Source organism: Tenrec ecaudatus, chromosome 4 (assembly GCF_050624435.1).
Source record: "Tenrec ecaudatus isolate mTenEca1 chromosome 4, mTenEca1.hap1, whole genome shotgun sequence".
NCBI lineage: Eukaryota > Metazoa > Chordata > Mammalia > Afrosoricida > Tenrecidae > Tenrec > Tenrec ecaudatus.
In genome coordinates, this window is record NC_134533.1 from 56,254,121 (window position 1) to 56,812,641 (window position 558,521).

Below are 558,521 nucleotides of genomic sequence, written 5' to 3' on the forward strand. Positions count from 1 at the left end.
ATCATGAAATGTCAGGTATCAGGTATCAGGCATCAGGTATGGGATCAGGTATGAGGCATCAAAGACCCAGAACAAAAAATTCATATCAATGTGAATGAGGGGGAGCACAGAGTGGAGACCCAAATCACATCTGTAGACAATTGGACACCCCCCTACAGAAGGGTCACAAGGAAGAGAGGAACCAGTCAGGGAACAGGATAGCACTGACGAAACATACAACTTTCCTTTAGTTCTTTAATGCTTCCTCCTCCACCCACCCCCACTATTGTGACCCCAATTCTACCTTACAAATTCAGCTAGACCAGAGCATGTACACAGATACAGATAAGAGCTGGAAACACAGGGAATCCAGGACAGATAAACCCCTCAGGACCAACAAAGAGAGTAGTGATAGCAGGAGGGGAAGGGGAATGTGGGGGAAGAAAGGAGGAACCAATCACAGTGGTCTACATAAAACCTTCTCCCTGAGGGATGGACAACAGAAAAGCAGGTGAAGGGAGACATCGGTCAATGTAAGACATGACAAAAAAAAGATAAATCATTGAGGGGTTCGTGAGGGAGGGAGGGTGGAAAATGAGGACATGATACCAAGGGCTCAAGCAGAAGGAACATGTTTTGAAAATTATGGCAACAAGTGTACAAATGTACTTGACACAATGGATGGATGAGCCTCTAATAAAATGATAAAAAAATAAAAACAACAAAAAATTGTATTTATCATTTTATTGGGAGCCCTTACAGATATAACACTCCATAGTTCAATCACATCAAACGGTGTTGTACAACTGCAACCACAGTTTCAAAACATGTTCTTTCTTTTTGAACTCCTTGATACCTGCTCCCCCTTATCCCTTCCCTCTCCCACTCTATCCCCCAGGAAACCCTAATTTATTTAATTTTTTGCCATATCTTATACATCCAATATATGCATTCATATATAATTCTGTTGTTCGGTCCCATCAAGTGGGGTTATACAGTCATCAACTCGATGAGCTCCCTATTTCCCCCTCCCCCCTCTTACCCTGCCCTCAGGGAACGGGTCTCCTGTTCCGGTCTCTGAAGGGTTATGTGCCTTGGCTTTCTTCTATCAAACAATCTTAAATATAAAGATGAACCTACACAAATCTCATGTGATTAATGAGGTAAAGCAAACAAACGATAATAGTAAGGGGAGGAAATCTTCAAACTAGAGGATAGTTATGTGGATTTATCCGCAATGAGTTTTTGATCATCAAATTTGGAAACTCCTGAGGGTTCCTCCACCAGCATCACAGAAAACAAAGGGATTAACTAAGGTCATGAGTTAGGACCAACATTTGATCTTCTCTGGTCAAAGTGGTTTTGTGACTATTATAGTTATATATCTGTATCTAGAGGGGGAATATTGAAGCAAATGGGGTAGAATGTTCACATTCTAAAAAAATAGGAAAGGGTATATGGGTATTTTTTTGTAGTTATATATTAAAATTATTCACAAATAAGTGATTTTAGTGTATTGGAAAAGTTTATCTTTAACATTAGCCAGCTGATTTTGGTTGGTAACATTGAAAGCATCATCGTCAGGAGTCAGTCAAACATGTGCTTTCTCACCAGCAGGCCTTGATGACCTTGGCTATGTCAATGTCATAGAGCTTCTGCACAGTCTGTTTGATCTGGGGCTTGTTAGCCTTGACATCCACAACAAACACAAGTGCGCTGTCATCTTCAGTGTTTTCACGGCTGGTCAGGGGATCTTTGATGATGGCATAGTGGTCAAGCTTGTTTCTCGTGGGGATGCTCCTTTGAAGATATTTGGGCTGCCCTTAGCCTCAGTGTTGTGGGCTACAGGAAGGTGGATGACATACGGATCTATCTATCTATCTATCTATCTATCTATCTATCTATCTATCTATCTATCTATCTAAAGGTGGCTGTAGACACCTGTCATCATGGCCTTCTTGGCCTTTAATACCTTTGCTTTGTTCAATTTCAGGAGGGGCAGGGTCTTCCTTCCTTGCTGTTGGTATCATCTTCATAAGCCATTTACGATTGTATTTTGATCATGAGTCTATGGGTTAGGAAGAAGGGTTTGCCTGGGCATTCCTTACTTGGAGTCTTGCATGCGGTTACAGTCAGATACTTGGTGGGGCTGCAATCCTCTGAAGGCTCAACTGGGTTGGCTGTCCCAAGAGGTTCACTCACATTCTCGGCAGTCAGTGTTTGTAGTCTGATGGGGCCTCAGCTAGACTATCGGTTGATGTGCTTCTCCAGGGTAGTTAAACATCTCTTGACTTTGTTTCCCCAGCAAACATCCTTAGGGAATGTGTGCAAGTTGCATGGCCTCTTCTGACTTAGCTTCTGAAGTTCTGCAGCACTTCTGGTGCCAAGTGAGCCACTGGGTAGTATCCAAGAACTTGTAGTCACGTCCTAAAACTTCCATAAATGCTTCCATCATGACAAGCACTTTTTTTTTCATATTGTTCAATAATTTCTTTATTCTGTGAGGGTTGCCTTTTTTTTTCTTAGACATTTTATTAGGGGCTCATACAACTCTTATCACAATCCATACATATACATACATCAATTGTATAAAGCACATTTGTACATTCTTTGCCCTAATCATTTTCAAAGCATTTGCTCTCCACTTAAGCCCTTTGCATCAGGTCCTCTTTTTTTTTGCCCCTCCCTCCTTGCTCCCCACTCCCTCATGAGGACAAGCACATTTTAAGAAGGTGTTTTACCTATATCAACTCACTTCGTTCTTATTAAAAATTCCATGAGGTAGGTAGGCTTATGACCCTTCTTTTACTGAAGAGGAAAATGACCCAGGAAGGTAAGTTTCCAGCATCATTAGCACTAATGGGATCGCCATCCACTGAGTCTGGCCCAAGAACCCCTGCCTTTAACAGCTTTAACTACTATCCTATATCCTGACAGCTGTAAGTCCTTTGTTTAAACTGCCATCATCATTTGACATTCAGTTACCAGCACAGAATTTCCCTCAACACTCCTAAACCATTTGACACCATGCTGTCTTCTCAGCTCTAGCTTTTTGCATATGCTGCTTTGTTTCCCTGAAATACCATCACTCCCTGCCCACCCCCTCCCCGTTATTCACACATCTTTTAAATTTATCCGAGGGATCTTTCAGAAGCCTTCCCTGACCACCCAGCAGCGGCTGGGTACAAGCCTTCCCTGACCACCCAGCAGCGGCTGGGTACATCTGCTATCGGCTGGGTACATCTGCTATCCGCACACATGCAAGGGGTGTTCATGAACTTACAACTTGTGTCATTACGCTTTGTAGTTTGCCTTTTGCCCTGGCTCCTTGGCTCCCTACGTACCTACCTACCTACCCACCCACCCACCCACCTACCTACCTACCTACCTACCCACCCACCCACCTACCTACCTACCTACCTACCCCAGTGGACTCCAAGTGCCACGAGGGCAGGGGCAGTGTATTTCGTTCACGACATTGCTAGCATTGAGCACAGTGCCTGGTACCCTGGTGTGGCATATGTTGTTCAGTAGCTTCAAATCCATCTCATACTCCCTCTCTTCAGATACAATTACCATATATTTCTCACACGTAGACACTCTCCTGACACACAAAATCTGTCATCTTCACTATTGGCCACATATGCCTATGACTTACGCCCTATACTCAGCCACTGTCATACACAATCACCGTGACACAACTCCCGCCCTGCCACATATAGTGTTTGTCACACATTCACGGCCTTCATTCTTCAAACACAACTGTTACTCTCCTACAATTTGACCATTTTTCACCAGCCCGCCATCACAGAGTGTAATTTTCATCGGCACCACCCCTGACATAGACCAGTGTGGCCACACACTGTTACTGTCCGCCCGCACCCAGCACACTACAACCAACGAACTGGAGAGCCACGTCCAGGGGGGTCTGAAGTCCTCAACGCCCCAATCTCAGCCTCAGCCCCGAGCGGCCCCGCCCAGGCCCCGCCCCCTAATGCATATGCAGCACCTCACCCTCGCAGCCCGGCCCCCAGACGGCCATTTGTGGCGGCGCTGGAGGCTGCGTTCGGAAGGCGCTGCGGAGCCGGGTAGAGGAGCGCGCCCCCCGGCTGCTGCCGCCCCTGGCCCCAGTGGACACCCGGCGTCCCCGCGCCGCGGGCGAGACCCGGCCGTCCCCGGGCCGCGCGGCTGCGCCCACCGCCCCTCGCGCCAGCTCCCGGGACCCCCGCCCGGCCGCTCGTCCGCAGCCCGCCGGCCGCGCACGTCCCGGGAGCCGGGCCTAGGGCGGGCGGCGACTCGGCACGGCCGGGCTGGGCTCGGCGGCGTCCCCATGGCCGCGGCCGGCTGGCGGGACGGCTCCGGCCAGGAGAAGTACCGGCTGGTGGTGGTCGGCGGAGGCGGGGTGGGCAAGTCGGCGCTCACCATCCAGTTCATCCAGGTGCTGGAGCGGGCCTGCCGGGGGCGCTTGGGCGGCGGCGGGCGGGGTGCACGCGCTACCTGTGGCGGGGCGGCCGCCGCGACCCCGCCCGGGAGGCGCCGCGCGGGGGGCCTGGGCGCGCGGGGCCGCCGCTGCCCTCCTGCCGGGCGCCCGCGGCGCCGCGCTCCTGCCCGCCCCGCGCCGGGCTGGCGTTCCGGGAGTCGGGCTTCTCTGGAATGTGGCCGGGAGGGCGGAGCTGCCCGGGTGGGAAGCGCAGATCCACCTTATCGCCAGGGCGCGGGCTGCAGCCCTACGGGAGAGGCAGCGCCGCCGAGCCGGGCTTCCTGCCCGGGGCCCTGGCGTCGGGCACTGGGGCCTCGCGCGCTGCCGGTCCAGCGGGCCCCGTCGGCGGGGTCGAGCTGGCGCCGCGGCCGCGGCTCCGCGAGGGCTCCGGGCTTCGCCGCGCTGGCGAAGCCGGAGCTGGCCGCTTCCAGCCGTGGCTCTTTGTGTGTGTGTGTGCGCGCTTCGAAGTTCTCTTAGGTAATATGTTCGGGTGGGAGTGTGAGAGGATCCCCCAGGGAAATGGTGGCCTCGAGGAAGTTCAAAACGTTCTCCAAGGGGCAGGGGACCCTTCCGTAGGAACCCCTGATATCTTCCTGCAAATCGCTGTGCCAAGGTGAAGTTTAGCATGGCTGTCAGGTTCAGGGATGGCCGAGGCGTGCGTGGGTTTTGTGTTCTAGCCATCCTTTCCCCCACCCCCACCCCTTTCTGGTTACTGCCGGCGGAAAGTCAAAGGTTGTGGTAAGAAAAGAGAGATAGAATTCTCCATTCTTAGAATTTGCACTGGGTGAAAGGGTTAAGTGATCTCTTGGGATTCCCCACCGCCACTCCCACCCCCAAAGAACCCCCCCCCACCGAAATCTTTCTGGCTTTGTCAGTCTGAAAGGTGTGGTATATGCTGGTAGAGAAGGAAATGTAGCCCGTTTTTGTAGGTAACAAAGATATCCTTACTGTGAAGACGCTTTGGTGAAATACTTATTTCTGGTGTTGGTTTCACCCGCGTCTCTATGGCTTATCTCATTTCACTTCGTGTGTATAGTGACATTAGAATACTGAGTACTGTACCTTAAATGATTGTTACCTTTCAGGTTGACTAAATGAGCAGCGATAGCTGCTATAATATTCCAAAGGATTAAAAACTGCTGTTATAACCTTTGTACCCAGGAAGAGGATGTTTATGTAATGAGTATTTACAGCATGCTCATTAGTGGGTTAAAAAAAAATCACACTGAGCCAGAGGTAAGATTAGTTTAAGTTTAGCAGGCTGTGGAATCAGGGATGTTTCCCTGGGGCTCAGAAAGGCTTTAAGTAACTGATAGCAAAGCAAAACGATTTATAGCTAACCTTTTCTCTGGGGGCTGGAGTTTGATGATGGAAGGAGTGGAAGAAGAGTCCTGAGCTCCAATATTGATAATTCAGAGTTATCTGAAATATTGAATGCACAAATATGGTCCCCCCCCCCCCCCACACACACACAGGTTATCCGAATGTATTTGAACCTTGAGGCAATTATTTAATGAAGACACTGGAACTTTTTGTTTGGAAAATGGTATCAGAAACCATGAAAATAAGATCATTGAAGAGAGTACCCATAAACCAAACTCCTTGCCATTGAGCTTGTTCTGATGCATAGCAACCCTGTAGGACACGGTAGACCTGCTCCCGTGGGTTTCCGAGACAGCAGCTCTTCATTGCTAACCTCGTCGCGGATTTGCAGCCTAACTTGTAAGCCACTATGCCACCACTGCCCCTATAGAGCGCTACAACGAATCAAACCAAACTCGCTGCCATCGAGTTGATGCCAACTTATTGCACAGCATAGACTTGCTCCTGTGAGTTTCCAAGACTGGAAATCTTGCTAGGAGTAGAAAGCCCACCATCTTTGTCCAGCTGAGTGGCTGGTGATTTTGAACTGCTGACCTGGCGGATCACAATCCAAAGAGTAACCACTGTGATACCGGGCCTCCTCAGTGCTCTGTTACAGAGGAATTCCTCCCTGTGTTTAGGTATTCTCCCAAACCCAAACTCACTGCCAGTGCGATGATTCCGACTCCCAGCCACCCTGTGTTTCTGAGCCTATAAATCGTTATGAGCAAATAACCTGAATTTTCTTTTGGGGTGTGGCTGGCCAGTGCCTTAAGTATTTCACAAAGGGAGTGATACTGACCCTGGGGGGCAATGGCATGGTGGTGGGTGGTGGGAGGCTTGAAAAAGCAAATACCCACACTTTATCCTGGATTATAGTTTAATTTCGGAGGGGGGCGGTGAGGTGGGCAGTGCTAAGCATTTTTTTTAAGGGAATTTAGTATTTCTTTTTCCTCTGAAAAGAGGGCAGTAGGGCGCTGAGTAATTTTTTTCCTGAAAAGCTTGGGAGCCTGTTCTAGAGGATAAAGAAGTCAAGGACATGCAGGCATGGGGACAGGGATGCTTCCATTGGCAAAGGTGTCTGTGGAGCCAGACAGGCTTAAGCTACGCTGCTGCTAACTGACTGTGGGAACATTGCCAAGGTAGTCAGCCTCCCTGAACCTCACTCAGTGTTCTCATCAGCAAACTGACTCATTCCTTGTCACCAAAAAACCCCTCACTGCCATTGAGTCAATTGTGACTCAGGCTACTCTACAGGGTATGTAGTGGAATTGCTCCAGAGAGTTTCTGAAGCTGTAAACCATCCGCCCTTCTCCTGAGGAGCAGCAGCTTGTGTGTGGGTTCGAAATGCCAGTCTTTTGGTTAGCAACCCAGCACTCACTCTACTGTGCCCCAGGGCTCTTAGACATTCATTGTGAAGGTTTTTCAAGTTGTACACACCTAGCACTCACATAGTAAGTGTTCAGTTAGTGACCTCCATTAGGACTTGTAATGTGCATTTATATGCAATGGGAACTCAGAAGAAGGGTGAAGTCAGTTTGGGAAGAGTTGATAGAGTGTTCTAGTCCCTACGAGAGGACATGTCCTCTGTGTGAAGGAGAATGATGGAAGACAGGGCACGTGGGGCCAGGGGAGGGGACAAACATGGGCTCTGAAGTAGAGACTTTTTGGAGAAGCAGGAAGGAGCCAGACCACCTGACTGGAATCCCAGCATGGCCACTTGTTTCAATGTTGCATGTAAATAATCTTGTTCTTAGGGACCGTTGAGTCATTTTTGACTTAATGAACCCATGGGACAGTGGAGTAGATCACCAGGTTTCTCCCTAGGAGCTGCTCAGTGGGTTTGAACCAGGACTTTGAAACAGCTCGTTCTGGATCTGTCCGCCCCTGAGAACTTGCCTCCGCCCCCCCACCCCAAACATACGGAATCAGAATCCACAGTTTAATAAGAACCCAAGGTAATTCCCGCCCCACTACCCGATATTATGCAGTTCCACTCAAGGTATCCAAAATCAGAACCTACATTTTAACTTGATCTTCTTTATGTGTCTATAACAGTGGTTCTCAACCTTCTGCATGCCTCGACCCTTTAATACAGTTCCTCATGTTGTGGTGACCCCAACCATAACATGATTTTCGTCTAACATTTTGCTACTGTTATGAATCTGGCGACCCCTGTCAAAGGGTCCTTTGACCCCCCCCCCCAAAGAGTCAAGACCCACAGGTTGAGAATCGCTGATCTATAAGAAGCACCTGGGGTATAGGACTCTCCTGGGGGTCTCCTCGAACCATAGGTTCAAAGTCAGTTTTGTGGGGTGGAAAGGGAAATTCTCAGCAGGGTGTGGGGCAGGTTGGGGGCCTAGGTGTGGACTTGGGGCCTGTGGGCAGCTAAGCACTTAATCAGTGCCCCGCAGGGCTCTCTGGTGCATTCTACGTCAAGTTAACTTCTCTGTACCTTAATGTTTGTTTCAGTCTTGAAACTGCACAAAGCACCACATACGTTCCTTGTGGAAATTAAATGAGTTAACATATGCCATGGGCTGACACTATAGCCCTGCTGGCCCAGGCTGTTAACTTCAAGAGCAGCAGTTTCAAGCCATCACCTGCTGCTTGGGAGAAAGAAGAGGTTTTCCACTCCCGTAAAGAGTTCCAGTCACAACCCCTCACAAGGGAAGTTCTACTTGTAGGTCCTGTAGAATTGATAAGACTCAAATGGACTCGACGCCACGGGCTTGGCATGGACTCTACAGCATTGGGTGTGATTCCTTTTTGGGGTCTTTGGCGCAAATAAAATAACGCATGGAAATCGTTCAGTTCAGTGTAATCTGCAGAGTAAGACATCAATTCCATGACAGCAGGCTTTGGTTTTGGGGTTTGGATTAGGTACCGGTATATCTCAAAGTTCTTCCAAAACAAAATTAAAAATATTTGTTTCTCTTTTACATTGAATCATTTATTTTACCTCCACTGCAACCTTGCCTGAGTAGCATTTCAATTAAACTCACAGCAATCAAGTCCGTTCCAACTCATGGAACAGAGTAGAACTTGCCCCTGTGGGTTTCTGAGGCTGTAAGCCTGTGTGGGAGCAGCAAGCCGCCTCTTTCCTCCAGGGAGTGACGGGGTTAGCAGCCGACGCTGCCACCAGGGCTGCTTCAGGTGATGCTAACCGCTTCCATTGTGAATTGGGGCAACTCTCAGTTTGGAGTTGACTTGAAGGTGTAATCGAGTGATTCTTGACTTTTTGAGTTGATTGGCTTTATCTGGTAACAGAAGCGCTCGCGTATGCCGTACAACATTTGAAGGGAGCGTCCCCTGGCACCCTCCCTTTTTATCCAGCGGTTTGTCGGATGTGGAGCTAGGTAAAAGGTAGCTAGCTTGAATTTTTCTCAGTGTTCACAACCTGTCAAACTGGACCTGTCTCAAACATTGCCTTTTACCTAGAGCTTGCCTTCTGCTGAGGTCGCCGTATTTTCTTAAGGCTGAGATCCTAGAAACGATTTCAAGGCTCCTTTGTGCTAATAGTCCATTGATTCATGTGTGCAGGCCACGGGTTTAGATTCCCAAATTGCTCCATCTTCACATTCTCTCCTGCTGTTAGAAAGTTCCTTGAAATGACTCTTCACTTTCTGTTTGTGAATTTTAAACGCTATACAGTAGCTTTATTTTTTAATAAAATGACTTATTGTGCATTTTCAAGGTAATTTACAAGCGAATCCTTTAAAAATCCGGACTCCTACTTAGTTTTAACGGTTAGTTTTTCTCTTTTGTTTTAGCAGCTGAAACTACCTGCTGGCATTTGGATACTCCTTCTTACAGAGGGTGAATGCTTTCAGCCGGAGGGGATGCTAGCCTTGTTTCTTGATTCCGAAGTCATCCTTCTACTTAGTGTTTGTCTGGTTTGGGTGGGAGAAGTTGCAGGCCTATAGTGGGGACGTTGAGGAAGCTGTTTTCTTCTCTGTATAGTACCAGTTAGTGCGATGGTGGCTGCTATGCACTGGGCTCATCTGTATGGATTGTCAATCATCGGATTGAGCTCATCTGTATGGATTGTCGCCTGTCATCCAGGTGAATGAAGTGTCGGGTTGATTGATCCTAAGCTTTGAAATGAAGTAGCTTACTTAATTTGGGTAGAACAAACTGGCAGCTTAAAGGTAAGGCAGGGGTGGAGCAAAGGCTTTCTAAAGGTGGTGCTAAAATTTTTTCTTGGTCTCAAAATTGAACAGATTTTTATATGTCTTGTGAACGTATAGGAGCTGTGGTGGCGAAGTCAGCAGTTAAAAACCGTTGACCGCTTTCTGCTCCTGCAAAGCCTTGGTCTTGGAGAGCAACACGAGCAGCCCTGGCATCTTCTCCAGAGTTGCTGTCAGTGGGACTAGACTCAACTGCAGTCAGTTGAGTTCTTTTTTTTTTTTTTTTATGGAAAAAAAAATGGAAGTGTTTCAGGCTACCCATTAGTCCTACTTGTATTAGAAGTAGGACTAATGGGTAGCCTGAAACACTTCCCCAGTTTGCAGAAGACTATGAATGGCAGGATAGCCCAAATCCATTTGCAGTGTCCCCACATAGATTAAGCCTTCATAGAATTCTTCCTGATCACTAACCTAGGATATAGATAACATCTTGCCCTCAGGCAGAGTGCCTTGGAAAGTAGATTACGCCCACCTTCTCCAGCCTGCCCAGGGAGGGGCAAATCTTTTTAAAGGCTGTTTGCCTGATGGAGACAGCTCCCCGGCATGGTACTGGGGGCGCACAGCCAGGAGTCATGCTCTGTCAATCTCACCCAGACTGCCTTGGTCCCAATGCTCTGGACCAGTCTTGTGAGCCCTTCTATCTAACATAAGGTTCATGCCCCAATCATGGCCTTGCTCCTGCAGTCCCTTGTAACTAAAGTCTTGCTCTGCCACCAGTCACGGAATTGTGGCAGTTTCCTTTCGCATGCTTTGTTCAACTGGATCCAGACTGAATCCTTGGGTACCGTTTTGACCTCATGCTAATGGTCTCTCTCATCTCTACATGATGTGCCTTTGTCTTTGTCCCATTTAAGACTTAGTAATAAAGGTTCTCCTTAAATTATATTTGACCTTGAGGCCTCTTTTGTATGCTAAAACATACTTCCTTGTGGACAAGTGATATGAGTAAAAAGGCGTTCACTCTGCCAGCAGACAATACAGAGTTAATCGTTATCGAATCTTCTTGGAAGCCTTGATCTTGAATTACTTTGGGGAGAGCCACTTTGAGCTGCTGAGTCTGTGTTTGGGATTGGAACTTAATGTCCTTGCGAAGCCTTTGATTTATTTCTGTTTTGCAAAGAAAATGGTTTTAGGTATTTACAAAAGGGATGAATATTTATGCATTTGTCACATGAAAAATGGTGGAATCGAAGTTGTCTAAATTTTGTTACTAGAGACATAATTAGGCTGAATTGCTTGATGCCTTATAAATTTTATATTTAGCATAAATAAATGATGGTTTCCTGGTTACATAGCATTAACTCATAGTTTAAGATGTAGTCACAGGATGCATTTTGTGTTTATTAGCAGTTTAATAGTGCCAATTAACTTAACAGTGTCACCTCATGCTGCTTTTTTCCTTAGAGAAAGTTCTTTATGTCTGTAAGAGTTCAGTACTAAAAATATGAATAGAACTGTCAAGATATTATCAAGTTTTCTAAAAAAAATTTTACCCAGATTTTCCAAATGCTGAATTCTTTTCTTTACACACACACACACACACACACACACACACACACACACACACACACACACACACTTCCCCCTCCCCTCCCCTTTCTCCTGCCCCTTTGAGAATAATTTAAAGCTAGAATGCCCTTAATCCTTAAACACTGGGTTCACACAGCTATCCCTGTGAGGGTGGGGCAGGGTCTGGCAGTGCTATGTGCCGTTGTACACAGGGTTGCTTCGAGTCACTCCCCACTCCTGGCTCCGAACAGCAGCACCCTTACACGTGGAGTCCATCCGGCAGCAACAGCAAACCCAAATCTGTGTCGTCCAACTGATTCTGACCCATGGCAACCCTATGGGACCGAGTAGAACTACCTCAGAGGACACATCTTTACAGGAGCCGAAAGCCTGATCTTTCTCCTGGGGAGTGGCTGGTGGGCTTGAGGTCAGCAGCCCAGTACCTCACCCACGACACCACCAGGACACCCTGGGAAACTTCTCTCACTGCCCCCGTGCCAATTCTGACTCGTGCTGATCCTGCAGGACAGGGAAGACCAGCCCCGGAAGGTTTCTGAGACGGCGCTCTTTGCAGGAATAGAGCCTCCTTTTTCTCCCAATGAACTGCTGGTGGTTTTGAACTGCTGACACGCAGCCAGCAGCCCAGTGAGTAATCCACTACTCCTATGGCATATATAGGTGGTACAAATGTTAAGTGCACTCTGCTGGTAAGCTCAGGGTCAGGGTTTTCAGATTCACCCAGAGGTGCTTTGGAAGAAGTGCTGCCCATCTGCTCCTGTGAAATCAGCCATTGTAACCCACGGAGCACAGTTCAACTCTGACACACAGCGAGCCGCCGAGATTCCACTAGACGGCGCTTCCATGTTGACTCCGCACTCCCAAGTCTAGGAATTTACCCTGAAGATATACTTCCAACCCAATGGGAATACATATGCCTTGTGTGTAATGGCAAAAGTCAGCACCTGCATGATTGGAGAGTGGGTTGATGAAATAAGACATATTTACTCGGTGGAGCATTATGCAGCTATCAAAGGACGAGGAAAGAACTGTGGTACTGAAGAGTGCTGTCCAGGGTATGTTCTTTACTGAGGGAACCTAGGACAGAAGTATCATCTGTATCGAATACCTCCTTTTGTGTGAGAAAGAGGAAAATGAATTTATACTTGAATTTGGTCATTGGAGCCAAGCATGTTCACATGTCACTGTAAATCAGAAATTAAGAGGTATTGGTTCCTATCTCAGTTATCTAGTGCTGTCTGCTGGGAACCCAGACCCAGAGGAAGTTGATGCCAAGCCACATGGAGGCAGCAAGGGGTGCTGGGTCCACAGGTGTCCAGTGGAGTCAGGGACCTTCCCCCAGAGAGAGCCTCTCTCTCCAACTGGCACCCTGAATTCAACTTTCCAGCCGCCCAGATGATGAGAATGTGAATGTGCTGGGTGGAGCCATCCACTCGTGGTGTTTGTGTTGTAGCAGCGTCGGACATCTTAGGCGTCGGCGCCACTGAAGTGCCCCAAGCAGGCGGCATTGATAAATGATTTGCCTACAGCTTGGAAGCGAAAGTCCGAATTTAGGACACTGGCTCTAGACAATGGCTTTTTGCCCCCTGTCAGCTCTGGAGAAAGGTCCTTGCCTGTTCCTGGTAATCTTCGTGTGGTTTGGCATTTGTCTCCCCCTCTCTCAGCTTGTTTAATCTTTTTTATCTCACTACCCTCCACAACTGCTACTGCAGTACCGTAATAAAGCCCACTCCCTGGTGGGATTAGAACTGCTGGTGGAGGGGTTAGGAGCTACAACACTATTTTAGTGGGGGGACAATTCAGGAGCAAGGGCTAGAAGGAAAGGGGGTGGCGACCCTTCCACAAATGCCCTGCTCACTTGTGTGAAGCATGTCCACGTTCACACGGTATGTAAATACACAGTCAAGTGACGGGGAAAACACCCTATGAGGAAACACACCGACCCTTATTGCAGATGAATACCATGACCCCAGGAGAGAGGAAAGACTAACACTTCGGACCCAGTATTTGGATTGTTGCCAGGATCAAGTAAGACTTGAAGCAAACGCACCATAGCCTTGCAATTGGAAACTTTTTATGAATTCCAGGATTCAACAAGTAAATGTGTATTCGTTTCCAAAAGTTCCTGAAATATTGACATTTTAAAATTCTATTTTTTTGGGGGGGCGCCCCCTCGTATATTATGGGAAATGGGAGCCAAGTTTCATGCGGTTAGAGAAAAGGAACAAAAACAAACCCACTGCCATTGAGCTGATGACAACGCATGGCCACCTCTTCTTAGAGAAGGGCGTTAAAGATGTGGTACCGCATTGGGATTGCCTGTATTGGTGTGAGCTCCTGGCTTCCAGGGTAATGAAGATAGGCACGGGCAGGTGTATAGATACACATGGCTACATCTATAACGGGGCTTCAGAAAGGCTGTGGAAAAGGGAAAGGAAATGGAGAAGTTTCTCACAAATGGTGAAGCCCACTTTTCTTTTTTTGTTCAAGCTCTGTCTGCTGAGAGGTACTAGAAACAGGGAGGTCCCAATCAGTGTTGAGAACACCTGTTGCAGGATCCTAGATCCCCCAACTGCCACCCTGTTCTAAAGGCCACCTTGAGTCCAGGACTGGGGCAGGGAAAGTGCAAGAGCTTTGGAGTGTTTTGTAGTGCCAATAGAATTAGGAGGGACTCCAAAAATCAAGTGACGGGAGCATGCAAAAGAGACACAGGGCCCAACCTGGCAGAGCTCTTCCTGGTGAGCCTGGGACAACTTACTCATCAAAATAAGTGATGGTGGTTGATGATTGCCCATAAATAGAGCTCGACTCTGTGAGCCCATGTGATAAGGGAAAGTTCTTTCTTTCAGCAGAATTCTGACTCATGTAGGAGAAATGACGGAATTAGAAAGTCACCATTACTTAAGTCAGAATCATCAATGGATGATAAAACTAGTGGGTGGAAATTTGAGAAGTAGCTGAATATTACTGGGTCAGAGTATCATCTTCCCATAAGATGCTATCAATTAGCCAGGGGGAAGCAGTAATAACGTAAACTTTATAGTGGAGAAACATGGCAGATGACACCTTTACCAAGTGATCTAAGTTTGCATGACCAGCACTCATGCTGCTTTGTTCTAAGGAGCAGTCTGGCTGTCCGTCTCCAAGACAGATGTCCGCTCTTCCAGCACTTTGCCAACTCCAGAATGCAGATGCATCCAGTTCTTACAGATGCATTCTTCAAATGCATTCTTCAAATGCATCGGTCCAGGTCTCACATGCATGTGAGTCAGTTGAAAATACCCTGGCTTGTGTTCGGTACACTTTAGCCTCCAAGTGACGTGTGTGTTTTTGGTGAGCACTTTAAAAAAGACCTTTTGCAGCAGTTTGTCCCAGTCCGTGCATCATTTGATCAGTTGAGTCTCGATTTAACAAACTTCCTCTCTCCCTGCTATCGAGTCCATTCTGACCCCATACCACAGAACAGGACTTCTTCCCCTGTGAGTGTCCAAGATGAGTACTTTATAGGAGTAGAAAGCTCATCTTTCTCCTGTGAAATGGCTGGTGGCTTTTCAACTGCCAACCCTGCTATTAGCCCACTCAGCAGAACGCCCCCCTATGCCCAGGAGTCCAAATTCAGTGTGCAGACTCTAAAAGGCTTCCGCACTCTGCTGGCTCCGGGGGAGGGGGAGGGGTGTCCTGCTGGCTTATCCGTGGTCTTAGCATCTGCAGGCTGGCATTTGTTAGTGTTCTCCGCGTGCCTTGGCATGTAGGAGCTTCACAGTGCAGAGAACCCAGGTCAGAAGGCCGCATTCCACTCCGGGCTCTTCAGGTTTCATGGAAGTAGGTCCGTCTCCATTGTTTGATTTCTCGACTGCTTCTTCCATCAACGCTGGCTGTGGTTCAAATTCAAATGAAATTCTTGACAACTTGGATGTTTTCTTCTGTTTATTATGATGGTGTGTAACGGTCCATTTGTGAGGACTGAGCTGTACTCCATGCTGAAGGTTGTCGCCTTGATCTTCAGCACTCCTCTTGGTTGTCAGCGAGTGAAGGAAGGTCATCTGCATGTTGCAGGTGGTGAACCAGCCGGCCTCCAGGTCTGCTGCCCCTTCTTCACGGGGTTGTGAATGCTGCTTTAGGTAAGGACAGGGAGCAGGGTTCGTTTTACTTAGTTAGGCCAACAAGACCTGGTCTTCAGATTTACCCTAACTGGGCAATACATGAAGTGCATCTAAAGGAACCAACTCAATGCAGGGAGTTTGGATTTGGCTGTGGAAGCAGTCTTTAATTGCTCGTTTTTATTTCGAACTTGGTTTGGACAAAGCTTTCAGATTATTTTTATTGAAAAAATATCTGGACACGTGCTTATTTTCATAATGAGGAGCTATTAGATTGGGTATAAAAGCATGAGGTTATAACAATTTTGTATTCAAATAGTGAAGATAGGTCTTATTTACTTTCATCTGACTGGCCTGACATTTCTCTTCTGTGGAGTAACGTGTTTATTAGATGTGTGCTTATCATTGATGATAGATATAGTTATCAGTATATGACTTGAAGTTTTTCTTTTCACTAAGTTTCCAGGGGAAATTATGAAACACTCTTTGGTTTGGGAAAGTTTCCTTCCATTTTGGTAATGGTTTTCTTGGTTGTATTCTGAAATGCTTGTGATTTGTGCATGGATTTTCTGTAATCTATATTCATTTGATGGTCATAAATTAATCAGGGCTAAGAGGTTTTCTTCATAATAGGAAAATTTGTCCAATTTGCTTTCTTCATCTCTGTTGAGGGGATTTCTGGGCATCAAATCAGTGACTTGTCTCCAAAATAAGTTTCATGCCCTTGGTATTTCGGTTTGATAGAAAGTAGTGGTGGCAGTGTGCTCTCATCCTTTCTTAGGGTCATATCAGGTGTTTTCTAACACTTGGTACACTTTATCAAACAACGCCTTCCAGGGGAGGGGCTCATCCTTGTGTGGTACATGGTAGTATTTAGTCTTCATTTTCCCATGAAAAGCTATTTTAGAAGTTCTTGGTGTTAGAAGTCAAGAACTGGTCATCTCTCTGGCCTCTGCACGTTTGCTGGAGGGCAGGTTGCTTGGGGAACAGCATCTCAACAAGTGTGCAGTCTCATGAAGTGTTCAAAGATAGTCATGCACATGTAGGCCTTTGGGAGGTATAATTCTGGAGAACGAGAGGAAATTAAAGGGTTAATTTTCAGGTTCATTTGTCCTCCCAATCTAAGCTTTCTGTATTGAGACAAATGGAGGTGCCTCGGGGTGGGAGAGGGGGGACAGACGGGTGGGAATGGGGGAGAGAAATTATAAAGTGCAGGCAAAGGTTTTTCTTGCAGTAGTATCAAAATTGGAATGTCCTGGAAACAAAAGAAGAGTCTTTAGGAAATGTGTGTGTGTATGTGTGTGTGTAATCTGAAGTATGCTCATTTGTTTGCATTGTGTGGAGATGTCCTTTCTATATATAAGCGTTTGTTGGTGGTGATTCCTTCTTAAAATGAGATTGAGAGTATGTGTGTCTGTGTATATGTATGTGTGTTTGACACAGGATATTTGTTATTTGTACAGGTGTTTTTACATTGGTGGTAAATGTGATGGCATATATACAGGGTAAAGTTATAAAAATTGCTTACAAATAACCAGGGACTTTGAGGGCATGAGTCGCCGGGTTCAGGACAATGGTCTGGGGAGGACAGCAAGAGGGCCTGCCGTCTTACCACTCTTCTGTTGCTTGTTTCAGTGCAAAGTGCTGAATGGCTTTCTGTCTTGACAGAGGGTCTGGTTTGTGCAGGTTTTACTGTACTATGATTTTTGTGTGTGTTTCATCTTGCATTTTACCCCATGATACTAATGTTGCCATTCTGGTTTTGTGTTTTTTCATTTGTCTGACATTACTAATACTTAGATGATTATTGGTCATTTTATATTACAACGTGACCTTTGGAAAACTAAATGAGAGTCTTTGTCTTTTAATTGAGGAATTGAGCCCATTCACATTTATTATATCATTTGATTATATGTGTGTGATATAACCTAAACAAATTTGTTTTTACACCTTTCATGTTCTTTGTTTTTGACCTTTATTTATGTAAAGCTTGAAAGAGTATGTTTTTAATCACTTTATTTCTGTGGCGCTGAGAATATAAAAGCAGAGGTTGTTTCTGGGGAATGTAATCCTTGTGGTGGCCTTCATTTATTTATTTATTTTTCAGTTTTATTAGGTGCTCATACAGTTCTTATCACAATTCATACATACATCAGTTGCATAAAGCACATTTGTACATTCATTGCCTTCATCGTTCTCAAAACATTTTCTCTCCACCTAAGCCCCCTGGCATCAGCTCCTCATTTTCCCCCTTCCTCTCCGCTAGCCCCACCCCATGAACCCTTGATAATTTATAAATTATTATTTTGTCATATCTTTCCCTCTGGACATCTCCCTTCACCCACTTTTCTGTTGTCTGTCACCCCAGGGAGGAGGTCACATGTAGATACTTGTAATTGGTTCCCCTTTTCCAGCCCACACTCCCTCCACCCTCCCAGTATTGCCACTCGAACCACTGGTCTTGAAGGAGTCATTCGCCATGAATTCCCTGTGTTTCCAGTTCCTGTCTGTACCAGTGTACATCCTCTGGTTTAGCCATATTTGTAAGGTAGAATTGAGACCATGATAGTGGTGGAGGAGGAAGCAATTAGGAACTAGAGGAAAGTTGTATGTTTCATTGTTGCTACCCTGACTGGCTTGTCTCCTCCCCAAGACCTTTCTGTAAGGGGATGTCCAGTGACCTACAAATGGGCTTTGGGTCTTCACTCTGCATTCCCCATCTCATTCACAATGATATGATTTATTTGTTCTGATGATGCCTGATACCTGATCCCTTCGACACCTCATGATGGCACAGGCTGGTGTGCTTCTTCCATGTGGACTTTGTTGCTTCTGAGCTAGATGGCTGCTTGTTTACCTACAAGCCTTTAAGACCCCAGATGCTATATCTTTTGATAGCTGGGCACCATCAGCTTTCTTCACTACGTTTGCTTATTCACCCGCTTTGTCTTCAGCGGTTGTGTCGGGAAGGTGAGCACCATAGAATGCCAATTTAATCGAAGAAAGTATTCTTGCACTGAGGGAGTTCTTGAGTGGAGGCCCAATGTCCTTCTGTTACCTTAAAACTAAACCTATAAATATATGCACATAGATCTATTTCCTCATCCTCATATATAAATATATTTACATATGTACGTGCCTTTATTTAGACCTCTATAAGTGCCCTTTGCCTGCTAGCTCTTCCCTCTATTTCCTTTGACTTTCCTCTTGTCATACTATCATGCTCAGTCTTCATTTGTGTTTCAGTAATTCCTCTTGGTTACATTACCCTTGATCACACCCTACCAGGACTCCTACACCCTCCACACCCCTGATTTGGATCACTTGTTGTTCCCTTGTCCCTAGGTTTATTAACACCACTACCTTTCCCCCTACCCCCCCCGCCCCCCCAACTGTCTGTCCCATTGTTTTCTCCCCCAGATTGTTCATCCAGCCTATCTTATTTATACCTGTGGAGATAATAACATGCACAAAAACAAGACAACGCAAAACCAAGCAACAATACACAACAAAACAACAACAAACCAATGACAAAAAACAAAACAAAACACAAGAAAGAAAAGCTTGTAGTTAGTCTTTATTATAGACATAAGCAATCTAATTAAATTAAGCACTACAGCTACTTTTTAGAAATCACGTCTTTAGACTCCATTGCTGTTGAGTCTATTCCAACTCATATTAGTCCAATAAGCAGGACAGAGTACAATGGCCCTCATAGGGTTTCCAATCTCTCTGGAAGCAGGCTGCCTCATCTTTCTTTGGTGGGGTAGCTGGTGGGTGGTTCCAACTACTGACCTTAGCTGCCAAACACTTAACCACTGAGCTCCCAGGTTTCCTGCCAAAGAAGACCCCATGGACCAAATCACTGCCATCTGTTTCAATCAGATTCCTAAGGAGCCCCAGTGGCGTGCGTTGTGGGCTGCTCATCCCAAGGCCAACAGCAGTGTGAACTCACCTCCACTCTGTGGGAGAAAGAGATGAGACTCTGCTCTGGAAAACATCTACAGACTAGACCACCCACAGGAGCAGTTCTACGTGTCCTGTGGGGTCACTCTGAGTTGGGAAGAGACCCTAGGCCTGGACAAATTAAAACTTGCCTTTTATCCAAGATGAGATAGCTTGAAGCAATGAAAAGAACCCCTGTTGGCAGCCAGGAAATTTATATCTTTTCTGGATTTCTATGTTTTTCCTTTCTTAAATGGGAGTTTAGTTTTAGTCTATAGTCTCTAGACAAAGGTTCTGCAATCTTGTTTATGTTTTTATTGTTACCTTAAACCCTATGAACGCTAGAATGTAAACAAAAATATTTGGAATGTTTTGGTTGACTATATACCCCTGAATTGTAGTTGTATTTTATTTTTCATATGTAGATTTGGAGACTCTTAGACCAGGAATGGGGCTTTTTGTTCATTACATAAAATTAAGAAGGTATATTTGTTGCTTTTTCTTAATTGTGCTAGTAGTAGAGCTTGAGTGGAATGAAGGCAATAGTTGAAAAATGACAAGTATTAGACAAGCTGAGTTGTCTCTCTCACGGTCTCATAGCAGTTGGTGACTGAAGCCAAGAACTGGCTTTCAGTTCAGGTTTCTGTTTCTCTAATTACAAAAGATCATCTCTGTAGCACAGACACACTTGAACTTTAAATTTTAGAAGTTTTACAAGTTGACCCATAACAGTCAATTTTGTACAAAATAGCCCTTGGAGATTATAGTCTTAGTTTATCTATGGAAATTCTGACTCAGGAAATGTTAAACAACCCAAGTAAATCTTAAAGATTTTTGGTTTTGCCTTATTTCCTGGTGGGTTTTCTCCTACTTACCCCCCCCCCCCCCTTAAAGTGATGACGTGGTTAAGATTACAGCAGTCAGCAATTTGCTAGCTTGGAAAGAAAAAGCTAGCAAGCAAATAGTTGAATCAAACTGCAAAGGTAAAATATGAGTGAGAAAAGATTAATGATTCAGAAATCTTGTAGAGAAGATACTTGATTATTCAGTTTGTATCTTTGCCCAGGACATTAAGATGTGCTGACTTAAAAAAAAAAAAAAAAGGTAAGGGGAGTGTGCCCACTGCGTGTCTGAGCATGCGTACGGGCACTCACGGGCATATGCTCCAGGCTGAGCTGAGTGGACTTCAGGTTAGAGAAATCCCAGGGATTTGTGGAAGCCAGAAATGAGGACCAGAGGTTTAGGTCCAATAATTAAATGATGATTTGCAGACTTTAAAATGAAGGGCTACAGTGTTTTATGTGAGAATACGCCATGGATACATGATAGTCATTTTAACCTCTGATATTGGCAGGGAGTTTTCAGGCTGTCTCGCACCAACTTGGTTTGAGCTGAACGTGTTTAAGTAATCGAGTTAGTTGATATTAAAAGTGTCTGATAACCAGTGTTTTATGAAACATTGTCTTCAATCAGTTGAAAGTTAAGTTGGACATAGCATGCATGGTGGAGTTGCGTCTTAGTAACTCTGTAGAGGTCATCGACGCTGAGCTGTTCCTCACTGTAACAGAGTCCCACTGGACCTAGGTCAAAATGATAATGGGCATTTATGTTTTCTTCTTGCAATCATGGCAAATTCTTGACTCTAGAGTGCTTTCCAGCTGACGGTTTCCGGGAGGAGCCACTGGCCGGGCCGAGGGTCGGATGAAGTTGTCCGACACTGGTTACTTAGCTTGTGGTTTGGGAGGAACAGGACACGGAGCACAGCTGTTGCTCCAGCAGCCTCGTTCCAGCTGTCTTGCTGGCTTGGCACACAATGCCTCACATTCCTTTTTGTAATTTAACGGAACCCCTTGTAATATTCCTTATTATGAAAAATGGACCCTAGTAATTACTTTAATGGCTTTTCTTCACTTTTATGCTTATCAGTAGCCATTTACTTATAATTATGTGGAAATTGAATTACATATAATTCACTTAAGCCTTAATACTTTGGGGGGGATGGGAGAGGGGCAGATAATGAGTTAAAAATTGCAGTTGTGTGATAGTTACACACCTTAAATAGGGAACATTGAAGGAAGCTTTGGTCACATTCCCCAGACAGGTAGCGATTGTCTGGATAATGCAAGTGTGTCTTTCAGTTTCTGATTGTAACCGTGCATTTGTGTTACTAAGTATCAGGAAGCTTCCTGGGATTGTGAAATGAAAAGCCGGGATACTATGGTGTTTACCTAGCCCAAATAGAACCTAGAAAGGCAGACTGTGTGTGTTGGTTAGGCTTCAGTTTATTTCCCTGTCCTATCTATATAAGATGAGTCAGAATCAACTGATTGGCATTGGGTTATAGTCACTGAATTATAATAATACTAAAGGCTTTGAGGATTTTTGTTTGTTTTTATCATAAGGAGCTTATAAAGAATAGTCCATCCTGGACATTGTGTGTGAGAGACCATTCTAAAAGTTTCACATGCATTACCTTATTTAAGCCTTTTAATTGGATTGCCCTCCCCCTTGCCCCTCTCCCCCTTATTTTACAGATAAGGACACTGAGGCTCAGAGAGGTTAAATTAATTGCCCCCGGTCTGGCAATGACAGCTGAGATGGGCCTTGAATTCATTATCTTTTGATGCAAAGCCACCTAAGCCCTGTACCATACTACAGATGTACATATATCACTTGCCACTTAACAAATTACCTTACTAACCAAGTGCATTATCCTTGCTTTTCTGGCTCTTCCCATCCCCTGCCCCCTGAATGGAAGCATTTTCTGTTGAGTTGAAGTGGAGAGAGCTGAGGTTGGGTGAGAGTGATGTTTTGTGTAAAGCACACCATTCCCTCCTTTTGTGCACCTTCCTCTGCCTCCCTGGTGGCACAGTGGTTTGAGGGCTGCTCTGTGGAAGCGGTGGCAGCCTGCTCCAGCTGCACCGCCTCCCTGTGATTCACTTCCAGTTATGCCATCTGATGCCGCCCTGGCTCTGCCCCTCCCTTGACCTGGCAATCCCCAAAACAACTCATTTCTCTGGTATTCAGAGGCATACCTGCCCCGTCTGTATTTGAAATCCCGACCCTCGTACAGTGGTATTTAAACCCTTCTTTTTGGAAAAGTACAGCCTGATCATCCTTAGTCACTAACTGTGCAAAGTGTCATACTCTGACTCCTCTGAAATGCTGTCTCACCCACTCAAGGCCCTGTTCTCTTTGTCATCATTGGCGCTCTAGCCCAGGTTTCATAGCCCGGAGGAAGCTGCTCCTGGGCATTGTCCAGAGAGGACTCTGGGCCTTCTTAGGAGTGCCCATAGTTTCCTGTGCAGTTTTTTTTGGGGGGTGGGCCTTTGAGAGTAAGTTACAGAAGTGCCATCCCTATAATGCCTTTCCTACAGAGTAATAATTATACTGTGAATAAAATGAAGATAGTCTTTTATATGCCCTTAGAACAGTTAACAAACTAGGGAACTGCCGCTTCCCCCATCTCCACTGCGTGGGAAGTTCCTAGACTTCCGTTGATGCTTGAAACCATGGATCGCACCAAACCCCATATTTACTATGCCTGCTTACTTGCGATAAAATTGAATTTATGAATTAGGCACAGGGCCAGTCACAGCACTAACACAGTTATAAGCAGAGTGTATAACCTAACCTCAAGCATCTATCTGCTCCTCTTCCCTCCCCTTAATAAGTAGGGACCTTTCACCTTTTCACTTAGAGCCCCCAGAGACTTCTTTCGGCATTTCCGAATTGCCAGCGTTGCTGCCCTTGCACTTGGGGGCGGGGAAGCATCAAGTAATGTAAGGCTGACTTCCTTGATTCCAGGCATTGCGGTACTGCAAGAGTCCACCTGATACCTTTCCAGAAACTCACTGCCATTGAGTTGATGCTCACTCTGGCCCCCCGTTGGGGTTCCGAAACTGTAACTATTTATGGGAGTAGAAAGCCCCATCTTTCTCCTTCAGAGTGGCTGTTGGTTTTGAACTGCTGATCTTGCAGTTAGCTGTTCACTGTGTAATCACTATGTACCAGGACTCAGGTTGGTAGCTACCTGCCCACCCTTCACTTAGTAGATTACACTGAAGGCACTGGGCTAAAGGATGATTCAAGCCCTGGGAGGGATGGTGGGTGATTTATTTCATCTGGCTCCTTAAGAGTGCTCCTTAGAGGCAAGGATGGCGAGACTTCATTTCACCTACTTTGGACATGTTATCAGGAGAGAAGGAGAAGGATTTCCTGCTTGGTAAGGAGGAGGGGCCGTGGGCAAGGGGAAGACTCACAACAAGCTGAATTGATACACTGGCTACAGCAATGGGCTCAAGCATAAGAACAATTGTTGTTTCATTGTGTTGTGTGTAGAGTTGCTCTGGGTCGGAACCGACTGAACAGCACCTACAACTCAGACTGGTGCGCAAATGAAAGATTATGACTTAACTTATTTTCAGGACTTTCCATTCAATATTTTCACTTCCCGGTGGTTGGCTGTAGTGAAACCTTGGAAAGCGAAACTGCAGCTGTTGGGGGTCGGCTTACTATATAATAAGATTCTAACATCATTCACATTTCATCAGTTAGTTGTTCTTTTTAGCAAAAGGAGGATTTTTGAGGGGATTGGGGAGTGGGGTTTAGGATCCAAACCAGGATCCCATGTTATGTTTGTTTACCATGTCTTTTTATTCTTTTTTATCTATTTATTTATAAACATTTTATTAGGGGCTCATACAACTCTTATCACAAGCCATGCATATACATACATCAATTGTATAAAGCACATCTGTACATTCTTTGCCCTAATCATTCTCAAAGCATTTGCTCTCCACTTAAGCGCTCTGCATCAGGTCCTCTTTTTTTTCCCCCTCCCTCCCCGCTCCCCCAGTCTTTTTAGTCTTGATGTTATTTTGTAAACTATCTTGCAATCTGGGTTTGTCTGATCTTTTCTTATCATTATAATTAAGATAATTTATAGTTCTGGTAGATATACCACAGACATGATGTTATGTTTTTCTTAAGTGTATCAAAGAGACACATGCTGTCTATTTGTCCTGTTCCTGGTGATAAGAAATCTGGTCACTTAGTTAAGGTGGTGTCTGCAAGGAGAATCCACTGAACTCTGAGGTTTCTTCCCTTTGCAGTGAACAAATACTGTCGGACCGAGCCACCAGGTCTTTGTGGCTTTTTCCTTCCTTCCTCATTTCCCTCCTGCTTCCTTCATCTCCTTCCTTCCTTCCTTCCTTCCTTCCTTCCTTCCTTCCTTCCTTCCTTCCTTCCTTCCTTCCACTCTTCTGTTGCTCTTTCCACTTTGCATTTTGTGACTTGAATATTTTTTAATGTCCCCAAAGAGCACTCACATCATACTTTTTATTTAGGGGGAAACCCCCCAAGCCAGTACTTTTTCCTGATTTAGTGAAAGGTTTCAATGCTTGGTTTCTTTATCTGTCAAAACAGATTGTACCCGAGGTTCCTTCAGATTCTGAACATGTATCCACATGAGTTATGATGTTCTGTTTTAATTGGAATAGCAAGTTTTCCTTCCTTCCTTCTGTGCACTGGGTCACCGTTTAGGCTCATCATGTAACTAACGGCCCTTATTGGGCTTTGATGCACCATATTCTCCACACCTAGGTAACACCTTTCCTCAACTGGAAGAGAATGTAGTAAACTTCTCTGATAGTGAAGGTGCGAGAGGCCTCTGTAGAGTCTTTCCCTGTCAACCCTTGGAATTTGCGAGAGTATTAAAGGAGATAAATAAAATAAGGGGGGAAAACCCTGGAATTAAATCTAGTGGTCTTTATTAACCTTAAAATATGATTTAGGTATAATTTTGCAGAGTTTCACTGAATTCTTAATAATCACACCATCATTTCTATGGGTGTGAGGATTTTGATCATGGAGGAATTTAGAGCACATTTGTTTATAGAAGTTATTTTGTTATAAACAGACTGGATCAAGTTTTGATTTCAGCCTCATTGACACTTTTAAATTCTCTCCTAAAAGTTTTAGGTTATTTCATAAGATATGAAATATTTAAGTATATCAGAATTTTATAAAAGGAATTCTTAAACCTTGATAGTAACACTATTTTACTTTTCTGATAATGTCTTACATTCATTATCATTCTTGACTTTTTTACAAACACTGTTTCATTTCTTATCAGTAAACAACCCTTTGTGGTTAGAAGGTGGCAGCGTGGTATTGTCAGGAGCTTCATTGTTTCCGCCTCACAGAGGAGAGCTGGGATGTGAGAGGCAGTGGTTTGCCTAGGGTCCTCTAGCAAGTCAACATTGAACTTGTGACTGTGGGGGGCGCTGCAGAGTGATAACTGTAGCAGTGGAACAGAACGGTCTACCAGAGGCCCTGAAAAGAGCGATGCTGTTAGTTGCAGTCAGTTCGGATTCATGGGCAGTCCCACCTGTACAGAGTCGAACTGCTCCAGGGTCTTCAAGGTGGGTTCTTCACCCTTTGAAGCACATCTCCAGAACCAGCTTGTATCTTCCATGGGGCTTCTGGGTGGCTTCTCACTGCCAGCCGCCAGCTGAGAATTTGACCATTTGCATCAACCAGGGACTCCTGAAAAGAATGATTGATACTTATTTTCTGATTGAGAGTCTCTGTTCTGTAGGTGCGTTATCAATCAATATATGCCCAAGAGCAGCACTGAGCAGTTCTCAACTTGTGGGTCATGACCCCTTTGGGGGTCAAATGACCCTTTCATAGGGGGTCACCCGATTCATAACAGTAAGTAGCAAAATTACAGTTATGAAGTAGCAACAAAAATAATTTGATGATTGGAGGGTCACCAGCACACCAGGAACTGTATTAAAGGGTGGCGGCATTAGGAAGGTTGAGAACTACTGGTTTAGGGGGAAGTGAGGCGAAGGAAGGAGAGCAGTCTCACCTAGAACACATGTGTGATGAATTCACACCGAAAGCTACTCAGGAGCCAAATATTCGTGTAGTCTCTCTCTGAAATATAGCTTTAAAAGACTGAGCTATTCCATAAATGCCACTGTGCGCAGAACAAACACAGCCTCCCGAGCATTGGTCACTGCTTAGTGGGGCACCATGGAAGGGATGGGATCAAGGCGTACACTGTGCAGGTCTGCTGTGAGGGTGCTAATGTTTCCCTCCAATGCGGGGAAGTGACTACACAAGTATTATTTTTTCCTTCATAATATTTTCTGGGTGTTTTATTGATCATTGAAAACAGAATTGACCGAGACATGCAGTCAACTAGAAACCTTCTCATTCGGTGTGAAAGGTACGGTGTGTGACCTGATCTTTCAGGGATTCCCCTTCAGAGTGGTAAACCCTTCCCGGCCCCCGGCCCCTGCACCCCCATCTACTCGGAGATTGTTATTACAGTGAACAGCTCACGTTGGCATTTGTGAGCGGCACTTCCGCGGGAATGCGTATGTGTAAGTGTGCATGTTGTGATTGGCTTTGAGTATCACCGCACATGGTTTCTGAAGATTTCTCCAAAGCACAATATTTCATTTCATCTGGGTGGTTACAGGAACTGATGATTAATTTTGCCTTAAGTTTACTGTATGGAGAAATAATACCTTTAAACTTTTCCCAGCACAAAATTCTTATCAGTGTTTGTAGGTGTATAAAGGGAGAGCTAACGTGTGGTTTTTAGGTAGGTGTGAGGTAAAGATGAAAAGAAAGTTAAGAATTTTCATGTATTGCACTTGGGATCTATGCTGTGCTGTTGGCTTTCTGTTTTGCTGAGGAGGTTTACTCATTTGTAAAAGAGTAACTTTTATTTTAAACTGCTAACCAACATGTCAGCGGTTCAAACCTGCCAGCTGATCTGCAGGAGAACGGTGTGACAGTCTGCTTTGGTAATCTATAGCCTAGGAACCCCCCAGGGACCATTGTCTGTGTCCTTTAGGGTAGCTCTCAGCCAGAGTCAATGGGAAGGAGCAGACTACAGGATAGAGCGTCCCCCACAGGATGGAGTGTGCTCTGATGGAAGAGTGTGGGCGTTGGGAAGCTGGAGGAGGGCTAACTAGTCCTGAGGCTGTTTTTGTGGGATTGGTTTGCTGGGAGCATGGTTGACTTTGCCTGGCTGGTCCTGAGCTGGGCATCAGAAAGGTGTTCAGCCTATTTATTTCCCTTGAGTTTATTCCTGCCGGGTGGGAGTCTTTTTGAAAAGGATGCCGGGAAGAGAGTCAAGCTGACCCAGAGGACTCCCAAGGCTGTGGGTGTCTTTTAATCACAGTTTTGTTGGCATCTAACTTACATGTCATACAATTCAATAGTGCAGTCATTCAGTCACAGCAAGGAGAATTGTACGATCGCTACCATATCAATTTTAGAACATCACCACCCACCCCCCACTCCCTGTTAAATCACCTTTAAAATGCGTTGTGTGGTCACCGTCAGTTCCTATCTTGATGAAAGCAGACTGCCATATCTGCTTCCAGCGGGGTGGTTTGTGGATTTGAACTATTGACCTTTTGCTTGGCAACCGAGTGCTTTAAATCAGTGTGACACCAGGGTTCCATAAACACTGAACATTTCAGAAAATCCTCAAATTCTTTTCTATGCTTATCTAAATAAAATGCTGATAAAGGCATTTGATAGAACATATATATGTAAGCCTCCTCCCTCTACTCGCAGGATTTATTATTATTATTTTATGGCTTAAGATAGGGACGTACCCGTTTTATTCCTCAGTGACAACTCCATTTTCCCAGTACCACTTAATGATTGCCCATCTGTGTACTCCACGGGGCTGAAGGGCACACACCACAGTTTTATCTCTACGTGGTTAGTTTGGACTTTAAACTTTTCTGATCTTAGCTATTTTTGCACAAATGTCAAAATATGACCTTGAGGGTCCATCCCACCTCGACTTAAGGGCCTTCTCAAGAAGAGATTTGCTAGATTGAGCACTAATGACCGGAACCCGATGAGTTTGGGGGTGAGGTATATCAAAAAAAGCAGAAGGCTGTTAAAGAGGAAAGGTCATTAAAGAGGAAGGAAGGAAAGAAACATCCACAGTGGGTGTTAGAAGAGATCGTGAAATTTCCCAGAACTCTGAGAGAAGCCAAAGCACAAGAAATGATGAAGTAAAAGAGCTGAACAGAAGGTTTCCAAGGACGGCCCGAGAAGACAGAAGAGAAAGCAAACACACAGAGACCTAGAGTTAGAAAGAGGGAAGAATACACCAGCACTTCTAAGGCTGAAGGTTGCTACGTCGAAGGGTCCTGTAGACAAAATATTGAACAGCGCAGGAAGCAAAAACCGAGGATGGAGGGGGGAGTACACAGAAGAACTACCAAAGAGAATTGGTCGCATTCAACCATCTCAAGAGGGGTAGCATATGATCCACAGCCGATAGGATTGAAGAAGGCCAAGCAAGCTACACTGAAGGGATTGGTGAAAAGAAGGCATCAAGAATTGAAACCAAACACTTCCAACAAAATGTTGCTTCCCTGGAAGACTTGACCGTTCTATGCCAAGAAATTTGGTAGGCAGCTGACTGGAAGAGGGTCCTGTTTTGTTCATTCCAAAGAAGAGTGACCCAACAGGATGTGGGAATTATCAAACAGTAGCCTTGATAATCACACGCAAGTAAAACTTTACTGAAGGTAATTTAAAAATGGTTGTAACACCAGACCAACAGGGACATGCCACAAATTCAAGCCAGAGACAGAAGTCCATGTGGGAATATCATTGCTGATAATCAAGGGGATCTTGGATGAGAGAAAATACCAGAAAGATGTTTATCTGTCTTTTAATGACTATGCAAAGGAACTTATAACAGTATCATTAAGCAACATGATGTTGAGCAGAGGAAGGATTGAAATTGTTAAGGATTTTGCTTTACTTGGGTCCACAATCAATGCCCATGACCTCCGCAGTTGGCAAATCAAATACACTGGGAAAATCGTAAAGACCTCTTTTCAAGTATGAAAGAATAAATGTGTCCCTCTGAGGAGTCAGACCATAGTATTTTCAGTGGTGGCAAATGCATGAGGAAGACAGAGGCTTCAGAACTGGAGGAAGGAGTAACACAACCTACAATCTTCCTTGCTTAGAAGAGGAATTCAAGCACTTGCTGATGCAGATCAAGAATTGCATTCTTAGGTGTGTGTGTGTGGATGATCACTCAGTGTAAAGAAAATCCTCGCAACTGGACCAGGAATCAACATCATGGTAAATGACAAAAGGTCAAAGTTGTCATGGATTCTTGTCCTGCTTTGATCCACAATCGATACTGATGGAAGCAGCAGTGAGGAAGTCACATTGTATTGAGTAAAGGGACACAAGACCTTTTAGGGTATTGAAAAGCAAAGATGTTACTTTGAGGACTAAGGTGGACTCTCCCTCCTAGCTCTATTGTGGCAGGCAGTAATCCATAGGATGGCTCTACCTCAATTATTGGTCTATTGATGAATCATTTGGCTTATTGCCAGTTTTTAGTTATTAAGAGTAAGTCTGCTCTGAACATTGACGTTTGTACATTATATGAACCTATATTTTCATTTTTCTAGAGTAAACATTAAGAAGTAGAATACTGGATCACCTAAGTATGTTAACCACAAACCAAACTCAAAGCCATACAGCCCTTTCTGACTCATAGGACCCCTATAGCATAGGACAGAACTGCTCTGTGTCTTCTCATTCCTTACCAACGCTTGATATTGTCGCCAGTCTAATGGGTGTGTGGCGGTGCCTCGTTGTGGCTTTGTTTCCTTTTCCCAGATGACTGTTAATGTCAAGCATTGTGCTCTTTACATGTTGACTACAGACTGATTATTATGTTGAAATTTGTGTTGTCTTTATTTATTGACTACTTTGCATGCCATAGACAGTGTTTTCTTTGATAAATTTAGCAGTTTTTACATAGTTTTATTTTCAGTTGTCTGAATAGTATTGCTTTTATTATTTGGTCTTTATTGTATTGTAAAATCTTATAGCTTTTACCAAAATTTGCTATTTTAATACTGATTTTTCCATATTTCCTTTCTTGGTTAAATTTGATGTCTTTTTTAGCCAACCTTTTCTCTCTCTCGCTCTATGTGTGTGTATGTGTGCCCATCCGGGCATAAACACTTTTATAAGAGCCTGCATTTTCAAATTCTATTTTTAAGAAAATAACATTGAGTTTCTGTCTTCTAATGAAGCCCTTTCATTAGGGTAATTGGGTAATCAAGGTTTTAATATTTTTTATTTTCACTTCTTACCTTTCCAGGTCTAACTTGTGTTTGAATTATTTTATAGGGGCGCATAAAGCAACATCTGTTTTTGTCACCTGCAGCGGGGGGGGGGGGGTAGAGTTAATGTTATGTGACTTTTTTTTCTTGGTGGGCTGTGCTTGTAGGTAAAAAGTAGATAGGAATCTCTGAAGAGTTAGTTGAAACAATTTGAAAATTTTGCAGTGTAGCTTTTTCTTTCCTGCGAAGCATTTAGAAAATGGTTCTGTAGGGGAGACAGGAGCCCTGTGGTGTAGTGGGTTACGGACTCAGCTGCTCACTGCAAGAGCACCACTTTGAAATCATCAGCTTCCCCACAGGAGAAAGGTGGGGCTTTTGCCTCCTGTGAAGAGTTACAGGCTTGGAAACCTGCAGCACGTTCCCCTGTCTCGGGTGTCCATGAGGTAGCATCAACTGGATGGCAGTGAGTTTTGGAGTTTAGGAGGGGACAATTGGTGTCCTTTGGGTATGTTGAATAGATTTATATAGTCATACTTTTAATATAAATTTTACCGATAGTTTGACTTTGGGATGAAACTAGGAGACACTTAATATAGTAATATAGTAATCCCCATGGCCTTGAGGCTATTTAAGGGGTGTGTGTGTGTGTGTGCTGCTAAAATGTGTGTGAAGCTACCACTAGCAGTGCTTCCTTCATTTAAGGTTAACCATGGCAAAGCATAATTTTCTTTCAACACTTATGAAGGCTATGGACCTGGGATCTCTCCCCTCTGCTCTCAGTGGAATAGAAAATAAGACACCTGCTCCCCCTACTTCTCCCCCCCCCCCCCCTGCTTCCATCTCAGAAGCAGATAACTCCTTTTATTTTGTGTTTTTGGGTGGTGGTTAGAGCACTTGTTTTCATGTGTTTGACCAGCCTCTGCTGGGCTATTTTTATGTTTGCATGTCACTCATACTTGTGATGTTTTAACTGTACCGTCTTCTACAGTGCAATTCACATATGCATAGTGCCTCAAAACTTCCCTGTTATTTTGACTTAGTCTTAGCTGGTCTAAGCTATTCTGTTGTATCTGTGTGTGTGTGTGTGTGTGTTGTGTGTGTGTAGTGAATGCCTAGTTTTGCCCAGCTGAGCAGATAGCACACTCATATTTTTAATAGACTTTCCATGCTTGATTTCTTTACCATTGTGAATGACTTAAGATAGGACTTGCTAGCTTCAGCTGTGTGGTTGTTCACCTGCCCCTCTTGAGCTCCAGCATTGGAGTGACATTTTGGAACTCAAAATTTTGCCATGTCAGCTGGAATAGGGTGTAGGAGAACTTTCACCCCTTAGAATGGATCTGTACACTTGATGATTTTTCAAAGATTTTTGCCAAACAGACCTCAAAATTGGTAAAATTGGTTAACAGTGTAATGTTGGAGAACTAGTGTTTTCCTCCCCGGAGCTTCAATATCATGTCAAATTATACATTCACAGAAATAATTTTTTCCCACGGAAATAAGTTTTATGATTTTTAAAAATTGTGTAGTTCAGTTTGATATGTACCATAATGTCTATTTAAAATAAAAACCTAAGCATTATGTGAAACAGCAATAGCAACCTAGCTATTGTTAAACACTACACCTTGGCAACAGTGCTTTAGAAGTTATCCGTCGAGTTACTTCTAGACACAAGCCGCCACTGTTTGGGTTTATGAAAAACGAATGCAGCAATAGGTGTGTGCCTAGAGATTTTTCAGCTCTGGATGCATCCTAGTGAAGCATTACTGCTACTAATTTTGGATTCTGTGCCATGGGATAAGGGTGTCATTTTCAGTATTCTTCAAGGGAATAAACCAATTTTTCTTGAAGGGATTCTAGTATATCAATTTTTGCTGAATGTGTTTTAGATGATATTCTCACACACAAAGTCTTATGTTCCTTGAAATAGCTGAGAGACTGGAAGGGAAGATTCCGGACACCGTTTTCCCTAAACATGGGATGGTCTTCCCTTCCCTAGCCCCACCTCCATTCCGTGATTGGACAGTACTTGGACTTGAATTTCATGCAAAACTTATCTTCTGAATGACCTAGATGGCTATAATGGAAGAAGCCTCTCCCCTGTGCAAAAGCAAGCCAAAAGATAGTGCTGTGATACACTGAAACTATGTGTAACATTTATATTAAAGATGCAGTAAAGCCTGTGTAAGCCTGTCAGAGCAGAACTCAAGTATTTCCCATTAAAATGAGTGATAGAAAAATTGTGGGTGCACCCTGTCAAAGGTGGAAAACTTGTAAGACCCAGAGTGTTACAGTCACCCAGTGGAGTTCTGGTTCTCACCGGTTTCACGGCCTCGTGTTAAGCAAGCTCCCAAAGTTCACACAGAAGGCTCTAAAGGACTAAAAGAAGCACACCATGTTCTTGGATTTGAAGAGTAAAGTTCCCAACTGTCCATTCTTCACGTTAATCTGCCAATTGTGTGCCAGAATAAAAACTAAAAGGAGGAGGGCAGGAGCTGGACCGGAACGCCACTCCTTCTCCGAAGAACCCACACCTGTAACCCTCTCCTCAATTTCCAACCCTTCTGGTCCCTCTGCGGGTGGAGGAGAGCTGCCCCCAGGATTTCCCAGCTTGTAAGAGTGCCACCGGTTGTCTCTCGGAGAGGGTGCTGGTGGGCTCCCAGCGCCTGCGTTTTAGCTAGCAGCCGAGCATGGAACCAGCGTGCCACCGGGGCTCCTGGTTGCAGTGTCACATGAGAGGGTTTCACAAAGTTCGTGGGGAAAATTCCACCATCTCTTCATCGGACATTTTGCCCGCAAACTTTGCAGCTTCCTTGTAGATGAGGGGAATGGAGCTCAGAGAAATCCAAGTAACTGCTCCAGGGTCCCAAAGCTGGGAAGTGATAAAGATGAAGCCCGCGTCACATGCAGGCACGCGGGAGTGTTCAGACAGAACACCGGCCAGATACTTGCTGTGCGCATGCTCCGTAAGTGCTTTGTGCTTTCTCAATCGGGACGGCATCTACATCCATGTAGAAAATCAAATCCCACGAGGCTTTCCTAGAGAGGTTCTATGGTAGTATGTACGGGGTATAAAGATTCATGATTTTTTGTTGTAATTTTACACCCACAATAGCATTTTCCCCATAGGTGTAAGTGGTTGCCCTGGCATGATTTTCCCCTGTGGTCTGCTATTCTGCTTCATATGTCAGATTTCACGTATGTGTTGATTGGATTCGAGGCCTTCTATTCTGTTACATTAAGTCTTTGTACTATTGTGTTAATGATGTTCTGTCATATCTTTTTCTCCTTTCCTAAATGGTAGGATGAGGCCCCGTCCCCTGGTATGTTCATAGAATCAAAATTTTCACTGGACAAACGTGAATCAAACACTTAACTGTGTCAGGATCCTTTGGAGGTGCTGGGACAAGAGCTCTGAACAGAACAAAACATTTCTGTTTTTATGGAGTTGAAGCTTGGAAAGAATTTCTTGACTGTGTATCTTTCATAATAAATTTTAGAAGCCACTTGTCAAGTTCCACGAAAAATACAGTAACCTTTGAAAAGTATTCTGAGAGCTTTTAAACTGGGTCAGTTAGGGGACATTGATGAAATTCTCATCATGACTATAGGACCTTTCCCCATGTATGTATAGTCATGTGTGGACACCGTATTATGGTCTGATGGGCTTTTTCTTTAAGTGTCTGGAACAAGCAGTGCTTTTTCAGTGATCTTAACTGCAGGGAGGGATTCACGTTTGTGTTTGCTCCTCAGCCTGTGTCACTAGCCAATTTCCATTCTAACAGGGTTGGATCCCTTGCATTTTCATTGGGGTTTGTAGCTTTCAGTGGAGCTGATCCTCGAACAGCTTGGAGAATTTTTCCTTGAGGAAGGTGACAATTGTTGGACATCACATGGTCAAATCGCCAGCAATAACGTTCACGGATTTTTCCACCTTTTGCTTCACTTCCAAGTTCATACTTTCCTCTTGTGCTGACAAACAGAAAGAATGGACAGTACAACACTCAACAGATACATACAACCGATTGGACGCTGCTTCCTCGTCCACAGGGGCTGCTCGTCCCTGCCCTACTGGGTGCCAGGGATCAGAATTGCCTGGAAGGCAGTGCATTTGGTTTTGGTTTGGCCTCTGACTCAATCTTTATAGGAGCAGAAAGCCTCATCTTTGCCCTGCAGAGTGGCTGGTTGGTTTGATCTGCTGACCTTGTGGTTAGCAGACCATCACATTAACCAAGTACGCCACCAGCACCCCTCAGTTGAGTAGGGGGGAGGTAGGAGCAGTAAGTGATAGGAAAGGTGAACTTCAGCAATAGGCCAGCATTCCAGTTAAAAAAAGAGCCAATTTGGGCCAAACAAGAAGGTGAGGGGAGGGACAGGAGCTTAACTCTGAGACAGAAAGGAGTCTTCCAGCTGTGCCAAGGCGGGGAAAGACAGGCTAAAGTGGTAGCCTTTTTTCTCCAAGTGAACAGGTCGATAAGCAATGAGAAAACCTAAGAAGGGCAAAGCGCAAGTCACACACACCTCAGTCTACGCCCTCCTCACCTGCGTAGGGACTCAGGCATTTCGCCATGTGTGACCGTCCTTTTAAGTGTGGAGAGGGAAGGATTTCGCTGCAGTCTGTGCAGAGCCGTCTGTTCCATCCCAGCACCCCTCCTCGGTGGGAAAGTCTAACGTGAGCTAGCAGTCATACTTGCCGCAGGAAGACCGGGGCGGACGTTCCCCAAAGGGCTTTGTAAACACTGCCCTTGCTGTGCCCCATCGCTTCGATGCTTACCATTGTGCCTTCCGTACATCGCTGTAAAAATGACTGGAGCGTTTTAATAATTTCCCCACATTTTATTTCATGCTCCTCCCCCTCCATGACTTTATTCAGTCATTTTCAGGGTCTTGAAATAGGAGTTGTGAGATATATTTAAATAATTTGGTCTTTTTATTTTAGCAGGCTATGATTAATGAGCTTCACCATTTAGACAAGCTTCTTGTTTGTGGATTTAAGCCAGTTTTAACTAACTTTTTCTGGAAAACATTAAGAGGACTCTCTGGCCCACTCTAAAGCTCAATTTTTACACTTGGTCTTAGCCCGAAGGCGGAGACGCAGTGAACATTAAATTTTCAGGCTAAATATTAATGGGTTTCTATAGGAACAAAGATGCTGTTTTTGTTTATTGGTTGAAATGAGCCACGTGAAAGAATAAATAGATAAGAATCACTTAAATAAGCAAGTCCGTTTTTAATTTTGACTTGATTTATTTCCAGTCTCAGTGTCTGTTGACCTCTGACTTGTGGTGGAGAGCGTGCGAGCCCATGCAAACAAGCAGTCCTTCTAGGTATGTTGCCGTTTAAAAGACAGCTTCGAAAAGGTCTGTAAGAACCTGGGAAGAAAAAGACCTTGCTGCCTTGTGGTTTCACAGAGTACCAGAGGGTTGGTTGCTAGTAGGTTTCACTCAGTTGCTTTCTGTTCAATGGCTAGGGTTACTACCTCGCCCCCCAACTTTGCAGACTCACTTCAGAGGAAATGGCGAGAGGTGGACCGACCTCAAGTGAGTGTGGCTGCCTTGAGGGGTGAAGCGGGTGGGCTGCAGCTAAAGAGACACGTTGCACAGTGCAGGAAGATAACCTTTCTCTAGCTCCTCCTTACACACACACTCTGTGACTTTGTTCGTGCTCTCCTGTGCTGTAACGTTCTGGTCATCGCAGACGTGTGATGGACCCACCATCGATTTGTTTTCTAATCTTAATATTATAATATCAATCGAACATGATTTGCCTGTCATGCCTTTTATCTCTTGGGTTGTCAGTTCACGTACGGTGAGTGGTTGAAGGTCTGAGGAGGGCCCTGGTGGCACAGTGAGTTAGGCATTTAGTTGCTCACCTCAGGGTCAGTGGCTCGAACCCACCGGTCTCTGAGGGAGAAAGATGAAGCAATGTGCTCCTTAGAAAGCCTCGGAACGCTCTACATGGCGCCAGCATGGGTCAGAATTGACTCGATGGCTGTGGGGTTCGGATATTTGGTTTGGCTGGTTCATCCTATCCATTTCTGTTGTTACTTGGGAAACAAAACTAGTGTCTCTTCTGCCTCCCATAAGTCTTTTGGGTAGATTTGTGTTTCATGGGATGCATGTTGAATATAAGATAATTTTAGAAGTATTCCACTGGGAAGAGAGGGAACCTCTTCAGTTGTGTATGGTAAGGCCCCTACTCTACTTGATGTTAGAAGACCATACGGGGGTCCTGAGTAATTCATTGTAAGACAACGCATCCTGACACACGCAGGAGAAACGTCTGTGCCAGCTGGCCGGCTGGACATTGCTGCCCGACATCAGGATTGAGTGGGGAATGAGGGCAACAATTTGAGAGCGACTTGGTATTTTACCTCTGCAGGTGCCTTTCCCTGTGATGTCGTGGTCTGGGGCACACATCCTGGGGCCAGACTGCTTGGGCTCAATCTCAGTGTACCCACTTTATTAACCGGGTATTTTGGGTGACCACTGACCCTCTTCCCTCTCCCTTCCCGACCCGTGGAGTGGAGACAACATTGAGTGCTGACTCCATCCGCAGTCTTACTGGAATGTTCCAGTGGAGAAAACACACGAAAGAGCAGTCAGGACTTGGCGGGAGGTAAACTCTGGTCGTGCCGTGACCATGTCAGGACGTGTGACGCAGAGGTGTAAGAGATATGTTTCTCCCTGATTTAGAGTTTACTTTCAAATAATCCCAAGGTGGGGACTCACTGATGAAGTCAGCACCGCGTTAGGTCAACATTGTCCATCAGTCTTGGGAGGTTCGCCTCTTCTGTCTTACCTGCTGGACTGTCCCGTTGTCTGCGGGAGTGGGCACAGTGCAGAAGCTTGTGCTGAGAGATTGTGTCAGAGCCCCCAGCTGGGTCTAGGAGCCCGGCTATGAGAAGGCTTTGCTGCTTTGATGTGGATGCCTGGGGCCCTCGTGGTACTAGCGGTCAGGTGTCACTGCAGGGAGGTCAGGTGTCACTGCAGGGACGGCGTGGCTCAAAGCCACCAGGGGCTCAAAGGAAGACTGGAGGCTGTCTCCTCTGATCAGGACGTGTAGCCTCAGACACCCTGTGTAGGGGGCTGTGAGTCGGAATCCACTCCATGACCGTGGACGGATGGTAATGTTTGTGAAGGGTTTCTAACAGACCAGGCGCCACCTCATCCCTGGACCCACCTCATCCCTGGACCCAGTCCTGTGTGGTTAAAAAGCGACGTGAAAAAACCACCACCACCCGGAAACTTTACGGTGAATCAGGTGACGGCTTTCCGCGCACGTCTTCCTTTGACGTGGACACGCACATCCTGCCTCAGCTCGTCCCTGGCAGTCCCCTCTTCTCCTCTCCTAATCCTCCAAACTGCGTCCTCCGCGCGTAAATATTGCACCTGGGCTCCGTGTTCATTATTTTGACGTGGAGGTGGGTTCAGGGAAAGGGTACATTTCTTAAAAGTGCAAAAAATTGCTTGTGAATTTTCTCTCCGCAGTAAGTTAGTGAAATGCCAACCCGAATTTACCCGCACTGGCTCTTAAATTGCTGGTGTAACCAGGACACAGCTGCATACGTACAGGTCTGCCTTGAATTTCCACGTCAATCCTTCCCTGGCCGGATTTCTAAGTCTGAATTCTTTTCCTCCGTGAGCATAGATGGATGAACGTCTGTGGAGTTTCTCCCACCCCTGCCCAAGTGACCTGTCAAGTAGTCAGGGCTAGTGGCAGCACCCACCTCGCTCTCCCCGCTCCCTGGGCTCATTTTGTTTGGTGGGAAGTGCAGCCGGCAGTCATCATTCAGAAACCAGCAGTGTCGCATCTCTCCAAGGGCACATGTTTTATCTCAGCATCTTTGGAATTAGGGTGCAATTACTGATGGATGGCAGGCTACAGATCCAACATAAAAGACCTTTCATTTCTTACCTTGCCCCCTCATTGCTGATGCGTGGACTCTTGAGGGCAGAGATGGTGTTTGTTTATTTTGAAATCTCCAGTGCATGGACTGTTTTTAGAAATGATGTGCTTGTGCAGAATTCCAGTGTAGCCGTTTTGGGGACCATTGGAGTAAAAGTTGGTTGAAGTAGAAGTCCCACCAGATACTTCTGTAAGGGAAGGCATTCAAAAGAAGGGCCTGCTGGGATATATGCTGGTATGTAGTTAAATGCTATATATGTACCCCCCTCCCTGGGGCCCCTTCCTCTTCCGCCCTTGATGGATTCTCTTTCTTTGTAAATACAAACCTCACCAACAAAGCATGTGTGTAGTCTTGGAATTAATTACGTTAGCATGCTTTTCTCATTTATGATAGGCTATGCCCTCTCCCTTGTGCGCATCCTTTGGCTTTGTGTTGTGCTATAAGTCACTTTCTGAGATGCACACGGAGGACCCCGCCAGCCCAAATGCGTTTAGGAACAAAATGCTTTGTCAGCGGTGGCAGCTTTCAGCTGAGGGCTTCTGATCTCCGTGTTTTGTATTACGCAAACTAATTTTATTTTTATTGTTCATGTATGCGATAACTGTGATTGATGAGCCTGTGGGTTTAAACACCCTAATCATAGTAAATCAGCGTGTTGGCTTGAAAGGGGGTGGGTGACTCCAGTCTCCCTAAAGTCGCTGCTGAGGGGGCCGTAATGATCAGTCTTGGGAAACCTACATGTCATCTGGCGCCAGATTTAACTACTTAGCGGATCGACTTCTTTCATTTAGTTAAAATTCATACGAGAGTGAATAGAAAAGTCTCACATAGGGCTGTAAATTAGTGTTTTTCTGAAATTACTGCTGTGGTTAAAAATAAAAGTAAGAGACTCGATTTTTTGTAGAACAGTTTTAGATTTACAGGAAAATCGAGAGGATAGTACAGAAAGTTCTCAATACCCCTACACCCAGTTCCCCTATTATTACCACCTCAAGTTACATTTGCTATGAGTAATGAAGTTGTTATTGACTGAAGTCCATCTCTGGTCCGTCCTCTCCTGGTTTTTACCTAATGTCCCTCTGCCCCAGCACACCGATTACTTTGACTCCTCACGCTTACTCAAGCTGGAGGGCTTGGGGTGGGGGGCAGTTTCTCAGATACTGTTGTTTCCCTGACCTTGAGAATTTTGAGGAGGACCGAGTTGGTCTTCGGCAGGCTGGCCCTCTGTGAGATCGTGCCTGTTGCTTTTCTCACAGTGAGAAGGGGGCAGTGGGTATTTGAAAGGAGCTCACAGAGTGCATTGCAGTGCCTTTAGTCATATCAAGGGACCTACCATCAACTATTGACATTGACCTTGACCTTGACCACCATCACCTGGCGGAGGTAGCCGTTTTCTCCACTACAAACAGTCTCTCATTTTCTTACTATGTTCTTTTTTTTGGTGGGGGGTGGTCCATACTCTGTTCTTTGGGAGCAAGTGTACCATGTGTAGCCTATACGTCAAGAATGAGACAATCATCTTGAGTAAACACACAGTTACATGGTAGCATTTCAGTTTAGCATGTTCTCTGGCGGTCAGAGAGGTTTCTTTTCAACAGGTTTTTTTTTTTTTATGTGCCTCCATTCAGAGATTCGGTGTGGCACTTGCTTTACAACCTTTTCTCAACCTCAGGGTTGAAGTCTGTGGCAATTGTTTGTTTCTATCTTTCTTATTGCCTAATTGATTCGTAGGGGTGGGGGAAGGGCACAAGGGGAGTGTAATGAAAGAGAAATGTGGAAGATTATCAGAAACACCTTGTATACATTTATTAGTATTTTGATCTTTGCCTATTGCTTTTCTGCATTTAAAATCTCTAATTCTAAAATTGAAGCCTTAGTGGATATGTAAATGATGATTACAGACCAGAACCGCGCAGGACCCAAAATGATCAAGGGAAAGCCCCTTGCTGGAAACCCCCATGACAATAAGCTGCTGCTTGTAGTTCCCGTGTGTATCTCAATTACATGGCGCACGTTAAAATTAGACCAGAATTTCCATCGTAGACTCTCAATCTCAGAGCTGTGTAACTGTCATGCCAACCTGATGGTAAACAAAGACATTTAATGATGGGTTTTCTTTGAACAGTTTAAGAAAGTATTTTGCCTACAGGGTAAAAGATTGTACATATGTGTGGATGCATATCTATCTATGTATGGTTTCACATTTTAAGTTGAGAATTTGTGAAGGCAGAGACTTTGAATATAAAGGTGAGTTTTCAGAGTCCCTGTCATCTTCCAAACTGTGTTTTACACCAAAAACTAGATTTAAAGTAATAAAATCAGCCTGCCAAACAGTTTCTATTCTTATAGTGATTTCTCTTAAGACTTAATTACATTTCAAAACATGATTATTTTGATTGCTCTCCAAAAATACTAGGGCCTTTGAATCATTTAATGCCATTTACCCTCTCTCACCTTTCTGTGGTTTTGTTGACTCTCTGAACCGCTGGTTTGGAGAATAGAACACTAGTTAATTATTCATGCATCTGTGCATACATCAATGCAATTAATTATAGTGTTGCTTCTGTAATGATAGCTCTTCAATAGCTAGTAAGTAAGGGGGTGGGGAAGTATTCTTTTGGATAAAGGACTCCTTATAAACTACCTGTATACGATATAGGAAGAAACCGGTGGGGGAGGTAAACTTTTTGGTGGGTATATTTTTAACTTCAGCTAAGAGAGCCCTATGGGAGTAGTTTAACACTGTCATGTGGGAGTCTCTGAGTCAACTCTCATGGTACCCAGCAAACAGCAAAGAGCTCCTGATGGTGCTATGGCTAAAAGTGCTTGGCAGATAAGGTCGGTAGTTCAAATCCATCACTCACTCAGCAGTAGAAAGTGCCCCTCTGCCCGAGAGGTCGCTATGTGCCAGAATCTACTCCGTAGCAGTGAGTTTATAAGGCTGTATATGATATATATACTTTCTTTTTGATGTAAAGAAAATGGCTCATACATTTGTAGAAGTGGGCAGGTTCCAAGCCTGTGGATCTGGTGTTAGGCTGGAGGCTTCTCTTGACTCACAAAGCCATGGGGCCTGAAGAACCCCAACTCGGCCAGAAGATAATGGCCTGGTGGCACCAGAGGCCGTGTAATCCAGGATCAGCAGAGGAGGTGGCAGGCTGATGAAGACTCCCAGTGTTGAAAGTCTTTGTGTGGTTTATCATTCACGCAGGCAATGGAACAGGCCATTGGCTTAAATTCAAAGAACCAAAGGTCAACAAGCCAAACAGATGCAGTATTCAGATCCAACACAAAGCACGCAAGCAAGCTTGACCTTGGTGTAACTGAAAGCAGCACCCGTCTCCCCACCTCCTCAGGGGAGCGCCCTTTCAACTGATTGCTCAGGGATCTGCATGAGGGTGTTGCTTCTTACCCTAATCTTCTTAGAAAACCGACTGGCCGCTCACAGTATCCCAGCCACCTCTATCCCATTACAGAATCGACCGCATTATGTTAGATCAGATCTCGGGGGGATTATTAAGCCTTAACTGACAAACCTGAGACTCCTCGTCCAGCTGAAACACCAAACCAAACCTCACCGAATCGATTCTGTCCCTGTGGCTTTATGGGAACAGAAAGCTTTTGGATCGGCCAGTGGTTTCAAACTACTGACCTGTGTTTCGCAGCCCAACGCCTAAATATTCCTCCACCAGGGCTCCTTCTGACCCAGCTAGAAGGAACTGAAGTGACATGAAACTTAGCTATCACAAGGTGTAATTTTCATCTGAAAAGATCACATTTCCCAGTACGATCCCACTCACAGGTACTGGTGGGTAAGAGTTGCAGACATCTCTTTGGGGACCATTGCTAAACTCAGCAGCAATGAGTTAGTCTCTTCCTGAATATGTTTCAGAAGCCCTGTGAAAGTAAAATTCCATCTTACTACATGAAATAATGGCTATAGACTCTGATGACCTGTATTATTATGCATATAAATGTGATTCACAATTTAGTTGCATATTTACGTTCTCTTCATGTGGCGTACAGTTGATGTGGTATGTGACTATGAAATTAAGATGAACACACATGTGACTTCCATTGGTGTGAGCAAGGTCCTAAATCCTATGATTACATGCCTTTTTGCACCCAACGTTTTTAGCTTACATACTTGGATATTTTTGTAAGATGAATAATTATGCGATTGCTTTATATGATGTGTTTTTCTCCCCTTAAAAGAGTTTAAATTTATTCAGTGCTTGAGTCTGGCTTAAACATGGATATGCAGCGAGAAGGAGTTGTACAGAAAGTCTCAAGAATCACTGGGGGGGGCAGGGGGTGCTGCGCTTCAGTCACCAGGAGCAGAAGGTTTGTTCCTGAGTGTGTGGACCAGCCACCTTCTGAGAAGTGCTGGCCCAGCTTTCCAGCATGCAGTGTGGAGAGAAACACGGGAGGGAACTCTCTCTCTCTCTCTCTCTCTCTCTCTCTCTCTCTCTCTCTCCTATTTTGAGATGAAGACTGGGGAGGAAAGGCGCCCTGGTGGCAAAGTGGTTATTCGGTTTGAAACCACCAGTCGCTCTGTGGGGGAAAGATGAGGCTTTCTATTCCTGTAACGAGTTGCAGCCTTTGAAAACCCACAGGGGCAGTTCTACCCTGTCCTGTAGGGTCACTGTGAGCCAAAATTGACTTGATGACCGTGAGAGAGGGGCAAATTGGCTTGTGATGATTGAGGATCGATTTGGCTGTTGTTAAAGTTCATCTATGCTATAAACCCTTTAGACCTTACCCATAATCCTTGACAGTGTAATTTAAAAATGCAACAAACCTGTCTCCACCTACCCCAATCCTCTAAGTACCTTAGCCTCTGTAGTTTTCTTTACAGAATTTATAAATTATAGAACTTATAAAACTTGAAATTTATTTGCCTGTTCTCCCCCACTAAAGGTAAAGTCCACAAATGCCAGGCCTCCGTCAGTTGAATTCTTAATTAGGATTGAATTTAGTATTGCAGCATCCAGGTGTTAAATACTCGACAAATGCTTGTTGATTCAGTGAACTTCATATATCGTGGACACTCTTGAGATCAGTAGCGACTCATTTCATTTACTGTTTACTATTCTCTCGTGAATACATCGTAGTTCATTGACCGGTTTCAGATGTTTGGATGGTTGACGTTTTTAACAAATAGCACACAAAACTGTGGTGCATATTGTGTGTGTGTTACCGTACATATCTTTAGTTTTATAATGCTCAGTTTTGTGTCTGTAAGACAGTCAAGCACATTAAAAAATACTGAAATGATTTTCAAATGCAATGATCTGTATTTACGTCAGTGCCGTTGCCTGTTTCCTCATGATTGAGTAAGTGGAGATTTGGGCCACTTGGGCTTGATAAGGAGAGGGCATCAGAAGCAAGGTGACTGTTCGGCGGCCTGATTCTCGGGAGAGGGAGCTTCAAAACCCTCCTGTCTGCCGCACAGTTGCACTGGGAAGGACAGTGGCAGCCAGCGTAGGTGAGGGCTGCCTGTTGTTCATTGCCACCGGTCCGTCCCAGCGACTCGCTCCCTGTGTGCAGCGTAGGACTGCTCCCCAGAGAGTTTGTAAGCCTGCGACCGCTCAGAAAAGGGGTTCTTGGCCAGCACTTCTCATTCACGTGCATCGGTTTATTGTCCAGAGTTAACAAGCCTAGTAAGCAATTGACATGCCCTGGTTCGGGTCACTTGGTTCAGACACACCTGCTCCTCAGAGTGACATCTTTGCTCTTTAACGCTTTGCATGAATTTTGTGTAGATTTGCCCCCATGCAATCTCTGCTTTGATTTCTTTCTTTTTCTTCTTTTAATACTTTAATTTCTTGACTGCTGCTTCCAGGAGTGTTGATTGTAGAGCCTAGCAAAATGAAATCTTTGATGACTTCAACCTTTCCTGTTTATCATGATGTTGTCTCTTGGCCTCATCCTTCACCTTGAACTGCGTCAGGCTGAAGCCTTTGAGCTCTGGGCAGTGCTGCAAGCCCTGTGGGCGCTTGGCCAGCACGGTTGTGTCATATGCATGTTGCTGGCTTGTCAGTGAGCTGTCTTCCCATCCAGGTGCCGTGCTTTCCCTCATCAATCAAGCCTCTCAGATGATCTGCCCAGCATACAGGTTGAATAAGCTTGGTGAAAGAGCACAACCTCAGCGCACACCTTCCTGATTTTAAGCATGAAGTATTTCTTGAACACAGGGAAGTTGTCATATTGATTCTTTTCCTTGGTACATGCCCAGGAAAAATGAAAACCGACATTCACCCCAAATCTTGTACATGTTGATGTTGATGGCCTTGTTTGTCTTAGCCCCAATGCTCCTTCACATGCATACACTGGTGTGTCACTAAATAGTGAAATGTGTGCTGTTCCACGACTGACCTTTGGAAATACTACACTGCTCAGGACGCGGACATGCCCCGGCCGGCTTCCTAGGCTGTCATCTTTATGGGAACAGATCACACAGTTTCTTCCCCAGCGCAGCTGCCAGTGTGTTTGAATTGCTGACCTTGCTGATGGAAGCAGAGCAGTTAGGGCGGCCCCACGAGAGGTCCTCCAAGGTGGCGGTGGGTATGGGAGGGAAGAGGGTGTTTGTGGAAGTTCCTTAGGAGGGCAAAGTTCAATCAAGACTGGAAATCCCCCTGAGGCCGCTCCGGGGTGTTCACTGATGGATCATGCTGTATGTGACCATATCAGGCACAGAGAGACCAGCATGGGCCTCTGTTGATTTCTTCTGCCTGTGCCTCTCCTCATCCTTGTGTTAAAAAAAAAAAAAGCAAATCCTTTTCCTTTTTGAAGCCTCATCTTGGTGTTGTATGTTATCTATTGAAATAGAACACAGTAATTGGGGGAATGTAGGCAGGAGGGCAAACTTATTCAGCAGTCCAGCAAGGGGAATGAACTTTCACCATGGAACATGGAAGAAGCCATGGACTTGTTATTGTTTGATAGCTTCTAAATGACATGCCAATTCTTAAGGATGAGTATGTTGTTATGTTGATAGGGTCTGAGTTGGTACGCCTATATTACCTATAAATAGTTCATACGTAGGCAAAGCCACAGTTAAACTGGTTTTGCTTGCAAATAACTTGTGTATGTGGGTGGTGGAGGAGTAAGTAGGTTGCTATGAAGGCACTATCGAGATTAAGCCTGTGTGGCCCTGGTGGCGTTGTGATTACTCGTTGGGCTGCTGTATGCAAGGTCAGCAGTGTGGAACCACCAGTCGCTCTGCAGGAGAAGGATGAGGCTTTCTGCTCCTGCAAAGAGTTTGCAGTCTTGGAAACGCACAGCGGTAGTTCTGCCCTGTCCTTTAGGGTCACGCTGGGTCTGCATCCACTCAAGGGCAGTGCGTTTGGTTTTGTCTTGCCTACAAGCGGTTTGTATATAGGAACAGTCTGTAGTCATTGCAGGGATCCGCTGTCTTGTTGGCGCCTTTAAACTTTGCTGGTATTGCAAACTGGAAATTCAGATCTTATCCCCCCCCACCTCCACCCCTCGTGGTGGATTCGTTTTGTACGTTCTTGTTGAGTTGTAGAAGTCTCTGAAGACTGGACATTTGGAAAGATACAAGGTGCGAGAACAAGCTCGCTCCGCTAGAAGAGGAGCCTGTGCCATGGAATGGGGGTCAGACCGCCGGCACCCCCACCCCCACTACCCCCGCCCTTGCCTTTGAGTGATTTTTCTTTCCAGAAGTCTGAAGCTTTCCTTTTGCCAAACATTCCACTTTAAAGACAAGCTCCCATCCATAACCGTGCTTTATATCAAAGCACCCCAACATCTGTGGGAGGGCTGGGGTGCCCCTTCTCATACTGCAGTCTACTCAAGTCAGAGCGACACCCTTTCTAGTGCTTGTGGGGGACTTTGCTGAATGTGGGAGTGGAAAGTGCAGTGAGAGAGAGGTGGCTGCATGTGTTCCTGGAATGTCTTCAGGAGGCTAAAGCCAGGGGAAAGCAGGGTGAGGAAGTTGCGGGGCTATGGGGTACCTGCCCACAGATTAGCCTTTCCTACATAGAAATCTTGGTTTGGGCCTGGCTCTGCACTCTGGAACAGGATGCTGAATTCTAATTCCTTCCCCTGTTCCTTCTAGAGCCGGGTGGCTCTGCCCCAAAGATTAGAAGTTGGAGTGAGTACTGGCCCAGACTGCATGTGGACAGTAGGCCTTGCAGTCTGGACAGAACCCCAGCTTAGAAGGAGATTTCCTTGGGGGCGGTGAGGACCCAGCAGCTGACGTAGCAGCAGACCTCTGTCATAGAAGCGCCAGCATGTCAGTTGGCTTCCTCCTGTGCTCTGGCTGGTTCCTTTGCCAGGCCCCGTCATTTGGAACCGAATTACCCTGCACGAGGCTGGCATTGTGCGTCAGTCGCCCAAGAGGCGCATGGTGACACTAGGCAGTCTGAAGTTGGCAGCAACGTGGGTGGAAAAGCTCACCACTGTGTGTTAGAAAGAAACCAAGCCGTGATTTGCAGTCGCTGTCTCTCCCACCTCGCAGGATGGGGAAAGGATGGAGACATCTGCAGTGGTGCAGATTAGAGGGGATGAAGGGGCGAGGACATAGCACTTGAGCGAAGGAATATCGACGCTGGAAACATTTGACACTCGAGGCAAGGAGGGTGTTTCAGGGAACAAAGGTTCTCTGTGACCTGACAGCTGCTGTGACAATGTGACACAAGGAAGAGCCCGCCGTGGCTCCCAGCTGCCCGCGCGGAGTCACTGCGATCATCTCTAGTGTTACCGGAGGAATTTGCCCACTCTCCTTTCAGAAAATGAAGCTACGGGTGGGGGCAGCTCACCGAGCCCTTGGATGCGGTCTGGGGACTCAGTTCCTAGCCCCCAGACCCGGCGTCACGGTCACGGCAGTGGGCTTGCCAACAGCCTCGGGTCGGGTTGCTGCTGTTGGTTAGGTGCCATCCAGGTGCTGCCGCCTCGCAGACACCCTGTCGTACAACAGAACAGAACACTGCCCGGTTCCGAGCCATCCCCGCGATGGACCTCCTGTTGGAACCCATGGCTTCAGCCCCTCTGCCCGCTCATCGCAGTGAGGATCCTCTTCCCCTGTCCCTCTGCCCCGCGACGTTACCAAGCACGGTGTCCCTCTCCAGGGACTGGTCTCTCCGGACAGCAGGTCCTGCCACCCTCGTTTCTAAGGAGCATCCTGACTGTACTTCTCCCAAGACAGACTGGTTCGTTCTGGCAGCCCGGGCTGCTTTCCATTTTGCCAGCGCGCTAACAACATTTTCTGCAGCTTGCCTTGTTCTTTGTCTGTTAATTTCACTGGACCACTAATCTATGAAGCCCTGAAGCCTGAGGCTAGAACAGGAAGTGTCAAATCGCCCCCCATTCCAAGGACTTGCATAGAAGGGGGAATCTTAAATTGATCGTGCCACCCTTCTCTAAAGCCCACCAAACTCAGTGAGTCTAAAGGCGCACAGTGAGTCTAAAGGACAGAGTAGAACTAGCCCCCTGGGTTTCTGAGACTGTATATCGTCACAGGAGCAGAGGGCTTATCTCACTGTGCAGTGGTGGGTGAGTTCAAACCGCTGACCCTGTGGTGAGCAGCTCAGTGTGAAGTTCCCCAACCACTGGAGCTCCATGTTCTTTGGCACTGTTAAACGATTTGAACCCGCCCACCAGCCATTCTGACGAGAAAGATGAGGCAGCCGGGCCCTGAAGATTCACAGCCTCAGAAACCCTGTGAGACATTTCTGCTCTGTTCTGTCCGGTCACCATGCATCTGAGTCTGCTTCCTGGCAGTGGGTTTGCTGTTTTGTTTTGCTTTTGTTTTGATCTAGCAACCATTTTATTTATGTCCAACAGTTTTATTGGCATGTTAATTTCCCCATCATGCAATTCCGGATTTCAGGCCCATCGAGAAGAGGTGCACCGTCTTCACCACGGTTTTAGGACATCTTCATTCTTGTACTCATTGTTAGTAGTCCCATGCCCCACCCCGCCCCCACCTTCCCATACCAAACCCCACTGAGCCAGCTCCGAGCTCTGCAGGTTTACCTGCCCGGCATTCCATTTACAGAAAAACACTAAAAACCAAACGAAAAACTAACACCTAGGTAAAACAGATAAAACACTCAGTCAAAGAGAAAATATTTTAAAACTAGAACAAATTTAAATGGATCATAAGGGAGATCAAATGACAGGGTGGTAAATTTTCGTCTAAGTGCCTCTGTAGCAATTCACTTTCCAATGTACTCTGCATGTTAACAAGGCTCTTCACACCCCTGGTCCATGGTCAGAGGGGATTCAGCAGGGGCTTAATCCAGGTGGATTCATTTCCCCTTCACATTTTTTTAGCTGAAATATCTTTAAAATGGGTCTAAAGGGAGGGGGCTTGTTACTTTGGGAGGCCTGGCGGTGTAGTGGTTGTACATTGGGCTGCTAACTGCAAACTCAGCAGCTCGAAACCACTGGCAGCATCGCAGGAGAGATTGGGCTTTCTACTCCTGTAAACAGTGATGGCCTTTGAAGCTCCCAGGGGCATTTGTGTCCTGCAGGGCCATCGGGAGTCAGCGTCTGCTCGATGGCAGTGCTTTTGAGCACATAAATACACATGCATACAAAAGTTCGTGGGAAATGCCATTGTTTTTCCGTTCTTTTTTTTCTTTCTTTCAGAAACTTTTGAAGTCCCCTGTAATATGCATAAACCCATCAAGCCCCTGCAGTTGAGTCAATTCTAGTCCACGGTGACCACATTGACGGAGCCAGCTGTCTCAGTGTCGCGTGCTCTTCAGAAGCAGACTGCCACATCCTTCTGTAGGGTGGGGGGTGGGCTTGAAAACACGCACACACACTCACTCCCTATCCCTGCTCAGTGACTGCTGTGGGGGCTTTCACCTTGTGTCTGTGGGCGCCGCGGAGCAGGACTGGAAGCACAGAGTTTGAGGTCCCCCGACTGCAGAGGTAGCAGTGTAGTAATATGAGAACACACCTTGAAACTGATTTTAGTCTGGAATCTGCCCATGACTTGCAGTTTATATATTTTTGGAGTTGAGGGGCAAGGGGAGAATAGGCCAATTAAAATAATACTCTTAAGTGCATTGTAAATATGTGTATTGGGGGGAAGATGGGGGGAAAAGGAGGGGGGTGCCAACAAACCCAGGGACAAGGGAAGAATAAGTGACCTAAAATTGACGGCGAGGAGGGCATAGGGGTAGAGTGGGGAGAGGTATCAGGCATCAAAGACCCAAAACAAAGCAAACAAACAAATATCAATGGAAATGAGAGGGAGGGCAGAGTGGAGACCCAAAGCCCATCAATAGTCAATTGGACATCCCCCTGTCAGAACGCCCACAAGGAAGAGATGAGCCAGTCATGGTGCAGTATAACACCGATGAAACACACAACCTTCCTCTAGTTCTTTAATGCTTCCCCTGCCGCCCTACCCCCCCCCCCCCATGACCCTAATTCTATCTTACAAATCTGGCTAGACCAGACCAGAACATGTATACTGGTACAGATAAGAGCTCGAAACACAGAATCTAGAACAGATAAACCCCTCAGGACCAATAAGGGTAGCAGAGATACTAGGAGGATAAGGATGGGGGGGGGAGGAGGAACCAATCATAGTGATCCATGTATGCCCCCCCGCCCCCCCCCAGGGGAATGGACAGCAGAAAAGTGGGTGAAATGAGACATCGGTTGGTGTGAGACATGACAAAAAGGAATTCTAAATTATCAAGGGGACATGGGGGGGGGTGGATAAAAATGAGCTGATGCCAGGGGCTCAAGTAGAAAGAAAATGTTTTGAAAAAGATGACAACATGTACAGATGTGCTTGACACAATGGATATATGTATGGATTGTGATGAGAGCTTTAAGAGCTCCCAATATAAAAAGAAAAACAATATGTGTGGTGTTTTTGGACATGGATAGATAGGAAAACAAAGAGGACATTGCAGTCTAGGTCAGTTGGCCTTGAGCAGAGCGAGAGGAGAGCTTAAGGTTAGATGGTCCATGTCTCCATCCCCTGGATTTTGTTTGTGGTCCTCAGGTGCTGCGAAGGGGGCCTGGTGGCACAGGGGTCACACATTGGGCCAGTAACCTCAGGGTCAGCCGTTGGAAACCAGTAGCCACTCCATAGGACAAAGACGAGGCTCTCTCTGCCTGCAAAGAGTTAGTCTCAGGAGCCCACAGAAGCAGTTAGTACGGCTCAGAATCGACCTGTGCCGTGAGTGAGTTTGCATTTGAGGTGAGGTGCCCCGTTTTCTGAAGGTTGGTGTTAATTTCAGGTATGTGCAGGAGTAAAGCGAACAGCACCCGGGCACTGACACCTGTTCCCTAGACTCTGTCATTATCAAGACTTTCCCACTCTTGTTTCCAGTGTTTCCTCCTCCTCCCTGCCCCCCCCCCCCCGCCCTAGTTCCATACATCCTATTGGAGAACTCCCGAGAACCTCAGAGATTCTCTTCTGAGAATTTCTCAGAAATGCCCTACCATTTGTGTTCCACCGCCAGGGGTCAGGGGTGCTGGAGCATCAGCCTCCTCTCCCTTGCCTGTCTGAGCTTGCAGTTCGCTCCTTCCCTGGGAAGTCTCCTCCTGATGTGCTGACCAGGCACCACCCAGTGGCCGTGCTTGGGAACTACAGCTTTGCCCATCCCCAACGTGGTTGTCATTGCTACCCACAGTGCAATTGTGTCACTTTTTCTTCCCTTCCCCTTTCTTTACTGCCTTTAGGCAGCTTCTGTGGATGGGAAAACACTGAGCTTCAGAGACAACCCAAAGTTGTGCAATTGCATGTCTTGGGTTATCTTGAGTGACTACAGGATAATACTCAAGTTATTAGTGGCTTTATTCAGATTGAACTTGATTCATATAAGGTTTTATCAGGAGAAATAGGAGTGTAGGTGCCTCATCTGAATGGAAACTTCCCTAACCTTAAACTTGCCCCACAATATTTAAACAAACAAACAACCCCTCCCCCCCATAAAACAAAAACAAACTCACTGTCATCAAAGTCACGGGGACTCATAGTTCTCATAGTAGAACTGCCCCTGTGGCTTTCCGAGACTGTAGCTGTTTATGGGAGTAGAAAGCCCATCTTTCTCTTACGGAGCGGCTGATGGTTTTGAACTGTGGACCTTGAAGATCCCAGTCAACCCATAACCACTACGCCACCAGGGCTCCTCCACAGCATCTAACAACCTTAAAAAGACCAAAGTCCACTTGGCCTTCTTGGAAGGCATCTTGACCTTTGAAAAGGGGCTGTTCCCCTGATCTCCTGGCTAGGGTCCCACGTACTGCCTCCTTTCACGGGATACCAGGAAAGTACCTCCTCTTCCCTACCTCCTGCTCTCCCGCTTTGAGCACTGGCCCAAACCATGGTAGTTTCAGTTGGCTCCTGAATGTGGGAGTTGAGTGATGAATAAGGAAGATCTCAGAGGAACTGACGCATTTGAGCCAGGGGGTTGGCAGAGTTGAGGTGATAGCTACCGTGTTCTTCAGAAGTAAGGTCGGTGCGACCTTGACTCACAGACTTGGGTATGTTATCAGGATAGACCAAACTCACTTTCCCAGGGTTGATTCTGCTTCACCGTGTCCCTACAGGTCAGGGTAGAAGTACCAATGATTTTCTCCCGAGAAGTGGCTGGTGGCTTCGAACTGCTAACCGTGGCAGTTAGCAACCAATCCAATGTGTAACCCGCTATGCCCCCAGCACTTCTTTAGGAGAGGAAAAGGGGTACGACATTTAGTAAAGTGGAGAATCACTGACAAAAGAGGGTCCTTGGTGAGATGGATTGGCACCATGCCTGTGACAGTGGGGTCGGATCTAGGAATGGGCAGGAGGTTGGCACCAGACCTGCACTGTGTTTGATTCTGTTGGAGGTAGGGTCGCGGTGAGTGGAGACAAGGCAGTAGCACCATCAAGTAACAAGAATGCTATGCAGTGGGAGATGAGGTTATGTTTGTGTACCTGTACATGGTACATGCTCGTTTTAGATGTTTTCATACCTGTGGTTTATTACAATGATGTGAGGAAAGATTCAGTGACTGGGCCCTAGTGGGAGGTTTCTGAAGGTGACACCTTGGGAGGTGAGGACGGCGCTTTAAAATCCACATGTAGACAAAGGCAGTGATCGATCTCCACAGACACGCCATGGGAGCGGAGATTAGATGTAGATCTAAGTTTCCCAAAATCTTCTGAGAACAAGAAGAAGACTAAATTCATGCCATTGTTAGCAAAGTGGCAACGTTCGTGTAGCATTAAGACTCTATCTCAAAAGCCAATACAGTCAGAGAAAATAGGATACTATCATAGCCACTAAAAGGAATAACAATGTATTTTAATGGGCCTAAAAGTTGTTTAAAGCAATAATTGCCTACATGTGTTAATGTCTTAATCCACTCTCACAATTCATTCATTCTCTCAAAGCAAGATAACCCTCAGGGTGAAATAATTCCAGTAAGATTACATTTAATATGTGTACATGCATTATGGTTTTCGACAAAGTGGGATCGGGGCAGCTCAGCCAGCAAAGTACTAGCAAAACAGATTCTTCAAGGTAGCGACATGGCAGAAAGTCTTAAATTGCTGTAAAGCAGCACATCTTGGAACACTCCTGTAAAATGGAGCCCTGGTGTTGTAATGGTTATGTTGGGCTGCCGCTGCAGGGTCAAGAGACCCAAACCACCAGCTGCCCGAGGGAGAACGGTGAGACTTTCTACTCCTGTAAGTGCTCGGCCTCAGTCTCGATGGCTGGGAGTTGAACTCATGTTTTAGCAAAAGTATGAACAGCCTTGCCTTGTGCACGGCTGCCATTTGAAGTGGGTACGAAGGGTCTTGTTGCCAGTGAATAAGGTTTTTCTAACATGGATGGGATTGTTTCCATACCTTTTTATTTCAAATTGGTGATAGGGGTTTCTTTTAAAAGCACCTCTTAGTAAATATTTATTTTTATAAATTTTGTCTGATAAACCCTGTATTTAAGTGGAACCACACACACACAAAAAAACTAAGATTATGGGTGCTGAGTTCTGCGATTAAAAAATAATCCCCAAATATAAATTACAATGTGGAAGTGTCCCTAAAAATAATAATAAAGTTTTACCTACGGTTGTGCTAGCCAGCAGACCACGACATACTTCTGCCTGCACACCCTAAAGCCAGTGGTCCCTTACCTGTCCCACTGAGTGAGCCTGCTTCTGAGTAGCCTCTGGTGTTTGTGTGGGTCCGTGCCTGGGGCTCCCCTTCGAGGATGCGGTGTGTGTAGCACCAGCCACAGGTCTAGCTGCCGGGAGCCCTTGCTTGAAGAACAGCACCTTGCAGCAGCATTAGCAGCAGCATTCTTCCTCCAAGCCTCCCCCCCCCCCCCCCCCCGTGCATGTCACCATGAGCCCGTGAGAACTGGGCTTGGAGGAAGTTAGCCCAGAGGCCAGGGAAGGAGACGCTTAGAACAAGGATGATGCCAGCTAGTTCGTGTGCCCTCCTGCGGTCCTGCTTCCCCTTTTACACTTTGCACCAAAGCCTAAAATTATCAATAAGAATACAACAGCCGTCACAACAACAAAGAAAACAGATCATTTGTATTCATTTGGATCTCTCTTGGTCCAATACTTGTTAAATTCAATTATATCTCATTGTTACTGTCAAGAGGGGAGAGAATAAAGTATTTATAAAAAAAGAATAAGAGTATTAAGATCTGTAAATGAATAAAGTCCCCCAGTACTGTTTCTTTATTGTCACATGCAAGTTACTGACATGGGAAGGTGAAGGGGCTCTCTACTCTCTTTAGGGGGAAAGGGGAAGTCCCCCAGTGCTGTTTCTTCATTGTCACATGCAGGTTACTGACATGGGAAGGTGAAGGGGCTCTCTACTCTCTTTAGGGGGAAAGGGGTTGAGGGCGGGCAGGATTTTTACGCTGTTCTTTTGTTGTCTGTTTCAAGCGACTTAGAATTTTTTTGTAAATTGAGAATGGTTGCCGATTCCTTGGTTTAAATTCACGTAGCCGTGAGGGGTGACGCTGTTTCCCCTCGCCCTAGTTTTTCTGAAATTTGTGATCTAGATTTCTTTGGCATAAATAGGTTCATATCTGCAATCTTTTTGCATATTTCAGATCTGAAACCCAGAAAGACTTAACTCTCTTCTCCCTACTTGGAAAGCTCTCGGGAGACTTTACTCGGTGGAGATTTGTATTTTGTACAGAATAATCAAGAAATATAATTTTGGGATTTTTTCCCCCACTTGCAGCGATCTCAAACTCACACGTTCACTGATGCGTCTTCCTTATCTTTTAATAAACCTTCCTGGAATGAAAACAGCCTATGCCTTCTGTAGCAGTGGGATTGGGTAAACAAAGTTGCATTCGTGTGTGGATGGCAGGTGAATGCAGATTTTTAACATGAGGTCATTTGTCTTCCAGTCCTACTTTGTAACAGATTATGATCCAACCATTGAAGATTCCTACACAAAGCAGTGTGTGATAGATGACAGAGCGGCCCGGCTGGACAGTAAGTTGCCCTCTCTTATTTGGCTATTTCCTTATCTGTATTAAAGAGTGCGATTTTGCTGACTTAAGTCATTGGAATGTTAGATGATCTTAAACATTAGCCTATCTCATTAGTTTGGAAGGGAGCATCTACCTGCCGGGCCACCTTATGTGGCTGGTGAATGAAAAGTAAAGCAACCACAGCAATGACTTGCCTTCGTAACATGCTCATTAGGACACATGCAAAGAGCGTGCTAGGTCTCCGCTTTTTCTGCTTTTCCTTTTCTATCCTTTGTAACTATGTGAGCATCCCACACAGCCCCCTCCCCCTCCGCACACAAGAAAGCCAACACGTTCTATTGCTTGTACACCTCTCTCATTTATAGAGATAGAGACAGATTCTTAGCACCTGTACTTGAAGTGTGGCATTGGGGGGCGAAAACCAAACTTTCTCAACTTTACGGGCAGCAGCTTGGATGGTTTGTGTGTAAGTTGTCTTGTTTTGGTTTGGGTATTTTTGGAGAGGAAAATGCACCCCAAGGCCTTAACAGGGTTGTCTGACTCCATCTGCCCGATGGGTTTGATACTTCTAACCCAGCTTGACGTGCTCAGATGTTCAAAGCACTAGACAGCTGCCTGTCCTCATGAAGAGCAGCTCTGACCCTGCTGCCAGGAGGATGTTTTTGTCTGCGACTTAGGACCGAAACTAGCTGAGCCGAGAACGCCGCCTCTGCTGGCTGCAGTGGGCTGTTCCCTGGAGCGCCCCACTGTGATCTAGTCGGTGAACCCAGCCACAGTTCCGTTTGTGTTCTCTTTCCTCAGTTCTGGATACAGCAGGACAAGAGGAGTTCGGAGCCATGCGAGAGCAGTACATGAGGACTGGCGAGGGCTTCCTGCTGGTCTTTTCAGTGACGGATCGAGGCAGGTGCGTACTGCGAGTAAACTCTCGACCCACTGGTCATGTCGACATTGCTTTGTTATTCAATTTGGACTTCTTCGTATTTGTATGAAAGGAACAGTAATAAAGGACTACCCAGGAAGGACATAAGGAGCGCTGTTGTTTGGGTGTTAGGCTGCTAACCACAGGGTCAGAGGTTCAAACCCAATGGCCTGGTGCATGGGAGAAAGACGAGGCTGTCTGCTCCAGTAAAGGTCTACAGTCTCAGAAACTCTGAGTATGGTCACTCAGAGTTAGCATCAGCTCAGTGGCAGTGGGTTTGGTTTGGGTTTAAGTAGAGCATGGGCCCTGGATGAAATCAGATTCCTTGTGACCAAATTGATTGATTCTTTTTTTTTGTTGTTGCTGTTACTGTCTTGTTTTAGTTTTGAAGAAATCTATAAATTTCAAAGACAAATCCTCAGAGTCAAGGATCGTGATGAGTTCCCCATGATTTTAATTGGTAATAAAGCTGACCTGGATCATCAAAGACAGGTGAGAAGGAACCTAGCTGTCAAGGAATCAGTTGTTTTGATTTTGCAAGTGAACAGTTGTATGTAATGCAACAATTGAGAGTGTCGCCCATCCCCCTTACCCCAAACAAACTGTGCCACATGCCACTTAAATGTACATAGCTGTGTTTGGCATACTAGACTTCGGTCACAGTAGGTAAGAAAACAGAAGTGGAAACTATGTTTTTACATAGCTTTATACAGAATCTTCAGACAACTCTAAAAGCTGCCCAGTTTGTCATGCTGTGGTGACTCGTGTCGCTGTGACACTGACAGCTATGGCAGCAGTATTTCCAATACCAGTAGAACAACAGGCTTCCCTGAGCTTCCAGACTAAGGGCAGGCTATCGAGAAGGAGCGGCCTGTCCGCTTTGGAGGGGTTAGCCTTTGTCAGCCGTATAAATAGCAGCCGAACATTGTCAGCTGGTGTTCCGGAAGATGAACTGCCTCCTTACAGTAGCGTCTACTTTAATGAGTGGATGGAGCGAAGCCTTCTAGACCTGCATTTGCTGGTGGCACATGACTCAAAATGAGAAGAACTATCTGCAAACATCCATTAGTAATCAGAATGTGGAAATATGAATCTAGGAAATTAGAAGTCATCAAAAGTGAAATGAGATGCAATACACATTGACACTCTAGGCCTTAATGGGTTGAAATGGACAGATATTGGCCATTTTGAGTCCGTCATATGAATCACTGTGCCCAAAATAGTAAATTCAAGAAGAATGGTTTCGCATTCATTGTCACATAGAACACTGCAAGATCCAACTGGAAGTGCAGTGCAGTGTGCCACAGGATGACACCTGCACACCTATAAGGAAATCCAGCTAATGCAACCATCATGCAGTTTACGGACTGTGTTATGGCGGGTTGACTAGAGAAACTAATCCAATGATACTTACATATGTGAAAGTTTTATATCAAGAAGCTTTATTTATCAGGAAAACATCCCAGCCCAGCCCAACTCAAGTCCAAAAGTCCGATACCAGTCTGTAAGTCCCTCTTCAGACATACACAGCCACATGTAATGATGCAAAATGCAGGGGTAGTATATAGACCAGTGTGTTGAAGGTCGTGCTGATGCAATGGTAGTGGACTCATCTTCAGGGTTCTGGTAGATCTCTGCGTCACTTGCCAAGCCAGGAAGGTTCAGGAAGAGAGAAAGAGAGAGGGGGGTGCTGGCTTCCCAAGAACCATTTATATCTGCTCGTACCTCCAAAGGAGATCAACAAGCTGAGACCTGATTCTCAGGCTAAACTCCACCCACACCTTCTTACAGGTGCCATGTTGGCACAAAAAAACCTAACTATCACACTCACCAGCCACCATGATGAAGAAATTGAAGAATTTTACCAATTTCTTCAATCTGACACTTATCAAACATGCACTCAAAATGCATGCATAGATGGATAATTACTGGAGATTGGAATACGAAAGTTGGAAAGAAAGCGGAAGAAACAGTAGTGGAAATTGTGGCGCTGGTGACTGGAGCAAAGTTGGTGATCACATGATAGAAAGAATCAAATGATGTGTACTGTGTTGGAGGACAGGTCTGCCCCAGACCTCTTCCACGTGCCTAAGAGCCAGGATGTCACTTTGAGGACTCAGATGCACCTGGCACACGCTGTGGGGATTCCAGTCAACTCCGATGCCTGCAAAAGCTGGACTGTGAGGATGGTCACAGAAGAATCGATGCATTTGAATTAAGGTGCCGGCAAAGAATATTGAAAGTACCATGAACTGCCAAGAACAAACACATCTGTCCTGGAGATGCACAGCCAAAGTGCCCCTTAGAAGAGATTGGTAAGATTTGTCTCACATACCGTGGCCATGGTGACATCATGCTTGGTCCAGTAACGTCTGTGAACAAGAGCAAGCTCCTCAACCAGATGACTTGACAGAGTGACCGCAGCAACGGGCTCCAACATGACAAGCATTATCGTGAAGGCAGCACAGGACCAGGCGGTGTTTTGTCCTGTTGTACATCGGGTCCCTGTAGTGTGCACATTATCTAGAAATCTCTAATTCAGTGTTCATACTAAATTACCTTCCTTTAGGGAATGATTTTGATTTAAGTGATACTGTTAATAGATTTTTAGTGTCTTACTAATGACTGGGTTTTCTGTTAATTCTTCACATTGGCTATCTTTAACACCAGTAATTTCAAGAAAAGACTCCTAGTATTTCGTTAAAGGCTCACTTATTCTCATTTGTTTTTTGTTTTGCTTTGAATTTCCTCATTTCAATTTTTTTTGTATTTTGGCATTGTGCACCGCCATGGGGAGAGGAGACTAACCCAAAAGTTGGAGGTTGGAGCACCCTGGGAGGTTCCTTGGAAGAAAGGACTGGCGCTCTGTGCCTGAAAACGGGCCATTGAGAACACACTCATTTATACCAACACACCTGGGGTCGCCATGAGTCAGAACGCTCTCAACAGCATCTGTGTTGTTCGATTGTTTATTTATTTGTTTTCCTTTTCTTTTTAAAATTAGAACAAAAACTTTCTGGATAGGGATCAGACTTACTAACTCATACTTTTATAAAATTCAGTTCTTTGGGTTCAGGAACCTCCGGGGAACATTTGTATAGTTTTCAGTATTTCGACTCTGGCTTTACTGTGCTGTGACTTTGTGTTCTGTGGTGCCCTTTTTTGTTCATTTGGTGATGGCACATCGGTCTCTACTTGTTCACTGACATGATGCTACATCAATGAGCTTAAAGGCAGCTTTATAGGTGGTTAGTCTGGACCAGAAATGGGTGCACCAGCTTTGCTAACCTTGATTCCTGGAAGACATTGATATGAAACCATACTTTAAAAATAGATCAAAGAAACATTTGAGTGACCATAACAATGGTACTGTTTAGTATGAAGATAGGTCATTTGCCTTTTTTCTCAAGTTTAATTATATTGTATGTGACAGGTGAGATAAGGTACTTTGTGGGGGGAGGGCACATAATTGAGCAAAAGGAAATTCCACAATTCTTACGGCATATTTCAGAATTTATTTTTTCCCCTAGATGTCATCTTTTCTTGTCCTTCAAGAAATGTTTATTTAATTGGTGGTGCTCCATGTACTTAACATGTGTTCATTAAGTGCTGTGCCATCAATTGGCATCTTGTAATAGCACAGAAGATAAACAAAGCCAAAAATTAAACTGAGGTTATGTTAAGAATTTTGAATGTGGTAGCCAGTGGGGTGTGCTGGGAGCTTTAAAACAGCATCAAAACTGTTACGAAGACTGAAGACACGAGTCTTGAAGAAGTTAAGTTGGATGAAACAAATTGAGAGTGTAGGCTGGAGGAGAGCAGAGTTGTTACAGAATAGAGAACACTTCTCATGTCAGCATTTGTTAATCATTCTTTCTGAATTGGTCAATCTGTGAAAAGCTCTTATGTGTTAATTTGCTCTCCTGATTTGATTGATTTATAATCCAAATCTATCGTCCTTACGGTCCATATAAAATAACATACAGTTATTCTGTAGAGAGACGTTACATTTTAAAAGTCATAAACTTGACAATACTAATCCTCTGTAGAATTTGTCTGCCGCTCTTTGGGACATGAACTTGGAAAGTGGCCTTAGAAATAGATGCATTAATGCAATAACTGACTGTGCTGAAGTGGCTGAATTGTGGGAGTGGGTTTGGAGAGGGAAACTACATTGGGATAATGGATAATAAACCACCAGAGGGAACTAGAGAGAGCAATAACCCAGAGCTCCGATAAGAACAACAATACTACAATGACAATACTACAATAATCCTGTCCCATTCAACCAGAGTTCTTGGAGTACTGGGTAGTGTACTCAGAAGGATTTTGTCCCAGTGGGAGGGCAAAAGCCCTGGTGGCGCACTGGTTAAGTGCTTAGCTGCCAATTGAAAGGTCAGTGGTCAGTGTTCTGAACCAGCTGCTTTGCAGGAAAGAGATGGGGCGGTTTGCCTCTGCAAAGACACACAGGCTTGGAAGGGCACTGTTCTACTCAGTCCTTTGAGTCAGAATTGACTCGATGGCAATGCATTTGTTTTTGGGTTTAGTGGGGAGATATCAGTCCTTGGAATAAACACGAGTCAAAAAAGTACGGCTGGAAAGGGTTAAACTGTTTACAGGTAACTGCATTTCTGGAGAAAGCTCGGCAATATCTACAGGAATATCAACTATCTTGTACTCATTAGGTGAAAATCCGGTGCGCAGGTGTCTCCTCTGGAATTACCAGACTTGTAAAGAAGCAGGGCGTGCACAACCCACTCAAAGCAGAGAAACCGGTCAATACGAACGGCTAGCAGTGGCAGATGATGCAGATAATGGACAAAGACATTAAGACAGTTCTAGTTACCTTTGCCATGTTCAGGAAGCTGGAAGAAAGAGTGGCTCCGTTAAGCGCACATGTGGAAGATGGAAAAGCATCCGAACCACACTTGCAGAAATGAATCCTGTAGTGTCCGAGGTGAAAAATAGGCCTGCTAGGATCAACAAGAAATGGCCCCAAACTTTCCAAATATGTTGAAAACTATAAATGTACACATTCAAGGAACTCCGTGAGCCCCAAGCACAAGAATAATGCTGTTGCTTAAAACCATCTGTAAAGAGGGAATCTGAAAATTTGCTTTTGCCACAAATCTGGCTAGAGGAGAAAAACATATTCCAGATAGATAGACAAAGATGAAGATGGTAATGAATTCCAGTTGCAGCTAGGAGGGCTGTGTCTCTGAAATACTGGAAGGGAGCAAACACTTCACTGTTGACCTTAGGACTCAATACCTGAAAAACCTGCTTCTCGGGGGAAGGTGCGAGATTCAGTCTTTCTACACATATAAAAAGGTGAAGGGGAGACGGAGCTAATGTCAGGTTCATACTGTCCCTCAACACAACTCTGCTCTTCTGGGATTTCAGGTGACGCAGGAAGAAGGGCAGCAGCTAGCACGGCAGCTGAAGGTAACATACATGGAAGCTTCTGCCAAGATTAGGATGAATGTCGACCAAGCTTTCCACGAACTTGTCCGGGTGATAAGGTAAGCAGAACACCTTCTGGAAGCGAATTTCGGCTCGTCGTATTCGAACGTAGCATCAAAGCCATGGACCGAAACACCCGAGAGAGACATTCCCCTGAAACCTTGACAGGAAGGAAGGGGAGGCTGGATGAGATTGTTCTCCGTAGCAAGTCCCTTCTAGGGGGTGGGTACAGCTGATGTGTTAACATTCTCTGGGGAGTGCGTACTGTATTCTGGACTCTTTTTATGTATGGAGTCTCATTGACTATATTGTAGTCGAAGGTAGCCATGGGGATCTCGAAAAGAAGTATGAGCTTCCGAAGGGGTCTGGTCCGGTGGTAGTGGTGCCAGCAGCGGTCATTTGAGTGGTGGCCGGTGCCAAGTCCTGTGTGTGGGAAGTGCAGCGCCCGCATTGTTGCATTCAGTTCTCACCACCACCACAGAAGCTAAAGGCTGTTTTTTTATCTTCACCCTGAGACGAGAAAGCCGAGTGACGAAGAGGTTGAATAACTTGTTCAAGCTTTGGACACATTACGTAGCAGAGACGGGGCTTGAATCTCAGTCTCTCGAATTCTAAAGCCAGTGTCCTTGAATCTCAGTCTTTAATTCTAAAGGCAGTGTCCTTGCTTTTCAACCTGGAGCAGTCCCCCCCGTAGGTTCCAGGCCACACCCTATTTCCCGTTAGATGGTCCAGGGAACACCCGTGCTTCAGGAAGAATTCCTTGGTTCCAGGAAGCTAGCGGGGCCGCACGGCTCTCCCAGGCTTATTATACAAACCTTTATATGTGAGCGAGATGACAAGGTGAGAAAGACTGAGTTGCCTTACGGGGTAGTTTTGACTTGGTTACTTTGAATGTTGGTGGCCTGATTCTCACTGGCCTCTGGCGATCGGTTGTGGTTTCCAGCTAGTTAGAGCACTGGACAGCCTGTGAGAGGAGGGAGCCCGGGGAGGCTTCACATTTAAGGTGCACCAGTGCCTGCGCTGTGGGCCACTTGGAGTTTTGGATCCCTTTGCCGCTGGCACAGTGTTTCTGGAGAGAGACCAGCAGGAAAGGCAGCAGATGTTTTGGTTTTCATAGTTTATTAAAAATCCCGTCCCGGTTTTAAACCACTGATAGCTGGAACCCCAGTGTTCCTTAACTGCCCCTTTGATACGTTTTGCCCTTGCTTTTGACCCTTAGGCGGGAGTGGAGGTAGGTGTGTAGTGGCCTTTTATACTGTGACTCTTAGGTAGTTCAATGTAACAAGCTCTTCGGTCCTCGCAGTAGCGGTGACAGGGGTTCCATTATTCTTCCTAAAAGAACTGGCTTCCCTCATCCTGGCTTAGCGGCCACGGGGCTAGGAGCAGCACGCCCTGCCGTTCAGTGCCGCGATGCAGCCTCCTTGGGAAGCTCCCTAATTGTTAGTGCCCCGGAGCTGGTTCTGACTCCGGCGGAGCCTCCACCCATTGAGGCTGTGACCTTTCAGAAGGAGGTCGCCAGGCTGGCCTGTGTCTTAAGATGCTTCCGGGTGGGTTTGAACCACTGACCTTTTGGTCAGAAGCCAAGCAACCCCGAAGTTCTTTCTCTTTTTGTGTGTGCATGTTTTGGGTGGGGGTGGGGGTGGTGGTGGAGGGGAGACTGAAATGTGTTTGAATATACTATAAAGTGTAGCATTGTCAAGCATATGCACTTAAAACTAGAGGTGTTCAAAAATAGCCTGCCTTTGTAACCGTAGATTGCCAAGAAGGTACTTATATTTAGATCTCTCCCCTCCTCTGTTACAGGAAATTTCAGGAGCAAGAATGTCCTCCTTCGCCAGAACCAACGCGGAAAGAGAAGGACAAGAAAGGCTGCCATTGTGTCATTTTCTAAGAATCCCACCAGTTTTAGCTACCAACTGCCAGGAAAATCCCCCTCGACTTCTCTCCTTCCAGTTTACGTCGTGCTGGCCCCTTTCTAACCTCAGACAAGCAAGCCCACTGATGATCACCACATTAGCCTTAGACCAAGAAGCTGGCTAATCCTCCTGTGAAATAAATACGATGGTCATTTCCCAGACACATTTAAAGGAAACACTAAGGCTGCTTTAAGATGATCTGATTCCTTTACAATATGTAAAGCAAGTGTGTGCGCGTACACGCACACACACACACACACACACTTTCTTTAAGGGCTTACATTTTAATAGAGATGAGTCAGTTTTGGAACCTAAACTGTTTGCCAAGCTGAAGTCATAGGTTGTGAAATAATTCTTAACTTCTGGAATTTCATTGCTTACTGCTACTCTACATAGAAACATAGGGGGGTGGTTTTTTTAAGTTGGTTGTTTTTAAATGTGAATTTTTGCCCACCCTATAAATTTTTGATACAACTACACTCGTAAAACACTGTATTGAATTTCTAAAAGTGAGACATCTCAGATCTTACTGGATGCTACAACTTCTGTGTTCCAGTGGCCCAAGCCCCAAATGCCTGTTGTGTTTATGGAATAAAAAGCCGTTCTTTATGCTTTTCTTCTCGAAGGCAATGATATTCTATGTGGCCAAATATTTGAACTGACTCTGGACTCTTAAACACTTTGTTCTTCTCCCTTTTAAAAAATTTAGCTCTTCATAGCCATGTTGAAGGTAAAAATCAAATAATTTGTGTCTCGTCGTCCTTCTCAAGTATTTCTGGGTAAGGGGTTCAATCCAACTAAAATGGCTTTTTGTTTGATGTAATATAAAATATGGAATTGATCTTTCCAGGGTCAGAGATGATTAATGTTTTTGCTATATACTTTTATACATTATTTTCTTATCAAACTAGTTAACAAGTATTTTTATATGTTTGTAAGCAAATATGCTTTCTCAGCATACCTTGTGTATATGTAAAGATAAGTATTTAATTCTCACTGTTCACTTTTAACTGACAAAGACAGAAACCAATATGTGGAAGCTACAGAGACTATGGTGGAACTTGGCTCGCGGTCCTGGTCCTGGTTGTACCTGCCTTTGGCCAGTCACACACCCACTGAAGAAAGCTTCCCAATGGAGGCCAGTGCCCAGGAGGAGAACCTGACATCACTCTCATTATGCCCGCTCTGTCAGATGTCACACGTAAACATTTCTTAGTCCATGAGTGTAACTGTGGATGGCTTCTGATTTCATTTTTAAAATTTTGTGGATTGTGTTTAAACAATTCGAAAGTCTGTTTCCTGATGTTGAGATACTAAGTGGTGTCGCACGGTTGTCACTTTACGGAATGTGTACAACGGTCCCAGGACGTTTATCAAGCGTACCCCGTAGAGCTGCAGGTGCTGGAATAAAGTCGATCTGGTATCACAAGGTGGTTCTTGTGTACTCATTGTGGTGGTTTGTTGAGGGGAGATCAGTGCAGGATAAACTTATTTTAGGGACTGTACACCCCCCCACCCCAAAAAAAGAAAACAAAAAAATAAGCCTTGTAGTTTGAATGCAAAAACCCAACATCGTTCGTGATGGGCGGTGGTGGTCAGTTCTTGAGGGTTTCCTGAAGATGGTAAATTTTTTCTTTAAACTGCTTCTGACAGAGGACCCCACCCAACTCTAGAGAGGAGGGTGGAGCCTGAGCCAGATGAATCTAACCAAGCTCACTGAGTTGACTGAGTTCCTTCTGAATCATAGGGATATGCAGTACAGGGTGTCTTTCCAAAGCTGCACATATTTATAAGAGCATATTTTCTCCTGAGGAGCAGCTGCTGGTTTTGAACCACCAACCTTGTGGTTATCATGATGTCACCAAGGCCCCTTAGCTTGAAGCAAAGCACACAATAAATGTACCTGAAGATTAATAAAATTATTTTTACATATTTCACAAGACAATTGCTTAAATATAAGATTACCTTTTTAGCATCCTAGTAAAATTATCACACTGGTATTGTGACTCTGGGTGCCTTCCTACTGTCACATATCTTGGATACTGTTTCACAGTTTCTGTTTTTTTAATGGACAGTGTGATAAGTACAAGATAAAAGTACCTGTATAACATTCTGATTTGGTGAAAAACAGCTGAAAGTTACATATTGCTGCCTCAGCTGACCTCTGTTAGTCTCTGTCTTTGGCTGGTTTTCATCACTATGTTCTCATTTTCATGAGTCTTGTTTTCATTCGTTTAACTTGCTGCTAGTTTCATCCAGTGAGTTTTCCATTTTAGACTTCGTATTTTCTATGTAGTTAAAAGTTCCAATTGATTGTCTCTTCCACAGGTGGTCTGCTCACTGTGTTCATGTTGCTTTTAAGCCAGTTCTCGGATTTTCATGTAACTGGGCTGAGCCCCTCTTGCCTTTTGACTGCATCGAGTCAGTTCTTACTCACAGCAAGCTTACAGGGCAGAATTGAACTGCCCCGTGCGTTTCTGAGGCTGGTTGTTATGAGAGCAGAAAGCCTCATCTTTCTTTCCCAGAGCAGCTGGGCGGGTTTGAATTGCTTACCTTGCAGTTAGCTGCCCAATGAGGGAAACCACCAGAGTTTGTTCCATGTGCCTTAAAATCCTAAAAATGTTGTAGGGGTAGCAACTGGCCTCTACCCAACGCAGGAGGATGAAAATCAGCACTGATTGCTATGAGGGAGAGGTGGGTAGGTCTCCACTCTGTAACCGTTGTCAAAACAATTCTGAGGCCAACTGCCCATCCCACCCCACTTTACATCTGTGCTGTACATTGATAATGTATTGCCATGGCCACATGAAACACAGTGTACAATTACAGGGTGTATTAGAGAAACACCTATTACAATTCAGATTTCAGGAATGTTCAGGGTACAGTTCTTTCAAGACAGCCTCTTCTCAACTGTCCAAAGGTATAGCAGCCTCCCTCTTCCATCCCCAAGGGTTAGTAAAACTCTCAGCTCTGCCAGTTAAGTGCCTCGAGGTACTACCAGTAGACCTTTGCCTGAAAGGCACCTGGCTCTAGCGGTTGGCAAGCTTTGTTCCCCCTGCTTAAGTACCTGCAGGTCAGCAGGCCACCTGCGTGAAGTTACTCTTTCTCACTCCAGGGAAGCCATACCCCTTTCCAGCTCTGAGGTGGATTCCATGCACGTTGTTTGCATGGTTTCACCCTAGCAAGGGTGTCATGTACCTTGTTGACATTACAGACGTGTAAGTGCGGGGGTATTCCTGCTAAGGCTTCAGTTCATCCCTGTGTGAGCTTCCAAACTGTGTTTAAACATGTCTCTTCAATCAGTGGATGGCTGTAAGCAAGTTTGCTGGGTAATATTATTTGTCTTAGTCTCTTTAGGGTGCACGTAGAAAAGGGGATACTTTTTTGCCATTGGGGATGGGGGCAGGGATCACTTGAAGTCAGGGCTTTAACGAAACTTAAGTGGATATCTTCCCAAATCATTGGAACTTTGTAGCAAGCACGTGGGGCAAATTTTAGGTGAATCAGCATCTTACAGGACTCCAGGAAAACCTCGAACGATGTTATCAAGGCAGAACAGTTGGCTCGGAAGTTTATGGCATATGGATTTGTGGAATCTGCAAGAGGCCATCTTGATACCTTTTCTCAAAGGTCAGAGACAATCAATTGGCCTTATTGGGAAAGTTTACGAAACTGGAAAACTGCATTGGTGACCTAAAAAGCCAAGAAAGTTGTGTCACGTTTTGTTTGTTTTTCTGTCATGGTAATGTACCTGCTCATTCTAGGATAGCAAAAGCAGTGTCTTGTGAATGTTGGGATATCCAACCTCCTCAAGCCTCTAGCCTGATCTCACACTTGCACACTTAGTTTTGTTTCCCAATCTAGAAGAAAATTTAAAGGAACATGACTTGAGTCCCTTGAGGATGCGAAAACCATCTTTCATGTGCACATCAGAGAACACAGGGAGGAATGAGAACACGACCTTCGCCAGTGTGTAGACCTCGATGGGAGGCTATGTCAAGAAAAAATGCTTTTGATAGTTTTGTTTAAGGGTTTCTATGCCCGTGTAGCCATGGTTGTCTGTCAGTTTTCCCTACTATAATGGCTTGTGTGTGGCTGTGATGTTGGAGGCTGTGTCACTGGTACATCTAATACCAGCTGGGACACCCAAAAGTGAGCAGGTTCATTGGAGCTTCCGGACTGAGAATAAACAATCGAGGCCTCGGCTCCACAGTCTGGAGTAAGGAGCCACTGTAAACCTTATGCACAGCCTCGACACACTGCCAGTTAGTGAAAACTTAATAGAAGCAGAATATTGCCAGAGACCAGAAGATGAGCGTCTCAGGTTGGAAGGCACTTAGTACATGACTGAAGAAAAACTTCTCAAAGTAACATCAACCATAATGGTGTGGATGGAGCCTGTGAGACGGACACCTTTGGGATCTTCCTTTGCTGATGGGGCCATGACTCGACAAGAAACCGCTGCAAATATCAATGAATAAATGGGGCTTGGAATGTAGAGTATGATCGTAGAAAAGCTGGAAGTCACTGACAATGAAATGGGAGCCATGAACCGTATTCTACTTGATGAGTGGAAGTGGACCCGCCTTGGCCATTTCGAATCAAAATCGTGCCTTACTAAGTTGGGAATGACAGAATGAAGAGGGATGGTGTTGCATTCATTGTCAAAAAGGACATTTCAACATCTATTTTGAAATGCAATGCTGTCTATGTTGGATAATGTCTATCCATTCGCATATAAGGAAATCCAATCAATACCACTAGTATTCAAATAGATGCACCACCCACTAAAGCTAGTGAAGCAGAAATTGAAAACTTGTACCAACTTCTTTCATCTGAAACGGATCAAACATGCAATCAAGATGCATTGATAATTAGTGGTGCTTGGAATATAAACGTTGGAAACAGGAACGTTTGGTGCCTTGTGAAAATATGCTCTCGATGGGAATGAAGCTGGAGATGACATGATGGAATTTTGCAAGACTTCTTCATTCCAAATGCCTTTTAAAAACAATATAAAAGCCAACTATACATGTGGACTTCTCCAGATGGAATACATAGAAATCAAGTTGATTATATCTGTGGGAAGAGACAATGGAGAAACTCAAGGTTAGCCACTAAAACCAGGCCAGGGGCTGACTGTGGAACAGACCATCCATTGCTCTCACGTAAGCTCAAGGGTGAAGCTGAAGAAATTGAAAAAATGTCTACTAGAGCCAAAATACAACCTTGAGTCTATCCCACTTGAATTTTCAGAGCATCTCAAGAACAGATTTGATGCATTAAACACTGATGGCGGAAGGCCTGATGAGGTGGGAGATGGCATCAAGAATATCATACTTGAAGAAAGCAAAAGGCCATCGAAAAAACAAAACAGGAAATAAAGGATCAAAGTAGATGTCAGAAGAGGCTATGAAACTTGCTCTTACTCACAGAGTAGCTAAGACAAATGGAAGAAAAGATGGAAGTCAAAGAGCTGAACAGAAAATTTCCGAGGAAAGTTCAAAAAGACAAAGTCAAATATGAAATGTACAAAGACCTAGAAGTTCAAAAACCAGAAAGGAAGAACATGCCAAGAAAATATTAAGTTGAAGTCACTAAAGAGAAAAAATTAGTCTCAAGTTGCGATATTGAAGATTGTATGGGAAAATATTGAAAGATGCAGGAAGCATCAAAAAAGATGAAAAGAACACAGTCACTGGGCCAAAAGGGATTAGTCAACATTACACCATTTCAAGAGGTGGCTCATGTGCAAGAACCAGTGATACTGAAGGAAGAAGTCTTAAACTGCACTGAAGGCATTAGTCAGAAACAAGGCTCCAGGAATTAATGGTGAAATGTTTCAACAATTGAAATGTTTCAGCATGCTGGTGAAGCACTTGCTGGTCTCTGCTAGAAAATTTGGAAGACAGTTACTTGGCCATCTGATTGGAAGAAATCCATATCTCTACCCATTCCAAGGAAAGGCGACCCAACAGAGCTCAAATTACAGAACAATGTCATTGATCTCTCCTGCAAGCCAAAGTATTGGACAGTCACAGGGTTGCTATGAGTTGGGAATCAACTCAGTGGCAGCGAGTTTGAGTTCACGCAGCTAGTTAGTGGGAGTTACACGAACTGGCTAGAAGAGCCACGCTCATAATCCACAGTGCTAAAAACACTGTATAATGAGTTGATTTCTTTCCTATTTGTCTAGAACATCTATGTATCATCCTGTGGAGAACTAAAGAAATAATTTTCCATAGGACTTATTCTTTATCTCAGGTTGAGAACGGCTGGTATTTGAAAATGGTTATAGTAACAGTATTTTGCAGGGAGAGACATCTCTATAATGTCTGAAGCTGCTTTTAAAAATTTTATTAATCATTTTATTGGGGCTCTTAATAATCTTATGATAATCCACCATTCAATTGTATTAAACACACTTGTACATATGTTGCCATCAACAGTTCCAAAACCTTATTTTCTTTCTATTTGAGCCCTTAGGATCAGGAGCTGTTTTCATTGATGGATTATTTCTTCTTGAGTGGGAGTCACATTTTTCCTGCATTTTCGTGCCTAGTAAGTTTTGATTAGGTGCTGGACAGTTTAAATTTTATGTTGTTGGATGTCTGGATTATGTTAGTTGCCTCTAGAAATTGCTGGGCTTCGTTCTAGTTGTCCCTTAATTTATTTATGGTTCAGTTTTATGCACCCTAAGTAATTTTTTTTTAATTCTAGGAGAGTGTAACTCCATTACTAAAGTGTAGCCCACCTTGGGTCTCTGCAAGGTACGCACTTTCGCTTTGGTTTGGTGGGAAGCCGAACAATCCCCAGTGCCGTGTGCGCCAGGGGAACCATTCAACTTCCAGCTCTTGAAGTTGCACGCTCTCCGTGTGCATCCTACTATTCCGCCAGGACTCCTAGATCTTAGGTATATTTTGAAGACTTTTCCCTTGAGAACCTGTCCTCTTCAGAACTTTGTTCTGTAACCTCTAGATGCCTCAAGATCCTGCAGCTCCGTTGTTCGTCTTTTTGGCTGAGAGAAAGAGCATCCCTTGCTGAGGATTCTCCGCGTTACTTTTGCTGTCTGCCGTCTGTGGTGAAAGCCAGGGCTTACCTTACTTGTTACACTGCCATCAGGAGCTGCAGTCCTGTGCTGCTTGGCGTTAGCGCAATACACAACCCACTGTACGACTCACTCTCATTCTCGGCCATTGAGTCGATTCTGACTCACAGCAACCTTACATGACAGGGTAGGACCACCCCTGCAGGCTTCCCGAACTAGAACTGTTTTCAGGAGTAGGAAGCGCCACTTGGAGTGGCTGGTCTGTTCACCGTGCGGACCTCAATCTTCCTCTTCAGTGGGAAGGATATGGGGATCAGAAGGCAGAGGTCATTGGAGTGCGTTTTGGAAAACGGCAACCATATGCTACTTCTTAAGTTTAATTTCCTAACAAAATTCTTGTAGGACAACTCCTGCTAGCCTAGAAGAATCGCTGGCGTATACTTGTTACACTTTGGTCTGCTAACCACAAGATGAGCAGTTTGAAACTCCCAGCCGATCTGGTGAAAGATGAGGCCTTCTAGTGTAAAGAGGTGCGGTCTTGGAACACCACAGAGGCAGTTCTACTCTGTCCCACAGGTCCACCGGGAGTGGAATTGACTCTGACGTGAGCTTTGAGTTCTGAGCACATCCCCTTGGAGCCACTCTTTGGACCGGACCTGAGATTAGTTTTACAGAATGGACTCCAGCAGGTTTGATCTTGCTAAAAAGATGGATGGCAAGATCAGCTCTTTGACCGAGCAGTGCTCCCCTAAGTGGGCAACATTACCCCCTGGGGGGCAATGGGCCGATCCAGGGGGACTAAAAACTCTAGGATTATGGGGATAGTACAAAAGTTATTCGCTGCCAGGGGGCTGAGCACAGTTTGTTGCTTTTCCCTGAAAAGGGGATGGTAGACCGAGCAACACTTGGGAACCTACGAGCTAACTAACCCCTGTGCAATGCTTTTGTTGCCTAGAGAGCTGAAAGCCAGCGGAGGGTCAAGATTTTGCTTTACAAGGGAAAAGGGCCACAATTGAAGTTGAGATTTCCACTTCAGTAGCTATCACACTGATGGTACCTCCATGGTCTTAGTCCACCCATTTCTGGACTTCCGCCACAGCTGCGTCATCTGTTGAAGTTGGTGATCTTCCCTCTCTTGGCCCATCTTTATGCTCTTTCTGACCTTCCATTCATCTAAAACCCGTTGTTTTACATGAAGCAGCATTTCTATAAACTTGTGGTCAAGCTTTTTTTTCTTTAAAGCACCCCGATGAGACTAAGATAAATGTATTACTGAGAGAATGTGTCTGCAGTCATTCACTGATCATTGAAACATGCGCAAACTCATTTTGTTTGGAATAAGTCTCTGTTCGTTATCAGTTGGAATGGACCCAGTGGCACATAACAACAATGATGTATCTCATGGGCTCTCAGTGGGATTCAGTCAGTTTGTACTGGTTCATCAGAACTAATACCTAATTTTTTATGAGGTCTGTGAATCAGTTATTAAAATAGCTCTTGTAATCAGGGTTCTCTCTAATGAGGAAATCACATATTTATGTTCCTGTGTTAGTCTGCATAGACTAGAGAAACAAATTCATAGACACTCATGTGTATAAGAAAGAGCTTTATATAAAAGAGCAATTGAATAGTGAAAAACAGCCCAACCCAGTCCAGATCAAGTCCATAAGTCTGATATTAGCACATATGTCCATTACCAATCTATTAAGTCCTCCTCACACTCATGAAACACATGCGATGACACCAAATGCAGGAAGATCACAGGCTAGTGAGTGGAAAGCCTTGTGGATCCAGTGGCGTTGTAAGCATCTCCGCACTGGCAGGGGTCTCCATGTGGCTCCTCCAGGTCCAGGGCTTTCACTGCCATCAGCATAGATCCATGTGTCTTGTCAGTAGAGCATCTCTCAGGGAGTCAGCAGAGAGAAAGAGTCTCCCACCTCAAAGGAGGAAAACAGGAGTTCCCAGAATCCTCAGGAGAAGGCCATGCCCACACAGAGGCCTCGTTGGCTACGACCCGATCAACAGACTAGATGAGACCCCTTCACTCTTAATCCTCTCAAGTCCCAAATTGACACCAGATTTTGTAACTAGCATAGTTCCTCACTGTTTCGTAATGTTCATCTGCACCACAACATATTCTAAGTGCCTGTAGTAACGTTCATTCCACCCACAGGTATAAAAAATTAGGTGAAACTATGCATGTAATAATTATTCATTTCATAAAACTTGTTATGCTTTCAATGAAATACCACATTTTTATTCCCTTGTGTTCGTTACTTCAGTGAATAAATATATCGTGTAAAGAGAAAAAGTGCCAAATAATCAGGAGCTGACCTACTGCCATTTGTGTCATGCGCCAAATTCCCATGAGACATTTTGAGTGTTTTATGCCATTTCTGAAAGTGTTCCAGGGCTAAACTAGTGTCAGAACAAGTGCTGTATGTTCAAAAGTGGAAAGATGTTTGTCAACGATGCACATGTGTTCGGAAAGAGAAGTTGCTTATTTCTAACTTACTGAGCACATGGCTATTGTCTAACTGGGTTATCTCTAAAGGAATGGGATTCTACTCCTAACAGTGGAAAATAATTAAGGATAAATCACACAGCCAATGATGTTCAAATAAAAGCAAAGAATATTTTAAGTGAGGATGTCAATCAAGAGGCAATCTGGAAATATCTTAATAGTTTATTTTTTTAGTCAAGTATTATTTAATATTTTTCATTCGTCTTTTAAAACTTTTTCTATTAACAATCTAGTTTTGCGTGCCTCTTTTATTGGTTTCATGTAAGTATTAATTGTATGAAATAAACTGCGTTTTGTTATATCGTATATATACTTAAAGCAGTCATGCCGTCATTAGAGCAGTGAGCACGTTGTTAAATTATTTGAATCCCACCACTTCCTAGCAGTAATATTTTTTTACTTCCCCTTGTAATGTGGCATTTCTAAATGGGATTTCCTGGAATTGGTGAGGAATTTCTATCCTAAGAATTTTTTCTTTATAGTGTTTAGAGAATTTATAATGTTTTAGAATTGGACATTGATCACTTATTGAAATATATTACACTAATGATTCTTTAATTCCAGAGCTACTGGGGTTTTAAAATATAAATTATATAAAATATAAATTTAAAATATAATTGACTTTTAAATTTTAATGTAAAAAGGCTTTACATAGTTCAGGTCTAGGCTGTTCCCACTTGTAAATGATTATGTTGAACACATAACAGGAAGATAAGTAGGAGGGAAAAAAATGGTAACCAAGTAGTCATTTTCAGACTTTTATCACTTGCCCATTTAAAGATACTTGACCAATGAATGACACCTTGTGATGTTTTAAAATAAAATTTAGTCTAATAAAGCCTTTTGATTAAAAGCTCACGATGAAGAAAATTTCTTTTTCTTCTTTTTAAAATCATTCTTATTGGGGGTTCTTACAGCTCTTATCTCCATCCATCCATCCATCTATCCATCCATTGTGTCAAGCACATTTGTACTTACGTTGCCATCACCATTTTCAAAAGGAGCAAATTCCTAATCCCGGCCCTATTAGTTGCTTTGAGGAAATACGTGTGGAATTGTTTACTTCTAGTTACTCATTGTCTAGCGGAAGAAGATTGAGACTGCAGAAACACCTGTGGGAATCCCGTCGTTCAGGGCAGAAGAGGAGACCCCAGGGGCTGCCAGGCCAGCCGAAGGGATGGTGCATATCCTCCTGAGGAAACACGCGGGGCCTTTGTAAGGAGAGGCAGCACTTTCCATGGGGCTGAATGGTGTCATGGGATTTGTGATGAGGATGAGGCGGGAAGGGTGACGTGGCAGGAGCACCAGGCAAATGCTTGGGCAAAAGCACGGAGCTGGCATAGTGTATGGCGTCTTCTGGGACTGGAATGATCTCAAGGGACTCAACGATCTCCGCGCCCAGGCAAAGAGGCTGATGAAGAGGCACCAACAGCCAAGCAGGCCCAATGGCAGGAGAACCCGGAAACTACACGGCCAAGGAAGCCGCAGGAATAGCCTACGTCCTAGACGCTGCAGCAAAGGAGGGAGCGCTAAGAGAGGAGAGGCTGTGAGGCAGAGGCTGATGATCTTGAGAGGCTGGTTTCAGTGGTCGGATTTGTTTTTTTTTATTTTGAGAAATCATTGGGCAAAATCAGGAATGATGTGGCAACACCTTGCCTTTAGAGTATTCGTGTAAGGGAAAGGAACCCACGCAGGGTCTTAATCACAGACGTAGGCTTGCGCTAGTGCTGCAGGCGCCCTTTCCCCTTCGAGAGATGGAAGAAGCTCGGCGTTGGCAGACTGCTCTTCCTTCTAACTGGAGTAAGTCAGCATGGCGTGGGGCAGGGCCTCTTGCGGGCTCTCTAGTTTAATTCATCTTCAACTGTGTGGAAGGATGCCAGATGTAATAGAAAAATGAATTACTAGAAAAATCAATCAGGTTCTTACATATACCATGGTGACAGCAAATTGCTATAAAAGTTTCTAAACAGTTGCTTTCAATTTCTGGATCTTGTGGGGCGTGTGAGAGATGTCTCCTGAATGACACAGGATTGTAGTCTACACTTTGCAAAGCACTTGGGTCACGGAGCAAGTGAATCAGGTGATTTTTGTCAAGTGAGTGCCTTGAGTTCCCAGATAGGCTAGTAAGTTCCAGATTAACACTAGGCAGCTGCGGGGGAAGCAAGCTAACTGACTGGCGTTGAGTGGCTCCCCACTCCTAGTAGGACAGGGTAGAACTGCCCTTGTGGGTGTTCAGAGACGGTAGCTCGTTGCAGGAGTAGAAAGCCTCATCTTTCTCCTTCGGAGCGGCTGATGGCTTCGAACTGCTAACTTTGTAGTTAACCCTCTACACCACCAGGGCTCCTTAGGGAGGGAAAGCCGCCTCCTCTCTTGTTTTCTAAATTGTTGAAAAAGTATCAGTAATTTAAGAATAAATTGTTTGTGCTTTTCCTTTCTGTTCATACAAGGGTGCTTCACAAGGGAAATAACACCTTCTCCCCCCACATTCTTTTTGAGGAAAGTAACCATTGAAACACAATTGCTTAAAAGAGAACGATCACGAATCAATGCTAAGCCAAGAAATCACCAAGAACATATTCTGAGTTTTGAGACCCATTCAGAGTAAAGGCAGAGAATGTTAACGGATGCCGTCTTAGGCTCTGGCGTTATAGCTATCACGCGTGTTATGTGAAAACACTGGAGTTGCATTTCACTCTGACTATGGACAGGTGAGGGCTGGGTGGGGTGGAGCTGGCTTTGAACGACTGCCCACAGCCCGATACCAGCTGGACTTGTTCTCAGGGTGTGAGGATTGGCTAACTTGTGGAGGGGGACGTCGGTCGAGAAGTCCACTTGTGCTTCAAGGCCTGTGCCCACGTCGGAGGGCAGCAAAGGTGAAAGAACTGGCCACTCAGTGGTGCGGCATTGATTTGAAGCCCAGGTCCTTGGCTTACGCATTCCTCAGCATCCTCCTCTCGACTTCACAGGGTGTATGAAGCCTTGAGACCAGCGAGGTATCTGCCGCACAGATGCAATTATGTACATGTGATGTTTTAGTACAGATATTTTGCTCTCAGATGTCAAAGGGCTGAAATGGAAGAACTGTCTGCCAATTAGCACCTAGTTGGTCTGTATGGTTTCTTACTGAATCTCACTCAGTTTCACTTTTTTAAAATTCTCACTCCCTACTTGGGGTGATGTGAGGAACAAAAATGCATACATTTTATTATTAAAGTACTTTTTATTATGAAAGTGAATACCATCAAATGGACACATAGTGGGATGCCTATGGCTACCTTGCTTCTGGGTTGTGGTTAGGGTTTAAGCATTTGTGTTTAGTCTCGTTTAGACACTGGTGTCCTTTTTTTTTTTTTTAAGGTTATGAATATTTCACTCTTTAAGGGATTTAGGAGCCTCGGCAGGGCAATGGTTAAAGTGCCCACTGGCAGTTCAAATTCACAATCCCCTCTGCTGGGGACAGTTGTGGCAGGCCCCCTGCAAAGATGTACAACCTTCAGAACCAGCAGTTCCGCTCAGCCCTGGAGATCTCTATGAGTTGGAGTTGAGCTGAAAACAGTGGTTTGGGGGGTTTAGAGAAAAGGATACTATGTAGCCCTGGCTGGTTCTCTAACTAATAACTCTAGCCCTCACTCCTTCCCACAAATAATTCCATGAAGCAGAACTTCCCAGACTGGGTGCTCTTAACTCAGATCAGGGTTCATTTCAAATTGAGGTGGAAAGATATTTGTGGCAGTTACATCATCTGGTGTCAACTTGCAAAGGGTGGAGCCTGGCCTGTCAATCAGGTCACAGCTTGATGGCCTCATTTGGAGGCACCATGGAGATAAATAGCTCGCTGGGGGCAGGACACAGACTCTCTGTGTCCTATTCCTGATGACAAGACACATGGAGCTACACTGGAGCCTGCAGTTGGAAGAGCCAGGTGGAGAGACCCACCAGTGCTGAGATGCTTCCACTGCCACTGGATCCACCAGACTTTCCACCCACTGGCCTGTGGTCTTCCTGCATTCAGCCTCATTGCCTGTATTTTGTGAGTCTGAAGAGGAATTTGTAGATTGGTATTTGACATATGGACTTGATCTGGACTGGGCTGGGATGTTTTCTCAATATTCAATTGTTCTTGTATATAAAACTATTTCTTAACACATGTGAGTCTCCCTGGATTTGTCTCTTTAATCTACTCAGACTAACACATTATGGTACCATGGGAGTGGGGTACTAGAGAAACAAATTGTGAAGATGGAGAGTGGATGCTTATTAGACCTCTGCCTCCTGGTAGTTTTTCTCCTTTGGCTAGCCAGAGGTCGGATATGACCATGTAGTTTAGTGGGTCATTTTCTGGAAAGAATATGGGAAGTTAAAGTTTTGATTATTTCATTTGGTTGTTGTCTTTGGTTATTTCTGTTTGAAATGGTGAAAGTGAATGTTGTTAATATATATTTTGAGCTCAGGGGTAGAAATCACCCCTTGAATTTCTCAGAGACCAGGCTACTTAGTGAAAATGCTGACAGAAGGTCAAAATGGCTGACAGAAGGCCCAGCCCTAGCTTGAGGCAATGAAGCTAGAGGCCTATGGCAATATTTTGTATCAATGGACTAGTTTAGATAAAAATTGCGATAAGAGATAAGAATTGGACTTGACTGTTTTAAGAATTGAGTTTAGGATTTGATTCTACTTTGTTTATACTGATTTCTTCTGCTTATTTTTATTGATATAATGATTGATAGAAATTATTATTGGGAAGTATGAAAATAGAGAACTCGTAATACCACTTGTCTTTAGCCATTAAAATTGGATAGGTAAATGAGTTTAAGACACTCCTGCAAAGAGGGCGCTGAAAAGAGAAACTCCACCCAGTGTCTTGAGTGCTTATGCCATTCAAAGTGAATAGACTTGCCTGGGGGACGGTGGGGGGGGGGGCTGTTGACAGATTGAAGAAAAAAAGAGGAACTCTTTGGATTTTTGAATTTTGAACGAGTGGTTTTCCTTAGAGCCTGAAACTATGAAGAAAACTTCTCTCTAGTACTGAACATTAAAGGGAGCCTGTAGGCAGGCGGAAAAGTTTACTAGGTGACCACCTGGATCCACTTGTTGAGTGGAAGTGAGAGAAATGCAGCAATAAAGAGACGGGTTGAGTCTGGCCACTGACACCCATGGACCCGGTTCACAGGGGCTAGCGGAGAAAATGAGAGTGAATTGACTGGTCTGAAGTTCATGACCTAGCACAAGGAGACTAGAGTTGTTGAGAATTTGTGATGGGGCCCATGGTCTAAAGGCAAGGCAGCCAATGGACACCCTGGTGAGGCTAACTGAGGTGGCCCACATTGAGTTGACCAGAACCTGACCAGATGAAGAGAAGGTTTTTTAGCCTGTTAACGGGTGCATACTGCTGCTGACTTTATGGATGGCCTGTCCTGATCTGACGTGGTTTATGGATGCAGACTCACAAGGTTTCAAATGGAAGAAAGATTCTTCACACCAACAATATGCCTGTCTCCTCAGTGCACTGAGTTGATATAAGTAGACAGTCAAGAAATTGGATGCCCAAAATTGGAGGATAAAGGCATGAAGTGGTCGGCTTACAAACTTTCAAAAGTGGGGGAATATCTTCATAGGATTATGGTGTAGGTGTTCACATAAATATAGAATATGTTTTGTTTTGTTCACATATAGAATGCCATGTTTAAATGACTATGGCACATTCTTGAATTGCACATATTTTAGTTTCATCCTGTTAGGTACAGACATGATTTTTATTGTTCTGTTAAAAATTATGCACAGCTAAAGAGTTGTGTAAAAGTGTCCAGTTGACAAGGGGTGGTTTGTGGTAGTTACATAATCTGGTGTCAACTTGCAAAGGGGTGGAGTCAACCTGTCACTCAAGTTGCAGCTTGATGACCTCATTTGGTGGCACAGCAGAGATAATAGCTCACTGGAGGCAGGACCCAGACAGACTCTCTGCTTTGTATTCCTGATGACAATATTTGGAACTATGCTAGAGCCCTGGAGCTGGAGGAGCCGTGTCGAGACCCATGCCAGTGCTGAGAAGCTTTCACCGCTACTGGATCCATAAGACTTTCCACTCACTGGCCTGTGATCTCTGTGATCTCTGCATTCGACGTCATTGCATGTGTTTCGTGAGTTTGAAGAGGAATTTTTTGATTGGTATTGGACATATAGGCTAATATCAGACTTATGGACTTGATCTAGCAATATTCAATTGCTCTTGTAGATAAAGCTCTTTCTTACACACATACGAGTCTCCCTGGATTTGTTTCTCTAGTCTCCCCAGACTAACACAACCTTTCAGCAGTTGGGTGGGTTTTCTGAGTCTCTAAGTCCTTCTCTCCCAACCCCTTCTTCTCTCTCCTTCCCCTTTCTACCCTCCCTCCATCTCCTCTTCTCTTCTTCCTTTCTTCTGGAACACAGGGGTTATTCCTGATAGCACAGAGATGATGCAACCTTGAGCGTTTGTGTGCATTGACATGTGTAGCCTCAGCTGTTTCTGGATACCTGGGTAATGTTCTGTTGAGAATGTGTAATGTACCTTTACTCTTAGGAAGAAGGGCACAGACTCAAGGATGCCTAAAACATGTTTAATACACAAAGTTCACATTAAAAAACAGCACAGAATCATTTTACTCCCCCCCCCCCCCAGTTCCGGTCTCAAGAAGCCCAGGTTGTATTTCCTTTGCTACAACAGATTTCCTTCAAACAATACGTTGGCAAGGTGACAGGTCAGTGAGTCAATGTCTGGGTGGAAAATAGGTCTGTGAACTTCTTCTTGCCATCTGGAGATGTAGATGTGAAGCGGATCACAGCTGGGTTGACCTGGATGAGAATCTCTGGGCCGGGAGTGGCCTTCTTCCCTCGGCAGATTTCCTGGGTGGTGCCTCAGGAGGAATGTTTGTAGTAAAAAAGTCTTTTATTTCCAAAGTGATTGGTTAGCCAGAAAACCTATAACTCACCTAATGCAAGACTTTGGTAAGAAAGAGATTTGACACTTCTTATAAATTCCCCACTTGCAAACAAAAACCACTATTTATGCGGACTAAGAATCATGTCTTGATAAATGTTACCCTTCTTCATCATTGAATACCTGGTTTCAAGTGTCCAAAATGACAATTTAAAGTGTCCCCTCTCAGGGGTAAGTGGGAACATGAGATATTAGGGTGACGTGGACTTGCAGTCACACTGTCTAAAGGGAATTTTGAGTTTTATGAGTTAAGAACAAATATCTTAGCTTAAATATCTAGACACCTGAAAGCCATGTTTCAAAACTGGGCAAAAACATAAGTATCAGAACTTTGGTCCAGGTAGAAAAGTCAAGTCTTATTTATACGATGCTTCTGTGGGGCAGAGGAAGTAATCCAATTAAAGGTTTAAATGTAATGTTGGAAATAAGTCCATGCAATAGGAAGTGCAGGGATGCAGAAATGTTCCTGGAGAATGAGGGAGCATAAGCTATATCTTCTATTGAAAATGTTTGAGGTGGCTAACATTTGCAAAAGACCAAAAAAACCTGCACACTTAATTATCATAAAAAACATGAAAAAGAGTCCCAATATGGTTTTTATTGAACAGTCTGTGTTAGGATAGTACATATTCAGGGAAGTAGCATGAAGTTGTGTTCAGAAATAAACTGCTGTGTTTGAAGCAAATTCTTAAACTAGTGTATTCAAAGCATGTCTGCATCTCATCCACAGTACATATTTGGAGATCAGTTAAAAAAAAAGGCCTGCATCATGAATGAAATATATATTTTATAAGAAACGAATAAGTAGAGACAGTTGATGGACTCAAGTCAGCAAAATGTCCTTTTACAGTAATCCTTGGCATTCAGTCTCCCTGAATTTGGTGTGTTCATGAATGCTTGGAAGGGGATAGGAAAGTGCATGGCCTTCCCTCTAGGTATGTCGGAGGACCAGAGTCCAGGCATGGAGAGGCAGGCAGCGGGTGGGCTTGCCGCAGGGTTTCCTTAGTCAGCTGTACTCCGTCGCATTTCCTTTTCCTTAGACTTTCTGCTTTTCTTAATCTCACACATTCCCCACCCCTGCACATACATTTTTCTGACTAAAAAAATAGATTACAGAGATAGGGTTTCAGTTGATGGAAAGGCTTGGAGGTGTGGACAGATTTAGCCAAATGTTGCCATAAACTAAAACATAAAACGTTTTATTAGGAAACTTAAAAAGTATATAAGCCAAATTTTTATAAACTGCTAGTCTTGGTACTCCCCGAGAGACCAATTTTGGTGCCTCAGTCCCGATTCTGGTAAGGACTTGGTGCCAAGAGGTTTGGAAGTCTGGCTTCCTAGGATAAATTAGCAAGGAAAGGCAAAGGCAAGGGGAAAATACTTGCCACACTTGGTAGCTTTTACCTTAGGCATTAAGAACCAGTTATGCTTAAATTACCAGCTGTCATTCTCTCTCTCCCTTAGGGGTATCAGGTACCAATATTGAGAAGTGAGATAAACGTAACAAAAGTTTTCATTGAAAAAAGAAAAGCTACCCACCCAACATCAGTGCTCCCCTTTAAGTCTCCCAGCTCTGTTTCCCCCAAGAACCAGTGCTGACTGAGGAGATTCACAAGGGACCTAACTCTTGCTAAAGGAAAAGGGATGAGCAAATAAACATGTCCTGGAAGAGGAGGCAGGCCAGACACGAGAATGAGGGGAATCCGCCCTCACGGTTTGGTGGAGAATGCTTTCCTGTCTGCTGCACGCGGGGACCAGGGCATAGAATCAATTCTCAACACAATGGTCTCTCCATGCGTCCCTGTTCCGCCTGAGCAGGTGGATGTCCCAGTAAGACAAGTTTCTGTTTAGTACAAGGTGACTGACTACTCATTTGTGTGCAGGAAGACCAGGCTAAAGGAGTCCCGCTCATCCTGCACCCACCAAGAAGTATTCAGAAAGGATGTCCCTTGCAGCCACAAGACTATTGGGTGAACCATACTGCAGAAATGAAAACTAGTACACAATTTAAATTGCCTTAAACAAACAAGCAAACACAACCCAGCCACTGGTGACTCTGGAATCTGGAGCACAGCTCGGGGGAGCTGGTGCCCTTGCTAACAAGGGTGAACATTGCAAGCTCTGATCTCCTTCTTGTCTTTGCAGCTGGTGAACTGGGAGCTCTTGAACCTCTTCTTGACAGTCATGTAGCGCTCTTGAATGCCGCCTCCGCATAGTTTGGTGCATTCTGACCAAGCCGTCCAGGGCCGCATTCGACAGCCTGCAAGCATGAGAACACTGGGTGAGACCAGCAGCAAGGGCCACAGCGTAGGGATGGTGAACTCCAGTTGACAATGGGCACACTCAGCTGTCTGGTCTCTTATGTAGTGATTTGTCGAGTGGACCAGAGAACAGTTCTTCTTAGGTGATGTTTGTTCATATGTAATATGTTGGCAAAAAGTAGCTGCAAATACTTTGGACCGCCTTCCATCTGTTTTTATCAATGGGGCAGGAGCAAACATGGACTTGAAACCCTATTTGAACTCTGGGGTTTGGTCCGCTTTGTGACTGGGAACCTTCTCACTACTGTGGAAGCCAGCCTGAACTAGCCTACTAGAGAGACTCTCAGGGGAGCCCCTCCCCCCAATAAAAAGGAAAGCGGGCCAAATCCTTCCTGCTGCTGCTGAACCACCAGATGCCAGTAGGCTCCTGAGTGAGCTGATGGGGGAAGCCGAAGAATCATCCAGCTGAGCCTGTCCATTACCACTGACCCACAGCATCATAAGCTAATAAGTAAGTGCTATTTAAAAGGCTATTGGTTTGGGGTGGCTTGCTGGGCAGCAACCACTCCAGGGGCATTTTCTTGGTCTTACATCTCGTACCCCGAGTATTTAATGTCCCAAATACTGAGTGCGGCCCACTCCGAGTTCTTTTTCCCTTGTAGCTAAAACATGACTTTCTCCAAGAAAAGTTGTCCAACCCTCCGAAATGAAGTCGATCTTTTGTTTGGATGCTTCCATTGAGTAGCTATTCCTCCCTCGGAGAACTAACCACAGTGAAGATCTCACACTCACTCAGTTTCCCGTACCACACTGTAAGCTCCTGAGAGGAAAGGTCCGTGGGATTGTACCCGATCCTTTGTTGGCCTGCATACTTGCTGACGAGCGTCATAGACGACACTGTGACCGGCTAACCCACACCCAAGCCAGTTCCCACGGAGTGGATTCGGACTCATGGCAAAAGCCCCTTTTGTGTCGGCAGGACTGTGACCCAAAGGGGTTCAGCGGCTGATTTGGGTGAAGGAGACCACCGAGCACCTCTGGGCAGATCTGAACCTCCAAATTGGTTAGCATGAATGGTTTGCACTCCAAACCCTTCAGCATCTGTGGGTACCTTGTAATGAACATTAACTGCATCTGAAAGCTCAAAAGTATAGCTCTGGCATCTCCAGGTAACTGGCTCTCCTCTTTCCTCTCCCTCCCACCGCCCCTTCAGTGTTTGGCGGAGCCGGGGCTCAGTAAGGAGCTCCCCGTTTGGGAGTGGTACCTGGAAACTGCTCCCCATCGGATTCTTCCCTCAGCTGCTCGCTTCTCCGGCTCTCCCGCGCCTCCCTCCAGCGCAGCTTCTGGATGGATGGATTTCGAAGGCATTTCCGGATGCGGCACTTTTTGCGCTGCACGGTCTCGGGGCAGGGATCACCTCCAAACTGAGGCTCCATCTGGATCGTCCGGGTTCGAATCACGTGACCTTTCCCGCACGACTTGTTACACTCTGACCACTGGGACCACTCGGTGAGCTCACAGTCGATGGCTGGCAAGACACAGATGGGCACGACGTAAGACGCGGCCACATATTCGCTCACTCGCCCTCAAACAGCTCAACAAGCTTAGGAGGAATGTACGGAAAGGAGCAGCTATCCCGTTTACAGAGAGAAAAACCGAGGCTCCGATAGGCAGACGGACTTCATTCAGCTGATGCGGTTGGTAAGCAGTAGAAATAGGATTGGAGACTGGGTCATAACTCATATCCAGTGCCCCCTCTATAACTCAAGAAGGCCTGGGGAACCTGGAACACATGCCCGGTCCCTCTTGCCTCACTCCTTGAGCTTGAAAACTGTCAAAGCAGCTTCACTTGAAGCTGGTCATGGACCAGCTTTCCACTGTCCCAGGGGCCTATCGTTTCTCTGGGAGAGCACGGCCCAATGGTACCTATTCAGAGCAATGCCCACAGCCCCTGCTGCCTGACTCCACTGGCAAAAACCAACTGGCAAGCTGACAGATATGGCTGACGTCTGTGGACAATACCAAGGACCAAGAACTTTGGGGCTTTGGCAATGAGAACCAAATAGCTTTCTGACCCCACCTCTTGTTCTTATGATGCTATGTCCTGCGTACATGGTCTTTGTCTAACACAGAGGCTGCACATGGGTAACGCAATACACAAGAGGGGTAGGAACTGATGAGAATTTATTTCTCATGACACAAGATCCAGCAATCCCCCCACACAAAGCCAGCGTCTCACCAACAAGCAGCAGGGCAAAGAGCACATTGGTCAGACCTGTCCTCGGGAGGCAAACGATGTCACACTCCCTAACTCTCCTGCTGGCCTCGTGCAGTGAGGCGCTGGCTGGACAGAGGCCATCCTTAGTTTAGTCAACAGTTTCAGGCCGCTCTCCTCTGTGGGAGCTCAGGCTAAAAACTTATTTTTGAAATGGGGATGATGGTTCCTGGGTTGTGAGAACAAAGTGAGATTGCACTCCCAGCCCAGTCCCGGGCCCAGAGTAAGTGCTCCATAAATGTCTGCTCTCGTCTCCCGTCCTTCAGGGAACCCTGTGGACGTAGACTTTGGTTGAAGTTGGGAATTGGGTGTCTGTCAGAGGCCAGGGACTCCCAATTCTGCTGAGCGGGGTTGAACCTCGGGCAGGTCTTACTTATGACATGCCCCAGGCTGTATTGAGTTGCTGGTTGCGGTCACCACCCTTCATGGCCGAGTCTAGATGCAACAGCCCTGGCCGGGCCCAGCACCACGTAATGTTGATGGAGACCCAGACCGGCCCAGGGCAGGCCACTTTGTTTAATCGCTTGGCTTAATTCTCAGAAAAACCTCAGAAGTGCTTCCGGCTGTTTTGCAGATGAGGAAATTGCCCTCAAGCATGGTAACAGCCAGCGAGAGACACCTGGGGTGGAAACCTGGCCCCAGCAATGTGAGGACTAGAGGAGGGGGTCTGTATTGTAGAGGAAGCCGAGGACAAAAGGCTAGAGGCCAAGCTTGCTGCCGTTTAAAAGTGATGCTCTCTTGGAAGATTGGCCAGGAACACTGGCTCTCTCTCCTTGGCGAGGAATCCCTGTGGACTGGACCCACTGACCGCAGTGAGAAGATCTGGGAGAGCTTTTCGTCTTCGTTCTTTTTAAACTTGGTACTGTGAGTGAGGTGAAGGCCGCCAGAGAGGATCAGCTTTGCACTCATCCCCATTTTGATTTGCCCCATCGATGGCAAGCCCCTAATGAAACACCACGCACCCCACTTCCTCCCCGAGTTTCCTGCTGTGCCCATTCCTCCTCCTTTTCTTTCTTCCTCCTTTGCCCTTGGGTAAATGCGCCCCTCTGACTGCAAATGGTGGGTGAGTCTAAGGGGTGCTTGCCGCCCTGGTGGCATTGTCTATGCTTGGCACTCAATAGTGAGCTCGGTTTGTCTTTCTGCTGGTCTTCTCACCAGGGCTTTTTGAGTGTGGGGGGCCTTGCTATAGTGGGTCCAGCCTCTGGTCATGGGTAATTGAAACAGTCACAAGTAGGAGAAATGGAATTATTCTGCTTGGAAAATCCATGTACCCGCCAAGCTCCTAATTGGAGGGAGGGATAGAATGATGGTGTCTTGAACCCTGGGCTAAGTGCTTTCCTTACACAATCCCATTTGGATTTCACAGCAACTCACAGTGAGTGGCTTTTATAGACAGAAGTGGTACCCTCACTTTATTAGGGGCCCGGCTCCGTAAACACACGTTCTTTCTTTCTCTCCTGCAAAGAGTGGAACGGAACAATCTAGCAGTCTGATCATAGCCCATGGTTGGTTTGGGAACCCTCAGGAGGCCCCTTAGGCTTTAGGGGCTCCGGAAAAGTGAGGTGGGGGCAGAGGGGCGTGTCCAGAGCACGAGAGGGGGGGCTTACGGCACTCCGGCAGCATGCACTTCTCGGCTTGCTCCAGCTCTTCGTTACAGTCTCCGAGTTCTGCCAGAGATTTGAGCATCCGCTGGCGGGTCCGCATGCCCTTCCCACAGGTCACGCTGCAGTCACTCCACTCGGACCACGGAGACAGCAGGCATGGGATGGTGTCTAGGCCAAGAGCCAGTTTGCCGCTGAGAACATGTTCCTCCGTGCGCTTCCTGCTCCTTGGCTCCACAGGGCCCTCTCCTGCCTCTGCCCCGCTCTGGCCCCTTGGGGACTAAAGTGGCATGGGCTCGCAGGTTCAGACACAGGAGCAAGAAGCAGTCCCGAGGTCTACGGGCCACCAGCTCTTCTGGTCACTAACCCCGCATCTCCTCCCATGGGCCAACGGGGCACGTGTACACAAGCTCCCACTTGCACTGCCACTGTGGGTCAAGTGGGAATTCACCACAGGCAGAAATAGCCCCCTCTGCACGAGAATCATGCCCTACGAGAGAGGTTCCACTCAGCCTTTGAGGGACATTTTGGTACTGGGATTCCCAGAATGTGTATGGTCACGTGTGCTATACATTTGCATCCTGATATGTGGGTCTGTGTGCAGTTGGCACCGAGTTGGGGGCATCTTGCTGGACCCCTGCTCGATGGGGCAGGCAAACTAATATAGAATGAAAGTGGGGGCCCAGGACGGCAGGGGAGCACTTGGGGGTTGCGAGACCCTACATCTTTATGGGAGTGGAAAGCCTCATTTTTTTATCCAAGGAGCGGCTCCTGGTTTCGAACTGCCAATCTTTGCGGTTAGCAGTCCAATGCATAACCACTGGGCCGCCAGGGCTTCTTCCCCATACTCCGGGGTTCGATAACAAAGCCCTGGAGGCGAATTCCACTTAGGGGTCCCGGTTGCCAGCAGTGCTTAGACTGTCCCCCAAAGGAGGCCGCTTTCCTCGGGTCTGGTCCATGCCTGCGCCCCTTTGACTCTCTTTTTGCTCCAGGTGCGCCAGGCAAAAGTGGACCGTGGTTTCCTCTGCCCTGGTGCAGGGGCCCACAAGCTGCTGCACCCGTGCCCACCCAGAGGGCCTTCTACCTTCAGGCCCACCCGCCATCCCGCGGCCCGCCGGCGCCCACTCACGGCACTCGGGCATCATGCACTTGTCCGTTTGCGCCGTCTCCGCCTTGCACATGGAGCCATCGGCCGGGCTCATTTTGACCATGCGCTGCCGCTTCTTCATGCCCACGCCGCAGGTGGCGCTGCACTCGCCCCACTCGCCCCACTCGGTCATCAGGCAGCTGCTGGGAGCTAGGAGGCCCGTGGAGCTGGAGTCTCGCCCCCGGCCTCGCCTCCAGGGTCCCCGCAAGCCCGCCGCACCCCCGGGGGTCCCCGCCACTCACAGCACTCCTCGTTGACCGTGCACTTCTCCGTCTCCTCGGTGGGCAGCGTGCACACGGACCCGTCCTCCGGGAACTGCTTCACGTACCTCTCCCGGGACCGCATGCCCATGCCGCAGGAGATGCTGCAGGGCGACCAGGTGATCCACTCCGACATGGTGCAGGTGGAGCCATCTGCAACACAGGGGCCAGGTCGGGACGGCTGGAATCCAGGCCCAGAAAGGAGCCAGCTGGCCTTCAGGGGGAGTCCGGCCGTTGAGGATGGAAGCAAAAGGGTCTAAGTCTCTTAACCACGAAAGATTCTTGAAGAGAAACGCCCGTGTTCTAGATGCGTGGGGGCCCCGTGGATTACTCATCCCATGAAGAGACACCGAGTGAAAAGAGGCTTCAGAGCTGCTTGGATAGATGGTAGGATGATTGATGAAGAGAAATACATGCCTATATATGTGTATGTGCATGCTTATAGGAACAGTAGGCACACACAACACAATATATGTTATAGAACACAATGTATTTACAGTTTAAGGTAAACGGTAACCATTTGTATATTATTATTATATATCTAAAAGCTTAAATAAAGCAAAAGCTTTACTTTTTTAGATAGTAGCATTGCCAGCAAGTCAATGCTGACACATAGCTACCACCCGTGGATTTTCTAGGCTGTAACTGTTTACCGGAGTAGACAAGTCCCTATACTGGGGGTTTCAAACTGCCTACCATGTGGATAGCAGCCCAGTGCATAACGACTACACCACCATGGCTCCTCTCTTCAGATACTAGCTAGCCCCATTGTACGTGCTCCATAGCCGTGCGTGGGTATACACATTGCTCTCCAGTCGATTCCAATTCAGAGCAACTTCATAGGCTAGAGTCGAATTGTCCCCAGGGTCGGTTATGAAAGCAGACTGCTACGTTCTTCTCCTGAGGAGTGGCTGGTGGGGTGGCAGTGGCGGCGGCGGCGTTTGACTGCCAACTTCCCAGTTAACAGCCGAGAGCTTAACCACAGAGGCAGCATGGCTCCCCATGCGTGGCTCATGGCTACCACGTTGGCCACCACAGATACCATGGTCGAGATGTCCATAAAGCAACACTAGGGGAGATGTGGCACATTCTCAGACACAGTATTGCGCAGGGCACAGCTGCTTGCTGCACGAGGCTTTCAAAAGTGTTGAAGAGTAAGGATGTCATTTTGGGCACTCAGATGCACTTGACTCCAGCCATGGTATTTTCGATGGTCTCACATGCACGTGAACATTGGATAAAGAAGACTACAGAAGGGTTGATGCCTTTGAATCAGTGCTGGCAAAGAATATTGCCAGAAGAACAAACATCTCTCTTGGAAGAAATACAGCCAGAATGTTCCTTACAAGCGAGGATGGTGAGACTTCATCTCGCATCCTTTACTTTGGACAAGTGATCGGGAGAGATTATTCCCTGGCAAAGGACATTATGCTTGTTAAAGTCAAGGGGGTCAGTCCCAAACGGTGGCTGCAACAATGGGCTCAAATACAAGAATGACTGTGAACATGGCCCAGGGCAGAGCCGTGCTTCGTTTGTTGTACGCAGGGTTGAAATGAGTGAGAACGGACTGATGGCCCCAGACAGCGCCAACAGCAGCAGCAATAGATATCATGTAAGCCTGGAACTCAGAGGAACCTGAGACTGATTTTTGTCTGACACTTAACGGCTGACACTTCCAATTGTAGAAAAAGAAATGCGGACAATCCACACTGACCCTGGGACAAAAGGACCCGAGAACTCAGGCAGTGCCAGATTACACCAAGGAGCTACCTCTCAGGGACGCGGTGGAGGCTGGGAACTCCAGGTGCTGATGGAGAACAAGTGGGGCATAGAAAACAGGAAGGGAGTGTCCCTGTGGGCCAGGAGGGGGACCTCGAGGAGAGATGAGGAGGGCGATCCACCCAGTGTGGGCCATTCAGCTTCGATTTGACTTTGCTTCCATCAGTGGGTGTAAGCAAAGGCTACCGTGCTGTGGGAACCATTCAGAAGATCAGTGAAAAGAGAATACATGCTCTCAGCAGGTGCCTTGGTGGTCCTGGTCCTGAGGTGGTGGTGAGAAGCTGCTCCAGGTAGAAATACACAGGTGTGTGTGTGTTATGTGTGTGTATGCGCATGCATGCCTGTTTAGTTCTACGAAGAGTGACATGAAGCTGCCTTATGTCATGTATACATCTATTTATCCCTTCACCCACTGATTGATGTCAATAGGAATCGACTGGATACTTGGTGGTATGCCCGGAGGTTCCAAAGATTTGTCAGATATGGATCTTGTCTTACTCCAGACAGACTGAGAGATGGGCACATCAACAGATAATAAATCTAGATATTGAAAAGATGACAACAGAGGGAAGCTGAGGGGACCAGGGAACACAGAGGAGGGGAAGCCCTCTCCGGGAGTCCTGGGAATAATTTCCAGAAGAGGGCACATCTCGGTGCATGTTTGTCGGGGGAAGGCTAAGGCATTTAAGGCGGAGGGAGTTGTGCAATGCAGAGCCTCCTGTATAGGGGTCATATGTATCTGTGATATTGGGAGGTGACGCTGGAAAGCAGGGCTAAGGTCAGTATGTGAGGCCAGCCTGTGTATGTCACACCCACATTGTCCCTGGCACTTATGCAATGCCTTGTCCGTCCTTGTTACTTAATTAACCGACAGTGTGACTAGACCCTGCTGGAGATGCTTGCAGAGATCGCAGCTGGGATCCTCCGGTTGGACCGAAGGATAAGGCCGGCTAGAGGCTGCATGTGCAGCTAGATTAGATCATTATGTGTTGCAGGGTCAGAGCTGGGAATATGGCAAGTCAGTCTCATGACCTGGCACGGCCTTACCCTGGGGAGGCAGAATATTATCAATGCGAACCTGAGTGAATCTTCTGGAAAGAGGTGGTTGGATTTGAGAGGCACCTAGTGTCCCCAAACTGCTGTCCTCACTGACAATGGGGCCTTTAGCATCGCAGTCTAACGCCGATTGTGTTAGCTGCATGAGCAAGAATCCTCATTTTTGGCCAGGCCTCTACCTGGAGCTATACTTCAAGGGACTTAGTTCACCCGTGAGTTAAAGCAAGAGTTTGTTCATAGGTGTTATGGATTTAACTCTGTCCCACCCCCCTCTCCCCCAGATTTATGGCAGAGTCCTGCCTTCTAGAGAATGTGACCTTGTTTGGAAAGGGTGTCTTTGAACATGTTACAAATTGAATCTGTTGAGATCAGACCGGGTGCTATTCCAATGTGAGTGGTTCTATGGAAGAGCAGAGGCACCGGGAGAGACGGGAAGATGGGCAAACCTTGATTAGACCTAAAGCTGGGATAGACAAGAAAGGCTCTTCCCCCCAAGTCTTCTGAGAGAACAAGGCCCTGCCAACATCCTGCATTGGGACCCCTAACCTCTGGAACCCTGAGCCAATAACTGTTTTCACAAGGCACCAATCAGTCAATGGTATTTTATTATGTGAAGTCTCTCAAAACTCTCAAACTGACTGCCATTGACTCAATTCCGACGCCTCGAGACCCTAGGACAGAGTAGAACTGCCCCTGTGGGTTCCGAGACTCTAACTGTTTATGGGAGTAGAAAGTCTCATCTTTCTCCTGTGGCTCTGTTGGTAGTTTTGAACTGCTGACTTTGTGGTTAGCTTAATCCATGGCAGGCCTGGGACCTTGGTAAAAGGAGAAATAGGGAGCCTCAGAGTTTTCAGTTGGGAAGTGACCTGATCAGTTCTTTGCCTGTGAATTGGAAGATGGGCAGAAATGGTGAGAGACTGTCATCTAAGTCAGGCGAGGGATGACAAGCCTTGGGCTGAAGGATGTGCCCAGAGCATCAGGAAGACCCTAACTGAGATAGTCACCTCAAGAAATGTTAGTTTGTTTTACCCCAATAATTCCTTCAGAATATCCACATAGGTCTGTTTCCTTTCTATTCCATGCCTCCCCAAATAATTAAGAAGGGAACCTCTTGTGGGACCAAGAGAACTCCATAGTGGCCCTGGGGAGCACGGAGCCTACGTACAAACCCAGTCACAGCTCAACAGGCCAGAACTGTCAGTGCCACCTGGCACGGTGGAAGAAGGGTGCTTCCCGGGGGTGGGGCAGGTAGAGACTTTAACTCCTCTGTAGGCTTCAGTCCAACAGCCCCCCAGCCCCAGCCCCAAGAAAGAAAGAGACCCCAAGGGTACCCTGCCAGTCACACCTTCTTACTCCCTCCTGTTTGTAAGAATATCCTCAGCCCCCTCTGAAGTGCCTTTCATAAGTGAAAACAGTTAATAATCATTATGAACCCCCCACAACATTATGGGAGTGCCGTCAGAAGAGGTATTAAGATCGATTCCAGCCAGGGGCTCAAGTGGAGAGCAAATGTTTTGAGAATGATGAGGGCAATGAATGTATAGATGTGCTTTACACAACTGATGCATGTATAGATTGTGATAAGAGTTGTATGAGCCCCTAATAAAATGATTAAAAACCCACAAACAGATCGATTCCTAAGAAGAGCCAGAGAGTCGGTGCCCGGCTTGGTCTCTTTACTTGGATATTTTACTTCTGACCATGAACCAGCCCAACTGCTCGATCCCTTCCCATTTCCTAGTGTCCCCCGGGAGTGGGCAGGGCCAGAGTACAGAGTATAGGGCTCTCCAGGGAGAGGGAGAGGGAGAAAGAGAGAGAGACTTTTGTACACAATTGGCTTAGTTTAAGCCCCATGGTATCAAGTCTGAATGTTGCGCATTGCAGATAAAGGTCCCGAGACTGTGCTGCAGCCAGCCCAGAGACCCAAAGAGGTCCAACAGGTCTCTGACCCAGGCTGAGACATGACACAGCGGCGTGCCCATGAATGGTGAAGAATTAGGGCAATGGATGTAGGTTCACTCTTGCCCAGCCTGTTCACCTACTCCTTAAGAAGAGAGTGGAATGGAAGTCAAGGTGCACACGAGAAATTACAAATAATCTGGCATAAAACTCTACCTATGTGTGCTAGCTCTTCAGTACCTTGTATGTCTTATACCGCAGTGGGGAGCAGTGGTCCGTCAGCCTCAAGAATCCCTCTGAGATCAGAGCCTTCAAGACACTCATATTAGAGGTGGGGCCTCCCCTGGGTTGGCCCCCTGACAACTGCAGTCAGGGCCCTAGTGCCCCACCACAGATGCTGCCTGCTGGTGAGAGCCGCCCTTCCCATGCCCCTGGTCTAGGCTGTCCCCTCACCTTCATCGCTGCATCCGGGGCCCATGCAGGGCTGGAAGTCCTGGGTGTCAGGACAGGGGACGCTTAGATCCAGCTGTGCCTTCAGCATGCGCTGCCGCATCCTCTTGCCCTTGTCGCAGGTGGAGGAGCTGCAGGCGGACCACGGGGACCAGTTGGAGTAGATGCATGTTTCGGGGGTGTCATCTGGAAAGAGTGGGTAGGATGTTTTCCTGGGGGACCTCTCCCCAGCCTGGCTCATTGCACAGGCGCCAGGATAAGAGCAAAGGCAGCGATGCTCAGGGAGCACTTATGATGTGTCAGTGTTGTTCAAAGAATCCTGCATGGTTCATCCCAATTATCCCTCCCAATGCGCTGTTAAGAGCTTTCTGCTATTGCTCCTCACCTTACAGTCAAGGAAACCAGGTGGAAAAGCCAAACTTCTTGCCCATGGTCACAGAGAGAATGAGAACCCAGGCCGTCTGCTTCCAGATTCTGTGAGAAACCTTGAACTCAAGCCATAGCTCTACCCGTCACTCTGGACCTCACTGTCCATGCCGGGGAAGTGGACATACCTCTCATTTATCTCTTACTTTTGATTGATTTTAAAGGCCCGACACAGTGGACAACTCCTAATTATACAGAGCGAGTCTTTGACCTTGTTTGGGATTATCTCTCGACCACGGCCTTGTTTCTTGCAGAATATCGGCAAATTGCATTCCAAAATGGCTGTGCCAAGCTGACTTTGCCTCCAGCGAGCAAGGAAAATACTGTACCTTCGTCTTTCTCTTCTGGAGCCAGGTCTGCGACAATATCATCGATGTTGTCAGGTACAATATTGCATTGTTCCCCCTGCAAAAGGGAATTTCAGTTGGAAGGCAGTTCACATCAGAGGAAGCATGGCATGTGTGTATGTGGGGGGGGGGTGTGATGAGGAAGAATTTATAACCTGATGCCCACTCAGATGTAATTTCTAGGTCATTTCCGAGTTCTGGGCCAACGTTTGCTATCTGACTGAAAAGAAATGCCAGGAAAGTAGTAGAAGCTACCCTGGGATGGTAAATCCATGACTCATGTACCACCCAACCAACCCAATTTTCTTACCATGGCAGATATTAGCAATCGATTATGGAACTCATGGTGAAATCTATTTGCCAACAGTGGATCAGATCATCCATTTGAGGACTGGGCCCCACTACTATGTTCATTTTGCTCCTGTGCATGCTATGAAATAATTTGCATATTCAAAACTCTGGCCCATGTCCTGGGGCGCTTGCTGCCCGGACCCTGATGGTTTTGGAGCATCTTCTTGATGCTCATGCTCCTATCAGTGCACGGTCTAATCCAGTACCTTCCGGGCGATTCTCTCGATGACCACTCTGGCTACTTGAATGATAGATCCACCTTCTGGATCATAGAAAGGGCTCTGAGGATGGTCCAGACTGGTCAGGGGCCGGATTTTCTCCTGAGGGATGGTGGGTTTGTTGGGAGACTGCAGTGTGGAGAAAGCAAAACCAGACATAGCTGCAGAGAGTGGAAATAGAACTGGAATAGAGACCCTCCCCCCAAATAAAACCAACCAATTCAGTTGTGATGCAGATCAGAATAAAAATCTTGATAGGCATTTAACAAGAAATGTAGCTACTATTTATATTTATGGAATTCTATCCATGCCCTGGTGGCCAGTGGTTAAAGCACTCAACAACTGACTGCAAGGTCGGGGGTTCGAACCCACCAGCTGCTCTGTTGGAGAAAGACATGGCAGTTTGCGTCCCTAAAGATTACAGCCTTGGAAACCCACTGGGGGAGCTCAACTCTGCCCTTGGTGTTGCTCGAGTTGGAACTGACCCCACGGCAGTCCATTCACATTTTTTATTCACATGGTGTGCTGTGCTTGGAAACTTACACGTCTGTAATGTCAAGGTCTTCCATGTACACGGCAGACTTGTGGCCAGACGAAAAAGCCAGGTTTTGGAGCGGTCATGTACCTACCTGAGCCGGCGTCCAGCCAACTTTTTCTAGAACAGGTCAGAGAGTAAGTATCTGAGCCACCTGGTGTCTGCTGCAGCTACTCAGCCGATGTCATGCGGAAGCTGCCCTGGACAGATCCCGCCCGGGTCACCCAAGGAGTGCGGTGGGTTTCCAGCACTTTGTTTACAAAAACAGGTGTTAGGCCAGACTTGGTCTGTGTAGAGCGGACCGTCGATGGTTCCCAGTGCTTTTCTAATGGCTGCAGATTCGGCTGCAGTTGCTGCGCTGACCATGTCTGAGAGAGAATGTCACTCAATATTTCCTATCCCGGCTCCTTAGCCTGGCTGGCCAAGCCTTCAGAATCTGGCCCCAGCCCTGTGCTCACCAGCTTCCTGCTGCCTCCCGGGCCCAGGCTGTTCTTAGTTCTCGATTGATTGCCTGATGCCACTAGCAGCTTCCTTCAGCGCCCCCTGGTGTCCCGATGAATCATATGCTGCATGAGAGTATTTACATTTCATTTTTTAAACAAATTTTTTGTTTCTTCCCCCAGCCCCAAAGGACAATAGAACTACAGGCAGTTCTTGAGCTATGAACGAGCGTCTCTCCTAACTGCGTCCTTAAGAGGTCGTAGATCAGCTGGGACGGAACAGGTAGGCAGCGCACACATTTGTTCTTAATTGCCTGCAAGAAAAGACTGGCAGTTTCCCCAGTGGTTGCAACGTTGCAGGTGCAGTAAGTACAGGTGATTACGTTAAATGCTTTGTTGGTTCAATCGTTACAACCAACCCCGCCACCAAAGAAACCAAACTCACTGCCATCGAGTGGGTTCTGACTCTTAGCGACCCTGTAGGATAGGGTGGACCGGAATAGGAAGGGGGAGCAAATTTACATACAGTTCAAGGGACTGTTGTCATGGACCACGTGGTAGTTACATAATCTCCCATCAACTGGAGGGTATTAAGAGTGAAGGGGTGGAGTTTGGCCTGTCAATCAAGTCACAGCTTGACCTCATTTGGAGACGCGAAGTAGATTACTAGCTCACTCGGACCTACTCTCTCTCTCCACCTTCCTGTTGACAAACCACATGGAGCCACGCTGATGGCAGCCAGAGCCATAGAGATGCTTCCGCTGCTACTAGATCCACAAGACGTCCCACCCAGTGGCCTGTGAGCTTCCTGCATGTGCTGGGTGAGTCTGAGAGGAATTTATGCATTGGTGTTGGACATAGGGGCTAATATCGAACTTACAGACTTGCTGTGGACTGAGCTGGGATGATTTTTCAATATACAATTGCTCTGTGATGTAAAGCTCTCTCTTACATACATAGGAAGAGCTCTGGATTTGTTTCTCTAGTCAACCCGGACTAACACAGATTGTATGTACGTCAGCTGTTTGTAACCCGGGCCCTGCCTGTGGCCGGTCAGAAACCTATACACTCCTCAAGGCCAACTGTGTTTTCCTTAAAGGTAGCAGTGACTTACTATTTTACAACCAACCCTCTCGTCTCCTCTTGAAATGTGTGGCATCGCTGCCCACGGAATCCTTGTAAAGAGATCGTTTCAGCATATCTGTCCCTAAGTTCGCTCACCTGGAGTTATTTGTATACGGATCTTGCATGCCAGACTGGGCATTCATGTAGGGCAGAGCCCACGCAGATTCACCTCTGTGTCGGTGGTGACCAGAGAAGAGCTGGACACAGGGGGGTACTCCAGAAGGGGCCCCCTACACACGTACCTCATAGGTCACCCCGCTGTCGGTGCCCGCGTCCCAGGGAATCAGGTCTTGCACCACCTTCTGGACCCAGCCACATTCCTTGGTGCACAGATCCTCTGCCGACAAGCCCACATTCCAATCGGGACTGGGGCCCATCATGGTCAGGAAGGACATTAAGTGGCGCGTCCTGTCCACTGAGAATTCAGCCGAGGGCGCTGCTCTCCTGGAAACCAAGCACAGAGACACAGGCAAGGGCTCCAAGGGCCGCCAGAACCCAGCGAGAAGGGCTGTGAGGGGGGTGGAGGCTCCGTCTGAAGTGGGGAGAGTCATGGTCCCTCCCTGATCACCTCTGCTGTGATCTTGTGTCTGCAAATCTTACTACTGCTTTGCCTTATTGAGCCGGTTATTGACATTCCACCCCCCCCCCCCCCGCCCCCGTAGCTCTGGGCAAGCAGGCCCACCCTACTCACAGTTTGTGCTCCAGTGCCTAGCAGTGTCTGAGGCTCCCTGATAGTACAAATCGTTCCAGGGTGCTCCTATGAGCTGGAGGCACAGGTCGGCTTTGAGGTGACTCAGAAGAAATGTCTGGCAGTCTACTTCCCTAAACTCAGCCCTTCAGAGCCACAGGGCACAGCTTGACTCTGATACATGTGGCATTGCCATGAGTTGGAATTGGCCCGACAGCACCTGGTAGGAGAGTGTCTGGCCCAGGGGCGATGCTGGGAAAGGTTTTGAATAAATGAATGGGCGGATTCTCTGTGCTCTGTGCGTCCCAAGCTGGGTTAGGGGTGAGATGAACTTTGCAACTAACAACTGCTTCGCCTCGTCATTCCAAGCCTTTTCTTCTACATGTTCACCCCGTCTTCCCAGTAGACCTGGGGTACGTACGGAGTTTATGGACGAGGAAGCGGGCTCAGTGCATGCATGTAAGTCGTGCAAAGCCACAAGATCAAGGGCAGGACTGAGACCACAACTCCATAGTATAGTGCCTGTCCCCAGTCCCTAAAGCCTTCTATCTGTCCTTTGCCCACTCTGCTGAGAATGATAGCCAGGGGGCCTCTCCCACGCCCGCTGCCTCCATCATGCCCAGGAGGTTGCTGATAGCAGGACCCAGCCATGGCACCAGCTCATCGCTCGTTCCCTGGCTACTGCTCTGTTCTAAGCAGGGAGAAACTGTAGAGTCAGACACCTCTGGGTGACAACCCTTAGGAGCTAAAAGCCCAGACCCACAGCTACAAGAGACCGTTTGTCGACCCCTTTCTCATGTTGCTTAGAAGAGGCCCCAGGAGTGCCGGGGCTGCATAAGATCAGTGTCCTTGCCTCCCTCAGCCCCCACTAAGCTTTCCCTACCTCAGAGGCTCACTCAGCACATACTTGGTGGCAGAGTCTCATATTTCATTTCCTCTCCTGACAATCCTGGGTTAGCAGGGAGGACCCTGACGCTTAGAGACACAGCCAGCAGGGGGCAGAGCTGAGGTCTGAAGGCAGCTCAGCCGGTGCCCACAGTCCCAGGCTGCTAAAAGAGGGGAATCCTAGGCCAGGTACCAACTCTTCTGCTCAGTCCAGCTGGCAGCTGGTCCATGCTGGCTGTTTGGGAGTCCTGGGCCTTCTGTTGGGATCTTCTGCTCCTTGCTCCCTTCAACGGTCCCTGGGAAGCGATGCCTTTGGAAGGGGTCTCCCTGGGGGGCAGGCTCAGAGCAGAGGCACAGGGGGAGCCTGGGTGTGTCACCTGGCACCATCTCTTACATTTGCAGCTCCTCACGGAAAGGACCACACCTTTCTGCACCTCAGTGTCCACAAGTATACAGTGGGATGGTCTCTTGGGGACCGAATTGTCATTTCCCTCCAGTGTTGAAATCCTAACCTCTGTCTGTGGATATACTCCCTTTAGGGACTAGGCTTTCTTGGTTCTGCTAATGAGACCATCTCAGTGGCACGCACATCCTAAACTGACACCGGACTGATATAAAAGGCAGCATTGAGACAGGCACAAGCAAGCAGACGGGAGGGGAACTAGACTCTACTCATGTTAGGGAGACAGAAGCCCACAGAGACAAGAGTCTTCCCCTAGAATTCAGACTTCTAGCCTCAAATTGTGAGGAAATAAATTTTGTTCTTTAAAGCCCCCCTCTTGGGCTGTTTCTGATACAGCAGCACTAGACAACTAAGACACGCCCTCACGAGTTACTGTGAGTGTTAATTACCTAAGAGAACGTGCACACAGTAGCAAGTGGTCGGTTATGAGGGAGGCACTGCTGGGCCACATGGAGATCGGAGAGGAAAGGGGAGAGGAGCGAGGGCCTCTGGAATAGAGGTACACTTTAGCCCCAGACCAGACAACACCAGGCACATGAATCGCCCAAGAGCCTGAAACAGCCCTGGCCTTGGCTGTTTCAGGTCACACCTCCATAAGAGTCCATAAGAGTCTGGCCACACCTCCCTCTGCCACCTTGCACTTCCTGCTCCACTTGGGTGCAGCTCCGCCCATCTGCTAGGGGAAGCTTTGCTTCAGCGGTTTGCAAAGATAGTCCTCGAACCCGGTCAGCAGCATGGCCAGCACTTGCTGGTGCTGGGCCTTGTGAGAGATATAAGTGACTGTGCCTCACCTGGGATCTTGGATTGGTGGAATCAGAAACTCGGTGGGGGTGGGGTAGGGGTGTAGGACCCAGCAGTCTCTTTTAATAATCCCTCCAGGTGGATCTTACAGACCAAGTCTGAGAATCATTGGCTTCCTCATCCTTCAAGCCCCACCTCTCGTGTTACCTGCCCAGGAGTGAGGCGGGCGTCCTTGCTCTAGTTCTCTCTATTGCCCACAGAATCATAAGCAGGTCTCCGCAGCATTGCTTTATGATCGCAACCGCCTCCTCACTGTTCATCCCCCTAGCTGGACTGGAAGCTCCTGGGGGCAGGGTCCCTGTTGTTTCATAAGCTTCACAGTTGTCTCCCTGGAACCTCGGGGAGATGTAGTCAACTGATCTGGCCCTCTGGCCATACCTCCTTATGTGATGATTTTGAATCTGGACTCCATGCCTGTGGCTCTTATCCTATTTCGGAGGGTGGACTCTATTGTTCTAATGGACAGCATTCTCACTCTCACTGACATGGAATTGACAGGGACCCTATAAAGCAAGGCGGAACTGCCCTTGCAAGTTTCTCAGACAGTAACTCTTTATGAGAGTGGAAAGCCTCATCTTTCTTTCACAGAGAGGCTGGTGTTTTTGAACTTGAGACTTTGTGGTGAGCAGCACAACTCGCAACCACTACGCCACCACACCTCTAAGACTTGACTTTTGTAGCGGGTGTGAGACAAGTCATGTGCTTAGTTTCCTTGGGGGCATCATCAGACTCCACCTTATTAGAAGGTAAGGAACCCTGGTGGTGCAGTGGATAATATGTTGGGCTATTAACGGCAAGGCCAGCAGTGCAAAGACTCCAGTCGGTCCTCAGAAGAAAGATGAAACTTTCTACTCCCGTAGAAGGTTACAGTCTCAGAAACCCACCAGGCCAGTGTGATTATGCCCTGTAGCGTTGGGTCATTAATGTCCCTAATGACCCCTTTAACCTTGAGCGTTGCCTGTGAGTTCTGTGTGGCACTGCAAGAACGGCAAGAAGAGTGCCATGGAGGAGGGGGTGGTGGCCGCAGAGGGAAAGAAGGTAGGAGGGTGAAGGCTTGTCCAAGCCCTGCTTCAAGGTAATCGGGAAGCCCGAGGAGGTCCGAGATGGCCGCCATCCTGCTTCCTGCCCTAGGCGTCCAGTTGGCTGTCTGTCCAGACGACTGGTAGATGACCCGAGTTTCACAACGGACTCGCTCTAGCCCTTAGACAAGTCTCTCATCCTCTGAGGTCCATTTCTTTCACCTCTGCCACGGGGAGGACAATGCTCACGTGGTAGGGCTGCTTCGAAGATCACCCGCAGTGCTTTCTTGGGCAGCTTTTAAAACTGTGGAAGCACCACATCTGCCTAGCCTGAGGTGTAGTTAGGCGCATATCAGAGGATTAAAGAAGGCTATTTGGGATATATTTGCTTTTTGTGTGTTGAAGATTTATACAACGGAACGTACACCAACTCACCAATTTCTGCCGGGACAGCCCAGTGAGGCAAACACAGTGCTTAAGATCGTGCAAGCACCCCGCCCTCTTTTGCCCAGTTGTTTCTCCCTCGTTCATAAGCCCTGTGCCGGCTAAGCTTCCCGTGGCAGGCTGTGAGTTGCTCTTGTTGGTTCGACCTCAGGCCTCCGGTTCTTTGAAGGAACACAGGGCTCCAGGCTGACGCACTTGACTAAGCTGAACTATTGTTTGGTTTAAAGGAGACGGCAGGAGGATTTTTCGAATGTAAGGTTCCAGATACAAACCAGGAGGTAATTTCCTTCCCTCCTCTGTGAATTTTCTGTCTTGGGAAGCAGATGTTTCAGCAGCTTCTATCAAAGACTTCGCTTTCTCCTGGATCACAGCCTGGGAAGCTTTGGTGATGCTCAGCTTGGGTTTTATAGGCAATGGCTCGGTACCTGCTTTCCAGTAACATCCAGGCAAAAAGCTCTGCTCCCTGCGTAGGGCCGCTTCTAGCCCCGCCCTCCACAGCCCAGTAGTCCAGCAATCTCCTGGGAGGCAGGCATTGCCATAGCAACCAATAGCTCCACTTATTAACTTCACATCTCTCTAAGCACACGGTTTTGGGTCAGGTTCCCTCGTTGCATCCAGCACCTTCGGGCTGACACTATTCTTCACCATGACAACCTCAGGGTATGAACACCAACCCTGGTATGCAGAGCTGCAGAGAGCAAACAGACCTTCACGCGATGCCCAGCATCCTTCTGCGCCGACCAGGAGGTGGATGAAACTGTGGTAGAAACCCGTGTTTCCCAGGGTCTTCCTGAAAATTGTTCCCAGCAAATGCATTTGAGCAAAACCTGTAGTTTCAGCTGAGGCTTCTGCAGCCCCTGGTCAATGTTTCAGGGCAGGAAACTTGGGCCAACCAATTCTTGCACACACTTTATGTTGGGTGGTTCACCTGAGTCTTTAAGGGGCTAGGAACGCGTCTCTAGCATCTTCAGGTACACCCTGCTCCGTTCTTGTTCCCTGGACTGGAAGATTCCTCACCCATCCTCAGCTGAGAAACCACTTCCTGGGGCACATTTCCTGGCCATTGTCTCCCTGGGCTCGGACTAGCTCTATCTTCCCACCAGTGCGTTCAGTCCTGGGAATGCCTTGTAGAGGTTCTGTCTTCTATATTAAGCTCCAGTAGCGCAGGGACTATTTTTGGATTATTTACCACTCTATCCCAATGCGTGGTTTAGAACTTGGGCTCTCCTAAAACATTTATGACAGAAGTGAATTAATCTAGGCAATGAGCATGCAGCTCTTGTACTTCCTCTGACCTTCAGCATTTAATTAAAAGAAAATCCCCGGCAGCATTTGTTACTTTTATAATAAAATGAGATTTGAAAGAAGGAAATGGACACGCACATCTGTATGTTTTTCTTAGGACGTGCTGGGTGTAATTCAGGTTCTTTCATTTGTCAAGCCTGCAACCCAGATTCTTACTCAGGCTTTCCTGGGGGCCACGTCCTCTTACCCGTTCTCGTCGGTCCATTGGGTCTCCTTTATCTGGCTAGAACTTCAAGCCAGTATTGGTTTGCTTGCCAAGCACATTGACCTATGCGCCCCCTCTCTGACCAAACAGTGCGCCACTTGGACGAAGCATGGACAAACAGGTCACCTGAACCCAGGGATAAGGACTCAGAAACCCAAACGGAAACTCCCTGCTATTCATTCAGTTGTGACCTACAGCTACCCTACCGAACAGGGTCAAACTGCCCTTGTGGGTCTCTGAGATTAACTTTTTAAAGGAGGAGCAAACCTCATCTTTATTCTGTGGAACTGCTAGTGGGTTTGAACTTTGACCTTTTGGTTAACAGCACAATAAATAACCCACCACACCACCAGGGGGAGTCAAGGATCATGCAACAAGTGGGATGGGGCTAACTTAATAACAATACAAAATGGATTCACATTTAATTCCATATACTCCATCCCCCCAAATCTAGAATTAGAAAACAACAATCTGATCTGAAAAAAAAATTAACTCTTCAGACCCACTGAGGGAATTTTCTCAGCTTGGATACCATAGAAGCAACCATAAAGAAGAGACTGTTGAATTACAAATTAGTTTAAACAAACAAACAAACAAAACAAAAACAGTCATATAACAAAGATAATACTGAATTAAAGAGAAAAATGATCTTGGCAAAAAATGTTTCACCTAAGTCTGACTCTCTACCATAGTGAGTCTAACTTTGTAAGAAAATAGCATGCTCCCAGCACATGGAAAAAAATGTTCTGAATGGATAATTCACATTAGACAAATTAAAACAAAAGCAAATGAAGAAGTGTTTCATCTTTTTAAATTCAGGGAGGCAGTGTGGTGGACAGGGAGGAGCCCAGAGCACTATAATGGGCAGCTGGATCTGAATCTTGGTCCGATCTTCTGTTAGCTGTGTGACAGGGGCCTTGACCTCACCTCTATTTGCAGGTATGACATACTCAAAGGCTTCTTATGAAGAATTGCATGTGACCCTGACTAGCACATAATACCCAAACTGAACGCACAGCCACGGAGTGAATTCTGACTCAGTATGACCCTCCTGATGCCATGATGGGGTTCCCAGGCTGTGAAGATCTTTGGGATCAGAAAACCTTGTCTTTCTCCCAAGGAGCGGTGGGAGGGCGTTTCCGACTACGCAACAAGTAACCCACTACGACAACGGGGCTCCTAGCACACGATAGGTACTTCGTAAAAGGACAACTTGCTTTTCATTCAACTTTTCCAAATGAAACTTTCAAAGACACCCCACAAGAAAAGAGGCAACCAAAGATGTCACAGTCTTCTTGACACTTACTCACTTTTTGTAAGAGACAGATACCTAACCGTGAGATACCATGAGTTTCCGAAAACGGGTATGCATCCTGTAGTTCAATCAAGTCCCTCCAAAGAGCTTATAAAACGACCGAAACCCCATTCAGCCACTAGAGGGCACCCGAGCCCTTCACGAGACTGAGGTCTTCGGAGGGAAGAGAGAGGTTTGGGTGAGATTTCTAGAGCCCAGGTGGCATCTGGGCGCTGGGTCCATCTGTCTGCTCAGATCTACTGCCTGCTTCTGGAGTTCAAAGCCAGCCATTTGTTATGATCCTGAGGATGACTGATGGACCAAGTCCAGTGCCCCAGGAGGCAGAAAGGTCCAGAGACCTCCGGTCCTGATAAAAGAGAAACATGCCGTTGGCCTCCCGGAGTTTCAGTTTGGGAGCGGGTGGCTGTGTCTTTCCATCCATCTGCCAGGAAAGCAGGGGCCATTGTCTAGTCAAATGTTAAGTCAAGGGAGGTAATTACGGGAACAGCAGTCCTTCGCAGGACTCTTTTTCCCCCAGTTCCAATCATTCTTAGAATTCAGAGTAAAATGGAGGAACGGAGTGATGGGAATTCAGAATGGATTTACAGGCAGGGGAGGCATTTTTCTACTTGGCTGGAGGACCTGGTGAAGGATGTGGGTTTTGTCCAAGGTCCGGCTCGCCTGCCTCCACCTGTGCTCTGGGCTGCCCGAGCTGCAGCCTGATTTATTGAGCTAAACCAGTCAGCAGCTCATTTGCTCATTCACAGCTGTCCTCTGAGAAGCGGTCCTGCGGACAAAGGTGAGGATCATTGAAAAACAAGTCCGTTTCGACGGGCAGGACCTCTCAAAGTAGGTCACCCTGGCTTTCCACTGGGCCAGGGGGGCTGGAATGCCATTAACCTCAATCGAGCAGGCTGGGCGCAGCGCTGGTTCTGCAAAACAAAACTTGGCTGCGTGTAGGCTTTCTAATTTGACTTCCTAATGAGATTTGGACGAGGAAAGGGAAGACTGGGGTATGGGAAAATCACAGGAAAATTCCTTTCCCCGTAACGCGCTGGTAGCACGGAGGGAAGATGGGTCTGGATGCTGGAGAGCCTGCATAGTTGCTCCAATTAATCCCGATCTTCTCGGGGCTCTGGACGAGCGGAGGCTAACAAGACATTGCAACACTCCCCCCAAGTCCCCTCAGCTTTTCAGAAAATCTCCCTCCGTCTGAAAAAGAAAAAGATAAATGCCTTTAACTCTTTCTTCGTCTGCCCCCAACCTGTACCCTGGGAACCAGGTCCTCACCCCCTGCTTCCAGTTGCCCCACCGACCCCATCTCTCTGCAGAAAGCATCCAGGATTTTCAAAGGATTTAAATTAGGTAAACATTTTCAAAGGATTTAAATTAGGTAAATTAGTTTTACTGATGTCTTTACAGTCCCTCACAGCAGTCCTTGTTTTACTTGACCTCCCGATTGTCATGGACAGAGTGCAATACCCTCTACTTCTGAAAACAGTCAGCCACTGACCCCCTCCCCCCACCCCCCAGCCCCCAAAGTGTCGGGCTCCTCAGGACTCAGTCTTCAACCTTTTCGCTCGTATTCTCTCTGTCCATGACCTTGATATCTTTCACTGATGATAACCCCCTACCCTTCCGGCATGAGCATTCCCACTCCTGGGTTCTGTGTGAGTTAACTCTATGAAGCGGACACTCACTAATTCCATTGCCTTCTCCACGGGGAAGATGATTTGATGTCTCAGCCCCGCACTGTCTACACGGCTATTTGTACACCTGATGGCGTCACCGGGGCGTCTTGATGGGATCTCCAGCTTTCCTGCAGAATGGAGTTACGCGCTTTCCCCTCACGCTTGCTCTCATGCTCGTTGGCTTATTGGTGGTTCTACTAGTTAGGTCAGCCCAACACTTGGGAAGCACTTTGGCCTCCTGGTGTCCTCTTCCCGATTGAACCAATCATAATGGCCTGTAGATTAATTTCGGCCAGGATCTCTGTGAAAGCCTCTTGGGGGTCTTCCCTTTTACACGGTGGGATCCGAATGCTGCTATTAGGAGTTAATATGCAAATTCATTCCTGCCATCCTCTTGATGAAAGGGATTTCCCAGGACTCTTAGCATAACTTTCAACATCCCTAGCGTGTCATGGGTTGGCCCCCAGTGAGGCTCACCTTTGATGTCTGGATCCAGCCACCCCCCACAGCCCCTGTGCAGGGCTCCGTCCTCCCACAAGACCTTGGCATCTGGCGTGCCTCTAGAGTCCCTAGACTGCTGTCCCCTCTTGCCCACTTAACTCCTTAAAAAAATCATTTTATTGGGAGCTCATACAACTCTTATCACAATCCATACATCAGTTGAATCGGGCGGATTTATACGTATGTTGCCCTCATTCTCTTCTAGACATTTACTTTCTATTGAATCCTCAGTACCAGCATTTTTTCTTCCTCCCCCCACCGCTCCACACGCTCAGTCACCGGAGAGATTGTACATTGCTATTATTTTCATTTCTCACACCGACCGCTGTCTCCCTCCCCCCATGTTTTCTGTGGTTCTTCCCCCTGTAGAGGGGGTGTAGGGTTATGTGCTGATTATTCCGTTAGGTTCCCCCTTTCTCCATCCTCTCCCCTCCCCCGCCTCCCCGTCCCCCTACCCTTCCGGCATCAGCATTCCCACCCCTGGATTCTGTGCGAGTTAACTCTGTACAGAGCTGACGCTCACTGATTTCCCAGACATGGCCTCCCTTGCCTTCTCCACGGGGCGCTTCGCCTGACCCTCCAATGGGGAGGCCCCGGTCGCACATCTCCGTTTCTTCACCGACTTTTCCTGCTCCCTGGTGCGCGGCTTCTCCGCCACCACGTGTGAGCCACATGAGTTGCCCAGCTGTGCTCCCTGCTGCGCCTGGAAGCAGCGTTCACAGGACCACTCTTGGGAGAACCTCAGACGTAAAGGCGGGGTCCATGCAACATGGCAGCCACCCTTCACAAAACACTCGGACCGAGGCAACGGCAACTTTGGCTTGATTTGATCTTGGGGCAGGAGCGTTCTCACGGCTGTTCCTGCCGTGCCAATGGAAGGAAGCTGCTGGCCAGCGGATAGGTCTTGGTGGCTTTTTGAAAGAGGAGAACTGGATGGTCACTTCCTCCGGTGTCTGGGTCCCGTGAAGAGTGTCAGCAAAGGAATGCGTTGCACCTGGATTGGAATGCTATCCGATTCTTCTGGACAAGAGGATGAGGTCGCCCCCGTCACAGGACGGTTGTGTTTCCGTTTCGGCATTGGTCAAGGGAGCCACAAACCCTCCTCGTGGGGCAGGATGTGGATGGAGTGGGCCGCTGAGCAGAGTTTAGGGACCATCAGCCCACCTCTGGCCATCAAGGAGCCAGGGCAGGATGAACTCTCCATGAAATTGCATAGACATAAAAGAGATGGGGATCGAAACCCTGGCTCATGCCTGCTTTCCATGAGCAGCCTGGCTGGGACCGAAGGGCCCTGTGTGTTCACGCCCTGTGTGTTCACGTTCAGTCTGCGCTGGCTGGCAGCACATGTGAGCACGGGACGGTGTCAGGTCTGGGTTGGATTCGCTGTCTTCTTAAGGCCTTGGGAGAGGCAAGAGGACGGAAAGGGAGGGACCCTGGGCATGTGTGAGGTACAGCCTCACCTGGCGGTGTCGCTAACATTACCCACCTACCTGGCATGTGGTGGCCACTCAGTGGGAGGCTCCAAGGGCAAGGCTAGGTCAAGGCAGGCAGGTTCAGGGCTGTTTGCTACTTACACATTGAGAGGCTGCCAGGCTGGCCACTGGGCTTTGGCCTTGATGACTGTGAGGACCTCGTCACTCTAAAGGGGGGACAAAAACAAGATCACAGATAGCTCGTGAGAAGGGTGGGCTCTGGGAAAAAGGTTACTTTGCCAGGAGGCACTGTGAGCACTATTCCCGTTTCCCACTTTCTGTGCGTAACCCTGCTGGCCGAACCTCGGAGGACTGCGCTGTGGCTCTCCTGCCCCATCGTCCCACCTAGGATGGTGGCGAGGGGATGCTGGAGCCTCAGCAACTGCAGGAAGTACAGCTGAGTGTCTGGGGTACAAGGTGAGACCGAGGGTCCCATTCAGTCACACTTGGGTTTCCAGCAAAGCTCATCTCTTCCCTCTTGGACTCTAACTTTGTTGTGTAGGCTTTTATGTTCTTTCCAGCCGGGAGGCTCTAGTCATGTGCCTGTGTCCAGGGTGGAGGTCACTTCAGACCGGACTGATCAGTTTAAGCTACAGTGCAGCCAATGGCTGACCCTGTGGACTAGCACCCTGTGGTCTCTTCTGCTACTGAGCCCCATGCTCTTGGTGAGACCCTCTTGGCTGGAGAGTCCAGAAGGGGGCGCTCTTCATGTTCCTCATGTTCTTCAGCTCTGTGTTAGTGTGGGCGGCCATGGCGGGCACCCTCACAGTACAGCCACCTGGGCTAGCGCTTGGAGAAAGGAGCCGATACTATTTGGAGGGAAAGCGTTAGGGCTGTGATGGGGAAATTCTGAACTTTGGTGGTCTTGCCTACCTGCGTCTTTAGTTTGGGTTGACCATTGACTTTGAATTACAGATTGGGAGTGAGGCCAAGCATAATCGTTTCAAGCCCAAGGGCTCTACAGGTCTAAACTCAGCCAAGGCTGGGGGCCTTTTCCAGAGCAGGGTCAGCTGACCCTGGATCGTCCCATTTCTTGAGTTGAGCATGGCAGTGCTCAGGCACCCTGGTCCCTTGGGCATGGACACCCCGAGACGGGAGAGGGAAGTGTTTGGTTGCCAATAGAACAGGTCTCGGAGTCCCAGATGGGCAGAGACTTGCTGGGCTTCGCTCCCTGCTATACCTCAAGGCTCAGAGCCGTGCCTGGCAGTGTCTGAATGGATGAACTCTTCTTGGTTCAGTACCTTGCCCAGAAAGCCCCAGAGCTTTGAGGAAGAGGGCTGAAGCGACATGCTAGCTGGGCCCTGGGACATGCATCTGGTCCAAAGTAGGGTAGTGGGCAGGAGAGAGGTCACAGGGACAAGCCATCAGAGGCAGGGAATCTAATCTCTTCCAGGGCTCTTGCTCCCCCTGGGGACTCCTCTTTTGGTGAGAAGGGAAACACATTTGTAACGTGGGCACTCCCACATTCACCTGTCTGGAGGAAAAGCATTTCCCAGTCCCAATCCAGAGGTTTACATATCCCATGAGAGACTGGTTTATTATTTTATGCCGCTATCATCAATTTCAAAGCATTCTCTTCCCACTCGAGCCCCTGGTGTTAGCTCCTCATTTCTCCACCCCCCACCTGCCCTCCCTCATGAACCTTTGATAAGTTATAGATTATTTTTTCCATATCTTACTTAATCCCCCGGCACCCCTCCCCTACCTTTCCATTATGCGTCCCCCTGGGAGGGGGTTCTAGATTGATCCTTGTGAGCGATTCCTCCTTTTTCCCCCCACCCTCCCCTAATCCTCCTGGTATCTCAGCTCTCCTTGTTGGCCCTGAGGGGTTTATCTATCCTGGATGCCCTGTGTTGCGGGTTCTTCTCTGTAGCAGTGTGCATGCTCTGGTCTAATCCGATTTGTAAGATAGAATTGAGGTCATGACAGTGTGGTAAGGAAGCACCAAAGAGCTAGAGGGAATTTGTGTGTTTCATCGGTGCTATACTGCACCCTGACTGGCTCCTCTCTTCCCTGTGACCCCTCTGTGAGGAGATGTCCAATTGGAAAGACTGGCTTATTTATTTCACGGGCCACTCACTCCTGTCTCATAAGAATGTGTTGAATGACTGAGAGAAGCGGATTAGCCTGGTCACTTGAATGAAGCGCAACCTCACCTGACCTCTCTTCCCCATGGACTCCCGCGACCTTAAGCCAGGAGACCTGATCGGGTGACCCAAACAGCTCTCTCCTGTGACCTGGCCTTCCCCTAGTCTCGGGTGGACCATGTCCCGCATGCAACTCTTCATCCTACCTAGAAGGCTGCCTCTTGTGCAGGGGACCGGGCTTGGTTCAAGACCTCTCTGCTAGCCGCTGGACCAGACGTAGAGGACCACCAAGCAGTCTTCCCCTCCCACCTGCCTCACCTCAATTGGGCACCAAGACCTTGTACATTTGCTTCCTTAACATCGCTGGAGTTCTTCCCTCATCTCTGTACTGGACTTGGCTCTCCCTTGTCTGCCTGTTCTTCCTTCCCCCCACCCTGCACATGACTGCAGGCCATGTCTACGCCTTGCCTCATCCCTCCCTACGATGACCACGCTCATTTCTTCATTCCTTAGTGTTGCCTTCATGGTCCTGGGGGTCTGGCTCTGGTAGGTGTATTGTTTTCATTGAGCTTGAATTCCAGAATCATACCGGATCATCCTAGGAAAATTGATCCTCACAGACACACAAGACTATTGATGCTGAGCACATTCTATGCTGGCGTCTCCCCAGCCTCCCACTCCATTCTCCAGAACATTCCACAGTTTGGCATGTCTCTTTCCAGATCGTTTACTCTGCAGATGCAACGACCACACGCCCCCCCACCCCCCGTCAAGTTACACACCCACGTAAACAACAGCCCCCCACATGCAAAGCAAACAGTGCCCACGCGGACTCACGCAGAAGGTGCCACATGATCTGAAATGTTTTCCCTGAAAACCCGATCAGCAGAACCGGTCCGCGCCAGAACCTAAGCACGGAGTTCTCCTATTTTTGATTTTTAAAATGTTACAGATTTTCACATTGTAGCATGCCGAGTGATGAGCGAAAAGGGAGAAATCGGGATGATTTTTAAGAAGGCATCCTCTGACACAATCCGTTTGTCCTTGAAGAACTACTTCACTGAACAAAGACAAACAACTTAACAGGCGGGGTTAAGGGGGCCCTGAGTTGGCTGGTGCTGGGAATTCATTTTGCATGGTAATTAAAGCGTGGTTTTCAAGTTCCACCTAATGGCATATTGATTTTAGTTTCGGAATACACAGCCCAACAAACATAGTAGGGGCCTTTCATTAGTGTGTGTTTATGGTGATGAAATTTTGTTTGTATTTCAGTGGTCCTCAACCTTCCTCATGTCGCGACCCTTTCATACAGTTCCTCATGTTATAGTGACCCCTCAACCATAACATTATTTTCGTTGCTACTTCATCACTGTCATTTTGCTACTGTTATGAATCGGGTGACCCCTGTGAAAGGTTCGTTTGATGCCCAAAGGGGTTGCAACCCACAGATTGAGAACCGCTGTTGTAGAGCGAGGAGGCTCAAAGGATGTTGGGCCCCTGGGAGTGGGCACTAGAGCAGCTTCTTGTTGGGAAGTTTTCCTCTAGCCCATGGAGTGTAGTGGGTTAGGCATTGGTCAGTGTGGCAGTTACATAATTTCATATCAGCTTGATAAGTAAGTCTAGGGGTGGAGTCTAGCCTGTCAATTAGGTCATAGCCTGATGCTGCCTCCTTGTGGGTGTGGCCTTCTCATGAGGATTCTGGAAACTTCCTCTCTTTTCCCCTGCAGGGGGGGGGGGGCACATTCTCTCTCTGCTTCACCTTCCTGTTGATAAGCCACATGGACCAGATGGCAGCAGCACCCTGGCAATGCGTCCACTGCCGTTGGATCCACTAGACTTTTCACCCCCCGGCCTGTGATCCTCCTGCATTTGGCATCATTGCATGTGCTGTGTGGGTCTGAAGAGGAATTTATGGACTAGTATCAGATATATGGGCTAATATCAGACTTATGGACTTGATCTGGACTGGGCTGGGATGTTTTCTCAATATATAATTGCTCTTTGATATAAAGCTCTCTCTTACACCCATATGAATGTCTCTGGATTAGTTTCTCTAGTCAACCCGGACTAATACAGGCTGTTAACCCCAAAGTCGACAGTTACAACCTGCCAGCCGCTCTGTGGGAGAATGAGAGGCTGTCTGCTCCTGTAGTGATTTACAGCCGTGGAGACCAGCTCTGACCATAGGCCCACTGAGTCAGAATTGACTCAATAGCATGAGTTTGATTTAGGTTTTTTTTTTTTTTTGTAGTGCTGTTGGGGATTACCAAGTAGGATAAACAGTTTATTCCCATGCTTGTGGTCATTTGAGTTATTTCACTAGATAAGAAGGCAGTACTATTCTGAAAAATGTATCTGCAAAGCTAACTATTTTTATTGGAGCATCGATTCTCTGGTAGAAGGTAGGTTTCACAGCATCTGTTTCTTTCTGGTCATTGGCAAGTGCTCAGAGATGCCCTTGACAAAGGTCTGCCAAGCCACAACCTTCCTTTTAATGGCTGTGGAGACGTCCATACCATGGTGTCCCTTAATCTCTCTCAGGAGCACTAGTGGTGGCTAGGTGAGGGTGTTTCTAATACTGACGCTAGGATCAGCACATAAGGTATTTCTTCCCACTTGCAAGGATTCTTGTATCTTGGCTCTCAGATATGGTCAAAAGATGAAGGCCATTTAAATTTAGGTATGATCTAACAAATTATCCTCCGGATGTCTATACCAATTGATGCTCTGCGTTAGGATATACGTGCACTCATTTCCTCACAACTCTGGAAGCGCTGGGTGCTGTCAGTCTTTGGAACTTTCAAGCCCAGAAGGCAGGGAAGCAGCATGGTCGAGAGCAGAAGCCCTGGCACCATCGCTGACTTCAATACCTGGAGACACCATGTTTTAACCCGCTGTCCATTGGCAAGGAACTGGGTGGCATAGTGGGTTGCACTTTTACCTGCAAACTATAAGTCCAGCCCTTCAAACACACTGGCCACTCCTGGGGAGAGAGGCGAGACTGTCTTCTGCCATAAAGATTTAAAGCCTCAGACACTCCAAAGGGCAGTTTTACTCTGCCCTCAGGGGTCACTGTGATTAGAAGCACCTTAGTGACAGTGGGTTTTGTGTGTGTGTGTGTGTCTAGACCTCAGTTTCATTATCTGTGAAATAGGGTTAAAAACAGTTTCTGCTATATGGGGCTGTATTTATTAGGGTAAATAAAATGTGTTGTTAAAACATCATAGAAACCTTTATGAAACAAAAACATATAAAAGTGTAAGGCTATTGTTTTTATAACCTATTTTACTATATGTAAACAATACCACAATAAACCTGTAAAAAAATCGTATGTGACTTTTGCCCTTTGTAGCTACTAGTCTTACCAGTATTATTTGTATGCAAGCATTGTACGCTATGTGCTGACATTCTGCATATAAAACGTGCCATTGAAGAAGCACATTAAAGCCAGATGGCACGTTTTTATCTGTGTTGTTTATAGACACATCCCTAATAAGGGAGGGGATACAATGGGTTTTGCTTTTATATACCTGATGGAATTCATATCATGTATTAAGTGTGCTGCCAGGTCTCTGCACATGTGAAGGGGAGGCGTCCGTCTCTCTAGCCTTTCCCTATCTCGTTCTGTGCTCTGCGTTTGTACCACATCAAAATGACAGTCCTGATATCTTCCAGGAACTCAGATCATGTTTCTTTTACGTGTTCTTTGAGTTGTGGGAGCACAGAGAAGTCTGAAGGAGCAGGATCAGGACTGTCTGGGGACAGAGGAGAGTTCCCAGGGGAATGCCCGTCGGAGAGCCTTGCTAGGCTCAGACACGGAGCAGGCTGATTGTTGCGATGAAAAAGTCAAGAACAAGAAAAGAATTCCTTGGTGCCACTTTCTTGGCTTCTGCTCACTAGTGTACTTTTCACTTTTCTTAAAACTTCTTCCTGACAATTCCCAGTGGTCGTTCTGTGTCCTTCAAGAAAACCAATCCAGGTTAAACCATTGGAATCCTAAAAACCCAGTCGCCAAAGCCTTCTGAGCTGACCCCTCTCACTCAAACTCAACGGGCCCAGCAGATCCCCGGGGAAACCACTGCTTTGACCAGATGACACCCTACCCAGGACTAGAAGAAGTGCCTTGCTGAGAGAGCCTGTCCACTGGTTGCAGCAGCACGTGTGAACATGTTTTATTTGGAATAAACTCATGCAGGGATGGACAGGAAAGCTAGTAGCAATACATGTGGACCGCCCCTGATAGAAATGAGCTCGTTTGGCCTCCGATGGGCCCAGCTCAGTTATTTCTCCCTACTAGCAGGTCTCTCTCTCTGAAAAGCCCCTTGGTGCCAAACTCAGCTTTTCACCCATCTACTCATAGTAAACAAAGGCCAAATGAGCAGATTGTTGTTGTTGTTGTCATCATTTAGCCTGCTGGTTTTGTATACCCCATGAGACTGCTGATATTGGTATGATGTCTGACTTCAACCCAATGGTACCCAAATCTAGTCAGAGGTAAGGTAAGCAGAGATAGAGCCTAGTGAATTGGCTTCTGTAACGATCGCAGCCAAGAAATCCCTGTGCAGCCATTCTCCCGGGTAACAGCTGTGACTCCAGGGCCACTGCTAACAAGAACCAACAAGGTAAACCTTGTAGTGTTTTGAAGGACTCCTCCTTGGGGGTGAGTACAAATGGTTAATACCCTCATCTGCTAACTAAGGTTGGAAGTTCCAATCCACGCATTCCCACCAGGGCTCCTTCAGGCTGTTAGGGGACTCCGTGATGTAGTTCATGGAATGTGCTGGTTCAGGGCCCGGCCCCTAGGAAGGGCGTCGTCAGTGTTAGCTAGCACTTTTATTTGAAGGTCCGAGGGGATGTAAATTCATTTGCACTGCTTCCGTATGGAGAGCACCTGTGCCTGCAAGCTCCTCCTCTAAGCTCTGCGTCTCAGACAGGCAGTGGCTGGGCTTCCTGTGTCGCGTGAGCCTCGGAGGGGGCCTCTGGGGCAGAGGGCGTGTCACAGTCTGAGAAAGGAAGGACTTAGACTCAGCGCAAGTGATCCATACTTTACACTTAAATGATAAGCTATTTTAACAAGTCTCCAAGGCCCGGAAAGGAACTTCAAGACTCCACAGAGCCCTGGGTCATCTCCCGTGGGGCCTCCTTTACACAAAGCCTTTCAGGGCCCTCACGGTTTATGGCCCATTTGGACGATGTTAGCACTTTTCCAACAAGATGCCAATTAAAATGAAAAGGCCAGATGAAATGAATCACTCATCTTTATGGGAGCGAGCTCTTTCCCTTTGCTTTTGGCCAACACACTCTGAGAAGGTGTAACTCCCACCTCTCAGCCACTGCCACCAAACGGGAGCAGCCTAGGCCCCCTCACAGGCCATGGCTGGGGGCAGATCTGGAGCAGGAAGGGCTCCCGTGGAAGGGAACAGGCCCGGGAGAGGTGGGAGTCAGGCATCACACCGATCTCAGCAGATGCCACGTCTGAGCAGAGTGGCAAGCCAGCATGAGTCTGGGTGCATTGAGCGAGCTCTGGACCTATTGGCCTTCCCATGCACGCAGCCCGGAGGAGGTCTGGGCATCTCCAGCCTGGCCCCGGCATCAGGCCAGAGTTGGTCCCCTCCTCCCTGCCTTTTCCCCTACGTCTTCCTCTGTCCAGGTCCCTTTGAGCTCCAGGCTCTTGGACTTCATCTCTCACTGCGGAACCACAAGCTAACTCCTCCTCTGAAGGTCTCTCTTGCTCCCGGTAGCATGAGGCTGGGCGACTCCCCCACTGAGTCCCTCCCGCCCCAGCCCTTTAGCCTGGGTGTCCACCCCACCTACTTGCCTAATGCTCCCACCACCTGCTTTCCCTTCTGGACGGGAAACGGGCTGCGATCTACCACCAGAGAACTAGTCATAAACGTGGCGACCAGTTATTTGCCACTTGTATATGCCTGGTATCTTGCCAATGATTTTATATCTTGTTTAAATTGTACAATGTCTCTACAAGGTAGGTTTATTTTTTATTGTTTTTTATATCCTCCAAAGTGCATTGATTCCCCCAAATGAGTCACCCAGTTAGTCAATGGCTGAGCTGTGTTTTAAGCGTTAGTCTGACTCCAGACACCGCAGTCACCAGCCCTGAAAGAGGTGGCCTGGAGGGTGAGCTAAGGGCCGATCATGCTGCACACCCCCTTACTGGTCTCAAGGTTATGCCTTAGCTTGGGAGAACATTGCAGGAGCCTGGGGGAGTGGTCAGGCGGTGCTCACAATCTGGTCACACGTAATAACACATGGAGGATTTAAAGAGTTCATGGAAAAATGGAAGGAAGAGAAAATGGAAGTTTCCCATGACCCCGTCCAGGCTCCCTTGTGCTCTGGAGTGGTTTTGATGGAAGGGGGGGAAAGCACCAGGCATTTGCACTGAAGCCAGTGTTGGGTTGCCCAAGAAGCAAGGTAGGCTCCGACTCACGTGTGCTTCCCGACTAATCTCTCCCAAACAAATCCACGTGGGCCTCACCGCATCCTTGGTGCTGTTTCTCAAGGAGGGTTAAACCTATGAGAAGTTGTTTACTAGAAATTAGTCAGGAAGCACAAGTGAGTCCATGCTTGCCTTGCTTATTGGGTCGTCTGGCTCAGGCTGCAGAGAAACTGCCTACTATTAAAGACTGGAAAACAGATATGCCGACTCAGTGCACACACACACACACACACACACACACACACACACAAAACCCTGGCCTCCCAGTGTACATTTCCCCATTTGCTACCTTATGCTTCTTATAAAAACCATTGGGGAAAGCTATCATGAGTCCCATTTAAAAAATATTTCTTTTATTTTTACGGAGATCCCCAAAGCAGCTCCCACATTCAGCAATTTCAGCCGGTACCGTCCAGTGACTTGGATTCTGTTCGTCACGTGGTGCCCCACCTTCTCGTGATTTCTCCCCATCCATGGACTTCGCCTCCTTGTCCCATGAGCCCCTTGCTCCTCTATGGGTTAGCGGCCTACTGTCACTTTGAACGGAGAGTGCTAAGTCTCTAAAGTAGAACGACGTTCACATCAAACCACTCCAGCCCCTGCTCTCGAGTCGCCGGCAACGCGGGGACCCTCCTAGGGTTTCTGAGACTGTCCATCTGCACAGGCGCGGTCAGTCTCTGGCCGACTAGCTGGTCGGGTTGAACCGCTGATCTCGGGGTTAGCAGACCCACACCTAGCCCACAGAGCCACGGGATGCTGTCTCAAAGTAAGCAATCTTTACTCATTCTGCTCAGCTGTCCTTCCAAGAGACTGTCAGGGGATCGTTCTGGTTCAAGGTTCAGAGTGTTCCTTAGGGCCCCGCAGTTAGGTTTCCTCCAGCCTCAGTAAGTCCTGGAAGCATTAGGCTGATGATCAAACAAGACGAAACAAAAATTACCCAGCTCCAAACTCATGGCCATTGAGTCGATGCTGACTCAGAGTGACCCTGTAGGACAGAGTAGAACTGTCCCCATGAGTTTTAAAGATGATAGCTCTTTATGGGAGTGGAAAGCCCTGTCTTTCTCCCAGGGAGCAGCTGGTGGTTTCGAATTGCTGACCTTGCGGTTCGCAGCCCAACAGGTCACCTCTGTGCTGCCAAGGCTCCGATGAGAGGCTACACCAGGCTCAGAAAAGTGCAGCGACCGCTGGAGACCACTTAGGGACTATGGCTTCAATAAGGGCGTGCCTGGCTCCACACCGCCTGCTTTGTCCTCGCTCCCTGACTCCGACTCCTCCGCCCCTTGCCATTTGCTCGTCTTTTGGTAAGAGCAAGGTTGACCTTGGTCGTTTCCTCAGCTCTGCGTGCACACCGATATGGTTCCCTTCGGGAAGACTGCACTTGCTGCCATCTGGTGTAAAGACCCCAGTGCGGGCTCTTGGTCCCCAATTAGTTGTTTCTGTCCTTCCCTGAAATTCCCTCTTAACCATCAGCAAACATATCAGCCCGGATGGCTGCCAACTCCCTGGTGAGGAGCCGCAGGGAATGAACCATATTATGAGGTGTTTACGGGGCTCTAAGCATCTTTGAAATCATCTGTGCTGGATGTTAGCCTCCCATCATTTCACTGGTCCCCGGGTTTACTCAGGTCATAAGTCCAGACAGCTCCCCGTTTGGTGCACCTTGACGGCCTCCCCTGATCTCAGGTGGCCTCCACTGCGGGTAGCCCTCGCAGGCAGGCAGGCGGGCGGGCAGGTGGGCTCTAAGGCCCAGTTTTCAGATGTGGCAACTGAGACTCATTCATTCACTCACTACTCAGACCGCCCTTGTCAAGGTCACCAATAACCTTTCCATTATCAAAGCCAGGGGCCAGGGAGCACTTCAGCCTCCACGGCTCCTCAGCACAGCTGATGGCAACTTCCTCCTCGGGACAGTTTCCACCGGTTGATGGCTGTGCGACAAGATGTCTCTATTTCCTCTTACCTCAGTCTCCTTGGCTGACCCCCTTTTCTAAACATCGAAGTGTCCTGAGATAACGCCTGTCTTCTCCCCCTGTGAGAGCCACACTCCCGTGATGGGCTCATCTAGCCTCATGGCGTTACATATCAGCCATGCATTTGGGAGGTTTTCTTGGGAGCTGCAAATGGTTGATACTTGAGTACTAACTGAAAGGCTGGCTGTTCAAATCAACCCAGAGACACCTTACAGGAAAGGGCTGGCGATCTACTTTCCAAAAGTGCAATTCCATTCTGAAAGACCCAGGGATTAGGTGAATTGCAATCAATTCAATGGCAATATATATATATATATATATATATATATATATATATTTCTTTCATACACCAATGACTTGAAACTTCGACCCTACAACCTTAACCTCAACTCTGAACTGGAGCGTGACCTTTTCGTCCGGATATGTAGCAGGAACCTCTTATTGAATGTTGGTACAAACACACATCTGATTTTCTCTTCCCACCTAGCCTTCCTCATCCCCCTCATCCCGTTAAATGGTACTGCATCCTTCCTGTTGCTCACACTGACATCATCTTTGACTCTGCTTTCTTTCAAATCTCACTTGTGATCCAGCTGCAGATCCTGCCAACTCTGCTTTCAAAAGGAATTCGTGATCCAACCACTTTGCTTCCCCAGCCCTCACTCCATTCATGTCCCAACCAAAGTCACTACCCATCTCGCTTTTCCCAGGAGCTTCTGAACTCGACTCCCTTCCGACCCACTCGCCTTGCTTCAGCCTTTTCTTCACCTAATGTCTACATCACATTATTTCTCAGTCAGACTTCGCCAGTGGCCTCATATCCCCAACAAACTGTTGTGAGGCTCCATGGCAGTTCCACTCACAGCGACCCCAAGGACAGCAGAACACACTGCTGCCCAGCCGCAGCCGTCCTCGCAGCGGGTCTTTGTTGGAGCCCGTTGTTGCAGCCACAGTCTCTGTCCATTTCATCGAGGGATGGCCGGTATGTGCCGCCCCTCTCCTTTCCCAGTAGCATGAGGTGTTTCTCCAGATACCAGTCGCTCCTGAGAACATGTGCAAAGGATGTGGGATGGAGGTCTCATGGAGTTGTTTCAATTTTCTTTAGTTTCAACCTGAGTTTACAGAGGGGCGGTTGATGGTCTGTGGCAGTCCGCTCTTGGTCTCATTTTGGCTGCTGAGATGGAACAAATGGGTGAAGTACAGTGACCAGCGTGCCCAGGTGGTGTAGTGGGTTACTACGAGTGGGGAGGAAGGAGACTTCCTACTTCCATAAGGATTTATAGCCTCCGAAACCCACAGGGACAATTATCACTTCATGGTAGTGAGGTGTTATTTTGTTGTTCTTGTGGTAGTGTTTTTTTAATAATGGTAAGAGGTCTTTTATATTATTTTTAATGATTTTATTGGGGTCTCCTACAGCTCTTTTCACCATCCATCCATCCATCCATCCATCCATCCATCCATCCATCCATCCATCCATGTGTCAAGCACATTGGTACATTTGTTGCCATCATTGTTTTCAAAACATTTTCTTTCTACTTGAGCCCTTGGTATCAGCTCCTCATTTTTTTCCTTCCCTCCACCTTCCCTCCCTCACACTTGATACTTTGTAAATTGTTTTTTTTTCATGTCTTACACCCACTTTTCTGTTTTCCATCCCCTAGGGAGGGGGTTATATGTAGATCATTGTGATGGGTTCCCTCTTTCTTTTTCCTCACATCTTCCCCTTCCCCTCCTGGTATTGCTACTCTCATTATTGGTCCTGAGGGCTTTATCTCTCCTGGATTCTCTGTGTCTCCAGCTCTTCTCTGTACCCATGTACATGGTCTGGTCTAGCTGGAGGATTTGTAAGGTAGAACTGGGATCATGATAGTGGGGGAAGGAAGCATTAAAGAACTAGAGGAAAGTTGTGTGTTTCATCGGTGCTATACTGCACCCTGACTGGCTCGTCTCTTCTGTTGACCCTTCTGTAAGGGGGTGTCCACTCTTCACTCTGAACTCACACCTTATTCATATTGACATAATTTTTTGTTCTGGGTCTTTGACACCTGCTACCTGATCCCATCGGCACCTCATGATCACATAGGCTGGTGTGCTTCTTCCATGTGGACTTTGTTGCTTCTCAGCTAGATGGCTACTTGTTTATCTTCAAGCCTTTAAGGCCACAGACACTATATCTTTTGATAGCTGGGTACCATCAGCTTCTTCACCATATTTGCTATGCACCCATTTTGTCTTCAGTGATTGTGTGGGGAAGGTGGGTATCATGGAATGCCAAATTATTAGAACAAAGTGTTCTTGTATTGAGGGAGTACTTGAGTAGAAGCCCAATATCTGTCAGCTACCTTGACACTTAACATATATGTACATAGATCGATTTCCTTATTGTTATATGTAAATATTTACATATGTAAATACATGCCTGTATGTAGAATTTTATAAATGCCCATTGCCTCTTAGTTCTTTCCTCTATTTCCTCTATGAGTGCCCTGGTGGCGTGGTGGTTACATGTTAGGCTGCTAGCCACAAGGTCAGCAGTTTGAAACCACCAGCCATCTGCAGGAGAAAGACGAGGCTTTCTACTCCCACAGAGAGTTGTAGTCTTAGAAACTACCTTATCCTATAGGGTCCTTGTGAGTTGGAATCGACTTGAGTTGATGTTTTTTTTTTTTTAAATCTCTTCCCATTGAGTGCTACATCTGTTTGCTTAGCTCTGAAGAGCCCAGGAGGCACTGTGTGGGTTGATTTCAACTGAATCATTGCTCCAGAGGAGAAATATGAGGCGGTCTGTCCCTGGAACAGTCTCAGAGACCCCAGATGTGTTGCTATGACTTGGAATCGACTCGATGGCTCTGGGTTATCTTAATTTTATATATGTGTAGATGTTCATATTTACCACAATTTTAAAAATAGCAAGTGCTTTATCTTCTACAGATAACAATAACAACAGCTTGATAGCTCTGTGGGCTAAGCTTTGGGCTGTTAAACAACAGGGGCAGTTCCAGCTCTCTAGCCGCTTCCAAGGAGAGAGACGAAGCCATCCTCTTCCAGAGAGATAAGGGGCAGCTGAACTCTGTCCGACACGGCCACTATGTGTTGAAATGGACTTGGTGGCAGTGGGTTTTTGCTATTTCTATATCATCGTATATAAAAACATTAGCCATTTCACCATTTTTACATATACATGGGCAATTAATTCAGTGACATTAATTGTGCTTATCATTAATTCTGTTATATAGCCATCACCACTATCTGTTTCCAAAAATATCCAGCCCCTTAACAGAAGCTCAGTGCTCCTAAGCAATGATACCCCCCCCCCCCGCCACCCCCTTCGATCTCTCCTTGGAAGTCACTAATAAGCGTTGGTCTCTATGTGTTTGTCAATTCGAGATATTGCATCTGAGTAGGAGCATATGAAATTTGTCATTTTGTAATTAACTTACTTCACTCTATGCTTTGAAGGTTGATCCATGTTGTAGCATGTATTAGGCCTTGGTTTCTCTTTATGGCCAAGGAATATTCTATTTCGTATGTATGTACCACATTTTGCTTCTCCCTTCATTTGTCCAGTGGCCGTGTCCATCTTGTGCTTATTGTGAATTCTATTGCAACAAACATTGGGTACATGTATCTGTTTGTGTTCCTGGTTTCAATTCTTTTGAGGAGGGCAAGCATTTTGTCCGGTTGGTTTATATCTGTGCTCTCAGGGAACAAAATAGAAAACAGATCAGTGATTGGGCCGCAGTGCATGCTCAGGAAAAGTTGGTTGAATGAATGAAAGGCTCTGCTGAGCAGGGGCCCATGTCCTCAGGGCCTCCATGCAGCAGCATTGGTGCTGGAGCTGGGTGAGGTCATCCTAAGAGACTCAGGCATTGAGCTGGTATGTATAGGTCGGGCAAGTGGGCTGCACCTCCACAGACCTCTTCCACAACTGCCAGGCAGTATTAAACAATGGGCAGGAGAGGCAAGGACATCTGGCGACTGTAGGAACTGTGGCCAGACCTGCGTCTTGCTGGCACCACAGCGATGAGGGCAGGCTGTGTTCTAGTGCTCATGTCACGTGTTGTCCCCTGTAAAGCAGCTGACAGTGCGAGCTGCTGTCTGATCAACTATTTCAGATCCATAAGAAGATGATATGGCTGCACAGAGCAGTGCAAATTCAATCTCTTTTTATGTCTTTTCAAACACATCTTGTACTTCCGATGGGAAAATTGCATAGTGCTGGTAGATGACAATTCCCCCCTGAGAAGGGTGTGTGGAAGTGGGTGGAGTTTCTGAAACCGCACAGGAAGGGTTTGTCAGAGGCACCTGTGTCTGCCCCGCTGCCCCTTCACCTGCTCAGAGGACAGGTATGACCTGAGAGCAAGGACTCCTTCCCCCTGTTCCCCCAATGTAGCTCATCCTGGTAGCACAATGGATTAGATATTAGGCTACTAATCAAAAGGTTGGTGGTTCAAACCCACCAGTCACTCAGAGGGAGCAAGATGAGGCTCTCTGCTTCCTTCGGCATTTGTCTTCTCAGAGAACACAGTGGGGCAGTTCTTTGCTGTCTATAGGGTCACGGTGGGTCAGAATCAACTTGATGGCGGTGGGTGTTTGTTTGGTGGTGCTCTGTGCGCCCTCCTGATTTCTCCTCTTTTCCTGGCTTTCCACTGTGTCTTTTGTGATGCTCAAGAAGGCCCCCATCCTCTGACACAGCCCGGCAAAGGCCAAGGGAGCTGAAGAGGGGAGGGGGAGTGCCTCACCACGGATCTCATCCGCCCCTCCGCAGGGCCTTCCCCGGGCCAGCCTCCTCACCTCCTCAACAAGGCCGAGCAACTTGAAAACCGTTAGTGCCACAGCCAGAGCAGAGGCGTGAACAGGGGCCCAGCCGGCGACATTCTAACACCATGTAAACGGCTGTTCGACTCAGATTCATGGTCACCCCACACATGCCGGAGCAGAACTGCGTCCGTCTGGTTTCCAAAGGTTAATTTTTTGGAAGTAGAATGCCAGTGGTCTGGGGAGTGCTCCCAACCGACAGGTTGGTGTTTGCCTTGCCCACCAGCACCACCAAAGAGAGGCCTGGTGATCTGGTCCCGAAAGACGACAGATAAGAACCTGTTGTGGAGCAAGTCTGTCCTCTAACACATAGGACAGACGTGAGTTTGAATCACTCCATGGCAGCTGCTCTTCTTTTTCACCCTGTTTCTTCCCTTTCTTCCGGGGAAACACGAGGTGGATTTGAACCCCCAAATCTTTTGGTTAGCAGCTCGTGTGCTATTTGTACTCCTTGTGGAAGACAACAAATCCAAGTGTTGAATGGGCTAAACGTGGGGAGCTAATTTGCTTTCAACTGGTGGAGGCTGCCAGGTAGCCAAGTCCAGAGGCAGGGGAGGGCGAGCCTGGCTGGAGGAGCCTGGTCTATAAGATGCCCCCTTGCAGTAGTCGTGGCCCTGCGCTCCAGGGAGCTCTTCCTGTGGTCTTAAAGGCCCGACACTCAGCAGCTCTTGCCCCATGGCTGGTCTCCGCATCCCCATCTTTCATCCTGAGGGCTCCTCCTGGAGCCTCCTTTGAGCAGGGGCTGGGGTTTGCCTCTCTGTATTCTCAGCACCAGCCTGGCTGTGGGGGGAGGTAGTCAGGAGACGTGTAAGGGATAAATAATGAATGGCTTCATTAAACAATTCACAGATGACAAATTGGGAAGCCTCTGGCCTTCGAGGCCTCTCCGAGGGTCTTTGGGGGATCTCAATCTGCGTACGACTGGCTACAATGGAGGGGTTTGTGAGCAGAGTGGCATGGCTGAGTTTTGGTTGTTCAGGACCCCTCCCATGGCTGTGTAGAGAGTAAGCTGTAGGAGGAGCCAGTTGGGGCACTGGGCAGTGCCCAGGTGACCCTGGGCTGGAGGAGAGCAAGGGGGGCGGTGGGAAGATGTACATCAGCGGTAGAAGTGACATCTGCTGACGGATGGGATGCAGGGCACAAACCAGAGGGAGTTAAGGTGACTCCCAGGGGAGGTGCCGCGGAGGCGTCCAGGTTTATAAACCTGGAGTTGAGAGAAGTCTGGCGGCAGACATACACGTGACCATCATCTGCGTTATACAGCAACGACAACACTCCCAACAACACATCAAACCTTTTGTCGCCGGGTGAATTCTGACTAACGGTGACATTTAGGGCAGAGTAGAAACACGTGTCCTGAAGGGTTTCTCCGGAGATACAATGCCCACAGCGTCCATGGGCTCAGGCCTAGGGACAAGGTGAGGATGGCACAGGACTGGGCAGGGTTTCCTTCTGTTGGGTGCAGGGTCGCTGTGGGCCGGAGCCGGCTTGATGGCACCTCACAATGACAACACAAATGCACAGAAGCAGATGGCCACAGTCGTTCTTCCTGAGGATCTGCTGGTTGAATTGCCTTTGGGGCAGCAGTCTAGTGCTTTAACCACCGTACCACCAGAGAGCCTTCATCAGCAGGTCGTCTGTTCTGAGAATCGCCGAGGTTGATGGAGAGAGGGGAGAGGATCAAGTAGAACCAGGAACCGGCGCGGAAGGGAAGAGGCCACTGAGGCAGGAGAACGCTCTGGCCTTCCCTGAGCCTCCTCAGGAGCGCTACTGGAGTAGTGGTTATGTGTTGGGCTGAGATCCCCATGGTCAGCAGTTCAAAACCAACAGCAGCTCCATAGTAGAAAGACTGGGTTTTCTACTCCAGTAAACAGTTACAGCCTCAGAAACCCACAGAGGGTCAATGTAAGTCAGCATTGACTTGATGGCAGTGAGAGAGAGAGAGAGAGAGAGAGAGAGAGAGAGAGAGAGAGAGAGATCCTCTCAGAGCCCTTGTGCAGAACCTCTGCTGTCCCCACTGCTGCCCCTGAGCCCCCACTGCCAACAACTGCGCTGCAAACCCAATCGAAGTGGGTTCAAGAAAGACAAGAAGATGAAGTGGATGCCCTGGGCCCAGAAAGTTCTTTCTGAGGAGTTTTCTGGGAAAGGGAGTCTTGAGAGACACAGTAGGAGGCATGGCATTCGATCACTGTGAAAAAGATGAGCACATTTATATGCGGAAGGAGATCATCTGATAGGAAGGGGAAGGGGGGGGGCTGCTGCAGCAGACTAAGGTGCACTTCCAGGAGTGAGGTCTCTGAGGAGCTAAGGTGGAGGGTAGGCTTCCAGCCCTTACAAATGACAGAGAGGAAGGCATAGGATGGCAGCTACAGACCCTGGTGGTTACAGGCATCGCACCTACTTACCGATCACTTCCTTTGTCCAAGGCATCACTCCCAGGTGCCAGAGACCCAGCCTGAACCAAAGAGCCCCTGTCCCTGATCTCATGAGCCCCAGGGTGTGAAGGAGGCAGCTCCTAAGCAAGTGAGCAGTTTCCACAGACTGTCCAGTGCTGCTTGGCTGCCTGGGCAAGAGAGAGGGCCAGGACGGGGTGGGGGTGGGGGGTGCTTGGGGAAAGGTGTCGTCACAACTTCAAAGAGCGTGATAGTGATCTCAAATGTTCCGTGCACTCTACCCAAATGAAACTACCTTACGAACATCGATGACAGCCTTTACGGTTGAGAAAAACACCACCCCTACCTTGCAGGACGTTCGAGAGAGAGAAAAGTCCAGAGGAAAACCCTGCCACCCCCCAACCCCCCGTCTTACAGAACAGCTACCACGAGCTGGGGTGCTCATTTGTAGCTCTCTTTCACATCGTCGAGATCATGACCGACTCACATGCGTGTTTATACCCACAGAGTGACCGACTCACACAGACACACATAGAGATACGCAAGCGCAGACACTTTGATATCTCACTGACCCCCACCCAACCCCATTGCTATACGGTTGGAATTGACCTTAACAGAAATGCACAGCAACAGCATATGGTCTTTGGGTTCATCATTTCAACAGGATTATGTCCAAATTATAGCAATTTTAAAAAAGCAAGGCCCATGCAGTTTGGATAGTGACCTATTACGCATGCAAAGCATTGGCCAGGCGAAGAATGTGCGTGTGTGTGTTTCCAGTTACATAAAGGATACCCGAGCACTTGGCAAATATGGGTTGCTCTGGGGGTGGGGTGGAAGGTGGGGAAACTGGGTAACCGGGGGACCCAGAAAAGGATGAGATTTTTCACTGTGCAACCTTAGAGGTCCTTGGAATTTTAAACTGCATGACTATATAGTACCCTTGAGAGAGAAAGAAGACAAGAGGAAAAGGCCCCTTCTGAGGCTGCATCTTGTGGCTTTCTCAAGCGGGCCTCAGAAGCACTTTTGAGGTAGACCCTTATGTTGGCAAAGAAGCTGGTATATACCATGGACTGTCAGAAGAACCAACAATCAGTCTGGAATAATTGTAGCCAGAATGCTCCTTGGAAGCAAGGGTGGTGGGACTTCCGGCTGCAGCCCTCATGTCCTCTGGACATGTGATGGGGGACCGGCTCCTGGAGGCAGCAGACATCCAGCTTGGTAAAGTGGAGTCAGTGAGGGCGAGGCAGGCCCTCAGTGAGATGGACTGACACAGTGGCTGTAACAATGGGCTCCAACAGAGCAACGAGGGTGAAGATGGCACCAGACTGGGCAGGGCTTCGTCCTGTTCTACATAGACAGGGTCACGAGGAGTTGGGATGGACCCTCTGGTACCTAACAACTGTAGCAACTAAGGCAGGGGTTCTCCACCTTCCTAATGCTGCAACCCTTTCATACAGTTCCTCATGTGGTGGTGACCCCCAACTGTAACATTATTTTCATTGCTACTTCATCACTGTCATTTTGCTACTGTTATGAATCATAAGTAAATATCTGATGACCAGGATGTATTTTCATTGTTACAAATTGAGCATCATGAAAACATAGTGATTCATCACAAAACAATACATAATTATATATTGTGAAATAATTACTTCTAAAGACAAATAAGTGAATTTTTTTCATGAAGCATGGTATAGCATCGGTAACAGTTGTCATGCCGTGTACTCATATGTGGGTGTATCTGCATGTGGGTGGACCGGTCTGGAGACGGAGTGGTGTCTCAGTTCCTAAGACCACCAGAAATATGTGTTTTCCAATGGCCTTAGGTGACCCCTGTGAAAGCGTCGTTTGACTTTGTTCTAACAATTTGGCAGTCTGAGATGCTCACCTTCCTGGCACGATTGCTGATGACAATGGGTGCACAAGCAAATATGGTGCCCAGCTATCAAAAGATATAATGTCTGGGGTCCTATAGTCTTGAAGATAAACAAGTGACCATCTAACTGAGAAACAACAAAGCCCACCTAAAAAGCACACCAGTCTCTGAGATCACGAGGCATTGAAGGTATCAGGTATCAAAGACCCCCCCTCCCAAATCATAGTATTATGAATGAGAGGGAGTGTGGAGTGGGGACCCAGGGCCCATCTGTGGGATATTATTGGCATACCCTTGCAGAAGGGCCGCAGATAGGAGATGAGCCAGTCAGGGTGAAGTGTAGCAATGATGAAACATACAATTTTCCTCTAGTTCTTGAATGCTTCCTTCCCCCACCCCCACTATTATGATCCCAATTCTACCTTACAAATCCGGCTGGACCGGAGGCTGTACAGATAGGAACTGGAAACACAGGGAATCTAGGACAGATGAACCTCTCAAAACCAGTGGTGAGAGTGGCAATATCAGGAGGGTTGAGGGAAGGTGAGGGAGAAAGGGGGAACAGATGACAAGGTCTACATATAACCTCCTCCCTGGGGGACGGAGAGTGGAGAAGTAGGTGAAGGGCGATGTCGGACAGTGTAAGATATGACAAAATAATAATAATTACTAAATTATCAAGGGTTCATGGGGGAGGGAGGAACGGGGAGGGAGAGGAAAATGAGCTGATACCAAGGGCTCAAGTAGAAAGCAAATGTTTTGAGAATGATGAGGGGAACAAATGTACAGATGTGCTTGACACAATGGATGCATGTGTGGATTGTGATAAGAGCTGTACGAGCCCCAATAAAATGATTGAAAAAAAGTAAAAGAAAGGGTAGCTCAACCCGTAGAGGGGTTGTGACCCACCAGTTGAGAACCTCTGAATTAAGTAATCAGGGTGCAGCTGAGGCTGCCACTGCTTGTGGAGAATGTTAGGGATTGAATTGTGACTTCCAAAATATATTTGAATCCTAAACGTTATACCTGTCAGCATGGCGGTGTTTGGAAAGAGAGGCTTTCTTTTGTTATGCCCATGAGAACAATATATCAGAGTAGGTTGGGTCCTAAACCTCACCACTTCTGAGTTATGAAAATAGCAGACTATCCACAGAGACACACATGTGGCAACACAGGTGTGAAGGAGTCCTAGAAACACCTGGAACTACTGACAAGGAACTACTGACCTCCCCACACTCCCCCTGCCATAATTGCAGACAATAAATGTTAGTCCTTTAAACCCACCCACTTGTGGTATTTCTGATACAGCAGCAGTGGGAACCTCAGGGCGGGTGTGTGTGTGTGTGTGTGTAGGACAAACACAGGTATCTATGTTGTAATGGCATGTCCAGAACGATGGGCCTGGAGAAGGAAGTGGATCAGGGTTGGGGGAAGGGACAGAAGAACCATCACAAGGGTACAGTTGATAAAACATCTGATAGATTCTTGACAAGTTTAGCAGCTTTGTTAGGCAAGGAGTATTGTTATTTTTTAAATTATTTAATTTCACTTTTAGGGAGTATCTTTAAGATAAAAACATCCTCCAAAGAAATGAGAATTTATTTACACATGATCTCCCGCTCCTCCAGTTTTTCCCCATTAACATGTTACTGACTGACCCAGGGGTGGAATGTGCTCCATCCATCTTGCTGGGTCATTAGCTCTCTGTATCCATTGATTTCCACAAAAAAAAAAAAAAAAAAAGCTTTCAAAATATTAAGTAATGAAGGCCAATGACCTGGATGGTGAAGTACGTGTGCCTATAGGTGCTGGCACATCAGTATGAAGTAAGCTTCCCAGGAATGCGGCTCTCTTAAATCGCACTACTTAAATGCAAAGTAATAGCGTTGGGAAGCTGTAAACGCTTAACCCCTTTTTCATTCTTGAACCCCCCACAGATCCATAGAAGCATTTGGAGCGACTTGAGAGATGATAGGAAAAATTCTGTGTCCCTGGCTGACACTACAAGAGTACTTCAGCCAGGAAGCTAAGATCACACACACACTGGGGGTCATTTCCAGATTTTCCATTGCCAAAAAGGTTCCCGGACTCTCAGACCCTCTGTGGTGACCTTAGAGGCTCCTGGAGTAGTAGTTAAAGAGCAACGTGGCTCTGCTACTTATGTGCCCTGAGAGTCTGGTGTCTTTGCTTATCCTTTCTGAGCCCGATTCCTTCTCTCTAAAACACGTCTTACTGAGCTTCTGCTGGGGGAGAGACCCTGTGCTGGGCACATGAGACGCCCACTGACTCTGCCCTTGTGGGTGTGTCTCCTACTGGGTGAACGATTGGAGGTGAGGATCAGAAGCAGAGGTAAGTAAAGGGCCAGAGGAATAGTAACCAAAAAAGATGGCTGTGATTGTAACCGGGTGATGTCGAGGTGGCTCCGCCTCCTGGTGACACCGTGAGTTAGAGCAGAACTGCGCTGCGTTGGGTTGTCAAAGGCTGGGTTTTGAGAAGAAGATGGTTAGATATTTCTTCTGAAGGCCTGTCTGGGTGGATCCGATCCTCAAGCCTGGGAGCTAGCAGCTCAGCTTGCTAATGTTTTGCATCACTGTGATAGTTGTTTTGTGTAAACTTGGCTGAGTCAGAAGCCTCCCAGGATGTGATCTAACATAACGTAATCCACTCCATGAAGGGATCATCTGGGAACAGCCAAGCAGGAAGTATAGGGTGGAGTGCTTCTCCTTCAATCAGGTCTTAACTGTGGGAGAATTGAAAGGACGTTTCCGTGGGGGTGTGGCCGACCTTAGCTCACTTATTCTTGCTGGTCTGGATCTGGCATCTGGCTCATCTCTCCTGGGCACCGTCTGCCAGATTGTCTGCTGGCTTTGGACTCATTTGACTGTGCAGCGACAAGGTTGGCTTACTGACCTGGGATTCATCTACCTCTGCTTCCACCAGCCTGTGGTCTTCCTGTTTTAGGAGACCTGGTTCATCTTTCTGCTTTCTGGATAATTAATTGGCACTGGCAGCTAATTAAGTTAGGGTGAACAGCCAGCTTAAGATCTAACTCAGGGACTTGAACCACTTTCTTGATATTGATGTAAAATTATATGTATATAATTTTATTATATATTGTAACATATAATTAATTATATGCTAGATAATTGTGTGCTATATATGTCACATGTGTTTTCTCTCTCACTGGTTTTGCTTCCCTAGAGAACCCAGCCTAATGGCATCAGTCAGGAGTAGTTATAGACTCAGACCCCTCACCTACCTCCTTTCTCTCAGTGCAATCACTTCTCAGGGAACAGCGGCTTTAGCTGTAATGCTGGGCTATCTCAGGACGCATACCCTTGCTGGAACTCTCATATCTCCTGTCGCTGCAAGTAATTTCTCTTTAAAAAGGCTTTCTTGATGCCTCAGATTCTCAAATTATTCTTTTCCATGATCGCAGTCATGCTGCATTGTGATGCTTTGTTCATTTAGGTGCCTGATACAATGTATCAAATAAATGTTCCATACATGAATGTTTTTATTCCCCAAATGTTACCCATGAACTTTGAAAAGACCTGAACAAAATGTTCCTGCTGCTGCCCAGAGAAGCACTTGGAAAACGTGGTTGTGGCGCCATGGAATGATGGTCTGCTTTCTGAGGAGGCTCGGAGAACTCTGGTAGCCTGAGAACCCATTCTTAACCCCAACCAAACTCACGGCCATCGAGCTGATGCTGACTCAAAGCGACCCTGTAAGACCAGGAAGAACTGCTCCAGTGAGTTTCTGAGGCTTTAAGGCTTAGAGAGCGCCATCTCTCTTCCGAGGAAGTTGAGAATGGCGGTCCTTAAGATTGCAGCTCATTGCCTGACCACGACACCACCGGGGCTCCTAACACATGGTCAGGCCTCATTCGTATTTTATTGAAATTTAAACAGCTTGCGTCTTTATTTAGAAGTTGTTGATCTGTGCCCATGAGCCGATTCCAGCTCACAGTGACCCCAGCTGACACGTAGGACTGGCCCCACAGGGTGTGCCAGGCCGTGGTCTCCTGGGAGCAGATTCTCGGGTCTTTTCTGTTGCAGCCACTGGGGGGTTCAAAGTGCCTTCAGTTTGGTTAGCAGCTGAGCGCTTACCCTATTTCGAACGTTGAGGAGCGTCCCACAGTTAATGTAAGCATGCTGTGGACGATCTCATCGACTGCACAGTCTAAGACCACCAGGCAAATTCTGCATCCAGGATGCAGTGTGTGTCCAGCCCATGGCTGTCTACGGTCCAGTTTCACTGTGGGCTGGTGTGGAAGCGGTGCTCTGACCTGGTCCTCCAGGACATGAAGGAGGGGAGTAAGGCTGGAAGATGCCCTTCTGCTGTCAGTCTTTTTGGGGGCTTGCATTGGCCGAATGCACCTGCCTTATGTGAGGTCACCCTTCCTCCCAGGGGAAGCTATGAGCAACTCAGGGCCACAAGGACCAGGTCCTTTTGGTCCCGAGATGAGACGGCTCTAAAGAGCTATTCTGGTCCATCGGCAAAGGCCTTTATTGGGTCTGAATCACAGCTTGGCTTCACCGTCTGCTGCTCCTGCAGCACACTTTCCCTTCCACAGTGTGAATGCCCACACCATGTCCTGGTCACTTCCTGCCTGCTAGCCTGGACTCAGGAATGCCTACATGGCACCTGGCAACTAGCTGAGAGGTTGATGGTTTGGATCCGCCCGGAGGCATCGTGGAAGCAGTGCTGATGGCCTGCTTCTGAAAGCTCACAGCTTCAGAAAGCAGATGGAGTCGTTCTACTCTGCACATTGGGGTTGCCATGAGTTTGAATCCACTTTACGGCCACGGATGACATGGACAATCTCGGCTCAGTGCTGGTTTGCCAGGGAGCCCTCCAACTGTGACGGCTAGTGAGGAGGGAAAGGCAGAGTGAACACACTGGTGCAGCCTCACCACCTAATGCTCTTTAATAAGTGTGTTTCTGCGAGAATGTCCACCGTGATGCGGAGAGCAATGAGGTAAAGGAGTTAGACCAAAGCGCCCGGTGTGGCGGCACCACAGGCGGACGGACCCAGCCAGCAGGGCAAGAACCACAGCTCAGTTGTGAGCAGGTGCCAAACAGCAAGCTGCCCCATTCAGTCCGCGCTCTGAATTAGCACCCGAAAGGGTTTGTAGCTTTGTTTATATGCTTCCTACCACGGATCTGCCTTTAGTCTTATGGGAGCTAGAAGCATAGGAGTTAATAGCTAGCCTTATCCTTGTACATATTTAAATATTATGACGACAAATATTATGTAGTTAGCCTTTAAAGGGGATCCATGCATCCCTCAACTATCCAGGCCTCTCCCCTTATTTTGCAATAGCATGGTGTTAAGGGCTTGCGTTCTAGATGCTAGTAGAATTAGGTTCAAAGTTGGACACCGTTGCTTAGCTGGGAGGTACCTTTGGGGGGGGGGAGCTACTAAACTCCTTGAGCTTCAATGGCCTCATCTGAAAACTGGGGAGTGTTATCTGTTGGATCGGCTTGTTTGAGCTATCAATGAGCTATCCACGGAGTGAGGAGCCCAGGTGGCACAGAGGGCTGCTAACTGGAAGGTCCATAGTTCAAACCCACCAGCCAGTCTGTGGCAGTAAGAGGAGGCTTTCTGCTCCGGGAAAGATGCTCCCTCTTCGGGAGAACGGTGGCCCAGTGAACCACACAAGATGGATTTAAGAGCCGGTGTTTTGGAAGATGGTGCCAGAGGTCTCAATGGCTGGATCTTGGTCTGCATTTCTCTCTGAACTTTGCTCCAGGGAACCCACTGCTTACTGGCAGTTCTTCAGTTTCAAATTCAGGCTCATCGTGGGGAAACTGTTGTCACTTGGACCTCTGATGAGAATTTTTTAACAAAAGAAAATGTCGATCATCTAACCATCTCTAACTACTTGGCAATTTTCCTGCCCTTGAAGTTTCCTGAAATATAAATCATCAAACTCATCCCTGCTCAAAGCTGGAACGATAAAAATTACAATGATTTTTCAAACTCAAAGCTGTCACCTGTTTCCGGTCTAGCCTCACTGGCATAGCGGAATCTCCCAACTCAAAAGGCAGAAAATAAACAGTTTCGAGGTTTAAAGTTGGAGCCTATCAATACTATTCCCCTCACCCCCTTTGAGCATTCCCTTACCAGGGTGGTAAGAAAGGGAGAACGGTTTGATTACAATTGTGTGCATTTTTATAATGGGTTTCCCGTTCATTAAAAAAATAGTTTGTGTTCATTGTGGAACACTCAGCCATAGAGACAGCCAAGAAGAGTGACACACAAACAACCTACAACCCCACCACCCACGGACACCATTTGTACTGTTTACATTTTAAGCAGAAAAAGAGACACTTCAGCATTCCTGAGTGTGACATTTATGGAATCACCGAGGCTGCTTAATCCCAATGATATTAAGAGCCTTAATTCTATAGTCTTCCATAGGGGGGAGGTCCTGCTGTGTGTGAGTAGAAAAATTCACATGCAGAAGGCACAACTGCCACCTGTCTCTCCCTGGAAGGCCAGGCTCCTCGGCCCCCACATTTTATCCTGGGTCAGCCCTCCGTCCTGGTCCAGGGAAGACAATCAGTTCACTGGCTTGCAGGTGCCCAATAAGTCAAGCAGCCAGAATCCCAGTCCAGGGTCCCCTGATATCAAAGTGAAACCCATTAGGGTCCCCAACTCCCTCCTGAATTTCTTACAGCCCCACCCCCTCCACCAACTAATTCTGTTTTCTCTACTCAGTGCCGCTCATCAGCCAGTACTCCTTAACCCCTTCTCACCTACTAATACCTACATAGAATGCAGGTCACACAGGTCCTGGTTACTTAGGCACATGCAGCTGGCCCTCCTCTGTCCTCCCAAGACACTCAATGTTGACCGTGCTTGTACCACCTACCTTGCTGTGGCTATCCTCTTACCTATCAGTCATCAGCGCCACCCCAGACCCTCCCCCTGGCTCCACCTCCCCCCCCCCCATACACACAGCAAGTGCCTCCAGGGCAGGACTGTATCTCACTCATCTTTACATCCCCCTCCCCCACGGTTCAGCACAAGGAAGACGTTAAATAAATGTCTCATAAACAAATGAATGAGCAGCATCCCCGGAGCCTGCGAATAGGCTTCAATAGATCAAAACTTGATTTGCTTCTAATGTTCCTGCCAGAAGTGGCTCAGAGACTTAAAGAAAATGGAACCCAGAAAGAATTCTTTACCGGATCCCAGCCAGACTGGAGCAAGATGAAAGGCCCATCATTTGTAACTAACTGCAGATCCCCTGTGGTGCAGGAGGGCTTTTTTCCCCCCCCTTTTTTTGGAGGGTTATGTTTAATTCTCATCACTTTTGCTATTTTGTTGTTCTGTGACCCAGATTCGGTCTTGGGGCAGGGCACCTGGCTTTGGCCATTCTTGACAGGCAAAGAACAGAAGGTGGAAGGAAGGGGCCACAGGCCCAGGGTCTTTTCAGAATGAGGTGGGTGAGGGTGGGGTGGGAGTGAAAGGCAGGGAACTATGTCAATGGAGGGGCAGGTGGTGGGGGTGGGTGGCGAGGGTAAAGAGGAAGCAGGGGGGTCAGAAGGAGGGTGCGAGCCATTCACCTGATGTCAAGATGCAGGGAGCAGCCAATTCTTCTGGCAACTTTCTCAGAGTTCATGGCCAGGGACTGCGCTATGTGTCAGCGCTCCCCAGCCTGGCTGGCCTTCAGAACTGGCTGAAGACTGACACTCTCTCCTTCAGAGCCACTGAGTTAGAATTGCTGGGCGGGTTCTAAACGGTCGATCGACAAAGTTAAAAGAAAAGTCCTTCAGGTGGTTCTGGCCAGTGGAAGAGCTTCTGGGGACCTTTGTGTCAAGGTACGAAGACCCCCCAGGAAGAAGCTAAGGTACAACGATGAGGACGACATGTTGTTCGGGGCCTCCGAGTTGTTTCGACACACAGCAACCCCCCAGACAACAGAAGGACACCGGCCTGGTCCTGCGCCCTCACCATCGTCACATTTGAGTGTTTTGTCACAGCCACCGTGTCCGTGTCGAGGGCTTTCCTCATTTTCACTGGCCCTCTGCTTTACCTCACGAGGAGCCAGACTTCTGAAAGAGGTGCCCTGTCCCTTTAAATAACCGGTCTGTCATTGTCACCAGTTGAATAGGTCTCGGTGATGATGATATGGGAGATCGTGATGCAGAGCCCAAAAGGAGGGGATTACGAACCAGTGTGAGCAGAGGGGTATTTGAACATGTTTTCGTATCTCAATAAAGGGGGGCTGGTGGCAAGGAGTTCAAGAAGAAAGAGTTTTGAAAACGATGTGGTAGCAATTGTATATCGTGCTTGATGTGCGGAGCTGTGGAATGCGATCACAGCTGTAGAGCTCCCAATGACATGATTCAATAAATGTAGAAAGAGAGAAAGCTTTGTTAAACTCCCTCACTTGATTTGGGTTCAGGCCATTATGTCGCCTGCCACTGTGTTCCTGGCTGGCTTTGTGGGGAATCAAATCTCTTGTAGCACCCATTTGACTTCAGTACCCAGCGCAGTGGCAAATGGTCCTAGCTCGCTTGGGTTGGAGAACAGAGAGATCCCAGGGCCAACATTTCCACTGAAGTCTGGGAGCGAAGACAAGGCTCGGGTAATGTGGGGCGTGGAAGAATGACTCCCTTTACTTGAGGCATCGATGGGCAGGCCGAGGTTTACGATAAGGAGGGGGTAGAGGAAGAGCTATGTGTAGGGATTCGGAGGACACGCTAGGCTTACCCAGGCATTACCCACGGCCCTTAAATGTCCAGCCGGAATGGGGATTGGGCTTTTCACCACGTTGTCTGTCATGTCATAGATTACTGTGCATAAGTTGTCCCATCGATCACGTAGTATTATAACATTAAAGCATTGTTCATGGTATAAGTTCAAGTTCCAAGTGTAATGGAAACTGCTCTAGTTCTTATTGCTAGGAGCTCAGTTTGACTATAAGACAGACCTACATTTGGATTCTCTTTCCTATTTTCAAGGCCCTGGACAAATAATAATTTCATCTGTCTGATGCTCAATTTATTTATGTATAAAACAGATATAATAACTACCTTCTCTCTGGATTGTAGGGAAGAATAAATCAGATATTATCTGGAAGCTCTTACGATACTGTTTGAAACATAAGGGGGCTTCAAAAAGTTTGTGGAAAATGGAATGAAAGATAATGAAAAATTTCCATTAGCTTTTTGAAGCACCAGTATATGTTTACTCGGCATCCCCTGACTGAGCCCTCTTGGTTTCTCCCTAAAACCATATGATTTCGTAATGTTGCAGAAACAGGTCAACCTACTGGATACATGGGTGAGTGACTAAATGCACGAATGGATGCATATTAACTTTCAGGAAGATGTGTTGTTGAAGACATCCAATGCATTCTGCCATGCTGAGATGAGTTTCTCTTAGAGTTGTCGTTGAGCTTTTGGCCCAGGCCGGTCCTCTGTTACATCGCAAGGTCCAGATCATTCCTTTCCCCTGACCTTGGCATAATGAGGCATGAAAAGCTAGCAGTGGTTTTTCTCTTTCAATCCTTCCATCTATTTATTGGGCCATATTTTTTGTGGAAAGAGTAGAATGCACATCACCAAGATAATAGGCAATAACATTAACATTACTACCATTGGCATGATCCAGATATTATTCAATTAAAGTAATAACTCCTAATGTGTGGATAAATTGTTTTTATCTTAAGAATCCAATTCAGCCATGGGCTCACCATCATATTCAAATGACAGAAATTACCTTGAAGTCATGGATCTGTAATGCGATGGTAAAATGGTTTTCTAATTATATTTTATGATGCTATATTAAAGCCATTTTTAAGGCCTGTGTGTACAGTTGGTTGTATCTTCATTTTCTATCACTAAGCAGTAAAAATTATCTTAAAAATATATAACAAGCGAAGATTAGTAATACTTTGGGGGAAATTCCTTCCAAATATTGCTTGAAATATCCCAATCACATCACCTTAGTAGGATTTAAAACTTACAGTGACTGCTACTTAACTTTAACCTTGCTTCTGAAGAGAGGGAGGGAAGGAAAACAAAGTCATCTCTCTGTAATTACTCCAAGAGCCCTGGCACGGAGACTGCTGGCTAGACTCTGTTCAGAGGGTGGTCCTCTCCTTCTCTGGTCCAGGAATTTGAGTTTGATCATGTGTGTGGAGGGGAACAGCCGGAGGCACTGGGTAGTACTACCCAGCCTCTCAAGATGCAGAAGACACTTCCAGCACTGAGAAAGCCATGTGGGCAGCACGTAAACTCACGAGGTCTGGGCAGCACCGCCTCCCGCATAGGAAAGACTCCTTGGCCTCTCAGGCTATAGTCTTAGCACAGTATTGCCTGGGAAGCAGAGTTGGCACTGAGGAATGTCACTTCAGCATTTTAATGGCCAGAATCATGGTGCTACCTCCATTGTGGGCCTAGGTCTACCTTGGAAACCAGGCATCATATCTCCTGGCCATGATGTTTTCTCCTTTGGTGTTATAGATTGGATTGCGTTCTCCTGAAAGATATGCTGGGTTCTTAACCCTTAGTGAACATGACGTTGTTTGGAAATAGCTTCTTTTGATGATTTTATCAGTTTAACAAAAATGCCGTACCACTGTGGGGGTGTACAATTGATTGTAGTGAAAAGGAGACCAAACACGGCAATGCACACAGGGGAGGACGGGCCTGTGATACACACTGACAAGGCAAGGGATGCCATGGAATGCCTGGGTCTACCAGCAGCCTGAAGTGATCAACAAGGAGCTTCCATTAGGGCAGCGGTTCTCAACCTGTGGGTCGTGACCCCTTTGGGGGTCGAACGACCCTTTTATAGGGGTCGCCCGATTCATCACAGGAGAAAAATGACAGTGATGAAGTAGCAATGAAAATAACATTCTGGTTGGGGTTCCCCACGCCACGAGGAACTGTCTGAAAGGGTGGCAACATGAGGCAGGTTGAGAACCGCTGCTCTAGGAGAAGAAGGCCCCCTGGACCGGCAGCACCTGCCCTGCTGAGGCTCGCCCTGCAGACTTCCATGCTCCACAGGTGTGGTGCAGTGCATTTCTGTCCTTAGAGGACACTCACCTTGAAGTCCTTGGTGACAGTGGCCGTTGGAAATTCTGACCTACGATCGCACAGAGGACTCCGACAGTGCCCCTCTCTGTTCACCACTACCTTTCTGCAAGGCCACACAGCCCACTCCCATTTATCGGAAGCTTCTTCCTTCAGCCAGGAGGTGAAGCAACAGAAAGAGGTGTTGTTTTTTAAAAATAATTTTATAGGGGACTCATACAACTCTTATCACCATGCATACATTCATCTATTGTATAAAGCATATTTTTACATTCGTTACCCTCATCATTCTCAAAATATTTGCTCTCCATGTAAGCCCCTGGCATCAGTTCCTCATTTCCCCCCCTCCATTCCCGTTCACCTCTCCCTCATGAACCCTTGATAATTTATAAATTATTATTTTGTCATATCTTTTCCTGTCTGACGTCTCCCTTCACCCACTTTTCTGTTGTCTGTCCCCCAGGGAGGAGGTTATATGTAGATCCTTGTAATTGGATCCCCCTCTCTACCCCACCTTCCCTTAACCCTCCCGGTACCGCTACTCTCACCACTGGTCCTGAAGGGATCATCCATCCTGGATTCCCTGTGTTTCCAGTTCCTCTCTGTACCAGTGTATATCCTCTGGTCTAGCCAGATTTGTAAGGTAGAATTCAGATCATGATAGTGGGTGGGGAGGAAGCATTTAGGAACTAGAGAAAAGTTGTATGTTTCATCATTGCTATACTGCACCCTGACTGGCTTGTCACCTCCCTGAAACCCTTCCATAAGGGGATATTCAGTTGCCTACAGATGGACTTTGGGTCTCCATGCCGCACTCCCCCTCATTCACAATTATATGATTTTTTCTTCTTTGATGCATGATACCTATCCCTTCGACACCTCATGATCGCAAGGCTGGTGTGCTTCTTCTATGTGGGCTTGGTTGCTTCTGAGCTAGAGAGTCACTTGTTTACCTTCAAGCCTTTAAGACCCCAGATGCTATATCTCTTGATAGCTGGGCACCATCAGCTTTCTTCACCACATTTGCTTATGCACCCATTTGTCTTCAGCAATTGTATCTGGGATGTGAGCACACAATGATATGATTCTTAATTCTTTGTTGCCTGATAACTGATCCCTTCGGCATCGCATGATCACACAGTCTGGTGTGCTTCTTCCATGTGGGCTTTGTTGCTTCTGAGCTAGATGGCTGCTTGTTTACTTTCAAGTCTTTAAAATTCTAGATGCTATACCTTTAGATAGCCAGGCACCATCAGCTTTCTTCGCTATATTTGCTTATGCACCCATTTGTCTTCAGCAATCGTATCATGGAGCTGTGTATCAATGATATGATATTTTGTTCTTTGATGCCTGATAACTGATCCCTTTGGTACCTCGTGATCACACAGGCTGGTGTGTTCTTCCATGTGGACTTTGTTGTTTCTGAGTTAGATGGCCGGTTGTTTACCTTCAAGCTTTTAAGACCCCAGATGCTATATCTTTTGATAGCCGGGCACCATCATCTTTCTTCACCACATTTGCTTACGTACCTGTTTTGTCCTCAGCGATCGTGTCGGGAAGGTGAGCATCATGGAATGCCAGTTTAATAGAACAAAGTATTATTGCATTGAGGGAGTAATTGAGTGGAGGCCCAATGTACAACTGCTACCTTAATACTAAACCTATAAATCTATGCACATAAATCTATTTCCCCATTCTCATATATAAATATATTTTCACATGTACATGCCTTTATTTACACCTCTGTAAGTTCCCAGAAGGAGGTGTTTTGTAGGAAATCTTTGTGTGCAGAGGGTACATCCAGATCTTGATGATCAAATGCACTCACCCGTTCTGTAGAAGCCAGATCTCAGGGTCCCTTCCACACACGCCTGCTTTCACTCATCCCATCCACATCAAAGTTCCGTCCTCCAACCCTTGGAAGTGCCAGCTCTTCTTGCTGGGGGTGGGGTGACCCTCACCCTAGCCCATCATAGACTTCCCACACTCTCATTTAAAGGGAGAGTGGAACTAGGATCACTTTTCCCTTATTGCAGTTAACTGCCAGCATTTTCTAGAGAAGGATGAATTCCCCGCTGCTTTTCAATAAAGTTGAATATGACCACAGCAGGTAGGGAAATTGCAATGAGGAGAACTCAGAGGTTCCATAAATTAATGTCAGAGAAGAAATCGGTATCCTATCTGGTTCTTCTAAGTGGGCCAGATGAATGGCTTCCCGAATGGGTGGCAGTGGGTTGGGGGGCAGGCTGGGGAGCAGAATGACTCCGGTGCGAAAGGACCTGAAAGGGAGGCACAGAGTCCGAGGGAGCCCCTGAGGGAGCCAGCTGCTCCCCCCAGCTAAGGCGGCGTGCAATTCCCACCCATCCAACCGAGCGCTTTGTTCATTTTCCACAGCCCCGAGCAGAATTTAGTCCTCTGCTGCTCAGAATTCATAAAACAGAAAAGTTATTCCACCTAAAGTGTCAGCAGACAAAGCTCATTTCAACCTCGTTTGCAACTGGGAAAACAAACGATGACAGCAAAGAGAGGGATCTTGGCAGTTTGCTTTCGCCGGCTTTTCCTAGCCTGGTTCCAGGGGGTGGTGAGACTGTTATACAGCTTCTTTGTGGTGCCAAACCGAACCAATGGATTGATGGGGCCTGGCTGAGGTACCATTTCACAGGTCTCCAGGCAGTCCACTTGCCTCCTTGTCACCAGGACCATAAATATATGGGCTGCTAGGGTATGCCCAACACCTGAGTGCTCCTGGAACAAATGCCCTTCTGATTTGGGGGTGACATGTCATTCATTCTCCATCCACTTAGTAGGTGTTTACTATGTATACCAGGTGCTCGGGACACAGAGATGATTAAGACATGGTTCCTGCCCTGAAGTAGCTCGTATTTTATCCGGGGACAGACGGGCACACATAATGACAAGCCCATGTGCTGTCAGCGCTAAGTCTGGGGGCTGTTTAAGGAGGGCCTCTTCATTTGTTTAGGGGTGGCCGAGTTCTTACCAGATAGGTCACAAATGTCTTCACATGGATCGGATGCTGACACCCGGGGGTAGAAAGGGAGAACCTAGGAGGGAGAAGGAGGCCAGATGGTGGGATTTTCCCCACTCTCCTGTCTTCCACCTCCCTAGATGGAATGGGTCTTAAAAGCCACTCCTGCCACATGTGATTAAGCTAGTGGAGGCCCTGGTGCTACCATCGCACAAAAGGAAGAAGGCACATTCTCATTTGTTTCCGTACAGATTATTAGCGGTAGCGTAATGTGATGGGATCATCATTTCTTAAATACCTGAACTAGTAGTTTCTAAATTTCCGTGTGCATCAGAATCTCTAGGAGTGCTTATTAAAGCATGTTGCTGACTGCCCCTACCCCTCTCGTCCCCTAGTATTTCTGATAGGTTTGGGATGAGGCTGGACAGAGCATTTACATCTCTTAACAAGGTCCCTAGCGTGAGCTACAGACCTAGACCATGCCTGACACATAATAAAGGTTTATTAGAGAGTTATTAGTAGTGTTTGGCACGGAGCCTTACGCGCTTTAAGAAATTAGCTAACTTAATGCTCATAATAGCACTATATTGCAGTGATTATTTTTTCTATTTTATACATGAGGAAACGGAGAGTCCAAGATCTCAGTAGTTTGCTTAAGGTCAGAGAGCTAATAAGAACAGAGCTGCTATTTGAAGCCACATCTCTCTGACGGGGGACCTCCTGCTCTTTCTGCCACACTCTGCTGTCTCTTCACAAGGAAGTGCCCCCACACCCCACCCTTTTCTTACTGCAGAGGCTAAAGAGACCATTCTATAAATAAATGATGTCTAGAGTCATAATGCCCCTATTCCATTGCAAATCTTTTCCCCAAATATATTATGAAAATGATCGCCCAAAAGCCAGTGGAAAGACCATTTATTTCTTGGAAAAGAGTTGCAAAGATATATGGGAGAGCCCAGCTGTGCCCTGAACCCATGGATCTGCCTAAGCCAGTAGCTGTTAACACTTGAAAGAAAAGAAGAGGAACACATTTTGTTAAACCAAAATATACGCAGAACCCCAATATATAAAGCAGATAGACCTCGAGCTGCTTTTAAACCTATAAACACACATTGAGGCCAGCTGAAGACGGTGGGTCTCTGAGCATTTGTGGGCAGATACTTCCCCATGGAAGTACCAGCTCGGATCCAACCTGCCTCGGAGTAGGTCAGTAAGTGTTTCAGAACTAGGAAGAAGGCAGAAGACATCTCAGTGAAGACCCACAACACATGCTACCTTCTCCTAGGGAAGAGCTTCATCCATACCCTGGGCAGGTAGGATTATTCGGTTATATCAGGCTAATGTTGTTAGGCTTGTCGCATAGTAATGGGTTTAATGGTCTAATTTTACTCTTGAGTGAACAGCTTCACTCATTCCTTATCAATGAATTCGTATTCATTCACTTTCTGATGCCCTCTGTCTGAGGGCTAAAGCCCAAGGAAAGGACTTAACAAAGAATGAGCATCACTGTCCTTGTGCTCCTTTCAAAAAAGCCTCCTGTAGGAAAGCAAATGGTCAGCGATTAATTGAAAACAAACACGAGAAAGGAGGCAGGGACACTAGATAAAAGAAAACAGAACAACCAGACTAGAAATAGTGAGAATGTTCATGAATTGTGAAGAATGTATCCAATACTTCTGAATAATTTGTGAAGACATTGTTGAATGAGAGCCTAACCTAAACGGCTGTGCAGACTTCCTCTGAAAACACAATGCGATATTAAAAACAAACACAACCCACAAACAAACACCAACAAATATAACCCCAAAGAAGGGAGTAGAACCAAAATCCATGTAGAAAGACAAGTGTTGGTGGACCTCCAACTGAGGAGTGCCAGAGGCAGGTCTGAGAAGGATGGAATGGAAAAGGAACCCAGGTGAACTGAGAAAACACGTTTGAGTGTTGGGTGCATGCATGGGTTCGGTAGCACAGTCTAGAACTGCTGCTTGTGCTTGTTGACATCTGGGACATGGTGTCCACGTTTGCTGACTGCCTCATCCAAAATAATCAGAGAGGATATGTGCTTGAAGAAAACCTAGTTAGGAACCAAAATGCACCCAAATGTGCCTTGTTCATGCAGTCTCTGCAGATCCAGCCAACTGGTCATTTCTCCTACGCTGGGTGACTGATGACCTGGTTTTAGTATTTATTCCAATTTCCCTTGTGTTACAGACATTTCCCCAACTGAAGTGAAAGACTTTGGAGGTAAAGGCTGTTTCTTATTCTTCCCTCGTAGTATATTCCACAGTGCTTTGCACATCGAAAGTGCTCAGTAACTACCTTTTGATTAATGACTGTTGTCAACCTTTTGACTGGGTTTTCTGTTGACATTTATAAGTGGATTAGGGGTGTCTTTAATAGGTTTTTTTCCCCCTAACTGACAGAATAAACACAAAAATCCGCCACCAAGGAGGCAAGGATAACTTGTAAGCAAAATAATTATTCAACTTATTTCAGAGGAAAGGGACGGTGAAACCAGGGAAGACTTCAGAGGCTGACCATTTCTCTCTGAGACCAGCGCCAGGCAATGCATGCCCTCTGGAGACCTCACCGCCCTTTCTGCCACCAAGTGCGCTCTGACCATTTCTCTCCACAGTGGCTCCCTTATGTGGACACAGAGTTTCGTTTATTAATCACACATAATTGGGCCCCATTTCAAAAGGATGAACAGAGGCTGTTTTGTTGTCCCATTCAAAAGCAGGGCTCAGTCTGGGTCACAGTGTTTGTCAGTGTTTCTGTTTCCGGGCCTAGAGGGTTGGATGCCGGGGAGGGATAATTGGGGGCCGGTTGGTCAATTTCCCACTCCTGGAGCCCTTAAAAGGGTGCTCCCTTAGCTCTGTTCACTGACTGTGAATGCAAGACCCGCTTCTCCACATCCTATTTGGCAAGAAGCGTCTAGTCGGCCACTTGCCAATTCTGTCATTTCTCACAGCCGAGGCCCATCTTCTAATGATCTGTCCACAAATTGAGTTCAGACACTTGATGACCAGAGCTGATGCTCTTTAAAGCCCCTCCCTCTTGCTCCTTAGCTACGCCCTATTGCTTATATGCCATTTCTCAAAATACGGATGAGGCGGTCAAGCTAGTCGATCCATGCACCAGTGACTAAGCACAAAAGATAAAAATTGCAATGATAAAAGAGGATGTGTTCTCTACCGTGCTGCTTCTCTGTTCCAGGAATTGTGCTGAGAACTTTGCCCACATTATCGCTAATCCTCGAGTCACCCTGTGATGTAAGTCATATCATCCCTAAGCATAAGGGAAAGTTATGTCGTAATTCAAGAAACTGGACAAGATTTCAGGTCGTAGTCTACATAAGAAATATAGCGAGTCAGCTACTTACATGGGAGTCCTGCGCCTGATAATTTGGATATAGAATGAATGCCCATGAAAGTCAAGACATTTAGTGGCATATTACTATGGCCTATCTGCTGCAAAAGAGCCTTGGTCTTTTCTGTTGGGAGTTACACATTGGGTAGCTAACCACGAGGCCAGCAGTTTGAAACTGCGAGCCACTCCATCAAAGAAAGACGAGGCTGTGGACTCCTGTCCAGGTCTGCCGTCTCAGAAGCCCACAGGGGAAGTTCTCTTCTGCTTGGAGTGCGTTATCTGCTGTAGAAAAAGCCCTGTAAGGTGCTAGAAAGCAAGCAGATATCACTTTGAGGATAAAGGCACGCCTGGCTCAAGGCTCGGTATTTTTAATCACCACATATATACCTGTGAAAGTTGGACAAAGAATAAGATCAGAGAAGAATTAAAGTATTCAAATCATGATATTGGCACACAATATCAAATGCTCTAAAAAAACAGAAGGATGAACAAATGTGTTTGGAAGGAGAACAGTTAGAATGCCCCTTGGAAGGGAGAATGCCAGTATATTAAGAGCCTCAGTAACTGCCTGATGGATAAATGGATGTGTTATCACAAAGGACCAGTTCTTGGTAAAGGGTGAGTGAGAGAGAAGCAGCTTCTCAAAGGTAGGGACTGTCACAGTAGCTGCAGCCACGGACTCAAACACAGTAGTGATTGCAAGATGGTGCCGGACTGGGCAGGGTTTTGTTCTCTTATTCATAAGACCACTCTGAATGGAAACGGACTCTTTGGCACTAGGAACAACAGCAAGCTTAATAATTACATGCTAAATGATTAAAACTGGGGGCCATGGTTGCATAGTGGTTACATGTTGAACTGTTAACTGCAAGGTCAGCAGTTTGAAACCACCAGATTCTCCTCAGGGGAAAGATGGGGCTTTCTACTCCAGTAAAGAGTTGACTTACGTTGGCACTGACTCAATGGCAGTGAGTTTGTTTTTAAATTAACTAAGAGCCTTAATAAATGCATGCTTTGTTGGAATTAAAAATGTAAAATAATTCGAATAGAGCAAGGAAATAATAAACTAGTAATAAGAAAAAATTTAAATGTCCAGAATATTACCCAAATAGCAACATACACAGATTGTATTAATTCTTTCAACTTCTCTAGATCATTCTCAAGTAATGCTAACACTCGCAAAATACAGGCGACACTGGACTCTGTGGGAAATGAGATTTTTTAAAAGACATTTTATTAGGGACTCATACAACTCATATCACAATCCATACATACATCAATTGTGTAAAGCACATCTGTACATTCTTTGCCCTCATCATTTTCAAAGCATTTGCTCTCCACTTAAGCCCTTTGCATCAGGTCCTCTTCCCCCCCTCCTTCCCCGCTTCCCCCTTTCTCATGAGCCCTTGATAATTTATAAATTATTATTTTGTCATATCTTGCCCTGTCCCATGTCTCCCTTCACCCCCTTTTCTGTTGCCCATCCCCCAGGGAGGAGGTCCCATGTAGATCCTTCTAATCGGTTCCCTCTTTCAAACCCACTCACCCTCTACCCTCCCAGTATCACCCCTCACACCCCTGCTCCTGAAGGTATCATCCGCCCTGGATTCCCTGTGCCTCCAGCTCCTATCTGCACCAGTGTACATCCTCTGCTCTATCCAGACTTGCAAGGTAGAATTTGGATCATGGTAGTTGGTGGGGAGGAAGCATTTAGGAACTGGAGGAAAGTTGTATACTTCATCGGTGCTACATCGCACCCTGGCTGACTCATCTCCTCCCCTAGACCCCTCTGCAAGGGGATCTCCAGTGGCCGACAAATGGGCTTTGGGTCTCCACTCTGCACTTCCCCCTTCATTCACTATGGTAAGATTTTTTTTTTGGTTCTGATGATGCCTTATACCTGATCCCTTCAACACCTCGTGATCACACAGGCTGGTGTGCTTCTTCCATGTGGGCTTTGTTGCTTCTGAGCTAGATGGCCGCTTGTTTATCTTCAAGTCTTTAAGACTCCAGACATGAGCTCTTTTGATAGCCGGGCACCGTCAGCTTTCTTCACCACATTTGCTTGTTAAACCGCTTTGGCTTCAGCAGTTGTGTCGGGAGGGTGAGCATCATAGAATGCCAATGTAATAGAAGGAAGTATTCATGCATTGAGGGAGTGCTTGAGTAGAGGCCCAAGGTCCTTCTGCCACCTTAATACTAAACCTATAGATATAGGCACATAGATCTATTTCCCCATCTATATATATATATATTTGCATATCAACGTGTCTTTGGCTAGACCTCTATAAAGGCCCTTTGCCTCCCAGCTCTTTCCTCCAGGGAAATGAGATTTTAATGCTGACTACTGCAGACACTCAAAGAGCAAGTAAAACAAACAAAAAACCTCCAAAAATCAATAAAAGGAATCTACTAACCCTTTATGATTCAATATGTATCTATCTATCTATCTATCAAAAGAGGAATTGATAAAATCTCTAATTTAGTAAAGAAAAATACTTCATTATCTTAATTTGATAATGATACCCTGTTTACACCACCCACCAACAATATTAAAAGCAACTGCTTAAGCAATTGGTCTAAAACAAGAATACTGATCACTACCATTGTAGCTTCATGGTGCTTTGGCAGTTTAGGCAAACAGAAGAGACGAAGAACAATGACTACTGGGAATTTTTTCTAAAATATATCTACTCCTTTGTTTATACTTAAAAATCCAAATTTACTCCTATCGAGGCCAACTCACAGTGACCCTATAGGACAGGGAAGAACTGCTCCTGTCAGTTTCCATAACTGTAACTCTTGTTGTTAAATTTGGGGGGTTGTTGAACCTATAGGGACAGCAAGTAGAATAAGGGCTTCAGGGGGTGGGTTCAGTGGTGGTAGTAGGTGGAGGGTGGTGGTGGTGGTAAAAAGGAAATGAGGTCAAGGAGTCCAGGAAGAAAAAGTATGTTTGGAAACTGATTGTGGTAGCAACTGCCCAATTCTGCTTGATGTGATTGAACTATGAAATGGTATGATAAATGTATTAACTCCCAATTAATAATAATAATTCAACAATGACTGTAACGCTTTACAGGGTAAAAACCTAGTCTTTCTCCCTCACAGCTGGCTGGTGGTTTTGAACTGCGGATCTTGGGGTTAGCAGCCCCCTGGGTAACCACTACCCTACCAGGGGTTTTCGTTTTAAACTTAAAATTAAAAAAGTTTACTGAGTGGAATGTAGTACTCAAATGAAAAAAATCTCAGAAAGCTAGAAAATATATGTAGAATAATGTGAGATATTTAACATATATGCAATAACTAGAGAAGTTAAATACAAAGAATTAATATAATATAATGTACTTTTATTTATTTTGAACATTTTATCATGTGTTAGGTGACAATTCATATACAAATTGATCCTGGTCATTGGTTGCTACCCTGCAAGGTGTCAGAACCCCCCCCTTCACCCCCATCCCATCTTCTCCTTTCCATCCCTCCAGTTTCCCTGCCCTTTCTGCCCCATCTTTGCTTTTGGGCAAATGCCCCCTCAGTCTGGTATAGTTGATTCTTCCAAGAAGCACATTTCAAGAGTGTTACTGTTCATTTACAGACTAATTTGTTCCTCGACTGAAAGGTGACCCCTGGGCGTGGCTTTAGTTCCAGATTCTTCCAGTGTCTTCGGACAATAATCTTGGCGGCACTTCTAGGTTTTATTCATTCAGTAAATCTGGTCTTTAAAAAAAAAATCAATTTTAGTTTTGTTCTACATTTTTTTGTTCCTTTTCTCACAGAGATTTTCTATTGTGTCCCTGGTCTGAGTTGTTAGTAGTCCTGCCTAATTCTTCTGGTCTCGGGCTTTAAAGAGCTGTGGTTCATATGGGCCATTAGTCCAAAGGACTTGAACCTTTGGTTCCCTTCACTCATCTGTGTTCTAGACAGGAAGAGACCAATAAGCACGAAGTAGTATCTCAGATGGCCACTTGGAAACTTTTAAGACCCCCTATGTTACTCATCCTAGTCGGATGTAGAACATTATCTTGATGAGCTATGTTATACCAATTGACCTAGATATCTTCCAAGACTGTGGTCCTTAGACTTAAGTTCAGTAATTCATTCCTATAAGGTTTTTGGATATGTCTCAGAAGTTTCCATGACTATGTGCTCTATTACATATATGAATACATATAGCAGATATAAATGTGTGTGTACCAATGCCCACAACTATACCCATATATTTATGTGCATGTACTCTCATAGGCCCTCCCACAAAGCATTGTATACACCTCTAAATATTGTATATGTGTGCTTTTATGATCAATTTTCTTCACTTAGCATAGTGTCTTCCAGATTCATCCATGTCATGTCTCATGGACTTATTACTCTTCCTTGCTGTATAGTATTCCACTGTATTTATGTACTACATTTTGCTCATTCATCTGTTAATGGACAACTTGTTGCTATTTTTAATCATGCTCAATGAACATGAGTGTGCACATGCCTATTCATGTCACTGCTCTTGTACTTCAAATTTGTTCTAATGGTTGGTTCTATTGTCATGTCACCCATTTAATTTTTTATTTTGGTTATTTACAATGTCTCTCTTTTTTTCTTTGTCAATTTGACCGACCAGTGGGTTTTCAATTTTATTGATCCTCTCCAAGAACCAGCTTCTGCTTTTGTGGATCCATCTCTCTCTCTGATCTCTCTTATTTTCTGTCTTCTGCTGACTGTGGACTGTTGGTGCTCCTTTTCTATCTGTTCAAGCTGTTGAGTTCAGTTATTGCTTTTAGATCTTCTTTTTAAATGGCTCCATTTATTTAAAGATGTTATTATTAATTGGGATTTAATACATATACCATATCATTCCATGGTTTAGTTAGTTTGAGCCGAATTGTACTTTGCTACCACAATCAATTTCCAAACATTCTTTTCTACATGAACTCCTTGACAATGTCTACCTGGGTGCATTTATTTCTGTCAAACTTTCTCTGATCACTGCTTTTGCTGTGTCCCAGATATTTAAATACGTTGCGTCTTCATTTTCATTTGATTCTAAGAATTTTTGAATTTCATTTAAAATATCTTCTAAGAGCCAGTAGGTTTAAAAGTAAGGCATTGTTCACTTTTGCTGTATTTAATTATTTTTCCTTGTTCTTTCTGTTATGCATGTCTAGTTTTAAAGTGTGGTGATTAAAGAAGATGCTTTGTATTATGCTGATGTTTTAAAAATACATATTGAGGCTTGCTTGTTGCCAAGGGTCTATTCTGGAGCATGCTGTTGGGTAGTATGTTCTGTATAGGACAATGAGGTTAAGTTGGTTGATTCTGTTATTTGGATCTTCTGTTTCTTTTTTGATTTTTTTCCCTCCTAGTTATTTGGTCCACTATCAATAGTGAAGTGATAAAGTCTCCTGCAACTAGTGTAGAATGATCTATTTACCTTTTTGATTCTATTAGAATTTGTTTGATGTATTTGGTGCTCTGTCATTGGGTACATAGGCAGGGGTACCCCCTAAACCCAGAATTGCTCTGGGCAGAGCGGAGCTTTCATAGTATGTGTTTCTCCTGCTAGGTGAGCATTGAGCAACTCACTCTGAGTTAGTGCCCCCAGTGAGAAGGTTCTCTCTGGTCACAGTGAATTTTTTGTAAAAGAAGTTTTGCTTGAACCCCTTTTCTTGGTGATGGTTTAACTTAAGAGAACAGCATGCAGCTGTGAAGTTTTGTTTCCTGTTTGGGAAAAATGTCGCAGAAACCGTTGGGATGTTGAACACAACTTACAAGGACAGTGCTGTGGGAAAAACTCAAGTGTATGAGTGGTTTTCTCATTTCAAAAAAAGGTGAAATGTTGATTGATGAAAAACCTCACTCTGGATGTTTGTCAACTTCCCGAACAGAAGAAAATGTCGACTCATAGAGCATTTGGAGTTCGTTCCACCAGGCACCATCTAGTTTCTTCTCCACACTTTGCTATAGCACCCATAGCTTCAGTGATCTCTTCATGAACCATCCTTTGATTTTGATTTGTTTATGTCTTTGTGTCTAAGATATGTCTCTTATAGACAGCACATATATAGATCATTTAAAAATATATATCCATTTTGCCACTCCCTGTCTCTTGGTTCTTGCATTTAATCCATTTACATTCAGAGTGATTGAAGGTAGGTAGGGATTTATTATTGCCATTGTGCTATACTTTTGTGTTCTTGGTGGTGGTGCTAACAGTTTCCTTGTTTCCCTTAATTTGCTGTGCTGAGTTCTTTTTTTTTTTGTATGTGAATTTTCTTCTCTTGTCAATTGTTGCTCTTTTTGTGTATACTGAGTCATTTTAGTTTTCTGCTTCTTTATTTTAGTGAGATGATTTATTACATTTATTTATGGTTACCCTGAAGCTTACTGGAAATTTCTTTCTCATTATTTAGCTCACTCAATTGTGCCTTTTTATCCTGTTTGATGTGTTTTTTCCTCACATGATTTGTTATTGTCCGCTGTCCCGGAGGCATTGGGGGATGGTGACAGCTGGGGAATGTGGCAGGTGACCAGCAGTGTGGAAGCAATTCCTGCTGTTAGCTGAGTGGGCAAAGTAACAGGTGGGGCATGTGGCAGGTGATCAGTAGTGGGGTGCTTACTGGTGGGTAGATGATGGGTGTAGCATTTGGCCTGGCAAGTGGGGAGGGAGGCTTGAACCACAGTCACTGGGTAGGCAGTGAGAAGGTGTGGGGAGGGTTCATTACACTAATCAGGAAACTGGGGAGGAAGGCATACTTTCCTAGTCACCAGGTATGGGTGTCTGGACACTTCTGGTTGATGCAGCTAGCAATCAGAACTTGACTCCAACCACATGTGACGATTGGGGCATGCCCAAAGTCTGGTCGAGTAGGTGAACTCCCTGCTGACACTCAATGACCATCACCTACGCTAAAGGTTAGAGGTCACTGCTGGTGAGTAATCCTGTCCCTGAGTTTTGGATCTCTTCCTGTTCTGTTGGTGTCAGGACCCATGGGTCCATGGCAAAACATAGTTTACAAAGATAATGTTCTGCATCCTATTTGGGTGAGTAAAGGCTGGGGCCTTAATCCTAAAATGCCTGCATTTTTCATTTCAGAAAAAAAATTTTTTTTATTCTTTACTTTCATAGTTATCAATATATATTAATATATACATTTTAATTAAATGTTATGAAAAAATTGTTCTCAGCGTTACAGGGTTAAAAGCTTGTGAGCAGTCATCTAAGTACTGCCACTCCCCTTCCCCCACCAGAGGAAAGAAGAGTGATGGGGAAAAAAAAAAAAAAGCATGAGTCCCATGGATTCACTGGCAACCCAAGGGTCAGTGTCCATAACCCTGAGACCAGAAGAGCTGCATAGTGCCTGGCTCCCACTACCAAATGCTCTGAACAGGATCACATAAGAAGGCACTGGAAAGGATGGAAGAGAAACGTGGATTCAAAATCCTAAAAAGAGACCAGGATAACGGGTCAGATAGGGACTGGTGGGGCCCTCAAGATCACGGCCCTTCCCCTTCAGGTCTGGAACAGAACTCATCTCTGGATTAAAATAATCATTTCAGATCAAAAGGGCAGCATTTACTCAAAGACCAAGTTCAGAGGATTAGGAAAGAAGTGGAAGTGGAAACAGGAAATGCCAGGAGCAAGTGAGGGAAGTGATGGTAGATTGAGGGAAACGACACACGAGTCCAGTCGGAATGTGTGCACTGTTGGATGTAAAGCTATCATCTGCCCTGTGAACCTCCACCTATTCCCAATAAAGAGTTAACAGCAACAACCAACAGACCCCGATATTTACACATGTACCCTTTTGAATAGGAAGAACAATGAGAAGGAGAAGGAACCAAGATTGTATCAGACATTAGTAACAATGAACAATGAATTATAAATGACTTTCAACATCTTGAAGCGATAGACAAAATAACAATGGAAGAAATAAAAAGATTCAATGGGATATAATTTAACATGTTTAAAATAAGAAAAACAAGAAATGAAAAGGAACATAAAAGTATTTGCATCAGTTAGTGCATTTAGCAGATGCTCATGGGGTGTAAGCAATGACATATAAAGAGCTTATGAAAGTCATAAGGATATGTTTATGGGCAGAAAAAAACTCAAATTCATGAGGATCAAACCCAGTATTGTTTCTAAGAACATCAAATAAAAAGTTTATTTCAAAATAATGGAAAATCCAAATAAATGATGATCAACCAGTTCAAAAAGTGGTCAAATAAAAGAGTGGAAATGTCCTTGTGACATAATGTGAAATGAAGAAAGTAGAATATAAAATTGTGCCAAGATTGCAAACATGTAAAAACGTGGCTGCACGTGTTTTGGGTCGGGAAAGGAATTCACAAAGATAAAAATAGCTGTTAGCATGCTGGGAAAAATGAAAAGAGTGATGGCTGATGGGTACTCTTGAGTCAGTTCTGACTTACAGTGCCTCTCTGTACAACAGAATGAAACACCGCCTCACCATCCTCACAATTGTTAGGCTTTCACCCATTGCTGCAGGCACTGTGTCGATCCATCTTGTTGAGGGGTTCCCCCTTTTTGGTTTCTCCTCTACTTCACTAAGCATAATGTCCTTTCCTAGAGACTGGTCTCTTCTGATAACATGTCTAATACATGTGAGCCTCACATTCCTTGCCTCTAAGAAGCATTCTGGTTGTACTTCTTCCAAGATTTGTTTGTTCTTTTGGTAGTTCATCGTGATTTAAATATTCTTTGCTAGCCCTGTTGTTCAAATGCATAGAATCTTTTTCAGTTTCTACCACCCCCAGTGTCCAACTTTTATATAATTATGAGGCGATTGAAAGTACCATGACTCCTGTGTGATCACTGTCATTCCGTGATGCTCACCTTCCTGCCAGGATAGCTGAAGACAAATGGGTGCATAAGCAAATGTGGTGAAGAAAGCTGATGGTGGCAGGTATCCAAAGATATAGCATCTGGGGTCTTAAAGGTTTGAAGGTAAACAAGCGGTCATCTAGCTGAGAAGCAACAAAGCCCACATGGAAGCACACCAGCCTGTGTGATCATGAGGTGTCAAAGGTATCAGGCATCAAAGAACAAAAAATCGTATCATTGAGAATGAGGGACACTGTGGAGTGGGGACCCAAAGCCCATCTGTAGACAACTGGACATCCCCTTACAGAAGGGTCGCAGGGTGAGTTAGTCAGGGTGAAGTGTAGCTAAGGTGAAACATACAATTTTCTTCTAGTTCTTAAATGCTTCCTCCCTCCCATTATCACGATCCCAATTCTACCTTACAAATCTGGCTAGACCAGAGGATGTATATTGGTACAGATAGGAACTGGAAACACACGGAATCCAGGACAGGTGAACCCTTCAGGACCAGTGGTGAGAGTGGCGATACCGGAAGGGAGGAGGGAAGGTGATGTAGAAAGGGGGATTCAATTACAAGGATCTACATATAACCTCCTCCCTGGGGGACAGACAACAGAAAAGTGGGGGAAGAGAGATGTAGGACAGTGTACGCCATGACAACATAATAATAATTTCTGAATTATCAAGGGTTCATGAGGGATGGGGGAGCCCCGAGGGTGGGGCAAAATGAGGAGCTGATACCAAGGACTCAAGTAGAAAGAAAATGTTTTGAGAATGATGATGGCAACAAATGTACAAATGTGCTTGACACAATGGATGTATGTATGGATTATGATAAGCATTGTAGGGGCCCCCGATAAAATGATTTAAAAAAATAGAAAATACCATGACTTGGATCAAGCACACCTTAGTCCTCAGAGTAACCCCCTGATTTTCAACACTTGGAAGAGGTCTTGTGCAGCAGATTTACCCAATGCAGTGGTAGAGAGCTGCTACTGGGGGTGAGTGGTTGGGAACTGAAATGCCATTAGGCAGGTGAAGCTGGATGGGGAAAATGGCAAGTGATGGGGGAATCTATTGAACTGAAGAGTCCGACTCAGGCTAAAAGTAATACATTGAAAAAAGAAAACACAGAACACTGAGGCCACTTCCGGGAGACCTTCGCCTTATGTGGGGGAGGACGGGTTCCGAGGAAGCTCTGAAGCCCCGTGGACAGTTGGAAAGGCACAGGCAACAGGAAGCCACAAAAGATTTTAAAGAGGCAAGCGATTCAAGCCACCTTAACGGGGTGAAACCATTCAAGTTTAAGAGACCACCATTGTCCTTGAACTTTCAGGGCCTGACCTCTGCACAACAGTACTCTTAACGTTGCTTTTTTTTTTTTTTTAAGTAGCTTTATTGGGGGCTCATACAACTCTTATCACAATCCATACATACATCAATTGTGTAAAGCACATCTGTACATTCATTGCCCTCATCATTCTCAAAACATTTGATCTCCACTTAAGCCCCTGGCATCAGCTCCTCATTTTCTTTCAGAGCTATTTTTGCTAAATAGAGGTTCAGATCCAGAAGAGAGCTAGTTAAAAGCAGTGAGATTCTTCGTTAATATAGCACCATTTGAGTTGGCTCCGTGCAGCTCTGTGTCTTTGAATTCTTTCTGAATAAAGCCATTGGGGAAAATGCCAGCTTGCTCTCTAGTGGTGAATTAAGCAGCCGCAGACTCATCTATCAAATATTTATTGAGAGCCTTTCACATGCCAGGTCTTGGGGAAAAAATGGAGCAAGCAAGAGAAATAAGACATGGATTTTTTTAAAAATAAAAATAATCTAAATAGTTTTATTGGCATAAGCTCCACATATCATATCATGTGATCATTCAATTATAGTAAGCAGCACTGTGCCATCACCACCACCATCAATTTTAGAACCTTGCTCCTTGTCCTCCTCACTGTTAGCTCCCCATTTCTCATCCCCATCTCCTCCCACGCCCCCGGGTAATTATTCATCTACAGATTCACCTATCCTGGATTTCATATACAGGAAATCATACATAAAACAGGAAGAAAACAACGACGACGACTAGATAAACATGAAAACAGAATAGAAAGGAAAGCAGAAAATAGAAACAACTTTAAAATGAGTCACAAGGGGCTTAAACAATAAGGTGTTCCATGTTAACAGGACTGCATCTTCCAGCATCCCCTTTACAGCGAGTGCTTTCTGTCCGAGAGGAAGGTTACTCACACCCTGCACTGTGGTCAGAGGGGATCCACTGGAGGCTTCATCTGTGTGTGGACTTTGAAAGGGAATGTTGGGCGTCCACAGCCATCCATAGCCTTCTGCAAACCAGATGTTCCAAAGTTAAGCTCTTGTGTTGTTTCTCTGGCTTTTTATTTTATTATTTACAGTCCTTGGATCGCACAGGCTGGTGTGCGTCTTTCCTGGGGACCTAGTTGATGTCTCACTGAGATAGCTCCTTGATTTAAGACAAACCTTTAAGGGCCCAGAACCTATTCTTTCTGATAGCTGGGCACCATCTAGTTTCTTCATTACACTTTGTTACAATACTCATGCATATCATTAGTGATCTCTTCATGAGGCCAGTCTCATTTAGGGCCATGTCATAAGAACAAACTGTTCTTCGATCACGGCTATGATTGTGTGCGAACCTAAAATCCATTCATATATCTATGGTTTATCTATGTCTTTGGTTCACTTTAGAGACTTCACTATCATTTTATTATAGGGAGCATTATAAATCATTCCCCTGGGCATAAGGGCATTCTATTAATAGTGTCATTCATTTAGTTGATGGCATAGAATTTAAACTACTGCTGAGAAAAGGAAATTATGCAAGTACAGGCCAGCTTCAGGCTGCACACTATGAATCGTTGAGTTGTACAAATTAAACTCTCAAGTGACTGGACCTTATAGACACGAAGAATGGGGGTTAATGATAGGGTAAAACTTTCAATAATACTCACCATAAGGGCAGAGCCATGCCCACCAGGAGAACACAAGAACATGGATTCGTATCTTCCATCAGTGTGCACTCAAGGGTAAGACCCCGACCCATAGGACAACACTGCATACAATGCTGTAGGAATGTGGTTCGTTGCTAATGCAGAAAGGGGGGCACTCAACAGACAACACTGGAATCAAATGCTGATACAGGAATACAGCAGAGGGACCTGCCATAGCGGCTTCACACAGCAAGGGAAGGGGGAGTTGTTAGGCATGGCTGGAAGAGCTGTGTACTGAGACATCGTTGAGGGGCAGATAGGATAGTGTACATGGAGGATATCTTACATGAAGTTGATTGTGAGGCCAGATATTGTCAATTTAAGTCTCAAAATGCTTTGCTGAAAAATCTCATTTAGAAGTGCAGGTAGTAGAACAGATGAATGGAGAACCTTCCTGACGGGGCAGCGAGTAAGGGGCTGAGAGCCATCTTTCTGCCTCAGCCCTCCAAGAACACTTCAGCTGTGGAGTCCCTCAGGCTCATGGGACAGTCTCACAGTCACTGCCAAGGAAGCTAGACAGGGAGGCCATCAGACAGCGAGGCCATCTGAGCAGCTCTGTAGGGCACAAACCACTCAGAATGTAAAAGACTGCGTTGTAGCAAAGATAGGCCCTGGGCAGCAATAGGACGTCACTCTCGATTCCTTATTTCGTTTCACGGCATCTGAACTGCTAGGCATGATAAGTTTTGGACTTCCCTGCTCCCATCGCTGAAATGATTGTTCGGATTTTTGCAAAATCTAGAGAAAAAGGCCTCTCCATGGATGCCTCCCCGGATGCCGGAGAGCCAACACTAAATGTGTCAATGGGCACTGTGCACTCAATCTTTCCTTGTAATTCAGCACGTAAACATCTCGGGGCGGATGCAGTGCGTCCTGCGTGTATTGATTCATAGACTCTGGGCAGCGAGGACCTTGCATAATCGTCTCCTTCCGCCCATTCTGAGCCTTAAATCTCTGCTGCCAGCCAGTGGGCGCCACTGAAATTACCTGGATATGTGCTGCCCAGGAGCAGGCAGGCACTTAGGAGTTTACCAATTCGTTTTCTTTAAAAGCTCAAATGATCCATCTGCCACTTTCATTCCAGGTGACTGTGTGTGATTGGGCGTCTGGTACAATGCTCTTTTGGAACGGACACCTTGATGTATGATAATCATCTCCGAAGGCCATTCACACTGCACATTGCTCGTTCAAAGGCTAAAACACAAAGACGCCTGTCCATAAAGCAGGTGCCGCTTCTTCTTGCCAAATCCTGCCTTGGGGGTTCGAAGCAGCCCACCTGAGGACGAGCTCCAGCAAGTACCAGCAGCTACGTCTGCATGTGGGGCTAATGGAGCTAGAGGGCTCCATGTCTGCATGTGGGGCTCTCTTGCTAGAGAGGTGATTAGGTGATATTAAATGTCAAGGTCTCAATGAATTCCCCCCCGAGGTTCCGTAAAATAGAAAAATGGTCGCGTTTCTATTGCTGCGGTGACAAACAAAAACATTGTTGTCTGCTCCTTTTGCAGAGAAATGTAGCTATTGGCGTTTGACTTGGCAGTATTGTCTACAGAGGAGTGATAGGCGTGATGGGCCTCCTAAAGCAGGGTTCTTGGGCTCTGGCGGGGCCGATGAGATGTTTCCGGTCCTTGAGGGTGGCCTCTCGTTTGTTTCCTGCTGTCTGACATTTGTCTTTTTGGCACAGTGAAGGGTAGACTCAGGTTGATTAGAGGCAGATGCGATGAGCGCAAACACAGCAGAGATTAACGGCACCGTGGCTTCCAGACAAATCTGTGCTGAGCAGTGCCCACCCCTCTGCTGGACTCTGCCTGGTGCAGTCAGTGGTACGTGGGAGCCCACGGTGAGATGGCCTTGAAACTTGAATTAAAGAAAAGATTGTCCTCTGAGAGTTGAATGAGGGAAATAATGAATGGTATTAACCACCTGCAGGAATCATGGTAAGGATGGGACGCTTCTCTTGGGGCTACGCACAAAGAACAGGGTCTGGTGTGCTGGAGAGGGAAAGCAACCAAAGGCTGATAGTGAGTCTCTGTTCAAAGGAAACCACAGGTTTGCCAAAGAGAAAGGGCTCGGAAAACACCGCCCTGCACACAGACTTTGGGCCGGTGACTGGGTCGGCAAGCGCTTCGGCTCTGGGGCGGGGGATGGCCTCTTCCTCCTCCCCAGAGTCCCTGGCTGGTGACAATGGTCAATGTGCTCAGATGCTAATCAGAACCCTGGGAGGTTGGAGCCCTCCTGGAGAGTGCACCATGGGAGAAAGTCCTGGTGATGCACAACTGACATGCCAAGCCACAAATCATGAAATCCTAGCGCGTACAGTTCTACACACACACACACACACACACACACACACACACACACACACACACACACACACCATCCTCCCCCTCCCCGTTCCTTATGCTTATCCAATACATATTCATTGAGCACTGCTCTGGGCCACACAGCATTATAGGGATGGGGCAGGTATAAGAGATGTCCAGAAAGTGGTCAGTATGCAGGCCAAAGACACGGAGGATGACTTGAGGGAGGAAAGGAAGGCTTATCTCTGTGGGGCACATGACTTTTCAAATCTGCACCACCACCCCCCCCCCCCCCCTTCTCTAGCCAGGAGAACAGTTATTCCTGCCCTTTGCCCAGATCCCTGCTGATGGTTGGGGCTGAGTGCAGGCCACTAGATCCTGGTGGGCATGGGATGTGCTGGTCGGCAGACAGGAGTGTTCTGTTCTGTTCAGTAGCAAGGGGCTTTGTCGTTTTGAGTGGAGAGTCTCATCTAGTGTTGACGGCGGTCTTCCGTGAAGTTGACTCGACCCACAGCAAGCTTTCAAAGCATGCCTGGCATTGTGATCTCTGTTGCTGATGCCAGGAGAGTGTACCCACCCCCCCCTGCTCCCCACCCCTCCGGCACGCCAGTGGTGTGGCAGTACAGCATTCTATTACAGATCTCAATTTAGGATATTAATCTGTATTGGAGCCTAATCTTGCTAGAAAATCATATTAAAGTGAAATTCATTCCATTTTCCACTTTGCTATCTTTTCAAACAAGTCAATATAATGAAGGATTTATTCATTTTGTAGGTGAAGGGATAATCTTGTAGCTTGATTATAAGGAAATGAGCTAAGCAGATTAGGGGGAAAATGGTATCCTCCATCATCTCATTATCTCGCTAAGCGCTCAGAGGACTGTTTGTTGCTCTTTTGTTAGGATCCACCACTTTATAGTCACTAACTGTCTTAGTTATCGAGTGCTGCTGGGACAGAAAGCCACGCATGGGTGGCTTTAGCCAATGTAGCTTTATGTGTGACCATTAAGGACCCTGGAAGTCTGCAGTCAGGGTGCTGGCTCGGAGGGTAGGCTTTCTCTCGTGGTTTGTTCTCCTGAGCTTGTTTCTCCTGGGCAATCTTCCTGTGGCTTGGCATTTCTGGCCCTCATCTCTGCTCTCTTGCTCCCTTACATTATTTTCAAAGGAGATTGACTGCAGGCAGATTCACACCGATCCTGTCTCATTAGCACCACAAAGATGACCCCAGTCCCCAATGGGACTATAACCACAGAGAGAAACTCACAGCCATTGATTGATTGGGTCTCATAGTGACCCCATAGATACAGAGATAAGGCATTTCAACACGTATTTTTGGGGAACACAATGCGATTAATTCAACTCTAGGTATCTTTTCATTTGAATGTCAAACTAATGAGCTGCTACTTTCAGTATGGTCCCCATCCTATAGAGGAGGACACTCTATAGGCTCAGAAAGGATAGGCAACTTCCCCAACCCACACAGATAGGAAGTAGCTGAGATGGGCTTAAACACAGGACTGTTTGCAGTCAGAGCCCAAATTATAGGCCAGCATCCTATCCTGCCTCCCTTTTGGATCTGGGCCCACTGCATAGTCCTATGAATCCTTTAAGAACTTCCAATAAATCAGCAAAAGTGATAAAAATACATCAGCCAAGAGCTCTTTCAAATAACTTTAAAAACTGCATGAAGTCAAGAATAAAATCTTACAGGACTTAAATAAACGGATGCTTAAATGGTTGTATTCCTTCTATGACTTTCATAAAAAGGCAATGAGTAGAATTGAGATTTCCCCCCCTTCTTTTCACCTACAAGCATATTAGCTAAAGGTTGGCCCATCCCTTGAATGCAACAGGCTAGGCGCTGACGTCATACACACGAATCATATGCAGCCCTGTCTTCAAGGCACTTCCACTCTGGTTCACAAGACACGCTTCATACGCTTGCGTGCTCGGTGGAGCAACCAACGAGCACAGGGGAGACGGCTAAAGCAGGGAAGGGCAAAGGAGTCGTGGAAGGACTCCTGGAGCTGGGGGTTCTTGATCTGTGTCTGGAAGCATTTGTTGGTGCTCACCAGGCAGATGGGGTGGGCTGTCTTTAAGGCAAGAACAGCATAGCTAAAGACTTGGATGTGCGATGTCTTTGGGGAATTCACAATCAATGCGGAAGAGGCTAGCACATAGGATACAGGTGGGTGGCTGGGTGGGGTGAGGGTGGAGAGTGCGTGGGTTGGCCAGGCTAGGAAGAGCCTTGGGGACAAGGTCAGGGAGCTTGGGCTTTCTCTTCTAGGCCAGGAGTTTCCAACAACAGATGCCTAATCCAGAGCGATGGCATCAGCATTTTGAGGGGCAGGCTTACCGCAGACAGGCTGGGACTCATGCAGAGCCTAGCAGAGCGAAAGGAACTCAGAACCCAGGGGCCTGTGAGCATGCTCATTAGCAGAAGAGAAAGGCAGAGGAAAAGGTGCTGCCACTGCTGAGGGGGATGGAGGGTTGAAACAGGGCAGTTGCCGCGGCCAGGCTTGTGTTGGGGCAGTCTTTTCCAGAATGTACGGAACATGATCCGGGTGTCTGAAGGGGACGTTAGGGAGAGGGAAAAGGACGGGCTCAGGGGAGAAGCTTAGGAGGTGGTTGCAATAGCTGAGACAAGAGGTGATGATGCCTGAACAGAGAAGAAGCAGAGGAGGGGGAGGAGGAAGATTCAAGAAGTGTTTGATGAGGCAAGCAACTGCTGGGGGTGGGGTGGGGTGGAGGAGAGAGAGAGGTCTGGTATGATTGGGCGTCCGTGTTGAAGGTGGTGCTATTATGAAGGCAATTTTTATATAAAGCAATGCAACGAGGAAGACTGGGAGGAATGAAGTTATTCCACTCCCTTCGGAGGTGTCTTCAAAGCCAGCTAGCCCTTGCGTGTCTCTTAGCAAGTGTCCAAGGGGAGCAAATGTTTTCAGGGCTGTGTGCTATCCATTCATTGCTGTAACCCACGTGCCCAGCACAGGGCTGGCTGATACTTAGGCTCTCGATGGCATTGTGATTCTCCCCATCCTCCCCTCCCCCTAGTAGTAGATCACTCACATGGGACTTTCTACTGGGAAAGCTATTGCTGATCTTGAGGTGCTGGATTAAGTGTAGGAAAGGAACAAAACTTGCTTAGGTCCTGAAGCCTAGGTTTGTTTGTTTATTTGTTTGTTTTTAGTGGGGCTGCGTGGGGAATCCCTTTCTTGCCACATGACTCGGTTTCAAAAATACAAACAAAATGGAACCATCTTTTCTACTTTCTGTTTTAGCTTTTTAAAAAGTTAAAAAAAAAAGACCCTACAAAAAACCAACATAGCAGGAAATTCCTAAACGAACAGTTTCATTTCAAAATACCCTTTGTTCACACCAAGTTCCATACAGCGGCTGTGTTAAAGGAGGTTGTTTCAATGGAGAGTCGAGAGCATACCATCAGGTAGAAGACATGGGAGACGTTGAACCCAAGGCCCTCCAGGCCTGCATACAATGGTTGGGTAATGGGACTACAACCAGATATGCAAGCTTAGAAGACACCATGCTTCCTTCCCCCGATTTTGCTTATTTTATTGCTGCGGTTGAGCACACACACTGAAAAGTCTAACACTAATTCAACAGCTTCTACCTGTACAGGTTAGACACGGACTCCATCCTTTGAGTCTGCAACAATGCTCATCTTCTTTTTCTGAGTGTCCCTTCCTAATGTCATACACCCACTGTCCGAAGGTTCCCATCGAATCTTTCCGGTTGTTGTTGTCAATTTGATCTTGTGGTTCAAATGGTTCTTTTGAAGAAGATGGTTCTTCAAAGAGTGTAATGGTTCAGAGAGAACTTTTCATTCTTTCTTTTTTAACTACTTAAGCTAACTATTGTGTGATTTTAGAAGCACCTCGGGAGACACTTTGGGTTAGGGTTTAGAGATGATGTCTAGGCAATAGTTTTAGGGCTTCCTCCAGTCTTTGTGGTGCCCGAAAGTCTGGAGTCTGTTAGAACTGAAAATTCTGTTCTACATTTTCTCCTTCTTGATCAGGATTTTGCTATGAAATATTTTGCTATGAAAAATGCTTGGTCAGGGAAGCCAGGCATCATCCAGTTCTTCTGGTCCCAAGACAGTCCATGAAAGCAATTAGCCACCCACCCTCTATCTCCTCCTGTTCCCAACTCTTCTTTTCTGTTGCTCCAGGTACACAGGTGCCAATTGCTGTGCACTACATAACTGCTTGCTAGCTTTTAAGACCCCGGGCATTACAGAAGGCACTGGGCGGTAGAATAGAAGCACTCAACACATTGTTAGGTCATTGACTGGGATGTTCCATGAGACCATGACCCTATGCCTCCAAATAAGGGACTAAATCCCATTAAGTGTTAAGAAGACATAATTACTTTTTATATATATAAATAATTTTATTGGGGGCTCGTAAAACTCTTATCACAATCCATCCATCCATTGTGTCAAGCACATTTGTACATATGTTGCCATCATCGTTTTCAAAGCATTTTCTTTCTACTAGAGCCCTTGGTATCAGTTCCTCATTTTCCCCTCCCTCCCTCATGAACCCTTGATAATTTATAAATAATTATTATTTTTTCATGTCTTGCACTGTCCAATGTCTCCCTTTACCCCCTTGTCTGTTGTCCACCCTCCTGGGAGGAGGTTATAGGTCATTATGATTGGTTCCCCCTTTCTCCCACCACCTTCCCCTTTCCCGCTTGGTATGGCTACTTTCAATATTGGTCCTGAGGAGTTTATCTGTCTTTTATTCCCTGTCGCCAGCTCTTATCTGTATCCATGTACATGCTCTTGTCTAGCCAGATTTGTAAGGTAGAATGGGGTTCATGATAGTGGGTTGGGGGGGAGAGAAAGCAATTAAGAACTAGAGGAAAGTTGAATGTTTCATCGGTGTTATACTGAACCCTGACTGGCCCATCTTCAACCCATGACTCTTCTGTAAGGGGATGTCCAATTGCTTACAGATTGGCTTTGGGTCTCTACTCTGCACTCCCCCCGCTCATTCATATTATGCTTTTTTGCTCTGGGTCTTTGATGCCTGATACTTGATCCCATCGACACCTCGTGATCACACAGGCTGGTATGTCTTTCATATGGGCTTTGTTGCTTCTCAGCTAGATGGCCACTTGTTTATCTTCAAGCCTTTAAGATCCCAGACATTATATCTTTTGATAGCTGGGCACCATCAGCTTTCTTCACCACATTTGCTTATGTACTCACTTTGTCTTCAGCTATCTTGGAAGACACCATTCTTATACAAAACAATGTATTGGGATACTGGATCAAATATGATTTAGATCTCAATCCAACAAGCATTTATGGAGCACCTATTGTAGATTATAAAGTCCTTGGGCAGTACAAATTGTTAACATACTCAGAAGTTTGGATGTTCGAGTCCATCTAGAGAGTGTGTTCATAGAAAGGCCAGGGCAGCTGCTTTAGGAAAATCAACCATCGAAAACCCCATGGAACAAGCAAAAAGTGGGGGAGAGGAAAGCAACAAATGCAGCTACTAATTAGACATTACCAAATCACTTCACCACAAATGCAGATACTAATTAGACATTACCAAATCACTTTTGATTTGAAAGCTTAGGTTCATGGTCTCATGGGACAATCCGGTCAGTTGGCAAAATATAGTTCTTACAGTTTATCTTCTACTTCCCCGTATGGTTAGTTGTGTTTAGGGTTTTAGAAGCGTAGAAGCAGCCATCTATGATACAACTATTGGTCTCCATTTGTCTGGGACCCAAGAAACAGAGATGAAACTGAATTCTAGGGCCAATTGTCTCTGTGAACCAGTGTCCCTTCTACAATGAGACCTGAAGAACTAGATGCATGGTCAGAAGCATAATCAATGGATCCTGATAGAAATGGAGAAAAATGTGGAACAGATCTTCAAGCTCTTAATGAATCCATACTCACTGGGACCTACTGAGGCTGGAGAAATTCCTCCTTATGGTGTTGAGTCACTTTTCAAACCTGGAATTGAAACTATGCTTTGGAGTCACCTTTAAACTAAGTAATGGTTTAGCTCAAAAAAGAAAGGTAGTCTTTGAAGATCTCATTTTTTTTTAAAAAAAGATCTATTTAAGACCAATTGGACAATAGTCATTAGCTATTGAGAAACTTAAAGGAGCTGGTTGGAAAGTAGGGAGTGTAAGTCAATGGGAGGGAAAGATCTGGAAGGGAAACAGTGAGCATGTTGACACAATGTGAAAGATGTAGCCAATGCCCAGACCATTGTGTCCTGAAACTATTGAATGGGAGTAGGTCTTGCTGTGTATAATTTTCACAAAAGATACATAAAAGGCAAAGAGAGAAAAATAAGCAAATCCTATGGAGTTACACATGTAGTCACTGTCTGGCCTGATCAGGCCAGCTCCTAACAGCAAGTGACCTTGAATCTGCCCCACCTGTGCGGAGCTGACCAGAGCTGGCTGAAACAATTAGCAGCGAGTGACCTTGAATCTCCCACACACACCTGCGGAGCTGACCAGAGCTGGCTATGTAAAGCAGCTTTGGAAGGTTTTTTTCTTTCTTTTACTCACGGCTTGTTTTTTCTGTGGTTCGTTTTGTCCACGGCCCATTTGGCTCAGTGCCCGCTTTGTTCTCAGCCCGCCTCTCTGCACTCGGCAGGAATACACTCGGAACCAGGAAGACACCTTACATTCCAGAAGCCCCGACATACCTGTATCTCCCAATCTCTGACTACTTTACCTTATATGGACTCAAGGCAGTCCAGTCACATGTTCCCAGCCATATAAGCACCACCCCTGTAGCCTGGGGCTTGACTCCCTCAGCCCAGACACTGTGGACCTTGGGACTTCGCCCAGGCTGGGTTTTTCTCCCCTATAAAGCCTGTTTGCTCAAATTTGACTGATTTGGTCTCTGGCGCCTCTCGACTACCTTACAGTCACCATGGGTGAGAACTGACTCATGGTTAGTCAGTAGAGTCATAGAGCAGTTTTTTATTGGTATTGTATCAAATCGCCATCTATCAGTTTGTATACATGGCATCTTATAAAACTTATAAAACAAATCCGTTACATCTGTAAGCTTTTAAAGGCTCAGAACTAAAATGAAACCCATTCCCTTTGAGTCGATTCTGACTCCCAGGGACCCTCTAGTCCAGTGGTTCGCAACCTTCCTAACGTCGCGACCCTTTCATACAGTTCCTCGTGGTGGTGACCCCCAACCATAACATTATTTTTGTTGCTACTTCATCACTGTCATTTTGCTATGAATCGGGCGACTTGTGAAAGGGGTCGAGACCCACAGGTTGAGAACTGCTGTGCTGCTCATGGCGTCCCCAAGGCTCCCACAGCTTTCTCCCACAGAGCGAGTGGTCGGTGGGTCCAAACTGGTGACCTCTTGGTTAATAGCTGGCACTTTTGCTGCTGTGCCACCAGGGACCCGAGCGCTAGAGTAGGACGGCGCGAACACAAAGGGGAGCACCCGACTGCTCAAGCCGGAGCTCTGAGGGCTGTCTTAAAGCAAAGAGATGCTAAAGCCCAAGCCTCTGCATTTGCCTTTTCTTTACTGCTTCTCAAATCTGAGCGTGCGTCAGCAGCGCTGCCAGCGTCATGCATATAAAGCCACAAGATCTGCACGTCACGGGCTTTCAGGCACTTTAAGGGCAATTAGGGCTATGAGGAATTGTCACCATATGCCCTGAGTTTAGAGCCCAGCTTCCTCCCAAGATAAGACATCTGTATAATCATTCTAGTCCTTGAAAGGTGACCTGGGTGGTTAATTAAGCAATTACTACATTCTCAATGTTAAAGAAGACTTGGAAGACTGGCAGTCTTACCGCGCTTAACTGCTTCTAACAATGGACACTTAAAACACAACAGCAAACTCAAATGCCCTTCAAAGGAGCAGAGAAATGAACAGAGCCGAGGCAAGACGCTACGGAAACTTACCTGGCAAGGCCCTCCTGATCCTGGCACCCTCCAAGGATTCGTACTTAATATGCGTTCGCCATGTTGTATTCTTTCTTTCTTAAAGAGCCTCCCTGCTCTCACCCATCCCATCCACTCCAAGAGGAATAAGCTTTCAGCGCCATCGAGTCCAGAGTCATCCTGGAGGGCAGCAGTCACCACTCAAAGCCAGTTTCAGTTGCTTGATTCTGATTTATGGGACCTCCCGGTCCTCAGGGCAGGCCTGAGCTGCACGCGGATGGGAAAGCAGCCTTGTGAATGGGGTGGGGTGGTGGTGGTGGTGGGGCGTTTACAGAGCAAATCCGTTTGCCCCTCCACAATTCATGTACATTGTTTTCCATGTCATCGATTGTAATCCCCATTATGAGCTAGCATGCTTTTGGCTTCGACCCTGTGTTTCCCCTTTCCATGCCTCCCTCGCCCCCAAGCCCTCTTGTTTCTAAACTTTGTCTTTGGGCCAGTGCTGCCCTTTTGATCGCGTATGAATTGCTCTAGGATGTTTATTTTCCTACGGTCACTGCTCATTTGATAGAAAATTGAGCTGGGCAGGTGAGTTCATTTCTAGACCTGAAGGGTATGCCACCTGTCTCTAGCCAACCAATAAGCCTGATCTTTTTTGTTATTTTGAGGTTTGTTGCACATTTACCAACCACTTTATCCCGTACTTTGGCAGATTTTAGTGACTTTTTTTGGACTGTAGACCCTTCTGCTGGCCGTTGACTGCTGGCCTTCTTTCTGCAGTATCTCTGAGCAGACCTGACCCTCCAACGTCTCAGTTAGCAACTAAACGTGCTAACCGATTGCACCAGCCAGGGATTCCACCTCACTACTGGTCAGCCCTGGATGGAACCCGGAGGGCACAAGGGGACCGCTGACCATTCTCCATATGCAGTGGTGTGTCGGGAGATAAGTCAGATGGTCTGAAATGCCTAACTGCCAGTCTGATTTACAGTGCCTGAGCCAACAGCTGGGAAAAATTAGGCTTCAATGTTAGGAATCATACGATGTCACTGCCTTGTTAGTTAATATTTAATTCACTTGCAGTTCACCCATAATTGAGTAAACAAACATTTATCAAGTTCCAACTTTGTGGCCATCCCTGAGCTAGATTCCTAGGGGAATATAAACAAAGGCAAAAGCCCAGATTTTGTTTTATTATTGCTTTAAAAGTTCGGAGGAGAGACAAATTCGTGTGTTCTAAAAGCATCTTATTGAAACAAGAGGGGGCACCATGTAGAGGAAACCCCACACTGGCAGTGGGTTAAATTATAGACAGACGCCAGGAACACTGAAGTGGAAACAGCATTCGGTTGGAAATAAAAAAGCAGTCACGTTTGGTTGGTCTCTCGTTTTCTCCCCTTGACAGTCTATTATTATTTTTATTTTTAGGAGCAGCTTTCTTGAGATCTCATTCACCTATCATATAATTCACCTATTCCAAGTTTACAGTTCGGTGACTTTTTAGGATCATCCTTAGGGATTCGTCAGCGACAGCTGCAAAAACATATGCATAAGGATGGTCATGACAGTGTTTCTCATGATACTGAAAATGTTCGTATCAACCCCTAGTCGTCCCCTGCCCCTCGTTATCCCCCTCTCCCCCACAGCTCTGGTTAAGAACCCTCATTCTAGATGACATATGGCAATGTCAGCCACGCTCATGGTGGCCGTTCTGCAGCCTCTGCTTGCCTGCCACTGACCTTGATGGGACTCACTCTGCGCTAAAACCCACACATTACTTTATCCTCAAGTATGTTCTCTGATCTTGCAATGGTGCTCTTGTCTGGAGCCCCTCGCATTTGACCCTCAACCATAAAGCATTTTGATCATGGGACTTGACTTTGACCTGCATGCTGAAGAAATCTGTGGTATCACCGTGCCTTTGATGGTGGGATTCTGGTGTGTTTAATGATCCCAGCCTTTGTCCCTTGACTCCAACCTTTTCCCACTCATTTTTGTCCTCACAATTCATAGCCCACCTCTTTCGACACACAAACAACTTCCATTTTTCCTGAGAAACCTGACACTTTTATTCCGAGATAGCTTCAGACCAACTTATGATCACAGATGTGGTTTCATTAAGGGCTCTGCAAACCTGATTGATCAGAGAGCACTTTCCTTGTCTGCTCCTTCTGAACCTTGTCTGCATTCTACTTTAGAACCCGAAAACAAGTGATTATAGTTGTATAATTTTAAACCGGGCAGAGTACATGCTTCCCAGAAAGTCATTATTTCTAGCTATTTAGTAATGTCACGTGGCGAGGCTGCTAAATCAAAGGGTACTATGTATGGCAAGTACCATTAATTCCCACTCTGCTTGTTCACTGCTGAAGACATTTCCATATCTCAGCAACCTCGGCTGACAGGGATGCTCACATGAAGAGCTCACACAGATTGGGCCCTTCCGTATTTGAAAGTCTTCTAGCATGGTTTCCTTTCTTTGTCATCCGTTAGAGAGAGCAGCGGTTCTCAACCTCTGGGTCGCGACTCCTGCGGGGGTGTGTGTGTGTGTGTCAAACGGCCCTTTCACAGGAGTCACCTGATTCATCACAGTAGCAAAATGACAGTGATGCAGTAGCAGCGAAAATAGTTTTCTGGTTGGGGGTCACCACCACATGAGGAACTGTATTCAAGGGTCGCGGCAGTAGGAAGGTTGAGAACCGCTGCTTTAAAGGAAGCATCGTTATTTAGTGTGGCTTGATCTTTAAATTTAGGGTTTCCCTCCACCAGTAAAGAACTTAATAACATAAAATATTTCTCAATCTACAATAATCACTCATGCCAGTGCTGTATCCTAAGTAATGTTTAGAATGATGCCTTCACTTTCAATTTGATAACAACTAATTTATTCTCCAGTAAATTTAATTACCTTTAAAGTAGCTTACCAGAAGCTGGAAAGAAGATACATAAATATATCTGCTATTAGTTAGTTGTAATGAAATAGATGAAAACGAATGAACAAACACACACACATGTATCTGTGTTTGAAATAGTCAATGCTGAGGTGCCCTGGCACCAGAGTGGCTATGTATTGGGCACTCACCTCAAAGTCAGCAGTTCAAAATCACCAGCCACTCTGCAGGAGAAAGATGAGGCTTTCAATTTCCGCCAAGAGTTAGTCTCAGAAGCCTAGAGGGGCAGTTCTCCTCGGACCTATGGGGTCCCTATGTGCCAGAATAGCTGTGGGATCAGTGAGCTTTGTTTTTCTGGAAGGCTAACCTTCCTTGCCCCCTCCCTCCCTGTGTGAATATTGTGTGGCACTGCCTGCTGTTAGCCAGGCGGGTGATCTCTCTCACTTGAGCATCTGCCAGGGGAGTCTCTCTCTTCAGGTCTTCCTTTGATGGCATTTGCCATTTAAATTAGAGCCACTAATGAAGACTCATTTGCATATACTGCTTAGGGAGCTAAACAGTACTTGGGACAGTCAGATGATTCCATTCTAGGCCTAAAGTATAGGCTTCATTAGGGCTCATGTGATGAGCTGTCTCGAGTTTATGCAAAATGGTCTAGCTACCATTGAGAAGGGTCCTTAGGCTTATTCTGCCTAATGAGGGGTGGGGTCAAATCTGACTCATAGCGACCCTATAGGATAGAGTAGAACTGCCCCTGTGGGTTTCTGAGATTGTCAGTCTTAGGGCAGTAGTTCTCAACCGTCCTCATGTGGTGACCCCTAAACCATAAAATGATTTTCGTTGCTACTTCAGTACTGTCATTTTGCTACTGTTATGAATCCGGCCACCCCTGTGAAAGGGTCATTTGACCCCCAAAGAGGTCAGGACCCACAGGTTGAGAACCTCTGATCTTTGGGAGTAGAAAGTCTCACCTTTCTCCCTCAGAGCATTGGTGGTTTTGATATGCTAACTCTGTGGTTAGCAGCTAGAAGGCAAGAATTTTGGGGCAGGTGAAGTGTCATTGCTAACCAAAGAGAATGGAATCTTTGGCCCATACTGGGCACAGGATGAATGACTTCTAGCTTGTTTCCCATAGGCAACCCAAGGCCCCCCCACCAAAAAAGAAGTTTCAGGTTGTACAGTAAAAAAAACAAACCCCAACTCACTGCCATCATGTCACGCTGACTCATAGTAGCCCCTGTGAGTTCCCGAGACTGTAACTGCTTACAGGAGTGGAAAAAAAAACCTGTGTTTCTCTCACAGAGCTGTTGGTGGTTTTGAACTGCTGACTATGTAGACTGCAGCCCAGGGCATAACCACTACACCATAATGACTCCTTCAGTTGTACAGTAATGTAGCTTTATTAGGGGATCAGCAAGGGCCTTTTCGCAAAACACTGCCCTTTAGCTGCATGGCTGAAAGTCTTACGCTGATCTAGGAGTTTCTAGGGAGTCAGGAACTCACAAAGCCATGGGTGGCCATTGACGTCCAAAGGCTTTCTTGGAATCCTCGGCAAGGATCCCCGATGGACAAGACCACCCCTTGTGGATCTCCCTGATTATCACAGGAGTGAGTAGATATGGATGGTCTTTGTGGAAGTTGCGCAATCTGTCAACTTGAGCAAAGGGGTGGAGTCTAGCCTGCCAAACAGGTCATAGCCAAATGATGCCTCTAGGTGGGCATGGCCTTCTCCTGAGGATTCTGGGAACTCTCATCTTCCTCCCTGGAGACAGGACACATACTCTCTGTTTCACCTTCTGTTGACAAGCCACACAAAGCCATGCTGATGGCAGCTAGAGCCCTGGAGATGCTTTCACGGCCATTGGACCCACAGGACTTTCCACCAACAGGCCTGTGATCTTCCTGCATTCGGCATCATTGCATGTGTTGCGTGAGTCTGAAGAAGAATTTATAGACTGGTATCGGACATATGGGATAATACTGGATTTATAGACTTGATCTGGACCAGACTGGGATGCTTTCTTATACAATTACTCTTTGATCTAAAGCTCTCTCTCTTATACACACATGAATATCTGTGTTAGTCTGGATAGACTAGAGAAATAAATCCAGGGCGACTCATATGTGTATAAGAAAAAGCTTTATAAGTTCCTAAGTTCGATATTATATAAATTCCTCTTCAGACTCACACAACACATGCAATAACGCAGGATGCAGGAAGATCACAGGCTAGTGGGTGGAAAGTCTTGTGGATCCAGTGGTGGTAGAAGCATCTCAGCACTGGTGTGGGTCTCCATGTGGCTCCTCCAGTTCTAGCACTCTGGCTCTATCAGCGTAGCTCCAAGTGGCTTGTCAACAGAAATGTCTCCCAGGGAGAGTGTGCCTGGCCTCTAGAGAGCTATTTATCTCTGTAGTGCCTCCAAATGAAGCCATCAAGCTGTGAGGTGACTGACAGGCTAAACTCCACCCATTCACTCTTAACAGTCTCAAATTAACACCAGATTATGTAACTACCACAGTGTGTCTGGATTTGGTTCTTCTAGTCTACCTAGACTAACACAGTCTTTTAATACCTCCCCAGGATACTGGTTCTGGAGAAGAATATTGAAAGTATCATAGACTGCTGAAAGGGCACCAATCTGTCTCGGAAGAAGTACAACCAGAGGAAAGGACGGTGAGGCTTGGTCTCACATATTTCGGACATATTGTCAGGAGAGACCAGTCCCTGGAGAAGGATGTCCTGCTGGGTAAAGTGGAGGGGCGGTGAAAAAGAAGAAGGCTCTCAGGAGATGGATGCACACCCTGGCTGTCACAGTGGGTTCAGGCAGAGAAACTACTGTGCGAGTGGCAGAGGCTTGGGCACTGTTTTGTTCTGTGTGCGTAAGGTTTCTATGAGCTGGAACGGACTCGATGGAACCTAACAACAACAACAACAACAACAACAACAACAAACAGGATACTGATGCGGTTAGTGATTGAAGTGAAGCAGATTCTTCAAATTGTAACCTCGCCGGAAGATAGCTACTTGAGGGCATTGCCAGAGGTGAGATTCTGACACGTGTTTAGTCCCCAGGTACTGGGGATACCTTACCACTTGTCTCCTCTAGGGCCCCACGTAGCAGCTGCCTTATCCAATGAACGCATGCGTGGCATCTGAGAGCAGTCATGGTATCAGCCGACTGGATCCCCAGCCGGCACTCCCTCAGAGCTTTCCGGTAATGCCGATGCTCCTAGAGACAGTGGCCAGCTCCGCTTGTCTGAGGATGACCAAGCAGGCAGAAGCAGAGCTGTGGCAGGTGGACCCATGAAGGGGTTCCTCCTCCCCAAACGTCACATCTAGGAACATGTTTGAGGCAAGACACATCCCGTGTGAGATCCAAAGGTCACTCAGAGCGAAACTCCCTGCGGCAGCTGAGGCCGAGCAGACGTAGCCTGGCCTCCATGGGTTTTCCGTGCTGATTTGTTGGAGGTGGATCTCACCAGGCATCTCTTCAAGGCACCACGGGGCGTGTTCTAAATGCCCACCTTGCGGCCAGTAGCCAAGAGCAATTGGTGCCATCCGTGGGTCTATAAAGTGAAAGGATCATTCCCTTTGTCTTTGCGACAAGACGGGGTCCCCAGTCTCCAGGGCTCTGGAGCTGGATGACAATGTTTACTTTGACCACCACTCCCGCTGAATATTGCACATGTCCACAAGCCATCGTCGATGACGTTCCGGGTGTGGTGTCTTTAAGATCAGGATGGTACGACAATGAGTCGAGGCCAGGGCCTTCTCAGGCAGCTCCATCTTGTAAGAACTCTCCTGGCCACGTGGCAGGTCGGCCTGCCCACACTCTCAGGCTCTGATCTTCCATCTCAGAATCACCCTACTCTTACCCTGTTCCTGACCTCACCTGTTTATGACACTGCTTTACCTTCATGCCTGCGGTCTTGAGGCACGAGACAGACTTCCCTGGTGCCTGACCCTCACTTATCTAACTTCCGGTTTTGTTATTTAGTTCTTGGTGGAGTTGGACTGATGACCCTCAGATGGGTGGTTCGAATCCACCAGCTGTTCTGTAGGAGAAGGATGAGGCTGTCTGCTCCCACAAAGGTTTACAGCCTCAGAAAGCCTGAGTTGGTGCCATGAGTTGGAGTCGGCGGATGGCAGTGGGCTGGGGGTTGGGTATTTGTTTCTTGGTGCAACTGTTCTAGGCACCAGTGCTGCTGGTGCACAAGTGCAGACGTCCTTGTCTTTTCCAGCTCGCCACGTCTCCCTCCGTGCAGGGTCTGCGCGCCTGCTGCTCTGGTTTCTTCACACGCATCCCGTGAGCTGGTGGGAAATACCTGTTTGGCTGCCTGTCCTTCCTGATGCGATTCCTCTAGGCCGGTCTTCTTGAATGCTCTTCTCTCTTGGGTTCACCACCTCAGCTATGAGTTTTCGTTTTGCTCCTAGGCTTCGTCTCCAGGCCTTGAACTTGATGTTGTATCTTCTGGGTATGTGCTTCCAGTACTGCATGCTCTCCAGACGCCGAGCCCTCTGATCAGAGGCACCTCATGCCTGTCCTTATCTGTGGGACACATGGCCTGACGTCACACGTGTGTGTGTGCGTGTTGAATGGGGAGGGCGCAGTAAGTGAAGCCATTTGGATAACATGCTGACAAAGCATTTTCATTGTCACCTCTAAGCTCCATTCCACATTCTGCGCCCCACACAACACTGAACCGCCACCAGCAACGCAGCAGAGCCCCTGGGAAACGCTTCTTTGCTTCTCTTTGTACGTTTCAGGGACAGGTAAACATATTTACTGTGTGCACTATGAAGCCCTTGAAATGTTGAACTTCGACTGACTTTGGTTATTTGTTTATTCAACTAATATTTACATACCAGCTGTAGGTGCAAGCCACTGGGGCTATTACAGTGAACAAGAGAGATCTGTCTTCGCAGGTTGCCAGGTAGGGGAAACACATTCTCAGTAAACCAAATGTGGAGGGCTTTTTAAAAAGTCCTGGGGAAATGTCCTTTTTATTTTCCCACCATGAGAAATTTGAACCCCTCTTGTAGATCTTGTTATCAGTTGAACTGTATCCACCCCCCCCCTGAAACCCCAATTATGTGTGGTAAATTGTAAACTCTAAGTCTGTAGTTATAAGCTCTTTGTTCAGTTAATGGGGCACGATTAGCGTCGGGTGTGCTTTGAATCTCTCTCTTTTGAACTGTAAAGGGAACAGATTAAACAAGCAGAGACAGGGGGAGATTGATCCCGAGCCACACGGAGATCTCTAAGAAACATAGATGAAGAGACACAAACTTCCCCAGAGCTGATGGACAGAGAAGAAAGTCTTCCTCCTGCACTGACATTTTGAATTCAGAGATTTCTAGCCTCCTAGAGCCGAGTTGGAATCAGCTCAATGGTCGTCAGTGGGACTCTGAGAGCAGGCACCTGGTGGTGTAGTGGTTATGCACTAGGCTGCTAACTGAAAGGCCAACAGTTAGACACCCCCGTGAGAGAAAGACAGGGCTTTCTACTTCCATAGAGATCTAGTCTCATGAACTCTACCTCATTCTATGGGCTCTATGAGAATCCACTTGATGGCAGTGAATTTGAGTGAGGCTGGGGGGAAAATAAAGGTCTGTTTCTTAGAACCAACAAGTAGGTGGTGTCTCTGTGGCAGCAGCACTGGGTCGCTAAGCTCTCCATCTACATGTATATCACTCTAATGACACCTTTGCTGCACAATTTGCTGTCGACATTTCCAACACTTTACATGTGTTCTTTCACTTTGCTATTTTCCTTGTCAGCTGGACACTTGCTGACTGGCTTATATCCAGTCATGATCTGTGGCTCACGCAGCTCTGTGTTCAGCGCACCTCATCCTTTCCTTTATTTCCTCAAGTATGTCGTGACCTACAATTTCTATTTCTTTGGTCCTTTATGGGTTGCCATCTTTTGACTGAGCCAATAAGGGCACAGTACAGTAAGACGACCCTGAGCTACTTGCACAGACACTGCTGTACAAACGGTGTGGCTGGCTGGCATTTGGTGTTTGAAGGGCAGTGTAAAGGGGCCAGCGGAGACTGGATGAAAGTGAAGGTTATTTGAAGGTTGAATGCACGGAAACACGGGGCCTCTTGGCTCTGGAGCACCTCTGGTCTGACCACTGCCGCTTCATGATCAGCATCATTTTGGCAGAGAGTGGCTTTCCAGCTGTTTCAAGTCACAGATGTGTTCCTTTCTGGGTGGTTCTAAAAATATGCACAGGCTGTTTTCTTAAGTTTTAAATCAGAATTCTCTTGCTAGATGTGTGCTTTCATTTGGGACCCTTTGGCTCCGATGGTTTGTGAGAGTGAATTGGACGCTCGCTTACTTGCTCTGGAAGAACATTTCTGGAGCCAGTAAGTCATGCGGCTCTTGCTGTGTCTCCCCTTCCATTTATTACTTCACAGTGTGTGCCCAGGCCCGAAAGTTCACAAGGAACACAATGTGCCCAGCTGTTTTCAGCGAGTCGGAGGGAGGGGGGAGGGGGAGAGGAGGGGTGACTTTACACTCAAGGAGTCCTCCTTGAGGACTGGTGGGAATGGGAGGTCTGTGGAAGAGGCAGGCGGCTCAGACTCAAGGTTATAAATTAAGGAGAACATTTAAGCTGCCGACATACTGCTCTTTGTATATAAAATGCATCTACGAGTTCTTCCCTGATAGAGACTGGCTTTCTTTATCTCAATTATTTTTCTTTTTGTTAGGGCAGGAGTTCGAGTCCCTCTCCAAAGCTACTATACAAGTGGGAAGGGAACAAAGTCATGAAAGAAAGGTAAGACCCAGAAGTCTCTGGGTGGTGCAAATGGTTAACACGCTCAGCTGCTAGTGGAGAGGTTGGGAGTTTGAGTCCACCCAGAGGCTTGTTGGAAGGAAGGTCTGTCAATCTACTTGTGAACAAGCAGTCACTGAAAATCTATGGAGGGCTGCTTTCCTCGGACTCACATGGGGCTAGCTTGAGTTGGACCCAATTAGGGGTAACTGGACTTTTTGGGTCTAGGAGCCTGGGAGCACATACAGGAAGGCAGATTTGTGGGAGCTGGCTTGGAATAAGGTAAAGAAGTGAAGCCATGGAGCCAAGATTTGGATTCAAATCCCAGCTCTGCCATGTGGACACTGATCTTGGACAAGGATGTTACTGCCCTTCCCTGAGCCTCTGGTTTTCTCACCTGCTCATGGGAATGGTGTTGCTACCTACCTCGTGTGGTCACAAGCATTAAATGGGACAATCCACGCCCATGTCGGGTACAGTGCTGCACGTCTAGCAGACGTTCAATGGTCAGAGTAACGACCAAATAAAGGCTCCTGGGGCTTTATTACAAAACAAGTGTGAGTGGCCAAGAAACACATACCAGTGTGAGATATTTAACTTGACTAAAAGTCAGGCGAGTATGAATTAAAACAATAATGGTTTGGTCTATAAGACTGACCGAAGTATACAAAGAGAAGGATCTCCAGTTCCGGGGAGAGAAGAATGCAAACGAGCCCTCTAGTACATGGCTGATTGCAGTGTGAATGGTTACCACCTCCTTGAGAAGCCCTGGGGGCAGAGTAGGTGACATGATGGACTGCGCCGAATTTCAAGGTGGGCGGTTCGAAATCACCCGCTGCTTCCTCAGGACAAAGATGAGACTTTCTATTTCCGTAAGGATTGACAGTCTCAGAAACCCATGGGGCAGTTTTATTCTATCTTTACAGGGCTGCTATGAGTCACAATTGACTCCATGGCAGTGAATTTAGTTGTTGTTGTTGTTTTGATTACTGTTAAAAAGACACGGCAATGGGTTGGATTGAATTGCCCCAGACCTCCCTACCAAATGTGTGTGCAAATCCTAACTCCTATACTTTGTGGCTCCAATCCCATTGGGAATAAAATTTCTCTGTTATGCTAATGAGGTAACATTAGTGTAGAATGTTGTGGCAGTCACCTAATCTGATGTCAGTTTAAGGATTAAGAGTGTAGGGGTGGCGTCTAGGCTGTCAATCTGGAGATAGCCAATGAGATTTCTGTGGGCCTGGCCTTCTCCTGAGAATTCTGGGGAATCTGGTACTTCCTTCTTGGAGGTGGAAGACACCTCTCTCTGTGACTTCCTGGGAGACATTGCAGAAGACAAGCCACATGGATGCAACTAGACCTAAGAAGTCAGAGAAGTCACAGAGAGACCTCTGCCAGTACTGAGATGCTTATAACGCCACTGGACCCAAAGGCTTTCTACCCACTGATTTGTGATTGTCCTTCATTTGGCTTCATTGCATGTGTTTTGTGAATCTGATGAGAACTTTATAGATTGGTATTGGACATATGGGCTGAAATCGGACTTTCGGACTTGATCTGGACTGGGCTGGGATATTCTCTCCATGTTCAATTGCTCTTGTATATAAACCTCTTTCTTATACACATATGCGTTTATGAATATGTTTCTCTAGTCTACCCAGACTAACACAGATGTACCTTAAGTCAATCTCTTTTGCGACATAAGAGTAGACTAAACCAGCAGTGAGCTAGCAGAGATGAGAGAGGCAGATCTTTGAGGAATCAAGGAGAGAGAAGCTGAGAAAAGACCAGGCCTTTCCCCTGGAGCCCCACAGAGAGAGCACCTTCCTACAGAGCTGGCACCCCGCGCTTGCCAGGCTAGCCAGCCTCCAAAACTGCGAGAAGCTACATTTCTGTTGGTGAAAGCCAGCCATTTGGCACATTCATTGGTGTCAGCACTAGGTAATTAAGACAGACACATAACCTTGTACTCAACAATTACACTCCTTCCTGGGACTCTCTTCTAAATAAATGACAATGTAAATATCTGCATACATTACATGTATTTACAAACTTATTTATGCATGGTCAAAAACCCAATTGCTTACCATAGCAGTACCATGAAAATTCAAAAAGACCTAAGTGTACATCATCAAAGGAATATTCGAATCAATTATGCATCATTCCTTTAAATTACGTAGTAATCACCCTTAAAAATAATGAGGTAGAGGTATATTTGGGACCAACCAAAAAGGAAAAACCATACATGTTATCCTTCAGTCAATTCCAACTCATGGCAAACCCATGTGTGTTGAAACAGAAGGGGGCGCCGTTGAGTTTCCAATGGCTGATTTTCAGAAGCGGATCTAGGCCTTCCTTTGAAGTGCCTCCCTTAGGACTTGACTTAGCAGCCAAGGGGCTAAGCTCATTCATTGCCCTCAAGCTGATGCTGACTCAGCGATTCTATAGGACAGAGTGGAACTGCCCTGCGGCTCTCTGTGGCTGTAACTGTTTAAAGGAGTAGAAAGCCTGTCTTTCTCCCACAGAGACTCTGGTGATTGTGAACTGCTGACCTTGCAGTTAGCAGCCAATATGTAACGACTCTGCCACCAGGGCTCATTTACACCATCTGGAGACTCTATATTTGGGAAAAGGTACTATAATGTATTAGGCAAAATAATAAAAGTTACCAGACTTATAGCAAAATTCTGTAAAATTTCTCTCTCTATAGTTCGTTAGGTAGCTTCTTCTAAATGAGGAAGGGCACCCATCAGTCTGTTGAAGGCAGTTTCCCTCTGTGATTTAGAAGGCGGATGGGAGAGGAGAGAGGTTAATTTTTTCCCCTCTATATTAAGTGGTGGGATGGCAAGTGCTTTTTTTCTTTTTTGTTGTTCAGCATTATGTCCACTTTACTTGGAGAGGAAAAAGGGAAAGGCTAGAAGGAAGTGAAGGAGAGAAAGAAGAAAGGAAGGCAGAGAGAGAAAGAAGAAAGGAAGGCAGAGAGAGAAAGAACATGGACCATGAAAGATCACATTTGTATTGCTAGTGCTTAGGGTGGGGTAGCTGGCACATAGTAGGTACTAAGTAAATACTGAGTTGGAATATTGAGCCATTGTTCTGGAACTTGCACAATAGCATCTAGGAAGATTAGTGTTCTATTAGCTTTTGAGATACGGGCAAAGCACGTTTAGTGCTTATGAACAACGTGCACTCAAGGACCCTGGCCATGCGGGCCGGGCCCTGGGCCTGTACATCTTGTTCTGTGCTCTGGGGAGGAGTTTCACAGAGGGCTTCCCGGGGTGACCTGCACCCCTCTAGTTCAGATGTTACAGCCGAGGGAAAAGGCCCAGCGGTGCAATTGTCCCGAGAGACAAAAACACTGTGGTCAGAGGCTGCTCAGTGCCTGCCAAAGTTAAGCAATTGCAAAACTCACATAACTGTGTTAACTCAAGCGAAGCCAACACTCTTCCTGCCGGGAACTTGCCGTTGACAGAAGAAGGGTAGAACTGAGCGACTCTGCTGAACTGTCCAGGTGCCTCACCACATGCGTTTCTGACTTCATGGGGTCCAGCTTTGAAATCAGGCGGTTTAATAAAACTTCAGTCATCTTCTGAGCAATCCCTAAAGTATCCAAGGCTCCAAGCCTCAGCGTTTAAGAGTGAATGGGTTTCTAAATCAATTTTATCATCTAAGTCAGTTTTTTGTCCACCCTGATTAAATTTATCTGCATCATCAAAATCGAGGACAGGCCAAAGCAAGAACAATAAAACCGTTCTCTAACTTAGACTGGGACAACAAACTGTTGGAAATAACAGAAGGGGAAATTGGGGCTAGAAAGACAACAGCAATGTGAGGAAGAAGTGTTTGAAAGGCAGCCTGGGGAGACGTTGGGGAAGCTGAGGCACAGGCCACGGGATCTTGAAGAGTACCTCTTTGTCTCCAAAGGGAGGGTCAGAGGGGCTGGGCGGAGGTGGCTGGGTGGGACGTCCGTGGCTGTGGAGGCGACTCAGCATGGAGGACCCGTGCAGAGTGCCTGCCTGGCAGAACTCTCGGTGGGAGAAGGAGCTGTGGGCCATGCAGAGATGCCCCATGGACAGGATTGGGCACCAGATGAAGCTGATGTAAGAAAAGCCGAGGTGCTTGCTCCCCAATCGACTTTACGACTGTGTTTGTCAGCTGCTGTCATGTTGGCCCACCACACGTGACATGGAATGGCACACCTCTCAAGCCTCACCCTGTACACGTGTGACCCACAGGGTGTTCTTGGGCTGATTGCCGGAAGTCGATTGCCAGGTCTCTTCTTTTACGGTTGGTGTCCATCTGGAGGCTCCGCTGAGACCTCTTCAAATTGACAGCCCAAGGCAAGCCTCGGTGAACAGAGGAGTGGGGCTGCTAGCTGTGCCCGGACTTGGACCTGGCTCTCCTGAATGGAAGACGAGACCTTGACCGGTGAAACCAGCAATGTCTCATGACGAGCTGTCTTGGGCGGACTGCAGCTCATGGGACCCCTATATGGGTTCTGAGCAGAAGCGTGCTCCGCAGGGCTCTCAGTGACCGAGGTTTTAGAAGCGAGAGACCGCCGGGCCTTTCTTCTGCCGCTCCAACCTCTCGGGTAGCCACCCAGCGCTTTCTCTGTGGGCCCCGCCCAGGGACTCCACTCTCGTATACCCTCTTTCAAAAGCCATCTTCTGAGCTCGGGGCCTTACCCTGATTGAGGCATTTTGAGAGCCTCGGCAACAGGACTCTGTGACAGCTGCTCCCGAACATTTGGTTGCTTCTCATGTTGTTCCTGTTGGAACTACCCAGGTGGGGAACCTTTCTGTGCGTTACGTTCTTCCTGCGTTGAGGACAAGAGGTTCCGAGAAGTGGAATAACTGGGTCAAAGGATAGGAACATTTTAATGGGTCTCAGGACATAGTGGGAAAGAGCCAAATTGCTTTCCAAAAGGTCAGTTGAACCCAATCACGTTTATTTCAAACAAGATTTTATGGGTGGTTATGCAGGGCTTTTAATGAAATGTTTGGCTAAGAAATGATAGCACAAAACTGACATTTATTCTGTGCTAATCATAGCGTTTGCAGCCACCGTTCTATTTAATCCGCACAGTAACCCGTTGAAAGCCATTGTGCGCTAGTGGGTTCTGCCTCACAGGGACTCGATAGGACAGGGTAAAGTGTCCCCTAGGTTTGACAAGGTTGTCGTCTTGGTGAAAAGAGGCTGCCATGTCTTCTCCCCAGGGACGGCTGGTGAGAGGGCCGCACTGTTGACTTTTTGGTGAGCAGACGAGCACTTAAACACTGTGCCATCAGGGCTCCGTCAGCCCTATGAGGCCGGCAGTATCATCTCCATTAGGTAGGCAGGGAAACAGGCTCTGAGAGATTACATAACTTTCAAGGCCAGGTGATTAGTGAAGTGCTAAGCCACTATGCATGCCTGCAGGCCTGCTTGGCTTCAAAGCCCCAAACTTTCTCATGCACCATGTTGTCTCCAGTCATTCCAAGAGCAGAGACCTTTCTGGACCCAAAGAGCGAGAAAGATAACAGCTGAGTCATTACAGAGAACATGGCTGTTCACGAGAACATTTATTTTCAGAAGAACAGACATTTTTTGATGATATGAAAATAAGTTGATATTTTCATAATCATATTCTTTCTATTTTCACTTCACTACCTTAGTTCAGACCCTTACTACCTTGCCTCGAGCCACAAAAATAGGCTGAAAATTCCTGCCTCTTCCTGAAACCTCTCTGCATTCTAGGACGGAACCTGCAGGACGGTCCCAGGATTCATTTTCTGAAAAATGTAGTTGTGAATTATGTGATTCTCCACATTTTCACCCCATCTTAAAACCTTCATTCGCTTCCATTACCCATGGGACCAAATATAAATGCTGGTGTTGAAAAATCTTGGATTTTTAGGGCTATTGAACACCTCGATAAAGAATTCCTCTCGGTGGTATGTCCTCGGGCCCCATCTCTGTGACAGGGCAGCAGGATGAGGCCAGTTTAATGGTTGATCAGATGGAGACATCATACCCAAAGGTGACCAAAAGGGGAAGACCAGAGAGGACGGGCGTAGGCCCTAGGAGGCCTTATGATCTGGCTAGTGCTTGGGCATCAGGGGCAGCTGTCTCTACTCCTTATTTGTGGCAGGACCTTGGCCTTCACATCTCCTTCTCAATCCCTCATCTGCACAGTCAGGGTAAGAGCAGCTCCACTTCACGAGGTCATGGTTACAATTTTAAAACCAGTGCAAACATGCACAACACACCCTGACAATTCAATGGTATTTAAAGGCCAAAAAAAAAAATCAGTTCTATTGATTACACTTCTTATGCTGCACAACTTTTATTTTTACCTTTTTCCCCCTAATGACTCTACCCCAATGAATACAAGCCAAGTGCCTCCCAAGCCCAAAACTCCTCACAGAGTTCTAGTGAGGATTGACCAGGGGAGATATTTAAAGCATTTAGCACACTGGGGTCTTGCGAGCATTGGCTTTAATTCGATAGACTTGCCTGGGTATTGAGAAGTACACTTTAAGGTCACATATTAGAACAAAGTTCCATGTGGGAGGGGAACATGGGGGTGTCAGTGGGAAATGGAACACAATTCGGCATCAAGCTGAGACAGGACAGCCAAGGGCAGGTGGGGGAGAAGATGGAAGAGGGGTTGGATAAATGGTCAGGGCAGTCTTGGAGAGCCCGCAGTCTCTCTTGTTCAGTCGGCTGAAGCATGTGGCAGAAATGTGTTGGGATTGCTTGAAAGGATGAGGATTGAAAGGCTAGACTGTATGACATGTCCGTAGATGTCAACAGTGAAAAGAGTTACAGAGTCAGAGTGAGCATCATTCATGATTTCCCCATAGCACTCCCCTAGTACCATGTCCCCCCTGTCCCTGAGCACCCCACTGCCCATCTTGTCCACGTATCGCTACATAGCCTACTTCTCTGTAATGCCTTTGCACCACCAACCCATAACCTATCTGTCCTAAAGACCCCAAACCAATTCCTAGACTCGTCTTCAGTTTCTGCTGAGCCTCCTTCTACCTCCCCCCACCAGCGAGAGCTGAGCCCTCTTGCATTCATCCTCTGCTGGCAATTATTCTGTTCACAATTCAGTTGGCAATTAATCATGCACTGTCTTGTGATACGTTTACTGTTGTTGGCTTGAACAGATAAAAATATCTTCTAGACCTGTTTAACTTGTCAAATGTGTTTGGCTTGCCTTTCTGGAGGGGAAATTCAAAGGACAAGCCAGGACTCACTAATGAGGGTGAATGCTCAGAAATAAATTCAAATTTTAATGATAATAATAGTAACCAGGTCAACGGAGTTTCAAATTCATTTTGCACATATTATTTTATCTGCTTCACCTACAACCAGGGGATGCATGCATCAGTATTAGGATTTACTGTTCAGCTCAATAATTTTTATTGACTACAAGAGCAAATGCAAAATCCGGCCTCCAGAATTCTCTCAGTCTCCCAGGTTTACATGTCACATCGATTGTACTGACGTAGAAAAGCAGAGCGCCTTAAAATGTGAGCACTGATGCTGCTCTAAGGATGAGCAGTGATGTTGCTCAGCCCGGGTCCAGATGGAGATCAGCAGAAGCCAGGGGGACTCACACAAAGGTAGAGGTAGAGCCCGGCGGGCCATAACAGGTGCCAAGGGCTTGCCTGATGCCCTGTTTTGGAGGAATTGAGAGTTAACAACATCATCCCTCTGGAATGATGCCTGTGTGCTATAGGGGGTTACTGTGCTTACGTTTCATCTTCTGGGTAAACTGTGTAGACTACCTTATGCCACGTGAGGTTAGGTTTCCTGAATACTTTTGCTGTCCTTAGGATTTCTGTCATCAAGAATTTCTTCTGATGAAAAGTACCAGAACTCTCATGGGTGGGTGGTCAGCATCCTGAGGTCCACGATGGGCAGACCAAGTACTATACCATCTGTAGGTTTATTGTGCCAACCTGGCAAGAAGAACATGTGGGACTGACAAGGTCACAGTGTGATTGGAGAGCAAAGAGATAAATGGCTCGGTGAGCCCTGCCTCTTTCTCTCTTTCTCGCTCTCTGATCGGACTAGTGGGTGGCTGCTAGTTCTCTGCCTTAACTTGTGAGTTACACAATCTGTGGGACTGCCAACCTGTGGATCATGTTGCTAGAGCTTGAGGTTCCTTTGAGACCTGCTTCACCAAGCTGCTGGTGGAGCTTGGGAATTTCAGAACTTGTTGTCTTGCTGACTGTTGGTGACCCTCCCTGCTGTTTGTTGCCTGTGGTCAGGCTGCCTGAATGGTCCTATGGAAGACTCAGCAGTCTGCTTCCTTGACCTTGGACCCAGCGGTTCTGGTGAATTGAAGGACCTCCAGTATACTAACTTTTCTACGGAAGTGAGTTGAATTGAGCCCTCTGTACTACTGTATGGACTAATTAGCTGTTATATTATTTCATGCTGCATGTATCTATCCATATATATAAAAAATCATAAGTGTCCTGGTTTTGTTTCTCTAGAGAACCCTGTCTAACACAGCATCTAAGACAGCGGTTCTCAGCCCATGGGTCACATGACCCCTTTGGGGGTTGAGTGACCCTTTCACAGGGGTCACCTAATTCATAACAGTAATAAAATTACAGTTATGAAGTAGCAATGAAAATAATTTTATGGTTGGGGCAGTCACCACAACATGAGGAACTGTATTAAGGGTCACAGCATTAGGAAGGTTGAGAACTACTGAGCTAAGAGATCAAATGCTCCTGTTCACAGGACCCCATGCTGAAACACACACACACATTCTTACTAACATTGCTCTAGGAAGACGGTATCCATCCATCAATGTAACCACCATGGCACCTTTTCCAATGAAAATATTATCCAAGGAAAAGTGGTTAGAATGAATGAAAACCAAAGTTTCAAATTCTACAGAGAGTTCAAAACAGCAGAACCCTAAATCCAAACCCAGAGCTGATCACTAACCCAAGCCCCTTGTCTGTTCCCAATTCTCTTGCAAGAAAGCCATTGCAGGGTCCCACAGATGAGTTCTGAGAACAGTCAAGTGTGGCTGAAAAAGGGAATTCTGTTTCAGTGAAAGGAGTGGAAGACAGAACTTCAACCACAGTTGAGGCTGACAGCAAAGAGTGGGAGTGGACTTGGTCAAGGATGGGGGTATGGCGTGGGAAAAATGGCGAAGTTAAACCCTGCAGTCAGTGGGGGAACAATGGTTATAATAGTTCAAGATCACGAGTGGCTTTGCTGATGGAGGTGTTCGAGGGGGACTCCCTGATAAAGAGAATATGAACTTCTATGTTTGCTTGTTGGAAGTCATTTAACCAAAGGAATGCAATTTGCCTTTCTTTGGTATCTGAGTAGAAATGCCTCCTGGCTCAGAGAAGTGCACAGGAGTTGTGTGTGATGGCTAAAAATGGGCATGGGGTGGAGCAGCCTGAGGAAGGGTGTAGATTCTCCTTATTGTCCCGTCTATTGACTCGGAGTAGCTGGAGCTCCTGCTTCCCCCGGGTTCCAGGGACTCTGAATATTTGAGGCAGGATGCCCTCTACCAGGTGGCACTGGCAGGGTGGCAGCTGTTGGCCCCATTGAGCAAGCATCGCACGGACACAGGACATTGGCAGGACATGTAGTCTAGTGTTTTGTTCTCTTTCCTGGCTGGTTCTGAGCAATTCCTGGGTGAAGAACGGTCTTGGAGGGAGGGAAGGGTCAGCAGTTCATGGCTGGCTGTGTAATGCCAAGAGAGTCACAGTAGTTCTGGGAAAAACCAGTGTGGGGGAAGGGCCAGTCCCCCACAACTAATCACAGGTTTGATAGGTGCAATTGTATAGTTAAGATATATAAAGATGATAGTAAAGTCATAGAAAACATGAGAGATAGAAGAGAGAGTCAAATAAAGAAGTCAGACACATTTCGTAGCAGCATGCTCACCTCTTGGAGGGCCATGATCTTTCCAGCCAGGTCTGTGCACAGTATGGGCTGAGGGGAGGTGGGGCAGAGAACCCCGTTTATTGCTAACCAAGGCTTATATCTACTTAGGAGTCATGATTACAGGTAACCACACACATCACAGGAAGGGGCTGTACAATAGGCAATACAAGCAATAAGGGGGGGATAAACAATGGGCAAAGGCATAACAGGAAGGGGATGAGCTAGGGGTGTACACATGATAGGAAGGGGAGGGACTAAAGGTATACACGCGACAAGAAGGGCAGACTCAAGAGTCATGAAGGCAGCCTTGAGTGGGCTTGACCTCCCTGGGCTCTCCTTCAGGGAAACAATTTACTATTACCCTTATAAGGGAGTGGGCCCTACTTGTGGGATAAACAGTGGTGTCCGCTTGCTCTAGATGGCTGATAACTCTTAGGGAGAATAATCCCTGACATATTTCTGATGACCTCCAAGTGTAGTCATTTGCTGTGTGTAGCAAGCAGCTATGTTTGGCAAATATTTGGGGGAGACAACTTTGGATAAATCTTTCTGTTTCTCACAAACCAGTTCTGAGTCAGGGAAACATAAAGGAAAGGCAGGAGATGGCTGCATGGTGTGTGGTTTGGAACAGCTGTGCTTTATGCCACGACAGTCTTAACATACTTGCACCCATTCCATTTCTCTACCTGGATAGTGACAGCTCACCTTCTCTACCTGGCTGTCATTCTGAGAGGAAGAAATAGTCATTCAGCCTTGCCTTCATTCCCCCTCAGTCCTTTGAGGTGTCAAAAGTAATAACAATTAATGATGGTTGGAACAGTTATGAAGGATGAATCTATCAATTAATAAATTAATCTCTTGCCTTATTCCACAAAGGATCTAAGGCAGAAGTTATTAGTAACATTCATCATGGTAACTGGGAGGAAATTGATGATCAAGATGCAAGAAGGCTGGACCAACAGTCACGGTGGTTATAGCTGTGCAATGATAGATCGATGCCAAGTGCAATGACTATTTGGAAAAAGAATTTCTGTCGATGGATAAATGAGAGAAGACATTTGGAAGGAAGAATCTGCAGGTGAGCAGGGATTATCAAGGTGGATGGCTGCTAGGGATGAAGACTGGTGGGACTGACAGTGAAATGAAATCAGTTGTTGAGTGTTTTCGCTCCGGCAGTGTGTGGCATCCGTTACGTCACAGGATTACATTGAATCCATACAACAGCCCGTGTACCCCACCAACAGGTGGGGAGACTGAGGTGCTTCAGGAGTTACAAAGCCATTGAAGCACCTTTGGGACCCCCTGCAGTGCCCTTGTGTTGTCCTTTTCCCTCTTGGGTCTAATTGACCCTGGAGTCTTATGTGTGAGTTCTCACCAGTGATCTCTCAGCCTTCAGGGGGCCTTGGGGTCGTGGTTGCAACTTCACGGAAAACAGAGACAATAACGCTTCAGGGCAGATCCCACTGAAGATTCCACGTGGCAACCCCAGGGACATGACCTGTCATCTCTGTATAACACTATGCTCTACAAGGGCGTTCATATCCATTACTGTAGTTGATCCATGCAACAACCAGGGAGTGAGTGAACCTTTATTATCATCATGCCCATTTCACAGATGATGACTGTGACATCAGGGTGACTTTCAAGGTTCCCCGGGGTAGTTTGTGGCAGGAAAAGCTTGACTGGGGGACAGAGAACATACTGTGGAGTCAGATCTGTGAAACCTCGACTCCAGACCTTCCCAGCTGTGCAACCTGGGTACTTTCTCGAGCCTCTCTGAGCCAAAGTTTCTCTGTCTTCAAAGGAGATCATAACCCACCGCGCACAGGGTTGTTATGGGTGTTAAATTTGGCAGATGGCTCTCAGCAAATGTTTGTACCTTTCCTTCTACTTCAACTCCGATGTTAGTAGACTGGAATGGAGCAAACAGTAACTCTGATACTCCGAATAATAAGGGAGAAACCTTACCGGCTCTAATTAGATCTTTAAAAGATTTCAACCGTTGTGTCACATTACCAGACGTTGTGTCTGCTAGCAATACTTACAGTTCAAGTGAGATTTGTGCAGTAAAGGGGCTATTCCTCTAACTGCACAGAAAGTTGTGTTCCACACACACGGCTAAGCAGAAGGGAAAAAATAGCTCTCCTTTCGGCCTCTTTTGCAAGGAACACTGAGACGATCTAATTAGCATGCCTGGTGTCTCCAAAATTGAATTCAACCTAAGAGTCTGCTATTAAAGGCTCCCACATTAGATGGGAAGGTAATTTGAAATGACTGAGCTATCTGCACAAACACCTTAATGTTACTCTAATGGGCCCAGAAAAAGGATGACATCAACTACAGTTAAAAAGAATTTAAGTTTAATTGCTGCCTAATAAAATTATTAGTACATTTTCCTAACCATAAAGCTATTTCACAGGCATGGGTGAGAATTTGCAATTTGACAAATGATCAAGATTAGTTTGCTGCCATATGTCTTTATTATTGGGTTGCATTCTCCCCTTGTGGAAACATTAGGAGGGAGGAGGTTAATTGCTGGTCTCCCCAACACCCGGGCTTGCTTGAGCTCCTGGCCCCTGGCAAGAGGAGCCAAAGACACAAATCTTGCCACTCGGCACCTGGAACTGCAATGCTGAAGTGGCCTTTCTTTCTCCGTGAACACAATCTCCTATAGAGCATCGCAACAGTGGGTTGACCTGATAGGGCTGCTGCTTGCCTATAGGGCATCTTCCTGAAAATTAGAAAGAGTGCCCTGTGGATGATGAATCTAGAGAAGGGCTATGTGTCTTCTTTAGGGGATCTAGCAGATCAAGTAAAAGAAGAACTGGATTCCAACTCCCACTTGCCTCCTAAGCTTAGTGCTGTTTACACAAACAGCACAGACATGAGAGGGTAGCCCAAGAAAATGAGGTCCCTGTCATCAGAGGCAGTCCAGGAGAGAGCTGACCATCTGCATAATAATAATAATATGATGGAGGAGTTTCTGCCATTGATTGAGAAATTGGACTGGGTGAAAGGTGTTTGGTGAGTTTACTTAGTGACCAACAGACAGAAGCATGGTTTTGTGTAGAGATGAAGTACATAGGAGGATTCAGGCTTCCAATTCAGAAATCCATGCCCTTGTGGTTTTGTTAGGCTGTCTTCTACAAGTCCCAGGAGATGATGTTGACTGGAAAGTGTATATAATTCTCTCCCACACATGCCTATTCTAATAGGATTTAAAAACCTTAAAGGCTCTTTATAGAGGTATAGATACTGACATGTACATATGTAAATATATTTATATAGGAGGGTGGGGAAATAGATCTACATGCATATATTTATAGGTTTAGTATTAAGGCAGAAGATGGACACTGGGCCTCCACTCAAGTACTTACTCAATGCAAGAACACGTTGTTCTATTAAATTGGCATTCCATGACGCACACCTTCCCGACACGATTGCTGAAGAAAAATGTGTGCATAAGCAAATGTGATGAAGAAAGCTGATGGTGCCCAGCTATCAAAAGATATAGTGTCTGGAGCCCTAAAGGCTTGAAGATAAACAAGCGGCCATCTAGCTGAGAAGCAACAAAGCCCACATGGAAGAAGCACACCAGCCTGTCTGACCATGAGGTATAGAAGGGACCAGTTATCAGAAATCAAAGAACAAAAAATTATATCAGTGGGTGCCCACCTTCCCGATACAATCACTGAAGACAAACCTGTGCATAAGCAAATGTGGTGAAGAAACTGATGGTGCCCAGCTATCAAAAGATATAGTGTCTGGGGCCCTAAAGGCTGGAAGATAAACAAGCGGCCATCTAGCTGAGAAGCAACAAAGCCCACATGGAAGAAGCACACCAACCTGTGTGACCACGAGCTGTCGAAGGAATCAGGTATCAAGCATCAAAGAATAAAAAAAAACCAACCATATCACTGTAAATAAAGGCAAGTGCAGTGTGGTGACTCAAAGCCCATCAGTAGGAAGCTGGACACCCCCTTGCTGAGGGGTTGTGGGGAGGAGATGAGCCAGTCAGGCTGCAGAGTAGCAACGATGAAACATATAACTTTCCTCTAGTTCTTAAATGCTTTCTACCCCCCACAATCATGATCCCAATTCTACCTTACAAATCTGGCTAGACCAGAGGATGTACATTGGTACAGATAGGAACTGGAAACACAGGGAATCCAGGACAGATGACCCCTTCAGGACCAGTGGTGAGAGTAGCAATGCCTGGAGGGTGGAGGGAATGTGGGGTGGAAAGGGGGAACCAATGATAAGAATCTACGTATGAACTTCTCCCTGGGGGATGGACAGCAGAGAAGAGGGCGGTGGAGAGATGTCACACAGTGTAACATATGACAAAATAATAATAATTTATGAATTATGAAAGGTTCATGAGGGAGTCGGGAGGGAGGAGTAAGGAGGGCAAGGCGGGGATGAGCAGCCGATATTAAGGGCTCAAGTAGAAGGCAAATCTTTTGAGAATGATGATGGCAACAAGTGTACATATGTGTTTGACACAATGGATGTATGTATGGATTGTGATAAGAATTGTACAAGCCCCCAGTAAAATGATTAAAAATAAAAGCTTGGTAGACTTAGAAAGTGACTTGGAAACAGTGGTGTATGGAAATAGGATGTCTGAGAGACAGAGCCCGAAGAGAGCGTTATGTGGGAGAGTTAGGAGAACGGATGGGGAGTTCAGAGACTGGAGTGAGGGGACATTTCTTAATGTGGCCCTACCCATGTCTCTGTAATGCCCATCACACAAGCGTGTGGGTGGGACCAGGCAAAGGACTGGGCGGGACCATGCAAAAAAATTTGTGAAATACTAGTAGAGGGGATCAGTCTGTTTTTGTTGCCACTCCCCTGTGTATAAAAGAACCATCTCAGAAGAAGGCACAAAGAGTTAAGAGAGTCATCAATGAAGAGATCTCTTCCTGCTTGAAGTGGTGGAGGCAGCCGAGGCCACGCCACATGGAGACCAGAGGCCCAAGCAAGGAGACCATGAGACAGCCAAGCACCAGCACTGAGTCTAGTGAAGTGGAGCAGCAGGTGGGCTTCTTGGCCTATGGAAACCAAAGGCCAAGTCTGAGGATGGAGGGAATGATGGGGCTGCTGGCCGAGGAGAGAAGTTGCTGTGGACTCAGGCTCGGTCCTTCATGTTTCCCCAAGCTGGCTTGTGGTGACTTTACAATTCCCTAACGAATGTCAATAATTGTGAGGATTGTCTGTGAGTCCTGTGTGGCCACTGGACTATTACACCCAACAGAACAGGCGAGTATTGTGGGAGGGACAGGTGCTAAAGAAGGGCAAGTGGGGGAGGCATGTCCATATTTGCCTTGTCGAAGGTGGCCTTGGGCTCGTGTGGAGATAGATTCTCTTTCTCAGGTATCTAAAGGAGATCAGATGTAGTCCCCTTCCACATCATTTATGTAAGAGCATAGATATTTCTAGAACTTTCAAGAGACTCACTGCAACATACAAATCTCTAGTTTCTTAGCTTTTAGGTCAGTATAGCTAGGGCTATTAGGTTTCCTAAGCTCCTTGGAAGTTCTCATTTTACTTTGTTCAATGTGATTTTTCCCTCCATGAACTAGAAACCATTTTAAAAATGCATATATAAATTTTGTTTTCATTAGAATTAATGGTGAGAGTTACCATTATGAAGAAATCTATAAGCGAGAGAGAAAAAAAATAACCCTTGACAGACCCGAATGTCATTTCAGGGCCAAATGGAATCAGAGAGAGGAGGAGAAGTAACATGTACTAAGCATATTCTGTGCTGAGCAGGTTTTCTTGTTTTTCTCATTTTAAAACTTAGAAAACAGAGATCCAATTAGCAGGGTAGAAGGCCTGGGGTTTGATCCTTAATCCGTGTGACCAGAAGGCCGTGAGTCTTTTTTCCTACTTAATTTTTTCCCTTCCTTCTTAAATTTGTATTGTATCCCGGGTAAAAGTTTGCAGAGCAAATCTGTTTTCCCTTTGACAATTCATACACATTGTGCTTTCTGTCACTGCTGGCAATTCTCACCTTTGAGTCTTTCCCACCCCATACTCATTCCTAACAACAACCACTCCCACTCCAATCGTTCCGCATTTTCCCCATTCTGCCCAAACCCTGGCTCTCTGCTCAACTTGCTGTACAGCGTTTGTAGGGGCAACGTTAGAACGTTATAGGCTGTTGGCTCAAAGCTGATGGGAGGAAGTGGATGGACAGTCCTGGTGCCTGCAGTCATCATGCAGTGGAATCTGTATTGTCAAAAGGGGCCCCCAACTGTCTAACGCTGAGCTCCCAAAAGACTAAACCACTATAAAGCGGCGATGATACATATTTTATCTCTTTGTAGTGGAAAAGCCATCTGGTGTATCTTTCTTCCCCATGTGATAGTGGCTGCTGTATTCTATTGTGTAGGGAGTCTAGTTGAGGATTTCCTTAGATCTCAAACCAGCAACTCTTTTTCCTTCTAGAATTTATGTGTATAGAAGAGGCCATTACTCCAGTGATTTCCAGCTGAAAAGGATGGGTGGGACAGTGTGGGCCCATGTCTTGGTCTGACAATTGGTGCCTTGCCCATCGCACACAGCTGAAAGAGGGGATGAACAAAGGGGAAGTGATGTTCACCATTAAAGCCTGTCACCTGGCTCATCTCTAAAGAAAGATGTAGTCATTCATTCATTTTTTTTCCTTCATTCAAAACATTTAATTAAGCCCTGCTGTGTACCAGGTGCTGGGAATGAAACTAAGAGATCAAAGAAAACCAAGACCTTCTTCCTTTCTATATCTGAAGTGTTTATTCCAGTGGAGGGGGCCAAGGGTACAAATAAGTACCAGTATTTGCTCGTTCATCCAAGAGAGTATTGTCTGTATCTGCTCCTGGGGTTATAAAGGTAAAGAAGACCTTTCCTGAGAGTCTGTTATGATAGACACAACAGAATCATGGGGAGTGTGATCGACATCAGGACAGGTGAAAAACAGGGCGTTATGGTAGCACAGTGGAGGAGCAGAAGTTCAGGGAAGACTTCTTCGTGTAGGAGATGCTCTGTAGGAAGGCCTTAGATCGATGGAGTGAGTCGGGGAATGGGTGTTGTAAGTCGAAGGGAATGCAAGGGTGAAGACAAAATGGGCCAGGACACAGCATGAAACCACTGTGGAAGACTTTTAGCAACCCACGCTTGACACAGCCAGGGTGGATGTGCACATGTATGTGTGACTGGGTAAAGAGGAGAGGGCTTGGTGAAGATGAAGACCGAGAAGTAAGCGGGGCTAGATCATGAAGGGCTTTGAAACATTGTTATACTGAATCATTCAAATTTAATTGGAATCTTTGAGGAATCAGTAAGTGACAAGATGGGGAATAATACTGCCTGACCAACTTGTGCTGTGTATCTGGGTATGCCCTGGTTTTGAAATGGGAAGTCTCACCTCCAAAGAACTCCTCCAGAACCAGATAAACCAGTATGATTGGCCCTCCTCTTGGGAAGTGGCAGGCCACGTCTCGGTGGAAACCTATGGGCTCTGAAGCACCTGGACAGAGACTACTGCATTCCTTCAGGAGAGGAATGAAGAAATCATGCAAGGCCCAAGGCAATTGGCCGTGGAGGCCAGGAGGGGAGAGTAGGTCTGACATAATACAGACAAGGACACCAAACCACCTTTCTCCTGGGGCAGGAGGAGAGGGCAGAAGAACTGAAACCCCCCTTTTTCTCCATAGCTTGTTGTTCCGCATCATACCAAAGTCCCAGGTTAGTGCAATGGTTCATATGCTAAGCTGCTGACTGAATGATCATTCTACCCAGAGGGGCCTTGGAAGCAAGGCCTGGTGATCTGCTTCTGACAAGTCAGCCATTGAACAGCCTATGGGGCACAGTTGAATTCTGACACCTATGGGATCATCCTGGGTCAGAATTCACAAAACAGTAACTGAAGAAAGAAAAAAGCAGCATCATAAGATAGATATATTTTTAAGTGCGGGTTTAGGAATACAGAAAGTCAATTTATCTGACTCCCAGAGACCCTCTATGGGGTTTCTGCAGTTGTACATCTTTATGGGAGTAGATAGTCTCATCTTTCTCCCACAGAGCAGTTGGTGGGTTTGAACTGTTGACTTTGGGTTGGCAGCTCAACGCTTACCCCACAGTGTCACCAGGACTCCAGAACCCTATGACAGAGGAGGATATTAATTCTCCTTCACTGTACGGATGAGCAAGTGGCAATTGCCCAAGTAAAAGAAACAAAAACAAACAGAAAGATGCCTTTTCATAGTTCTAATCTGTTTGCAGATCCCAGTGGCCGGCTAATATTTCCTAATACAGAGCCGACTGAGCTGTGGTGCAATGAGCTTTCAAAGGGGGCTCTGTGTACACAGAGACCACCACACCCTGGATTCTGTTTTCCTTTCAAGAGTTCTTTTGTTTCAGGGCCACGGACTGAGAGAAGTGCCGCCCTCAAGTAGATGTCATTCAAATTGGAAACCTATCTTAGTCACCTGGTTCTGCTTACAACCGGAAGACCAAGAGGCACACACATCTTCTCAAGGTACAGGAGGTAGGCATTCCAACATCTGGGTCCTGGCTCTCAGGGAAGGCGTTCCTTCTTGGTTGCCTCTGGAGGCAGGTCCTTGTCTCTGGCTGCGTACTCCTACTGCCCTGAAGATCTCCAGGTGGCTTGGCATCAATCTTCCTCCACCTCTGCTTCCTAGCTGGCTTGTTTCATCTCTTTTATATCTCAAAAGAGATTTGTTCAAGACACACTCCACACTAAGCCTGTCTCATTAATGTTGCAAAGAAAACTCATTCCCAAATGGGATTATAACCATAGATATAAGGGTTGGAATTTACAAGGCATTTTGTGAGGGACATAATCCAATTCATTACAAAGTGGCTTCCCTCTTCTGCAGTGATTCAGCCACTGAAATGAATCACTGTTGGGTCGGTCCAGCAGGCTGCCGTGGGCTCTATAAGAAATATATCTCAAGGTGTCTGCTGCAGCAGCTGCAATTAAAATCTATCGAACAATGGGATAAAGTGAATCAGGAACTTGCCACAGCAGCTAAGGCACTTGAACAAACGAGGGAAGCATAAGGAACAGATAACTGGAAATGGAGTTGGGGGAAGGGAGCACTTTGTGTAGATGGACACTTGCATCCTTTTTACGGGAATCATCTGATAGTGAAAAATGACCTTACTAACGCTGGCATGATTTATTTAGGTATTTATAGTGTTTATTACCGGATTCTTGCCTTTGATGGCTGACTCTCAGAAGTATCTACATTCATTTTTTTTGCAGGGTATGTAATACTTTAAACCAAGGAATAATAATATTAATAAGGCTGATTTCATTTGTTTCCCCATCCGTGGAGTTGGGGGTGAGGAAGAAGGGTAACCTGGGACAAAAATCTGTGTAGGTTTCTGACTTCAACAGTCTCACTTAACTGAAGAATTTGGGGAGAGAACAATAATCTTTGAGAGCAAATGGCTTTTTCCCAGTCACCTTAGACCAGAGTGAGCGTGTGTGTTTTAAGATGGTACAACAAAGAAAAAGAAAACTAAATATGCTTCACAGAAAATTACCTCAAGAGGGAATTTAAACAAGAGTCCCAGTCTCTGAAATCATTTCGGCATGTCTACCTCTGGCAGTTAGGATCAAGTTTCACTTTACATAATTTAGAAATCTAAAATATCACAGCTTAACCGAAGATTAAAATTGCATTTTTCTCTTATGTATAAAAGTGTATAGGCTGCTAATTCAGTGGACAAAGAGGGACATGCTCCCCTCCCCCCAAGAACTTCTCCAAGAGACTGCCCGCAGGAGTTTTCTTACCGCCCACTGGTGAGAATTTAGCTTCAGAGCTATGGCTAATGCACGTGAAGTTGGGAATTGTACTCTTTGTTCTGGGTGGCCACATAGCCTGCTAACAATTGGTGTTCTGGTACTGAAGGGAGTGGGAGACTAGATAATGGACTACAGACATGTTAGGTGTATTTGATAGCTTAAACTTTTCTACGGACTTTCTCTGTGCTTCTGATGTTTCAGGACAGCTAGTAAGTCCATCTCGAAGGGCATTTATTCTATTGAGCAAATCTCTTTTCAATGACTTTCCTACCTTGCCCTATCTGTTATAGTAAAACGCTGACATTTTCACATACCCCAAGTAATGGGATGAGCACCCATTATCTCGCGGGTGATTGCCATTTCTCTGCTGTTCATTCAAAGCCCCGCTGACACTGCAGGGCTTTTAATGTTTGTTTACTCACATGTAACCAATCAGAGCCGTCCTATGACGTGGACGGCTCCAATTCGCAGAAGCACCCATAGTGATTCACTTACGCTGGCAGCTGAACTGGTAAGGATGTGTCTGTGCTCGTCTCTCCCCTCTGGTCTCTGTGATAATTCACATCCTGCATCCCCCACTGGCACGGACTCCCCCCCCCCCCCCCGCTCCTCCTAGCTAACACATCGGGGGCAGGGGATGGGGGGGCAGGGAATTACCATGAAAGTTCTTTTTCAAAGTCTTGCTGTTTTATCCTATTAGAAATAGATACTCTTGAACCAAAACAAAAACGCCGGTCATATGAGGCTGGTTTCAAAATGAAGGTTGTGTCAAGAGCAGAAGCGAGCAATAACAGTATTGCAAGTAGGGAATTCTGTGTTGACGAAAAGCAAGTGAGGGAGTGGCGGGAAATGAAGGCTGACTTGGAACAGATTCCAAAAGCTCATCCTGGCTTAATGTCTTTTTATGGGGCTCTAGAGAGTGAATTGCATAAATGGGTTATGGAGTGTTGTCAAAATGGTTACTGCGTAACATGCATGGGAATCTGCATACGTGCTCTACAAATGGCTAAGGATGACAAATATAAAGCACCAGGCATTGACAAATTTGCTGCGTCAGCAGGATGGTGTACCCACTTCACGAATAGGTGTGGCCTACTCTGTTTGAGACAAAGAACAAAGATTTTCCAGAAATTGCCACAAGACCTTGAAGAAAAAATTATGTCATTCCAGTCATTTATTATAAAACAAAGAAGGATTTATAATTATGACCTGGCAGATATTGGGAATATGGATGAAACTGCCATGACTTTTGATCTTCCAAGCAACAGAACTGTGGCAAGTTTAGGAGAAAAAAACATTTTTCTCAAAACCATAGGAAATGAAAAAAAAACAAACCACTTTACATTTTTTCTATCATGTTTGGCTAATGGAACTAAGCTGCATCCTGTCATTATTTTTAAAAGAAAGACCTTGCCTAAAAAGATCAATTTCCCACCAAGAATTACTGTGCGTGCACATGTTAAAGGCTGGATGGATGAAGACGGAACAAAAAAATGGCTGGAAGAAATGTGAAACCGACGACCAGGAGCAGCCTTAAAGAAAAAGCCATCGTTACTTGTTTGGGATATGTTCAGAGCCCACCTATCAGATGACATAAAAAAATTGGCAAAATCTAGTAAAGTTATAGTACTTTCCAGGTGGGCTTCCATCTGTCCTGCAGCCTCTGGATGTATCTTTGAATAAGCCTTTTAAAGACCATGTGCGAAGGATGTGGCATGAATGGATGTCATCTGGTCAAGCCCGACTAACAAAAGGAGGAAATCTCATGAAGCCTGACATAGAGTTAATAGCAAAGTGGGTTCGAGATGCATGGGAAGACATTCCAGAAGACATGGTGCGACGTGCCTTCCAGAAATGTAGTATTAGTAATGCTATGGATGGCAGTGAAGACTGCGCTTTGTATGAAAATGACAGCAGTGATGGTGATGACGGCGATCTCATTGAGGACAGCGTCTATGATGACCTCACACTAGCTGAAGCTCTGCATTGGGATACGGATGATGATGAGGAATCCAGTTTTGAAGGATTTTACCTCTTTACATTTTTAGCTTGGTTGCTGATTGATTGAGCTCAGGGAATAGTACTCTTAAGGTATCATTGTTGATACCTTATTGTTTTTGTTGAACCTATTTTCCACTTACTGTGCTGGTTTACTAATGTTAAATGACTTGTTGTCCTTTTATTTATGTTTTTATTTAAAATAAATATTTAAATACATTACCCCACTGATGTCTCAATTTTCAGTAATTTTATTTTCATTTGTTTTGATTATTGAAACTCACCAATAGCTTCTGCATTTTCCACCCTAGGCTTATACTCGAGTTTACAATCAGTTTTTCTGGTTTCCCAGGTAATAATTAGGTACCTCGGTTTATACTTGGGTCGGCTTATATTCGAGTATATACAGTACTTTTTCCAGAAAGCACAGTACTTTGCTCTAAACTGTGACAATCTGATGGTGCCGAGAGGGGTCATTACTGCTTGGGTGAGTGGGTAGGGTTCCTGGGAAATGAGGGTCTCCCTGGCTGAAGGACTTTGGCGTACAATCTGCCCACTGTCAACAAGGGACTATGTGTGCTGGGGAAAGACTTTTTTTAGGGGGCTGGAAGTAGCCAGGGATATTGCTAAAGGGGAGAGAGAATTGGGACTTCTCTTTCTCAGGAGTAAATATGGAGGACAGGATCCTGGGGAGCATTTAGCTCTGACCACAGCGTTGGTGTAAAAAATGGATGCAGAATTCAAGAATATGGTAGGTTCTTGGGACATGAGCCTGTATTTTTCACTAGCTGCGTGACTCCTTAGTGATGGTAGTAAAATCCTTAAGTCACAAAGAGTTCGCCATACTGTCTTCAGCATCAGTGAGGAAAAGAGGAGCTTAGGATGCTGAAACCTGGCACGCTGCCAGCGTGCGGGAAGAATTTGGAGGATGAGAGGAAAGGCATCAACTGAGGAGAAAGGGTGAGCTGAGTGGGCGATGGATGCTGACGGAAGCAGAGAAAGAACAATCGCAGGACGTGGAGATGCTCTAACTTGAGCAGCAGCAGGCAGCCGACTAAGATGGAAAGAAGCCAGCAACCACTCTCGAAGTCTCTGGCTAGGAAAGCAATTGATGTATGGTTTAAAATGTGAGTTTGAGATTCTGATACATTGGACTGGAATTCTGTATCTACCTGGGTCATGGGTAAGCTTTGGAAGAGATCATGTCACTTGTCTAAGTTCAATGTCCTGCAGTACAGAGTGAGGATACTGATGGAAAGATTCCCTGGATCATGAAAGTTCAAAGAGAGGGTTTAAGGCCAGTGCTTAGCTTAACCACACAACACACACACAAAGTTGACTTATTTTCTTAATCTAGCCAATATTGCAGATTGGTGGAGGAGCTATTTTTCTTTTTAAAATCATTTAATTGGGGGCTCATACAGCTCTTATCACACTACATACATGTATCCATTGTGTCACACACATTTGTACATTTGTTGCCATCATCATTCTCAAAACATTTTCTTTCTACTTGAGCCCTTGGTATCAGCTCCTCATTTCCCCCTCCCTCCCTCACAAACCCTTGATGATTTATAAATTATTATGTTTTCATGTCTTACACTGACAGAATAATTTTTCAATCATTCTGAAAACACGGCAATGGATGTATGCCTTTGATGAGTGGCAAAGAAAGAAAATAACTTTGAATAGACATAGACTCAAAACCAACCCTGAGCACAAGGAATTGAGCTACCTCCTTAGCAGACTACAGAAAGCTCTTTAACTAACTTCCACTTTAACTCTTTGAAAGATAAAGCCACACTTTCATCCCCTCTGCACCAAGTACTGACAGAGCCCATGGCATGCTGAATGCTTCAGCAAAATCTCCATTGTTTTAATGTAATCCCTTGTCAGAAACACAAAGAAAATATTTTATAAGGCCTGAGTCACACCTGCTATCTCACATAAGTAGCAAAGTAGCATCAATTTTATGACATCTTAGAGGTACGAATCAAGTCGTGTCCTGCTAGTTGGTTACTTTAAATCATTGCTTACTTTAAAGACATGCAGTTCCCCACACCCCCGCACCCAGTTTTAAGAGTTTGAGTATTTGGAAAATCAAACTCAGTTTTGTTAACACTTATTATATTTAACAAGTCTGCCACTTACCCACTGTGGGAATCAGTATGTCCTAGAGCAAACCTCTAAGAGTTTTGGAGTTCATTTGAGTTCAAACTTGGGGGTACATGGTTTCTTTGTAGAAGGGCGGGGTTAGTGAGATGTTGGACAGGGAAAAGAGTGCTTGGATTAGTAAGGAGTGAAGGCTTCCCAGCAGATTTTCAGCTGCAGGAAAGTCTGCCAATCAAAGTGTCAGAGCATGATTAGTGTCTTCTTACTGGGGAAGACATTTTGCCAAGACACCCACATGGAAGGAAGTCGTACCTGGTGTAATACTGCATTTTGCAATGTACATTAAAAATGGAAACAAATCACAGGAAGGGCAGATGGCTTAGCAATTGCACCCAGAAAGAGAGCTCACTCTACATAGAACATTAGAATTGGTACCAGACAATGAGATTGGGTTGGAAACCCAGGATGAGAACAATGGTCAGAGACACCACTGTCCCTTGGATAGACAGCACTGCAATGCTTGAAGAAGCATTCAGCTCCACCGCCAAGAATGATGCACTCGGGTGTATGTAACCAACAAACAACTAGAAAAGCTAGATCTCTCTCTCTCTCTCTCTCTCTCTCTCTCTCTCTCTCTCTCTCTCCATAACAAAACAATTTACTTTAGGGCACCAGAGAGCTCTCAATGCAGCCAGGACTGGACGGCCAAGATCCTGGGGAGAAGGAAAATGCATAGAGCTGAGTCAAATCTGAGCTCCTTTTTCCCTTTTAGACCTTGCCTCTTCATCAGCCATAGAAGGCCAAGAGACGGCAGCGACATCGTTTTGGCAGCCTCGCCGGGCTGGGAAGAGGAAACGAGCCAAGATTCTGAAGAGAGGGAAGGGCCACGAAGTAAGCCCAACATTTGGCAGAGCCTTTAATTTTGGGAAAGTGCTGATTTGTAAGAGTTACAGGGCAAGACGTTTATAAATCTGAGTAGATGTTAGTGGTTAAGAGGCTACGCAGGGCTTTCAGCAGTACCACATTTTGGGGAGATCACAAATTGGAGGTGATAAACCATAAGGGGAGACTCGTCAATGCCCCAAGGTTTCACTTAGGAACTGCAGAGAACTCTGTTTCTTTAGGTGTCAGCGTGCACCCGGAATAAATGGACTCCCATAGAGACTGATACCCAGCTTCAAAACGGCCCAGCCCAAGACGTGATAAGGCAGTCGCTCCTGCTCTTGGAAGCCCTGGTGGCCTGGTGCATTATGTGCTGGACTGCAAGCCACAAGGTCAGTTCAGAACCACTGTCTGCTCCGAGGGAGAACGAGGAGGCTTTCTACTCTCATGTGGATTTAGTCTCAGAAACCCATACTGAAGTTCTACTCTTTTTTCTAGGATTGTGATGACTCAGAATCAACTCAAGAGCAATGAGGTTGTTTTGGGTTTGGGCCTCTGTTCCGTGTTGCCTGGGAGGGAAGATAACGCCATTCAGGACCCCTACGAGTTTTTAAAAATACAAAATGTCTAGCATTCAGTAACAATCAGTAGATGAAAATAGGAAAATAGACAGTAGAAAACAGAACTTATCCTGTACATGATCCAGATGATAAAGTTATCAAATACACATTTATGCGTATTAAAATAAGTCAAGGTGGAACATTTTAGCAACAAACTGGAATTTATAATAAAGAACCAAATGGAAACTATTAAGAACGAGTAGCTAGATTTCACAGCCATGTGTGCCAGCAGAAAGCAGGACTAAAAGTATTCAGATTACAGTAGGCAGAGAAAAATAGTGGGGACTCTGGAAAAATAATAAGCTACAGGTGGAAAATGGTGATAAAAGTTAACAAATAGGTAGTTGGTATCTCAGAAGAAGAAAGAAAAAACACTGGGGCAGAGGCAATATTTGAAAAGATAATGGCCAAATTCCCCAAACTGATAAAATAAATCAAGCCATAGTTACAAATCTCAACAAGGGTAAGTACAAAGACAGCTACAGCTAACTGTATCACAGACTGCTGAAAGCCAGAGACACAACACAGCAATAGAAAGACTATGTCACACTCAAACAAGACTTACACAGTAAGACTTACAGTTGACTTCTCAACAGAAATGGTGGAGCTAAAATGTAGTGAAGGTGTAGCTTTAAAATACGGAGAGAAAACACCTACTAAATTACTTATTAAAATATCCTTAAAAATCAAGGCACGGAGAGAATTTTCGCTTGTCAATTCTCTAAAAAAGAAATGCTAAAGAGAGGTAGAAGAAGAAGAAGCAAAAAGTGTAAACGGAGCGGTGGAAGCAAGTCATCCCAGAAACCAAAGGTAATGGCAGAAGGAAGGAACTTCCAAAGCCCGTGGACCAGCTCGAGACTCTGGGCTGTACAAACGATACGCACGTGTCTTGTCGGGCTAAAATACAGGGGAACTTAACGACTTAAAATAATATTAAATGTAGGAATGGCGAAGGAGAAGTGAAGTGTTTTAAGATCTCTGCATTGCCAGGAAGTAGTCAATATATGTAAAATAGAGTATATTCAACTTTAATAACTCAAGCATGCAAGTCATACAAGGTTGCAAGCAGTAAAGGAATTGAAAATCACGAACAAGCTAATGGGAAGAGGGTTGGAGATTCTAAATGAGGATAGACACGCATCTCTCCAACATACACTTCCAGTGCTTTAGGGTCCTAACCTGAAAGGGCTGGGAATGACTTCAGATTCGCTTTTGTGACTGTTTGTGCTTTTGTGTGTCTGTATATATAAAGCCTGAGGTCATTTATCTGCATACAAATAATTTAAAGGGATGCATTTTTGATCCTCAAATCTGGTTTGCAAACAAACACTCTTTGGATTTCAGTACAGAGGAAAACTCCGCCTTGAAAGGCCCAACCCACGCTCACAGCCATGATCCCAGATCATAAGTTCAATGTGCACACACTTTACATTTTAACTAATTCTTGATTCTTGAATGTTTTCTGAAGGGAGGGCATTATAATTTAAAGACAGAGTTCATAATATGCATACATCTGTCAATGTTCTTGGTTAATATATGCACTTATAAAATTCTATGAAAAATTAGTGTCTACAACTCATTATTCACAACCAAATCAGTGCCATCACCCTACTTCCACCAAAGATTTCCCAATAAGAATCTGATGTATTTTTGCTCATTTATAGGCAATTTCAAAAGAGATTCAAATTCCTCCAGTGCTAGTCCCAGCAAGTTGCTCTCAGGAGCTGTATTTACCAATGAATAGGTAGTCGGTAATGTATATGGATCAATGCCTTTTGGAATAGCATTGGCTTGCTAGTTAATAGACTTTTGATTTTTCTTACTCATTGATTAATGAAGCAGTGATTTTGCTTTTCAATAGGAAGATAAATTAAGAAGTACTCTAACTGGAACCTATGGGGAAATAGGGCGTCGATTGGAGAACCGGTGGTAACTATGGAGACAAAGAGACAGAACAGCTGACATTGTGAACGCAGCCCTTCTGCCAGGGAATGGAGGGCTGAAGCCTTCTACACCATGCCTCAGACACTTACCAAGGATGCACTGAGTCATGTGCAAAGTCCCACGGGGGGAGGGAAGGAGTGGGTCTGGGGCACAGGCCAGCTTAGACAGATGTCTGTGTCTGTGTTCTCTCTTAGAGGCAGACACAGACACCCATCAACACAAGACAGGAAGTGGGCCAACAGAGCTGTGAGATGCTCTGGAAAATGCAGAAACGACACGCATTTGAAACAATCAGGAAAGGCAGCAAGACAGGGAGGATGAATGCGTGATGGGCTGTGGCAGTGTGGGCGGACTCCTGGTCGCATATGAAGAATGGAGGTCTTCTACGGATGGAGCAGATCCACGAGGAAAGGTCAATGAGAACTGGTGGAAACGAAATGATTCCACCAGTGGGACTACACATGACTGACTGCCTACTGGAGGCTTGGTATCTGTCGTTCCGGGACTTTGGTTCTCTCATATGGAAAACAATAATAGCGACCTCGCTTGTTCAATGTGAAGATTAGTTGGAGCAGGTTAAGTTTTCTAAGAGTCTACCACAGGGCCGAGTACAAGGTTGTCGCCGTGAGCTGCAAAGGCATCGGCTGGACTCTCATGATTCCAATCTCATCGGTTGGAATCTCCCCCAGAACAAAACACTGCCCCATCGTGGGTTAGCTCACAGTTACCACCCGGCATTAGCCCACTGCTATTGTCAGTCTGTATGCCACCTCGTCACACCAAGGGTCTCCCTGCCCTCTCTAGCCTTCTACTTTATCAGACACGATGGCCTCGTCCAGTGAGTGAGTGCCCCCGAGGGAGCGTCTATAGCAGTGAGTCAGACAAGGTCCTGTGGGCCTCCATAGGTTTCCATGGCCTACTTTTCGGAAGTAGATCGGCAGACCTTTTTCCTAGTGTAGCTTAGTTTAAAAGTTCTGCCGAAACAACATGGAAGCCCTAAATTATATGCGGTGGAAAAGTGAGAGCAAGATTTTGAAAGCATCATTTTGATTTGCCTTCCTTTTCTGAAGCAGACGGTATTCTGCCGAATTGGGGCTTGGGGTGATTGTGTTCCTTCAAGACACATCTCTGTATCTCCCTGTCCCTGCTTCTCTCAGGACGTGGCCTGTGGTCAGCGCACAGGAAAGGTTTGTGGGGGGAAATACGAAAGAGCGAATGAGTGCATGGACGTGTTGTCTTTCATCGTCTCCCAGTTCTTTCTCATCATTTCCAAACAGAATTGCTCCCAGGCCGGAGAAGGCAAGGGCAAGCTTTGCCCTTTCATGCAGCCCGGTGTGATGACCTCGGTCGATGTGGCAAACCCTCTTCATCCTTCAAGAGTCCACTTGTGGTTTTGCCAAGTGGTGTATCTCAAGACAGAATTGGACAGAACTGCCATTCTCTTTAGTACATCCATATAACCTTATACATAACTCGCCCACAGCAAGCATCTCCTCAGCTTGTAATAACTTGCTTTTCTCTCTACTTCCTGTAGGCCCTTGTCAATAGGCCTTATGTCTTATTGGCTACATGGTATCCCAGGAGCCTGGGAAATTGTGGTGGGAATTGATGGAAGGGCGGACTCTGATCAGGCAGCAGGATCTCACTCCATGGAATGGGGTGCCTGTTTTATCTTCTGTTTGTTTGCCTATAATATCCCCATCTTTAAAAATGGCTATGTTCACAGAGGTATAAAGCAACTGGAATTTGACATATGAGCATGGTTTATCACTTCTGTATCTAATTTCCTATATAATGAAGTGTAGGGCAATTTCATTTCTTTCCTGTTTTGAGATAAGGGTGCTTGATGATTGTGTGGGTTCAGGTGCCTCATAGCCAGGGGGATATCTCCTGACAGTCTGGCGGTATCAACACGCTGCCACTGAGTCCTATTCATCTCGGGTTTTTCCAGCTTAGAAGCGGGTCGCATTCAGTGCCTTGCACAGAGCAGATGGCAATAGTTACTTGTTGAATGGATAAAAGCTCCGGCTGCCGGTCACATTCCTGCTCCAAACAAACCCTCGATGGCTTCCTGACACCTCTTAGTCTGTGGGTAACCTCTGCAACCTGACATTCACGTTTGTTTACTTGTGAGATTTGTGTTCAAGTTCATTCAACCTTATTTTCCAGGCCCATTTCCCATCATGCACCGATGAAGGTGAAAGACTACAGCCTTTAAGATAAATTATACCGGAACATAAAGAAAATGAATATTCTTCACAACAGAACCAATAAAGAACATCAGGATTAGTGGTGAAGAAATCGAAGTTTTCATAGATTTCAGGAATCATTCTTGAATCAACCACCAATTCTCATGGAAGCAAAAGCCAACAGATCAAATGATGTACTACATTGGGCAAATCTACTGCAAAACGCTTCTTTAAGGCAAGGATGTCACTTGGATGATGAGTCGGGGAGGTGTGTGTCATGGGATTTTCAGTCCCCTCATATGCATGTGAAAGCAGAACAAAAACAAAGAAGACCACAGAATGGATGCCTTCCAATTCTGGGGTTGGCAACAGGGATTCAACATACAGCAGCCTGCCCGAGGAATGAACTCCTCTGCCATGAAGAGAGTACAACCAGGAAGCACTTAAGAAGTCAAGATGGCAAGACTTTATCTCGCTTACCCTGGACATGCTGCAGGAGGGACCAATCACTGGAGAAAGATATCATTCTGGGTAAAGCGGATGGCCAGTGAACCGGAAGGAGATCTTTGGTGAGGCAGATTGACACAGGGACGGCCACACTGGGCTCAGCTATTGCAGTGACCGCGAGGCTGCTCGGTTCATCTTGCTTTGCAAGGACTTCTCTGAGTTGCACTTCACAACTCCTACCATTTTATACCATACATATTTCACTCCCATAAATTGGACTACTTAGATTCAACAAAGTCTCTTCGTTGGCCTAGGTAGAACTTGTTTGTATGGAGATTGCCAGGCTTACATTCGGTCTGGGTGAGCTGAAGGACCGCACAGAGGTCAGTGACATTTCCAGCCACAATGATCCAAGTACAATCCAGTCTGTCTTGGAAGAAGTACGGCCAGAGTGTTCCTTAGAGGCAGGGCTGGTGAATCTTCGTCTTACATACTTCGGACATGTTGTCACTAGAGACCTGTCCCTGGAGAAGGACATCGAGCTTGGTAAGGTAGAGGAGCCGTGAAGAAGAGGAAGGCCCCTCACTAGATGGACGGACACAGTGGCTGCAACAATGGGCTCAGACATAATAATTGTGAGGATGGAGCAGGTCGGGCGGTGTTTTGTTCTGTTGTGTAAATGGTGGCTGTGGGTCAGAATCTACTTGTCGGCACCTAGCAACAGCATGACCCAAGGTGGGAAATGGGCAATGAATTCTTAAAAGAGACATCCTTTGCTCATTCATCTTTTCATTCTCCAAGCAGGACAGAGGAGGACAGAGACAGGAGTGTGGAGGGAAGCCGCTCCGAGGGCAGACACATCATTCAGCCAAATCCCATGTGCTGATTACATCCTTAACACACTCAGACAAAGAGGAGGTAACAACAAAATCCTGTGTCCTGCTTGTGATTAGGAAGAACAAGATTAGAAGGGAGCTAATATTTTTGGTGTATCTGTTGAAACTCATTAAAAAAAGTTTCATGTCACTCATAAAGCCTCCAGTTTCCCAAGGCTGTGGAAAGTCCTGTTTTGTGCTGTCTTCTCAGCGCATGATGAACTAAACTTTCCTGTCCTATTGCATTGCTTTGTAATTGCCTGCAAGGAGGCCCCCAAAAGCTCATGGAAAAACGGGATGAAAAGATAATGGATGTTTCCCACAATTTTTTTGGAAGCACCTGGATTTCTATGTCAGGCATACTTAACAATTGTGAACCTCTGGAGAACAAATGGCCTCCCTGATGTGATGTTTGCCACGTGAATGAATGAACGAATAAGTGAACAAATGCTGTCTGTATCAGGTAGGTGCATACTTTTTTTTTTAACCACCAGATGGCAATATTCATTGGAAAGTTCATCTTTGAACTCTCGGAAACACAGAATCTGATGAAAATGAAACACATTTCTGGCACCACGGTTTCAACCCATAGGAGCCCTGAGGGAACTGTGGTTAAAGGGCTCGCTGCTGACCAAACATTCGATGGTTCAAACCCGCCAGCCACTCCCCAAGAGAAAGACGTGGCTGTCGGCTTCGCTAAAGGGCCCAGCCTTAGAAACCCTATGGGGCAGTTCTGCTTCGTCCTGCGAGGCCCCAATGAGTCGGGATTGACTTCCTGGTCAGGTGTGGACATGAACACATAAAGCTAGCTGATTTTGTGGGGGCTGCCAATGCTTCCTCTCTGTTTAGAAGACGGAAGTCAGGTGTTCCAGATCTGAGCTGCTGCGAGCCTCTGGGCACGCCGTGTTTCCCCGGAGCCTCGTTTAGAAAAGGTAGGCCCTGTGACTGCAGACCAACATTTACTAGCGTTTGTGATATGCCTGATCCTGACTTAGGTACAAAGGTGAAGAGACCACCCAGAAATGCTCCCTGTCCTCGAAGACAATGCTTCTTAACTCTATGGGGAAAGATAGATATTTTTGCTGCTAATACTTCATCTGCGGCAGCACTCATGAAGAGCTATCGCAGGGCTGGGCAATGCTTTGTTCTGTTATGCATGAGGCTGTCAGGATGCAGGCCTGAGTTGAAGGCAGCAAATGACACTTGGTTGCAAACTGTACTTTGGAAAAATAGAATGAAAATGAGTTAAACAAAACAAAACAAAAGCCAGGAGGGGTGGGCGGGGAACAAAACAAACCAGAAACGAAAACAAAAAACAAACCAAGTTCAAGTCCTGGTATTTTACTGTATTAGATTCTTTAGACAATGTCAAACTCCCAGAAAAGTTTCTAAATGCTTAGTATCAATATCTGGACCAGTGCCAGCTCATGAACATGTTTTGAGTTATATTACAGCTTAAATTTTATGCATTGGATTTGCTGAAGGTTTCATTTCATAGTGAGAACCCTTGAGCGCATTCTGTTAAAAAGTAGGCAATGTAAAAAGTTTTGTCCGCTGGCAGAGTGTGTTGGAAAGCAGAGTCCAACTCCCTCAGTGAGCCCCAGGAGGGCAGGGCAGCCCTGCTCTCTGGGACTTGCTTGGGTGTGCTTTAACGGGAATTGAAGCACCGGAGCCGCATGGTCGGACCACCAGTAAGGTGGTTGCAGAGCACAGAACCAGTTCTGTAAACCAGTCCTGTAATCTCTAAGAGTGGGCATGATCATGGTCTCTTTCCTGCTTCCGGTGTCCCACCTGGAACAGTGATGACTCGATCTGCCACCAATCATGACTTTGTGATGCATTTCCATTGTGTTCTATGTCCGATAATTAGTCACACAGCCAGGAATCCTGTGTCACCACTATGGCCACCTACATGGAAGGTCTCCCTCATCTGGATGATTTATCCTTGTCTTGTCTAAGCCCCGTTTAAGACTTAATAGAAAGGTCTTCAAATGTATTTGAGTTTGGTGCCCCCGCCCCCCTGCAGAATAGAGTGGTGCTGATTTAGAGCTCTCATCGGGGACACTCCCCCCCTCCCCCTGGAGGATGTGGGTCCGATGTATCTAGGCCAATATCACAGACCAGACAGACTTTTCTGGGAAGTAGCTAACCCTTAGAACACAGTAGGCCACTACCTGGTAGTTTTAAGGGTGCTGAGGAGGTAGCTGTGATTACTTCTGGAGCCTTGAGAAAGATTTCACCTGTCCCCTCTGATTCTTTAAGACATCGGGTCCTCCTAGGCCGCATGTGTGTGCTGATCGTCAGGTGACACGCCACCAAGAGCATGCACTGTGTTTGCTTAGATGGTCTGTCTTCCGAAGCTAGAGTGTTGGTTGGCCCGTTGGCTTTTAAAAAAATTTCAGCCATAAAGTGATCGCTGTTTTGAATGGCAAATGCCAAACGGTGGCATAACATTCAACTGGTGCCACACGGAATGCAGTGACAATGAAGGCGCCCCGGGGCAGCAACAGTTAAGTCCTCACTTGTGAACCAGGGTTCAGAAGTTCCACCCCACTACGCGCATCGCAGAAGAAAACTGTGACAGTCGGCTTGGGTAAGATGAGAGCCGTGGAAACCCTGTGCGGCCGTTGTGCCCTGTTCTCTCTGCTCTCTACGAGGTCGGACCACCCCCAAAGCAGCCAGTTTCTAGCCTACAATCTCCCAGTGTCCCACTCCAAAGGAAGTCCCTGGGAACACTCTGACACATTCTTCAAGAGAGGCTATGCACATGGGAGCATCTGTCTTTAAAAAGAACACAAGAGGAGAAACACAACAAACACTGTGCTTTGTGTTCTTTTTTAACTTCATGGTTTGTCTTGGAAATGGTGGAGCTCAGGGTATTTGGATGTGATTTTTATTTAGCCACCCCCTCTACAGGGATATGCAAGTTGTCGCAGCCCTTGTAGTACCCACAGTGTTCAACAAATCGCCCTGGGAGTATAACTATGTGTGCTTGTACTCACCCACAGAGCTCCTGGACGCAGAACTGCTGGGCCCGAGAAAAACGCCTTCCCCAAAGGCGTACCAAGTGGCACGGCCATCATCAGTGCACGAGAGCATTTCCCACCCTGCTGGCAACCCGTGGTAGCCACCGTGTTTCGCACTAACCAAATAGATCCGCAGTTGTCGCTCCATGGAGTGGAGTGAATTTGCATTTCTCTAATTATCAATGAAGTGGAACAGCTTTTCAGATATCTAAAAGCCATCTTCATTTCCTGTTTTGAGAGCTGCCTGTTCCTGGGCTTTGCTTACTCTCCTCTTGACTTGCCGATCTTTTAAAAAGTTGATCTTTGTGGGTTGGTTAAGCTACAAATATTCCCTCCTACTTTGTCTTGATTTTAAAAATTAATAATTTATGCCCACAGTTAAGAAATTATTTACTTTGTCAACCTTTTCTTTTATGACCTCTGGGTTTTGTGACATGTTTGGAAGAAACTTAGCTCTAGATTACAGAAGCAATTGTATTTTCTTAAAATGCTTTTAGGTTTTAACTTTTAATATTTAATTATTTCATATATCTAGAATTTATTTTGGCTGAAGAGTTGAAATCTGGAGAAAAGAGGGTTTTTTTTTAATTTAACCTTTTATTTCCAAATGGATTCTAACTGTGCCATTGCTCAAAAAGCTCCCCACCGCTGAGTCGATTCTGACTCATAGCGATCCTCTGAGTTTATGAGATTGTACTTCTTTGGGGAAGTAGAAATCCTCATCTTTCTCTCATGGAGTAGCTGGTGGTTTTGAACTGCTGGCCTTATGGTTAGCAGTCCAGTGTGCAGCCACTACACACATCACCAGAGTTGCTAACCACTGCACCACTAGGGTTCCTTGACTGTCACATCACCATTTATTAAATAATTTATCTTTCCCCCTAACTGGAATGAAAAGTTACTTTTTATATGCATTCAATGAAGAAGGAGTTTGATCCACTTTGAACTTTCTATTACATTCTATTGATATTCATGCTTTAAAATCACACACAATGTTCTTTAACATAGTCTTATAATGTACTTTAGTATCTGGGTTGAGCAATATCTTCCTCATTTTTCTTTCTCAGACATCTGGCTCTCATTGACTGGTTAGTTTTCTATTTCATAGGAAAGGTGGATAATTTAAAAACATGGGGTTTTTTGGGCAGAGCATATTAAATGTTCAGATTAGGTCACAGGGTATTGATATATTTTTAAACAAAATATTCATTTTCTTATCAAAGTTTTCTTCGTTCATTTTGCATCTCATCCATTTGAAGGCACTAAGATGTGGACATGATAAAATCCAAGCAACCCGAAAGGGCCGGTGGTGCCATGTGAGCACACTGTTCTGGCCCGATCCTCCCACTCTGCCAGTGCCCGCTGCCGGCACCCTGTCTCCGCGGCTCTGGAGGAGCGATCTCTGAATATATAGCGATATCCGTGCAGCCAATCATTTGCTCTTGGCGCTCCCGTTTTCCCCGCGCCCCCAGATGGCAGGCAGCAAGCTACACACACTGTTCTGCTTCTCCCTGCGAGAACATTCTATATCAGAACATACAAAAAACCCAAACTCAAACCCCAACACACCAGCCCCGCGCCCTCGCTGTTGGATTGATCCTGACCACAGCGATTCCACAGAGCAGGCTAGAGCCGCCCCTGACTTCCCGCGGCTGGGACCATGGCAGAAGCAGTGCCGTTCAGCTGGTGTGCTTGACTCGGGCTTTGCAGTCAGCAGAGCAATGCTTACGCAACACTATCGCTAGGGCTCCCTTACACGGAAAACTCAATGCCATCGATCAGTTCCAACTGCTAGTGACCCTGTAGGAACAGAATCAAACTGCCTCTGTGCATTTCTGGGACTATGGATTTTTTTTGGTTATGATACACTGTTTTATTTATTCTTTCTCTTTTTTTTTATCATTTTATTGGGGGCTCGTACAACGCTTATCACAATCCAGACATACATCCTTGGTGTGTAAAGCACATTTGTACATTTGTTGCCATCATCATTCTCAAAACATTTTCTTTCTACTTGAGCCCTTGGTATCAGCTCATTTTCCCCCCTCCCTCCGCACTACCCCCAACCTCATGAGCCCTTGATGATTTATAAATTATTATTTTGTCATATCTTACACTGTCTGACATCTCCCTTCACCCACTTTTCTGCTGTCCATCTCCCAGAGGGGAGGTTATATGTAGACCCTTGTAATTGGTTCCCCCTTTCTACACCACCTTCTTTCCACCCTCCCGGTATCGCCACTCTCACCACTGGTCCTGAAGGGATCATCCGTCCTGGATTCCCTGTGTTTCCAGCTCCTATCAGTTCCAGTGTACATCCTCTGGCCTAGCCGGATTTGTAAGGTAGAATTGAGATCATGATAGTAGGGGTGGGGGTGGAGGGAAGTATTTAAGTACTAGAGGAAAGTTGTATGTTTCATCGTTGATAACCTGCACCCTGTCTGGCTCGTCTCCTCCCCACGACCCTTCTGTAAAGGGATGTCCAGTTGTCTACAGATGGGCTTTGAGTCCCCAATCTGCACTCCCCCTCATTCACAATTATATGATTTTTTTAATTCTTTGATGCCTGATCCCCCTGGTCCCTTCAACATCTCGTGATCATACAGGCTGGTGTGCTTCTTCCATGTGGGCTTTGTTGCTTCTGAGCTAGATGGCCGCTTGTTTACCTTCATTCCTTTAAGACCCCAGATATGATATATTTTGGATATTTAAGGTAGTAGGAAGCCACGTTTTTCTCCCATGGACTGGCTGGTGGTTTGGAACTGCTGACCTTGTGGTCAGCGGGCCAATGGCACCAGGGCTCCCTCTTATCAAGACAGACCTGATGAATTCCTTTTAATAGCATGGAATTTGACTGTATCAATGTAACCAGAACTCTAAGTATGTTCCCTATTGATAAAAATTTTGTTTCCACAGTTTGCTTTCATAAAAAGTACACGTGTGCTTCCTTAGCACACATTGCATAGAGTTACGCATGGGGGCATGGAGAGAAGGATAAAGGAAGAATGTTTAAGGATATGAATCTACCCAAATTATATATATATATATATACACATATATATATATATATATATTTATTTATGACTCTAAGAAGCCTTGGGAAGTACTGTGAGTTTTCACTGAATATTTCTTGGGGAAAAGGCAAAGGGCAAACGACATCACGCCATGTCCTGCAAAGTACATATCTAAAGTTCTCTTTTTGACATCTCCCCTTTCAAAAGCAAACTTCGGAAAACCCCTCCTTTGGACCTTTCTTTCGCTCCTCCATTTCTACTCCCTGAAGTAGCTGCTCAAACGCCTCTCTTTTCTCTCCTTCAAACTCTGGTCCTGGCTCAGCTTCTTGGCCCGGCCTTTTGTCTCACTCTTCCCCTTGCACGGGGTGGCTGCTCTTGTGCTTTCTGAGGTGCCATTTACTTCTTCTCTCGGTTGCACTGCGTTCAGCAAAACGAGTGGGTAGTCTTCGAAGGTGAAGAACGTCAGCCATTGTTTGTCCCCAGAATAAGAATGAGCTCATAGGCTGGGCCAGGCCCTGGAAAGGGGTAATGGCACAACCCACATGGGCGGTTCACTCTGTCGTTATCACTCTTTCACAAGTCAGGAATCTAAAGCGAATGACTTACTCAAGGTCACCGACTTAGCAAGCCTTCCATAGAGTCGGACTCAAACTTTACTCATTGTCTCCAGGAATTTTAAGAAACAATGGCAAGCAGCAGGTGCAAGCTCACCTAAGTCAGCAGTTCTCAACCTGTGGACAGCGACCCCTTTTGGGGGTCAAACAACCCTTTCACAGGGGGTAGCCTCAGACCATTGGAAAACCCGTATTTCCAATGGTCTTAGGAACCGAGACACCGCTCCTCTATCATCTCCAGGCGGGTCCACCCACATGCAGATATGCCCACATATGAGTACCGGGCATGAAGGCTGTTACCCAGGAGATACCATGCTTCAAGACTAAATTTCATTGCTTTGTCATTAGAAAGAAATATTTCACAATATATAATTATTGTTTTTGTGATTAATCACTATGCTTTAATTATGTTCAACTTGTAACAATGAAAATATATCCTGCCTATCAGATATTTATATTATGACTCATAACAGTAGCAAAATTACAGTTATGAGGTAGCAATGAAAATAATTTTATGTTTGGGGTCACCACAACATGAGGAACTGTGTTAAAGGGTCGTGGCATTAAGAAGACTGAGAACCACTGATCTAACTGGTCTTGACATTACTCCCAGGCCTACTCCCTTTTTTCTGATCTTGGCTATCCCCAAGTCACGTTTTTGGTTCCACCTCAGTTACTGGACCAATCTTTCCACTTGGCTTTATAGGCTGAGCTCTGCATCCTGGGTTGCGGCTCATCTCTCTTCTTTTTGTTGATTCTCTGCACTCTTTAGTGCTCTTCCCTCCTGCAGGACTGACGCTCTGACCTAAATCCTGGCCTGTGGGCTGGGGCTCTGGGACATGACAAAGTTCTTTCCACTCCACTGCTGTTCTGACATGTCCATCAATTTATCTTCTACTTTAAACCCCCTACGTCTTTAAACTCTCTCCTTAATATATAGCGCATAGTTTCTGTACAATGTAATCGGCTAGGTGGTTCTTCAAATAAAGATGGATACTGCTTGGATTAGTGATTGAGATCTATCTGATGCAGGAGGCACCAATTCACAGGGTGTCTAATCATTGATATTTGCCGCCCCCCCAATATTTGAAGAGTCACCCAAGTTGCTCATTTAGTTTTGGGAAATCAAAGTATGGGTCATCTAGCCAACATCTGGGGCCATGCGCAGCACAAGAAAGCGGAGGCGGCAGTTCTGCTGAGACAAGAGAGCAGGAGAGATGTGCATGGAAGAGTAAAGGAAAGACCACGTGGCTGGAGGTGGGTCGGGAGCCAACGGAGACATGGTTGTCTTAGCCCGAGGTCTTCCAGGCCCAGTTCTCATGGGACTTTTCTGAATCATTTCAAAGATGGATTTTTAAGAACCTGACTTTCCCTCTGCAGTAACATCTTCCTCTTTCTTAAGTTACTTCAAGGGGAGTACTGTTGTCACAGTCAAAAGAGACATCCTTAGGCCACCTTCCTTAGCTTGAAAGCCTTGTCCTTATTGCAGTCCGTTAGTTCATGTCCTATTATATATCAGGAGGTCCTCATATCTATCTCTTCTGGGCTGCTTCTAGGTCTCGTTTGGAGGTGGACTTGAACTAGCTTCGGTGAGCATTCCAGCTGAACTTCCAAGGCAGAGAAGAGTGTGAGCTTAGGCCACGGAGCTGGAATGGGCCGGAAGCTTTGCGGTTGAGCTGGAGTAATGGGGGCAGGTGGGAGCTGAGCAGGGGGATGGGGATTGCCAGTCGTGGCTTCATCCTCTGGGGGCTCTCAAACCAGGGAGTGCCACGGTGAATGCGGACAATTGGAACTTGAAGAGTGAGAATCATTTCATGTCCTAGTTCTTTGATGGGCTTTTAGGACACCCCCCTCATTTTACTGATGAGAAAACAGAGACCTAAGAATGAAAATGTAGTAATACTCGGTAACACTTAGTGAGCTGTGGAGTTTTTCATGACCTTGCATGCGTGTGAAAGCTGGACAGAGAATAAGGGAGACCAAAGGACACAGCTGCATTTGTATGGTTGTGTTGGTGAAGTATAGTGAATGTACCCTGGGCTGCCAGAAGAAGTACCGTAAGCAGGCTCCTTAGAAGTGAGGTCGCAAGACTTCTTTTTCACATATGCTGGACCAGACCCTAAAGAAGATGTCAAGTTGAGGTGAAGGGCAAGAGGAAGGCCCTCAATGAGATGGATTGCCACAGTTGCTGCCACTCTTGGTCACACATAGCAACAATTGTGAAGACGGTACAGCGATGCTTCCTCCTGTTAGACATAGGTCGGAACCTATGGATGGTACATCACAACCCACTGTCTACCCACAGCTCGTTTCATCCTCACAGTAACTATAGGCTGAGCCCTACTATCATCATCCTCGTTGAGTCTGAAGCCACACAGTCAGGAAGCGGTGGAGTCAGCATATTTGAACCTAGGACAGATGCTCGTCTCCATTATGCCAGACGACTTCTACAAAAGCAGTGAGGACCATTGGGGCTTTATTATTTTAATAAAAGCTGATGAAGAGAGAAGGGGAGAGGGAAGGAATACACATGAATTTCCTAATTGGATAATGCAGCAGCCTGCTGTGATTGGTGACAAACGCCTGGCATCAGGCAATGCTTTTAAATAAAAAGAAAGTGATTAAAAGTTTAGAAAGCATAAAAATCAGAGTAACAACATTTTAGTAGCCACAGGCTAGCTCTTAGGATTTGAAGAAGGTGAGGAATGAAAATTCTCAAAGCCTTTCCCAGAAACTTGTAAACAGTTTCAACTTTAAAGAAAAAGAACACCTGCTTGTTATTGATTCTTGAGCCACAGGTAGTGCAATGAACCTGCAGCTCGCTCAAGCACTCTGCAAAACCTCTTGAAGAAGCAATAGTTGATGCCTGTATTGGGGTTGGACATGTCTTGGTGGCACTGTTGGGGATGCAGTGGCCTGCTAATGGAAAGTTCTATGACTTGAACCTAGCTGCTCCTTGGGAGATGAGGCAGTTCGCTTCCATAAAGATTTACAGCTACAGACACCCAGGGAGCAGTTCTACTCTGCTCCATCGAGTTGCTATGAATCAGAAGTGAGTAGACATCACCTGTGCTCAGCTATGAACTATGGTACCACTGAGGCCTGGCAATCTACTTCTCTAAGATCACAGCCATTATAAGCCCTGGAGCGCATCATTCTCTGTTGGCATAGATGGGGTCTTCATGAGTCATAACTAAAAAAAAAATGGCCAGGGAAGCCTTGAACCCTATGTAAACATGAAGAGTGGAGTTGTTTGTCTTGTGCACACTTCCTGGGCGGGCATATGGGCTCCCTGGGCTGGACATAGACAGGAAGACAAGGGAAAGTCTTGAGCTGAGGGGATGTGTGACCTCAGAAAGACAACCCCTACACAGAGCCGGGCGTTTTGAGTAGCTACCCTGTTTATGACCAGAAGATGAGGATAGGCTACACTAACCACCTTGGGAATATGGCCAGGAAGGTTGCCATCCTCCCAGCACCCTGCGTGAAAAGAAGTCGCCTTCCAGAAAGAGACTCTCCCAGTCTTTCCTGTGTGTACAGGAAGAACCCATGTGTACATGGACCGTGCAGGGAGGAGCCCCACGGTAAGAAATGGCATGGAAACTCAGATGAGATCAGGAGAAGGGAATCCAAAGTCATTTTGCGGAGGCATTGCGAGTTGAGTATGCAAGACTCACAGGACAGAGGGAAAACATGTAAAGATGAACAAATAATACAAAACAAAATAAGGGAACTGGGGATGGGTGGAAAGAGCAAGTTAAAGGAACAGGAAAGTGAGTGCCTTGGTCTCTGAGAGATACAAAGGAGGGCGTCAGGGTGGTCACCTTCAGGACGGATGACAACTCAATGTCAAGAAGGTCAAACATCCTCACAACTGCACCAAGGGGGAACACCATGATAAATGGAGAAAGGGCTGGAGCTGTCCAGAATTTTGCCTTGCTTGGATCCACAATCAAGGCTTATGGAAGTAGCAATCAAGAGATGTTGCACCGGGTAAATCTGGGTAAATCAGCTGCAGCAGAACTCGGTAAAGTATTGAAACTCGAGGTTGTTACTTTGGGAATCAAGTTGTCCCTAACCCAAGCCATTGCATTTCCCATTGCCTCATAAGCATGTGGAAGGGGGACATTGAATAAGGAAATCCTTAGAAGAACCGATGCGTTTGAATTGTGATGGAGAAGAATATGATAGCATCATGGACTGATAAAGGCACATTGATATGTCTTGAAAGAACAGCCAGAGTGCTCCCTACAGGAAGGTGGCAAGACCTTGTCTTACAAACTTTGGATGTATTGTCGGGAGCAACTAGTCCTTGTCGAAGGACATCGTGATTGGTGAAGTGGAGGGCGGCGACAAAGAAGAGGAAGGCTTTCAATGAGATGGATCGACATTGTGGCTTCAATTGGGCTCAGGTATCAGAACCAGTGCAGGGATGGCGCCAGGCTGGATAGTGTTTCTTTCTATTGTGCATAGGGTCACAATAGGTCAGAACCAACTCCATGGCACCCAACAACAATAACAACAACACTGGACATGACAGGATGATCTAAGAGAGACCATTAGACATGTCTAAAATAATCGAAGAGATAAAAGGAGCCACAATGGAGGAATCGGATAGTATGCAAAGAAGCAGAGTTGAGTTTGACATGGTGGCGCAGGGAAGCACGTCTGCTTCCAAGGGGCTCACCGTTTCCTTGGGAGGCAGTCAGGGAAATGAATAGTGATGACGGAAACTAAGGGAAGGACGTCTCAGAGATGCAGCTCCAAACTTGGTCTTCTTAGAGGAGGGGACATTTCCACGAAACTATGTATTAAACACACACACACACACACACACACACGCGCTATTAGCTGAGCTGACTCGATGACAATTATGTGTGTGTTTATAACTTTTGTTCGCTGAGATGGAGGGGGTAAGGAGGGTGGAGTGAACTGCATGAATTTAACAGAAAAGCTAGGGAGTGGGTGGAGGAAGACTCAAGGAGGATGTCTCGTAGGTTCTTGAGCATGAATACTGGGTAAAACATCCCACCATCTTTGGACCAGCATCTAAGAGAGATCAGGATCTAGTACATCCCCCATCCATGTGTGCTGGCGGAAGGTAGAAATGTTCTAAGTGGGATGCAGAGATTCCATAACAATGACACCGCGTTCTTCCACTTTGGGTTCCCACATCTACCTATAAGTGCAACCTTCCATTTCTTACTGCCTCCACCTGCCTTGGCCTACCCATTTGTGACCTGCTAGTCAGGCCATAGCCTAGGAGTTTCCCTTCCTAGTCCCCAGAGGCCAAGGAGAAGCATTTGCCTCCATCCTCCTCTAAAGAGTACATGCTGCGCCCTTCCCCGTCCTCCGTGACACGAGCATCATGATTACTGGTAGCATTGCTATAATTTTTCATTACTTTTCCTGGTGTGTTTTACAGTTAGTGTAACATTAAAATTTATAATCAAAGTATTATTACAATTTTCCACTTCTAATGGAATTATTATTTTTGTTCATTTGTGTTGGAAATTCATTAGCATAAATTTTACTTCCAACAGTATCCTTTGTGATTTTTCAATGCCCTTGAAACTTGCAGTGAATGATAAGTCGATCATAAGAGAGTGCTAGTAAGCATATAGACGTCTTTCTGAAGGAAAAAAGGGCCTTTTATTTTCATCGTGGTTGGACTTGAGTTCTTTGATAGAACGATGGTAAGAAAGAAGGTATGAAAGGCTGAGAACACGGTGTTCGCTCACAGATATGTTCAAACACCCGGTTATTCAGAGGACAGTTTTATATTCTGGGAGGATGCTTACTCTTGTTCCTTTCATGTTGCGTCTTACCTGACTCACAGAAGAAAACTATAATGAATTGTGTTCTTGCAGGGGACAAACTAAGAATTGTTTGGAAGTGACAGGATCTGAAATCTTTGTTGAATGGATTTTCCAAGGAGTGGGGGAGTCTGAAGCCTGGCATGATTCCAGCAAGTATTATTCCAGAAGGCTGATGCAGAGGCTAGCAAGCGATGCTAGAATGCCCATTAAGCAAGGTAAGCATGGGTTCACTTGTGCTTATTTACTAATATATAATGGACAATTCCACACTTCTTCACCGCATCCAGGATTCTCTTTCTTGATATGGCTAGTACCTGTCTCTTCCTCAAGCCCACAGGACCTTCCTATGGAATCAAAGTCTCTTTTCAAATTTCTAATCCTGGACAGGACTGGGGCACCCAGTAAGCAAGGTAAGCAAGACCTTAGACCCAGGTGAAAATTGTTCACTACAGATTTCTCAGTCGGCACAAAGAAGGCCAGGTTTAACTCATGCTCAGGACACCCACGTGACATGGGTCACTGCAGAATGGTAAGTAAGTGCAAGCAAGCCCATGCTCGCCTCGCTTATTGGGCAGATCTGCCCCTGCTAGCGGGAAAAGTCTCTCTGCGGGGCCGCGGAGCTGTGCGGGCAAGGCTGACTTCACGAGCTTGTGGTCAGGCCTGGAGTTCAGCGGGGCCTCACGCTTGATTTGTGTGCTGCCGCCACCGTCTGGGAATTCTTGATATGTCTTGAACAAGGGGTCTCTCACATTTGTATCTTTCATGGGGCCCTCCGGATTAGGTCGCTGGACCTTTGTACAGGCTGTGGAGCCAGAAGCACTTATGTTCAAAGCCTACCTCTCATGTTTGCTTATGCGTGACCGTGCCTCAGTTTCCTGGTTTGTAAAACAAAGCTTTGGTTCTGGAAGGTAGTGAGGGCTGTGGAGGCCTGCATAATTTCCACCCGCAGTGCCCAGCATGAAGTTTATTCTGGACACTGTAAGTCAGGAAGGCCGGTCAGCGGAAGTAGACAGGCCACGCCTGGCTGGTACAGAAGGAAAGCCCAGGAGCCCACCAAGTAAGGAAAGTTTTCCAAGATGGCTATTCCTTAGACTGGGAGGGTCTCATGCATGAAGGATCGCAGTCTTTGTTGCTATGACACATGACAGCGGGCATTCACGAGCACAATCAAGTCTCAGGAATTCTCCCCAGAAACCTCTCAGGAAAGCCAGTACACGAGGTCCCCTGGACCTCATTTGTAACCTTTCGTATTTTAACTGTTAGTTTGAACAAATGACTTTCACCACACTGCACATCAGATCTTCACAAGCCAATATGTCAGTGACATGAATCCCAAGAATCAGTAGCGTGAATCCCAAGCAAAGATCCCTGACCCCCACCTGTGCCAGGTCTGCTAGCACGGGGCCAGCACAGAGACCCTCGTGGTTTTACGGAGGGGCACGGTCAAGCCAATGTCTGAAAAACTGATGCCAGCTCCTAATCACGACAGCCCGTGCCAGAGAAACACCAAGCGTGAGATGGAGAAACTTCTGATGAATAATATGTGATCTTAGAAGATTTGGTTCAACTCTTTTTTTCCCCTTACAGAAAAAAAAAAAGAACTCTTTAAATCAAACTAACCACCAACACCAGCATTTTAGGCTCTGCTCCAAAAAGATTCCTCCAGGGAGTGTAGTCAGAGTCAGGCGACCTTCTTTGGACTCAACTTGGGAGTTGCGGGTAGCGTGGAGTCCAGCAGGTGGATTTCAAGGGGAAGCCCGAGGGCCGTAGCTGGTCTCACCCCCGAGTGGTCTGAGCATGCGCATCCTGAGCTGAGGAGGGCAGGTGGAGCCCATTCCTCTGATTGCTAGGCCCTTTAGGTCTGGAGGCCCCTGCTTTCGCTCAGGAGGCGAAGGGCCAGAAGATGAGGAGATTGGCAGCGTCTCAGGACCCTGTGTTATGAAATGGCCACATCCCAAGGAGAGTTTTCTCCTTTTTTCCTGCCCCGAGAGCTCTCGGTGTGCAGCGGGACTCAGCTGCCACTGAGCTGTCTCAGGATGTGTTCAAAAATCACCAAGAAACCCCATGGCTATCCAGTTGATGCCAACTCATAGGACACAGTAGAACTGTGACAGGAGGTTTCTAAGCCTGTCCATCTTCATGGAAGCAGACTGCTTCTGCTTTGTCGCAGCTGGTCGCTTTGAACCACTGACCTTTTGATTAGCTGCCCAATACTTAACCCACTGCACCACTGGGTATCTTTAGACTGGGTAGTGACAGTTCGAGGGGATGCTGCCTCACCAGGCTTGGGGCCATTGAAACCGAGGGCCCTTCCCAAATTCTCTTCTCAGCCTCTTTCTAGTGCTGACAGAATCAGCCTTTTGATAAAGCATGACGACATTGGAGGATAAACAAACCAAAGGGCATTAGAGAATCAGTTTCTTCTTCTCTCTCTGTGGGATGAACCTCTGGGGGCCTAGAGAGTGGGCTGCTGGACCCACAGGACACGGAACATAAAACACAGCTCAGTCTACGGTGCTTCTGATAACTGATCTGTCAGCATCCTGAAGACACAGACAAATGTGTCTGTACATGCATGCTTATTTTCAGAGATGGCACTATTGGCTTAGACAGCTTGAATCTCAATCCCTGACCCTTTACCCCATTGAGAAAAACCATCATTCTCTGCATTGACTCTCAGTAGACTTGCGCATGACATCCCAACAAGACTTCACAAGGAGGAGAGACTAAAAATCCTTTCAGGAAGATGAGCACCTCAGCCTCTGTCTTGTGCTTCAATAGTAAAAAACAACATAAAGTCCCTGATTTCAGTACAGAGACAGCCTTCTATGGCACTCTTTGCCCAACACATTAAGTTCCCAGGACAGACACCTAAGGAAGGGCTTCACCCTAGTATTAGTTTTTGGTCAATTCTGTGGTATTTTCTTACCTGTTGTCGAATTTCTTCCTCCATTTTCACTGGGGAGCCCAATTCTGCCACTTGCTTGACACCTTCGCTGGCGTATCCTCCATATTCCCACAGCACGTAATTCTTGGAGTGGGATCCGCCGATGATTGCAGACCAGTGATTGGCCCGACCTGGGGAAGCCAACCAGGATGCAGTTAACATGTGACTAAAACACGAGTGTCTTAGATGATACAGAGATGTCATTTAACCAGGACAGGATGGCACTTTAGCCGCCGCTCTTGCCCTATTGTGTGTTATGTTTTGTGCAGAATTCCCCATTCTTAGAAGTAGTAAGCAAGCAAGTAAGTATTGGGAAAGTGCAGATAGGGCAATAGAAGATGTAGGACTGAGACACAGCATGGATTTCATCTGGTACAGTCGCAGGGAAGGGGGCAGCTGAGGTTGTCAAGGCCGATCAGATTTGCAGAGTAGGAGAGGGGGGAACAACCACTATTGGCAGACTCAGAAACATTAAGTCAGACTGTGTGTTTGGGGAGCCATAGTTACACGGCATCGCTGCGTTACACACCGTCCAGGGGGACAGCAGGGAACGGTGCTGGGGAGGTAGGGAAGGGCCTGCTCATGGAGGGCCTTGTTTGTCTGCTTAGAAAATTGGAATGTCATTTGCATGGGTCTGGACCCCACTGAAGGGTTCTGGTCAGGAAGACATTGGTCACATTTGAATTTTAGATACATCATCGGAATAGACTATTAGTGGGGAGGAAAACCCCCACTAGTGGAGAGCTGGAAAGAGGAACAAAGAACAGCAAATACACTTAAGGGATTGGATACATGGCAGTGACCCGTCCACAGCGGTTTGGTGACAATCACACAGGAAGGTGACTGTAGGGGTAAGCAGGAGGGAATTAATGCATAGCACACGATCAGGGAGAGAACAGAAACATACGTGGGTAGGGCCAAGAAAGAACTGGATTCGGTTCTTTTATGAAAGCCTGAGGGGTGGGGGAGAGGAGGGCATCAACGTCGAACATCAGCACCACGCTGAATTTGTTTTTGCATCTTATTTACATGTGGTGACTGTAAAAAGACCCCAAACCCACTTCCATCAAGTAGATGCCGACTCACAATGATGCTAGATTGGGCTTCTGTGCAGGGAATGCTGGGTCTGAAATGCGCCTAGCAGCCCAGCACCTAAGCCACAGTGCCACCAACTCCATGCAATAGACTTCTCTAAAGTGTTCAAAAAGCAAAGACGTCACTCTGAGGACCACGGTCGGGATATTTTCAATCACCTCCCATGTATGTGAAAGCTGGACAAGTAAGAAGGAAATTGGAAAATAATTGATGCATTTGAATTATGAAGCTAGCAGAGAACACTGGGAATACCGCAGACTGCCAGGAAAACGGCCAGTTTGAAACCACCAGCTGCTCCTTGGGAGAAAGCTGAGGCTTTCTGCTCTTGTAAAGATGGACACTCTTGGGAAACCAGAGGGGCAGCTCCACTCTGTGCTGCTGGGCCGCTCTGAGTAGGAATTGACTGATGGCAGGGAGCTGGAGGAACGAACAGGGCTGTCTTGGAAGAAGTACAACTAGAATGCTCCTGGGAAGGGAGGGTGTTGCGGTTTCATCTCACGTGCTTTGGACATGTTGTCAGGAGGGACCAGTTCCCCGGAGAAGAACATCATAGTTGGAACAGAGGAGGCTCAGTGAACAAGAGGAATTTCCTCAAGATCAATCGACACAGTGGCCACAACAATGGCTCAAGGCGAGCAATGAGCGGCGAGGTCAGGACAGTGGCTTGTTCACATGTACGCAGGGTTCCTGTGAGCCAGCCCTGACGTGATGACACCGAACAGCACCGTCATCAACAAGTTACATATAGTTAACCACAGGGTTAGATCGGTTCTCACAATTCCTCAGATGGTTCTAGAAAATCTCCAGTTAAAGAACATTTTTCAGGCACAGCTGCAAAGAGAAACTTGAGCCAGGTGACCCAGCTGACATTTGCACCTGGTGACCTAGAGTGGGAACAACTTTCCATCCTGCCTCACCAACAGAGAAAACGATTCTGCAGAGTCTGGGTCTTAAAGGCTTGTTTTAGAGCAAGCAGCCATGCAAACCAATGTCAACTAAGTCCATATGGAAGAAGCACACGAGCCCATGTGATCCAAGGATTGTCAATAATGAAATCCAAATACGAGGGAGGGAACGGTATCGGAGTTTAAGCTGTGAACACCAGTTTGAAGAAGGCGATGGATGACAGTGGAAGCCCAAAATTCATTTTCAGGGGCCCCACGTGGGGTAAGCCTCCTGCAAATCCCCTCTGACATAGTCCAGAGGTGTGAGTGGTCTTACTGTCAGACAAAGGGCATTGTAGTTCCAGGAAGGTCTTCGAGTTGGAAGGTTGACCTCGCGACTGCAGCAATGGTCTCCTGCTCGATGATGGTGCAGGACCACACAGTGTTTCGTTGCTTTGTGCATTGGGTCGCTGTGAGTCAGAATTGATTTGCTGCCTCTGAACAATCAGCACCACGGCAGTTAATTAGAAGGTAATGTCTAACCAGTTGACTTCCCTTTTGACTAATCTTAAAGTTGCTTCAGTTTTTAAATATTTTCTACTTTCTTTTTGTTTGAGGTTTTTCTATGTTTTGTGTAGGGATTGTTATTGTGTTTTTTTGTTGTTGTTTTTGCTTAATAGCTTCCTTTTTGTGTTTCGTCTGATTTTCTGAATATGAACTCCAGGATAGGTAGATCCACAGAGACAGTAACTATATTGCTAAGTGCCGGGGGACGTGTCAAGGGGAGGGGGGGAGACTTGGGGAGCTAAGAACAATGAGTATGAGACAAAAATGTTCTGAAATTGATGATTCCACAAATCTTAATATGATCTAACAATTAAATTGTATGATGTGTGAAATATATGCCAATAAAAGTACTTCAAAAAAAGAAAAGAAAATGATTCTGCACAGGACCTATTTCTACCTGTTACTATGCGATCCTCTCCTCTATGGGCACATTAAGAACATTGGCCCAAACCTGGGCTGCAACATTTTGCTCACAGAGGGGAGGGAGGTACACTCTGACATAGTCCGATGACATCACCATGTGAATCTATTCAGTTAGTTGGCCATCATTTCCCATACATCAAGGGAAATGCAGACTCTGGGTTCATCTCTCATCTTTCAAGAGAAGGCGGATGGGAGATTCTTCTGAGTGTTTCTCCAGTCATTTCCTGGGTGGGCCGAGTGTTTTGGTTATCTTCTCACTCAAGAGTGCTGCTTGCTTATGAGGAAAACTGGTAATCAATTATGACCTTTGAACACATGACCAAAGGGAGACCAGCTCCAGTCTGGCTGGTTACACCAAAATACCTGCTAGCTCTAGACCCATCCTACCTGCGCTCTGTGGCTCAGCACATGCTGCTGCTTCTGTGCCCTCTTCTTGGCCAACTCTTAGCCATACTTTATCACGAGCCTGCCAAGGACCCACACCCAGAGCTGTTCCAAGCCCTAGTTCAGTCACATTTATCACCACTGTTGCCAGTCTATTTCCCCACTAGACTGTAAGCTCCTCTCGGGAGTCAGTCCTACTGCTGATCCGTGTCTCACACTGAGTCTGATACATCGACCGAGCAGTATTTTATCTAAACTGTGCGATGGAAAGCTGGCAGTATGTGTGTTTAAGCATCAGAGAGCAGCTGTGCACATATCTGATTCAGTGTGACAGTGCGCAAGTCTGTGTTCAGCCGGACCTCGGCCACCTCTCAGGAACGCGCTCAGCTACCCAACATGCTGTCAGAAAAAGGGCATCAGTCTTAAAGCCGGGAAACAGTCATTCAAATCCAAGCATCGCCCCCAACTACCTGCATAAACTTGATCAAATTCCAGTTACTTAATCTCCTTGGGTTTCCAGCTCCCTTACGAACCTATTATATGTCAATAGTGCTTTCACATATATTATCAGCCTTTTGGATCTGTGATGAGAATGAAATGAAATTCTAAATAAGATAATGCATGTAAAATCACTATTGGCACATGGTAGGCACTCAGTAGTTAGAACTTTCTCTTTCTTAGCAGGTAAGAAGTCTAAAAGAAGTGAGTAAAACATGAAAGTTGCCCTTAATTAAGTGCAAGAGGTAAGAAATTAATATAATATGGAGTAAGATATGTAAGAGAAATGGCAACAAGGTCAACCACATAAGGCTTAAGGTATGGACCCAGATAGGTCTTTATGATTTATTTATTCCCCTTCTATTAACTATGTAAGGCGCCCCAGTGGTGGAGTGGTTAGGCATTAGGCTTTGATCCACCAGATCAGCTGTTCCAATTACCAGCCACTTTTCGGGAGGAAAACAGGGTTTCTACCCCTGTAAACAGTTACAGTCTCAGAAACTCACTGGGGGCAGTTCTGCCTTATCCTACAGGGTTGCGATGAGTCAGCCTTGACTCAATGGCAATGAGGTTTATGAACTATGTACCAAGCACAATGGCAGAGGCTGGATACTGACAGGTATCATATAGAGAGCTAGTCCTGGAAGGGTGTATAGTCTTGGGTATTTGGCAGGGGGGCAGATGAATAAGCAGATTCATTATAATCCAACATGATTAGGGTTATTATAAAACACAAGAATACAGAACAGAAGGGATGGAATGAGCTCGTTCCAAATTCCCCAAATCCGAAGCATCAAATTACAAAGGCATTGAGTGCAGACAAGCACGCACCAGAAGGGTGGGGTCTGCCCGTGTGGGCCCTTATGCTGGAATATAATTTCTCTGTGCCTGCTCCATCTGTAAGGGGAGGAGAGGACCCAGATCTCATCCTCTCTTGGGGAACAATGCAAATAATTTCAGTATTAGAAAGGTGGTGGTATGAGGTGAGTGGTAGTCAGGCAGGTGAAGAACACAGCAGAGCAAAGAGGTAAGGTGACCCTGCCAGATTATGGCTCCAGGCTTCCACTGGTAGCCACGACTCAGCCATTCATTCTCTCAGGACCTGTTTCTCTTTAACATCAGGAACAATAATGACCAGGCTGGACCACCTCCCAGAGATGTGAATTGACTGACTTAAAAAGACTACAAGAGCTGAAAAGAACTGTACGAAAAAAAGACTCCAGTATGATTACAGAGATGAGGGGTCTTCAAGAAGATCATGGAAAAAATGCCTTATCTTTTAATTCTATTTTTCCATGCGCTTTTGGTTCTCCTTTATGCAGCACTCTGAGAACCCACAGGAAGAACTCAAGAGATGAAGAAGTGACAAAGCTTCCCCACTTAGAGGAGATCTTCCAAAGACATGAACAGAAAGGAGAACAAATTTGAAGTGGGGAAGGTGATGCAGCTATCAGAGCAAGAATTTTTATTAGTAATGTAGATTGAAAAGCAAAACACTGACATCGAGTTGATGCCAATTCATAGCAGCCCTCCAGCACAGGGCAGAATGCCTTGTGGGCTTCTGTAACTCTCTACGGGGAGGTGTGGGGAGCCCCACCTTCCCTCAACTAGTGGTTTGGGACTGTTGACTTTACAGTTAGCAGTTCAATTTTTTGCAGTAAGAGTAACCACTATACCACCAGGACTACTAATAATGTACATAAGAGGTATTAAATACCAATTGGGTATTAGGTATGACCCAATCCTTATCACAACCGCCTTCTCATTTTATAGATGAGGAAACGTGGGCCTCGAGAGGTTAAATGACCTTTTCAGTTCACAGAACTAGTGATGGACAAAGCTGGGGTCCAAATCCAGGTGCACTTGACTCCAGAGCACACCATCTCTTCTAAGATGAAAAAGGTCAGGGCCAGCTTGTGGAGGGTGCAGAGACACCATCTGTGGTAAAGGGCATCGAGATGGAGGGTGGAGGGAGGGGGAATCATGACGGACTCCTTCTGGCAAGAAGGCCATTACCATTGTTGGCACATACTGAACAGTACTATGTGCCGGGCACTGTGCCAAGGAACTTGACTAATTATCTCATTAAACACTCAAAAAAGGAAAACCTTTTGATATGTACATACACACATACCCAAAGCCATGATTTCCATTTATCATATGAGAAAGCTTAGAACAGGTAATTGAGTAAATCCAGGATCATAGAAGCATGAGAGAAGAAGTTGGAAGTCAAATCTGGGTCTGTTTGGTACCATAGCCTACTTCTTCTTCACCAAACTGTATCATATCTGCATTAGGAAACTCCCAGTGGTAGGAAGAGAGGGTTCAAGATCAAGGAGACTGAAGGGGCGGTCCTTCAACATTCCTTGCATGAGTTGTGTAAAGTGTTTGCATAGTGGCTACGTGTTGGGCTGCTAACTGTATGGTCAGCGGTTGAAAACCACCAGCCACTCCTGTGGAGAAAGAGGAGACTTTCTACTCCCATAGAGAGTTACAGTCTCGGAAACCTACAAGGGTGGGTCTACCCTGTCCTACAGGATTGCCATGTGTCAAATCAACTCAATGGTAATGAGTAAGAATGGCCAGAGAAATGGAAATATGGGATTACAGATATGAGTCAGTAAGAGGGAAGATAGGCCAGTGCTTAGGAGGTCATTTGATAAAGGAGTTAAAACTTTAACTTTTAGATTCAGACCGACATGTACCCTCACCTCAGTTCTGCGGCTTTCTAGCTTGAACATGGTAGTTTATCATGGTTTATGGTTTCTTCATCTGTGACCTGCCTCCTGCTGAAGGCTATGAATTCACGATGAGTGTCTGACACATAAAATGGGACCCATAGATAACATCTAATTGAACTAGATATTTGGCAGGCCAGATTTAGACAAGTTTGTGGATGGCATGGGGATCAAAGGGAATCTGACCAGGGTACTTGATGGCAGTTTGACTTACAGAGCTGACAGAGACATCAGGTGCAAGGAAGTGAATCTGAGAATGTGGCAAAGAATCGTATGACTTGGTCTTGGTGGCATAGGGTCTGCAGAGCTGGGACACAGAGATGTTTTCCCTGGGCTCCACCAGCCTCTTGGACATAGGAGGAGCAAGACAAAGAGAGAAGCTTCCAGAGATGTGGGAGGGATAAAAGGCCCAGGTTAATGTTTGTGACTTTCTCCAAGGAGTATGTTAGAAGCTATCTTTGTGGCCCTTGTTGAAACGCTGGGTCTTCAAAAGCAGAGTCAGAGACGCAAAACGTCTACCAACCCCCTTCAACTCTCAGGTAAGAGCTTTGGTTCTCATGCCCTTCATTGGTCCAGCAGTATTTCAAGTGACCTGCTTGTATCTAGTTTGAACTACTTCCAATAGCATGGATGCAGTTTAGATAGATTAGATGCAGATGGAAAGCTGGGAGAAATCCGTTAGACATTTTGAATGTGTGATGATGGGTTAACCATGTGCAGTGGTCTGAAAGACACTCCGGAAGGATTGTGAATGTGCATTCAATAACCTCCTGTCTGGCAATTTTCAATTGCCGGAGCTGATGCTAACTTACCAGTGTTCATAATGATGCCCCAAAGCCAGCATGGATCAAACAACACCCGCGTCTGGCACTGTCTCTGTATTGGAGAGGCATGCTGTACTCTAGATGGATTCTCTTAAGCATTCTGCACATGTTAGATGTTCAGCGACAGCCCAGATTTCCTGACTACTCTTGTCAGTGGCCACGGTCCTTTGAAAATCCTAATCCTACAGCATACCACTTATTTATATCTTTGACACCCGTTCACAGAACTTGACTGGAAAATGACTAACAAACTCAATCATTGTGTATGTTACAACCTTCTGTTATCCCACCTCTGCTTCCTCCACTGTCTTCAGCTCTATGTGGGCCCTGCATGAACTGGTACGGAATTTACTCTTGTAGCTACAACCAAGTTCCTCCCATGTCAAAGTCTCAGCTTCCCGCCCCCCTTTACCTCTCAGTAGATGACCTTACCACTGAATACCACTAACTTCTCCTGAGAGGATCAAGGTCAATCCTTCCACAGATTCCTCCATGCACATGTGGCTGGTGACTCACAGAAAAATGTTGGGGGTCTGCCAGTCTTATTCACCAGAGTCTCTTGGATCACCCTTTCCTCCTGCCCTTGTTATTCTCACTCTAGGAACCGTTCCAGAAACTTCCTGGATTCTGATGCTTTGAATTTGGCTACAGAACTTGACTCCTCTTGGATTTGCCCCTGGGTGCTGCCCAGGACACAGCTTGTACTTGCATTTTGGCTCTTCCTGCTCTTGGCTGCTTTCGGGACTCACCCTAAGTTGCTCTGGTTTTCAGGATCTCATCTCAGGATGGCTTCCTGGCCGAAAACATGCATGAGGATTTCTCTTCCCTCAGTTGGAGCAGAAACCCTCAACCTTTCATCTTTCTGCCTTCCTCACTCAGCTAGCCTTGCTTTCCTTCCTAAGGACTCACATGAAGTCTTTCCCTTTTCTGGGGAAACCTCTTATACGTAGGCAATTGATTATGGTCTCTTCCATTTCTTCTGAGGCTTTCAGTAATATTATTCCATTAAATTGCCTTCATTTATTGAATGAAAATGTATTAGATAAATTCTGTTCTAAACCAGGAACTGGAAAATGAAAGCTCACCATCTATTTTTTAATTCAATAAAGTTTTAAAATTGTATATATTGTTTGTTACTGCTTTCACACTAAATGGTAGAGTTGAGTAGTTATAAGAGAGAGCACCTGGACAACAAACCTTAGCATATTCAATCCGCTTCTTTGGAAAGAAAATTGCCAACATCTGTAGTCGACTACAGAGACTCCAAGATGATCAGACTTCATCATTGCCACTGAGATTTTAGACTGGAGAGTGGGTGGAGAGCATGGAGGACAGACAATGACAATAAGGTTCATGTGATACAACCTTGAAAAGACACACACACACACACACACACACACACACACACACACACACACACCCCTGAAAGGGTCACCTAACTCAGATTGCACTAAAGAAGACTTCTGGAGAAGATGGCAGCTGAACTAGCGTTTGACAGATAAGTAGGACATATTGTTATTAGATGTCACCAAGTTGGTTCCAATGCACAGTGACCTGGTCGACAACAGAACAAAACACTGCTTGGTCCTACACCACCCTCACAAGTATCCTTATGCTGGAGCCCAGGGTTGCAGCCACTGTATCCGTCCATCTGCCGAGGGCCTTCCTCTTTTTCGCTGCCCCTCCACTTTACCAAACATGCTGTCCTTCTCCAGGGACTGGTCTCCTGACAACGTGTCCAAAGTATGAGATGCCATGTTTTCCCATCCATGCCTCGAAGGAGAATTCTGGTTGTACTTCTTCCAAGATAAATCTGTTTGTTCTTTTGGCAGTCCAGGGTATTTTCAGTATTCTGTGCCAGAACCATAATTCAAATCTATCGATTCTTATTCAATGTCCAACTTTCACATGCATATGAGGCCATTGAAAATACCATGGCTTGGGTCAGGCACATCTGAGTCCTCAAAGCAACCACTTTAAAGAAGTCACGTGCACCAAAATGACCCAATGCAATATCATTTGATCTCTTGACTGCTGCTTCCATGAGCATTGATTGTGGATCCAAGCAAGATGAAATGCTTCACAACTTCGATTATAGTGCTGTGCACTACACCATCAGGGCTTCTGACAATACTCATGATTAAATATGAAAGGATTAAAAAAAAGATTACAGCAACTATGTTTGGGATTCTAAAGTGGTAATCTTGATAAGTTTTCTCAAAAGCTACAGGACAATTATAGGGGCTTATTAAGTGTTAAGAAAATGAAAAACTTCATTTCATTTGGGGAAAAGGCCAAGGAAGTTGTGCAGATGGATCTGTTTCCCCATCATAACAATATACCTGCTAGGTTTTTAAGGGCAGCAAGGACGGTGCTATGAGAATTTCATTGGAAAATCTTACTCCATCCAACCTAGAGCCTTGATATTTAGATTTATTATTGTTCTCTCACCTCAACGAACATTTAGAAGGAACACAATTTGTGTCCCTAAAGAATGCCAAATTTGCCCTGTCAGTGTTGTGCAAAAATAGAAGAGTGCAGAATTCTCCGGGGAAGGGTTTTATAACAGAGAGAAGGAAATAATGCCTTCAGAAGTGTACAGAGTTAGATGGAGGATATTTTGCAAACTGATACTTTTTGTATTTCTGTTTAATAAAGCCTTCGATGATGTTGCAACAGTGTGTGCATGTATTGCTAATGTGTAGCACACAACTTCTGTTGCTGGCTCTGGTGGAACAAATTGCCCTGGAACTGCCCTCTAGCCACGTGGAACTATAACACTGGGCCAAAGACATAAAACAAAGGTCTTCAGATGTCAGAAAACAGACAGCAAAGAACAGCAGTCACTGACAAAAGAGAAATCCCGGTTTCCCCCGGATTTCTCTTTGGGTCAGTCTGCAGTGTGCGCTGCAGCAATGTAGACCACCAACAGACCCAGAGAATTGGGCAGACAAGGATGCAGAGGTAGAAATTCAGTGCTGAGAGATGAACAGGATTTAGTAGTAACAAGATCAGAGAGGGGGAACGTTCACAGAGGAGCTTTACAAATATTCCTAGCAGCCCCCCAGTACGTCTTTCCCAAACATTAAGCAGAAAGCACACGGGCAAGGCAAGACTACACAAAGCCTATTTGAGAATAGCTTCTGGGAAGCTATGAGCTGCATGGAGAATGCAGTGGACACAATGAGTAATTCCAACCCCCTCCATGAAAGAGATTTTGCTGACCATTCTAAGCATTTGGCTGAGATGCTAGAAAAGCCACAGCATCGAAGTAAAACTACTTTAACCCTTGTGTAAGGCCTTCTCTATAGTCACTCTAACAACGCTTTAAAAATAAGCCTTAAAATAGCATTAAGCATATACATTAGTAAACTAATCATCTGTCATATCAGAACTTCATCATCTTTAAAGGAAGAGAGCAAAGGCATACAATGAATGATATAACATTATAATGTCTATCATACAATAAAGAAATACTAGACATGTTTAGGTACAACAGAATGTGGCCCATAACACGGTAAAAGTCACTAAAAACAATCCTGAGATGACTGAGATGTGGGGATTAGCATACTAGAACTTTGTAACAGCTCCTGTAAGCCTGTTCTGGGCCTTAAAGGAAGCTATGGACAGAAGGAATGAACAGATGAGGACAATCCTAGCAGAGAAATAGAAACTATTAAAATACAATAAATAAACATACCAGAACTGAAAAACAAATACTTGTCTTAGGACATGGCAAAAGAACATTTAATTAAGCTTAAAGGAGACAACAGAAACAATTTAAAATGAAACACATTTTTGAAGGAAAAAAAGAGAAATATATCAACTGAATTTCTGTGCCTTGTAGGATAATATTAATAATAATAATAATAGGTTTAGCACAGGGATAACTGGAGTCCCAGAAGGAGAGAAAATATTTGAAGAAGCAATGCCTGATAATGACCTACGTTTGATTAAAAATTTCAGCCAACAGATTTTAGGACTTAAACAAAACTCAAGTCTAGGAAACTGGTACTTAAATCATGAGAAAAACTTAAACGTCACTGTTGGTGGGGATAGAAGATGCTTTATAATCAAGGAAACAAACAAACAGCCCACCAGACTTTAAGATGAGGCTTTCTGCAGCCACAGGGGCAGTTCTACCTCGTCCTGCAAGGTCACTAGAAGGAGGGGGAGTGGGAGGAGGAAACAAAGATCAGCATCAATACTGGCTTCACAAACAAGGCAAGCTAGACCTTTGGCACACATTTCTAAAGATGTGGGCAAAAATCAAGAAGCAGACAGCACTGGGAGATGTAAAGTCCCACTTGGTGGATGGAGCACATGGTGGCAATGGGAGCAGAAGTCAAATATAGAGACAGACGTTCCCAGATGCAAGTGGAAGGGCATCTGATACAAGCTGAGGGTCCAAGGGGGCTGCTCAGGGTTCACATTCCAGCTTCCGGAGTTGAGGTGAGGAAATAGCAAGAGGCTGGGAGGGAAGAAAGCAAAGCCAATGCGGCATCTCTGTCCTGAGACCTAGCGCAGAGGTTTGAGTGTAGAGGCAACTGAGGAATCCCAAGATGAACAAAGGAACCAGGGGCCTGATTCTAGAAACACACTCAACTCACTGCATTGAAGCTGACTCTGTAGGACAGGGTAGAACTGCCCCTCAGAGTGTCTGAGACCAGAGATCTTTAAAGAACTTTCTGTCCACAGGGAATCCAGGACCGATAAGCCCCTCAGGACCAATAATGAGAGTAGCGATACCAGGAGGGTAAGGGAAAGATGAGGGGGGGAAAGGGGGAACCAAACACAATGATCAACATATAACCCCCTCCCAGGGAGATGGACAATAGAAAAGTGGGTGAAGGGAGACAGCAGCTGATGGAGGCCTTGAAAAAAAAAAGATAAAATATCAAGGGTTCATGAGTGAGGGAAGGTGGGGGAGGGGAAAACGAGCTGATACCAAGGGCTCAAGTAGAAAGAAAATGTTTTGAAAATGTTAATGGAAACGTATGTACAAATGTGCTTGATACAATGGATGGATGTATGGATCGTGATAATAATTGCAAGAGCCCCCAATAAAATGATTTAAAAAAAGAAAAAGAAAGAACTCTGTCCCATACAGGTATTACCTTGGGAACTGGGAGATAATTGTAATCTGTAACACCTGAGGGGACGTTACTCTGTGCTTTACATAGTGTTACGCATCGCTACGGTGAACACCTGTAGCAGCTAGACAGTTTGCAGGAGAAGCCTGCAGGTGAACTAAGATGTTCGCTCCAGCAGTTGGATGTTGTGGCTTGCGTCACATTCCTGCAGTAACCTCTGATTTCAGCCCGAACAATGGAAGGCAGGTGTGAGCATACTCTGTGCTGTCGTTGAGTGTCCACCTCAGTATACGGGGCTTCCTTCCATGTATCACCTCATGGCGCTCTCAGAAGCTTCAAGAGTTTTGGCCAGCAAGCAAGTATCTGAGAATGCCGGCAACTTAATGTTCTTTGACCCGTGGGCATGGGTTCTGTCGGGCAATTGTGGAAATTGGACACATTTGGAAAGCGTTCACTACACTTCTCAGAGGTCCTCACAGCATCACCGCCAAGGATGTGACATCAACAACACGCCCAGGTGGACTCCGCTTACCGTGTTCCGTCCTTCTCGACTCCCTCCCTGTTGCTTTATAGATAACCTTCTACATGAACGACTCCACCTAGAGCTTTGCCTCGTGGTTTGTTACTGGGAGAACTCCAATGGAGACGGGTCTCGTCCACTGCGACCACACATCTGGGCCTAAGCAGCTATAAAATACAGCACATGGATAGACGGGGGTGGCTAGGCCCGCTCCGCCTCTATCTGTCCGCAGAGTGGTTCCATAAACCACAGATGATCCTTGTCACCACTCCACCCAAAGCTAGCGATGTTGTCTCCACTGTCATTGCCAGCACTATCAGTCACTGTTCTCGTCACCATCATATCATTGTGATCACAGCCATTGACTAAGCATGTTCCCCATCTTTCCGTATTGCTGCTGCTAGGTCCCACTGACTGGGATCTGGCTCATAGTCACTCTCTGTACAACAAAGGGAGACACTGCCGGACCCTGTGGGATCTCCAGTTGGTCTGATTAAAAGTCTTTTTTCATGGACCAATGAGGAAGGGTCCGTCCTGATAACATGTTCAAAGTACGTACGCGAGACGAAGTCTCATCACTTTGCTTCTCAGGAACATTCTGGTTGTACTTTCAAGGCAAATTAGTTTCTTCTTCTGGCGCTTCACGGCATAACCAAAATTATTTGCTAATGCTATAAGTCACATGCATCGATTCTTCTTTGGTCTTCCTAATTGAATGTCTGGTTTGTGAGGCGATTAAAACTGCCATGACTTAGGTCAGGCACACGTCAAAGTGACATGTTAGCTGTGTGGCACTTTAAGGAGGTCCCTTGCAGCAGATTCACCGGTACAATTCATCATTTGAATTCTCCACTGCTGCTCCTGTGGTTGATTATAGAGCCAAGTAAAACGGAATTCCTGACAACTTTATTTTTTCCCCATTCATCACATTGTTACATAATGGTCCAGTTATGAGAATTTTGCTTCTCTTTATATTGAGATATAACCCATATTGGAGACTGTCGTCTTTGATTGGCATCAGTAGGTGCTTCAAGTCCTCTTTGCTTTCAGCAAGCAAGTTTGCAGCATCTGTGTATCACAGGTTGTTAGTGAAACTTCCTCCGATCTTAATGTCACACTCTTCTTCGTATAATCCAGCTGCTTGGGTTATTTGCTGAGTGTACAGATTAAATAGGTTTGGTGAAAAAAAAAAAGAAGACAAATTTGATTTCTCCCTTTCCCGATTTTAAACCATGGGGCATCCCTTGCTTTGTTCCCACTACTGCCTCGTGGTCTCTGTACAGATTCTACGTGACCACAGTGAGATTTCAGAGTTCCCTTTCTCTTCAATGCTACTCATCATTTGTTCTGATCCACGTCGTCCAATGTCTCTGCGAAGTCAGTGAAACAAATGTAAACGTTTTCCTGATGTCCTGCATTGGTGTTAGCTAATACCCATTTGGATGGAGAGACTTTGTCTCGTGTATTTTGGACATGTTCCCTGGAGAAGGCCATCCTGTTTGGTAAGGTAGAGGACATCAGAAAAGAAGACGGCCCTCAATGCGATGGATAGACACAGTGGCTGCAACCAAAGCTCAAACATAACAGCAATTGTGAGGAAGGTCCAGGTCTGGGATGAGGGTGAGGAAGAGGTAGAGCGGAGATTTGTCATCAGAACTGCTCGAATTATAGGCATGCCCAGTGAGGTCCACTGAGGATACAGACTGAGCCAAGTTCATATCTAGTGAGGGAGTAATTTTGATGTTGCTCATAACTGTCAGCAGAATCAGTGCTTGGCGAAGGTACCAGGGGAAAAGTCTAGTGCCCTGCCAGTGTTGAGGTTCATAAAATTACCCTTCTTTGGTCTCGGCCTTCTTAGCCCAAGGGTTCTGGACTTAGGGCAGCTTTAGGTTCCCTTAATCACCCTGTTCTCATCTCAAGCAAAGGAAACTCTCATGCAGTCCCAAGGCCCATCCTCACTGCTGCTGCAGAGGCTGGTTATAGGTTTATTGCACACTGTCAGTTAACATTGGGGTTGTTTTTCTCAGAAGAAGAACTTTATTTAAAAGCATCTTTCTAAGAGGATTTTCCATGTGAACATTGTTCTAGATGAGAGAGAGGCTGTATTCCTGGACAACTTCCAAATGTTTAACACACCATTAACACCTGAATTTGAAGCCCCAGGGAAGCAACTGTAGCGATCCGGTGATAAATTCTAGAAATGTTTATCTAATTTTGAAAATCTAGGAGCCTGTATTTAAAAACTCAGCAGGAGCAGTAAATAACTTTTCTTTGTTCTTTAGAGTGTAACAAAAAAAAATGGGCTTCTTCCATCCCCACTAGGGTATTTTTCAGGCTTAAATCTTAACTCTGTCAGTTCAGTCCTATAAATAAGCAAACCAACGCTCTTATTTATTTGAAACATTTTTAAGCGAGAAGAGGTAGCAAGAAATAGGATTTACTGAGCACCTACATGTACCAGGTCTGCTCATATGTATTTTTAAATTTATTTCTCAATCTCGCTTCATCTGTGAAGGAACAGAGGTTCGGGGAACATCTGTAACTTGGTGATGGACACACTACCCTTGAGTGGTTTAGCCCGGGTTTGAGTTCTGATTAGCTTGTCTTTGGAAGGCTGCATATTCGGCCAGTGAGAGAGAAGACGGTCTCGGGGGAAATTTGGTGAGCCAATAGTAGGCCAAAAGGGGACTGCAGTTGGGGCACAAAGTTCCATCTCAGAATTGAGGGTACAAGTGAAGATAGAAGCTTAATCTCTTCTGATACAGATGCTGAATTCCAAACAATATATTAGCAATTCCTTATCAAGTTATATAAAAATATATGTACTGTATCACAATGATGTAGGTTGTATTCCAAGAATATGAATGGTTCCCCATTCAAAATGCAATCAATATAATTTAATCATGCTAATAGGAAAAGAGATAGAAATTATGTAAATATCCTGATAGATGTAGGAGCACTTGATAACTTTTAACACCAATTTGTCATTTAAAAAGCTTAGTAAACAATATAACATAACTTTTTTAATAGGAACAAATCTATAAAAACGCTATAACAAAATAAAACTTAATAACGAAGTAGGAAAAGCTTTCCCCATCAGCTTAAGGACAAGGCAGACATAGTCCCTATCATCACCTCTGCCCAACATTGTAACGAAGGGTTTAGTTAGTGCGAGAAGGCAAGACAAGAAATAGCGAGCATAAGGGTAAAGATTAGAAGGTAATTATTGACAGAAGACATAATTGTTTATGTCAAAATTCCAAGATAATCTATATGTAACTAATAAATTTCATAAGTAACGTTGTAAACGTCTCTGGATACTGAAACAGCATATACAATTCATTTCATTTCTATATGCCAGTGACAAATACATGGACAATAAAGGCTACTATTTGCAACAGCATAAAGCATAAAACATCTAGGAATAAATCTAGTGAAAAAATTAAAACTATAAACATTGAAGGAACTTACAGTAAATCTAAATAAATAGAACAACATGACATTCACTGATTAGAAAACTTACTTATATAAGCTTATAAAATCTCTCCCCAAATAGCTTATGCTCAACCCGATCTAAATAAAAATACCACAATTTTAAAAGGAAAACTGAGATATTATTTCTAAGATGTATGTAAAGATGCAAAGGATTAAGACAAGCCTATATTATCTTTAATAAGAAGAATAAATTGGAGAATTAACACTACTACACATCCAGGCCTTTTTTTATAAGCAATCAGATTTTACATAGTGGGTTACTGGAAGAAAAAGTGACAAATCGAACAATGAAATGGAATAGAAGAGCCGAGTAGGATAGGATACAATGGAAGGAATAGAGAGTCCAGAAACAGGCTCTCCTATGTGGGAAAGGTGACACTGTAATGAAGTGGGGAAACAATGGGCATTCAAACAGATACTGCTGGGGATAAAACTCAGGCTTGATGTCTACAGATCACTTCAATGTCTCAACAGGAAAAGAAAAAAACAATTCAACCTTTAGAAGAAAATCTAGGAGAACATTTTCTTGACCTTGGAGTAGGCAGAGATTTCTTAAACAGGATACAAAAAGTGCTAACCATAAAGGAAAAACATAATAAATTGGTCTCTGTTAACAGTAAAACCCTCCATTTATCAAAATATTCTCACTGAGAAACAAAACTCACTGCCATCAAGTCAATTCTGACTCACAGCCACCTGGAAGGGCAGAGTAGAGTTACTCCTGTGAGTTTCCAAGACTATAAGCCTGTCTGGGAGTAGAGTGCCTCCTCATTCTTCCAAGGAGCTGTTGATGGTTTTGAACTGCTGACCTTGAGGTGAGTAGCCCAAAGAGTAACCCCCTATGCCACATAATAGAAGAGATGCACTCATCATTAGGAGGGAAAAAAGGCAAGCCACAGAAGGAAGACGATATTTACAGAGCACGTATTTGACATGGGGCTCAAATATATGAAAACTTTCTACAAATCAATAGGCAACTGGACACCCTCTTACTGAAGGGTTGTGGGGAGGAGATGAGCCAGTCAGGATGCAGGGTAGCAATGCTGAAGCATATAACTTTCCTCTAGTTCTTAAATGCTTCCTCCCCCTCACTATCATGATCCCAATTCTACCTTACAAATCTGGCTAGACCAGAGGATGTACATTGGTACAGATAGAAACTGGAAAAAGGGAATCTAGGACAGATGATCCCTTTGGGACCAGTGGTGAGAGTGGCAATACTAGGAGGGTGGAAGGAATGTGGGGTGGAAAGGGGGAACCCATTACAAGAATCTATGTATAGCCTCCTCCCTGGGGGATGGGCAGCAGAGAAGTGGGCGGGGGAAGATGTTGGACAGTGTAAGGTACGACAAAATAATAATAATTTATGAATTATGAAGGATTCATGAGGGAGAGGGAGTGGGGAGGAAGGGGGGAAAATGAGGAGCCAATGGTAAGGGTTCAAGTAGAAGGCAAATGTTTTGAGAATGATGATGGCAACAAATGTACATATGTGCTTGACACAATGGATGTATGTATGGATTGTGATAAGAATTGTACGAGCCCCCAGTAGAATGATAAAAAAAGGCAGACAACCCAGTTGAAAATGTGGTCAAAACACCACAGGTACTTCAGGTTATTAAAAAAGCCAAAACAACATACTCATTAAAGTAAAAGAAATTATATGCTTGAAGTCACCATGTGCTATCACTACACACATATACTAACTAGCTAAGATGAAAACAGGCCAGTGATATCGAGTGCTGTCAAGGGCTTATATGAAGTAAAGCTCTCTTACTGTGGAAAATTATTTAACACAATCCACTAAAGCTGAGCCATACGTTTTATGACCCAACAATTCCACTCCCAGTAAATAACCAACACAAATGAATACATATATTTGGCAAAAGACATGTACAAGAATACTTACTGAAGTACTATTCATCATAATCCCTGTCTGGATACCACCCAAATAAATGTACATCCGCACAGCCTGGATGAATCAAATGTGGTGGATATTAGACAGCTAGGCGGGGTGGGGGAGGGGGGGAAATCACATACAACCGTATTGATGAATCTCTCAAGCATAAAACTGAACAAAAGAAGGCAGCACAAAGAATACACAACATAAAATTCCATTCATAAAAATTTAACACAAGCACAAAAATGAATAGGTGATACTAAAAATCAAGATGGTTTTTACCCTTTTATGGGTGTGGGCCAGGGGTTAGGGGTGGGGGCAGGGTGGTTAGGAGCAGGAATGGAACAGGAAGGAGGCTTTTAGAATGCCAGTGGTTTTCTATCTTTTGGGCTGTTTACACAAATGTGTTCATTTTGTGAAAATTTCAGCTGTGCATTTAGGATATGTCCACGTATCTGTATGCATTTTACACGTCAATAAAAAAATCCACAGAAAAAACTAGATAAAGGTAGACCTTTCTCTCCTGTTCTCTCAAGGTCAACCCTGGCCTACCCTGTGCTTGAGATGCTCCACTACCATTGAGTCTGTTCTGATGCATACTGACCCTACGCAGGGTCTCCAACACTGGAAAGCTCTAGAGGTACAGACAGTGCATCTTCCTGGGTTGGAGTCCCCGACCTTGAGGTTAGCAGCTCAGTGTCTCACCCACTGCTCTGCCAGGGCTCCTGTGCTCAAGCCGCGTTGAATGGAATCAAAAGTCCAATCCTTAATGGGGATGAACTAAAAATGCACTGTCATTGAGTCCAGACCCATAGCGACTCTACAGGACAGGAGTGGAACTGCCCCTCGAGAGTTTCCGAGCCTGTCACTTGTTAGAGTAGCGGAAAGCCCCTCCTTCACCTGCGAAGCGGCTGGTAATGTTGAACTGCAGACCTTGCAGGTCGCAGCCCAGTGCCTAACCCCAGCGGGGGTCCTCATAATGGGGTTAGTGACTGGGAAATGGTGAGCCGTGAACTGTAAGACGGCCAGACGGAAAAGCAAAGGCTGCTCCCGCATACTTTTCACGATTACAGTCCCGAGCAAGAGCTCAGCCCACATGGAGACATTTGCCAGGACCTGCAAAGTAGATCCCTCTATTCTGAGATTTGTCAGGGAGGCAGCTTGAGAGAGAGAGACTAGGTTCATCTTAAATTAGTTCAATAAAACTCACTGAGCTCAAATGCTGCTTGAGAACTGAGCACTCAAGCTGTTCAGCTTGAGAATGAAGTCCTATACAAGCTGCTGGAATTCAGAGCCAAGTCCAGGCAAGGAGTTTGAAGAGGTCTCAGCATCTTGGGAGAATCAAACAGGTGACCAGGCAATGACAATGGGCCTAGGAAGTGCCTTGGTTGATAGGCTCCAGAGCAGAAAAGAAGAGGCCTGCTAAGCTGGACTCGTCATTGGTCATTAAGTTGATTCTGACTACTGGTGGCCTTCTACGTGTTGAGAAGAATTATGCACCTGAGTGGTTTATCATTTAAAAGTGGATTGCCAGGCCTTTCTTCTGAGGATCCTCTGTATGGGCTTGAACTATCAATCTTTTGTGTCACCAGCCCAGCCTGCACGACTCACGAATTCTAGTCTAGAACTAGGGATATGCGGAAGGTTTTTCCAAGCCGTGAAGTTGAGTGGCCAGTGATCTGCCAGGTCAAAGGGAGCTGGACAGAATATTGAAAACAGGTAAAACAGCCTGTACTAATGCCCAAAGATTCAAATAGTAACGTGCTGCTCAGAACATAAATGTGGGTGTTGGGATAGGTTTTGTGTCAACTTGGCTGGGTCAATATTCTCCCATGATGTTATCTAACAGAGTGTGGTCAATTCCATGATGGGATCTTCTGTGAAGCAGTCAAACAATGTGGGAAAAAGGGGGTAGAGGACCATCTCCTTAACTGGTCACAGCCTTGATACCATTGAAGGAGGTTTCTTTGGGGGTGTGGCCTATTCAGTAGAGATTGACACTGAGGAAGCTAGCTGGATCTAGATCCTGCTCCCAGGGGCCATCAGTAGACTGCCCAACTTGGATACATTCAGTCAGTTCTGCATTTACCACCCTGTGGTCTTCCTGCTTCATCTTTCTGTTTCCTGTTGTCAGCTTGAGTCAGGAGACACCCCTAGCTTACATCTGACCCATGGACTTGAAAGGGACTGGCCTTGCCCACTTCTACAATGGTGGGAGCTATTTCTTGATATAAATCTTTCTATATACGTACACATGGCACTGGTTGTCCTCTAAGGAACCCAGCTGAACACAGGTAGGAAGCCCAGAGTACTATTTGCAAAGGGGCAAGAGATTAAGCTGAGCCAGGCCATGTCCCACTAAACCCAGTGATGAGCCCTGTTGAAAAATGTACATTTTCATCCAAGGTGATGCCACTGAATCTGAATTCTGGATCTTCCCCCTTTGAACCATGACCCTGAACCAGTCTCTTCTGCTTTAGGAGCATCAGGATCATGTTTGCTTTGCTTGGAATATTGGGTTTCCCTCTAATACCTTTTTAAAAAGTACATAAGTAGGTGACTTGTTTTCTAAAGGCCTCGTAGATGCAACCAGGACAGTTACTGACGGGGGCCCAGGGCATTGTAGCTAAGGAGGCCAGCATCTCAGCCCTATTCTTTAGGAACACAACAAGCTGGCTCCGACCCACACCCACCACCATATGCTGGCAGCCAAGAACACGGGAAAGGCGTAATCAGAAGGGAAATCCCCCTTTCCAAGCTCTGCAACCTGCAGTCCAAGGTGGCAGCTGGGGGCCTATTATTCCCTGGAGCTCTGGGAAGATGGAAGAGTTCTATTTGTGCAAGTTTAGGCAGAAGAGGCTTGGTTTCTCTCAATGAAGAGGGGCAGCTTGTGATCAGAGGGCTATTTCTTTTAGTGCTTTCTGAAGCATCTTATCCATTAATATTTTGTAGTAACATGGTAATATTTGGTGACTTGATAGGGTCTAACTTCCCAGCTCTCCATAGAGGGAAATAAGAGGGGGAGTAATTTGTTCATTGCTTGAACAGATTTAAGAGCATTGTCAGAGTTAGGATCCAATCGAGGCAGCTGAACTTTAAAGACCAGATACCAAGAATGGGATGGAGGTGAGCGAGGAGGTCTCAAGCTGCTGGTGCTGGGTGAAACCAGGGATATGGAGCTGATGGCACTAGAGAGACCCTGGGCCACTGTGCGGGTCTGGCAACTCTGAGAAGCAGAAAGAACTCAAGGGTTTGGGAGGGTCGCTAAGAGTAAGGCACGGGCCTCATTCTTGGAGGAACAGAGACAAGGCTTCTCCAGGAGTCTCTCTGGGGAACAAGGCAGCATTACGGACAGGATTCACTGGATAGTAGGCCATCCTTAGCTGCTGATGAACTCGTCAATGAACTCATGAAAGTTGAGCCCCAGTTCTGGGAACTGGCGTCCAAGGCCAGGACGGAACCACGAGAATGGAGCAGTAGTAATAACAATCATAGGTCACAGGACACAGCACTTCATGCAGGCGACAGGGTCCCTGGCGGTTAATGCACTCTCGGCGGCTGACTGACAGGTTGGAGGTGCGAGTCCACACAGGCGCTTCGGAGAAAGCCTGGGTGGTTTGTTTCTGAAATGTCAACGTCGAAGACCTTATGGAGGAGCACAGTCCAAGGCGGACATATGTGGCCATGATTTAGCATCGACTGGACAGCAACCGGGGTGGGGTGAGGTGGGGATATACCTCCAGCAGTCTTTTAACAACAGCTTCTCAACAGTCTTATGAGATTGTTACTATTATCAACCTTATTTAATAGACGAGAAAACGGAAGCTTAGAGAGCCCGAGGGACTTGCCAACATTTACAATCTGGGGGTGGGTGGGGTGGGGTGGCTGGTGGCATAATGGTTATATGTTGGGTTGCCAACTACGAGGTCAGCAGTTCCAAACCACCAACTACTCCTTAGTTAAGAGACAGGGCTCCCTGCTTTCGTAAAGAGTTACAGTCTTGGAAATCCACAGGGACAGTTCGACCCTAGCCTATAAGGTTGCTATCAGTTGGCATCAACTCAATGGCAGTGAACTTGTTCTTTTTGGAATATAGACAGTGGGAGAGATGAGAGTCCCTCTGGATCATGAAGTCTGATGGTGTGGTTAGGACTGGGACATCACTGGGCCACTAAGTGCTTGCGAAATTCTTCCAAACAAGGGGACTTGGGTCCCAGAACCTAGGGCATGGGCTGAGTCTAAAGGAGTGGTAGGTCCCCAGCAGGCTTGCTATCAGGAACACTTTTCTAAATGTTCTTGGGGGCAGGTTATTGTCTAAGCATGTCGTCTGCAGTAGCTGTGATGAACAAATCACTGGCCTTCATTTTTCATCCTGCCCCTGTTCCCCGCATGGCGGCGGGAGGGCCAGGAGGGAAGCTCTTTCCTTGTTTTGGCTGATAGAAATATCTGATTGACAGCCTCCCCCGCTGTCAGTGCCTCTGGCACAAAAGGTGGTGTGAACCATCTTCCAAGTGTTGTGTATCCAGAACCCAACTGACATCACAATTCTATTAACTTGTCTCCACACTCTTGGGTTAAAAAAATCTATGTCACTTCGGCAACCAGCATACGCGTTTTAAAGCAGAGCCAGGATGTTACTCAGCTCATGTGAGCCATGTAAGTAGCAATGAAGACTAAGAGCGTGTACGTTGGGGTGAAGAGACATTTTGCTGTTCCATTTCCCATGGAAAGCCAAGAGTTCTTCCAAATTGGGAGGCTGCTTGGCAGCAGCAAAGTGACTGGCACAAAGCATGCAGCAGTTCCAGTCATGAGCACGAGCAGTCGGCCTTATTTGGCACATACCGTTCTTCAGGGTTTATTTTCAACTCACTGTTTATAAAACTGAAGCATATCACTACTGAGCGCATCAGCAGAGTTTTGGGGGGACAATCCTTAGTCGCCTTAAGAGGATTGGAACATACACACTCCTCTTTCCAACCACGAAGAGTTAATGCATTTGAATTAGGGTGCTGGTGAAGATGATTAAATATACTGTGGACGGCTAGAAGAACAACCACACCTGCTGTGGAAGAAGTACACCCACCATGTTCCTTAGAAGGGATGATGGCAAGACTTACTCTTAGCATCTGTTATCAGGAGAACCAGCCCCTGGAGAAAGACATCAGGTTTGGTGAAACAGAGGGCCAGTGAAAACGAGGCAGACCCTCAGTGAGATGGGACACCAACAGGCTCAAACGTAGCAACAACTGTGAAGAGGGTACAGGACTGGGCAGTGCTGATTCAATTGTGTGTGGGGTCGCTCTGAGTCAGAACTGACTCAAGGCACCCAATGAAAGCAATGGTAGTTTTTAGTAGTTATAATATTTTCTTAAAACTGAAGGTAACTTGGTAGAACGTGGTCAAGGGTAAGGTCACCGAGAGGAATTACTGAAACCCAAAATGAAGACCGGGCCTGATAGTGGGACAAGAGGAAAGTAAAAGGAAATAGAGGAAAGAATTAGGAGGCAAAGGGGATTTATAGAGGTCTAAATAAAGGCATTTACATATATAAATATATTTATATATGAGTATGGGGAAATATATCTATGTGCATATATTTATAGGTTTCATATTAAGGTAGCTGATGGACATTGGGCCTCCATTCAAGTACTCCCTCAGTGCAAGAATACTTTGTTCTATTAAACTGGCATAAAGAACAAAATATCATACTATGTGTGCTCACCTTCCTGAAACAATCGCTGAAGACAAATGGGAGCATAAGCAAAAGTGTTGAAGAAAGCTGATGGTGCTTCACTATCAAAAGATACAGCATCTGGGGTCTTAAAGGCTTGAAGGTAAACAAGCGGCCATGTAGCTCAGAAGCAACAAAGCCCACATGGAAGAAGCGCACCAGCTTGTGTGATCACGAGGTATCGAAGGGATCGGGTATCAGGCATCAAAGAACAAAAATTCAAATCATTGTGAATGGGGGGGGGGGGCGGTGCAGATTCGTGACCCAAGACCCATGTGTAGGCAATTGGACATCCCCTTACAGAGGGTTGTGGGGAGGAGAGAGCCAGTCAGGGTGCAGTGTAGCAACGATGAAACATACAACTTTCCTCTAGTTCCTAAATGCTTCCTCCACTGTCCCCCTCCCCCACTATTATGATCCCAATTCTACCTAACAAATCTGGCCAAACCAGAGGATGTACACTGGTACAGATAGGAACTGGAAACACAGGGAATCCAGGACAGATTAGCCCTTCAGAACCAGTGCTGAGAGTGGCAATACTGGGAGGGTGGAAGGAAGGGGGAGAAAGGGGGAACCAATCACAAGGATCTACATATAACCTCCTCCCTGGGAGATGGATGATAGAAAAGTATGTGAAGGGAGATGTCAGACAGTGTAAGATATGACATAATAGTAATAATTTATAAAGTATCAAGGGTTCATGAATGAGGGGAAATGGGGAGGGAGGGGGAAAATTAGTAGCTGATACCAAGGGCTCAAGCAGAAAGCAAATGTTTTGACAATGATGATGGCAACAAATGTATAAATGTGGTTGACACAATGAATGTATGTGATAAGAGATGTACTAGCCTCCAATAAAATGATTTTAAAAAGAAAAGAAAGATGGAAACATATGTACAAAAAATTATAAAGGTGACTTTGTGCAGGAAGCCCACTGCACAGCATGTATTGATCACTGATTCTATTTCACATGGATAGTGTACTGGAGCTGGGCATAGAGTCATGGTATCAACCAATTGTTATGCTGCCTCCAGGATTTTCCTAAACCCACGTTAGAACATGAGAAAAAGCAAAGAGGGCACCAAGTTGCAAGGGGGAGGGAAAGGATGTATTCATCATATAGGTAATTTGTGCAAAATTATTTCTAACATGCACAGCACTCTGAAGAGATGAATTATAATTGCACAGCTTAGGATCGAAGATAATAATGCTGTTAAAGGTGGAGGGTTGAGATGTTTTCGGAGGCTTTGTAAATCTACTTAGCTATGGTCGATTTGAGAAAGAGTTTAGATGCTAGCCTGGGAGACAGTTTCTTGACATCTGAGTAGGGACAGAGTGGACTTCAGGAGCCCACTTTGTCTATTTATCCTTCTGTTCTCATCCATCTGATAGCCAAAAGTTCCATTTCATTTTTTATTGACTTGGAGATCATGGTAGTAGTGAATAAGATGTGGTCCTTGTGTTCAAGGTTTTAATAGTCCAGAGTAGGAGAAGACAGACTGATACACAATCCCTGCCATTTAGATTGCTGCCACAATGTAGGCTGTACCCTAAAGGAACAGGTAGCTCTCTCCTCTGTCTTGGAGATGGAGAAACAGCCCACCCTCCTGCCCAGGTGGGTAGAAACAGTTCTTCTCTCCAGATTTTCAAAGGATGATAGTTTCTGCTCTCCTTAGTCCCACTCGCCTGTCTTGAGAGACTCCCAGGTTGGGGGGGGGGGGGCGGCATTTTGCTGGGCACTGGACACATTGGAATGAACAACAAGCAGTCATTGTTCCTCAAAGTGATCCTTCAATAGATAAAACAGCTGCGCTGGGCTTTCATCATACCCCTGAAAAGGTAGGCTGAATAGTTAGTCCTATCCACGTTGTGAATAGGGTCTTACTTAGAAATAACGTTTTTGTAGAAATTAATTAACATGAGGTCATATTGGAGTAGAGTGGGTCCTCATTTACCATGACTGTTGTCCTTCTGAGACGAGGAGAGGAGAGGAGAGCAGAGCAGAGAGGAGACAGCGAGCACAGGGAAGAGAGTTGTGCAAAGACAAGAGAGATTTGAGTTATGCGGCCCTAAGCCAAGAACACAGGAGGCTACCAGGAGCTAACAGAGATCAAGAAGGCTCTTCCCTTAAAACCTTTGGCGAGAGCATGTCAACCCGTTGGGTTCAGACTTCTAGCCCCCGGAACTGTAAGAACGCATTTCTGATGTGGTAAGCCAACCAGCTGATGGGACTTTGTTGTGGCAGTCCTAGGAAATGAATGCAACAGCTACCTGAATTGCAAATAATTGCAGAGCAGCTTCATTTTATGAGGTTGTGAATCATAGGGCATAAAAACACCTTAAATATTGCTGGGACATAGAAAAGAAATATAAAAACACTAATAAAGCCCTTTGTTTATAAAATGTGGAACAATGCAAACTCTCCTCCTACCAAAAAAGTCGTCCGCAATCATCATTTCAAAGTCGGCCATCGGGTGGGCTTTACGTTTGTGCTTGTATTATTGCTACACAGCTATACCACTGCATAGCTGTTTCGAGAACTTTCTAGAATCCTTTCTAAGGTTTCATCTTGAATCCAGGAAGCGGCAGCAGCTGCTCCAGTTGTCATCTAGTTGGATTGCAACTTGTGGTGACAACATGCAGAACCGTGTTCCAGGGGGTTTTCAGTGACCCATTCTGTTGGAAGGAGATCCGGAGGCCTTTGACCACGATGTCTCTGGGGGGAAGGTGAACCGTCAACCTTTTATGGTGTATGTTAACCCAACTGGGCTAATGGTCGCCAACACCCAGGAACTCCGCAAGAGCAGTGCCGACCACAACAACCACACATAGTTACCAGGGCTCTAACTGAACCGGACCCAGCCCAATGGGGACTGTCGGGGGAGAAGAGGAGCGTGAGGCTCCAATTAGAAGGTGGCGTTAAACTGTGACTCGGAGTGGAAGAGAAAAGGCTGCAAGGGAAGCTACGCATTTGAGGCTACCCCTTGCACCCCTCAAGCCACATGCGACTCTTTCACTACATACATGCGGCTCTTTCAGTACCTACATGCGCCTCTGAAGTGAAACTGAAAAACAATGAAAGAATATCGTTCACATACCGGTGATCTCATTTGTTTGTAAAAATATATTTATGGCTCTCGAATAATTTAAAAATCGTAAGAGATAGGATTGGCTCTTTCATCTCAAAAGTTTGCCCACTCCTGCTCTGGCTGGCCTGTTTCTCTTCTCTAGATGGCCCATTGGTCAGATGCCTTGGGGCAGAGACCAGCTAAGAATTGCTTATGTTTATTTGAGGGGGTGAGAAGTTCAAGGAGAGGAGAAACCAAGTAAAACTGATCTGGGCCGGCAGAAAGGACAGAGCATATGCATTGCACACTGTTTGCTTCCCTTGGCTTATTTGAAAAATACAAGTAGTAAACACTAACTTGTAAGGGACATCAGCAGACTAGGTCCATGTGTTCCTCTGGTTGGTCGGCAATGTGTACAGTATTCATTTGTTTTTCAATTCTTGGGGGAGGCGGAGAGTCACAAACGCAAACTTTTAACCATGTCCTTTTGGCTGGTCCGGTCTCCTGTAGACAGAGCACTTTCATAAAGAGGCCTTTAATGCTCAACTCAGGGCCATTCTTGAGCGCTATTTCTGAATCCCTGGATGATAACTCATACCTGGAAGCCAGAGCTCTGCCTTTTGGGGATGTGGAGGCTAAGTGAGCACTTCAGCGAAATCCCATAGGGATGGCGGGCACCAATCAAAGGGGGAGGACTTGCCCAAGCAATTAATATGAGATCCGAGCAAATTTCCTTTTTCACGGTTGAGAATTTGGGTTGGTAGAGCAATAAGGCAGGGAACCCTGCTGGGACGATGGTTGGACAGAGGTTGGCTGCTAAGTGAAAGGTGGGAGGTTTGAACCCATCTGTGGCTTCTCTCTCAGTGGGAGAAAGACCCCGTGGTCCGCTCCCATAAGGCTTACAGCCTGGGACGCCCCAGGAGTGAGCTCTATGCTGTCACACGGGGTTGCCATGAGTTGGCATTGATTCGGCAGCATCTGCCAACAATAAGCCACAGGGGAATGAATAAGCACAATATAGGCACCGCTCACGCAGCATTTACTGGCTGTCTGATCCTGTGCTAACAACTGTGTAGACACCACCTCGTTCTTAGCTAACCGTGACGGAGCCCTGGCAACTTACTTTAGAAAAAGTGCTCATGGAGAACCTGATGGAGCACTTTTACTCTGACTTACATGGGCCCACCGCAAGTAGGAATTGACCTCATGGCAACTGGTTTTAGAGGTGGAATGTATGTGTGGTCAGTACTCCCTTTCCGGGGCAAGATGTTCATGGGCCATGTTGACTATGTTTTCATTGAGGTGAAAGAAACACGAACCCCAGTATGTCTCTTCAGAAATGCTCCCTCGGCTTTCTCCGCTGGTCTCATATTTGATGTGGAGATTCTGTATTCCAGCAGGAACCCATTCCCAGTCACATCTCTCGTTAACTTATTTCTCAGACGTTCAGCTTTCAGGATGAAAAGACTAGCCTTCTTCTCTTATTTCCCCCGTCCCCCTGCTGAAGAGCTCGCTCTCAGAATGCAGATCAAAGTCCGAGAGGAGGCAGGATTCGCCTAGGAGCTGCACAGGCACTCGGTTCTGAATAGAGGAAATGTTTACCTAAAACGTTCGTCCAGGGACCGAGGATGTAAACCAAGTGAATACATGTTCGCTGGAATAGGGACAGCGGGGCAGATGTATGCCTTCTTCAAAGGTTGCTTAGGGACCCAATAAACCTGACAAGACTGTGCCCTGAATCTCAATGTGGGTGGGCGGATAAAGGAACATTATTCCTCATCTTCCTCTTGGTTTTCCCAGGGTGTAGGAACAAAGCAAATGCAATTTGCATCCAATGACTGAAAGCCACTCACATCTGTAAACACTAAGTGTCCGGGCCAGCAAAACCCTCTAGAAAAGCCTCTTAGCCCCCATTGGGAGGAGCCAGATGTGAAGAGAAAGCTTTCTGCTTTCCATTGTCCGTTCCATTCCGCTGCGAGGCCCTGGGAACCTCCATGTGTGGGGAGAACATAGTACAGTCTTTGCTCTTAATGGAACCAAGCTCATTATGTGCGAGAGAGTTTAATTAAAGTCTTGCTGGCAGTTGCCAAAAAGTTTCACGTCCTCCAGAGCATTTCTTCATGCGTTCCCCGCAGGTAGTGCACACGTTTCCACTAGAAGGGTCATTAGGACTCTATGAACATGCACAGACTCAGGGAGGTTCCAAGGAGCTCTGGGCACATTTGACTCATAACTTTCCATGGAATCAATCAACTCAGTGGTATAGTAAAGGGATTACAACGGCCCTACTCCCTGATCATAGACTACCAGGTTCACTGCAGGGGCTGCCCAGCTAATCCTGTTCATTAAAAATGAGGTAGGGCTGTTGGCCCTGTGGTTTCTTATATCCGTTGTCAGCTTCTATGCTTGCTCTTTCCCTCTGACTTCAGCTGAGGGCAGGACAAATCTGCAGGAATTCTTTTGGACACATGCTTCGCTTCCAACCCCAAACAGTAGAATTCTTGCAAATTGGGAGGGATGTTTGCCAAGGCTGTAGTGCCTGGCACAAGCCTTTGCAGAAATTCCACTTGTGATTATAAAGAGTTGGTTTTTCTTGACATAAACAATTCCAAAGGGTATATTTTTCAACTCACTATTTGAAAAACAAGTCCCTCAGTGCCCTGCGCTTCAGCAGAGCTTTGTGTGCAAGTTCCTGTGTATTCGTACACAACACAGCAATGATGGGCTTTGTCGTCTCTCCTCCTGTCGCAAAGGCGGCATTTTTAAGGGCCGGTGTTTAGAGTACTTTCCTGCAAAGGAAAATGTGCGTCTTTCTTATTGAGACGGGCACTACTTGGAGTCAAACCACAGGAACTGGCAACAGATTTGAAGGAAATAGAAGGTGGAAACTGCGTGGGTTGGTGTCACACTTAAATGCGAATCACATCCACGTTGCCAGGGAAATTGGTAGCACTCGGGCTCTAGTAGGAACTGATCCATGACTCCAATCTCTCTTCCTCCCGAATCAGCTCAAAACAGGTGACTGTCCAAGCTCCCTAAATGAGATGCAGGATGCAGGCACTGCTTAAACTATCAATGGCAAGGAGTAAACGGAAGGCAACCTATCAATAAATAAACTCAGCCCTATCAGTGGCAATGGGGCTTTATCTTGTACACACATGGCAATTATACTTTATATAATATATAATTCTGAACAGCTGATTACAAATAGGCATGCCTTACTTAAAACAATATACTCAAGAAGAAACATGTGCGGACTTGCAGAAAGAGTGTGCAGAGTGAAAAGCTCTGGATTATCCGATGTCGGGTTCCATTAGAATACCAATACAATAGGTATTGTAGGCAACCACACCATCCATTAAACCGAAGGAAGAATGAGCAAGGCAGGGGCGGGGGGAGTGGGGGGAGGAAGAAGATTTTGAACCAGTTCATTCTGGTCTGATGGCCATGCTGAAAATTTGCATTTCCACCACAGATACACTCATTCCAAATAGACATTCTAACAAGATTCCAGATGATTTTGATGTATATGTAATAATTACCTGGGAGATTTATAATAACCACCTGTGGCTCTTGGGAAATATGTAGATGGGGATTCAGTATATCTGGGGTGGACATGGGAATTCTCGGCAGGGGGTTGAATCCAAATGGAATGATTTGAAGCTATACTGTGCACAAGTGAAAACGGTTTGCAGTCTGAGAGAAGAAGGATGCCCCAGGAAGCGTGATGTTAGGTAGAATGGGGGTGGATGAGCGTGGAAGCAATACCCTGTAATGAGATAGAAACAAAACAGAATGTAGAGAATACTTGCATCTATTTTTCACAGTTGGAAAAATACATTATACTTATTTAAGACGAATTCATTATTGGAAGGAGAGTAGGAAGGAGTACACAGCAATAATATTGCTAAGTATGGGATCTAATGCCATAGGAAACTAAACAAAAGAGAAAATGAACCAGGAGAAAATGCCCCCAGCATAGAAAGAGCTTTGAGGAGAGTGCCAAGGAAGATGGATGTGAAACAGGGAGCACTCTGGGCATGCCACCCAGGCACTTCTCCAGAGAGAGAGGAGCTCCCAAGAGAGAAGAAAGAATTGGAGCATAGTTCTCAAACCACGATATTCTGAACAGATTTTTGGAATGAATAAGCAAATAGCAATGAAAAAATCAAGGAATTTAAAAAATAGGTCAACTAACAAGAGGAAAATTGGAGAGTGCTACTTGTGGTTGGTGTTAAGTGCTGTCCAGTCAGTTCGGACTCATAGTGACCCTGTGTACAACAGGACAAAATGCCACCCAGGCTTGCCCCCTCCTCAGAATTTTGGTTGTTTGAGCCCATTGTAATCACCATGTCAATCCATCTTGTCAAGAGTCTTCCTCTTTTTTGCTACCTTGGTACTTTACCAAGCATGAGGTCCTTCACCAAGGACTGGTCTCTCCTGATAACATGTCCACAGTATGTGAGACAAAGTCTCCCCATGCTTGCTTCAGGGAATATTTTGTTTGTACTTCTTCCAAGACAGATTTGCCAGTTCTTCTGGTAGTCTATGGTACTTTCAATATGATGGAAATAATACACTACTAATGGTTGCAACATAAAGTATAGTATATCTTGGAAGTTAAGAAAATAAATGCCTAAGAGCTTTATGGGGAAGAAATTCAAAATATATTATATAAAATTGTCACATTTAAAATATGAAATAGGACTTCCAGCAAGATGTTAGCTGAGTGACACATACCAGAGAGACTCCACTGAAATCAGCCAGGAGAGTCACTAAGAAGGAAATCCACACTGCTGGGTCGCAGGAGGAGCATCATAAAGATAAGTGGGCACAGATCCATCAGGTTTTGAGGAGTTGTGGGCCTTTTGGAGGTGGGCTGAGGGTCTAAACCGTAGACCAGAGCCAGGATCCTTTGGCCAGCTCACAGGTTTTATCTCAACACAGCCACAGCTTGCTGCCACCTTGGGGCAGAGTTTAAACCACTTCAGCCCCATGATCAGGAATAGGGGCTCAGCTATATTGTTACTTTTGTTTCCCTCTCTTCTCTCTTTGCCCCACAGTCTCAGTGGGCTGTTTTCTTGTTGTTGTTTTTCTTCCTTTTTCTCTTCCCTTTTCTATCACACACCACTGCCGACCTCCAGGCCACTCCCCTTAGCCTGGGGCAGATATATAATCATTTGTCAATTTGAGGATTAAGACTGTAGGGGTGGAGTCTAGCTTGTCAAGCAGATCATAGCCAATGAGGCCTCTTTGTGGGCATGGCCTTCTCCTGAGAATTCTGGGAAATCTGGTACTGCCTCCTTGGAGGTGGAATACACTTTCTCTGCCACTCCCTGGGACACTTTGCAGCTGACAAGACACATGGGACAACACAAGTGCCCTAAGTTGGAGAAGCCACATGGATCTACCCTGATGCAACCAGATCTCTGAAGCTGGAGAAGCCACGTAGAAACCCCTGCCAGCACTGAGATGCTTGCAACGTCAGTGGATCCAAAGACTTTCTACCCACTGGCTTGTGATCTTCTACATTTGACGTCACTGCATGTGTTTTGTGAGTCTGAAGGGGACTTTATAGATTGGTATCACACATATGGGCTAATAATGGGCTTGTGGACTTGATCTGGACTGGGCTGGGATGTTTTCTCAATGTTCAATTGCTCTTGTATATAAATCCTCTTTCTTATACACATATGTGTGTCCATAAATTTGTTTTTATCATCTACCCAGACTAACACACCAGCCAAATTATCTATCGAGATAGATGGAGAAGTAAGAGCCTTCCCAGACAAGGTAAAACTCAAATAATACATTAAAAGAAACTTAGCCCTACAAAAGATCCTTGCCAACCCAGTATGGGCAGGAGAACAGCACTCACCGAGCACAAATAAGAGACCACCATACAGAATAAAGCCACCCAGAGGGCAACAAAGAGAAAACTGCCCCCAAGATAACATTGGCTTAAGGATGGAAAGAAGTCAAGAATGAAACACACACACACACACACACACAGATAAGAAAGGGAGGTAGGAACACACCCAACAAAAGGTATAAGATGATATCACAGAGTCCACAGATGGATGTAATAACCCTGAATATCAATGGACTGAACTGAGGCATTAAAAGGCTGAGGCCAGCAGAAAACACAACCTGTCAATATGCTGCCTACAGGAGACACATCTCAAGATTACAGACAAAAATAGGCTGAGAATCAAAGGCTGGAGATAAACATGCCAAGCAAACAGCAATTCAAAAGAAGCAGGGGTTGCAATCCTAATCTTAGATAAAATTGACTTCACAGTGCAAACCATAAGAAGAGATAAGGAGGGGCCCTATATAATGCTCAATGGAACTGTAGAAAAAGAAACACTAAGCACTGTAAACATATATTCCCTGAATGAGAGACCCACTGAATACATCAATCAAAAGCTCCAAAAGATGAAAAAAGAAATCACAGGCTCAACAATTATAGTAGGTGACTTCAATACACCACTCTCTGAAAAATATATATCACAGGAAAAGAAACAAAACAAGAAGGCTACAGATCAAAACACTACAATTAGACAATTTGAGAGATGTTTACAGACCTCTCCACCCAAATGCAAAAATATTCACATTCTTTTCAAGCCCACATGGCACATATTTGTATGTAGACCACATGCTGGGGCATAAGTCGTATCTGCATTAATTTAAGCACATTAATATCATACAGCCCCCTCTTTCTGACCAGTGCCATAAGGCTGGAAATCAACAAGAGGAAGATGAATAAAACAAGAGCAAATAATTAGAGGATGAATAGTTCTCTATTGCAAAATTAGTGTTTATTGGCCCAGATCAGGGATGAAATTAGGAAATTTCTAGAAACCAACAAGAATAAGATTCAGGAGAGGGAAAATAAGAAAACTATGGGAAAAAAATGAATGCTGCTCAAAGTTCATTCTTTGAAAGGATAAACAGAATCGACAGACCGCTGGCAAACCTAACCAAAGAAAGGAAGGACCAAATTTCAATAGCATGGATGAGGGATGAAAGAGGGGATATTACAACAGACCCTAATGAAATCAAAAGGATAATTACACAGTACTATGAAAGACTGTACTCCAATGAATTCAACAAGTTGCAAGACTTGGACAAATTCTTGGAAAAACAATCCCTCCCTAGACTATCCCTGATGGACGTCAAGAATCTCAACATACCTGTAGCAATAGAAGAAACATACAAAGTTATCAAGGGATTACCAACAAAAACATCTCCTGGACCAGATGGCTTCACAAGATAATTCCATCAAGAATTTGGAGAAGAACTGACACCAATCCTACACAAAATCTTCCAGAACATAGAAAAGGATGTCAAACTCCCGAGCCCTTTCTATGCAGCTAGTATTATTCTGATTCCCAAACCAGGCAAGGATCTCACCAGAATCAAGAACTACGGGCCAATATCCCTAATGAACATCGATGCAAAAACCCTTAACAAAATACTGGCCAATAGATTCATACTAGGGATGCAGGATGGTTCAACATGCAAAAGACCATTAGTATCATTCACCACACTGACATAAAAAACTATAAGACCCACCTGATAATAGCAATAGGTGCCTAAAAAGCATTTGACAACATCCAACATCAATTTCTGTTTTAGATACTCAAAAAATAGGAATGGAAGGAAAATTCCTCAATACAAACAATATATAAAAAACCAACAGCCAACATGGTAGTCAATGGAGAAAAGATGAAAACAATCCCACTGAAAAAGGGGACCAGACAAGGATATCCCTTGACTCCACTCCTATTTAACATCATACTGGTCTTAGCTAACAGCATAAGGTAAAGAAAAGATACCAAAGGTATTTGCCTATGGAAGGAAGAGGTGAAACTATTATTATTTGCAGAGGATATGATTTTATATATGAGAAATCTCAAAAGCTCCACATGGGGAATACTGGAAGCAATAGAGAAATATGACAGAGTGGCAGGATACAAGATCAATAAACAGAAGTCTATCTGCCTGCTATACACATCAGACAAGACCACAGAAGAGAGGATAAAAGGGTAGTGCTCTTCACAATAGCCAAGCACAAATAGAAATATCTAGGGATATACCTGACGAAGAAAGCAAAAGATTTTTAGGAGGAAAACTACAGAACACTATTATAAGAAACCAAGAGCAACCTCAACAAATGGAAGAGTATCCCATGCTTGTGGATCAGAAGACTCAATATAGTAAAGATGTCAGTTCTGCCCATGGCACTATATAAGTTTAATGGAATACTGATACAACTACTACAGTTTTTCTTCAAAGAATTGGAAAATCTGACTGCCAACTTCATATGGAGAGGGAAGAAGCCCAGAATTAGCAGAGAACTCCTCAAGAAGAAGGACACCGTGGGAGGCTTGCTTTACCTGACTTTAGCACATATCATACAGCCACACTGGTCAAAACCACATGGTATTGGTATAATGACAGATACGCAGACCAATGGAAAAGAACTGAAAACTCAGAAATAAAATCATCAGCATACAGACAACTGATCTTTGACAAGGGTCCCCAAAGTATCAGATGGGCGGCACCAGATGCCCTCTTCAACAAGTGGTGCTGTAAAATATGGATATCTACCTACAGAAAAATGAATCAAGACATTTGTCTCACTCTGTGCACAAGAATAAACTCAAGGTGGATCACAGACCTTGAGGTAAAACCCTAAAAAACTAGGGCCATCAATGAGGGAATTGGGCCCTACCTGAGAACTTTGGTGCAGGGAATACATAGGCATCAGAAATATGGAAGGACACAAATACAGATGAAGCATAAATTGACAAGCGAGATATACTGAAGATAAAACACCTGTGTACATCAAAAGAATTCACCAAGAGAGTAGTAAGAGAGCCCACCGACTGGGAAGACATCTTTAGCAATGACACATCAGACAAAGGCCTTATTACTAAAATCTACAACATGCTGCTAGCTTCCAAAGAGAGAAAAATAGAAATGGAAGGAAAATCCCTCAATATATACAAGTTATATATGAAAAACCAACAGCCAATGTGGTAGTCAATGGAGAAAAGATTAAAGCAATCCCACAGAAAAAGGGGACCAGACTAGGATGCTCCTCATCCCTACTCCTATTTAACATTATACTGGGGGAAGAAAAAGATAATGGCCCATTGAGGAGGTGGGCAAAGGACTTGAACAGAAGTTTCACAAAGGCAGAAATCTGAATGGCCAATAAACAATATGATCATTACCCATAAGAGAAATGCAAATGAAAAAAACTGAGGTACCACCTAACACCCTCAAAGATAGCCCAATTCAAAAATATCAGAGAGCAACAAGTGTTGGAGGGGCTGTGGGGAGAAACTCTCATCCACTGCTGGTGGACCTGTAGGTATGTACAGCCACTATCGAGGTCAATTTGGTGATATCTAAAACAGATGGAAATTTAGCTACCACACGACCCAGCAATTCTTCTGCTGGGCATATACCCAGAAGAGGCAAGAAACAAACCATGGCCAGACATCTGAGCTCCAATGTTCATTGTGGCACAGTTCACAATTACAAGAAGTTGGAAACAACCCAAGTTTCTATCAACAGATGAATGGATTAAAAAACTGTGGTAAAAACATACAATGGAGTACTACACATCCCTAAAAAGCAATGAATAACGCATGAAGCATATTGCCACATGGGAAGAACTGGAGGAAATTATGCTAAGCAAAGTAAGCCAAGCACAAGAGGACAAGCACAACATGAGTTTTCTGAGGTAAATTTTAAAAAGCAAAAGGGGCATGGGAAAAGTCTACTGTATACATACATTACTGGGGTGAGCTACAGGTAGTATGGCAGGGGCCAGACCAAATCCAGGGATACATAAAAGGAGGGGGGGAAAGACATGGGTAGTGGGGGAACAGGGCACTAACCCACCCAAGGGAAGGGTATTGTTTCTATCTTCACAGGGAAAGAGGGACCAGACTTCAATTTGGTGCTCTAAGATGTAAATGCAATATATGGGCATGAAGCAGGGAACCAGTGGAGAGGTCTGAGGGGCTGGCCCCAATCCCAACTACATGTTGTGGTGACCCCCCCAACCACAAAATGATTTTCGTTGCTACTTCAGAACGGTCATTTTGCTACTGTTATGAATCAGGTGACCCCTGTGAAAGGGTCGTTCCACCACAAAAGGGGTTGTGACCCACAGGTTGAGAACCACTGGTGTAAGACATGGAAAAAAATTTTCTTTTAATTATCAAGGGTTCATGAGGGAGGGAGGGTGTCGGGGAAGAGGGAAAACGAGAAGCTGATACCATGGGCACAAGTAGAAATAAAATGTTTTGAAAATGATTATGGCAACAAATGTACAAATATGTTTGACACAATGTATGTATGTATGTATGGTGATAAGAGTTGTAACGAGCCCCCAATAAAATAAATTTAAAATATATGAAATAATGGAGACATTACATAGTTTTGAATGAAATTATTTAGTATTATAAGGACACTGAGCTTCTCCATATTCATTTATAAATTCAATGCAATTCTAAATAAAAAGTAACCGGGTAATTTTTATGGCAGCAATTCTGTGGACTTTGAAAAAGAAGTGCAAGAGGGAAGAGGAACTTGCTCTAATCTAGCAAACATCATGACACACTTCTGAGAAGCATTATAGACATCTAAGATCTTGGCTAACATTGGTGCTACGATGAACATCTATGATGATAACATGTAAGAACAGACAAGATGAGAATGTACTACGCCTAGAAGAACAAAGCGCTTGCAAAGCTGAGTAAGATCAAGTATTATCAGAGATGTGAAGAACAGGAATTCTGCGCACTTTTTGATGATGATGATGATGTTAAAATATTTATGGTCTCTGTTCTTAACTGACAAGAACTTGGAGAGAAATCTGAAGTATTTATTCAAAATAAATATACATAATCCCTATGACCTAGCCACATATTTCCCAGATAGGTAGATCTAGGAAACAATTGTCTGTCTATCTCACAGTCAACAGAGGTACATGGATATGTGTTCACCAAACATTTTTTAGATTTTGCCGCTGAAGGCAACTTAGATGTCCATTTCTGGCTATACAATCTATGGAATAATATGTACAATTAGACTGCTCTGAACAAGACCCCATTAGAAAGCCCTTGGCACTTTGGATGTGGGTGCCTTGGAGTGGGAGAAAAAAAGGGGGCTCAAACTCAAACTCATCAAGAAGCCCGGGCTTACTGGTTGGATAGACATTGGTGGAACTGCCAAGACTCTTCAGAGCTGGGACAGGACTCACCTCCATGGAAGAACAGTGCTCAAGAGCCGTGTTTCCTCAAGGACACTGTTCAGAGGGGTAGGGAAGAAGGAGGAAAAGAAACAGGAAACACAGAGAGGAAGTGGGATAATCGACTGGTGCAATGAGGGCGCTGCAGTGGATGGGGTGAATCGGAATGTTTTTTGCATTTTCTTGAATGTGGAACGATAATAAATCTTCACCCAATTAAAAAAAAGTTTTTAAAAAGAACAGTTAGGTGCAATGAACTAGATGTATCGACAGCAACATAGATAGATCTTTGAAAAAATACAATGCCACGTGAAAAGGTGTAAAGAAACAGAACGAAAAATGTAGCTCAGTGGCACTTACAGGAAATGAAATACAGAAAAGCCAAAGATGTCTTATTAGGTTCCGTGAGCTGGAGCAAATACAAAGACATGCACGCACACCGAGAATGGATCTGGAAGAGGAATGAAAGTAGGGAATAAGGTGAATGTGATCAAACAAAAAGCAAGTAACGCCAGAGGGTGGTACCTGGACCAGTGGTGCTAGTGTGCTACGAAGGGACAAGCATGAGTAGCCTGTCCCTGGGATCCTGATAAGTAAACATATACGAGGCTGTATACATTTGAAAGTCCCAATTCTATAATTACAAAAGGCAGAAATTATATGTACCACATTTTCCTACCCAAACAAACTTAAGAACAAATATATAAACTCAAAATCCCTGACTACATGGAAATTTAAAAATACCCTGCTAATTAACAAGTGTGTCAAGAAGACAAAGTGCACATAGGCAGACTATTAAGAAAGTGATGAAAATGAGTACTACATATTACGGTCCCTAGGAGAGGCCCAGAGCTCCACGCAGAGGAAAATTCACGGCGTTAAGTGCATTTATTATTAATAAAAAGAAAAACGAGAAGTAAACAATATAAACATTCACCAAAGGAACAAAAGGACAAACCTAAAGAAGGAGGCGGGGAAATAGCTCTATATAAGAGCAGCTACATAGAAATGAGGAAAAGCAATAGCATAACTTAATAAAACACACCAATTCTATTAGGGAAAACCAACCGAGGTACAGTACGTCAAGAAGTCAGGGAGAATTCGCGTCTTGTCCTTTATGGGTGCATGGGGGAGAGTATGGAAATCAGAATATAAATGGCTGATCTTAAAGGAAAGAAATGAAATTCTAACCAAACATGAAAGACAGCCCGGATCCATCAGTAAAAGTGATGAGGCAATTCGGAGAGACCTGAGGGGCGAGAACGGGGAAAGTACTCATGGGTGTGGTCATACTTTCAAGTATGAATCACCAATAGGTATCGGTAGGTTTTCATGAACCGATGGATTCCCCAAGGCTAATCTAACCGTGAGGCTGCCGTGGTGGGTCCGTGGTACTTTCTGTGTGAGACGTAGGTTGTCGTCCTGGTTAATGTCCCTCTGAGCTGCCAAAAGAAAACCACACAACCAAACCCACTGCTCTTCAGTCAACGCCGATTCATGTTGACGCTGTTTGCGCCGATTAGAACTGTGTTCCCCAGAGTCGGGGGGAAGCAGATCACCACTTCCTTCTTCCAAGGAACTTTTGGGGGGCGGGGGGCGTTTAAACTGCCAATCTTCCATTTGGTGGTCAAGCACTTTCCTGTTTGCAGCACTCGACGCGGCAGTGGATGACCATTAGACCAATAATAATGCCTCTTAGTGGATCTGACTCCGAGGGACCCACAGGACAGAGCAGGACTTCCCCTGTAGGTCTGCCAGGTTGTAAACTTCATGGGAGCAGAAAGCCTCCTCTTTTTCCTGTGAAGCAGCTAGAAACCCTAAAGCACAAAAATGAACAGCAACCAAAAAGCCTGTGCACAATACCTCGCAGCGCAGACACATGTGAGAAGTCTCCAGAGGCCTAACAACTCCTCCTGCTCCTGAAACGCGTGCTCAGACTGACACTGAGGTAGCCTGACCTTAGGTGTCAATGGGCACATGGGGATGGGAGGCAAGGCCTTGCGCTCATCTGCAGACGGAGCTTAGCGTGCAATCCATGGGGAGTTAGGGCCCTTGAGAGGGCAAACCCTCAAGGAAGACTGAAGCAGAGAGAAAACCACTGGCCCATGGAGACCATCAGAGAGCTACCTGTCTCAGCCTAGGCCCTGTCTGGACAAAAGTCTCCTCCGAGAATTTATAGCCACAGGTTTGGAGGTTGACGTTGCTGTGAGCTCACAGCATTCTGGTTCAGACCCTTTGTGCCTGTCTGTATTTCTGGATGCTTTCAGGGTGGCTCCTATCTCAATTATGCCAAAGTTTCATGGTAGTAGGCTCTTCTCACCCATTGTTCAGGGTGATTAATCGTCTTTGAATCCCTGAGGCTTGTCCTGGTTGTGTACACTGAATTGGCTTCATTCTTATGCATTGCGGGCCCTCTGGATTCCCCTGTCCTTGCTCTGCTAGGACAGCTGTCACTGAGGGCACTTTTCACCCCATCCTCCTTTTGTAGGTTTATAGCTTTTTATTCATTTAGTCTTGTGCTTGTGGGCTTTGGGGCAGGAAGAGAGCTAAATGTGTGTGTTCAACTCACATCTTTAAAGGCCTAAAGGGTCTACTTCTTTACTCTCAATTCGTGAAATAGCGAATTGTGGTCATATGACTTCCCCAGAGAGATAGAGTGAGGAGGGAAGGCGAGGGTGTGGGGTGTGTATTAACTAGTCCTTTCTTGCCCCTGCTTTCACTGAGACTGTGTAGCATGACGTGCCCATGGCAAATACTATTTCTCTGGTGCCATACTCATTTGTGACTAAACCTGATGGTGGCAGCAGGGTGGAGGCACTGCTGAGAAGTTCTGATGGGGGGAATTACTCAGCTGAAGGAGCGATTTCTCAATGAGGGAGAAAAGGAGTGGGGTTATTGTTGTTTGAATGCCTAATTTTGTTTCTGAAATTACATTGCAAGACGAGGCCCACGGTCGACAGCACTGTTCTAGGCATTGGGCTAAGGAGACCTACAAACGGCTTTCGTCTGAAATGGAGAGAAACGGAGCATTGTAAGTAGTATAAACCTAATAATTCTTCTGCAATTTGGGGGATTTAATGCCATCCCACTTAAGATTCTGACAGGGCGCCTTACAGAACTTGATGAAATGATGTCAAAAATCATTTGTAAAAATAGCAAGACAATCATATTGAAGCACATTTTAATAAGAAAGAGCACTTCCATTTCAGAGTCAGAAATCTGGTTGTCAGCTTTTAGGGTTCTCACGTTCATGGAATCTATGCCAGCATCTCTCTCTCTGAAGGGTTGCTTCCAGCCCATTCATTATCTCCGTCGCCACTTCGACCGCGTCAGTCCACGCAACTCCCAGACCCCACTCTGTGACTGCAACATCCCACTACACTGCGACCACCGCCCCATCCCAAGTCCGGCGAATCCTGTTCTGCACTCAGGAAGCACAGATGGCCCCGTTACTCTTCAACCTAACCTCTGCAGTGGCTTTTAATTGCTCATCTCCCTCCACCATCCTCCTTGCTTCCTTCAATTAATTAACTAATAACTCTTCTTTAGCAGTACCTATTGAAAGCTTTCAACATGCCAGAAGATGAGCTCAAACACCACAAAACCAAACTCACTGCCATCAAGTTGATTCTGATTCATGGCGACCTGCAGGACAGGGTAGAACTGGCCCCATGGGTTTCTGAGATGTAATTCCTGGAGGATGGGCCAGGCCCTGAGAAGTACTGGATGAAACCAGGCTTGATTACTGCCAACACGCTTGCGAGTTCAAAAGCAGCAAATAAAGTGTCAAAAACACATGAAAAGGGATCCAAGTGTGTCAGCCATTAAGTTGGTGGCAATTAAAAATAATAGATCACTTTTTATAACAACCGAATAGGCAAAATCAAAACCCAAATAGTTAAGTCCAGTCCTGGGGCATGAGGAGCCACAGACGTAGTCCCTGACGAGCAAGGCGAATGTTCTGGAGGGGAACCTGGCTGGAGGTCGCGATAACCACACCGTTGGCGTCTTTTCACCTGGAAGTCTTACTCGTGGAAAGTCCTTTTAAGCAAAGGGAGGACTGAAGCCTCGAAGCAGTTTTATTGCAGTCCTGACTCTGTCAGCAAAAGACTGGATGCGAGCCGACGTTTCTAGAAGAGTTAAATGGTCTAGAAAGAACAGGTCAATAAACTGTTCCGAGCACATCATTAAAAGATCACGAAACCCTTCTCATGACAACAGCAGGAGGAAAGTCAAATGTAAGATTTTGAAAAGGACTCAATGTAACCCAAAGGTGACACAGACTCTTCAGTGGTTCTCAACCTGTGGGTCGTGACCCCTTTGGGTGTGAACGACCCTTTCACGGGGTTGCCTGATTCTCAACAGTAGCAAAATGACAGTGATGAGGTAGCAACGAAAATGATTTTATGGTTGGGGGGGTCACCACCACATGAGGAACTGTATGAAATGGCGGTGGCATGAGGAAGGCTGAGAACCACTGGTCTACATGAATGAAGTTTGTGTTGACTTAGGAAGGACAAAAATTGCCAAGCTAGAGTCGTGGCCTTTCATACAGTGAGAGCTAGTTATTAGTATGCTTTAAAGTGAAGTGGCCCCATAGCAAAGGAAGCTGAGTTTCATTGTAAAATCAACTTGAATCATATAAAGTATCTTTTTCTACTAGACACTTATATATTGCCCAGTGGAAGGAGAAAAACAAAACAAAACAACCGGCTCTTTTGGGAAATAAAAACTTGTCAATATATAATTGTTTGATGGTATTAGAACCGATGATATAAAAAATGATATAAAAATGCTATGTAGTTTACAGGGTCTGTTGTAATAGGCGACATGGGATGCTCAGACACGTAGCCGCCCCACGCACAACAGAACAAAACACCGCGTGGCCCTGTCCTCAGTTGTTTCTAAGCCTGAGCCCATTGTTGCTGTCACGGTGTCGTCCATCTCACCGAGGGCCGTCCTCTTATTGCTGTCCCTTTACCACTCCGAGCATGATGTCCCTCTCCAGGGCCTAGTCTCTCCTGACACATGTCTAAAGCCTTTAAGACAAAGTCTCTTCATCTGTGCATCTAAGGACAACTCTGGCCATCCTTCTTCCAAAAGAGATTTGTCTGATCTTTCGGCAGTCCAGGTTACTTTCCATAATTCAGAGACATCGACCTTCTTTATGCAATGTCCAACTTTCACATGCATATGCAGCATTGGAAATTACCATGGCTTGGATGAGGCGCACATATTAGTCCTTAAAGGAACTTCCTTGCTTTTCACCACGTCAAAGTGATTCTGTGTGTGTTAGACTGGGTTGACCAAAGAAACAAACCCAGGGGCCCTCATTTGTGTGTACGAGAGAACTTTCTATCAAAGAGCAATGGTATACTAAGAAAACATCCCAGTCCAGCTCAAGTCCATAAGTCTGATATTAACCCATATGTCCGATACTAGTGCATATATTTCTCTTCAGACTCACACAGCACATGCAATGATGCCGAACGCAGGAAGATCACAGGCCAGTGGGTAGAAAGTCTTGTGAATCAAGTAGCGGTGGATGCAACTCCAGAGTTCTGGCTGCCATCAGCGTGGCTCCATGTGGCTTATCAACAAGAAGGTAAAGCAGAGAGAGAGAGTGTCCTGTGTCCAGGAAGGAAAAGAGGAAACTCCCAGAATCCTCATGAGAAGGCCATGACCGTATTGACAGGCTAGACTCCACCCCTCTAACCTATTTATCAAGTTGACATGAAATTATGTAACTACCACACCGTGCAACAGAGTTACCCAGAGCAATGCACTGTTTGATCTCTTGACAGCTGCTCCTGTGAACATTGATTGGGGATCCAAGCAAGATGAAATCCTAGACAACTCCAACCATTTTCTCCATTGAGTGCATGTTAATTACTAAAATTAATGAATAACATTTAAACAATTTCTCAGTTTTAGTTTTTAATGTGGCAAATAGTGATAGATATATAACCCATATTAATGATAATTTTTAGCATGTAAATGAGTTCTGAAAAAAAAACCACAATAAAAAAATTGACAACTTCTGTTCTAAGATCCCTCGGGAGACAATGGTATTCTCAACGACTAATAAAAGAGAGAGGGAATTGGCATTTACTGCAAAACATCTCTACATTTAATGACAAAGGCTGGTATTCAAGACAGAATCAGTCGTGGAGCGGTAAATGGGAATCCATCTATTACCTAAAAAATGGTGGACATATTCTTGAGAATTTTCAAGATCCCGATTGGATCCTTCCTGTGCTCTTCCAAATGGCTCCAGTCCCTTATGTGAACAAGCCCATCATTGTCTCTCCAAGAAAGGCCTGGCCCATCCCACGCAGTGCTGGCCATCATGACCAGATGCAGGCTGGAAATCAGCCGCCTGGGTCACAAAGAATACCACTCTGAGTTTAATGGTCAGTACACAGTAACAGGAAGGCTTTGAGCACTAAGGTGCTCCTGACCCATGCCTTGAGATTTAATTGTTTTGTATCAATGTGGAAGCTGAATAATAAATAAGGAAGACCAGATAAGAGTCGATGACTTTGAGTGTTGGCAAAGAAGATCAAGAGCATCACGCACTGCCAGAAGAACAGACAAATCTGTCTTGGAGGAATTCTCCTGAGAAGTGAGATTTTCTCTCTCTCATATTTTGAACATGTCATCCATCAGATGACACCAAGTCTTCGAAAAGAATATCGTACTTTGGAAAGTTGAGGGTCAGGAGGTGCAGTGCACAGTGGCTGCAACCATAACAATTGTGAGGAAGTGGCAAGGCTGGGCAGTCTTTCCCTCTACTGCATGTGGGGGTCGCTATGGGTGAGAGCCGACACAATGGGACCTAACAACCACACTGGGAAGGCATCTGACACTCTCAGGCACTAAGGACCAACCTGGAGCATGCCAAGTTCTTGTCCTGTGCCCGCCCAAAGGGCTCCAGTAGACTCGTGAAGAAGTAATTACCGAATAATGTGATAAAGGCTCTTCCGTACACAATTGTGAACTTTTCCCAACCAAAAATGAGAAAAAAATCCGATATGTAATACCGGACAGTGGAACAATCATGTGGAATCTGGAACAGATGCCTGCTGTGTTTATTAAGAGAAGCCTAGCAATTTCACAGAAATTCTGTTAGATTTGGGCTTGATTTGGCCCAAAGGCCCAGAAACAATGGTTCCATATGCACCCTCACCCCCTCACCCTATTCTGGGGGGAAGAATTCTGGGAAATGACAGTCACAGAACAGAAAAGAACAAGAAACTCCTTAGAATGACAAAAGACAAATAATGAGTCCTTAACATTTTATTTCTCTAGGTTAGTGGGTTAGAAGCCGTGGGGAAAATTTTCCATTGTAGTTGTTCCAAGTGGGTTTTATCTGCACCCCCCCCCCACCCGCTCCAGCCTGGTTCAAGTTTACTCACGCAAGTGTTCCACACCAGCTGAAGCCCATCAGGCCCAATCCCAGAGTAGGAAGATTGTGAGAGTATGAGGTTTCTCAGATCCCAAGCCTTGATTACATGTGGGTAAAATTAAGCAATAGTCCTCTGGATGTGCCATGAAATGTTGGCGGCGCCTTTGAGTGGGCGACGGGGAAAGCACAGACGTCTGTGTTGGCCTGGGAAGACTCAGGCGGCCCCCCAACCACGTGTCCTTCTATCCCCTTTTCCCTTGGGGCGTAACACACATCCCTCTTTTTAATCTCTCTCTCCATCCTGTTCTTCCAGCTGAAGCAACTCCAAAGTGAAATGACCAAGAAGGAAATAAAAAATGAGCTGGCAAACACGGACATCCTGCCACCCAGTGAGAATGACTGGGAGACATCCGGTTCTAAGGTAATCCAGGCCATTGGACAAATCTGGAGTTGAATCTTAGATCTATGACGTACATTAGGCTGTCTCGTGACATTTCTCTGTTCACCAATGATCTAGCCACACCCACCAAGAAACGGCTGGTTTATCTTAGAGATTAAATGATGAACCTTATGTAAAACATCTCCTTGCACACTTAAGCCTGTTATCCAGTGACTGGAATGATTCGAGTAGTCACTCTCCCCTCTAGCCGCTGGGTCACTCGAGGACGTGGGCTGTCCCCCTTTGTTGTTGTTGTGGAGTGTTATATCTTCGGGATGGTGTGAACAGTCAACTAGCTCAGATAACTGACTGGCTGCAGGTTTGAGTCCACCCAGGGGCACCTTGGAAGACCTCTTCCTAAAATAAGCCATTGAAAGCTCTCTAGAACACCATTGTACCCTGAAACACACGGGGAGGCTAGGAGTTGGAATTGAATGAACTGCAACTGTTTATTTTTTAAATTATATTACCGGGGCATAACATGATGCCTGGCATAGGTCAGGGCTTCGTTGAGACTGTTATGTGCTGGAAAGGAGTTAGTAGGGTATTAATTATCTACTCCCAAGTAGCAAGTTTGTGATCTCCCTGCATCTCTCATGGATTTGATATTGGCTCTGTGGAGCATCTGAAGCCTTGGTGGCACAGTCAATTACAAGCTGAGCTGCAAACCACAAGCCCAGCAGTTCGAAAGCACCAGTCTCCCTGCAAGAGAACGACAAGGCTTTCTATGCCTGTCTCAGGAACCTAAGGGGCCGTTCTAGACTGCCCTGTAGACTGGATGGCAGTGAGTTAGAGTGTTTGAAAGATCTGGAGCACAGCATTAGGAAAGGGTCTAGCCTCAGCAGGGAAAGGGTGTGCTGACCGATGACTCACATCTGCCACGAATGAGGATGCTGAGCATGTGGCGACCTTGGTCTGTGGAACCAAGAGTGAGTCCCTTTGGCAGCTATTTCTAGCACAAAGAGACCTGTTGTGTAATCCGTGGACAGAGCCATTAAGGAGGGCTGAGGCTGCTCAATGCCTGACATGTAGATAAGCAGGATAAACTCAGCAACCCTTTTCGAATCACATCGGAATGTACTCACAACAATGCTATGGGAAGAAGTTAAAAGCATTCGCGCCTCTCTCTGCCAGTCTCAAATAATTCACTGACTTGGAGTGTAGGTGGCATGAGTCATTCCATAAGAGCAGGCTGACCTGCTATCCTCCCACCCTCTGGTGGCTCCCAGGGGCAGACACACTCTGCAATGCTCTTTTCCCAGCCCATCAGGGGAGGGCTTTACTCACGAGGGTAGTCCTTGGGGTGCATCTTCTCAGACCAATTCCCATAAAATGTGAGTCGGTACTTGGCAGTTCCACAGGCGCAGCAGTCTAAGATTGGCTTGTCAGTCACCCCATCTAAGGCAGGATCTGTAAGAGGGAGGAACGTCAGCACCTGAGGCGGAAACAGCGGGCAGTGTTTAAGGCAGCAGCACCTTCCTCTCACCCAGAACCCTTCAGAAAAGAAGGCGGGGTGCAGTTTTCACGGAGTAATAAGACAGAACCTGATTAATACTTGAGTTCTAAGGGATTTTTTAATACCTGTAAATATGGTCATAATGTTTTTGAAGTAAAGAAAAACAGGACGACTTCCTTTCATAATCCGAGGAGACCTGTGGGACCAACGGGGCAGAATATTTTGAGAGGTGACTATCTTGGGGCACCAGGGGTAATGTTTGACTCCAGTCTCCTTTCTGGGTCCGGGTCTCCTTGCCTGTCCACCGCCCCCCCCCCCGCCCCCGTGGGATCTCAGCATCAAATTTTAAGAAGGATGCATATATGAATATTTTCTCCAAGAATTATCTCTGTCACCTTGAAGGAGAGCAGGGAAGACAAGTGCAGAGATGTGACCGACTGTTGACCGTGAAAAAGGAGTGCTCAAGAGAGAGGCACAGGTCTGTCATCATGTCACTTCTTGTCAAGCTTTCTGAGGCGTTCCTGGGCCGAGGGAGTTTGGAAATATGCTCTTAAGTTCAGGTTTACTTCTGAGTATAGACACAGCCAGGAAAACCTTAAGGAGATTCCCTCTCCACCCCCATTTTTAGCTGTGAATAGCTGATAAGTGGGGAAAGCGAGATTACATGAATACATTCAGTATTTCCGATCATCAAGCCCACACCCCTAACTGTGCATTGTTGCTTTTAGTCTGGCTTCCGGAGAGATGAAAACAATGACTACAGATGCAACCTGCTTCAAGTGCTTTTCCTTCCATGCCTCGAGCTGTATTAATATAAATGCTCTCTTCTTTCTTTTTTTTCTTTGGTTGCAAGTTGGACATTTATTCTACAATATTGTACAAAGAACAGTGACAATGGGCATAAACATCTTTCTGCGTGCCAGGAAGAGTGCTTTTTGAGTCTAGTCTTTGGAATTTTCCGGCGTCATTTGGTTTGGGAAGGCAATGTCAGTGGTGGGTGGAAGAAGTCGAATCTGGGCTCTAGGATGGAGCCCAAAATACAGGGCACTGTACCAATAACCACAAAGGACCCAGTCTCCCTATCCTTTTCTATCTATCGCCTAATTTAGCGATAATCATGCCAAGAGACGGGCACTTTGATTATGCCCACTTTACAGATCAACACACTGAAGTGGACTGGGTAACTCCTTCAAGGTCACAGGGTTAGGAAGGGTAGGCAGGACTAGAGTGCAGGCCCTTTTGAATCCAGAGTCCATGCTGTCCAGCTCTGCGCCATATTACCCCCAGGAAGACGGTCCCTCGCCAGGTGTGTGGTGACACTAGAGATAGAAAAAAAAGGTTTTGTTGTGGTTTCTAGTTTTGCTATTTCATGGGCACTTCAAAAATTACCTCCCTACCTCGCTCTGAAATTTCTGAACAGCCCCAGAGACGTCCGAAATAATCTAAAGCAGAAATCACTGTTTAGCTCCTTCTTGGACTGTTGGGAGAGGCCAGAGTATTATTATTGGGGGGGGGGGGGTCCCCTCTGTTGTATGTGCAAGAAGGTCAGCTTTCCTTTCCTGTGTGAACCACCTGCAGAGCTAAGGAAACAAGTCCTGTTCAATGTACATGTTTTACAACCTTCCCCCCCCCCCAAAAAAAAAGCAAACCCAAACCCATCCTATCAAGTTGATTCTGACACAGAGCACTGCAATATAGAGCTGATGGGGCTGTAAATCTTTACAGGAGCAAACAGACTCGTCTTTCTCCATTGGAGCTTTGAACCATCAACTATGTGGTTATCAGTCCAGTGTTTACCTGACAGCGCCACCAGGCTCCACATGTGTAGTAAGCCAAACTCACAGCCATCAAGTCGATTCCTACTCATAGTGACCGTGTACGACAGGGCAGAACTGTGCTCTGTGAGTTTCTGAGAGAGTAACTCTCGAAGGGAGTGAAAGACCTTGTCTTTCTCCCACTGAGGAGCTGGTGGTTTCAAACTGCTGATCTTGCTGTTAGCAGCCTTATGTTTAACCACTGCACCATCATGGTTCTTTCATTTTAAAGCAGGTAGCATAAATCAGCATCTTCTCAAGATTTCTTCTTTTGCATCCTCATTCTAATAAATTGTGCTATAAAACAAAACAAAGCTAAATCAGGGGTTCAAAACTAAGCGATACAAGCTATGCTTTCGACTGTAACGTCACCTGGGGCTATTAAATGAGGAACCAAGGATTTTTTTTTCCCAAAGATTGATAGTTTTACCTTCTCAAAAATATGGGTAGTAAACTTCAAGATCTTTCTAAGGCCACAGAAGTGCACACTCACAATACACCTATTAGAATTCTAAAGGAAAATGTATTTCCGATTAAAAAAAAATAAATGTTTAGGTTTGAACTAGAGGAGCCCTGGTGGCTTAGTGATTGTGAATTGGGCCGCTAACCACAAGGTCAGCAGTTCTAAACCACTACCTGCTCCTCGGGAGAAAGAGGAGACTTTCTGCTTCCATGAAGAGTTCATGGTCTCAGAAACCCACAGGGCCAGTTCTACCTTGGCCTATAGGGCCACAGTGAGTCACAATAGACTTGAGAGCAGTGAGAAGTTTGAAATAAAAAAATAAACAAAACCAAACAGGTATGCTAGTTGCTACTGACAAAAAAAATCTTATAGGGCCATGGATAAGGGAAGTTAGAGCAGCAGAGCGTAAGGTCCCTTATGGTGATATTAGGTCCTGGAGCATCTCCTGACGGACCCTTCTTGCCCAGCTCTACACATCCGTCTTACACTTCCTTTTCTCCTCTCTCCCTCTATGCTTTGCCTTCGTCCTGCTTTCTCTCTTCCCTGCTTTGTCCTTTATCTTTCCCTCGCGTTGTCTCCCCCTTAGATGGCCGTGACCTGGCATGCGTGTGCACATCTGTTTAGTACTATTCCGTTCTGGATCAGACTAAATTCTCCTCTGCTCTCAACTGTGAACAAATGTTTTATGGTGCTTTAAAACAAACAATACATGGCTCTAGTTTTTCATCTATACAGTTCTTAATTTTCCCCCTGTGGATTAGTGACTTCAATGGGGGGGGGGGAATAACAGGTACATGATTTTCTCTCTTGTGCCTTGACAGAATTGATTCGACTCAACACGAAGGCCCTAGTGAGAGCTAGAGATAATGAAGTGGGCGTATACCTTTCAGAAAAGTCTCTGTGTTCTATGTTTGTATCTCAAAGACGTTCTTAGTGTAACCTATTTTGCTAATGCATTTCATTGCAGGTCTGCTGTCACTGGGGCCATCTACAATGACACCTAGTAATCCCACAGCTCAGGTCCTGCTGGGTCATCTTTTGGCCACTGAGTTACCTAGGGTCAGTGAGAAAGAGAAAGACTCTCAAGGAGATGGATTGACACGGTAGCTGCAACAACGGACTCAAACATCCCAATGCTGATGAGGACGAGGCGATGTTGTGTTCTGGACACAGGGTTGCTATGAGCTGGCGCCTAACAACAACAAGTTGCCCTTGAAAGCAGTCTTCTGATCCAGATGCATTTGCAATCATTTTGCTAGAATTTCTTTCCGTCTGTTAAGTGATAGCTTTTTGCAAGGCCATTTTATTGACACTGTCTTTGCAGAATTGTAGCATATTCACAGCTTAGACAAAGGCTTGGAACAACAAGATGGAATCACTGGAAAGTGCACTTTAGTTCATGATTGTTGTCGGTACACAGGGGTGCTAGCGAAAAGCTCCAATCCAGGAAATAAGCTTGTCTTCTGATAGTCACACGAACAGAACCAACCACAGAGGTACCTGACTATGGGCACAGGCCAGGAGCTGGCCTGTAAATGTGTGACTCAGAATATTCAGACCTCTAACTCAGGTAGCTAGTGGCATAGTGGTTAAGCATTGAGCTGCAATCATAAAGGTCAGCAGTTCGAAACCACCAGCTGCTCCTCGGGAAGAAAGATGCGGCTTTCTACTCCCATAAGCAGTTACAGTCTCGGAAACTCACAGAGGCAGTTCTACCCTGCCCTATGGAACTGCTAGGAGTCAGCAGACTCGATGGCAGTGAGTGAGGACCCAGGGTTCCTAGGTACTGTCTCACAGAGGGAGGACAGGAATATGGTTGTCATTCCAAAATCAAGATCCTTGCCTCTAAGGAGCACGTACTTCTTCTAAGACATCTCAGTTGAGATGTTCCCTGTTTGGAGAAAGGCTGCATGTACTTCAGAGCAACAGAAGGACCCCCCCATGTCGGGAAAGGTGACTTCGTCTCTCGGCCTGGGGCAGATATGGCCCTCATATGGGCGATCTAAATCTCTCTGCCTTTTCTGTAGCAAGCAACTGTTTCGGACCCAGTTTCTGCTTTTGCTCATCTATAGGGAGACAACACAGTGATCTGCCAATGATGCAAGCTATGAAATGGAGAGAGAGTTCCTTTGAGAGAAGAATGATAAACGCACTTGGCTGCTAACCAAAAGGTTAGTGGTCTGATTTCAACCGGTGGCCCCTGGAAAGGGAAGCCCGGAGATCTGCTTCAGAAAAATGAGTCAGAAGCCCACTGGGGCACAATTCTCCTATGACACACACGGGCATGAATATGTGAGTATATTTGCTCCTTGCTGGAAAGTCAGTAGGTAAGGGCACTGACTCTGGAGACACCCGACTTGCAGTCAAGCCTTGCTTTCAACCATGAGCTCTATGACATTGCGCACGAGATGTAAAACCTTGTGCCCAGGATCCTCATCTGCAACATACGGATGTTATAAAGAGTTGGGCCAATGGCATGATTAATGCGTGTGAAATGTTTAGAACAGGGCCTGGGTTATGGCCAGAACAAAAAATACTCTCTGCCATTGAGTTAAGGCTGACTCATAGCACCCCGGCGAGTTGCTGACCCTGTGATCATTTATGGGAGTAGAAAGCCTCGTCTTTCTCCCTTGGAGCTTCTGGTGGTTTTCAATTGCCGGCCATGACGATCACAGCCCAATGCGTAACCACTACACCACCCGGGCTCCTCGAACTAAGCAACATTAGTGGTGATTTTCTCAGGAGACCTTTATCAACCTTTCTTTTCTTTAGTGTCTATGCCAGATAGGATCGTTTCTTCTTGAAACATTTATTGCTCGAAAGGCAAATCAAGATTCGCAAAGGTGAATAGGCATGAGCTAGTTAAGATGGATAACAACAGAAGGCTCCCTCTCTATTTGTCAATTCTCTAATAACTTATAAATACATTTAGATCATTAAGTATTTAGTTTTATGGCAGACTAATCAATCAGTGTTCAGATCCAGCTGACAAGAGCTGGCACTCGTTTACTGTGTGCCCAGGGAAGAAGGCCCGGTATTGACAGACATTAAGTCAGATGGGCACCTGGCTAGAAAGGGCAGAAGCAGAATTCAAACCTGGCCCCCATACCCACTGTCATCTTGAATGGATTCTGACTCATAGCAACCTTGTAGGACAGGTAGAAATGCTTCTTATTGGGCAGGCAGCAGTATCTTTCTTTAGCGGAGCAGCTAGTGGGTTTGAACCACCAACCTTGTGATTAGCAGCCCAATGAGTATCCCATAGTGTCACCAGGGCTCCTCAAATCCCAGCCTAGGCCTATCCTAAATCAAGGCCACTCGTCTAATGTCGGTATCTTTTTGTTAGCGTATCTTCACCCCAAGGAGTAGAGAGGTTGATGGGCTTGTCCAAGTAAGGTCTGGATTTGCCATCGTGGTGAAATCACAAGGTCAACATCCCCTTTGCATTCCCATCCCCTGCTGGTCTTCCCTGGAGAAAATTCTCCCACATTGCCCGGACACCAAACAACTTCTACTGCAGTGAGCATTCCAGAGACCCATTACAGGCTTTATAAAGGTGCACAATTGCGCATTCCTTAATTAAGTCCTGTGAATTATTCTAAGGAACCTCTTCAGAATAATCACTGTTTCACAAAAATAAGAAGACGATACCAATATAGGTACATTATCTTCCACCCAGGGAATCAAGCCGAGTAATGAGAGCTCACGGCGGATCCAATTATCTGGAGCACACAGCCAGATTAAAAATCGGAGCTACTTAAGGCAACAGAATTCAGAGGCGCCCACGAAGCCCCGTGGCCTCAGTTCCTCTCACAAAGGCTTGGACGGAATGGGCCACCTTCTGTCCATCTTCCGCTGCCCCAACCAGCGAGCTCTTCTTACCTTGCTCACAAAGCTTCTTGGTCAGAGAGCCCTCGTCTTGGAAATAAATGATGCGTTTCTGTACGATGCTGGCCCTGTGGGAAAGAAGACACAGCGGGGTGGTGAGGAGGGAAATTTGGGGGTCACCCCTGGTCTTTGCTTGGTCACCTTTGGGCTAGGCATCCCAGCTCCGTGTACCTCTATTTTGTCATTAAAACTTGGAGTCATGATCACACCTGCCTTGTGGGCCTGCTCCGAAGATTACATAAGAAAGCACATCATGATTGTCGGGGCTACCGAGAAAGGACTGCATAAACACTCGCTGTTTTATCGGTGGTGGCAGTGATGAAATCACGTAGGCCAGAAAGTGAACTCAGGGCATTTTCAGTCCATTTCCTCAATGATTTGCTTTCACTTTTTCTATCCAACAATGGAGGCCATTTATAGATCGGCCCATTCAAGTCATAGGAGCACGTCAAATCTCTTCCTGGTGGGAAGAAAGGAATTTAAAAATATATTTTGATTTGTTCCGAAAATGTCATTCCACATCTTTCCTGAAAGTCTAGACAAAACTGTCTCCTACATTCTGAACAAAGACAACTTCCGCTGTTACCGCTCTCTCTTGAACATGTCAGACACAGGATCTCAGAATTTGGAAAGAATATTCAGAGGTTGAAAAGTGACTTACTTTTGACCAGTGCAGGCTTTCTCTTTCATCTGGGATTGCAAAGAGAGGCCATTTCTGCGTTAACCCCCTCTGCTCATTATTTCCCGCCAGGCACCCAGAGGTGGAATCCCGAAAACCCGGTCTTCCGGTAATTTGAAAGTCAATGGCATTTAAAATTGAGACAGTGCCAAGGGACCTTGGGCCATTTCTATTGATTTTCTTTGGCAGTGTGACTCAATCAGAGGGTAATTTTCACTCCCATTTGCCGTATTTAGGAGATCAAGTGATCCTAGGACTATATTACAGAGTCCCTGGATGATGCAAACCTTGACATACTTGGCTGCCAATTGCAAGGTTGGAGATTCAAATTCACTCAGAGGCACCTGAGAAGAAAGGTCTGGTGATTTACTTCCTAACCACTGGAAGCCCCATGGAGTGCAGTTCTACTCTGACACGTGTGGAGCTGCCACAGGTCAGCATGGGGTTGCCGCAACTCAGACTCGATCCAGAGGTAACTGGTGGTGACTCTGTTACAGTTGACTGTGGGGACCAAGTGATAGCGTCACAAGGTCTTCCTTTTGTCCCATCATCTCAGCCCCAGGAATGGGCCCAAGTGTGCGTGACTCTGCTGAGGACAGAGTCATTTCTGGATGGCCCGGGCCAATGCCAAGATGCCTTTCCAGAGAAAGATTTACTTTCCCTGCGGCCCTTGCACGAAGGAATACAATTCAGACAAGCCGACAGATGTCTTTTATGTTCTTTCCCTCCCCAAGAGAGACGAGATGGTGAAACAAATAAATGAAATATGCTTCTTGTCTACACAAAGCTACTTTGATCATTTATCCCTTCTATTGATCATTAAGCTGGACACTTTCTTCACACCAAGAGAATAACACTTCACCCCCAAGCCACACATCCTTTTTCAGAGCATCCCATAATCTACAATAACGCCTTCCCTAATATTCCCCACACAGAGAAGTGCCTCCGGGACTCCCATGCAGGACTGTGAGTAGACCCTGGGAACTGGGAACAGGGTCCCCATTTGGCTCCAACCAAAGGCTCTTGCCATCACCCTCATTTCAATCAAAGTTGCCTTTCCTCAACTGGTTATGTGAGAGTAAGTTAAAAAAAAAGTATTGCTATAAAATCATAGACACCTTTATTTGAAAAAAATATCAAAATATGAAGCTATTGTCTGTTTCTTGACATCTCTTCAATCCAGGTCTATATACTTCTGAGCGCTGTGTTTCCATCTCTCCAACTCTTCTCCAAAGAATTCTGTGTGCTTCAATGTATACCACGCCAAAGGGGCAGTTTCCTCATCCTTCAGGGACTCAAATCATGTTCCTCTTAAATGCCCTTTGAGTGTGGGAAACAAAAAGAAGTCTGAAAAGGGAGATCATGGCTGTAGGGTGGATAGAGAAAAAAATTTTCTTATTGACCCCTCCCCACCTTCCTTGCTACTACTCTCAAAGAATGAACAGGTGCATTGTTGTGGGGAAAATCTTTCTTGATACAACTTTCCTGGCCGTTTTTTCCCTCACTGACACAGCTTTCAATTTCCTCAAAACGTTTTCATAAGAAACCCTCATGATTGCCTGTGTTCTTCTATAAAATCTATTAAGATTGCTCCTTCAGAATCCCCCCAACCAGCCACTGTCATCTTCGGATCTGACTTCTCTGACCCAAATTGAGGTGGCCCAGCATATACTGTCGGGCATCACAGTTGGGACTGGACTGTACTTGAAAGCACCCTAAGGAGACAAGTGTATTGTTGAGAGAACCTGTCTGCAGTCAACCACGATCGCAGAGCTCTGTCTTAACACACACTGGAATAAACAGGAACATATATGAACTGGAGCCGCCAATAGCAATACTTTTTACTTCCCCTAATACTTATGGATCTATATTTCAGCAGAATTTTTTTGGGGGGGGGGCATATTTGATGGCCACAGGCTGTGGGAGGCCCCAAGGACCCAGTAGTGAACAAGACAGGTGGGGCAATTTCCCATTCTCGATGGGGTGAAATATCGAAGTACCAAGCAGAGCACCGGAGGTTCTGACTACGTTGGATTAGATTTGAAAGAGGGTGGGTACTAACTCACAGGGTCAGTGTGAGTAGGAATCTACTCAGTGCCTTTTGTTTGTTTGTTTGAGGCGATAGCATTCTCATTCCACGTAGGAGACCCAGCTTCAATTCCCAGCCAGGTGCAACTCCCAGGCTCTGGTCCATTGAGGCTGTGTGGTGCTATAGACGTGGCTCTTCCAGCTCAGCTGAACTAGGAAGAAAGGTCTGGAGATCTACTTTTGGAAGTCAGCCAATGAAAACCCGATAGATCACACAGCCCGATCCCCTCCTGCACTGAGACATCACGAGTCGTAGCCAACAAGAGCAGCAGGTGCAGGTAAGAGGGAAAGGTAGACTTTGCCAAATCCTGTGCTGGGGAGAGGAGCAGGCAGATGGAAGGACCAACAAGTTCAGCGAGGGAAGGCGCTGTGAGGTGATTTGAGGAGATGGGTCCAGGGCTGCTGGCACATGGCCTTTTCTTCCACCGAAGCCGAAGGCTCTTTCAGGAGGGCATCCTGAGGGCTGAGATGATGAGAGGTTTTTTCCCTTTTGGAAGCGAGCTTGGACGTAGAACAAAAATGGGCTATTGTGTGGTCACAGTGTGCAAAGCTCTCATGCAAATTAGATTTCGTTTCCATCAAGTTCTGTTAATACATGGTTGCAACACTGCGGATCCACGAGATGAAACACAACGTTACTATGGTATTCAAGGTTCTTCAGAATTTCTCTCAGTCACCCCTTGGGTTTTATGGTTTTATTCATCGCTGTTTCTTGCCAGACACCGTGCAGTCAGATTTAGTGAGGCTTATCCCCCTTCTGCATAACCCTGCTCTTCTTGGAGGCTTGTGCTGTCTCCTCTCCCAGAATCACCCTCCTGCTCTTTGTCCATCTGGAAAGTCTCATCATCCCTAATGCCCAGCCTGCTCTGGCATCTGCACCACATACTCTGCTGCTCCGCCTCCTGCTGTGAAAAGGACAATGGGAAAACTTGTGATTTGAAGGGATAATCACCGTTAGAAAAATTAAATAGGCCACACGTTTTCCAAAAATATGCTTGTAAAAAATGTTGGAGGCCAGAGATGGGGGCCGTGCATTTCCTATAAGATTTCTCAGCTCCTTTCACTCCTTGATGCGGAAGCATCAAGTGCTTCTTTTTCAAGAATACTCGCCATTTTCTGAGATCTTACAATGTGCCAATCAAGGAAGGCGAGGATACTTCATGTGCATTTTCTCTCATCAGCTACCCTTGATGTATGTTACAGGTCCTCAAGTTCCTCATCCTAAACCCTCAATCTTGGCCCAGATATGGCTTGAATTCAAAGTAGAAAGTTAATACGGCACATATGTCATTTCCTCATCTCCATGCAGTCAGCTCCAACTCAGAGTGTCCCTATGAACTGAAACCAACCACTGCCACCAAGTCGATTCCGACTCCCGAGGGCCCTATAGGACAAAATAGAACTGCCCCTTTGGGTTTCCTAGACTTTAAATCTTCACAGGAGTAGAAAGCCTCCTATTTTCCCCTCAGAGTGGCCGGCTGGTTCAAATCACTGACCTTACGGTTAGCAATGCAGTGCTACACTGCCAGAACTCAGGACAAAGCAAAACTGCCTCATAGCGTTTTTAAGGCTGGATTCTTTATGGCATCAGATACCACATCTTTCTACCGAAGAGTGGTTGGTGGGTTCAAACACTCAACCTTTTGGTTAGTAGGTAAGTGCTTAAAGCACTGCACTACGAGGGTCCCCTTTATACCATATAATTATGAAGGTGTTCTATGCTATAGATTATATAACCCTCCTATAATGAAGCACATCAAGATTCTGCAGCAACACGGAAAGATGTGCATACTAAGAGGGGACATCACAACAAAATTCTGTTTGGCAAACCCATCAAAATGCTTTGCTTTCAAAGGAATTGGGAAGCAGGGTGTGGCCCACAAGTTTTATCCTTATTGAACAGTGAGGATGCAGCGAGGTTCAGGAACTTTCCCAGAGAGGTGGTAAGGATTAAAGTGATTCTATCTATAAGGGAGAGTGGAGGAGACTGTGCATTTCCGTTACAGGGTGGGTGAAGAATGGGCGGCCGGAAGAACAAACAAGTCTATCTTGGAAGAAGTGCAGCCAGAATGTTCCTGAGAAATGAGGATGCTGAGGCTTTGCCTGAAATACTTTGAAAACGTTCTCAAGAGGGAGCAGACCCCAGAAAAGGACATCATGCTGAGTAAAGTAGAAGGGCAGTGAGAAAAAAATAAAACAAAAGAACCCCAGTGGCATCAACAATAGGCTCAAACACAATAGCAATTGTGAGGATGACGCAGAGCTGATGGGTGTTGCCTTCAGTGGAGCGGAAGGTCACGGGCCATTAGGAATCAGAACAGATTCAATGGCATCTAACAGCAGTAACAACATGGATATAAAGGACAACTGAAATGTAATGATGAAATGTATCCCCAAATTGAATTTCCCTGTGCTTGTTTGGATATCCCACGGAGCACACTGTGGAGAATGGAACTTGAGGGGTCGGCTTGGGATATGATCACTGGAAGCTGTCTGTGAAGAGACTGGCACACATGCTCCTGCCTGGGCTTTGTCTTTTCTTCATGGTGTGCAGATCAGCTGTAGAATAGGTGGTCCCGGTGATCTGGCTTCCATCCTGTTCAATCCCCACACTATTCAATGTCTCGTGAACGTGATGCGTCACTCAACCAACTACAGCACTGTTGTGGTCATGCTGCCTTCCCGAGGAGCCATGCTCTTAGCGAGACTCTCCCCCACAGCACTGAGTGCCTGCTCATGCCATCACTCATCTGCTGTCCTGTCTACTGAGCTAGGCTGTCAGCTTCTGGTCAGCCGGGGCTGCAGTTCCCTTATTCCTCTAGGGCGTCCTGGTGGTGCTGTGGGAGAAAGCAGGCGGTTCAAACCTACCGCCACTCAGAGGGCAAAGAGGAGGCTCTCCGCTCCTTCAGGACTGACTGTCTCAGACATCCCAAGGAAGAGTTCCAATCTCTCCTATGGGGTGGCAGCAAGTCAGAATCATCTAAGAGCAATGGGGCTGTTTATTTGGGGGATAGATATTTCCAAACTTGGATTCCAAGAGTAGGATCGGGATTGGGGGCGAAGGGAAGGATTTGAGATTGAGCTGCCCAGGAGACATGATTATGGCGATATGTCTCGTGCTTGGTTCACCCATTGCTGCCAAGTCAATTTTGCCTCAGGCCACCTTAGAGGACAGAGCAGGTCTGCCCCATAAGGTTTGAACTGCTGACCTTTATGCCACCAGGGTAGTTAGATAGATGCACCTGTCCATCAGGAGAGAGGTGAGGAGATGGGAGCAAGGATTGGGGACTCACTGGTGCATACGTAAGGAGTCCCTTGGTTGCACAAACAGTTAAGCACTCAGCTATTGCCTTAAAGGGTGGCCCTTTGGATCCAGCCAGTGGGACCTCAGAAGAAAGACCCGCTGATCTCCTTCCAAAAGATCCCAGCCATTGAAAGCCCTAGGGAGGGTGGTCCTACTCCGAAACCACCGGGGTCGTTCTGGGTAGAAACGGATTGAACAGCAATTGGTTTGTCTGGGTTTGGGCTAGGTGCATAGTTGAGGGCTGTAGCATCTGGGGTGGCTGGTACCACTCACAGAGCAAGTGTGTCGCTGGAGAGGAGAGTACAGCCGCTTGGAATGTTGGTAGGCCTACCATACCCTGGCAAATGCTCGGGCAGAGACCCAAGCCTTGGACAGGTTTGGTTGCTGAAGATGTTTCTTTTCATTCCCCGTTGGGCCAACGCCTGCAAGACTTTCTTTCATATTCTGAGCAAATACATTTCCCTCTGCGGCTTCTCTCATCAGAAGTATAAAATTCAGCTGAGATTTATAAATCACATGATAGTTCAGAAAAATAATAGCTTTACAAGATGAGAAAGCTGTTAGTAAGAATTCCCTCAGCATTTCAAAATGACAAATCTCTCCCATTCTGGGTTGCAATTTGGCAGCCCTGTTGCCCAGCAGTTCTATACCGAATGCTTCTTATCGTGAGAGAGCGTGTTAAGGAAATCTAAATTAAATTTCTCAGTATGTTAGCTTCTCAAACTTTGGGATATAAAGGTTCTAAGTATCTCACTAATGAGTCCCAAAGTCTTCTTTTAAACCTAAAGGAGCCTTTCCAGAAGCACTATTCTGAGCCTCTCCGATGTGTGTCCCTTTGAGGTTTGAAGAGATTGGCTTCCTTGCGGGCCTTTTTCCCTGGAAGAATTAGCCTGTTGGGGTGAAGCTAGAGCCCGCTAAGGTTGTGGGTTTGCTGTCTGGGGCTGTAAAGGGGCTGCAGTCCTGCTCTTACCCAAAAGGGGCAGGGAGACCTAGACAGTGAGAAGACTTGGGAGAGAACAGGACATACACAGTCAGCAGCGGGGCCGCTGTTGGAAAGAGATGATTCGGGGAAGGCGCTGAATCTAGCTTGTCACACAGAGTAAATCCTCTATGTGGTGACCACGATCGTTACCATCCCGACTGTGAAATCACCACCCCAACCAAGTGCCTGGGACATCTTAAGTGCTTCATAAACTGTAGTTGTTATTCGGATGGATTTCAGGTCTGCCTCCCTCTCCCCTTGCTTGTGGAGACAGGAGAGCGAGCACCCACCCTGGTCAGCTGCCTCTGGCAGAGACAGTAAATGGGCAAAAGGAAGCTCGAGTGTGTGGCTTTCAGATGATCTTTGCCAACTCGCTTCCCACTCCCACTCCCCACTGCCGAGCATTCCCTGACAGGCTTTGCAAAGGATCGCTATGATCTCAGGGAGGTTTTCCATCGACTTAACCTGGTTCATAATGAGGAACATTTCATCTCTTTGACCACTGAAAGAAAGAAAGAAAAAACCAAAACTCTGGAAAGATCCAGGAAACCAGCGACGGCAATAGAGTCAGGGGTTGAGGCCATCTGCCTTTTTACTCCACAGGGATGCCGGCCCAGTGATCACCTGGCTAGAGCCTCAAATGAATCAACAAACACGTAGAGTTTGCTTGTATCCCCTAGGAGCCCTGGGGGTGCCGTCCGGTAAGCCGTGGGCGCTTATTCAGTGGTTCAATCCATCAGCCACTCTTCAGGGAAAGGATGCTGCTGTCTGCTACGGTAAAGATGTACAGGCCTGGAGCCGCTAAGGAGGAGTTCTCAGCTGTACAGGGTCATGAGGCACCAGAGTCGACTCGACGAATTGTTTAGTTTAGTTTTGGGAGTTTCTCATGATCGACAGTCTGGATCATGGCAAGTTCCCCAAACGGAAACTCTCGCTAATTTTTAGATGGCCTTGGTTGTTTCTAACAAAGAACCCTACACTGCATGGTCTAAAACCACCAAAACATATGGTTTGACCATTCAGGGGCTGGAAGACTGCCTTCAGGGTGTTGGCAGGGCCCCTTCGTCTCTGCCGGCTTCAAGGGAAGATGCCTGCTTCTCTCTCCAGGTGCCGGTAACCTCCTGCATCTCTTGGGTTGTGGCTGCAAGCCTCCAGCCGCTGCCGCAGTCTTCACGTACCTGCTTTCCCTCGGCCTCTGGCTCTTCCCTTCTCTTTACACAGGGACCCTCGCCAGAATGGATTCGGCCCACCCTACCACGGAAAGGCCTCATCTACACTGACTAACTGCATCCGCAGAGACTCTGTCTCGATACGATCACATTCACGTATACAGAAGGACAGAACTTGAACATGTCTTCTTCCTAGGAGACACAAAGGAACCCCTAGCATGGAGTTAGGGCGGCAGATCTCAGGAAATGGGGCTAGGTCCAGGAGTTCATCGGCATCCTGGCAGTCTGTGGTATGACGCCCACGGGAGAACACTGCAAGCTTACCTCCAGAATTTATCTGTAAGGCACCGAAAACCATCCTGACTGGTGTCCCATGTTAAGTTCGCAATCTATGTGTGGGGTCATAAAGCTATAGATTGAATGACAGACCTGCTGCAAAATACCACTTGAAAGCACTGTTTAAGAAAGAGAGGATTAAGGGGCTCTGAATAAGTGGACCTGATCTGAACCACAGTGTTTTCATGTGCAGGGAGAAGACAGACAATGACGGAAGACTGAAGAGGCATGGCTGCACTTGAACAACAGTGTTGGAAAGAATATGGGCTGCACCATAGACTCGGAGAACAGATCGATTCGGGGGAAATGTGCAGCAAACATGCTTCTTAGAAGGGAGGATGGTGACACTCTGTTTGCATCCATTGGACATATTATCAAAAAGGACCAATCCCCGGAGAAGGACACTGTGTCTGATAAAATAGAGCCAGTGCAAACCGAGGAAGACCCTCAATGAGATGAGGTGACACGAGGCTGCAATGGTGTGCTTCGACTTAGCAACGGGTGTGAGGAGGATGCCTGCCCAGGAGGTGGCGCTTCCGGCTGTTGGACACAGGATCCCTATGAGTCACAACTGACTTGATGGAGCACGAACAACCACAGCAGCAGCAGCAGCCTGCCATCACTGCAAAGCAAGGATACCTGTAGCTGTCACAGAGTGCTCACAAACATTGACTGAGCCTTTATTCTGTACCGGGCACGTTATTCAGAGCTGAAAATTAAAGATGAATAAGAGATGATGCCTGCCAACAAGGAGCTCCTATGCCAGTCGGGGGAAATGAGAAACAGGAAAAGATAACTGGAAATGAATATTGAGCACAATAATGGGGCCCCACGGGGCCGAGGGACAGTGCCTAACTGTACGGCCAAGGTTGCACAGAGGAGGCAGTGGTGGCGGCAAGGCAGCTCTGCGTTGGGAGATGGGCTCTGCAAATGGAGGAGCTCTGAGACATGCTGTCTGTACATTCATCCAATTTAGAAACATACCAGACGTGGGGCAGGAAGATTGGCTGTTAGATATTTTATTTTTTGTGTATTAATAACAAAGCATTCTTCTACCCATATGAATGCATTGAATCCTCACAACAACCCCATCAGGCAGGCACTATGCTTGACAGATGAGAGAACGAGGCAGACAATGTTAAGTTAACTGACCCCTGAACACACACACCAATGACCAGAGAGAGGAATAGTGATGGACAGCACTGACTGAAACAAAAGACAGAGGAGGGCAAGAGTGGCTTTTAAAAGAAACTCTATAGAGATCATTAAAGTGTCACATGAAGTTTTGAGAAAAAAAATACAGAAAGATCTCTTGTCCATGTTGCCCAGAGTCCCCTAATTGGCAAGATTTTGTAAAATTATAGTATATCATAACTAATATAGTGACATAGTTACCACTCTCCAGTCTTATTTAGATTTCTCCAGGTTCAGTTGACTCCATTGTGTGTGCAGGTATTTAGTTCTGTACCATGTTATCACCCGTGTAGGTTCTTGTACTGAACAGGTTCAACATGCAAGAAAAGCTCATGTTGCCCTTTGATAACCACACCCACTACCTTCCACCCACTCTTCAAAGCCCAATGGCAGTGTCAGAAAAGGCTTACTAAAATCAAAGACTTAAATAAGATCCAGACTCTCTGAAGGTAAATCTCAAATGTCTAGGATGCAATAGAACGTCGTACTGAGAACCACGTGATTCACAACTTGAGCAAACACAACCAGGAGATACCATAATTGAAGTGTTGGAGATATTGGAAACATCTGACTCAGATTTTAAAACGATCATAATACATGTGTTTCAACAGTAAATAAAAATATGTTTGGTGCAAATTGAACTATTTAAAGCTTCAGCAAAGAAATAGCAGATACCAAGAGAGAGAGAGGGAGAATTTTCAAACTGGAGATGAGCTCACCAGCAGGGTGAAAAGGATATGCGCACTTGGAGAGGATACTATAGAAATGATCCAATCTGAACAAGAGAGAAAGTAAACTGGAGAAATTAATGGGTCCTCAGAGACCTGTCGCATTATAGCCAAAGATCTAACAACTGTGCCATAAGTGTCAGAAGGAGAGACAGAGAATGGAACTGACAAACTAAAGAAACCAACCAAACCAAATCCACGGCCACCAAGCTGATTGCAACTCATATAGATACTACATAAGGTTTCTGAGACTTTAAATATTTATGGTCTTACCAGACAGTCTTACCTTTGTCCTGAGGAATATCTGGTGAGGTGAAACTGAAGACGTTGCAGTTAGCAGTCCAATGGCTATCCTACGGTGCCACCTGAGATCCTTGAAGAAATGATAACTAAAGCCTCCCCAGGTTTATGAAAGACATACACCTATAGATTCAAGAAGTTGAGTGAACACCCTCCTGACACAATCACTGAAGACAAAATGGGTGCATGAGCAAATGTGGCAAAGAAAGCTGATGGTGCCCGGCTATCAAAAGATTTCGTGTCTGAGGTCTCAAAAGTTTGATGTTAAATAAGCAGCCATCAAGTAGAGAGGCAATAGCCAACATGGAAGAAGCACACCAGCCTGTGCAATCATAAAGTGTCAATAGGAACAGGTAACAGGTCCAAGAAGACTCAAAACAAAATAAAAAACATTGTTGAGAACAAGGCAGATCAGAGCAAAGACCCAAAGCCCATCTGTAGACAATAGGACATCCTCTCACAGAAGGGTCACAAGGAAGGGACGAGTCAACCAGGGTGCATGGCACAATATTCCTCTCATTATCTGAGACTTCCTCACCCACCCACTGCACACCCACTATCAAGATCCCAGTCCTGCCCTTCAGTTCTGGCTAGACTGGCATGTAAACTGGTACAGATAAGGGTTGATGACACATAGAATCCATGTCAGATAAACCCCTCAGGAACAGAAATGGGAGTAGCAATACCAGGAGGGTAGGGAGAAGGTGGGGAGAGGAGGATTGGTAGGGGAACCGATTGCAATGATGGACACGTAATACCCCCCCACACACACACACAAGGGGGATGAACAACAGACATGTGGGTAAAGAGAGACAGCGTTCAATGCAAGATATGAAAATAATAATAATTTATAAAGGGTGGGAGGTGAGTAGGGAGGGGGGAAAAGTGGAGTTGATACCAAGGGCACAAATAGTAAGTAATATTTAGAAAATGATGATGGTAACATATGTACAACTATACTTGATAAAATTGATGTATGGATTGATATAAGAGCTGTAAGAGACCCCAGTAAAAGATATTTAAAGAGAGAGAGAGAGAGAAGAAGACATGAGGGAATTCCAGATGGGATAAACTGAAGGAATATACAACAAGACACAGCAACCTGAAAACTCAAGAGAAAGGAAAACTTGAAATCAGCCAGAGAAACAGAAAACCTTACTTTTAGTAGAAAACAAAAATTTCTGGATGGCCCTAGGAGTTTCTGCTCTTCTACTAACCAACACTGCTACAAAGGCGAGACCTGGGAATCCGCATCCATGAAGAATACAGCCAAGGAAACCCTGTGAAGTAGAAATGTACCATAGGGGCTTGCCAGAGTCAGAATCTTCTCAGTAGGTTGGGATTGGGTTTTAAAAGGGAAGATAAATTTGACCGATAGCAGTAATACTTCATTGCCTGTTGCAATTACAATAAGAAAACATACATCTCTCCTTGGCGCAAATTACCTACAACTGAGACAGCCAGTGGGACCACCTTGGTCAATTCTCAAGTGGGTTTTTCTAACTAAATAATGATCTTTACTTGGCTGTTTGGTCACACCATGCACGGACCTCTATTTGGACCTATGATGGGCCTGAGGAGATCCTGGGGACACTTTAGGATGTTCAAAGTATCCAAATTAAGCTATGTCTTTGTGGTGTGGTGTGCTTTAGCTTCATTTATTCATTTAATCATTCATTCAACAAGTACATTTGAGTACACTTTCTCCAGCTGTCACCTAGTCGTTCTGACTTATCATGAGCCCATGTGTGTCATAGTAGAATCGTGAGTCATAGAATTTTCCGGGGCTGAGTTTTTCAGAAGTAGATGGTTGGCACTTTCTTCCAACCCCTATGCTAGTCCCGGGAAGCCAACTATCAACAACAAGAACACAAGATCCTCCAAGACAGGAGAAAGACATGGAACAAATAAAGACAATTCTTTTTCTGAAGCTACACTGAATTCAAGATAAATGCATTGGGAGAGGAAATAAAGGGAGAATTTAACTAGAGTAAGATTTGAGGGGCCACTTGAATGGTGATCTGAGAGATAAATTAGTGGACAAAGAGTGAGGCTGATCTTCTAGGCAGATACGAGAGCATGTTTAAAGGCCCTGAGACAAGTGATGGCTCATGATAAGGCTACTGAGATGAGCTGGTGATAAAAGGTACAGTAAGGTTAGATGAAGGCTAAATTATACCATCCTAAGAAAACCATGCCTATGAAAATATGCCTGGCATCACTTAGGAGCCAAATGTGACACAGGCACACATTCGAATGACTCTCACAACACGCTGTGTGGTAGAGCCCTCTCAAACGCACTCACTTCCAATGAGTCGATGCTGACTCACAGGGATCCTACAAAACAGGGTAGAACTACACCTGTGAGGTTTCACGACAAGAAACCATTTACGCCACATTTGCTTATGCACCCATTTGTCTTCAGCGAAGTGAGCAAATGTGGATAAGAAAGCTGATGGTGCCCAGCTGTCAAAAAATATAGTGTCTGGGGTCTTAAAGGCTTAAAGGTAAACAAGTGGCCATCTAGCTCAGAAGCAACAAAGCCCACAAGGAAGAAGCACAAGGAAGGCTGCTGTGTAATCACGAGGTGTCGAAGGGATCAGGTATCAGGCATCATCAGAACAAAAAATCATATCTTTGTGAATGAGTGGGGGGAGTGCGGAGTGGAGACCCAAAGACCATCTGTAGGCCACTAGACATCACCTTACTGAAGAGTCTCAGGGAGGAGACGAGACAGTCAAGGTCCAGTGTAGCAACGATGAAACTACAACTTTCCTCTAGTTCCTAAATGCTTCCTCCCCCTACTATCATGATCCCAAGCCTACCTTACAAATCTGGCTAGACCACAGGATGTACACTGGTACAGATAGGAACTGGAAACATAGGGAATCCAGGACAGATGATCCCTGAAGGACCAGTGATGAGAGTGGCGATACTGGGAGGGTGGAGGGAGGGCGGAGTGGAAAGGGGGGACCGATTACAAGGATCTACATATAACCTCCTCCCTGGGGGATGGGCAACAGAAAACTGGGTGAAGGGATACGCTGGACAGTGTAAGATATGACAAAATAATAATTTATAAATTATCAAGGGTTCAAATGAGGGAGGGTCGAGCGGGGAGGCAGGGGTGAAAATGAGAAGCTGATGCCAGGGGCTTAGGGGGAGAGCAAATGTTTTGAGAATGATGAGGGCAATGGATGTACAAATGTGCTTTACAAAATTGATGTATGTATGGATTGTGAGAAGAGTTGTATGACTCCCCAATAAAACAATTAAGAAAAAAAAAAGAAACTATTTACAGAGTAAAAAGCCCCATCTTTCTCCCACAGTGTTGGTTTCAAACTGTGGACCTTTCTGATCACAGCCCAACATGTAACCACTACTCCACCAGGGTTCGTCAGTTAGAGCCCTAGTTGAGAAATTATCTACAATTGCTGGGGTAATTCAGAAGTCGGACAGAAGTGGCTGGGATCAAGTAGAGGTGGCGGTAGCATTGGGGGAATTGTTGGTAGGAATGAAGTTGGTTAGATAATTTCTTGGAGAAGATAGTACTGGAGTTGAATTTGGGATTCCAGAGGCTGAGTCTGCAACTGTGACAATCTTTGCAGTGGTCTGAGTCATGCACTAAAGAGAGACTCTTGGCAGATCTGCCATCCATGGGCCTGGGAGGCCATGGATCTAGTCTAAGGAGCCAACTCAACCAATCATGGCATCAGCTCTCTAAGTTTAAGATGTGCTGGGCATGTTTTGGTTTTGTAATCTAGATCTTTACACATTTCTTATAATATTTGGTTTTGTCTTTTCAGCTTCCTTTTGAAATTTTTGATTCAGATCTTTGACTTCATCTTTTTTTCCATTTGCTTTAGCGGCTCTATCATTAAGAGCAAGTTTCTGAGTCTGTTCTTAGACCCACTCTGCCCTTTTCTTTCTTTCCTTTTTTTTTAAAGAGGACATTTTATTTTCTTCATGACTGATGTTCTTGACATTCTCCTACAGCTTATCAGGTCTCTGTCATTAGTGTTAAATGTGTCAGATCTCTTCTTGAGATGTTCTCAAAATTGTGGAGAGACTCCCGGCCATATTGTGGCTCTCATGGGCTTGTTTTAATTTTCTTCAGCTTTATCTTGAACTTATGTAATAGCAATTGATGGTCTGCTCCACAGTAGGCCTCTGGCCTGGTTTTAGCTGCTGATATTGAGCTTCTCCAGTGTCTCTTCCCACAGATATAGTAAATTTGATTTCTGTGTATTCCATTTGAGGAAGTCCATGTGTATAGTCATCGTATTTTGTATTGTTGAAAAAAAGGTGTTTGCTATGAACAAGTCATTAGTTTTGCAAAATTCTGTCATGTGATCTCCAGCTTCATTTCTCTCACCAAGTTCATATTTCCCAACCACGGTTCCTTCCTTTGTGTTTCCAACTTTTGCATTCCAATGCCAATAATTATCAATGCATCTTTATTCCCTGTTTGATCAACTTCGGACTGAAGTTGTTAGTAGAATTCTTCAATTTCTTCATCACTAGCTTTTGTGGTTGTTATATAAATTTGCATAATAGTTGTATTGATTGGACTTCCCTGAAGGTGGATAGATTTAATCCTATCACAGACAGCACTGTACTTCATAATTGATTTTGCAAAATCCTTTTCGACAATGAATGTCATGCCATGCCTTTGATTGTGTTATTCTCGGCATAATTATATAATTTCTAATTCAAATGACCAATACCAGTCCATTTCAGCTCTTTAATGCACAATATATCAATCTTTATGAGTTCCATTTCATTTATAACGACTTCCAGTTTTCCTAGATTCATACTTTTCACATTCCAAGTTTTGATCATTAGATTAAAAAAAAAAGATCATTAACAGATTTTTGAAACTGTTTTTCTCTACCTGGAGTCATGCTCCATCAGCAAATGAAGATCCCGAAGACGCCACTCCCATAGGCTTTACTGGACTCACATCACCATGGCGACTCCACGCTGAGACATTAGCTCTTCCTCAGCTTCATTTCAAGTGCCCTCCAACCTGAGGGCCCACCTTCCAGCACGATCTCTGACAGTGCTCTGCTTCCATTCACTATGCCTTCAGTGTCTGACATGGTCTCGAAGCTCTGCATAGGTTTCAACAGCTACTTCCTCTGAAGTGGGGACATGAGTCCTTCTTTGTCATCTGTTCTTAGTCTGGAAGTTCCGCTGAAATGTGCTCACTTTGGGTGACCCTGATGCCGTTTGCAATACCAGTGAGATAGCTTCCAGCATCGCAGTCATCCCCAAGCCACCACAGTGTGCACAACTGACAGACCAGTGTCAATTTGAAATCTTTAAGTTCACAGAAAGTCCCATTTTTCTCCTGTGGAGCTGCTGGTGGGTTTGAACTGCTGAACTTCAGGTTAACAGTCCAATGAACTTAAGACCTATTTTAGTGCTCAGTTTGTTTCTTCTTTAAAAATGACCCTGGGAATAACAAGGTTACCATGGTTTCCTTTTCTTTATTGTCATCCAAATGTGGAGCTCAGCTATAGCACATATCTTGTCAGTTTGCACTACTATTCGAGCTACTCTGTCTTGCCAAAAATCCAATGGAAAATTCACAAGGAATTGCTTTCACTCCCAAACTCACCTACTCACTGACATCAGGTTGATTCTGACCCATCTTGACCTGATATCTGGTTTCTGGAGCTGTAAATCTTTACAGGAACAATTGTCTCCCTTAGAGGATTTGAACCACTGACCTTGTGATTAGCGGTCTAAAGAAAACTTACTCAAAAGCACCACCAGAGCTCCTAAGAGAGACATAAAAAGAAAATAAGAACACTAGTTGTGCCTTAAAGGAACTAATTTAGATATGAAAGGTATTAAAACCAGCAGGAGACTCGGTTACTAATGCGTTTGGTTAACATAACAAGTGCCACAAAGCTGTGTTTGGAATTGGAGATACAAAGAATAAGACAGTCTGTGTGACACCAAATATTTGACAATTTTATGGGAGAGAGACGTGTAATCTATTGATTCAGAATTCTGTATAGTAAATACTAGAGTCTCTCCAATATCCTTTGAGCTGCAGTAGTGTAGTGGGTATGCGTTGGGCTGTTCATCTCAAGGTCAGCAATTCAAAACACCAGTCCCTCAGAAGAAAAGAGACAAGGCTTTCTACTCCTGTAAACAAAAAGAAAGAAGCAGGAGACAAAGCTATTTATAGAAGTATAACTATATGTATGTGTGTATGTATATACATATATGTATATATAATTTATAATGGAAGGGATAGAGGCCCATCTACATATCTTTATATGCTTTTTTTTAAAACAATTTATAAACCAAAACTTTAATCCCAAAGACATCCACAAAATATATTACAAATGACAGCATGGAGACAAACCTTGCACAGTCACTGTAAGTTCAGCTGTACAATGTACCCTATTAAAACTGGCAGAACATTGGCACCTTGGATAGCCTCCATTTTCCAAATGTTACAAAATACTTATTTGTATACAGCAATAACAAAGATCTTTATGACCAGAAGCAAAAGTAAAATAAAAAATTCCTTAAAACTATCAAATTAAAAATGAACGGAGTAACTTCTGCACACCGTTGAAGACTAGGTTGGATTTTTTAAAACCTCTAACCTACTTTAACGGTGCAGCTACTTACTTTTATCTGGTGGCTTCTATGTTCTCAGCTGCTCTCAGAGGCTGCTCCTTCCACGACAGCTGCCTGCTTTTCCCAGCCACCGACAAAACACAACCTGCCAACGTTGCCACTTGTTTCCTCAACATTAAAGCATCACGCTTTAGCTGGGCGAGACTCAGAGGTTTATTATCAGTCTTATTCAAGACTAACTGAAGTTCAAAGCAAATTCAATTTTGTGTGGAGACAAAATTCCAACAGCGAAATATCTTTAAAACGCACCAAGGCTTCTGAAGACTCAAACTCCTGTCAAATGATGCATTTCCTGCACATCCTCCGCTCCATCTGCAACGCCATCTTCTCATTTCCTTTCATTTGACCTAGATCGGCTCCGAGACCTTGAGAAGGAGCGGGACGGCTTGTGATTTCTCTCCCGAGACAGTGATCTCTCTCTTCTCCGGTCTCTAGAAAGGGACCTGCTCCGGCTGGGAGAGAAGCTTCTCCTCCTAGGAGATCTGCGGCGAAGGGGAGGACTTCTTCTCCGATCATCATCTCGAGGGCGACGACCCCAAGAGGGAGGTGGGCCACGATTCCGACTCCCTTTTTCACCATTTGACAGCTCTACTCTTACTCGGCAGCCACACAGTGTTCTTCCATCCGGCTCTCGAACAGCATCGGCTGCATCCCGAGGATCTTCAAAGTCAACAAAAGCAAAGCCGGGAGGGTTTCTAGCAACCCACGCACTTCGGAGTGGGCCATAATACCCCAAAGCCCGTTCCAATTCGGTTTTGTTTCCATTGTTTCCAAGGTTACCTACATCAACCTTACAGTCCAATGGACAGGAATCACGATGCATTTCATCTGGGCACTGGGTTGAGGGGCCCCAATGACGCTGGAGCACAAAGTCTGGGGAGCTTACAGGAGCCTCCCCAGATGCTGGGCAGAAGATCAGGCTATCAAGTGCTGGCTGTAGGCCTCTGGACACCCTTCTTTAGGCGCTAATCAATGCAGAAGCCGTGGGTTTTGCAAACCCAATCAGGGACGAAATCTGGTCTCGTAGACACAGAGGTTTAAAACTACATGCGTGAATGGGTCTTCTCCTCTGACTAGCCCCCCTCAGCCTCCACGGAGCCCCTGGCATCCACGAAATGGAGGCCATATCTTTATATGTTAAGCATTAAGATGGCAGGCAGATTTTGGGCCTCTACTCAAGGTCTCCCTAAACACAAGAACACTTTGTTCTAATAACCTGGCACTCTTTGATACTTACCTTCCCGTCACAACTTCCTGGATATCAAAAGATATAGTGTCTGGGGTCTTAAAAGCTTGAAGTTAAACAAGCAGCCATCTAGCAGGGAAGCAAATAAGCCCACATGGAAGAAGCACACCCACCTATGTGATCATGATGTGTCAATGGGATCAGGTATCAAAAGATCCAAAGCAAACGATTAAATTGATGTGAAAGAGGGGGGTTGGAGTGGAGACCCAAAACCCATCTGTACACAACTAGATATCCCCCCACAGAAGGGTTACAAGAAAGGGGTGATTCAACCAGGGTGCAGTATAGCACCGATGAAACACACATCATTCCTCTAGTAACTAGAGTCTAGTTCCTGAGTGCTTCCTTCCCATCCCCACCCAACCCACTACTATGACCCAGTTCTACCTTACAAATCTGGCTAGATTGGAGTACATACATTGGTACAGATAAGAGCTCTCGACACATGGAATTCAGGACAGATAAAATCCACAGGAACACTAGTGGGAGTAGCGCTATCATGAAGGGAGGGTGTTAAGGGGGAGGGGGTGGAAGGGGGATCCCATCAGAAGTTGGATATATAGCCTCCCCATTGAGGGGGATGAATAACAGAAATGTGGATGAAAGGAGACAATGGATACTGTAAGACATGAAATAATAATATATAATTGATCAAGGATTCATGAGGGTGGGAGGGGGCAAAAGAGAAACTGATACCAAGGGCTCAAGTAGAATGAAAATATTTTGGAACTGTTGATGGCAACCCATGTACAAGTATGCTTAATACAATTGAATGATGGATTGTCATAAGATTTGTAAGAGCCCACCCAATAAAATGATTAAAACAACAATAACAACAAAAACCCCAACAAATTACATTCTCGGAAACCCACAGAGGCAGTTCTGCTCTGTCCCATAGTGTTGTTATGAGTTGGAATTGACTAATGGCAGTGGGTTTGGTGTTTTGGTTAGGCAGTTTTCCATGTTTCTTTCATCATCGGTGATTACAGATCTGCGTTTTGCTTGGAGTAGTACCAGATAAGCCACGTGTAACAACCCTGTTTGTATTTTCCCAAACTTTCTTGTAGCTGGGGGTTGGGGTGAACCACATAACCCAGATGTAGTCTCGGTAACACGGGGGACTTGCAGGGTGGAGGGGCATGATTCTGAACAAGTTTTGCTTTACAGATAAAATAAGTGAATGAAAGCACCTGTCCTGTCCCATTTTTCTAGCCGCTGAAACAAGGCATTTATTTTGTTCCCATGAGGAAAAGACCAAGAACAATTACAGAGACATTGCTCAGCATGCTGGAACAGCTCCAGCAACCATCTTCTACCTTTGACCTTCCTGGTAGGTGAAAAAAAGGGCATCTCTATTTGTTGAAATTATTGTTAGTCAGGTTTTCTAATAAGCACTATACGCAACACCAGAGATGAGTTATTCAACAAGCAAGGTAAATACTGGCATACTTGTGTTGATCAACAAATACACAGTTGAGCTTGTTAGTTTATTGTGCCAACCTGGCCAATAAACACATGTGGGGTTAATTGAATGGTGGAGAGATAAATGGCTCTGTAAGCCTCGCCTTTCTAGTTCTAGAGTTTCTTGTTTTGTAATGGTTGGAACAGGATGCAGCTGCTTTAGCCAGTTCCCTGCTTCAGCTGGCAAGGCTCACTTCCTGTAAGACATCCCTGAGGAGAAGCCGTATGGATCTACCCTGATGCAGCCCTGGGTGCTGGAGCAGCCATGTGGAGACCTCTGCCAGTGCTGAGATGCTTACAAATTCACTGACTCAGCTTTCCTCCTGCAGTCGGCATCGTTGCGTCTGTTTTGTGAGATGGAGGAGGACGTTGTGGATTGGTGTCAGACATGTGGGCTAATGGACTTGTGGGCTTGGGAAGCACTGGTGTGGGATGTTTTCTTGATGTGCACTTAACCTTTATATAAAACTCTCTCTTATACATGAGTTTCTGTGCATTTGTTTCTCTAAAGTACCCTGACTAATACATTATGGTGCCTTGAGAGTGGGGTACTAGAGAAACAAATCATAAGATGGAGAGTAGATGTTTGTTTGACCTCTCCCTCGTGGTAGTTTTTCTCTTCTAGCCAGAGGTCAGATAAAGCCACACTATTTACTTGGTTGTTTTTTGAGAAAAATATGGGAAGCATGAAAATAGAAAATTTGTAAGTCCACCTGCTTTGAGCCATTAAAATTTGATCTTTTGATGGATTTAGGCCATGCCTGCAAAGAAAGCTATGCAAAGAAATATATGCTTGATTAATAAATACACAGTGAACAATTTCACATGGTTTAACTAAAAAGTAGTATAAATCCTTGGGGGCGACATACTAGACCACTGGATGGAAATTTGCCAGCCTTTAGGGAAATCTTAAATAAACTTGCATGAGCAAAATAAATAGCTTACCTGTTTCAGTCCAAGTTATGGATATCCTAACAGGTAGGCAACTCTGAGTGCTGCATTGAACAAGACCTTTTCACTTTCTCTCTAATTTTCAACCAAACGAATAATTATTTCTCAGTATCTTTTGACCCTTAAAGATTCCTCCCTGTGGCTTATATTATCCGTGACATTTCTTAACTCTGCAATGAGATATTTTTCTAATTCTTGTGCCTAGGGTGAAGACAGTATCTCAGAATACATACATAATTAGGTCAAGAAAGCTTTCTCTTAAGAAAGTCCACATTCCTCTGCCCAAGGATAGCAACATGAGGATGAGCAAAAAAATGATTGCTAATAGAATTCCAGCTAATATTTGAAATGTCTTTCCCAGCAAAACATGTTCAAAAAATGACCACATGATGACGGAAGACAAGTTCTCTCAGAAACACATTTGCTTTCATGTCATGAGGGTGCCATCCGTAAATAGGATACTTTTGGTGTCACGTGGAGGAAGGGAAGAGATTTTGAAGTCAGAGCTAATACCTATTTAAACAAAACTCAAGTGAACAGCTTCCCAGACCATTGGTGTTTTGTAACAAGTGTTTGGGAATGCTGTCCTGTATTAAGCAACAGTTTTAGATGGATCATGCATTTTCAGGAAGGTCACGAAGACCTCAAAGATGAGCCAAGAGAGGGAAGACCATCCGTTTGGACAAGTGAAGCAATGGTGGGCTCAAGTCCAGCAACTCATGGAAGAAGACTGCAGATGATCATTGATGCAATCGCTATTGAAGGTGGGACCTCATGTGGGCTGACATTTTCCCTTTTAAACAAACATCTTGACCTCAGTAAACTTTCCACTGGGTGGGTGCCCACGGTGTTGCCTGAAGATCAGCCATCTCAAAGAGCTGATCTCTCCATCAGTCTTTAAAGCAAGATCAACACTAAGGAAGATGATTTCGTGGAGCAAATCGTAACTAGATCATAACAAATATGACCCAGAGAGCAAAGACCAATGAAAAACAGTGGCTTCCAAAGGTATCTGGCGTGGCCATTTAAACTCAAGGCAGAACGGTCAGATTAGAAGGTGGTGGTCTCTGTTTGGGGATCCCAAAGGAGTAATGGGTATATTTTCCTTAAAAAGCGATTATGGCTGCTCATTATGAGAATGCCTTACAGAAAAATGGAAACCTGCTTTTGAGAGAAAGGCCAGGAAAATCGGGCTGACGTCGTAACAGTGTACCTGGTCTTTCTTCCAGGTGGCAGTGGCTTTCCTTGGAGAGAATTTCATTGGGAAACCTTACTCCATTAGCCCTATAGCCCCGATCTTGCCCCTTCAGACGCCTTTTTGTCCAGAAACAGATAATTTACAGGAGCATGAATTGAATACCTATGGATCGTCATGAGAACGTCCATGGTTTAGGAAGCTGTGCGCTGCCGTGTTGATGTGGTGTAACTAGAAGAAAGCAGAATGCTTTGGGGGAAGGGTCAGAGGAGTGGAAATGCTGCCCTCAGAAGTGTATAGACCGAGATGGAAACCCTGTCAAGAAACAATCGCTCCACATTGTTATCATACAAATTTCGATGGCTTTGCAGCCTTACATTTTGACTCACCTTTTGGCCTGGGTTCTAACCATTTATTTTTCAGTCTGCCTTAGTACGTTAGTCAACATTTGGCAACAGGATTATTTGCTCTCTGGGATATTTAGTGAGAATGGTGAACGTGCTGGTGTTAGCCAACCATCGGAGGTTGGAGTCCCACCCAGCGGCACCTCAGATGGACTGCCATCTACTGGGCGATCTACTTCCTGCGATGATCTCCAAATCTAACCCAACTGCCTTCAAGTCGATTCTGACTCATAGCAACCCTATAGGGCAGGATACAACTGTCCCAGTGGGTTTCCAAGATGGTACATCTTTATGGGAGTTAGAAAGCTTCATCTTTCTCCCATGAAGCAGCTGGTGGTTTTGAACGACTGACCTTGTCTATTATGCTACCAGGGCTCCTGAAAAAAAATAGTCAGCCTTGAAAACTCCACAGACCCATGGAGTTCTACTCAGACACACCTGGAGTCACATCCATCAGAATTGGCTTGATGACATTTGTTTTTTGGGGATTTTTTTAGGGTATTACCAGTCAGGGGAAAACTGACAGTTGGCTATTTTTATGATATTGCTGAGCCCTGTGGTCGTTAACGTCTCACCCAGTTAAACTTGCAGTCAGCAGCCTGTCTCCTGTTCCCCATCCATCTACAACCCCCACCACCCTGAGCCCAGGACTGCGCCTCCCTCTTAGTGACAGCCCTGAAGCCCAGCAGAAGCTCGAGGGAAGCCTTACTGAACACGGTGTTCTTCATGTGACAGGCTCCAGGGCGATGACTTGCTGTGCCCTGTGTCCTCATGCTCTTCTCTGAGTCAGGGCTCAGAGCTTTGATCTGCTTCTCCAAGGGGTTCGTGACCTGAAAAGCCTGACACCCATCATCAGGCCCGAAGAGCACACTCCTAGAGAGGGCAAACGGACCGACTGCCATTGCAGTGGAATAAAACGGCCATGGAAAAGTCCTGTCTTTTTTCCTAAAGATTAAGGGTAAATTTTTATTCCAAGCACCCAAGGCTTCAATTGCTCTCTCTCCAGACTATTCTGTGATCCAAAATAGAACCTGTCTGGGCTGGGGAACAAGAGCCAGCATGAGCAGCCTTGCTCCCGGGTTTCTCGGGCAGGTTCGGTGCAATCTTCGCCTCGCCGGTCCTCGGCGGGCGTGGGTGTAATCACATAATCGCCCGGGCCTCCAAGGTACAGGAAATGCTGCCACACCCCAGGCTGGGTTCACATAAATCATTGCTCTCTGAGCCCCCCCACACCGCGGGTCCCTGTGAAGACAGAGGCTGCAGCCAGACCTTGTCCTCCCCTCCTTCCCATTTCACAGAGCGCCATCTGGCTGTCCCCTAGCATTGCTGCTGTGCATGGGGGAGCTTCCTGTAGCCCAAGAGTGGGCGCTCCCCCTCGAAGGTGGGTGACGTGTGGGTAGGGGGGTGGGGAGGGAAGGTGGTTAGGGCTCTTAGCAGTAGATTCCTGGCCTACGAATAGGTTTCAGAGACACCTTAACACAACGAAACCCTTTACTATCAAGTTGATCCGGGCTTATCGTGGCCCTACATAGGGTTTCCGAGACTGGCAATCTCTATGGGAGTAGACAGCCGCCTCTTTCTCCTGCAGAGAGGCTGGTGGCTTTGAACCTCAACCTGGCTGTTAGTAGCTCAGTGTTGAGCCCACAGTGCCACCTGGGCAAAGAAACAACGGAACTGTATGCAAGGTTTGTTCCCCTTTCTTTTTGCTGCCATTGTTGAGGATCTACACGGCCGACTATCCGGCAATTCAACGATTTCTACACGCACCATTCGGTGACACAGATTGCTGTCTGTAATGGGGGCCCGGACCTCGCCTTCCTTTCCTCACTCACCGCCCCACGGGGCTCCTCTCTCATCTTTCATCTTTCCACTAGAGAGACAATGCCTGTCCTGGGGGAGAGGCTCTACAAGAATCACTGCCCTGAAGGAAACGGTCACGATTCCCCTGCCTGTCTGCACCCGCCACAGCCCCTTCCGCTCCCAGCCTCAGGGAGGTTCTGCATGGAAGATTAAGTACAGAATCCCCAGGGACAATCACTGTAGAGCCTGACAGGTCTCTGCCGCCTTGCCGACCCATGCAATGTACCTACACTCTGCAGCACAGTATCATTGCTTTCCATGGGTCATTAGGCAGTGAGGACAGCATCGGTGTCTCTGGATAGCACAGTCAGTTAAGCACTCAACAACTAACCTCGACATTGGGGGTTCGAACCTACCCAGAGATGTCTCAGGAGAAAAGGCCTGGCTGTTTGCTTCTGAGAGGGCATAGTGTTAACCTTCGCTGCACGGAGCGGTTCTGCTTCGTACACCTGGGCTCACCGTGAACAGGAACAGACTGGAACAGGGATGGATTGGCTCGTTTTTGGTTTGTTTTTCCATTGTGTTTAATGGCATCATTGTCGTGACTATACCACTGTGATCCCTGGTCCTGACACGAGCAAGACCAGCTCCATTTTGTTTTACTTTGAACTTTGAAATAGTGTTGTTTCCAACGTTGTTTTGAAGCTGAGCATGGGCAGTGAACCACAAGGACCAGGTGAAGAACGCAGTGTCTTGTGATTCGAACAAGAAAACCAACTCCAGATGCCCACTGGTAGAACTTCCCAAACTACCAGACAGGACCATTGGCTTAATGCGTGACTAAGCAAAGTTGTTTACCTTAATGTATAAAAACCCTCCCGGTGGCAGACAAGCTCCAGAGCATCTTTGAGAGAGGGTACCACGCCACTCTGAGCTCTCCACCGTAAGGTAAGCCACCTGTGACGTATTGCCTGACGTGTGACTGTGTATGTCAAACTTTAAGTTAGAATGTGTGTTGGACAGGGTTCTCTAGAGAGACAAACCAGATTGCTAGTAATTATAAATAAATATATTTATAAAGATAGGTATATAATATAAGAAATGAACTGTTAAATTATATACAGATATAATATAAGAAATTAACAGCTAAATTATAAAGCAGTGAGATACTAGCAGTCCTTTAAGGCTTGAGAGCCACCAGTTGCCAGTCCCCTTCTGTAGAGAGAGCTGGGCTATCTATGTCCAGGCAGCAAACAGCAAGGCGAGTCCCCAACTGTCATCAACTGTTGGTCCCCAGCTCCAGATATGAACATTCCAATCGTGTGGGCTTAAAGGGACCTCAACTTACAGCGACACAGTCCACAGGCTAGGCATCCCACAGGTAGTGTACCCCTTTAAACTGAGGCACAGAATGAGCAAGACGAGGCTCACCGAGCCATTTATCCCTCTGCCCTTCAGTTAATCCTACTTGTGTTTATCGGCCAGGTTGGCACAATAAACTGTCGCAGAATATATACTGATGATAACATGTATTGTCCCTGTGATGAATAAACGTGTGAATGCAGCATCATGACATGTCTCAGAACTTAGTCCTTTATGCATCCCAAGACAGGTCCCCGGCACTGGGTCTGCATGTAGTAGAACTCCAAACTGCCCGCCATCGTGTCAGGGCTGACACACAGCGGCACTACAGGGCAAAGCAGAACTGCCCAAGTGAGTACCCAAGGCTGCTCCCTCTTCACAGGAGTAGAAAGCCCTATGCGTCTCTCACAGAGCCCTCCTTAAAGATCGCAGCCCAGTTCGAAAGCACTCCCCAACCAGCGCCCCTGTGCACTCAGTAGGCACTCTCTCCATTATGATTACTCTAAACGCTTGCCAAAACGTCGCGATCCTGAACACCTTCCCTGCCTGATACCCCTCCCTCCCTCGCTCCCTAACCTCTCAGTTAGGCAGCCCTGTCATTTCACTATGAGCAGAATGTACAACCTGCTTCCCTGGCTTTTCTCAGCTACTCAGCCAACCCGCGATGCGCCTCCCTTCTCTCTCCTAATCAGATCCCCCTCTCCGGCCCCCTCTTCTGGGATCGTCAGAAATGGCCTGCATCTCCCTCGGGGTTCCAGAGCATGGCGTCTCTTGGTCATTCGGTTGGCACTCGGTCACTGGGTCTTGCGGCAGTGATAGCTGGCAGTACTGTGTGCTTCTGTTTGCCCACCTAAAACCCGAGGACAAAGACTTTGCTGTACCCCGTGCATCGCCTAGCACTGAGCACATCGTGTTTTTCAAGCAGGAGACACTCAAGGGGAGTTTTTTCAGAGATGTTTTTAAAATGTGACTTTTTCCCATAATGCAACACTTTTATATTCAGCGTGTAGGTTTGAGTGTCTGCCATCTGTCCAGGGCCTGGCAAGAAGAAGAAACTCCTCTATATTGGCCGTGCCACCCAGGCTGCCGTGTAGTCAGCAAACACGACGGGTCTGAGTCGTGGGACATTTCCTGCCACATAAAGGCCTGTTGTATCGTCTTGTCTCTGCGGCCACTCGGCTCTTTGGCCGACGGCAAAGGTTGTTCTAAACAGCGAGCGTGCGGGTTGAATTCAAAATCCCTTCACTGTGATGCCCGTTAGTAAGATGGAGGGGGAGAAGGGACGCACGTCAGTTGCAGACGGACTCGGCCGTGCAGATGTGGTTGCACTGGGGTGTGTTCTGCTCCGCATGTTCTGAACGACGAGCTAGAGGGCTTTCTGCACGTGAGTGGTGCGTTCCTTGAGTTGACCCTTTGCAAAAGCCACCTTGATATTTTGGGCTGTTTCTTCTTTTCGACCTCTGCCACCCTCTTTCAGCAGCTGACCAGGTGAGCACTTGAGCGTTCAGCCACTGATCACCTGAGACCCCCCACAGCGTCCACCGCAGCAGACCACGTGCAAGCTACAAACCCTGCGCACCATGTACCACGCTTTCTGGCCTTTCTCCGAGAAAAGGCTTGCAGAGATAAGTTAAGAAAGAGAGGGAAACGGAAAGAGAGAAGTCATTGTTTTTGTTTTTTTAGTTGAAAACGTGGAAGATAAATTAGCGGCGATTCATTTTAATACAAAGTGAAAAGCAAGAGACTAATTCCGATCCATGAGCCAAACACCGATTAGAGAAATGGCAGCCACTTCTGGGTAACTGCTCCGACTAAACTCAGTGCCACCGAGTTGATCCTGACGCCGAGAGATCTGACGGAATGGACTGTAACTGCCCCCTGTGGGTTTCCACGACTGCCCAGCGTGACGGGAGTGGACGGCGTCATCTTCCTTGGGCAGAGTGGCTGGTGGGTTCCAACAGTAGCCCACCACGTAAACCCACCAGCCACCAGGGCGTCAACTGCCCAGTAAGCGTTCCTCAGATGGAACGGTCTCCTTCAAGCCTCTCTATGGCCCAAACAAAACAAAAATAGGACAAATGAAGATAAAGTGGGTCACTTACGGCCAGACCATTGTCCAGAGAACAACTTCTGCTCCTCTATGGGTCAGCCTCTGTGCACCAAGTCCCATTATGACTTGATCTGACTGTGGCTGATGAGGGGACTTACCGGGTTACCCACCCCTTGCACCCCATGCATTTGTGCAGTACACTGCCAGCACTGATGGCCAACTGTGCATAACAAATACCATGTGTAATTTTGCAATCTGCACTTGTTTTATATGGATCCTGTTGGGTTCTTTGGGGGTTGTCGGTTTGTTAGAATTCATCAGCATAAAAATGAAGTTGTTTTGATTTGCTACTGTCTGTCTGCTATCAGAAAACAGTTATTAGGAAAATCACATTAATTAGCAACAGCTGAGGGGAGGATGGGCTATCTTGGAGCTACAGCTGCAAGTCTCCTTGCATCTGACTGTTGACTAAATTTCAACAATTAACAGAATAGACAGTCTCCAAGTGTATCTAATCACGTTAATTTTGTTTTCCTCTATTTGTATTACGATTTAGGACTGGTAGTCAGTCCACATTAAGTACCCACGACGCCATGAGCACACTCTCCAGCAGTGTCGGATACCTCCACAGACATGTAGGAAGCGCAGCTGACTTGTTCTCACTTACTAATCTGTAGTGAACAGTTTCGCTTAAACATTTCTTTTACCACATCAAAGATTCGACTTCTAAGTGTGTGGCATGTTTCTCTCTCGCAACCCCACAGCACCTGCCATCAGAATTAGTCTCTTCTGATTTGCCGTCCCTGCTAGGGTCAAAGCACCAGAAGCAAGGTAAGCCTGGGCTTTCCTTGTTTAAAAAAATCGATCTAGACTGGGCAGTTTAATGTGCACTCGTCTGTAGTCAGCAGTTTCCTGTGTTTTTCACCACATCAAAGACTATCTCTTGCTCATCTCTCTACCTTCAGTGCGCTGTACGAAGGCTGGAGCCCATCAGATGTCTGTACAAATTAGTCTAGGTGTCCGGCCTTTATCATCCGCCCAAACCCAAACACCAAACTCACTGCCATCGAGCCAATGCCAACTCAACAGTACTGGTTGTTCGTTGTCACTGAGTTCACGTCCAACTCACAGAGACCCTGCACGCCACAGAAGGAAACGAGCCAGCGCCTGTGCCGTTGCTATGATCTCTACATTCTACTGTTGGGAAATATCGTTTTCATGAACTGAGTTTTAAAAGTACACCACTAGGCTTACTCATTCTGGAAGCTCTGCTGAAACCTGTTGAGTATCCAACATGCAAGCCACCCCTGATCGACAGGGGGAAGCTGTGCGTAAGGTGCCTGGTTAGCCAGCCAGGATGTCCTGCGGGGATGGCGGGGATTCTACCACTGAACCAGCAATTCTTCATTGTATCTGTCATCACTTGTACCAGTGAGTGCTCTACTTATGCAGGGCATATTACGCACGACGTAGATCAGGCCTGTTTGCTCATTGGAATTTGGGAGACCCCGGCCCAAGAAAGCCACACACAACAGAGCTGTAGAGACAGTAAAAGTTCTGTAGCTGGTAGACGCAAGGGAAGAGGGTGAGGCAGAGGCGGCACGCAGGACAGCTAAGGGCAGTCTGCATGACACTTGGATGGTGAGTACATGACATCAGGTGCTTGTCAGAGCTCACAGAACTATGCAACCGAAAAAAGTGGATCCCAATGAAGGGGGAGCTCTGGTGGCGTAGGATTGGGCTGCCAACCTCAGAGTCAGAAGTTCTAAACCACTAGCTGTTCCCTGGGAGAAAGACGAACCTTTCTTTCTATTCTCCCGTTGCACAAGGGGAATCTGCACATGAGCTGAAAAGCAAGGATGTTACATTGAGGATGAAGGCAGGCCTGAGCCAAGTCATGGTGTTTCATACACACGTGAAAGTTGAACACGGAAAGGAAGACTGAAGAACAATCGATGCATTTTACCTACGGTGAGGACAAAGAATAGTGACAGTACCACGGACTGCCAAGAGTACACAGCTGTCTGTCTCCTTAGAAGCAAGGGTAGTGAGGCTTCATCTTAGGGACTACAGACATGCTATCAGGAGAGACCAGTTCCTGGAAAAGGACGTCCTACTTGGTAAAGTGAAGGGACAGTGAAAAAGAAAAAGACCCTCAATGAGATGCTTTAACACAATGGCTGCAACGATAGGCACAAATATAACAATCATGACATGACACAGGGATGGGCAGTGTGTCACTCCGTTGTACCAAGGGTCGCTGTGAACTAGAACTGACTCAATTGCACCTAACACCCACAACTCTTGTAATGAGTGATGGTCTCAGAAACCCACAGGGACAGCTCTACTCTGTACTATAGGGTTGCTATGAGCTGGAATTGACTCGATGGCAGTGAGTTTGAGTTTTGAATGTAAACTAAGGATGTTACTCCCTCAACGTGAGCACACTTTGTTCTCATCACCTGGCATTCGGTGAGGCTCACATGACTGACATGATCGTTGAAGACAAAATGGGTGCATACCAAATGTGGTAAAGAAATGTGGTGCCCAGCTATCAAAAGACATAGCGTTTGGTGTCTTAAAGGCTTGAAGACAAACAAGCGGCCAGCTGAGAAGCAACAAAGCTCACGTGGAAGAAGCACACCAGCCTGTGTGATCATGCGGTGTCAATGGGATCAGGTATCAGGCTTCAAAGACCCAGAACAAAAAATCATATCAATGTGAATGAGGGGGAGTGCAGAGTGGAGGGAGACCCAAAGCCCATCTGTAGACAATTAGACATCCCCTTATAGAAGGGTCACAAAGAAGATATGAACCAGTCAGGGTAAAATGTAGCACCAATGAAGCATACAACTTTCCTCTAGTTCTTGAATGCTTCCTCCTGCCCCCTCTATCATGATTCCAATTCTACCTTACATATCAGGCTAGACCAGAATATGTACATGGGTACAGATCAGAGCAGGAAACACAGGGAATCCAGGACAGATAAATCCCTCAGGACCAATAATGAGAGTAGTGATACCAGAAGGGGGAGGGGAAGGTGGCGGGGAGAAAGAGGGAACTGATCACAATTACCTATATATAACTCCTTTCCTCAGGGGATGAGCAACAGAAAAGTGAGTGAAGGGAGACATTGGTCAGTGTAAGGCAGGAAAAAATAATAATATACAAATTATCAAGGATTAGAGAGGGAGGGAGGGGAAAAATGATCTGATACCAAGGACTCAAGTAGAAAGAAAATGTTTTGAAAATGATGATGGCAACAAATGTACAAATGTGCTTGACACGATGGATGGATGGATGGATTGTGATAAGAACTGTATAAGCCTCCAATAAAATGATAAAAACTAAGGACTTTAATTAATAATAATGTATTAATATTGATTCATTAATGATAATACAAGTATCCCATAGTTTCACAATATTAATAATGATTAATGGTAATTAATAATTATAATTGATAACTGTGCAGGAGGAAGATAGGTATATAGAAACCGCAGTTTCTGGCCAATTTTTCTACAAACCAACAATTTCCCTGAAATGAAAAGCCTGTTAGAAGAAGTGAGTCTAGAGAATGAACAGTCTACGTTAACCCTGAGCTCATCTGCCTAGAGACTGGAAGAATGCACGGTGTGGAGACAAGAGATGGACCCCCAGAGAATAGGAGAAAATGTGGGACAGAACCTCGATTTTTTAAAAAATTCCCAAACAGATGGACTGGACTTCCTGAGGCTCTTGTCCTGAGGTGCTTTTTACGCCTTGAACAAAAACTGGCCTCCGAGGTCACCTTTTAACTCAAGGGCAGATTGATTCACAACAGAAAGACCACCACCCAGGAGTCTTGTGTCCCTTCCACACGTGATCTCCAGGAGACCACACTGCCCACAGTTGCTTCAAAATGAAGACCAGGATGTTAGAGGCTGGGCAAGTGGAAAGGCCAGAACAGAAATGTTGAAGACTGCCCCTGAAAACCATGTGCAGATTGTTGAACGAGAAGCCACGCTTCTGTGTAAAGCTCAGTGGGAAATACAATATTTTTGAAGAAAATAAAAATAACATGTGTGCATACACACGCACGTATTTAAAAGGATAGTGACAGTAATACACATGCTTTGCTATTAGGTGTCCATGTTATTTAAAAAGATGTTTTTCTTCTTCAAGTATTGGTGTCCTGATTCCGTCCAGACCAATGAGATTAGAATTTCCGACGCAGGGCCAGAGTCCTGGTGGTTGTAATAAGCCCTGGAAGTGATTCTAATATGGATAGAGAATCACTAGTGTAGAATTATGTGTACATTATGATCTCCACTCAAAGATGAAAAAAGCCAAAGCACAGAAAGAGCCATATTTTCAAGTTTGTTCGCTCACCAGTTCACATTTATTTGTAACCCCCAAATCAGTCTATTGGCCCTTCCACAGTCGTTGGCAGACAGGAGTGGAGCGGGAAGAGAGCACTTGTTCTACACCCCTAGCTGTAAACAGTGCTCCTTCTGAGGTCTGTGGAGTGCCTGTTTCGCACATTTGTGTGCTTATGTTGGTGACTTTGCTGTTAACAATGCCCCCTAAGCACAGTGCTTAATTCCCCCCAGGGGGCCCTGAAAAGACCCCTGACGGAGACCCCTTGGGGCTTCTCTCTCCCTGTGTTCAAACCATGGCCGGTCTCCATTTTTTTCCCCCTTTGATTATGGAAAGAATTGGATTTTCTGCTTGGGTCTGGGTAGACCCTGTTATTATCGCCTAATCAAAATGTTGTTTCCATAGCCAACAGCTTTAATAAGATTGCCCACAGAGCCTTGTGGTAGATAAGTTTTGTTAGGCATGAGTTAAGGTGCTGTTGACTATGGGTTAAATGTTAATGTATCACACACACACACACACACACACACACGAGAGAGAGAGGTACCCCAAAAAGGATTTTTTTTCAAAGCTATGTATTTTAATTTTTTTTTTACAAAATATCCTTTCACCTTCAAAGTACTCTCCATTACACTTAAAACATTTGCCAAACCTGCTATTCCATTCTTGGAAACATTTTTCAAACTCATCTGTTTGGATGGCTGACAGCACCCACCTCCCTTGTATTTTCTTCCCCTCTTCTACATCCTCAAACCACAGTCCTTTCATGTCCCTCTTCATTTGTGGAACCAAAAAGAAGTTACATGAAGCAAGGTCAGGTGAGTCAAGTGCATGGCACAAGGGAGGCATGCTGGTTTTTTGCCAAAAACTGGTGCACAGATGGCTGCGTGAGCAGGTGCATTGTCGTGATGGAAAAACAGACCCCCCACTGCTACAAATCAGACCTTTTTTTGTTGCATACTGTTACACAATCTTTTCAGAATCTCTAAATAGAAAGCTTGATTAACAGTCTGACCTGGTGAAATGAACTCCAAATGCACAATGAGTTGACATTTTCATCCGTTTGGGAAGTTGACTGATGTCCAGAATGAGGTTTGTAATAATCAACATTCCATCTTTTTTGAAACAAGAAAATCAATCATGTACTTGAGCTTTTCCCATAGTGCTGTCCTTGTAGGCTGTGTTCAACATTACAACAGTTTCCGGGACATTTTTTTCCTGAGCAGGAAACAAAATTTCACAAGCACCGCTCTTCTCTTCAATCGGCCATCACAAAAAAAGAGGTTCAAGTGAAACGTCATTTATTAAAAAATTCACTGAGACTGGAGAGATCCTTCCCAGGTGACGACACTGGGTGCACTAACTCAGAGCAAGTTGCTGAATGTTTACCTACTGGGAAAAATGTGTACTACAAAAGCTCCACTCTGCCCAGTACAATTATCTCTTGTTTTTTTTGGAGGAGGGGGTTACCCCCTCGTACATATATAAAGGATGTAAATGAGTTTATGGGAAACAGAAGGATTTCTCCCAAGTTGTCTCCCCCAAATATATGCCTAACTTAGCTGCTTACTACATGTGGTTAATAACTACACTTAGAGGTCATCAGAAGTAGGTCAGGGGTTATTCTCCCTAAGGGTTATCAGCCATCTAGAGCAAGCAGACCCCACTGTTTATCCCACAACAAGTAGGGCCCACTCCCTTCTGATAAGGATAGTAGTAGGTTGTTTCCCGGAAGGAAAACCCAGGGAGGTCAAGCCCATGCAAGGGTGACCAAGGTTAGGCCGCCATCATGAATCTAGTGTCTGCCCATCTTGTCACATGTATACCTTTAGTCCCTCCCCTTCCTATCATGTGTACACCCCTAGCTCATCTCCTTCCTGTTACACTTATGCCCCTCCTATTTCTTGTATTGCCTATTGTACAGCCCCTCCCTGTGACATGTGTGTTTACCTGTAATCACGCCCCCTAAATAGATACAAGCCTTGGTTAGCAATAAAGTTATCTCTGACTCTCTCTTGCCAAACCATCTCCCATCTCCATGTGGGCCATCAAACAGGGCTGAGGTGAGCATGCTACCATGTGTCAGACTTCTTTATTGCACTCTCTCCCATTTCTCTATGACTCTATTATAATCTTTATATATATCTCAACCGTTCAATTGCACCTATCGAACCCACGATTAATTGTTGGGGGCTGGCCTTTCCCCCACATGTGCATATATATCTATGAAGTAAGTACTATGAAAAGTATTATGTCAAGGAAATGTATCTTAAGTAGTACATATATAAAGTAGTGTATATAGATATATATAAAGTATGCTATCTTTAGCTGACAGAAATACAGTTATAAGTTGATGAAAATGCTATGACCAGGAACTTATCCTTTATTTCCCTTCATTGCAGTGATTCAGTATGTGCTAACTCAACATTCGTAGGCTTAGTTAATAAAATACAACTACCATAAATAGCAAGAATTGACGGCAACTTGTTCAAGTTTTTATAGCTCTTATGAGGTGGAGACAGGATTAGACCAGTGAGATTAACACCCAATGAGTTTACCACCCCCACCCCTCCCGTATCCACTAGCTTCTTCTGCCTCCCACATGCAAAGGAAATCTTTGAGTTGAAATGCCGAGCAATGCCCCCATGAAGAGATCACTGAAGATAAGGGTGCTGCAGCAAAGTATGCTGAAGAAACTAGATGGTACCTGGCTATCAGAAGGAATATCGTCTGGGGTCTTAAAGTCTTGTCTTCAAACAAGCAGTCATCTAAGTGAGGCATTTACATGGAAGAAGCACATCAGTCTGACACTTATGATGTAAGTATCATCAATAATAAAATCCAAATCAGAATGAGGGAATGGAATGAGAGCCCAGATCGTGAAATTCTGGTTTGCAGAAGGCAATGGACACAGTGGGAACCCAAAATCCATTTGCAGAGTCCACACATAAATTAAACCTCTGATCGATTGTACACTGGTGCATATGGGAGCTGGAGGCACAGGGAATCTAGGGTGGACGATACCTTCAGGACCAGGGGTGTGAGGGGCGAGGCTGGGAGAGTGGAGGGTAAGTGGGTTGGAAAGGGGGAACTGATTAAAAGGATCCACGTGTGACCTCCTCCCTGGGAGATGGATGGCAGAGAAGGAGGGGAAGGGAGACCCCGGATAGGGCAAGATATGACAAAATAACAATCTGTGGATTATCAAGGGCTCATGAGGGAGAGGGGAGTGGGGAGGGAGGGGGATAAAAAGAGGACCTGATGCAGAGGGCTTAAGTGGAGAGCAAATGCTTTGAGAATGATTAGGACAAAGAATGTACGGATGTGCTTTATACAATTGACGTATGTATATGCATGGATTGTGATAAGAGTTGTATGAGCCCCTAATAAAATGTTTTAAAAAAAATAAAAGAGCAAAAACTTAGAGGCCAAACACAGTATTAAGAGCTTAACAGTATAATAAAATTAATTCCTTTCAAACTAAAAAAAAAATTAAACCTCTGATCATAGTTGAGGGACAGGAATAGACTTCTTATCAGTCAGAGAGCACTGTAGGGTCCATGATGGCAGGTGTCCTTAGGTTAAAATGTAAAACCTTATCATTTGATCTCCCTTAAAGTTGTTTCAGTTTTAAAAATAAAAAGTGAAATGAACGTGGATTAAGCTTCCGGTGCCTCCCCTCTGACCAAGGAGCAGGGTGTGAACAGCCTTGCTATCATGCAGAGTGCACTGGGAAGCGGACTATTGCCGGTTCAGGTAGGTTAAATGTGAACACCTTATTATTTGTATTCTCTGTTTTGACTCATTTTAAATTTGCTCTTCTTTTTAATATTTTCTGCTTTCTTTTTGATTAAGGTTTTAATTTGTTTTACTTTGTCGTTGTTGTTGGTTTAGTTTGTTTTAGAAATGTTTTCCGGTATATGAAATCCAGGCTAGATAAATCCTTAAAGACAGTAGCTGAATTAAAGGGTCCTTGGGGGTGTGTAGTAGAGGAGGTTGGGGGGAAACGTGGAGCTTGCAAAGATGAGTTGTGATGCGATGATGATTGCACAATTCTTTACGTGACTGATCCATAGAATTGTATGATATGTGAGTTATATGCCAATAAAACTGTTAAAAACAAAAAAACCACTGAGCAAATATAACCCGTATGTGTTCCTAGTGTTCCTAGTCACAGAGTAGTGTTGAATCATTATCAACGAAAATGTGTGAACCCAATAACCCCTCTCCATTTTCATGAAGGTCCTGGAGCCCAGGTGTCTAGCTTGGCTGCAACCCTGCGAATCCACATAATGGAGTTCAAATCACCTGACCTCGCTGACCCATACCTTTCTTCCCAAGAGTAGTTAGGAGGTACAACGGCGGGAAGGGGACCCTGAGTTACTTCAACAACACCAGGAAGCGCCTTTATGCCTTCGCTCTTTATTCCCATATTATAGGACAGAAAACAGATTCCTGGTGGAGAGGTCCAGAATGCAAGCCTTGACCTGTCTGACCCCCATTGACCACGTGCAAGAGGCAAATTTAGTCCAGTGGAGCATTCGCAACCAGTCAGGAACCATCTGGCCAAAAAGGATTCCCGATTGAGTCTGCAGTGATTGCCAGGGAGACGTGGAGAGGAAGGCTCTCCCTGTCTGTGGAGGAATAATTAAACTTTTCTGTAAAGAGTTGTTTCAGAGATGACTGTGGCAGCAGCTCCCTCCCTCCCTCCCTCCCTCCCTGCCTCCAGCCCTTTAATTCCCTGTCACTTCCTGGCTTTCTTCCAGGGGCTAAAGTGAAAATGGAAACAGCATTCCTGTTCCCAGGAGGCCTTGGCATTTCAAGTGCTCAGATGAATATTCATGTTCTGGTCCCTCAGCCTTCTCCTCGTTTCTCCCCTCCCCCACACCTAGCACCAGCCTGGCACCTAGCAGGTGCTCCAGGAAGGCTTGTCAAATGAAGGATTGGGTCCAGTGGGGGAGGTGAGGTTTGAGGATGGGAAGCAACACCCGGATGCTCCTTCCTGCCTGAGGCCAAGGCCTGCTGTGATCCACTTAAGGAAAGGCCTCTTCCACCTCTGCCTTCCTCACACTTCCTATCCTGGACTGGGGCCTTGACACACCTTATGACCATGCTCCTACATGGTCACTGCCTTTTCATCAAGGCCATTTGGGGCCTGATTTTTAACCTTTCTTCCTCCCTTTGCCATCAACCCCTGTTGTAACTTGCTTAGGCTCACCCAGTCCCGGGTTTACTCCTTCATCAGACTGTTGGGAGTGGTGGCCTGGGCAAGCAGCGAGTGGCATGAGAAAAGAGATTGAATTACCTGACCCACACGTGGCAGATTGCAGTTCACAAGTACCTCACCCCTCTAGACAGAGAACGATTGCAGGTCTTCAGCCACTTGGGTGAAAGATGAATCACCCTTGGGTGAATTAAGTCTCACTGAAGTTGTACGCCTAGACTGTGGAGGATCAGAGCCCATATGGTCCAGGCCTCAAATCCCAGCTCTGTCACTTAACCACGGTGCCTCAGGGGCTCGTACCTATGACGCAGGTCTTGTGCTTCAGTTTCCTTCTCTGTGAAAGGGGAGATATAAAAGCATCTGCACTATTGATTTGTTGGCATCTATTTAACTATTTGTGTTAGACAGGGTTGACTTGAGAAACAAACCCAGGGATATTCATATATGTATAAGAAAGAGCTTTATACCAGAGTAATTGTATATTAAGAAAACATCCCAGCCCAGTACACATCAAGTCCGTAAGTCACTAGTCCATAAATCCCTCTTCAGTCTCACACAGTCACATGCAATGATGCAAAATGTAGGAAGCTCACAGGTTGGTGGGTGCAGTCTTGTGAATTCAATGGCGGTGGACACATCTCCAGGGCTCTGGCTGACATCAGTGTGGTTCTATGTGGCTGGTCAAGAGGAATGTGACGCAGAGAGAGTGTCCCACCTCCAGGGAGAAAGAAGGGTTTCTGGAATCCTCATGAGAAGGGCATGCCTACAAGGAGGCATCCTGAGGCTGTGACCTGATTGACAGGCTAGATTCCACCCCTTCACTCTTAATATCCTCAGGTTGACATGAGATTATGTAACTACTACACTATTATTATGACTGGTTAAGAAACTATCGAGACAGTGCTGAATATGCAGAGGTGTGATGTGTTGACAAAGGAGGGGGAAAGAGAGAGGATGGAAATAATAAAGGAGACTCCTGTCCTATGGGGGCTTTGGGGTAGTACAAATGGTCAGCGTATTCATTGCTGACTAAGAGTTTGGAGTTCAAGATCACTCAAAGGTGTCTTGGAAGAAAGGCCTGGTGATCCACTTCTGAAAAAAAATCAGCTACTGAAACCCTATGGAGCATAGTGTTCTATTCGAACACGTCCACTACTGTCATGAGTGTGATTTGACTTAGCAACTGTCATGTCATTGACTCCCATGCTCAGCAAAGTGTCTTCGCACGGCTCGCCTTTACCCCAACCTCACTCCTTCCTGCTCCACCCAAGTGTTCCCTGTTCACTCTGGTCTAGGGGTGGTCCTGAATTCTGTTTAGTGCCACTACGAGGGTTGGTGTCACCCAGGGCAATAACTCGTGGTGACATTCCACCCCTCCCCCATTCTCTTGTGAACCTCCTCCCATACCCTGCCTTCCCATAGCAAATCCTTAGAGATGTTTATTATCCATTTTAATCATAGTAGAATATGTGATAGATAAAGATGCAAATGAATTCAATGGAATGCCTCTTAGATGATATGAATGGAAACAGCAACATTGTTTTGTAAAGTCTTCCCGCACTGGACTCCACATTGCTAGGCGAGACACTGCCAGTCACAAAGCAGACAGCTTTTTTGAGTTTTTGTTTCCTTTAATAATTGATTCATTCTCAAAAAAGGGATCAATTAAAATATTAAAAAATATATTTACTCAGAAGTGCTACTGCGCCTCAAATGCCAGCTAACTTGTCAAAATGAGAGATCCCTAATTCTCCACTGGCAGAGGAAAGAGATTCATAAAGGGGTCATGGTGACCGCTCTGCCGGAGGTGCAGCAGGAGGGTCGGAAAGTACACCAGCACAGTTTCAGCTGTGTCGGTATGATGATACATGTAAGCGATGGAAACACCGCACACATGTTTACGAACAGCCATTTGGTGGGACCCTCTTGTGTTAGACTGGGTTCATGAGAGAAACAAATTCAGCGACATTCATATATGTATAAGAAAGAGCTTTATATCAAAGAATAATTTTATATTAAGAAAATATCCCAGCCCAGTACAGATCAAGTCCTTAAGTCTGATGTTAGCCTACATGTCTGATGCTAGTCCATTCATTCCTCTTTAGACTCATGACATGCCATGACGCCGCATGCAGGAAGATCACAGGTCAGTGGGTGAAAAGTCTTGGGGAACCAGTGGTGGTGGAAACATCTCAGCGGTGGTGTGGATCTCCACGTGGCGCCTCCAGCTCTCTGAGTGTGGCTCTTCAACAGGAAAGTGAGAGAGAGAGCGAACTCTTACAGGTCTCAGCACGTCTGCCTGTGGCTTGTCAACAGGAAGACAAAGGCAGAGAGAGCGTGTGGCCCGCCTCCAAGGAAAGGAGAGGAAGTTTCCAGAATCCTCATGAGAAGGCCATGCCCACAAGGAGGCTTCATCAGGCTGTGACCTGATTGACAGGCTAGACTCCACCCCTTCACTCTTACTACCCTCAAGTTGACAGGAGATTATGTAACTATCACACCTCTCTTACGGTGGCCCCCAGGTTGGCCTGGATCCCCCATGCCCTCCTAATGACACCACGGATTCTGTTCCTTCTGCCCCTCCTCCCCGATTATCATCAGGATCAGCTTCTCCTCTATCTTCTCTATCACCCCCCACATTGGGGTGAACACCCGCCTGTCCCCCCTGGGTGCTTCCTCTGAGGGTAGCCGCTGCCTGTTGGTCTGTTTCCCCACCATTGTGTGAGTTCCTGCTCAGCTCTGCGTGCCCGGAGCCTGGCATGGCGCCTGGAGTGGACTGTGGGCACTCCCTGCAGTGTGCTGCGAGAAGGAATTCACATGCAGGTGAATTCAACCCAGTGTCTCAGGCGTGGTGAACCCATACCTGTCTTTTCTAGAGGTCGAATGTCTTTTCATCCAAATCTTAGTGGACACTGGTGGGAGGAAGCAGCAGGAAGACGAGGTAAAAAGAAGAAAGAGGAGTCGGGACATGCAAATCCAGCCTGTCTCTTTTCACTCGCACTTGCCTCCCCAGCCCATTGAATTGAATCTTTTAAACTTCGACACGGGTTCAATCTCACAGAGCAATGGTAAGCACGGTACCGATGATTTTTCTTACGTTGAGCCATCTGAAGGTGCACTGCTCCTTCGAGCTCTTTCTTGTGCATTTTCTACCAGCGAGGACGTTCCCCAACACGGCCACAAACACCGCCACCACCATCAGGACATTAGTGTTACCACAGCGCTTTCATTGCCATCGAGCCGACTGGGGCTCCTAGCACCTGAACAGGACAGGGCAGAACTGCCCCTGTGGGTTTCCGAGCCTGTGAACTCTTTGCGGGAGTAGAAAGCTTCATCTCTCTACTAGAACTGCTGGTGGTTTCAAAGTGCTTTCCTTGTGCCTAGCAGCTGGACGCTTCACCGCTGCACTACCAGAGCTCCTCAGATCCGCAGACACCCCTCCCCATTCACAGTTGGACCATGGTTCTTCAATCGTGAGAAGATCTAGTTTAGAATCACCGTGTTGCCATTAGGTTTTATGCCTCTTCCGTCTCCAATCTCAGGCCGCTCCTCAATCATTCCTGGGCTTTTCTGGCCTTGACATTTTGAAAGAACACTTGTCAGTGATTCTGCAAGATGCCTGCGCTGGTTTGATGTCTCCTCCGGACTGGACTAGGCTATGCATCCTGAGCAGGAGCATCACGCAAGTGATGTGGCAACCTCTTTACCGCCTCATATCAGGTGATGCTAAACAGCCACGTCGATGCTTCTCGGGACGAATGGCTGCCAGCCTGCTCCGCTCCGAAGTTCTTGCCTTCCCTCTGTAGTTCGCATGCTGACAGCAAGGACTTTGGTCGTTTATACATGAAAAAATTCTCTCATTCCCTAATAAGGTTTCCAATCATTCGTCTACTTATTTAATTTACCTGTCTACTTATTTATATCAGATGACCAGTAGTTTCCCCCTGGTTTTAATGGGTTGGGTGCGCCTACTCTTACAACGGCCTGGGAGCTTACTGCCCACATGTATGGGTGCTTGTTCTTCCTCCTGGACAGACATGGGATGTTAGTTGTCCCTGGTCCTGCTATTTTTTGGGGTTTGGTTTATTTTTAAATTCAGAATGAGTGTTGCACTTTATTCTTTTTAGAAAGAATATTTGATTGGTCTGTAAGGCATGTATCATCCAATTCAGCCGTTCGATGGCATCAAGAAGAGTTGTGCGATCAGCACCACTATCAGTTTTAGATCAGTTTCCTCTTCCTTCCACTTCACCCTTCTTGACGTCACTTATTATTCTTTATGGCAATTGGCAAGGAGCGAGCGAGCCAGCAACAGGAAGTGGAGGAAGTGAAGGCTAGAACTTCATGATTTTTAAAGCCGGGGGGGGGGGGGGGGGGGCGGGGAGGGAAACCCTCTTAAAAACACATTTCTTCTTATTATTATTATTTAAATGCAAGAAACTGAAATGCACTTCTTCTGGGGAGCATAACGTCTCTGCTTTGGAAAACAACACCGGTCATATCAACCAATCCCCTAAGCAAACCTTACTGCAACCCCACGGGCCAGAGTAGAACTGTCCTGCGGGTTTCTGAGGCTGACACCGTTACTGCCACTGACCACCACTGCGCAGACCACTGATCACCAAGGTTCCTCAGAGCCCTCTCGAGGTGACGTAAGGGTTACACATTGGGCGGCAACATAAAAGGTCATCCATTGAAGCCACCCACCTCTCCTCGGCAGAAAGACAGGGCTTTCTACTCCTGTAAGCAGCTACAGTCTCAGAAACCCAGAGGAAGTTCTAGCCTGGCCTACAAGGTGGCTGTGAGCCCACGTTGACTCAATGACACGGAGAGGCGTTTGTTTTGCATTTGAGAGCCTACCAAGTGTCAAGCACTGTTCCAAGCACCTTACATATAACTTACCTGAGCCTTAGCAGTCCTCCATAGGCACTCTATCAGCCCTGTGCTATAGGGGAAGCATCTGAGACACTGGTGGCTTAAAATGACTTGCTTAAAGTCATCAGTAAGTGCTAGAGCCAGAATTCAAACTCAGGCAGACTGGTCCGTGCATCTACCTTATGGGGCCAGTTGGGTCTGGAATTTGGGAGGGAAGGCAACTGGCTGCTGAGGTTATACACGGGATCTGATACCCATCCTTTGTGAGGCAGGAGCAGGACATAGCCAACGATAAGCCCATGCTTGTGGGCCCAGAGAGCAGCCATGCCCAGTCATGTCGGATTCCTGTGTTACAATTTCCTCTGGCACACTCATGCTTGCAGCGATATCTTGTTATCCTTAGCTGTGATGTGGGATACCGCAGGACAGGCCCGAGTCTAAGCTTAGAGCAAAGACAAGAGGATCCATCCTTTAAGGACTAGATCATAGTCTGAACCTAGTTGGATGATCAGGTAGTCAGCAATAGCTATGTTTTGTTGGTTTGTTTGTTTGTTTGGGGGATACATGTAATAATTCCTAGAGCTCGTGGTGGTGCAAATAGTTAATATGCTCAACTACCAAGCTAAAGGTTGAAAGTTTGAATCTACCAGAAGCAACTCAGAAGAAAGGCCTGGTGATCTACTTTGGAATAGTCAACCATCAAACACCTTTTGGAGGATAGTGGGACTCTGACACCGGTGGGTTCACCATAAGTCAGAAAAGACTCAATGGCCCTTAACTTGATCACTCACTACCATCGAGTTGATAGGCTGATTGATGGCCATGCCCACTCATAATGACCCCATAACACCAGGTAGAACTGCCCTGGTGGGTTTCTGAGAGTAGAAAGTCTCCTCTTTCTCTCATGGCGTGGCGAGTGGTTTTGAATTGCTGACCTTGTGGTTAGCAGCCTGAAGCATTGCTTACTATGACACAAGGGCTCCTGGTTCTTCATAATTCCCTAATTCTTGGGAGGTCAACCTGGCAGAAGTCTGGAAGGCTGGTCTTTTTGTAGAACTTGATTGGTGACCAAATAATGGGCAATAACCTATCCTTTTCATATAGCGGGATAAGGGACAGCCCTTTTGCTGGCGGTGTTGGTTCTGATCCAGAGCGACCCGATGAGCGACAGAGTGGAACACTGCCCGGTCCCGCACCATACTCATGATGGCTCCTCGGCTTGAGCCCATTGTGCAGCATGGGGTCCTCCATCTCCTTGAGGACCGTCCTCTCCGTCTCTGCCCCTCCACCTGACCAGACATGATGTCCTTCTCCAGGGACTGGTCTCCTGACACCAAGTCCAAAGGATGTAAGATGAAGTCTTGCCCGATACCTTTTAAAAGTCAGACTTGCCCCTCAGTATCCATTTGTTCTGCTCAGAGAGCCCTCTGATATCTGGAGGGGTCCCCCGGTAGCACAAATGGTTATGCCCTTGACCACTGAAGGGATGGTTTTATTTGAACCCATCCAGAGGTGCCTTGAAAGAAATGCTGCCAATCTACTTCCAAAGTTCACAGCCATGGAAGCGCTCTGGAGTGCAGTCGTGCTCAGCGACACCAGGTAGCGCCAGGAGCCAGGCCCCACCTGGTGGCAAATGGTCTTTCTTTCTTTCTTTCTTTCTTTCTTTGTGTTTCTGTTCCCTCTAGCCCTGGCTGGGTGAGGATGTGGCTCATCCCTCCACCACACAAGGACTTAAGAGTCAGGCTCTGGGACATTTGCAGATGCTTCTCCTGGGTGGCTTCTTCAGCAGGACAGCCCGTATTGCCATTGTCATCGAAGAAGCAGGCAAGGTGCGTCTTCCATCTCAATGCGCGAAGAGGCAAGTCACAAGATGTGCGGTACTTACTACAGGCAGCGTGGCACTACAGAAACTTTGTCAAAGAGGTGCTCGCTGCAAGTCCGTGACTGGACAATTGAGAGAGAAGACAAAGGGCTGAGAGCCACGTGAGGCGGCCACAGGCCATGGTATTCGTCTCCCAACTGTTTTCCAAAAAGCCAGGGCAAAGCAAGCAAACCGGGGAAGGGAGTTGACCAATAGCACAGCCGGAAGATCTCCCCAAGCTTGGTGGGCTGCAACAGTGGCCTTGTTCATGCCCAGAATGACGCGTCAGATTCCTGCGTGGAGCCAGAGAGGCATCTCATTGCAGATATGGAGACCGAGTTGCACCCTGTGAGGGTGCACAGGCCCAGTGTAGCGTGCACTTGAGGCCGTGCCACCAGGAAAGGGTGCTAGCTCCCTCAGTGGTTAGCTCACTCGCTCCCCAGTGGGGAGACCAGGTTTAGTGCTGAGGTCTCCATCTGGGGTTGCCACTCCCCGATGCTTCTCTGCTCTGGAATGCTTTTCCGGGAGGGTGGCTGGGCCTGTGGCTCAGTCTGGGTGTAATTACCACAAAGCGAAGCGTTGTCTGACTTTACAGGGAGGCTGGGATGGTCTTTGGCTCATGTAGGAGACGATAGCTAAATGGTCCCTGCACCCCCAAACTGCAATTAGAGCAATTCTGATGTCATCGTTAATCATGCCGATTTATGTTTTGAAAGGAAACCAAATGATGGATATAATGATTATTTCTATTTCTGCTTCCCCCTCGCTTTCGCCTCAGAAAAACTGGCAATAGCGCTGGAGTCAAATTAAACATCTGCTTGAAAAATAAACCAGAGTGCTGATGACAGCTGCTCTGGACTCACAAATGCACCACAGCTGTCAGACCCCTAAATTAACAACGATTTTCATTTATGACGAGCGGAGAACTAAGAAATAAAGGAGCTTTTCCCCCTCCTCTGTTATTCCTGCTTCCAGGGGCTAAGTGTGAAATGTTAGGGAAAAGCCCAAGGAACAACACAGCTGAAACCAGCCTGCAAGAATTCATCCTGAGAGGAAAGGGGGGCTTTCTTTCTTCTTATGGACCCCCTTTCTTCACTGGGCATACGTTTGGGGCAAGCAGGCTTGCAAAGAGGCAAATAATTCAGGTCCCACTTGTTGTCAATAGTTAGTACTGGATGGTGAGTAGGTGGTGGGTCAATTGAGCGGCATCTTTAGCACCAAGAACCTCCTTCTCATCTTTGGAGCATCCTTTGCATCCTCCTTGCTTCTCCCAGATCCAGTGGCCAAGGTCAAGACGAAGCCCAGGTATGTGACTGTGTGACACAGACTCCATACTGAATGGAAAACAATCTAATTCAGTCCTTTCAGTGACAGTATAAAATAGGCCAATGTTTTCACACGTACTTCATGACCCTAAGAGACAAACAGTAGGTATGAAACAGTTTCTTTGTTCTTTTTAACTCTTGTCCAAGAATAATTACCATTCGTTCTAAGCTACAGTACCAATAAAGTCCCAAGGACAGATAACATTCAGGGTTGGGACAATATGTCTATTGGGTTCATTGTCTGGCTAAAAACATCATCATCACCACCAACAACAACACCACCAAAACCAACAACAACAAACCAACAAAACCCAACAGGCCTCCTGAAACAGATACACGTATATCAATGTTCACTGCAACACTACTCACACCAGCCAGAAGGTAGAAACACCTCAAGTGTCTCTTAACAGAAGAATGGTGTAAACAAAACGGAGATTACATACAATTGAATATTATTCAACCATAAAGAGAAATGAACTTCTGATACATGCTATGACATGGATGAACCTGGAAAACAAACGTGAAATAAGCCAGACAAGAAAGAATAAACATTCTACGATCCCACATATATATGAAAGAGCTAGACTAGGCAAATGCTTAAGGACAGAAAGTAGCCTGGTGGTTTGCAGGGTTGAGGGCAGAGGACAGGGGATGCAGCAGGCCTAGTGGGTACAGAATTTCCCTTGGGTTTGGAAAGAAACCGTGGTGATGGTTGCAAAAAGAAAAAGAAGGAAGATATAATATGTATCTGTAAGTGAAAACAGCCTCCCCCTTCTTTATACCAAATTCCCAGGTAACAAAGATGCCCCATACATGTCATCTCATGCAGCAAAGGGAATCAAACTAACAGCTGCACTAAAACAGAAGTACCATATGAACACAAATGCCCAGCCTCACGTATAACACACACATACAACCCAAGTGGAGTTTCTTAGGGTCAAAAAGCAAACATGGCGTACGATAGGGCACTTTTCACTGCTGCTCAACATTCTATTTCTAGCCTTTGATCGTTTTTATTCTGTCAAAAATTCCATCCTGACCAGGGCAGGGAAGGAACACATTGGCAATTCCTGCTCCATCAATGGGAGAGGACTGATTGGTCCTCTTACCCCCATTGAGCTGGGCTCTGCATCACAGGGGAGGGCCATGCTCACCCTCGTGCCCTCCAAACTGCAGTCCCCTTATGGTGGTGGCACCATCCCCTGAGCAAGGCTTCTGCTGTGCTTGCAGTCCTGGCTAGATCCTGTTCCTTTGTGGTCTACACTTCCTGTTTAATTCTCTGCTCTTTATCCCCTGGGAGCCAGCTCGTGCACCTGGGACTGCAGCTGTTGAGTAAAATTCTGCTGGCATTGCATTGTTCCCCTGCAACTGGGCCACCACTGGCCTGTTGGGAAACCCTGGTAACTGGGCTTCACCTGCTGGCTGGTAGACGGCAGGCTATCCAGGTCTTCCTGAATCAAGCTGGCACTGGCTCTTGCAGCCATCGCATTAGTTTCCCGACTGTTTTTCCACAAACCAGCCACTCTAGCTGGTTTGGGGTCTCCCCACCCCCTTTTTTTGGATTTCTGGCTTCCTCCCCTGGCTAGTGTTTCTGAGGCCTACTAGCCTGCCTCAAATGAAATCCACTCCGACTTTTGGCAACAAAGTCTGTGGCAAGCTTCACCACATCAGATCCTGCTAAGCCGGCGAGCGTCCGCTAAGTCACACACAGCGTCTATCTCATGTGGGTTTTCTATGTTATTAACTTCAAAGAGTATAGGAGTTGGTGAGCCTTGTGAAGTTTTGTGAGTGTTAGCTAATTTCTCCTTGATACTTAGCCTCTCTTCCAACTAACAGGTCTTTTTCTTGCCAAGACCCTGGGCTTGATTTCAGTTTTCTGAAGAGTTTGTTGCCTAACTTGGGACACAACCTCTTCTACCCCCAGGCAGTTCTGTAATGCTCTGATGCATAGGGGGGTCCTTCTCTCCTTCTCCTCACAGGTCAAGTGGGGGCAGAGTGGGGGTGAAGCTCAGGCAGAGCCCTTTAAGTGCTTAGTGACAAACAGAAATGGGTTTTAGTCCATCCTCATCACTTTAGACAGTGATTCTCCACCTTCCTAATGCCCTGACTCTTTAATACACTTCCTCATGTGGTGACCCCCAAACCATGAAATGATTTTCCTTGCTACTTCATCTCTGTCGTTTTGCTACTGTTATGAATCAGCTGGCCCCTGTGAAAGGGTCATTTGACCCCCAGAGGAATTAAGACCAACAGGTGGAGAACCGCTGACTTACAAGCTTTGCTCCTTAGATCATAAACTCTCCAAGCCTCGGTGTCTCCATCAACTAAATGGGAATAATATAGTAAAGACTTCATAGGGATTTATTAAGATTACACAAGATTAGGTATACAATACCCTTAGCATGATGCTTGGCAATAAATTTAAACTGCTTACAACAAATTAGTCTTAGAGGACATATAACCAGAACATTCTTCAGAAGCAAGTATGAGAAGACGTTGACTTGCTGACCAAAAAATACTGAGGATTATGGAGATGGGGCAAACCCGACAGTATTTTGTTCTGTTATACATGTTGCAGTTGTGAGTTGCCAGCGAGTCAGCTCCAACTCACCGTGACCCTCTGGATAACAGAGTGAAACACGACCCGGTCCTGAGCTCGTCGGTGCCAGTCCACAGTGACAGCCATTGTGTCCGTCCATCTGACGAAGGGCTTCCTCTTTTTCACTGTCTCTCCACTTCCCCAAGCAGGATGTCTTTCTCCAGCGTCTAGTCTCTGCTGATAACATGTCCAAACTATGTGAGAAGAGGTCTCCCTATCCTTGTCTCTAAGGAGTACTCTGACCACTTCTTCCAAGACTGATATGTGTTCTTTTGGCAGTAAATGGTCTCTCAATTTTTTTTGGCAACACTGCAGTTCAAAGTGCATGGAGTTTTCTCCAGTCTTCCTGATTCAATGTCCAACTTTCACATGTATATGAGGCTATTGGAAAGATCATGATTTGGGGTAGGTGTACCTTAGTTCTCCAAGTAGCGTCCTTGCTTTTCAGCACCTTACAGAGGTCTTGTGCAGCAGATTGACCTAATGCAATGCATCTTTTGAGCGCTTGACTGCTGCTTCTTTAAGCATTGATTGTGGGACCTAACAGGATGAAATCCTTGGCGACATCAATCTCTTCTCCATTCACCATGATGTTACCTAGTGGTCAAGTTGTGAGGATTTGGGTCTTCTTTACACTGAGTGCCAATCCACACTGAAGATTTCCGCCCTGTTCTTCACCTGCCTGTGCTTCAAGTCCTCCTCACGTTCAGAAAGCAACGTTGTGTGATCTGCATATTGTAGGTTGTTAATAAGCCTTCCTCCAATCCTGCTGCCACACTTTTCTTCATATAAGCCAGCCTCAGCATCCAGACTGAATAAGTATGGTGAGAAGATTCAACCTTGAGGCACATCTTTCCTGATTTTACACCATGTAGTATTCCCTCGTTCACAGAACAGCCTCTTGATTCATGTGCAACTTCCTCATGAGCACGTTCAAGTGTTGTTGATTTCTCATTCTTCTCAAGGCGATCCATAGCTTGCTATGATCCACATAACTTAATGTCTTGGCCCAGGCAGTAAAACACAAGTAAACATTTTCCTGGTATTCTCTGCTTTAAGGCAAGATCCTTATGACATAAGCAATGATGTAGCTTGTTCTACCTCCTCTTCTGAATCCAGCCTTAACTTCTGGCAGCTCCCTGGCAGCAAAAGTTTACTTGCATGTGATATCGATGATGTTGTTCTTTAATTCGAGCATTCTGTTCACTTTTCTTTGGAATGGGTAATGGATCTCTTCCAATTAGTTGGTCAAGTAGCTCTCTTCCAAATTTCCTGACATAGATGAGTAAGTGCTTCCAGTGCTTCATCGGCTGTTGAAACATTTCAGTTGGTATTCCATCACTTTCTGGAGCCTTGATTTTGGCTAATGCTTTCAGAAGAGTTTGAATTTCTTAAGTACAATGGGTTCTTAATCGGATGCTACCTTTTGAAATGGTAGAATTTCCACTAGGTTGTTTTTAATTTTTGTACAATGACTCTGTGTTCTCTCCATCTTCTTTTGATGGTCCCTGCATCATTCAATAATTCGCCACACACACACACACACACACACACACACACACACACATCTTTCAACATTGCAACCCCAGGCTTGAATTTTTCTTTGGTTCTTTCAGTTAAAGATATGCTGAGTCAGTTTTCCTTTTTGGTTTTCTAACATAGGTCTTTACACATTTCATTATAATAATATGTGTCTTTTCGAGCTGTTCTTTGAAAATTTCTCCTCAGCTTCATCCTTTTTTCCCTTTTGTTTTAGCTATTCTACAATTAAATGAAAGTTTCAGAGGCTTTTCTGACATCCATTTTGATCTTTTCTTTCTTTCCAGTCTTTTTAATATCCTTTTGCTTTCTACATATATGACGTTCTCAATCCTCTCCTACAGTTCATCAGGGCTTCTGTCATTAGTATTCAATGAATCAAATCTCTTCCTGAGATATTCTCAACATTTGGTTGGGTCATAGTTTGGCTGTGGCGGACTTGCTTTTATTTTCTTCAACTTCAACCTGGAGTTACATCTGAGCAATTGGTGGTCTGCTCCACAGTCGGCCCCTGGCCTGGTTTTACCTCCTGATACTGAGCTTCTCCATAGTCCCTTCCCGTTTTATGTGGATAAAATGATCTCTGTGTACTTCATCTTGAGAAGTCCATGTGTATAAGTTGCTTTTTGTGTTGTTAAAAGAAGGTATTTGTGATGAAGAAGTGATTGGTCTTGCAAAATTCTATCATGTGATCTCCAATTTAATTTCTATCACCAAGGTCCTATTTCCCAATTACTGTTCCTCTTTGCTTCCAACTTTTGCATTCGAATCTCCAATAATTCTTATTGCATCTTGATCGCATGTTTGATCAATTTCAGACTGGAGACTTTGAATGAAGTCTTCAACTTTTACATCACTAGGTTAATGGTTGGCACATGAATTTGAATAATAGTTGTATTGATCAGATTTCCTTGTACGCAGATAGACATTAAGCTATCCCAGACAGCATTCTGCTTCAAGATATACATAAGTTACCATAAGTTGGTGCTGACTAGATGACAACAATAAAAATCATTATCTTCTAGATTAATCAATGCATCAGAAACCTCTCCATACCTCTTAAAGGTCTCAATTCATTGGAAGTGTCTAAATATTATTCTTTTGAATTATATATCAGGGAGATACTGTGCATTTTCTTCCTGAGAAAAATTGTCTAGCTCTATTATTTGTTTCAGTCATTCTGTCTTGTTTCTTCATGTGAACTCTAGTTGTCTGCTTCCTCCAAATATTGCAGTGTTATGTATTGGCATTTAATTGATGGTGTTACGTTGCTTAGACCTTAGGCCTCACCACCTTCCTTCAGGCGGGTGTAATAGGGAATGTGAGTGTGTGCTCTGTTCTGTTTGCTTTTCCTATTACACACTTGAGAGCCAATTCAACTAGGGTTTTCGGCTGTCTATCAAAGATCATGTGCTACAAAGAGTAGATAGTGTCCCTTGTCTAGATGTGGCTCGAGGAGGGACAGATGTGGTGGGCTGTGTGGTCACAGCTGCTATCTTCTATCAGGTTGGATAAGAAAACAACAATAATAAGACACAAGAGAAAAAAACAAACAAACAAGAGCCAAGAAAGTAAATAACTAATTTTGTAAAAAGCAAGCAGGAGAAAGCAAGAAACAATAAGGAGAATTTAATAACTTTAAAAAAGAGAAAAGTAAAGTAAAAAGGGTATTGAAAAAGGACAGAAAAACAATACAAGAAACAAAACTAGGCAAGAGCAAAAATACAAGAGAAAGGGAATCGTGAAGCAAGAACTTAACAGAAAAGAAAATAGGGAAGGGATAATATAAAGGACGAATAGAAGAAAGAAAAGAGAAAAGAAAAGCTAGGAAGGGAGAATTAAAATCAAGGGCAGGGAAAGCAGAGAGAGAACGTACAAAACAAAGGAAGGAGACACGTGTGTGGGAGGCTGGGCACCTAGGGGGCTGGCCCCTCTGTCCACATGAAGCTCCTGGGGTGGGTTGGGAGTGAATGAGACACCATTCCTAGATGGAGTTCCTGATCTGGAATGACCAGAGTTCATGAATGTCCGGATGATAGTTAGATTGCTTGTTTGGGGAAGGAATTTTTTCTGGCCCAGCAGGCAGCTGCGGGCAGGACCACTGGTTAAGGAGTTCCCACCCATGCAGGAATGACCAGGGATCCAGCACTGCATGTTCTGCTGGTCTGATGACAAGAGTCCCAGATGCCTTTTGGGTCCAGCTCTGACCCCAGGCAGAACAGAGGCTCCTGGTGGACACCAGGGGTGGGGTTCTCACCAGTCATTAGGTGGGTGAGGGTGGGGCCTGTCCACACATCTTCTGGTCACCAAGAGGCATGGGGAACAAGAAAGGACTCTACATTCTTGTCACCAGCCATGGTGTGCCAGACCACTGTCTGAATGGAATACTAATTGCAAGAGACGATTGAGCCCCACTAGGCTAGCTGATAGTTCCCTTTCCTGCCTCCTCTCTCACGTTGGCTCATTTTCTTCTCCTTGTCAGCTCTCAGTCCACTTCTCTGTCCTGTCCACTGGCGCCCAGGGGTGCAGGATCATTACCTGTGCCCGTGGAGTTAGGTCTCTCAGGTCTTTGTTTGACAGGGTCTGCTGATCATGTCTGCCTGGCTACCCATTTGTTGGAAGACCTCGCATGTTATTTTTAATATTCAGTGTCCTGAGACTTCTAGGAAAGGGACTATTATGGAAGTCTACAATCTTTTGAGAACTCCGTTGGATAATGAAATGATGGTGCCCAGTCAAAAATCTAACATGCTTATCCCTGATAATTTCATGAAAGAAATAAGTAGCTCACTGAGTTCTATCATTGCGCACCTTTTAGCAAACAGCTAAGCTGGACTATAAATAACTTCAAGGTAGCTCAGTTAGCTCAAGGTCGAATGTGGCTCTAAACGAGTAATTACATCACAAAAAGATCTTTTGATTTTCAGCACTTTTCGGATTTCAGAATTGCAGGTAAGGGCTGTGGAGCTGGTTCTGTGCTGCCCCTCGACCGAGACGCTCTCACGGGCAGCCTCTGTGAGCTCAATGCCCGCACACAGGAAGCACTGGGTACACATCACCGAGACAGCGAGCAGACAAGGACGGTCGGAGAACCGGGTTCAAGGCCAGACTCTGGGGAGGGATGTGAGGAGACTGAAATGCTCTGGCCAAGATTTTGGAGTTTTGCTTGAAGGCAGCTGGGAGCCTGCGCAGGGAATGGTGTGGCTGTGTGAAGAAGGCTCAGCGGGCCAGGAACCGGGGTGACCAAGTAAGAGGCTACTGCAGCTGGAAGGCACAAAGCGACAGTGTCTGCAAGGAGACGGTGCGTGGAAAACAAGCAACAGATAGAAGAGACCCTTGGAAGCCCCACTGACAGGACTTCTCTACGAATGGCGTCAGGAGAGCGGAGAGGTCAGAGTTCAGCCCGACTGCAGCCAGACAAGTCTGAGAAGGCAGAATGCAGGATTAAGATCACAGACTCTGGAGCCCAGCTGCATCGGTTTAAAATGCAGTGTTGTGGCGATCCTGTGACCTCAGGCCAGTGACTAGCTTCTCTGTGCGTCCTCTGCATGCAGGCGCCCTGGTGGCACCGTGGATTATGCATCGGCCTGCTGACTGTAAGCTCTGTGGTTGAACCCCACCAGCCTCCCCTTGGGAGAGAAAGGACGCGTTCTACTCCTTTAAAGATTTACGGCGTTGGAAACCCACAGGGGCAGTTCCATTCGGTCTTACGGGGTCACTATAAGTCAGAGTCAAGTTGATGGTAGTGGGTATCTACTTCATGTGGCTGAAAAGTAAGTATCGCAAATGCTCTTGGCTGTTATTGTGGCCTGTAGCCACTCATGTTTCCCTACAGCTGAATTCCCTGAACGGGTCACCAAGAGACTGGCCCACAGGAGAAGATCGATGCAAATCTCAGACCCTCTAAGGAAGAGGCGAGTGGGTGACAGACACATAACTGCCCAGAAGGGTTACAGGACCGCTCCAGGAGAGAGATTCTCGGTCAGACTCCAGAGAAGTGGCCTTCCCTAGACGGCCTCTCTTCTCACACGTGACTTTTCTCTCCATCAGTTGCTACTGCGCTACAATGGCTTGCGTCTTCCTTGCAAATGGGGGGACATGTGAATTCATTGTCGGGAGGAGACCATGGGAAGGGCTGACAGAAAAGCCTGTGGTGTAGAAATGCTCGCGAAATGCAGACCTTGGCAGCGGTGTAAGATGCACATGGTGTAAGATGTACATGGTGTAAGATGCGCATGGTGTCCGGCGAGGGCCGAAGGCCCTCTTGTAATTGCTGTGCATGCTTCTATTCCTGCCCTCCGGAGGGAGCCACACACAGCCAAGAGGGAGGGCTTCCGAAGCACCCACGACAGCGGTGTAGCCAGCTCTGGAGCTGATTTTGCCAGGCTGCCTTTCCCCAGAAATGTTCCCCAAATATTGCAACACAGATTCTCCTTTTCGCTACTGAGGGTTGGTGGCAGAGTTGGCACGCCACACCCTCCATCTGTCCCCAACCTTGCTGCCAGACTCTGTGTCCTTATCAACTTTTAGCAAACCTTCCTCCCAGCCTGTCAGTCATAACCATGAATGGCTCGTTACTTTTCAATCAAGTTCAATCTCTTTATCATGGTGCTGGAAGGCCTCTGTGATTTGGCACCAGTTTTGTAGCCCCCAATGACCTTCTACTATTGCTGTCTCCAAACTATTACTAAACCAAAACTAAACTCACTACCATCGACTCAATGCTGACTCATATGCCCCCCCCACCGCCCCCCACCTCCCTTGTGAGTTTTGAGACTGTCACTCTGTTTTAAGGGCTTAAAAGCCCAGTCTTTCTCCTGTGGATCAGCTGGTGGTTTCCAGCTGCTGGATTTGCAGGTCATAGTCCAACATGTAACCTCTAAGTCACCAGGGCTCCTGAATGGTATAAAAGATGTGAATAAATAGAAAGATATTCCAAGTTCTTTACTGGGAAGACATATTTCTGGGTATGTTAGACAGGATTCTCTAGAGAAACAAAACCAAGACACTAATGATTTTATATAGATATATGTGAAACATAAGAAATAACCAGTTAATTAATCTATAAAGCAGTACAAATGGTTCAGCGCAACACACTTCCATGAGACAGCTAATACACTGGTAGTCCTTCAAGTCTTGAGGGCTGCCGGGCAGTCCTCTGCCGAGCAATGCAGGCAGTCCAGGCACAGTCAGCAAACAGCAAGGACGGTCACTAACAGTCAGCCAGATGACAGGGTCTGACAGTCCCCAGCTCAAGCGATGTATACTCCAGTAGCGTGGCGAAGCAGGTCTTTAAGGAACCTCAAACTACAGCGACACAGTCCATGGGTTAGATGTCCCACAGGTAGTGTAGCTTGCAAATTGAGGCAGAGAACAAGCTAAGACAGCCACACACTGGTCTGATCATCAAAAAGCAAGAGACAAGAAAGGTGAGGCTTGCCGAGCCATTTGTCTCTCCACCCTTCAGTTAATCCCACGTGTTCATTGACCATGTTGGCACAGTAAACCTATCTATCACACTGGGATACTGATTTTTCTTACTTTAAACTATTAACTCGTTGCAACACCATTTAAAATCTCAGTATAAGTTCTTGCTGAACATGACAGATTTATTCTATGATTCATCTGGGATTGTAACCCTGCTTGAATGGCCATGAACATCAACATTAATGGGTGATGACTTGCTATAAAAAACAATATAAAATTATAAAGCGATGTGGGTCACATGTAGGAGGAGATCAAAAGGTCGACAAAGCAAAAGTGCCTGGCATGGAAATGGTCTATGTGATAAAGTGATACTCCAAACCACTGAGGAAAGTCCAGACCATTCGAGAAGATTTGGGACCGCACTACCCATCTGGAGGAAAATAGGTAGACTTCCTCTTCATGCCTGTGCTGCACATCTTTCCATTGCTCCTTCAACTTTCTGCACCTAGACCTCTTTGCCCAAGAGGCTCGCCTATATGGCCTATTTCATTGCAATCAATCGTACTCATAGTTGGGGTTGAGTCAAAGCAGGGTAGCAGTGGGGTGACTGGAATGAAGAGCGGGAGGTGGGGATCCCCTTGCTACCCTTAACCAATGGTCTCTGGAAGGAGGTCCTCTCAGTCTCCTCCTCTCGCTCTTTCAGGCCTGTGCTGGTATTTTGTTTGTAATATTGTAAATAGACCCTTGATATCATAGCATTCACAAAATTCAATTCCAGGAGAATTAGGGAACCAAATTTATTTTAAAATCTGAAAATTTTTAAGATAAGAATATGTGGAAATACTTATGTCTTCAGATGTAGAAAAAGGTGTTTTTTTTTAAAGAAGACACAAAGTGAAAATGAATTAAGACATGATTGATATATTTGAGCAAATAAAAATTTAGAACTTTGGGGTGATTAGACGAAAAACCAAACCCACTGTCATCAAGCGAATCCTGGCTCCTAGTGCTGCTATAAGCTAAGGGGGACTGTCCCAGATGATGTCCAAGGGTGAAATCCTTACAGAGGCAGACTGCCACATCTTCGTCCCAAAGAACAGCCAGTGGGTTCAAACTGCCAGTCTTCTGTTAGCAGCCCAGCGCGTACACTAGTGCACCCCATGGTGCCTCTTTATAAACCCACAAGCGGAGTTCAAAGGAAGCAGAAAGAAATATTTGAAACTTACAACAGAGTGGAATTGCCTGGAAATGCTACAAATCAATATTAAAAAGACATGTTATGAGACAAGTGGACCAGGATATGAAGAGAAGATATCACAGAAGAGGACATACAAATGGAATAAATATATGAAGAAATGTTCTATATTACTAGTACTAGGGAGATGAAAATTAATTCTTCATATCACTTTTAACCCTGAGATTGTCCGAACCTTGAAGATTGATACTATCAAGGGCTGTTTAGGGAATAAGGAAATGGGCTTTCTTGTTCACAAAGAGGGTGCTTTTGTTGGCAGACTCTTTAGCGAAAATCTGGCAGTGTCTATGAAAATTATAAATGTGCATCTCTTGTGATCCCATTTGGGGGCACTAGCATGCACAAAACGTGCATATTTGTTCCCAGCCGCATGTACAAGATTGTAGCATTATTTGTAATTGTAACAAAACTGGAAACAATCTAAGTGTCCATCAACCATGAGATAATTGTGATGCATTCACATCGTAGATAGGCAATGTTTTTTTCTTTTTGTTTTTGTTTTTGAATGAAGTAGATCCTTATCTTACTGAACTGGAAAATCTAAAACAATAACTTTTTTTAAAAGGGGGAAATGACTCAAGTTTTGGACATTACATAGAACATGATACCATTTGTGTTCGCTTAAATGCTCATAAAAATAAAATTATGTGATTTTCTATTAATGTATATGCATGTAAGCACACAGAGAAAAGTCTAACTACCACCAAACTGCGACCTGCTGGTAGGAGACCGGGATTTATTGGAGGGGGTGGGGGAGGGGCAAGTGTGTCAGCACGTTTTACTTTTTGTATTGTTTGATATTTGACAAGGTGGATATGTATTTATGCCACACCTATGAAATTTTATATCTTTAGATTTAACACCTACAGAAAATGTAAATGAAGGACAAAGCAGGAGCTTGGGAGATAAATGTACGGGTGGCTTCAAAAAGAAAGCCCAGTGCCCTGAGACCTGCTTCCTCTTCTGTAAAACTGGGGTAGTTTCCTGTGAAGGTGAAGTTGGATCAGCGGTTCTCACTCAACCTGTGGGTTGCGACCCCTTTGGGGGTCGAATGTCACTTTCACAGAGGTCCCGATTCATGACAGTAGCACAATGACAAGTTAAGAAGTAGCAATGAAAAGAGTTTGATGGCTGGGCGTCACCAATGCATGGGGAACTGTATGAAAGGGTCGGGGCCTGTGGAAGGCGGAGAACCATGAGTCAGGAGCACCGCTGAGGCCCTGGCAGAGGGAAAGACTTGACTGACCTTTGCTCTCTCCCAGGCCCATGAACCTAGGACCATGAACCTACCTCTGCTGCCCCTCTATCCTGGGTGCCTGTGCAAACAGAGGCTTGGTTACATTTGTTGAAAGCACGAGTGAGCAAACAAGCCACATGTGTTCATTGTTAAGGCATAAACATATGTTCACATATGCTCATTGTTAACGGGTAAACAAGAGATGCCTTTCTGGCTTCCACTTGGAAGATCAGATGCTTCTGGTTTGTGAGAACAACAAATCAAAGAGAAGCAGGAATCGAGGCAGGGGGGTGCGGGGTAGGGCTTGTGGAGCAGGCAGATTCATCCCACAGAGCAGAGGGGTTCAAACGCTCTTCTTTAGAGCCTCGGGCTCTGCAGGGACTGCTATGGGTGGGGTGGGGGGTCCTGGAGGGCGCGGCTAAGACCCCAGTCTTCATGCAGAGCCCCTGAGCCTAAAGGAACAATGGCCAGACCACACATGACAATCGAACTCTCACCCCCAACTTCCCAGCAACCAGCCTGGAAGACAAACCACAACTGTAGCCACCAGCCCAGCAGCTTCATGCCCGTGGCTTGCTCTCTTTCTCCCCGCCCATTTGTATTTTTGGTGTTTGGTGATGGTGGTTGTTCCTAAGCTTTCTCCCCAGAGGCTGGAAGTTTAAACCTCCCAGTCCCTAGTGTAACCACTAGGCTATCCTGAAATGCCCAGCCTCACTTTGTACCCAAAAAACAGTGAACAACAAAATCAAAAGCCAAACCAGTAGCCGTAGATTCTATTCTGACTCAGGGGACCCCACAAACTGCACAGTAGAACTGTGTTCCATAGGGCTTTCCAGATTGTGGCTGGTCTCCCTAGTTTCTCTGGGTGGGCATGAACCACCTTTTCGTTGGTAGTTGAGTACTCAACCATTTGAGCTGTCCAGGACCTGGGAATCGCTGCATGCGGGCCTTTACACCTCTTTCAGGTGGATCTGGAGGGGCTTCGCAAACTGGTGAAGGTTAATCAGGCTTCTCAAAGCAACTGAGTCAGGACACTCCATTTGTGTTAAAGTAAAAGAGAGAGGTGCCCACGATGCCCGGTGTGATGGCAGAAAAGGGAAGCCAGACCAAGAAGGAGCTCTGTAGCTGGGGACATGTGGGCAAGGCCGAGCAAAGCAAAGTGGCAGAGATTTCTTCTCGGCAGAACTTTGTAAGACCTTTCACAGGTTGTGAGTTGTGAGCCTGCCAGAGGGGGAGACAGGAGGCGGTGTTTCCTAAAGGTATTTGTCCACAGATGCCGTTTACCTGCCCACCTCCAGAGCATCATTCTTTGATACACAATTTTGGAGATGCAAAATTAACTTTCAGAGGAAAACAACAATCCAGTTAACACCTAAAATTCTATTGTAACCTACAAGGAAGGTTGAGGATCAGGAGGTTCAAAAGGAAGTGACACCAGAGGGTCATTTTGATGGAGAAAGAAGACAGGACCACAGCAGAGTCTAGACCTGGTAGAAGCGATCATTGGGCTGGGGTCGGTCTACGTACAGTTTAAGAACATTGGGAGTTTCGAGAAAAGAAAAAGTGCCAATTCCAGGCGGAGGAAGTTAAAGTTTTCCTGGTTTATAATTTTCATGGGAGCTACCTTCGGCTCATCACCCCTTGGAAGATAGCAGCCGGGAAAATAAAAATTCAGCAAGCAATTCTACATGTAGCACTTCTGTAACGAAGGCGCTTGTCGCAGCAGTTGTGGCCCCGGCGAAGTGTACTCTGTAATTGCCGATCTCCCTGCCTTTAGAGGTCATCTTTGGAACACGGTTTTCATTCATGTAACCCTACAAGTTCCATTCATGTCACTAGTCGACCAGTCTACAAGTCCCGAACCTGCCAGGACGGCAGGCTAGAGAAACCGAGGCAAGGATTCCCGCCACAGGCTTTCCTTCTAGACAGTGCCCTCAACTTGGACTTTCCATCTCCTACACGTTTCTGGTCTTTGAAGCCACTTCCAGGTGCCATTTCTGTTACAGCGGCGCTGGCCAACCAGACAATGGCCCTGAATTTGTCCTTCATTTTCATCCATGTTAGAACAACCGAGCGCCAGCGAGAGACCCTGGCACCCCCAGTAAAGCCACTTCCTTTCTGCAACTCCATCACAGCGTCTTTGATCAGCTGCAGACAAGGGAAAGAGAGGCGCTAGCAAGATGTCACCGTGACTTACTTTAGAATGACACAGCCCGTTCCCATTGGTGGCGCGATCCAAAACACCTGGATCCGAGTCCTCCTGCGGGGCGTGCTCTCGGTCACAGCCACCGGGCAGTTACTCATAAACTGTGTTTCTTCTTCATCGATGATCTATGGAAAACCAAGGGGAAAGAGACACATTAGCACACACTGTCCTTCTGGGAGTTCCTGAGCTGACGTGCCCTTACATTGATTTGGAAACTGATCATTATTCCTTAGCAGCTCTTTATCCACAAATGCCAGACAAGTGTCTGGCACAGAGGCCCAGTCAGTGCTTGTTTGAATTCGCATCCTCTGGGGACAAGGATTGGACGCATCCTCGCCTCTGCTTGTTAGGACCTGAGAAATTGAGTCAGCACTTTGAGGAAGTGGCCACTAGGTGATGATCTTGCTTATTTAGCTAAAACAACCTGTATCCCACTTCTTCAGGGGAGGAGAGGAAGGATGGAGCAGACATAATCCAAAGCCAGTACTCTTTATTTAGTTAGACTTACCCATTCAGCTACAATTTTATCATGCAAAATTAAAATATTAAAAGAAAACATCCCTGTGGAGGAAAGTACATAAAGTCTCGCAGCTTGATAGCTCTTTTTACTTATGCATTTTCGATGTCTTGAATTTGTTCTTCATATTTACGTATTGGTGTTCTCCCAAGTTAACTATACTAGTTCTTTAAGACACTGAAAAAAATCCAGTAGCCAGCACCAGGCCCTGAGGCTGTTGCAGTAATTCTCCTGCCTGCTTACTGCTGTGTCTGCGCCAAAGCTGCCTTCCCATCTAATAGAACTACAGCACACAGTGGAATCTTTGGGGTCTTTGGGGGAAATGATCTGAATCCAAATTTGGGTCTTCAGTTCCAACTCCAATGGATGAGCTTGAATTCACCAGTCCCTTCAAGGGAGAAAGAGACATCTGTCAGTTTGCATCAAGGTTACAGCCCTGGGCATCTTAGGGACAGCTCCCCTCTGTTCTCAGAGTCACGACGAGTCGGACCAGGTCAACAGCAACAGCTTTGGTGAAGCAGAGCAGAACTAGGGTTTGCTCCATAGGGTTTTCGCCGGCTGGTTTTGTGGAAGTGGCTCACACCAGGTCTTCCCCTGGGTGGATTTCATCCTCCAACGTTTCAGTTAGCGGCTCAGTGCTTATCCATGTGCACGACTCCGGGATACCAATGGGAGAGAAATGAGCCTGTCTGCACCCATAGAGATGTACAGCTTGGAAACACAAAGGGGATTCTACTCGGCCCCCCAGGGTTGCTCTGGGTCAGAGTTGACTCGGTGGCAGTGAATGAGAGATGCCCATTAAATGAATGGGTATCACTTACTTAGTGTTTAGTATGTGCTAGGTGGCACCTGGATGGTGGCACTAGCAGTTCATCCTCGACTGCTAACCTCGAAGTCAGACTCACCTCAAGCCTAATTCACCCAGAAGCACTTCCTTTGTAAAGATGATGGGCAAATCCTACTGAGCACGGCTCTGCCTGGTAACCCAGGGGTTGGAAAGAGCTTGACGGCACCAGGGCTGTTGTTTGTGTTTTGAAAACGTGTTGGACAAGAAGTCAAGGGCCTTGTCTGAATTATCCCATTGGTCTTCAAAGAAAATCATTATGCCCATTTTGTACTTGTTTCTTTTTTAAATTCTTTTTTTTAAGATAACCAGTATAAAGAATCAAGTCACTCCAATTCCTCCATTTATTATTTATTTTCATCACTGCACAAAGCAAAGGCAATTTTCCATTTATATTATGTTTACCTCTATAGTCCTCATCCCACTTCCATTTCTTTCTCCCGTTTCCCACCCATGCCTAGGTATTTGGAGTTCCTGGTTGGCGCAGAAGGTTAAGCACTGGGCCACTAGCCAAAGGGTGGCAGTGTGAACTCATGTAGAAACACAGAGAAGGTGGCTCTGGAGACTGGCCTCTACTCACACTGTAAGCCTTCACCCAGATCACAATAGAGAGTAAAACCCGTAACTAACTTCACAGCCCACAACCTGAAGAAAACAAACAGATACACTAACAACACCTAAAGAATCCCTACGAAGCACAGTTCTATCTGGGCACACACAGGGTTCCCAGAGACTGGAATCAATGGAGCAGCGACTAACAACCACCACCACCACCTATGTACAAGAGGACTTCCAAAAGACCGTGGAAATATTCCATTATCTTTCAATTATATTTTTTCCATGAATTTTTGAAGCACCTCCTTATTTAACATGCATCCTTCTGAGGTCTGTATGCATATACACACATAGCCAAGAGGGCTTCACAAGTGCCTGCGAAATAGAATTAAAAAGTCATGAACTTTTCCCACAAACTGTTTGAAGCCCCCTCTGCCACACATGCAAACTCCGTGACTCATAGGAGCCCTGGGGAACAGAGTAGGTTGCCAGGGGTACAAATCTTGACAGAAGACAGCTCCTTGATCTCTCGCCAGCAGAGCGGCTAGTGGGTTTGAACTGCTGACTTTTCAGTTAGTAGCGTGATACTTAACCCACTGTGCCACCAGGTTTCTTTCACAGATAAGTAATACATATGTGTATACGTATATGCTTGTATATGTATATACATATATATGCATATATATAAACACATTTCCTTGAAGTTTTAGAGAACGTTTTGTGTGCTTTAACATGTCACATCATATTTCTTTTACTCAACTGTGTGTTTTTTAGATATGTCCAACTTATTCGATGTAAATGTTATTTATGGATTCTTACTGCTGCTTCATATCCTATTGAATATGCAGATCACTAGTTACTTAACCCTTATCTTGCTTATGAAAACTCAGCTGACTTCCAGCTCTTTACTTCCACAAATCGCACAGAAATAAAAAGCCTCATGTTGCTTTCTTTGAGAAGCCACGTCTAACTTTTCCATAGCAGTACAATTGCTATGTTGTTAGATTGTTGATATAATTATTCATTTCACTAAGTACTTCCAGATTGTCTCACAGAATGGCTATGTCTACTTTTATTCCATTGGCATCTACAGTGCTCCATCTACCCTACAGCCTCACTAGTACTTGTTACCACTGGGCTTGCCTATTGCTTCCAATCAGATCATTTGAAGTCAAGCCCTAAACTGCACTATCTCTTCATGCACCCGACAGGGTTCTCCCGGGAACGGCCTCTTCAGAATCTGCCACTTTCCTCATTTGATTCTCTCTCTCTGCTGATTTATAGGAATTTCAAGGTTTGAATGCCTCGTCATTTAGAAATATTTTCTTTTCTGTCAAAGTTATTCTTTATTTGAGAGAAATAACTTTGATCTAATGAAATCCATCAATTTCTCTCCGATGGGTTGTGCTTTTCTGTTCTTGTCTAAAAAAGATGATATAGTCTCCAATGCACTTGTCTATCAGCTTTGTGGTTTTGCTTTTTCACATTCAGTTCTTCAATCTGTTTGGAGTTTTTTTTTTGTTAATATGATATAGTGGGGTTCTAATATTATTTTCTCCACATTGTGAGATTTTTTTCAAGTATTATGATTTTGGAGAAAGCTTACATAGCAAATTTAATTTTCACTGAACAATTTTTATACATTTGAGGGTTATCCAGTGACACTGATTATTATACTTTTCAAAATGTGTCAGTAGTCCCATTATTTCCATCCTAGTTGTTCTGTTTCCACTAACTTCATCTCTTGTCCTCCACTCCCACCATCTCCTCATCTTTGGTCTAAGGTAAAAGTTGATTATTAGATCTCATTAAATGATTGTGTAGAAGAATACAGTACTCATAGGAGATATATCTATATATATGTTTTATAACTATACAACTATAACTACATATATAACTATATATGTATATATAAAATTATTCTGTCTTTTGGGTGACAGTGACCTCCAGGAGTGGTTTACATTCTAAATTTAAAGGTATTTCTACTGGCCCAGTAAGTCTGGCCTTTTTAGAGCATTTGAGTTTGGCTCTACATTTTCTAGCCATTCAACTCAGTGACAATGAGTTAGGTTTGGTTTGGGATCCAGGACTATTTCTTATGTCCCTGGTCGCAACAGTGAGTAATGGCAGCCAAGCTCCCTCTAGTTCTTCTGGTAAGCCTTTGTTTTCTCTTTAGCTGCAGATGCATAGAGATCAATAGTTGTTCCTTTGGTGGCCACTCACACGCTTTGGAAAGCTCCACACTGTCATCAGATGAGGACGTAGACATCCTCTTTCTGATCCAGGCTATGCTAACTAACCGATTTTCCCTCTCCACCTGAGACTAGGGCCCCATGTTCTCAAGCCCAGTAATCCAATCCGAGGAGGTGTTTGGTTGCATCTAGGAGTGTGCACTGCTGTGCCTGCTGGGCGCTTTATGTTATGTATGATTTTTCACATAATACACATAAACACAGATTTGGATAAATGAAAGATGATTGCTACTAAGGTACCGATTCATATATGCAAAACATTTTGAGCCATGTCTCCGTGACCACTGGATGGCTAGAGACAAGTTCTCTCAGCAATAGACTTGTTTTAGTCTCTGTGGTAGTTACATAATCTGATGTCAATTTGGGACCAGAGAGGATTAAGAGTGAAGTGATGTCAATGGGATCATAGCCAGTGAGGCCTCTATGTGGGCATGGCCTTCTCCTGAGAATTCTGGGAGTTTCTGATTTTCCTCCTTGGAGGCGGAAGGCACACTCTCTCTCTGCTCACTCCCTGAGAGACACTCTACTGACAAGACACATGGCAGTACGCTGATAGACCCTGCGCCCTGGGAACTGGAGGAGCCACATGGAGACCCCTGCTGGCACTGAGATGCTTACAACACCACTGGATCCAATGACTTTCTACCCACTGGCCTGTGATCCTCCTGCACTTGGCGTCACTGCATGTGTTTCGTGAGTCTAAAGAGGACTTTATAAATTAGTGTTAGACATATGGGCTAATATCAGACTTATGGACTTGATCTGGACTGGGTTGGGATGTTTTCTGAATATTCAACTGCTTTCATATATAAACTTCTTTCTTATACACATATGAGTGTTTATGAGTTTGTTTCTCTAGTCTACCGAGACTGACCTAGTTCTCATTAAAGCACCTTCAAAAAACAAGCAAAAAAAAAAAATCATTGGACCATGGGAAGAAACATTTTGAGATCTGAGCTAATATCAAGTTTTTTTAATACAAAACTCAAGAGGACATCTTCCCAAATTATTGAAGCTTTGGAATAAGTTTATGTGAATACTGTCCCACATAAAATAACAGGGGATTCATCATTTTAAGGAAGGTAAGGAAGACCTCAAAGATGAGCCAAGAGACAGACCCCCACCAACCAGGAAGAATGAAGAACTGCGGCTGAAGTCCAGACACTAGTGGAAGAAGACCACAGAATTACTATGGACGGAAAGCTGCTGACATTGGGATGTCCCTGGGTTCCGTATTTTCAAATTTAAGTGAATAGTTTGGCCCCAGCAAGCTATTGGCTCTAAGGGCGCCAAAAGCATTATGGGAAGATCAGCTAGCTCACAGATTGGATATGGCCATTAAGCTCTAGGCTAATAAAGACAATTTGTGGAACAAATTATAACTGGGGACAAGTCGGATTTACCAATACAATCCAGAGAAGGAGAGCCGATGAAAATAGTGCTTTTTGAGGGACTCTGTTGGAACAGTTCAATTCGAGGCAGAGAGGTGTCAGCTCAGAAGGCTAGAAGGATTGTGTGTGTGTGTGTGTGTGTGTGTGTGTGTGTGTGTGTGTGTGGCAGAGGTGGTGGTGGGGTGGGGTGAGAGTAGACTGCAAAGGGGTAATCTTGATGGAATTTTTTCAAAGGACACAGGAGGATCATGAGGGTTTTTTCCTTTGGAAGAAGACTTAAGAAAACGGACACCAGAATGGGTCAGAAACAAAAGCCAGAATGTTGCAACAGGAGTTTTTTTTTTTCCACCAGGACAACATACCTGATATTCTTCCAGGGTAACAAGGGCGGTTCTTTGAGAATTTCTCTGGGAAACCGTACCCCAACTGCTCGATAGCCCTGGTCTTGCCCCTTCAGATTTCTTGTTTTTGTAAATTCAATTAACACTTAAAAGAAACAGTTTGAACCCTTCACAAGGCCAAAACTGCCACTTGGCATGCTGTCCACTGAAGAAGAGCGCCGCATTTCCCCGGGAAGCGTATAAATGTAGGTGGAGGGCGATATGTTGGGAACAATTGCTTCACATTTGATACTTTTGATTGATAAAGGTTTCTATGACTTGACAGCAACACCTTCTGACTTGCCCCTGCATACATGTTCAGAGAATCACTTAAACATTCAAGTCCATATATTCATAAGTGCTTATCCGTACACCTATATGCATATGTATCTACCTATAAAATTTTCTTTCTTGTTGTGTTTTGTTTTGTTCTTTGTCAGTGGTTTGTTGTTGTTGTTGTTTTGCTGTATATTGTTGCTTGGTTTTGCTCTGTCTTGTTTTTGTGCCTGTTATTATCTCCGCAGGTCTGTCTAAATAAGATAGGCTGGATGAACAATCTGGAGGAGAAAACAATGGGACCGACGGTTCCAGAGGGACATGGGAGAGGAGGAGGAGGGGGGAAAGGTAGTGGTGTTAACAAATCCAGGGACAAGGGAACAACAAGGGATCCAAATTGGTGGTGAGGAGGGTGTGGGAGGCCTGGTAGGTCATGATCAAGGGTAATGTAACCAAGAGGAATTGCTGAAACCCAGGTGGGGACTGAGCATGAAGTGGGACAGTAGGAAAGTCAAGGGAAATAGAGGAAAGAGCTGGGAGGCAAAGGGCATTTATAGAGGTCTAGATAAAGACATTTACATATATAAACATATTTATATATGAGGATGGGGAAATAGATCTATGTGCCTATATTTATACGTTTAGTATTAAGGTAGCAGAAGGACACTGGGCCTCCACTCAAGTACTCCCTCAATGCAAGAATACTTTCTTCTATTAAATTGGCATTCTATGATGCTCACCTTCCTAACACAATCGCTAAAGACAAAGTGGGTGAATAAGCAAATGTGGTGAAGAAAGCTGATGGTGCCTGGCTATCAAAAGATATAGCGTCTCAGGTCTTGGAAGCTTGAGGGTAAACAAGCAGCCATCTAGCTCAGAAGCAACAAAGCCCACATGGAAGAACACACCAGCCTGTGCGATCACGAGGTGTCGAAGGGATCAGGTATCAGGCATCAAAGAAGAAAAAAAATCATATCATTGTGAATGAGGGGGAGTGTGGTGTGGGGACCCAAAGCCCATCTGGAGGCAATTGGACACCCCCTTATGGAAGGGTCTTGGGGAGGAGACGAGCCAGTCAGGGTGCAGTGTAGCAACGATGAAACATACAACTTTCCTCTAGTTCCTAAATGCTTCCTCTCCCACACCCACTATCATGATCCTTGCAAGTTGTCTAGACCAGAGGATGTACACTGGTACAGACAGGAACTGGAAACACAGGGAATCCAGGGCAGATGATACCTTCAGGACCAGTATTGTGAGTGGCAATACTGGGAGGGTAGAGGGAGAGTGGGTTGGAAAGAGGGAACCGATTACAAAAATCTACATGTGACCTCCTCCCTGGGGACAGACAACAGAAAAGTGGGTAAAGCGAGATGTCGGATAGAACAAGATATGACAAAATAATAATTTGTAAATTATCAAGGGCTCACGAGGGAGGGGGTTGCGGGGAGGGAGGGGGGAATGAGGACCTGATGCCAAGGGCTTAAGTGGAGAGCAAATGTTTTGAGAATGATGAGGGTAAAGAATGTACAGATGTGCTTTACACAATTGATGAATGTACGGATTGTGATGAGAGTTGTATGAGCCCCTAATAAAAGGATTAAACCAATTTTCACATGAATTTTTGTTATTAGTTTTGATGTAAAGTGCCTGCATTGTGGCTTTTACTCAAATCATCCTTTATTCTTGTGTGTTTCTTTTTTTTTTAACAATTTATTGGGGCTCATACAATTCTTATCACAGTTCATACATATACATACATCAATTGTATAAAGCACATCTGTACAGTCTTTGCCCTAATCATTTTTTTCTCCTCTTTTCTTTTTTTATATTTTATTAGGGACTCATACAACTCTTATCACAGTCCATACATATACATACATCAATTGTATAAAGCACATCTGCACATTCCCTGTCCCAATCATTCTCAAGGCATTTGCTCTCCACTTAAGCCCCTTGCATCAGGTCCTCTTTTTTTTTTCCCCTCCCTCCTCTTCTGTGTTTCTTATTGCCATCTTTCACCCTGGTCAAACTGTGCTGCCTCCATTCTTGCTCAGTATGGCCTTTCTCATGACCCCAACTAACAAGTGTCTATTATCTAGAACATGATTCCCCTTTCCAAGTCCTGTCCCCTCTGGTATCCCCCCCAAAGTATGTTGCTTCTTGCAGGTATACCTATCCTTATCTTCATGGCATCATGAGATCTTATGACATTTGTCCTTTTGTGTCTGAAATGATAATGCCCTCCAGCTACATCCACAAGCACTCAAACCACGTTAGACCAACAATTTTTAAAAAGACTTAGACACATCATAAAGGAGGAGATTCCTAATCCATTTGCTATCTTCTCCCTTCACTCATCTATGAAGTCTTAGTGAAAAAAAACATTTTCATCACCAGACATATATTCTCTCTCTCTCCTGCCTCTACCAAGATGTGAACCCAAGATGTTTTAATGCTGAGTAAATTTTGAACATTTCTTGTTGAAAAACAATATTTTTCAATTGTGATAGGGAAGAGAGTTGTTAGTATGGGGCAATGAACTTTCCATTAGATATCATCAGGAAGGAATATGTAAAACACTCCACTTTGCCAAATCCACCCAGAAGAGTATATGGGCCATGGCCGAATTAGCATAGAACAGCGGTCCTCAACCTATGGGTCTCGACCCCTTTGGCGGTCAAACGACCCTTTCACAGATGTCGCCTAAAACCATCAGAAAACACATATTTCCGATAGTCTTAGGAACCCAGACACCACTCCTCTATCTCCAGGTGTGTCCGCCACATGCAGACATGCCCTGCAAGAAGACCGTTACCCATGCTACATGTTTCAAGACAAAATTTCATTTATTTGCCATTAGAAATAAATATTTCAGAATATATATAATTACATATTGTTTTGTGACTAATCACTCTGCTTTAAATTATGTTCAATTTGTAACAATGAAAATAAATCCTGCATATCAGATATTTACATGAATTCATAACAGCAGCAAAATTACAGTGATGAAGTAGCCCCCAAAATAATTTTATGGTTGGGGGGGTCACCACATGAGGAACTGTATTAAAGGGTCGAGGCATTAGGAAGGTTGAGAACCACTGGCATAGATGGTAAAGAAAAACACTGAAGGGGTGGTGCCTAAGAGGGTGCTCTGAACTTCAGAGTGATAAGAAACATTCTGGAAAGTTTCATCAAGTAGTAAGACTTGATTTCTGATATTTAATCCTTAACTAACATATTGGGCTCCTGACCGAAAGGTTCACAGTTCGAAACCACCAGTCCCCCTGCAGGATAAAGATGAAGCTTTCTACTCCTGTGAGTATAGTTTCCTCAATCCACAGAGGCAGTTCTACTCCATCCCACTGCGTCGTTGTGAGTTGGCATCCACTGCTTTCCATCTCTGGTTTTCCTCTGGTTACTCAAGATCAGAAAATTAAAATATTCCAACAGTAGAGAAGACTGTTTCTGATAGTGAGCATGTTTTGTTTTGTTTGGGGTTTTTTGGTCTTAAGTGCCATGCATGCCAGACACTTAACTTTACATCACTAAATTTTTTGATGGAATAGCTAATTTCCATTCTTGAAGCTCATAGTGATCTGGTCAGGATTTGCCCAAGACAGTGAGCCCATGTGTGTTCCTTCCCGTTGCCTCTGGCAAAGACCCCAGAGGGGAGAGAATGAAGGCCCGGCCCAGAGAGGAAACAAAGAATGCTTTCCAAGTCATGAGAGCCTCCTCAGGTAAATAGAGTTGTTTATCCACAACCTGAGTTACCAGATGGTAATTAAGCAATGAACATAAGGAGCTGTTTCCTCAGATTCAGAGAATGCTCCCAAAGTTGTTTACTTGCAACACGCTTTGAGCATATCAGAATCTGTGTCTTCACTCCGCATCTCCACCATCTAGAGAGACTAGATCTTAAAATCCCTCCTGTGCCAGCCACCATCTAAATGCTGACCAGCCACTTCAAAAGGCGGCGTCACCACTCCTTTCCATCTCGGGTTGTTCTCTGGCAGAATATTAAAATATCACCGCACCACAGAAGGCTGTTTCTGATAGTAGCATTAAGGGTGATTTAAATTTTTTATTTGTCTTTGCATGCTTCTTGTGGTCTCTAAATTCTCTACAATGATGACATATTACTTAAAGAAGTTTAAACATTGGGGGGGGGGTAAAATAATTTTATTGGGGGTCCTTACAACTCTTTTAACAATCCATACATTCATCCATTGTGTCAAGCACATTTGTACATTTGTTGCCATCATCATTTTCAAAACATTTTCTTTCTACTTGAGCTCTTGGTATCAGTTCCTCATTTTTGCCCCCTCCTTCCCCCATACTCCCTCCCTCTGTCCCTCACAAACCCTGAAAATTTATAAATTCTTATTATTTTGTTCATGTCTTACAACTGTCCGATGTCTCCCTTCACCCACTTTTCTGCTGTCTGTCCCCCTGGGAGGGGGTTATATGTAGATCATTGTGATCGATTCCCCCTTTCTCCACCCCACACCTTCCCCTTCCCTACCTGGTATCACTACTCTCATTATTGGTCCTAGGGGTTTATCTATCCTGAATTCCCTGTGTTTCCAGCTCTTATCTGTACCAGTGTACATGCTCTGGTCTAGCTGGATTTGTAAGGTAGGACTGGGGTCATGACAGTGGGGTGAGGAAGCATTAAAGAACTAGAGGAAAGGTGTATGTTTCCTCAGTGCTGTACTGCACCCTGATTGCCTCATTTCTTCCTTGTGACCCTTCTGTAAGGGGATGTCCAATTGTCTCCAGATGGGCTCTGGGTCTCCATTCCATACTCCCCCTAATTCAGAATGATATGATTTTTTGTTCTGGGTCTTTGAGGCCTGATACCTGATCCCATCGATACCTCATGATCACACAGGCTGGTGTACTTCTCCCCTGTGGACTTTGTTGCTTCTCAGCTAGATGGCCGCTTGTTTATCTTCAGGCCTTTAAGACCCCAGGTGCTATATCTTTTGATAGCTGAGCACCATCAGCTTTCTTCACATTTTCTTATGCATCCATTTGTCTTCAGCAATTGTGTTGAAAAGCTGAGCATCATGGAATGCCAAGTTATTAGAACAAAGTGTTCTTGCATTGAGGGAGTACTTGAGTAGAGGCCCAATGTCCACCTGTTACCTTAATACTAAACCTATAAATATATGTGGATAGATCTATTTCCCTATCGCTACATATAAATATATTTTCATATGTGCATGCCTCTATTTAGACCTCTATAAATGCCCTTCGCCTCACAGTTTCTTCCTCTATTTCCCTTTACTTTCCTCTTGTCCCACTATCATGTTTGACCTTCATTTGGGTTTCAGTAATTTATCTCCACTACATTGTCCTTGATCAAGCCCTACCAAACATCCTAGCCCTCCTCACCATCAATTTTAGATCACTTGGTCCCTTGACCCTGAGTTTGTTAACATTCACTTCCTTTTACTTGTTTTTGCATGCTTCTTGTGTTTTCTGAATTTTCTACAATGATGGCATATTTCTTAAATAAAGAAGTTTAAATGTTTTTTAAAGGACCTCATTACAAAATTCCATGGATCACATTTCCATTTTCTATGTACGTTATAATAACCCTGGGGTTCACTTAGAAAATTTCAGCTGAAGAAACAAAACCAAATCCCTTGTCATCAAGTGGATTCTGACTCATAGCATCCCTGTACAGGGCTTCAGAGACTGGAAATCCTTAAGGAGAATCGATAGCCTCAGCTTTTCCCCTCAGAAAAGCTGTGGGTTTGAATTCCTGACCCTGCAGTTAGCAGTCTGTGGCCAGATCTAAAGGAAAATAAAAATGGAATGATATAGTAGCCATCATTTTGGGCTAGATTAGTTAGTAAGGCCAGCTGCTTCACTCCCTGGAAGTGAGGGAAAGAGTTGGGGTCCTCTGATTGGTCCCCACCTGTCTAGCTAGGCGAGACAGTTGTTAGAGCAGATTCACATACTAATCAAAGCTTAGACAGAAATACAAGGTTTAATTTTAGAATACCTGAAGTTTATTGTTAAGGCAACTGTTTGGCCCAGATAGTCATGAACATGCCTTGTCAGGCATGACACAAGACTTTTCATCGGCCCCAGTCTTAGTCCTTACCCACATGCCATCTCCGTTTTAATGGCCCTCAGCACAACCCCTGCTTTCTCTTAGGGTGTCTACTCCCCTCACATTCTTTTCTTGACCTCGCTTGTCTTCTTAAGCTGGAATACACAATATTCCTGTTCTAAATCTCATCTTGGCCACCCTCCTCCACTCTAATCTGAATTCTCTCCTCTGATTTGTAGTCTGACCTTTTCTGGCTGAAGAGACCCATACTTCGGAAATGAGCTTGAACCAGGCATCAAGGTACTGGATGAAATTGAAAGTGCTCCATCAAGTGGGAGAACCATGCAAGTGAGTGAACCCTGCAAGTGAGTGAACCCTGCAAGTGAGTGAACCCTGCAAGTGAGTGAACCCTGCAAGTGGGAGAGCCACGCAAGTGGGAGAGCCACGCAAGTGGGAGAGCCACGCAAGTGGGAGAGCCACGCAAGTGGGAGAGCCACGCAAGTGGGAGAGCCACGCAAGTGGGAGAGCCACGCAAGTGGGAGAGCCACGCAAGTGGGAGAGCCACGCAAGTGGGAGAGCCACGCAAGTGGGAGAGCCACGCAAGTGGGAGAGCCACGCAAGTGGGAGAGCCACGCAAGTGGGAGAGCCACGCAAGTGGGAGAGCCACGCAAGTGGGAGAGCCACGCAAGAGGGAGAGCCACGCAAGAGGGAGAGCCACGCAAGAGGGAGAGCCACGCAAGAGGGAGAGCCACGCAAGAGGGAGAGCCACGCAAGAGGGAGAGCCACGCAAGAGGGAGAGCCACGCAAGAGGGAGAGCCACGCAAGAGGGAGAGCCACGCAAGAGGGAGAGCCACGCAAGAGGGAGAGCCACGCAAGAGGGAGAGCCACGCAAGAGGGAGAGCCACGCAAGAGGGAGAGCCACGCAAGAGGGAGAGCCACGCAAGAGGGAGAGCCACGCAAGTGGGACACTTAGGAGGACACTCTGTAGCAGCCCACTTAGGGCAACAGGGGCATTTGTGTTCGGGCAACAGAAAGAACCCCAGGGTAGTGGACGGTATCAGAGCTCGTTACCTGAGAGAGAAATTAGATCAGTGGAGGAGGAACTTTTAGTGGCCCTTCATACCATAATCCCCAATTTATTTCAAAACTATCATCGTGTTGAACACTTTGTTGTTTTAATTTTAAGATGATTATAATCATCCCTTCTGGCTAAATTTCATCTCTCTAATGTCTCTGGAAATGAAATGAATGAAAGTTATGGTTGCTAAATTTGTCCAGGAAGGAAGTTTGAACCACGTAAGTAGAATATGAGGGAGAATCCAAAGAAAACAATCCTAGATATTAAATCACCTTTTTCTTGTCTTCCCAAGTGTATATTTTTTATTGTTTAGCCTAAAAGTCATGAAAGTAAAGACAGCTGCTTTGTCTTTATGAAGGAGCTTTTAATATTCTTAAAAACAAAAATTCTGCCTGTGCTATTGCTGTTGTTATTCAGTAGAGAGGCGTCTGCACAGACAGAACAGGGGAAGTCACCCGCACTGTCTCAGCCGCAGTGCCCGGCTCCCTCTGACGCGTTCTCCACTCGCACGTCCTCACCTTCCCATGGCTGTGCTCATGATGTATGTGCAATGCTGTAGCCTGTTTTCCCGTTTGTCCTAGGAGCCCGAGCCTTTCTCGGGCTATCAGAAACTCTTCAGAGACGCGCTTGCAGCGGCTGTGTGGCCTGCATGACTCAGCGTAGATTTGAAAGGGGCTCTTCTTCCAGTCTGGACAAACTTGGGTCTCTTTTCCAACATACAGCACCCGCTTCCGGCCTCCAGTTCCCCTCGCCAAAGCTGCTAACACTGTTTCCTCTCTCGGGATCTTCGGCACGAGCACCTCTTCTAACAGATTCTTATTTTCATTTTGGCCACCGTGTTCTCCCGTTTCATCCTTGGTTTCTCTTTCCCGGAGCCAGCATGAGAGAAACCAGCTGAAGAGCCCTGCTGGGCCTCTGTGGCCACCAGCATCTTCGGCTGCAGGCTCCTCGGGCCCTGGCCCTGGGCACATGGCCTTGATACATGGAAGTTGAGTGCAGAGAACCAGTAGATGGTGTTCCTGAGAAGGGAGGATGAATTAATCCTCCAGGCCACCTGGGTTCAGGAGCAAACACAGGGGGCCAGGCTTGGATCAGGACAGGGAGGTGCTCTGGACAAGCGAATAACCTGCCCTCCTTTCAGCATGATATTTGCCCTCATTCATTTTCAAGAGAGGCTGAGTGCCCGGTGGGAGAAAGAAGCGGAGAAGATCGGGGCCGAGCCCTGGAGTGCCACTCTTTATGTCCTGAGCAGATCACCTCTCGGTGAGGTCACAGCTCACCCAGCAAGAAGAGGTCTGAAGACAAGGAACCTTCCTGCCTTGAAAGCCAACTTAGACGACATCTCTTATGTTATCATGAATGCTGTCCTGGTGGTCATGGCAATGGCAAAGAGTCTGGGTGAGCTGACAGTCTGTCTGCAAGCTGCAGGACTGGCAAGTTTCTGGTCCAAGTCTTCAAGACCACACTCACTGCCATCGAGTTAGTAGGTGAACCCCCCAGACTGGGTAGAACTGCCCCTGTGGATTTTTGAAACTGTAACCCTTTGCCCCATATTTTCCCCATGGAGCAGACAGACGGTGGTTTCAAACTGCTGACTTTGCAGCTAACAGCCCAACACATAACACTACATCACCAAGGTTCCTCTGGACCAAGTCTGCTTATCTGCAAAACCTGTTGCCTAATGGCTGGTTTTTCAGAATCTCATTGCTGCCTCTTTCTTCTGAGGTGCCTCGAAAGGGCTGAGATGCTGAGGGAGTTAACCACTGGTCCCACCCAGGCACTCCCCTATCGTTAAAGTCGGAGATAATGATAATCCATACCTCATTGGGCGCCAAGTGTTTAAATGAAGTCATATCCAGATAACAAATGCTTAGAGAAGTCTCTGGCACAAAGCACTAATACAATATCATTCTTGTCTTTGTTTTTACTCTCATGGACTGCTTGCTCTCAACATCTCTGGTAAAGACCATTTCCCCATCTCATTTCATTTCCAGCAACATTTGAGTGCTCTTTATAGACTGGCAGCCTGGGCACCAGCCCAGATGGCCTGTATCTAGGCTAGTTTGGCTTGGGACCCTGGAGAACAATGGCGAGACTTGACTGGAACTGGGGTGTGTGTGTGTGTGTGTGTGTGTGTGTGTGTGTGTGTGTGTGTACATGAGTGGGCCTGCGCGCTTGCATATAAGGGCATCACACAATCTCCTAATCCACAGTGTAGTCACGGCGACACGAAAAGCCTCATGTTTCACACAAGAATTGGGAGATGCTGAATAAGAGTGAGATGGCCTTTACATGAAATACATGGAGCAGGGAGTTCTCTGTGAGGCCCTGAGTTTTTCAGAGAGTTTGTGTACTTGTCTGCCAACCAGAAGGGTAGGGGTTCAAGTCCACCATGAAAAAGAAAGATCTGGTGATTGACCTCCCACACACACACCAACCTCCCCCACACACCAAAAAAAAAATCAGGTCTTGAAAACTCCATGGAGCATGGCTCTACTCTGAAATACACGGGGTTACTAGGAGGCAGGGGGACTCAGTGGCAACTGTTTTGAATTCTGGGAGTTTTCACTAAGCAAAATCTCCATTAGCAGCCACCAAGGAGTGAAGGAAGAATCCCTGAATCCCAAAGAAATGGGCCTCCTATGAGCAAAGATTTCCCTCTACTGACTGGAGGAGTCAGGGGATACACGGTGCACAGCTATATGGAGTGCTCGCTGTGTTCATGCTAACACTTTATATCTATTAGTTCACCTAATCACCCCAATAATTCCGTGACACAGGATCTATCCTCACGTTACAGAGTCTGACTGAGGGCTAGGAAGCGAGGCGTCTGGCCGCATGTGCCACAGGGTACCGAAGCCAGGGCTGGGGATCTGGGTCTTAACTCATTATTCCTGCCCTTTCACTTGAAAGACCTGCGTCAGCTTCAACTCAAGGCTAGAAAATCAGGATGACAAATAGGTTTCAGCAAATAGAACCATATAATTGGGTTATGTTATACTAGCTAGTCTAATGCCTTGGAAATAAATCAGCCTTTTAAGTTTTATATTGCACTACAGTTGAAATGCTTAATAATTATTGCCAGAGAATGGTATAATGCCGTACTAAAAATGAGTAATTGAAAAGCCCATCAATGTAGATGAGGCATCTTCTCCCTGAATTGCCTTTGAATACTTTACACAATTATTTCACTCAGATTTATGACCAGCCCAGCAAAATGAATGGCCCTCGATCACAGTCTGGCTGAAGTTGAAGTTGCTAACACCTCCTGAAGGAGTCCCATGGCAAATGGTCCAAGCTCTCAGCTAGCTGCTCAATGAGAGGTTGGCAGTTCAAACCCAAGAACTGCCCCACGGGGGGACTGATATGAGGAGCTGCTGCTATGAAGATTACAGGCGTGGATCCTGTGAAGCAGTTCTGCTCTGTCCTCAGTGATCCACCAGCGACCACCGAGAACACGTCTGAGGGATACAAATGTTTAAGCACTCAACTACTGGCCAGAAAGTTAATGCTCTGAACCCACCCAAAGGGGTTTTAGAAGAAAGGGCTGGCAGATTGCTTCTTACAGAGAGATCACCATCTTGACACCCCCAGCTCAGAGCAGATGGGATCACCGTGGGCTCAGGACAACCCCATGGTAATGAATGGCAACACCATCCCCCCCTGGGGGGGCTAGGTGAGTGTCTCCCCTACAGGAGTGGGGTTTTCCATTGTTTGACTTCCCTTAGGAAAGGGAAAAGTTAGGAGTGAAGAGAGTTTGCTGAGGTCCTTCCACCCGCCGGTTATCGTGTTATGATGGTACCTGTGTTCACAACCGTAGCAAAATGACAGTGATGAAGAAGCAATGCAATGCTTTATGGTTGGGAGTCACCCCAACTGTAAGAAAGGGTCGCGGCACGAGGAAGGTGGAGAACCGCTGCTTTAGGGAAAGAAGGAAGGAGGGAGTGCAGACTCACAAGAAAGCTGATGGCAGCTTTCTGGCTCTTCCAACAGAGATGTTGGCCCCGCCTCCTCCTTCCTTACAAGGGCAGCCCCTCCTGGCAGGGAGGGATCCAGGCCAGTCTCTGCCCGCCCTCTTTCCTAGGGATCTGACCCCCCAGGCTTTCCAGATGACCCCAGCCTCCAGCTTGATCAGAGGGACATGCTTATCAGTTGGCTTCTCCCAAAAGCCCACGGAGTGGGAGTTCTTGGCAAATTCAGTCCCTTGGCAAGTGTGGTCAGATGGCTGCCTGGGTTAGACCGCAGCCTTTCTTGCTGGTCTCACCCATGTCAAAGACCCCCCTCAGAGAGGGCAAACTAGAGAATGGGGGACAAAAAAGGACGGAGATACCTATAGGATGGGTTTCCTGACAAGCAAGGAAAACCGTGTGTGTGTGTGTGTGTGTGTGTGTGTGTGTGTGTGTTGCATTTGAAATCAGCTGCTGTCCAGTTGGTCAAGTTCATCCCGACTCTCGCTGGAAGTGTACTCCACAATTTGAAAAGCCCACCTTGCAGTGAGCACGCTAGCATGGCACTGTGTGCCCCACACTCGGAGATTCTGGGTAAAAGGAGGAGGAGCTCTCCAGTGTTTCCCCATCCAGTAAGACGAACTCAACTGATTTTTCTTCCCCAGTCCCCTCCTCCCTAGCCCTGGTGCTCAGCTGCTCTCCCTACTTAAGTCAGCAGACATCAGCACAGGCTCAAAACGATTTGTCTTCTCCCCCTGTCTCCACCCCCGCCTGGAGAAAAAGTTAGGTCCTGCTAAGAATGGTTTCAGAAGAGGCTTAAATAGGTCATCAGATGTCTTCATGCTCCAGAATTTAAAAGTAGTGTCAAATTTCCCTCTCCTTTTAGAGTGAAAACAGCAGACATCATGGATTTATATCTTACCGAATATGGTTCACATCTGTGAACTACTCCATGCCCTGGGAAAAGCGATACTTTGATCTAATTATATTTCCACACTAAGCATCTCTCTCAAGGAAGTGGATTTATGGTAAATCTCAGCGGCTATTTGTCAAACACATCCAATGCGGGTGCCAGCCGGTGGGTACTAAGCCCTTGCAAAACTAATTAAATATTTGAGGACCATGTTCTTTGTGTCTGTGTGTCTAAAGGTGGTGTGCTGAGGGAAGCATGCCGATTGAATCAGGCAGAAAGGGACCAGGCATCTCCTTCTGCTGCGGCGGGCAAGTTGGAGCTGGGAGCGGTGTGCGGGCAGCAGAGGGCATGGCTCCTGCCTTGCTGAGGAGCGGCCCAGGTGAGCGGTTCGCCAGCTGATGGATGATGGGAGAAGCTCGTTCAGCTAATTATTAGAACGAGAATCAGCGGTTGTCCTGTGAACCTGGTGTGTATAGATAGAATATACCAGGAGAAGGCATTACGGGGAAGGGCTGGGTAGAGGAACAAAGGAAACCCGCTAGGAAGTGCTGGGTGAGGGGCTTCTGCATGGTCAGTGCTAACACCTGGCTGTAAGTCATTGTTTGCATCTGTTACAACGGTCAACCTTCACAGCAGTTCTTGAAGACCTTCTGTCTTCTCAAACACTGGTCTCTTTTCACTGGACTGGGTTCTGTTCAGGGTCTCATTCAAGGTCACTTCGCTGGCCCTCTACTGACCCACTCTTGCATCCTGCCCATCATGCCTTACCTTTGCCTCTCTAGGACTGAACCCAAATGGTGACGGCTGAACCCCAACCCAGACCATTGAAATCAGCATCTCTGGCAATGGGGCCCGTGAAGCAGTGACTCCTTTAAGGTCCAGGTGATTTTGATGGACGGTTAAGTGGAAAGCCCCTGAGTCTAGTCTGTCACAGGTGGAAGCAGGGGAGGGTTCTACCTGGCATATATTTGCATTACCAGAATCTAGAACAGTAGAGCACATCACAGATACGCAATGTTTGTGGAATGGATGCATGAATTAATAAACATTTTAGGAGAAAAAAATACCTTGGTGATATAATAGTTAAGCAGCTGGCTTCTAAGTACAAGGCCACTGGTTCAAAGCCAGCAGCTACTCCATGGGAAAAGAAATGACCTTCTGCTTTGGTAACAATCAGAGCCTGGAAACTACAGCGTAGTCCTGTTATTTCCCTATAGGATCACAATGAGTTGGAATCAACTTGATGGCACACTATTTTAATTTTAATTTATTGTTTTGGATTTGGAGACACTGAAACTGATTTGTAAAGGTTAAATATTTGACCTATGGCAACAGAGTTGCTATAAGAAGAAATGGAATAAGGAATTCTCTGGGAACAGGCTCCATGTCTTGCTTAAGTCACTGTCTCCGGAGCCTAGAGTTGGGTCTGAAGCTTAAAGGGAGCTCAGTGTAGACTTATGAAATGAATAACTGCATTTAGGATTCTGACTTTAAAAGCAATCTCTTTCCACTACATCTTGCTACCAGTCCTGCCTCTGCCATTATCTATGTGGCTTTGCGGCTTTGCGCCAAGTCACTTCTTTCCGGATTCTCAATTTTCTAAAATGAGAAAGTTGGATGAGATGCCTTCTGAAAAATTCCCTCCATCTCTGATCACAGCAGCCTGCCCTGATATCCCTATTTTATCATTTCCAAGGGTGCAAATCCAGCTGAGACGTCGGCTCCTTACCCCGCACAGCAACAACCTCAGTCCTTGCAGTCTTCCTTCCACAGTTTGCTTCACTTCTTTCCTGCTTCCTCTTTATGACCTTGCTCCTTAGGCAAGGGTTCCCAGCAGGCAGGCTGGTTGGCAAGAGCTGACCTCCCTCCCCTGGGTAGCCCTCCCTTCCAAGCAGCACTTCCATAGCTGGGGAGATTAGTTATTAACCTACCATCCTCCTAAATCCAGTTCCAGAGAAAAGCATCACGTGGTTGATGTCGTTGTAGCATAAAGGAAGAAGGGAATTGGCGGATGTTAATTATCTACTGCATGCTTGGAATGGTATTTATGCTATCTCATTGAGACCTCACCACACTCAGCATCTCAATTTTACCTCCGTAATATTTCTCTCCACTTGCTCAGCCAGCACTGCAGAGCACCAACCTTCCATAAGCCTCCTGCAGCAGCCTCCTCTTGGCTTATCTCTCTGCTTCCACACTTGACCCCTGCCATCCAATCTCCCCACGGAAGCCAGCGTGCACATTTAAAACATTAAATCACATGATGCCACTTCCTTGTTGAAAGCTTCCAATGGTTTCCCAATGCACTTCAAAATACAATCCAAACTTTCCAACTGCAGCTCACAAACGCTCACCTGATCTGGTCCCGGTCCACCTCTCAGACCACACTGGCTGCCACTGGGTCTCCTCCATCCTGCCCCGGCCTCTTAAGCATGTGGAGCGCTTTCTGTGCCAGTCTTCGGCGGGTTTCTTTGGTGTCTCCATCCTACATGATCCCACCCATAGCCCTTCATGAGTTAAGAAGGCAAAGAGTGAGGAACAGATTTAAGATATGCTGGAGAGTTCTGTGGCAGGTGGTCCTCCAGCTGAATCAACACAAACCTGCTTTTAGCTTGGCTTTTCACCTTTGCTTCCTCAGGGTGTGGTGGCAGGTGCAGACCTGCAAAATGGTGGGGGGGGAGGCGCGGGGGAAGGACGACCCAAGGGACTCCTGCCTTCTCTTCACCTGCACGGTGAGCTCACCAGTGCATCATGGCACTTCTGGATAATCAGAGATCTAACTTTGGGTAAAGGTGGGTGGATTGTTTTCAGCTGTGTGCCAGGCCTGCTACACCTGGCTCAGCACAACAACCCTCTTCATTTTACAGAAGGACCCTGAAGCACAGGGGAGTTCATCATTTCCTTAAGAGCCCACAGCCTTCAGAAGCCGTATTCTACTCCCTCCTGCCTGACCCCTTAGAAAAGCACATTCCTTTACTAAAAGCATTCCTTCTTGAGAGGGAAAATAACTCCAGAGTCAACAACGATGCATGGGTAAGTAATGATGAAAATCTAAAAGTGAGAAAAGGTTGCTTTCCAAAAGCACATTTGAAGCTTCCATTTATCTGTGCTAATTGTAATATGATAACAAGTTGTTCTTAAATTTTCATTAAATTGAATCCCCTAAAGGCTTATATGTGAGAGTTCATTTGGCTGATAATTTTGAATTTCCAAATGTTCTTAAAAATAACCAAATGAGTTTTCTTTCAGGACATCTAGTTCTATAGAACAGCAACCAATTCAAAATGACCCTCTGTTTAATCAGTGCCCACCCCCTTCTTTCTTTTATTCGTCAGAACCACAAGGTCAAACTTCAACAGTGTCACCTGCTGCGGGCACCAGGCTCTTTGGCTGCAAGTGTGTTGCCAAGAGAACAATCTTGCTTTCAACAATAGAAGTACAATCAGTGGCTGCACAAAAGATTTAAGGACAATGGGCGATTTGTGGTTGAGTTAATTATGCTCCTGACCCCTTTGTTCTTTACAAACCAAAGTCAGTGGGTGATCAGACAGCTTTAGAATGCAAGTCACACAACATCATGTAGTTGAATTTTGCCTTCAGGGGCAGGGATAGGTAGGGGGTGTTTTGGAGGGGGAGGTTGTTTTCTGTTTTGTTTTGTTTTGGGGGACTCCAGGGACTGTCCTCCAAAAAGGACTTCATGTATAGCAGAAAGAGCCACACTATTCACGCCTTGGATTGAGGATCCAGCAACAGGGTAGCAATTGGGAAATACATGTCCTGTTCTCATATCTCACATATTGTGAAAAGCTGAAAACTTAACCTTTCTGGGCTTCGTTTGCTCATGTAAAAATGACTTCAATGGGCCCAGTTCTAAAATACTATCCTTCTCCTTCAGATTCAGCCTGAGGAGCCCTGGTGGCCTAGGGGTTATGAGTCGGGCTGTTAGCAGCCAGGCCAGCAGTTTGCCATCACTGAGATTTTTGGGAGAAAGCATCTCTCTGGCCCTTAGCCCCTCAGCGTGGACGCTAACCTGTTCAGGCAAGTCATAAATCGGGCTGTTAGTGTAAGGTCAGGAGTTTGAATCCACCAGCCACTTCTTGGGAGAAAGGTGGGGCTTTCTAATTCGTGAGACAGTTATAGTCAACCCACTGGGTAAAATTTTATTCTATGATATAGGGTCACTAGGGGTGAGAAACGACTCAAAGGCAGCAAATTAGGCCTATCGATCAATTCCCAAAGCCTCATCATGTAGGTCAGTGGTTCTCAACCTTCCTCATGCCGTGACCCTTTCATACAGTTCCTCATGTTGCGGTGAATCCCCAACCATAAAATTATTTTCGTTGCTATTTCAAAACTATAATTTTGCTACTGTTATGAATCTTCATGTAAATATCTGATATGCAGGATGTATTTTCATTGTTACAAATTGAACATAACTGAAGCATCGTGATTAACACAAAAACAATATGTAATTATATGTTGTGAAATATTCATGTGTTTTCTGATGGTCTTAGGCGACCCCTGTGAAAAGGGTCATTCGACCCCCCAAAGGGGTCGCGACCCACAGGTGGAGAACCGCTGGCTTAGACACACCTGGTTCCACAAGTCAGATTCCTGCCTGAAGGCGTGCAGCTTTACTTGCTCCTGGCTGAGAATCCCACCACTCTGAGACATGCTATGGCTCTTGGCTCTTCTGCGGCTGCTTCTCTGTGCCATAGCTTTCTGTGTCTGGATTGAGAAGGTCCCATACCCAGGGATCTCAGGGGAAAAAAGACTTGCTTGGCTCCTGGCTCCTCTTTCTTGATGCTTGTGAGATGGCTGATTTCATACCCAGTAGGATAGCAATCACAGTAGTAGCAGCAGGATTCAATCACACTAACCATCTGAACAATAACTCACAACTGAATCATAGAGACCGATCAGCATCTTCCCCTACTTTCTCTTATCCAGACCCATCAGGAAGAGATTCATTTGGAGGGAGTTACAAAGACGATGACTGGAAGAGCCATATCAAGTCAATGACTATACCGTAGATACTTACGTGTATAGTTCACCACGGGTATAAGAAGAAACATTGCTGAACTGTTGAATCATATTATTTTGTTATTCTTGAACCTCTTCTTCCCTTAACATCTCATAGGCAGGTCTCTCTTTCCAAAATTATAGATCTACCTATCATGGCTTCTTAAATGTGACGAATTTAAGTCAATGCATTTAATTTGTTTCGGTTTCTTTAATTCTCACAATAGTGTAAATGGAAAAGTTTCCAACTGGACGCACTGGTGTCAGACATAAGAATGATGGGGCCAACATGAATTCCCAGGAAGCCAGAGTCCAGAATGTAAAAGATATGTTCATAGGAAGAATATGTAAAGATGTAAACAATTCCCCCCCCCCCCCCAGGAAAAGGTGATAGGACTGCAGTCATATATAACCAAACTGCCTGGCACTGACCACTTAGGTGGTACCTCCCTCCTTCCAAGCTAAGTGGCAGACTTTTACATTTCAAAGGACTTCAAGTTGAAGTTTACATTAGGTGTAATCAATCACTAATTCCGTACCTTCCCTTTGCTTTCTATGTATATAATCTCCTCTTTCCGCTTGAAATGCAGAGTGCTTCTCATTCTACACAGGCCTGTCCAGCTCGAGTTACATTCTTTCTCAATAGAACTATTTTTCTTTCACTATTAACAACGTATGGGAGTTTCTTGGTTGCCATTTCTGGTGTCAGACGTGGGATCTTTGATGGTGCTGGAGGCATCCAGATAAAGTGTCTACTAAGTCAGTGTCAGGTCAGGAGTTCCCAGGAATCATTTGAGATAAATACCCACCCACATCATCATAATAAATAATAATAAAATTCTCTTAAACCCAAGGTCTCCTCTCTTCCTTTGATAGCTCTTAGCATTTCATCATGGATTTGTTGAATTTCTTGCAAGAAAAAATTTGCTGGTTTCTTTGTATTTGCTACTGTCTTATAAAATGAGGAATACACTCTAAAGGCGATTTGAGTGCACCATGTGAAAATCTCATTTACCTCACAAACAAGCATTGTTTGTGCTCCTGACTATTCGACAGTTTGGAATAGGGTCACCTTTAGCTCCTTTTTGAGTCGCTCTAAGTTAGTCATTCTCTGTCCAAACTCACTGCCATCCACTTGATTGTGACTCACAATGACCCCAGAAAGGATTTCTGAGATTGTAGCTCTTTGTGATAGCAGACAGCCTCATCTCTCTTCCGTGGAGTAGCTGGTGGCTTGAACCACTGACTTTGTGGTCAGCAGCCCAATGTTTAACCCACAGAACCAAAACTGAAGCTCTCAGACTAAGCAGCGCCAATCAGATGCCTATTTAATTGGTATATTGGGGACTGTAAGAAGCATCAAGGCACTAAACTGCTCTCCTGCAGCTTAACAAAGAATTACAACGTTACATTCAGCTCCCTGCCTTCCCTGTTGGTTGCTACCTCTTTATACCCTTTTTTGCTTCTCTGATAAGCACATTATCTAAAATTCCTTTTCCTTCAAAAAGAAGCAATCAAACCCTGCCTGAAATGTCCCTATATTGAATCTTTAGTAATAGTAAAAACACGGAAGGTTCTCCATGTATCACTTTAGCCCCGTGGACATGCTCAGGATTATATAACATAGGTTTGCATAAACTTGGGGAGAACATCTGTAAATTTTCTGCAGAATTTTAAATCCTTGTCAAAGCCTACCAACCTGAACATCCTAATTTATGTGTTTGTTTACATGATCGCTGTCCCGGGGGAAGCCCAAGGGGAGTAGAACAGGCAGACCGAGACAGCTCTGAGGACATTTTAACATTAAAGATGAGAGGGCTCTTAAAGTTTATGGAAAATGAAATTAAATGATAATGCAATTTTGGCATGAATTTTCTGTAGCCCTATCATATTGATAAAATGACCACAAGTTACTGGGAGCCTTTTTGAGTCACAAGTTAAAGTTGCTACTAAAATTCACTCTTGTAAACAAGATAAAGATGCAAATGCTTCAAATTAACAGACTCAGCTGCTCCCCAAATTTTCTGAACACTATTACTTCGATCATGCCTCATACCACTGGAACTTTCTATGCTGTTTACACATTTGGTCTTAAACCTGAGATGTCAACCTTAGTCAAGTTGAATTGATTAGACTGGGGAACAACTCCTATTGTCCAGCTAACCAACTTAGTCTACAAACTTTCTCAGACTCTTGAAGCTGAAAGAATCTCACTGAGACTAATAAATTAATAGCCTGCCAGCAGGGATGATTACAATTTCCCAGTCAAAAGAAAAATCCTAAACCTTCCAGTGTTACAAGGATAGATATCCGTCAGTATGATCGCAATCCTGGCCTTTGGAAAAGTGAATGTTATTAAAAAAATAATAAACAAAAAACTGACATCCATCTGAATGACCAACTTATATGACCCTTTATAACAGACGAGAAGTTTCCCTGGGGGTTTTCGAGAGTGTAACTCTCCATGGGAATAGAACATCTCTCTGGCAAGGCCTGACAGAGCGCTCCTCCAAAAACCAGCAACGAAACTGACAATCTAATCAGAATGAAGACACCCCGGGGACAAAGCAGATGCTTTCCTGGTAGTGGTTCTTAATCCTCAAGAAAAAAACAAAATAATATTTATGAAAGTAGAACCTTGCCAATTTTTAATTGACACTAGAGCTAAATGATATGCTATTAACCCACCTGTTTAAAAAAGTCCCTTTCTCTGAGTACTGAAACCTCACAATTAAGGGTATCAATCGGGAATAAGTGCTGGTTAATTCTTACTCTGTTCTGATAGCCTTGGTGCTATTGAAGATTTATACCTTTTTTTGTTCAGTTATGATAACCTGTTACCTAGAACAGGGATGTCAAACTGGTGACCGCGGGCTGAATGCGGCCCCCAAGGTAATTTTTTGTGACCTGCGACGCTCTGAAATAAAATGAAAATAGAAAAAATGTTATGAAGAAAATAGCACTTGGCGGAGATGGAGGCAATGCCGTATACACAATTCCCTCGTTAACCCCTTACTACTGAAGACGAGCATACACGTGGCCCAGTGCCTTTCCCGAGGCCTGTGGACGTGAATAAACGCGTTCAGTCCCAGCGACGTTTGGAAGCAATATGCCCGCCGCTCTCAGTGTCACGTCATGTCAACAGATCCCAATAGCCAAAAGGTTAAAAAGAGCGCTCTGGGCTGTGCTATGATGAATCACACCTATTGGCAGCGCGAGTTCACATTTTTAGAGGGAAGCCATTACGATTGTGCATCACGTTTGTCCGCGGTCCAACATTTTGTGTTTTTATTAGTTACTTTGTTATATTTTCCAGCCACAACCTAAGAGGTAAGTGAAAACTAGTAGGAGGAAAGCACTGGAAAGTTTCAGGTAAAAAAAAAAAAAACAACTTAGTTTTATACGTACGTTAAATAAAATAAAAGCAATTATATAGTGTTTTAAGTATCCTATCCCTATTCCTGAATCCTCACTTCAAAATATAAATTTTTTAAAAATTTGTAAACGTGATGCGGCCCAGGTGAATCTTGCCGGTTGCACCAAATGGCCCACGTTTTAACGGAGTTTGACACCCCTGATCTAGAATAACCTTTTTTGTGAGAAGAGACATTTTATCTAGTGAAAGTACAATTTACAACTTAATGAAAAGGGTGAAATGTAATCGAGTCTACCTGATATTCCTAAATCAACAGAGAAGCCTGAATTGGGCAATAGTCAGCACAAGAAGGCATTTGCTATGCAAGCTCTTGTCATACTTCTACAAAATTCACTTCAGTCTATGCATCTTCCTTCTGAATCTTTCCCCAACTTCCTGAAATTCTATAGGTCACCAAATCTACAGGTAGAAGTTTGGCTTTGTCAGCTAAAGCAATTACAATTCAAATGGATGTACCTAAATTTCATCCCCAAAACCCGCAGCATCCTCTGAAATGAGAAGCCAAAGAAGCACTAATTCCCATAAGACAAGATTTTCTTTATAAAGGTGCAATTGTCCCTTGTACTGTCCCTCATAGTACTTTTGTTCTTCTAGTTTAAAACAACAAATAATGAGGATTGGAGATTTGTTCAAGATTTATATGTAATCAACTGTATTGTTTTCCTGGAGTCTCAGTAGTCCCTAATCTTCTTTTATTACTTTTCCAAGGCCCTATGGATCCAATTCATTTTATTTAACTGTTGTGGATGTTTGTAGGCCCTTTCCTAATATTCCTGCGCATTCTGAAAGTCAAAGTCTGTTTGCCTTTACCTGGGAAAATTAACGGTTTACTTGGAATTTACGAGTGCCCCAAGGATTTATTGAATCTCCACATCCCTTTCTCTCAGAGGCAGCACATGGATTTGTAGCCTTTACAGTTTACAAACAAATCCCCATTCATATTGATGATTTGCTAGGTTGCGTAACCACCCACCAAGCCCATTTTGGTGACAGTGTAGCTTTATTAAACATCTGGCTGCTGGTGGACATAAAGTTTCCAAAGAAAAATTGTAATAAGTATAGCCTTCTGTTATATATTATCGACCACTTAATTTCTGCTGAAGGCATCTCTTTTAATCCTAACCAGAAGCTATTCATTCCTGCCCTTTCTAAATTCAAAACAAAGAAACAACAGGAGCTTCTAGACTCAGTGGCTTTTGTCAAAACTGGATCCTCAGGTTGTCTTTGCTGGTTCTACTACTTTATGTAAGTATTTAAAAGCCCTAGCTCAGAAGCAACAAAGCCCACATGGAAGAACGCACCAGCCTGTGTGATCACGTGGTTCTGAAGGGATCAGTTATCAGGCATCAAAGAACAAAAAATCATCATTGGGTGCACACCTCCATGATATGATCGCTGAGGACAAACAGGTGCATAAGCAAATGTGGCGAAGAAAGCTGATGGTGCCTGGCTATCAAAAGAGATAGTGTCTGGGGTCTTAAAGGCTTGAAGGTGAACAAGCGGCCATCTAGCTCAGAAGCAACAAAGCTCACATGGAAGAAGCACACCAGCCTGTGCGATCATGAGGCGTCGAAAGGATCAGGTATAAGGCATCATCAAAAAAAAAAAAAAGAAAAAAATTTTACCATAGTGAATGAAGGGGGAAGTACAGAGTGGAGACCCAAAGCCCATTTGTTGGCACTGGAGATCCCCTCACAGAAGGGTCTAGAGGAGGAGATGAGTCAGTCAGGGTGTGATGTAACACCGATGAAGAATACAGCTTTCCTCCAGTTCCTAAATGCTTCCTCCCCCGCCCCCACCCCACTACCATGATCCGAATTCTACCTTGAAAGTCTGGATAGAGCAGAGGATGTACACTGTGCAGATAGGAGCTGGAGGCACAGGGAATCCAGGGTAGATGATCCCTTCAGGACCAGGGGTGTGAGGGGCGATACTGGGAGAGTGGAGGGTGAGTGGGTTGGAAAGGGGGAATCGATTACAAGAATCTACATGTGACCTCCTCCCTGGGGGACGGACAACAGAAAAGGAGGTGAAGGGAGACACCGGATAGGGGAGAGCGGGGAGGGAGGGGAAAATAGAGGACTTGATGCAAAGGGCTTAAGTGGAGAGCAAATGCTTTGAGAGTGATTAGGGCAAAGAATGTACAGATGTACTTTATACAATTGATGTATGTATATGTATGGATTGCGATAAGAGTTGTATGAGTCCCTAACAAAATGTTAAAATAAATAAAATATACCACTGCAAAAAAAAAGCCTAAGAACTGATTCATTCCAAATTATACTAGAAGAATGAGAGACTGCGGTCGTTCAATGAAAAGGGGTTTTCATGAACATTCCTGCTTCACGTTTTCCTCATGACCATGCAGATCTTCCCGGAAAAGATTTGGAAATGCTTTCGGCATGTTACTGCTGTTATTAGAAGCTATCAAGTCGACTCTGACCCATAGAGACCCTCTGCACAACAGAAGGAAACCCCGCAGCACAGTCCTGTGACATCCTCACAGCACTTCCTATGCCAGGTCCACTGACGCAACAACCGTGCCAAGGCATCTCCGCGAGGGCCTTCCTCCTTTCCGAGGGCCCTCCCCTTACCAAGCTCGATCGCCTCCTCCAGGAACTGGCCTCCCCTGACAACATGCCCAAAGTATGGAAGACAAAGTCTCGCCATCCTTGCCTCTAAGGCGCACTCTGGACTTCTTCCAAGACAGATCGGTTTGTCCTTTGAGCAGTCATGGTCCTTTCAGTATTCTTCTCCAGCACCACAATTCAGATGCGTGCTTTAGGCATGCTAACACAAAACCATGGAGGACAACAAAGAACGATACGCTGTTATCACCTGCAGCCTGACCATGTAGTAGCCAGGGGGTGCCTCGCCTGCCATAGGGCTGCACTGCTACTGTCCAACTAGAAGACAGCACAGCAACCATGGCTCTGGGAAACTTTTTAGCTATGTGTGTACCCTAGGCTGTGTCTGCCTGACTTAATTCAGCCTTGATTACAATATGTCTCTGCCAGCAGGCTCGCCTCCTAGAAATTGTCTTCCTGGCTACATCCATGTAGACTGCATTCCATGGGCTGTTAAAATTTTCAATAGTTGGGTTTAAACAACCCGTGGAATGTCCTACTCAAATGATGCCCTTCACCTTCCAGGCCTGTGCTTGAATAGCAGCTAGATTTTCCTCAACCTTCACCCTCCAATTGTTATACATATAGATTAGTAATGATTTGTAGATTTTTCACATTGGGTAGATCCTGTACTGACTTAATAAATTTTCTACAATTTATCTCCAGGATCTAATATCCATCGAAATGGCTACAGAGAACTCACAGACAAAATTTATGATTAAAGGCTTTGTTAAGGAAGTCAACAAGTTGTAATGTCAGTGAGAAATGTTCAGGGTTGAGTTGTTTATCAGGACATGTTAGAAAAGTCTGTCAAGTGTGCTGATAAATTCCAGAGACATCCCACTCCAGTAAGCCTCACTCTAAGGGCAATCGGCTCCACTTCTGTGGGTCAGCAAGTCCACTTCCTTGATTAAGCATCCAGAGGCATCCCTCTCTGCAAGCCAGCCTCCTGCACAAAATCCCTCATCTTTACTTGCTCCTTGGCTTAGGAAAGCCATTGCTCTACCCCCTGCTTTGGCTCCTAGCTCTGCTGCTGCTCCTCGGCAGGAGACCTGTATTCTGAATCCAGGAGGTTCACTGTACAGGGATCTCAGATTCGGAGGAAGTGCTCCACTCCAGGCTCTTGCTGGTAATAAGATACCACTCGAGGGAATCCTGTTCTTGATTACTCACAGGTGAATCCTATCAGTCTCTTCTCACACCTGCTTACCAGAACCAGGCAGAGAAATGTCCTTTGGTGGGTGCTAGAGACTTGGGGGGAGAAAAGCCACATTAAATAAACCTTTCTCTGCCTTTGAGTTGTTGCGGCCTTTATAGCAAAGAAATTTCTTGAAAATATCATATCCACCTCCACCTCCACTCAAATTCAACTTACTGCCCTTGAGTCAATCGTGACTCATAGTGACTCATAAGACAGGGTAGAAATCCTCTCATGGGTTTCTGAGACTGTAAATCTTTATGTTTATGTTCCCAGAAATAGTACTAATATTATTTTAAAATTAATCATATGCAATGTGTAATATCTTGCCTTAATGCCCTTGTTGATTTCCTAACAGACATTATAAGCAATTGGTTTTCTTCTTGGTGTGGATGGTGAAAAAACGTGCAACTAGTTTGATATCTTTGTATTCCTACTTGTTTCTACTATGGCAATTATAAAATGTTTTTCCTTTTTTAAAAAAATATTTTTATTGGGGACTCTTACAGCTCTTATAACAGTCCGTACATCCATTGTATGAAGAACATTTCTACATATGCTGCCATCATCCTTTTCTCTTTTTTTTACATTTTATTAGGGGCTCATACAGCTCTTATCACAATCCATACATATGTCTATACATACATCAATTATATAAAGCACATCCGTACATTCTTTGTCCTAATCATTTTCAAAGCATTTGCTCTCCACTTAAGCCCTTTGCATCAGGTCCTTTTATTCCCCCCCTCTCTCCCCGTTTCCCCCTCCCTCATGAGCCCTTGATAATTTATAGATTGTTATTTTGTCATATCTTGCCCTATCCGGAGTCTCCCTTCCCCCCTTCCTCTGCAGTCCATCTCCCAGGGAGGAGGTCACATGTGGATCCTTGTAATCGGTTCCCTGTTTCCAACCCACTCCCCCTCTACTCTCCCAGTATCGCCCCTCACACCCCTGGTCCTGAAGGTATCATCCACCCTGGATTCCTTGTGCTCTAGCTTCTATCTGCACCAGTGTACAACCTCTGCCCTATCCAGTCCTGCAAGGTAGAATTCGGATCATGATAGTTGTGGGGAGGAAGCATCCAGGATCTGGGGGAAAGCTGTGTTTTTCATCGGTACTACATCGCACCCTGACTGACCCATCTCCTCTCCTAAACCCCTCTGTGAGGGGATCTCCAGTGGCTGACAAATGGGCTTTGGGTCTCCACTCTGCACTTCTCCTTCATTCACTATGGTTTGTATATATATATATATATATATATATATATATATATATATATATATATATATATGTAGTTTTTGTTTTGCATGATGCCTTATACCTGGTCCCTTTGGCACCTCGTGATCGCACAGGCTGGTGTGCTTCTTCCATGTGGGCTTAGCTGCTTCTGAGCTAGATGGACGCTTGTTCACCTTCAAGCCTTTAAGACCCCAGACACTATCTCTTTTGATAACCAGGCACTATCAGCTTTCTTCGCCACATTTGCTTATGCACCCGTTTGTCTTCGGCGATCGTATCATGGAGGTGTGCAGTCAATGATATGATTTTTTGTTCTTTGATGCCTGATAACTGATCCCTTCAGGACCACATGATCACATAGGCTGGTGTGTTCTTCCATGTGGGCTTTGTTGCTTCTGAGCTAGATGGCCGCTTGTTTATCTTCAAGCCTTTAAGACCCCAGACACTATCTCTTTTGATAGCCGGGCACCATCAGCTTTCTTCACCGCATTTACTTGTTCACCCGCTTTGGCTTCAGCAGTTGTATCGGGAGGGTGAGCATTGTAGAGTGCCAATTTAATAAAAGAAAGTATTCATGCATTGAGGGAGTGCTTGAGTAGAGGCCCAAGGTCCTTCCGCCACCTTAATACTAAACCTATAAATATAGACACATTGATCTATTTCCCCATCCTCATATATAGATATATTTGCATGTACATGTCTTTGTCTAGACCTCTATAAATGCCCTTTGACTCCTAGCTCTTTCCTCCTGCCCCACTACCATGCTCCGTCCCCACCTGGGTTACAGCTATATCTCTTCTTTACGTAACCTTATCCTTGATCATTCCCCACCAGGCCTGCCACTCCCCCCCTCACTACCATTTTCAGTCCCATGTTGTTCCCTTGTCCCAGGTTTAGTTAACACCACTTCCTTAACCCCCCACCTCCCCCTATCCCAAGTCCCCCGGAACTATCGGTTTCCTTGTTTTTCCTCCAGATAGTTCATCCAGCCTGTCCTATTCAGACAGACCTGTGGAGACACTAACATGCCCAAAAACAATACAGAGGAAAACAAAGCAACAGTATACAACCAGACAACAAAACAACAAAAACAAACCACTGACAAAGAACAAAACAAAACACTTCCCAAGAGAAAAGCTTGTAGTTAGTTCAGGGATCGCTTGCTGGCCCTTAGGAGTGTTTTCCAGTCCAGTGTGTTGGGGCACCACGCCCTGGCCCCAAAGTCCACCTTCAGCATTCCCTGGGGACCTTGCCACTCCATTCCCTTGCTGTTCCGCTGCACTCCCCCAGTGCTTTGCCTCGGTGTGGTGGGATCAGGTCAGGTGCAATTCCCACACTGTGTCTCCAGTGCTGAAAATGTTGTTTTTCTTTAGCTTAGTGAATTGTATCCGTGAAATGCTGTACTTCACAACCATTGACATGTCACATAGGATCATGTTGGTTTCACAGACTTTCACCAATGATGTGCTAGTTAATCACCACTCTTTTGTCTCCCTGTGTATGTTTTCTTATCCCTATCAATCTAACTGAAGAAATGTTCCTCTAATATAGTCTTGTTCATTAAGAGTTTTCCCATAATACTGACTCACCCTGAAGATGAGGCCTATAGCTCACCAAGATGAAGAAAATATTTTTATTAGCCAACGCTCCTCAAGAAAACAAAGTTCTTGCCAAAAAAACAAAAAAGAAAGTGACTCCATTGTTGTTGGTCAGCATCCCTTAGAGAGGTTCATTTGATGAACAGGGGATAATGAAAATTTAAAGTTTCAAATTCGAGGCATTTGTGCAGACATAAGAATAATGGGTCCAGGATGTATTCCCAGGAAGCTAAATGTCACTTGCTCTCTTACTCACTCACTCATGGTCATTGAGTTAATACTGGTTCATAGCAACCAGGGGAGAACTGCCCCCCCGTGAGTTTCTGAGATTGTAATTCGTCATGGGAGTAGAAAGCCCTGTCTTTCTTTAGAAAGGTCAGTAAGTGAGCCATTTGTTCACAAGAAGAATGTGACACAAATGTATGTGTCACATTTTGACATATATATATATATATATATACCATATTAAATGAAGGGGGAAGTGCAGAGTGGAGACCCAAGGCCCAAGTGTCGGCCAATGGAGATCCCCTCATAGAGGGGCTTAGGAGAGGAGATGGGTTAATTAGGGTGTGAGGTAGTATCGATGAAGAACACAGCTTTCCCCCAGATCCTGGATGCTTCCTCCCCCCAACTACCATGATCTGAATTCTACCTTGCAGGACTGGATAGGGCAGAGGTTGTACACTGGTACATATGAGGGCTGGAGGTACAGGGAATCCAGGGTGGATGATACCTTCAGGACCAAGGCTATGAGGGACGATGCTGGGAGAGTGGAGGGTGAGTGGGTTGGAAAGGGGGAACTGATTACAAGGATCCACATGTGACCTCTTCCCTGGGAGAGGGACAGCAGAGAAGGGGGGGAGGGAGACTCCGGATAGGGCAAGATATGACAAAATAACGAGGTATAAATTACCAAGGGCACATGAGGGAGGGGGGAGAGGGGAGGGAGGGGAAAAACAAAAAAAGAGGACCTGATGCAAAGGGCTTAAGTGGAGAGCAAATGCCTTGAGAATGATTGGGGCAGGGAATGTATGGATGTGCTTTATACAATTGATGTATGTATATGTATGGATGGTGATAAGAGTTGTATGAGTCCCTAATAAAATGTAAAAAAAAAGAAAAGAGGAGAAAAAGTGATTAGGGCAAAGACTGTACAGATGTGCTTTATACAATTGATGTATGTATATGTATGAACTGTGATAAGAATTGTATGAGCCCCTAATAAATTGTTAAAATTAAAAAAAATAGAAAACAAACAATTGATGTATGTATATGTATGGACTGTGATAAGAGTTGTATGAGCCCCTACTAAATTGTTTAAAAAAAATAAAAGAAAAAAATGTGACACAAAATTGTCATCATGACTGCAATTGAACTGGCTGAGACCACTCACTGGCTCCTAGCCAAGTGGCTGACCTTTACACTTCAGAGGGCTTAAAGTTGGAATATCATTAACTCCCCACCTTTCTTTTGTTTCTTATCTAGACAGACCTTCTCTCCACATTAACCAGAAGTTCTTTGTGATTTTACTTCTGAATGCCCAGCTCAAGCTGTGCTTATTATTTTGTGATAAAACTCTTTCTTTCACAGTGTGGAATTTCTTCTTTGACAATGGCTCTATGAAAAAGTACTGTAATTATCTCATTTTACAGCTAAGAAAACTGAGTCCTAGAGTTTCCCAGAGAGCTGGAATTATGCAGCTGATAAAGGACAGATCCAGAATTCTAACCCAGACTAGAAGGCTCCAGAAGTTCTGTTCTTAGCCACTGTGCATAGGATTTCATTGTCAAACTATGCCATCATTTAGTTTAATTATTCCTGTATCGATGGACATTTAAATAAATTACAACCCCCCTCTTTTGCTATTATGAGCAAGGATGTCCCATGTACACAGAGTAGACCTGTGCTCCAGACAAATTTCAAGGCTATGACCCTTCAGAAGCAGACTGCCAAACTTTCTCTCCCCCGAGACACCTCTGGGGAGACTCACACTACCAACTGCTTGGTTAGCGGCGAGCACTTAACCATTTATACCTACATGGGTCTAATTCTGTCTAGTGAGTTCATTCCTAGGCGTGGCATTTAAGAGTTAAAAGGTATGAGCATTTTAAATTGTACACATTGCCAACCTGATCAAAATGCTGAATTAATTCACACTACCACCAACAGCATATGGTGCACACTGTCATCCTCTTCTCAACCCTTGGACTACCGAATCTGCTCTGGCAATGTTCACGATTACATCCTCGTTGCCAAATCTGACAGCTCTTCGCAGTCCAACTCTACTCAGCAGAGCCGCCTCAAGCCCTCTATCGACACGCTGCCTTGGAGACTCTTCCTGCAGGCTCCGGGGCTCTTCTTTTCTCTGGCTTGCCCCTTCCCCTCTCTCTTTTAATATTTGAAACCTTTCCCTCGCTCCTCTTTCTCTGTATGGCCCTTGGATGCCAGAAATTGTAACATTATATGTCCCCATATCCTCATCTTGCTCTAAATGCCTCCCCCGCCCCCACCACACACCCCCATGACCAATCCTAGCTGAGACCAGTGGAAAGCAGTTGCTGTCAATTTAACTCTGATCCATGCACTCTCGCATGTGCCAGAATAGAACTGGGCTCTGTGGGTTGTCAGTGGCTGATTTTTTTGTTTAGGTAGAACACCAGGCCTTTCTTACTAGTCACCTCTGGGTGGACTCAAATTTCCAATCTGTGGATTGACAGATGGTTATGCGAACAATTTGTACCAACTACTCAGGGCAGCTGTGGCAGACTTTCTAACGACCTGTCCAATGGCAATGTTCTCTTGTTTTGACCAAATCACCTCAGTTTTGTTCATGTGCTTCATGTGTCCAGCCCAAGAGGATGAATCGTGAGTGGTCTGAGCCACTGATGGCAATCCTGCCACACTTCCTTGTAGTTACGGATGACCGTGTGGCTCAGCTCTGGCCAATGCTGCCTCCCAGAAAGTCTTCTTGGGGAGTATCTTAGAGTCTCCTCTTTGATCTGAGGCCATGCATCAAGAGAAGCATTTTCCTCCCCACTAGCCTCATTCTCTCTTATTTGGAATAGCCTCAGTGAGGGAACAATGCTTGGAGCTAGAGGCAGCGTCTCCAGGTCATGAAAGAGAGGCCAAGTGAAGCACAGAGCCGCTAATGCAGAGACATGACAACACTGGGCTGCTTAAAGATGGCTGAAGACACTTGTATCCATTTCCTGTGAAGTAATATGTGATCCTAAGAGATACACCTAGATTAGGTTTTCTGTTTCTCTCAGCTAAATATCTCCAAACATTTACATGTCAGTCATCTTAGCCTCATATTCTGCTGTGGCTAACACGCCAGCTTTCTCTTGTGGGCTCAGAAGTACAGATACTGATCAGAATGCACAATTTACCACGCGTCTGCTGTGAGCCAAGAACAAGGCTCTGATGGTACAGTGGGCAGGTAGCCAGCTGCAAACTGAGAAGTTGGTGCTTGGAGCCCATTGATCATGCCCAGAAGAAGGATGTGGCGACCTGCTTCCATAAAGACTTGAATCTCAAAACCCCTCTGGGCAGTTCTGCTCTGTCCTATTGGGTCATGATGAGGGGGAATTCAATCTGTAGCAACAGGCCTAGTTTGAGTCATGACCTAGGAACTGTTCTAAATGATGCTATGGAGAGTTATATCCTTACCTGTATCCCTAGCTACTTACCTGTATCTGTCGCTACCTAGATCTCTCTCGACCTATTTATCTAGCTACCTTTAGCTATCACTATGACTCTGCAACGTAAATTCTATCATTCTCCCTGTTTTATTAATGAGAAAACAGCGGCACAGAAGAGTTAAGTGACCTTCCCAGAGTCATCATCTCATCAGTAGCTGAGTGAGGATTCAAACTAGGGCAGCTTGGTTCGAGATACCAACACTATGCTATGCTGAGCCTCGGCTGCCGGGTGGAAATGGGATCTGAAAGACAATATGTCCCCACTGCAGCTCATCATTCTCCTTCCCTCATATACAGGCCCTTCCTTCTGCCGTCTCTCTTAGCCAAGGCAGAAACCACGGAGTCTTCTTCAACTCTTGTGTCTCCCTTTTCCCTCAACAGCCAATTAGAACATGCAACATTTTCTACATGTTGAACATAAGCCTATCTCACCATGCCTGTTTACATTAGTAAACACTTAATAAATGCTGGATACTATTACCCGAACAAACAACTCACTGCCATTGAGGTGATGCGGACTCTTAGTGACTCCATAGCACAGGTTAGACCTGCCCCTGTGAGTTTCTGAGGATGTCTTTCTCCCATGGAGAGGCTGGTGGTTTTGAACTTCAGACTTGTGGATCTCAGCCCAACTCCTAACCACTCTTCTTAAGCAGCTAGCTCCTCCTACTTCTCTTTCTGATGCAAAATCCTCCAGCCTCCTGAATGTGTTTGATCTACCCGCTGATCTTTATAACTTTGAGCCTCTATATACAGGCCCCCTTTGCCTTGCAGCTCCTTCACTGCAAGGTCCCTCACTGATTCCTTTGTAGTTTATCCCACACCGCATCACAAGAGGCCTTCTCCTACGCCTCCCCTCCACACACTCTTCTCACAGCAGGTTGTGCAGACCTTCATCACAGCCTGTATCAGACTACAGTTTAATCATGAGCGTACTTAGCTGTTTCTCTGCCCTGTCAACATCTCACTTCCAAACCAGGTGATAAACTCAGCAGGAGTAAAAGGCAATATCTCAAATTCAGTTTTTCCCTTTGCCCGAGTCCCTGCCCTTCTTTTGTTCTCTATCTCAACTAGGGGCGCCATGAAACTAGAATTTTCCGTATCATCTTTAACCCCCTATAGGCAAGCGTGTAGCTCTAAAACAGCAGTTCTCAACCTGTGGGCTGTGACCTCTTTGGGGGTGAATGATCCGTTCACAGGGGTCTTCCGATTCATAACAGTAGCAAAATTAGTTATGAAGTAGCAATGAAATAATGTTATGGTTGGGGGTCACCACAACATGAGGAACTGTATGAAAGGGTCATGGCATGAGGAAGGTTGAGAACAGCTTCTCTAACATGCTGTTTGCATCAGCTCTCTCTTCTGCATTCCCATGTGGTTACCTGAGTGTTTTAAGATCTTTGCTTTAAGATGGCTTTGACAGAAGTAGATTGCATCTCATTGAGGATCTAGCAAGGGCTTTCTGCATAGCTAAGAGCTGAAAGATGGTTCTAATTGAGCAGCAGGCCTTTAGCAGCGTGTAGGTGGAATATACCCGTGCACGCTAACACATTTTGCCCTTTTCTGCTACAAATGACTACGACTCAACTATTCTAGGCAGTATCTTGCCCCAGGCTTATTTCATAAGAAAACTGAGTTAAAGAATTGTTCAGTAGCTCAGGAAAAAGTATATTAAAACCAAATAGAGTATAAGCTAATCAATCATCAAGTGGTCAATAAAATATAACATGAAACCCAGGATTCAGTATTAGTGAACTGCACATTCCAAATAGTCCAGGATGTGTGAGTTTTATGAATACATTACAAAGATGTAACAAGTGCAAAAACATAGGCTTGGTTGGTGTTCTGTAGCCTTTACCAGAATGGGAAACTTTCCTAAGATATCCCATAAATCCTAGCTCTTCAACAATTAACTCTTGCAGTATGCTCAGTAGCTTGCAGAGTTTTGATGGTCTCCCACTTGAGTTAAAAGGCAGAATGGTCCCGTGACATATGCCTAGACTTCGGATTCAGTGGCTCTCTGTCCCTTCCTGACTGGCTGTCCTTGGGCACAATGTTCCAGCTCCACTTCTTCACCTGCAAAGCTACATAAGAGTGCTGAGGTCCCCATCACAGGACTGTCACGGAGCTTGGATGACAGAATGGATGTGGACTTTAAGCACCGCCCAATTTTCTAGAAATGTAAAATGCATTTTGAAAGCAGGTCAGTCCATCTACAGGACAACCAGAGGAGAAGAAAAGTTTCAGTAACTATTTTCTGAACAGAAATCAAGATAACTAAACTAGCTTTAGAAGGCATTATTAAGTGTCCGGTCTAGAAAAAATGGTATTGATTTAAAACAAAAACCTTTAATGCTGATTTTTTATGCTTTATATCATTTTTAAAGATATAATGAATGAATAATGGTTTTAAAAATCAGTATGTTTAATTAATTGTATTAGTTGACTCTTTTTATGAATTAAAGTTGAAATTTTTTCTCTTAAGGAATTTAATAGGGTGTGTGTGTGACCTCAATGGGTTTCAACTCAATGAAAATGTTTTATAGAGACAAAGCCATTATTTATGGCCCTGTATCCAGTTATACTGGGCTGTCATTTCAATCTCACCTTGAAAAGTGGCTTGTAATATTTTAACTTTAATAGTGACTATTTCTAGAGAGGAAGACTACATTTCTCATGGAGGCATAGGAAAAAGCAACACGTGCCAGGAAGGTCAGCGGCAGTAACAATGGATCAAGACCAACACCTGAATGTCGAAAAGTCTCCCTCAGTACCTTGCAACCCAGGCACAGCTGCTTGTTCACGCGGTTAGATGCCACCCAGTCAGTGCTGACTCAAAGCGACCTCGTGCAAAATGGGTTAAAATGCTGCCGAACCCTAAGCCATCACCAGGACATTACAGGCCAGAGGATTTTCATCCACCGACATCAGAAGCAGATCTGGAAGCTCTGTTGATACGTATTTAACATCATAGGCACGTGCAAGACCCCACTGACAGACGGGGTGGTTGTGCAGGGTTGCATCGCCTGGGCTCCGGCGTGGAAGGAAAGGAGCCTGCAGTAGCACCCCTACCACCCATTCCAAAGGTTGAAAGGCTGCCTGGCAAAGTTGGAAGGCTGCCGTTCTCTCACGGAAGCAGAAAGCTGTGTCTTTGTGTCCGGCTGCCATGCAACATGCGTAGAAATCTCCCTGGCCAGATGCAGTACCAAGAGTGCAGTGGCTGCTCACAAAATGTTGCCTGGATCGAAACGGGAAAGTAGCATATTATCATCCGTGGTGTCAAAGCCAAGCTTCCTATTTTTTTCCAGTCGAACCCCCAAAGTACTATTAGAAATGATCCCTTGGAAACTCTATTGTAAAAGCATTAATTTTAGATTAAACTAGGCATGGGCTATTTCAAAGTCTTCTGGAACAAGGTTGGGTATCTATTTCTTCTTTGAATGTGTGTATGAAAATTTAACAGAGAAAAACTTAATCTAACTGAGAACTAGCTTTAAAGCACCATTAGCAATAAATGAACAGTATATCCAGTTGATTAGCATTCAAATTTAGGGGTCCTATAACCAGTGTTACAGTTACATACAGTCTTTCCCCAATAAATAAACGGATAAGTTGACTGCTCGTTTGACACAAGCATCTGCCATAATGCAGAACCTTTGCCGTCTTGCTGCACACGCAGATAGCGTGAGAGGCTCCATCTAACAGATCTGTCTGCGTCATCAGTTTAAAGCCTCTTACAGGCTAGCACAAGTGGGGAGTGTGCAGCTCACAGAATCTCCGTACCGGCTCCTTAAGCCACTTAGTCTCTTGGCACGTAAATAAATCATATTATGCATTAATGCATAAAAAGTGCATAGAGCATAAGTGCCCCTGCGAGCTGTAGACAATGTTATTATATCCACAAAGAAAGGGAAATTTGCCGGGGGACGGGGGCTGGATATCATCAGGAGCGTGGGGTTCAGGAACTGGACAGGAATTGCTGTTATTACCAACCTCTACCCACCCCATTCCTCTCCCATCCCCTCCCCTGCAAAAGGACATAAAAAGAGTCTATTCCAAGTCTGGGTAACACTCAGGAACCAGTCATGAATTGCCCACCTCATGTGCCCTCTGCACGCTGGACCAGAAGAAGGGAAAACAGTCACATTTCAGAGACTCCCTTTGGAGTCCTGGCAGCATGATTATTTTCCAAGCAACTCGGCCGAGGCAGGTGAAGTCAAAGGCAACTAGAACTTGACCCTGGACCCATGACCCCCTGCATGTAGCCATCATGACTAGCTCCACTCCTAGCAAAGGAAGTCACCAAATATTCAACATCACTTTCCGTTGTGCTACTGTCAATGGTCTCTTGTTCTTTGTCAGTGGAAACACAAAAACTTTATTACTCAGTGTCGCTTTACCTGCACTTACACAGGTACAGCAAGCAAGTCTTGGAAATAGCGATTTGCAAATTTCCAAAAGCTCTGTGCTCATGCACCTTAAATCAGTAACCCCACAGTAAACTTATCTAAAACATAAACATTTTCCTGATCCAAATTGTTTAGTATTTATACTAAGTGATGAAAACAGGAAATACCCACAAGCCACATATCAATGAGGAAAATAAGAGTTAAGGTAAATAGGTCAGCCTGTAATAGGTAGACAGGTCACCCTAAAATAGAGGCACACAGTGGATCCCCTGTAAAAGCACTATGAACATTATACTATAGGGAATATAGTGAAGTGGTGAAAGTTTATAAAAGTCTTAATGTAAAACTACCTGAATGAAGCCTTGTTGTTATTGTGTACTACAAAGTAGTCTAAACTCCTAAATATAAATTGTTTAATTTCTCCCTGGCACATTCAGATGATTTAGAATTCTTTATTTCAATTTGCCTTTCCTTAAGGGAAAAATGTACTGAAATGTCCTAGTGAGCACTGTGCTCTTTAAAGGTAAACTGATATGGAATCAAATTGACAACAGATTCGATAGGAAGCTTAGAGGGCAAAGGATCTATACTGATGGTGGAGGAACCACTTGGAAATGACAGATGAGAATGCTTGCTCAATTCCAAGAATGTAGTCAATGTCGTTCATTTGTACATAGACAACAGTAGAAACTGTTGATTTTCTGTTGTGTATATTCTCAACAACAAAAACAAAATATTTTATATGTCTTCAAGTTTTGACATAGTGAGACTTCTTCACGTTGGGTCAAAAAATACCAGCATATTCAAGAATAGCAACTAAGTTCTGAACTACAATCAAATAGCTCCCCAAACTACATTCAAAGCAGATGTCCCAAGAATATCATACTCAATACCTAGGCAACCTAGTTAATGGATCATTTCAACTACAGTATCATTCATGAGTTTGAGCAACCAATTGTCACAAAACCCTTGAAGCAAATAGATTACACAGAATGACTAAGATGGATTAATTTGTAGTCCCTCTCGGAGAATGGCTCCAAGTGTTTAAGGACCCCTCCTGGTCAACCTGTGGTCCTCTGCGGTGGGGGCTTGTTGGCGCCTGGTGGCCCCCTGCAGAGAGGACCTGTTCTGGGAGCTTTTCAAGGCTGTGACTTTCATAAGCAGATCACCAGGTCTTACTTCTGAGATGCCTCTGGGTGGGCTTGAACCCACCACCTTTCTAGTCAGTCCCTTCGCTACTTGTACTACCCAGGGCTCCTTCTTTACAAATGGAATCTGCTCTTTATTTCAAAATCCCTTTTAACCAAAACTGGGCGGGGAAAGCGTTGCAAGTGGAAGTAGAGCCAAAGGGGCTTAGTTTCCTGTCTCTTTGCCTCCATGGCCACCCTTCTGGAGCATTTCCTGATGAGACCGGCACAGTGAGACAGAGACGTCAAAGGACAGGAAATGAAAGACTGACCGCAACAGCACACGAAGTCCATCGAAGAATTAGCTGACGCGGTGAGACAAGGGCCTCCCAGGGCTCCCTGGGGACATATTCCCAAGCTCCTAACCCACTCTGAAGGGAAAGCAGGAGTCTAGGTTCAGATCGGAGCAGACTGAGAATTACACGTGGCATGACATGTGGACGGCCTGACTTGGAAGATGACCCAAAGGGAAAAAAAATACCAGCGTGCAGTCATTTGGGATCACTTTGTGCAGGAACAAGGCTGGGTATATAAATATACATATTTAATAACCAAGGGAAAAGTGTAAATGTAGCCATCCTTTGGGCTTCTTTAACAACAAACATTTATTAATTAACCATCAAGAACCAATTTTTGTATTGGGCCCGGTGGCATCCAAGATAATTTTGCACATGCATTGCCCCCACTCCCCCTGCCCCCAAGGACTGCAATGGAAGTAAAATCCTCCCAGACCGAGGACAGAAAGCAAAATAACTAAAACCCACTGCCATTGAGTCTGGCTCATCGTGACGCTGTAGTAGAGTGTCCCCTATGAGGCTCCAAGACTGTGACGCTTATGAGTGCAGAACGCTTCGTCTTTCCCCGAGTAGGAACCACGGAACTAGTGATTGTCAGCCTAATGAGTAACCCACCCGAACTCCTTGGTGGAGGTAGGGGGAGCCCCGAGGAGGGCTGGCGTCTATTGAACGTTAGACTGGAGGAGAAGGGACAAAAGGAACTTCACAGAGTGACCCTGAGTTGAGACTTAAGGAGTTGATGTCTGTCAATCTTCGCAGCAAACTGGTTAAACCTGGTTCCTACCAAGACTCCTAGGAGCCCTGGTGGCATAGTGGTTGGGAGTTGGGCTGTGATTTGTAAGGTTTGCAGTTTGAGACCTCAAGGTGCTGTGTGGAAAATGGGGCTTATTTTCTACTCCTGTTCCTACCGTTAGAGTCTCAGCAACTGAGTCAGAATCAGCTGGATGACAGTGAGTTTGTGGGTGCACTTAGGAAAGCAAACCCTGGGGTCTTCACAGTAAGAAAGTACTTTGCACAATATTTTTAAGGGTGTGGGTGTTGGATTTCCAGACAGCTCATCGGGCTTAAGCATCAACTCCTCTCCGTGGAAGGAGAAAGCACCGCGGTGACGCGGCATCATCTTGACTGGTAGCAGCTTCATCTGCAGTAGAAAGAAATGCTGAGACGTGACAGTCACCTCTCCTGGAATCTCCAGACAGACAGCCGACAGCAGGATGAGCTGGCCTGGCTTACTGGAAAGACCATGGGGCAGAGGACCGGAATCCACTGCACATGGAGAAAGAAAGATCCTGGCACCCACCTCAGTTTTCGCAGAGCTTGGATGCTGGGAAAGATGCAAGAAACTCTATGGAGCAGGAGGATCACACTGAGGAGTGCGGTGGGTTTTCCCTAAACACACGCCTGCAGGCACACACACATTCACGCCCATAGGTTACCTGCTGGTTTGTGTCAGCAGGAAATTCCCGCCTCTCAGTAAACCTCCACCCTCCTTAATCCTCTAGGCTAGCCTCTAACTCTCCTTCACTCTGGCCTCAACTTCTGCTTCAAGTTCCCTGCACCCTCCTCCTTCCTGTCCTATTGGTGCCCGCTCCCATCTTTAATAGCTGTCCCTCCTCCTTCCCCAAATTGCTCCTAGTGTGCTCTTAACCCCATCCCCTCTTCTCCATCCTCTCTACTCCTCTTGTATCTTCAATTTTTGTTGTTGTTCAGTCACAATTTCAACCACCACCTATATTCTTTTAAAAAAAAATTTCCTAACCCTAACCCTAACCCTATCACCACCTACATTTAAATAGCCAGCCGGAAGTCTGTCTTGGGCTCTCAGTATAAATCCCCAAATGACAGGGAACATTGTCAACTAAAAGATCTACTGTTCCCTTGACCGTGTGCAACACCGAGTCATCATCTTCCCCACCCCCCAAAAAAAAAAAGCTGTTCCTTTTTCTCCATCGGATCTCAGCTCCACTGTTCTTTCAATACCCATCTATTTTTCCTCGTAAATGTGTATCTGACACCATGCTAAGGACTGTGGATGGAACGGTATTTACCCTTGGGAAGTATGTAATCTGATAGAAGAGATGGACACGGATCCAAGAATTGTGAAACACAAGTGCAATGATAAGCGAGCAGTTTTCTACATGGGAAAGATACACATGCTCTGGGAGTAAGTCATGGCGCTGGGGAAAGTTGTGCCAAGGATAACTTTGTGAAGGAAGCAACCTGTAATCTATGAGCAGAGGTCTGCAGCCTAAGTAGGTAGTAGTCAGAAAGAACAAGTTAAGTTGGGTTGGAGATGGAATGGGAGGATGGTTCCAATCAACAGGAAAATATTTATTTACAAAGACCCTGTGACAAGAGTATTCTCAGCGCACTAGTGTGTCTGAATTTGAGAGAGCAAAGAGGAGATGAAAAGAGTTGGAGAGACGAGCAGAAACCAAGCCTTTCTGGACCCCATCATCTATAATAATCTATTCTGTTGTTTTCCTGAAAATACTCCTTAAGTGAGTTGACTACATTCAATAAGCACTTATTATGCAACAAACATTAATTATAAAGGTGACTATGTCCCAGTCACTTTTATAGATACTAGGGATCCACCATTGTAAAGTATGAAACATGGGCATAGGTAGGTCACTGTGACCACCTGGGGGGACATGCTGATAGATAGGCCTAACCTTAGACTGTGAAGGGAAGATGGTGGGTTAGAATGAATTCACAAGGTACAATCAATAAGACTTAGAGATAGATCGATCAGGGGATGAAGCTCTGCTCCGGGTGATGTCGCTATTGCTATTATTGTTAAGTTAAGATGGGGGCCGGTGGGGGGGGCTACTGAAAGAAGAAACAGATGACTTGGGTGGAAGGGAAAGATCTCGTTAAGAGGAGACTGTGAAAGAGTCAAGGTGCCTGAGAAGGTGGAGGGGAACGTCATGGCAGGGGAATTGGACATTAGGAGCAGGAGCAAAACCTGCATTGCTGTAGGAGGGCAGCGGATGACAGCCGCAGATGCCCACAGGTTTATTAACTTAGCACCTGGACCGGTGCCTTCCTTTTATCTTTGTCCTATGAGAAAGGCATAAGGTCTTTCTTTTAAAGAGCGATATTGAAAGAAGTGGAGAAAAGTTTAGAAATTTGAGAACATCGTCATTAAAAGGAGTGGGGGAGAGAGAACGTTCCAAAGTAATCTCATCAGATTGCCAGGCATGTCAAGGGTCCACAGAGGTCAGTGATCCTGAGTGGATATGGATCTGTCAGCTGGCACTGAAACATGTGTGGGCTCAGTACAAGGACAATACAAAAGAAAGAGAAGAGATGTGTTCACTCGGGCTTGGTGTCCTGCTAGATAGTGCTAGTTGGTGGTTATGGGCCCTGCAAGAATGCTGCTGATATGAAGCACCAGGAGGGAAGAAGAAGGAGACGGTAGTTGGAGAGGGAGACAGCAGAGAGCTCAGTGGATGACCTTCTGGCCAATCAAAAATAGGAATTCTGCTAAGCCCTTCATTTGCCCCTGCATTCAACCAGTCAGTGAATGTCCATCCTAACTCGCATTCTTCTCCTAACTCTGTCACCTCACTCTTACTGGGGTCTTGTCACAATCTCCAAAGCCATCTTTCTGCTGGTACTTTTTCCACACTGTCTGCCAGACTGATCGGTTATCTTCCTAAAAGGTAAACCTAACGGTCATGTTCCTTCCCAGTGTGCAGCTCTTCAGTACCTCCAGCCCCTCCCAATAAGCAAAGAAACAACAACAAAACAATACAATGTTTGTCTCCAATTGCTACGAGAGTAAAGCATTTTCCTCTTTCACCCAATTTAACACCTATCTATACCCCTCCCCCATCCCAAGCCTGCTGCTTCATCTTTCCTCCTTTGCCCCCCACCCCCACCTCTTGGTAACCTCCAATGTCTCTACTTTGGTATGAAAGTCTGTCTTTTCTCCTCCTCCTCCTCCTCGTCCTCCTCCTCCTCCACCACCACCACCACCACCTTCTTCTTCACAGTGTGGAGGGTTAGGGTAAGCCATTGAGGGATTTGAAAAGTAGCTTAAAATTGATCATCTGAAAGGTAAACTCCTCCCTAGTTCACAATAAAAATTTTAATTTAAAAAAGGGGAGTAAAACATCATTATCTTAAACTGACCCAGACAGACACTGACTTTAAGTATCTCCCTCTCCCGCCTTCACTGTACCCCCAGGGTTTTTACCCGTCTGGGGTCCTAACAGGCTTTCATTGCCTCTAAGCTTTCACTCACACCCACCCCTTGTCCATGATGGTCCTTTCCTGGCTTTTGAGCCTCAGTTAAAGATTGGTTTCTCCCATGCTTCCCTAATAAAACTTGCTGACTTTTCAAAGCCTTGAGGTAGTAAACACCATGTTAAATTCTCTTCATAGAATTAATCCACTTGATAAAGCTTGTGAAGTTGGCACTATTATTGCTCCCATTTCATCAGAAGAAGAAAACGAGGCTTAGAAAGGCTATAGCATCAAGTGGTAGAGTCAGGATTTGAACCCACGTCGCTGGCATGATAGACTGTGAGCTCTCACCAGTTTATTACACCACTCATGCCAGCCAGCAAATTCCTCTTCTGTGTTCTAGAAGTTCTTTGTGCATGCTCTCAGGGCATTATGATGATGGTTATAAAAATTGTAATTTAGGCACATTGTGGCACTTATATGTGCTAATGGCTGGGTTTGCAAAAATGACCTCTTTGTTATTTCTGTTTTCTGTTTTATCAGACTAGGAAGGGAAGCTAGGAGAGGTAAGGCCACGCAGTCAGCACACTAATTTGGAACCCCCAGACTTAACTTATGCTCTATCTCAGCTCAGGGTCTAGGACATCCCAGTCGACAACAAATGTGCAAGTGAGGCATACATGGGAATTATTATCACATAGCTGGCACTTAAAGCCACAGGAACTGATGAGCCTAATTTAAGAGTGTAGAGAGAGGATAGAAAATGTGACAGGACTGAGATTTGGGAAGCATACCATCTAGAGTGGTGATTCTTAGCCAAGGGTGGTGGTGCCCCTAAGATGATATTTGGTAATGTCTGGAAGCAGTTTTTGTTGTCCTCAATGGTGGGTACAGGGCAGGGATGCTGCTCAGATCCCTACAATGGAGTCCCCCACCTACAGCAAACAATCATCTGGCTCAGAAGGTCGGTGGTACTGAACTTGAGAAAGCACAATTTAGAGATCAGGTCAAGGGGAAGAGCTCAAGAAGGCTCAGAGAAAGAAAGGAAGAGAAGACGGGGAGAGTGCTTCAGGAAGCAGGGAGTGGTCAGCCCTCTCTGTGACGCTGAGAGGAGGTCCAAGAGGACCACCGTCTTGGGTAAAGATCTGACAGCTTGGAAGCCACCAACGAAACTAGGAAGAGACATTTCAACAGAGTATCAGTTGCTGTCACTGAAGTCTGACTCATGGGGACCCCGGGCTTATTGGAGGTGGTCTGTACACCATGACATTTCCAATGGCTGATTTTGGAAAAGACATCACCAAGGCTGTCTTCCAATGTGCTCCTGTGTGGATTAGACTTTCAATCTTTTGGTTTAAAGCTGGGTCCATTAACTGTTTGTACCACCCAGATAGAGTAGTGGGGAAAGTACAGGCTAGTGAGGAGTAGAAAACTGAATGGAGAGGGAAGAGGGAGAAACACGTGCAGGCATGACTCTCTTGATATGTGATGAGAGCATTATATAATGCTGTCATCAACATGCTCTGCTCTAAAGGAGGCTGCAGGAAGGAGGTAATGGGTGGAAGGGTGATAGGGTCAGAGGACCTTTTGTTTCTGATTATTGGTAGAGGATCCTGGAAGCACTGCCTTCATCCAAGCATGGACCACAAGCCAACCTTCTCAACAGTGACCTGGCTCTTAGAGCCCTGTGGCTTAATGCTCATACTCACCCATCTTCCACTAACCCTCTGGGTTTACAGCTCTGGGAAAACCACACCACCTGCTCACTTGGCACCTGCAACCAGGCTCTTGAGGTTTGATGGAGAAAGTTACAAATCCAATCTGATGGTTCCCAACAGGAAGGTGTGTCTTCTAAGCTGGATCTTTCTGTTGCTAGGTAAGCCTTCTACTCTTTGCCCGTGAACTCCCCAGTGCATTCCTCCCGCACGTCCTCCACCTCCGTCCCCACCTTGGTCCTTTCTTCTCTTCAGACGAGCTCGGCTCCCCGTTTGAGACACACTTGTTGAGCATGTTTCAGGCCAGACTCTGAGCAACATACTATAGGTTTCTTGAAGCACGGGTGAGGCAGAGGGCTGGGGGGCGGGGAGAGGGGCTTCTGTAGACCATCTGTATCAGCTTCACCTGGTTCTTATGAACAGTGCTGGGTCCTCGGGCACTGGAGCAGTAAACAGAGGCATGCCGGAGACGATTTCCCTGAGTCCCTGACTATCCCTTGATCCTTCCAGAGCACCTTTCAGCGAGCCACCTAGCAGGGCAGCATATACACACAAAAGGATATCACCCCTGAGATCGGTGCCTGCCACGGACCATCAGGCTGAGGCCTAGAGAACTACATGATTCAGAAGCAAAGACGACGACGAGACGGCAGAGCATGGACAGTAGCGCCGGAAAGGGAGCACGAGGAGCACCCAAAGAGAATGTTGACCCTGAGGTTAGTGTGACTTCCTGGAACAATGTGTGTCAACGTGTCCAATGGAAACCCGGCTGCCTGGACCAACTTCCACCCCAAACAGTAAAAGATAAAAGGAAAAAGGCATAGCACTGACACCAGCACGCAATTTGTAATGTCCTCCGTCTCCCCTCGCCTCTCTCTCTCTCTCTCTCTCTCTCTCTCTCTCTCTCTCTCTCTCTCTCTCTCTCTCTCTCTCTCTCTCTCTCTCTCTCTCTCTCTCTCTCTCCCAGAAGAGAGGATCTGTAGAGACGGGAGAGCTCGAGCTCTTCTATACACAAGCAGCCAGCTGATTTAGTCATGGTTTATAACTCGAAAAATGTTCGTATATACTATTCAATCTTTTCAATAATCCTGAAAGAGCTAAGTTTTGGTCAATGCCGGACTTCCATTGAGGGCAGCCCAGGCGAACTCTCTCGCCGGGTTTCTCTCCCATGATCACGTTGCTGCATGCTCTCTTTGCCTTCCCCCTGGGCCGCAAGAAAGAGTCGCCCCTGCCTGGGTCAAGACAAGCCCCTTGCTGCTGAGCTTGTTCTCACTGATGGCGACCATGTGTCAGCGTGACGCTGTGACCAAACGACTCATTTTTCAGTTGGTAACTGAGGTCTTCACCACTCAGTGACTCCTGATTAAGGTTCAATTCTCTTAAAAGTATTGCCATTAATCCTATTCCTCCCCGCCCCTCTCTACTATCTCTCTATCGCTCACAGTAACGATGAAGATGACAACGACCATAGTTCTCATGGCTACCTTCTTGACCATTGACTGTGGTCCATGTACTCATTATAATAAGCCTTTTTCATTTATTATTTTACCTAGCCCTCATAACAATGCTTGAATTAACATCCTTCTGATGCAACAGGTAAGGGAACTAAGCCCCGCCCCTCCAGGTTAAATGAAGGAGTAAAAGCTGATGCATGCAGTTGGTAAGGAGGGGAGCAGGTATGTTGCACTAAAATGATGAGATGGGACTGGAGCTCAGGTAGAGTTCGATATCGGGGTCCAGAAAGATAACTGCATAAGTACAGTTTTTATAGGAGATATTGAAGGCACTGCCTTCCTCCCGCGCCTAGTCCACAGGCCAGCCTCAGCTATGGTGCTGTGGTTTCCTCCCCTTGGCTTGATAGATGTACCTTCCCATCTTGTACTGTATTCCTGAATCCACTTCAGGAAAAGCTACACCACTGTTCACTTGACTATTGTACCTAAGCTCTGGAAGGTGGTTAAGAGTTGTATGTTCACACGTGCATGTGTGTTCTCATATGAACATGTGAAAAATTCATGGACTATCAGCTGACTTTAAGAAGCAAAAGCCTAGAGGGTGGATGCCACAACTTTTGTCTTTGCCAGGCAGTCGGTGTCATTGCCATCGACAAAGAGAATACATGGGTTTCTGGAGCTGCGTTTTAAAGCCACACTTCATGTGAACGAGTCACATTACTTACTCAACATCTGCTGCATGCAGGCATTGTCACAGGCACTGAAAATGCAGGGCTGAGCAAAGTCGCCGCTCCTGGAGTTTGCTTTGTGGTAAGGGGAAAGAGAGGATAAGCAACAGAGGATGGGTCAACCCAAACTCCCAACTTGCTGCCCTTGAGTCATCGCGGACTCCTGGCTACCGCAGTGGGTTTCTGAGACAATGACTGCTTCTGGGAGCAGAAAGCCCAGCCTTCCTCCCAAGAAGCTGCTGGTGACTTTGAAATGCTGACCATGCTGATGGCAGCCCAGCTCCCACCCACTGACCCACCAGCGGTGCTTTATAACGTGCCAGGGGCCATCCATCCAATGAAGAAAATGAAATGCAGGTAAATGGACACGAGAGGAGTGGGGGAGGGGTGGTTTGATCAAAGTGACATTTGAGCAGAATCTGAAAGAAGTGAGGGAGTAAACCTGCGGAGAAGCCCCTGAAGAGAACTCCATCCACACTGGGGAGCAGCGCATGTGATCTGCAAGCCACATAGGCTGAAAGGACAGCGACTAAGTCTGTCTGATAAAAGATACAAAATCTAAATGAATCTGGAAAGACTGGGACATGGGCCACACGGAAAGGTCAACTTAACAGGGCGAAACATCTGAGGTCCTGCACTTTATTCCGAGAAGGCAATGGGACAGACGCAGGATTTGGGAGGTGTGGTGCAGTAGCCACACGCTGGCTGGGTAGACACTTATTTCCCAACCCGCACAAAGGACTAGGAGACATCGGTGCCAGTTGCACACACGGTTTGTGCCCAAGTAGGGAAACTAGACAAAGTAACTTGGCAAATATAATACTTTTTCTAAACAAAAGTCTGAGTCAGACTCCTACACAAATTCCCAGCAGATCAGGTGTGATGGAAAGTAATATAAAAATATGTATCCAGAGTCTAAAATTATTCTCTGTAACCCAGAAGCAAAGGAATGATCTAGAATATAGAAATATAATGTCCACGAAGGCATGGATTTGGGCTCTTTCTTCACAGCTGTGCATCCCCAGAGCCTAGGGCATATTTAACAAACAGTAAACCCACAGCCATTGAGGCAATTCCAAACTCAGCTGTCCTTTTTAGAGGGACTGTATATCTTTACAGAAGCAGGCAGTATGACCTGACTTACCCAAACAAACCAGGAAAAGCAAGGTTTACTGGCAGTTACCAGTGGTGGGAGGAAAGGGAAAAGGGGGTGGGGAGGTGCAGATTAAGGATGATGGGAAGATCTCACTCATGAATGGTAGGATCGTCCAGTTCTTTGCTGTCATTATTGACAATAAGTTGGCTGTACACCAGGAAAAAAGGTGAATTGTCAAAAATTGTAAGATAGATCTATTTACTGAAAACATAGAATAGCTGCCGAGGCTGCTTATGTACAATCAGATACCTCATGGGATCCTTGGTTTGGAAGTTGAGGCTCCATAGAACATTGTTCTAATAGTGCTTAGTGCCTCTCTCAGATCTCCCATCTCCTTCTGTGTTGCCTGGTGTCTTAAAAGCTCACGAGTGCCATCCACGTCAGAGCAATGGGTTTCTATCAGCCTGGAGCAACAGAAGACGAAGAGGCAGGAAGAGGAGGAGGATATCGAATGGGCTGCTAACTGCCTCCAAGCGAAACTGCCTCTTTTGTTGCGAGACCAGAAGAAATGGGTAGCGGCTGGCTCCCGTGACTGAACATTTTGTTCAAAGATTGCATTAAGAAACCTGGGTCACATAACCCTACAGGGGACAACACTGGAGACACAGAGTGGGAATTCTGCCTGATCGGATGCCACTACACCGAGGCAACACACTAAGGGAGTACAACAGAACAGCAAGGGGAACAGAGCAACGAAGTCCCCAGGGAATAAATACCAAGAATAGACTTTGGGGCCAGGACGTGGCACCCCATCAGACTCGACTGGAAAACACTCCTAAAGGCCAATAAATAGTCCTTGAACTAACTACAAGCTTTTCTTTCTGGTTGTTTTCTTTTGTTTTGTTGTCATTGGCTTGATGTTGTTGTTTTATTGTATATTGTTTGTTGCTTGGTTTTGCTCTGTGCATGTTATTATCGCCACATGTCTGTCTAAATAAAATAGGCTGGATGAACAATCTGGAGGAGAAAACAATAGGACCGACAGTTGGGGGGGGGGGACCTGGGAGAAGGGGAGGTGAGGGGAAAGAAAGTGGTGTTAACAAACCCAGGGACAAGGGAACAGCAAGTGATCCAAATTGGTGGTAAGGAGGGTATAAGAGGCCTGGTAGGGTTTGATCAAGGGCAATGTAACGGAGAGGAATTACTGAAACCCAAATGAAGGCTGAGCATGACAGTGGGACAAGAGGAAAATCAAAGGAAATTGAGGAAAGAGATAGAAGGCAAAGGTCTAAATAGAGGTCTAAATAAAGACACGTACATATGTAATATATTTATATATGAGGATATGGAAATAGATCTATGTGCATATATATGTATAGGTTTAGTATTAAGGTAGCAGATGGACATTGGGCCTCCACTCAAGTACTCCCTCAATGCAAGAATATTTTGTTCTATTAAACTGGCATTCTATGATGCTCACCTTCCCAACACAATCGCTGAAGACAAAGCAGGTACATAAGCAAATGTGGTGAACAAAGCTGATGGTGCTCAATTATCAAAAGATATAGCATCTAGAGTCTTAAAGGCTTGAAGACAAACAAATGGCCATCTAGCTCAGAAGTAACAAAGCCCACATGGAAAAAGCACACCAGCCTGTGTGATCACAAGGTGTCGATGGGATCAGGGATCAGGCATCATCAGAACAAAAGATAATATCATTGTGAATGAGGGGTAGTACAGAGTGGAGAACCAAAGCCCATCTGTAGGCAACTGGACATCCCCTTATGGAAGGGTCTTGGGGAGGAGACCAGCCATTCAGGGTGCAATGTAGCAACGATGAAACATATAACTTTCCTTGAGTTCCTAAATGCTTCCTACCCCCACCCCCCACTATCATGATCCCAATTCTACCCTACAAATCTGGCTAGACCAGAGGATGTACACTGGTACAGATAGGAACTGGAAACACAGGGAATCCAGGGCAGATGATCCCTTCAGGACCAGTGGTAAAAGTGGCGATACCAGGAGGGTGGAGGGAGGGTGCGGTGGAAAGAGGAAACTGATTACAAGGATCTAAATATAACCTCCTCCCTGGGGGACAGACAACAGAAAAGTGGGTGAAGGGAGAGGTCGGGCAGTGTAAGATATGACAAAATAATAATTTATAAATTATCAAGGGCTCGTGAGGGAGGGGGGAAAGAGCAAATGTTTTGAGAATGATGAGGGCAATGAATGTGCAAATGTGGTTTACATAACTGATGTGTGTATGGATTGTGATAACAGTTGTATGAGCCCCTAATAATAAAAATAAAATGATTTAGAAAATTAAAAAAGGACCGTGCATCAGATTACCTTTTCAAGTCTAGAATACTATTTAGAATACCCTGTACGTGTGTAGAAAGACAGGGATTTGGAATCAGATTCTGCCAGTACTAGCTGAATGGGGAAGCCACTCAATTTCACTGGACCTACGTTTCTTTGTGTATGATCTAAGGATGGTCAGGTTGTTTTGAGCATCAGATGAAATCATGTATGCCGAATGCTCAAGCGCAATGCAATGCCTAGACACACAGTCAGTGTGTCTTCTTTCTGAATCAGTGGCCTGCAGTGCCCTTGCCATGGCCTCTGTGTGCAATCAATCCCAACTCCTTTCTTTTGGAGGTGCGGCCACAGTGGGCCACCAAGGATCCGGCTGAATGTCGTCCTAGATACGACTGACCAATTCTTTCCCAGCTCTACCAGGTGAAAGGGAGAGCAGCGTTTAATTCTTCCTTTCTTTCCAGTTAGGCCTTCTTGGTCTTCCACGTTATGTTTGATAGTATCTGTCATCACAGTCTGAGTGCATCTGTTCTTTTGGTTTCTGGTTCCATTATCCAGCTTTTGCGTGCATATGAGGTCATTGTAAAGAACATGGATTGGGTCAGACACCATTTAGTAACCATATGACACCTTTGCTTTTTCACTGGAAATCTCTGAGGTCTACTTTCTCTCTTCTGCAGCTCTCGTAGTCCCCGGGGCCCGTGCCTACCAGAGACAAAGACAGAAATTGTGTACGTGGTCCCCTGAGGTTCTTTCTGGGACTGACATGCTCCATCATTTCAAGATGACATGGGGTTTATCCATTTCAGAGACGCCTGCATCCTCCAGGCTTCAGCCCTTCCATACCATCTCCTTTCTCCTTCCAGACCCTCAGTTCAACTTTCCTCCCATTGCTTCCCTCCATTCACACCCATCACATGGCTCGCGGAAGCACTTGGGCTGCTCCATTCTTCTCTTTCTCTCTCCATCTTTTCACCACGTGCTCTAGAGAGGGTGTCAGGGTTGGACGGTGATCGACACAGTTCTTTCTCTTTTTCCCCTAGCTTTGTGCTCTTGAGAGTGTACTTAGCAGCCCACACACCAATTCAATGGTTTCTACGTTGATATAATCTTCAAATTGTGCAAACATTGCTCACTCTCCTCTTCTGAGTTGCTCAACAACTATTAACATAAACTCACTGTCTCTTGATGGTCCGAACGAATCTTTCAAGTAGCTTTTGTCACTTGAATTCCATGTAGATAATTGTAAGAAGAGCAAGTGTTTTTTTACTAGTTAATATCATCTATTGTGTGTGTGTGTGTGTGTGTGTGTGTGTGTGTGTGTTTTATGAGAGTGTTTTAGGTAAAGGGTACATTAAGAAAGCATCTCAATCCAGTCCAGTCCAAGCAGCCCATAAGTCCGACATTAGCCCATATGTCTGACACCCATCTACAAAATCCTCCTTAAACTCACAAAACACACAGTGATGGTGAATGCAGGAGGAAAGCTGAATCAGTGAGTGTGTAAGCATCTCATTGCTGGCAGGGGTCTCCACACAGCTTCTTCTGTACCCAGGGCTGCATCAGGGTAGGTTCATGTGGCTCCTCAGGGATGTCTCCTGGGAACTGAGCCTTGCCAGCTGAAGCAGGGAACTAGCTAAGGCAGCTGCACCCGGGTCCAACCATCAGAGAGCAAGAGACCAGAAAAAAAGTGGCTTTCCAAGCGATTTATCTCTCCACCCTTTAATAAATCCCACATGTGTTCATCAGCCAGATTGGCATGATTAAACTTAAGTGTCACATAGGGTATTGTAGATTTTAGTAATAATCCCTTTGTCTGCTGTGTCTGCTAAAAATTCTCTCCCAGTCTGTGGGATCTCTTGTTACTCTCTTGGTGAAAGCTTTCCACATACACAGGTGTTTTATCCTTAGTGTATCCCACCTGTAGATTTCAGGTTCACCTGTGTGTGCACCCTCCCCTATTGCAGTTAGCTTATGTATTTCCTGAGTCAAGGTGCTTAGGTTTGTCCCGATTCCTTCATTGATGGTCCTGATAGTTTGGAGTTTCAATTCCAGTTCTGTGATCCACCTTGAGTTTGCTCTTTTTTTTTTTTTTTACATTTTATTAGGGGCTCATACAACTCTTATCACAATCCATACATATACATACATCAATTGTATAAAGCACATCCGTACATTCTTTGCCCTAATCATTTTCAAAGCCTGTGTGATCATGTGGTCCCGAAGGGATCAGTTATCAGGCATCAAAGAACAAAAAATCATATCATTGGCTGCACACCTCCATGATACAATCGCCAAAGACAAACAGGTGCATAAGCAAATGTGACGAAGAAAGCTGATGGTGCCTGCCTATCGAAAGAGATAGTGTCTGGGGTCTTAAAGGTTTGAAGGTGAACAAGCGGCCATCTAGCTCAGAAGCAATAAAGCCCATAGGGAAGAAACACACCAGCCTGTGTGATCACGAGGTACCAAAGGGACCAGGTATAAGGCATCATGCAAAAAAAAAATATGTGTATATATATATATATGTGTGTGTGATATATATATGTGTGATATATATATGTATATATATATATATATATGCCATAGTGAATGAAGGGGGAAGTGCAGAGTTGAGACCCAAGGCCCATTTGTTGGCCACTGGAGATCCCCTCATAGAGGAGTTTAGGAGAGGAGATGGGTCAGTCAGGGTGCGATGTAGTACCGATGAAGAACACAGCTTTCCCCCAGATCCTGGATGCTTCCTCCCCCCACCTACCATGATCCGAATTCCACCTTGCAGGACTGGAAGGGGCAGAGGTTGTACACTGGTGCATAGGGGAGCTGGAGGCACAGGGAATCCAGGGTGGATGATACCTTCAGGACCAGGGGTGTGAGGGGAAATATTGGGAGAGTAGAGGGTGAGTGGGTTGGAAAGGGGGAATTGATTACAGGGATCCACATGTGACCTCCTCCCTGGGAGATGGACGGCAGGGAAGGAGCGGGGGAAGGGAGACTCCGGATAGGGCAAGATATGACAAAATAACAATCTATAAATTATCAAGGGCTCGTGAGGAAGCGGGGAGCTGGGAGGGAGGGGGAAAAAGAGAGGACCTGATGCAAAGGGCTTAAGTGTGTGTGTTTTTTTTTAAAAGATGATCTCAGGGCAATAGTTTCAGGGGCTCATCCAGTGCCTGGGTTCCAGAAAGTCAAGGGTTTAGGACACTTGGTCGTTATGTTCTGCATTTCCTACCATTTGGTCAAGGTTTCTCTTCTTTTTATCATTTTATTAGGGGCTCATACAACTGTTATCACAATTCATACAAACATCAATTGTGTAAAGCACATTTGTACATCCATTGCCCTCATCATTCTCAAAAACTTTGCTCTCCACATAAGCCCTTGGCATCAGCTCCTCATTTCCCCCTCCCTCCCCGCTCCCCCTCTCTCATGAGCCCTTGATAATTTATAAATTATTATTTTGTCATATCTTACACTGTCCAACCTCTCCCTTCTCCCACTTTTCTGTTGTCCATCTCCCAGGGAGGAGGTTATATGTAGATCCTTGTAATCGGTTCCCTTTCCACCTCACCCTCCCTCCACCCTCCCGGTATGACCACTCTCACCACTGGTCCTGAAGGGATTATCCGCCTTGGATTCCCTGTGTTTCCAGTTCCTATCTGTACCAGTGTACATCCTCTGGTCTAGCCAGATTTGTAAGGTAGAATTGGGATCATGATAATGGGTGGGGAGGAAGTATTTAGAAACTCGAGGAAAGTTGTATGTTTCATCATTGCTACATCGCACCCTGACTGGCTCATCTCCTCCCTGAGACCCTTCTATAAGGGGATGTTTGATTGCCCACAGATGGGCTTTGGGTCTCTACTCCACACTCTCCCTTGTTCACAATGATATGATTTTTTTGTTCTGATGATGCCTGATCCCTTCGACACCTCGTGATCGCACAGGCTGGTGTGCTTCTTCCATGTGAGCTTTGTTGCTTCTGAGCTATATGACCGCTTGTTTATCTTCAAGCCTTTAAGACCCCAGATGCTTTCTCTTTTGATAGCTGGGCACCATCAGCTTCTTCACCACATTTGCTATGTACCCGCTTTGTCTTCAGCGATTGTGTTGGGAAGGTGAGTATTATGGAATGCCAATTTAATAGAAGAAAGTGTTCTTGCGTTGAGGGAGTACTAGAGTAGAGGCCCAATGTCCATCTGCTACCTTAATACTAAACCTATAAATATATGCACATAGATCTATTTCCATATCCTCATATATAAATATATTTACATATGTACATGCCTGTATTTAGATCTCTATAAATGCCCTTTGCCTCCTAGCTCTTTCCTCTATTTCCTTTTACTTTTCTCTCATCCCACTGTCATGTTCAGCCTTCATTTGGGTTCAGAAATTCCTCTCCGTTACATTGCCCTTGATCAAGTCCTACCAGGCCTCCTACACCCTCCTCACCAATAATTGTTTGTTCCCTTGTCCCCGTGGTTGTTAACACCACTTCCTTTCCCTTCCCTCCCCTTCTCCCAAGCTCCCGAGGAACCATCGGTCCTGTTGTTTTCTCTTCCAGATTGTTTTTCCCGCCTATCTTATTTAGATAGACCAGCACAGATAATAATATGCACAAAAGGTAAAACAAGACAGAGCAAAACAAAGCAACAAAATAAAACAAAACAACAACAAAAAGAAAAGCTTGTAAATAATTCAAGGTCTGTTTGTTGACCTTTAGGAGTGTTTTCCGGTCAAATCTGATGGGCTGCCATGCCCTGGCCCCAAAGTCTATTTTTGGTATTCCCTGGGGACTTCATTGCTCTGTTCCCCTTGCTGTTCTCTTGCATACCCTTAGAGGTTCACCTCAGTGTGGCAGGATCAGATCGGTCGCAATTCCTGCATTGTGTCTCCAGTGCTGTCCCCCGTAGCACTATGGTTCAGTGAGGGACGGCGTGTCTTGTAGTGGGGCCGGCCCTATGGTCCTCTCTGTGCTTTGGCTGCTCTGAGTAGGAATAACGTCCTCAGGGCTTAGTGGGTCAGGAGGTGTTCCACTCTCTCTTCCTATTCCATTTGTTCCCATGTCTTCTGATCAGACATGTCCCTCCCCTGAGCTGTAGCTTCAGTGCTGTCCTCTGAAGTGAATTCTTCTGCGGGGAGGGGGCTATCCATGTAGGATTAAACCTTGCTTCTGATCATTAACCAGCAATGTGAAAGGCCTCGCCCTCCAACTGAGTGCTTTAGAAAGTGGATTACGACTACTCCCTTAGCCAGTGCAAAGAAGAGTGGTCTAGCCCTTAGAGCCTTGCCTAGGCGTGTCCCTTGATGGAATTTGGAGAACTAGAGTCCTATACTCATGAGTCACACCCTGACTGCCTTGGTCAGAGAGCCATGACCCAATCTTGTAAACTGTCCTGTGTAGCCAAATATGATTTCCAATCATGGTCCCATCCCCATTTCTGTAGGCCTGGTTGCAACTGTGATACATGGATTTGGCACCAATCATGCTTTTGTGACAGTTTCCTTTGCCCTTCCTCATCCTATATAACCTGGTTCTTCTCTGTAAACCTTTGTATATCATATGGCCTAGTGCCAATGGTCTCCTTCATCCAGGTGAATTGCCTTTCTCTTCATCTCATTTCTGTATTGCTTAAGAGTAACAAATTTTTTCTCTGTAAATTATATTTATGAACTATAAATTATATTCAACATCTTTTTTGGTCCCTTCGAAGGACCCCCTGGTAGCATTGGGCTGCTAAACTCAAGGTTGGCTGTTCAAACCCACCAGACACCCACCCATCAGGAGAAAGCAGCAGCTTTCTGGTCCTGCAAAGATTTCCAGCCTTGGAAACCCACAGGGTAGACTAGGGTCCCTATGAGTTTGTCCCCTACAACCGAAGGCAATGGTGGGGTGTCTTTTTCCTGGGAGAGCCCGAAGACTCATGTGCGGTGCAGGCCCTCTCACTCTCCCTACCTAGAGGGCCCTTTCACCAGGAACACTGAATGTCAAGCAGAGTGAAGGAGTTATTGACAGCTTTTAGAATGTGTTCTTTCCATGGCTCCTTTGGGCTCACAGGAAGGGGCAGGCACAGCATGCCACTCACCCTTGCATTGCTCATTCCTTTGTCCCTTTGATATTCATGTATTCACTCCACGTAACTCCTACAGAGCGCTCACTAGGATCTGTGCTCTTGTCCAAGAAAATAGGTGTGTGTGGGGGGGGAAGGTTGCTGTTGAGTCAATTTCAACTCATAGGCACCCCATGTGACAGAGTAGGGCTGCCCCGTAGGGTTTTCTAGGTGTCAATCTTTATAGGAAGGAAGAACCCCGGTGACACTGTGGGTTAAGTGCTGGGCCGCTAACCACAAGGCCGGCAGTTCCCACCCACCAGCTCTGTAGGAGACAGATGAGGCTGTGTGCACCCACAAACATGGCCAGTCTCAGACACCCTGTACAGGGTCACTATGGGTTGGCAATGGGTTTGGACTCGTTCTATGGGCAGGTTACCAGATGTTTCTCCTTCAGAGCCGCTTGGTGGGTTCAAAGCACCAATCTTTCGGTTGAAGTCTGAGGATTTAACACTGCACCGACGGGCCATGAAACATTCCAACGGACCAGTTTTAAAATAGAGGTTCGAGGGCAGGCAAGAATAGCCTTCATTCTTTCTCCTCATCTGGCTGGAAACTTCAACTACCCAGCGAAGCAGCGCAAAAGGTATTATCTCTGTCAATGGCCTCTCTGTATTTCTTATCCCGTACCCTCTCCATGTTTCTTGAACAGGATTGCTTTATCTGCACACACATCCTGATAGCGCCAAACATGCCACAGCTCCTGTGTTCCTATGTAGGACCGTTTACTCGGCGCCGACATAGGAAATCTCGCCTTTCCCTGGGGGTGAACAGATGACGACGCTCTAATATGTGAAGAAGCAGGTAGCTAGCCGCTCCTATTTGTGATCCGCCAGTATATGTTGTGTGCCATGGTTGGGAAGCTCTGCTATAGACTTAGACTTCGTAATAACTCAAGAAGCAACCTCATTGCCCCCGAGTCGATTCTGTCTCAGGGAAACTCTAGAGGACAGGGTAGAACTGCCCTGTGCATTTCCGAGACTTTACATTTTGATAGGAATAGACAGCCATTTCTTGCTACTGTGGAGAAGCTGGTGGATTCGAACTGCCAACTCTGTGGATCAGAGTCCAATGCATAATCACAACACCAGCACTGCTTGACCTCCTAACGCAAGGGTCTGTGTCTTATTGGGAGGTCACAGGAGTTCAAGGTGAGAATTTTGCTTTCCATGGGGGACCTCTGGTCTCTGGGAGACTAAGAAGTCATTTCTGGCAATCTGCTTCTAGAAATCAGACATCCTGGGCCTGGCATTTACCCCATGTGTACAGAGTCCCCATGGGTTGGAAGCTGACTCAATGGCAGGTAACAACAGCTGCAATAACAATGGATATCTAATTTAATCAGCTCCATATCCTCCTTAGCCTAACATATTGCCTATCACATAGTAATTAATATGCTAATTACTGAATTCTGCATATACTTCTTGTGTGCGCACTATGTGCCAGGCTACCGTTGCTCAGTAGAAATACAGTACTGCACAGTTTGTCCTACAGCTTGGTAGGGTAGGGACAACATTAAATCCCAAATACAAAAATGCAGAATTGTAAATTAGAGCAACATCTCTCGAGGAAGAGTAGAGGATACTATAAAAACTGTGGAATTACTGGACTAAGTGAATGAAAACACACAAATAATTATTATTTTTCGTGCGGTGCAGTGAATTACTTTGTCACTCTGGCGATAGTCTGAAACTTCCATCACATTGTGGGGTAGGGTGACACAAATGTAACATTTAAGGTGCAGGACACTCTTCAGAGGTGGGACCGTGCAAATGGAACCCTAATGAGAGGATTGGTCTGTTTTGCCGTCTCACTTCACTTAACAAATGAGCCATCCCGGAGGCATGAAGCGGGAGCTCATGAAAGAAGAGTCAGTAGTGGAGCCACGCTTTGGACTGAAGAACCAGGAGACAGAGAGCCATGATGCAGAGATGACAAGAGACAGGGAGAAGCGGCAGCAGGCCAGCAGAAGCGCAAGCCGGCGGGAGATGGTACAATGGCTTTACCCCACAGAGCAAAAGCTGAGTCCCTTTGGATAGGAGACCTGCTGGCACAGTGCCTCGAGCATCTCTTGGTCGAGTTAAAAGAGCTTTCTAACCCTTGCCCAGAGCAGGACAGAGGCCAAACCAAGGACGTAAGGCCAGAGAGAGGCATGCCTGAGCACTCCTGGTCCTGAATTTAAATGGCTACTTCCTTAATAAGCCACCAAATTGCGTTCCCTGTGCGTTCTGTGTGGCTATTGTAATTAACTGGAATTAGAGAAGCCGAAGGTGCCATGGGAGGGAGGATTGACGCCGGAAGTGGTATAAGGGTCGGAGGGTCAAGGCATAACTGACCCCTGGCTCCTAGGACCCGGTCTCCAGCTGGTACTGAGAGCGCGTCTCTCTCCTCTGCTCCCACCAGGGAGCCAGGAGTCCAGAGGACGGTGTCTCCATGCCAGGGCTGCAATCTGCATGCTACGATTAAGCGTTTAGACAGAAAGATATCACCTACAGAGGAAACGAGTATTGAGGGCTCTCTCAGGAAAGAGGGAAAAAAGTCCAGCAAGAAAATCGAACTCATCTGCTCTGGGTATGCTGCCCTCGCAGCGAAGCAGGGAACTCTGCTCGTTTCTGTGGTCCTAGCTTACGGAGGACTCCTTCTGATTTGCTCACGGGCAATTAAAAGTCCTAGGGTCTCTTTGGCTGTTTCCTTATGTATTTAATGTGCCAAATCTCCCTTTCCGTTCTGGTGCGGCTGATTGCTTGGATGGAAGTTGGAGACCTTCTGTGTGTCCGCCTTAGCTTTCATCTTGCTAGATTTGAGCCAGCCGTTCCATCTGCCGGAGTCGTGTGAGGGCAAAGGCAAGGGCTCCTTGCACTGCGTGTGTGCTATCAGAAGGGGAGGGAGGGCAGCAGGAGATTGGCATGTGGTCAGGCTATAGCAAGGAGAATTTTTGTGTTCGAAATCACAGGTTCAAAACATTAAAGGGGTCCAGAACCTTTGCATTTATAACACAGCCCAACAACACTTTTTTTCTCTTAGTGTCTTGGTTTTGTGGCCTGTTCCTGGGGTTATTTGGGGCGCTGATTCAGAAATCTGCATTGGATAGACTGCATCAGCTCTCGTTTCTTAGATAAGGCTGAATTTATAAAATGGCAGCCCACACTTAAAGAAAGAGCTCTTCTGCAGAATCGGGATGCCATAACGAACTTCCTTTTTGGATTGGAAATGGATGTATTTTAAATCACCCACAATGATCTTTTGTTTCACAGCGATTTGTCTGCTTTCTTTCCTATAATGCACACAGTTCTGCTCTCAGATCTCGTGCCTCTTCCACCTTCCCGCGGACTCCCACAGCTCCCAGAGGGGGAGGCCTGCACATCGCTATCGCACAAGGTAAAGACAGTGAAGGTAATGATGGCGACTTGCAAACAGCTTCACGTAATGAACTTTTTGACCAGAAAGAATTGAGTGATCTGATCAGGGACTTAGTTAAATATTTCCAAGGAGTCTTCGGAATTGCTTGCATCCAGACTAAAGGAAAAGAAACATACTTTGGCCGGGAACAAAAATTACATTTCATCGAAGGGGAGAAAAGTATTTGCTTCCATTCTTTACCAAAGACAACACCTCAGCATTCTGCAGGGATGCTGGAAACCTTCTGAAGAAAATCGGTTTTTCCGAATATGATCCAAGAGAGTGGCATCTTTTCATCAAAAGTTCAAGATGGAGTTTTAAGTGTGTTCTTTTAAATAATGGCAACAAATATAGCTCTATTCCAATCACACACTCCACCAGATTGAAAGAAGAGTATAAGGCCATCTCTTTAGTCTTAGAAAATGTAAATCACTAAGTACATCATTGGGTGGTTTGTGTAGATTTGAAGATGGTTCAGTTTCTTCTTGGTCAACAAAGTGGCTACGGAAAGGAATCCTACCAAGAAATCCTTGCTTTTTCTGCCTTTGAGATAGTAGAGCCAACCGTGAACATTGGGCACAAAAAAGATTGGCCTCTTAGGGAATACATGGTGTTTGGAGGGCAAAATATATCAATGAACCTGTGGTAGGATGAGGTGGAATCACACTGCCGCCACTGCAGGTAAAGCTAGGCCTCAGGAAACTATTTGCAAAGGCTTTGACTAAGGAAGGCCCTTGCATTGACTACACAATGCGTAAGTCACCTTGACTTACCGTAGGAAAACTGAAGGCAAGAAGGTTTGATGGTGCACAGAGCAGACTACTTATAAATGACTCCACATCAGTGAATGAAATCGAATCACATGTCTAGTCTTCATTTGTTCTTAGTGTGCAAAACTTTCTTGGCAACAAGAAGGCAGGCAACTATACACAATTAATGGTGGACATGCTCTTCCATTTCAACAGCTTTGACTGTCACCCAAGTGTCAATGTCCATTATCTCATGTCACGTACGTTGCATGCCAGACAACCTTGGTTCCCTAACTGTAAGCCAGGTGAAAGTCCTCACCAAGACATCAAAACAATGGAATCCAGGAAACCGAGGGAAACAGGATGTAAGCACGGGATGGCAGACTATTGCTGGAATCTTACATGGGATGGTCCGGGAAGACCCCACTCTCCGAAGTCATACAAAAGAAGCTTCCTATGTGTCCAATGACTGGAGAGTTTGTATCAGAAATTTGTGCTTTGGGTCTGAAATAAGTAGGTTTTCATGTAGTGTACATTTCTTTTAATTTTTAATATATTTCCTGCATGCCTAAAAGACAATAATTTAAGCACTATAATAAAGTACCTTGATTTGTAAAGAGCAGAGTAAAGAGTGGGTAGCGTGTGCATTCTGTATCTCAAGAAATGAGAGCCACTAAGGGAAAACGGATGCCATTCTTCGGACCAGCCAGTGAAATAAACCTGGAAGGAGTCTACCATTTCTACTTCTAGGAACACCACCACCTAAGGGGGAAGAAAAGTTTGAGCCAGACACAGATTTTACTCCATTATCTGGGATGGTGAGTGGCAGATAGGAAACCCTCTTATCTTATCAAGACAATGATTAGACTAAAGTGAATGTAACAAATGCTTTCCTGTAAACATAGAGAGCATTCCTGAGAACCAGCTCATGACAGCTTTTTATTTTTAGGAAAGTACATATTTGGCTCCTTACATGGTTCCAGAATACAGTAGATCTAATAGTTTATTTAATGATAAAGATAGTGAAAAAGAAGATAAAAAGAGATGATTAAGAACCTTGACAAATTAGTCATGAAGAGATGTCGGTTTGTATGAGATGGATGGGAAGATCCTCTGACATATAGGCCTTTATAACAAGACCTTCTCCCAGGGGTCGGCACACCAGAACCTAAATTGCTTGATGCTTTTAGAGGTTAACTTAAAAATAAAACAAATTAATGGAATTACAAATTGGCAGCTTAGATTATAGGGTAAATACTGCGCTTAAAATTCTGTCAATAGAGATTTGAGTGTTTGCTTTGTCCTGGGCATAAGTCTCTGTGCTGGAGACACAGCAGCAAACAAGACGGATAAAAACCGCTGCCCCATGGAACAGAAAGTCTAGTGCTTGCCAGAGTCAGCTCCCACCTCCAGGCGACCCAGGCGTGCTTGTGGTGAAGTAAACTCTCCAAATATGGCTCTTCTATCCATACCTTTTGTGAAACACTAATAAAGGGGATTACTTAGTTTGGGTTGGCTGTCAGAGAGCTGGGGAGCCCTAGTAGTGTAGTGGTTAGAAGTTGGGTTGCTAACTGCAATATCAGAAGTTCAAAACCACCAGCGCCTCTGTGAGAGAAACATAAGGATTTCTACTCCTGTACAGAGTTACAGACTTGGAAACCCAGAGAGACAGTTCTAGCCTGTCCTATAGGGTAACTATGCGTCAGAATCAACTCCATGCCACTGAGATTTGAGGTGTTTTTGTTTTGAGTAAGGGGATATCTTATAAACAGGAGCAAGATTATTCCCAAGACCATTCAGGAAGAAGAGTCACCATTAGAGAATGTTTGAAATCCCGGCCTGAAGTGATGGATGCTGAGACAGAGGCACCAGAGACTGCTGCACTGGAGACCGGAGGACGGAGCGAAGGAGCCGCTCTGAAAGAGCAGAGCGGTTGAATAACTGAGACCCTTAGACAGTGAGGTGGAGGGGTTCGTGGCCTTCCTGGCCCATAGAAGCAGAGGCCAGGAGACATTTGGCTGACAGACTGAGGACTGGAAAGCGAAATTTGGCTGCTGGCTGAGAAGAGGCGTGACTGTATAGAGCAAAAGACTGTATCCTTAATATTTCCTGATCCTGGCTTGTGATAACCTGTTAACTTTCTTAATAACCCCCCATACTTGTTGGGAGTGTCGTGTGGTCATTGTAACGGATTCTCAAGCCCAGCAGAGAAGTAACAGTGCCGTCGGAGGAATGGTGGGAGTCAGGACAGGGTAAAGAAAGAGGGAGGGTGGTAGCAAGTCTGAACTCTGCCTTGGTCTTGGTCTAGTTTAGCCTTGGATTCACCTCTCTTGTAGCCAAAGGAGATCAGATAGGGCCTAGGTGCTATCTGAACCGCAGTGGTCTGCTGCCCCACCCTGTGGCATCCCCACAGTTGGCTGTGGACTTGGTCCTTGGGATTCATCTGTTTTTCATTGGTTAACTCTACTGTATCTCATATCTTAGCCTGGAACTCAACAGAAACCTGTGCAGCATCACAATACCATAGAAGCAAGCTTCCACTGACAGATGGGTGCTGTCTTACATGGGGTGCACTGGCTGTGAATGGAACCCAGATCTCCTGCATGGGAGGCAAGAATCCTACCACTGAACACAGACGACTGGAACAGGTGGATAATACACATATTTGCCAGTACATCCGTAGCATATCAGATTAAATAAACCTAAGCAGGGGAGGCGGGCAGGGAATGTAATATAGAAGTGGAGGAAAGAGAATGATATTTTAAAGAGGACCAGACTTCCCTAGCGAAGGAATATTTGAGCGGAGCCTTTAAGGAGGTCAGAGACGAAGGCAGGCAGCTGGCTAAGACAAAAGCATTCCAGGGAGCAATTCATTTTTAGTACTGCAATTTTAAAGGGTTGGTGGGTTGATTTTGCATAGGCCATCCAATTCCCGAATTTCTGCCACTTTCAATTAACCCTGAGTAGACTCATTTCACTCATCAAGGAGAGATCCCTGGTCTTTCTTTCCCTCTTCCTCCCCTGGCAGCCAGAGACAACTAGTCTCTGCCAGCGCTATTATGTGGGAACCAGGGAGAGCAGACCCATCCCTTTCCCTTTGGGCCTTGTGCCTGGAGTGGTGATCGCTGTAACCCTTATATCGTCTAAACCGAGAACATTGTGGTTCTGTGTTAGGTTGCTAACCAGCAGTTTGAGACTGTCAGGCACGCCGTGGGGGAAAGATGGGGCTTTCTACTCCCCTAAAGAGTTTTAGTCTAAGAAACCCTCCAGGGACGTTCTACCCTGGCTTACTGGGTTATAGGATTCTAACATCGACAACCAAGGTCCAGCTTCTCTGGGAGAGAAAGAGGGGGCTTGCTGCTCCCACAAGGAGCCACAGTCTCAAAAACTCACAGAGGCAGTTCTCCCTGCCCTACAGGGTCGCTATGAGTCGGCATCAGCTCCAGGGAGCGAGTAGGTTTGCTTTTGCGCTACTTGTCCCTGGTGAGTCTAGGGTCTCCCTGTAAAGCCTCATGCCCTTCGGAGAGCAGCCCGGCGTCCGGGTCACTTTTGGAACTGGGAACGCCATCCTTAGCCTGACTCGAAGCAGTTAGTTGCTGTAGTCGATTCTGAGTCATGGAGACCTGCGTGTGCAGAGCACTGTCCCCAGAGTTCTCAAAGCCGTTTCCTTCTAGAACCAGACCACGAAACCTGTCTTGCAAGGTGCCTTTGAGGGGGGTTCGGCCTGCTAGCCTCTCAGGCCAAGCAGCCAGGGACTCCCAAAGAGCAGAGAATTCACATTTTGCAGTTCTTGAGCCATCAAAGGAGCCACATTTGGAGTGAGGGTGTTAACAGAGGAAGTTTTTCATCTAAATCTCTGTTGCCCCCTATATACAAGGGGTCTCAACACATTCAAAGAAAAATTCCATGATCTTTTTATTCCATTGTCCCACAAACTTTGTGTCGCCCCTTCATCCCTGTGCTTTATCTCTGAGGGCATGGGTCTTTTCTGATGGCTCCCTTGCTGACAGCCCACTACACCTGCTAAGCAGTCGAGGTGAATGAATAGGTTTAGATGACCGGGAAGATGCAGCAGGCTCCAGGAGAGCAGGACCACGTCTGCTTTGCTCACCTTCATAGCCTCCGTGTCTCCCTCAGTGCCAGGCCCACTGCAGGACTAAACACATGCTGTTGAGTAAATGAGTGATTCCAGGGATGACTGATCTGAGACCCAGGGAAAAGGCACTTGTGCTAAAGGGGTAGGGATGTCACAGGGCGGGGGAGATGTAGGAGGTCATATCAAAACAACCAAAACCAAACCAAACACGGAAATTTCTCCCCCCCCCCCAGCTATGTATTTAAATATTTTTTAAAAACAAACTTATCACTTTCAAGGTACTCTCCATTCCACTTAACACATTTGTCGAATCTGCCATTCCATTCTTGAAAACAGTTTTCAAACTCATCTGTTTGGAAGGCTGCTGACAGCACCTCCCTCATTTTTTTCTTCACCCCTTCTACAACATCAAATCTCTTTCCTTTCGCGTCCCTCTTCATTGGCAGAAACAAAAAGAAGTCGCCTGGAGTGAAGTGAGGTGAATCAGGTGCGTGGGGGCAAAAAAGACATGATTTTTTTGGCCAAAAATTGGCACACTGAGATGACTGCATGAGCAGGTGCATTGTTGTGGTGGCAAAACCATCCTGTCAGCCACAAATCAGGCTTTTTTGTTGTTGAACACTGCTATGAAATCTTTTCAGAACCTCTAAATAGACAGCTTGATTAACAGTCTGACCTGTTAGAATGAACTCCGAATGCACTATGAGTCAACATTTCCATCCTTTTGGGAAATTGATGGATGTCCAGAATGAGGTTTGTCACCAGTCAACATTTTACCTTTTTTGAAACAAGAAAACCACTCCTATGCTTGAGTTTTTCCCATAGCTCTGTCCTTGTAAGTTGTGTGCAACATCACAACAGTTTCTGCAGCATTTTTCCTGAGCAGGAAACAAAATTTTACAGCTGCATGCTGTTCTCTACAATCCGCCATCACAAAAAAGGAGGTTCAAGGAAAAATTGCTTTTATGAAAAAATATACTGTGACCAGAGAGAACATTCCCAAGCAACGCCACCGGGTGCACAAACTGAGTAAGTTGCTTGATGCTCGCCTAGTGGGAAAAATGCATACTATGAACGCTCCGTCTAATGGAGCTTTTATCGCTTTGGGGTGGGGGAGGGTACCCCTTCGTAGCTCTGATTCCTCTTCCCCCCAACCTCAGAGGCAGTGTTACATCAAGAGGAGCTTACATGGTAACGGCCAAAGGCAGGGTAGGGCTGGAGGTGAAGGGTGAGAAAATCCCTGGCATAGTCTTTAGCCCTTGGCAGATATTGGGTTGCTTTGGCCAATTGACTTTGTTCCTTGGCGGTACAACTTTATCATCAGAAACTTGGGGATAACGACACCAGCCTCACAGGGTGGTTGGGAGAATTAAGTAAGGTGATGCCTGAAAGGCACCTGGCACAGAGACTGCTACTGTAAGGTGCCCACGGAAGCCTCATTTTTTCACTCAACATGCACACACTGGTGAGGAGCAAGGATCTGAGGCCGGAACGCCCGGGTGTGAATCCCAGCTGTATCTCTGAACGCTGGGTGGTCTGAGCAAAGCTACCTAATTGCTCCAAGCTACAATTTCCTCATCTGTAAAAAATAGGATAATCATTCTTATCTCATCATGCTGCTCCAAGGGGTAAATGTGTTCACAGATGGAAACCATTTAGAACACTATCTAGCACCCAGGCACTGAGTGTTAGCTGTCATTGTTATTACAGGCTAGGCATTTTCACATTAAAACAAAAATATCTCACTTTGATCCCTCTAGGGTTGGTGGAAGCCGTGAAGAGGATAGCTAGGCATAGACAGACGCGTTGATGTGATGATGAAGGAATTCATGTTGGATGGGTGGGGTTGGCATCCAGTAAAACAATGGTTTTCAAATTTGAGCACGTTTCAGACGCATTGGGAGGGCTTGTTAAAACAGATTGCGTCGGGAGAAGGGACATAGTCATTGGTCTCTATTCTGGAGCAACAGAGGAGAAAGAAGAGTCGGGGCAGGAGGAGGAAATGAACTGTAGGGTGGGTTTCCTCCAGGAGTAACTTACTCTTTGTTAGGAAACCAGAAGAACTGGAAGGTGTACCACTTCCAGTAGTGACTAGTGTACTCGAAGAATCTATCGACAAATTCGAATCAAAAGTAGGAAAATGCAGAACATAATTTCAAATACTCCTGGACGCTAGGCTTTCTGGAGCACTGGGTGGGCATTGGAGGAAACCCTGAAACTACTGTCCCGTGATAATCTTTAAATCTTTTTTTTTTCCAGGTCTGGAAAGTTTTGCCTTATTGATAGGGAAAACTTTTTCTTTTCTTTTTTTCTTCTTTTTAATCATTTTATTGGGGGCTCATATAGCTCTATCGCAATCCATACATCCATTCGTTGTGTCAAGCACATTTGTACTTATGTTGCCATCATCATTTTCATAACACTTTGTTTCTGCTTGAGCCCTTGGTATCAGCTCCTTATTTTTTCCCCTCCCTCCCTCCCTCATGAACCCTTGATAATTTATAAATTCTTATTTTTCATGTCTTACACTCACTGATGTCTCCCTTCACCAACTTTTCTGTTGTCCGTCCCCCTGGGAGGGGCGTGATATGTAGATCATTGTGATTGTTTCCCCCTTTATCCCTCCCTATTGTCCTGAGATAATCTTTAAATCTTAAAGCAAACATATTCCCGAAAAGTGTCTTAAAAATAAATCATTTAGCTTAATTAATAATAATAAAAGTCTGCCTTATGAATTCTGCTCTTTTAGAACTCTCTAGAAGGGATCAAATGGAAGCAGCAACTTGAAAGATTAGATAGGAACTTTGGGGGAGGGGGGGCAATGAGTTTCGGTCAATGGAGAAAGAGCAGCTCAGACACGAGAGCGAGCATGGTAGCACAGCTCCAAGAATGTCATCAGTGTCACTGAATTCAACATGCAGAAATGGATGGACTATGTGTGTCGTATTGTAAGGGGGAGAAAGACGGGGCTTTCTAGTTCCGTAATGAGTTACGGTCTCGGAAACCCACAGGGGCAGTCTACGCCATCCTACAGGGCGACTGTGAGTCAGCATTGAGGGCAATGAGTTTGTTTTCCTTTTTTTTGGTTATGTGTATTCTCAACCACAAGAAAATTTACAAACAAAACAAAACTAGAGCAGCTTGCCAGGCCCCACCTCAGGGTGTTTGACTTGGTAGGCCTGGGTGGGTCTGGATAATTTGCATTACTAGTAAGTTTCCAGCTGGTGCTGAAACTGCAGATTCAGAGACTGTACTCCAAGAACAAGTTCAATGTAACAAAGCAAAACTCCAAGAGAAAGAAAAGGGGTGAGCGCAGACGGAGATCCAAGTTCCGAAACAGTCCCCTACCGGTCAGGGCTAGCTACAGCAAGTAGAAGAGCCATTCTTTCATTTCAGAGATGTTTGCTCACTGGACAGGGCCCTGTATTCACCGAAGGTGAGCAGAAACAGCCTTGAGTCAGAGAGGACGGTCAGCTTCTTCAAGTGCAGTAAAGAAAGAAGACCTGCTCCCATCAGGCCAGACTATAAGCAGCATTTTAAAACAGCTCCATTCTATCTTTGGTGAAGATTTAGAACACGTGGTCCTTCCCCCCCATCCCCCCCCCGCCCCGTTTCTCACATCCCCTGCTTCTTTTCTTAGGACATGGCTCTTCCTAACAGTCAGAGACGAAGGCCTCTCAGCTGCCAGAATCTGAGAACTCACCCCTGCCTCCAGATACATTAGCATGCAGCCCGGGTATGTGTGTGTTATATTTTAATGGTTTATGGGCTGCGTTCATGCATGAATCTTCCTCGTTCTGTAATGACAAGCAAAGTGATTCACTGTCCAAACACCTGTGCCAGTAATTTGTTTGTTAATAGGTAGAAGCAATAGATTTTGGAATCAAACACCTGATAGCTAGAGAGCCTGACCTTACTGTTTACTGTGATTTAACCTCTCTAGTCTCAATGTCCTGATCTATATGTAAGATTGTAAGATGAAGGTAATAGTCCCTATGGACTCTGGTTGTTTTCAACGTTAAACTAAGATAAGGTAAAGCACTTCACACAGGGCCTAACTGTAGTAATTTCCCAAGACATGTTGGCTGCTGTTACTATCAGCATTGGCTCCCGAAGGCAGAGGGGCATCGCAATGAGCATGGGACTCGCAGCCCCAGTGGAACAGAACCCCCACCAATGAAAGTGTTTCACCACGGAGCTTAGAAAATCCAACCTGCCTACAAAGGACCCAAAGATGTCTTTAGATGAACAAGATACTCAGGGACTTGGCCAAATCCTTAAATTGTATCAGAGTCCCCAGGAACCAACGACAATGGTAAGTACCGTATATACTCGAGTATCAGCCGACCCAAATATCAGCCGAGGCACCTAATTTTACCACAAAAGCTGCATTAAAAAATGTGCTGAAAAACTCAGCTTGTACATGAGTAAGTACACCATTTTTCCGGAATGTTGGGACGCTTTCTTTTGTTTTTTAAATCTTCCTTCAACGTATGAAAATGCCAGATCAAAATGCTCTCCAGAACAACGGCAACTCAAGGTGAGAAATGGTTACAGCAAATGTGGCCAGGCGCCCTCCTATGACGGCCCCAGTCCTTCTGGGATATGTTCTGACAATGGGTCGGCCTCTTTCCCAACCTCGGGAAGGGGATGCTGTTCCTGCCGCTTTCCTTGGAAGACGGTTCCACAGTGAAATATGACTCACTGTCAAGACTCCTGCCTTTGGGGGTTCCCTTTCTTCTCCTGACCCTCTTTCGTCTTGCTGTGCCCTTTTGCACAAAGTCGAACGAAGCCTCCCCTGGAAGTGGGGGCGCTGTGAGGACTGACATTTAAAGACCATTACCGCCTCTTAAACTCGGCCCTGTTCATTTAGCCAAGCAAAGCATGTTTCATTCTTTTAATCTTCCATCATAAACCAGTCTCTTCGTTCCCTGAATAGTCCTTCTCCTGTGCTTTGAACCCCCTCCAGCTCAGGCAGCCCTGAGCTCTTGTGCCGTTTACGCTTGTGCATTACCAGTCAATCAGGAAATTACGGTGCAGGAAAAACCCTGGTCCAGGTTGAGCCAGGGTCCAAGTGCTCAGACTGCCTGCTGCCCACACGCACTGTGAGCCCAGAGGAGGGCGCCCTCGCCTGCACTGCAAGCCCCCCTGCCTGGTGGCCAACCCTGCGGGCGTGAGGCCTTTGCTACTGACCCAATATAGGTCTTTTACAGGAAATCGTTCTGTCACACCTGGGCAGCGGTTGTGGGATTTGCACGAAAAGCCACATCAGATACGCTTCTCTCCTTTGACTCCATCTCCTCAATGTGCCCACCTTCCACTCGGCTTCAATCTACCAGACAAGGGAGGCCACTGGACAAGCCTAGGAGAGGTCCTACCTGGAAGCTCCCGGCGTGGTCTTCTTCCTTATCACCCTCTCTGTTCTCTTTGAGAGCAATTAATGTGAAGCCTCTGAAGTAGGAGGGAGGAGCTGCTGAAAGCGTCACTGTGGAAAGAGAAGGAAGCAGGTTAGAAGTATAGGGCTCAATGGTCTTGCACTTGTCAAATCAGATGGAGGTGAGTTCGCCGACATCCCAGACCATGAGGACCAGAGGGGCAGGGAGAGGATTTTCTCGTTCCGTGGAGAACTTCTCCTCTCTCCCCCTTCCTTCACTTCAGAACCTGCTAACTGCCTGAAATAGGATTCTCACCAGGGAAAAGTTAAGCCAGTCAAGGTCAGGGTGAAGGCAATCCCCAGGAGCCACATTTGATGAAGGCAGTCCCTGGTTAGAGATGCCAATCTTGACAGTGAGCTAAGGCCATACTTCCAAGAGACTGGTCCAAGGGAAATGTAGTTATGGATAGTGTGGGGTGCCTTTTGTGATTGAGGCTGATGGGTTTCTCCAAATCTCATGACTTTGTTCTGTGGGCACCTTGCTCGGCCACATTTCCCAGCTTCCCTGGCAACTGAGTGTGCTTGTGCCCAAGTTCTAGCCCACAGAGACATCATGATGCTTGCCACTTTCAGGTCTGGACTTTAGACATGCTCTGTTTTCTTTTCTTTGGAATGCAGAGGATTCAGGAGAAGATTCTGAGGCCACAAGAGAAGGATGGAAAAAAGCCTGAGGTTCTGCATAACCACACAGACAAAGCCTACTGCCATAAAGATACTGGTATTATACTTTGCATGAAATAGAAATGATCTTATGCAGTGGGAGTCTGTTTATTCTAGAATCTATAGTGATGGCTCTGAATTACCCTCTTCATTTCCACAAATATCCAGAGAACTATTTTCCCCCGTTGAATCTTAGCTTGTAGGTTAGTCACATGCCTTGTGGTGAGACATGACATTCATTGTAAGTTTTACTGAGACTGTGACTGGTCCAGGAGAAGGGCTGGATTTCAATCCTCTTTACCGCAAACACACCAAGCGCACAACCTGCCAGCTAATAGATGCTCCATTCAAGTTTCCTAAAATTGACAGAAACTGAGATTTACTTTACTGCCTGCATTAAAGTGATAATGCCTCCAGACACAAAATTATAGACGATTAGAGCTTCAGTCAATCCCAAGCATCCTCTAATCCAATCCTCCAGTTTAATAAACAAGGAACCAAGACGAGGCTAAGTCAACAGACATACGCAATACCCTAAAGGCACCAGAGTTTGACATAGGGCCAGGACAAAGTCCCCCTCACCTCCTCAGCTTAGTACTCCACACGGCTTCACACAGTGAACATATTCATCGTGGTATAGACATTATTGCCTCCATATGATGAACATATTCAGCATGGAATAGGTATTCCTTTGAGTAGGAACTGATTCTTCATCATCTTCTTTTTTTTAATGTAAAAGCCAATTCAATTAACACGTAATATTTATGAGATTTTAAGAAATGCTCTGTTGGGGAAGGAAATCTAGTCTTCCAAATTCCTGAAACTAGTTTCAGTTCTGAAAATGAATCTCTAAAGAAAACCACCACCATCCTGGATAACATAGCAGAGGCTATGAGGCATCAATGCAATGCCATCCCAGAGAAGAGTCTTGAGACACAAAAATGGCCAGTATCGCTCTGGCATTGGTCGGTTCATCCCATATGAGTAAAGGGGCATTCTGATTGGCTAGTGATATCTATTAAATGTCAGGTGGACAATAAAGCAAAAATGATGAGTAAAATCACCATAACATGAAACTCTGCAGAGTCAAATACAAGACTACAGTCTTGACATGAGGACACGGAATTGGAATCTTGCGGGACAGACCGACAGAGAGCCCCAAAGAAAATTAGGATTTTCTAGGGTTTGGGTGGGTGAATTCAAAGGTATAAGACAATTCTAGAGAGGAGGGGGGAAAAGAGACAAAGTAGCAAACAGTATAGGTGCTTCATCCAGATATCCCCAAATTCCTTTTTGCCTTTTGTATGCATTTTTATGTGACCCTGATGTTGATGTGTCTTTACTTCCAGCCTCTAGCACCTGTGACTTCGTTTTAGTCTTTCTTTTTTCTGGAAGACCATCCCCGGGTTTAGTTTCTGGCCAGAGACGCTCCAGTCCCTTGTATTAGATGAAGACAACACGGAGTGACAACTTGCATTCCAAAATGCCTCTATAGAGTCAGACTGGTACTCTCCTGAAGGGTCAGTGTTGCTGGGTGCCCTGCTTGCCACACTTTCTTATTAATTTCCCCAGTGACTCACATACAGCCTACTTCTCATCTGAGGAGTCTGCTTTGGGAGAACTCAGCTGAGATAGATAATCAATGTCTGCCCTCATCACTGCCTTCCTGGTGAGGTGTGAACTCCACAGACCACAGGCTGCCAGACAGCCTCTCCAGCTTCACCCATATACCTGCTCCCCTGCCTCTCCACATCTCACTCCTAGGGTTCAAGGGCAGTGTCCTGAAAAGGAAATCCCCGGTCAGTGCAAATGTGCTTGGCCAATAACCAAAAGATTGGTGGCTCAAGTTCACGCAGAGATACCTCAAGAGAAAGGCTGGATCTCCTTCTGCAAGATCAGCCACTGAAAAACCCACAGGCAACGTGACTTGGAATCCACTCAACTGCACACAGCTTATTTTTAAAGTTTTTTTTTCTAGAAAGGTCTTAACATTTCACCTTGCATGGTACTCATGCAATTTACATGATATTCATAGGCCTGGAATGTTCCACCTCCCCTGTCCCTAGCAATCTTCTTCAGACATCCGTTCCATGGTCACTTTTTGTGTGATGTGTCTTCTGGTGTCTCAGGTGACCTGGGGGCTCTTTTTACTTGGACCCCATTGAAATGAAACATAGTTTTGGAACTGGCACATTCTACTCAGCATCTAACTCACACTACCAGAATGAAGTTTAAACGAAATAACACATGCAAAGCCCTTAAAAGCCACGCTCCATACGTAATAAACCCTTAATAAATGTCAGCTGTTAATATGAGTGATGAGATTATCCCATTAATTATAGTTTGTGTTTAAGTGTTTGTTTACCCACTTGGAAGTCCTTCAAGGGCAAGGTCCACAGCTGAGCTCAGCAGAGCGATTAACATGAAGTTGGTACCCAATTAAATTCACTAAATAGTGACCATAGACTGGTGTATTTTAAAGAGGTCAATGCTCTTCAAATTGATCTATATATTGAGTGCAATCCGAATAAAATGTCCCAACGTATTGTCTTAATTTTAACCTTGAAATGGTGATTCTAAAATTTATATGGAAATGCAAAGGGTCAAGAATCTCCAAGACTATCTTGAGAAAGAAATGATAAGTTGGAGAATTTACACTACCACATATGAAGCTTTATGAAGCACTCAAATGAAGGCATAGTGGGATGGCGTAGTGAGCTCCAGGTTGGACTGCTAAGCACAAGTCTAGCGGCTGAGAGCCACCAGCTGTACTGCAGGTGAAAGGTGAGGCTGTCTGCTCCCATGATGACCTAGAGGGTCAGAAACTCTGCGTAGGTTGCTATGAGTCAGAACTAATTCGATGGCAATGGATACTATAGTAAAGAAAGAAAATCAGATCAGTTGAGAACCCAGGGGAAAATCCACAAATAAATAGAAACTTTATATATAATATAAATATATAATATACTTTATATATAATAAAAGATGTACTACAGAGTTCTCTTTTTCACTGTGTTTTCACTAAATGGTTCAATGAAAAGTAGGTAATCATATATAAAAAGGTGAATCTTGGTCCTAACAATACTGACAAAGTAAGTTTCAATTAAATTGTAAAGCTTAGTGTAAGGGCGATAAAGTGTTAGCAGATAACACAGGCTAATATGTTAAAAACATCGGAGTATGAAAGTTATAAATAGAAAATAAGAAAGCATTGACAATAAAGAAGATAAATTAATGGCATGGTATCTAATTTTGCTTATCGAAAGACAGCATTACAAAAGAAAAAGCAAGCCACAGCATGGAAGGAGCTATTTACAACCCATGAACAAGACTTGACCTTTATCTAGAATACATAAAGAAATTATTTTTTCAGGTCAATAAGAAAACAAAGGATAACCCAATAGAAAAAAATTAGACAAAAAGCATGAACTCATGCAATAATATATCCATATGGAAAAAATACATATGAAAAGGTACTCCATCTCATTTGTCAAAACTAAAAACAAACTCCCTGCCAGGGAGTCAATTCCAGTGCATAGAGACCCTCCCTAGGTAAGGTTTCTGAGCCTGTAAATCTTTAAAAGAGCAGAGAGTCTCATCTTTCTTCTGTGGAGCAGCTGGTGGGTTTGAACCAGTAACCTGGTGGTTAGCAGCCTAATGCTCAAATTAACAGCACCAACTCCATTAGTCAAAAGGTAAATAAAAATGTAAAACTACGATACAATACAACCACACATTAATATACCAAAATCTAAAGAGTCAAAATAAGATCAAATATTGACAAGGTAGTAGAAAAACTGGAATTCACTCACACCACTGATGGAAGTGAAAGTTAGCAATTATCACTGGGAATCACTATGGCATATGTATTAAAGCTGAACCTACATGTATTCTTTGACTCAGCAATGCCATTACCACTAGATCAACAGAAATGAATACACATGTGCAACAAAGTAGATCTATAAGAATGTTCACAGAAGCAGGATTTGTGATAGCAGCCAACTGGAAACACTCAAATGCCCATCAGCAGTCGGATGGATATTGTGTCATATTCACATAACACCTTATAGCAATAAAATTGAACAAATTACTTCCACACACAACACATGCAAAACATCACAAACATAATGCCATTGGAAGAAGACAAATATAAAAAGAATACAAATGGAAAGATTCTGTTTACATACATATGTTTTCATGAAGCTAAAAATTCAAACAAAGGCAACATAGACTATGATGATGGAAGTGGGAGAGTGGTTACACTGGAGAGAGAAAGGTGATTGATGTGTTAGTCTGGGTGGACCACAGAAACACATTCATGGACATTCATATGTATATAAGACAGCGTTTTATATACAAGAGCAACGGAATATTCAGAAAACATCTAAGCCCAGTCCAGATCAAGTCCATAAGTCTGATATTAGCCCAGATGTCCAATACCTATCTATAAAGTCCTCTTCAGATTCACGAAACATGTGCAATGACGCCGAATGCAGGAAGATCACAGGCCAGTGGGTGGAAGGTCTTATGGATTAAGTGGCGATTGAAGCATCTCAGAGCTGGTAGGGTTCACCACGTGGCTCCCCTGGCTCCAGAGCCCTAGTGTAGCTCCATATGTCTTGTCAATGGAAATGTCTCACAGGGAGAGAGCCCGTGTCCTGCCTTCAGCAAGCTATTTATCTCCTTAGCACCTCCAAATGAGGTCATCAAGCTGTGACTGATTGACAGGCTAAACTCCACCCCTTCACTCTTAAGTTTCAAATTGACAACAGATTTATATAACTACCACAATTGACTTGGAGGGCACTTGAGAGAAGCTTCCAGGATGCTGGTTCTGTTCTATTTCTTGATATAAGCACTGGTCCAAAACTCAAACTCACTGGCACTGTGTGAATTCTGACTCATATAGACCCTACAGCTCGGAGTAGAGCTGCCTTTGGAGGTTTCCAGGACTAACTCTTTACAGGAGCAATAAGCCTCACCTTTCTCTCTAGGAGTAGCTTGTAATCGGCCAGCCTTACAGTTAGCAGCCCAATGAGTCACTACGCCACCAGGATTCGTGACCTGGGTGTATACATCATGTGATCATAATTCACTATGCTTTGAATATTTCTCCATGCCAACTACATTTGTATAAAAACATTGTTAAACAATGTTTAAAAACCAAGCCACCAAACCCACAGTCATTGAGTCAAATCTGACTCACAGGGACCCTATCAGAAGAGGAGGCCTGTCTCTTTGGGTTTCTGTGACTTTAAATCTTCACGGGAGTAAAAGGCCTTATCTTTCTTCTTTGACTTGACTAGTGGGGTTGAATTACTGACCTTGCAATTTTCAGCTCAAAGCATAACCCACTATGTCATTGAGGCTCCTGGAACGGTCTTTATTCATGATAAATAACTATCTTTTTGGGGGGTACATCTTTGCAGTACCTTTAAGGTGTTGACTATAAACATGTCTCCCCTCTGCCCAAATGCTGAATTCCTGCACATTCTAGAAGATGATGGCTTTACTCTACCTTACTGAATACAACACCCCCAGATGGAGGCTCTGGAGGCTGATCTCAGTGTGGATTTTCAATCTGTAATCATCGATGGTGAAGATGTGATTACACAGAATAATTTGAAGGAAGAGAGGTGTCCCCCTCCCTCCAGATAACCCCATAGCATCGCTTCCTCCTGAAAGGAATCCACGTGCAACATGTTTGGAATCCCAGTAAGGACTGAAGATGACTGCTTGGCATAAATAATAGAATCTTCTCCCTAATGACTCCTCCCAGTGCCTCCCAAGAGAGCCCATTAAGAGAACCAAGATATTCAAGGAAAATGCTTATAGAGGATTAAAAGAAAAGATCCATTTGGGGCCATCCTCTGAGTTCTAGGGAATTGGTTAAGTGAAAGATTTAGGATGAGCATCTCAGAATTACCACTTATTAACTATGTGATGACTGGTAAAGTCCATGGACTCCCCTGTTTCCTCAGTTATATATAAAAAAGAGATGGATTATATTGGAACATAGGAATGCAAAGTGAATTCAACAAGCATTTAACACCATGCTTCGCACTTGGAAAGGGCTCAAGAAAAGGGGATGATGATGATGATGATGGAGAAGATGATGCTCAGCAGGCTAATTAACCAACAATGAGTTTTAAGAACTATTCCTCAGGGACAAGATTGAGCCTCCCAAAACAAAACGAAACAAAAACCTGTAACAGATGCTAATGAGGAAGCACTGGGAAGATTTCAGTGAAGATGATTGGCTTTGATGATGGTCCCAGTAGAGCACGGCGATAGGGTGGTGTCATAAAAGGGACTGACTTCCGTAAAGATGAAAACATGTCATGTGACTGTGAATGTGGACAGAGCATCTGTACATAGCCCAGGAATGGAGGAAGCACAGAGGGTCCCGAGCTGAGAGAGAGGCTCTTCCCCGAGAGCCGACAGAGACGCCGCCAGCCGCTGCTCTGATCGGAACTTTCAGCTTTCAGAACTGTGAGAAAACAATGCGTTATTCTTTAAAGCCACCCACGCTACAAAACAGCCAAGGCTCAGCAAAACCACGAGGGAATTTGAGCAAGTCTTTATAATGGCTGAAGTCTCCTTGCACCCAAATACCTAAAGCAGAGTTCCTCGAGAACCTCCCGGCACAACAAACTCCCTAATACGCCTTTCTCTTTCCTGGATAACTCGCTCCCAACTTTAATTAAAAATTGATTTCTACTATAAATCGCTCAATGCTCTAAAAACCTGCAAACTCCATGACAGCAGAGACCAAGTATGTCTCAACCTCTTATCCATAGTCGATGCTTAATACCAAACCCAAACTGATGGCTAAGTAGATGCTGACTCACAGCGACCCTACATGACAGGGCCGAACTGCCCCCTGGGAGATTCCAAGACTGTAACTATAAACAAGAGTTAGAAGCCCAGCTTTCTCTCCGATGCTCAATAAGCACTAGGTAAATATGTGTTGAAAGAAATATGCGTTCACGTGTCTTCAAATCATAGTTTGCTCTTTCCTCCTCAGGATCCTCCTCCATAGTCCACATGAGTTGTCATTTGTAATCTGACCATCTCCCTCAGCCTGTCACTTACCAGCCACTTGCTTTGGGCCAGTCAGTGCTAGGTTCCTGGAAACAATGAAGAAAGACCTGGCCTGTGCCCTCTAGCAGAACCTAGCTGTGAGGAAAAGATAGACGTCGATACATTTACTAACATGCGATGGGAGCTCATGTGAAGGGGTGGCAAAGTTTTGAGGTGCTCTGGAATCCTTGAGGGGGGAGCATTTGAATCTCTCTGGAGGCGTCAGAGGTTTCCGTGAGGAGGTGGGATTTGAGCTGCAGTTTGTTCCGTGGACCAGAGAAGCAACCGCATCCCCGGCAGCAGGAAGAGCACGGTGACGCCATCTTGGCTCCAGAACCCAGGAGTCATTCTGGATTTCATAGGCTGAGAGCTGGCGTCGAGTGTCTGTTCAGAGGTTAGAGAAGCAGGAGGAGCAGGGAGTTGATTGTTGAAGACTTTTGGTGCTTTGTAGAAAAGTGTTACAACTTCCCTGGATACAACAAGGCGTCCCTGATTAGTTGAGCTTAGGGAAATCATGTCCACATATACATTTGAGGAAGGTTAGGCTGGAGGTTGGGCAGCCCGCTGTAGATTGGTTAGCTCTGCCCTGAAACCTGCCTCAGAGGCAAGAATCCCTCTGAACTACCTTGTTTTTTATAAGAACTAACATTTCATACAGGAACTTGGCTCCAATCACCACTCCGGGTAGGGTTCTCCATATCCATGGATAGGCTTACCATACGAATATCCCACTCATGTCTAATTGCCAAATAGCTTTCTGGTCCCTAAATCTTTGTGTCGCAATCATCTAACAGAAACTCTGATGAATTGTTACCTAATCAATCTCTGTACTCATAACTCTCCCACTACGTCTGGTATTTTGTCATTCAAAACTCAAGCTCAATAAGAAGGTCTCGAGCCAGATCCTGGCTTTAGAGCAACCGGACAGTTACTGAGGCGCCTCTGGCTTCATTCCCCAAAACTCGAGTCCCAACTAACTTCAGTTTCTGCCGTAACATGAACATGGGAATTATTAGAACTTCTGGAGTAAATTCTTAAATAAACTGCAGTGGTCACCTATCTTTCAGCATGACTTTCAGAGTTGTGGGGAGATGCCTCTTCCACACTTACATTAGACATTGGCCTAACAATTCAGCACACACATCTAAGAGCAGGCAGAAGATTAGCGAGTGATGACCCAGGATGTAGCTGCTAGGAGACAGGAGGGGTGGACTAATCGTCCAAAGGGGAGAGGTTTGCGTGTTGGGGCTGGATTAGGCTGTTACCCGAGATGACCATTCTCAGACAGTGTTCGCAGATGACACATTCCCAGACAGAGAGGAAATAGCTCCCGTGCCAAATTAAACATCTTGGGAGGCGTTGTGGCATAATGAATGGGGCTTACAGATCGGTGCTCAAATCCTCCCTCATTTACCAGAGCTCTGAACTCGAGCTCCATTTCTTCATCGGTGAAATGGTGATGGCAGTGTTTACCACCTGCTATTATTACGACAGGAGCCCTGGTGGGGTAGCCGTGTGCACTGGGCAGCGAGCTGAATGGTCGGAGTACAGACCCACCAGCAGTTCTGCGGGAGAAAGACTGGATTTTCTACTCCCATAAACAGTTACAGTCTCAGAAACCCACAGGGGTTCTCTAGGAGCATCGAATGAACAGTAGTGGCAGTGACTGAATATTATTATGACACTCAATGACCAATAGACAACACCATGATAAGCAGAGGAAAGATGGAAGCTGTCAAGGGTTTCATTTAGTTTGGATCCACAATCACTGCTCATGGAAGCAGCAGTCAAGAAATCCATGGTATATTGCCATGGGAAAATCTGCTGCGGAAGACCTCCTGGAAGTGTTGAAGAGGAAGGATGTCACTTTGCAGTCTAAGGTGCACCTGACCCAAGTCATGATGCTTTCATTTAGCTCCACGGCATGTGAAAGTCAGAAAGTCCACAAGGAAGATAGCAAAAGAGTTAGTGTGTTCGAACAATGGGTTGGACCAAGAATATCGAAAGTGTTGGGAACTGCCAGAACAACAAATACATTTGTCTTGGGAGAAGTATGGCCGGAATGCTGTCTAGAAGCAGGGAGAGCGAGACCTTGGACCTGGGACATGTGATGAGCAGAGCTGGGTCTCTGAAGAGGGGCACCATGGTTCACAGAGCAGAGGACTAGAGAGGAGGAGGGAAGGCCTCCAGGCGATGGGTTGATAGGGCAGCTGCAACAATGGACGCCGACACAGCAACCTTTGTGAGGATGACACAGCGTTGGGCAGTGTTTCGGAGGCTGCTTTGGGTCAGAACAACTGGACAGCACCTCACAAGGACAGTATCATGAAAGTTAACAAGTTAGCATCTATAATATTAAGTATAGGTGTTTGTTTAATCAATAAAATATATTCAAATAAACGTCTCCTCTGTTAAATAGAGGTCATCGTTATCCTATCATGAATTTATCACGAGAATTAAAGATGATGATGTAGTTAAAGCATATTTCGGCAGCCTAATACTTCCCCTGTGTGTTATCCTACCGTGGGATAGCTGAACGTCAAATGAATTGTGTCCTGGGCTGAACAGTGTGTGGATAGAAAGAGACATGATGTGGAGATGTTCCAGAGAAACTGGGTGAAAGTCTGGCGCTGAGCCAAGCACCTCTGGAGCACACAGTGCAAGGGAACAAGCCACGGTGTCCTGTAAGGATGGATGGGAAAGCTGGTCCTTTAGTGAGAAGGGAAGCCAAAGTAGCTATTGCTTCACCAGAAGCCAAGGTGCTACTATACGGCAAAAGGAGAACTTTATTTCGGTTAAACATCAAAGGACAGAGCCTAGGCTGTGACAAGTCTGTGGTAATTACATAGAAGGCCAACTTTGGATTCAGAGAAGTACAACTATTTCCTCTGGTCTGCTTGTCAACGCCCCAGGGCAAGAAGTCTCCTTTCTCTAGCCCGGGCTTTGCCAGTCTGGGAGTGGTATCCCTTCAGGAAGCTCACGACTTCCCTGTTCCCCATCACTCGATTTCCACGACAGGGGAGTAATGCTACCAAGTGTGGGCTGTGAGACGGGTGCCCCGATGTAAGAGGCTAGGGTAGAGATGTGACCAGGTTCTGACATATGTGTGTCATGGGGCCAGCTGCTGGAGATCTGCTCGGGGGGAAGTTAGTGCCTTTGGGCTAATTTCTCTATGTATCTTATAATCTTCATTTAAAAGAAGGAAACTTTTTTTAAAGAAAGAAAATATATAGTTTCTAGAATCCAGACTTTGGCCAGGGTAGAGCCCAGGAAGCTGTTTTTACCAAAGCCCCACTGATTGTGACTGAGAACCAGCACAAATGACCCCATCCAATGCTGGTTCTGGGGAAAGTCACTTTAATTGGTGCCTGGTTGAATAGCTCAACAATTCCCACCAGTCAGGGGCAGAACCTCTGCCCTACTTATCCATAAATCTGAGCCAATGTCTAAAGTTGGCAGTCCTTTCCCTTCACTCTATTGTCTGATGTTTTCCTGTTGTTTACCTCTGAACCGACCAGGCACACAACTGCCGACTCTTCTCCCAACAGTTTTCACCCTGGACCCGGGCCATCTGCCTGGTCTCTACATTTGCCAATGTCCCCAGAGCCCTGGGCATCCTTTCTCTCTACTGTCACCACCTCTGTCTCCCAGTCCCTGCTGCTGCCCGTCTCTGGGGATGAGGGAGAAACACTTCCCTCTTCTGCTGTTCCGCTGTCTCAGAGGCAGGTCTCGCACCAGAGTTTTGAGTTTGTTTGTTTTCTGAAATAACACACTAATTTTTTTTCATCATGGCCATTCCGCCTGGGCATTATTCTGGGGACTAGAGAGAAACTGGCAAAAAAATAAACTAACAAGGTCCTCTCACAGCATTTGGATTCTCGCTCAAAGAGGAGACACATGAGTATTCCAAAACTCTGTCAAGTCTATGAAGAAATGAAATCAGGCTCAAACCATGGGAAAGATGCTTTGGTGGCCAGAGAAGGCTGTCCTTATCAACAAAGCATCTGATCCTGAGACTGAAAAGGCAGGGAGGCGGCCATCAAAGATCTGGGATGCACATTCCAGGCATGGAGAAAAACCAGCACAAAGACACCCAGGTAGGAGTGAGCTTTGGTGTGTTTGGAAATGTGAAAGGACAGCGCTGGTCTGACAACAGAAGGGTGGGGGTGGGCTGAGAAGAGCTCTCTCTACAGCATTTGAATCACTGCTCTCTTCAATTCTTAGGCCCCCATGAGCTTGCTTACCTTCTCAAACTGCTCTATCACATAGAGGGGTCTGTTTGGGGCTCTTTCCTGCCTCTTCACTCACTCCCCCAGTCCATGAGACCCATGTGTAAATATCTAAACTGTACTTGTAGAGGGAATTCACGTTGCCCTCGGGTCTCCTGAGTCTCAAACAGGTAAGTAGATGTGGGTTGGCTCCTGCTTCAGTTTCCCTGAATTCGTATTAACAGGCTTGGACATTCTGTGTCGGTTGAAAGTCTTGTCTACACAGCCCTCCCAGAGCCTCTTGGAAACCCAGAAAGGCTTGTATGTGATGTAACGCGATGGCTTCCTGCCATCGCAGGGGTTCCAAGAGAGGTGCATGTGGTGTAATCCAACACAACTCTACACTGCTGGGGAAAAGGAGAGAAAATCATACTTTCAATAATTTGGGTCACCTGTCCCTGCAGTCATTGAATGCATACGCCTTAGTGAGCATGAGATGCGGCTTCCAGTTCCCTCGGTTCATCCTGCAGTGACTCTTTGGCCCTCCTCATTTTCAAGTTCAAGAAACAAACCCATGTTTTTATGTGGTACTCAATGAAGAGAACATTGATCTCTTTCAAGGCTGGGGGAAAACAAGGAGTACTGGACTTACTAAGAAATGCCAATTTGTTTCTTTCCCCTACTAACGGAAGGATCCCGAGGGATGCATAAATAAGGCAAGATGGAAGCTGGTGTTTGCTCGGTAGGTGATCTAGCATTTTAAAAGATGTTCAAGGAATACGGTTTACTCGGGGGAGTTTTGCTTTTCCTGGGGCTTCTTGAATCTACCCTTCAAAGAGAAGCTGGGGCTCCACTGTTGCCACGTTTCATTCTCAGTGTTCGCCCAGGAGGGTTTCTCCTTCCCTCCTTTTCTTTTGCTTTCTCTTGCTGAGTCATGACTTCCAGTCCTTGCGTAATATCCTCTTTTACTGAGGGAGGGAGTGAGAGTGGACTGGCCACGCTGATAGATTGGCCCGGTTTTTTCTTCTCATTCCCAAATGTAACAACAACACACAGCCAAATCAACGCTCCTTCTTCTAGAGATTCATTTAACAGGAATATCAAGTTCCCATGCTACCGGGTAGACCCGCCTACCTGACCCCTCACTAAGTGAGGTCACACGAACTATTGCGCTTTTCATAGCACTATGTATTCAAACATGTGGACAAGCCAGGGAATCAGTCCTCAGGGTCATTTTCCCCTTGACCAGGCAGGAAAATGCATTCCTCCCGCACGTTTCAGCTTCCTACTCTCTGGTGTTTCCAGTGCTGCTGAAAAAGAAATACCTTGAAGAGCAGAGACCTGTGTTCTCACAGCTCAGCAGGTTTCATGTTCTCGTCGCTGGCGCCATCAAATTGACGCAAAGAACCCCCCCCCCCCCCCCCATGACAGAGCAGAGCTTCTCCACAGGTGATGGGCGCACATGGCCAGGCCTTCTCCCACGGAGCTGTTAAGTGGGTTTGAACCAGCACTGAAGTCTGAAGCCGAGTGCTTAACCACTTGCACTACCAGGACTCCAAGAACTCTGAATTCAGGGCCCGGCCCATGGAGGAGGTCCTTGGAGAGCTATCTCAGCATCTAGCCACGAGCAATTCTCAGAGCCCTGGGCTGGTGCATTCCTCTGCCTCCATTGCCTGCGCCGAGAGTGCTGTCTCCTTTAGTCCTTCGTGTATTCTCTGCCTGTTCTATCATTTGGAAGTAATGAAGTTTAGGATCAATTCTACGCTGATAGGACATCGATGGATTGCTCGATGGATCACATTAAACTGCATCAGATTGCCTGTGGCAGATGATTATATTATATTCCAAACGACCTTACCAAACCCACTGCCACTGAGTTGATTCTGACTGAGAGTCAGGCTTTCAGAGGCTGATCATCTCTATGAGAGCCAAGAGCCTCCTCTTTCTCCCACGGGGCGGCCGGTGGATTAAAAGCGTCGATGTAGTTGGTTAACAGACCAGTTTACCCTATAGCACCACCGGGGTTTTTAATTAGATTATATCCTCACAGGAGACACAATTCAATAGATAACAGCCAGCCAGGCCTGTGGGGTTCCAGTGAAATGTTATGTGGCCCAGCCTCCCTAGGGGCTTCGTAGCTACGTGTCTCAAATCTTTCCAGTGGGGTGAATTTGGAAGCACTGGATGCAACTCTTGGGTCACATCAGTAAGAGAGCGACTTGCTCTCTAATATCCTTTCCTCTCTGCATGTTGACTAGAATTCAAATGTGATGGTAGGGAGTTGGCTATCACCGTGCAGTGAACATCACTCTAGACGAGTGTCATCCGACAGACATGAGGACGCTTCAATAGTTCATGGAAAGAAGAAACTAAGAAAGGGGGATTTTTTCCCAAGACTCTGCTGAACTCGATGATATTCAAGGAAGATTAGATAATTAGCACAGTCTTTTTAACAGTATCTGACAATGTTCAGATTTTCAGTGGCTGATTCCTCAGGAGGAGACAAGCTATTCCTTCTTTGCAGTCTGTTCTTAGTCCGGAAGCTTTGCTGAATCCCGTTCCCTGTGGGTGACCGTGCTGGCATCTGAAATACTAGTGACGTAGCTTCCAGCATCACAGAGGCACGTGAGCCCTCTTCGTGCCAACAAGCAAGGTAGTGTCATCTGCATATCGAAGACTGTCAGTACGCCTTCCTCCATTCCTGACGCCACAGGCGTCTTCATGTAAGTCAGCTCCCGAGTTATTTGCTCAGCACCCTTATTCCATCTGATGACACCTACTTGCTTGCTAAGAATGACGAGGCCTTGACGCACTTGCTGATGAAGACCCAGGATCGCAGCTTTCAATATGGATGAAAACTTAATGCAAATGAAACAAAAATCCTCACACCTGGACCAAAAGGTAACCTCGTGGTAAACTTCGAAAAGATTGAAGTTGTCAGGGATTTCATCTTCCTTGGATCCATAATCAATGCTCATGGAAGCTTCATCAGCAAGTGCTTCAAGTCCTCTGCATTTTTAGCAAGCAAATTGGTGTCATCAGACCGAATAAGTCTGCTGAGCAAATAATTTGAGAAGCTGTCTGCTCCTGCCCCATCCTCACAATATGTGAGCCCATTGATGCCAGCCACCGTGTCAGTACATTTCATTGAGGGCCCTCGTGTTGTCCTTCTCTAGGGCCAGGTCCCACTTGATAACATACCCCAAGTACATAACATGAAGTCTTGCCACCATCACTTCTAAGGAGCATTCTGTGCCTCCTCCAAGACGGATTTGTTCCTGTTTTCAGCAGGGTACTTGTGCTATTCTTCACCAAAGCCATAACTCAAAGACATCCACTCTTCCTCGATTATCTCTCTTCACTGTCCAATTTCACATGCTTATGAAGTGACTGAAAATACCGCGTCAGGTGCACATTAGTCCTCAGGGTGACAATTTTGCACCTGAACATTTTAAAGAGATCTTTTGCAGCAGATTTTCCCAGTCTAATGCATTATTTGATTTCTTGACTGCTACATCTATGGGAATTGATTAGGGATTCAAGTAAAATGAAGTCCTTTGTCGCCTTGGCATTTTCTCCATTCATTATGATGTTGCATATTGATTGAGTTGTAAGGATTTTTTTATTATGTCGAGGGGTACTCCATATTGAAGATGTAGTCTTTGATCTTCCTCAGGAGGTGCTCTGGTCTCCAGCAAGAATGTTGTGACTGAGGCTTCTATCAGTCCAGATGCCACTCCCTTCTTATGGTGCAGCCCTCACAGATCATTTGCTCAGTTTACATACCTGTCCTGATTTTGAACCGCACATTGTTCTGTCCAAATCACTGTCTTTTAATTGAGGTGCAGGCTTCTCATGCATGAAATTAAGTGTTCTAGGATTCCCATTGTTCAATATGGTATGTGTAGTTCGTTATGGTCCACGCAGTCAAATGCCTTTGGTCCACGCAGTCGAATGCCTTTGGTCCACGCAGTCGAATGCCTTTGGTCCACGCAGTCGAATGCCTTTGGTCCACGCAGTCGAATGCCTTTGGTCCACGCAGTCGGATGCCTTTGGTCCACGCAGTCGGATGCCTTTGGTCCACGCAGTCGAATGCCTTTGGTCCACGCAGTCGAATGCCTTTGGTCCACGCAGTCGAATGCCTTTGGTCCACGCAGTCGAATGCCTTTGGTCCACGCAGTCGAATAAAACACATGTAAACATCCTTCTTATATTTTCCGCTTTCAGCCAAGACGCTTCCGACATTAGCAATGATCCCTTTCAGTCACTGAGAAATGTCAAGCCACTGGTCACTCGCTCGCTCGCTCCTCACTCTGCGTTTCTGACTCCAGGCTTCTCCACATTTCATTCTAATACTTTTCTTAGTCTTTTCCAGCCAGTCTTTGAAATGTTCTGCTCAACTCCTTGATCTTGTCACTTCTTCTGTTTGCTTTAACTATTGTACACGCAGGAGCACATTTCCCAGCTCTTCAGGCGTATGTTTTTGTCTGTTCATTATTTCCTGTCTTGAATGACCTTCTTTCTGCGTTCTTCATGTGTGATGTCCTGCATGCTAACCCCCAACTCCTCAGGTCGTCTCTCACTAACATTCATGTGTCCAAACTCTCCTTGAAATGGTTTTTATAATTTTGTTCTCATGGACTTGTTCTTATGTTTTCAGCTTCAACTTGAACTTGTATCGGTGAGCACTTGGTTCTGCATTTAGCCTTGTTCTGACTGATAAAGTGGAACTTCTCCATTGCCTCTTTCCATAGATGTAGTTGCTTTGATTCTGGCATATTTCAGCCAATGTTCATATGTATAACCAACCATTACTTATGTTGTTGAAAAAAAGCCCTATCTAAAGGATAAGTTGTTTGCTCACTCACTCACTGCTATCAAGTCAATTTCAACTCATAGCTGAGCTTCTAACCGCAAAGTCAGCAGTTTGACCCCATCAGGTGCTCCTCAGGAGAAAAATGAGGTTTTCTGCTTCTGTAAAAATTTACAACCTCGGAAATGCACAGAGGCAATTCTACTCTGTCCTATGAGAGTAAGTCGTTAGTCTTGCAAGATTCTGTAATTCAACCCGTAGTTTTGCTTCTCTCACCAAGGCCATGTTTTCCAACAATTGATCCTTCTTGTTTCCAATTTTCATATTCCAATGACCATTAATTATCAATGCATCCTGATTGTGTGTTTGATCAATGTTAGACAGCATACCTTGGTAAAAATCTTTGGTGGGTGCATCAATTTGAACGACAGTGGTATTAATAGGTCTTCCTGAAAGGCATACAGGTATTCTCATGTCACCGACAGCATTGTACCTCATGAAAGATGCTGAATATTCCCCACTACAATTGAAGCGCTGCCATTCCTCTTCAATGTTTCATTCCCCGCACTGTAGACCATATACCTGATTGATGAAAAAGGCCAATATCAACCCATTTCAGCTCATTAATGCCGAGGATACCAATTGTGTAGGTTCCCTCATGTTTTGGATTACTTTGAACTTTTCTAGAGTCATACTTTGTACCTTCCACATTCTGAGCACCAGTGGACATTTTCAGTAGCTTCTTCCTTTGAGTTGTATCACACCAACAAATGAAGGCTTTGCGAGCGTTACTCAACACACAGCGTTAAAGTTGACTCTACTTGGAGGAGGCCGCTCTTTCTCAGACTTTTTTGGTACCTTCCCACCTGAAGTGCTCGTCTGCCACTGTTATCAGACAATGTTCCACTGCTATGCATAAGGGTTTTTTTGGTTTTTAATCATTCTATTGGGGGCTCATACAACCCTCATCATAATCCATACATGCATCCATTGTATAAGGCGCATTTGTGCATTCGTTACGTTCATCATTCTCAAAACATTTGCTCTCCACGTTTTTAGGGGTCATTTTTGGAAGTCAATTTCCAGGTCCTTCTTCCTTGTCCACGTTGGTCTGGAAGTTGCACTGACATTTGTCCATCCTGGTGATTCTGCTAGGGCTAGAGCTACCAGAGGCATCGGTTCCAGCATCACAGCAACATGCAGGCCACCAGAGGATGACAGACAGAAAACTGGTGCTTATGTCACCCGATGTATATGAAAGGACTTCAAAAGTTTGTGAATAAAATGGAATGAAAGCATTCTACAAATGTTTTGAAGCCTCTCATATGCAGCAGACTATATTTTTAACATGTAATCAATATAAAATTATTAATGAGATATTTATTGTATTTTCACACTACTAATTCTTCAATAGCCGATGTGTATTCTACAATCAGAGCACATCTCAATTTGGACAAGCAACTTTTCAAGGGCCAAGTGTGACTAATGGCTACATACTGAACAATAGTGTACTAGAAGACAGCAGGGAAACATCATTGTGGCTTCTCTAGATGACCTTGTCGAACAAAGCTCCCATTATCTTGGACATTACACTTACCTAGTGTTTGAAACACTATTTTAGGGTCTCTTTGCTGCATGAGATTAGCCTGTACTCTACTAAAGCTTGGCAAGTATTTTTGTGTGTTTTTTTCTCCCATAGAAATTGATATTGATCTACTTTCTGACATTCTGCATAACAACTAAGTGGATAAGGTGATAGTGAAAGGTCTTAATATATCAATCTGTTTACACACACACATATCAGCAATTACAGCCAGTTGTTCTAGATCAGTCGTCTGCAATGTGATGACAACATAACTGTGTACTTTATTTTTGTTCTTGTTTTTTATTTTTAAAAACTTAAAAAAATATTTTTACAATGAAATACAGAAGTGTGACCTGACTGCCAAAATGTATGTGGGGAAGAATTAAAATTTCTAATTTGATATGTTTTTATTTGGGGGATGTTTTGATTCTTTCATTTTGTGTTACTCAAAGCCATCAACAATCTCCAAATGATTACACATTTAGATATGTATGCATCTTTTCATTTTATGTTAAATTTTAATAGAATATTTAAAGGGAAATGTTAAATAAATAAATATGTACACATATAATAAGCATTGTTCAGGTGAATTCAAGAAAAAATAAAGGAGTGGTTTATAATTAATTACAGTATCATCAGCAGTATTTAATTTTTATAAACCATTGTATATAAGAAATAGTTCATTTAAATCTTTTCACCCAGCTTAACTTTCTAAGATCATGTGTGTGTGTGTGTGTGTGTGTGTGTGTGTGTGTGTGTGTGTGTGTATGGAATGGGGCTTTCTACTCCCATAAACAGTTATAGTCTCAGAAGCCATGGGACAGTTCTACCCTGCTCTATATGGTCACTATGAATTGACATTGACTCGATGGCAGTAAGTGAATGAGTAAATGTGTGGGTGATACGCCCCCCTCCCCCCACACATATATCAAGCACGTATTTCACATGCAAAATAAAACACTGGTGAAAAACACAAACACAATATAACATCACTTACTCACTCCCTGCCATTGAGTTGTCAATGCCGACTCCTAGTGAGTCTAAGGACAGGCTAGAACTGCCCTTTCCAAGACTAACTTTTTATGTGAGAAGAAAACTGGCTTTCTACTGAATATAGAAAACCAAAATCAACTCATAAAAGTGCTGGAAATGTAATCAATAGAATAATTATGATGATTCCCTTTTATTAACACAGAAAGCTTTATTTACTTACTTCGTTTTATTTAATAATTTATTTCCATCATATTTATGACTATAACTCAGGATCAATGTAAAGATGAATCCAAGTAAGGATTTTTAATATGTGACATGCACACATACCTGGTGAATAAATTAAAACATGTGCAGTCATGTTCCTGAGAACATCATGGTTCTTAAATAAATTTTTTTATAATCGATCCGAAGAGAAATAAAGTAAGTCAAATTACTTTTCTCCCTCTTTCTCTCTCTTTCTCTCTCTCTATCTCTTCCTTTCTGCTTTCCTGCCAACAAAAGGAATTGGTTGAAGACTGACAAGGTTCTGCATGTTTGTAAATTCACCCGCAGGCTAGGTGGGCAACGCAATCCTGAAGTCTGTACACAGGAAGAACAAAGGTAAACAAGGATCCAGCACATGAGTACTCTGTGTAGGGAGATACACAGATAACAATGTCAGTTATTATCATGATTTGTTGTTGCTGTTTTCCTTCCATGTAGACCCACCATCCAGAAGGCTGAGGGGAGCTGAGTGAATTCATTCTACTCCTGACTAACTCATTGAGTCAGTCTTGATGATTGAGTAAAAGCACTCACTGATTTAGGAGTCAGAGAGACCTGAGATTCTACCCGGACACTAGTTGTGTGACCATGGACAAGTTACTTACTCTCCTCTGTCACTGACACTCCTTATTTATAAATAATAATAATAATTACCTGCCTCAAAGTCTGTAATGCGTCAATGAGAGGAGCAGGAAACATCTTAACACAATATCACATCCAGCATCTTCCTGCTAAGTGTATGTTTTTAAGTAAGCCCAGGTCATCTTCTCTACAAGTTCATCCACCTACAACCATCTGTACTGTGCTTGTGCGGGGTCTTTTTGACATGGATTATCTCTAATGTCCTCAACCATGCTGCAAATAAATAAGAAAATGCAGTGAAGTGCATTTTGATTCATTTTTGCAGATGGGGAAATCCTGGCTCGTAGAGACGTGGCTTTCCTAAGGCCACACAGTGACTGCTACACGGTGGCCTTCCAACACCAGCAAAGGCTGCTCTCTTTGTATGGGGTGAGCTGAGGACCCCTGTGGGCAGTGGGTGTCCCAGAGGGAGACAAAGAGAGAGAAAACAAAGCCGCTTTGGAGGTCTCCAGAACTCTCAATTCAGAATCAAGCCCCAATTATGCCTGAAGTTGGACTGAGCTTTTGAAATTGCAACTAAACGCCCTTTCCCATCAAGTTCCTTGAAATTTCCCTTTAAGGAGCATCTAGGAAAAGCCACTCTCATTAGCCAGGGGCTGACTTTATTTCCCTAATAAACAGACCTTTGGCAGGACAAAAGAGGCTCTTGTGTTTTCAACCCAGGCTTGGGCATTTCAGTGGATTCTCTTCTATTGGGTTTGAAATGGTGGTCTGGGAAACACTGGTCCTGCAAATTGTCCCCCTGTAAGGGAAGCCCCTTGAGGATCCTCAACTGGTTATTTTTAATCACTGTAATCGCCTTTTCAAAGGAAGCTAGGGACAGAAACAGAGTCGGCCTTTCAGAGCTTTCTAAAGCAGTTAGTGCAGGGGAGAGGGGTGGTGGCGGGAGGGAAAGGCGGGAGAAGTGGTGGGAGAGCAGAGGGAGTCAGTGTCTGTGCAAACAACGTGGAAAGGGCTGAACAATCAACTCTACTGGACCTCAGGGACGCAGGGGGCCCAGTGATGAAAGCCCTTAGCAGCTAACTGATGCATCCGAAGTTTGAATGCACCCACTACACAGCCTGAGGAACATGTGGGTCTTGGAAATCCTCTAGGGCAGTTCCACCTAGCCTTAGAAGGTCATTATGAATCAGGATTGACTCAAAGGCAGTGTTTTTTTTCTGGTATTAAACTTAGGCTCTCAGGAAGAAATGGTGACCATTTGGAGAGGACTGGAGAGCAACTAGGAGCCCTTGTGGCAAAGTGATTACAAGTTGGTTTATGATCTGCCAGGTTGGCAGTTCAAAACCACCAGCCGCTCCGAGGGAGAATAATGGGGTGTCTACTCCTGTAAACAGTTGAAGTCTGAAACTCACAGTGGCAGTTCTACTTAGCGTCCCCTATGAATCTGTACTGATTCAAATGCAGTGAGGTGAGGGAAGACAACTGGTTTAGTTTTTGACTTGGTTGGTTTAGTTTTTGACTTGGTTATTCCAATCCAGAAGCCCTAACGGATTTCCTGGCATGGCGGGCACAGAGAATGCAAGTTGTCTGCTGACAAACTGGAATAATGGCAACAATTCTAGTATCAGTTAAAGATTTAAAACAGGAAAACAAGCCATTGATTTTAGGGCTCCGTGATGTGGCTTTGGGGGCCGGGGGTGGGGGTAATTAAAAAGAACACTAGGGAATTTTCTCTTCTGCAGCCCTGAGTCAATGCACCAAGCGGAATGCATTAGATTTACTTGTAACATAATTATTCCAAGAAAGAGGAACTGAAAACCAAAAGAAATCATGGCAGACTAAGCCAGCCCCTTTCTGCCTAACTGGTGGGTGGTGAAATCGGTTTGCTAATTGCAGAGTACTTAGAAAGAAGGTCTTGGCATGGTTCTTGTCCTATCTTTGTGTAAGACTGCCTGGCCATGAGGAAGCAGAAAAGGTGATTTGCTGACCTATGGCTGGCATGAAACCTCGGAGAGTAACTCTATCCTATAGGGTAGCTATGAGACACAATGGGCCCAAACAGCAGTGAGAGTGAGTTTTGACCTATGTGATGGCATGGGAGCCCAAGAAAAGCCATGGGTTCAAATTAGAGTGGATTTAGCCAGAGCTCCCACACCCACTGGCCATGAACACTCCAATAGTCCTGGAACCTGAAAGCTGGTTGCTGCCTACCTCCCATCTCTCAGTGCTACGCCACAGTCTGCTTGTACCCAACCAAATGCGGAGGATTCGAGTAAGAGATATGGCAGGGCATTTGACCTTGGCTCCCACAACCAAATCCACACTGCCGTCTAATCAATTCCAACTCATAGTGACCCCAGGATGGGGGAGAACTGTTATTTGGGTTTTCTGAAATTATAAACTGGTGGGTTTGAACCACTAACCTTGAGGTTAGCTGGCTGATGCTGAGCCTACAACTGCCATCAGGGAACCTGACCTAGCTTAAATCGCCCAAAATTCCTCCTAGGCTTAAATTGGGAACTGTCTTAGGCTGGCTCCTCAAAAACTCAAAAGTCGCTGCAGCCGAGTTAACTCAACTCCCGGAGATCCTATAGGACAGAGTGGAGCAGCCGCTGTGGGTTTCTAGGACTGTCACTAGTCAAGGGAGTAGAAAGTCTCGTCTTTCTCCTCAGCTAGGCTTCATGCATTGGACCCACCACGTCAGCAGTTCGAAACGCCCAGCCACTCCCCAGGAGAAAGACAGTTATAGTCTGAGAAACTACCCTGCCCTGTAGATGAGTTAACATCAAGTGGATGGCAGTAAGTTTGGGGTTTGAGGGCCCTAGGTCGAGGTAATCTTGAATACATTCAGTTCATCCAGACGGCCTGCCGATGGAGGAAATGGACTGGGTACACTCGCGCTTCTCCCAAATACAAACAACAAAACTCGTGGCCCCTCAGAGGCCCCCATTATTCCACCTATGGGCTGCCTGCTCTCACTTCCGCCTTAGAAGGCTCATTCATTGACTCCTTACAATCAGCCAGACGGGGAAATGAGTTCAGAGAAGTTAAGTGACTTCTCTGGGCATAAGGCTAACAAACCCAAGCCGGGTGGATCCCAGCGTCACTTCTTTGCCCAACCAGGGAACCCAGGCCCTCTGTTTGGGGTGTGTGTGTGGGGGGGGGGGGGGTGTTACTGAAGAGGTCAGCCCCATGACGCTGGCCTCTTGGTCTTGCAGTGGCGGGGCCTTCGCTCGCCAGCGCGAGCCCTGGGCCCACAGGGCCGCGGCGCTCCCACGCGCCCCGCTCGGCGGGCTCCTTCTCGGCTCAACGCATTCCCGGAGCGCCGAGCGGCGCGCGGGGTCTGGGCGCGGCTCAACGCATTCCCGGAGCGCCGAGCGGCGCGCGGGGTCTGGGCGCGGCATCGCCGGGGCTCGAGCGCGTCGCCGAGCGGCCGAGCGCCAGCTCTGAGCAGCTTCCAGTGGAAAAGTTGCGGCCACGAATCCGGGAGAAGGAGAAGCAGCCTTCCAAGAAGGGTGCCCCGGGCGCCCGCCGACCGCGCCCTAAACTTTCTCCCGTCGGCTCGCAGTTGGCTCCGGCGCCGCTCTCGGACCCTGGAAGACTAGGGTGGCAGGGCGGAGGGGTGAGGCCATTCGCCCCGGTACCCCAAGACGCGAAAGTGGACCCGTCTGCCCTGCACGACGTCAGAGCCAAGTTAGGGCGGGGGGGAGGGGCGAGCCGGGATACTGGGGGCTCCGGTGGGTTCGGGCTCCATCTTCCTCTCGGCGGGCGTCCGGTCTCTACCTGGAAAGCGGCGACCGCTGAGCACAAGAAACGCGACTGGGGAAATGACGCGCGGAGACGGTGGGCCGATGGTGGCGGTGGAGTGAGGGGTCTTCGGGTCGGGTCGGGTCAGGTTGCGCAGTCCTGCCGACGGAGGGGCTCCTCTGCTGCGATACCTCTTCCTGGCGCTCGCTAACCCCGGCGGGCGCTTGCCCGAGCCCCATCCTTAGGTGGCAGCCCCGGGGACCGTGGGAGCCTGGGTCTCCCCGGCTCCAGGGAGCACGCCTGGTGAGGCTGGGGCTTCCCTTCTCGCTCCGCCACGTCCCCTTCCAGCTCTCGGCCCGTCTGGGGCTCTTTGCGGCTCCCTTTCGCAACGCAAGGCGGACTCGGAAGCCGAGGATTCCAACGCTCCCAGGAGAGAACGGGAAAGACCTTAGAGGCGCCTGAGGCTCTCCTCCTCTCTACCCACCCGTCCCGGGAGAAGACGAGGTCCTTTCTCCTGGAGGGACCGGTCCCGGGAAGCTGGAGGGAGAGCTGTCCCGCTGGAGACCCGCTCTGAGAAGCCGGCCGCCTCTTTCCTGGGCTGGGGCTGGGAAATGCCGGCATCCTCACCTTGCCCGGGACCCGACTGGGAGAAGCCCCGGGTCCCCTCCACGCCTAAGGCGGGCGGGAAGGAAGGCGGATGGTCTGCCCTCCCAGAACCCGCTAGGTTGGGGGTTGGGGGGTGCGGGTGGGAAACCTGGCTCCCTTCCAACCAGGCCGGCGAGAGCGCCTACCTCTAAAGCCCACGCCTGGGCACCGCGCGCCCGGGATGGGGCAGCCCCGCTGGGCTGCGGTCCCCGCGACGGCCTGGGACGCTGGCTGGGGACCCGCGCCTGGCTGGTGGCGACAAGGGATGAGGACAGCCAGGACAGAGGGCCCTTCCCGGCTGCGGCCGCACGGTGCGCCCTCCTCCGGTGCGGAGCCGCTGGGCGTCTTCTGTGGGGAGCCCAGGTCCCGAGCCCCCAACGCTCCCTCCCCGCTCCCCGCCACTCACCGCGGTAGCTGGCTCCGGGCTTGTAGAAGTCGGGGTCGCCCTCCACGCGGAGGCTGAACTCCGTGTAGCCCTCGCGCCGCGTGCCCTGGGCGCGCAGAATGCGGCTGCAGTAGCCCTCCGATTTGGGCACTTTGTCCAGGGTCTCGTCGGAGAAGGCCAGCGCCACTGCCAGGGGCAGCGCCAGGGCCAGCAGCGCCGGACTCCGGCTGAGCCTCAGCGGCTCGAGGGGCAGCTTCATCCTCGCGGGGCCCCCAACTTTGTGCCCCTGCCTCTGCACCTCGCCGCGCGACTCCTGCCCGAAGGGGTCCCCGCACACGGAGACCCGGCGCCGCTCCGGCCCAGAGCAGGAGCTCAGAGCCCGCACCGGCGACTCGGAGCCCGCCTCTGCTTGGCTTCTGCTGAGCTGAGCTGCGCTGCGCTGAGCTGAACCGAACAAGCCTAGCAGCGCGAGCGAGGAAGGGAGGGCGGCGAAGGAGGTGGTGGTGGAGGAGGAGGAGGAGGAGGAGAGGGAGAGGAGGAGGAGGACAAGGAGGGAGGGCTGGTTTGCCCAGATCCCCCAGCGCAGCGCTGATTTGTTTTGGAGCTGGCGATTAGTGGCCGTGTTTATTTAGCGAGGCTGGATTCCCAGGGTCTGGCTAAGAAATCTTTTGCAGGGCACAGGGACCGTGCAGGTTCGGTATTAACGCCCAGGAATCTGCTACCCCGAACCTAGCTGAGCAGAAGACACGATCTGCACCCTGCAGAGAAGAGGCCTCCCAGGAGGGAAAGACAGAACTTTTTGTGCACACCCTCTCGGTGCCTGGCCAGGGTCGTTATGGTAGCTGCGCACACGCTTCCTGCACCCAATAAACATTATATGACTTTCCTCACGGTCTGTGTGGCTTGCAGCCCAACAGCCAAGGCAGGGATAGATATCAAGCCCTTCTATCCACTCTTCCTCTCGCCCCGTGGGAATCAGTCCCATTGGAGGGTGACCAACAAACAGATGAACTTCTCTGTGACAGCCCGGACAGGACAGACGCAGTCAGGGTTTCCAAGCGTTTTCTTTTAACATCAGAAGGGAAAGGAAAGAAAGAGAGAGAGAGAGAGAGGCAGGCACGGGTCAAAGAAAATGTTGAAATACATAACATTCACTCATCATGAAGTGTTTATCCAACACCACCATAAAATATATTTTCAATATACATACCCACATGAGCTTCAAGGAGTTCATGGAAATATTCCATTACCTTTTCAGTCCATTTATCCATGAACTTTTTATGAAGCCCGGCCCATATGTGTGTGTGTGTGTGTGTGTGTGTGTGTGTGTGTGTTAATTGAGGAAGGATCTCACCACAGCCAAGGTGCCCTGGGCCCAGAAAGACATCTTGCAGTCCTAGAAAGTACTTGTGTTGTGAGAAGTTCAAAGAAAAGGCTACACATTCTTGGCTTACATTTTTAGTTAAGTTCTCAGTCCCAAGTGAGAGATGTGCCCCAAAGAGGAGAACCTAAGGGCTCCTTGGGCAGAGCCTGGGGCCTCAGCAACCCAGCCTGAAGATCAGCTAGTATGCAAGAATCCTTCCCAGTGGTTCTCGGAAAAAGACCAGAATTCAACTTCAGCCCTGCCCCTACCAGTCAGGAAATGGTGCAAATTATTTTACCTCTCAGGCCCTCAGTTTTCTCTTTTCCAGAAGAGATATCTTAATAAGACCTTCCTGTGGGGGTGGCTAAAATTAGATGAAGTCATGCCTATAAAACACTGAGCCTGGGCTTCAGTGTCCCCACCACACGCTGGGCTTGATGGGTGGGTCTGGGCTAGCTGAGGTGCCCTAGCCGAAGACTACACACTCCGTTCCTTTCAGTGCAAAAAGTGTTATTCGCCCATCTCCTTTCCCTTGGCTCTTCAACACACCCCAAGTGCCTACACTTAGAGGGCAATCTCCTTTGCTTTCCAAGTCGGCTTTTCCTCCTCTCTATCACTAACAAACAGCCCAGAGGAATACCTCTTTCGGAAGCCTCTATCTTTTCTCCATCTCCCCACTCATTGCACAGGTCCTGGAGCTGTGGCTGGAGCTCTTGCTATTAGCTGAGTGCCATCTCTCAGAGGTCACCAGAACTGTTCCCTCGCTGAAACCAATCATGTTTTTTCCATCCCAGCCCCCCCTTGACCCTCAGTAGCACTGGATTCTGACAATACGCAGGTCCATCCCTGGTCCCAAATGAACTAGCTCTATCATCATGTGAATGGTTCAGGGCTCACACTGGACTCTGTTGCATGGTCCCATTCGTCCAGCAAGCTTTTGTTGAGTGTGAATTTGTGGCCTGTTTCGGGCTGATTGGTGAGAGGCAGGAGGGAGCAAAAACTTAATTAATTAACTAATTAATTAATTAATGTGACCTCACATGTTCCATGCTGGGAGATGAATGTAGTTTTGTAAATCTTATAGTCCTTTAGAAAAGGCAAATGTTCAAGACACAATTAAAGAAATATTTTTTTACATCTTAATTGCCGGTTATGCTCAAAAACGAAAATAATTTGTTCATCAACAGGTGTGTAATAGGATTCCCAGTCTTTTTTTAGAGGTCAGGAAATTAGAGATGAATAAGATATGAACTGTCATCATGGAGTTAATTATCTTATGTCCACTTATGTATCCTTGAATGTGTTTTCATCTAATCTAAATCAACATATCTAAATATAACACGAAGGCTGGTGAAGCAAGCAGGAGCATAATATCTAATTTTCTATTGGGTACTAAAAATCTGATGAGCAAATAGATAGATCATATACCTCGGGAGAACTGCAAGAAGTAGGGTACTATTCACCCCAGTTTTGAGATTAATAACCTATTAAAATTACCTGTCTGTGCCTAGCTAGTAAGGAAGAGCGCATTCAAACCAGTTCTCCCTACCACCAAAAGGGGTTCTTCTCATTAGTGTTGACTTGAACCTCCAGATTATTACAGCAGGCTCCAAGCCACCCATCACGTCTCCATTCCCTAACCCAACCCTGCCGCCACTTCCTACCTGAACTCTCTCATTCATACCTGCCAACCATCACCACATCCTTGTTTCGCCTTCCAGTTACTGCAACCTGTCCTCTTCTCTCCTCCTCCTCTGTGGCTGTTCCGTCTAAGTTGTCACTCTCTGAGCCCCCTAATGGGGCTGTCCTTGCCCATTCCGGCCACCCTCCTGTCTTCTGCACTGAAGCCCACGTGATCTTCTTAAAAAGCACATTTGAATGTCAGCCCTAAGGTCAAATGCTTTTCTGTCACACGCCCTCCGAGGCCCTGCTTCATCTCAGGCCACACAACCTCTTCCCTCACAGGTTCCAGGCACCGCTGGCCTTTCCGTTTTGTGATTGCTCCCGGGCTTGCTGTAAGCACTGGGTGTTCGCAGGTGCAGTTCTCTCTGCCCGGAGACCTACATCATTCTTTAGTCTCCTACCCAATCTCCCACCTGGTGGCCAATCCCTAAGCATCATTCAGGTCTCAGTGCAAAGCTGCTTCCTCATGGTAGTCTTGCTGGCTTTCTTAGAAGCTGCCCTCTTGTATATACTTTCTCAGAACCCCAGGACTGGTCCCTTCAGAAACTCGAAACGTCTAACTGCAACACAGTTCGTATGTTTCCTTACATAGCTAGATGGATATCGTAGTAGCAGCTCAATAAACCCTGTCTTATAAAGAAAAATCTTTCAGAAAAAAAAAAAAACCCTCAGTGCCCACTGATTTAGACTGTACCTTCAAGTGACTTCCAAGGGCTGCCCCAGTCTGGCCTCCTGGTGCACACCTGGTCTTGCTTGGTTACAGATCCCAGAGTGAGCCTCCACTCCCCCCCTCCGCGCCCCCCCCCCCCAGCTGGATCCCATGTGATCCGCCACTGTCAGTTTTCCCTCAGGGCCTTTGCTTAGAGTTTTCCCATCACTGGGAATGTCCTCTCTGATCTTACATTCTTCCCTCATCTGTAGAACAAGATCCCGAAGTCCCTTCTCTGGAATTCAGTAGCACTTAAGAAGAGAAAAAGTTTCTTATTTTTCCCTATTGTGTTTCAGTGGATGGTCATTAACTATTTCGTGTGTCTACGTCTCATCGCCTAGCAATGATTCCAGTTTACTTTTGATTTAATTTCCTGTTCAGATGTTTTGTTCTGTTGTAAAATACAGTGGACTTCAACAAATCTCTTTGCAGTTTTGTAGCCTAAGGCAGAGCTGATGTTGGTTGCTAGGGCGTTGCTAGGGAAAGTCATTTAGCAGGGGCAGATAATTAACTTTATCTGGGAGTGTGGGTAGGTAGGTCACACAAGAGAAGAGCTGGGGGCTTCAAGACAAAAACTCCCCCAAATAACAGAAACCTTGATTGAAAGGAAGGAGGTAAGATCAGCCTTTTTTTTTTTTTTAAGAGAAGAGAAAAAGGATCTTGTAGATTGGTTTTGTTGTTTGTATTCCCTGAGTGTGGCCACTGACACTTTAGTATCAAATGTTGCTTTGAACAAAGGTCCCTAACCCACCTCAGACCTATGACATCTGTACCTTGAACAAACTCAAGTTAAAGATAGCGAACCACTGGCCAAGAGCTGAAAATTCAGATTTGAAGCGTGCAGGCGCCAGTGTGGCATACCACATTTTAATTGTGAGGAGCAAGGTGTCGCAGGACTTTTCTAAATCGCTTGGGGGCAAAATTTCAAATGATGATACCCAACCTGGGTTTGGGCAAATAAATGGTTAATCAAGCTAATAATCTATAAATTACCAAAAAAATTAAAAATATTATTGTCTTTACTCTTTGTTACCTGTACAACAAGAATCCAGAAATTATATATCTTTATTTCTCTCACTCATAGGAGTTAAACTAAGAGGTTTTGTGGGTCACTGCTTTTAGGAAAAGAAACTAGATAAACCATGAAAGAAGTGAAATTTTGCCAATTTGTATTTAGTCAGAGAAGAAAAGTCTGGAAGCTCTGTACGCAAGAGCCAGCAGGCTTTGAGACTTAAGTTATGGAAGGTGAGTATAAAGGTAAAGAGAATTCTAAAAGTAAAAGTAATCACTTCATTATAAGATTTTTATTCTGCACCTGCTGTGCTCCAAGCATCGGGTAAAGTGTATAAAACTGCATTGCCTTTGAACTTCTGAAGCTAAACCTGTCCAGCCCCCACCACACACTTCTCCCCACCCCACCAATCCGATCTCTCCAATCCAGTGGTCACTGTTCAAGGTTGCCCTTCGCTTTGCTCTCTGGAAGTCCCTGTCTATTGCCAATAGGTCTTTCTGTGTCCATAACCTTTCCTGAAAAGCATGGTGTGAAATAGCTTTAAAAAGCCGATCTCGTCCTTCAAATGAAATCCTGTTCAGAAATACAATAAGGAAAACGAATCAAAGTGCAGTTGTGCCAATTGTAAAGGAGGGGTACAGGGAGCTGGAGATGTGCATTTCTCGGCCCTTGTCCCTTTGTCATGCCCATATCTCTATATCGTGTGTCCTTCAAGAGCTCTGTGGAAGACTGTGCCCGGCTCTGCTGTTTCCGGTCCCTTCTGACTTAGGCCATAAGCCTGGGAGTCTAGATGTCTGAGTTGATGATTCAGTAAACCCTCTAATTTCTCTACTCTGTTGAGCTTGTCTCCGCCCTTAGCAGAATCCCTCCCCAATAAAAACCCGAGCTCCCAATATCCTTCCCTCACCCGACTTACAGTTTTCCTACATTCTCACTCCTTACCTTGACCACTCTCTGTCATCAAGGCCTCCCCAAACCACCACACTCCTTGTCATCCAGTCACCACTGACTCATAGTGCCCTCTGTGGGTTTCCGAGACAGTGACTATTCACTGGATTAGAAAGCCCAGTGACTAGAGAAGCAAATTCATAGACACTCATATGTGTACAACAGAGACCTTTGTATAAAAAAGCAATTGCACATTGAGAAATATCTCAGTGCAGATTAAGTCCATAAGTCCAATATTAGTTCATATGTCTGATACTAGTCCATAAATTCCTCTTTAGACTCATACAGCCATGCAATGATGATGAGTACAGGAAGATCACAGGTCAGTGGGTGGAAAGTCTTGTAGATCCAGTGGTAGTGGAAGCATCTCAGCACTGGCATGCATCTCCACGTGACTCCTTTTGTTCCATGGCTCTGGCCCATCAGTGTGTCTCTATGTGGCTTGTCAACAGGAGTGTGAAGCAGAGTGTGTGTCCCACCTCCAGGGAGGAAGACAGGAGTTCCCAGAATCTTCCAAGAGGAGGCCATGCTCACACAGAAGCCTCATTGGCTATGACCAGGTTGACAGGCTAAACTCCGCCCCTTCACTCAAGTTGACAGGGAGTATGTAACTGCCACATTCTCCCTTGGAACTGCTGGTGATTTTGAACTGTCGACCATGTGGACTGCAGCCCGACACGTAACCACTACACCACCAAGGCTCCCACCATTTAACCATTCTCATTTCCCAGCCCATCTTGATGTCAATTATCTTCCCACCCAGTCTAAACACCATGCTGATCATTCCAGCCATATCCTCGCCAGCATTCAATTCTCTTTTCTTTTTCTTCCAGTGCCTCCTATCTAACTAATCCAACTCTAAACCCAGCAAGCAATGCAATGGAACTATCCCAGATATCTCACTGTTTCTGGTCAAACCTGGTGAACCTGCTGCCCGTTGCTCTTCTGCACACTTGTGGATTCTGCCTTTAGCTATAAATCTTAGCTTCATTACTAATCCGCTCCCTCTCCAGTTCTTCATGATGCCTTAGCTCTCTCTCTCTCTCTCTCTCTCTCTCTCTCTCTCTCTCTCTCTCTCTCTCTCTCTCTCTCTCTCTCTCTCTCTCAGTCCTCTCCATCTTTTCAAGGCTGCTTTTCCATCATTCTTGTTATCCTTATACTTGGAAGAACACCCATTTCATCCTCCAAATAGAAGATATTGGCTAGAAAGTTCTTTGAATCTTGATCTCCTCTATCCTCAAACTGGACGCTGGCAAAACCCAAGTTCACTTCTTGTCCCAAAGGAAGAGGCGTTTTTGACTCTTTGACTCTTCGACCACAATTTCCTTACCTGCGTTCTTGTCGTCACCCCTTCCTGCCTTCTGCTAGGACACTGGTCTGACTGACATACTCACTCCTTATATTTCTGTTTTCTTTCTTGAACACCATGTGGTCTTGGAGTCCAGGGCCTCAGCCAACAGACTTGGGTCAGTCTCTCCCATCCCAGAAGAGCCCAGCAGGCAGAGTGGGTGTGTTGAGTTGGTGGTAGACTTGATATTGTACCTTTACGGACCGCATCTCTCTCTTGCCACTCTGCTCCAGGGCCAAACTTGTTTAAAAATAAAAAAGCTTTCCACTCCAGCTATATCTGGTTCTTATTGTCATGCATTTCGCATTTCAGTGCTCCTTGGGCTCAGCTCACATCTCTTTATTGAAACTGCTCTGACGGAGGTCACCTAAGACCTCTAAGTTGTCACAGCCTTTGTCCAACTTAAGCTTCCTCTCAATGAGCAGCAGAATGGAGATTTACTACTGAGAGGGATGAAAGGAAAGTGCATAGCAGGAGGTCTTCCAGGGTGTAAAACCCTGATCTCAGCTGGGGATCACTCCATTTCCCTGGCTTGCTTAGAGAGAGCATCCTATCTGAATGAGCACAGCACCCCACGTGCGGCTGAAGGTGACTCCTATGATGAACTCTTGCAAGTCCAGCCAGGCAAAGAACCCAGACACGGTCCACATTGCTTCTGTGGTTCCACTGCTACTATTCTATTAAACCAGCCCAAGTAGAGTCACCCTTTTAAGTTTCTGGCAATGTCTTAACTTGGACCCGAGGACTATAGCACACCACTGCCACCTAGTGACTCTGAAATGAATACACGGTGGCTCTGAATACAACTGGAGCATTCGGGCACTACTCCGAGGGTTATTCTTCTGACCTTGTTTTTGAATAGATTTTTGCCCTTCGAGAATAGCCATTGCGTTTTCCACTGTGCCAAGAATTATATGCCAGCATGAAGTAGATACTTAGTGAAAGTTTGTGAAATTTAAGGTTTTTATTCAGAAACCCAAACTCACTGCTGTCAAGTCAACCCTATAGGACAGGGTAGAACTGGCCCTGTGCATTTCTGAGACTATTTATGGGGCAGAAAGCCCTGTATTTCTCATATGGAGTGGACTTGTGGTTTTGAACTGCAGACCCTGTGGACTGTAGCCCAAGACATAATCACTACGCTAGCAGAACGTTTGATGCATTCAACATGTATTGATTAAATAGAAGAAGAGGAATATAAAGTCATATAAAATCTAATTCCTACCTTTATGGTGCTGCAGAAATAAATAAAGCTCGTAATTACAAAATGAAGGATTGTGTGTTCTATTATAGAAACTCAAAGAAATGAGTGACCGGTTCTTCTTGGGGTGAGGGCTTATGGCAAGGTATCTTTGAAAAGCCACACAACCCCTTCTCAAAGGACAGCTAAGACCTTGGCAATTGGGTAAGAGGTGTGGACATTCTAGGCAGAGGGGACAGCTGGTACAAAGTCACAGAGGTAACAAAGGGCAGTGTTTGCTCTTGGGACAGTGGAGTGGTCTTTTGCCAATGACCATGTAAGAAGATGGATTGTCAAGTGAGAGTCTGGCAGCAGGAAGACACAATAAGAGAATTTATTCAGAGTCCAGATGAGCGCCATAGGCCAAAGCTAGAGAGGATGGATAGATGGATGGATGGATGGATGGATGGATGGATAGATGGATGGATATCGGATGGAGGAGGTGAAGTGAGAAGGATGTAGTAGGAGGTGAGAAAGGAGTTAAAGATGGTTCGGAGACTTTCCACTTGGACTAGTAGGTGGTTACTGGTGGCATAAGTCCCTAAAGTAATCCAGGCAGAGATGCCACACACATATGGGAACCACACCAAACTCAAATTTACTGCCATCAAGTTAATTCTGACTCATGGGGACCCTACTGGACAGGGTAGAATGTCCCCTGTGGGTTTCTGAGACGACTCTTCACAGAGCGGCTGGGGGTTTCCCACTGCGGACCCCCGGTTAGCAGTCCAGCATGTAAGCAGTCAGCCACCAGGAGAATGAGACCATGGTGTAAAAGGAAGCACATTCAACTGGGGATCTGTTGCATTGAAAGAGCCTTTCAAAACGCAACGCCGAATGAACTGTCAAACAAAATGGGTTTCAGGTTCTGAAACAGGCCTCTGAGACTTGGGAGTCAATAAAAAGTTCCCCAGTCCTCTGTCAGACAGCCTCCGCTGTCAGCTGCCCCAGGTGGCTTTCTGAGAGTGATATTCAGATTTCTGAACCAATAGCTACATACGTACGATAAATTGACCCCCTGAAAGTCTGCCAGTAGAAAAAGAATTAACATCCATTTTCCCTACCAAATGGCACATGTGGGTGCTCTCACAATGGTGTCCCACCTGGATTGTAGACCAAAACATAGAAGGTCCCTGCAGGAAGGTCCTACGTGTTGGCTGACCACTCCTCTCTCCATACGGCAGGCTAGATCTGAAGGGAGGCATCAAGAAAGGAAAACGTAGGGGGAAATGGACTCATGTCCCTCCACCCTCATGACACGAGGAAGAACTCAAATGCAGGGAAGGTGCCAGCAGTGAAGAAGGAAGACAGATAGGATAGAAAGGTGTTTTGTGCCCAGTAGAAAGAAGGGAAAGATTTCATTGGAGTAACTAGGACATGGCAGCGCAAGATGCTCCCGTCCTCCTATGCCCACAATGGAGTGTCCATGTGCTGAAATAGAAGGGGGGGGGGGCTTCTTTGCATCCCATTAACCATGGCCAAGTTCTTGCACCTTCCTCGATGACCTGGGACATATAACTGCTGAAGTGTCATGGTTATGGCTAGGATTGTGGATTTAAACAAACAGTTGTTGAATGGGGACTTCAAATCCACAGTCCAAAGACTGCACACACCTGCACAAACACACACGCACACGCGTGCGCACGTTCCATAACATAAATCAGCCTCTAAACCAATTTCTCTTAGAAAACTAGACCTAAGCCTGTTGGTCTGAGCTTTATGAGAGAGTAAGAATGAAACACATGTATTCCTTCATCATATAATGGTGACATTGACAATGGAGGGCCCAGGCATGCTTCCTGCCTACAAAGGAATGACCTACAACGGTCAAAGCTAACAGTTATCTCAGTCCTACTGGCAGCCAGACACCTGAGCTCCTTTAATCCTCACGGTGAGCTATGGCTGTGTGCTTTTGATCCTCATGCTGCAGGTGAATCGAATCCCTGCTGGGGTCGTGGTTGAGCACTTGTTCAACTGCAAACCTACCAGCTGCCTTGTGGGGGTTTATCTGGAAACCTTATGAAGGAATTCTAATCTCTCCCCCAGGGATCCTGCCTCAGAATAGACACAACACAAAGACTGAGGCAGAGTTGTTGGGTAACTTGCCTATTCAAGGTGACAAGTCATTTGAGAGGACGCAACTCTACAAGAGACATTTTGGAGCTGTTTAAGGGTTCAAGACCAACCATCTCTGGCTACACTCAGATCTCCACAGGGAACAATCCCCACCGGCTGGAGGTGGCTGAAAGTTTCCAGGAGACAGTAACTCTTTATGGATGGGTAGAGTTTGAAGAAAAAAAAGTGGGGATAAAAAATTTTTTTAAGAGGGGAGAACATCCTAGGTAACTGGAACCGTAGGACCATGGAAACCCTGGCCACAGAGTGAGGGGACCAGGGACCAGGCTGCCTAGAGTGGAAGGTTTGTGGCAGGGCCTCCTGGAGGAGGCTGTTGTGATTGGAGAAGACTTGTGATGAGCCTGTGGTAGGAGAGTTTCTCTTGAGGAATTTTAAATGGGAAATGAGTTTCAGTTCTCAGCTCAGTGTCCGTTACTGCAGGGGCGTGGGAGCCAGCGTTCAGAATTAATTCATTCATCAGGCTCCATTAACTCATTAAGCTTACCTTTCACTTTTGTCTCCGGTCCTTATCTCTCCTTATCAAGTCCTGGTATCTCAGATGCTGACCTTTTATAAAGTTGCAATGCAGCCCATCAGCCTCCTTTTTAGTCTAGAAAAACCTGCTCAAATGGCAAGGTTCTTAGTCCTGTGCCTCAGGCTCCTCGTGCACAGCGTCCTATGACATGTATCACGTGGGGTCATCATCCATGTACACATCTGGTTCTCTCCCACCAGGCCACACCTCGGGCCACGATAGGGTTGCCTATCCTTTAAGGAAACAGATGGTTTTATTTCCCCAAGGTTTGAACCACTGACCATTCAGTTAACAGGGCAGCGTCTCGCCACAGCTCTGCTTACTTTGTGTCCCTTGTATCCATGACGTAATAGATGCTCCGCATGTGTCCTTCATGTCCATCTAGTAGATACTCAGCAAGTATCTGCAGAATGAGTGAAGGGATGGATGGATACGCCCATGAATGAGCGGCCACCACGATGCTGGAAGGAATCTAAAAGCTTAAAGAATCCAAAGCTCAACTCTTTATTCCTTTGGTGACTTTTTCTATGAAACCAAAGTAGGACCCCTTCCCTTTAGTGGCCATTACAATGGCCTATTTGTCTGTAGCGCTCATCACGATTGGAATTGTGTCCATGTGCTTATGATGGACAGGATGAGCGCCGAGCGCAGGCACCCTCTCCGCTGCTCGCTGTACCCCTAGAGCTCCTTGCACGGCACATGGCGCACGATAAATCCTCAGTGGCTATTGGTTGGATTAAGTAATTAACACCCCATCTCCAATTCACTGGCCCGATTCATTTTGGATCTCTCAAGCGAGGAGAAACTCATTAATACCTCACAGTTCTTTGAGAGTCCTTGCTTGGTGTCAAGAGCGAACAGGCTGCCTGCCACCTAAGGGGTTAGAAGTTCTTGGTCACCCAGGAGCTCCTTGGAAGAAAGGTCTGGCAGTTACCTTACGGAGACAGCTCTGCGATGACATGCACGGGGTGGCTGGGAGTCAGAATCGATGTGAAGACCTCTGGTTATCATTAGGAGATTTTCTTTCTAGTGAAATAAAAACTAACTTCCAAGTTCCTTTATTCCATGATCCATAAGTAGGCAACTGGACATCCCCTTACAGAAAGTTCGCGGGGAGGAGACGAGCCAGTCAGGGTGCAGGGTAGCAATAGTGAAACATACAAATTTCCTCTAGTTCTTAAATGCTTCCTACCCACCTCCGCCCCCACTATCAAGATTCCAATTCTACCTTACAAATCTGGCTAGACCAGAGGATGTACACTGGTACAGATAGGAACTGGAAACACAGGGGATCCAGGGCAGATGATCCCTTTAGGACCAGTGGTGAGAGTGGCAATATTGGGAGGGTAGAAGGAGGGTGGGATGGAAAGGGGGAACCAATTATAAGGATCTACATATAACCTCCTCCCTGGGGGGTGGACAACATAAAAGTGGGTGAAGGGAGACGCCGGTTAGTGTAAGGTATGAGAAAATAATAATAATTTAGAAATTATCAAGGATTCATGAGGGAGGCGGGAGGGAGGAAAATGAGGAGCTGATACCAAGGACTCAAGTGGAAAGCAAATGTTTTGAGAATGATGATGGCAACAAATGTACAAATGTGCTTGACACAATGGATGTATGTGTGGATTGTGATAAGAGATGTATGAGCCCCCAATAAAATGATTAAAAAAAAGAAAGAAAGGTTCAGGTCACAGGACCAGAGGCCAAGTGTCAACAGCCGAGAAAGACATGAGTGCTCCTGACAGATGAGAGAGCCAGCTCGGAAGTGAATCCTCCCACCACCTTCGAGCCTTCTGGTGAACCCTCAGCAACGACCGCACAGTGAAGTCACTCAAATTCCTGACGAATAGAAAATGGGGGGGGGGGGGGGGGGAAAGAGTTTGCTGCTCTAAGCTAAGAAGTTCTGGTGAAATTTAGTAGGTTACTAATAAATAGACCTTTAGAGTACACCCAGAACTAGCGTGTTCCACCACTGACTTCTCTTTCATGGTCTCTGGACCCTTTGTTCTCCAGTGAGCGTGCTGCAGCTTGTCACCCACCCTGGGAGAGGCCAGGCCTGAGAACCGAGAACAGCATCGCAGGTGTGGCTGCAGCGTCCTCCAACAAAACAGAATGGCAGCGCCCACAGGAGCAACACAGCAAGATCAGACCCCGGCCCCTCCAGACAATACCAACATGGATTCTACCCTATAGGACAGGATCGAATTGTCCCAAACTGTAAATGTTCATGAGAGCAGCGAGCCACGTCTTTCTCCCATGGGGCAATGTGTGGGGTTGAAGCAATCAAGCTTTCAGTCAGCAGGTGAGGCTCATCAGGGCACCATCCCCGAGGGAAAGGGCACTCTCCGTGTAGACATGGGCAAGTTCTGGCATTTCCCATGGACTTGTTTCCCTGTGTCATTGTGACAAGTTTCAAACACACAGGAAAGTTAAAACAATGTTGCGATGAGCGACATCTATCCACTCCCTAGGTTTTGAAAGAAACGTTTTACTGTACTCGCTTTATCTCAAATCCACCTAAACCCCCTATCAATCTATCAGTCTTTCTTATTTGACGGAAACATTTCCAAGTGAGTTAAAAACCCACATTGACTTTCCAGCCGACCAATATCTCCAAGGCCTTTCCTTATTTGCTGCCTCCCCCCAGCGATTTCAACTCCAGCCTCTGCTGGCTCCTGAAACGCAAGACAGGATTATATTTCCTAACACACATGCGCGCACGCACACGCCCCACAAAGATATAGAATAGGTCTTGAAGACGGTAGACTTGAATACTAATTCTAGTTCTTTTGCTTTCAATTATGTAATATTTAGTAAGGACCTCGTTCTCTTGATTCCTTTTTCATATATAAAATGAGTTTGATAAGAAAATACACATTTCAGGGCTGGATAGAAGCCAAGAGACCATGCGAGTATACATAAAGCTCTTCCTATTGTGTTTGTTAGGTAGTGGGTGTTCGGTACATGATAGCTGATAGTATACGGCTCCTCATTTCTGCCTGTCAAGATAAATGTGGACTTGGAATCCAGCACCCAGAATATCCTTAAACCCTCTATATTTACACCACCTTAAAATCTACAAGGTCTGCTAGATCCTCAGCCCAGGAATTAATATGGATCATGAATGTAGCGAGCACTGCATCTTCTGTCAGTTATAAATATTTTAATCATTTCACAGTATGAAATTAATTAAAATAATACAGTATAACAAAACAACTGCTTTGCTTATCTCGTTGCCATGAACTCTTTATCAGCAGTCTTTTGAGTCTTTCCACCTTACTCTACTGTCACACAATCCACGTTTCTCAGGCTTATCTGGAAGAACATCACAGGTGACTTTTGAAATGCCTCACTGAGTGATAAATGCATGTGCTATGCTTACCATATTCCCCTCTCCTTCCAGCCTCATTAAGGAAAAGTAGGTTAATGTGCTTGGTAGTTACTTTGCAAACTCATGGAGTTCCTAGTGATCGCCCACTGCGGGAAGGACTGCTGTTGTTTTCTCAATATCTACTCTTCCCTTCGTGACAAACCAAGTCGTGGTCTTATTAAGAACAAGGCACCCAGATAAAAGGTTCCTTTGCTTGGCTTGTTGCACAGACACGAGCAGTCTAGCTGACACTTTTCTGACCAAGAGAGACACCCCAGATCCACCGCCATGGAGTCCCTTGTACCTAAGGGCCAGGCTGCTTTGAGATTTTTCACACAATGAGAAAATAAGTCTCTAAATCAGGAGAGCTACTTTCTTGAGAGAGCAAGGCTCTGATTCCTAATTGCTGACCCTGATTCTTAAGTGATGATGTATCTGTCCTAGAATTCTGTACAGGCGTACCACCACGGTCAGGTTATTTGAAAGCGGTTCTTCTGTAATGTAGAAATTAAGGTGGTGTTTGACATATTCTTGATGCCTTAAAAAAAACTCCTCACTTCCTTTCAGTTAATTCTGACTCATCATGACTCTATAGGACAGGATCGAACTTCCCTCAAGCTATAGATGTACATTTTTATGAGATTAGAAAGCCTCGTTCCACTGTGTACATCTCAGTGACTTTGTCAGCAACTTCTCTTCTTGTCTGAATAACTCATTCATGTAGGGCAAGAGACTTGGCATCATTTAAAGCAGTGCATCTTTCCAACCGCTTTTCTTGGGCTTCAGGCCTCTCATGCCAATGTAGGTTTTACTAGCATTTCCCTCGACAAAAGCTGAAGCCACATAGAAGAGCAGGGATCCCTGATCATTAATAACTCAGCTGCTAATTGTCTGGTGGGAGGCTCAAAGCCACCAGCAGTTCTGTGGTCAAAAGAGCCCCAACCTACTCCCGTTAAGAGTCCTACTCTGCTTAAGGATTCACCGTGAGTTGGAATCAACTCCCAGGCACACACCAGCAAGAAACAGAAAAGGAGTTTTGCTTTCTCTCTGACATCTAGTACCCTGATGGCCTCTCCTTCAATCACAAATACGGAGCGCTTCCCTTATTATCTTCCAGTTCTGGGCAGAAGAAAAACAGTCTGCTTTCTTGATCTTGCTATGTCTTGCATGTCTCTCCTCAGTTTGCTCCCCATCCATCCTGACACTATTCCCAGGGTATGTTTGCGGAATGAAGGAATGTGTCTAAGCTATGAGCAATCTAATGGACTCAATCATCCACGGAAAGTCAGCAGGGAATGCGCCATCTCACAGACAGCACAGTTGTGACTTGGTGCTTTGTTTCTGCTGCATGCATAGTGGGGGCAGGCTGCACTTCCTGACTAGATTTGTGTGGCAGTATCCATTGTTCAAAGGCCCCGGGGGAGCCTCAGAAAACAATCTACAATAGAAACAAGTTCCTGAATTTATTATCACTTAGACCAACTGTCCTCTACTAGGTTAAATCCGAGTTTCTTCGCTGCCGTTGTTTTTCCACTATTTTTCTGGGAGCAGAGAATGATGTTTATCGGACCCAGACTTGACCCAGTCAGAAACACACTGTTGTCAGGTGTCATCAAGCTGGTTTGGACTCATAACGATCCCATGTATAACAGAACAAAGCACTACTTAGTCCCCTAGCATCCTCACAAGCGTCGCTTTGATTGAATGCATTGTCATAACCACTCTGTCATTTCTTGTAATGAAGAGTCCTCTTTTTTCATTACCTCGACTTTACCAAACAAGATGTCCTGCCCAGGGACCATTCCCTTTTAATAACAGACCCAAGTGCATAAGACAAAGTCTCGCCATTGTCCTTTTAAGGAGCATTCTGACTTCTTCTTCCAAGACAGATTTGTTTGCTCTTCTGGACACCCGTGGTATATTGCTAGATGGGGGAAATCTTCCAGCAAAGGAAGACACCACTTTGAGCATTAAGGTACATCAGACCCAAGCTTTAGTGTTTTCAGTCACTTCCTATAAAGGTGAAAGCTGGACGATGAATGAGGAAGACTAAAGGAGAATTGATGGTTTCCAATGGTGGTGCTGATGAAGACTATTGACTACCAGAAGAGTGAACATATATGTCTTGGAAAAACCAAATGTATAGTGTTCCATGTTAATGCTACTCGCAATCTATAATTTCAGAAGGCCACTTGTATTTGGCAGGGAGCTTTCGGCTAGGAGAAACAGAGCAGGGATTGACAGACTCACTCAGCGATTCCACCTTCCTCAGGCCGTTGGTCTCCGCAGCAACCATTCAACCTGGCCTTAGTAGCATGAAAGCAGATGGAAGCAATACATAAAGCAGTGAACATGGCTGTGTTTCAACAGAACTTTGTTCGTGGACACCGACATTTGAATTTCTTAGACAATTTCCACAGGCCATTGTCATCGCTAACTATAAACACCCCTAGTTGTCGCCAGGTGCCCTGGAGTCAATTCCGAGCGATGTGACCCTGTGCGCAGTGAAATGAATCACGGCCTCGTTCTCACAGTGGTTCCCATGCCTGAGCGCACTGCCGCAGCCACTGTGCCAATTCACCTCAGCAAAGGTCTTCCTCCTTCTCACTGCCCTCCGCTTTACCAAGCATGATGGCTCTTTCCAGGCACTGGTCTCTCCTGATAACATGTCCACAGTATGTGAGAGGAAGTTTCATTCTTCCAAGACGGGTTGGTTTGTTCTTGTAGTAGTCCATGGTTCTTTCGAGATTCTTCACCGGCACTGTAATTCAGAAGCATTGCTTCTTCTTCAGTCTCCTTAGTCAACGTCCCACGGTCACTGACGTATGAGGTGATTGACAATAGCATATTGTGAGTCATCTCTTTTGTATCATCATTTCTTCTATCTGCCTTAGCTACAATTCAAAGCAAGTTTCAGAGTCTCTTCTGACATCCACATTCATCTTTTCTTTCCTATTTTTTAAATGGCCTTTTGCTTCTTCATATGTTGTTCTTGATGTCATCCTGCAGCCCATCCAGTCTTTTGTCATTGCCATTCAATGCATCAAATCTCTTCTTGAAATTCGGGTGGCATAGACTCAAAGTCTTATTTTGGCTCTCGTCGATTTGTTTCAATTTCCTCCAACTTCAACCTGCACTTAGATATGAGAAATTGATGGTCTGTTCCACAGTCAGCCCCTGGCTTGGTTTTGCTGCTGATATTGAGTTTCTCCATCGTGCCTTCCCACAGATGGGGTCAATTTTATTACTGTGTATTCTATCGGAAGAAGTCCACATGTATAGTTGCCCTTTGCATTTTTGTATGCTATTTTTGATGAACAAATTCTTGTACTTAAAAAATTCTCTCATGTACTCTCCAACTTCATTTCTATCACCAAGACCATGTCTCCCAACTACTGTTCCTCCCTTTTTATTTTCAACTGTTGTATTCAAATATCCAATAATTTCAATGAATCTTGATTGCACATTTGATCAATTTCCAACAGAAGGTGTTGGTAGAATTCTTAAATTTCTGCATCAATAGCTTTATTGGGTAGTGCATAAATTTGAATAATAATATTAGCTGGATTTTCTAAATGGTATAGATGTTATCCTATTACAGACAGCACTGCATGTCAAGATCTTGAAATGTCCTTGCAATGCCATTCCTCTTGAATTTATCATTCCTGACACAGTATTTCTGATTCAAAATGACCAACATCAGTACATGTCAGGTTAGTAAGACCTACCAATATCTATGTATTCCATTATATGTTGACGATTTCCAATTTTCCTAGTTTCCTACTTCATACATGCTAATTGTCAAAAATTAATAGATGCTTACAGCTGTTTCTTCTCACTTTGAATCATGCCCCATCAGCAAATGAAGGCCCCGAAGGTTTCATTTCTGCAGCTTTTACTCCGCCCACATCATGATGCAAAGGCAGCTCTCCTCCATCATATTTTGTGTGCCGACTGGCCAGAGGGCCTTATTTCCTGGTACCAAAGCTGACACGGTTCTGCTGGTATTCATGATCTGACAATGCTTCAATGAGAGCCAAAAGGTTTTTCTGTGGATAGTTCCTCCAAAGTAGACAGTCTATTCCTTCTTCGTGGTCTGCCCTTCGTCTGGAAGGCACTTCTGAAACTTGGCAACTTGGGTTGACCCTGCTGGTACTTGAAAGTACCACTGTCATAGATTTCAGCATCATAGCAGCCCACGGCCACCGTAGTATGACAAACTGACCGAAAAGTGAGGATACAAATACCACTAGTGGGGGAATTTAAATATATATTTCATATAGATGTGAATGAGGGTGGGGGGCAGAGTAGAGACCCAAAGCCCATGTGTAGACAATTGAACATCCCCTCACAGAAGGGTCACAAGGAAGAGATGAGCCAGTCAGGGTGCAGTAGAGCACCAACGAAACATACAATGTTCCTCGAGTTCTTTAATGTCTCCTCCCCCCACCCCGCCCCACTATCATCACCCCAATTCTACCTGACAAATCCGGCTAGAGCAGACATGTACACTTGTGGTAGTTACATACTCAGTTGTCAATTTGAGACTTACATGTGAAGGGGCTGAGTTTACCTGTCAATCAGGTCACAGCTTGTTGACCTCATTTGGAGCCACTAAGGAGGTAAATAACTCGCAGGAGGTAGGGCACATGCTCACTCCCTGCAAGACATGCTTATTGACAGGCCACATGGAGACAGGCTGATGGCAGCCAGAACCTTGGAGCTGGAGAAGCTACGTGGAGATCCCTGACAGTGCTGAGATGCTTACAACGCCATTGGATCCACAAGACTTCCCACGCACTGGCCTGTGATCTTCCTGCATTTGGCATCATTGCAAGTGCTGTATGAGTCTGAAGAGGATTTTGTAGATTGGTATCGGACATATGAGTTAATGTTGAACTTATGGACTTGATCTGAACTGGGCTGGGATGTTTTCTCACTAGTCAATTGCTCTTGTATATAAAGTTCTTTCTTATACACATATGCATATTTATGAATTTGTTTCTCTAATTTACCTGGACTAACACAACACTGGCACAGGTAAGAACTCAAAACACAGGGAATCCAGGACAGATAAATCCCTCAGGACCAATAATGAGAGTAGCAGTACTAGGAGGGGAAAGGGTAGGTGGGGGACAAAGGGAGAACTGATCACAATGATCAACATATAGCCCCCTCCAAGGGGGATGGATAAGAGAAAAGTGGGTGAATGGAGACAGCAGTAGGTGTAAGACATGAAAAAAAATTATCAAGTGTTCATGCAGAAAGGAGGGTGGTGGAGGGAGGAAAAAAATGAGGAGCTGATACCAAGGGCTCAAGTAGAAAGAAAATGTTTTGAAAATGATAACGGCAACAAAAGTACAAATGTGCTTCACACAATGGATGAATGTATGGATTGCGAAAATAGTTGTAAGGACCCCCAATAAAATTATTTTATCCCCCCCAAGATGTTTAAACTTCTTTAAGTAATATGTTATCATTGTAGAGAATTTAGAAACCACAAGAAGCATGCAAAGACAAATAAAAACTTATTTGAGCTATACAAGCCCCCAATAAAATTATATATGTATATAATCTTTTCTTTTATCTTAGTTCTGGGGACTACAGTTCCTAATCAGATCTCAGTCATGTTGACTCCTCCCTTGTAGGTAGCCCTGGGTGTTCTTTGCTTCTTGATGATTCTCACATGGCATCAGCATTTTCCATTCTGTATGTGCTGTTTCCATGCCTGAGCTGCTCTCTCCATATGTAAGAAATGATTAGGTTTAGGACCTGCCCTACTCAGGAATCATCTAATTAACACTACAAGGGAACATTACTGCTGAATAGGATTACATTTATCTGTATAGTGGTTACGATGTCAGCACACAAGTAAGGAGGACACTATCCAACCAGATGGTCATGAAATATTATCCTTCCTTCGATTCCTTTCCAACCAATTAAAAAGGGAAAAAGCATACCTAGCTCCTGTGTGGAAGGTTGGATTGACCCACGGGCTACGTCTTGTTGATCCCTGAAACAGAAATAGCCTTAGGACTGGTTCAAGATCTTTTATCTAAAATTATAGCAAGAACTTAAGGGTATTGTCAAAAGAAAACAAGCTGTCAGGTCCTCAGTCTTCACTGTACCAAACGTGGTCTCCCTCGTGGCTTCCTTAAACGTGGTCTCCCTCGTGACTTCCTTAAACGTGGTCTCCCTTGTGGTCTCCCTCGTGGTTTCCTTAAACGAGGTCTCCCTCGTGGCTTCCTTATATCATTCATCTCGTGGACTCCTTCCCTAGGCCTTCTTAGCTACCACTCTACACGCTAGGTAGGTCTCATAGATGTATCAATAAACAATCCAATATGGGACATATGCAATGAAATTGGCATGCAAAATGATTACAGAGAACTATAGAAGGTCCGTAGCTAAAAAAAATAAGGCTTAAGTTGGGACTAGGAGTTGGCAGTGGAAGTCGAAGGCATGCATAAGGAGAGTCTTGAATTGCTCAGGTGGAGAATGAGACAGGAGCCAAAGAGAACGAGACAAAAGCACTCCCAGGAACCATTGAAGGCTCACGTGATGCGATGCCTGAGAATTTTAGCATTTGGAGAGTGTATCAGTTTGGTAACTTTTGGCAACAAGTAATAGAAAAATCTTCTCAAGGGGGCTCAAGCACTAGATTGGGTAGAAGGCAGTGTCCTAAGTTCAGGAAATCTGTTGATCTTGTTCGGTTATCCAGTTCTAGTTTTAAGCATGATATCTGGCATCTGGAAAGCATCCAGAATTAACCGCATGAGTATTTGTAGCAGGAAGTGACCTCTACAATTGGTGAATTCAGTGATTCATTGACATCATCTGGGATTCAAATTCAGTCTATATTTTGCCAAGTTGGCTTAGTCTTCAGGCGAATGTTTCACGATTGCTACACGGCGGCTAAAGTCCTGGTGATTAAAATCCAAGCAAAAATGTCCAACGGAGAAAATGGAGCCATTTACTCTCTTTCTTTTTAAGGACATTTTATTGCATTTTGGGTGAAAGTTTACACGGCAAATTAGGTTCCCACTTAACAACTCTTCTGCACAAATTGCTCGGTGACATTGGTCACATTTCCACATTGTGTTAACATGCTCATTCGTTCCATTCAGAATATTCCATTTCCAACAATCTGGTTTCTTCTGAGAAGTTGCTGTTTTATCTTTGCTTTAGAGTAAACATCAACCACTTGGCCTCATACATGTGAGTTCTAAAAGTGCACAGTACTCTGCAGTTTTCTTGGTTGCAGTCTATATTTTAAGAAGCAATCTGTTATTTTGCGAAAAGGAGATAGTTTGGGTTCAAGGTTTCTGGCATCTCTCAGGGCTGTAGTCTCTGGAGTTTTCTAGTCTCAACGAGTCTGGCTTGGACTTCTGACAAAGCTTAGAAAGCTTGGACTTTCTAAGAACGTGAGTTATGTTCCACACCGTTCCTCTTTCTAGGAGGACTCTGGCCCTGTGCGGCAGGGTCCGCAGTGGTAACCAGGCTGCTAGTTCTCGTGGTCTCAGAATCGAGGAGGCCAGGGCTGGTGTAGACTGTTAGTCCTGTAGTCTGGTTGCTTCTCCGAGTCTGCTTTCCTTCTCTCCCTCTTGTCCAGATCAGAAGAGACCAAAGGTCACCCTTCAGGAATTCACTATCAGGTTTTTTTAAGATCCTAGATGTCATTCATCAAGGGACTATCTATTCTTTTCGTCTCTTTTTAAGAGTGAAGAAACATTACTTGGAAGAATTATGCTTAGGGGTCACAAACATCATGTGGTGATGTCTAAAGGAGTCCCTGGCAAGGAGAATGGGGCCGCTGTGCTTAGAGGACAGCAGCGATTCTCCGCTGGGTAAGATGTTGTCCTCCTCCTCCTCCTCGGGATGGTGACAAATAAGGGGCAGGGCTGCGACGAGCATGGAGTAAGAAGAGGCTGGGGATCCTGCTAAGCTGATGCACAGAACAGCCTCAACCCATGGTATTCAATCCAAAGAGTAATGGAGCTGAGGCTGAAACCTCAGTCTGGACCAATCAGAAACCTTCTCTGAAGCTGGGACTGGGACCCTCTTCCTTGAAACGCATGTCCAGGGAGAAGCATGAGTATCTATATGAAACCAGAGCTTAGGGGCCGAAGTGCAAAGGAGGTGATGGGGAGAGAAATGGACGCTGGACAGATAGCCAAACGACCGAGCCAACCCAGAGGGATTGATGGGGTTTTCCAGTTAAGCAGACGTGTGTTTGTTTGTTCTAGGACTGCAGAACACGGAGTTCTTGTCTACTGCAAACAAAATAAAGAGTTGTTGCCTTTGGGGATAAAAGTGAAAATTATAACCAATACACACCTGGAAACCTTGGGAGGAACTAGTACTTATTGATTACCCACCCTAATGCTGTGCCAAGAGAACCTAAGACATGCAGAAACCATGCCAGGCAGGCAGTTGCATCTATGACCCCAGGCAATCTTCCCAACTATAGTGTAACTATGCTTGATTACCCTTAATCCTACCCATGAGGAAGCTCCAGACCCAACGTGAACACTCCTGAGTCAGAGAGCAAGGAGTCTTCCCTATATTCTGCTCACAAAACCTTTCTACATTGGATAATGCAAAATATCCAGGATTTCCAGAAGTAGGAGAGCTGCATGCTGGGTAATGGTCTCTGAGTGCATTGAATGCCATGTCTTCTGAAACTGGTGGGCTGGTTAGAACCACTCTGGGGAAAGAGCCACTGCACAGAGATCAGCCTTTTTTTTTAAAGTTGTTTTCTTTTTTTTTGGGGGGGGGTGGGTGGGAAGACTTCTAATGCCAAGAGTATATCCCATTCTAAAACTGTGGAACTTAAAAAATTTGTTTAATGACTTCTGTCATTTCTTTCCCGCTCAGCTGATAACCCCTGGCCATTGAATTCATTCCAAGACCTGGGGTCTCCATGGGGTGGGGGTTGTTGTTTTTTCCCTTCTGGCTGTAATTGTTACTGAAGCAGGTCACCAGGCCTTCTGAGGTGGTTAGTTTATTGTACCAACCAGGCCAATAAATACATGTGGGATTAATTGAAGGGCGGAGAGATAAATGGCTGGCCGAGCCTCGGCTTTCTTGTCTTTTGCTCTTTGATCATCGGACCAGTGTGTGGCTGCCTTGCTGGTTCTGCGCCTCAATTTGCAAGCTACACTACCTGTGGGACACCTAACCCGTGGACTGAGTCACTGTAACTTGAGGTTCCTTCAAGACCTGCTTCGTCACACAATTGAAATTTACATCTCTTGAGCTGGGGACTGTTGGACCCTGTCATCTCGCTGACTGTTGGTGACCTGCCTTGCTGTTTGCTGCCTGTGCCCGGATAGCCTGAATTGCTCTACAGAGGACTACCCGGTGGCCCTAAGACTTGAAGGACCGCCAGTGTCTCACAACTGTCTTGCGGGAGTGAGTTGCACTGAGCCATTTGTCCTGCTTTATAATTTAATTAGCTGTTTATTTCTTATGTTAGCTAGCTATCTGTATAAATATAGATAAAATTATTGACATTCTGGTTTTGCTTCTCTAGAGCACCCCGTCGGACACACCTTCCTTTCGCAGCACTATGGGTGGGTCCCAAGCGCCAATCTTTAGATTTGTAGTCAAGTATAAACACTTTTTGCCACCAAGGGACTAGCTCATTCTCAGCTTTTACATCACTCTGTTGTCTAACTCTGATGAGGAAAACAAACCAGGAGTAATAGAAAGGAGGGCCAGACAGACAGTTTCTAAAGTGTTTCTGGAAGTCGGTATTGGGCCTCTAGAGCGTGTCCACTTATTTACTGTCGAAAACCTTCGCCAGAAGCTCCGTCTTCCTGTCTGCCATTAGGATTCAGGGAAGCCTGCTGGCGCAAACAAGGGGCCCATCTCAGCTGTTCAAACAGAGGGGAATTCAATGGCTTTGTCTTGTCTGAGGCCACTGGGCTCCATGGTGACTTCCAGCACTCACCCAGGGGTGTTGCCAAGGCCCCCTCCCCACCTCTGTCTTCCCATTAAGGCTTCTGGTTGCTTTTGGAGTGCAGGGGTCTGTGGTAAGTAGATTCGGGTGTGGGACTGGGTCTTGAAAAGAACAGAAAGGAAAGAGAATAGAATTATTATACCTGCTGGGTCCTTCCAGGAAGTTTGTGTCCACCTTGTCATATAGGGCACACTATAGAAACATTAATTGGCATTTACTGGAATATCCGGGCCTTCCCATACAACTCTTTTGGCCTAAGTTATCTCTATTGCAATAAATCCCGCCGCACGAGGTCAGTGTGGGAAAACAAAGGATAGAGAGTTTCCTGGCTCAAAATAGATGTCAAGTTATGTTGGTTCATAGGCTGGTTCATTACCAGGGAGCAATCCCGAATGAACTCAGTGGCTGGTATTGCCCGAGTGCCCCTATACTGTCTTCTGTTACATGACAAATCATCACAAAATATGTCTGTCTACAACCATAATCATGGTAGTTACTCATGATTTGATGGGTCAGAACCTTAGGTCGGGATCAGTTGGGTGGTTCCTGTGCTGGTTTTGCCTGTGGTCTTCATGTGGCTGTTGTTACGGGCTGATTTTTTGTGACGGGGTGGTTTCGAAGGAGTCATTCACATGAGGGTGCTGGGTGCGCAATGGCCCACATGGCTGCAGAAGGGTCGTCCTGATGTCTTCCCATACCAGATGCATTCTTAAGGTAGCAGGAGAAAGGGCAAGCCCCCATGTGCACGCTCAAGTCTCTGTTTGCCTTATGTGCCGGATTGTCCACTGGCAGAGCTCAGAGGCAATGGGGGGGAGGGGCAGCAGGCAAAGTGAGATGAAAATCAACAACGTGTGAACATAATTCACTGGAGCTCTTCTTCTAATGATCTACCTCAAATCCTAGAAACCTGCCCTGGGCTTCTCACTGTGTGGCCATGTCGTAGATATATTGTTCCATTTGGGCAAAATTTTTAGGCAAACTTTAATATAGCTTTTATTGAAGGTTGCTAATATTCTGTTGGCTGGTAGGACCTTAAAGCTCAATTTCACTTGTCTTCCCCACACTTCCCAGGGGTCCTACCCACGTTCCAGGGATGGAAAACATATCTGCTCTGGGTTGTCATGGACCCATGGTGGCATTTGCAGAGATGTGCCGGCTCTTTGGTTGAAGGTTCATGGAGATCCTTTGAAGTCTGGCCTCCTTTCAGCTGCTTTTCAGGCCCTCTCGAGTCTCATATTTTGGACATGTTGTCAGGAGAGACTAGTCCCTGGAGAAGGACACCATGTCTGGTAAAGCAGCGGAACAGCAGAAAAGAGGAAGGCCCGTAGAAAGGTGACTTGTGTGCTGTGTTCTCACTCATCACTTATCATGCTATGGCTTGGTTTTTGGTGCATATTATTATCTCTACAGATCTAGATAAGATAGACTGGATGAACAGTCTGGAGGAGAAAACAACGGGACCAATGGTTCCGGGAGGACATGGGAGGGGGGGGAGGCGGGGGTAAGGAGGTGGTGCTGACCAACCCAGGGACAGGGGAGCAACAAGTGATCTAAAACCAATGGCAAGGAGGGAGTGAGAGGCCTGGTAGGGATTCAGCAAGGGCAATGTAACCGAGAGAAATTACTGAAACACAAATGAAGACTGAGCATGATAGTGGGACAAGAAGAAAGTAAAATGAAATAGAGGAAAGAGCTAGGCGACAAAGGGTACTTACAGAGGTCTAAAGACTGGAATGTACATATGTAAATATATTTACATAAGAGTGTGGGGAAACATACCTACGTGCATACATTTATAGGTTTAGTATTAAGGCAGAAGATGAACATCGGGCCTCCACTCAAGCACTTACTTAATGCAAGAACACATTGCTCTATTAAATTGGTATTCCAGGATGCACACCTTCCTGACACAATTGCTGAAGAAAAATGTGTGCATAAGCAAATGTGGTGAAGAAATCTGATGGTGCCCGGCTATCCAAAGAGATAGCGTCTGGGGTCTTAAAGGCTTGAAGATAAACAAGCAGCCATCTAGCTGAGAAGCATTAAAGCCCACATGGAAGAAGCACACCAGCCTGTCTGACCACGAGGTGTAGAAGGGACCAGTTATCAGACATCAAAGAACTAAAAATCATATCAGTGGGTGCCCACCTTCCTGATACGATCACTGAAGACAGACGTGTGCATAAGCAAATGTGGTGAAGAAAGCTGATGGTGCCCGACTATCAAAAGATATAGCATCTGGTATCTTAAAGGCTTGAAGATAAACAAGTGGCCATCTAGCTCAGAAGCAACAAAGCTCACATGGAAGAAGCACACCAGCCTGTGTGACCACGAGCTGTCAAAGGGATCAGGTATCAAGCATCAAAGAACAAAAAAGCATATCATTGTAAACTTAGGGGAGTGCAGAGTGGAGACTGAAAGCCCACCTGAGGCCAACTGGACACTCCCTTACTGAAGGGTTGTGGGGAGAATATGAGCCTGTCAGGGTGCAGAGTAGCAACAATGAAACATATAACTTTTCTCTAGTTCTTAAATGCGTCCTCCGCCCCCCTCCCACTATCATGATCCCAATTCTACCTTACAAATCTGGCTAGACCAGAGAATGTACATTGATACAGATAGCAACTGGAAACACAGGGAATCCAGGACAGATGACTCCTTCAGGGTCAGTGGTGAGAGTGGTGATGCCTGGAGGGTGGAGGGAATGTGGAGTAGAAAGTGGGAACTGACTACAAGAATCTAAGTATAGCCTCCACCCAGGGGGATGGACAGCAGAGAAGCGGGTGGCGGGGGTTGGGGGAGACGTCAGACAGTGTAAGATATGACAAAATAATAAGAATTTATGAATTATAAAGGGTTCATGAGGGAGAGGGAAGTGGGGAGGGAGGGGAAAATGAGCAGCAGATATTAAGGGCTCAAGTAGAAGGCAAATGTTTTGAGAATGATGATGGCAACAAATGTACATATGTTCTTGACACAACCGATGGATGTATGGATTGTGATAGGATTTGTATGAGCCCCCAATAAAATGATTAAAAAATAAAAATATATGGGCCCAGTGAAAGGGCAATCAAAATTAAATATATATATATTTAAAATAAATAAACACACAAACAAAAAGAAAGTAAAAGTTCTAGAAAAGAATGAGGGCAATATATGTACAAACACGTCCGATTCAATTGATGGGTGGATTGTGATGAGTTGTAAGAGCCCCCAATAAAATGATTTTTTTAATTAAAAAAAGATGGATTGTGACTGGACGGTGACTGGACTCAATTATCCGGCTATTTTAATGGCCCACTGGGCTGCAGACAGCCCTATGAGGCTGTTTTATGCCCTTTCTGTAAACAATGTAGACATTTATCTTCTGAGGTTTTTCTACTTCCTGGGTTCTACTTAGGAAACAAGTCATGGTCTTTCATGCTCTTAGATTCTCTCAGCTTTTCTGTAGAACCAGTTATTTCTCACTTTGCCTCTTCCTAACTTGGCCTGATTGCAGGATAAAAAACACCCCCTGTTCAGATATCCACAATGTCTCTTTAAGCATCCATTACCTTCTGACTTCTTCCTTCCCCCACCTCAAAGACTCTTTTTCTAGACAGAGTTCAGGTAGCCTGGCTCTTCTTCATCTGGTTGTCAGTCAGTAGGCTGTGCAAGCCTGAGTTCTTTCCGTCACCCTATAGGGCTTACTCCCAGGACACTACAAGCAGGAAAGCTCCTGTTTTTGTCTTTTCTGCTGCTCATTCCACCCGTGAGACAAGGAACTCAGATGGTTTCGTGAGAATAGGGAAAGGTTCACTCTGGGGGTGGGAGAGAGGACATGTACATATTTCAAAATATCCTCCCATCACAGTGGCTGCCTGTTTCTAACTGCAGGTCCAGAATGAAGCCTGCACTCTCCTCACCCTGCAGTGCTCCTTAAAGTACTTAGTTGCTTCCAGGAGCTACTGAGTTGGGTTGGCTTGCTAGGTGTGTTAGTCTGGCTAGACTAGAGAAACAAATTCATAGACACCATATGCGTATAAGAGAGAGTTTTATATAAAGGGAAATTGTACATTAAGAAAACATCCCAACCCAGTCTGGTCCAAGCCCATAAGTCCAATATTATCCCATATGTCTGGTACCAATCTATAAAGTCTTCTTCAGGCTCACACAACACATGCAATGATGCTGAATGCAGGATGATCACAGGCCAGTGGGTAGGAAGTCTTTGGATCCAGTGGCATTGTAAGCATCACAGTGCTGGCAGGGGTCTCCACATGACTTCTCCATGTCCCAGGACTGCATCAGGGTAGGTCCATGTGGCTTCCCCTCAGGGATGTCTCACAGGAAGTCAGCAGGGAGAGAGAGAGAGAGAGAGAGAGAGAGAGAGAGAGAGAGAGAGAGAGAGAGAGAGAGAGAGAGAGAGAGAGAGAGAGAAGTGTTTCCTGCCTCCAAGAAGAAAATACAGGAGTTCCAAGAATCCTCAGGAGAAGGCCATGCCCACAAAAAGGTTTTATTGGCTACCTCTGGATTGACAGGCCAGACTCTACCCCTTTACTCCCAATCCTCTCAAATTGACACCAACTTATGTCATTATCACACTAGGCTTAGTTACAGAAAAGAATTTGAATGGGAAAGGAGTTTTATCTTGTAGTGACCAGTCATCTTTCAGAAGGATTGGTACTCTGGTCTATGTGGTCCAGCACAGCAATGTGCCAATGATTCCATTAGACAGCTTTACTGTTAACAGTATTTTTGAAAAACAAGTTTATCACTTACATTAGTTTCCTAAGTGTATAACAAGTTGTCACAAACTTTGGGTTCAAAGCAATGAACATTATCTCATAGTTTCCATAGTTCAGGAGTCCCAGCATTTTGTTGGGTCCTCTAGTCAGGGATTGAAATCAGAATGGTGGCTGAGGTTTGGTCTTCTCACATGGCTGTTGGAAGATTGCTTCTTCAAGACTAACAGAACCTCTCCTTTCTGTTAAGATGGCGGTGGGTTTTATATTTAGGAGAAAAGCTTTTTCCTCCTGTTCTTCCCTCATCTCTGGGAACATCAGCAACTGCAATCATGGCAGTGTCCTTTTCCTGCCAGTCCCATCCTCTGCTCACACGCCCTGGCAATGGCAGAAACTCCCACAGAGCCTCCCTTCTCCTCTTTGTTTAAGAGGCACTAACAGACTTCCATTCAGCACATCTTCCTTTTAGAAAGCATCCTGACAGCTTTACTACTTGGGCTTCTTTATGGGGGGTGGAAGAGCAGGGACTTGAAGAAAACGTCAATATCAGGTCATGGAAGATCCAGAAGAATGCTTAGCTCCTGTGCTCCCTGACCTCCCTAACTGCCTCCTTCCCCACCCCCACCCCCGGTCAGAGCTAAGCACACTTAAATTTAAAAGTATACTTCCCAATACCTAGAAGGCATCAAGAATGGAAGTGACCAGCCCAAGGAGGTTTTAGGGAAAGGTCATGACCATGATTCATTGGCTCAGGCCCTCTGGATTGCTAGAGAGTGGGTGGGATCCAGCATCAGGGTAGGGGGCAGGGGATAGGGGATAAAGAAAGTCTTTGGAACTCAGGGTTTGGCAGAAGTGCTGTGGCCAAATCCTCCAGGAAGTGACATGACTGTATCATCCCCCTATCCCACGCTGGAGTGATGGGGAAGCCAGAGAAGCAAAGGGCATTGAAGGTGAGCCCTGGCAGTGTAGTCGGAAATGCACTGGTTTGCTAACCACAAGATCAGCAGTTCCAAATGACCAGCCACTACTCAGGAGAAAGATGAGGCTTTCTACTCCCATAAAGACTTACAGTCTCGGAACCCCGCACGGCAGTTCTACTCTGTTCTATAGGACCACTATGAGTCGAAACCAACTCAATGAACCGGGAAGTCTCTGCTATGAAGAAAGCCAGGGTTTCCTAACACTAGTATCACACATCAGGACATGAGTACCTCGCCTTTAAGAAGTGTCCTTTGTGGACAACAAAGGTTAGATAGGGTGCTTCAGGGAGCAGGTTTATGTCACCAGTGGAGGAATAATTCAGATAATCAGTATGATTGCAGAACCTAAGGAATGGAGTCCATGTCAGTGACTGTACATCTGGAAATTGTTGAATTGCGGTCTGGTTTGCTGTGTATATTTTCAACAACAATCAAAAAGCAGCAGCAGCAGCAGCAGCCTTAGTGTTCAAATAAGCCCCTATGCCCACCTGGGCCTCCTCTGGAGACCCAGGATTCTGGGGGAAGGGTGATGAATACAACCTTGTAGCAGAGCTAGCCTCTTCCAACCAGCCCCACGGGAGAGATGACAAATTAACTGAGGCTTGGGGATAGTAAAGAGTCACAAGCAGCCCTTTCTCAAGTGGAACTCCCATGAGAAGAAAGTAATTTTCATCACAGAGTCGGGATAAATTCCAAGCAGCTCTCTCACTGTGTCTTAAGAGAGAGAATGACTATCAAATGGAAACACCCCCTTTATGGTCATTCCTTCCTACAGCAAAGTGGCCCGTCCCAAAGGCTGGACCGACTTACATTGCCTCAGGACATTGGAACCCCTTCCCTGTGGACTTGGGTTTTCTCACTTCACATTTCCCTCCCTAATTTAATACCATTGCTATTTTCGTTTGCATTTCTTTGCTGATTAGTGAGGTTAAGTGCTCCTTTCCCAGATCTGTATTCCTCTCTTTTTTCATAGTCCCCTTTGAGTAAATTATAATCTGATTATGAAAATGAGCAGCAGTGCCCTTGAGATACCAATTAGAAAGAAGACCAAGAATGGCAAAGAAAAGGGGTGGGGAGAGAAAGCAGAGAGAGAAATGAGAAAACTTCTTCACCAGAGCTAGACAGGTTGGAGCAGGACAAAATACACACCGAGAGCAGAGCTTCCAAAACTTATTTAGCGTCACAGCCCTGTTCTCAGGAAAAAAAAATAATACTCAGAACTTCCCCCAAATGAAGAACTTCTGTATGATAGCCCATAATCCAGGATAAAGTGTAGGTATCTGCTTTTGCAGCCCCCCAGACCTCCTCCCCTCTCCTGACCCTCCTGCCCCCCCCTTCCCTGCCCCTCCGGATTATTCCAGTGCCTCCCAGGGGATGGCTATTGCCCACTTTGTTCTAGAGTCAAATATGCCCTGCCTGGTTCAAAACACAACTCAACCCCACCCCCTCCCACTCATGATGGGGTTCTGTTTCTAGAACTCAATTGTAAGTCAGTTTTAATGTTAGTGAAATATCTTGTTTATCAAAAGGTTTCGTTATCATTGGATTTTCTTATCAGTATCTTTATAAATCTGATCTTCATTTGTCTCTGGGTGCTGTAAATATTACATGATCTGCCCTGGTAGGTGTTCTTCATCTTGCATCATCTTGCCCAGACCATCCTTGGATTATTTGGCATCTTCAACATCAGCATTTCCTGCTTCTCTAGTTACGCATGTTGGTCAAGCCCAATCTGCGTTCAAGCCATGAAATCAGCATTCGGTGGCAGGAAAGTATGCCTGGCGGTCTTCTTGTCATTCATTCGGGTTTCCAAAAAGGCTGTGCGCTTCCTAGGAATCTTCTTCTGGATTTGGTCTTCCAGTCAAGTCATCAGTAGCGTCTCCAGCTCTTGGATTGGCTTTTGCCTCCTCTTTGTAAACATTGTTGATAGCATGCCAATCGATCCTTCACTTGCCTCCAGAAGTTTATCCAGAGTGACTGTCCGAAGTGTGGAATGAGACTGCCCTTCCACATGTTTTGTTTGTTTTTTAAAAACGAAGAGCATAGCCTCTTTATTTGTTTGAGAAACAAATGTTTGGCTTGGGTGATAAGAACAATTCAAACCCTAAAGACATCGAGTAGCTCTTCCTGTTTGTTCCCAAGCACTCCGACCCAGGAAGAGGCTACAGGGGGGTTCTAGATTGCCTCAGTCCACTGCTGTCCAGCTAATCAAACTTCAGTTTGGTGCATTTTCAGCAGGATTATCCCAATAAGGACATCTGTGAAGACAGGACAAGAAAGAAATGATAAATATGGATCATTCAAATGGATGTGCAGTTTAGTCTGATGTCCCTATACGCGCTCTAAAATCCTGCAGTTATTCAGAGCTGGGAGTGCGGTCAGTGTGCTGGTCCACCTTCCTTCCACTGCTCCTGATTCTGCCCTGAAGAACATTAGAGTCTGAAGGCATCTGGCTGCCATGGGCAGAAGGCAGGTCAGAACATCTGGGGGCTTGGGGAGGCCATTTCCTTGGCTGCCTGCATGGCTAACCAGTACTTGTATCTTCTGGTCTTAGACTTCTCCAAGTTCACCACAGACATAGGTGCCCCGACAGTGTCAAGTCCATTTATCTCATGCCAGGACTTACCCCACCTGTGATGGGCTCTTCTGGTAATTTGATTGCATGGGGAGCTACCATAACACCAAGTTCCGGTTCAGCTTCCTTCTTGTCTCGCAATTTCTCTTCCTGTTTTCAGGGGATGCCTATACAGCCAGTCCTGAAGGAAAGAGTGGATGACAGGCCATGGATTTCTTGATGAATCCCAGGTCGCCCCACCCTCCAAGTTCCTGCAAAGAGCTCCAGGTTCTCTTTGGGCCTGTGTTCGGTGTCTTCCACTAGTTGGCAGACACGGTGTCACCGGTGCAGGTGCCGTTTCCTGACCTCCTGGCCAGCGGCACCTGCCAGCAGCGCTCGCTCCACTGTGACAGGGGCCCAGGGAACTCGAACGCTGAGCCCAGGGGCTGGATCAGCTCGCAGACTCCTCGGCCCCGGCCAGTGAAGGCGGCCACCACGTTCACATGTGGTATCTGATGACTTTCCATTCTCAGAGACTTTATGGATCTTCGTCTGTTTGTCCATGTATGGAGCCTTCCTCGCCTTCTTTTGAGGATAGAATTTATTGGCCATGCCATCTTTGGTACTCAGATTGTTGGGCGTTACCTGCAGCACCAGTGTGAGAGTGTGCGAAAGTTGAACATCGCTTCAAATGAACAGCTGATGCGTCTGATGGTAGGAAAGGCTCAACAATCACAATCGACCGCGTTGCAGCCTGGTTAGCAGTGGAGTCAGCTGCAGGGGCCGAACACGAAGTGAGAGGAGCTGGAAGGTTTTCAAGCACATGTGAGTCTCCAAAGTCCTTGTCGTTAGAATGGAACGTCACCCAACTCCACCCGTTATGACTTCCAGTGCAGACACCAGCTTCATTGTCCACCCCAGGCCATCCCCTGCTATGTGACAGGGTTTGGGACACTAAATCATAACATTAGACATCAGCAAATGACCATCTGAGAATGAAAACATCAGCAAAATGGGCATTCCAGCCTTGTGTGTAGTGCTTATTACTAGTGATGAAATGTAAGCAAGCGCAATCTAGAACCGCTGCAAACCATTCCCCCACCCCACACAAAGACCAGTGTTGAGCATGGCTCTTCTAAAGGGTGGTTCACAGGTTAGGCTGTCTGCTTCTGCCGCCTCCAGCCTTTGAAGCCCTGTGACGTACTCCTACATTGGCCAGCACGGGCGCTCAGCATCAGAACCAACTGTAAGATAATGGCTGTGGTGACTAGGAAGCAGGGTTTGCAGCCGAACAGATCTGGAGGAGTCCTGAATCAGATATTTGCAATCCATGATACTTAACCACTCTGGGACTCAATTTCCTCACTTATTAAGTCAGGGTAAATATAACTGGCTGGTGAAGAGTATGTAAAAATTAAACAGCATGGACGAAGCCCGGAGCACAGTGCTGGGCCAGCAGGAGTTGGAGGAGCAAGAGCTGTCATGCCGCTGTTAACAGTGGTGGAGTCCATCTTGGACTCCTGGCGCCAGACAGCAGAACCAATGCTTCCCCCCGTCCGGCACCACTCCCCTAGTGGGTGGTGATTATGGAGTTTTCATGGGCTGATTTTCAGAAATAGATTGCGAGGTCTTTTTCAGTCTGGCAGCTCTGCTGAAACCAGTTCAGCATCCAAGTAATACAAAAGCCATAGTGACCGGTAGGTGGTGGCTGCGAATGGTGACCAGGAGTCCGAATTTGGTCTCCCATCTGGAAGACAAGAATTGTACCGCTGAACCACTGATGCCACCTAGTTAAGTATTACAGCAATGAATATTCAGTGGGCACTTGCTATGTCAGGCCATCTGCTAAATTCTTCACATGTTGCTGTGGTCTCAGCGTGGCTTTATAGGGTAGGGTAGAACTGCCCTGTAGGGCTTCCTAGCCTGTAATCTCCTGTTTGCTTGTTACTAGCTCACATGCCACAAAAGAGGTGAATTAGATTTCAATTTCATATTTCCTCCTTTTATAACCACTAAGACCAGTGTTCGGATCTTCTGAATAAAGAATCCAGAGAGTTTTGTTGTTTTCTTTAAAGGCTGTGACCCTTCTACTTTAAATATTTATTTATTTTTCATTTAAATACACCGCCTTTTTATTTGTGGCGTATACCATCTACAAAGAAAAGCATGCTCTATGTCGTGCTAGTGTCCCAGTAACCTCCCCCACCCCCACATGTGTGACTATTTCTTCTTTATTTTCCCCACTCACCCCCTCTTTCCCTTCCTGTCCCTCTCCTCTCCTCTTCCCACTACCCCAGAACCACCTCTTTGAAATCTTCAGTTTTTTACTTCAGCATAAAAACAGTTTTTGTTGTTTTATTTTGTCTTTGTAATAATGGAATCATGAAATACTTATCTTTATGAGATTGAATAATTCTCCTTAAAACGTCTTCAAATTTTGCTCATGTCATGAGGTGCTTGACAATCTCATCACGCTTATTTAGAGATGAATAGCATTCCATTGTGTACATGTCCCAGAGTTTATTAATCCATTCTTCCATACACGTGGTTTTCGCTTGTTTCCATATTTTTTCTAACCATTTTATTAGGAGTTAATCCAGACATCATACGATTCCATACTTCGATCATTGTAGTGTTGTACAATTGCTACCAAAATCAGTTTCAAAATATTATCTTTCTTCTTGAACCCTTGGTATCAGCTCTCCTTTGGCCCCGCTCCATCACACCTCCAGAAACCCTTATCCTGCTGTTGTCTCTGTAGTTCATCAATCCTAGGTTTCATGCACCAAAAACACAGAAAAACACAGAGCCAAGAGGGCAACCAACAACGACAAAGTACATCAGAGACAAATACCAATATGAAAAAGCAAAACAGCAGAAACTGTGAAAAACCAGTTCAGGCCCCAAGTGTATCAGAAGAGAAGTCAGTGACACGGTTTTAACCGACCAGGTCAGATTGACCATTTTAATCTACTATCGTCATCTTTCCCACACTCTGCGTCAGATCACCAGGTTATTCCTATGCCTCAATTGTGGTTAGAAGGAAATCACAGGAGGCTTATTCCCTGTGTAGATCCTAGAAATATATTTTGGGCTTCACCAGAGTCTCACAATTTGAGCTCTGACACTATTCCCTTCTTTGAATTTGGATTAGAAAATTTTAAATACATGGCTCACAGATGTTAGTGTACTTCTTCCATGTGGGCTTCGTTGACACCTCACTGAGATGGTTGCTTGTTTGAAAACAAGCCTTTAAGACCCCAGATGCTATTCTCTCTGAAGCTGGGCACCATCTAATGTCTCCACCACTCTTTGCTATAACATCTATATGTCCTGTGCTTCCTTCATGAATGAGGGCGGGTATTGATCAGGGCCATGTTGTAAGAGCTAATTGTTCTTAGACTGGAGCTAGGATTACGTGTGAGCCAAGCATCCAGTCCTGAATCGATGTTTTTCTGTCTGTTCTAGAAATCGCTGTAAACATGACGGTGCATCCATCTGTTAGCATCTAGCTCTTTATTTCCTCGGAGGACATACCAAGTAGACAGACTGCAGGGTCATATGTGTTTCTACTTTCTTTTTCTTTATTATTTTTAACAGTTTTATTGGCATACAGTTCACCTGTCATACAAGCCAATCACTTAATCATTTCAAGAAGAGTCATACACTCATCACCACAGTCAATTTTAGAACAATTTCTTCATCCTTGGACTCATCGTGATTAACTCCCTATTTCTCTCCAACTTCCCTGCCATACTCCCAAGGAACATTAGTCCAGTTGCCGTCTCTATAGATTTACCTATTCTGGATCCCATATATAGAAAAATATTTAAAAAATAAAACAAACAGAGAAAACTAAAAACAACAACAAAGCAAACGATTTTAAAACCACAATTGAAAAGAAAGCTGAAAATATTAACAACTAGAATAAATTTTAAAAGAATCAAATGATAAGGTGCTACCTTTTAACCTAACTGCATCTGCAGTGATCCACTTTCCAATGAAGCACTCTGCCTGGCAGCAAGGCTGTGCACACCCCTGCTCCATGGTCCGAGGGGATCCACCAAAGGCTTAATCTACATGGTTCACTAGGTCATTAGTCTGCTGCACAAGACCTCTTTAGAGTACTGAAAAGCAAAGATGTTTGAGGAGCAAGATCCACCTCACCCAAGGCATGGCATTTTCCATTGCTTCATTTGCATGTGAAAGTTGGACATCAAATATATTGAATACCATAAAATACCATACAACATCTGTTGTGCACAGAGTTGCTACGGGTTGAACTGAAAAGGTGACACCTAACAAAAACAATAACAACAGTTCTCTTCACTTAAAACACAAACAAAACAAATCCCCCGCCAACTTGTGGGTCTTTTTAAAAAATCATTTTATGAAGTTATTTGAGTATATAAATATCATAGTTTTACCAGGTCCCAGTCCTCTGTTCTGTCTTCTGTGATGTGGGTGTTTTTCATTATATTTGGTAGTGTATTTATGTCTTGTATTCAGGCCCTCAAGTTTTTCCATTTCTGACTGGTATGATTCCAGGGTCTATATTTAGTTCTTTAATCCATCTTGAGTTGGTTTCTGGACATGGTGTGAATTATGGTCCTGTGTCATTGTTTTGCAGATGGAGATCAAGTGTTAATCCTTTATAAAAAATCAGGTGTTTGTAGGCGCTTGGTTCTGGTTTCTCCATTTTAATCTATTGATCTACAAATCTATCATTATACCAATACTGAGCAGTTTTAATTATTTTTCTAAGTAATCAGTTTTTTAATTGAGTTTAGAGAGTCTTCCTACTTTGTGTCTATGCTTTAGTAGTGCTTTGTTTGTCCTGGGTTTCTTTCCTTTCCATGTGAAGTTGTTGATTTGCTTTCCCATTTCTTTGAAGAGTTATGCTGGGACTTAAATAGGAACTGCATTGAATTTATAGAATGCTTTTAGTAATGTTGGCTTTACCCCTACATTAAATCTTTCTGTCTATGGACACGGGACATACTTCCATCCCTGTAAGGCTCTTGTTTTCATGTATAAAGTGGTTTATAGCTTTCTTTGTATAAGTCTTTTGTTTCTCTAGCTAAATTTATTCCTAAGAATTTTATCTTTTGGGTAGTTATTGTAAATGGTATGATTGTTTAATTTCCTTTTGAGAATCCTCTTCTTTCATATACAAGAATCCAATTGATTGTTGGATGTTGATTTTAAATAGCCGGCTACTTTGCCAATTTTTTCAATTAGATCCAACAATTTTTTTATTAAGTCTTTGGGGTTTTTTAATGTATAAAATGATATCATCTTTAAATAAAGAGTGCTTTGTTCCTTCAGTGCCAATTTGGAATCCTTTCATATGCTTTTGATGCCTTATAGTTCTGGTTGAGTCTTCTAGAACTATCTTTTAAAATTAGTTAAGCTATAATCTTCTCTTTTTCATTTTAAAATTTAGTTTTTAACTACTTTCCCATTTCTTTTCTTTCTTTCTTTCTTTCTTTTTTTGAATCATTTTATTGGGGGATTTTATTGTACAACTATTTTCACAATCCACCCATCCATTGTGTCCAGCACATTTGTACATTTGTTGCCATCATTATTTTCAAAAGTTTCTTTTTACTTGAGCCCTTGGTATCAGCTTTTCATTTGTTTCACCTCCCTCCCTCATGAACCCTTGATAATTTAGAAATCATTATTACTTTTTCATGTCTTACACAGACCAATGTCTCTCTTCACCCACTTTTCTATTGTCCATTCCTCTAGGAGAGGGTTAAATGTAGATCATTGTAACTGGTGCCCCCTATCTTCTCCCATCTTCCCCTTACTCTCCTGGTATGGCTAGTCTCAATAATGGTCCCAAGGGGGTTATCTGTCTGGGATTCCTGTGTTTCTAGTTCTTCTCTGTACCCACGTACATGCTCTTATCTAGCTAGGTTTGTAAGGTAGAATTGGGGTCATGATAGTAGGGTGGGGGAAGGAAGCATTAAAGAACTAGAGGAAAATTATATGTTTCATTGTTTGCTACACTGCACCCTGACTGGCTCATCTCCTCCCTGAGACCCTTCCGTAAGGGGATGTCCAGTTGCCTACAGATGGGCTGTGTGTCTCCACTCCATACTCCCCGCCCCCTCATTCACAATGATATGATTTTTGGTTCTCGGTCTTTAGGTTATAATATCTATGGGAGAATATAACTGGGTATTTTCTGCCACACGGCCACTGATGGGTTTGATTAGCTGACCTATTGGTTAGCAGCTGAATATAGAACGATTATATCACCAAGGGTCCCTTACATAATAGTCTCATTTTAATCCTCAGAACATGTTGTCAGAATGTGTGTTATACCCACTTTATAGATGAGTCAACTGAAGTTTACATAGGACTGCATGACTACGTAGTACTTGAATCTCACACTCATGGACTACTGGCACAAACTAGTTTTCAGTAGCTGGCTGTTTTTCATTGGCCCTCTCTTGTATTTGTAATACTCTATCCTTCAGTTCCCAGACTTATTTTGCCTAGCACTCCTTTTTAGAAAATACAAAAATTACTAAGTGCCCACCCCAGCAATTAAAGACATCCACACTATACCCCACCACACAGATTCAGCACAAGAATCTGCTTCTGCAGCTCTCCTGGATCCTTCCAGTACCACCACCACTGCCCCCCGCCACCACCGCCCCTCCACCGCCCCCCCCCCCACCGCCACCACCACCACCGCGCACACCCACCCCCAAGTCTAGAAGGCAGTATCATTCATTCACTTTGGAAAACACTGCTCTTGATTTTTCCCTCCAAGCACACAGACTTTCTACTGTTTAGGTCTGTGTCTGACTTCCCCTCTAGATTACGATTCCTTGGAGCTTACTTCTGTCTATTTCCATTACCTTACCACAGTCCTACCTTGAAGCAGGTGTTAAACCTTTGTTCAGTGGACTCTTCCTTCCCACCTTGTCCGCATAGTCAGGGTTCCCGAAGCCCCTTCAGCCTCCTCTGCTCCTACCTTTTATGCACAACCAAGTCCACTTAAAATAGCAGGTATGAATCAGTATCAGCCCTATATTCTGGCCTTGGCAGCAAGCCTTTCACTAGGGCCTTTGAACTCCGAGAGGTTCTACCTCCATCCTATGTTTTCCTCCTCTGTCTGGTGGCTTCTCTGCAGGGAGTGTGGATAAGACGTGATATTATTACTGTATGAACTAATGTACTTTCCCATTCCTCTGGCTGTGGGGGAGTGGGGAGTGGTCACACAACCCACCCTGGACCACCCATCCTGTGCCCATGGCCAGAGCAACAACTGCTAGCCCAAAGCGGATGCCAATTAAGAGGACTCAGCATAGCTCATAACGATGTTCTCTCAAACCCAAGGAAGCAAAGTCCTGACACGTTTTGCCAGGTCTGACGCAAGGGTGGGAAAGCCATCGAGGAGCAATGGGTTCATTTTGACTCTAGTTCCTTTGGTAAATGTCTGACTGTATACTATGCGTTTTGCTTCAGTGGCCTATGTATTTTACACGGAATCTATCAAGCAGCAATTATTGAGCACCAGCTTTGTCCCAGGCCTGTGCAGGGTGCTGGGAAGACCATGAAGGAATGACCCACTCCTGTCATCGGAGCACTGACACCCATCAAGTTCACATTCAGTTTGATTCAAGTTCACCGTGGTGTTAATCTTCCTCTTATATATAATTATCCTTTACATCTAGCTTTTTATTTTTCAAAACTCACGGGAGGGCCACGCCATCTGTGTGGTTTACCTTTTATAGCACTTAGCTCTGTTCCACGGGCCTGAAGGCAATTAATGTAAGCTCTTTGATGATATTGAACTTCCTGGAAGCTTCAGGCATTTTCTTTCAGCCGTCCTAGTTAGGGCCTTAATGTGATAATAGGTTGATTGATTTTTATGAGAACCTTAATTGCCCATCAGATGTTCATCTTGAAAGTTAATTCTAGTTCCACCAACCATTTGGCCTTGGGCAGGTCATTTAACCTCTCTGCCCCTCAGTTTCCTCACCTGTTAAATTAGGAATTAAAAAAAACTGGTTGTGCAGTCTTGATGTGATAATTAAATTAAATGGAAGCCCAAATCAAAGGGTTATATAAAATTCTATCCAGCCACATTTATTCAGCATATCTTATGATACTGGGCCCTATGTTAGGCCCTGGGTACATTAAGAGATCGGCACACAGCCCCTCGTCACCCTAAAGACACACGCTGGTAGCTAGAGACAGATATGTGCCAGTAGTTATAATAAATGCATTTAGGTTGCTAAGAGGAGTTCATTGGGGGCAGTGAGGAGAGAGGGGATGAATATTTATTAAGCATTGACTACAGAAGTTTGAGGGACTCTTAGGGAGAGTCACTGGGATACGCACAGTATTTATATATGTATGTCTGTAAACTCAATGTCACGTGGGACTGGCTCCTTCACAGCCTGGTTGCTTAAATGTCTGACTTTCATAGAAGTGGCACGAAACCCACCTCGACTCATCTTCCCTCTGGAGCAAGCAGAGTCAAGAATGCTGATCATTTAACGCATTCTCAAACCAAGGAGCCGCATCTGGGGCTGGTTAAATATGCAAAGAAAGGCTCCCTGTTGACCCATCCTCTGAATGCTTTCCCCCACTTTGCTGCCTCCTGCTGCCCAGTAACCCGTTGCCGTGGGAGACAACTGTCCTCAACGTGACGAGTCACATTGCACCCTGAGCCTCCTCCATCCCGTGTCAGGCTGACCCCAAGGCAGTGCCAATCCCCTCAAGTTACCAAGGACAAAACGCATTCATGCTGAAATGCACCACACAATTCAGAGCCTTTCCCTTCAGCAGGAGACTGCCTGGCTGACACCTCTGTGGGTGTCTGGATCTCTTTCCTGCTAGCCCCATCTCCTGGGTGCCAGGTTCTAAATCCACCCAAAGACCAGCCTGCGTGAGGCCCTTTCTTGATGAGACACTGATGGAATACAAACTGGTACCCTGCATCGGGTTCTCGGACAGCACTGTAGGTGGACGAAGAAGAGATAAGCAGAAACCAGCTTTTCAGACATCACTTGTTAATGGATAGAATTTAGATGAAAGGGGCAAACAGGCTTAGTGTTTCTGCAGTTGAGCCTGACGTTTCTCTTTCCCACTGAGACAAATTGCAACAGTTGACAGTCCTTAAGATACATCAAGAGCACAAGTGGTGCTTTGCTTCTAGAGTTTACAGCAATCATCTATGGTTACTGAGTGTTCACTACATAGCAAGCACGCTGCAGATGCTTATTTCACTTAATCCTTAGAGACAGCAACCCTACAAAGCTGGTACTTGGATGAGCCCCTCTCTCTAGACTAGGCAGTTGAGGCTGAGAAAGGATGATACACTTGCCCAAGGTCAAGTGACAGAGGCAGCACTCCAGAGAGGATGTGCAACTCCAGACGACACACTCTGAATTCCTGTGCCACGCTGTTGCTAGAGGCACCGCTCGGGAGAACAGTCAAGCAGCCAGACCTGTGTTGGCAGACAAGCTGCACGACCTCGGCCTGTTACCGAAGGTCTCTGTGGAAGAAGCAGAACAGTAGGATCTACCTCGTGGGTCAAGAAGCCCTGGCGGCAGAGTGCTGGGCTGGTAACCAAAAGCCGGCAGTTTCAATCTACCAGCCGCTCGCGAGATGCGAGGCTTGTGGTTCCTACAAAGATGTACCGTCTCAGAGACGCATGGGAACCCAGGCCGATAGGTTTGCTATGAGCCAGAGTCTCCTGCAGTCAGTGAGGTGAGCCCCTCCTAGGGCAGCAATACTGGTCAGGATCTACGCTCATAGTGGGCAGAATAAGGACCCATGTATGCTACTTCTTTTCATATACAGTAAATGCTCCGGGTTAGGGACTTACCTTGGTCCTCTGCAGGTCTTTACAAGCCCATCCTCCCTGCAGAGCCTGTTGTGCAGTCTAGTCCGCGCACACCCGACTGAGATCCCACAGACGCAGTAGCACTGCCCCACAGCGGTTCCCAAGCCGGGAACCTTAGCGAAGCAAGTCATCCGGTCTTTTCTTTCTTTTGGATCCACTCACTGCTTGTTTCCACTTCGTGGTGGGAAGAGGTAAACAGTGTGAGCCCAAATGGCTTCAACAGCTCAAGTCTTCTCCTCCACGAAGTGGCCGGTGGCTTGGCATCTCCAGCCTTTAGATTGGCAGTGAGCACTGCACCGCTGTGTCACTGGGGGCCTTCCCTGGTGCTAGCACTGTATTAAGTGTATCATAAGAAGCGATTTTTCACATTGGTGGACTGAAATGGGGGATTTGATATCCCCGAAGTCACTTATAATTAAACCTCACATTAAAGTGCCTTATTATTTATAAAATGCTACACCTTGTCTAATTAGGTGTATGTTTGATTTTGAGTTAAAACATCAAGAAAATATGATCTAGCAATTCCACTGTGAGATAAATACAGAAGAGAATTGAAAATCTATGTCCATTAATGGTGCCCAGCTATCAAAAGATATAGAGTCTGGGGTCTTAAAGGCTTGAAGGTAAACAAGCGGCCATCTAGCTCAGAAGCAACAAAGCCCACATGGAAGAAGTACACCAGCTTGTGTGATCATGAGGTGTCGAAGGGATCAGGTATCAGGCATCAAAGAATAAAAAAATCATATAATTGCAAATGAGGGTGAGTGCAGAGTGGAGACCCAAAGCCCATCTGTAGGCAACTGGACATGGGGAGCAGACGAGCCAGTCAGGGTGCAGAGTATCAATGATGAAACATACAACTTTCCTCCAGTTCTTAAATGCTTCCTCCCTACCACTATCATGATGCCAATTCTACCTTACAAATTTGGCTAGACCAGAGGATGTACACTGGTACAGATAGGAACTGGAATCACAGGGAATCCAGGAAAGACCCCTTCAGGACCAGGGGTGAGAGTGGCGATACCTGGAGGGTGGAGGAAGGGAGGGTAGAAAGGGGAACCGATTACAAGGATCTACATAAAACCTCCTTCCTGGGGGATGGACAACAGAAAAAGGGATGAAGGGAGACATTGGACAGTGTAAGATATGACAAAATAATAATAATTTATGAATTATGAAAGGTTCATGAGGGAGGGGGCAGCAGGGAAGAAGGGGGGAAATGAGGAGCTGATACCAAGGGCTCAAGTAGAAAGCAAATGTTTTGAGAATGATGATGGCAACAAATGTACAAATGTGCTTGACACGACGGATGGATGGATGGATTGTGACAAGCATTGCACGAGCCCCCAATAAAATGTTTTTTATTAAAAGAAAAGAAAATATATGTCCACACAAAAACTTGCAAGTGATTATTTACAATGAGATTATTCAGAATAGCCCCAATGAGGAAACAACCCAAATATCCCCTAGCTGATGAATAGAGTGTGGTGTATCCATCCAATAGAATATTGCTCTGCAGTAAAAAGGAATGATGTTCCAATACGTCCCAAACCCGGAGGGTCCTTGAAAGCGTATGTTAAATGAAAGAAACCAGTCACAAAAGACCGCATGTGACACAATTCCATTTATGCGAGTGTCCAGCACAGGTCAATCTGTGGGGACAGAAAGTAAATCCGAGGTAGGGCTAGGGAGATTAGAAATGCGGGGTGGATAAATAAATAAAGGTGTGAGATTCCTTTTTCTCAAATCTCACTGCCATCGAGTGGATTGTGACTCATAGCGACCCTCTAGGACAGTGTAGGATTGCCCCACGGGTTTCTGAGACTGCCACTCTTGGTAGACGTGGAAAGTCTCCGTGGCTCGGAGCGGCTGGTGGTTTCCAAAGCGCAGGCCTCGCGTGAGCAGTCCGATGTGTCCACACTCTCCCCCCCCACACACACACACCCACTTTAGGGTGATGAAATGGTCTCGCGTTGATTGAGGTGATGATGGCACAACTCTGTGGCTATAGGACACGCACTGTCCACGGCGAATTGTGAATGATCTCTCGATAACAGTATGATTTCTAAAAGTCAAGGAAACAGTAACCCAAACTCAAACTCCCTGCCATTGAGTTGTCTGTCTCTCGACCAACGTGTAGGACGGGCAGCACTGCCCCGGTCAGTTTCTGAGACCGCAACCCTTGAAGTGAACAGAAAGCCTCGTCTTTCTCCTGCACAGCCACCGGGGGTTTGGGACTGCTGATTAGCCCATCTAAATCAGAAGCTCAGCATGCGTGGGTTTGGCAGTCTTAACCAAACTTCCTGCTCTGCCCACACCAAGTCAGGCAGCCTGGGCCATCTGCTCAGCCATCTTTCACCAAGGCAGGCCAAACGCAAACCCAGCCCAGCCAGGTGCTATCCAGTCGACTCGGACACCTCCTGGCCGCAGGCATGTCTGAGACACACTGTGCGCTGGGGGCTTTAAGGGCTAAGGTTTCAGAAGTACATCTTCAGGCCCTTTCCCCCCAGGGACCTTTGGGTAGGCTCGAACCTCCGATGTGTTGGTGAGCAACTGAATGCTTAACCATTTGTGCCACAAAGCAGGCCAGGAGGGTGGCAGGGGAGAGAAAAGGAATGAATTCCCCGTCATTTCTTGAGGTGAGAGAAGAGAAACTCTTATTCTCACAGACCTCTCCTGGCGCTCCTCAAGTGCTGCCGAAACATGATGCGTCCTGCCTGGCTCCCTTGGGTGGGAGGGGAGGGTGACAGGCTAGAGGAGTGGTCATTCCGAGGGAAAGTGTGGGAAGTCAGATGGAACTGCCGCAGCAGAGAGCCTGGTCTTTCTCAAAATTAAACACAAGTTACAATCAAGACCAAAACCCTCTAAGTAGTAGGTCGATGATCACTTGCAAGTCGCTTCCCTCCCTTGATCTTGTCTCAGAAACAAATGCCAGCCCACCATTCTGGAATGATCCCGGGGGTCTTTACTTAAAGATGCCGTTCAAGAATTTAAGCAATTGCTAGTGGAAAGGGAAAAGCCGGGATTGTGATGAAGTTGCCCTCGTTTGAAAAGGTAGAGAGGATTGTAAGTATCTAAAAGTCAAAGCGAGGGGACGTGATGCTTGGCATTCCCGAGAGCAGGTGTGACGGCACGTCATGATGACTGAAACCGAGTGTCGTTCTGTCACTGGGAAATCTGGGTCTTGGCTCTACTTTTCACCAGTGGTGCTGTATACTATATATAGACACACTCACAAGGGAAATCCCTGAGGAATTTCAAGTAGGAAAGATCGTATTTGTGTGTTTCTGAAAAGTAATGACTCTAGCTGGGCACAAGGAAACTGAGCACCCCCTGGACGGGACCTCTCACTGTCGTGTGTTTGCGCCCATGGCTGCGTCTCAGTGTGCCTCACTGAGAGTCTTCCTCGCTTTCACAGACCCCAGTTCACCAAGCATGGTGTCTTTCTCCAGGGACGGCGGCTCCTGAGAACGTGCCCAAGAGGCAAAGTGCCGGGAAGTCATCCTCACTCCCACGGAGCCTCTTCACTGTACTTCTTCCAAGTCTTCAGCTTCAACTTATATTTGCACATGTAGGAGCACTTGATGGCCTTGGCTTGGTTCTGGCTGATAATATTGGGTTTCTCTGCCATTTCTTTCCACAGATGTAGTCCCTTTGATGCCGGTGTCTTCCTTCTGGTGAACTGCACACGTTTAGTCAATCTTTATGTTGGTGAAAAAAAGGTATTTTCAAGGAGTTGGTCACTCGTTTCACAAAATTCTGTCAGATGCTCTCCGGCTTTGTTCCGATCATCACTGCCACATGTTTTCACTACTGGTCCTTCTTTGTTTCCAGATTTTGCATCCCCGTCACTTGATTGCATAATCTATCAATTTGATACTACAGAAATTGGTAAAAATCGTCAATGTGTTTATCTTGAACCTTGGTGATTGGCATGTAAATTTAAATAAATAGTTGCAGTTACTTGGTTTCCTTGTAGACTCGGGTATTTTCTATCACTGAGTGTTGTCTTTGCTGGCGAATGTCATGCCGTTCCTCCTCAATGTATCATCCTTGCACCGTAGACCATATGGTTGCTGGATTCAATATGGACAATACCAGTCTGCTTCCGCTTACTAATGCCCCGGGTATCCATCTTTGTGCATGCCATTTCATTCCTGATGACTTACAATTTTCCCAGATTTATACTTTGCTTCTCTAGAGAGTCAAGCCTAACACAGACCCATACACCGTCCTCCCCTCAGGAAGCAAGGAAGAGAGCCATGAATTCCTGACAATAACTGGTTGAGAAGTCTTATTTGATTCTATGCCTCATGCTGTTTTCATTTTCCCAATGAAAAGGATGAGGCTGCTGAATCTCTCACCAAAGTCATGGCCAGTCTCTTAAAAGCCCGCCTTTCACGTTGAAGCTCAAAATCAATAGAAGAAATCACAGAAAGATCAATAGACTCAACTCCATAAAAATTAACAACTACTCCATGTCAAAAATGCACACAAGCCACAATAAAGGCAAATGGATAAATTGAGAAAATGACTCACCACTTCTATAAGAGCAAAATCCAGATCAGCCCAGCTCAGTACATCCTCTGAGAAAGACATGGAGCTGCTGAGCTCAGTGAGTTACATTGTCTGTCCTCAGGAGCTCGGCTGAGGCTTGAAGGCATCTCATGTAAAGCAATGAGATAAGTGAACACCGGCCTGGAGGTGTGAAACATCTTGAAGTGCACATTGGGGGTGGTTACAAATTCTGCAGGGTTCTGGAAGACAGGGCATAGTTTTGAGTAGTGGAGATGAGGTTGGACGGATAGAAGGATCAGCACAAGCTGGTTCCAAGACTCAGAGGTTAAAGACATTCCAAATGCCCAACGTTTCCAAACAAGTGTCCCACTCCATCATCTCTAACATCGGTTCCCCTCCCCTCATTCCTCCCCCTCCCCTCTCGAGGTTATGTCATTAGGATGGAAGGAGATAACATTGTTGTGGAGAGTGGTAAATCCCAAATCCAAGCGTCAAACCGGAGGCTTCTCTTGACTCATGTGATGGCAGGGGCTGGCCAACCCAAACCAGCAGGCCAGGTGACAGGTTGTTGGCTCATAAGCCTGAAGAAATCTGGTCATACTATCTCAGGTTCCCCCAAACAGAGGTCAGAATACGATGCAGGGTCCAGAGCAAGAGAGCGAGTTTTGCTAGAGCATCCGTATATAAGGGGTGACGATCACACCACTAAGGACACTCCTGTTGCCTGAAGAGAGTAGTGCAAGTTCAGTCACTCCTTTGATTTACAGGACTGCAGTTTATTTAGAAAGAACAAGTAAAGAATGAGTTAGAAGAAGCAAGACTGAAGTCAAGGCATCCTCATGATCTATGACAGCAGCCATGTGGAAAATAAACTGGTATATTAGTGAGATAGCTTATTGTGCCAATCTGGCCGAGAAACGCATGTGTGGTTCATTGAAGGGCGAAGAGATAAATAACTTGGTGAGCCTCGCCTTTCTAGTTCTTGGGTCTCTTGCTTTCTGATGGTCAGACCAGGGTGCAGCTGCCTTAGCCAGTTCCCTGCTACACCTGGCAAGGCTCACTTCCAGCAAGACATCCCTGAGGAGAAGCCACATGGACCTACCATGATGAGCCCTGGGTGCTGGAGCAGCCATGCGGAGACCCCTGCCAGCACTGAGATGCTTACATGTTCACTGATTTGGCTTTCCTCCTGCAGTCAGTGTGATTGCTTGGCTTTTGTGAGATGGAGGAGGACTTTGTGGATTGGTGTCGGACATATGGGTTAATGGGTTCATGTTGGACTTGTGGGCTTGGGCAGCAGTTGGTTGGGATGTTTTCTTGATGTGCACTTACCCTTTATATAAAACGCTCTCATATACATATGAGTTTCTGTGGAGTTGGTTCTCTAATGTACCCAGACTAACAATTAGTGCTGTGGATGGAGTGAGAGTGTGCATTCACCAGAGAATTGTGTGTGTGTGTGTGTGTGTGTGAAATTGTCAGTCTTTGCTTATTGATGGAATTTTGGACTGAGATGAGGATAGAGTAAAGGAGGCAGAGGAGCCATTCAGAATTGTCCTCAGGAAGGACAGTTTTGTAGGTGAAATGGAATAATTAATGGACATGTTTGATTAGACTGGAGGAAGAGAGGATGACTTAAGCTTTAGATATATCTACTTTAGGGGTCCCTGGGGAGCCAAGGCGTGGTGTTCATCAGGACTTAGATATTGGAATCTGGTGGGTAAGGGCTGACGAGACATGATGCTCTCAGCACACGAATACTTCGTCTCTCCCAGGAAGGAAAGTGGGTTACGAAAAGCACTGGGCCAAGGTGAAGCACGATGTATGTTTAGGAGGGCCAGGGGAGAAAGGCCCCATGTGGTCTCACAGATTCGGTCCTGCCTTTTCTTCTGAAAAGTGACGTTTTCCAAGTTCCGATTGGGTGTTTGTGCAGCCAGAGAAGGCCATTAGGGAGCCATTTGCTCTCTTGCCTGAAAAAGGTTTGATAAAGGGTGTTTGCGTCTCATCCAGGATTGGGCAGTCGGGGCACTGTTTGGAAGCAGGGGGATGAACAAAAGAATGAATGAGAGCGTTTTGCACAATGAGATAAAACCCTTTTCTCCATTATGGGGCTGAGGCGTCAGCAAAATGGGGTTGTATTTTATACAAGGTGGCTTTTTTTCTAGCCTAAATCTAGGTCACATTGTTTCTGAGAATTTCTGGTTATCTTTTGAATGTGTATGTGGGTATGTTCGTTATCAAATATGATTCAGTGATTTATTGCTAAATGATCGGGAAGCATGAGAGAGTATATCTCCACTCACTGGTGGCTAAGCCCTGGAGAAATCTATCGACTCTGGAAGACAATGAGAAGAACCCAGAATCAAGCCTTCAGTTTATTTTGCTTGGTGCAGGGAGGGAGACCTTAGCTTCACAGCATCCCGGGGAAGAGCGTGGTAGGAGGCTTATAGGGGGCTAGGGAGTAATGAGGGTTCCATTAGAATTCTTGTTGTCCATGTGTGAGACCCGGGGTTGGTTCTTGGCCACTCTGCTTCACACGTAGTGCCCACCCCTCTGTCATTGGTGGTTTGTAGGTTCCTGTGATGCCGACCAGGTATCAGTGGGGCTTCCAGACTAAAGACACACTAGGAAGAAAGACCTGACTATCTACTCCCAAAAAGTTAACCAATGAATTACAATGGCAACCAATCATGGGCGTGTGGCAGAACCAGGTCGTGTTTTGCATTCAGTCACCACCCAAGTCAAGGGTCACCATGGGAACAACTTGACGGCAGTAGCAACAAAAACTTGATCTGAGACATTTTAAGGGGCAATTTTCAAGGCAGGAAACTAGTTTGTTAGGGCTGGTTAGCGTACCAGGCAATTACTTTCGATTGGTGGGTGCAGTGAGGTTAGGATCTTGACATGTATTTCGATGTGCATGCTATCAGTCTTGCTAATTAAATGTTTACTTGATTCATGCCCCCATCTTATGGGAGTAACTGCTACTTTCTGGAGCAAGCAACTAAGTTTTTCTTTATCTTTGTCTTAGTACAGGTCATCCCTGATTTATGACAGAGTTCTCTTCGGATGAGGGCCACAGAAAGTCCGTTCTGACTTAAGTCATAGACCTCATCTTGCTTTTTACATTTTTTTCAAAGCAGGACAATAAATCATAACATTTTTGAACACTGATTTATAAAGTTGAACATCTGCAAGGGAACATGGAGGCTGGTAGAATCATGAGCAAATCACACATTGTAACGTTGTTGTTGCTATTGTTCTTAGGTGCCGTCCAGGCCCTTCGCACCCATGGTGATGCTCTGCACACGGAAGGAAACGCTGCAGGTCCTGCACCAGCCTCACAATTGTGGTGCTTTAGCTCGGTCTGCAGTCACTGTGTCCCTGGGTCAATCCGTCTCTTTGAGAGTCTTCCTCGTTTTCACTTACCCTCTGCTTTACCAAGCACGATGTCCTTGTCCATGGACTGCTGGTTCCTGACATGTTCACAGTAGGTAAGATGAAGTCTCATTGCCTAATGCACTTTTACCAAGACATATTTGTTTGTTCTCTTGGTAGATTACATACTTCGTTATTCTCTATCAACACCACAATTTGAATACACGAATTCTTCCATGTCTGCTGACCAATTTTCATGTGTGTCTGAAGTGATTGAAAACGCCATGGCTTCGTGGCTTGGGCCAGTGGCACCTTCGTCTTTAAAGTGACATCCTGGCTCTTCAACATTTTAAAGAAGCGCTTGTGCAGCAGATTTTCCAATGTAATACATCATTTGATTTCTTGACTGCGGCGTCCAGGATCCAAGTGAAATGAAATCCTTGACAACTTCAATCTTCTCCCCATTTATCATGGTGTTGTCTATTAGTCCAGTTGGGTGGATTTGTGTTTTCTTTACATTGAGTTATAATCTGTCCTGAAGGCTGTTGTCCTTGATTTCCATCAAAAAGTGCTTTCAGTCCTCTTTGCTTTCACCCAGCAAGCAAGCAAGGTTTGCATCTTGCAAGTTGTTGCGAACCCTTCCTCCAACCCTGATGCTGAGTCCTTCTGCGTGCAGTCCAGTTCCTCTGATGCTCTGGTCAGTTCACAGATTGGATAAGCGATGCGCACGCCTTGAACCGTGCAGTAGTCCCTGTTCTTTCCAATCACTGCAACGTGCAGTACGATTACTAACAATATGATGCAGGAAACATAACAAAAGAAGACTGGGTGATAAATGCAATTTGCTCTAACTTGAATATGCTGCAAGTTGGGGACTACCCATAGTATAGAAATTATATTGTTTCAGTGATGAAACCTACTTAAGACTGTCTTGTCCAGGGATCAACCTCACTTCCCCATACTCCCCTCATGGAACCTAGGTAGCCCTGTGGGGTAAGCATTGGACTGCTAATCACAGGGTCAGCAGTTCAAACCAGCCATCTTCTCTGAGGGAAAATGATGAGGCTGTCTGTTCTTATAAAGATTTGCTGTCTCAGAAATCCTTCACAAGGTCACTAAGAGTCAGAAGTGGATTTGGTTTTTTGGATCGTTACTCTGCTCCTAAAGTTTTGAGCTTAAAAATGAAAAACAAAACAAAACAAAACAAAAACAACCTGAACTGCATTTTGGGAAATGGGATTATTATGATACTGGTGTTGCCTGGTTGGATGGAAGAAACGAATTCTAGGATTAGAGCTGTGGGTAGAGGGTGGACTTTTCCTAAGCTTTGCAGACGAGTGGGTTTCCACGGGCGGGGGTTTGCACAAAGAGAGAGGGTCTGTGGAGGACAGACAGGAGAAAAGGAGGGACGCAAGTGGATGGGTCCCATGGCTGAGACATGATGCAGTCCCCTGGGAAGGATTAGTGTTTTCTGTGGGGTTCTCAGATCACCCAAGCATTTTCGAGGATGGTGTGGACTATTTCTCTCTGTCTGCTGAGATCATTGTGACAGCTCCCAGCATACAGCTCTGAGTGCAGACGCAGAGAATTGGATGCTAGAGTAACTTCTGCAGCATGACCTGGGGGTATGGTGGCAGCATCATGGCAAGGAGGCCAGTAGCCCAGAGCCCTTAGGGGCAGGAGAGCCAGGAAGAAGACGAGGCATCATGTCTAGTGGCTGCTACGTGGGTCCAAGCAGTATCTCCACCATTTCTACTTATGGGAGGCCCAGGCAGTTTGTTATCAGCTACTGACTTCAAGGTTGACTGTTTGAACTCACTCAGTCACTCTGCAAGAGAAAGGTCTGGAGAGCTGTCAAGAGTACAGGCAAGAAAACTACATGGAGGCGCTCCGGGGACACCAGGGGCTGACATCTAGTCTGTGACAAAGGGGGTTGCTGTTTGCATTGTCTCCATGTCAGTGCCAGGTGACCCTGAAAAATACCAGCTGACCTGTGGGTTATCTTTCTATCACTGGAAAAATAGACAATCTTGAAAATTCAAGAGTTGACTTAGAGACTGAAAAAAAATAATACAGAGAGGCATTTTAATTCTCCACATGTTTTATTCACAGAGGCGGAAAGAACTCGATTAAAATGAGTAAGAAGAGCCTACCCGATCCTTAATTGATAAGGGAAGAAGAGCTCATTTAATTGGTGGCCGTCTTGTATAATATGCATCGGAAAGTACATAATCTAATGCAGCACACAGAGGAAGAAAAATAACCGAGGAAATAAGGAAGTTGTCAAGAAAAGTTCCATAAATTAAATCATAGTTTGAAAGGATGAAGTCATGTTAACACTCATTACCATATTTTAATTTCATGGTGATTAAAATTATAATGTAGCATGTATTACCACTTAATTGATCTGCCAACATCAAGTATTTGCTAGTTTCTTTTTGTTCTCCCAAGTCATAAACTATCTATTCTTCGCTGCATAATTTCAGAAGCAATTTTAAACCATAAATATTTCTCTTTATTAAAATTCTCAGGAAATTAGAACCTTGATAGCTATTTATTTATATCTGCCTTGGCAAGGCGCCAGGAAGTTCATTTTCTTATATTTGGAACTCCACAAAATTAAAGTGCTAAAGAATTCTATCTATTAATCTCCATGCTTCCTCTTAACGACAGTTTTACAGCTCAATCTCAATATTTAGCTATCTGAGGGTGAACAGCTTAGCTCTGTCTCTTTAAATAGGGTGTTCTCCTTTGCTAGAAAGCATGCCACCATGGAGAACACAGACCCCGCCCCCTGCCAAGTTCTGTACCTTTATCACACCTGACCACCCTTCCCAGGACAGAGTTGCCCCCGGGTCACACCAGTCTCTCAAGACCTACCAACATCCTTCATCCGACGTGAGTACTCCTCCCTCATTCTCCCCTCGGGTGAGATGATGCTTCTTGCTGCTGACCTTGGTGCAGCCTGCCCTGCCCCCTCAGAACACACTGCCCGACTTAGCCCGTCCCTCATCCACTGCCTCTGTGCCAGGCGACCGTGGTTCTCAGGAATTAAATAGAGCACATATGTCACTGTAGGGCCACGTGAGTCTCTTTAGATAAAAATACCAAAAAAATTTTTGTAAAAGTTTCCATAGACAATACCTTTATAAAGACTCTGGTTTCCCCTGCAGTCATGGCCATTCAAAGTGACCACCTAGTGTAGCTCACTGTCAACATTTAAATGACATCTTTGTAATAGATGGTGTCTTGTGTAGCAAATGTTCAGGGTGGGGAGCGGGTGAAGCATGTGGCAGCTACAAGCAGATAAAGTCTCTAAGTCCTAAAATACATTGAGCATCACTATTCTACAGGTACATTGCCAACACTATGAGTCTTGGGACTTAAAATTGGTTATTTTGATTAATTCCCATCTGTAGCAAGAAATAGTTGGACTCAGGCTGCCCAAATATTTTCAGCCAACTAGAAGTGGAGAGATCCTTCAGCACGAACCACTGTTGTCATTGAATTTGTCGTGGTTAGGTTCCATCAAGTCCATCTGGCCCATAGTGACCCTATGCACAACAGAACAGAACACTGCCCAGTCCTGGGCCAGCCTCGCCATGGTTCCTAGGCCTGAGCCCATTGTTGCAGCCACTGTGTCCATCCAGCTCAGGGAGGGCTTTCCTTTGTCTGCTGCCCCTCCACTCTGTCAAGCAGGATGTCCTTCTCCAAGGGCTGATCTCTCCTGACAGCACATCCGAAGTATGTAAGTCAAAGTCTTGCTATCCCTGCCTCTAAGTAGTACTCTGGCAGGACTTCTTCCAAGATGAGAAGCTCATCCTTCTAGCGGCCCATTAACAAGGTAACAGTTACAATAGAATGAGAGAATGTAACAGAGCAACACCTTTGCAAGCTGGGAGCTGAGAGACCTACTTTCAGTATATACTTGATAACCCCCCTAACTTTTTATCTGGTATAGATGGGATTTATAACTGGGACCATGTACAAAAATACCTGGGATCACCTCCTCATGATTATGCAGAAATGGAATCTTTGAAGGTAAAAAAACAGAAATCTATTCAAAATGGCACCCCCCCCCCAAGATAACTCACTGGAAGCAGAGGAGGGCTGTCTTTCAAAGCTCAAGGTAGTAAGCGTAGCCAGAGGGCTAATATAAACCTAGGACTACGGGACAGTCCTGCAGCTGCTTTCCTCCACAGGTCCTCCAGCAGGGCCACGAGGAAAGCCCAAGTACCTGCATCTCAGATGGACTTACCCAGCCTCTGAACTTAAGGAGAGGAGGGAGAAAGTTGTTAATGAACTGTATCCTTGGTCGATGAACTTGGACAATGAACTGAATCCTGTTGGCTCCAACCACTCAGCACCTTTTGGCGAGGCAGTTTTAAGAAGAGAGGCATCTCAACTACACTGATGAATCTCTGTCCCAAGCAAAAGGGGTTCTGTGGCACCCCACTTGTGAAACTTAATGGGCAAAGCATGCTAGGAATTGTATGTGGAGACTGAACTATGTCATGGGAGGCCATTGAGAGGAGTATTCCATGGGCGAATATGTGGTGGGACCCGAGGTTAGAAAACAGAGTATACCAAGGAGGGGGTCAGCCCCAGCCTCAGGCTAAGAAGTGTAGACGAACATGAGGCTTTGAACAATGAGACATCATCTGGTCACGGTTACAGAGCAGGAAGTGGAGGAAGGAGGAAGTTGAAGGGTCTGGTTGCCTGGATTCACATTCCAGCTTTGCCACTGAGCAAGCTCTCACGCCGGCTGCATGGTCTCAGACCTCACCTAATTTCAAGAACAGGGAGATTTATCGGCCTCAGTAGCCCAAGGCTGCTTTCAATGAAGCAGAAGTCAGACAGGCCTCCATTCTCCAACCTATTTACCAATTCTGCCACCAGTCTTCTCCTTCACTGAACTCTCCCCTTCTCTTCTGAGCTTGCTGTCACTGAAATGGCTACCTAGAACCCCCAGATAATACTCAGGATTATGAGGTTTATTAGAGAAGTAACATGTTACAATTCATGATCAGGACTGCTCAGGGTATGATTCTTCAATCAGGAAATTTTTTTTCCCATAGCTGTGGCCAAATCCCTCTGGTCCAAGGCCTCTCAGCCCCTCAATTCCTCCGCCTTTCAACCTTTAGCCTACTCAGGCAAGTGAGACAAAGCGCTTTAGTTCCTGCAGTAAGTTTGCCTCAAAGCGCCCCACTCTAACTGGAAGGTTCTCAGATCTCTCTCTCTCTCTCTCTCTCTCTCTCTCTCTCTCTCTCTCTCTCTCTCTCTCTCTCTCTCTCTCTCAATCTCTCTCTCTACACGGATGAGTGAATGTAGCTCTGCCAGGTGTCCAGGGACATTCCATTCTACCAGTCACTTTTAGCTCCTCCCACTCTGTGGCTCAATTCACTCACTGCAGCGGTGTTCGCTGGGGGCTGGGAAGCCCTCTGTGCCATCTAGCACCTATCTCCTAGTTCTACTGAGACCTTATCACCTTCTCCTGCTTCTCGTCATCTTGTGCCGTCTCCCCTGTAACAACTTCTTGATTTCTGTGTCTAGAGGTTCTCAGCACGGGGATCCAGGATCTGGAAACATGAGCTCCACTCCTGACTCTTTGCTCTTGCTGGTAGTGAGATCCCGACACAGGCCTGGAACTGGTTCTCTCTTAGGCCTAGCAGAGGGCAAAACTAACCAATCAACTCGATAGGGTTACATACACTTTATTTGGTTAGAAAGGCCCTATAAAAGTAAATTCAGTGTACAACACGAGCCATGTACCCTTGGAATAGTTATTTTTCTTTTCATTCCACAGTTCCACATCTGGAAATAGGACAATAATGAACCTATTACATAGCACTGTTCAGCATGTGTAATTAGTTTGTATAAAGGACTTTGAAGAATGCCTGGAATTCTCAATACAGGCTTGCTCTTATTATCCCAGTGGAGCCTGGTGGTATAGCTATGCAAGGTCAGCAGTTTGAACCTCAGTGGCACTGCAGAAGAAAGGTGGGGCTTCCTGTTCCAGGACATGTTTACAGCCTCCGACACCCACAGGGCAGTTCTACTCTGTCCTAGAGGGTCCCCGTGAATCAATTTGATGGCACAGGGTTGGATTTTTAAAAATTATTTTTTTTTCACATTACAGGTTTGAAAACTGAAATGCAGAAACAGAAGACATTTTCCTAAGGCTAAATAGTTAGTGTTTAGCAAAACTATGGTCAAAGCGCTTATTCTTTCCCCAGATGGACCCACCCCCCCCAGTAAGGCACGAACTTCAGCCCTGCTACCCACTCAGAGGGCAAGATTGAGAAGAGAAAAGAGAGGAGTTGAAAGGAAGTGAACTAACTTTTCCTCAATAATCTATTACAGAGAGAGAGACTCCAATAAACTATTACACAGAGAGAGAGAGAGACTCCAATAATCTATTAAAGAGAGAGAGAGACTCCAATAATCTATTACAGAGAGAGAGACTCTTAGCCTGGTCTCTCTGTCCCCATTCTCCTAGGATTCCATGTATCCAATCTTCCAATCTGCAGCTAATGTAAATATTCTAGTAGTATAAACTCAAGGGTGTTTCTACTTTAAGACGCTGGGTTTTTTTTTCATCATCTGAAAGATCAATTCCTTATACTTTTGTCCAACACAAGTGATGTCTCCTAGGCAGTGGTAGGCTATTTTTTTCCCCCATCTCCTTCAATCAATGCTTTGTTTCTTTAATCTCACTCAAATGGATTTTCTCAGTGATGTTGTTCTTTCATATTTTCATTGTTTAAGAGATGTCTCTTTCTTTCTCTTTGGCAAAAGCCAAGTGCTTAGACAAGATCTAGGTCCAATCTCTCTGTTCCATTCAAGATCTCTCTTAAAAATCCTTAATTTGGGGGTGCTGTTATTACTCCTTCTTAATACTCCAAAAGGAGCCTTGGTGGAGAATGGCAGTGAGTTGGGCTGCTAACTTCAACATCAACAGTTCTAAACCACTCCATGGGAGAAAGATGAGGCTTTCTACTCCTGTTACGAGTCACAACTTGGGAAACTCAGAGGGGCACTATGAGTTCTACCCTGTCCTCGAGGGTCCCTGTGAGTCAGAATTGACTCCGGGGCAGTGAGTGTGTTTGAATACTCCAAATAGCCTTCTATTGTAATGCACACCACACTGAGCTATATGTATCTTTTCCCACGGTGTCTATCTGAGAGTCTACAGGGAAGGCCTTGAGTTTTTTTTACCTCCCAAGGCCTAGCACACTTCTGGCCCAAACTAAGCTCATCAGACATGCTGTTGAATGAACATGATCACAGAAATGTTCAAGCTCGCCATCCGGGTTAATTGGTATTTTGCAAGGAGTCTTTCCTGCACCCCCCCCCCCCCTGCTAGAAACTTGTCCATGTTTAGACAGAGAGGAAGTAGATATGGAATATTGTTGCTGTGGAAACAAACTTGGAAACGACTTTTGCTTCTCCTCTATAAATGCAGGCCTCATACTCTCATGGCTAAGTTGAATGTAGTGCTTACACAGCGACACTGACAGAGCATCAAGCTTGCTCCTGGGCCCTTGATGGCTATCAGCTACACGCACCATGGAACACCCTCTGCACCAGCGTAGCGTATAATCTTTCTCACGCTGGTGCGCAGTCGCTGGCTTAAATACTATTTTCAGTGTACCCTACAATGAAATTATTGTATTTCACTGGCTTTCTGTTGGGGGATTTGAAATGTTATTTTAAATCGCACAGGATAGCAATTTTTGAGAGGCAAAAATTGTTCTACATTATTTTTAAAAGTTATCTTCCGGAGCCTTGATTCTGTCTTAGGTATTTGGGATCAGCCCACAGGCAAAGCTTCTCCTAGGATTCTATAGACAGATTTGTTCTTTTATTTTCTTTTAAAAATCATTTTATTGGGGACTCGTACAACTCTTATCACAACCCACACATACATCCATTGGGTCAAGTGCATTTATAGATTTGTTGCCATCATAATTCTCAAAACATTTTCTTTCTACTTGAGCCCTTGGTATCAGCTTCTCATTCCCCCCCTCCCTCCTCCATCCTCCCTCATGAACTCTTGATAATTTATTTAAAAATTAGTATATTTTTATGTCTTACACTGTCTGATTAGACAGCTTTTTGCTTCACTCCCATGAACGCCTATGAGAAAGACACTGCAAGTCATAGCAAAGTACTTCGCATTTGATGATGCTGCCCTTGGGGTGTATTTACTTGCCTAACCACCTTTATTCCTGACCAATTATCTTACAGGAAGGAACAGATAAACATTTTATTTCTGTTACCACTTTTATGGAACTGAAGACTGAAGACCGCATTCATGTGTTAAAACCTTCATACCCTATCTGATCTCTGGGGTCCTAAGCTTCATCTTTACCATAATGGTGATTTTCCTATCTCTCAGTCTTAACTGAGTGCCAGTCCAAATAGGCTTATCATAAAAAGCCGTGAACATGAGGGTGTTTCTCATTTCTGCCCGTGTAGCATATGGCATAACCTTATGAGTAAAACAAGGTCGGGTGCCTGTACTCGAACCTTCTCCACATGCTTTCACGCTAGCTGCTCCTCCTGTAAGAGGGAAAACCACCTGGAAGCAGATTTGACCAGGGGTCCCAGTGGTGACTCAGTGAGGCTCCCTAGGACAGAGATGAAAACTGCCTCTATGTGTCTAGTCAGTGGGTCTGGAAGAAACAGAAAGACTATCAGTGTATAGTAGTTATACATTGGACTGCTAACCACAAGATCAGAAGTTTAAAAGCATCAGACAGCTCTGAGGGGTGGATGAGGCTTTCTAATCCTGGGAAAACTTTTAGCCTCAGAGATTGGCAGGGGCAGTTCTACCCTGTCCTATCGGGTGACATGAGTCAGCCTCAACTCAATGGCAGGGGAAGTGATGCCCTAAGGGGATGAGTGGTAATTTTCTCTAACATAAAATGATAATGATGGCCTCAGTCAGACGCGGCCCGGAGACGCTTCTAGAAGATCCATCACGATGGCCGCCCAAGGAGAACCCCAAGTCCAGTTCAAACTCGTACTGGTGGGTGATGGTGGTACTGGAAAAACGACATTTGTGAAACGTCACCTGACTGGTGAATTTGAGAAGAAGTATATAGCTACCTTAGGTGTTGAGGTCCATCCCCTTGTGTTCCATACTAACAGAGGACCTATCAAATTCAACGTGTGCGATACAGCTGGTCAAGAAAAATTTGGAGGACTGAGAGATGGCTATTATATTCAAGCCCAGTGTGCCATTATAATGTTTGACGTAATCTCAAGGGTTACTTACAGAATGTGCCTAACTGGCACAGGGATCTGGTTCGAGTATGTGAAAACATACCCATCGTGCTGTGTGGCAACAAAGTGGACATTAAGGACAGGAAAGTGAAGGCAAAATCCATCGTCTTCCACCAAAAGAAGAACCTTCAGTACTATGACATTTCTGTCAAAAGCAACTACAACGTTGAAAAGCCCTTCCTTTGGCTTGCTAGAAAACTCATTGGCGATCCGAACTTGGAGTTTGTGGCCATGCCTGCTCTGGTCCCACCAGAGGTTGTTAGGGACCCAGCTTTGGCAGCCCAGTTTGAGCATGATTTAGAGGTTGCACAGACAACCGCTCTCCCGGATGAAGATGATGACCTGAGAGAACGAAGCTGGAGCCCAGCGTCAGAAGTCTAGTTTTACAGGCAACTGTCCTGTGACGTCAGTGGTGCAGCGTGTTTGCCACTCCTATTACAGAGCTCAGAAGAATGTGCTCATCTTTGGGATGCTGAAGGAGATGAATGGGCTTCGGAGTGAGTGTGGCAGTTAAAAACCTTTTCTTTTTTTTTTTTTGAACCCACATATCTAGCTGTTTGGGAACGCATTTTTCTTTCTTGAAATTCAACTACAAGACTGCTACAGTCACATCACAATATTCAGTGGTGATGTTTTGTTTGTTAACTGTCATTCCCATTCCTCTTCGTTAGAATAAAGTTGTATTTCAAATATCTAATTTAAAAAAATGACAATGATGTTTCTAAGGTGAACCAGAGACATATATAAACCACAAATACGTGAATGGATTGGGGGTACATTTAATACTATACCCAATCTAAAAACAATTAATTTCTATGACATGGCCTGGCTTAATGCTCATCCTCATGAAGATATGGGTGCAATAGCAAAGCGTGGTGCAGAAACTAGATGGTGTCCCAATATCAGAAAGAATAGCATCTGGGGCCCTAAAGGTGTGGCTTCAAACAAGCAGCCATCTAAGGGAGGCATCAGCTAAATCCACAGGGAAGAAGTGCACCAGCCTGTGTGATCCAAGGATGGTAAAAATTAGAATCCAAAAACTAACGGAGGAAATGGTATCAGAGTTTAAATTGTGACACCTGGTTTGTTTGCAGAAGGCTCTGGATGACAGTGGAATCTCTCAATGCATTTTCAGGGCCACACACAAATTAATCACAGGCTAATCCGCTCAGGTCATAGTTGAGAGGTGTGAACAGCCCTGTTACCAGACAGAGAGCACTGTAGAGTCGAAGTGGCAGACGTAGTTAGGTCAAAATAAAATATCAGATCATTTGACCTCACTTTTGACACATTATAAAGTTGTTTCAATTAAAAAAAAGAAAAGTGAAGGGGAAATACTTGTGAATTATGTCCCTGGTGAATCCCCTCTGACCACAGACCAGGTGTGCACAGCCTGGCTATCAGGCAGAATGTATTGGCAAGTGGATTATTGCAGATGAAGTTGAGTTAACATTAGCACCATATCATTTAATCTTCCTTATGATTCTTTCAGTCTTCCTTATGATCCATTTAAAATTTTTACTCATTTTTAATATTGTCTGCTTTCTTTTTATTGAGGTTTTTATCTGCTTTACTTTGTTATTGTTGTTAGTCTTTTAAAGTGTTTTTCTGTATATGAAATTTAGGATAGGCACTCTGTAGAGCCAGTGAAGTAGGTGAATGATTCCCTGGGGATATGGCTGGGTGTGGGGGGGGGGGGTCTTACAGGGAAGGGATGCTAATGACGATGAGAACAGAATGAAGAAAATTTTCTGAAGCTGATTGTGGTGATGATTGGACAACTCCTTGATGTGACTCAACTATTGAATTGTATGATGTGTGAATTATATGCTGCTAAAACTGTTTTTAAAGGGAAGGAAAATGAGGGTTGCTAGAGGATAAACAAGATGGTGTCTGTGGAGACTCCTTCAATTCATTCTTCACTGACGCCACAGATGTCTTTCCAAACACAGCTCTTCTCTTTCAAACCCTTTCATGGTTCTCCGATTTCTATCCGGGCATCGTCCCTGCTCCTTACAACACACTTTATGATATTTTATTCCCTAACTTCTCTAATCCCTTCTTTTGCCACTCTGCACACCAATACCCACGGTCTCCCTTTCCCGTGGCCCCTTTCTGCCCACACTCTGGCCATGCTAAATTGTGAGCTACTCACACACCAGCGCTCCCTTGCCTCCAGTTCTTTGCACTTGTTTAGATTGAGCAGTCAGAGTGAGGCAAGTCGAGCTGCTATTGGACTACAGGCAGCACATTCTAGGATTCTGTGGTCGTTACATAACCTGGTGTCAACCTGAGACTATTAAGAGTGAAGGCGTGGAGTTTAGCTTGTCAATCAGGTCGCAGCTTGGTGACCTCATTTGGAGGCACAAAGGAGATAAATAGCTCATTGGAGGTCAGACACCCTGACTCTCTGCTACACATTACTGTGGACCAGACACATGGAGCTATGCTGATGGAGCCAGAATCCTGCAGCCGGAGGAGCCACATGGAAATCCACACCAATGCTGAGATGCTTCCACTGCCACTGGATCCACAAGACTTTACACCCACTGGCCTGTGACCTTCCTGCATTTGGCATCATTGCATGAGTTGCATGAGTCTGAAGAGAACATTATAGATTGATACCAGACATATGAGTTACTATCGGACTTATGGACTTGATCTGAACTGGGATGTGATGTTTTCTTAATGTACAATTGCTCTTTGATGTAAAGTTCTCCCTTCCACACGTATGAGTGTCTCTGAATTTGTTTCTCTAGTCCACCGGGACTGACACAGTTTTCCTCTCTGATCCTCTTTTTAAAGTTGTGTTCTCACTCACTTCTCTTTTAAACTTCAGGCCTGTATTTCCAACTGTCATCTGGACACCTTCATTTGACTCTTTAATGGGCAATAGTCTGATTGATAGCCTCTTTCAATTAATCCCATCATCCTCCTTAACACATCACAATTTAAACACCATAGCAGTTTTACTTATTTATGCTGATAACTACTGTATGTATTCGTGTATAAGCCGAGTACTGAAAAACTGGGGTCCGGCTTATACATGGGTCAGTGGTACCCCAGTGAAGTGTAACATCTCGCTGGGCGCCCCTCCCCCCTGAGGTAACAGGACGAGCGCCCGTTATCTCATGGGTGATTGCTTTTTCTCCCCTGTTCATTCAAAGCCCCGCTGACACTGCAGGGTTTTGAATGTTTCTTTACTCACATCTAACCAATCAGAGCCGTCCTATGACATGTATCTTTGAATAAGCCTTTTAAAGACCGTGTGCGAAGGATGTGGCATGAATGGATGTCATCTGGTCAAGCCCAACTAACAAAAGGAGGAAATCTCATGAAGCCTGGCATAGAGTTAATAGCAAAGTGGGTTCGAGATGCATGGGAAGACATTCCAAAAGACATGGTGTGACGTGCCTTCCAGAAATGTAGTATTAGTAATGCTAATACTAATGGATGGCAGTGAAGACTGCGCTTTGTATGAAAATGACAGCAGTGATGGTGATGATGGCGATCTCAGTGAGGACAGCATCTATGATGACCTCACACCAGCTGAAGCTCTGCATTGGGATACGGATGATGATGAGGAATCCAGTTTTGAAGGATTTTAACTCTTTACATTTTAGCTTGGTAGCTGATTGAGCTCAGGGAATAATACTCTTAAGGTATCATTGTTAATACCTTATTGTTTTTGTTGAACATATTTTCCACTTACTGTGCTGGCTTACTAATGTTAAATGACTTGTTGTCTTTTTATTTAAAATAAATATTTAAATACATTACCCCACTGATGTCTCAATTTTTAGTAATTTTATTTTCATTTGTTTTGATTATTGAAACTCACCAATAGCTTCTGCATTTTCCACCCTAGGCTTATACTCGAGTCAATCAGTTTTTCTGGTTTCCCAGGTAATAATTAGGTACCTCAGCTTATATTCGGGTCGGCTTATATTCGAGTATATACGGTATGTCTTCTCCACTGGTAAGCTTCCAACAAATGGAGTAATATTATTTTCAATTATGGCTTCCAGAAGCCTAGTATATATAAGTGAAATTCAGTAAATGATTATTGAGTGAATGAATAATCTTATCCCAGGATAACAGAGATGGGCTAAAACTAAACCCGGACTGCAAACGTGGTTAAGGTGCAGTAGAAAGAGCATAAGCTCTGGCAAGCAGACATGCCTAGTTGTGACATCTTGAGTATCTCAATCTATTTGGTATTTTTCCAAATTTGGTAAAATAAAGATAAAATAGCTCACAAGATGGTTGAAGGTTCATTGATATAATCAACTTTAATCTTACCACGCTTGGTTCCAAATATACATGGTTATCTTCCTAACTCCAGAGCTTGACAAAGATTTTTGGAAGTCTTAAAAACTTGGCAAAGGTTGTAAGCTTTATCTAAAGCGGACTTTAGATGGAGCAACACAAGAATAAATCAAATTGTGCTCTGTAAAGAGCATATTTTATTAAAAGCACTATAGCGTTTGCTAGTAGGAACAAGATTTACTGTGTGGGCCAACTGAAAAGCATATTCTTATAAATAGTTGGTCAAGGCATGGACTCCCATTGCCACCTATTTCTCCAAGCTTTATAACCCTTGGTGTTCGTAGACTCCCAAATGTTCCTGCCTGTGCCAGGTAACTCTTCTAGAAAGAGCATATGTGCTTTACTTCCTTAGCCTGACAGAGAAAAATTTAAGATCCCATCTACTGGTAGTCCCCAGTTTAGGAAGCATTTGAGCTATGTAAAACCTCACTTACAATCATCTTTTAATTTATGTATTTATTTGGTTTTGTAATCTTATCATTAGTACTATGTACTACATACAGTGTCGTAGTACATAATTAGCTGATGCCAGGTATTCATTCATAGATGCTCAGTTTTATGATTTACTGTTCAAAACACTGTTGTATAGATTTAGTTTCCTAAAAAAAATCAGGATCTTCAATTGCTTGAAGACATGGACCCAAATGCTGGTTGATTAGCTAAACTCAATCAGCAGAATTGGAAAGCAGTGAGCTATGACTACAAAATATATGACAGAAAAAGGAAAGGAACTTGCAGACAGCATTCACTAATATTCTGACCAGAAACACCATTCCATCCTCAGGGATAAACCCAGATGATCCTGAACTTTCCACACAAATGGAGTTATTACTACAACTGACAAAATGCCAACATAGTACAACTCTTCATCATCAGAGTATATTTTTACAATTTACCAATTTTTACATTTGACCTTTGGTGGTTTAGTGGTTACAAGTTGGGCTGCAATCTGCATTGCAGTGGTTGGACATTCAAAACCACCAGCAGCTCTGAGGGAGAAAGACTGGGCTTTCTACTCCCACAAACACTTACAATCTCTGAACCCCACAGCAAACCGCTGTAAGTCAGCACTGACTCCATGGCAGTGAGTTGAGTTGAGAGGTAGTCAACCCATCTGTAAATTTATATGTAGTGTTTCTAACCTCCCATATAAATAAAGAACTGATGTGTGAAGGTGCTTCTGATGAAAGGGGAGCGCATAATTAAAAATAAGATGACCAAAAGAAACATGAAGTCTTCTAGCTACTTGAGAACTGACTAATGATAGAGCCCTAAGAATGAAATCTTGTCATAAATGGAGCACTACTTGTATGTAGGCCCTACAGGATAGTCTCAGATTATAATTTGTCAGAAGTATAAACAATGTAATCCTCTACTTCCTCCAAATTTTAAGTTTTTTCCTAGGAGTCTTTGAGAAATTGCCAGTTGTCATATTGGAGAAATGAGCAAGTTCGGAGTACGCTGTTCTACATTTATCTATCACTAAATTTTGTTTCACCACAAAGAAATTTTCCTTTAAAATTTAAGAATTGTGTTAGTCTGGGTGGACTAGAGAAACAAATTCATAGACACTCATGTGTATAAAAGAGAGCTTTGTATACAAGAGCAATTGAATATTGAGAAAACATAGCAGCCCGGTCCAGATCAATCCATAAGCCCAGTATTAGCCCATATGCCTGATACCAATCTATAATGTCCTTTTCTGACTCATGAAGCACATGCAATGATGCCAAATGCAGGAAGATAACAGGCCAGTGGGTGGGAAATCTTGTGGATCCAGTGGTGCTGTAACCATCTCAGCACTGACAGCGGTCTCCATGTGGCTTCTTCAGTTCCAAGTCTCTGGCTACCATCAGGGTAGGTCCATGTGGTTTCTCCTCAGGGATGTCTCTCAGGGAGTGAGTCTTGTCAGTAGAGCAACTCTCAGGGAGTGAAGAGAGAGAGGGTCTCCTGCCTCCAAGGAAGAACACAGGGGTTTCCAGAAGCCTCAGGAGACAGCCACGCCAACACAGAGGCCTCATTGGCTGTGACCTGATTGACAGGCTAAACTTCACCCTTTCACTAGTAAGTCCTCTCAAACTGACAACAGATTATATAACTACCACAAGAATATATCTATATTTACTGGTCGATGGTTGATCTTGAATTTCTCAGGCAAGAACCATATGAGTTACTTTGCCCAGCACGGTATCAGTTCACAGCTGAAGTTGAACTTTTAAGACTTCCTAGCTGTAATAGTATAGATACTTTAGAGAAACTAATCCACAGAAACGCATGTATAAGAGTTTTATATATGGTGCCCGGCTATTGAAAGAGATAGTATCTGGGGTCTTAAAGGCTTGAAGGTGAACACGTGGCCATCTAGCTCAGAAGCAATAAAGCCCACATGGAAGAAGCACACCAGCCTGTGTGATCACGAGGTGCCAAAGGGACCAGGTATAAGGCATCATGCAAAAAAAAAAATATATATATATATGTGTGTGTGTGTATATATATATATATAACATAGTAAATGAAGGGAGATGTGCAGAGTGGAGACCCAGGGCCCATTTGTTGGCCACTGGAGATCCCCTCATAGAGGAGTTTAGGAGAGGAGATGGGTCAGTCAGGGTGCGATGTAGTACCGATGAAGAACACAGCTTTCCCCCAGATCCTGGATGCTTCCTCCCCCCAACTACCATGATCCGAATTCTACCTTGCAGGGCTGGATAGGGCAGAGGTTGTACACTGGTGCATATGGGAGCTGGAGGCACAGGGAATCCAGGGTGGACGATACCTTCAGGACCAGGGGTGTGAGGGGCGATGCTGGGAGAGTGGAGGGTGAGTGGGTTGGAAAGGGGGAACTGATTACAAGGATGCACATGTGACCTCATCCCTGGGAGATGGACAGCAGAGAAGGGGGGGAAGGGAGACTCCGGATAGGGCAAGATATGACAAAATAACAATCTGTGGATTATCAAGGGCTCATGAGGGAGGGGGGAGCGGGGAGGGAGGGGAAAAAAAGAGGACCTGATGCAGAGGGCTTAAGTGGAGAGCAAATGCTTTGAGAGTGATTAGGGCAAAGAATGTACGGATGTGCTTTATACAATTGATGTATGTATATGTGTGGATTGTGATAAGAGTTGTATGAGCCCCTAATAAAATTTTTTTTAAAAAGAGTTTTATATAAAGGTTAAGTGAGCATCAAGAAAACATCCCAACCCAGTGCTGCCCAAGCCCACAAGTCCAACATTAACCCATTAACCTATATGTCCGCAACCAATCCACAAAGTCCTCCTCCATCTCACAAAACAGACACAATGATGCCGACTGCAGGAGGAAAGTCAAGTCAGTGAATGTGTAAGCACTCAGCGCTGGCAGAGGTCTCCATATTGCTGCTCCAGCACCCAGGGCTGCATCGGGGTAGGTCCATGTGGCTTCTCTTTGGGGATGTCTTGCAGGAAGTCAGCCTTGCAAGGTGAAGTAGAGAACTGCTAAAGCAGTTGCACCCTGTTCCGACCATCACAAAGCAAGAAACCCAAGAAGAACTAGAAAGGCGAGGCTCACTGAGCCATTTATCCCTCCACCCTTCAATTAACCCCACATGTGTTTATTGGCCAGGTTGGCACAATAAACTATCTCACTAGCTGAAGTTGAACAGAGACTACAATCTTCCCAAGAGACAATTACTTATATTAATCGAGATTCTTGAAGTTGCAATAAAAGGAATATGATTAATTCAGGCTCATTTAAGAAACAATGGGTGGAAGTGGGCTGGGGTAGGTGCACCATATTGACTCAGCTAACCCTGGACACAGGATTCTGGGGGATCCATGGATTTCATCACAGCTATTCCTCTCTTCAATCTAGAAGAATTGGTGAACTGGGATTGTGGTGTTCATTAAGAATACTGAATATTCTTCTTCAGTGAATTGTCAACAGAACTGTCAGTCTTTGAAGAAATACAACCAGAACGTTCTTCAGAAGTAAGCATCGTTTGACTTTGACTTGCTTCCTTTAGGAAAGCGATCAGTAAAGACCAATTACTAGAAAAGAGCATCATGATTGATAAAGTAAACTGTCTTAATTCTCTAATGCTGCTAAAGCAATCACACAAGAGAATGGCTTCAACATACAGACATTTATTTTCCCATGGTGTAGGAGGCTAGATGTATGACTTCCATGTGCTGGTTTAGAGGAAGGCTTTGCTCTCTGTATGCTCTGGAAGAAGGTCTCTGCTTCCTTAATCTCTCCAGTTTCCACTTCCTAGGTCCTTGCAGATCTCCATGTGTCTTGGCATTTGCCTCAATCCATCTCTCTGTCTGCTCTCTTGTTTAATCTTTTTATATCTCAAAAGAGATTGACTTAAGATATACCCCACATGAATCTTGAATTATTAACATAACAAAGACAAACCATTCCCAAATGGGATTATAATCAGAGACATAGAAGTTAGGATTAATAATTCAATAGGGCATAATTCAATCTATAACAGAAGGCCAGTATTCACAAGGGAAACTCAAATGAGAGGAATTAACACAGTGTCCACAACAGTGGGTTCAAACATAACAAGGATCATAAACATGGCACAAGACTGTGTGACTATTCATTCTGTTATAGGCAAGCTTGTCATGAGTTGAAGCAACTTTCACAGCTACTAACAACTACGGTTCCTCTGTCTCTGTCTCTTGACTCTGTTCTTTTCTGTGTGATTATTCTCAGGGAAACTGCCCAAATGATATTAACCTGCCCTCCACACAGTTTACCACATTAACAAAGCAAGCAGCCATCGCTGCAAATTGCATCCTCAGAGTTTTGAGATTTTACTCAGAACTTGGCCCACACAGGGTCAAGTGCTCATGAAGAAGTCATCAAAGGGCAAAGGGAATAGAAATCACCAATCAGCCAGAATAAGATCAGCTACCTACCCCAGGAGGTCTGAGATGGAGCAACTAAATCTGAAACTCTTGAAATGAAAACTGATCAGGAAGTGCAGTTTTACAAAGGAAAGGTAGAATGTTGTGACAAAGCAGGAAACAATGAGTGCTAAGAAGATAAAAACAGTCCCTATTATATTTCCATGTAGAATCAATTCATCCTCTATAAAACCAGCGACACGCCGATGGAACTGTCCTCTTTAGAGCATTCAAGAACGGTGTGAGGTCATGTCCCAGATGTGTTTGATATCAAGGATATGTAGTCAGCCTTTGGTGAGCCATATTTCCCAGAGGGCCCCGTGAGACACATTGGAAAGTATTCTACTGAGACGTTGTGGAGCTTGGAAGACTCGCACAGTCACGAATAGCTGCGCGTTTATAAAACGCCTTTTCCTAAATAGTGTGGCCCCAAGGCCTTTGGGATTCAGAGATGGAGATAAGGAGAGCAGTGGGAGAGGGTAGAATGGGAAGAGAAAAGAGTTGGGGGTCAAAGAGTTGGACCATGTTAGCGATAGGCCCAAAGTTTAAATAAAATTAAAATTCTATTTTGTCCAATATTTTTGTTTGTTTTCCCCAATATTTATGATTGTCAGGGCAAAATAAAATGCAATCCTCTTCTGATGTGAACCTGTTCCGTTTCGTTGGTGTGATTCATTTTGCAGATAACACTACAAAGGCACTGATGTTTGCGATGTTTCTGGACTTCGCCGTCCCTCACAGGGACGGAATATGTTGAAGATGAGAGAAACAGGTAACATGGGAATCATAAACTGATACAGCTAAAGGAAACCTTAAGGATGTTTCATTTAGAAGATGAGGGAAAAGAATCACAGAGAGATGAAGGGACCAAATGAGAGCAAACACTGCAAACCAGGAGCAGAAAGACAAGATGTAGAGTCTTAGGTCGAAGCTCTGTCTGGCTATGTGCTTGCATCGAGGAAGGGCAGGCGTCTGAGAGGCTAAGGGTGTAAGCTTTCATTGACGTTTTAAAGATATTTTTGTACAATCAGATTAAATGACCTTAAACAAGTCAGTATATAATAAATAAGGTATGTGTATGAAAAGCCATGAAGAATGATAAAATATTGCCGACATTGGAGTAATGATTGATGCCTCAGTATGGTTAATAAATAAAATGGTTTGGTCAGCTGGATGCAATTGTGCAGTATTGACGGTCACATTTTAATGACTACCGAACACATCAGAAGGATTTTACCTGCTCTGTCAGCTGTTCCATTGATTCCATGTTGCTGACTCCAGAGTCAGTAACCCTCATTGATCATAAATTAGTACAAGGAAACTGTGCAGGAAAATTAATTCACATATGATGTTCCCTCATTAATGGTATTTTAATTATAAGAAGAATACATACGTGCTCCTTATAGGATATTGAAAAAAAGACGTTGTTGTTCAGTGCCATCAAGTTGGCTCTGGCCCAAAGTGACCCTATGCACAAAAGAACAAAACACTTCACGGTCTGTGCCAACTTCACAATTGCTCCCATGCCTGAGTCCAATGATGCAGCCACTGTGTCAATTCATCTTGTTGAGGGCCTTCCTAACTTTACCGAACATGATGCCCAGGGACTGGTCTGTCCTGACAACATGTCCAAAGTACGTAAGAAGAAGTCTTGCCATCCTTGCCTCTAAGGAGCACTCTGGCCTGACTTCTTCCGGCACATGTCAGCTTGTCCTTTTAGTAGCCCATGACACTTTCAACATTCTTCTCCAGCACAATTCAAATGGTCTTCCTTATTCAATGTCCAGTTTTCACATTTCATGACTTGGGTCAGGTACATTTTAGTCCTCAAAAAAAAAATCCTTGCTCTTCAATAATCTAAAGAGGTTTCACGCAGCAGATTTACCTAATGCAATATATCTTTTGATCTCTTGACTGCTGCTTCTGTGAGAATTGTTTGTGGACCCAAGTCAGACAAAACTCTCGACAACTTTGACCTTCATTTCTTCACTTCTCCTGGTGTCACCTAGTGGGCCAGCTGTGAGGATGTCTTCCTCACATGGAGTTGTCATCCACACCGAAGGCTGCAATCTTTGATCTTCGCCACAAGTGCTTCAAGTCCTCCTCCCTTTCAGCAAGCACTGTTGCATCATCTGCATATTTCAGGTTGTTAATAAGTCTTCCTCCAATTCTGATGCCGTAGCCTTCTTCATAGAATCCAGCTCCTCTGATGATTTGCTCAGCATACACATTGAATAGGTATGGTGAGAGGATACAACCCTGACGCACGCCTTTCCCGATTTTAAAGCATGCAGCATTCCCTTCTGCTCACACAACTGTCTTGATCCATTTACAAGTTCAAAATGAGCACAGTGAAATGTTCCAGAATTCCCATTCTTCTCAAGGTTATCCACAATTTAGTATGGTCCACAGAGTCAAACGCCTTTACATAGTCAATGAGACACGCGTAAACGTCTTCGTGGTAGTCTCTTCTTTGAGCTAAGATCCATCTGACGTCAGCAGCGATACCCTTTGTTCCACATCGTCTTCTGAGTCTAGGCTCGCTGTCTAGGAGCTGCTGCAACTGTTGTTGGCGGATCTGAAGTATACAACACCAATGATATCGTTCTACAATTGAGTCACCTTTCTTTGGAATGAGCACAAATATGGATCTCTTCCAGTCAGTTGTTCAGGTAAGTGTCTTCCAGATTTCCTGCCATAGATAAGCGATTGTTTCCAGTGCTTCTTCCACTTTATGGACCATTACACTGAGTAGTCCATCAGTTCTTGAAGCCTGTTTTTCACCAATGCATTCAGTGAAACTTGAACTTCTTCCTTCAGCACCATTGGTTCTTGCTTATATGCTACTTCCTGAAATGGTGGACTGTCGCCTAGTTCTTTTTGAGACAGTGGCTCTGTGCATTCTTTCCATCTTCTCTTGATGCTTCCTGTATCATGCAATATTTTGCCTATAGAATCTTTCAACATTGCAATTTGAGGCTTGAATTTTTTTCTTGAGTTCTTTCCGTTTCAGATGTGCTGAGCATGCTCTTCCCTTTTGGTTTTCTAGTTCTAAGTCCTTGTACATTTAGTTATCATATTTGACTTTGTCTTCTCAGGCTGCCCTTTGAAATTTTCTATTCAGCTCCTTAACTCCAGCTGAGCTCCAATTGCTTTAGCTACTCTATGATTGATAGCAAGTTTCAGAGTCTCTTCTGACATCCACTTGGACCATCTTTTGTGTGGTTGAAAAAAGGTATTTGCTATGAACAAGTTCCTGGTTTTGCAAAAGTTTGCAAAATTGTATCATAGGATCTTCAGATTAGTTTCTATCACCAACTATTTTCCAACTATTGTTTCTTCCTCTTTGTTTCCAACTTTTTCATTCCAATCACATAATTCTCAATACATCTCGATTGTGTATTTGTTCACTTTCTGACTGAAGTCATTGATAGGATTCTTCAGTTTCTTTATCAATTGGAACTTGGAATGTACGAAATATGAATTTAGGAAAATCGGAAGAAGTCAAAGGTGAAATGGAACACATGAAGATCAATATCCTAGGCCTTAGTGCACTGAGATGAACTGGTATTGACCATTTTGAATCAGAAAATCATATGATGCTGGGACTAGCACAATCAAGAGGAACGACGTGGAATTCATTGTCAGAATACACTAAATCCACCAGGAAGTACATTGCTATCTGTGATTATATCTACCCACCTTCAAGGAAATCCAATCAACACAACTACTGAAAAATACATTAAAGTATTCAAATTGCTTACATAACTTTCCCCAGAAACAAATGCTACTAAAAATGATCTCCTGTTCCCCTAAAAGGCTAACATCCATCCAGGTATATAATGCACATGCAGTTTAAATACCTTCTCTTCAAAATGTATCTGTTGTCAGGTACTATCTAGTTGGCTCCAAATCATATAGACTATGTAAAAAGATGAAACACTGCCTAGTCCTGCACCATCTTCACCATTGTTTTTGAACCCATTGGTACTGTGTCAGTACACTTTGTTGAGGGCTTTCCTATTTGGGGTGACTTTATCAAGCGTGATGTACTTTTCCAGAGTCTGATATTTCCTGATAACATGTCCAAAGTGCAAAAGACAAGGTCTCTCCACACTTGCTCTTCTTCCAAGACAGATTTTTCTTGGCTAGGTTCTTCTGGTAGTCCAAAGTATTTTCAATATTCTTCCCAAATATTGTGATCCAAGTGCATCAGTTCTTTGTTCTTCTTATTCATTGTCCAGCTGCATATGAGTATGATGCTATCCAAAATACCGAGATTTGGGTTAGTCTGCAAAGTGACATCTTGCCTCTCTCACACTTTGAAGAGGTCTTGTGCAACAGAAAAGAGTCCTGGTCGCATAGTGGATTATGCATTGGGCTTCTAACCACAAGGTAAATAGTCCAAACCCATCAGCCATTCCATGAGATAAAGATGAGGCTGTCTGCTCCTGTAACAATGTACAACCCCAGGCAGCCACACAGGTCGTTCTAGCCTGTTGTTGAGTCCGAATTCATTGAATGGTTGTAAGCTTGGTATTTTTGGTTTGTGCAGCCAATATGCCCAATGCAGCACTTTCACTTTGTGATTGATGCTGCTTTCATGGGCATTGATCGTGGGTCCAAGCAAAAGTAACTCCTCGACAATTTCCTTCTTTACTCTCTTTATCTAAATGTGTTCTATTAGTCAAAGGGAGAATGCTTTCTTTACACTGAGTTGTACTGCATACTGTGGTTTTGACTTTTTCAGTAAGTCCCTCATTTCTCCTTGTCCTCGGTACACATGGGTGTGTCTCTGCATATTGCAGTCTGTTAATAAGCCTTCCTTCAATCCCGAAGCTGCATTCATCTTCTTATAATCCAGTTTCTTGAATCATTCACGCAACATAAAGATGGAATAAATGTGGTGAAAAAATACAACCATGGCATACATCTTTTCTGATTTAAGACCATGCAGCATTTCCTTATTCTGTCTGAATAACTGCCTTTTGGTCTGCGTACAAGTTAGGCATGTGCACAATGAATAGTTCGGAAACTCTCATTTGTTATGATGCGAACAGCTGAGTGCCTTTGCACATGTAAACATCTTTCTGGTATTCTCTACTTTCAGCCAAGTCAATCTGACATCTGCAATTACATCCTTTGTTCCACATCTATGGTAGTTGAATACAGGGGGCATCCCCAGAAATCAAGAATTGCGCTGGGTGGAGTGGAGTATGCATTTCCCCCTTTCTTGGTATGCATTTTTCCATCTAGGCGAGCATTAAGCAACTCGCTGTGAGTTAATGCTCCCTGTGGTATCACCTGGGAAGGTTCTCTCTGGTCACACTGAATCTTTTTCGCAAAAACTGTTATGCTCACACATCGTTTTTGTGATGGCTGATTTAAGAGAACAGTGTACGGCTGTGAAATTTTGTTTCCTGCTCAGGAAAAATACCACAGAAACTGTGTGATGTTGAGCACAGCTTATGAGGTCAGCACTATGGGAAAAACTCAAGTGTGAATGGTTTTCTTATTTCAAAAGAGGAGAAATATCAATTTGTGACAAACTGTCAACTTCCCAAATGGATGCATATGTTGACTCATTGTGCATTTGGAGTTCATTCCACCAGGTCAGACTGTTAAGCCAACTTTCTAATTAGAGGTTCTGAAAAGATGTGTAACAGTGTGCAACAAAAAAGGCCTCATTTGTGGCAGGCAGGGGACTGGTTTTGCCACCACAACAGTGCACCCGCTCATGCAGTTATCTCAGTGTGCCAGTTTTTGACAAAAAACCAGCATGCCTCTCTTGCCCCATGCAGCTGACTCACCCGACCTCACTCTGTGAAACTTCTCTTTGTTTCCACAAATACAGAGGGACATGAAAGGACAGCAAGTTGATGACAGAGAAGTGGGGAAGAAAAAAATGAGGGAGGTGCTGTCAGCCCTCCAAACAGATGTGTTTGAAAAATGTTTCCAAGAATGGAATCACAGGTTTGACAACATGTTAAATTTAATGGAGAGTAGTACTTTGAAGGTGATACAGTTGTTTTGTAAAATAATTTAAGTATATAGCTTTGAAATTTTCCCCCATCTTTTGGGGGGGGGATCCATTCATACTTTTATGTCAACTAGACACTCCTTAGGAGGCCTGCTTGTGTAGTTGTAACACATTGGACTGATGACCACAAGGTTTGCAGTTCAAAACCACCAGCCACTCTGCTGGAAAAAAATGAGGCTATCTACTCCTGTGAAGAGGTACAGTCTTGGAAATCTTAAGTGGTAGTACTACAGGGTATAGGCAGTTCTAGAGTGTCACTGTAGGAATCAATTAGATGGCAATCAGTGAGTGAGACACTCTTGACTAGCAGTGGAGTCAAACCTGTCTGTTAAGTGGCAACTTGATGAGGGCGAGGAATTCTGGGAACTACCTCTCTCTCTGCCATTTCACATACCTGCTCACCAGGACTCCACTGTGCTTGCCTTGAGGAGTGACTCCATTGTGGGCCACTGACCCTGAGCGCTGCTGGTGCTCTGCCGTGTTCCCACCAGCCTTGGACCAATGCATCTCTGAACGCACCCACCTATTCTGCTTTCTGGTCACCATTCTGCTTCACCAGCATGTGGCTATGTGAGTCAGAAGACAGCTTTGTGGACCAGCATCAGATTTCAAGACTTGAGTTGGACTGGGATGGGATGCCATATATATATATATGCCATCCAAGATGCCATATATATATATATATATATATATGTTTCTTAACATAAACTCTTTCTTGTACCACTGTGTCACTGAATTTGTTGCTCTAGATAACCCTGTCTAACACAATGTCCTTTCTGAATCCAGGTTGAATTTCTGACTGGTTCCCTGTCAATGTACTGCTGCAATCATTTTTTTCTTCAGCAAGAATTTTAGTTGCATGATATATTAATAATATTGTTCTACAATTTCCACATTATGTTGGTCACCTTTCTTTGGAATGGGCACAGATGTGGATGTCTTCCAGGTTAGTTACTGAAACATTTCGATTGGCATTCGGTCAGTTCTTGGATCTTTGTTTTTCCCCAAAGCCCTCGGTGCAGCTTGGACGTTTTCCTTCAATACCATTTGGTTGGCATTGAAGAAGTCGGTGTAGACCAGTTCCTTTTGGTACAACGACTCCTTTACTTCCATCTTTTGATGTGTCCTGCCACTTCAGAGACTTGACCTTTTTCTTCATGTCTTTAGGTTTGCAATATCCTGAGGATGTTCCTCCTTTTCTATTTTCTAACGCTGTTTTGCACAGTTCATTATACCTTACTTTATATTCTCCAGCTGTTGACGTCTTTTACTTCAGGATTTTTTCCCATTCACTTCAGCTACTCCACATCCAAGAGCAAATGTCAGGGTCTCTCTGACACCCGCTTGGACAGTGTCTTTCCTGTTTTTTGATGACACTCTGCTTTCTTGGTATATGCTATTCTTGATGCCATCCCACCATTGGTTGTGTGTTTGCTTATTTGTGCTTAATCCACCAATCTGTTCTTGAGAGGGTAACCAAAGATCAGGTGAGATGGTCATGTTTTAGCTCAAATGGATTTGTTTTCATTGTCTTCAGCTTCCACCTGAACTTGCATATGAGCAACTGATGGTATGTTCCACAGTCAGCACCTGGCCTTATTTTAATGGATGATTTTTTACTTCCTCATTGACTTAGTCTAAAATGTAGTCAATCTGATTCATGTGTGTCCCACCTGGGGAGGTCCACATATACAGTTGCCATGTGTGCTGTTGAGAAGAGGCTTTTGCAATGAGGAAAAGTCACTGGTCTGGCAAGACTCTATCACGCAGTCTTCAACTTCATTTCTATCACCAAAGTTTATGTGTTCCAACTACTGATCTTCCCTTTTTGCTTCCAACTTTTGCATTCCAATTGCCAACAATTATCAGTACCTCATGATTGTATGTTTGATTAATTTCAGACTGAAGAAGTTTGCAGGATTCTTCAATTTATTCATCACGAGTTTTAGTGGTTGGTGCATTAATTTGATTAGTAGTTGCATTAACTGATCTTCCCTATAGATTATTAGATATCCTACTATAGACAGCATGGTGCTTCAATATAGATCTTAAAATGCTCTTTTTAATTAATTAGTGTGATGCCATTCATTTGTCAAAATGGCAATGCCAGTGCATCTCAGCTTCGTAAGGCCTATGATTTTGATCCGTAGGGATTCTATTTCACTTTTGGTGACTTTTGATTTTCCAAATCATACTTCAGACACTCCACATTCTGATTATTATGGGTGTCTGCAGCTGTTTCTTCATAGTTTGCATAACACCCATCAGTAAATGAAGGTTCTGAAAACTTTGCTCCATGTCGTGAAGGTTGACTCTACATTGGGGAAGTAATCTTTCCCCGGTCAGATTTTCAAGTCTTCCAATCTGAGGGATTCATTTTGTGGCACCAAAACAGACAGTACTTTACTGCTCGTCATAAAGTTTTCAGCCGCCAGTTCCTCAGGAATGGATAGACTATTCCTTCTACCGAGTCTGTTCTTAGTCTGGAAGCCCACTGACATGTGTCCATCATAGGTGACTCTGCTAGTCCTTGATGTATATACTGACAGCATGGCTTCCAGCGTCACAACATGCAAGCCACCACAGCATGACAAACTGACAAACAAGTTGTAGACAGACTTTATTTAGTGACTATTTTCCCCCATTAATCTTAAAGAATATTATATCAACTGCATATTTCCTTATCCAACTACCTACCATTGTGACCAAAGTTTTAATATTTTTGAAATAAAAATAATATCACTTTGGTCACATCTCTGCTTCTTTATCTTTCCTAGAAGTTGAATTATTAGATCAGAGAGTATGAATATTTTTAAATGTTCTTCATCAGAATTACTCACTTCCCTTTTAGAGGGTGTGCTTTAATAAGGGGGCGGGGTGTCAAAGGGTTTCTGGGAAAATTCCAATATCTTTTTGTTCCATTTCCCCACGACTTTTTCTAAAGCCCCATTCATGTGTCTAGTCTGACCAGCACTGTGAGAAGGAGCCTAGGTGCAGCAGCGGCTGTGATCAATTGGCTGCCAGCTAAAGGTTGGTGGTTCCAACCCCCCAGCTGCTCCACTGAAGAAAGATTGGATGAGTGCTTGGGGCAAGGCAAGTCAAGAACGCCCTGCGGGCAGCTCTGCTCTGCGACATGTGGAGCCGGCATGAGTTGACATCTGTGCTTTGGCAACAGGTTTGAGTTTTGGAGGTTTAGCTCTCTTGCCAGCACTGTTGTGTAAGAGTTAGAAATGGGTGAAACATGAGTGATAATCAGCATTGATTTCCATGTGGATTAAAAATAAATTTATATCAGGGAAGGGGAAACGCTTCATGGTAAGGAAACCATGAAGTCCAGATCATCGCCTGAACTAAGAGATCAAAGTCAATCTCAGGAATGGGACAAATAGACATCCTTGTCTTCATGACATGATGTGCTGGAAAGGGAGATGGTGTCAATTCTGGGGAATTCTCCCCTGCACCCCCCCCCATACATATGCATTACTGAATCTAACCGTGGAAAAGCATCAAACGGACCCATTCATTTTGAGAGACACCCAACAAAATAATCTGCACTCTTCAAAAACAGTGATGTCAACAGGCATTAGATATTGTCCAATTTCTACTGCGATGTGAGTCCTTTCTCCTCTGTAGCGCCTGCGTGGTTGCCGTTGGCATAAAGGAATTCACTTAGCATGAATTCGTGTTAAGACCTTTCAGCTCTTCTCTTGAAGATTTATAATCATGTTGTCTGCAAATAGCAATCATTTTGTATCTTCCTTTCTGACTATTTTAACTTTTACTTCTGCTTCATGTCTTACTGCCTCACACAGAATGCCTGAGCTGGGCTGCAAAACGATGGAAAGATCCAGCATCTCTGCCTTTTCTTGGTTTTAATTTAAGGGAACATTTCTGGTGCTTTAAGATTAAGGATGATGCTGGCTATCGCATAATATGCTATATGTTAAGGGAATCTTTTTCTATGGCTCGTGTTTAGAAGTCTTGTTTTGCTGTCTTCTAAGCGGGCATGCATGCGGGATCTTATCTGAAGGCTTTCTTGTCATTTGTTGAGATTATCCCAAAGAGCTTTCTCACTGGGCTTCATTATGCTAACAGATTTCCCTAACATCAAACTGTCCTTCCTTCCCTGCAATAAACCTGCTTTAGTGGTGGCAGATTACTCTTTTGATGCCTCATCTTGTTTTTATTGTATTTTGTTCTCTGGCAACTTTGGGGTGGATTGATATTGTATCAATTTTGTAAATTTGGAACGAGTTCCGGGAGAATGGGCCTTTTCCGCATAGTTCTGGGATACGGTTGATAAGGTAGAGGTGAAGTAGGAGCCAGGACCTCCCTACACTCCCATGGCCAATGCAGGGCAGGGCCACTGCTGTGTCACTGTGCTGCCATTCACCTGGTTCGGATGGGCCAGCAGCAGTGCCTGCGACACCTCCAGCTCTTGCTGGACCCCTGCGTCCAGCTGGCCAACTCCTAAGCTGCGAGCAGTTCAAGTCCATGAGAAAGGGGGCCCCTTTCCCCTGCGGATCACATCCTCTCAGCGAAATGGAAGGTTTAGAGGCAAAGAGACTCATGTAGGTTCCAGTCTGCCTTTGATGATTCCACGGCTTCCATTTTGGTCAGTCTTTCTTTCCCCACGGTTTGCCTGCCTGACTTTAGGATCTGTCCCAGATGGGAAAGCTCTATAGAAACTGTTTGACCAGCTCCTACCATTGTTCCATAGTCCACTCCTTATTTTAGACTTCCCCTAGTGTTTGGGAGGGTTGTGTGTGTTTGTTTGTCTGTTTTTGCTCTGCAACACAGTGATTCACAAATAAGATTGGCCTTCCTATGGTTATTTTCCATGAACTCTTCATGATTTATTCTTTGACTTTCTCAGCCTTGGTCTGTGCTCTAGCGAGATTCATCCCCACAAGCGAAGGCCTACGTGCACTTGGCTCTGCTGGGCTGGTCAGCAGATGCCCTAGTAGAAAGGTGAAGGCCAAGAGAACACAGAGTCCTTCTGCTTCTCCCTGCCAGCCTGGGTTCAATGGTTCTGGCAAGCAACATCCTATATTTCTATACTTTTTCCGCAGCTCTACAATTTGAAGTTTCATCATCTCTAGAAACAAGGTCGCACTGCCGTCGAGTCAATGCTGACCGGCAGCGTTTCCAAGAATGTCCTCCAAAATGGCAGCTGGCTTTCCCAAAGCATGTGATCAGAGAGAGAAAAGAAAGCAAAACACTTTATGGTCTCAGCCATCACATACCATTACTTCCACCACATTCCGTTTATGAGAAGCAAGTCATTATGTCTATCCAACATGTGCGTAGAGAAACATTAAGTTCTACGTCTTCCAGAGAGGAGTATCTCGATTTTAGGGCTGTATTTTAAAGCCATCACACTTGCTTGAGCAACTTCAGGCCTGGTGTTCGTCCTGAATACCTCAACCTCCATGCTGATTCCCTTAGCCCTTGTGCTAGGCAATCCACCCTTTGAACATAATTCAAAGTGTGGATATATTAAATCCTAGTAGTAGATGATCTACCCTTTGAATTTAATTCTGTTACTAGGATTTTCCTGCCACGCGTTGGGCCGGGACAGGTTGTATAGCATGGGGATTTTATTTACAGACTTTTAATTTTTCTTAAATAAAATATTCCAAAAGAGACTAAAATTAATGTGCCAGACTGTCTGCTGCTTCTTAGCACCCCCCCCCCCCTGTTCTCCTCTCTTCTATTCTGTGTTTTCATTAGCACCGGGGTTGGGACCCTTGAGAGAGCATTTCCCCCAGTCCTTTGCTAGTTGGGTCCTGAGTTATAATCCATTAATGAGAGGCCCTCACTGGGGGATTCCGAAGGTGGAAGAGTGGGAGATGCTATTCTTTCTTCTCCCACAGTGCAGGGATTGGCAGTGCCTGTGAGAGCGTCTCTGGGAGAAAGGGCCCAAGGCTACTCCACTTCAGGGAATGGTGACCCCTGGGAGCAGTTAGGCTCTTTCCATAGCACATTCTTGATTTCCTGAACACTGCCAGGGGACCTGAACATGTGGCCTCCACCATCCTCCCCGGCCAGCATGTCTTCAACTGGGTTTTCTAGAGGAGAAAACAGTGAAGTGTATGAGGAGGCTTCAAAAAGTCTGTGGAAAAATAGAATGAAAAGATAACAGAATTTCTCCATGAATTTTCTGAAGCCCCCTCATCACTACAAATATTCTCATCGAGAGAGAGGTTTATTTCAACGAATGGCTCACAGGGCTGTGGAGACTGGTTCATCCTGTGATTCTAGCCAGCGTGCCAGTCTGTCTTATGGAGGGCTGTGTTTGGGGACATTAGAGGAACAAATCCACACAAACTCATATGTAAAAGAGAGAGTTTTACATAAAAGGTAAGTGCCCATCAGGAAAACATCCCAACCCAGTGCTGCCCAAGCCCACATTAGCCCATTTGTCCGATGCCAATCCACAAAGTCCTCCTCCATCTCACAAAATACACACTATGATGCCGACTTCAGGAGGAAAGCCGAATCAGTGAGTGTGTAAGCATCTCAGCACTGGCAGGGCTCTCCACAAGGCTGCTCCAGCACCCAGGGCTGTATCGAGTAGGTCCCTGTGTCTTCTCCTCAGGGATATCTTGCAGAAGTGAGCCTTGCAAGCTGAAGAAGGAAACTGGCTAAGGCAGCTGCACCCTGGTCCGACCATCAGAAAGCAATAGACCCAAGAACTCAAAAGGCGAGGCTCACTGAGCCATGCATCCCTCCGCCCTTCAATTAACCCCACATGTGTTTATCGGCCAGGTTGGCACAATGAACTAACCACCTCCAGGGCCTTCCTCTTTTAGCTGCTCCTCACCTTCATGAAGCATGATGTTCTTCTTCAGAGATTGATCTATCCTGACATGGCTGAAGTTTGTGAGACAAAGTCTCCCCATCTTTGACGCTAAGGAGCATTCTAGGCATATTGCTTCTAAGACATATTTGTTTGTTCTTTAGCAGTCTGTGATACTTCCAATATCACTTGCGAGCACCATGATTCAAATGCATCGATTCTTCTTCAGTCTTTGGTCTGTGCATTTTTAGGGATGTGCCAAAGAGGGAACCTTAATGGAACAGCCCTGGTTAAGCGCTCAGCTGGAAACCCAAAGGTTCACAGCTCAAAATCACTAAGTAGGTCAATGGGAGAAAGGCCTGGAAATCAGCTATTGTGAAGATGACAGCCAGGAACACTTTATGGGGCAGTTCTCCGGCCATACAGGATCACCGTGAGTCAAAATCAACTCAACTGCACCCCACAACAATAAGAAAATGAAGTTAACAGAGGCTTAAGCAAGTAGGCATTTATCTTTCATACCTGATGATGTATCTGTGGGGTATATACGCCTAGTAGCGGCATTGCTGGCTCATATGGCATTTCCATTTCCAATTATTTAAAGAAGCACCACATTGTTTTCCACAGTGGTTGTACCATTTTATACTCCCACCAATAGTGTAGGAGAATTCTAACCTCTCTACACCCTCACCAGCATTTTGTGTTTTCTATTTGTTTTGGTTTTTTTGGAACTTTGCTATTACACTGGGGTGAGATGACATTGCTTTGTTGGTTTCGCTGTGTAGCTCCCTAATGCCTAATAGCTGAGAGCATTTCTTCATGGGTTCATTCACCCTCAAAAGCTTCCTCTGGCGAAGTCTGTTCGTGTCCTCTGTGTATTGTTTTATTTGGATTGTTCTTTTATAGTGTTGAAATTTTCCATACATTTTAGAGTTAAATCCTTTGAGATATATATATATACTTGACAAAATTTTTGTCCCTGTTGGTAGGTTCTATTTGTACTCTGTGAGGAACTCTTTTTATGCATGGAAATGCTTACAATTTCTAGGAGGTTAAATGCATCTTTGACATTTTTTTTATCTTCATAGACATTTACTGAGAGATTGGAAGAGGTTGCATCCGGGTTTACTAGCCTTTTAACCCAGAGCACTTGTATCTAAATTGGAAATAACCTGCTTTAATGTGATTTAAGTTAGATAGAGATTTTACACTGTAATTCAATTGTCTTGTTAAAATAACCATCCATACACATTTTAGCTGTATCTGGGCATTTTCTTAATGGCCTCAAAAGACTTTGCTGAAATCTTTCAGAAAATCCTTTTGTACTTATCCATTTTAGAATAGAGGTCTCTTTTCCACATGTCATCAATTTCAACCCTACTTTCTGAATCATATCTGATCTACTGACTAAAACCAATCATAGCATCATCTCCAAAATAGCACCCCTGCTCCCATCAGGGCTCCCTTTGAGATGCCTGACAGGCATCAGACACTTGAAATTGAACATAGACAGCAAAGCAGCCCTTAGTCACGAGCCTGACTCCTAGATCTGCCGGTCTACTTTCCCCTCCCCGAGAAGTCTTCACTCAAGAGTTAATGTTGTTAGTGGTAGCTCGCTCCTATTTCTGATGGCTTTGTGTACAACAGAGTGAAATGTTAACCTCTCAATCACCAACATATTGGAGTACATTGCTGTGGTTAGTGTGCCAACGCATCTCACCAAAGTCTCCTTTGCCCTTGCTGACCCTCTATTTCAGCCATTAGGAGGCTACCCTCTAGGGAGGCATGTTTGCTGATGGCATGTCCAAAGCAACTGAGGCAGACTATGTTTGGCTATGATCCATAAAGTTGCCATTACCTTATTTGGGGGCATTGGTGGCCAGGTCTTTTCTGGAAGCTTGTGGAAACCAGTATGGAATACCAGTGACATACCAAGAAGATGCCCACTCAATTTCCTACACACAAGTCTCCATCTCTGCTTTTCCAGAGAACCTGGCTTGAACCAAAGTTCAGCAAAAAAAAAAACCAACCAAAAAACAGATACATAATCACAGGAGTACTACATGATTGGAAAAGGGGAGCTAGATATTCACTCTTTGTTTCCTGACAGTCAAAGATGAGGAAAATGGGATCTGGGATACTGTGGCAGTTACATCATCTGTTGTCAGTGTGAGACTTAAAGAGTGAAGGGTTGGAGTTTAGCCTGTCAATCAGGTTGCAGCTTGATGACTTTATTTGGAGGTGCTAAGGAGATAAATAGCTCTCTGGAGGTGGAACACAGATACACTCCCTGTGAGACATTCCTGTAGAGAAGACACATGGAGCTATGCTAGAGCCCTGGAGCTAAAGGAGTCACATGGAGAACTCTGCCAGTGCTAAGATGTTTACACCACCACTGGATCCACAAGACTTTCCACAGAGTGGCCTGTGATCTTCCTGCATTCAGCATCATGGCATGTGTTTTGTGAGTCTGAAGAGGAATTTATAGATTGGTATTGGACATATGGGCTAATATCATACTTATGGACTTGATCTGGACTGGGCTGAGATGTTTTCTCAATATTCAATTGCTTTTTATATAAAGCTCTTTCTTATACTTTCAAATGCTATGAATTTGTTTCTCTAGTCAACCCGGACTAACATAGATATAGAGACAAGCTTGAAGGCATTCTTGGTATTTCAGAGCATTCTGAACTGAATTGTGCCCACCCCAAAGTATGTTGCAACCCTAATGTCTATGCCTGTGGCTGTAACTTTGTTTGGCAAAACAGAAGAAGCGGAAGACCAACTGAAGTCAAGATTAGACTTTGGAACTTGATATTCTCATTACTATACTAAGGTAGACTGTCTGCAGTGACCTAGGTGTACAAAACATGCAATAAAATTACCTAGAACATAAAAAAAGAAGAATGATCAGCAATTGGAAAATATGGCGTTGGTGACAGAAAGTATATTATGGAAATTGAACGATAGATTTTGCAAAATCAACAAGTTATTCATTGCAAATAGCTTTCTTCAACAACAATAAGTGTACCTCATCATGTCGATCTCACCAGATGAAACACATGGAAAGGAAATCCCTACATTTATGGAAAAACATGACAGAGAAACTCAATACCTGCAGTCAGAAGAAAGCCAGAGGTCAACTATGGAACAGGTCATCAATTGCCCATATGCAAGTTCAAGTTGAATAGCTGAAGAAAATTAAAATAAGTCCACAATAACCAAAATACGACCTTGAATGTATTCCATCTGAATTTAGGGACCATCTCACAAATAGATTTGATTCATTTAGTAATAATGACCAAAGACCAGATAAGTTGTGGAAGACATCATATATGAAGACACCAAAACATTATTTAAAAGATAAGAAAGAAAAGACCAAAATGGATGACAGAAGAAATTCTGAAGCTTGCGCTAGAACAGCGGTTCTCAACCTGTAGGTCACAACCCCTTTTGAGGTCGACCGACCCTTTCACATGGGTCGCCTAAGACCATCAGAAAACACATATTTCCAATGGTCCTAGGAACCGAGACACCGCTCCTCTATCTGTCTCCAGGTGAGTCCGCCCACATGCAGATACACCCACATACGTGTACCCGGCGTGAAGACTGTTACCAATGCTTCAAAACAAAATTTCATTCATTTGTCATTAGAAATAAATATTTCATAATATTTCATAATATGTAATATATCATTACATATTGTGTTTGTGATTAACCACTATGCTTTCATTATGTTCAATTTGTGACAATGAAAATACATCCTGCATATCAGAGATTTACATTACGATTCATAGCAGTAGCAAAATTACAGTTATGAAGTAGCAGTGAAAATAATTTTATGTTTGGGGTCACCACAACATGAGGAATGGCCTTCAAGGCTGGAATCTTACAGAAGTAGACTACTGGACACTTCTCTCAATGTATGTGTGAGTCGATATGAACTATCAACCTTTTGGTTAGTATTCAAGCATTTAACCAGGGACTTCCATCCAAAGGAAGGGAGAAATTTACCCCAAATGAGCACAATAAAAGGCTGTGAGAAACAAAACTCAAATTGGATTTTGATTACATCACAAAGGGTGCTTGCTCAACACCAAGTAACATTTGTGTACCTGACCCTCTGAGCTGTCTCAAGGTACTCACTCACATGGAGGAGGAACTTTGCAGATTTTTTTAGGGAATCTGGGATATGAGGGAGGTCATATGAGTTAAAGTGAGTAAATAGTTTCCCTAGGGAGAACAAAAATAGGGGACAGATTTTCTTCAGAGAAGGGAGTAAGAGACGGAGGGAGGGTGCTACCTTTTTCCTGCTCAGACAGTAGAAGAAACCTGGATTCAGGGTATCTGTGGCCACCACTGAGTTCACTCAGCCCAGCCCTGTGCTGCAGAGAGGGCTTGGTGCAGTCGCCCTGTGGTGAAGATAGAGCACTGAAAAAGCAGAGACCCCTCCCCAGCCATCACACACACACACACACACACACACACACACGTGCGCGTGCGTAGACTTAACAGTCACAGTAATCATAACCCCCCACCCACCCTGGGTCTTTTAGCATCCCTCACCACTTTGCTACCTACAGCTAATGGCTTGCAGAACTGAAAGGTAGAGACCAAAAAAATGGTGTATGGAGCAGGCAGGGTGTGCTTCACACCCTGTTTCTTCTTCTTGCAACACCTGCTGAATCATCAGGGTGCCAAGGCAGACAGATGGTGCTCTGAAAATAGTCTAATGGAAGGGGCGCCTCTCACAAAGGTGTCGGTACAGAGGAAGTGCAAGGGATTACACGGTGACTTGGGGCATCCCAGTCCCCAGTGCCAAGGGGGGAGGGAGGGCAGGATTACTGGAAAGCAAACTCATCCCTCTCATTTTTAGGACCCAGGGCAATAAAACAATTGGAGACCTCCATGTCATATGCCTGAATATTTAAAAGTGCTCCCTTAAAATAAGCATCTGTTAAAGAAAATATATTCTATCCATTGGCCTTGGGAAATACATCTTTATAATAACCTGTGAGACTAAGTCTGAAGTTAGAAGGCTCATGTTGCTCAGAGTCCTCTACAGGAACATGGCGGTATGAAAACATTTGGGGCCTGGGGCCCTGGTTCAAAGCCCACCACCTTTGTTTCCCACCACTACTATTAGTGCTGATAGCCAAGAGTCAAGCGAGAGAACCCCCTGAAGAAGGAGGTGTCAGGGTGGTCTGGAGCAGTGGTTCTCAACCTTCCTAATGCCGTGACCCTTTAATACAGTTCCTCATGTTATAGTGAGCCCCAACCATAACATTATTTCCATTGCTACTTCATCACTGTCATTTTGCTACTGTTATGAATCAGGTGACCCTTGTGAAAAGGCCATTCAACCCCCCCAAAGGGGTCGCGACCCACAGGTTGAGAACCACTGGTCTAGAGAAACATTCCCCAGAGCTCCTCTGTGCTCCATCCTGGGAAGGGCTTGGGTTTTGCTGTAACAGGAAAACCATGAGCCTTGACACCAATTTCCTGTAGACTCTTCAACCACTGCCAATTTCTGGCGGCTACCTTCACTGTTCTAAAGCCACATGGCTGCCGCCAAAACGCGGTCCTCCAGCTTCCTGGGCCTTTGCTGGTGGAAATCACGGCGATTGCCTGAAACTCGTGCATCGTCCTGTTCTCTGCTGGATAAAGGGCTTTGCTCAATTAAGGAAGGAGCGCACCACGTGCTAGAACGGCTTTCCATTTCGAATGCACTTCACCCACCACTTGCATTGTTTGAGCAAAGCGGTATCATAAGCTTTAACTTTGTGTGATTTGAAAAGACTCCAAACCCTTGGGTTAAAGATGTTAACCATATATGGGGAAAAGTCATCTACTTCTAGCTTCCAGGCTCAGGATTGGATGTCCACTCCCTCCCTCACATTAAAACCCAGGAGGAACTGCTAATACTTATTGCACCCTTGTTCTTTGTCAGAGTCCTGGAGTGGCATAAAGCTGCTAACTAATAGGTTCCCAAGTTTATTTGGCCTATTTCCCCCTATACAGGAAAACAAAAAAAGATTACTCACTGTCCGCCCTGCCCCTCTCCCTGGCAATTAAACTCATTTGTGCTATAGCCCATAATTCAGGATAAAGTATAAGCATCTGTTTTTTCAGGATATCTAAAGGTGTAGTGATTACACGTTGGGATGCTAACTCCACCCACCGGCTGCCCTACAGGAGAAAGATGGGACCTTCCACTCCCGTAAAGAGTTCCAGTCTCGGAACCTCCCAGGGGCAGTTCAACCATGTCCTACTGGGCCACTATGAGTCGGGATAGACTCAGTGGCAGTGAGTTCAGCTTGGTTTGCGTACCTGCTTTGCAGCCCCTCCTGGATTGTTCCAGTGCCCTCCAGGAGTGGCACCGCCCACTTTGGAAAACCCTGTGCTGAGAGGATAGAGGTTTTAGACACCCAGGGACACCTGGAGAGCTATTCCCAGAAAGTCAACTATGTCAATTTTAGGGAGCACAGTTGTATTCTGATACACACAGGGTCGCCATGCTTTGGTGTTGCCTCAAGGGCAGCTGAGTACATTATTTGTTTGTTAGTTTGTAATGAACGACTCCACACCCATGAAAGACTCCACACCCATTTCAGTTGTCCTTTTTCTCTTTGTTAGCCACTCGGCCCAATATTTAGGTTTGAGGGACAAGGAAGCTGAGGAGATTTTAAAAGAAATACACAGTATATTTTTACACAACTCATCACAAGAAATGAAATCAATAATAACAATATCCTGTTAAACCCGCCATATACATGGTTCTCCTTCTGCCCACACCACCCCCCACCATCCTTCCACCCTCCTTCCCCAGTGTTCGATCCCTCCCCTCTTCCTGTGGCTGCCCTTGCCCCTGACTTCCTCATCATCATCTAAGTCTTGTCTTTGTTCCTTATAATAATGGTGGTGTTAAATATGTGTCTTTGTGAGACTGATTAAGTTTGCCAAGCTAATGTTCTCTAGTTTTGTCCAGGTCTTGCAGTGTTGAAGAGACTTCTCATTGTTTTTATTGGTGTATAATATTCCATTAGTATGACTGTACCAGCTTCTTTATCCATTCCTCTGTAATAGGGGTTTCAGCTTGTTCCATTTTTTTTTACAAAAATGGAGCCATACATTATTTTAAGAGCTTTATAGCTCATGACCAAAGGAGGGCGGATGGCATAATTAAGAGGAAGACAAGAACTGAATTTGGAATGAAATTAAGCTTGTTCCAATCCTTACCCAGCCACATGCATGGCAGTAAAAGATTTAGCTGATTTCTGTCTCGGGGTCCTTGTCTGTAAAATCTCCTCTCCGGGGTGTTTGTGAAGATTAAGAAAAACAACAGATGACCAGACTGCCTGCCATGTAACGCAGAGTCCCTCCCCTCCCCTCCTTCTCGGTGCAGATCTAAGTGTGGCAGGCTGGAACAATTTAACCCACAACAGGACAAAATGGAGTGGTAAGTTTGCTAACTTCCAATAAATGGTCTCATTAATTTTCTGGCAAAAAGGAAGAGAAGGGCTGGCAGCTTGCCAAGGCTAATAGAGTCATTTTTTGGAGGGTTCTGTGCTTGTTGTTGATGAATTAAACTCTTAGCCATCATTAATCTGCAGGGCAGTGAAATCCAAATTAGATGCAATTAATGGGAGTCTGCCACCCAGGGGAGGGTGAGCAGTGCTGATCCCAGCGCAGTGGTCCTCAAAGCAGGCGGTATATTGGATTCCCTGGGGATGCTTTGAGGTGAACAGATGCCTGGGCTTCCCCTTAGACAATTTGTTTGGACTGGTTTGAAGTAAGGCCCAGGTATCAATGTTTGTTTATAGTGGGCTAGCATGAACGCTTTGAGGCCAGAGACCTCAGATGTCTCCAGATGTAGGTGTTGACGACTCCAGGCAGGGGCGGATTGCCCAGTCAGCAAGGTGAGCTTTGGCTTACTTGTGCTTATTTTCTTCATCTGTAGTGGAATTTTTACATCTTTAACGTGGTGAACCATGCATCACTCTGGTCACTACAGATTAGTAAGTAAGCACAAGTAAGCCAATGCTTACCTTGCTGACTGGGTGCTCTGACACCTGTTGCAAGAGCAGCCTTTTGGATCTACTGTCTGTGGATGATGCAGACGCTAGTGCATCTCATTGAGCGTCTTCCTCCACTTTGACTCCTCCCCCACTTTACCAAGCGGGATGTCCTTCCCCAGGGTCTGGTCTCCGCTAACATGCCCAAAGTACGTAAGCTGAAGCTTTGCCATCCTTGCCTCTAAGGAGCATCTGTTGGTGCTTTGTCCAAAGCAGATGGTTTGTCCTTTCAGTAGTCCGTGGCACTTTCAATCTTCTTCTCCAGCATCACGACTCAAACGCATCGAGTCTTCTTCAGTCTTCCTTATTCAATGGCCAACTTTCACATGCAATGAGGCTGTTGAGCATACCATGACTTGGGTGAGGCCCACCCCAGTCTTCAAAGTAGCATCTTTGCTTTCCAATACTCTAAAGAGATCTCAAGTAGCAGATTTACTTAATGCAACACGTTTTTGGACCCCTTCACTGCTGCCTCTGTAAGCATTGATGGTGGGTCCAAGGAAGACAAAACACTTGACAACTTCACACTTTTCTCCATTCATCACAATGCTACCTATCGGTCCAATTGTGAGGATCTTAGTCGTCTTTGCATTCAGTTCGAATCCATCCTGAAGTCTGCAATCCTTGATCTTCGTCAGCAAGTGCTTCAAGTCCTCCTCATTTTTAACAAATAAGGTTGTATCATCTGTATATTACAGGTGGTTAGGAAGCCTTCCTCCAATCCTGATGCCACATTCTCCGATGATTTGCTCAGCATGCAAACTGAATAAATATGGTGAGAGGATAAAACCTTGACACATATCTTTCCTGATTTTAAACCATGCAGTATTCACTTATTCTGCTTGCATAATTGCCTCCAGATCCATGTATAAGTTTGGAATGAGCACAGGGAAGTGTTATGGAATTCCCATTCTTCTCAAGGCTCGCCATAGTTTGCTATGATCCACACAGTCAAGTGCCTTGGCATAGTCAATAAAACACAGGCACACATCTTTTTTGGTGCTTTGAGCCAATATCCATCTGTATTAGTCTGGGTACTTTAAAGAAACAAATCCACAGAAACTCATGTATATGAGAGTTTTATATAAAGAGTAAGTGTGCATCAAGAAAACATTCCAACCCAGTCCTGCCCAACCCCACATGTCCAACATTAACCCATATGTCCAACACCAATCCACAAAGTCCTCCTCCATCTCACAAAACAGATGCAATGATGACGACTGCAGGAGGAAAGCCAAGCCAGTGAATGCGTAAGCATCTCAGTGCTGGCAGGGGTCTCCACATGGGTGCTCCAGCACCCAGGTCTGCATCAGAGTAGATCAATGTGGCTTCTCCTCAGGGATGTCTTACAGGAAGTGAGCCTTGCCAGCTCACTTGGCCAGCAGGGAACTGGCCAAGGCAGCTACACCCTGGTCTGATCATCAGAAAGCAAGAGACCCAAAAACTAGAAAGGCAAGGCTCACCAGGTCATTTATCCCTCCACCCTTCAGTTAACCCCACATGTGTTTATCAGCCAGATTGGCACAATAAACTAACTACCTCACTGTCTGACATCATCAATGATATCCTTTGTTCCACATCCTCTTCTGAATCCAGTATGAACCTCTGGAAGCTCCCCGTAAATGTCCTACTGCATCCAATGTTTGGTGATTGTCAGCAAAAATTGTACTTGCATATGATCTCAATGAGATTGTTATGTAATTTGAGCATCCTATTGGGTCATCTTTCTTTGGAGTAAGTACAAATATAAGTATCTTCCAGTCAGTTGGCCAAATAGCGGTCTCCCAAATTTCTTGGCATAGACAAGTCAGTGCTTCCAATGCTTCATCAGCTCGGTGAAACATTTCCATTGGTATTCCATCAGTTCCTGGAGCCTTCTTTTGCATGAATGCTTTCAGTGCACCTAACATGCAATTTTCAGGGATGTGGGTGGAACATATCTTTTTTACTCCACTAATATAAAGGCCCACTTCATGCTAATTTCCCAAGACGATTGGCTAATGAGATATGTATCCTCATCAAGGAAGAATCCCACCCTGCCAGCAATGTGCTCTGTTCCTCTGGTCTCCACATGCCACTCAGGAGATTAAACTATTGTGCATGTTCGAGCAACCTCTCGAGTCTGTGTCAGTACCACCTTGAGCTCACACTCTGAAGTGAGAGCCACAGCAGTTTGCTCTCGTCGTATCAAAGGACCCGCACTGGTTGTGACCTCGGTGTCCTCTCCATCTTCACCGAGGAGTCGTGGAGAGCGTGCAGTGTGAGCTAACTGGGGTCATCTGGGCATTCCATGCAGGATGACATGTTCTATTCTCATTTTCAATCTAAATATCTTTAGTATTGATTTTTACAGAATGATTACTTTTTCCTAGAGCTGTACTATTTTTCATGCATCTTGTGGCCTACTTAAAAATTATTTTTAACTGTTTTACTTTAACTTCTAGGAAATATTCAAACAATAAAAAAAGTGAGTAAAGTGCTTTCTCTTCTCTTCCTCTAGTAAATGACACTCTCTAATGTTAAGTAACTATTTGGGTATATATCTTTCTAGATCTTTTTTCTAAAGGCTACATTTTAATTTATTGTATTTTCATAAAACATTCCATAATCATTATTTCCCAGTCTCTGCAACCATTGTTTTAAACATTTGTATAATATTTCAATAAGTGCAAGCACTAGCATTAGACACTTACCAAATATCAGTGAATCAAACATTTCTAATTTTTCATGATTGTGATTATGTTGTGATAAACATACTGATTTTTCCCCCTCTTAATTTACTTGGTTCGATTCCCACAGATGGAATTACTTAGTGAAAATATGAACACCCTAGGAAGTAATCTATCGTTGATGGGATGATAGGAAGAAAGACACATTGCCCAGCAGTGCATTAGGTCAGATGAAGTTAGAGCTTTTCTGTGTGTATAATTAAATATGATGAAGCCATTAAAGAGAATGCTGTATAAGAACATTTATTATTATGGAAATATTTCCACTATATTCTAAGTAATAAAACTTTTAATTTTACTTACAATTTTTATCATCAAAGTGTATCTGAATAGATATTTTTAAGAACGATAAAGGCACAAGAAGAGACAAAATAATATTGAAGAAGGAAAAAAATTGGATGTCTTATGCTACCAAAAATCAAGATTGATGGTAAAACTGCCTTGACTAACAAAGCCAAATATTAGTGCAAGAATATATATATATGGAACAGAATGTAAGGATCACAACTTTCTTTGAAAAGGGCCAGCTACTATCAGTTTTATGCTTTTTGAGCCCTGTGGCGTGGTGTCGGTCACAGATACTCTGCTGTGGAGAAGACTAGACACGAGTGAAGGAGCATGACTCTGTGCCCACAAAGCTTCATGCACAAAACAGGCAGCTGGCCTTAGTTTGCTAATCGCTGGCATGGAGAATCCAGAGATAGATCCAGATATATGTGAGTAATTTATGACTAAAGTTGTGCTCAAGAACAAAGGGGAAAGGGTGGCATTTTAATCAAATGGTACTTACGGTTAGCCAGACATATAGACGCTGGATCTCTCCCCACCTCACATCGCACATGACAACATATTCCAGCTTCATTTTAGATAGAAATGTGGAAAATCTAAAACATTGTATAAGAGAATGTATCCATGATTTTGGCAGCAGGAAAGACTTCTTAATACACAAAAAGCCCAGCACTAGTTCCCTAGGGCGGCGATAACGAAGTATCATACCCTATGTAATGGAAACATTCTGCCACCGTACTGGAGGCTAGAAGTTCAAAAGCAAGGTGTCATCATGCACGCTCTCAAGTCTCTAAGGGAGAAATTGTTCCATGCCTCTCTTCTTTCTTTCTGATGTTGCTGCCAATTCTGGCGTGCCATGGCTGGTAGCTATGTCCCTCCCATCTCTGCTTCTCTTGTCACATAACATATCTTTTCTCCTCTTCTTAAAAGGACAGAACTTCTTATCAGAATCAGACTCAAGCATATCTCATTGAGGGACACCGACCAACCCATAAAATCATTAACCATAAAGGAGAAGACAGGTACGTGGAGTGATATTGAAATCATAAGCCTTTCGTTAATCAAAAGTTGATGACAAGCCATAGTCTCAGAGGAGATCATCATTAGCAACACTTTTAACTGAAAAAGGGAAAAGGGCTCATATCCAGAAAACATTTTCTAAAATAAAGGTACTTTTAAAAAATATACCAAATCCAGTAGTAAAATAGACAAGAGACTTCATTAATTATCAAAGAAATGCAAATGTACAGCATGATCATATGATTGTTAGACTGTCAAGGGTTGACGTGGAGCTATCAGACCAACTGCAAACTGGTTCAATACCATTAGGACGAGGTTTTAAAGTATCTACTACAATTGAATATACACATGGCCCATGACCCAGCAATGAAGTCCAACAGAAATGTCAAAGATATGACCAAGAAGGTTCGCAATAGTATTCATATTAGCCTCAAACTGGAAGCAACTCACATGTCTCTAAATAATGTTGTTGAGTGCCAAGTCAGTCCTGACTCACGGCTACTCCGGGCGACAGAGTAGACATAGAGGGGTTTGGGCTGCCACCTTTATGGAAGATCTCCAGGTGTTTTCTCCAGGAGCTGCTCGGTAGGTTAGACCCGCCGATCTTCTGGTTTACAGCCAAGCCCCTAACCATTGTGTCACTGGGGTTCCTTTCGCAATAGATCAATATATTGTGCTAGATTCAAATGACAAAATCTATGCATTAATATTCCAATGAATGAACTCTCCTTAATACAATATACATGAATCCTACACAGATAACATGCAGGTAAATAGCCGGATACAAAAAGCTGCAAGCAAGCGAAATTAATTCATGATGCTAAAAGTCAGGATACTGAGAGAGGTTAGCACCTAGAAGCCTGGATGAGAGGACTTGGGGTCCTAAGAACTATTTATTGCTCTGGAACCCAGTTATGTGGACTATTCATTCTGTGCTAAGTCATTAACATTTACATTGAGGGTGGAGCTGCTTTTCTGTGCAGGCAGTCCCCAGGTTATGAATGAGATCCATTCCTGTGTCTTCAAGTCTTCACGTGGAATTTGTATATGAGTGGGAGCAGGTAGTTTTACTTTTGAGCAAGAAAAGACCAAACGTTCTCAATGGCTTCAAAGTGGATGGTGCAGCCAGTGAAGGTGATTGTAATGAAGAATTTGTTGTGAGCCAGGATTGGTTCAAATTTTTCAAAGTGAGGGCAAATTTGCATAGCAGCGAACAAGCAGAAATTATAAGTAGAAATGTTTCTAACCCGGGGATGACCTGTGTGTATGTGTGTTTTATTTCTATATTTTTAACTTTATAGAAATCCCTGTGAATAGAGGCAGAATTAAGGCCATTGAAGCGCTAAAGATGCTGCTGCTGATGATAGGTACCATCAAGGTGCGCTGATTCATAGAGATCCTGTGCAAGACAGAACAAAACACTGCCCCGTCTTGCTTTCACCTCACAATTGCTGTTATATTGCAGCCACGGTGTCGATCTGACTCGCTGAGGGTCTTCCTCTTTTTTTGCTGTTTCTCTACTTGACAAAACATAATGTCCTTCTCCAGGGATCGATCTCCTCTGACAACACAACACATCCCAAGGACGTGAGACAAACTCTTGCCCTCCTGGCTTCCAGTGAACCTTCTAGTTGTACTTATTCCAAGATAGATGTGTTTGTTCTTATTCTTCACCAGCACCGTAATTCAAATGCATCAGGTTGACTTTGTTTTTTCTTCTTCATTGCCCAACGTTCACATGCATGCGAGGTGACAGGAAATACCATGGCTTGAGCCAGGCGCACCTTAGTCTTCAAAGTAGCATCCTTCCTCTTCAACACTTGCAAGAGTTTGTGCAGCAGATTTGCCCCGTGCAATATGTCATTTGATTTCTTGCCTGGTGCTTCCATGAGCATCAATAAAACTGAGGAATCAAGAAATGTCATGGCAAAGATGTGTTTTGCCTACAGTAGCACTGCTTGGTAGGACTTGCTATGATGAGGCTATGTTTCATACATGTATTGTTCAATATTCTAGCTGTGAGTCACATGTAGCTGCTGAGCACTCGAAGTTTGAATAGACAGACTAAGAAACTGAATTTTTAACTTGATTTGCATTCACCGATTTTAAATGGACAGCATATTGGACAGCACAAATCAAGGACTGGGGAGACAATGCCTCGGGAAACAGAATCCACTATGGAATATTCTTTCTGGGGAATGGGACAGTATGACAAGGTGGGATGGGTCCAAGTTGGTTTTCTTATAAACTCTTCTATACTATTTGTCACTTACATGTGTCACTTAGAAATAAAATTCGAATTTTTAAGAAACCAAACTCAACGTACGTACTCAAACCGTGAACAGTATTTATGACTATGTGCGGAGATTTATAGAGATGACTTTCTTTTCTTAAAATTAACTATATTTTTCTAAAGAATTTTCCTTAAGGAAACATGAAAAAAAGAACAAATTAATAAATCATAGGCCAAAACTAAATACTGACTACAAATCAGGAAATTCTTTAGGGACCTATCTATACTTCCACTATTAAGGCAATAGTGTGGGTAATGAGAATTTATGCCAGGTTGTATTTTTCTTTGCAGCATTTAATATCTAAACTTGCTGGCTAAGCAGAGATTTCACATAAAGCCTTCCAGATTTCTGCTGCTTTACACTTCTTCATAAGATGCACAGACCTTTGCATTTAGGCTGACTCAACAGTGAGGAATGGGGCATAGCTCTCCTTCAGGGTGGCTTGAACAGGCAGCCTCAAAGGACAGCCTGGCTTTACCGCTGTCTGACAGCTCAACATCAAGGTCTTCTGAGGACTTGATTGAGGTAGATTTTATAAGTCTGTGGTGAAGGTAATTATGGGTTCCTAATTGTACATCCAAGTACTTACTGGACTTCCCCAACCTTGAACTGTGGGCCTCTCAAACTCAACATTCCCCAAACAATCTCATGAGTCTTCCCTACCAAGTTTGCACTTCTACAGATTCAGTCCTGGTGAATGTTACCGTTATCCACTCACATCACCACACTGGAAATCTGGAAGTCTACCTTCACCTTATACCTCTCTCCCTTCCCACCCAGAAACGTGGGCCCCCGGTTATCCAAATGTTGCCATTGCTCTTTTATGTGTCTTTGTATTTGCCCATGATGTTCCTCAGCTCGAACATCTGACACAATCACATTCCCAGTCCACACTCTTTCCATATAGTAGCCTCTCCTTTTTCATTTCTTCCTTGGGGAATTCTAACTTCAAGACTGTATCCAGTCTCATCTCATCTAACCTCTCTATGTTAAAAATGTTTATCAAAATGTCTGAAGGTCCTCAATCCCAGCTACGTGAGAAACTACCCAGTCCTTAACATGTGCTCAAAAGACAGTCAGAGGACCTATCCTCTGGTCACAGTTGATTAGTCTAGGGACGGATGCATGATTTAGGGATGAGCACATGACCAAAGGCAATAAATAGTTTTATAAACTAGCCTATAGTATGTTGCAAAAATTAATCTAGATTATACAATTGATGTATGTATATGTATGGATTGTGATAAGAGTTGTATGAGTCCCTAATAAAATGTAAAAAAAGAAAAGAGGAGAAAAAAATGATTAGGGCAAAGACTGTACAGATGTGCTTTATACAATTGATGTATGTATATGTATGAACTGTGATAAGAATTGTATGAGCCCCAATAAATTGTTTTTAAAAATTAATTAATTAAAAATAAAAAATTTTTAAAAATTAATCTAGGAAATATATGAATTTTATGGCTTGGAAATCATGTATCAAAAAACTGGTACACAATATAGTAAACTAAGAATGTTTCAGTACTGATGTATTTGGTAGCAGGAGTTGAACCTGAAAGCTTAGAGGTATATAAGGGTCCAGAGAAGTCATGGTTATCATGCCAAAGGTCTAATGAAGCATAATCTATGCCTAGGAGAGGAAGTTAGCCAATAGAGAGGCAAGAAAGAATCAGACAAGATGCTGAGAGGAGGCCATGGGACTTGAGGAGAGAGAGTGCTGCTGGTCCATAGAGGTGCCTCAACTTCCAACCCTTTTCTTCCAATCACAGTCCGAATCCATGTACTTCCATCCTAGCAAGATCCTCTGTTTCAATGAAATAATTTGACTTGTAATGAAAAGAAGTTGATTATAACAACATACTCTGATGACCCAAAGCAGAGGTCATCTCTCCCTCCTTCGTCTACTCACTGCCAATTGATGTTGCACTTAGGGGTGCGTGTGTCTTTGGAAAAGGGTTTCATTGGAATGGAACAGGACTGTAGAGTCAAAGAGATCAAGGCTTCACACAGGCTTGCTGCGTATCGATGCCAAGAACTTGGACACATGACTTCTCTTTGGGTTTGACTAAATAGAGCAGGTTAAATTTTAAGTTGAGAATTCTGTATGTCTTGCAAAGGATGTTATAGATACCCAAAAGGCTCTTGGTAGAAAAAAAGACTCCCCCGCCACCACCACCCCCCACACACCAATTTATTGTTTTTCTAGGAAAAGGTCATTCTAATGACGTCCACATATTTTTTTTCCTACCATTATAGCCCTTATTCTACGTGTCAGGAATGGGGGCGCTGCCAGTTGCTCAGTATGTCTATTCCAATTATGCATTCTGGAACTGGGGCCCCTGACTCGTGGTCCTTCAAAAACATTTTGCATTTCCAGGGATTAATGCCAAATCAGAACCGGTGTCCAGTCGTCCCTGAAAAGTCTGGCTATTTCCTTTCCCTCAGTGAACACTCAGTCATGTAAAAGGCCACAGATTTCTTTGAGGAGCGTGCAGAAAGACTAACAGTATAATTTTTTCAAAGTGGACTGGGGCCTTTCCTCAAAGGGACCTGGCCTCCCCTTCATTCCAGGAGCTCTGGGCCTGTAAACTCATTCAAGTCTGGGATTGATTGAGGGGTTGTGACGCTATTCTGGTGATTCAAGTTAAACTGCCATTTACCTGATATCAAATTCTTCCGCTTGCACGGATCAAGTGACTCTTTAGTAGGCTTCCGATCTACTTTATTCCAAAGGCACTTGCCTTAGTAGCTAATGCCCTGAAAGCCCACGTGGCAGACTATTTTGATTCCTTCTTTGATTCTGCTGCCCATTGCAATGTTCATGGCCACCTTGTCTTTGTCGATTATGTGCTGTCACTCAGCCTCTCTCACCACAGGGCCCAATCAGCCCCATTGTGCTTAGGTGTCCTCATTCACTTAGGGCTGCTCCTACTGTCAAGCTTACATAAAATACATAACATAGCATAACTTACATACAATGTCAGTCACAGCGAGCTTCAAAAATGTTGGGTCTCCCTTCACAAATGTGGTTTGCACTGTTGTGGTAAAAGATGTGTCTTCGGGGTACTTAATGTGTGGGTCTGCGTGTTTATCTTGATAAATCCACTCTCATCTGTCAGTTTCTTTAAGCCTTTGCATACACCATCACTCAGAGTCTTGCGTCTCACCATCTCTTCCTCCATTGGTGATATTTTGCCTAGTAACATTACCACCTCATGCTATAGGTTAACGGCATTAACTAACAGTGGCAGACTTGTCAGTGCTAATGATGGCAGGGTTACCAGTGTCTTGAGAACTAATCAGACTTGAGAACCCATTTAGGAAACTCATCCTTACTGTTTTGTTTCTCTAGAGCCACTCTTAGTACCACATATTTTAGGTTATGTTCTCTAGAGTGGCTAGATGATTGATAGATACATAGGTACGTAGATACTTAGGTAGATAGATTTATATCCAGAAAATGGCTCACACAATTGCAATAGCACAAAGCAAGAAGATTGTAGGCTGATGTGGAGGCAGAAGCAAATGAGGCCAAGGTCAGTAGGTCAGGTTTGTGGCTACAGAGTAATGAATCCAAGGTTGGGACATCAGATGGGACGATGCTGATGGCTCCCAGGGTTGGCTGGCAATTGTGGCCATTGACACAAGTCCAAAGAATCAGTGGTTGATGAGCCAGATGCAGGATCCAGACCAACAAGAAACAAGCAATCTCTCCACAACATCTACTTGTATCAGACTTTGGCTATCCGCCCAAGGAAACTTCCTTTCACTTGCATCAAGGCTTTGACCTGAGTAAGAGAACTGTGACAGCTTAATCTTCAACCAACTGATGGAACGCTTACAGCAGATCCTGTCATGGAGCTGGTTATATTGCATTACGTAACGTCATGGGGGTTTACTAGGTCTTAGTTGCCAAGCCACTGATAATTCTGACCTAGCCAAGTTGGCACAAAGCCTAGCTATCACAGCGTGTCAGACACGGCATCAGAACATCCACCCACATTCTCTAACTGTACAAGCAAGCCCAGGAAGGATACGCTGCTATCTCATAAGGCATCAACCCAAGGCTCCTCCTTTCCAACACTTCTGACTTTACCCCCAAGGAAACTGAAGCGTGGGAGCTCACATTGACTGCCACCTGTCTGGCTTTTCATCAAAATGGTTTGCAACCATTTCTGTGTCACAAGCCTGAGATCCACCCTCTCTTTGATGTTTGCTTGATTCATTTCTTCTTTACTGTCTATGAAGGAGCTTTGCCTCCTACTTTTTTTTTTCCTCTTGCATTTTACACTGTAGGAGGTCTTGGTTTGTCCTCTTGCTGGTTTCTCTTATCTTCAGTTCCATACTTTTGAGTCTTCGTTTTTTCTCTTAAACTCAACTTTCCCATGCCTTTATTACCTTCCCAACATCACTGTCCTTCACTTCGTGGCATCTACTGCTGATCCAGTAGCTAGAATGTATTGGATGTTTACTATTTGTTAGGAAATAAAAGCCATACAAAACGCTTGGCATATATTGTTTCACTTCATGTTTTCAAGAACCTACTTATGGTGCAGTGGTTATGTGTTGGGCTGTGATCCTCAGGGTCAGCAGTTTGAAACCACCAGCTGCTCCACAGGAGAAAGACAGGGTTTTTACTCCTGTTAACAGTTATAGCCTCAGAAACTCATAAATAAAGGCAGTTCTACCATCTCCTGCAGAGTCACAGAGAGTTGGCATTGCCTAGATGGCAGCGAGAAGGAAGCAAAGCTACAGGGACACCATACCCATTCCTAGTGCCTACTCTCAAATTCAGACCCAAATCTGAATTCTTAACCACAATGGCTCACCCAGTCTTCCATTCTAACATAGCATTTGCCTCTGGCGCCGGGCCATCATTCTGTGACAATATGAATTCTGTGAGAAGGATGCTGTGGGTGTAGTTGGAAGGTACGGCCCTGCAAGATGGAAGGATGGGGGTAACAATAATAATTGTCCAGACTGTGAACTACAATTGTCAGAGCTTCCACATGCAATGCCACTTTGTTCTCTCTCCAGCCCACAAAGGTAAGCTTCCTCGGGATAACCCTAAGGGGAGATCAAGGCAATAAGGACTCAGAGTTGGGTCTGAGCCAAGGCATGTTGTCACTAAAACCTGTGTCTTTCTTAGTGACTCTCAAATTAAAATATAGTTTAGAAACTTTCCTCCTGGCAAAGAAAAGATTAAAATGAGAAGGATCCCGATTAAAAGACATTCAGAAATGATCCTTCAAAATGTGAGCTAGGTTTATATTCTGGCCTGTTCAACCTCTTGAAGAGACAAATTTCATCATTTTAAAATTCATTTCAGCTTAAGGGGCATATCCTTCAAGCATCTAAAAATGTGGTGAATGTAGCATTGTTGAAGGTTTAATTGTGGTTCAAAAATAAAAGTGTTGAAATCCTAACCTCCGCATCTATAAATATGATCCTGTTTGGAAACAAGGGTTTTTCTTTTGCTATAGTAATGAAATTCTGCCATAGTAGAGTGGGCCCTAAACCTAATACCAAGAGTTGTCGAAAGATCAGACAAAACACACACACACAGACACACACACACGGCATGAACGGAAAGGCTACAGAGACAGATGCATCTACAATCCCAGGAATGCTGTGGTAGTTACATAATCTGTTGTCAATTTGAGGTTTAAGAGTGAAGGGGTGACTCCGGATAGGGCAAGATATGACAAAATAACGAGGTATAAATTACCAAGGGCACATGAGGGAGGGAGGAAAGGGGAGGGAAGGGAAAAAAAAAGAGGACCTGATGCAAGGGGCTTAAGTGGAGAGCAAATGCCTTGAGAATGATTGGGGCAGGGAATGTATGGATGTGCTTTATACAATTGATGTATGTATATGTATGGATGGTGATAAGAGTTGTATGAGTCCCTAATAAAATGTAAAAAAAGAAAAGAGGAGAAAAAAATGATTAGGGCAAAGACTGTACAGATGTGCTTTATACAATTGATGTATGTATATGTATGAACTGTGATAAGAATTGTATGAGCCCCTAATAAATTGTTAAAATTAAAAAAAAAAGAAAGAAATAGTTCACTATATATAAAAAAAAGAGTGAAGGGGTGGAGATTAGTGTGTCAATCAGGTTGCGGCTTGATGACCTCATTTGGAGGTGCTAGGGAGATAAATAGCTCTCTGGAGGCAGGACACAGACACAGGCCCTGGGAGATATTCCAGCTGGCAAGACACATGGAGCTATGCTCAAGCCTTGGGAGCTGGAGGAGCCACATAGAGATCCCTGCCAGTGCTGAGATGCTTACAACACCACTGGATCCACAAGACTTCCCACCCACTGGCCTGTGATCTTCCTGCATTCAGCATCATGTCATGTGTTTCATGAGTCTGAAGAGAACTTTATAGATGGGTATTGGACATATGGGCTAATATCAGGCTTACAGACCTGATTTGAACTAGGTTGGGATGTTTTCTCAATATTTAATTGTTTTTGTATACAAAGCTCTTTCTTACATACATATGAGTGTCTATGAATTTGTTTTTCAAGTTAACCCAGACTAACACAAATGCCAAGGATGGTGGGCAACTACTAGAAGTTGAAATAGATAAGGAAGAATATTTTCCCCTAGAGCCGTGCCCTAAATGCCAAGCCTAGCCTCCTGAACATGGAGAAATGCATGTTTTATAATGTAAAGCAAGCAAAGGAAAAACTGCTCCTGTCCTGGCAAGACTCCACGATGAGGGGAGTGTGCTTACATTTACTGGGAGGTTCTTCCCCCGTCCCTAAGGGCTTCACGATTGTCCACTTGGCCTCCTCCCCAGACCTCGTTAGGCATGCAGAGCAGGTGCACCTCAATAAGGAACAAATGGCATCTAATCTGAACCTTCACTCCACCTTGCAGAGCGCTGCTTCAGCCAGTCCACGAGGAAGAACAATGATCACACTCCAGCGTGCACAGGCACTGGCCTATAAAGCCATATCGGTGGCACAACAGTTCATTGGCAAAGATATGGGAGGTTTAAAAAAATCAATTTTGTTAAAAATAAACAAGCTATAATTCCACCTTCCTGACAAGCGAATATTTCCAAGGCAAATGAATTATGGCATGGCATTTGAGTTCCCTGAATCACCTGTACAACACCTGGCCTAATATCAGGTGTCTTCACCTAGCATCCAAGGCCCTCTGAGATCTGACCTCACCCCCACCCCATATACCTTTCTTCCCTCCCTGCAGCCTCTTCCCACCACGAACCGTGGCTCCAGCTGTGATGCGCCATATGCAGTTCTCTGAACACACTGTGTGCTCTCCTACGGCCTGAAAGGTCGGTGGTTCAAACCCATCCAGAGGTATCTTGGGAGGCAGGTTTGATGCTGCGTTTCCAGAAAGTCCCAGCCCTGAAAACTCTGTGAGGCGGTTCTGTCTGTGCTCATGGGGTTGCCATGAAGCAGAAGCTGCTCCGTCGGAAAGGATTTGTCTGTTGTGCTGTTTCCTTCTATAAGTGGTATGTTACAGGTTCTTTAACAGGTCTCGTTTCTTTGTTTTTCCGTTGTGTGGAGAAGTACAGCCAGAATGCTCCTTAGAAGCAAGTGTGGTGGGGTTTTGCTTCACGTGCTTTGGACATGTTGTGAGTAGTGAACACGGGGACATGATGATTCTCAGACATCTCAAGTTCGAGGGTGGGGCAGATTGGAGCAGTGCTGGCCGCTGCTGTACATTCGGTTACTGTGGGTCAGAACTGGTTCGACAGGACCTAACGGCAACACCAGCTTGTGCCAGGCATGATTCTTAGAATGTTTACACAGAAGAGGGGCCTCAAAAAGCTTGTGAAGAAAAGATGACGTATTTTTTCCATGAGCAAAGTATTTGGAGCCTTGAATTATATTATATATCATATAAGAACATATTTTACATGTATTGTTACATGTCTTATGCATATGTTTGCATGTATCACATATGACAGTCTTTAAAATAATCCCATCGTGCAGGTACATATCTGTCTACCCATGGACTTTGAAGCACAAAGAAGTGACCTCTGTTGTTTCAAGGTCATATGACATATAAATGGTAGAGCCAAGACATAAGCAAGTGGCCTAATTCCACAGTTTACACAGCCAATATCAGATTGCATTTTTGTGCGTCCTTTGTGAAACCATGGAGCCCAAGGCCTGGTACGCAGAAAGTGCTTAATCAATGTAAACTGGACAACCAATTGAAGGAATTTATGTCTTGGCTCCCAGTGGCTCTGTGTACCCTCTGCTTTCCTAACCTGGCCACCACCATCACAAGCTCTTGACCACAAGCTCAAGAAGAGAGCCCAACTGGCCTCCCCACTCCATCTCAAGGATGGCATCTGGGCATGAGGGAAGTGCCGGGGTTGGCACTGGTGCCCCCTGATCTCTCAAAGAGGGTCTGCTTCCACTGAAACAGGTAAATTGCTTCAGGGAATGACAGGTTACTCCTTTCTCTCTGATGATAGAAAACTGTTTCTTCAGCCCCGAGTGAGTTGGTTGGAAAAAACTGATTTCACGCTTTGTTGCCTCTGATTGTCCTTGAACACCCGAGCCCATTATCTGCCTGCCTGCCTGCGCTGGCTAAGTGCAAGGGCTGCTCTCACTGCCATTCAGGGGCATAGCTGGGCCCTTCCATGTGGAGAGATCTCAAATCCTGAGCCTTCGCTGGTCCCCCAGGAGCTCCAGCAGAACAAAGCCTTCCAGTAGTCCGAGGTTTATGGCCCTCCAACTGCTCTCCTGGCCTTTGCTCCCCCCCACCCCCTCCTCCCGATTTCTACCTGTTTTTCTTTCAAAGATCCAGGTCTGCTTTCTCCTTGGCTCCTCCTCTTAACATGCCTGAGTAGAATGCTGCTTCCTGAGCCTGCTTTGCTTTGTGTGTGTCCATGAATGTCACCAAGCGGCTGCCTGGATTCTGCCCTCTCTGCTATGGACTTGCTGGTCCTTCCTGTCTGGGTCCCCTTGAGCCTGACACTCCAATGTTAGAGAATGGTCTCTGGTCCCTTAACCTCCAGCCCCCCCCCCCCCCCCCCGTGCACAGGATGACAATGACTATAAAGCAGGGTCCTGGCTTCTAGGAGCAGGAGGAACAGGTAAAGGGGGAAGAGGGTTTTCCCAAAGAATCACCACCTGCCTCCTCTGGAGAGAAAGCTGGAGGGCAGGGTCTCGACTATACCATGGGTGGCCAAGGGAAGTGGGGCCAGAACATGAAATTAAATCTAGGAAGCCTACTGGTCCACCCAGGGCTTAGCGTGAAGTAGAAGAATTCAGCTAATTGAGGTCATGCGATGGAAGCTGGGAAACCAGATGGAGGAAGAAAAACAAGCAGAGAAAAAACCAACACTCCTGTGGGGAGGATTCCTCTGACAAAGGAGGGGGCTCCTCTCATGAACTTGATATTTTAAAAGGAAACAAAGTATTTCAGAACTTCACTGGGGTCCTGGCAGTCAAGGGCGGGGAAGAACACAGAGTTCCGCAGAGCCCTGTGATGAGTTGGGATGTGCAAAGGGACTCCAGGGTTTCTTTTGTGATGAGGCGGTCTGGAGCCATAGTGTCTTGAGGGTGGGATTGATAGATTTGTAATTAGGGGGTGGGGGGGACAAGGGGGGTTACTGTCAGAATTCCCAAGCTCTATGTAGGAGACTTGGGATCGATTCCTGTACTTCAAGTCGAGCCAACACTCACCTCGCAGTGGGGTCTGTATGTTACTATGATGCCAAAGGGGTTTCAGTAGAGCTCCCAGACCCAGATGGCCGAGGAAGAAAGGCTTAGTGATCTCCTGCTGACAATCCCCTGGATCCCCTGTGGGATCTCACCAAGGAAACCCCTGTGGATCACACCGGAATGGCTGGCAACCAACCACAGGGATGGCACAGGGTCACGCAGTGCTGTGCGTGAGTTCCCATGAGTAAGAGTGCCAAGCTATGGGAGCTGATCCAGCAGCAAGGGGAAGACTAGCAAGACTAAAAGCATTGCTCAGAAGATGACTGCAAAGGCCCATGACAACCCAGGCCACGGGGATATTTCCCAGAACAGGAAATATCATTAATGATTTAGACACCAACAAGCAAGACGTGACTGCAGGCTATGATCCCGGATATGATGCGCCCAATCTCCTGGTTTTCACAAAACCTTCAGTAACATCGATTCCGTCCGAGGCTTTGTGTTGGCAGTAAAGGTGGGTTCACAAGTTAGGGTGAGGCTCAGAATGGAGCAAGGGAATGGCAGAAGAGGTAAGTTACAGAGTAGGGATAGAATAATTCCCCAAAGACAGGAAATGAGAATTAGTGGGGGCGGGGGGGGGGGGAATCTGTGTTCCTCTCCTTCTGGAGTTGGAGCCATTTCCTCCTATCACTTAAATGTCGCTGCGTCTTGGAGGACTGGGGACGTCCAGGTAGCTGACATCTGCATTCGATTACCTACGCAAACAAGAAGGTTGGAAGCAGAGATCAAAGGAAGGGTGTTAACCCTGGAGGAGAGGTTTTAAGTTCCTTATCTTGGTACAGTGGTTGAGTGTGAAGAAGGCTGTGACTGGCACTCCATGGCTGAACAGGCCCTAGGCAAAACAGAGTAGGAGGGAGGCCGCCAGAAAGCTGGCCAGAGCCCCTGCGAGCTTATAGAAATAGATGGAAGCTGTGGACAAGCGGCCAGCTCTGTGTCAGGTTAAGAAAGTGGGACAAAGCACACCCATCAGGAATGAATGTGCCGCAACAGGTGCCAGAGGGGCGGGGGCTGGAGAGAGACAGGATGGGAATGTACCGCTAGCTTCTCTAGGGGTCTGAGCAATGCTGATGTAACCTTGCGCCCCATGCTCACATGGAAGAAGCACCCTGTAAATGCTACCTCCCTGGGTCTGGTATGACTAGAATCCCCAGACCCACTGACAAAGGCCAGTTCCTTACAGAGCTGTTGCTGCTGCTGCTGCTGCTGCTGCTGCTGCTGCTGCTGCTGCTGGGAGGTCAAGTCACAATGTCCCTTAGTCCCTACCTCCAATTCATAACCTCGTGCTGCCAACTTGGCCTCACAGACAGCCCTTTTCCTCCATGTCTTCATGCTCCTCTTTCCCTACGCCTGCCAGGCCTGTTGTCCTGGAGTCAATGCCTCGTCCTGTGCCTGGGTGGGGTCGCAGACTTCCCTGCAAGGCTTGGGAACATGACATGTGCTTCCCAGATGCCTACCAAGTGAATCACTTCTCGTTGCCAACCAAACAGTTGTACTGATTATACGCCGCATCCCCACATCCACCACCACCACCACGATGCCAACATGGATCGGCGCTCACATATTCCCCGCCTCGTAGTGGGGCTTGTTCTCAGACAACCATCTGCCATGCAGTTTCCCATGCACAGGTAAGTGGACCATAACATTTGCAAACACTGCAGAGCTACCCAATAGCTTTGTGTGGAAGTCACCCTGCCCCATCCCAGAGGAAGGCACAGCGGTTTGAAAAGTTGTCCCTTCTAGGGGCTGTTGAAAGGCAGTCTTCCCTTTGCCTTTTCTTTTCCATCTCCCCTCCCTCCTTGTATCACTTACTGTGTTCTCTTCCATGGCAGCCACTCGGATTGCTCTTTATATAACTCAGTGAACCCACATCACCACCCCCTGAGATAGGGTCCAGCCTCCAGGTCTGTTCTACAGAGAATGGTCCCCAAATTAAGAGATATGGTCAAGACTCCAGGGCTAGGGAACAGTGGCTCTCTCTGACTGGCAAATTTGTGCTCTTTCTGCTGTCATGAGCTACCTGGCATATCCCTTCTGGGTTGTCCTGTCTTCCATCCTGCCAGGCTCCAGAAAGCTCCTCTTGTCAGCTGTCCCTAATGGTCCCCTCCTTAATTCAGAAGCTTCTGGATCACATTGCTTTTATGTACACTATTTTGGTCATGGAAAATTCTGATGCCTTGGTACCAGAAGATACAGTAACTACCCTTGCATTGTTGTTGTTGTTGTTGCTGAGTCAGACCCAACGCAACCCTGGGTGCAACAGAACAAACACTGCCCCGGCCTCTCCTTGCTCACATTGTTACGATCTTTGAGCCCATTGTTGCAGCCAGTGTCCCTCCGTCTTGTCAAAGGCCTTCTTTTTGGCTGCTTCTCTACTTTACCAAGCACGATGCCCTTCTCCAGGGACTGGCCTTTCCTGACAACATGTGCAAATCTGGGAGACAAAGTCTCACCATGCTGGCTTCTATGGAGCTATCAGCTGTACTTCTTCCGAGACAGATTTGTTGGTGCTTTGAGTAGTCCGTGGCACGTCCGATATCTTTCACCAGCACACCATTCCCAGGCATCGCCTCCTCGTCAGTCTTCCTTCTCCAGAGTCCAGCTTTCACCTGCAGAGGAGACCCTGACAATGCCGTGCATGGGCCAGGCACACCTTAGTCCTCAACGCCACATCCGTGCTTCTCAACGAGTTATATGAAGTAATAGTTGTTAAAAATAATTATACTAATATCTTGTAAAGCATTAAATGCTTTTCAAATAAAGTTCTTATTTGTTTCTGCTACTGCTCTTTCCACTGCTATTGACCCTGATGTCTCAAGAACCGGGGCTCCTGAAGACGGTTTAAACCAGTGGGAAAGGTAGGCAGAAAGGAAGGCTGTCCCGCATTCCCTCGCTTGCTAGCTTCTAGCCCCATTTCATGAGAAGGCGTTAATCTGCGATTTGAAGGCCTCTTTACACCCTAAATGTTAGCGTCTCTTGCTTAGACTGCGTGGAGCAGCCTGAAGGGGCATCCCATCCTTGCCCCTCACCCACCGATGTGTGGCAGCACTGTGCCCACCATTCTCCGGAGTTGGATGTTCCTTCCTTGACTTCGGTCTCAAAACAAACTCCGGAGACTGAGCAGCGACTGTGGGTGTTTGCACAGAGCCATTGAAGAAACATTCTCAGCCCAGGGAACGCAGCTGGGGCGGTGTCAGGACAAGCTGGACCTCAGAGAAAAGACTAGGCTTAGCCTAGCAAACATGGCCCCAGCCTGGCTTGACCTCTGGATGCCACATGTCACCTTCAGTGGGAAAGTAAATAGTCTCCTTGTCTGGAATGTGCACCGCTTCTCTTGTGAACATGGGAAACAGCCAGCGATTGTGTGAGAGGAGAGCCGTTTTGCAAGCTGTCCTCTGTGTCTGTGGGCGGGCCTGCTTCCCGTTGGCAGATCAATATCGCCATTGTCTCCCTGGCTGGGGAATGCGTGCCTCTCAGCCTCGCCGCTGGGGCTCTGGATTTCCAGGTGGTTTCGAGCAGTTTTGTACATGGGGGGGCGAAGGGGTGGAACAGACTTGGGACAGGAGGAGTTCCATGTGGTGTGATCGGTCTGAAGATCAGACAGGTGGGGAATCCAAGTCAAGGCAGCACAAAGCTGACCTCAGACTGTGGCTGCTAAGACCTGTCCCGAGCCCCGACAGGTGCAGGGAAAAGGAAGTCTTGACGTGGCAGTGGGGAGCCTGGTCTGGGTGGTCATGCGTGCCAATCAGGCACTGCCTGCTACCTTCAGAACAAGAGCCGCCACCTGATCTTTGGAACTAATTTAATTAGTGGATGACGGCTACCAGGAGCATCAAATTGCGATGTGGTTTGACACTGGGTTCATGTTCAGTGGGAAAGAGTGCTAACATCGATTGCTAACTGCCTCACAGTGCAATTGGGAAATGCTGGATTATCAGACTGCCTGTCCCTCTCTGCTCCACTTTCCTTCTCCATCCTAAAGACTGACAGGCTCTCTCTCTGCCCTGGAGCCTATTAGGGCATTCTATAGTGCTTTCTTGTTCACCTTTTCTACCCAGACCCCATTAATGAAATGTATTCTTTAGCTCTAGCGACAAAACCCCTGAAACCACAACCAAACTCACTTCCATCAAGTCTAGTCTGACTCATAGAAATCCTATAGGACAGAGCAGAACTTCCCCTGTGGGTTTCTGAGACAGTAACGCTTTACTGGAGTAGAAAGCCTCGTCTCTCTCCAGCAGAGCAGCTGGTGATTTTGAACTGCTGACCTTGTGGACCACACCCCACTGTGTAACCATTACACCACCAGGGCTCCTCCAGTATTATTAACACCACCCTTTTGATGGCTCCAGCTGATGTTGACCTATTCTATGTGCCCGGTATACTCACCCTGCCACCCGAATGGTCCTAGGAGAGTTTCTGCCGAGCATTAGCATCTCCAAGAGTCTCAGAAGAGAGAAGGGACACTTCAAATGGTGAAAGCATTTCCAGACAAGTAGCTGCAGACAAATGCCAACTCCTTGACCTCCCAGTGGTGAACATTCAACCTCGTTCCCTGGTCTCCCTGCTCTTGGAACTTTGTTCTTTGTCCATCTGTCTGTCTCTATTTCTCTCTCTCTCCTCCCAAAATACATTCTGAGCTCATCACCTGAATGCCTTTCAGAACATCCTTATCAAATACGTCAAGTAATCCATTCAAACACCGCTCTTCAAAGTCTAAATGGTAAAACACCTGATCTTTTCTGCTTTTTGCTCTTCCAAAAGCCTCCTTGTCCATTGTGATCATTTTGCCCTGTCTCCAGAGAAGCTGGCCGCCTGGAGGAAGGCTTCGGGTCAAACATGGACGACTGCTGGCCAAGGGGTCTGAAGCAAGACTAGAGACTCTGGGGGGCTTGGAAGCTACCGGAGGCTCTTGTCTTGGAGTCCCAGCACTCCGAGGGGCGCCTGCTCTGGCGAGGGACTAGCTGTTGTAATTGTTCCATCAGCTGCCAGGGGATAATTCAGTGTTCTCACCCTTCCTAATGCCGCGACCCTTGGATAAAGTTCTTTATGTTGTGGTGACCCCAACCATCAAATTATTTTTGTTGCTACTTCATCATTGTCATTTTGAAACTGTTATGAATCGTCATGTAAATATCTGATATCTGGATGCATTTTCATTGTTACAAATTGAACATAATTAAAGGATAGTGATTAATCACAAAACAATATGTAATTATATATTGTGAAATATTCATGTGTTTTCCGATGGTCTTGGGTGACCCCTGTGAAAGGGTCATTTGACAGCTCCCCCCCCCCCAAGAGGTCGAGACCCCCAGGTTGAGAAGCGCTGGGATGACTTATGATCTGGAGCAGTGGGATCAGCATTACAGGCATGAAAGAGTGACAAAATAATTTTCTAATAAGGCCACCTGATGACCTCACCCAGAGGCGAGGAAAGAGAAGGGACCCAGACATTAAACTGTCACTTTATGGCAGATCAAATGTAGATCTCCTTGCCAAGGGTCACTACAGCTCCCAGATGCTGAGAAAGCATGAGCCACCTACTGGTGAAGAACAAACAGGGCGGCGGCCAGAGACAGCCAGGTGGGAAGAGAGCCAGGGAGCCGACACACAGTTCTAATCTCAAAATTCAATATGTCCATTTTGATTTTCATTAGCAAACTTCGGGCATTGGTTCCAGATGCTGCACATTACAGGAAATGTGGGTGTCGTTTCAGGAATTCTTACTTATCTAGTGCTGCTATAGCTGAAATACTACAAGTAGATGGCTTTAACGAAAGAAATTTATTCTCTCTCCATTTGAGGATGAGGCTAGAAGTTCTCATCCAAAGCACCAGCGCTAGGGGAAGGCTTTCTCTTGGTGTGGACTCTGGCAAAGGTCCTGTTCTCCCCTCAACCTCGATGCACCTGGTGTCCTTCAGAGATTCCCCACGTGCCTGGGCATCAATCTTTGCTTGGAATTAGGAGGTTCCAGCACAGGGACCCTATGGTTCAAAGGATGCTTCACCCCCAGCTGTTTTCTCTTGGTAGTACTGCAGTTTCTCTCGCTGCTCCATTCTATCTCCTTTGACCTCTTGGTGTCTCAAGATCAACAGTTTGAAACCATCAGTTGCTCCAAAGGAGAAAGATGAGGCTGTCTACTCCCATGCAGATTAATACTCACAGAAGCCCACCGAGGCAGGCCTCCTCAGCCTGCAAGTTGTGATCACCTGAGTGGCAGGGAGAGTTTCAGCCATAGCCCAGGAGAACTCCCCTTGCATTGGGTTGGAGCTGTGACCGGAGTGAGAGTGTGGCATTCCACCCTAAGGCTGCCTCAGTAAAGAACAAACATAAGCTCATCCTCATTAGCCTAAATTAATCCTGTGTCATTGACACATAGAGGTCAGGATTTAAAACACATCACCAAATAGAGGGTCAGCATACAATACTAGGAATCCTAACCACAAGCTGATACATAGCTTGGGAGGACACCAGTCAATCCTTGACAGTTTCCAAAAGATTAGTGATCTACTTTGACCATTCTGCTGGTGTCTGCAGAAACATCCGGAGCCAAGCAGAGAGACAGACAGAAAAGATAGAAAACAGGAGGTACCTAGGAAGGGTGACACTCCCAGGAGGAAGAGGGGCGAGATCGGAAGTAATTGAGACCTGTTGGAAGGTAATTGTCAGGCCTTTTCTAGAGAAAAAAATGCGTGCATTTTTAACAGAATTAAAACTTAAACTGCAGAAATACTTTCCCCAAAACAGTTCTTTTAGCATTCTTCAGGGACATCTTCCCTGTCCCCTAAGTCTGGATTAGACGATCCAATTGTGCGAATACCTTGCCTCTTATATTTTCCCTTCAAATCACTTCCCATACTTTTTAACCATACTTCTATCTATTTTCTCTCATGTCTTAAATATATGTCTCTCCACTAGACTTTGCATTCTCTAAGTGAATTTGGCTGCCCTTGTGCCCTGCACTTATCTCAGCACCTAGCACTTACCTGGTACAAAATCTAAGTGAAAACCAAATGACTAAAACAATGAATGGCAAGGTGGGTAGGAGGGAGATGAGGACATGAAGAAAGAGTGAAAACGGGTGCGCATTGGGCCACTAATCACAATTCTGGAAGCTCCCACCCACCAGCCACTCCTCAGGAGCAAGAGGAGGCATTTTTTCCCTATAGATGTCAACAGTCTTGGAAACTCTATGGGAGAGTTCTGCTCTGTCTATAGGGTCACTATGAGTCAGTACGTACGACAATATCAGCACATTCTGTTTGGGTTTTTGTTGTTTAATAGATGGAAGGCGTCAATAAAGATGAGAGCCTATTAACATGTGGGTTCTAGACGATGAGCAGAGGTGCTGGAGTCTTGGGATTGAGATTTCGAGAGATGGTGCAGCTATTGGTGATGACAAACTCTAGACTGGAATATCCCCTGGAAGCTGGTAGCTGATGTGAAGTGGAGAAGGTCATCATGGGAAGTGAGATGGTGAATACAAAAGGCCAGCTGTTGGCTGTAGAGTCTTCATGGATGTTGACATTAAAAAAGGAGTGTTTCGTGGAAGAAGCACACCAACCTGCGTGACCACAAGGTGCCAAAGGCATCAGTTATCAGGCATTAAAGAACAAAAAATCATATCATGGTGTGCTCACCTTTCTGATAGGATCATTGAAGACAAATGGGTGCATAAGCAAATGTGGTGAAGAAAGCTGATGGTGCCCGGCTATCAAAAGATATAGCATTTGGGGTCTTAAAGGCTTGAAGGTAAATAAGCAGCCATCTAGCTCAGAAGCAACAAAGCCCACATGGAAGAAGCACACCAGCCTGTGTGATCACGAGGTGTCAAAGGGATTAGGTATCAGGCATAAAAGAACAAAAAATCATATCATTGTGAATGAGGGGAAGTGCAGATTGGGGACCCAAGACCCATCTGTAGGCAACTGGACATCCCCTTACAGAAGGGTCGCAGGGAGGACACGAGCCAGTCAGGGTGCAGTGTAGCAATGATGAAACATACAACTTTCCTCTAGTTCCTAAATGCTTCCTCTATCCCCACTATCATAATCGCAATTCTACTTTACAAATCTGGCTAGACCAGAGGATGTACACTGGTACATATAGGAACTGGAAACAGGGAATCCAGGACAGATGATCCCTTCAGGACCAGTGCTAAGAGTGGCGATACCGGGAGGGTGGAGAGAGGCGGGGCGGAAAGGGGGAACTGATTACAAGGATCTACATATAACCTCCTCCCTGGGGGATGGAAAACAGTAAAGTGGGTAAAGGAAGATGTTGGACAGTGCAAGATATGACAAAATAATAAAAATTTATAAATTATCAAGGGTTCATGAGGGAATGGGGAGGGAGGGGGAAAATAAGGAGCTAATACCAAGGGCTCAAACAGAAAACAAATGTTTTGAGAACGATGATGGCAACAAATGTATAAATGTGCTTGACACAATGGAGGTATATGTGGACTGCGATAAGAGTTATATAAGACCCCCCAAAATGATTAAATAAATTAATTAAAATTAAAAAGGAATGTTTAATGCCAAGAGTGGTGCAGAGAGCTGAAGTCTTTGGTGAACAATGGGAGACATGGAACTGAGTGGGTAATGATAAGGAGGGACAGCAAGTAGCAAGTAGTGGGACACACTTTCCCACCAAGCTTGGCTCCTGACCATCTCTCCAGCATCCAGCTTAGGACATCCTCCTGCATGCTCTAGGCAAGCAGCAAAAACCAGGTGCTATCAGGTTGATTTCACCTCCTGGAAATTCTTCCTGTGTCAGAGTGGCCTCATGCTCCATGAGTTGCTCAGTGGCTAATGTCTCAGAAGACAGCCCTTTCTTCCATGAGTGCTTCTCCGTAGACTTGGACCTCTAATGTTCTGGTTAGGAGCCAAACACATTAACCATTTGCACTACCCAGGGACTCTTCATACAAACACACATTTCTTTGTCATACATATATATGATCATTTGATTGACATACAATTCACACATCTTACACTTCAAGAATTGGGTCACAGCGTAAAGAGATGCACAGCTGTCACCACCATCAGTTCCAGTATATTTTCTTCTTTCCTGCACCCACAGGTACCGCACATGCCCTCAATAAGCCACTAATCCAGACCCTGTCACTATAGATCCACTCATCCTGGGCTTCGTATACTGGAAAACACACACACACACACACACGGCAAGAAACCCCAACAATAACACAATGAACCAGAGGAACACGGCACTAGAAAAGAAAGCAGGAAACAGCAAAAAAAAAAAAAAACAGAACATATTTAAAATGGGTCAAAAGGGAGATCAAATGAAAAGATGTCTGATTCCCACCTAACTGGCTCTGCAACAACCTACTTTCCATTGCACGCTGCACGCTAGCAAGGTTCTTCACAAATTCAACAGAGTCCCTGCACATATGCCCTGCGCTTCATAAAGATCTATACGAAACAACTTTAAAATGGCCCAAAGGGAGATCGGATGACAAGATATCACATTTTGACCCCACTTCATCTGCCATCATTGAGTTTTCCAAGCTCTCTGTTTGATAGGAAGGTTACTCACGTGCCTTGACTGCGGTCAGAGGGGATGCACCAGAGGTTTAATCCATGTGGGGACTCTGCAAATAGACCAGGGATTCTGCAGTCATCCATACCCTTCTACAAATGGATGCTCACAATGTAAGTTCTGCTATCATTCCCGCCTTTGTGTTTGGGTCATATTATTTACAATCCTTGGATCACATGGGCTGGTGTGCTTCTTCCACATGGATTCTGGTCGACACCTCACTCAGATGGTTGTTTGTTTGAAGACAAGCCTTTAAGATCCCAGATGCTATTCTTCCTGATAGCCAGGCACCATCTGCTTTCTTCACCACCCATCTATTCAAGGGCAAGCATAAATTGGGGTCAAGAGCACAGACACTCTTTTTGTACCTATAAAATGTCCACGCTAGTTCCCATCTCAGGCTTCTGCACCTGCTACTGCTTCTGCCTAAATCTTCTTCCCTCACCCATGATTCCTCTGATTCCTCCAGGCTTCAGTTCAAATGTCACTTTTGCAAAGAGGCATTTCTTTTCTGCTTTTATAAGTCACCTTTCTATTTTCTGTGTTTTATTGCCTTCATGATACGTGGTACTCTGTGCTCTTGTTTGTTTCTTCCTTCTCCCTCTCCACCAGAGTGTAAGACAGAAGAGGGCATGAAGACCTTTGCTGCCTTTATTCATCACTTTATCTCCAGAATCAGGAACAGAGTCTGGCACAATGTCATTGCTCCATAAATATTTACTAACTAGATAACTGAATAAATGAATATTTAAATTTGTAAACTTCTCTGAGGGTACTGGGGAGAGACGTGGTCAGATTCCACTGAACTTTAGAAAGACAGGCTGTGAACAATTTTGAAATGAGGAGTCACTCAAGGTTTTCCAAACAATCCATCTACTTGGCTTTAGGAAAAAAAGAGAACGGTAGCTTCCCAAACAATAGATATCTAAAATATGGCAAAGATGGTCCCCTATAAATAGGCTTCCAGAAGGAGCATTACCCAAAGTAAAAAGCCACCTGCTCTTACCGAAAATATTTCCGTGTTTTAAATTTTCAATGAAAAGGAAAGAGGTCCACCTTCTCAGGAACTATGGCAGTTTCATGAGATGAATCTGAACTTGGCAGGGACGATTCGATCTCATCTTCTGGGAATATATTTGTTGCAAAACGATATTTTCTGAGACAGGACATTCTTAGGGAAAGGAGGGTGAGAAGACATCTTCCCAGAACACAGACTATGTGGGATGAGCAGAAGATACGAAGCAGAAAGGGAGAAATTAATGTTTCCCAAACTGTGTTCCAAATAAGGCTAATGTCGCTTTGTTGGGAAAACAGGACCACCGAAGCACAGAGGGGTGGAGGAGGGTGAGCTGTGCCCGAGGATATCTGGCCATGTAGATATTAAAACTGCACTAGGGGGAAGGCTCCTGAGCTGTGAGGCAAACTATCTTACCTACATTTCTTACCTCAATTCTCCCCCTCCTAAACAGAATGGTAGTTGTATTTTTTTCTTTTTAATGACAAACTTGGCTTCCATATACTGCTGCACCAGAGCTGAGTAGTAGGCTGTAGAAAGTGGTAAATTATGAAATCAACACACATTCCACTGCCATTGAGTCAGTGCCGACTCATAACGACCAACTGGGATGGACTAGCACTGCTCCCAGGGGTTTCTGATGCTGGAAATCTGTGGGATCAGGAAACCTCTCCTTTGCCTTGGGGAGAGGCTTGTGGGCTCAAATTTCTCGATGCTTAATCAACTACGTAATCAGGGTTCTTGTCAAGACGCACAGAAGACTAATAGTCTAAAGCACAGATGAGGACCATGAATTGCCGAGGACCTAATTTAATAGTGATGAAACAATATCAGTAGAGATAGAAGGGAGGCACAAGGTAAAGTTATCAAGGTTATTAAATTATTTGGATAGTAATTGAGAATGGATATATTCTTGGTTTTAAACATTGCCACTAAAAACAACTCTCAAGCAGACGGGAAGAGGAAGAGTAAAGACATAGCTTTGACGGGACGTTCTTAGGGAAAGGATGCTGTGTTGTCTAGAAAGGTGCCATTGTGGGGAGATGGGGCTTTCAAGCAGAACTCGCGCCGGCTAAGGCAAAGTGAAGAGGATTTGAAGCATCTACTGATGAAGGTGAAATACTACCTCCGGCAGTTAGGATTAAAAATCAGTCATGACCACTGGACAAATAAGCAACACAATGGAAGCAATAGAGACGTTGCCAAGGATCTCATTTTGTTGGATCCACAATCAGTACCCATGGAAGCAGCAGTCCAGAGATCAAGCAGTGCCTTGCATTGGGAAAATCTGCTGCAAAGCTCCTTCTAAAGGTGTTAAAAAGCAGAGATGGCATCTTATGGCCAAAGGTACACGCAACTCAAGCCAAGGCATTGTCAAGCATCTCATAAACATGAGAAAGCTGGGCAATCAATAAGACAGATCAAAGGAGACTTGACCCCTCTGAATTGTGGGGCTGGTGAATTCTATGGAACATTGTGGACTTCCAGAAGAATAAACAAATCTGTCTTGGAAGCAGTACGGTAAGGACGCTCTTTAAAAGAGAAGGTGGAAATATTTTGTCTCGTCTACTTTGGACATTTTTTTATAAGAAAGAGCCAGTCTCTGATGAAGACATCATGCTTGGCAAAGTAGAGGATCGGCCAAAAAAAGAGGTGCCTTAACAAGATGGATCGACACAGTGGCAACAACAATGGGTTCGAATATCACCAGAGTTGTGAGGCTGGCCCAGGCCCAGGCCCTGTTGTGTTCTGTGGTGCGTGGGGCGACACCTAACCGCAGGAACAAAGCCAACCCCAGGGCTTTCGAGCCTTTTCTGCTCCATTTCATGGGATGGGCCAGCAGCCCACTGTGACGGACGCGTTCCCAGCTGAGATCTGGAGACGTTGTGCATGCTGCTTAGCTTGATTGGCGTACATTTCAGTGTAGAAGTTCCTTTCCCCCTCCTTTTATGCAATGCCAGAATCAAGATATTCAGCTTGGTCTTCCAAAATACAAGGTCCACTTCTCAACGACAAAGCATATGTTGGATACACCTTGGGTTGGTCTTTGCTACAATGACGGCTTCCCCTCGTTCTTCGGGAAGGTCCACTGCTGAGTGGCTGGAGTGTTGTGACCTCCCAGAGGGTCTCGTTGAAAGGCCTGATGCTTTTCCTCAGAAAAGCCTGCCCTGGAGAGCTCATGGAGCACAGACCTGCTCGGACACACACGGGCTACCCTGCGCTGGAACACATGCCCCAAGATGCCATGTGAGGGTTTGAGCCAAAATTGCCCAAGAAAAGATTTGAACTAACTGATAGAAAAAGCTTAAACTCCAGTTCAGATTGTCTTACTAAAAAGAGAAAGTCAGGTATAGTTATACAAAGACAGTAGTCATTTTAATGGTGTGTTTTAAGGTAGCTTTTGTGCTGGAAGCTGCTTCAAGAATATATATTTGACAATGTAGAGTGCCTTGCAAACTAGGCAATCTGACATTTTCTGGTTTGGGTTCAGATTTCCTTTCTTTGTCATTATCATCTTCTGCCATGGGCACTGACCCATGCTCTCCGATACCAGTTCCCATGACAGCAGCCACACTTTGGTACCAGAATCGATGGAGCCCCATCTCCCTATCTGCAATTGCCCAAGGCAGTCTTCAAAGAATAAAGGTGTCACCAGCTGCAATTTAGTCCCAACCTACTCGTCCATCTGTTTTCACTGGTTATTGTTAGGCGCCATGAAGTCTCTTCCAGGCCATAGAGACCCCATGCCCAGTAGAACGAAGCACTGCCCAGTCCTGCACCAACCTCACCATTGTGCCCACGCCTGGGCCCATTGATGCAACCACTGTGCCAATCCATCTCATTGAGCGCCTTCCTATTAGCCTGCTAAGGAGCTAAAATATGGTTCACTTCGGATGTTATTCTCAGAAGTTTTCTATACGTATAATGAGTGTAATTTTATAATTGGAGGCAACAGAAAGGGTATTTGAGTCTTGTACATTCATCTATATGTCTGTGGGTGATTCACTTGTCTTTATAATGATAATAAATTGGTTACTGAATATGCATATTGCATATATAGAAATATACATCATACATGAATCTGTAACTACCTGCCTTATGAACCGAACAACTTGAAGGACAAAAGTCTGTATCCTATTCACTCTGTATTTCTAGTACTTAGTGAAATGACGATGTAAGGAAGCCATTAGCAAATAGTCACCTGTTATCAAAACTAATTTATATCTAACTCTGTATTTAAATATTCTGGCTACTCAGCTGAAGTCTGAATTTGTAACTGGGAGCATTTGAAAGATGCCAATTTAGGAGCTCAAGTTGTTCCTAAGAAGTGCTATTCTTACACTCTTCCACCTCACACTTTTAGAAACACTCGTTTTGGGGAGTTTTAAACACACCGTAGAGACAGAATATATTTCCAACGCCTCCATTTTAAACAGGAAGTTTGAGAGATTGAAAAATCAGAGGATTTCCTCCGACTGTCAGAAGCATGCCGATTCCACAGCGTGGTTTCATTTTTTCATTCCTGCCACATAGAAAATTAGCCCAGGGTCGTGTCCAACAGAAAAGACCTGCATGCTTTTAATAGATGCAAGAGCTCGTGGTGAACAGTGAAACAATTTCAGAAAGAAAAAATAGAACGAACGAATTTGAGGGGTTTGATGTGAGTGGAGTCGGGGCACTGGACCAATTTCTCTATGGGTTCTATGCCCACCCCCAACCACACACACCAAAAAAATAGTGGGTTTTTTTTGTTTGTTTTTTTAAATATGGAACGCTTCACGAATTTGCGTGTCATCCTTGCGCAGGGGCCATGCTAATCTTCTCTGTATCGTTCCAATTTTAGTATATGTGCTGCCGAAGCGAGCACACAAAAAAATAGTGTTTTTTAATAATACTTTTATTTCACTGTTTCAATACCATTTTGTTTTTATAAGCACAAATGGAAAAAACTTGTCAGAAATATTGAAATATAAGACAAAACAGAAGCCTTGCAGTCCAAAGTATACACTGAGAAACCTATTGCCACCACCTAGTGGTCAGAGTTCCATATTGCAGGAAAAGTTCCCAAAAGGAAGGAGGGAAGATGGGGGGAAACACCTTTGGAATGTTTAACTAGTGAATTTTAATTATAAACTAACAAAAAAACTGAAGCTAAAGCTCAGGGAGAGGGACATGTCTGATCAGAGCACATAGGAGCAAATGAAGGGGGAGGAAGAGAGAGTGGAGCATATCCTGGCCCACAATATTCCCTGCTCAGAGCAACCAATCCACAGAGAAGACCATATGGCTGGCCCCACTATGAGACACAGCAGTCCTCACTGACCCATAACCCTACAGGAGTCAACACTGGAGACACAGTGTGGGAATTGCGCCCGATCTGACCCCACCACACCAAGGCAAAACACTAAGGGTGTGCAACGGAACAGTAAGAGGAGCAGAGCAAGGAAGTCCCGAGGGAACATCAAAAATAGACTTTGGGACAGGGTGCAGCCCTCCATCAGATTGACCGAAAACACTCCTAAAGGTCAACAAAGAGACCTTGAACTATTTGTAGGCTTTTCTTTTTGTTTTGTCATTGGTTTCATTGTTGTTGTTGTTTCTTTTGTTGCTTTATTTTGCTCTGTCTTGTTTTTGTGCATATTATTATCTCTGCAGGTCTGTCTAGATAAGATAGGCAGATAAACAATCTGAAGGAGAAACCAGGGGTACATGGGAGAGGCAGAGGCGGGGGGGAAAGAGTGCGTGTTAACAACCCCAGGGAGAAGGGAACAACAAGTGATCCAAAATCAGTGGTGAGGAGGGGGTAGGAGGTCTGGTAAAGCTTGATCAAGGGCAATGTAACCAAGTGGAATTACTGAAACCCAAAAGAAGGCTGAGCATGATAGTGGGACAAGAGGAAAGTCAAAGGAAATAGAGGAAAGAACTAGGAGGCAAAGGGCATTTATAGAGGTCTAAATAAAAGCATGTACATATGTAAATATATTTATATATGACAATGGGGGATTAAATCTATGTGCATATATTTATAGGTTTAGTATTAAGGTAGCAGATGGACATTGGGTCTCTAATCAAGTACTCCCTCAATGCAAGAACACTTTGTTCTATTAAACTAGCATTCCATGATGCTCACCTTTCCGACACAATCACTGAAGACAAAGCGGGTGCTTAAGAAAATGTGGTGAAGAAAGCTGATGGTGCCCGGCTATCAAAAGATATAGTGTCTGAAGTCTTACAGGCTTGGAGATCAACAAGTGGACACCTAGCTGAGAAGTAACAAAGCTTACGTGGAAGAAGCACACCAACCTATGTGATCACTATGTGTTGATGGGATCAGGTCTCAGGCATAAAAGAACAAAAATTATATCATTGTGAATGAGGGGAGTGCAGAGTGGAGACCAAAAGCCCATCTGTAGGCAACTGGACATTTCCTTACAGAAGGGCCACGAGGAAGAGATGAGCCAATCAGGGTGCAGTATAGCAACGATGAAACATATAACTTTCCTCTAGTTCTTTAATGCTTCCTCCACCACTATCATGATCCCAATTCTACCTTATAAATCCAGCTAGACCAGAGGATGTACATTGGTATAAATAAGAGCTGGAAACACGGGAATCCAGGTCAGATAAATCCCTCAGGACCAATAATGAGAGTAACAATACTAGAAGGGGAAGGGGAAGGGGAAGGTGTGGGGAGAGAGGGGGAACCAATCCAGGCAACAGAAAACTGGGTGAAGGGAGACATGGCAAATAATAATAATTTATAAATTATCAAAGTTTCGCGAGGGAGGGGGAGGAGGGAAGGGAAAAAAGTGAGGAGCTGATACCAAGGGCTCAAGTAGAAAGAAAATGTTTTGAGAATGATGTTGGCAGCAAATGTACAAATGTGTTTGACACAATGGTTGTATGTAGGATTGTGATAAGAGTTGTACAATCCCCCAATAAAATAATTTTTAAAAGAAAGCAAAAGTAACAAAATACTCATATGACTACAGCCATTGAACATTATTCAATGTCCTACAAGTTATTTTAAATACTTCATTATGAAGTAATAAGCTCATAACATCAGTCTTCTTGGTTCTATTTCTTCCCTCTGTATCCTCCCTTCCCTCATTACTGATGACAGCCTCGTCTTCTGCTGAACTTTATGAAATGTTTTAAAGTCAAACACAGGTGACAGTTCCTCTTTGTGATCCTTTCCAAGTGTCCCATGATCACTTCCTTCTCTGTACTCTCCAAGCATGGTGTCCATTAGCCCCGTTGCCATGGGCTGGACTCTTACTAATGGTGTACCAGCTATGTCTGAGGAGAGCTGTACTCTACTGAGTGTTCTGTGGCTGATGCTTCAAAAGTCAATCCAGATACCTCTGCATGCTCTCAAACCTCCGACCCTGAGCACAGCAACCAAGCACATTAACTGGTTACAACACTCAGCGACTTTCTGTATCCATATCCTTATAAAAATGCAATATAATATTCTGGTAGTTACATAATTTTGTTGTCATTTTCAGACTTAAGAGTGAAGGGATGCAGTTTAGCCTGTCAATCAGGTTGCAGCTTGATGACCTCATTTGGAGGTGCTAGGGAGATAAATAGCTCTCTGGAGGCAGGACACAGACACATTCCCTGGAGATATTCCAGCTGACAAGACACATGGGAGCTGGAGGAGCCACATGGAGACCCCTCTGAGTGATGAGATGCTTACAACATCACTGGATCCACAAGACTTCCCACCCACTGGCCTGTGATCTTCCAGCATTCGATACCATTTCATATGTTTCATGAGTCTGCAGAGGTCTTAATAGATTGGTATCGGACATAGGGGCTGCTATCGGACTTAGGGCCTTGATTTGGACTGGGCTGGGATGTTTTCTCAATAGTCAATTGCTCTTGTATATAAATGCCTCTCTTTCTTATACACATGAGCGTCTATGAATTTGTTTCTCTAGTCTACCTGGACTAGCACAAACATATTGCGTTATGCTTATGACTGTGTATCTCTTATTTGTCCTCTTAGATGATCAGCTTTCCAGGGGTAGGAAGCATTTTCCTTCTCCTCTCAGACCTCAGTTTGTGGCGCTTTGCACACACGGCTAATCAAGAGACACTTGTCAGCTTGATGAAAATTTCAGGAAAGATAGAGGAGGTATGAAACAGAAGGGAAAGAGAATCTTCTCAAATTCAAATCTGCATAGGAGCATGACCGTGAGAAGAATGTATTCATCCCCTAAGTACATGAGTATTTCCTCTCTGGAAAACATTGCTCCAGCAA

The 558,521-nt window shown here is 45.3% G+C and overlaps 2 protein-coding genes, 1 non-coding gene and 3 pseudogenes across 3 annotated transcripts; 2 read left to right on the forward strand and 4 right to left on the reverse strand.

Annotated features, from left to right (window-relative positions):
* The first annotated feature begins 4,037 nt into the window (after positions 1-4,037).
* RRAS2 (RAS related 2) lies at positions 4,038-64,820 on the forward strand. Its single transcript, XM_075546021.1, has 6 exons — positions 4,038-4,417; positions 55,007-55,094; positions 55,895-55,997; positions 56,396-56,504; positions 61,416-61,534; positions 63,279-64,820. The coding sequence occupies exons 1-6, from the start codon at positions 4,310-4,312 to the stop codon at positions 63,364-63,366; spliced, it is 615 nt and encodes a 204-aa protein (XP_075402136.1). The 5' UTR covers positions 4,038-4,309; the 3' UTR covers positions 63,367-64,820.
* A 15,035-nt stretch (positions 64,821-79,855) lies between these two features.
* Positions 79,856-435,336, reverse strand: SPON1 (spondin 1). The gene is made up of 16 exons (XM_075546022.1): positions 434,883-435,336; positions 409,838-409,944; positions 335,655-335,788; positions 275,842-275,915; positions 269,514-269,636; positions 221,867-222,015; positions 106,980-107,044; positions 96,352-96,553; positions 93,998-94,138; positions 93,423-93,498; positions 92,671-92,853; positions 87,466-87,636; positions 87,206-87,373; positions 86,083-86,247; positions 83,465-83,728; positions 79,856-82,199 (listed from the first exon to the last, which is right to left on the reverse strand). Exons 1-16 carry the CDS (start codon positions 435,118-435,120, stop codon positions 82,036-82,038), a joined length of 2,424 nt encoding a protein of 807 aa, XP_075402137.1. The 5' UTR covers positions 435,121-435,336; the 3' UTR covers positions 79,856-82,035.
* LOC142446681 (serine/arginine-rich splicing factor 3 pseudogene) lies at positions 293,619-294,247 on the reverse strand (annotated as a pseudogene).
* Positions 435,337-467,329: 31,993 nt separating the features above from the next.
* LOC142445822 (large ribosomal subunit protein bL9m pseudogene) lies at positions 467,330-480,917 on the reverse strand (annotated as a pseudogene).
* Positions 480,918-494,149: 13,232 nt separating this feature from the next.
* On the forward strand, positions 494,150-494,854 carry LOC142445823 (GTP-binding nuclear protein Ran-like; annotated as a pseudogene).
* Positions 494,855-555,012: 60,158 nt separating this feature from the next.
* LOC142447452 (U6 spliceosomal RNA) lies at positions 555,013-555,119 on the reverse strand. Its single transcript, XR_012784153.1, has one exon. It is a non-coding gene; the product is annotated as a U6 spliceosomal RNA (small nuclear RNA).
* Positions 555,120-558,521: the final 3,402 nt, after the last annotated feature.

Bases quoted from the DNA above. Each gene is read 5' to 3' on its own strand.
- RRAS2 (XM_075546021.1), top strand. From the start codon at position 4,310: ATGGCCGCGGCCGGCTGGCGGGACGGCTCCGGCCAGGAGAAGTACCGG. The intron at 4,418-55,006 runs GTGCTGGAGCGG...TTTGTCTTCCAG, and splicing joins TCACCATCCAGTTCATCCAG to TCCTACTTTGTAACAGATTA. The intron at 56,505-61,415 runs GTGAGAAGGAAC...CTGGGATTTCAG, and splicing joins ACCTGGATCATCAAAGACAG to GTGACGCAGGAAGAAGGGCA.
- SPON1 (XM_075546022.1), bottom strand. From the start codon at position 435,120: ATGAAGCTGCCCCTCGAGCCGCTGAGGCTCAGCCGGAGTCCGGCGCTG. The intron at 107,045-221,866 runs GTAAGAAAATAC...TCCCCCCTTTAG, and splicing joins AGGAAGAAATTCGACAACAG to AGTGACGAGGTCCTCACAGT. The intron at 94,139-96,351 runs GTACGTGTGTAG...TCCACACTGCAG, and splicing joins ACAGCGGGGTGACCTATGAG to TCTCCCAACAAACCCACCAT.